This window comes from Rhinatrema bivittatum, chromosome 5 (genome assembly GCF_901001135.1).
Source record: "Rhinatrema bivittatum chromosome 5, aRhiBiv1.1, whole genome shotgun sequence".
NCBI classification, from domain to species: Eukaryota; Metazoa; Chordata; class Amphibia; order Gymnophiona; family Rhinatrematidae; genus Rhinatrema; species Rhinatrema bivittatum.
The window spans coordinates 335,357,000-335,933,715 of NC_042619.1; the positions used below are offsets into that span (position 1 = coordinate 335,357,000).

The following is a 576,716-nucleotide window of genomic DNA, read 5'->3' on the forward strand; positions in this document are numbered from 1 at the left end:
ATGTGGGAGGGAGGTTCTGGAAGCCAAATTTAGGCTCTTAGGTAGAAAGATTAAATCCAGAACCTCCAGGGTAGCATTCTCTGAAATGCTCCCTGTTCCACGCGCAGGTCACCAGAGGCAGGCAGAGCTCCGGAGTCTCAATGCGTGGATGAGATGATGGTGCAAGGAAGAGGGATTCAGTTTTGTTAGGAACTGGGGAACCTTTTGGGGAAGGGGGAGTCTCTTCCGAAGGGATGGGCTCCACCTTAACCAGGGTGGAACCAGACTGCTGGCGCTAACCTTTAAAAAGGAGATAGAGCAGCTTTTAAACTAGAACAAAGAGGAAAGCCGACAGTCGCTCAGCAGCGCATGGTTCGGAGAGATGTATCTTTAAAGGATACTAATGATGCATTAGAATTAGGGCATCCCGACAGTGAGGTTCCAATAATTAGAAAAGTAGTCCAAGTGCCTGTAACTAAAAACTCACCTGAGCTAAAAAATTCTAACTTATCCCTATCAATTAAAAAGCAGAATAAAAATACAAACAAAAAACAAACTTTGAAATGTTTGTATGCTAATGCCAGAAGTCTAAGAAGTAAGATGGGAGAATTAGAATGTATAGCAGTAAATGATGACATAGACTTAATTGGCATCTCAGAGACATGGTGGAAAGAGGATAACCAATGGGACAGTGCTATACCGGGGTACAAATTATATCGCAATGACAGAGAGGAGCAGTCGGGAGGAGGTGTGGCGCTTTATGTCCGGGATGGCATAGAGTCCAACAGGATAAACATCCTGCATGAGACTAAATACAAAATTGAATCTTTATGGGTAGAAATCCCTTGTGTATCAGGGAAGACTACAGTGATAGGGGTATACTACCGTCCACCTGGTCAAGATGGTGAGATGGACAGTGAAATGCTAAGAGAAATTAGGGAAGCTAACCAAATTGGTAGTGCAGTAATAATGGGAGACTGGGGGCCACTATGGTGAAATTTGGTAAATTTCAGAGAGACGCTACTGACTACCAGACAGGTTATGTTTATAAATGGATGAATCAAAAACCCCCCAAGAAGGTTACTTTCGCCGAACATTCTTCCTCCTCCGGCGACTCCTCAGCAGAGGACTTCATGGCACAACGACATCGGGGTGGCCCCCGTCGCAATCCGTGACCACCGCCCGAGGAGGGCACTCTTGCACCCACTTTTCCCGCTCAGGAACAAGCATCAGCGCCTGCTGTGGATACTTCTTCTGGACAATTTGTTTCCTCTCGCTATTCATCGATTGCGGCATCTTTTTTAGATTCCGGTCACAACCAGCGGAACACCCGCAGTACGCGGCAGAGGGGCACTGGGTCAACGCAAAGCGCACAGAGACCGGTGCGCACAACTCGAGCACAAGCGGACCCGTGGCAGTGACTGCAGAAACCATTTTCAATTTATCCTCCCGAACGCTTTCCGATAGCGAATTAAGTGTCTTACAGAAGGGTCTTTCTTTTGTACCCACCATTAAGGGTGATATTTTTGAGGTGTTCATACACCTTCATCGCTTTTTTCGTTTATTAAGGCTTAAATTATTTTTCAAGGATTCTGCCCCTCCCGCAGACATATCAGTAGTTCGGCCCAGGTCTCGATGGATCCCCCCTGGTCCCATTGATGTCACACTTGGGGCCTTTGAACGCCTAGTTAGTATGGATGTACATAATATCTTTTCACATACACAATTTGTTCGCTTTAATTTAACTAGATCTGAGGCACTTGCATTATCGTCCCTATCAAGGGATAGTTCTATCACGATTAAACCCGCGGACAAAGGGGGCGGGATTGTTATTCAAGACCGGACTGACTATGATCATGAGGCACTTCGGCAACTGAGTGACCAGACGTTTTATAAACCCCTACCGATTGACCCCACAGAGACATTAAAGACCAATATTAAACAAATTGTTCAGGACGCAGTTGATCACCATATGATTACAAGTAGGGAACAAAAATTTTTGACTACGCCCTCTCCCGTCATGCCACAGTTTTATACATTACCAAAAATTCATAAATCGTTAATACATCCCCCAGGTCGTCCTATCGTTTCGGGCATTGGCTCTCTCCTAGAACCGTTGTCCCAGTTTGTGGACTATTTCTTAAAGCCCTTTGTGCCACAGATCCAATCGTATGTGAGGGATTCCACACACCTGATTTCCCTTCTGGACGAGTTGAATATTCCCTCTGAATCATTTTTTCTTGTCACGTTGGATGTGGTGTCTCTATATTCTAACATACCCCAAACTGAGGCTTTACAGGTAATTTCACATACTTTGGACAAACGTCCCTGTCCCCATCGTGTGTCTACTACATTTTTGACTCAGTTGGCAGAAATAGCGCTTACGAATAATTTTTTTCAGTTTCAGAATGTCTGTTTTCAGCAAATTAAGGGCACAGCTATGGGGGCCACTATGGCCCCCAGTCTGGCCTGTTTATTCATGGACCATTTTGAGCGTCAGTCTGTCTACCCTTCAGATTGGTCCCAGTTCATTTATGTCTGGCGTCGTTATATTGACGATGTTTTACTTATCTGGACTGGGACAGATATCCAATTTTACTGTTTTTTGGATTGGCTTAATTCTGTTAGTGAACATATTCAGTTTAATTTTTGCATCAATCCCCGCACGATAGCATTTCTGGACATCACTATTACAGCAGGGGCAGATGGGTTTGAAACTACTTTATACCGAAAAGAGACCGATCGGAACACCCTGTTACAGTACCAGAGCTGCCATCCTCGGGCTTTACGTGATAATATCCCTTCTGGGCAGTTTTTACGTTTACGCCGCCTTTGTTCCACCCGCTTAGAATTTCTAGCGCAGGCACGTGTGATGACTGATCGATTTTTGGAGCGGGGCTACCCTCAGAGAGCAGTCAAAAGAGCGTTTAAAAGGGCTCTATACTCCAACAGGGATTGGCTGTTTTTGCAGGCCACACGCACAGTGGATGAGACCAATAACTGCATTTTACCTTTTTCTATCAAGGGGAGAGCCATTGCTACGATGATTAGGCGACACTGGTCAGCATTAGCCCTTACTGACCTCTTAGATAGCTCGTTACGTTTTACTTTCAGGCGTGGTACTAATTTGAGGGACCGTCTGGTTCATACAGCCCCCTTTGATGGTATATTAGACAGCCTTGGCACACATGGTCCGTGTGGCCACTGCACTATGTGCAGCCACACGACTCCCACTTCTGAGTTTGTACATCCCAGTACGGGGCGTGTCTTTAAATTACGTTCCACGTCAGACTGTCTCACCAGAGGGGTCATATACATTATACAATGCCCATGCCCTCTACTCTATGTGGGCAAAACTACACGCATGCTCAAGACCCGTATGATCGAACACTGTTCGAATATTCGCCTTCACAGAGTGGATGAGCCTTTGGTTTCACACTGGATTGAATGTGGCCACAGTCTCAGATCTTTCCTTCACAGTTATCGAGGTGGTACGTCGCCCCCTTCGGGGTGGTGACTTCCCTTCGATTCTTGGTCGGAGAGAGCAAAGGTGGATCTTTACGCTTAAGACTGTGGTCCCCCAGGGCCTTAATAAGGAAATCGAGTGGCACTTGTTTTATTAGGGATGTATCCATCGAGACCCGCTGAATTTTGACAGCTCTCGCGAGAGCTGCCACGTTCGCGCCTTTTTTCCATGTTTAAATGGCTAACATCTGTGAGAGCCTGCGCGCTCCGGATTGTACTTTAGAGGTATGTAAAGCTGTTATACGGATGTCACTATTGTAGCCTATGTCACCATAGTTTTTGATACTATTTTATTTGTTTTTACACTCTAGATTCTGAATATACCGATGGTCCCCCCCGACGCAGCCTAGCGAAACACAGGACCGTGTCGGGGGACCGGTTTAAAATTCTGTTTTCTGAATTCATGGAGTTGCCTGTATGAATATTCTTATGCCTGATATTTGACACTTTAATAAAAATACACCAAAGAATTTAATGGTGGTTGAACACTTATCCTGCACCAGTGTATTGTGTGAGACTTCAATTACCCCAATATAGACTGGGTAAATGTATCATCGGGTCACGCTAGAGAGATAACGTTCCTGGATGGAATAAATGATAGCTTTATGGAACAATTGGTTCAGGAACCGACGAGAGAGGGAGCAATTTTAGATCTAATTCTCAGTGGATCACAGGACTTGGTGAGAGAGGTAACGGTGGTGGGGCCGCTTGGCAATAGTGATCATAATATGATCAAATTTGATTTAATGACTGGAAAAGGAACAGTGTGCAAATCCAAGGCTCTCGTGCTAAACTTTCAAAAGGGAACCTTTGATAAAATGAGAAAAATTGTTAGAAAAAAACTGAAAGGAGCAGCTACAAAAGTAAAAAATGTCCAAGAGGCGTGGTCATTGTTAAAAAATACCATTCTAGAAGCACAGTCCAGATGTATTCCACACATTAAGAAAGGTGGAAAGAAGGCAAAACGATTACCAGCATGGTTAAAAGGGGAGGTGAAAGAAGCTATTTTAGCCAAAAGATCTTCATTCAAAAATTGGAAGAAGGATCCAACAGAAGAAAATAGGATAAAGCATAAACATTGGCAAGTTAAATGTAAGACATTGATAAGACAGGCTAAGAGAGAATTTGAAAAGAAGTTGGCTGTAGAGGCAAAAACTCACAGTAAAAACTTTTTAAAATATATCCGAAGCAGAAAGCCTGTGAGGGAGTCAGTTGGACCGTTAGATGATCGAGGGGTTAAAGGGGCACTTAGAGAAGATAAGGCCATCGCGGAAAGATTAAATGATTTCTTTGCTTCGGTGTTTACTGAAGAGGATGTTGGGGAGGTACCCGTAATGGAGAAGGTTTTCATGGGAAATGATTCAGATGGACTGAATCAAATCACGGTGAACCTAGAAGATGTGGTAGGCCTGATTGACAAACTGAAGAGTAGTAAATCACCTGGACCGGATGGTATACACCCCAGAGTTCTGAAGGAACTAAAAAATGAAATTTCAGGCCTATTAGTAAAAATTTGTAACTTATCATTAAAATCATCCATTGTACCTGAAGACTGGAGGATAGCAAATGTAACCCCAATATTTAAAAAGAGCTCCAGGGGCAATCCGGGAAACTACAGACCGGTTAAGCCTGACTTCAGTGCCAGGAAAAATAGTGGAAAGTGTTCTAAACATCAAAATCACAGAACATATAGAAAGACATGGTTTAATGGAACAAAGTCAGCATGGCTTTACCCAGGGCAAGTCTTGCCTCACAAATCTGCTTCACTTTTTTGAAGGAGTTAATAAACATGTGGATAAAGGTGAACCGGTAGATATAGTATACTTGGATTTTCAGAAGGCGTTTGACAAAGTTCCTCATGAGAGGCTTCTAGGAAAATTAAAAAGTCATGGGATAGGTGGCGATGTCCTTTCGTGGATTGCAAACTGGCTAAAAGACAGGAAACAGAGAGTAGGATTAAATGGGCAATTTTCTCAGTGGAAGGGAGTGGACAGTGGAGTGCCTCAGGGATCTGTATTGGGACCCTTACTGTTCAATATATTTATAAATGATCTGGAAAGAAATACGACAAGTGAGATAATCAAATTTGCAGATGACACAAAATTGTTCAGAGTAGTTAAATCACAAGCAGATTGTGATAAATTGCAGGAAGACCTTGTGAGACTGGAAAATTGGGCATCCAAATGGCAGATGAAATTTAATGTGGATAAGTGCAAGGTGATGCATATAGGGAAAAATAACCCATGCTATAATTACACGATGTTGGGTTCCATATTAGGTGCTACAACCCAAGAAAGAGATCTAGGTGTCATAGTGTCATAGATCTAGGTGTCACTTCCATCAATTGCAGCAAAATCAAATACAGCAATACTGAACATTTTCTATCAAATAAAATATTTATTTAAAAGAACAATTATTTAATTGAACATTCTCTTCTAACTGAATCAGACACTACAAACCAATCACTACAATGTTTTACTTCTTGTTAAACTTGTTTATCTTTCCTTTAACTCTAATCCCAGTTAGAATAACCCCTGTTTTATTGTAACTTTCTCTTCCGTGCACTTGTTTATACTCCTGTAATGTATACTCTTATGTTTTAGTTATGTAGTTATAATGTATTGATCACCCCTTGTTTTATGTAAACCGACATGATACGTACTCCCGTGAATGCCGGTATAGAAAAACACAAATAAATAAAATAAATAAATAAATAGTGGATAACACATTGAAATCGTCGGTTCAGTGTGCTGCAGCAGTCAAAAAAGCAAACAGAATGTTGGGAATTATTAGAAAAGTAATGATGAATAAAACGGAAAATGTCATAATGCCTCTGTATCGCTCCATGGTGAGACCGCACCTTGAATACTGTGTACAATTCTGGTCGCCGCATCTCAAAAAAGATATAATTGCAATGGAGAAGGTACAGAGAAGGGCTACCAAAATGATAAGGGGAATGGAACAACTCCCCTATGAGGAAAGACTAAAGAGGTTAGGACTTTTCAGCTTGGAGAAGAGACGACTGAGGGGGGATATGATAGAGGTGTTTAAAATCATGAGAGGTCTAGAAAGGGTAGATGTGAATCGGTTATTTACTCTTTCGGATAGTAGAAAGACTAGGGGACACTCCATGAAGTTAGCATGGGGCACATTTAAAACTAATCGGAGAAAGTTCTTTTTTACTCAACGCACAATTAAACTCTGGAATTTGTTGCCAGAGAATGTGGTTCGTGCAGTTAGTATAGCTGTGTTTAAAAAAGGATTGGATAAGTTCTTGGAGGAGAAGTCCATTACCTGCTATTAAGTTCACTTAGGGGCGGATTTTCAGAGCCCTGCTCGCGTAAATCCGCCCAAAACCGGGCGGATTTACGCGAGCAGGGCCCTGCGCGCCGGGAAGCCTATTTTACATAGGCCTACCGGCGCGTGCAGAGCCCCGGGACTCGCGTAAGTCCCGGGGTTTTCGGAGGGGGCGTGTCGGGGGGCGGGCCCGAACCGCGCGGCGTTTTCGGGGCGTGTCGGGAGCGTTCTGGGGGCGTGGCTACGGCCCGGGGCGGCCCGGGGGCGTGGCCGCGCCCTCCGGACCCGCCCCCAGGTCGCGTCCCTGCGCGCAGGAGGCCCGCTGACGCGCGGGGATTTACGCCTCCCTCCGCGAGGCGTAAATCCCCCGACAAAGGTAAGGGGGGGGTTTAGACAGGGCCAGGCAGGTGGGTTAGGTAGGGGAAGGTGAGGGGAGGGCAAAGGAAAGTTCCCTCCGAGGCCGCTCCGATTTCGGAGCGGCCTTGGAGGGAACGGGGGTAGGCTGCACGGCTCGGCGCGCGCCGGCTATACGAAATCGATAGCCTTGCACGGGCCGATCCAGGATTTTAGCGGATACGCGCGGCTCCGCGCGTATCTACTAAAATCCAGCGTACTTTTGTTTGCGCCTGGAGCGCAAACAAAAGTAGGCTATTCGCGCTCGTTTTAAAATCCGCCCCTTAGAGAATAGCCACTGCCATTAGCAATGGTTACATGGAATAGACTTAGTTTTTGGGTACTTGCCAGGTTCTTATGGCCTGGATTGGCCACTGTTGGAAACAGGATGCTGGGCTTGATGGACCCTTGGTCTGACCCAGTATGGCATTTTCTTATGTTCTTATATTCATGAGCTGAGCAAGATGACGTTGAGATCCCAGGAAACCCACTGGTGGGTGAATGGGGGGCTTAAGTTACAACAAGCCACATGGGTAGAAATTGAGGTGCCATTCGTACCCTGATGGTATGCCCCAATGGCACTCAGGTGAATCCTCACTGACGTGGCCTGCAGACCAGACTCGGAAAGGAACAACAGGTAGTCTAAAAGTGCCGGTGGGGAACGAGAGAAGGGATGTAGACCATGTCCCTCACACCAAGCCGAAAACCTTTTCCACTTCAGATTGTAAGATTTCCTTGTGGAAGGTTTTCTGGACTCCAGTAGGACCCATGATATGCCTTCCAAAAGGCCCAGAGCCTGTACAGTCACCCGGTCAACATCCAAGCCATGAGAGCCAGGGCTCAGAGGTTGGGGTGGCAGAGCCTGCCCTGATCCTGAGAGATTAGGTCTGGAGCAGTCCCTAACCAGATCTGAGGGCATGAGGCCAGCTCCCATAGAGTCTGACACCAGACCTGGTGGGGCCAAAAGGGGGCGGTCAGGATCATGGTGCCCCAGTCCTGCTGGAGCTTCTGGAGGGTAAGCGTATAACAGGCTAGTGTTCCAGTGAATCGATAAGGCATCCACCATCGATCTACTGCTCATCTAGCCTAGGGAGCAGAAGCAGTCCACCTTCCTGTTCTTCAAGGAAGAAAAGAGGTCTATGTCTGGGGTCCCCCACGAGGGACGACTTGTGAGGATTGGTAGTAGCTGCAATTCCTAGTCGACGGGAAACACGGCTCAAGGAGTCAGCCAGGGCATTGTCCACCCCTGGGAGGTACACTGCCCTGAGGAGGATGAAGTTCTTGATGGCCCACGACCAGATTTGAACTGCCTCCTGACAGAGGGTGAATGACCCTATTCCCCTCTGCTTGTTCAGTTACCACATAGCTACCTGATTGTCAGTCTGAACAAGGACCACCTTGTTGAGAAGAAGTTCTCTGAATACCTTTAGGGCGTACCGAATCACTCACAACTCCAGGAAATTGATATGGGACTGCGATTCCTGTGAGAACCAAAGCCCCTGGGTGTGGAGGCCTGCAACATGGGCTCCCCAACCCGTCCGAGACACATCTGTGGTGAGGATAACTTGGGGCTGTGAGCTCCAGAAGGGCCCTCCCTGCTCCAGATTTGAGGGGGGTCGCCTACCATCCGAGGGGTTGGCGCAGCAGTGTGGTGATTAGGACACTAGCTCGTAGGTCCTGGGTAGCTTGAAACCACTGGGAACATAACATCCACTGAGCCCTGCGCATGTGCAGCCGAGCAAACAGTGTGACATGCACCATTGCTGCCATATGGCCCTGCAACTGGAGAAACTGTGTGCCCCTTTTCTGCAGTCGCTCTTGATAAGACAATCATTGAGGTAGGGTAAACATGAACCCCTTGCCTCCAAAAATAGGCTCCGACCATCATCAGGCACTTGGTGAAAACAAGGGGTGTGGACAAAAAGCTGAAGGGCAGCACCCGATACTGATAGTGTTTCCCATTGACTAGGAACCACAGGTACTGTTGAACCACCTGATAAATTGGGATATAGGTGCACACGTCCTTTAGAACATGGGAGCAGAGCCAGTCTCCTGCTTTGAGAAGGGGAATCAAGGTGCCCAATGAGACCTTTTTGAACTTTTCTCTGACCGGAAACCAGTTCAATGCCTGCAGGTCCAGAATGGGCTGAAGGCCACCATTTTCTTGGGAATCAGGAAATACCTGCAGTAGAACCTTTTGCCTGTTGACTTGGTGGAATCGGTTCGACTGTCCGAGCCAGTCTGAGGGCAGAGAGCTCTACCTGAAGTATCTGCAAGTTCCCTGCTGCTCTCCATCAAGGACACAGAGGCGAGCGGGGTGGAACTTGTTGGAAATATAACTTGTAGCCCTGATGCACGATGGATAAGACCCAGAAGTCCATCAGTCTGCGAGCAGCTGTAGCTGACCCCCCACTGGGGAGTCGACACTACGCAGAGAGGACTGGCTCATGCTCCCCGTCCGCCAGACAGAAACAGGGGTGGAAACCGCCTTGGCGGACTTCTTGAGCTGTGTTTCTCGGGGTGGGGTTCTGCGGCGGGACTGAGGTTGGATGGGGTGTCCGAGGTTGTCTCGACCTCGGTCTGGGTGGAGGTCAGTGAGGTCTTGTCCTAGGTGCCGGTGGATAGTATTTGCGCGGCCGGTAAAAGGGCCGCCTTGGGAATTGCCAAGGGGGTTTCTTGGGCAGTTGGGTCAGAAGTACTAGCTGACAGTTACTGAAGGGTCTCATGATAGTCCTTCAGTTATGCAACCACCTCCTAAATTCTGTCGCCAAACAGATTTTCCCCCGTACATGGTAAATCTGCCAGGCGGTCCTGGACTTTGGGGCACAGATCAGAGGCAGAGCCCCAATGCCTGCTGTGGCAGTTCTCATGGCCATCTTGAAGATGTCAGATGCAGAACGAACTTCATGCTTATTACATTCAAGGCCCTGCTGCACTAGCCTGTGGAAGTCCTCCTGGAATTACTGTGGGAGGCGTTCACTAAACTCCCGGGCCTGTTCCCATAGGTTCCTGGAGTACTGACCCATATATAATTGGTAACAAGCAATCCTGGTTGTTAACATTGTGACATGTAGTAGAGGAGGACCGGAAGGCTCATTTGTATACTGCTCCCAGCATCCCCCGGGAGAGGAGTCCAGAAGTCACCGCAAGCGATCCAGGGATTGACGTCCATAGCCCCAGCTTCCAGAGGCCCCACCCCCTTTGCAGTAGAGGAGGACCAGAAGCGCGCGCTGTTAGCCGCGTGAATCTCAAACCCTTCCATTAACTGAGTGAAGATTAATTTAACGGTGGTTAAAGAGGATTGCTAAGTATAGCTTTCAGAAATTTTTGGGTTTATAAGTTTGGTGAAAGGTATATATTTCTTTCACCAAATATTTATTTATTTATTTATTTAGAAGTTTTTATATACTGATGAATGTTGGGAACATCTCATCGGTTCACAATAAATGAAATGCAGCTACAAGAGCTTTACAGTGAAACAAAGAACAATGTGCAAAAATTAAGTAACAGAAGGATAATGGATCAAAATGTATGAGAATAAACTATAGAAAGGTAGAGTAAATATAAATGAAAAATGAACAATTTACAAAACATATGGCATGAAATATAACTATTTACAAATTGTGAGTTATAGGAGTCAGCGGGGATGAGGTGGGCTGTTAGGGGTATGCTTGTTTGAAGAGGTAGGTTTTCAGGTTCTGTTTAAATTTTTTGGGGCATGATTCTTGCCGTAGGGAGGAAGGGAGCTTGTTCCATAGAGCTTTAGTGGAGCTGAGATTAGACTGTTTGGGTGTGTCTGAGGTAATAAGCAAGCCAGAGATAGTTAATTCTAGTGTCTGTCTTTCCCACCCACTCAACCCTTGATTTTTAGGCATGAGACACTTTCTCATTAAAAATCAATCAGGGTCTTATCTAAAATCATACTATTGTACCAGCCCTTATTGAAAGTTTAATTATCCCCTTGTAGGACGCTAAATGATTAATTAGTAAATTCATCTGTAAATTTAAACTACTCTCATTCCAACTCTCTTAGTATCCTAAACTTAACTAGGAACTCAATAAAACTAAGCTGAAGGCAGCAGTCTAGCAGCAAGAGGGGATCCTGCGGGACGGGCATGGTCTGATCAATGTCAATGACGATGATCCTCCTCTTCCCCCTTTCCTTCCCCACCCCATTATACAATTTTGTTTTTGTTAAATATATTCTTTCAAATTAATAGTTGAAATATTTTTGTAGTTCAAATATATATATATATATATATATGTATGTATAGCTAAAATACTTTTTTTTGCATTAAAAATTTGTACGAGTGAAATTTCACTATTTATTTAGAATACTTATTGAATGAAACTATTGTGTGGGTCGAACACCTTCATTGTGACTGCTTACCTCCTGTGGCCCCTTGAGAGCCTCCCTCCCGAAATGGCCTCCGACCACGAAAGGAAGTAGGCCAAGACCGAGCCCTCTGAGTCTGTAGTCGGGCGGGAAAAGTGGGCGGCTGCGACTGCCGAAATCTGCGCTGTCCTCGGAAACAGTAACGTGCTGCCCCAAAGGGCCTGGAAGACTTAGCCTTGTCTTCTTTCAATTTATATACCTTATTCTCCCCAAGAGACTTAATAAGGGCGTCAAGTTCCTCCCCAAACAATCTTCCCTTAAAAGGAAGATTGCCCAACTGAGTTTTGGAAGAAACGTCCGCGGACCAGTTCCAGAGCCAGAGAAGCCGTCTAGCCAAAACTGCAGTAGCCATGTTGCGTGAAGATGCCCGCAACAGATCATATAATGCATCCACTGTGTAAGCTACCGCGAACTCCATCCTATTCGCCTGATCTGCTTCCTCTGGCGGCAACACCTGTGATGTGAGCATTTGCTGGACCCACCTGAGGGTCGCTCGCTGCATGAGGCTACTGCAGACTGCCGCTCTAACACAGAGCGCTGACACCTGAAAAATGCGCTTGAGGAGGACTTCTAGCTGCCTATCCTGTAAGTCCTTAAGAGCCGTCGCTCCCTTAACAGGAATGGTGGTCCGCTTGGTGACCGCAGTAACCGACGCGTCCACCTTGGGAATCCTGAGGATATCCAAGGGGAAAGCAGAGTTGCTTACCTATAACAGGTGTTCTCCTAGGACAGCAGGATGTTAGTCCTCACATATGAGAGACATCATCAGATGGATCTCAGCACGGAAAACGTTTGTCAAAGTTTCTAGAACTTTGACTTGGCACGCTGAGCATGCTCAGCTTACCACTATCCACGCGTCCACGTGGGGTCCCTCTTCAGTCTTGTAACAGAATTTTGAAAAAAATAAAATAAACGAAGGGGAAACCTAGCTCTGCAGGGTTGCAGGCAGGTTTTCTGACGACTAACATCCTGCTGACCTAGAACACCTGTTATAGATAAGCAACTCTACTTTCTCCTAGGACAAGCATGATGGTAGTCCTCACATATGGTGAATACCAAACTACAGGCTGATCCCGGCAACAACAGTGACCAACCTTCACCTAACCAGGTACCAACAGGCACAACACTACTGGTGCTTTTAATAACAGAAGGAGACAGCCTGAACCCAAACAAAGGGCCCTAGGGCAGAGAGAGTTGGGTTTACAGCTGGAAGAGATTCTGAAGGACAGATTGGCCGAAGCTACTGCCATGTCGGCCATCCTTGTCCAAACAGTAGTGGGCCGTGAACATGTGGAGGGAACTCCATTTCGCAGCCTTGCAGATGTTGGCTACTGAAGCCACCATGGTTCTTATGGAGTGAGTCTTGACACAGCCGCCAAACTGAAGGCCCACCTGAGCATAGCAGAAGGAAATAGAATCTGCCAGCCAGTTTGACAAGATTTACTTGGCCACCACAACCCCCAATCTATTTTTATCGAAAGATATGAAGAGCTGTGTGGACTGCCAGTGGCCTGCTGTGTGTTCAAGACAGAAAGATATTGCCCTCTTGTAATGCAAACTGTGCAGAGCCCGTTACCTTGGTGCAAATGAGGACTAGGAAAAAAAGTGGGCAGAATGATCAACTGGTTGAGATGAAAATCAGTCACCACCTTAGACAGGAACTTAGGGTGGGTATGCAGGGCCACTCTCATCATGAAAGAATTTTGTGTAGGGCAGATACGTCACCAAAGCCTGAAACTCACATGACTGCACGCTGAAGTAACCGCAGCTAGGAAAAGAACCTTCCAGGCTAGGTACTTCAGGTTGCAGGAGCACATGGGCTCGAAAGGATCACACATGAGCCAAGCCAATGCCACGGTGAGGTCCCAGGACACAACGGGAGGCCGCAGGGGAGGCTTCAGCTGAAGTAAACCCCGCATAAACCGCCTCACTGTGGGTTGGGACCGACATGGGCGTATCCCTAACACCTTGGTAGAAAGCACTGATAGCATTCACATATACTCTACCTGAGTTGGTCTTTAAACCAGCCTCCGAAAGATGCCACAAACAGTCCAGCAACTTCAGAGTGGAGCAGGCAAACTGATCAAGCTGTAACCCTCACACCAGACGGAAAACCTTTTCCACTTCAGGCTGTACGACTTACTGGTGGAAGGCTTTCCGGACAAGGGGTCGCAGGACTAGCCTTTCAACATCCAGGCTGTCAGAGACAACGCTTTGAGGTTGGGATGGCGTAGCCTGTCCTGATCCTGTGTGATCAGATCTGGGGAGGCCCTGTCGTCTGTCAAGAGTGTCTCCTGATGCGAGGACAGGCCCCAAGAAGGGCATTGGGGGGGGGGGGGGGGGTGGTGGAGTCCGTGGGAACATCCCTGAAATTTAGCCGGGATCCTTGGCGAATGATCGAGAGAACCCACTGGTCCAAGACAATGAGGGGCCAGTGGTCCGCAAATAGATGCAGTTTGCCTCCGACTGGAGGGCACGGCATCGAAGGTACGGTGGTTTGGCTTATGTGCCGCCAGTCAAAACTCCGTAGCAGGGCTCTGCTGAGGGGTTGGCTGAGGCCTAGGGGTCCGCTGTGGCCGAGAGCAGCCTGGGAACTTATGGCGGGGTTTGTGCACCCGCAAGGCAGGAGGATAGTATTTCCTCTGGCGATAGGACTTTCAAGAGCCATGGCACGAGGATTTCCTGACCAAGGATGAAGGGTCAGAAGTACTGGCCAAAAGGTGCTGGAGGGTCTCATGGTGATTTTTCAACTGAGCCACTGCATCCTTGACCTTATCTACAAAGAGATTCTTGCCAGTGCAGAGCAGGTCAGCGAGTTTCTCCTGGACATCCGGCTGGAGATCTGATGCCCGGAGCCAGGCCATCCTGCGAGCTCCAATGCCCGCTGCTGCCACCCTAGCCGCCATCTCAAACACATCATAGGTGGATCTCATCTCATGTTTACCAGACTCTAGGTCTTGCTGAACCACCGCCAAAAAAGCATCTTGCTGTTGTTGGGGCAGGCGCTCTGACAGTTCTTTAACTTGTTTCCCCAGGTTTCGGTTTTACTGGATCATGCAGAGCTGGTAGGAAGCAATATGGGTGACTAACATAGCACCCTGATACACCTTCCTGCCCAAGGCATCCAACGCCCTATGCTTCCGACCTGGATGAGATACAGAGTGGGTGTGGGAACACTTGGCTTTCTTGAGGGCAGACTCTCCCACAACAGACTGGTGTGGGAGCTGACACCTCTCAAACCCCAAGGCTTGCTATACCAAATAGACTGCATCCACCTTTCGATTAACCAGAGGAATGGAAATGGGTATTCTCAGATCGTAAGGAGTAGCTCCTTAAATATATCATGGACTGGAACAGCCACTACTTCGTTAGGGGCATCCACAAACCGGAGGACTTCCAGCATCTTATGACAGGCATCCTCCTCTATCAAGAGTTGGAATGGGATAGCCTCATCCATTGCCCGGACAAAGCCCGCAAAGGTGAGGTCTTCCGTGGGGACCTACATCTCTTGTCGGGAGGAGACAGGTCCAACGGAAGGGCCCCTGAGTCATAGTAACATAGTAATGATGGCAGAAAAAAGACCAAAATGGTCCATTTAGTCTGCCCAGCAAGCTTCCCAAGGTAGTAACTGTTCTCCGTGCAGGTTACCCCCATGTTTCTCTTAAGGATAGAAGACTCAGAGGTATCTCCCCCAAGGGTGATATGGAGCATCCTCCTCACTAAAGTCCCCTGGAGGCCGTCGTGGAGGGTCCCTGCCCAGGCCTCTCGACTTGGGCACCGGGGGCATCGAGCCTGATGGTCCAGGAAGCACCGGTCTCGGGACCAACGGTCTTTCAGGCGCATTGACTCTTCCTCCTCTGAGGAACCCATGATGGGAATCACTCCAGAAGAAGGAGACATCGGTGGCCACTGAGGAATCGACAGGCCCCCGGCACCGGCTATATCGGTAGTATGCCCAGAAGGACATCAAAACGCTCTAGCAGGGGCACCAACATTGAAGGCGCTGGCTCAAACACCAGCGTGGGGGCCAGGGGAGCCGGCAGTTCAATGTCTTGCAGGGATCAGAGCACCACCAGCTGTACCCTGTGATCTAGCTCCTCCTGAAAACCCGCTGAAGATAATGCTGATTGAGGAAGTGTCTACCGACATAGCCGGTGCACTGGCATTGGTGGGGAATGCCTAGGACTCCCGGGTCCCATGGAGGTTGATGCCTCCTCCCCATGGAGTCACTTTGGTAGCATCACGGCAGCCGCTGGTGCCGAACCAAGTCTGGTGCCATACGCAGATGACAACTGGTGCTGATGCTTTCGGGACCTCCCTCAATGCTTGGCTCGATCTTTCCCCAGTGCCGAGGTGGGAGAGGATCCAGACATCTTGGAGTGCGACGACACTAGAGACAGCCTATCCCCTGACCCTCTCTCCATGTCCCGATGGAGGAGTGTACATAGACGGCATGTCCAAAGGTTCCGTGCGGCCTCTAGTTGTCGACGCGCTGGAGTCAATGGATCAGACTTTTTGGACCCAAAAACTTCTCCATCTTATCCAATCGGGTACGACGGCCTTGGGGATCATTTGTTCACAAAAACGGCACCCTCAGATGTTGTGTGACGCCCCCAGGCAGAGGATGCAAAGCTCATGTGGATCTGTGAGGGGCATGATCCACTGGCACTGGGGGCATCGGTGAAAACCAGACAATGCCATGAAAAAGAGCCAGTGAGCGATTGATGACCAGCAGCCACTGGGGAGCGACACACCAGAAATTGACTGCAAATAAGGTAAAACGTACCGCGTTGCCTCTCTGGGACACTGACTGGAAGAAGAGGGACCCGGTACAGAAAAAAACCGATAACCAAGAAAAATACTTTGAAAAGAGCAGGGCTCCACGACCGCAAGGCAAACAGGGACAGTGGCATGACAAAAGTTTTCTGTGCCAAGCTCCATCTGATGATGTCACCCATATGTGAGGGTTACCATCCTGCTTGTCCTAGGAGAACAGTTTATATATGATTGGATATGTGGGTGCTATAAACAATTTTATGGCTTGTAGCGATAATATTTACATTTGTATCCTGATGATTTTTTTCCTTCATGGTTTTTGGTCTGTTTTTTGCTTTTCTATTGGATAAGACAATGTTTGTATCGCCAAAGTCTACTTAAATTTTTATATTCACTTTATGTACCAAAAATTCATAAATGGTTTAAAAAAAGGAAAATTAGTTCTTACCTGTTAATTTTCATTCCTGTAGTACCACGGATCAGACCAGACAGTGGGTTGAGCCTCCTTTCCAGCAGGTGGAGAGAGACTAAAACTTGAAGGATGCCCTATATCAGGACAGAGCCTATCCTCTACCCCTTCAGTATAACGTATGTCAAAGCATAAAACAAGAAACCCAAGAATAGGATCAAGCAAGTAACTGTAAAGCTCAATGGAGCAAATATAGAATAATGTAGAAAAACATGGTATACCTATACGCTCTTGCATCAACTTGGTATAAGAAAACGACCAAGGCTTCCGGTGTAATTGCTCAGTAATCTTGCACAAAGAAATATATGAAAATATGCAGACCTGCAAGAAAACAAGCTTCGAGAGGACAGAAGACAGACAGGGAAGGGCGTCTGGACTGATCCGTGGTACTACAGGAACGAAAATTAAAAGGTAAGAACTAATTTTCCTTTCCTGTACGTACCTGGATCAGTCCAGACAGTGGGATGTACCAAAGCTTCCCTAAACTGGGTGGGACCGAGACAGTCCCGCTCGAAGCACTTGCCGCCCAAAGGAACCGAATTTGGGCGTGTACATCCTGACGGTAGTGCCGAGCAAAAGTGTGCAGAGACGTCCAAGTGGCAGCCCTGCAAATCTCCTGTGGGGAGACAAACTGATTCTCCGCCCACGAAGTAGCCTGAGAACGCAGGGAATGGGCTTTCAGACCCTCAGGAAGCGGACGACCTTGACAAAGGTACGCCGAGGAAATGGCTTCTTTCAACCAACGTGCAATCGTGGTCTTAGAAGCCTGCTTACCCCGGTTGGGACCACTCCAAAGGACGAAGAGATGGTCCGATACGCGGAAGTCATTAATGACCTGGAGATAACGAAGCAAGATTCGTTTGACATCCAGCCGACGGAGGTCACCACCAGCGTACCCGCGACCTCCTCTGGCGAGAACGCGGGGAGTTCTACCGACTGGTTGACATGAAAAGCGGAGACAACCTTAGGTAAGAAGGAAGGAACCATCCTGAGAGAGACCCCGAAATCCGAAAAATGCAAGAAGGGCTCCCGACAGGACAGCGCCTGAAGCTCGGAAATACAGCGAGCAGAGGAAATAGAGACCAGAAAGACAGTCTTTAGAGTAAGATCCTTGAGCGTAGCGTGGCGAAGAGGCTCGAAGGGAGCCGCACAGAAAGCACAAAGGACTAGGTTGGGACTCCACGACGGATACGTGGCCCAAGAGGGGGGGCGGAGATGTCTAACGCCCCTCAGGAAACGAATCACGTCAGGGTGAGCTGCTAAGGCATGACCGTCCACCCGACCCATGAGAGAGCCGAGCGCAGAGACTTGAACACGTAGAGAACTGAAGGAGAGGCCCTTAGAGAGACCCTTCTGAAGAAAAGAAAGAATCAAAGGAATCGAGGCGGAGCACGCAGGGACACCCGCCTCCTTACACGCGGACTCAAAAACTTTCCAGATGCGCACATAGGCCAGAGAAGTCGACTGCTTCCGGGCTCGCAGCAGGGTGGAGATGACCTCCTCCCTATAACCTTTGCGCCTCAGGCGACGCCATTCAAAAGCCAGGCCGCAAGACAGAAGCTATTGGCCTGGTCGAAATATACAGGCCCCTGCCGGAGGAGACGAGGAAGATGACCGAGGCGCAGGGGCCCGTCCGCCGCTAGATTGATGAGATCCGCGAACCACGGCCTTCGCGGCCACTGGGAGCGACGAGAATCACCGGTCCCTGGTGGAGCTAGATTCTCCTGAGAACTTTCCCCACCAGTGGCCACGGGGGGAACACGTACAGAAGGACATCCGTTGGCCAAGGTAGAGCCAGAGCATCCACGCCCTCTGCGCCATGCTCCCTCCAGCGGCTGAAGAACCGATTGGCCTTGGCATTGCGCAGAGTCGCCATGAGGTCGAGGTGAGGAGAACCCCACCTGTCCACTATCAGAGCCATGGCCGCGTCCAAGAGCTCCCACTCTCCCAGATCGACTGCCGGCTGAGGAAGTCGACTTGAACATTGTCTTTTCCGGCGATGTGAGAGGCCGCAAGGCATTGTAGGTGACGCTCCGCCCAAGCGAGGAGACTGCTGGCTTCTAAGGGCTACCAGGGGACTGCGAGTGCCCCCTTGGCGATTGATGTAGGCGACTGTGGTGGAGTTGTCGGACAGGACTCGTACCGCCTTGCCGCGGATCAGGGGAAGGAACTCCTGAAGAGCCAGGCGGGCCGCCTGGCTCCTGACGATTGATGTGCCAGCGCGACTGAGTCTGCGACCATGTTCCCTGGGTGGACTGAGAAAGGCAGACCGCACCCCAGCCCAACAGGCTGGCATCCGTGGTCACTATCGTCCACTGTGGAGCTTGAAGAGGCATCCCTTGCAGAAGATGAGGAAGAGACAGCCACCACTGTAATTCGTCGGCAGTAGAATCCAAGAACGGAAGGACTACGTGGAACTGCTCCGACACTGGCTGTCAACGGGACAACAAAGCTTTCTGTAACGGACGCATATGAGCAAAAGCCCAGGGGACAAGGTCGATGGTAGAAGCCATGGATCCCAGGACTTGGAGATAATCCCAGGCTGTCGGGGAAGGTAGGGCAATCAAAGTCTGGACCTGATCGATCAGCTTGAGGGCTCGCGCCCGAGGTAAAAAAACCTTGCCTACTCGGGTGTCGAAGTGGGCTCCCAGAAATTCCAACTCCTGGGAGGGCTGAAGCTTGCTCTTGGAAAAGTTCACTATCCACCCGAGAGAGGCAAGGAGCTCCAAGACGCGATCCACCGCCCACCGGCAAGAGGTCTCCGACTTGGCCCTGATGAGCCAATCGTCCAGATAGGGATGGATGAGAATCCCCTCCCGGCGCAAGGCCGCCGCTACTACTACCACGACCTTCGTGAAGGTGTGAGGAGCGGTCGCGAGGCCGAAGGGGAGAGCTCGAAACTGGAAGTCCTGGTTGAGAATGTGGAATCGGAGATACTTCTGATAGTCGCGGTGAATGGGAATATGAAAATAAGCTTCTGTGAGATCGAGGGAAGCAAGGAACTCTCCGGGGCGGACCGCCACAATGACCGCCCGCAGGTTTCCATCCGAAAGTGGGGGATCTTGAGAGCCCAATTGACCCTCTTGAGGTCCAATATTGGGCGGAAGGACCCGTCCTTTTTGGGCTGGGTGAAGTAAATAGAATACTGGCCGGCGCCAATTTCCCTTTCCGGGACTGGGACCACCGCTCCCAGGTCCAGAAGCTTGGAGAGAGTCTGGACCACCGCGTCCCTCTTGGCTCGGCCGCAAGGCGAGAAAAGAAAGAGATCTGGAAGTTCCCTGACGAGGTTGAAAGCGTACCCGTCTCTGATAATGTCGAGGACCCACTAATCAGACGTGATTCTTGACCCATTCCTTGAAGAACAGGCGTCTGCCGAGGTAAGGAACCGAGGAATGGGTCGGCTGAACTTCATTGCGTGGCAGGTTTAGCGGTGGCACGCACGGGCTGGCCCTCGCGAAAGGGCCGTCTGCCACGAAAGGACTGCGACCAGGACTGCGCACGAGAAGACCCTCTCACAGAACCGCCCCGCCCCCGAGAAGCGAAGCGACGCTGGCCCCTGAAGCGAGAGCGAGAGGCCGCGAAGGATCGAGAAGACTTAGGGCGGTCCTCTGGGAGCTTATGGACCTTGTTGTCAGCCAAGGAGTCCATAAGCTTCTCGAGATCCTTGCCAAAGAGCATTTTATCTTTGAAGGGCAGCGTGCCCAGCCGGGTCTTCGAGGACTGATCAGCCGACCAGTGGCGTAGCCAAAGGAGCCTCTGGGCCGCCACTGCCGAAACCATCGCCTTCGCCTGGACACGGACCAGATCGTAGAGGGTGTCCGATACGTAAGCGGTTACTGCCTCCAGACGTTCGGCTTGTTCTGCCTCACCTGGCGGAAGCTCCCGGGCGCAGATTAACTGTTGGACCCATTAGAGGCCCGCTCGCATCATGAGACTGCTACAGCAAGACGCCCTGACCCTGAAGGCCAGAACGTCGAAGATGCGCTTCAGGTGAGCCTCCAGCTTACGATCTTGTGAATCCTTCAAGGCCGTGGAACCTTCCACCGGAATCGTGGTGTGCTTGGCCACTGCAGAAACATAAGAATCCACCGATGAATATCGCAACAGCTCCAAGCCCTCCTCTGGGAAGGGATAGAGCTTATCCATCGCACGCCCCACCTGAAGCGCACCCTCAGGAGCCTCCCATTCCCGTAGGATAAGGAGCTTAAGCATGGGGTGGAAGGGAAAGGCCGAGGCCGGAGCCCTCCCAGAACCGGGTTCATATCCTTAGGGAGCGAGGCCATTAGATTATCCACGGAGGGACTCTCCAGACCCAGCTCCTGCAAAACAAAAGGGAGGAGGGGCTCTAATTCCTCCTTACGAAAAAGACGGAGGGCTCTAGGGTCATCCCCCTCTGGGGGGGGGCATCCGCCGAATCCGAGGAAGCAGCGGGGTCCGAGGACACGGGAGACACCGGGGGTGGCACCCCCGGGACCACCCGCACCCGAACTGGTCCCTGGGGCTCCGCGGCCGGTCCAGTGGTCAACGGCACTGAACGAGGGATTTTTGGCGGGGGGGGGGGGCAAGGGGGGGGGGCTTTCGTCCAGCTCATGCAGGCTAGCTAGATAAGATTTGTGCATGAGTAGGACGAAATCCGCTGAAAAAGGGACCCTGGATTTGGCAGGGGGGGGGAGAGGGGGGGCGAGAGAAGGTCAGGACCCCCCCCTCCCGGGCACCCGTGGGGGCCAAATCGGGGGTTAAATAAAAAAAATCTGGCCCCCCAGCCCCAGGGAGCACTGAAATCGGCCCAGATGAAAAATCCAAGATGGCGGCCGTTCCCGGGCTCTACCGACCCGGGAAAGGCCTAGCCATGCCGGGAGGAGTGGAGCCCCGGGCTAAATTTGCTTGTCCTGCCGAGGAGGGACCTTCCCCACCCGGCAGGCAAGCAGTGCAGAGGCCCTGCTGCGAAAAACGCGAAGAGGGCAGCCCACAAGAAAGGCAGGCTGCCAGCCGGGACATAGCTAAGCCGCGGCTGAAAAAAAAAAGCTGAAAAAAAAGCTTGATTGACAGCCTGCACAGCAGGAAAGAGCAGGCGGGAAACCTGCTGCCTTCTTGCTGCCGGTTCTAGCTCTACTCTGACCAGAAAAAAATAAAAAAGCTGGTCAACTGCTGCAAATAAGTTAGAGGTAGGTGAGTACCTGCAACATATTGAAAGTTTGAAACTTTTAAACTTTTTTTTTTTTTACTGAGCGCAGCAGCGGGTTAAAAACCCTCTCGGCAGCCAGAGGGGGAACAAGGCCCGGAGAGCGTCGGTCCCCACATCTGGAAGCGTCCACGGACTCAGGACTATGCAGGGAACCCCCTCCTGCAAAAGGGGCAAAGCCCCCCTGAGCCGGGCAAGAGCTGGGAGACGGATGTCTCCCACACAAAAACAGTAAAAGCACTAAAAGGCGGCAAAATTTCCTTCATAGATTTTTTCCTTTGTTTCTAAAACAAGCGGGAATCAAAAGAACTACTTGATTGAGCCGAAAAAGAAAGAAGAGGCGGACTAGCCTACAGCAGAGAACCGAAGGGGAGATGCTGCACCTGCTGGAGACAGACGAATACTGAAGGGGTAGAGGATACGCTCTGTCCTGATATAGGACATCCTTCAAGTTTTAGTCTGTCTCCACCTGCTGGAAAGGAGGCTCAACCCACTGTCTGGACTGATCCGGGTACGTACAGGAAAAAAAGATTTCTAAGCACACTATGTTGCCTATACCGATTACATCCCATGAACTTCAGGAGGTGGCACGCTGGCACAATGCAAGCACTAAGTGTGTTAGCAGTAAATAGTAGAGATCGTGATCACTCTTGGCCAATGAATAAGGTTCATTCCCATCAAGACAAGCGCAAAATACACCCATTTAGAGACACTGCCCCTGAGAAAAAATACTGCTGGAACTATGGGAAAGCCTCTCCTGCTGGAAAGTAGAGAATGTCTGATGCCATCTTTTTCCTTGCCTACGTCCATTCATTGTCACACAAGTATAGACTTTAGCTGACTCTCATTGACTCCTTCCTACCAGCATTAGCTCTTCTTGGTTCACATCTACATCCTCCTGCAAATGAACATCCCCCTTCCTCTCCAAGGCTGCAAAATGTCCATCCACAAACACCTCATAAAGATGTAAGGTTCAGCTTGGCAAATGGATGCAATCTGAAGTGAAATGCATTTTCTTGTGTACAAGTGTGTGCAAGCTCAGCTCTTTGATTTGGATGCCACAAAGTGAATCAAAATGGCAATTAAATGCTTGGCTGTTTATTCAAAATACACCAGACTGGGCAAAGAAATAATCATTTTCAAACATAACACCAAATGAAACACTATGTAATTTTGTTCTGCCCCTGCAACTTTTTCCCCTTCCATATCTCTGGAAACTAGCCCCTCCATCTTTTTTTCCCTGTGACACTAGCAATCCCTCCCTATTCTTTTGACATCCAAACTCACCCTCCACGGGCCTTTAATCCACCATCCCTGCACTTTGGGCAGCTCAAAACAAAGTACAGCTTTTCCTCAGTAATCAATCTGCTTCTGCTCCTTGCCAATCTCCATTTGAGCAGCACTTATTCACGTCTCACCCAACATAAACCCAAATATCTGAAACCTGCCATCAGCTTTCTCACGAAGATTCATGCTTACGGTCTCTTACATTTAAATCAGCAGATGCTGAACTATTCTTATGCCCATAACATGGGCCAATTGGCAACCAAGTTTCAGCTGCTGCATCCTGTCTTCTTCAATGTCTGTTTTAGACCAACTACTCTATCAACAGCTGGAATAGTCCTACTTCCAGGTAGTCTGAAGCCAGCTGGGGATCAGTCATCATAAATAAACTGCTGGATGAACTTCCGTAGAGTGTCAAGATTTTCTTGTGAAGCGAATGTCTCCGAGAGGCGCAGAGTCACTGTAGGACTGCCCACACTCTCCTGAAGCACCTGAAAGCAAAACAAAAGAGAAAACTGTGGCAAGAGAAGCAGAAGTAAAAATGTCAGTGAGAGACAGAGGTGATGAGCAAGATAAACACAAGAAAGGGAGGAGACATGATGGGGCTCCAGGCAGCCTCATCCAGAAGGGACAGGGCTGAGGGACTCTCAGCAAAGCTGCCTCACGTCACAGTATCTCCAATACATCTAGTTTAGTGATACCACTTACCCCAAGCTCTTTGAATGTTCTCACTGCAATCGCAGCCAGACTCCCGAGCATACACTCTAAGAGGAAAAAACAAAATAAAAAAAGACTGACAAGGAGTGCATTTTCAGTTCCCATGGCTCGTTTGAAAGCTTGTGGGAATTTTGGTGGGCAGGTGCAAAGTACACAGGAATTTCATTAGGCATCCTGTCCTAACATGACCCCCATTGCTCACTCTTTTCCTTGCATATGGATGGGGGAGGCAGGAATGGGGCAATTTTCAGAAGGCATCTTTCTATGGGTAAACACAAGGAAAATGTTTTGAAAATTCTCTCATGGTTTTTACGCCTCACTCACCTTCAGTATCCCCTTCCTACAACCAGGAATGCACAAAACTCACTTCAGTACAAGCACTGTACTCGCTCAAGTATCTCCTCCTCCTTCTGGTCACACAGCTCACACTCCAATTTCTCCAGCTTCCCTATCCCAAGTCAGTCTCATGCAGAGCTCACCATGGCATACATACTGCATTATAACAAGCTTTCCCAATCAGTTACAGGCAGAACTTACCATATGAGCCATCTATTCTTGCCATCTTTTGCAAAAACAGCATCAAATGCTCCACATATTCTGCCTCTGGGAGAAAAAAATGGAGTACATTATTCAGAAATATATAAATATGCTTCCTTTTTCTGAAGGCAAGCGTAATCTCCCTTCTTAATCTTCCACCTAAAGCACACTTCCCCCCTCCCCTTCAACCTAGCCAGGCCTCGTCTCACTTCTCCATCCCATATCAGAGCATGTCTCATCTCCTGTCTCCATTCCCCATCCAGGAACATCACCTTCTGTCTCCTTCCTCTACCATGGACATGACTCAATCTCCCCTTGACCACCAGTTCAGGACATGTCTCATCTCTTCTCCAGCCCCCAATTCAAGACAACCTTATCTGCTCTCCCCCATTCCCAAACCTCCCCGTCCCCACCCTGGACTTGCCTCATTCCCCTTCTCCAACCATGATAGATATCTTCCCTAAACCACACACACTTCAGGACAAAAGACTTCCCCTGCCCCCCCCCCCCCAACACAACAGTAAATGATGGAAGATTAAGACCAAAATAGGTCCAGATTAATCCACTTTAGGTAGATGCCCATATAAATTCTCAAAGGCAACCAGACAACACCTTCCTCCTGATCTCTCAATCCTTTTCCTACCACTGCCCTCCAAATCTGTCCCAAACATGCACAAAATGTTTGGGACAAAATGTGTTAGGGTGATGGCCTCCACCACTTCTGCTAGGCCATTTAGCTTCAATTTTGCTTCTTATAAGACCAATACTTAAGTCAACTCCCAGGCCCCCCCTTCTATGTCTTGAGTTCTGTAATAGTTTTCACAGCTACCAAACAGGCCGATTCAGTAAAAACGCGGGAGAGCGGACAAACGCCCGCTCTCCCGGTGCGCGCACCGGCCACTCGCAAATGAGGTGGTGCAGTAGAAACAGGCAAAAGGAGGCGCTAGGGACACTAGCGTGTCCCTAGCACCTTTTAGCCCGGAGCGGCGGCTGTCAGCGGGTTTGACAGCTGACGCTTAATTTTGCCGGCGTCTGTTTTCGAGCCCACTGACAGCCACGGGCTCGGAAACCGGACGCCGGAAAAATTGAGTGTCCGGTTTTCGGCCCGACAGCCGCCGGCCCAATTTAAATTTTTTTTTTTTTTTTTTTACTTTTTACACCCTTTGGGACCTCTGACTTAATATCGCTATGATATTAAGTCGGAGGGTGCACAGAAAAGCAGTTTTTACTGCTTTTCTGTGCACTTTCCCGGTGCTGGCAGAAACTAGTGCCTACCTTTGGGTAGGCGCTAATTTCTTAGAGTAAAATGTGCGGCTTGGCTGCACATTTCACTTACTGTATCCCATGCGCATATCTAATAGGGCCATCAACATGCACAACGATACAGTACAATGCACTCCGTCGGAGTGCATTGTACTGTATCGGCCTGAAAGTTAGCAAGGTTGCTATAAAAAAAAAAAAGTGATCTCCACATGCTCACTGCAGTGAGTTTCAATCATGGTCCCTCCATGCAAGCCAACCCAACCTTCTTGGGATCCCACTGCTATTTAGGGCTGTAACCGCCACCCCACTTAGGTTACCTTAACACCTTTTGGAAACATGTTGCAGTCATACAGCTGCTGTCTTGAGATATCTGCTGCATCATGCAGGTTACCCAAGTGCTTTATTACAATCCTCTTGCCACTAGGGAACCACTGGGTTTATCCCATGCTTCTTGAATTCAGTTATGATTTTTGTTTCCACCTTCTCTGGGAGATCATTCCAGGAATCCACTACCCTTTCTGTGAAAAGATATTTCTTGACATTGTTCCTGAGTCTGCCCCTTTGGAGTGTCATATCATGACCCCCTAGTTCTACAACTTCATTCATATTGAAGTGTTTGTTTTTTATGCATTACTCATATGACTTTCAAATATTTTAAATGTCTCAGACATATCCCCCCCATCTCTCCTCTAGGATATACATGTTCTTAATTGTCATCTAATATGGCTTTTAGTACTGATTCCACACCATTCTGGCTGCCTCTCTCTATCCTTTGAGATGCAGCCTCTAGAACTGAACAGAGTATTTTTTTATTGTGTATTTAGCTAACATCTATTCATTGGTAGATCAAGGCGAGTTACATTCAGGGTCAAATATTCTCTAGGCAAAGTCTCACCAACTACCTGGCATCACCACCTTTTTATTCCTGGTTATGCCTTTCTTCATGCACTTCAGTATCCCTTTGGCCTTGGCCACTAACTTATCACAAAGGTTTGCTACCTTGACATCATGGGACACTATCACTCTGAGGTCTCTCTCAGTGCACATTAGCTTCTCACTTCTCATTGTTTACCACTCCCTTATATTTCTGTATCCCAATTACATGACTGTTTGCCCTGGAAAACTGCAATGCATTAGACCATGCCTCACATTTTCTTAAATCATCTCATTTTGTCTATTCCCTCAGGAATATCCACTCTGTTTAGATGTTAGTGTTATCTGCACAAAGATAAAATTTTCCTAACCCTTCCACATTAACATAGAAACATAGAAACGACGGCAGAAGAAGACCAAACGGCCCATCCAGTCTGCCCAGCAAGCTTCACACACTTTTTTCTCTCATACTTATCTGTTTCTATTAGCTCTTGGTTCTATTTCCCTTCCACCCCCACCATTAATGTAGAAAGCAGTGATGGAGCTGCATCCAAGTGAAATATCTAGCTTGATAAGTTAGGGGTAGTAGGGGTAGTAACCGCCGCAATAAGCAAGCTACACCCATGCTTATTTGTTTTACTCAGACTATGTTATACAGCCCTTATTGGTTGTTTTTCTTCTCCCCTGCCGTTGAAGCAGAGAGCTCTGCTGGATGTGTGTAGTATCAGTTTTTTCTTCTCCCCTGCCGTTGAAGCAGAGAACTATGCTGTATATGCATAGAAATTGAAGTAACAGGCTTATTTGATTTGGGGTAGTAACCGCCGTAACAAGCCAGCTACTCCCCCCTTTGTGAGTGCAGATCCTTTATTCCACATTTCCTCTTGCTGTTGAAGCTAGAACGATGTTGGAGTCACAGTAAGCATGTGTACGTTTATTGAATAAGGGTATTGTCTCCAGGCAGTAGCCATCATTCTGGCGAGTCACCCACTCTTCATTGGCGGCCTCTTGACTTTATGGATCCACAGTGTTTATCCCACGCCCCTTTGAAGTCCTTCACAGTTCTGGTCTTCACCACATCCTCCGGAAGGGCATTCCAGGCATCCACCACCCTCTCCGTGAAGAAATACTTCCTAACATTGGTTCTGAATCTTCCTCCCTGGAGCTTCAAATCGTGACCCCTGGTTCTGCTGATTTTTTTCCTACGGAAAAGGTTTGTCGTTGTCTTTGGATCATTAAAACCTTTCAAGTATCTGAAAGTCTGTATCATATCACCTCTGCTCCTCCTTTCCTCCAGGGTGTACATATTTAGATTCTTCAATCTCTCCTCGTACGTCATCCGATGAAGATCCTCCACCTTCCTGGTCGCCCTTCTCTGTACCGCTTCCATCTTGTCTTTGTCTTTTTGTAGATACGGTCTCCAGAACTGAACACAGTACTCCAGGTGAGGCCTCACCAAGGACCTGTACAAGGGAATAATCACTTCCCTTTTCTTACTCGATATTCCTCTCTCTATGCAGCCCAGCATTCTTCTGGCTTTTGCTATAGCCTTGTCGCATTGTTTCGCAGACTTCATATCATTAGACACTATCACTCCAAGGTCCCTCTCCTGCTCCGTGCACATCAGCCTTTCCCCCCCCATCGAATACAGTTCATTCGGGTTTCCACTCCCCATATGCATGACTTTGCACTTCTTGGCATTGAATCTCAGCTGCCATATCTTCGACCACTCTTCCAGTTTCCTTAGATCCCGTCTCATTCTCTCCACTCCTTCCGGCGTGTCCACTCTGTTGCAGATCTTAGTGTCATCCGCGAAAAGACAAACCTTGCCTTCTATCCCGTCCGCAATGTCGCTCACAAAGATATTGAACAGGACCGGTCCCAACACCGATCCTTGCGGTACACCACTTAAAACCGCTCTCTCTTCAGAGAAGGTTCCATTTACCATCACACATTGTCTTCTGTCCGTCAACCTTAACACTTAACAAAGATCGTGAGCAGAACCGGCCCCTGAGGCAGTCCACTAATTCCATTTCTCTCCTCAGCTTGAACTCTATTCACCATAACCCTCTGTTGTCTAACACTCATCCAATATTTAATCCATTCCACCATCTTAAAACCCAGCTCCAGGCTATTTTTTTTTTTTTTTTTTATCAATAAGCCTTTTATGTGGGAGAGCATCAAAAGTTTTGCTGAAATCCAAGCAATCCACATCTAGCACAAGCCCTTTATCTAATTCTCTAGACAGCCAAATGAAAAAAAATCAATCCAACTTGTTTAAAATGATCTGCCTCTGTTAAAACCATACTCCCTTGGATCCTGGAAACCACTGGATTATAGCTAAGTTTACTTTACTTACCTTCAATAGAGTTCCCATTAATTTTCCCACCTCCAAGGTAAGACTAAGTGGCCTACAGTTTCCAATTTCCTCTTTGTTAACACTTTTATTTTGTGAATAGTAGTTTATTAACCATCAGAAACCAAGTACAAATTCCAACTGTCACATAACTTTTCAGATTATAAGTTTTTGGTACATATACTACAGGATATGTGAAACAGATATAAACATTGAGGTTATATAAGAATGCATAAATCTTGTAACTTCAAGTGTCATTCAGGTTGTCCACTTTGGAGATGACTTAAGTAAGTAGTAAGTAAAATAATGGGTCTCTGAGGGTTATCATGTAGACAGGCGGTTAGACTGAATCACAAGCCTAATGATGATCCTTTTCTCCACGTTTGGTACGGAAGCCAAATCGCAGAGAACTTTGTGATTTTACGATGTTTGCATGCTGTTAGTTTGTAAAGCTTGCACATCTGATCCACTTTAGCTAAAAGCATACTGGTGGGATGGTACCTCAGATTTTTTCCAATGTACTGCTATCACACACCTAGCTGCTATTAGGATTTGATGTGCCAATAACCAATCAGTTTTAGGGCAATCCATGGGTACATTCAGCAACGCATTTTCTGGAGATAGGACCGTATTTATGTTCAGAATTTGCTTTATGAGCTGATAGCATGCTTCTGGGGGACAGTCAATCACGGGACAGTACCACCACATGTGGAAGAACGTAACCTACTGCCGCAGCCCCGCCAGCATTCATCTGTACTGTTAAGCCTCGCCACATGTAATGTGACCGGTATATAATACCAATGTAGCAGTACTTTATAGCTGTTTTCAATAAGAGATGCTGATATGGAACTTCTTTTCGTGTTAATAAAAATTAAGTCCCATGTGTCGGTCTCTAATTCTTTTCCTAAATCACCCTCTCAAGCTGTCATGTATGTGGGTTTTGATTAGGATCAGTATTGAGAAAATTATATATCTTAGAGATGGTCCCTTTTATCCGGTCTGCATGTTTGCATCATCTTTCTAGTTGAGTTTTCCCTTTAAGAAGATCCTCTCTGATATCCCTAGAATGAAGGAAGTGACAAATTTGGGCATAGGAGTAAGCATCTCCATCTTGGAGTCGGTATCTATCTTTAAGGGTCTGGAAGGTAAGAAGACTCTCCCCTCTCCCAAACATTACTCATCGTCAGAATATTGTTTAGCTTCCATGTTTTAAATCCTGGGGATCCATCCGGGGGTGAAAGATCTATTGTGAAACAGGGAAGAGCTGAAAATGTACTGCCTATTACCCACCAATTTAATTTGCCACTTGGAGGAGAAGTCCATTACCTGCTATTAAGTTCACTTAGAGAATAGCCACTGCCATTAGCAATGGTTACATGGAATAGACTTAGTTTTTGGGTACTTGCCAGGTTCTTATGGCCTGGATTGGCCACTGTTGGAAACAGGATGCTGGGCTTGATGGACCCTTGGTCTGACCCAGTATGGCATTTTCTTATGTTCTTATGTTCTTATGCCATACTGAGTCAGACCAAGGGTCCATCAAGCCCAGCATCCTGTTTCCAATCCAGGCCATAAGAATCTGGCAAGTACCCAAACACTAAGTCTATTCCATGTTACCGTTGCTAGTAATAAGGGTGGTTATTATCTAAGTCAACTTAATTAATAGCAGGTAATGGACTTCTCCTCCAAGAACTTATCCAATCCTTTTTTAAACACAGCTATACTAACTGCACTAACCACATCTTCTGGCAACAAATTCCAGAGTTTAATTGTGCATTGAGTGAAAAAGAACTTTCTCCGATTAGTTTTAAATGTGCCACATGCTAACTTCATGGAGTACCCCCTAGTCTTTCTATTATCCGAAAGAGTAAATAACCGATTCACATCTACCCGTTCTAGACCTCATGATTTTTTGTTTTTTGTGTGTATTGTTTTTATTGGGTTTTTTTTTTAACACATATACAACAGCATACAAAATAGACTCCATGAGAGAGCAAATTTTACAACTGACAATACTGCATAACAGAACAGATATCAGTAGTTAGACGTGCAGCAGTTATGCTAATCATATGATGAATAACAAGTAACAACAAATACCATTAATTCCAGTGTGAGGATAGTGAAACTAAAATGAACTGTTAAGCAGGTCACATAAACAGGTCTCTCAGCTCCAGAAATCATCCTGCAAGTATGATACCTGCTGGGTGTCTCTTGTCCATATCTAAGTATATAAATGGTAAAATGAACCTAGTATGCAAAATAACCCATTTGACTTTGTCCATGTAGGTTAATCCCCCCCCCCCCCCCCCCCTCCCCTCCCCTCAACTTATCCTACTTATCAGGAGAAAAGCTGGTCTATCCGGTATGCTGTAAGAGCAGTGGAATTCAGTCTGGTCTGGTAGCCACAGATATTCAATCTCTGTTGATGAATGAGAATGAGAAGTAGCTTGGCCTTGAACAGCTCAACAACCTGGGATATGGCAAACAAGTACACGCTGTTGGACTGGGTGAACAGATCGTTAAATTGTAGTGTAGAACTGCAGTTGGGGATACTAAAATTTAGAAGGCTAATGTGCCCCTGAGGATACTTGTATCTTGGGTTGTAAATAGTGTAAGAAGGGGGCCCAGACCTTCGTGTCATCCGTCGGGTTTGAAGGCCTTTGATGATGTAGGAGGTACAACTCGTGAGTGCACAGTCGCAGCATCTGTCTGAACCACAGGTCTTGAGTAGGGGGCTGGTCAGCAAGATAATGGTGTAAAATTACCTTTTTCCCTGTTACTGCTGCTTTAGCCAGAAAAAGGGACCTGTAAGCTAATGACGTTGGGCGAATAGAAACCTGAACTCCAAATAACCACATATTTGGGTCTAGTAGAAGGTCACACTTCCAGAGGGACGTGCAAAAAGCATGTATGTTCTGCCAGTACTTCTGTATGAGGGGGCAATCCCAAAAAACATGGAAATAAGATCATTGGGCTTGACCACATTTTTTACACATCGGGGAATCACAAAGGTGGAATTTAAAAGCCAGTTTGGGAGATAGGAATCCCTGCCACAAGAACTTGTATTGTGTTTCCCTTAGATCTTCATTAATGGTAATACATTGAATCTTAGAGAAGGCTTTCAGAAAAGTCTCATAAGACAGAGTAAACAATGGCCACCTTTCCCATTTCACAAATAGTGCTCGTAGAGCAGGCGCCTCAGAGCTGAAACTCATCAGGTCTTTATAAAAAGTGGATATCTTTGGGCCCTTTAGGGAAGTACATAAGAATTCCTTCATGGCTTCAGTACTTCTCAACGTTTGCCAATTAGCCGAATGAAGCTGCATAAAATGTCTAATTTGCAAAAAGGCATAAAAATCAGCCTTGGGGAGGGAAAAGTGAAGTTGGAGCTCCGAAAAACTATATATCATTCCCGTCAAGGGTTGAATTAATTGATACAGGTAACGAAGGCCCTTACTCTGCCAACTTAGGAATGGAGAAGTCCCCAATCCCGGAGGGAAAAGCGTGTTATTAACCATGGTAAACACAGGCGTCACACCCAGTGGTTGATGTAACAGTTTACATAGTTGGGCCCAAATTTTTCGGCAAGTCACAACCAGCAAATGGGTCTTTAGAAAAGCAAGGAGACTCTTTTGATCCATGTGCAGAAGAGCATTTAGAGAACCTACTCCATACCAAGCAGTGAGGTGGTGGGTAGGTGTAAATTTGGATGTATCAAAAATCCAGTCATGGATAAATCGTTAAGTTACACGCTAGATTATATTGAGCCAGATGAAGGCACCCCAAACCCCCCATTTTAATGGGCAGGTGTAAAATGTGGAGAGGCATGCAGGCTCCCCCCCCCCACAAAGAAACAGCCGAAGGGCTTTGTGAACACTAAGAAGATCCCTTGAAGAGAGACATATGGGAAGCATTTGTAAAATATAGAGCCATTTTGGCAAGATGATCATTTGGTATAAATGTATACGGCCCTTCAGTGACAATGGCAAACCTTGCCACCGTTTCAGCATCTCATGAGTGTACTTCAGTTTTGGGGCTATATTGATGTGATAAAGAGATTCGAGGGAAGCTGGGATCCTAACACCAAGATATTTAATTTCTTTATGAGCCCAACGTAATGGGAATTCGCCGTTCCAAGTTGTGTGGGTAAGGTTCGTAATGTCCAGGGCTTCGGATTTGTCCGTGTTAATCTCTAGCCCCGCAAAAGAACCAAACCGCTCTTGTATGGACAACAGAGGAGTCAAAGATGTATCAGGGTCAGTCAGGAACACAAGGACATCATCGGCAAAGGCTGCCACCTTGAATAGCTGTTGTGCTCTTTCAAATCTCTGCACCTCACGAGCGGCCATAATCTTTCGCAAAAGTGGATCAATAGTGAGGATATACAGGAGTGGTGACAGGGGGCAGCCCTGTTGTACTCCCCTTTGGACAGAAACGGTATCCGAACATACATTATTCACTATGATGCATGAGACAGGTGACTCATAAAGTAGCTGAACATAGTGAATAAAGTCTCCCCCAATTCACACCTGGACAACACTGAGAACATATATGTCTATGACACCCTGTCAAAAGCCTTCTCAGAGTTGAATTCTATAGCTAGGGCTGGAATACTCTGCTGCTGGCAAAACGTTATTGCCGATAACAGGTTTAATATGTGGCTCGTGGCGGAGCGACCTTTAACAAAGCCCACTTGTTGTGCCGAAATTAAATGGGGAAGAATCAGATTAAGCCGTTCCACCAATACTTTGGCTAAGATTTTTAGATCACTGTTGAGGAGAGAAATAGGCCTATACGATTCCGGTTTTTCTGGATCCTTCCCAGGTTTAGGGAGTATGATAATGTGGACACTGTTAAATTCTTTTGGAAAAGACTTGCTAGCCAATCTAGCAGCATAAAACTCAGTCAACGGAGCTGCAATGTACTATCTAAGCATCTTATAAAAATCATATGAGAAAATCTCATCATATGAGAAAATTTCTCATCATATGAGAAAATCTAAGCATCTTATAAAAATCATATGCCAAAGGACATCGTGTTAATTATTTGCACCACCTCGTAGGGTTGAATAGGGCAATTAAAAAAATCCCGTTGAGAAGAAGTAATGGTTAGCAGTGGGATATCGGAGAAAAATTCTTGTTCATGACTGGGGGGTGGCTCCGGGTCTGCCCTGTACAGGTTGTCATAAAAAATGCGAAAAAGCTCACAATGTCCATGGTTTTTAGACACCTGGTGTCCCTGCTGGGAATGTATTGCTTGAATCGTGGTCTTGGGTTCTATAGGCCTTTACTAAATTGGCTAGCAGTCTACCCACTTTATTACCAAATTTGAAGTAGTTATGTTGAGCAACCTGAAGCGCTGTTCCCGCCTGGATATGTAACACGGTGTTGAGTTGATTGAGTAGATTAAAATAGGACTTCCTAGTCTCCTCAGAGGGGTTAGTAAGCATCGTGTGCCGGGCTTGTTTGGTGAGGGAATCCAATCTCAATATTTCTTTATTGATACGCTTGAATCTGGCACTGGTGTACCCGATAATCTCCCCCCAATGACAGCCTTACCCGCTTTCCCAATACAAGTGAGGTTCATTGACGTGCTGAGCATTATCCTTGGTATATTCTAACCATTTGTCCCTTAAAAATTTTTGGAAATCCTTGTCCTTGTGGAAATTTCCATGGAGTCGTCCCCAGTCGTTGTGCGGTCAGTGTCAGCATCACAGAAATGGGGGAGTGATCCGAAATAACCGGAGTTTCAATATTCGCTTTACATTTTAGGAAAGGCTTCCTCTGCCACTAAAATGTAATCTATGCGTGAAAAAGAACCATGTGGGTGTGAGAAAAAAAGTGTAATCCTTTTCTGTGGGGTGAAGGGTTCGCCACATATCGATGAGCCTCAGCAAAAGAAATCCACCCCTTCCCCTCGAGGACCACCTGCCATAGATCTATCCAAAGTCCCATCCACCGCACATTTAAGGTCTCCTGCTGGTAAAAGCATCCCCATTTTGTGAGTCAGAACCACGTTAATGAACGTTTTCAAATAATGTTGTGGATTAATGGTAGAAACATATACATTACAAATGGTAACAAGGATTCCCTGCCATATGCCAGTCACTAACACATATCTACCTTCTGGGTCTGACACAGATTTTTCCAAGACAAAATTCACCATTCCCTTTCTAATAATTCCCAACATTCTGTTTGCTTTTTTGACTGCCGCAGCACACTGAACCAACGATTTCAATGTGTTATCCACTATGACGCCTAGATCTCTTTCTTGGGTAGTAGCACCTAATATGAAACCTAACATTGTGTAACTATAGCATGGGTTATTTTTCCCTATATGCATCACCTTGCACTTGTCCACATTAAATTTCATCTGCCATTTTGATGCCCAATTTTCCAGCCTCACAAGGTCTTCCTGCAATTTATCACAATCTGCTTGTGATTTAACTACTCTGAACAATTTTGTATCATCTGCAAATTTGATTACCTCACTCGTCGTATTTCTTTCCAGATCATTAATAAATATATTGAAAAGTAAGGGTCCCAATACAGATCCCTGAGGCACTCCACTGCCCACTCCCTTCCACTGAGAAAATTGTCCATTTAATCCTACTCTCTGTTTCCTGTCTTTTAGCCAGTTTGTAATCCACGAAAGGACATCGCCACCTATCCCATGACTTTTTATTTTTCCTAGAAGCCTCTCATGAGGAACTTTGTCAAATGCCTTCTGAAAATCCAAGTACACTACATCTACAGGTTCACCTTTAATCCCTTCAAAAAAGTGAAGCAGATTTGTGAGGCAAGACTTGCCTTGGGTAAAGCCATGCTGACTTTGTTCCATTAAACCATGTCTTTCTATATGTTCTGTGATTTTGATGTTTAGAATACTTTCCACTATTTTTCCTGGCACTGAAGTCAGGCTAACCGGTCTGTAGTTTCCCGGATCGCCCCTGGAGTCCTTTTTAAATATGGGGGTTACATTAGCTATCCTCCAGTCTTCAGGTACAATGGATGATTTTAATGACAGGTTACAAATTTTTACTAATAGGTCTGAAATGTCATTTTTTAGTTCCTTCAGAACTCTGGGGTGTATACCATCCAGTCCAGGTGATTTACTACTCTTAAGTTTGTCAATCAGGTCTACCACATCTTCTAGGTTCACCATGATTTGGTTCAGTCCATCTGAATAATTACCCATGAAAACCTTCTCCAGTACAGGTACCACCACAACATCCTCTTCAGTAAACACCGAAGAAAAGAAATCATTTAATCTTTCCGTGATGGCCTTATCTTCTCTAAATGCCCCTTTAACCCCTCGATCATCTAACGGTCCAACTGACTCCCTCACAGGCTTTCTGCTTCGGATATATTTTAAAAAGTTTTTACTGTGATTTTTTGCCTCTACGGCCAACTTCTTTTCAAATTCTCTCTTAGCCTGTCTTATCAATGTCTTACATTTAACTTGCCAACGTTTATGCATTATCCTATTTTCTTCTGTTGGATCCTTCTTCCAATTTTTGAATAAAGATCTTTTGGCTAAAATAGTTTCTTTCACCTCCCCTTTTAACCATGCCAGTAATCGTTTTGCCTTCTTTCCACCTTTCTTAATGTGTGGAATACATCTGGATTGTGCTTCTAGGATGGTATTTTTTAACAATGACCACGCCTCTTGCACACTTTTTACTTTTGTAGCTCCTCCTTTCAGTTTTTTCTATTTTTCTCATTTTATCAAAGTTTCCCTTTTGAAAGTTTAGCACGAGAGCCGTGGATTTGCTTACTGGCCCCCTTCCAGTCATTAAATCAAATTTGATATTATACTTTCATAGTGGTTTCAATAGTTGGAGGTACTGTACCGCCGGATATCCAGGTAATTTGCGGCTGCCAGGTTGTTGCCCAGAGTGGCATTTTGCCTACTATATTTGTTCAATATCTACCAAATGTTTCCGCTCCTCCTTTTTTTGTCCAATCTATGATTGCCCTGATTTGTGCTGCCGCAAAATACTATCCTAAATGCGGAACTCCCAGACCTCCTCGTAATTTATGACTATATAGAATTCCTCTTGCTACTCTAGGGGGCTTTCTTTTCCAGATGAAAGCAAACAGCTTTTTTTGCTGTTTTGAATGCAGCAATAGACACATGAATTGGGAGTGTCTGAAAATGTTTAAAGCAATTTAGGAAGGACGCTCATTTTATTGCAGCAATTCTGCCCATTCAAGTTAACTGAATTCTGGACCATTTGTCTAAATCAGTAAAGATTTTAGAGGTGAGTGGTGTATAATTTAAATGAAATAATTCCTCAACTTTGTTGCTGATTAGAACACCTAAATATTTTATTTTATGAGTGGCCCATTTAAAGGGAAATTTTTGCTTTAGCCCAGCTATTTCTTCTGGGTGTAGGGAGACATTTAAAATCTCAGATTTATCAAGGTTTAGTTTAAAGCCAGAAACTGAGCTGAATTCTGATAATATATCCACTGCTCTTGCAAGAGAGCGTAGCGGATTTGATAGTGTAAATAAAATGTCGTCAGCGAATAAAGACATCTGGTAATCTACGCCTCCTACTTCAATGCCTGTTATGGATGGGGAGGACCGAATTTTTATAGCCAAAGGTTCTAAATATAATGCAAATAGCAGCGGCAATAATGGGCATCCCTATCTTGTTCCTCTCTCTATGGGAAACGTATCAGAGTATGCTCCGTTTACTTTGACGCATGCTTGGGAGAGTCATATAATTTAGATAACCATCGCATGAAAAAAGGCCAAAGTTCATTTTCTCCATAGTGTGATACAAATATGACCAGTGAACCATGCCGAACGCTTTTTCTGTGTCGACTGACAGCAGAACTGCAGGGGTATTTTTCTGTTTGACCCACCATATAAGATCAATGATCTTGCGGACATTGTCCACCGCCATCCTGCCTGGAATAAATCCTGTTTGGTCAGGGTATATTAATTTGGTCATCACTTTATTGAGGCGGTTGGCTAGAATTTTAGCCAGAATCTTTGTCTATGTTAATTAGGGAAATGGGGCGGTATGAACCGCACTCCAAGGGGGTCCCTGCCAGGTTCTGCCAAGATTGTAATCCCTGTTACATTGGATCCCGGGAACAGGGAAGATCCATTTCGGAGGGAGTTAAAAGCTCCAGTATTTCGGGAGTACATTTTTATAAAATTGAGCCGCGAATCTGTCTAGGCCTGGTGCCTTATTGACTTTAAGATCTGTAATCACTTGTATAACTTCACTCATGGAAATTTCTTGTTCTAGGTATTGCCTCTCCTCCTCAGTGATAGTGGGTATGATAATCTGATCTAAGAACTCTTCTATCCTGTTCTCCTGGACCGCAATAACTTTTGCATACTTTGTTAACACTTTTATAAAAAGGGACCACCTCTGCCCTTCTCCACTCCCATAGAACAACCTGTCTCCAAAGATCTATTGAACAGGTCCTTCGGTGGATGTGCCAGAACCTATCTGAGCTCCTTTAGTACTCTAGAATGCATCCCATCTGGCTTCATGCCTTTGTCTACATTCAGTTTTGTTAGTTGCCCACAAATACTCTCTTCCATAAATGGTGTCATATCTACCCATTATCATTTGTATGCTTTCCAACAACCAGCGGTCCAAACTCTTCAGTGAATACCGAATGGCGGCGTATATTTAGAATTTCTGCTTTTTCCTCATCTCTCTTCACATACTGCTTGTCTCCTCTTAATATTACAGCTGTACTTCTGGTTTTCCTCTGTTCATGGATGTTCCTGAAAAAAATCTTATTTATTTATTTATTTATTATTTATTTAAATCTTTTCTATACCGTTGTTAAGAAGGGGTCCGTCACAACGGTTTACAATAGGGCACAAAATAAGGATTCTGAGAATTAATATTTACCCACGTGCCATAATTTTGTTTCGGTACATAGTTTTCTAAATGAAAAAAACTTTGATTGTGATGTAATACTGTCCAGGAGTTATCAGTTTAAAAACAATTCTAACTTTATACGTGTCAACTTCTCTTCTGGTGAAGAACGAGAAGGTAGAGTAGAAACAGATATAAATATGGCTACATACTTTATTTGTTCACCCCTATCATTTTGCCTGCCCTCACTGTTTCCCCTTCTCTGTTTGTAGGCTTTGCTTGAAAAGCCAGGTTTTTAAGCCTTTTCTGAATGTTTTGTTGTCTTTTTGCAACCTTAACTCAAGTGGCATGGTGTTCCACAGTGTGGGTCCTGCCAAGGATAGTGCTCTCTCAATTTCTTGCTAGCGCTCTCTTCTTCCATGCATGCTTTTGCTGTCCTGATTTTTTTCTTCATCTCTTTCAGTTTTACATAAGAACATAAGATCTTCCATAGTGGGTCAGACCAGAGGCCAATCCAGGTCACAAGTAACTGACACGATCCCAAAAGGTCAATACTGCAGTCACCACCACTAACCTTTGAAAAGGAGCTTGGGCAGTTGCTAATCCCAAGGGCAGCACCTGAAACTGAAAATGCAACCTGGGACTGCAAAACAAATAATGTGCTGCTGATCCCCATGGGTCAGACTGTGAAGATAAATCTATGTTAAGTAACAGGGACAACAGAAAATCTCCTTTCTGTACTACCAAAACCACTGAGTGTGAGATTGCCATCCTGAAGTGAGCCACCTTGAAGAAGTCGTTGACTTGCTTTCAGTTCAAAAATGGAGCGAAAGGGCCCTTCTGTCTTCAGGACCACAAAATAAATGGAGTAGCAATCTAAACCCTCCCTGGTCTTTTGGCAATGGAATTACCACTCGTAACTTGAGAAGTGACTGTAAAGTAGACTTTACTGTCTCTTTTTCCAGACCAAATGAAAGGAACACCATAACAGTGTTGGGAACTGAGTGAATAAACTCCAGGTCATCTCTATTATGTACCATTTCTAGGGCCTCTTGGTCCATCATGGCCACCTCTGAGAAACAGAGACAGATGGCTGCCCGTCTTTGGCACTGGAGACAGTATCACAAAAGACTCATTGTATTGCTCCAGAGACATCGGTCCTGCAACTGCGACTTGCCATTTTTGAACGAAAAGACTGGCACCCAGAATAAGGCCTCAAACTCTGTCCTGTAGAGCTCCAGCCTTGTCTGAACTTGCTGGAGGCATGAAACCTGCCGCTAGATGAACTCCTATATGGCAGCCTTGTTCCACTGCTCGAGAGCCTCAGACAGCTTTTACAGCTTAGTCGTACAGACAGTCTGCAGACCAGTTGTATACCCAGAGAAGTCTTCCAGCAGCCATGACAGAAGCTATCCCAAACTGGCTGAGGAGCAAATCAAATGTAATCAGGCATCTGCAAACTAAGCAGCTCCTGGTTCCAGCAGCAAGGAAATCCTGTCCTAATTTCTCCTGTGCAGTTTGCTTCAGAATATACTCATTCCATATCAGACAAAGGAATGTTCTTACCATTTGCAATATCCAAAAACGTGAAGGAACTGGAAATGGAGAAATTACTTACCTGATAATTTCATTTTCCTTACTGTAGACAGATGGACTCAGGACCAGTGGGTTTATGCTCCCCTGCCAGCAGAGTTGGAGTAAGCTAACATCACAGTATATATAACCCTGAAGTGATCCCAGCCTGCCAGTATTCTCTTCAAAAGCACTGTAGACAGATTAGCAAAAAACTTGATTAAAAACAGGTAACCAGAACTATACTCAACCAACCATAAATACTGAACAATTTCTCCATTTCCTAGCATGTAGACAAATAGACTCAGGACCAGTGAGATGCACCAAAGCTACTCCCCTACAGGGTAGGAGGCTGCCTGCAGTCCAGTCAACACCACACGTGCAAAGGCTGCATCCTCCCAAGCCTGCATAAAACCTGGAAAAAGTGTGTAAGGAGGACCACGTCTCAGCTCGGTAGATATCGACGGGAGACAACAAACTAACTTCCACCCATGACAATGCCTGAGCCCTAGTGGCATGAGCCCTAACTGGAGTAGGCAACAACTTTTCAGCATCCATATACGCAGCCGTGACTACCTCCTTAATCCAACGAACTAAGCGTGTGAACAGTGTAAAATTTGTGTGTGTAAAAAGCGCACCAAAAAACCAAGGGCACAACGCGTGCACAGAGCCGATGCACTGCACACACCGAAGTCCTGTAGAGAGAAGCAGAGCACAGGAGTGCGTGAAAAATGCCGCTGCAGCCTATCAAGCGGCGTGCAAGAAAAAAAAGCCTAAGCACAGGGCCTAGCCCAGCGGGTGCTGCTCAACTTGCCAGGCTGCCCATTTCCCCAACCCCAATGAACAAGCGGGAATGACGGCTGGAACCATGTGCTGAGCATGGAGACTGGAAGAAGTCCTGAAACCCCTCTGACTCTCATTCAATGGCAAAATTTCTCTCTCTTTTTTTTTTTTTTTTAAACATTACCTGAGCTCAGCGCTTACCAGCCGAGTACAGAAATGGTTTCCGGCTGCGGGGGGGGGAGGAGGGCATCTGCCATCGCCATTGTGCTCGGCCTCCTGCACCCACTGCCTTTCAACTAAATTAGCAGCTAAGTCCATGCAAGGAAACCAAGCTACCAGACCAATTGCAGGAAATCACCTCAGGAATTCTCAGCTGGGGGAGGTACCTTTAGGTATCACTACAGGAGAGCATGGCTTTCTTTTCCTGAATTTAGAATTTTAGATTTCTCCTTCCAAAAAGCTTGAAGCAATCCCCATAGGTAGATGCATGTCCACCATCTGCTGGAGACAGAGAATACTGGCAGGCTGGGATCAATGCAGGGTTATATATACTGTGATGTCAGCTTGCTCCGTCTCAGTCTGCTGGCAGGGGAGCATAAACCCACTGGTCTTGAGTCCATCTGTCTACACACTAGGAAAGTAAGGATTTAAGCAAAGTCAGTTTACTATCAGGTATACTGCCACAGAAGGGCTTCGAGTTCTTCTGCTTGTCATGTGCAGAGAGAATGGAATCCGCAGTCCTGAAAGGACAAGGGCCAGGGGATTCCTTAGGGAATCAAGGAACCAAGTTGTGAGCCCTCATCCTAAATGGCCTGAGCCATGTGTCTACCAAAGCCAAAGGCACATCGTAGAAGTTATCCTCTCCCAAAGGATATCCAAACCTTCATTTCTCCCTATAACAACTGTTATAGAGGAGTAAAAACCTCAAGAAACCTCCCTATTTTATCTCACCTGAGCCATTACAACTGCAGGAGCACAGAAGTTTCTAAGGCCAACTGAAAATGGGAAGACACGAGCTGTATAACCTAAAAAAGGGGACAGCAGCCACCTGTGCACAGGAGGGCCCACACCAAGCTTACGTCACTGAACTGGGACAGAAAGGGAGGCATTGCTCTTATCATTCTAAGGCAAAAACAAATTACAGTATGGCCACCGTTCCCGCTTCTGATGCACTACTGGTGGGAACAGGACCATGGCCAACCTGGCCGTGACCATCCGCCCTCCCAATGGGTTTAAACTGCCTGAACTGATTGACAAACGAGGACCCCCAGAATTCATTGACCTGCAGCTGCCTTCCTTCCTTCCATCTGGACTAGCAGCGCTGAATGGAAACTTCCGTTTACTGCCTCCCAGACTCCGTGGGCATTGCCAAGCACAGTAAAACCTTCTGTGGGGTCTGGCGAAATGTTTCTAACTCTCCCACCAAGGCAAGCCTCACCACTGCGATAGGTACATAAGGGGTGCTGTCCTCAGGTCTGACAAGGCACACTGTACACTCTTCCCAAACATCTACTGGCAATTTTCACTACTCCTTCTCCTCGCCTTTGCACTACCTTAATATTGCAGCTGCAGCAATGCGCGGACTTCTTCCCGCTCCCTGCAAGAGAAGCCATTATGCTGCCGAACATCATCGTGGCTGCTAAACATTCCCAGGCATCAATTCAGTGACTCTCCCTCCTTAACTGCACCACCGGGCCTGCACTGCTCACCTTCCCGTCTAAGCTCCAACCCCCTTCTTTTTTTTTTTTAAGGAGGAGTGCCCAACAGAGGAAGGGAGGGGAAAAGGAGGGAAGGAGGGGCCAGGGCAAAGAAAGAAAAGAAAAAACCCAACTTTACCCCAAATCCTGGTAGTGCTCCATTGAAGGAGCAAAAGTTTTCACTTTGGGAGCCGCTTTTAACTTAGAATAGATGAGAACACTGACCCACGACCCTGTTCAACCAAGGAAGGTAATAATTATTTTCACCTCAACAGCATCCCCAGCAGATCCTATCTGCCTTTGTAGGCCTCAGTCCACAGCATAGGATGCACATCCACCAAATACTGAAGAAAGAAAATACTGTCAGCCTAGTGTAAGCACAGATGTGTATCAGGAGTGACATCAGCGAGCCTGTCTCCATCTGCTGGTTGTGTGCATAACCTACTGGTGTGGACTGCTCTGACTGGATGAAAAAGAAACGTAGGGTTAAAGATTAGTTGGACACCAGAGAATCTGTGTGGGCCAAAGGATTAACAGGAATAAAGTTCTAACAATGTAAGCAATTAAGTTCAGCTGCAGATTTGAGAAATGTCCTTGTATTTTCAACCAAATACATTTAAAAGCAGTTTACTTGCTTGGCATAGTGGAAAATATCCTGTAAAAGCAGCATCTGATATTTGCTTGGAATAAGAACAGTAAGCTTTCCTTCTGTGCCTTTCTTCATAGTTTATCCAGTGTGAGAGATCATGAGCTGATAACATCTGATCCCATCACCAAGAAGACTCAGTCATAAGAAAACTAACTGCAATGCTATGATCTTAGAAAAAATGAACTGCAGATAAAGACAGGGTTTCCTTCATTCAGATGGAAAACATTCTGCAAGAACCTGTAGCAGAGGCACCACTACATATCCTGTCTTGGCCATCTAGTAAGATAGAGCAAGCGATGTAATAAATTTTGAGCAGAATATAGAGCAACTGATGTAACAAATCTTAAGCAGAATACCAGTGTGAATGTATGTTAGTGATTAAGAAAAAGTATCTTATGATTTTTTTCAAGGTGTATCTATGAATCTTCTCTGTTATAAAGATCCTGAACAATCAAATAAAAAATACCAACTAATGTTTGTTTGTGAATAAGAATTTGTATAACACTCTCAGGCTTACCTGTTCCACATGAGACAGGTTCATTCAGGAAAGCTGCAGTTCTCGCAAGTGTCTTCAGTATGGGTCTCAAAAGATGACACAGGAATGAGAAGAACACAGGGCAATTCTCTGTTTCACCTACCTGGAAGCAAAGGAAACATAGTGGAGGGCTCAGGGACATAAAACACAAAAAACCCTAGAAGAGGGAGACAATGAGACACACACACACACATGAAAGACATACACAAGCAGGCAAAGATGAGGAAAGGGAGAAAACACACAAGAGGAGAAAATAAAGGGAGATACTACATGTGAAGAGGTCCCTTGAGAAGGTTTAAAGTTACAAATGAAAGAGGGAATGAAAAAAAGTCTTGGTGGATGCAAACAATGTCTGCAGTACATCCGAGAGCTATTTCTTACTGCACTTGTGGAGGAGGAATAAAAATCAAGCAGCAGTATTAGCAACGTTTCTTACAGTGGGGCCCATTATGGTCTATGCTCAAGTTAGTTATCCCTTCAAGGAAAGGAAGTTATCCAGATAAATAGGAAAGGTTAACTGTAATAAGGAAAACAAGATACTCCAGTGCTCCTATATATTATGCCTTTAATTTGCTCTTTGGATTTGTGAATCACTGGGCATCAGAAGGCAAACAGGATACAGCAAGAAGTCCTCAGCTTTATCTCACAGAAGCACAGATGTCAGCAGAAAAACCACTTTGGTTCAACCTGTCATTTGTTATCTGCCTACTGTTGCAGTCACAGGTCTTACCCAATTTGTGGTCTTCTCCCTCCCGCCCACCTCCTCCTTGCTAGTAAGGTCCCTTTGTGTCAGTTTCATGCAGGCTTGTATTCTGCTACCGTACTGTCTCCTACCAAAGTCTGTTCCAAGCTTCTCCCACCCCTCTCAGCGAAGAAATATTTCTCACGTTACTTTTTAGCCTCCCTTCCTTGATCTTACAGTCTAGGGAGGATGCTACCCTCTGGTATTTCATTAAAGCCTGCTAGATGTTTGAATGTTTTCTCTCTCTCTTTTCCCTTTCTTTGTTGTAAGGTAGAGCAGTGGTTCTGAACCTTTTTCCCATCATGACACACCTGACAGGCCACGCTCAAATGTGTGACACACTGCTCATTACAATTCACGGCGGAAATAAAAAGTAAAGGTCCGGTAATTATTTTTGTTTAAAATGACACAAAGAAAAGATACGTATTCTGTCTGAACAGAAATTGCATAAATAGTAAACATCCCACACCAAAACAGCACCAATTTCCAGCACTTTAAACAGTAACCACCTTACCTAAGAAAAGGCAACACTGAAAATATTTACACCAGGCCTTAATTAGGAAAACAGACCAAGTCAGGCGCTATAGAGCCCTACACAGAAACCTACACGCCAGCAGAAAACTTCACCTAAATCACATGTGCTGACCCTCACCTAACAAAGAATAAGAAAACCAAAAAGCATAACTAGAAGCATTGCAGAAAAAAACTGAATTGGAAACTGCAACAAGCCAGAGTCTCTGTATGCAGTGTAATAAAGGAAAAAATAAACATCACCCATCCTTATAAAACAAATCAAATATAAAATCAGTAGCAGTAAAACCATGCTAACAAAAATGTTGAGATTACTTACCTGATAATCTCCTTTTCCTTAGTGTTTGCAGATGGACTCAAAACAAATGGGTATTGTGCGCTCGTGCTAGCAGTTGGAGACGGATCTGACGTCAGCACTGGTACATATACCCCCACATGAAGTGCCGCCAAATCAGTAATCTTCCTTGCAAAAGCTGTAGCTGACCAATCAATTAAATGAACAGGATTACCCTGACCGATTGATAGTAGCTGGAGACCGCCAGTGATCACAACCGGAAGGCGTCGACACCCGGCAGGGTGAATGGCCTATTATAAGAAAACATGGCTTACCGTGAGTTCGGTGAATTCCCATGTATGCCGGCAGCCGGGCGGGATGCTGAGTCCATCTGCATACACTAAGGAAAAGGAGATTATCAGGTAAGTAATCTCAACATTTCCTAGCATGTAGCAGATGGACTCAAAACAAATGGGATGTACAAAAGCTACTCCCGGACTGGGCGGGAGGCTGCCCGAGGACCGTTTAGGTATTGCCCTCGCAAATGCTGTGTCCTCCCTGGCCTGGACGTCCATACGGTAGAATCTGGAGAAGGTATGGAGGGAGGACCATGTCGCTGCTTTCCATATCTCTGCAGGCGACAGCAGCTTAGCTTCTGCTCAAGAGGCCGATTGTGCTCTGGTAGAATGAGCTTTGACCTGTAGAAGCGGTGGTTTTCCCACCTCTATGTAGGCTGCCTTGATAACTTCTTTAATCCAGCAGGCGATGGTTGGCCGTGAGGCCGCTTCCCCTTGCTTCTTCCCGCTGTGCAGGACGAACAGGTGCTCAGTCTTTCGTACTGATTCTGACATTTCCAGGAATCTGGACAGCAGTCTGCCGATGTCGAGATGGCGTAGCATTCGACCTTCCTCCAACTTCTGCAAACCTTCTGTGGTAGGCAAGGATATGGTTTGGTTGAGGTGAAAGTGTGAGGCTACCTTGGGTAAAAAGGATGGCACTGTGTGAAGATGGATAGCCTCTGGAGTGATTCTGAGAAATGGATCACGACAGGATAGTGCTTGTACCTCTGAGATGCGGCGTGCTGAGCATACAGCCAGCAAGAACACCATCTTCAAGGTTAACAAACGGAGGGACAGGCCTCGAAGGGGCCTGAAGGCTGATCCCGCCAAAAATTCCCAATACGAGGTTGAGATTCCTCAAGGGCACTGGCCACTTCAGTGGCGGCGAATGTGTTTGACTCCTTTCAGGAAAACGTGAGACGTCTGGGTGTTTGGCAATGGTGTTGCCGTCACTCCTGGGACCGTAGCAAGACAGCGCTGCTACCTGAACCTTGATGGAGCTGAGGGACAGACCCTTCTGAAGTCTTGTAGGAAGTCCAAAATGATAGGAATCTTAGCGGCATGCGAGTTGGTGCCGTGAGAGTCGCAACCAGGCTTCAAAAACTCTCCAGAACCTAATATAGGTTAGGGATGTGGAGAACTTGCGTGCTCGGAGGAGTGTATCTATAACCGGCTCCGAGTATCCCCTTTTCTTCAGTCTAGCCCTCTCAATGGCCAGACTGTAAGAGAGAATTGAGCCGGATCCTCGTGGAGGATGGGACCTTGCTGCAGCAGGTCCCTGTAGGGAGGCAGAGGTAGAGGGTTCCCTGCCAGCAGTCTTATGTCTGCGTACCAGGGTCTTCTCGGCCCAGTCCGGGGCCACTAGAAGAACTAGGCCTCTGTGTCGCTGAATCCTGTGTACAATGGCGCCCAGCAGGGGCCATGGAGGAAAGGCATATAGCAGGATTCCCTGAGGCCACGGCTGTACCAGGGCATCGATCCACTGGGATAGCGGATCCCGCCTGCGGCTGAAATATCTGGGTACTTGAGCATGGACCTGTCTGCTAATAGGTCCATGCCCGGCATCCCCCCACTGATCCACAATCATCTGGAAAACTGTGGGCGACAGCTGCCACTCCCCCGGATTTAGGCTTTCTCTGCTGAGGAAGTCTGCCGTTGTGTTGTCCTTCCCGGCAATGTGGACGGCGGAGATGTCCTGAAGATTTGCTTCTGCCCAAATCATCAGGGGCGTTATTTCCAGGGACACTTGTTGGCTTCTGGTTCCGCCCTGACGATTGATGTATTGCCACCGTGGTGGCATTGTCTGACATCACTCTGACCGCTCTGTCGCGAAGTCTGTGGGCAAATCGCAGGCACGCTAGCCTGACTGCCCGTGCCTCTAGTCGGTTGATGTTCCACCTCGACTCTTCTCTGGTCCACCGCCCTTGGGCGGTGAGTTCCTCGCAGTGTGCTCCCCATCCGTTCAGGCTGGCATCTGTGGTGAGCAGAATCCAGGTTGGGGAGAACATTCTTGACCCCCGGCTCGTGTGGCCGGGCTGCAACCACCACCACCGTAGCTGATACGCACTCTGGCCGGTAGAGGTAGGCATTACGGTGTAGTTCTGTGATCGTGGACTCCATCGAGATAGAAGGGAGCGTTGCAATGGTCTCATCTGAGCCCGCGCCCATGGCACCACCTCCAGAGCGGACGTCATGAGGCCGAGGACCTGTAGGTAATCTCGAGCGGTGGGCCGGCTGGCGCTCAGCAGGGCCTGCAGATGACTCTGGAGTTTTGATGTTCTCTTGGAGGTCAGACTGACCTTGTCTTCTCGGGTGTCGAATTGGACCCCTAGGTATTCCAGCGACTGGGACGGCTGTAGGAAGCTCTTGTTTATGTTGACTACCCATCCGAGGCTTTCCAGAAGAGCTATAACTCTGTTGGTTGCCCGGTGGCTCTCCTCCGGTGACTTTGCCCTGATCAGCCAATCGTCCAGGTAGGGGATGGACGAGAATTCCTTCCTTCCTGAGTGCCGCCGCCACTACTACTATTACCCTTGGTAAAGATCCGTGGCGCGGTGGCTAACCCGAAGGGCAAAGCTCGGAACTGGAAGTGCTGATTCAGGACTTTGAAGCGTAAATAGCGCTGGTGATCCCGATGGATTGGGATATGCAGGTAGGCTTCCGACAGATCTAGGGAGGTGAGAAACTCCCCTGGCTGTACCGAATTCTTGACCGACCGCAGAGTTTCCTATGCGAAAGCTGGGGACCCGTAGGTGTCGGTTGACTGACTTGAGGTCCAGGACGGGCCTGAAAGTGCCCTCCTTCTTGGGTACTATGAAATAAATGGAATAATGCCCAGAAGTACCTCTCCCGCAGGTACTGGGATTATGGCTTTTAGGGCCAGGAGCCTCTGTAAGGTCACTTCTAGTGCCGCTGCCTTGAGCGGTGAACAAGGAGGATTCCACAAACTTGTTCGACGGAAGCCGAAAGAAATCCAGGTAATATCCTTCTCGGATGATGGTGAGGACCCACTGGTCCGAAGTGATCTCGACCCACCTGCGGTAATAGAAGAGGGTTAGCCTGCCCCCTATGGCTGCTACCCCCGGATGGGTCGGCTGATTGTCATTGTGGGTTGCGGCCAGGGCCGGAACCCAAGCCCGTTCTCTTCTTGTTATGCTTAGTCCGAAAGGACTGGTTCCTGGCCTGGGAACGAGGTGCTTGATAGCGAGTCCTGTAAGGGTTGAAGCGCTGCGAATTTCTACCTCTAGATGGCCAGGGCCGGAACCCAAGCCAGTTCTCTTCTTGTTATGCTTAGTCCGAAAGGACTGGTTCCTGCCTGGGAACGAGGTGCTCGATAGCGAGTCCTGTAAGGGTTGAAGCGCTGCGAATTTCTACCTCTAGATGGTCTAGAAAAAGAATGCTGGCTCCTCCTCGCCCTGTCTTCTGGTAGACGGGGGTAATGGGGAGGCACCCCATTTAGTAGCCCAGCTCTCGAGATCGCTGCCGAACAGTAAGGAACCCTTAAAGGGCATTCTTGTGAGTCGTGTCTTGGAGGACGAGTCGGCCCCGCCCAATGACGTAGCCAAGCTGCCTCCTGGCTGCCACCAAAGAGGAGACTCCCTTGGCTGCCGTACGAACGAGGTCGGAGGCTGTGTCAGTGAGAAATGCAAGAGCTGATTCTATATCTGCTCCCTGGGCGTTGTTTCTCGCCTGTGACAAACAGGAGCGCGTCACCACTGTGCAGCAGGTCGCGATTCGTAGGGACATGGCTGCTACCTCAAAGGCTTGTTTCAGAATAGTGTCCATGCGTCGGTCATGCGAATCCTTGAGGGCCGCTCCCCCCTCAACCGGAATGGTGGTGTGCTTCACTATTGCGTTAACTATGGCGTCTACGCTGGGGCACGCCAACAGCTCCTTGGATGCCGGATCCAGAGGGTACATGCCTGCCAAGGCCCGACCCCCTTTAAATGAGGCCTCCGGTGCCTTCCATTCCAGATCGATTAGCTGCTGTGCTGCCTGTAGGAGGGGAAAATGGTGAGCCGGTTGGCGCAGGCCCTCTAACAGGGGGTTCATTTTAGGGCCCCCTGGGGTATCCTGGCTCGGAATGGCCAGCTCCGATAGGCATTGCGAGACCAGGCCTGAAAGATCCTCTTTCTGAAGAAGCGCCTCATGGTCCGATATGGCTCTATCTCCGAGGGAAGTTCACCATCCTCGGGGGGGGCTCCTCACTGTCCTGGGAGCAATCCGAATCCCCATAAGCGGGGCTGTCGGGTGGTGAGTGGCTGCGCCTAGGTCTCGAGGGTCCAGGGACCGGATCAACCGGGACGGAAAGACCCATTCGAGGAGCAGACTGCATCTGGACAAAGGCGTGAATCCCTTTGAATAATTCTACCCATGAAAGCGAAGCTGGATCTGGCCGCAGGGGCACCAGGTCTCTCAGGTTCCCTGGTTGCTCGCCGCAGCCCGCTAAATCCGGTGTGCTCCCTGAGGAACCGCTGGGCTGAGGCCGGTCCTGTCCTGGAACTCCCATGGCCTCCTCACATTGGGCACATAGTGAGTCTGCTTCCTCGCTCTGTGTAGCTCTGAGGTTGCATGCTGAGCAGAAGCTTAGAGCTTTCATGCCAGATTCTGGAGGTGCCAGCCCTGCGGCCGCATGGGCTTTCTTATGCTCCATTCGCCTGAAATCCGGTGTCGCCCAATAAGTGCGCCTAACAAGAGCGCTTAACAGCATGAGCCTATACACGGGCGTCTTAGAAGCGTGCACCTATCCACGGGCGTCTTATAAACGTGCGCCTATCCACGGCGGCTTATAAACGTGCGCCTATTCACGGGCGGCTTATAAACGTGCGCCTATCGCGTGCGCGAACAACGTGCGCCTATCGCGTGCGCGAACAGCGTGCGCCTATCGCGTGCGCTAACAACGTGCGCCTATCGCGTGCGCTAACAACGTGCGCCTATCGCGTGCGCTAACAACGTGCGCCTATAGCGGGCGTTAACAACGTGCGCCTATCGCGTGCGCTAACAATGTGCGGCTATCGTGTGCGCTAACAACATGCGCCTAACGCGTGCGCTTAGCTCAGTAACGAGCGCTCAGCGGCGAAGTTGAGTAGGCAGGCAAAATGGCAACCTCCTTGGCATACTGCCCCGTAGGCAGGCCCAGCGAATCCACACTTCCTCGGAGGACCAAGTAAAGATATATGCCTTACCTTGTCTTCGGCGCTTCCCGGTTGCAACCCGGGCGGTCTCCGGCTGCGGGGGGTGTATACCTTCAATCGCCGCGCATAAGGAAGTGCGCCCGCTGCCTCTAGGCCACGCCCTAACTCGTCTCGCTCGGGGCCAAGCCGCACCCGAGCCCTTCTCACTCGGGGGCTAGGTCCCTGCCACGAAGCGGCCATCGGACCGAGGCACTTACATCCGAGGGACCACGGAAGTCTGCTTGGGAAAACTCAACTGGGTGAGGGCCTCACCACAGGAGTGCGGGGCTTGTCTTCAATAGGTTTCTTCTAGGAATTTAGTCGTTTAGAATTTGGAAACACGCTCAGCGAGCGTGAGGTAGCTCCAAACTTGCTTTGGAGACGGAAATACTGATTTGCGGCACTTCCTGTGGGGGTATATGTACCCGTGCTGACGTCAGATCCATCTCCAACTGCTAGCACGCGCACACAATACCCTTTGTTTTGAGTCCATCTGCTACACGCTAGGAAAGAACAGATTATTTCAAAACAGCTGATGAGTGGAATATCTAATAATTAAAAACTCATATAAAAATTTCTAGATACCAATAATATATTTCAAATAGCAGACACAAAGACCCAGTAATGAAAAATAAGGATACAACATTTTTTTGCTCTGCATACCTGGGAGCATTTGATATCCAAGTGTCCTGAGATTGTTTTGAATTAGCAGGAGGAGGGGTGGTTTGCTTGGAACTTTTCTCCTCTCTCAGTCACATACCAGCGCTCTCTCTCACACTGGCTCTCAATTACACACCTATACACACATGCTCTCAGTCACTCACATATACACATGCTTTTTCTCTCACTTATATAGGCTCTTAATTACACATTTACACACATGCTGTCTATCTTTCACGCTTACATACACAGGTTTTTAATCACCACACATACATGCTGTCTTTTTCTCTCACTCACAGACTCTCATTCACATGCTTACCAACATGCTCTCTCTCTTTCTCTCATTTACACACAGGCTCTCAGTCACATACTCACATGCTCCCTCACCTAACCAGCTCTCAATCACACACAGACACACATGCTTTCTCTCTTACTTATACACACAGGCTCTTAATTATACATACACATGATCTCTCTCACACACAAAGGATCTCAATCATACACACAATACTCTTTCACACAAACAGGTTTTCAATCACAAACTTACACATACAGGTTTCCCAATCGTAAACTGCATTCATACTCTCTTTCTCACAGGCAGGCTCTCAATCACGACATATTCTCTTTCACATATACAGGCTCTCAATCATTCACAAACATGCTCTCTCACTCACATACACAGGATCTCAAACACACATGCTTGCTCATTCACTCCCCTCCCTCCCTCCCCAGAACTAGCGGCAGCAGCAGCCATCCCTCCCTACCCTACCTCCTTCATTTTCAGCCCTCGTCGGAGGGAGTCCCATCGCCGCGGGGGGGTTGACGTTTTTCTTCATTTTCCTCCAAGCCGCACTGCTCATTCCTCCAGCCGCGTCTCTCTTCTGTTCTTCGGGCCGATGACCACACTAGCATGGTCTCTTCTTCCCGCACATGCACCCGCTGCTCTCCACTTCCTCTTCCGGGCCGCGGGGCAAGGGCGGGAAGAAGAGACTATGCCGGTGCCGCTGACTCCAGCTGTTCTGCTGCGTTCCGCCCGGGCTGACAGCATTTTAAGCCGGGCGGAGGAGGACCGGGGGAGCAGCTGGGTCAGTGGGGGACCGGGAAGTGTGGCGACACACCTGCGTGCTCTTGGCTACACACTGGTGTGTCGCGACACACCGGTTGAGAACCACTGATGTAGAGAATGAATTTTTAGGTACTTCCGTCTCTCTATGTATGTCCTTTTGTAGATATGCTTTGCAAAACAGAAGACCTGTAACATTACTTCTCTTTGTCTATTAGTGATACAGCTCCTACACACACCAAGTATACAAGTAGTTTTCTTAATTGCTTTGGCAGACAGAGATGGACACTCTGGTCTTTTTTTCCTGTTTGGTGACTACCAGGTCCTTCCCTCCAAATGGTATGTGGCCATAGAAATTTAGCATTTTTTAAAATTAAAGCAGAGTTTGCCACTCCTTTGACTATTCTTCCAACTTTTAAAGTTATCCTTCATCTTGTCTATCCCCTCCGGAAGGTCTACTTTGTTGCACATTTTCATGTCATCTGTAAAATGGGCCAAAATCCTTTCTAGCCCATCCCTAAAGTCACTTTATAAAAAGCCTAAGTCTAGCACAGATCCCCATGGCACACTGATAGTCATTTTCCCGTCATCAGAGTTTATCCTGTTGACTACTCTGAGTCATGTTAATTAACCAGAGAAATATCAACAATTCAGAGAGAGAGTGGGCCAGACTGGAATGTAGAGAGACAGAATTACAAGCAGACATATATATATATATGGAAAGAGAGTTATACTGTGAAATGGCGTTTTCCAGCATCTTCATTGTAGTCGCTGTCACTATCATCAAAATCATCCATTGCTTTCCACATCAGCTTCTCAGAGAAACGCCGCCTGCCAGTGTCGCAAGCCGGCACCTGACTAGGAACCTACAGAGAGAGAGAGAGAGAGAATGACGTAAAAGCAATACCTAGCCACTTGTGTGAGGAAGTCTCCATAAACAGAATTAGAAACTGTTGTAAATTGGTATGTAGCAAATGTATTCATAAATATCAAAACATTTTTAAATATTTACCAAATCATGGAAATAAAATAATTTAAATTTCACAGCCTAAGTCACTCGAAATTGCGAGTTTTATTTTACCCATCACTGCATTGTTATATTGTATAGTATAATGTTAGTACCTATAAAATGAAATTATTCGCTATCACTATCTGGAACATCCATCCAAATTTTTTAGCCTCTGTGAATAAAAGTAGAGACTTTGATTTCACTAGTTAATGTGATAAACCATGACACTTATATTATAGGAAACCTGGTTAGGCAAAGAGCCCTGAAAGCTTCAGATAGCTGCTAATTTCTGCCAAAGAGAAGGAAAACAAGGAAGAAAAATCAGTGGGTGTCCTCGTCTACATAAAAACATGCCATACTGGGTCAGACCAAGGGTCCATCAAGCCCAGCATCCTGTTTCCAACAGTGGCCAATCCAGGCTACAAGTACCTGGCAAGTACCCAAACATTAAAAAGATCCCAAGCTACTGATTCTGGTAACAAGCAATGGCTATTCCTTATTGATTAATAACAGTTTTAGTCTAGTACAAAGAAAAATGAACAGAATATATTATGCCTATAACAAAAAGCAAATCACAATTGTGGGTTAAAACATCAAAAGATGTACTTTTCAATAGTAGATAGGGTAACGGTGATATAGATTTGCTATAACTGACCTAAACATCAAAGAGAAAAATGCCCTGATTATCAGACCCAGTAGCATACAATGAGGGGAGAACTGGTCACCAGTATAGGGGTTACCACCACTGTTGTTGGAGGGGTGGGGAAGCAAGCAGAGCAACTGTCCTGGGCCCCCAAGTCACAAGGCTCCATGGTCCTCCTGAAACCAAAGGGAGTGCGGTCCATGCAATGGCAATATTTAGATTTCAGCCGGCACGCACTGAGGCCCTGCAGTAGCCATATCCTTACACAGGTTTCCATTGTAATAGAAGCCATTTGCGAAGAGGGGGTTGAAGCCATCATTGGGCCTGAGAACATGTGTCAGTTTAAGACCCCCATATTGATTCACTTTGCTATATCTGAAACCTGAAGATTGCACCTATCACTGGCCAGGAGCCAGCCAAATATGAAGAGAGATCAGGAAGGAGGCAAAGAACTTGTTTTTTAATGAAAGTGCTATATCAAGTAAGAATAAGCTAAATTAAACTAAAGGGGGTGGAGCAGAAGGGAGAGAACCCAGCAGTGGGTCATTTGGGGAAGGAGAGAGGATAGGTAGGAAGGCACCCAAGAAGGGGCCATGAAGGGGGGTGGCAGGAGTAAGCATGCAAGAGCATGGTAGGATAGGGTAGGATGAATGACATGAAGGAAAGTACCCAAGATGGGGGGTACAAATGCAAGCACTGGGCCCTGGGCACATGAGACGCACAATACATCACTAATCAGACCATAGCCAAAAGGTACTATTTATCAACAGATCAAAGCAAATATTAGTGCCCTGCGCCCCAAAATCTTCACATGAAAGTCCATGGGGAGGGTCATTTTCAGAACTTTGTATGTGTGTAAACAGATGTTTGATTGTTTAAAGAAGACCTTTGCAAATTCCATCCCCAACAGCATATAAAAGGGGGCAGAGCTTGATCAGGGAAGAGAAAGTGTATGCGGTCCCTGCACTTACTTTAATGCAGGTGCTTTGAACCCATTTCTAAGCACGCGTGTAATATACAGGTGTGAAGTAACATGGGCACAAACTATCCACTCTTTTCCACCAACCTGAATTTTCAAAGGTATCTGGCTTATATTAAAAGAACCATAGGTCAGCTTTGCTCCCTCTCCTTCTGCTGGTAGAGGTGCTTAACCCACTGGTTCTGGATTCATCCATCTAGAAGCTAAGAGTGTCCTTTGGCTTCACCATAAGAAAAACAAGTGAGGAGACTTGGCAGCATGCTCAAAGACTTCTAGGTATTTCCGAGTTGTGAGAGCATATTTATGCTGGCGCCGACAGATGATTTCACCCACCTGTGAGGCTGAATAAAATCCTGCTTATCCACAAGAAAAAGAGAATTGTGAAAAACAAACATTGATAGAGAAAAAGAACATGAAATGTCACACACAACAAACAGTAAAAGATTGCAATATAAAGATATTCAGAACAAGGAAATGTATGAAAAACAGAATAAACAGGAAGTGGAAAAAGTTTTGTAGCAAAAGCAAAAAATATCATTATCAGCAGAGTAGATGTGTATTTGGATTTTCAGAAGAAGTCTGACAAAGTCCCTCATGAGAGGCTTCTAAGAAAACTAAAAGTTAAGGGGATAGGAGGCGATGTACTTTCGTAATTACAAAGTGGAAGACAGGAAACAGAGTAGGATTAAATGGTCAATTTTCTCAGTGGAAAAGGGTAAACAGTGGAGTGCCTCAGGAATCTGTACTTGGACCAGTGCTTTTCAATATATTTATAAATGATCTGGAATGGGACACGACGAGTGAGGTGATCACATTTGCAGATGATACAAAATTATTCAGAGTAGTTAAATCACATGCGGATTGTGATAAATTGCAGGAGGACCTTGCAAGACTGGAAGATTGGACATCCAAATGGCAGATTAAATTTATGTGGACAAGTGCAAGGTGATGCATATATGGAAAAATAACCCATGCAGAAGTTACACGATGTTAGGTTCCATATTAGGAGATACCACCCAGGAGATCTAGGCATCATAGTGATAGATAATACATTGAAATCAGCTCAATGTGCTCCAGCAGTCAAAAAAAACAAACAAAGCAGAGTTGCTTACCTGTAACTGGTGCTCTCCCAGGACAGCAGGATTACTGATGGACATGATCAGTGCTACCGCTGCCTCGGACCCGGCCATAATCAAGGTGAATGTGAGCATTGTGGCCGCATGTCGCCGAGGACCCAGAGGCAGTGCACCCACAAAATAGAAGATCTTCAGAGCAGCGTTGGAGGCTCCTATGCTTCTCCATCAGAAGCGCACTCTTCTCCGGGGCCATCGAAACATCAAGCCCCTTCAGTGAAAAGGGCCTCATCGTTGGATCCCAAGATCTCCAGGCCTGGAGACAAGATGGGACCTGTAAGTAAAAGAAAGAATGGAGACCCTCATGGGTCCCAACAGACCCAGCAGAAATGTCATCAAGAGCGAGAATCGCACCCAGCACGTGTGACTCACAGCGGAGGACCAGGGACCCGGTCTGCGAACACTCACAACTCTGTCTTCGAAGCAGGAATCGAAAGCTCCGACGCCGAAGCCGATGCAACTCAATGCCGCCACCGGCGCATACAGCACTGAAACCAGGGCATCAGCAGTCGAAGACATCGCTCCAGGCGCCGGAACCGGTTGCAACCGGCACCGAAGACAACTCACCCGGCGCCGAAGCATGCACTTGGCACCGAAGCCAGCGCACCCAACGCATCTGATGCCGAAGCCGACGCACCCAGTGCAGGAGCAGACACACTCGGCGCAGGAGCCGACGCACCCGGTCAGAAATGAAGACATCGTCTGACAGTAAGTCTCATTCGAAGTATTCCACCTCAGTTGAGACTATACTGGTGTGCACTCATAGATCCAGCATCGCAAAACACGGATAGGTCACGAAAATGTCAACGACTATCACCAGGAGCTGGGACTAGCCACCTAAAAAAGCATGCTGCGGATTCAGGCAAACGCCACCACCGATATGTCCATCATAAAAACAGGCATGGAATAGACAGGAAATAGACAGGCATGGAAATAGACAGGACAAGACGTAGGACTAACCCACACCTCTCAGAATCCAGTTCTTCCCACCAAGGAAGAGCATCAAGGGCTAACTCTGCCTCTGAGGCAGACTGGGTGCGTGAACCTCCTTCCTCTTCTTCTGTGGCCTCAACACGATCACGTTCACGACCCTTGGATGATAATCTCTCTCAACCATCTCCTAAAAAGCAAAGAGACAAAACACATGCCCGACCCACAGCAACAAAATCTTCACACCCGGACTCTGACATACTGGGCTCAATAGCACCTCTGTCACAACCTACTTGCCCACAAATGCCTCCACAAACTCAACAAGCATTCTCCCATTTGTCTGAGGCATTGTCCGGATTTTTTTGGGTCTCTTCAATCCATGTTAAAATTACCTCATGCGTCCTCTCCTGAACCACAAGTTTCCAGAGAACCATCAGTAGAGCCTACACAATCACCACAGCCAGTCCTGCCTACATCACCGGCTCATAGGTCTCTATTGCCCCGAGACTTATTCCTCTCAATCTTTGTTGTGTCCGTCACTGTCTGACGTCACTGCTCTCGCCCACCTTACCTCGTTGGCGACTCCCTCCTGGGTTGATGGAAGGCTAGCTGCTGCGGCGTCTCCAGGCCGTCCTCCTCCGGCGTTCTCAGACCGGCTCGACGCTGCAAGCCGCCATGTTGACCAGATGCCTAAGGGCATGCGCACGGCCCGACTGATGTACCGGCGTTGGCGCGAACCTCAGGGGCGTCCCCCTGAGATGATGTCATCAGCTCCAGATATTTAAGGTCTCAGTTTTCACTAACAAGACGAGTTAGCAAGGTATGGGATAGGTTTACCTAGCTTCCTCCAGGTCGCTGCGGATGGGATTTTCGCTCTCCGCAACCCTAGCTACTCTGCCTCCTCAGACTTCACTAGAGGTACCCACTCCTCGGGGGCCTCGCTCTCTCTTTTTTCATTCAGGGTCGCAGTCCGGAACTGGTACTCGCTCCTCGAGGGCCCATGTCCCGGACCAGCTCCTGAATACCACTTCTGCTAAGAAGTCATCGCTGCTTACAACATTAGTGAGTTTCCATCTATCTCTCAGAGCTTTCCCTGGGACCAGGTACACCGAAAGCCTAGGACACAGGCTTCTATTCACCATATTTCCTCATTCTCAAGAAATCCGGTGGTCTTCGTCCTATTTTGGATCTCCAAGACTTGAACAAATTTCTGGTCCGGGAAAAATTCAAAATAGTGTCCCTCAAATCAATTCTACCTCTCCTACAACCCAACGATTTGGATGTGCTCAATAGACCTGAAGGATGCCTATACCCACATTCCAAGCCATCCATCCTCTTGGTGCTATCTGTGCTTCCGATACAAGCATCAGCATAACCAATACAAAGTGCTCCCATTTGGCCTATCGGCAGCATCCAGAGTTTACACTAAATGTATGGTGGTGGTAGCTCACCTACGACAACGGGGTATGACAATCTTTCCATATATCGACGATTGGCTTCTAGTAGCCTCAACTCTGGACAAACTACTCGAGCATCTTCGACAAGCAATCGATTGTTTGGACGGGTTGGGCTTGTGATCAATTATCAAAAATTGACCTTATGCCCCACTCAAATTCATTGGAGCTCGATTGGATACCACACGCAACAGAGCATTCCTGCCGGAAGACAGGAAGCAGGAGATGAGTCAACTCCTACGTTCTCTAAAAAGACACGCAAGCCTGCAGCACGACAAGACAGTCTTGGGTCACATGGCGGCAGCCATTTTCACGGTGCCCAACACCAGACTTCATATGCGTAGTCTACAGTGGGGCTTGAAGCGTCAATGTAAACACTCGCAACTGTTGACCTATGCTTGGAGCACTGTCCAAACACCTTTAAAAAAAAGTTAAAAACCTGGTTATTCAAACAAGCATTCAATTAATCCCATCCGAGCCTCTGCCCCAGTTCCCATAATCTAATCTTATGGGATAGGTGGCGATGTCCTTTCGTGGATTGCAAACTGGCTAAAAGACAGGAAACAGAGAGTAGGATTAAATGGGCAATTTTCTCAGTGGAAGGGAGTGGACAGTGGAGTGCCTCAGGGATCTGTATTGGGACCCTTACTGTTCAATATATTTATAAATGATCTGGAAAGAAATACGACGAGTGAGATAATCAAATTTGCAGATGACACAAAATTGTGCAGAGTAGTTAAATCACAAGCAGATTGTGATAAATTGCAGGAAGACCTTGTGAGACTGGAAAATTGGGCATCCAAATGGCAGATGAAATTTAATGTGGATAAGTGCAAGGTGATGCATATAGGGAAAAATAACCCATGCTATAATTACACGATGTTGGGTTCCATATTAGGTGCTACAACCCAAGAAAGAGATCTAGGTGTCATAGTGGATAACACATTGAAATCGTCGGTTCAGTGTGCTGCGGCAGTCAAAAAAGCAAACAGAATGTTGGGAATTATTAGAAAAGGAATGATGAATAAAACGGAAAATGTCATAATGCCTCTGTATCGCTCCATGGTGAGACCGCACCTTGAATACTGTGTACAATTCTGGTCGCCGCATCTCAAAAAAGATATAATTGCGATGGAGAAGGTACAAAGAAGGGCTACCAAAATGATAAGGGGAATGGAACAACTCCCCTATGAGGAAAGACTAAAGAGGTTAGGACTTTTCAGCTTGGAGAAGAGACGACTGAGGGGGGATATGATAGAGGTGTTTAAAATCATGAGAGGTCTAGAACGGGTAGATGTGAATCGGTTATTTACTCTTTCGGATAGTAGAAGGACTAGGGGACCACTCCATGAAGTTAGCATGGGGCACATTTAAAACTAATCGGAGAAAGTTCTTTTTTACTCAACGCACAATTAAACTCTGGAATTTGTTGCCAGAGAATGTGGTTCGTGCAGTTAGTATAGCTGTGTTTAAAAAAGGATTGGATAAGTTCTTGGAGGAGAAGTCCATTACCTGCTATTAAGTTCACTTAGAGAATAGCCACTGCCATTAGCAATGGTTACATGGAATAGACTTAGTTTTTGGGTACTTGCCAGGTTCTTATGGCCTGGATTGGCCACTGTTGGAAACAGGATGCTGGGCTTGATGGACCCTTGGTCTGACCCAGTATGGCATTTTCTTATGTTCTTATGTTCTTAACCCTTCACTACCTAACTTTCCTATAGCCATCACTGGTAAATCACAAATATTATACATTCTCTCTACAATTTTGCCGCAACAGCTAGTGCCTTAACTGTTATACAGTTTTTGTATAACAGTTATCTCAACAAAGTTTTATGTTTGCTGTATCCTTCCTGGTAGTACTTTCACTTGGTCCCTTAGACCGTTCCGCATTCTCACCCCGTTCCTTACGATTTCCGTTAATTGTAACTTTATCCTTCCTTTCTCCCTACTAGTTGTTTGGACTCCCCAATTGTCTGTGAACCGATGTGATATTCAATTGAATGTCGGTATATAAAAGTTAGAAATAAATAAATAAATAAATAAATAAATAAATAAATAAATAAATATATGCCTGCTGCTCACTTCCGAAATGAAGAAGGATATAAAAAGAAAATTATTACTTACCTGCTAATTTTCGTTCCTGTAGTACCATGGATCAGTCCAGACAGTGGGTTATGTCCCCAATCCAGTAGATGGAGTCAGCACAAGCTTTGAGGGGGCGTATCCATATATCCTACTACCCCCTCTGCAGGAGTTCAGTATCGAGTATATCAAAGCCCGAGTAGAAACCCCCGAAGGATCAAGTTTGTGGAAACAGATAATTAAAACAATTGTAACCGCAACAAGTAACTGCAAACATCCTACCAACTTGTAGGGAGTTGTGAAAAACAGCAAAAAAGGAAACGACTGTGAAGACACAGAGCACTGTGAACAGGAAATAGCGCAGAGCTGAGCAGGATCAAGAATCCAAAACGTGGTGGGCGTCTGGACTGATCCATGGTACTACAGGAACGAAAATTAGCAGGTAAGTAATAATTTTCTTTTCCCTGTACGTACCTGGATCAGTCCAGACAGTGGGATGTACCCAAGCTTCCCTAAATCGGGTGGGGTCCTGCGAGGCCTGCTTGGAGAACCTGCTCACCAAAGTGTCCAGAGACCGAAGAGGCGAGGTGCAGACGATAGTGCCTCGAGAACGTGTGTAACGATTTCCAGGTGGCTGCTCTACAAATTTCTTGAGAGGATACCGAGCGAGACTCCGCCCAGGAAGCCGCCTGAGAACGTGTAGAATGCGCGACGATGCCGGGTGGGGGAGTCCGTCCCGCCCCAATGTAGGAAGCAGCAATGCCGGCCTTCAACCATCTGGCAATGGTAGCCTTCGAGGCCTGAGACCCCTTCTTAGATCCGGACCAGAGTACGAAGAGATGGTCAGAGATCCGGAACTCATTTGTAGCCTCCAGATAGAAGCGCAGAGTGCGCGTGACATCCAAGAGACGGAGAGACTTCAGCTCTGAGGAGGAGAAGGACGGCAGCTCCACCGTCTGGTTCACATGGAATGCAGAAACCACCTTCGGAAGGAAGGAGGGAACGGTGCGAAGCGAAACTCCAGAGTCGGAAAAACAGAGATAAGGCTCTCTACATGACAGAGCCTGCAGCTCCGAGATGCGTCGAGCGGAACAGATGGCCACAAGAAAAACCGTCTTGAGAGTGAGATCCTTTATCGTTGCGCTGCGCAGCGGCTCGAACGGTGGTCCCGACAGGGAGCGAAGCACAAGGTTAAGACTCCAGGAGGGACAAGGGTCCCGCAACGGAGGACGCATATGCTTGACACCCTTGAGAAAACGAGCAATGTCAGGATGCTGTAGAAGAGAGCCCCCATCGCTCAACAGCGAACCAAGGGCGGCCACCTGAACCCCTAGTGAATTATAGGCGAGCCCTTTTTCCACTCCCGCCTGTAGAAACTGAAGGATCTGAGGTACAGAAGCCTTAGCGGGTCTTGTGGCCTGGCTGGTACACCACAGCTCGAACACCTTCCAGACCCGAACATAGGCTGCCGACGTCGATGTTTTTCGTGCCTGCAATAGCGTGGATACTACCGCCTCCGGGTAGTCCCGACGCCGGAGGCGGCGCCTCTCAAAAGCCAGGCCGCAAGACAGAAGAGTTCTGCCTGCTCGAAAAATACCGGGCCCTGATGTAGGAGCTGGGGGAGGTGCCCCAGCCTGATTGGCCCGTCGATCACCAGCTGTAGCAGGTCTGCAAACCAGGGTCGCCTGGGCCATTCCGGAGCGACGAAGACCACGGTCCCCTGATGATTGACCACTTCGCCTCCACCGCGGACCACGTCCCCTGCGTGGCGCTTCGATCGCATACTGCACCCCAGCCTGCTAGACTGGCATCGGTAGTCACCACCACCCAATTTGGAAAATCGAGGGACACGCCCCGGGCCAGGTTCGGCGGATCCAACCACCAGCCCAGACTGGATTTACAACAGTTTACAACACATGATGACTGTACATGTATTGAGACAAAGTAGCTTCATTTCGACTAAATTTTGAATATTATGTCAGAATAGATGATTTTACCTGTGTGGGAAATATCTTATATGCATTTGATAATTTCCTTTTCCTGATGAATTTAACGAGCTGTATTAACATAAAAAGGATGAAATAATTGTACGTGATCTCAAAATTGTAATTAGCAATTGTAATTTTCATGATTAATGTGGTGGCGAAAATGCATGTTATTACATAAAAACACTGCAACTGGCCAAAAAACATTATGAATGGAGATAGAATTAAATCAAAATTAAAATCATACTTAAAGGTATGAAACTCGAAAATATACAAAAATAAAAGGTATTGTACAAGTCATAAAGGTGAAAAGAAAACTAAAGGTGAAAGAAAACTAAACGTGAAAAGAAAAACCAAGGATGCTGAGTTAATGTGAAGTGTAACATAAAAATGGTGTAGTGACTCAATTTTATATAACTTGAATGAAGAACCAATAAAAAAATAAAAAATGCTTACTTGGAATGATATATTTAAACAACAAAACCTGGACTTATTCAAGGTTGTAATGGAGATTGTTGAATGTGTTTATAAGGTGCTGTACGCCGAGGCTGGCTAGCTCTAAAAACGAGTATGAAAAACATATTTGAGAACTAACAAAGTAGTCTGAATTCACTATGCAAATGATGATCAAGTCTAGAACACCATGGTGTGCCACTGAAAAACGAAATTAAAAACCTCCAATAGTAAGGAAAAGTGAGCAAAAATGCAATGAATATGGCTGAAATGAATGGGTAGACCGCACTGAAACTATCAAATAAGCCTTACAACGACTGCCGGTCAATATGTACTTACTTATAGTGAATTTGAATGGCATGAACAGGTGTACTGTACGGTTCTACACGCCGGAGCTGACTCGCTCTCAGTCTACGGGCACTACTCTGAATATATAAAACATCAATTGATTCCCCGTGGACTACGGGTTCAAAAGGAACCATTATTGTTCACTGACGATAAATTATTTATGCAAACTTGGACGGCGATTCTCAACAAATGTGCCCTCGATCTGATGCTATTAAAAGTTGGCCAAGTGAAAAAATTTACTGAAGAATTGGCTGTGCCGATTCAAGAGCAGATTGAGCACTTGAAACAGGAATCTGTTCCAGAGCAGTTTGAAGAGAAATTTCAAGAACATCAGGCCACATTAGAGAAATTTAGAGATAACATTAAGGAGACTAAAATCAGTAAATTTCGTAGAGATCAAACTGATTACAGATTAGATCGAGTGTACAATTGGTTGGGCAATAAGACTGAACACAGACGTGTCAAGTTTAATTTTTTGTCTGATGAAAATTCTAGCGGTTCTGAGGAGACAGAGATGTCTGCCTCGGTACAAAAGCCTCAAGCTCAGCCCGATTCTGCATCCACTCGTGGCAAAGTGCCTATGCGGCCTAAAGGACAACCACGTTATGATAACACTTCAGAAGCTCCTTTTCAATCTGGAGTTCACACCAGAACCAGACACAAATGACGTCAGCTGTAGTCAATCTATCAACCTTTGCGTTATCTCCCGATCAAATAGCTGTACTTGACCATGGTTTATCATTCGTCCCTACGACTAAACATTCTCCTTTCGATGCTCGCATCGCTTTTCATCGTTTCATCCGCAAGTTGAATTTAAAACTGTTTTTTTTCTCAAACTGAGAATTTTGGTGTTCAAGATATGTCTATAGTTCATCTTCGTTCTACATGGAATCCACCAGGAGTCATTGACCCCCATGTGAAGACATTTGAACAATTAGTGTTACAAGATATGAACAGATATGAAACTCAGCAACATCGTTGGCAATACAATCTTCCAGCCCCTTTGAGATTGACTTTAAAAACCCTTGAACAAAATTCTGATTTAATCATTAAGCCAGCGGACAAAGGGGGAGGGGTAGTCCTGCAGGACAAAACGGCATATGATTAGGCTATGTATCAACACTTAAACAACACAACTTATTACAAGAAATTGTTGAATGATCCCACGCAAGCATTAATTCAGCTATTACAGGATATTGTAGATCACTCTTCGGGTCTCACCGAAAAAGAAAAAAAATTTCTCATCACGGAAAACCCCAGGTTACCTGTAATATACTCATTGCCTAAAATTCATAAAGATCTAAAACCCCCCCCCCATACGTCCGATTGTATCACTTAATGATTCAGTGTTAGAAGCTCCAGCAATTTTGTTGGATAAACGTTTACAACCTTATGCAACATCATCAACTTCATATATCAAAGATACCATTCATTTGCTTCAAAAATTGCAAAATACTTCTTTAGCTGATCATATACAATACATATTGGTAACGATGGATATTAGCGCATTATACACTAATATTCCTCAACTTCAAGCTTTTCAAGTTATTCAACAATGTTTATCACACAGGTTATCTCATCAAAGAATTTCAAATTCTGTGATCTTACAACTTTTGGAGGTTGTACTGTACAATAATTATTTCATGTTCAATGGTCAGTTGTTTTCCCAGGTTCATGGCATTCCAATGGGCTCTCCTTTAGCTCCTACTACTGCTAACATATATGTTTCTCATTTTGAAAACACCTTCATCTATGGGTCTGAATGGTGGCAAGAGACTGCTATATGGGTGCGATACATTGATGATATACTTTTTGTATGGAAGAGTATTGAAGAAAGATAGACAGCTTTTTTTGATTGGATAAACTTACAAGACATAAAATCTTCAGTTTACCAAACAGCAGTCAATTCATCAAATTCCGTTATTGGAAGTATTGGTGATCTTGAATAAAGGGCAATTCAGCACCACAATATATCGCAAACCTACTGATAAAAACAATCTTTTGAAATATCACAGCCATCATCCACCATCTTTCAAGCGTGGCTTTACCTGTTAGTCAGTTCTTAGAATCAAACGAATTTGTTCTGATTCTAATGAATTTGAAATACAAGCTCAACTTTTGCGTGAAAGGTTTTTGGAACGAGGATATCCCAAGTCCGTTGTACAACGGGCTTATAAACAGGCTAAATATTCTGATAGGTCATCATTGCTCACGTATAAACCAATGAAGCAAGATCCTGCATTAGTCTGTGTATTGAATCAATCTGTAGTCACCTCGGCCATTGCGTCTTCAATTCGCCAAGACTGGCCTGTGTTAGCGTTACACGAAGTTTTTTAAAGAACCTCCTTTTAATTGTTACCACACGAGGCTCCAATATTCGTGACAAGCTTATTCACGCTGTCACAGACCATCGATCTGATAAGCCTAGCGGCAGTCATAAACAGTGCGGACACTGTTCGCACTGTCAAAATAGCATAGAAGGCGAAATATGGACTGAACCCCTTACTGGGTACAAAGTTGTTCGAAAATCTCATACCACCTGTGATTCAGAATTCGTTGTATATGCTATCATGTGTACCTGCCCAAAGATATACATCGGAAGAACTACCAGGAAAATCAGGATACGCTTAAATGAGCATAAGTCTAAATTGAATACAGAGACAATGACAGCTCCTATCGTTCCACATTGCGTTCAACAGTGCCACGCTTTTATTGATTTGAAATGGACGATCCTCGATCAGGTGCTGATCTCCCCCCGAGGGGGTGATCGGATCAGGCTTTTGAATAAGCAGGAAGCCTTTTGGATTTTTACATTAAAATCGCAAGCTCCATATGGCATGAATGAATCACTGGATTGGAATTCTATATTGTAATTCATGGTGTTTAAACAATCAAGTGAGTTAGCATTGAAAGCAGCGTGTTTTTTCTCATTGGGTGTTAGACCTGTACGTTGTGAATTCAGAGCTTAGCACGGATTGGTTACGCGGCTATTATTTCACCAAGTTCAAAAAGGCAATTCTGTTGAACTTCAACGTTGTCACACCCGGACAGAGTCTATCGAGACCTATGCGTGAGACCTGTGTAGGCAATAATTTAACACCCACCGACTGAATGTGGAAGGAGGTTGGAACCCCTGATGAAAGGTCCCTGGACGGACCTGAAACGCGGCTGCGTCGGTGACCTATTACAGACATCAGATAAGTCGGGATATTGAAAGAAGCTTTTTTTAAGCTGTATTAAAAATCTTGTATGCCTATGGGGTTGATTACAATTATTAACATCATCTATTAATACCCGTTTCGGGATTATTATAATTTTGCCGGGACATTCACAATTGTTGTTTCATAGTCCTTGGAGGAAAGTTTTTTCACCATTAGCAACAGTGAAAAATATTTTTAAAATATACACTTTAAAAGTTAGCACTTGGTGTTTATCACATTCAGAAAAACATTGGACGGAGGGGGTCCGTTTATGATTATAATTCATAGTCACATTACCCCTGGTGGGGATTTATGACAACAATATATGAAACATTCCTCCCTTTGTCTTAAATATATTTTTCTTTGAACACATTTTTGAATAACATTTAGAAGATTGTTTAAACTTTTTACCCTTGTTTGGGATTCAGAAGGCCTAAGAGTTTTTTACAAATAATTTTTCTACAAATAATCTATTACGGAGGATTTGTATTGTGGTTATTCAATAGTTTATTACAGGGACATAGTGCTGCATATATTACGCCAATACTTTTGCAATTTGTGAAAGTCTTTAATTTAAATTCCCTATTTATTCCTGGTATCTTAATGTTATCAGTTTTCAAATTAAAAGGGCAAACTGAACAAAATCCGCACGGTCGGTGCCCAGGTGGTCTGACATCAACCCTTTTATATGGAGCTCATGTCGAAGAGCCAAATTCTTTAATATTTTTCTCTCTTTTGTTTGCTATTATCAGATCTTTATTTTTGAAACAGGGTAATAATTGCAAAATCGGCCAGTGTTTCTTTAGAGTTTTAATGATACTAAATGACAAGTTTGTGAAGGTTAACGGACATACAATGCGATCCACCGATTTCTTTTCCTTTTGAATTAATAAATCTTGTCTATTCACTACAGATGCTTTCTCAAAACCAGCTATAATATGTTTCTTGGGATAAGATTTCTCAAGGAATCTGGCGCTCATTTCTTTTGACCTGTCATGGAAAGTCTTTTCTTCACTGCACAATTTCTTTAACCTCAAAAATTGGGAGTATGGCAAATTTCTTTGCAGAGATTTATTGTGGCAACTATCGTAGTGTAATAATTTATTGATGTCAGTCGGTTTACGATAAATATCTGTAATAAAAGAACCATTTTTAAAAGAAATTAAAACATCTAAAAACGGAATTTGTGTGCTACTAAAATTCATACAAAATTTAAGATTGCAATTCAGACTATTGATCCATGTAAAAAATGCATTCAATGACTCCGAATTACCCTTCCACAACATAAAATTACCATCTATGTGGCGTTTCCATACAAGAATATTTTCTTTGAATCTGTGTTCTATTAAAAATGATTTTTCGAATTTAGCCACATACAGATTTGCAACCGATGATGCCATGGGAGAAACCCATTGCGACTCCCTTATTTGTAAAAAAATATTGACGATTAAAGACGAAAAAATTGTTATTTAAAACAATCTCTGCAGTTCCAATAATTTGTTAGGGATATGCATATGTGTATGGCGTTCTAAAACCTGTGAAGCAATGATATATCTTGAGGTATGTTAGTATATAGAGATTCAATATCACCATTAAAATTCACACTACAGGAGAGAGAGAGAGAGAGAGAGAGAGAGAGAGAGAGAGAGAGAGAGAGAGAGAGAGAGAGAGAGAGAGAGAGAGAGAGAGAGAGAGAGAGAGAGAGACTTGCTATAGTGTCTCTTCCCTAGACAGGTATTTGTATCCCTATGAGAGGCTCACCTAGTAACTCGAGGTGGGGATTAGGTATGAGTGTAGGGGGTTGGGGGCCACTTTCACATTCAACATGAGACGTACGAACAGAACAGTGGTCTCTTGTGAAGATTTGATGGCCTTCGGAGTGAGGAAACTCACTCCAAGAAGAGATTTGGGCAAGGTTCTCTCAACCTAGCTTGTTGTTGCCCAGGTAGAGTGTCCATCAAGCTAGGTTGAGGGAATATTGCCCAAATCTCTTCTTGGAGTGAGTTTCCTCACTCCGACGGCCAGCAAATCTTCACTAGAGACCACTGTTCTTTCCGTACGTCTCATGTTGAATGTGAAAGTGGCCCCCAACCCCCTTACGCTCATACCTAATCCCCACCTCGAGTTACTAGGTGGCCCTCCCATAGGGATACAAATACCTGTCTAGGGCATAGGCACTATAGCAAGGCGCTCTCTCACTCTCTGTCTGAATTGTCATGGACCGCGATAACCCTTTACTGGCCCGTAGCGCACAATGTAACGCGAATGAAAGTGTTGTAGTTATTAGCCGCAATACCACTGCGGCTGTTTCGCGGCACACGATAACTGTTTCCCGTTTTACATATGCTCCGCCCCAACTCCGCCCCCTGAATATAAAATTACGAATTTGCATTCGCAAACCGCGTTAACGGCTGTTAGCGCGATTTGCGGTATTATCTCCCGTGATAACACCTTGGAAAATGACCCCCTAAGTTTTGATTATAGTACACAAACTGTTTGACTAGAGTTCACATATACTTCCATAAGAGCTAGGTGTGATCAAGTCTTGTGCATTTTTTAGACATTTTCTACCAGAGTTTTTTTTTTCCTTTTATTTTATTTCAGTAAATATGTCTTTAATTATTACGCTGTCAGCACCGGTTTCTGATCACTTGTTTAGGTTCACTCTCGTAATGCAGTACATAGTACATGCCCACATGCATGATTGACAGGCATTTTGGCGTGCTTGACAGCGTTTTAAGTTCAGCGCCTCAGTTCCTTCTTTTCATTCTGTCAAGCAGGAGACGGGCGCACAGTCTGACCACATTTTCTGAGTAAGTTAAGAGTTGACCTCGCTATCTTTCAATCGCCAGCTCGGTTACTGATTTTTGCTTTTAGTTTTTTTACATTATGTCAGCCATAAGTTCGCCAGATTCAAGTTTAGTGAAAGCTTGATTCCACAATTGGTTTAGCCGATTTCAGCTAGTGTTCATTCTATGGTTTTCTCTGAATTTCGCCAGACTTATTTAGTTTTGTTGCAGTTCTCTCTTTCATTTTTCATTTCTACCGCTTGCTGTTTTTTGCCCGTAGACTGAGAGCGAGTCAGCTCCTGCATGTAGAACCGTACAGTACACCTGTTCATGCCGTTCAAATTCACTATAAGTAAGTACATAGAGGTAGATCTTTAAAAGTATGCCGGATTTTATAAGATACACTCGTAGCCGCGCGTATCTTATAAAATCCGGGGTCGGCGCACGCAAGGCTGCGCAAAAACGGCAGCCTGCGCACGCTGAGCTGAGCAGCCTGCCTCCGTTCCCTCCCGCATCTCCCCACCTTCCCCTCCCTTCGCCTACCTAACCCACCCCCCCCGGCCCTACCTAAATCTCCCCCCCTACCTTTGTTGGGCAAGTTACGCCTGCTTGAAGCAGGCGTAACTTGCGCGCGCCGCCATGCATCTCCCGGCACAGGCCGCAGTGCCGGGGGACTCGGGTCCACCCTCCCGGCCCGCCTCCAACCCATCGCCACGCCCCCGGACCGCCCCCCTGACCCCCCCCCCGCCCCTTTTACGAAGCCCCGGGACTTACGTGCACCCCGGGCTTTTAAAATCTAGCCCATATTGACCGGCAGTCTTTGTAAGGCTTATTTGATAGTTTCAGTGCGGTCTACCCATTCATTTCACCTATATTCACTGCATTTTTGCTCACTTTTCCTTCTATTGGAGGTTTTTAATTTCGTTTTTCAGTGGCACACCATGGTGTTCTAGACTTGGTCATCATTTGCATAGTGAATTGATACTACTTTGTTAGTTCTCAAAAATGTTTTTCATACTCATTTTTAGAGCTAGCCAGCCTTGGCATACAGCACTGTATAAACACATTCAACAGTCTCCATTACAACCTTGAATAAGTCCAAGTTTTGTTGTTTAAATATATCATTCCAAGTAAGCATTTTTTATTTTTTTATTGGTTCTTCATTCAAGTTATATAAAATTGAGTCACTACACCATTTTTATGTTACACTTCACATTAACTCAGCATCTTTTGTTTTTCTTTTCATGTTTAGTTTTCTTTTCACCTTTATGGCTTGTGCAATGCCTTTTATTTTTGTATATTCTCGAGTTTCATACCTTTAAGTATGATTTTAATTTCGATTTAATTCTATCTCGATTCATAATGTTTTTTGGCCAGTCGCAGTGTTTTTATGTAATAGCATGCATTTTCACCACCACATTAATCATGAAGATTACAATTGCTAATTACAATTTTGAGATCACGTACAATTATTTCATCCTTTTTATGTTAATAGAGCTCGTTAAATTCATCAGAAGGAAATTATCAAATGCATATAAGATATTTCCCACACAGGTAAAATCATCTATTCTGACATAATATTCAAAATTTAGTCGAAATGAAGCTACTTTGTCTCAATACATGTACAGTCATCATGTGTTGTAAACTGTTGTAAATCCAGAGGTGGATCCTTGGGCCGACCGTTGATGGAAGACGGTCAGGAGGCAGTTCTGGTAAGCAGGCAGACAGGTAGACTGGCAGGCAGGCAGGTAGACTGGCAGGCAAGCAGGTAGACTGGCAGGCAGGCTGGCAGGCAAGCAGGTAGACTGGCAGGCAGGCAGGTAGACTGGTAGGCAGGCAGGCAGGCTGGCAGGCAAGCAACCTTCTTGGTAACTGTGTTGCAAGGCAAGGAAACCTAGGAGACGCCGGGTTTAAATCCCCCCAGCATCTGATGTCACAGAAGGGGGTGACGTCATAGAAGGAGGCGTGTCACAACAGTACCCCCCCTCTTACGCCCCCTCCTCAAGGGTCCGGGTTTATTGGGATGGTCATGATGGAACTGGGTTAACAGGGACTTGTCCAGTATATTTCGGGCAGGTTCCCAAGAGTCCTCCTCAGAGCCGCAGTCCTCCCAGGCCAATAGATACTCCCATCAGCGGTTGTGGAAGCTACGTCCCGTACTTCCCGTACTTGGTAAACAGGATCTTCGTTCGGGGAGGTGGAGATCGCATCCGGCGTGAGCCGATGGAAACGGGAGAATATCACTGGTTTCAACAACGACACATGAAATACGTTGTGGATGTGCATGGAGGATGGCAGACGAAGTCTATAGGACACCAGACCAACTCGTTCTGCCACCTGGAAAGGGCCGCAGTATCTGGATGCCAACTTACGTGATTGTCCAGCTAAGTGGAGATTCTTGGTACTTAACCATACTTTAGTACCGGGTAGAAGTGTTGGAGCGGCACGTCGGTGGTGGTTTGCACAGCTTTGTGCTTTCTTTGCTGCAGAGGTGAGACGTCGCTGAAGGGCTCTCCAGAGATCGTGAAGTTGGGTAGCCACTGTCTGGGCCGCCGGTGAAGCGACATTGATAGGTACCGGGACGGGTGTCCTGAGGTGGCGTCTGAAGACCGTTTGAAAGGGAGATTGCCCAGTAACCGAGTGAGTGTGGTTATTATAGGCGAATTCAGCCCAGGGAAGGAGGGAAACCCAGTTGTCCTTTCTCTGCAAAATGAAGCTTCGGAGAAACGTCTTGAGGGAACGGTTCATCCGCTCGGTTTGCCCGTTAGACTGTGGGTGGAAAGCGGTAGACAAGTTCAGTTGTACCCCAAACGTTTTGCAGAGGGCATGCCAATACCGGGCTGTGAATTGGGGTCCCCAATCGGAGACAATGCTCTGTGGAAGGCTGTGAGCCTGGAAGATATATTGCGTGAAAAGAAGTGCTAGCTCTGGTGCAGACGGAAGCTTAGGTAATGGTACCAAATGTACCATCTTAGAAAACCGGTCTACGGTGACCCAGATTACTGTGTTACCCTCGGAAGGAGGCAAGTCCACCACGAAGTCTGTGGCAATGTGAGTCCATGGTTCTGTAGGTATTGGTAGAGGTTGTAGAAGACCCCAGGGTCGGCCGCCGAGAGGCTTCTGTCGGGCACATACCGGGCACGAGTCTACGTAAAGTCGCACATCCTGCCGGACTCGGGGCCACCAATAATGACGGTTTAATAGATCGAGCGACCTCCCTCTGCGGGCGTGGCTTCCAATGAGGGAATCGTGGGCCCATTGCAGGACTTTCTTCCGGTCTTTGTGTGGAACAACTATTCTGCCCTGTGTAGAGATTGTGGTGCTGGCTAATTCGATCTTTGCTGGGTCGATGACATGTTGAAGGGGTTCCTCCTTTTCATCCATGATGGCATTCCGAGAGAGCGCATCCGCTCAAACATTCTTAGATGCAGGACTATATTTGAGGGTAAAATCGAAGCGACTAAAGAATAGCGACCATCGTGCTTGCCTTGGGTTGAGTCGTTGAGCTTGCCTGAGGAACTCCAGGTTCTTATGGTCGGTATAGATCGTGATGGGGTGAGCGGCTCCCTCCAGCCACTGTCTCCATTCTTCAAGTGCCAACTTAATGGCAAGCAGTTCCTTGTCTCCTATACCGTAATTACCTTCGGCTGGCGTAAACCTCCTTGAGAAGTAGGAGCAAGGCAACAAATGCCCGGAGTCGGAGCTTTGAGACAGTACTGCCCCCACAGCTATATTGGAGGCATCAACCTCCACAAAGAAGGGCCTTGACGGATCCGGATGGTGCAGACAAGTGTCCAACAGGAAGGCCTCCTTTAAATCCTTGAAGGCCTTACATGCCTCGGCTGACCAAACGCGCGTGTCGGCCCCCTTTTTGGTCAAGGCGGTCAGAGGTGTGACCAGTCAGGAGTATTGCGGTATAAAGTGCCTGTAGAAATTGGCAAATCCTAAAAAATGCTGCAAAGCCTTCAGGCCTACTGGTTGGGGCCAATTCTTAATGGCGGACACCTTACTTGGATCCATGAGGAATCCCGAAGCTGAAACGATGTACCCAAGAAAAGGCAGCGACTCCTGTTCGAAGAGACACTTCTCCAGTTTAGCGTATAGGTGGTGATTACGAAGGATTTGGAGCACTTGCCGAACCTGTTGACTATGAGAGGTCAAATTCTGTGAGTAGATGAGGACATCATCTAGGTAGACTATCACGCAAGAGTTCAGCAGTTCGCGGAGGACCTCATTCATGAGGTGCTGAAACACCGCAGGAGCGTTACACAAACCGAAGAGCATAACCAAGTACTCGTAGTGCCCGTCCCGGGTGTTGAACGCTGTCTTCCACTCGTCCCCGGGACGGATACGCACCAAATTGTACGCCCCCCCTTAAGTCCTACTTGGTAAATATTCGGCTCCCTGGAGTTTATCCAATAATTCTGGAATTAGCGGAAGCGGATAGCGGTTCTTTTTAGTAATGGCATTTAATCCCCGATAGTCTATGCATGGTCTCAAGGACCTGTCCTTTTTTGCCACGAAGAAGAATCCCGCCCCTGCGGGTGACGTTGAAGGTCGGATAAAGCCCTTGGCTAGGTTCTCAGCAATGTATTCAGACATTGCTTTGGTTTCAGGTTGTGATAGTGGGTACACCCTGCCTCGGGGTGGAGTTGCCCCAGACACCAGTTTGATGGCGCAATCGAAAGGACGATGTTGGGGCAAAAGTTCTGCTTTTTCCTTAGAAAATACGTCCGTGTAGTCCGCATAATGACTGGGAAGGGTGACGCCGGTGTGAGCCAAGGGAATGTGCTGGACTGGTAGAGACTTGATACAAGATTTGACGCAGTGAGGACTCCATTGGGTAATTTGCAGATCGCTCCATTGGATCACTGGAGAGTGCTGCTGGAGCCAGGGTAGGCCGAGGACCACCGGATGAACTGAGTTCTCCAGAACCAAAAACGAGATCTCCTCAAAATGTAGGATCCCAGTCTGCATGATCAGAGGTGCAGTCTCGGTAGAAATGTGACCAGGCAGGCAGGTACCTTGTATGGAAGTAATCCGTAAAGGAGGCTCCCGGGATTGTGTGGCCAGGCGGAGCTGATATACAAGATTGGCAGCGATGAAGTTCCCTCCTGGCCCAGAGTCAATGAATGCCTGAGTCTTGAAAGACCCTCCGGGATATCTGAGGGTTATAGAAACGGTACATAGAGGAGCAGCATTCAAACAACCTAGGAGGCACTCCTCCCTTACTCCTAGGCGCGGGAGTTTCCCGCTCGCTCTTTGCACTGAGCGAGGAAGTGACCTTTGCCCCCGCAGTACAGGCACAAACCCATACTACGGCGGTGCCGCCTTTCTTCAGGTGTCAGGGATGCTCTTCCCAGCTGCATGGGCTCCTCGGATGTGGCTTCCGTGGACGTGCTAGCCCCCCGTGGGCCCGGTGGGCATGGGCGAGGAGAGGTTGGAGCCAGCGGAACTAAACGGCGGAGAGGACGCCCCTCTTTGGCCCTCTGCTGAAGGCGGCGATCGATGCGGCCAGCCACTCCGATGAGAGCATTGAGGTCTTCCGGAAGGTCTCGAGCCGCCAATTCGTCTTTTATCCTTGCAGCAAGTCCCTCTAAGAAGATTCCATGGAGGACGTCGTCCCGCCATCCGACCTCTAGTGCGAGGATACGTAACTCCAAAGCATAATCGGCCAGGGGCCGAATTCCTTGCCTGAGTTGGAGCAATTCGGAGGTTGCGGAGGTCTAGCGAGCTGGTTCATCAAAGGCTGCCTTGAAATCAGCTACGAAGACATTCAAGTCGTTCAGAGCCGGTTCGTTCTTCTCCCACATAGGAGATGCCCAGTTCAGAGCCCGACCGTCCAGCAGTGAGAAGATGTAGGCCACCTTGACGGCGTCCGAGGGGAACTGGTTGGGCAGGAGAGCGAACCTTACGAAGCATTGGTTCAGAAAGCCTCTGCAAGCCTTGGAATCTCCCGCGTACCGTGCTGGCGCAGGGAGTTGCGTAAGAGTGTGAAGGGTCATCATCGGAGCCGGAACCGGGTCCGGTGCTGGCGGACCAGCATCCATCCGAGCGGCCAGTTGCTCCACAGTGACAGCCAGGATGTCCAAGACCTGTTGCTGCTGTACTAGCTGTTGAGCCAGTCCGGGAATGGCTTGAAGGCTAGCGAGGTCTGCCGGATCCATGGCCTTGCAAACTGTTGTAAACTGTTGTAAATCCAGAGGTGGATCCTTGGGCCGACCGTTGATGGAAGACGGTCAGGAGGCAGTTCTGGTAAGCAGGCAGACAGGTAGACTGGCAGGCAGGCAGGAAGGCTGGCAGGCAAGCAGGTAGACTGGCAGGCAGGCAGTAGACTGGTAGGCAGGCAGGTAGACTGGTAGGCAGGCAGGCAGGCAGGCTGGCAGGCAAGCATGTAGACTGGTAGGCAGGCAGGTAGACTGGCAGGCAGGCAGGTAGACTGGCAGGCAGGCTGGCAGGCAAGCAGGCAGACTGGTAGGGAAGCAACCTTTCTTGGTAACTGTGTTGCAAGGCAAGGAAACCTAGGAGACGCCGGGTTTAAATCCCCCCAGCATCTGATGTCACAGAAGGGGGTGATGTCATAGAAGGAGGCGTGTCACAACATCATGTTCAATTTCTTTGTCTCATTTTATATGTTTTACAGATACACATACCTTTGTTAGCATTTTTTAGTTATATTATTTTTTATAATTTTTGTGAGTCATATATGTCTTGTTTTATGAAGTTGTATTTCTTGTTTGTTTGTTGTAGCCCCTGAGGCAGCCCATTGGGGGCGAAACTCGGCCTGAATCGGGCGTTTTAATTGGATTGATTTATCTTCTAATAAAGCATCTTGACTGACATTCCTTGGCATCTATCGTTTGTGTTGCCTCCTAATCTGAGTGACTGGAAATTAAAAGATCTCACCAATGGAAGGCAGGGAATTTTTAAAATTCTTATTAGTATTAATTGTTGGGTGTTATTTCATCTCTATTTTTTTGAAATATTTTATTGGTTTTTGAGAACTTTTTAAAATTTTTCTTGCATTTAAATATTAAATTATCTGTTTGACAGCTGTTTTGAAATATTTATTTTATTAGTATAGTTTTACTATTATGATTGATGTGTTTTTTTACTTTACTATTGTTTTATGAGGAATGATGGAGTTTTTGTTTTTCCATTGTTGCATTGTATACAGAATTTGGCTTCTTGATGTTTCTAGTTCATTTTTTATATGCACATTCCTGGTTATACTTTATTGTCATTTTATTCTGTATTTGGTGAAGATTTGTTGGTGTTCTGCATGTGTAATCAAGCTGAGGTATTCTGCTAGTTGTCTGTGTAGGAATTTATTCACAGCTTGGCTTTTTTCTTTTTAAATTCCTTATTTATCAAATTTTCAGCATTACATTACAAGAATAACTTGCAATTAGAAATTTTCAGAATATGTAAGTAATTAGTAAACATTCATGATAAAGAATGCAAAAATACAATACCACACATTATATTTACTTATACACATTCTGCTCCTTTAAAAAGAAAAGTAAGAGAAGCATCCTACTTAGGGCCTCATTTTCCAATATCATATTGGTAACGCATTACGGGGCGTTTCCCATGCAAATGAGGCTTTTTTCGTGCAGCGGGGAAACTTCGTGTGCCGAGGTGTTTTTGCGATTTGTGCAAATGTATTCGCGATGCATGATAAACAACCAAAGAATCATCGCACTGCATGAACAGCCTGTTTCATGAAAGGTTTATCGCGGTTCACAACATTTCCAGACAGCCTGTTTCAGTACCCTGCAGGCAAGGGGGGGGGGGGGAGAGGGAGAGAGAGAGAGAGAGAGAGAGAGAGAGAGAGAGAGAGAGAGAGAGAGAGAGAGAGAGAGAGAGAGAGAGAAAGAGAACGAACCTTGCTATAATGTCTACTCCCTAGACAGGTATTTGTATCCCTATGGGAGGCCCCCCTAGTAACTCGAGGTGGGGTTTAGGTATGAGTGTAGGGGGTTGGGGCCACTTTCACATTCAACATGAGACGTACGAACAGAACAGTGGTCTCTTGTGAAGATTTGATGGCCTTCGGAGTAAGGAAACTCACTCCAAGATGAGATTTGGCCAATGTTCTCTCCACCTAGCTTGTTGTTGCCCAGGTAGAGTGTCCATCAAGCTAGTTTGAAAGAACATTTCCCAAATCTCATCTTGGAGTGAGTTTCCTTACTCCGAAGGCCATCAAATCTTCACAAGAGACCACTGTTCTGTTCGTACGTCTCATGTTGAATGAGAAAGTGGCCCCAACCCCCTACACTCATACCTAATCCCCACCTCGAGTTACTAGGTGGGCCTCCCATAGGGATACAAATACCTGTCTAGGGAGTAGACATTATAGCAAGGTTCTCTCTCTCTCTCTCTCTCTCTCTCTCTCTCTCTCTCTCTCTCTCTCTCTCTCTCTCTCTCTCTCTCTCTCTCTCTCTCTCCCTCTCCCTCTCCCTCAGCCTGCAGGGTACTGAAACAGGCTGTCCGGAAACGTCATGAACCACAATAAACCTTTACCAGCTTCTAGCGCACAACGTACCGCGAATGAAAGGGTTGTAGCTATTGGCCGCGTTAGGAGCCGCGCTAACACTGCAGCTGTTTCGCCGCACACGATAATTTTACATATGCTCTGCCCCAACTCCGCTTCTGAATACAAAATTAAAAATTTGCATTCACAAATCACGTTAACGGTTGTTAGCGCGATTTGCGGAATTATTTCCTGCAGTAACTCCTTGGAAAATGACCCCCTTAGTGAGTGCTAAACTTATAATAATAACAAAGTCATCTGACTTAGAAAAAGTAAGCTTCCCCCCTTTTTTAACTTTTATCTGCCCGCGCTTCAATCCCTAGTAATGATCTAAGATGTTCTGGATCCATAAACTGGTAATTTTGCCCTTTGTATTTAACAGCACACTTACAAGGGTATCTAAGTAGAAATTGTCCGTCCCCCCTTTCAATAACAGCTTTCCTTAATACTTGGAATTTCTTCCTTCTAATTTGTGTGGTCCTAACAAGATCCGGATAAATCCAGATCTTCTGTCCGTGGAATGTTTTTGATCTATTTATGAAAAAAATACTTCAAGACATTATCCTTATCTGAGATAAATGCAAAGGTTATCAGCATAATACTTCTATTTTCGATATTCAAATCCTCCTGAGATATCAATAGAAAATCTGAAATATCTATAGATAACTCAGCATTTGATTTTTGCACATTCATTTCCTTATTATCCAATACTATTTGATCTGTTCTTTAATCTTTGTTTTTTTCATTTAAATAAAAAGCTTTTACAATAGTAGGCATATATTGCTCTGGAATTTTTAATATTTGAATAACGTAAGACTTAAATAATTCTATTGGGCTCATTTTTTCCATTATAGGAAAGTTTATAACCCTTAAATTTAAAACACGGGTATGATTTTCTAAACTTTCAATCTTTCTTTGCAATTCTCCTTCTGCTTTAATTTGTTGGATTTGAATTTTTTCAGCCTGTATCAAACGTTCTTCTATATTACTAATCTGTTTTTGCTGAGTTTCTATGTTTCAGAATTTCTTTTCACAACTATATTAGTTTCATTGACTACATCTGTTAATTTCATAATAGATGCGTCCAATTTAGCGATGTAATTCCATAAAGTTTCCATAGTTATGGTACCAGGTCTTGTTATAACAACTTTAGAGTTTTTAGCTTTCAATTTTTTCTCGGTGTCTTGATGTAGAGTACATTCCAATTTTCTTTCAATCTTTGGTGTGCTCTCTTGATTTGGAATAAGTAAATGACTACCAATTCCTCTTATTTCAGGTGTCAACATTGATGTTTGTACCCTAACTTCACTAGGTAACTCATTATTGCCCTTTAATTTCTCACCACTCTTTTCCAGAATTTCTGAATCATCCTGGGATATGCATGGTATTTCCTGGGGTATTCCCCCATTTTTACCAGGTGGCGATGGTGTCTCAGGCGCTCCCGGACTTAATGAGATGTCCTCGGCCAAAAGGGGCAGTTTCCATTCCAAATCCACCCCTAACGTGGCCCCCTCAATGGGAGTTATCTGGGGGGAACTTAACCATTCTGTGACAGTCCTCTGGCCAGACTCTACAGTCGAAATACTAGAGGAAGGCTTTATTTTCGTCTTTCTCTTAGTATGTGGCATATTAATCATATAACACTTTAAGAGGCAAAGGGAGAATCTGGTTCTGAGGGAGCAGGTGGTTGCTTACTTAAATTAACAATGCTTCTCTTAGGAGGATAAAGGATTGTAAAATTTCAAACAGGTATTTGCCTACCTGAGGCTTAACCACTTTGAGAGCGAAATTCTTCTTAAGCAACATAAAGTTACCAGGCAATTCCTGGCGAATCTGGCCGAAGCCGGTCAAAGCCGTGCGCTGAAGCAGGGCCCCTTTTACCTCCACTTCCAGCTCCTCCTTCTGACGTTCTCACTGTTGGTTGGTTCGTGAGACTGTCGGGGCAGACTGCGGTCTACCCCCTGGATTCTTTCCACAGCGCAGGAATAGCTCCAAAGAAATCAGCGAACCAGTTCAAGAAATATAATTGCCTCAGCACAGGTAATAGCTCTCCTTTGCCTCAAGGGTAAACACTGAAGGAGGGCCCCTTTTACCTCCACTTCCAGCTCCTCCTTCTTACGTTCTCGCTGTTGGTTGGTTCGTGAGACCATCGGGGCAGACTCCGGTCTACCCCCGGGATTCTTTCCACAGCGCAGGAATAGCTCCAAAAGAAATCAGCGAACCAGTTCAAGAAATATAATTGCCTCAGCACAGGTAATAGCTCTCCTTTGCCTCCCACAGCTTGGCTTGTTCTTTTTGTCTAATAGGCGTATTGATGTTTTAGGTAGAGTTGCCAACTGTCCAGTTTTGGACTGGACAGTCAGGTTTTCAGGCATTCTGTACAGTGTCCAATCAGAACTACCGACCAGACGCTAAATGTCCGGTTTTGCAGGTGGATCTCCTTTTTCCTACAGCCTCTTAGTTGGAGGAAGAGAAAGGCAGGTTGAAGCCTATGGGAGAGCTGTGATATATCAGTGGTACACACCACAGCCCTCAGCAACCAGTGGTTCTGCAGAAACAGATACACTGTTTAGGCAGTTCACTGGTAAAATCTAAAATTTATGCAAATGAGGGGGTACCATTCCCCCACCCCATGCCCCCGATCTATGGAAAAGATGGCAACCCTAGTTTTAGGGCCTGGTGTAATATTTGCAGTGTTACCTTTTCATAGGTAGGGTTGTTACTGTTTGAGTGTTGACATTTAGTGCTATTTTGGTATGAGAGGTTTACTACTGAATATTATAATTACAATTTATTTATTTATTTAAAATATTTTATATATCGTTCGTAATTACATCACAACGGTTTACAAAAGCATAAAACAAGTTCAAAGAAATACATTGCAGTAACAAAGTCAAGGAGACTTTAAAATACATACAAAAAAAATATTAAAGGAGACTTTAAAAAAAGATCCATACTAAAAGTAAAAAATGTAGAGGGATTAAGACGTTAGTGACCTGTTTGGAGGTTATCTGAATAGGCTTGCTCGAAGAGCCAGGTCTTTAAGCCTTTCTTACATTTTTTAGACTCTGTCTCCAATCTTAGAAGTGCCGTCATGTGTTCTACAAACTTGGGCCTGCGATTGAAATAACTCTGTCTCTAACTAAGGCTAAGTGAGCTGTGCTTATTGGAGGAACATGAAGAAGCCCTTTGTTAGCTGATCTCAAAGATCGATGAGGAGTGTGCAGGTGAATTGAAAAATGTAACCGATCAGTTTTTTGTCCATAAATGGCTTTATGCAGAATACAGCATATTTTATATGCTATTCTCTGGGTTATTGGGAGCCAATGAAGATTTATCAAAATTGGGGTGATGTGTTCACGTTTATTGCAATTGGTTAAGACTCTCGCCGCAGAATTCTGCAGTACTTGGAAAGGACATAATGATGATTGGGGCAGGCCTAATAATGAAGAATTACAATAGTCAAGTGAAGAAAATATGAGTGCTTGTAACACTGAATGGAAATCGTTGAAATCTAGAAGAGGTTTCAGCCGTCTGAGGACTAACAGTTTGTAGTACGAATGGCTTTCTGAGGGCCAAGCCAAAATCTAATGCATTTTCAATATGCCTAATACCATATTGGGTTCCAAGTGTCTTTTTTGCACTGCATGTAAAAATAATATAGATGATGTGATATTTTTACCTCAGAAAAACTATGACTGTCCTTTTTCATGTAAAATGTATTGTAAATACATACTTTTTAATTGTGTGTGGTGAGGGCTGGGAAGGCTGTAAGGTTCACTTAGGGCACTAATCTGAAGAGAGTCCGCCACATACTAACCCTCACCATTCACCCATCTCCCCAGGGTAGGTGCTGGGGAAGCGTGGGAAGGCAGGGGATTGCCCAGTTCCTAGAAATATCAACAATGACATTCTTATCCGCCACTCCTCTGGGAACTCAGACCCCTGTTTTCTCCCTTTTTCAGCATTTCAAATCACTGAAAGGGCCAGACTGCAAGAGGACCCCCCCTCTTGGCCCTCTCAGAGATTGGACCTGTGCCATGCCTTGGGGAGGATATGACACAATCTTGTCCCTCATCTCAGGCAGCAGATTGCCTTGATGCCCTGATGTGCAGATCACAGTTATTTTTTCAAAGACCTGCCAACACATTTTGTGAACAGAGCAGAACTGCAGTATAACAGAATGCACACAGACCAAGGTTGCAATTTAAAACAAGCCTGAGCAGAGAGCAAGGCCTGCAGAAAGAGAGGCAAAGATAAAATTTGGCAATGTATAGATAGTGGGGCTGCAATATAAAACAAGGATACAGATAGAGGGCTGTAGTATAAACAAGATGGAAACATTTGGAAAACAGATACCAGCTAAAACATTTTTGGAGCCAATATTCTGTATATTTGCTTTTTTCTTCTTTTTTCTTTTTTGTTTGTTTATTCCAGTAATGGTGGCCTTTCCCAGTTCCTGACCACTGTGACAGCCCTTGATCTGAATTTTAGATACCTGGATATTTTACAGCTCTGGGAATTAATCAAGAACGCAGAGAGCATGGGGCTGTGGTACTGAAGAAGTTTATACAGAGTGGAATCATGACATGACAAAAGCATGCAAACCCCCACACAGGTTGAGGTCCCTTGGTGACTCTTAGCTAAAAAGACATTGTACCTCCTTCATGACAAGCAACCCATGCTGGATCATTGCATCCAAGACATCCTGGCAGAAACTGTAGGATGAATAACATGGCTGAAACAAAAAGCAGAGGGGTCAGAATTTGTATAGCTCACTCTAGATACAATTCAAGTACCTATATGTACACATTATAGAGGAGTCAGAACACTAAATATCACACACAAACAGTGCAAAAGGCAGAGCCCATAAAAAGCATATGATCTCAATTACAGCTTAGTGTAAAAGTTTGACTAGGGTGCCTAAATGGCATATTTCAATGAATTTCTAACTGCACAGAAGCTGATACGTACTCTATATCGGGCCAATACAGCCATTGGACGCGCGTTTTCCCTTACCCCTTATTCAGTAAGGGGCCGAAAACGCACATCCAACCGCCGAACCTAATAGGGCCCTCAACATGCAAATGCATGTTGAGGGCCCTATTAGGTATTCCCGCGCGATTCAGAAAACAAAATGTGCAGCCAAGCCCCACGTTTTGCTTTCAGAAATTAGCGCCGACCCAAAGGTAGGCGCTAATTTCTTCCAGCACCGGGAAAGTGCCATATTCACTATTGTTTTCTTTTGAATCTAAAAAAACTGGGAATACATAGTAATTATCCATTAAAATTTACAGAAAGGTGTTTAACCTTGTCCTCTAAATTGATGAAAACGTTCTTAGTAAAATGGTGTTCCCTGTACGTACCAGGATCAGTCCAGACTGCTGGGTTATGCCTCCTGACCAGCAGATGGAGTCAGAGAGAAACTGAAAAGGCACCACTGATATACCCTGGTGCGCCCCCTGCGATCCTCCAGTATATCTCTGACTCCAGCAGATGAGAGAGCATAACCTGCGGTCCTGATCTCCTGTAAATTGTGAAGGGTTTTTTCCCTATCAGGTTTGACTTAGACTATCTGAGAAATCCTGTGACTGGATCAATGTAATTGTTCTTACCTAATTTAATACTAGTAAAAGGAGCCGTAGCAGGCAAGGCAGGGCACTGCCCTAGAGCCTTTTCCTGGGGTTATTTCAGCCCTGCCCAGTGAGAGGAGGGGAGGATTAATCGGTGGGCCGGTCACTCTCCCTCTCCGCCTCCTGAGAAGTTTAATTCCTCGGAGAAGAAAGTTCAGACGGGTGCGCTACACCCTCTGCAGGCTCCACCATAAAATTGTCTGTGAGGTATTTTCTTAGCTACCGGTGGTAGCGCTATAAACAAAAAAAAAACAAAAAAAAAAACCAAGGTGATATTTTCCCACTGCCTGCTATACTCACTGTGGTCTCCGGAAGGGGTGGCTTGTCACCCAGCCCCTTTTCGCGCCGTTTTTTCTTCTCTTAAAAGAAAAAAAAAAAAATGCCCCGAGGAACTGTTTGCACGGCATGTGGAGAGCCGGGCCGCCGGCTCTCCCGCGAGGGCCTTTGCTCCCGGTGCCTTCCCGGGGGTGAGGGTTCCTCGCGGGGGCCAGCCGCGGCCGGGAGCTCTCCTTCCCCACGGCTTGAGGCACGGGCAGCGTCGGGCAAATCTCGGCAGTCCTCGCTGCCGACACCGGGGGCGGCGGCCATTTTAGAAAATTCGGCGGCCATTTTAAATGAGTCCGATCGCGATGCAGTTTCGTCGGAAGAGGGGGAGGACCTCCCGCCTCTGTCCCCACCGGACCTTAGCCCCCGCGGTTTACCAGGGCCTATGGATTTGCCACCTATGGGAGCAAAAGGGGGTTCTTTGAAAAGACCTCATCCTTTTACCTCACAATTTGTTCTTTTGCTCCACAAGGCTTATATGGAGGCCGAAGCTGAATGGGAGCAGGGTACTCCTGCCCCAGATAAACGTGGGAGAATTTCTACAGGTCTCTTTGGCCTGGGACGGGGGAATCCAAGCCCGGCTCCTCCTAAACCGCCAAAGCAGGCAGCTCCAGATCCTTCGGCTCCTCCTCCAAAACCTCCACAGCATGTAGCTCTGGATCCCTTTTCACAGGCCCCGTCCGCTCCGGATCCTGGTACGGATGTAGGGGGTATGGACCCAGTTGATCCGGTTGAGGGGGATGATCCTCAGATACTCCGGTTATTCCATAAAGAAGAATTAGATCCTTTGATCACTCATGTTCTTCAGGAACTACGGATTCCGGTACCCCAGATTGAATCGAATTCCCAGCCAGGGGATTTTGAATTAGACGGGCTCCGCACACCCGCACATGCCTTTCCTTTTCACAATAAACTGTTTCAGCTTGTATCCCGGGAATGGGATAATCCGGAGGCAACTCTTAGAGTCAGCCGCGCTATGGATAAGCTTTACCCTCTCCCTGCTGATTCCTTGGAGCTCCTTGGGGTGCCAAAGTTGGATTTGGCGGTCACTGCCATGGCTAAATATACCACCATCCCCGTAACAGGGGGTACGGCCCTTAAGGATCTTCAAGATCGGAAGCTGGAGATGTTGCTTAAGCGAATCTTTGAGGTTTCAGCCTTGGGAGTACGGGCGGCCGTTTGCAGTTGCATGGTACAAAGGGCTACCCTTCGCTGGGTACAACAGATGTTGACATTTCAGGATCTGCCTCCGGAGGAAACAGAGCAAGCAAACCGCATAGAATCCGCGGTGGCCTACGCCGCAGATGCTTTCTATGATCTATTCCGCACTTCGGCCCGGTCTATGTCTTCGGCAGTGTCGGCACGGAGGTTACTCTGGCTGCGTCACTGGGCAGCAGACTCTTCCTCCAAGGCCCAACTCGGTTCTTTTCCCTTTCGGGGCAAACTATTATTTGGCACAGAGTTAGAACAACTTATTCGGTCTTTGGGGGAGAACAAGGTGTTCAAGTTGCCAGAGGACAAGCCTCGATTTTTTCGTCCTTCGGGTACCTTCCGCGGGCGATTTCGCGGGCAGCGCCATTTTCGATCGGGGAGGGGTTCCTCTTACGCTACAAGACAGCCATCTACGCGTTCCCAAGCATGGACTCCTTCCTTTCGTGGTAGAAGACCGGCACGCGCAGGGGCGTCTCATACCTTCGCCACCTCTAAGGCGGCTTAATGAAGGGACGCCGGTCCATTCCTCCGTCCCGGAGGTCGGAGGACGACTCTCTTACTTTCGGGAGGAATGGGCCACAATTACCACCGACCAATGGGTCCTCGACATTATAACTCACGGATACGCCTTAGATTTTGCACGGCCCCTGCGCGATTTGTTCCTTATCTCTCCCAGCGGTTCTCTGGTAAAGCAACAGCGGATTGCTCAAACCCTGGAGCGGTTGCAGGCGCTGGGAGCAATAGTGCCAGTACCGCCCGCCGAACAACGCACAGGCCGTTATTCCATCTATTTCATCGTTCCCAAGAAGGAGGGCACATTCCGGCCTATTCTGGATCTCAAGCAGGTCAACAAGGCATTGCGCATACCGCAGTTTCGGATGGAGACCCTGCGCTCCGTCATCGCTGCGGTCCACAAAGGCGAGTATTTGGCTTCCTTAGATCTCACAGAGGCTTACTTGCACATAGGAATACAAGAGTTCCATCAAAGATTTCTGCGCTTTATGGTCCTGGGATCTCATTTCCAGTTCTGTGCTCTTCCGTTCGGTCTGGCGACAGCTCCGAGAGTGTTCACCAAGGTAATGGTGGTAGTGGCGGCGAGTCTCCGGAGAGACGGAGTATTGGTACACCCGTATTTGGACGACTGGCTCATTCGGGCAAAATCGCGACGTCTCTGCGAAGACGCAATTCAGGCAGTCCTCCACCGGCTCCACTCCTTGGGGTGGGTAGTCAATTACCCCAAGAGCCAACTGATTCCCTCTCAGAATTTGGAATTTCTGGGCGCCTCGTTCGGTACCAGAGTGGGAAAGGTTTTCCTGCCACAGGCAAGGATGGAGCGTCTGATGGCGCACGTTCACCGTCTCCTAGCCCTTCCCTTGCCAGTGGTATGGGATTACTTATAGGTTCTTGGATATATGGCGTCCACCCTGGATTTGGTTCCGTGGTCTTTTGCGCATATGCGGCCGCTACAGAGGGCGCTTCTGTCGCGTTGGGATCCCAAATCAGAAGAATTTCAGATACCTTTGCCACTCCTACACCCAGCCAGGACCAGTCTACAGTGGTGGTTGGATCCGGTCCACTTGCTCCAAGGCATCGATTTGGAGCCACCCCAATGGATCATTGTCACGACCGATGCCAGTCTGACGGGCTGGGGAGCAGTCTGTCAGTCTCAGTCCGCTCAGGGACGTTGGACGCTTCCTCAGACCAAGTGGTCTATCAATCGTTTGGAAACCAGGGCGGTTCGCCTAGCGTTACAGCACTTTCTGCCTTTGATTCGGGACAGAGCAGTTCGTGTTTTGTCCGACAATGCAACCACGGTGGCATATATAAATCGGCAAGGCGGTACACGGAGTCTACCGGTAGCAACCGAAGCCAGCCAATTGATGGTTTGGGCAGAGCAACACCTGTCTCGGATTGCGGCGTCTCACATCGCCGGAGTCGACAACATTCAAGCAGACTATCTCAGCCGGCAGCGACTAGATCCGGGAGAGTGGGAACTATCTCCCGAGGCACTCAGACTCATCTGTCGCCGGTGGGGGACTCCCCGGTTGGACCTCATGGCAACTCGTTCGAATGCCAAGGCAGCTCGCTTCTTCAGTTGCAGAAGGGAACACGGGTCGGAAGGCGTGGATGCGCTAGTTCTTCCCTGGCCCGCGCACGTTCTTCTGTACGTGTTTCCACCGTGGCCGTTGGTGGGGAAAATATTGCGTCGGATCGAATCCCACACAAGACCCGTCGTTCTCGTAGCTCTGGAGGGGCCAAGGAGGCCATGGTTCGCCGACCTCATCAACCTAGCGGTGGACGGCCCCTTGCGTCTCAGTCATCTGCCTCGACTCCTATGGCAGGGTCCAGTATTTTTCGACCAGGCCGATTGCTTTTGTCTAGCGGCTTGGCTTATGAGAGGCGGCAATTGAGAAAGAGGGGATATTCAGAGTCGGTCATTACTACTCTTCTACAGGCTCGTAAGCCCTCTACCTCAGTTGCTTATGTTAGGGTATGGAAAGTTTTTGACTCTTGGTGCCAGGGTTTGGAAGTGCCGTCGCGGAAGGCTACGGTGTCTCATATTCTGGCTTTTTTGCAAGAGGGTCTAAAGAAAGGTTTATCCTATAATTCTCTTCGTGTGCAGGTGGCAGCCTTAGGCTGTTACCGCGGTAAACTTGACGGACTTTCCATTGCCATGCATCCGGACGTTGCACGATTTTTAAAAGGAGTTAAACATTTGCGACCCCCGGTGCGACCTATCTGTCCTTCTTGGAGTTTAAATTTGGTTCTCCGGGGTCTTTGCACTTCTCCGTTTGAACCCCTACGAAGGGCTACTCTCAAAGATCTCACTCTCAAAACTGTTTTTCTCGTCGCTATTTGTTCGGCTCGACGAATCTCAGAACTTCAGGCATTGTCTTGTAGAGAACCTTTTCTCCGTATTTCTAATTCGGGGGTTTCTCTGCGTACCGTTCCTTCGTTTTTGCCTAAGGTAGTTTCCGCCTTTCACGTCAACCAGACGGTGGACCTACCGGCCTTTGCGGTGGACGGAGCTGATGCGTCTCGGCAACCGGAACTTCGAAGGTTGGATGTTCGAAGGACGCTCTTGCGGTACCTGGACATTACCAACCCTTTTCGGTTGTCGGATCATCTGTTTGTCTTGTGGAATGGTCCAAAGAAGGGGAATAAAGCTTCTAAAGCTACGATAGCCCGCTGGTTGAAAGAGGCGATTGTTTCTACTTACATTTCCCAAGGTCGCGCCGTTCCGGAGGGTCTTAAGGCTCATTCTCTGCGCTCCCAGGCGGCGTCTTGGGCAGAGAGTGGTTTTATTTCCTCGCAGGAAATTTGCCGAGCGGCTACTTGGAAGTCGTTGCACACTTTTGCAAGACATTACCGATTGGACGTGCGCGCTCCGACGGTAGAATCGTTTGGCAGTGGTGTGCTTCGTGCGGGACTGTCAGGGTCCCACCCCGTTTAGGGCAGCTTGGGTACTTCCCAGCAGTCTGGACTGATCCTGGTACGTACAGGGAAAGGAAAATTAGGGCTTACCTGATAATTTTCATTCCTGTAGTACCAAGGATCAGTCCAGACGCCTGCCCATATCAGTGAAGAGTGAAGAGTCCCGCAACTGTAGTGTTCTTTTTCGGGTTCCGTTTTTTACGAGCACTTGTTCTATTTTTTATATGGTTGTATTCATGGCTTTCTGCCTGGTTTCCTCGTTTTCCACATGTTCATAATGTTCATATTTATCTTGATCTAGTCACAGAGTTTGCCATTGTTTTCTATTTTCATACTGCTTTGTTATGGATTATACTGAAGGATCGCAGGGGGCGCACCAGGGTATATCAGTGGTGCCTTTTCAGTTTCTCTCTGACTCCATCTGCTGGACGGGAGGCATAACCCAGCAGTCTGGACTGATCCTTGGTACTACAGGAACGAAAATTATTTATTTTATTTATTTATTTATTGTTTTTGTTATACCGAGTTTCATGATAGGCATCACATCAACCCGGTTTACAAATAACAAGGAGTGTAAAGCATAACGTAACGTAAAAAACAATATTTTCAATAAGAACCTTGAACTTTAAATACAGTGAATCAGAAAAAGGGAGAGGGAAAGTTACAAAAAACAAGGAAAATAAACTTGGGATGGAAGGGGAGAAATTGAACAGCACAATATTTACATTTCAGCCTATTGATACATTAGAATAGCAAGTGAAAAATGAAACGGTACATAGGTAATCAAATGAATAAATATGACAGTTGTGAATGGTAATAGTATGATAAATATTCAGCAGGAATTAGTGAGAGAGGGTTTGAGGTTGGTTGATTCGTGTTTACATTCCATTATTGCATACGAGTTAGTGCTAGTGAGAGGAGGTTTTATTCAAGGCTTGGAAATGCTTTTTTGAAAAGCCAAGTTTTTAGTCTTTTCCTAAATGTTAAAGAGCATGGCTCTTGTCTCAAATCAGGTGGGATCGAGTTCCAGAGAGCTGGACCTGCTGATGAGAAGGCTCTGAGACTCAAGGATTTATGTTGGTAGGTTTTGGCCTTTGGAATTTGGAGTGACTCTTTGTAGTGTTCCCTGATAGGCCTGGCGGAGGTGAATTTTTTAAGTGGTATTTGTAGGTCAAGTTGCGTGTGTTGGTTGATAGTTTTGTATATGATGTTAATGGTTTTGTACATGATTCTATAGTGGATCGGAAGCCAATGGAGGTTTTTGAGAATAGGTGAAATGTGGTCAATTTTCCTGGAATTTGTAAGGACTCTGGCTGCAGAGTTCTGAACCATTTGTAAAGGTTTGGTGTAAGAAGCTGGGAAGCCTAATAGTAATGAGTTGCAATAATCTAGTTTGGAAAAGATTATTGCTTGCAAGATTGTTCTGAAGTCCTGAGTGTGAAACAGCGGTTTTATTCTTTTCAGGATATGTAATTTGTAGAAGCAATCTTTGGTGGTTTGGTTAATGAATGTTTTGAGGTTGAGACGATTGTCTAGGATGGCTCCTAAGTCTCTTACGTGGGTTGTTTGAAGGAGTGTAAGGAGTTGTAAGGAAGGAGTTGTAAGAAGTGTAAGGAGTTGTAAGTAAGGAAGTTGTAAGTAAGTTGTAAGTTGTAAGTTGTAAGTAAGTTGTAAGTAAGGAAGTTGTAAGTTGTAAGTAAGGAAGTAAGTTGTAAGTTGTAAGTAAGGAAGTTGTAAGTAAGGAAGTTGTAAGTGTAAGGAGTTGTAAGAAGTGTAAGGAGTTGTAAGTAAGGAAGGAGTGTAAGGAGTGTAAGTGGGTTGTTTGAAGGAGTGTAATTATCAGGTAAGCCCTAATTTTTCTATAAGCCTTTATTGTAAGAAGCTCCCAGTTTCAAAGCATATGAAAGTTCAAAGGCCAATGTGTCCCCCTTTTTTTCTTTTTGAACTTTCATATACTTTGAAACTGGGAGTTTCTTACAATAAAAATTTATCACCGATTTACTATGAATGTTTTCATCAATTTAGAGGATGACAATGATACTGCCATGCTCCCCCATCCTATGTTGTAATGCTGCTCCGACTTAATATCATGGCGATATTAAGTTGGAGGTCCCGAAGGGTAAAAAAAGTAAAAAAGAAATAAATTTGGAGTCGGCCTGTGGCTGTCGGGTCGAAAACCAGACGCTCAATTTTGCTGGCATCTGGTTTCCGAGTCCGTGGCTCAGCGGGCTCGAGAACCGATGCCGGCAAAATTGAGCGTCGGCTGTCAAACCCGCTGATAGCTGCCGCTCCGGGCCAAATGGAGGCACTAGGGACGCGCTAGTGTCCCTAGCGCCTCCTTTTGCCCGTTTCTACCACCGGGCCTCATTTAAATACTGAATTGCACGCACAGGCGAGTGGCTTGTGTGTGCGCCGGCTCTCCCGCGCACTTTACTGAATCGGCCCGTATGGTATGAGGTTAAACCAGGCAAAAAAGCAAGAGAAGGCCAAGACCATGTTTGAGCAGCATTACAACATAGGATGCGGGAGCATGGCAGTATCATTGTCACCCTCTAAATTGATGAAAACATTCATAGTAAATCAGTGATAAATTTTTATTGTAAGAAACTCCCAGTTTCAAAGCATATGAAAGTTCAAAAAGAAAAAAAGGGGGACACATTGGCCTTTGAACTTTCATATGCTTTGAAACTGGGAGCTTCTTACAATAAAGACTTATCACCATTTTACTAAGAACTTTTCATCAATTTAGAGGACCAGGTTAAACACCTTTCTGTAAATTTTAATGGATAATTACTATGTATTCCCAGTTTTTTTAGATTCAAAAGAAAACAATAGTGAATATGGCACATGCAAAAATCTGTGCACCCTTTCAGTCACTACTTTGTAACACCCCCTTTAGCAGAATTAACAGTTTCCAAACATTTCCTATTGCCAGCTAAATATCTTTCCTTTCTTGCTTTTGGAATTTTTCCCCCACTTTTCTTTACAGAACTCTTCTAGCTCAGAAATATTCCTAAGTTTCCTTGTATGTACTGTATGGTTAAGATCTCCCACATATTTTCAATAATATTTAAATCTGGGGTCTGTGAAGACCATTCCAAAACCTTCATCTTTTTTTCCTGCAAGTACTTCATGGCTGATTTTGAGCTGTTTCGGATCATTGTCTTGCTGAAATATCCAACCTCTTTTCAGCATCTTCATTCACTGCGGAACACCAAAGGAAAATTGGTTCATACCACAGATTAGTCCAGACAAGTGGGTTTTACATCCTTACCAGCAGATGGAGGCAGAGAACAAAAACTTTGGGCACTGCTACATATCTGAAAGTGCCACCTGCAGTCTCTCAGTATTGACTTGTACCCAAAGTCAGATATTAGTCCCTAAAAACCCTTTCCAGGGCAAACAGGCAACCTGGGGTTGAAGCCCCCTGAACTGGAACTCCCTATACGTCCAGAAATTCAAAACAGTCTGATAAACGCTGAACTGAATGTATGTACAATCAAAAAAAGTTTCTTTGAAAAATTGGTCCTCCAAGCAAGGAAATTCAGTCTTTTGGTAGTGACGGGGTAGGCTTCTGGACTGATCTGTGGTATTACAGGAACGAAAATTAGCAGGTAAGAACCAATTTTCCTTTCCTGTTCGAACACCAGATCCATCCAGACAAGTGGAATATACTCAAGCACCCACAGACTGGGCGGGAATGCATGAAGAACACTCTCATGTTCTTCATGCATTCCCACATCCTCCTGTGCCCTCACATCCAAACAGTACTGTCTGGTGAAAGTATGAAGAGAGGACCACACCGCAGCCCTACAAACCTCCTGGGAGTCAGCAACTGCCCAGGAGGCCGGCCACCTGCACTCCTGTGCTTTCAGCCCCACTGGAACCATGCGACCCTCATAAATATAAGCCAAGGAGATAGTTTACTTCAGCCAACAAGAAATCAAGGCCTTTGAGGCCTTGTCTCCTTTCTTTGTGCCACCAAACAGCACAAAAAGGTGATCTGAGAGCCAAAAACTTTTAGTGACCTCCAGATACCATAACAACATCCGTCGCACATCTAAAAGATGCAGCTCCCTATCCTGAGGGAATCCCTCGACCACTCCAGAAAGGCTGGGAGATCCACCATTTGATTAACATGAAAGGATGACACCACTTTCGGTAAGAAAGAAGGGACCGTCTACAACGTGACTCCGACATTAGAAATCCGCAAGAAAGGATCCCTCCAAGACAGCGTCTATAATTCAGAAATCCTTCTTGCAGAACATATGGCCATTAGAACACTTCCTTCAAAGTTTAGGTCCTTCACAGTCACACTCTTCAAAGGCTCAAAGGAAGCACCACAAAGCACTCACAGCACTAAATTGAGGTTCCAATCTGGACACAACTTCCTAACCAGAGGTCGTAGATGCATAACTCCCTTCAAGAGGCCAAAGACCTGCCGAGTGAGAGGACAAAGACCTGCCCCGCAACTTGCCCCTCATATCTTACCTTTTTGCAACAGGGGTTATCGCAAGGGCTGGCTGATAGCTCGCTGCACAGGCATAACCCCTGTTGCAAAAAGGCTAAGATATGAGGAATGTCTGCCAACAGGGGATCCAATCGCCATTGCATACACCACGACTCATAAAACCCTCCAAACCCCGTCATACACCAGGGATGTAGAGGGTTTCTGAGCCTGGAGCAGTGTGGAAATAACCTGCTCCGAATAGTCTTTCAAGCATAACCGCTGCCTCTCAAAAGCCAAGCCGCGAGACAGAAGTGATCCTCCTGATCCGAAAATATGGGACCCTGACGAAACAACCCGGAAAGGTGGGCTAACCTGAGGGGTCCTTCTATCGCGAGATGAACTAGATCTGTGAACCATGGACACAGTGGCCACTCCAGCGCCACAAGCACCACCGACCCAGGATGTGCATCTATACGCTGCAGAACTCAACTGATGAGAGGCCAAGGAGGAAACACATACAACAAGATCCCTGTTGGCCACGGCACACCAGAGCATCCAGCCCCACCACTCCAACTTCTCTCCTGTGACTGAAAAACCTTGTTTTTGAGTTGGCCCATGTTGCCATGAGATCCAGTTGGGGAACTCCCTGTCTGACACAGATACGATCCCAGGCCTCTGGGGGCAACTCCCATTCCCTCGGATCCAGTTGTTGCCTGCTGAGGAAATCTGCTTGCACGCTTGACCTACTCTAGCGACATGAGAAGCCGCTATTCCTTCGATGTGGAGTCCACCCAAGCAAACAACTGATGAACCTCCAGAGCCACCGTATGACTTCGTCCCTCCTTGATGACTGATGTAGGCCACCGTTGTCGCATTGTCGGAGAACATGCAAATCATCCGACCTTTGACCCAAGGCAGGAAGGCTTCCAAAGCCTGAACTGCCCTTGTCTCTAAGCAATTGATAGACCAAGCCATCTCTACTGCTGACCAAAGACTTTGGGCTGATTGTCTTTGGCACACCACCCCCCAACCCTTGAGACTAGTGTCCGTGGTCATTACCACCCAGACTGAAGCCTCCAGATCCATTCCCTTATCCAGGTTGTGACATGACAGCCACCATGAAACACTGGATCTGGATTCTCCTGGAAGAGGCAAAGGCAGATGATACTCCTCCGACATCAGATTCCATCTGGACAAGAGCGCCTTCTGAAATGGTCGCTTGTGAGCAAAGACCCACGGAACTAAATCCAATGTGGCAGCCATGGATCCTTGGACCTGCAAATAATCCCAGACTGTTTGCAGTGTCAGACATAGCAGACGCGACACCTGCTCCTGTAGCTTTACCAGCCTGTCCGATGTCAGAAACACCTTGCCCTTCTGAGTATAGAATAGGGCTCCCAGATACTCCAGGGACTGGGTCAGAACCAGATGACTCTTTGCCACAGTGATGACCCAACCCAGTGACTTCAAGGTCTACATCACTCGCTGAAGGGACTGAACGCACTCCGCCTTCACTCAAATAAGCCAATCATCCAGATACAAGTGAACCAAAATTTCTTCCCGCTGTAAGGCTGCAGCCACGACTACCATCACTTTCGTGAAGGTTCGGGGTGCTGTAGCCAAGCCGAAGGGGAGAGCCCGGAACTGGAAATGCTGCCCCAGTACCTGAAGCGAAGAAACCTCTGATAGTTCCTCCAAATGGGAATATGGAGGTATGCTTCTGTCAGGTCCAATGATGCCAGGAATTCGCCTTTGCGTACTGCTGTGATCACAGTGCGCATCTCCATCCGAAAATACGGCACCCGTAAAGCCCTGTTCGCCTTTTGCTAGTCTAGAATGGGCTGAAAAGTACTCTCTTTTTTGGGAAACACAAAGTAAATAGAGTAACTTCCTGTTGCGACCGTCGCTGCTCGACGCCTCCACTTCGCCCTACTTACCTCCTTGGCGACTCCCTCTTGCTCAAGTGGAAGGTTGCCTGCCGCGGCGTCATTCTGCCAACTCCCTCCGGCGTCCCCGGAGCGGCTCAACGCTGCAATCCGCCATGATTCACAAGAGCCTAAGGGCGCGCGTGCAGTGCGGTCCTGACTGATGTACCAGCAGTGGCGCGAACCTCAGGGGCGTCCCCCTGAGATGACATCATCCGTACCGAATATATAAGGTCTCAGAAATCGCTAACTAATCGAGTTAGCAAGGACCAGTTTCGCACTCACCTAGCTACTCTGCCTCCTTGGACTTACCAGGGGTACCCGCTCCTCGGGGAGCTTGCTCTCTCTTTGTTTTTCAGGTCACAGTCAGGAACTGTCTGTGACCTGGCCCAAGTTCCCGGACTGGTTGCTGAATACTTATTCTGCCTGGAAGTCATCGCTGCCTACTACACCAGTGAGTTACATTCTCTCTCAGAGCTTTCCCTGGAACAAGGTACTCACTCCTCGAGGGCCTAACTCTTTCCAACACCTGGACTACTTCTAGAGACTATTGTGTGAGTGTTAACATCAAGCTTCTGTTCCTGAACTCTGCATACCCTACCTACTCACTATATTCAGTTTCTCTACAGCTCAATTACCCAGGATCGCTGTTCCAGTACCTGAGGGACTACAGCCCTGCCGGGCACTTCCAGCTCACTACTGCCAACTCTGGTGGTTCAATATATTGTTTAATAAAAGAACTAGTGTGTGTCTGTCACCATACTCTGAGCATGACCGGTGTCCCTCTTGGGATCTTCCCCCGGGGGCGTGGTCATCTGCCACCGGCCCAAGGATCCACCCACAACTTGACTCTGCTCTTCCAGTGGGACTGGAACTATTGTATTTAGATCTAGCATCCTCTGAAGAATTCCCCTCACTGCCTCTCACTTGGTTTGGGATGCAATGTGGGACTCTAGAAAGGCCTCTCTTAAAGGGTGCGAAAATTCTAAAATGTAGTCGACTCTCACAACCTCTAAGATCCAACGGTTTGAGGTAATCCTGACCCACTCCTCGTAAAAGCTGGACAATCTGCCCCCTACTGCTTCTATAGAGGAATAGGCGACACTGACTTCATTGCACTGACTTTCTGTCACCGGTTTCCTGACTGGCAGCATCTCTGGGGGACCTGCGAGAGCCACGAAAGGACTGCTGTCTACCCGAAAACTGCTTTGTCCCCGGCACAGAGGAACCCTTGCCTGAATGAAACCTCCCCAAGTCCCGAAAACAGGACTGGGGGAAAAACCTTCTTACTGCTCTTTTTATCCTCAGGCAACCTATTTCCTTTGGATTCACCCAAAGAATTCATCAAGTGATCCAAATCTTCCCCAAACAGAAGCTTCCCTTTAAAGGGAAGATTACATAGTGTAAGCCCCGCCCCCTGGGAGCAACTCACACCCGAAGTCCCCGCTAGAGTAGTCGCTAACCTGGCCTTCTAATATAAGGGGTGTTTGTTAGCAGTGGGGCTAAAGGTCTACAAGAATAAAGAATTAGAAACCAAAAGTTGAAATTGTATACCTTTTTGATCACTAGCGGGCCGATACAGTAACGAGCGGTAGAAAGAGGTGCGTTTGTGTCCGGCGCAACCATGTTTGCCGCACGCACAGTTCGGATCACCTACTGCTCGATACTGTATTTAAATGGCATGCAAATGCAAGCCGCGTCCAACCCGCGTCCATGAAGCGCAATCCATTTTACTGTATAGGCGCTATAATGACAGGTACCAGGAAGTGGATCCCAACTTTAATCAAAATAAAACCTAAGGCGAGCAAGGCGCAGGGCGAAAAGCAACGTGACGGGCTATTAAAATAGTGTAAATAAAGTGTAACAAAAGTTAACTTACTTTTTCTTACAGTCCTCTCTGCCCTCCTCCGGAGGCGGGCACTGCGGCTCCCCTGCCTCCCGGGGGCAGCCGGCGGCGAAAGCGGCTTCCAGCGGCCCCCGCCGGCGAAGATGGATGAACGCACGCCCGACTTGATGGGCGCCCAAGTCAGTGAAAGCGTATGAACGTACGCCGTGACGTCACGCACGCCCGTTCATGCGCCTTTGCTGACGAGCGCCCGTGCACTACGGGCGTGCGTTCATCCATCTTCGCCGGCAGGGGCCGCTGGAAGCCGCTTTCGCCGCCGGCTGCCCCCGGGAGGCAGGGGAGCCGCGGTGCCCGCCTCCGGAGGAGGGCAGAGAGGACTGTAAGAAAAAGTAAGTTAACTTTTGTTACACTTTATTTACAATATTTTAATAGCATGTCGAGTCGCTTTTCGCCCTGCGCCTTGCTTCGTAAGGAGGGGAGAGGGGACTGGGGCTGCCCCGGAGACCGGCGGCCAGGGCAGGTGAGCGGGGGCTGGGGGAAAGTTTGCCGCCTACCCTTACCCCTGCCTCTAACGCAGGGGTAAGGGTAGGCGGTAATTTAGCAGGTTAAAGATGTGGCTAAACTGCAGGTTAAAAAGGCGATAGTCGGGGCGCACGTTACTGAATGGGTGGGAATAGCTAATCCGATCATTTACATATCATCTACATGCCGCGGGCGGAAAGGGTTACCTGTTGATTTAAAGAAGCGATAAGGATGGGTTAAAAGGGATAGTGAATCGCGGGTTGGACTTACGCGGCCAAATTGTGAGTAAACAGCGGGTGAGAAACGGGATAACTGCGGCCGTGCTTTACTGTATCGGCCCGTAGGTAAATGTACACTATCTTAATGTACTTAGGGAGAAAACACTCAGACTCAAACTGGTAGAGTTAGAGCAAATAACTTCTTTATCGTTTTTTTTTTGTTTGTTACATAACATTTTGAAAATATCCAAAGTCCAACAGAGTTGACAACATAAGTCAGAAAAATATAAATACAAAATTTGCTTTCTCTATCTTTTAACTTAAATTCCTTGTAGATTCAATGAAAACATCAGGTAAGTAAATATTTTTTTTTCTTGTTCCGTCTCTATTTTGGGTTTTTTATAACTCTCTTTCTTTCCTTTCATAAATGTCTCAGTCTTTATATATAAACTCTAACACTCTTTCTGGTCCATTCTCCATTTTCTTTTTCTACAAAAATGCTTTTATTGTCTTTGTTTTAGTGAGCTCACCAACTGAATACCGGTGGGTGGGGCCCTTTTTTTCAGATTTCGCTTCTTCTTCTTTTCAAAGACTCCAGTTTTCTCCACTGCAGGTCTTCCTCATACACCTACTGCATATCTAAAAAAACTAATTAAAAGAAACTATCTATTCTATATATATTGTAGAGATTACTTACCTGATAATCTCGTTTTCCTTAGTGTATGCAGATGGACTTAAAACAAGTGGGTATAGTGTGCTCGTGCAAGCAGTTGGAGACGGATCTGACGTCAGCACGGGTACATATACCCCCGCAGGAAGTGAAGCAATTCAGTAACATTCCTTGCAAAGCTGTCATAGCTCCATGAGTACTGACCGATCGATTAATTAAACAGGATTACCCTGACCGGTTGTTAGTAGCTGGAAACCGCCAGGATTCTCAACCGGAAGGCGTCGACACCTGGCAGGGTGGATGCCCTATGTAAGAAAACATGGCTTACCTTGAGCCTGTGAAATCCCTTGAAATATTGGCAGCCGGGTGGGATGCTGAGTCCATCTCCATACACTAAGGAAAACGAGATTATCAGGTAAGTAATCTCTACATTTCCTAGCGTGTAGCAGATGGACTCAAAACAAATGGGATGTACAAAAGCTACTCCTGGACTGGGCGGGAGGCTTCCCGAGGTCCGTTTAGGATTGCCCTCGCAAATGCTGTGTCCTCCCTGGCCTGGACATCCAGACGGTAAAATCTGGAGAAGGTATGGAGGGAGGACCACGTTGCCGCTTTACATATCTCAGCAGGCGACAGCATCCTCGTTTCTGCCCAAGAGGCTGCTTGCGCTCTGGTAGAGTGGGCCTTGACCTATAGAGGCGGAGGTTTATCCGCGTCTACGTAGGCTGCCTTGATAACTTCTTTGACCCAGCGGGCGATAGTTGCCCTTGAGGCCGCTTCCCCTTGCTTCTTCCCGCTGTGTAGAATGAACAGATGGTCCGTCTTTCGTATTGCTTCGGACACTTCCAGGTATCTGGGCAGTAGCCTGCCTATGTCGAGATGGCGTAGAACTCGACCTTCTTCTGACTTCTTCAAACCGTCTGTGGTAGGTAAGGAGATGGTTTGGTTGAGGTGGAAGTGCGAGACTACTTTGGGTAAGAAGGAAGGAACTGTGCGAAGATGGCGGTGACCGGCCCTGGCCCAGTACTCCCAGGGCCTCTTCACACTGGGCACATAGGGAGTCTGCATCCTCATTCTGTGTGGCCCTGAGGTTGCATGCAGAGCAGAGATTGATGCCTGATTCTGGAGGTGCCGGCACTGCCGAAGCCTGGTCACTCTTATTCTCCATGCCGCCCGTGAACTCAAGAAGAGTCTGCGCTGTGCACGAAAGCAGGCGCCTGAAACCAGCGCTCAGCCACGCGCGCTTAACCATGAGCGCCTATTACGTGCGCCTATAGCGTGCGCCTATAACGTGCGCCGAAGGACTTGCGCTTTAGCAATGTGCGCCTATGAACGGGCGCCTAGCAACATGCGCCTAACAATGTGCGGCTATAGCAGTGCGCCTATAACGGGCGCATATAACGTGCGCCGAAGGACTTGCGCTTTAGCAATGTGCGCCTATGAACGGGCGCCTAGCAACATGCGCCTAACAATGTGCGGCTATAACAGTGCGCCTACAAACGGGCGCCTATCGCGCCTATGCGCCGATCGCCGTGCGCGTAGCAACGGCTGTCCGCGTAGCAACGAATGCCTATCGCCGTGTGCCGCTTTTAGGTAGAAGATAATGGTGGGCAGGCAGACGAAATGGCGGCCTACTCAACTGGCCGCCCCAGAGGCGCACACTGCTTCTCCTCGGATCCTCGGAGACCAATACGTAAATATATATATACGCCTTACCTTGTCTTCGGCGCTTCCCGGCTGCAACCCGGGCGGTCTCCGGCTGCGGGGGAGAGGGGGGTTACCTTCACCGCCGCGCTCGAGGATGTGCACCCGCTGCCTCTAGGCCGCGCCCGAACTCGTCTCGCTCGGGGGCCAAGTCCACGCCGGGACCGAGGCTGCCTCTAGGCCGCGCCCGAGCCCTTCTCGCTCGAGGGCAGGTCCCTGCCGCGCGTCGGCCACCGGACCGAGGCTCTTACCTCCGAGGGACCACGAAAATCACCTCGGGAAACTCAACCGGGGGAGGGACCGACTGGTATCACCGCAGGAGTGCGGGGCTCGTCGTCAATAGATAACGTTCTAGTGAATTTTGTAGATAGAATTTGGAAGAACGCTCAGCGAGCGTGAAGGAGCTCCAAACTGCTTTGGAGACGGAAATTACTGAATTGCTTCACTTCCTGTGGGGGTATATGTACCCGTGCTGACGTCAGATCCGTCTCCAACTGCTAGCACGAGCACGCTATACCCACTTGTTTTGAGTCCATCTGCTACACGCTAGGAAATTTTTTTTTACTTAAACCCTACCTAACTAATACAAATAAATGAATAATTATAAGCCCTCTAATTAAACCCTTAACCAGACAGTCTCTAAAAAAATGTAAATAGATAATAGGGGGTCTTTATGCATCAGCATAGTTTACTTGTGCACATATACTGAACCTCTTTAGAAGGTAATAATTCAAAGCTTTAGTTATAGGCACTTAGGCGATAAATATGGCCCTCGGTCTTCAGCTCAGAACTGGCCAATTCTTAACCTGTGCCTCAGCTTTTACAATATTTCTTAAAGCTTAAGAAATTCCCTTGAAATCAATATAGGATCCTCAGACTCTTAAAGGGTTTCTTTAAATTCACGTGGTAATAGCAGCTTAACAATGGCTCTGTCTTCCTATCAGCCAGGTTTAAGTTCAACCGGCTTCAGAGAGGAAGTTATGTTACATTAACTAGACCACTGTCAGTTTAAAACTAAAACTTCAATAAAATTCTTTTTTTTTTTAAAGAGTCCCTATCACATCCATACGCTAGAGCCAAACTCCCGCAGGGCTCTCTAAGTTAACTAAAACTCTCACTCACACATTCACAGCCCCACATTCTCAGACTGTCATAAAAAAAACTCACAAAAATGCTTTTGAGAAAAAGGATCTTCACATAAACGACCTCTCTCTCTCAAGGCAGCAGCAGCCCCAAGCTCAGTGAGTTTGCGACAGCCACATGCATACAGAACTTTCATTCAGACACACCTAAACTTGTCCCTTTTATTCCCCCTTACTTCTTTTCAGAACTTTTCTTCTTTAATTTATTTTCCCTCCTTTGCTTTTCCCCTACACCAATTTCCCAGCCTGAGATCCAGGGAATTACTTTTTTTTAATTTTAACCCATATGGGTTACAATAGCTGAGACTTGGACCACGTGTTCGCTAACCAATGGCGCAACCACAAAAGCCTGCTCGCTGCCACTGCCAAGACCATGCTTCTAGCGGACATCCACACCAAATCATCAGCGCATCTACTACATAGGCCACCCCAGCCTCCAACCGCACTGACTGCAGAGGACTGAGCGCTCCAGTCACTGCCTGCTCTTGCGCCTTCTGAACCCAGCACAAACATGTGCGCTGCATCATACTGCCGCACACCGCGGCCCGCAGGCTGACACCTCAAACATGCGCTTTAATTGAATCTCCAACTTGCGGTCCTGCAAATCCTTCAGAGCAGCTGAACCTGCAACCAGAATCATGGTTTTCTTTGTCACTGCGGACACAGCTGCATCCACCTTCAGAACCCTCAGATGCTCCAGGTTCTCCTCTATCAAAGGATAAAGCTTCACCATTGCCCTCCTGACTTTCAAACCTGATTCCGGAAAGTCCCATTACTGGCTAATGAGCTTCTGAAACTTCTTAGGCAAAAGGAAGGCATTAGGACCTCGCAGCCCATCCAGGACCATATTCAACCTTTCATTATCCAATTCCTCCTGAGTAATCTTTACTCCTAGCAATTCTAATACCTGAGGAATAAGAGGATGAAACTCCTCCTTTTTAAACAGGCATACAACCAGAGGATCATCCCACTGTGTCATCGGAACCTCATCCAAATCAGGGTTATCCTTGCTTGGATCAGGATCAGTATTCAGGCTCTCATCTGGATCCGCCCCCCCCCCCCCCCAATGGAGATGCAGGATACTCCTGCATATCATCTGACCCCTCTAAATCTCTGGGGCTCCCAGGTCCTGTGCAAGGCAGCCCTAGGCATCCCAGAAGATCCCCAGAACCTCTTGAGGAAACCATCCTAGGTCTCTTGGGAGGGACACCAGACTGTCTCTGAGTCTTTTCCCCACGTTCCCTTCCTTGCCAGGAAGGCTCTATGCAAAAGGAGAACAAAGTTCAGGGAAAACCCCTCTGCCTCATCAGTCCCTTGAGGGAGAAATTCTTCATCCGAGCTCCCGTCCCCATCCTGAACCTCCTCCACACCCACAGGGGAGAGTGGAGGCGGGGAGTCTCTGGGCTCTCTTGAGTCCTGAAGAACCTTGGGAGTGATCTGCTGTAGGTGCGGCTGAAGCAGTGGAGCCCCCCCGGGCCCACAGATGCCGCTGCCCCCAACAACCTGGAGGCCTTGTTATCACACTGCTCCTGCGGAGGTCCTTTCCTCCCCTGACGTGCAGCCGGGGCAGAGAGAACATGAATTCAACTGTGCCGACCACAGCCCACAGGCCCTGCATGCCATGAGAATTTTCGGCATCATCCCCTACACAGCAGCAAAAAGCGCATAGAGCGTACCCAATAGCAGCAGGCTGCACACATGGTAGAAGCCCTAAGCCGCACGGTTGCGTCACCCGAATGGTGCATGGTAGGACTGCCTCACCAACAAAGTTTCTCCACCAGGGAAAAAGGCTAGCGAGCTCCTCTCCTTCTACCTCCTGCCGACTGCGGCAGCTCCATCTGCCTAATCACTACAGTCGCCAAGCTGCTGAAGAACAATCTTCTTCTGCTAAGCTCTTTCTTTTTTTTTTTTTTTTTTTTAAACTTAATTTAACAAAACAACAAAAGGAATTCTTCTCTGAACAGCAGCCTCCAGCTCGCAGAAGGAGACCTCGAAGGCAGAGAGGGAGCCAGTCCCCTGGTTATTAAAGCCTCCGGAAGCAGCAAGCGATCACCTGACAGAGGTTACCAACTCCCCAGATGCCCGGCTCAACCCGAGGGATGGTCCACAAAGGTACCTAGCACCTCGGGGAGTCCACTCTCCACTTTTCTAACCCTCTTTTAATCTTTTTCTTTGTCAGACTGCAGGTTAGCACCTCTACCATCTGCTGGAGACAGAGAAATAACGAGGGACTGCAGGTGGCTCTCTCATATGTAGCAGTGCCTCAAAGTTTTTGTTCTCTGCATCCATCTGCTGGTAGGGATGCAAAACCCACTTGTCTGTACTGATCTGGGAATGAACAGGAACTTCTAGGATTTGTTGATATTTAGCTTAATTCATTCTTCCTTCTAAATGCACAGTATTTCCTGTGCCATTGGCTGCTACACAATCCCAAAACATAATAGATCCATCCGTGTGCTTAACAGTTGGCAATGTGTTCTTTTCAGAAAATGCTTCATCCTTTTTTTCTCCAAATGCATCTTGTGTAGTTGCGGCCAAACAGTTAAATTTTAGTTTCACCAGTCCAAAGCACTTTGTTCCTAAAAGATTCAGGTTTATCATAGTTTTGTTTTCCATACTTGAGTTGATGACTTTTGTGAAAGGACTGTTCAAATGGATTCCATCTGACAGCTCATTGTTCTGCAAGCAATGCAGTGTTGTTGACCTGTGGACAACTATTCCAGTGGCAGCTAAACTTTTCAGCATGTCATTTCTAGTGATCTGTGGATTCTGTTGTGCAGATCTGACCAGGTTTCAGGCAGTTCTAACAGAGATATCTTTGGTCTTCCAGATCTTGTCCTGACCTCAAAGGTTCCATGTAACTTCTATTTTAAACAATGTTTCTGACAGTTGAAATTACAAAGAAATATGACAGCAATAGAAATATGACAGCAAAAATAGACCATTCCTGAACATACCCAGATCAGTCCAGACAAGTGGGTTTATGCATCCCTACCAGCAGATGGAGGCAGAGTACAAAACATTGAGGCACTGCTACATATCCAAGAATGCCACCTGCAGTCTCTCAGTATTTCTCTGACTCCAGCAGGTGCATACCTGCAGTCCTGACTGCTCTGGAGTTGGAGGGTTGGATCTGTTCCTCAAGGTTGGTAGGTTCCTTAGTGGGCCATCCCTTAAGTTGAGCCGGAAGAACAGGGGGTTGGATAACCCTGGCTGTAGTTGCCCACAGGTTCCGGTGACCCTGATAGCCAGGGGACTGGCTCCCTCTTCGCGCCCCGAGGTCCCTTCCTGCCCGCCTCTGGCACCCTCAGGACAGTATCCCCGCAGGGGTCGGCGGTTTGTTCTGTTATGTTTTTCAGGAGTGAGGAGTAGTGGTTGCCGATGCTCTGCAGGGGGCTTTCCCGGGGGGGTGGGGGAACTTTTTGCTCTGATGCATGCAGCTTCTCCCGCTCAGGAAGCAGGTTTATTTTTAGCTCTGTGCATGCCTCTGCCTGACCTCATGGTGCTGAAGTGATAGCAGGTCAAGGCTTCCCCCGTTTCTGCTGCATTTGCAGTGCTCTGAAGCTTTTTTTTTTCTTCGCTTGTCGGCCTTCCCGCGTTCATTTGGCTGAGCGGTCTGGTGGGACCATGTGGTGTGGCCTTATTAACAGCAGGGGCGGTGCAGCAGTGAGTATGTCAGAGAAACCACATGTTAAGGTGGGCTGACCAAGTCCCGCAGGCCTGTTTGGCCTGCGGGACTTGGTCAGCCCACCTTAACTCCCTTTCCCTGTGCACTGGTTGTGCTGCAGGGGGGGGGGAGGGATCCTCCACTAAGGGTCTTAAGACCCAGAGGGCCTCCGGGGGGGGGGGGCCAAGGTGGGGACCTCTCCCCCTCCTATTCCCGGGGGGGGGGGGGGGGGAATTGCTGTCAGGGGGCTCCGTTGGACCGCAAGGTCTCCTCCACCTCTCTCCCCTGCAGCGCTGGTTTGTGAGGATGGTGTAGAGGAGGGGGAGGTCCCCGAGCCTAGCAGCCCTGAACAGGGTTCAGAGGGCTTCTCCGGGTTTTCTCTGAAATTCATCCTACTGATGCATGAGGTTTTTCTGGCATGCCAGACGCCAAGCGAAGACCCAAGGAGCCATCTTCGTGACTGTCCAAGCGAGCTTGGGCATCCTCGGGGGCAGCCTCTGGGAGACTGGACAGGCATCGCAGGTCACTTGTCCAGATCTAGACCGTAGAGATGGTTTGCAAAGTCCTCCCAGTGCCTTTCCCATTCCAAAGAAGATTCAGAAGCTCATTAGTCAGGAGTGGGACTCCCTGGAAGTGGGCTTGAAGGTTGGAAGGGCCATGGTGAAGCTGTATCCCTTATTGGAGGTACACTTGGAGTGCCTTAAAACACCTAAGGCCGATGCGCTATCGGCTGTGACCAAGAAGAGTACGATTCCAGTGGCCGGAACGGCGGCCCTCAGAGATGTCCAGGATCGCAAGCTTGAGGTCCAATTGAAGCGCATGTTTGAGGTCTCAGCATTGAGCCTCTGGGCGGTGGTCTGCACTAGCTTGATGCAGCGTGCTTGCTTATGTTGGATCCAGAAGCCGCAGGAGCAGGCGTCCCTGGGTGTGCTGTCCCCTACACAGGCAGCTCACCTGGAGGCGGGGGTAGCCTATGTGGCAGATGCCTTGTATGATCTGGTCTACACTACAACTAGGAGTATGGTCTTGGGGGTGGCGTCTCTTGTGGCTGTGTAATTGGTCGGCGGACATGTGATCTAAGACTCATTTATGTAACCTTCCCTTCAAGGGCAAACTACTCTATGGGGAGAACCCAGACCAGCTCATGAAGTCTCTAGGGGAAACCAAGGGCAATAAACTCCAGGAGGATAAGAAGGTCATTAAGAGGAGTTTTCCCATTCGCTCTCGTTTTTGGGAGTTGCAGAGGTTTCGGGACCAGTAGAAGTTCTGCAGCAGCGGGACAGAAGTTGTCGTCAAATCATCAGCGGGTCTTTCGGGGGCTCAGCCGTTCCTCTAGAGGCAGCTCCGGTCAGGCTTCCGAAGCAAGTAAGCTGGCCCAATGAGGCCAGGGGCGTCCACTCCTCGGTGGTTCCAGTCGTGGGGCAGGTTGTCCTAGTTTTAGGAGAAGTGGGTCAAGATCACCTCCGACCAGTGGGTTCTGGAGGTGATAAGGGACGGTTACGCCTCAGAATTTTCTTGCCCGCTCAATGAGCCTTTCTGGAGTCACACTGTTCTTTTCAAAGCAAGCGCGACGTGGCAGAAGAAACTCTGCGCAAACTGATAAGTTTGGAAACCATCCTCCCGGTTCCCCTGGACAAGCAGGGGCAGGGAAGGTATTCAATATACTTTGTGGTGCCGAAGAAGGAGGGCACTTTCTGTCCTATCTTGGATTTGCAGAAGGTGAACTTGAGCTTACAAATGCCACGATTCCGGATGGAGACCCTGCATACGGTGATTGCGGCTGTCCGCAAAGGAGAGTTTCTGGCATCCTTGGACCTCACAGAGGCTTATCTTCATATTCCTATCCGAAAGGAGAATAAAAAATTCCTGCGATTCAAAGTCCTAGGCCGGCATTTCCAGTTTCAGGCCACTGAAACTGGAAATGCTACTGCTCCTCGCACTTTCACGAAAGTGATGGTGGTGGTGGCTGTGGCCTTGAGGTGGGAGGGGGTGTTGGTTCACCCCTACCTGGACGACTGGCTTCATCTGGGCAAAAGACGGAGGAGGAGTGTGCTTGTTCGGTGCAGCATGTGAGGCAATTCTTGAGCTCCCTGGGTTGGGTGATCAATGTGGTGAAGAGCCATCTGATACCCTCTCAAGCTCTGGAATACTTGAGGGCACACTTCGATACCCGGCAGGGCAAGGTATTTCTGATGGAAGACAGAATGTCGAAATTGCAGGAGCAGGTTTCCCGGTTGCTGGATCTTTTGGTCCCGAAGGTCTGGGATTATCTGCAGATGCTGGGGTCCTTGGCATTGATGTTGGATCTGGTTCCGTGGGCCTTTGCGCCCGTTACAGACAGCATTGCTGAATCGGTGGAACCCAATGTCCGAGGAGTATTATGTCCTCTTATCTCTGAACCGGGAGGTCAAGGCCAGCCTGGAGCGGTGGTTTGTCTTGGACCAATCTGGGCAAGGGTACACCTCTGGAAGTCCCGGATTGGGTGGTATTGACCATGGTTGCCAGCCTCAAAGGCTGGGGAGCAGTGTGCATGAGGCGTTCGGCCCAGGGGCTTTGGTCGATTGTGGAGCAGACCTGGTCCATCAATCACTTGGAGACGAGAGCGGTGTGCAGGGCCTTGGAGCCCCTGGTCCGGAACTGGATGGTTTGGGTATTGCCGGACAATGCGATGGTCGCGTATATCAATCGTCAAGGAGGTACAAGAAGCCTTGCTGTGGCTCAGGAGGCTCAATTGCTGTTTGCATAGGTGGAGCGCCACCTCGAAGAGATCGCTGCTTTTCATGTTGCGGGAGTGGACAATGGTGTAGGCGGATTTTCTAAGCTGACAGCAACTGGACCCCAGGGAGTGGGAACTGTCCCCGGAAGCCTGCAATCACATTTGTGCCAGATGGGGGGAGGGGTCCCTCAGCTGGATCTCATGGCAACCAGGGTCAACTCAAAAACCTCCAGATACTTCAGTCACAGAAAAGAAGTCGGTTCAGTGGGTCTAGATGCTCTAGTGCGTCCCTGGCCGATGGGTCTTCTGTATGTGTTTCCTCCGTGGCCACTCATAGGTAACGTGTTTCGTCGCAGAGAAACGCATTCAGGGACAGTGGTTCTGGTTGTGCCGGTACGTGGCCACTTGCCCGTGTGTTCACGGACTTGTGCATCGACGATGGATGGTCCTCTTCGGCTGGCACACCCTTCAGGGGTTACTGCATCAGGATCCCATATTTTCAGATTGGGAGGACCACTTTTGTCTTGTGGCCTGGCTTTTCAGAGGCAGCGACTGCGTATGAAAGGATATTCAGAGCCAGTTATTTCTACCCTTCTTCAGGCTAGAAAGCCTTCCACTTCAATAGCTTATGTTAGAGTGTGGAAGGTTTTTGAATCATGGTGTGGTCAACAAAGGATGGATCTTCCGCTGGCCTCTAATCCGCAGATTTTGTCCTTTCTGCAAAACGGACTGTACAAGGGCTTGGCTTATAGTTCGCTCCGAGTCCAAGTGTCGGCGCTGGGTTGTCTCAGAGGCAAGGTGCGGGGCAGGCCTTTGGCGGCTCATCTGGATGTAATTTGTTTCCTCAAGGAGTGAAGCATTTGAAGCCTCCGCTTCGCAAGGTCTGCCCAGACTGGAGTCTTAACCTGGTCCTGCGAGTTCTCTGTGAATCTCCCTTTGAGCCTTTGGGTAGGGCTTCTCCTCGATAGGAGCTTATGCTAAAGACGGTTTTTTCTGGTTACAATCTATTTAGCCAGACGTATTTTTGAAGCTTCAAGCTCTCTCTTGTCGCGATCCTTTCTTTACGTATTTCCTCCGACAAAGTGTCTCTGCGTACAGTACCTTCTTTTTTGCCAAAGGTGGTCTCTGTCTTCCATGTGAATCAGACAGTGGAGTTGCCTGGTTTTCTGGATTAGTCCAGAGACTCGGCTTTGAGTAGAGATCTTCAACTTTTGGATGTTTTGTCGTGCTCTCTTGAGGTAACTTGAAAGTCACCAATTCATTCAGAAGGTCGGGACCATCTTTTTGTGTTGTTCGTGGAGAAGCGAAAGAAAGGAGACAAGGCGTCGAAAGCTACTTGGCCCGATGGTTGAAAGACTATTTCTGCGGCCTATATTGCTAAGGGTCATGTGGTCCCCTAGTGGCCTAAAGCACATTCTACTAGAGCTCAGGCGGCTCTTGGGCGGAGTGTCAGTTAGTGTCTCCACAGGAGATACCAGGGCCTGCGGCGTGGTTCTCCCTGAATACTTTCATCAGGCATTACCTTTTGGATGTTCGGGTGCCTGAGGATGCAACTTTTGGTGAAAGTGTTTTGAGAGCGGGTCTTTCGAATTCCTGCCTAATTTAAGATTGCTTTGGTACATTCCACTTGTCTGGACTGATCTGGGTATATTCAGGAAAGGAAAATTGGTTCTTACCTGCTAATTTTCATTCCTGTAATACACAGATCAGTCCAGAAGCCCGCCCCCGGTATTGTTAACGAAAGACTGACCTTCCTGGTACTCAGATGTGCGGTATTGTTTTGATGTTACCACTGCAACAGTTAAGTTTTTTCATTTTTCTATTTGGCAGGGCATTTTGGGGCCTTGTGGTGTATATAGGTACTCCCAGTTCAGGGGAGTCCAAACCAGGAGTTTTTTCTGGTTCGCTCGGGGGGGGGGGGGGGGGGGGGAGAGAATTCTGTATATGTTTGGTTTGGGAACAGGTCAATACTGAGAAACTGTAGGTGGGCATTGTGATAAAGTGCAGGCTGCATTAAAGCAGGAAAATCCGGGCCGGATCAAGACTGGGAGGACCCAGAGCTGTTAGGCAGCAGAGGGCACCTGGGAGAAGGAAAAAAACTACAACTCCCAGATTTTTAGAGGCCCAGCTGAGCCAATCTGAGGCGATCAACCTGACTGTGCAGCTGAGCAGAGAACTGCTGACACACACCCAGCTGAACCAATGATGGTAGAAGAGGAAGGCGTGCCAGGGTAGTTCAACTGGCCAGAAAAGCTGAGCTCCTCAGACGATGAGGAGGAGATGGAAATGGATGTCCAGGCAGAGGGAACTGCTGACTCCAGCATGGAAACAGAGCGTGTGGCACTGAGATGGACTCTATGTTTTTGGGGTTTTTTTCACTTTGGTTGGCTGCACGGTGTTTTGTTGTTAAAGGAATGGGAAGACTGTGCCCTGCTACACAACAGAGGGGAGTTGGGGCGTGTTGTGCAACTTCCAAGCAGGCCGGTTCTGCTGACTGGAAAAGTCAAGCGGTGTTTTGTTTCTGTGCAGCAGGAGTTTTTTGAACCTACTGAGGTTCACAAAGGGGAACTGTAAAAAAAGGATTGTTTCATTGTAGCTACAAACTGCTTTGTGCTTGTTTGCTGGGAACTTGGCTGAACTTGGGGCCAAGAACTGTTAGGCGCTTGAGCAAGCCCAGTGAGGGCCTGGAGGCCCACGTCGAAGCCTGGGAAAATTGAAGCTCTGCGGAGCCTGACAGAGGAGATTCCTTTGAAGGGAGCGGTTCAGGGGATTGAGAGCAGTGCCGGACTACATCCAGAGCGTGATAAGAATATAAGAACATGCCATACTGGGTCAGACCAAGGGTCCATCAAGCCCAGCATCCTGTTTCCAACAGTGGCCAATCCAGGCCAAAAGAACCTGGCAAGTACCCAAAAACTAAGTCTATTCCATTTTACCATTGCTAGTAATAGCAGTGGCTATTTTCTAAGTCAACTTAATTAATAGCAGGTAATGGACATCTCCTCCAAGAACTTATCCAATCATTTTTTAAACACAGCTATACTAACTGCACTAACCACATCCTCTGGCAACAAATTCCAGAGTTTAATTGTGCCTTGAGTAAAAAAGAACTTTCTCCGATTAGTTTTAAATGTGCCACATGCTAACTTCATGGAGTGCCCCCTAGTCTTTCTATTATCTGAAAGAGTAAATAACCAATTCACATCTACCTGTTCTAGACCTCTCATGATTTTAAACACCTCTATCATATCCCCCCCTCAGCCGTCTCTTCTCAAAGCTGAAAAGTCCTAACCTCTTTAGTCTTTCCTCATAGGGGAGCTCGTCCATTCCCCTTATCATTTTGGTTGCTCTTCTCTGTACCTTCTCCATTGCAATTATATCTTTTTTGAGATGCGGCGACCAGAATTGTACACAGTATTGAAGGTGCACTCTCACCATGGAGCGATACAGAGGCATTATGACATTTTCCTTTTTATTCACCATTCCCTTTCTAACTAATTCCCAACATTCTGTTTGCTTTTTTGAATGCCGCAGCACACTGAACCGACGATTTCAATGTGTTATCCACTATGACGCCTAGATCTTTCTTGGGTTGTAGCACCTAATATGGAACCTAACATTGTGTAACTATAGCATGGGTTATTTTTCCCTATATGCATCACCTTGCACTTATCCACATTAAATTTCATCTGCCATTTTGATGCCCAATTTTCCAGTCTCACAAGGTCTTCCTGCAATTTATCACAATCTGCTTGTGATTTAACTACTCTGAGCAATTTTGTATCATCTGCAAATTTGATTATCTCACTCGTCGTATTTCTTTCCAGATCATTTATAAATATATTGAAAAGTAAGGGTCCCAAAACAGATCCCTGAGGCACTCCACTGCCCACTCCCTTCCACTGAGAAAATTGTCCATTTAATCCTACTCTCTGTTTCCTGTCTTTTAGCCAGTTTGTAATCCACGAAAGGACATCGCCACCTATCCCATGACTTTTTACTTTTCCTAGAAGCCTCTCATGAGGAACTTTGTCAAACGCCTTCTGAAAATCCAAGTATACTACATCTACCGGTTCACCGGTAGATGACATCACATGATCCGCGACTTAAATGGTGGCAGTAGTGGGATCTAAGGATTTCATCCACTGGAGAGGCTGAGGACCACAATACCTAGTTGATACGCTTACATCAACCTGAATAAGGTAAAAGGTACAAAGGGGGCGCGCGCGCATGAGGATCCTAGCGGGGGGGCATATGACGTTGAGTAGGGGGCAGCACAAGAGGAAAAGAAAACTTAAAAAAAAAAAAAAAAAGAGGTGCCAATAGGAACGGTAAAGTGGCCAGGCACTCTGGTGGGGGGTGCGAGGAGGAGGATCACAAAAGGCTAAAGGGTGTTCCTGTATCACACAGTCGCACTTGGGTCCCTTCTTGTTTTTTCTCTTCCCCCAGGAAAATGGCCTCAGAGGAGTTAAAATGGCTAACGAGCCAAATACAGAAACAGCAAGAGGGCATGCAGTTCCTGGTTCGGCAGCTTATTGATAATCAGCAGCCCCTGCTACAGTTGTTAGAGGAGCAGAAGAGGGTCTCCCAGTACTGGATGGCACAACAAGGCCCTGAATAAGCAGGTACTGCACAAGCTCCCCCCAGCAGCAGCAGGACGTAATGCATGAAGTGTGGCCCCAGTCATTGAGTTTGCAAGAATGGGACCGGAGGATGATCCTGAGGCCTACCTGGTCACCTTCGAGAGGGTGGCCAAGGTGGCAGGATGGCTCAGGGATCAATGGTCTGCAAGGCTCGTCCCTGTCTTGTTGGGGAAGTGCAAGCAGCCTATAGGGCTCTGGCCCCGGGACAAGCCCTTAATTATGGGACGATTAAAGCAGCAATCTTGGACAGATTGGGTTTAACCCAGGACTGCTATAGGAGGAGATTCAGAGAGACATATTTAGGTCCCACTGACTTCCCAAGAACACTGGACCAGTGTCTCATGGATCTGGCATATCACTGGCTGGAACCTGAGGGCAAGTCAATGGCTGAGATCATAGATATGATTGTATTGGAACAATATGTTGACTCCCTACCCATGGACATAAGGAGCTGGGTGGTTAGGCAAGGGGCAGCGGACTGGAGAGAGCAGTCCGCAATACAGAGAGTTACATAGAGGCCGAAGCATCCACTGTGGCCCCCGGCAGCTACGCGAGGGGTGATGGAACCTAAGGGGTCAGCTTTGACTAACACAAAGCATGGTGACAGGGAAGCTCGCTCTAGGCCCCAGGAAAGCTCAGTATCCCCAACCTGAAGGGGCAGGAGTACAAGTGCAAGCTAGGCAGCAAACCCCTTTCAAGTGCTATGGGTGTAGCGAGACAGGGCATTTCCACCAAGACTGTCCACACCAGACAGCAGCCTATATAGAGTAACCAGCACAGGAGGCCGAGAGGCAGACCCCTTCTCCCAACTCATACCTGAGGAAAGTGAAGGTGAATGGGCACTTATTCCAAGCACTACTGGACATTGGACAAATCAGTCCTTGATGTCAGCCCAGGCAGCGGGCTTGAATCCCAAGAAGGCTAAGGCTGAAGGAGTCACAGTACGATGTGTGCATGGGCATGCCATAAACCATGTAGTACATGAAGTGCAGGTGCAGTGGGGTATGCATTGTGATAACGTAGAGGTGGCCTTGGTTAAGGGGTTATCAGTGCCCTTAATCTTAGGCCGTGATTGGCCACACCTGGCAGGTTTATTGCAGGCGAGACAAACCTTTGTGACTACAAGGGCCCAGAAGCAGGCTGGACAATGGGGGGAGCAGACCCTGGGCGAAGTATTCCCCTTTGAGGAAAATGGGGTGTTGGAGGCCCCTGGAGAGAGCCGAAAGCCTAAGGCTCAAAGAAGTAGGAAAAGCGGGCAAGGGTAGACCCAAAAACTGTAGGAGCTTCAGATGCGGGACTGAAGGAGATAGTGGGGACCCTCCCGACACATTTCCCAGGTTTCATGGGAGCAACAGAAGGACCCTGCTTTGAGGGTGGCCTGGGAGAAGGCTAAAGTTTCAGGGCAGGATGCTCATAATAAAGGAACAAAAGATTACCCCTACTTTGTGGTCCGGACGGGTCTGTTATATAGGGTGGAGGAAGGGCTAATAGGGCAAGAACCCTGGATGCAGTTACTGGGGCCCGCCAAGTTCCAGGAAGATATCCTGTCATTGGCCCACGCTCACCCTTTAGCCGGTCATCTAGGGCAACATAATACACTAGCGAGGGTGAAGAGGTGGTTCTTTTGGCCAGGCATCTACCAGATGGTAAAGAAATTCTGTAGTCCTGTCCAGCTTGTCAGCTGGTATCAAAACAGGCCCTCACTAAAGCACCCTTAATGCCGTTACCCATGGTACAAGATCCATTAGACAGGCTAGCTGTAGATACAGTAGGACCATTGGAGAAGAGTCGGCGGGGACATCAATACATAATGGTAGTTATAGACTATGCCACTCGTTTTCCATGGGCTATTCCTTTACACTCCACCTCTGCTCGGATAATAGCACAGGAACTGGTGAAAATATTTTGCCAATTTGGGTTTTCTAAGGAGGTCCTCACTGACCAGGGAAGAATTTTATGTCCCGAGAACTAGCCTGCTTATGGGATCAGTTTGGAATTAGACATTTGCGCACTGCTGCATATCATCTCCAGACAGATGGGCTGGTAGAGAGATTTAATCAGACGTTGAAGGTCATGCTGCACAGTTGTTTGGAAAAGAATTCAGGAGATTGGGATAAGCTCATCCCCTTTTTGCTGTGAGGGAAGTGCCTCAAGCATCTATAGGGTTTACCCCATTTAAGTTGTTGTTTGGAAGGCAGCCCAGGGGGTTGTTAGACGTAGTTCAGAAACACTGGAGAGGAGATGATGCTCACACCCAGGACATAGTAACCTATGTTAAAGACCTGAGGCAGCGTGCAGAGGTAGCCTTAAGGGTGGCTAAGGAAAACTTACAAAAGGCACAAGAGAGCCAAAGGACATATTATGACAAGGGTGCTCGGGAAAGAGAATTTCAGGAGGGTGATCAGGTCTTGGTGCTAGTACCCACATCACCCAATCATTTAGTGGCAAAATGGAAAGGACCAGCGAAAGTGGTAAAGCGCTTAGGACCCCTGAATTACGAGGTCAAAAGTGGGCACTAGGTATACTCTGGTATATCATGTAAACCTCCTAAAGTCCTGGGTTGAGAGGCAGGCTTTGTTGGTGGATCCTCTGCTGGAGGACGACAAGGATTTGGGCCCGCAAGTGAAAGAAATGAACCAAGAGGGAGGAGTGGTGATAGGAGAGGAGTTAACACAGGCACAAAGGCTACAGGTGGAGAAGGTGGTAAGGGATGCTAAGGATGTGCTTTCCCTTTTGCCAGGGCAGATGAGATTGGTCTCCCATAGCATTGTGACTCCCCCTGGAAAGGTAGTCCGGAAGAGACCATACCGCCTATCTGAGGCTATGCAAATAGAGGTTAATCGCCAGGTAGAGGAAATGTTAAAACTGGGGGTAATTGAGGAGTCAAGCAGTGCTTGGTGCAGTCCAATAGTACCAGTTCCTAAGTCAGATGGTAACATTACGATTCTGCATCGATTTCAGGATGGTAAATGTAGTCTCTAGTTTCGATGCATATCCCATGCCGAACTGGTAGAACGGTTAGGAACAGCACAGTATCTTACCACCCTGGATCTTACAAAAGGATAATGGCAAATCCCTTTAGAGAGGAGCTCTAGGGAGAAAACAGCCTTTGCCACACCGAGGGGGCTCTATCAGTTCGTGCGCATGCCATTTGGTTTACATGGAGCTGCGGCAAGTTGTCAGCGCCTCCTAAATGTAGTGCTTCGCCTCCATATTAACTATGAGGCAGCTTACATGGATGATGTGGTAGTTTACTCATCGGATTGGGAATCCCATCTCCCCAAGGTAAAAGCAGTATTAAAATCTTTGTGGGCAGCACGCCAGACTGCTAACCCAGCTAAGTGCAGTTTGGCTCAAAGGGAGGTGAAATACTTGGGACATCTGGTAGGAAGAGGGGTGGTACGTCCTCTCATTGATAAAGTACACTGCATTAGAGAATACCCACAACCCGAGTCACAAAAGCAGCTAAGGGCTTTCCTGGGTTTGGTGGAGTATTATAGGAAGTTATAGGGGGGGGGGCTGTGAGTGTGATGAAGTGCAGGCTGCTTTAAAGCAGGAAAACCCGGGCTGGATCAAGACTGGGAGGACCTGGAGCCAAGTTAGGCAGCAGAGGGCACCTGGGCGCAGGAAAAAAACCTACAACTTCCAGATTTTTAGAGGCCGAGCTGAGCCAATCGGAGGCAGATCAACCTGATTGTGCAGCTGAGCAGAACACTGCTGACACACCCCCTGCTGAACCCATGATAGTAGAGGAAGGCATGCCAGGGTGGTTCAACTGGCCAGAAAAGCTGAGCTCCTCAGACGATGAGGAGGAGATGGAAATGGATGTCCAGACAGAGGGAGCCGCTAACTCCAGCATGGAAACCGAGTGAGTGGCACTGTTAAGAGGGACTTTGTATGTTTTGGGGGTTTTTTTCACTTTGGTTGGCTGCACGGTGTTTTGTTGTTAAAGGAATGGGAAGACTGCGACCTGCTGCACAACAGAGGGGAGTTGGGGCGTGTTGTGCAACTCCCAAGCAGGCCGGTTCTGCTGACTGGAAAAGTCAAGCGGTGTTTTGTTTCTGTGCAGCAGGAGTTCTTTGAACCTACTGAGGTTCACAAAGGGGAACTGTAAAAAAAGGATTGTTTCATTATAGCTACAAACTGCTTTGTGTTTGTTTGTTTGCTGGGAACTTGGCTGAACTTGGGGTCAAGAAATGTTAGGCACTTGAGCAAGCCCAGTGAGGGCTTGGAGGCCCACATCGAAGCCTGTGAGAACTGAAGCGCTGCGGAGCCTGACAGAGGAGATTCCTTTCAAGGGAGCGGTTCAGGGGATTGAGAGCAGTATCGGACTACCTCCAGAGCGTAGCGTCATCACATGATCCGCAACAACACGCTCGGTTATGTAGCAGTGCCTCAAAGTTTTGTTCTTTGCCTCCATCTGCTGGTAGGGATGCATAAACCTACTTGTCTGGACTGATCTGTGGTATTACAGGAACGAAAATTAGCAGGTAAGAGCCAATTTTCCTATACAGCTTTTCTAGTCTGTCTATCCACACATCTGCTCAGCATTAAAATCCTTACCCCCGCCCCTCAGAAATCCACTGTGCTTATTCCATGTTTTATTTAAATTCAGTTACTGTCCTTGTCTCCACTGGATAGCTTGGTCAATTCCAAAATAATCCCATCGGCATTTACACAAGCACAATGAAGTCATCAAGAAGTTTATTTTTTAAAAGTTATATTCCGCCCATGTCAACATCAATTGTCCTAAGTGGATTTCAGTTTAAAATACATACATGAGTAGTTCACGTTTTAAAATGGACATTTGTAAAATACAACAGTATATAGACAAAAATTAAATCACAACACATAATGAAAACAGTTTAAATCATCTGTAGCTTCCAAAATTCCTTGCAAAACAGCCTGCCTAAATGAACAAGTCTTCAATATTTTATGTAAAAGTTTGAGGCCAAGAGTCTATGTTTACTTTTGGCAGGTAACTGTTTATCCCCCTTCTTCTCAGACCCTTCAAAGTTCAGGAATGCCCGGGCTGGGCGGAAGCCTATTTACATAACTGCTGAGAGATTAACACTTCTATAAAGTAGACCTAGAAATGATGGCAGAAAAAGACCAAACGGCCCATTCAGTCTGCCCAGCAAGCTCCCACACTTATTTTTCCATATTTATCTGTTTCACCGACCACCAACTTCAGGGCCCTTGTTGATAACTGTTAGCAGAAACATGCCAGGAAGACAGCAAAGAGACAGATAATACTGCCAGAAATTAAGTGTTTTGTAGCCACTGCTGTGAAGGGGTGTGATAAGGGGTGGATGAAAGGCTGGCCACAGTGCCAACCCATGTTAACTTTACGTCCCCAGAGAAAACAATTTCTAGGATTTGGAGCTGTATCCATCTCTCCCTCCCAGGCTCCGGAAATAGAAAGCTAGGCACAGTGCATAGGAGTTGTTTTTAAACCTTCCCAGATCCATGGCAAAGTCCAAGAAGCAACTGGGCTGATATACTAGAAGGCCTTTAGGGAACTAACAGGAGATCCCCAAACAGATCTTGTTCTATTGAACTGCAAGATAGTGCTCTCCCTTGGAATTCTCTGGACAACTACCTCACTATACAGTATCTGTCTATCTATCTCAAGGGCACACCCCTCCTTCTAGATCAGTGGTTCTCAACCTTTCTAATGCCGTGACCCCGTAATACAGTTCCTCATGTTGCGGTGACCCCTCGCCCCGCGAGGGCGGGACGAGGGTGGGGCTTTGGTCATATGGGGGCGGGGTTATGGATGGGGTTGGATTTTAGTGCATACTTATTTATTATGACATTTATAAACAGAACCACCATTCCTCATAAAACAATAAAATTAAGAAACATAAAGCATCAGTTATAATAGTAAAACCATACTAATAAAAGAATATTTTAAAATTACTGATAAATAGAATTTCTATTAATTAAAATCATATACATTTTTATAATTTCCCAAACACCAATAAAATATTTCAAAATAGCACATATATCAAACAACACACAATAATTAAAACTAATAAGGATTTTAAAAAGCCCCTGCTGTCCATACATGGGAGCTCTTGATTTCCAGTCACCCTGATATTGTCGAGGATTAGGAGGTTATCCTCTCTCTCTCACACATACTCACATGTCCATTCTCTCTCACACATACACTGTCACATACATACACATTCATGCTCTTATACCCACCATAACCTCTCGCTCTCACAGACACTGATACACTCTCAGGGTGTAAGACACTCTCTCCCCCCCCCCCCCCCACTCACACACACTCTTACTCCCCTGGATTTTCTCATACACACTCATCCTCTCACTCTTACTGGCTCCCTCACAACCTCAGAGCCTCTCAGATAAAATTCTATGCAGCAGAAATAATGCTGAATGTTGAGAATTGTGTTATGCAGACTAATCTGGAAAATGCACTAATTTCTACATGAGTCATAATGAATCAGTCCTCAGCTGCAGGCTTCAATTGATTATTATTGAACTGTATTTGGCAAACATTAATTAATTTAATGTTTGCCAAATACAGTTCATGTGTAACAGCAATCCTAATTCTCCACTAGATCAAGCTGATTTCACATCCCACTTCATACTTTGTCACCTCCAGCTGAGTCAAACAATTAATCTAATTACTGCCACTGCTGCCACGTGGCTATTGGGGAGGCGCTGATTGCTGCTATTGGCACTGAAGCCCATTCTGCTGCCTCCTCTGTGCAGGCCCCCTGGGTTTCCACTTCCTCCATGTTGATCTCGTACATTGTGAGATCCGCATAGAGAAAGTGCTACTCTTGCACATTCCCAAAGATTACATGTACCAATCAGTAAAAAGTAATTTATTTTTTTTTACATCTGCTTCCCTTTATTTTTTTGCCATTTCCTTTTATATTGCCTTTTTTTCTGTTTCTGTTTCTTTTCTCTCCACCTGTCTTCTTCCCTCAAACACACAGTCAGGTTCTCATTCTCACATGCATTTCTCTCTCACACACACATACACACACAGGATCTCACTGTCACATGCTCTTTCTGTCATGCAATCATTCATACACACAGTCTCTCACTGGCACAGGCTGTCTGAGTCTCACACACAGGCTCTCTCACACCCCCACATGCTGCCTTGCTCAATCACAGGCTCTCACTGTCACATGCTGTCTCTTTCACACACACAGAGGCTCTCACATGCTGTCTCTGCAAACACACACAGTCTCTCAATTCACTCTCACACACAATCTCTCAACTCATCTCATACTCGCACACACCTTTCTCTCACCTCTGGGCCTCTTCTTTACGGGTTGCCACAGGATGGGCTCTGCAGCGGCCCTAGTCTTCCCGGCCCTGCTGCTCCTCTTCTGCACGCGGCTGACGCGCATCCTCCTTCCTGCCTGTGCGGTTCCGGCAAAATTTGTCTTCCGGGGCAGGGCGGGCAGGAAGTAAGTAGGAGGAGCACCGCGACGCGCTCCCTTTTGGGGTTGGAGGAGGCAGGTCTCCAGCTTCGCCCCGCCTCCCCACAGCAGCCGCGGCGCCGCAGACCGGCAAAAAACCCCAATGGCCCGGTACTGGTCTGTGGACCGGGCCGTTGGGGTCGGTCCGCAGACCAGTTTTGGTCGAACGACCAAAACACAGGCGACCCCTGTGGTTTGGTCGTTCGACCCCCGCCGGGGTCGCGACCCACAGGTTGAGAACCGCTGTTCTAGATGTTCTCGCTCCCAAAACAGTTACTTAAAAAGTAGAGACAATTTATTACAACTCTGTACTGCCAAACCACTCACCATAGAGCATAATGATAGGGGTTTTACAGTAAAGGTTAAGAACATGCTTTTTACTTAAAAATTAACATAAAAGACTGGAATCTAGATGAGACTAAGCGTACATCATAATGAAACAAATCACTTTTGGAGCAGATACTTCTTATCTGGATGACTATTTCCATTTTGAGTTTGTTTTGAATTCATGAAGGCAGTTTAACTCCCAAAAGCTAATGAAGAAATGTATTGAGTCAGTGCAATGAAAATATATCACCTTTCATATGTTTTTTAACCTTTATTTCTCCATATTCAAGTGGACTAACACGACAAATATGGTATTTCATCTGTTTCCCTGAACTCCATGCTTGAATAATTTCAAGGATGGCCAAGACCTGTTGTTCCTTGTGATCAGCTCATATGTGGGGCTGTTATTGGGCCAGGTTGTAGATATTCCTGTCAACACCCCAAGTCCGACCTACCTACCTACAAGATGGATCAACATTTGACCCAGCTTGGTGGATCTTCTAAAACACATGAATAAGAGCACAAGAGAGACTGCGATTGAAAAACACACATACAAGAAAGGAGAAAGAGGCAGCTAATTGCTATCCTGGACACTACATGACAAGCACTCACTGGCAGCAAGACAATGTCTCTGGGCAGCAGGTTAAACAGGAACAACATTTTCTGGTTAAGTTGCTCTTCATGGAGTAGGATATCAAGGTGAGATGCCATAGGACTGATGAATGATGCCTTCTGAATGAGGAGTGCATTTACTGCACAGACTGCAGAAAGAACATGGAAGAGTAGTTATAAATGCACAGTGCATAGGCTGCAGAAAGAGAAGGCACAATACAGGCAGTATTATAGCTCTTGGCTAGGAGGCCATGTGATAGTATGGAATCCTAGACAATATCCAGGTGTGCTTCTCCCTGTGTACACTGATATTATGTGATATGAAAGTGCTCAAGCTCTATGTTAGCCCTGGAAGCAGGAATTGTCTTAACTGATTACTGTGTTTGTCCATAGAGAGGAATTCTTGTGGGACCTGACCTGAACTGGACAAGTAAAGGAAAATTTGTCCTTACCTGCTAATTTTCGTTCCTATAGTACCACAGGAACTGTCCAGACAGTGGGTTGAGCCTCCTTTCCAGCAGATGGAGACAGAGAAAAACGTGAAAGGCATCCTGTATTAGGTGAGAGCGCCCTCTGCATCCCTTCAGTATAATCAGTATCAAAGCGTAAATCTCAACATTGAACTAGACCAAGCAAGTAACTTAAGAACCTAACCAAATGCATAGAACAGAAGTGGTTCATAAAGACAATTTCCACTTGAGAAGTCACTCTCGTGTAGGGTTTACATCTGGTGCCCTTTATGAATGAACGTTAACTGATGCAATAAACTTCAGAACTAACAGTCTTCGAGTGGGAAATCTGTACACTGTAAATAGAAAAGGAAAACCACCCTCCTCTATGAGCGGGCATCTGGACTGATCCTTGGTACTACAGGAAAGAAAATTAGCAGGTAAGGACCAATTTTCCTTTCCCTGTACGTACCTGGATCAGTCCAGACAGTGGGATGTACCAAAGCTTCCTGACGTAGGGTGGGTCCCAGACAACCCCACTCGAAGAACCTGGCTGCCAAAGGAACCTAATCCCGGTGCCTGCACATCCAGCCGGTAATGACGAGCAAAGGTATGCAGTGACTTCCAAGTAGCCACCCTGCAAATCTCTTGTGGGGATACTGACTGGCTTTCCGCCCTAGAGGCAACCTGTGAGCGGAGAGAATGAGCATTCAGACTTTGTGGAACCGCTCGGCCCCTACAGATGTAGGCAGAGACAATTACTTCCTTTAACCAACATGCTATGGTCATCTTTGATGCCTTATTTCCTATGTTGGGACACAGAGATAATCGGAGATCCGGAACTCGTTAGTAACCTCCAGGTATCTCATCAGCACCCGCTTGACATCCAATTTCCACAGATCCCTGTCAGGCAAGGCTGCTAGGTCAGAGTCTGATAAAGCCAGCAGTTCCACTGACTGATTTAAGTGGAAAGACGAGACCACCTTAGGTAGGAATGATGGAACAGTCTTAAGCGATATTCCTGAGTCAGAGATGCAGAGGAAAGGCTCTCTGCAAGACAATGCCTGAAGTTCAGACACCCTTCTGGCTGAGCAAATCGCAACCAGGAAGACGGTCTTGAGGGTTAAATCCTTGAGCATGGCCCTCTTTAGAGGCTCAAAGGGTGCGTCGCAAAGCACCCTCAGTACCAAATTGAGACTCCATGACGGACACGTAGCACGGACCGGACGCTTCAAATGCTTAGCCCCTCGAGAAAGTGAATCACATCTGGATGGGCCACCAGGGTATGCCCCTCCAACCTTTCTATAAGGGAACCAAGAGCTGCCACCTGAACCCGAAGGGAATTAAAGGACAAACCCTTGCTTAGACCACTCTGGAGGAAGGAGAGGACCTGGGCGACAAGGGGATGGTGGGCTGGGCTCCCCAAATCAGAGTATCAATTATCAAACATCTTCCAGACCCTGATGTAGGAGACAGAAGTAGGCTTCTTTCGAGCTCTTAGAAGCATGGAAATGGACTTCCGGCGATGACGTAAGGGAGATGAAAACAAGAGATAAGTGCTCCGCGGCCCCGCGGCCCCCAAACCCCATCAAAAGTGCTGATTCGCCGCCCTGTTTTCCCCCTACCTGCCTTCCGCTGTCCTTGCTGTGCTGCCCGCCGCAGTGAAGTTGCACCGCGCGGGGGATGCAGCACCGCGCGGGGGATGCAGCTCTGATTGCAGACCACTTTGCCTGCGTGTACCCAGAATGGCGGCGGCTCAGACTGGGGAACCTGTGATGGCTGCCGTCACTGAGGAGGCCCTGCAACGAACCTCTCAACGGGTCATTGATGCCCTCGATTGGAGACTAACTAAGCTCCAGACTGCTTTGGAGGATGTCAAGTCCGTTCTGGAAGGGCATGCCAAACGTCTGGATGTGGCAGAAGGTACATTATATGATGTGGGGGATCGGCTGGCAGCATCAGTGCGTCACGTGGCAGATTTACAACACTGCCAGTGTGAAATGCTGGCCAAATTGGAAGACCGCGGCGGCAGAAACAATTTAAAAATCACTAGTCTACTTGAAGAGGTAAAGGAGAAGGAGCTGAGGGACTCTGTAGAAAAGTGGCTCCCAAAGCAGTTGGGGCTGGAGCTGGATACGGAACACTTCCAGTGTGAGTGAGTGCACCGTATAGGGCCCTTGCGGGAGGGCAATGCTCGGCCTCAGCCTGTCATGGCCCATATTTTTAATTGGGCGCATAAGACCCAGCTGCTGGAAGCATATCGGCAGAAAGGAGCGGTGGAGTACAATGGCCACAAGTTATTATTGTTTAATGATTTCTCTACCAGCAGCGCAGCGGAAGGTTTTGGCTCCTGCTTGCACTGAGCTGCAAAAGAGGGGTATTCGGTTTACCCCACGAAACTGCGTGTACATCATGACAACAAAATCTTGTTTTTTTAGCTCCAAGGAGGAAGTGGATGGTTTTATTGGGATCTTGTCACGTCCAGAGCGGTGTGAAAGAGGGCACTACTACCACGTTAAGTTTTCAGTTATCCAGTATGGCTTAATATAGGTTGGCTTAATCCAGTTTGCGGGAGTGATACCTGTTCACCTGTTCTGCTCGGGCAGGTCTTGGATCTCATTTCCAGTGGCCCAGGATGCTTTCTCCAACTATTTCTAGTGGAGCAGGACCCTGACGATCTGAGACGACAGGCTACCTGGTGAAGTTTTTGGTGGTCACCAGCAGTTGCTTGGCCTATGGAAACTCTTAACTGCATGGCTCTTGGGGGTCTGCGTGGTCACTGCTGTGTGTCCACTGTGTTAGTTATCGAGCACTATTCTGAGACATTGCTATACTCACTTTGAAAATGAAGGGGATTCTCAATGCCCTGCAGTTTGGACCCTGGACTTAACGCCGACCGGTTGTCAAGTTTTTAAGTTCTCTAGAATAGTGGGGAGAGGGAATGGGGCCAGAAGAGGGCGATCCTGACACCTGAGCACGCGTGTACGGGATGAGGTTGGCTCTGTGCCTCATACAGTGGAGAATTATATGTATGATTGTGGTACGACTGGTATGGATGTTTGGATTGGATGTGTATGAATGTGGGGGTGGGAAGGGGGGAGACACGTGTTTAGAACCGGGCAAAGCCTTTAAGGTCTGGAATGTAGGGGGGATATATTCTTTTCTTCTTCTCCAAGATCTAGGCTTGGAGATCTTGGGAAGTCCTATGTGTTGGTACAGGAGTCCCTTTTGGGGGGGCTCCTCTTCCTGTCACAGCAGTACCTAGGTATTATGGCACAGGTTAAGATTGTATCCTTGAATGTGGATGGCATCCACTCCCCGGTCAAGCGAACAAAATTGTTTACTATGTTTAAACGCATGCGGGCACAGGTGGTGTTCCTCCAAGAAACTCATTTAGGGGATGCTAAATTGTGGAGAGACTGGGTGGGCCAGTGTGTTATTCCTCTTTCAGCATCCGTAAAAGGGGCGTTGCCATCCTTGTTAACAAAAACTTGCCATTTCAGTTAATGCATACCTGCCAGGACGCAGAAGGGCGTTATATTGTTGCAGTGGGGACCCTATACCAACAGAAAGTAGCATTTTGTAACATTTATGCCCCCAATGTGTACTCTTCTACATTTTTCGCCAATCTGGTGGGTACACTGACGGAGTTCTCTGACTGCAGTTGGTGGTCGGTGGACATTTCAATATTGTGGCTAATAAGCATATGGATATCAACCCTCCAAAAACCTCCTCTGAGGCGGATCAAAACATGGGCGTCAATTTACTGTGCTGGGAGCTTCAATTGCAGGATATTTGGCGGGTTCTTCACCCTAGTGAAAGGGATTTCACATTTTTTTTCTAACCCTCACCACACATACTCTAGGTTAGATTATTTATTAATCTCTGAGCAGTGCTTCTCTAGGGTGCAGGAGGCGGGCATTGGTGCCATCTCGCTCTCCGATCATGCCCCTATAACCGTAGTCATGCAGTGTCGACTCTGGGTCCATCCCTCCTTCTCCTGGCGCATGTGCACCGAACTATATTTAGATAAGGCGTTCCACAGTTACATACAGGGCTGTTGGAAAGACTATGTTTATTTATTTATTGAGTTTTATATACAGTCATTCGGTAGAGCCATCATAACAGTTTACAAAAATATATATTTTTCTTAGCAGTTGTGTAACAGAAAAAACAATGTGAACGTTATACATTTTCTTAGCAGTTGTGCAACAATAAAAATCAATTTGAACAATATCAGAAATAAGCATATCAAGTCCAGAGAGCATTATTAGGTTGGATGAGGAGGGTATGCAGTTCAGGGTGAAGAGAATGTATTAAGAGGTTTATAATTGAGAGTTCAGTTGAGAGTTGGAATGATCAGACGTCTGAGGGTCAGTGTAGAATTTGCGGAACATTAGTGTTTTTAGGTCCTTTTTGAATATTTTTAGGTCGTGTTGGGTTCTCAGGAATTTAGGTAGGGTGTTCCAAAGTTTAGGTGAGGCAATTGAAAAGGCTCTTTCTCTTGTGGTTGCCAGATCCGCATCTTTGATAGGGGGAATGTTTAGGTAACCTGAGTTATTAGAGCATAGGTTTCTTGGAGGATTTTGAGGGATTATGTTTAGGGTGTTAAGACTTTGATCATTGTTTAGAATTTTGTGGATTATGGTCATTGATTTGTAAGCAATATGTGCAGTAATAGGGAGGCAGTGAAGTGAGGTCAATATTGGTGTTATGTGTTCACTTCTTTTTGTTCCAGTTAGGACTCTGGCGGCTGAGTTCTGCAGTATTTGGAGTGGTTTGAGGGATGAAAAAGGTATTCCAATTAGTAAGGAGCTGCAATAGTCGAAGGTGGAGAAGATAAGAAGTTTAAGTACAGTTCTGAAATCGTAGGGGTTGAGAAATGGTTTCAGGTGTCTTAGGGTTAGGAGTCTGTGGTATCCTTCTTTAGTTTTATTTGCTATGTGGTTCTTGAAAGAAAGTTCTTTATCAATGATAACTCAGAGGTTCCTGGTGTGGGTGGTAGGGAGTATAGTTATCATTTGTTTGTCAAGTATTGTCAGGGGTGGCGGAGTTGGATTGGGTTTTTTATCCATGAGTATTATTTCAGTTTTGTCAAAGTTGATTATGAGTTTCAGGGAATTTAGGAGATGTTTGATTGAGATAAGTAGTTCTGAGGTTTTCTTGTGTCTTCAATTGAATTTTGTATGGGAATGAGGAGCTGAATGTCATCAGTGTAGAGAAGTGTGTGATTTCATATTCTTTTAGTAGTTGGCAGATGGGGGAGAAGGAATATGTTGAAAAGGGTAGCTGATAAAGTTGATCCTTGAGGGGCTCCGGTGCTGAGGTTGATTATTTTTGATAGGTTGTTATTGATTAATACTTGGTATGTTCGATCAGATAAATAGGAAGAAAACCAACGTAAGGTATTGCCAGTTAAACCAATTTGGGATAGTCGCTCCAATAGTATATTGTGGTTCACTGTGTCGAAGGCGGCTGAAAGGTCAAGAAGAATGAGCAAGTATTTTTCACCTTTGTCAAAGCCTCTTATAATAATGTCATTTAGGGAGATGAGAAGAGATTCTGTGTTTAGGTTTTTTCTAAAACCATATTGGGATGGAGGTAGGATGCTGTTTGTCTCCAGATAGTCATCTAGTTGAGTGTGTATGACTTTTTCAATGGTTTTGGCTATGAACGAAAGGTTTGATTATGGGACGGTAGTTGGAAAGGATTTCTGGATCTAGGTTGTTCTTTTTAAGGATTGGTTTGATGACAGCAGATTTGAGGCATTTGGGGTAGTTGCCTTCGGTCAGTGATAAATTGACAATTTTGGTGATGGTTTTTGATATGGTAGGTTCAATTGATTTGAGGGTTGTTATTGGGATGTTGTCTAATGGATGGCTGGCAGGGTTCGTTTTATTTATTATAGATTGAATTTCAATGGTGGAGGCAGTGTCAAAGTTTGACCATGATGAGGTTATCTTGTTGTTAAGTTTGGTGTTCTGGTTGTTGTTGGTTATGTTGAATTGGATTAGATGAGATATTTTGTTGTTGAAGAAATCAGCAAAGTCATCGCTTCGATGTTTGGTGCATGAAGACTCTTGGGTGGTTTTGGTAAGTTTCTGAACTATTGCGAATAACATTCTGGGGTTATGATGAAATTTGGAGATTGTGTTGGAGAAGAATTCCTTTTTCACATTGTTGATGATATTTTTATATTGAGCTAAGTTGTTCCGATAATTAGTGTGGTAGTATTTTTGTTTTTTCTCCATTCTCTTTCTTTTTTTCTGGGTATGCGTTTGGCAGTTCTGATATTTTCGTTACACCATTGGTTGTTGTGTTTGGGTTGTTGTTTACTCTTTGTAATAATGGGATTGATGTTGTCTGCAACTTGTTTTGTGATGTTTAGCCATGATGAGGTAGCGTTCTCGGAGTTAGATAGATTGATGTTTAATTCGGATTGAAGAGTTTTTTGTAAAAGTTCTATGTTGAATGGTGGATGGTAGGATATTTTGTTTGGGGTGATTTGAGGAGGTTTAATGTTGAGGTTGGTATGTAAGTTAGCTTGGATTAGATGGTGGTCGGACCAGGATATCTCTGAGGTGTGGGTAGAGAATGATTTCCAGATTTCAGTGTTGACAAAAATGAGGTCAATTGTGTGGCCTGCTTTATGAGTTGGAGATTGGATTATTTGTTCTAGATATAGAGTTGAGAGTGCATCAATGATAGTTTGGCAGGTTTTTTTTTTTTTTTTTTTTTTTTTTTATATTTATAGCTTTTATTGGCAGGAAACAAAACAGCCATGCACCAAGTACATAGTAGATGCAACCATAATAGAACAAAAGACGCATGTACAGCATAACTGGTAGCCATTTTACCCGATTATACCCCCGAAAGTCCCCCCACCCCTTCCCGTAGAGGTAGCTAATAGATATAGAGTTGAGAGTGCATCAATGATAGTTTGGCAGGTTTTTGAGTGAGTTGGTAAGTTGAAATGTATGTTGAAGTCACCAAGTATGATTATGGGTTTGTTGAGGGAGATGTTGTTCATAATATATTCAATTAGAGGTAAGCAGTTTTTATCGAGTGCTCCTGGAGGACAGTAAATGAGGCATATTTGAAGTTTTGGTGAATCAAATAAAGCAATTTCAAATGGTGGAGGAATGTTAGATGGGCGAAGTGTTAGTTGCAGGCTTTTTTTTTTTTTTTTTTTTTTTAAGATATAAGCATTAAGCCACCTCCTTTTTTATTTTTTCTGGGGACTGAAGAGATGTTGTAATCTTGGTTGGATAGTTGGTTTATTAGATCATAATCCATATTTTTGAGCCAGGTTTCCATAATTGCAATGAAATCTGATTTGTGATCACTGAGTAGGTCATTGAATAGAGGGATTTTTTTTTTTATAGAAGGAGTATTGATGAGTATGAATGAGAGAAGCATATAGTTTGAGAGTTGGTTATGTGTGTTTTTGTAGTTTATTGGTTGATTTGGTTTGTGTGGAGGTTTCAAGGATGAATGTTTCTTAGAGGATGTAGGTTGATTGTTTGGAGATGATATCTTGTTTTTCATCTTCATATCTTTTTGAGATTTTGAACTGAAAGTTGATTGAGATAGCAATATGAGAGTATAGCTTGCTTTTGGAAGGCAGTTGTTAGTGATGCAGTTTTTTTTTTTAGTGTTTCGGAGGAGCGGGTTGAGAAGGCAATGAATGGGCTGCGCGAAGGGGCGCGCAAAAGGGCCTGCTCCTTTGGACAAGCTCCTTCGGCACGCGGTACACAGCGCGCAGCGCCTGGGGTGAGTTTAAATTTAAACACCACTCACCCGGCCCCTCCTCTGATGTCAGGGGGCTGGTTTCGCTTTTCAGGTGCTGGCTTTGCTTCAAGGAGCTTGGCGTCAGTGAGATGTGAGATGAGCCCGGCAGCGCTGGATGGGTCCCCGGGAGCTGGTAAGTGGGGACTGGCTGATTGACTGTGCTCTGATGTCTAGGGGGGGCGCCCGGGGTGAGTTTAAATTTAAACACCACTCACCCAGCCCCTCCTCTGATGTCAGAGGGCTGGCCGCTTGTCAGGTGCTGGCTTCGCTTCAAGATGGGTGGTGCTGCTGAAAGGAGGCCTTTCCGAGGCCTGTGCTGCTGGTTGCAGGCGATTTGAAAGGGGGGGGTCGGCTTGTTAGGCTCCCTCGTTGCTGGTGGAGGCGTTCGGGGAGGCCCCTGCGGAGCTTGGCGTCACTGAGATGTGAGATGAGCCCGGCAGCGCTGGATGGGTCCCCGGGAGCTGGTAAGTGGGGACTGGCTGATCATTATTATTATGATTATTATGATTATGATATGTAGATCATGAGGAGACCCTGGAGGTTTTCCCTGCGACGGTCTGGGAAGCTGGGAAGGTGGTAATGCGGGATAGCCTATGTAGCCAAGTTAAATTAAAAATGTAATGCAGAAATTTTGCGGCTAACTGCGGTTCTTAAGACTGCCCAGCAGCATCACATGGCTACTATGACAGGTGAAGCCAAAGCTCAGCTGGACAGGGCTCGCGAAGCTTTGAACTGTTTGCTTCATCAGCGGGCGTCCAAATCCCTTAGATCAGTGGTTCTCAACCCTGTCCTGGGGACCCCCCCAGCCAGTCGGGTTTTCAGGATACCCACAATGAATATGCATGAGAGAAAATTTGCATACACTGCCTCCATAACATGCACATTTTATCTCATGCATATTCATTGTGGATATCCTGAAAACCCGACTGGCTGGGGGGGTCCCCAGGACAGGGTTGAGAACCACTGCCTTAGATACTATCGTTATCAGCTATATAAACATGGCAATCGGGCGAGTCGTTTTATGACTCATTTAATACGACCTAGGGGACAGAGGGCGTCCATAGTGGGGATTAAGGACGATAGGGGTACGCATCAAACTGCCCCCCATGCTATTGCGGCTCAGTTCTTAAGCTACTACAAGTCGCTATATGGTACTAAAACCATGGATGTGGAGACAGCAACCTCTCTCTTCCATGCAGTTCAGTGGCCTCGTTTAACGATGGACCATAACACTGCGCTCAATAGCCCTATTACTATCCAAGAAATTTATTCTGTGATCCAACAGTTGAAATTGGGTAAAGCTCCAGGCCAGGATGGCCTTGGCTTGGAATATTATAAAATTTTGAGATATAGCCTTTTATCCCCTTTGCAAAAATATTACACGGATATGTTAAGCACCAATGGCATCTCGGCGGCTTCCAATCAGTCTGTTATTGTGGTACTCATGTAGACCAAACTGGCTTTGTCAAAGGTCGCCAAGGAGTGTGAAATGTGCGGTACCTCAATGCAGCACTGAGTTACCAAAACGTGGCAGAAGCACTGATCCTTAGTTTAGATGCTGAAAAAGCCTTCGACTCCCTATCTTGGGATTACCTGTTTTGGGCGCTGCGGAGATATGGCTTTGCGGGTGAATACCTCCAATGGTTAAAGATCCTCTATAGTAATCCTAGCGCTACTATTCTGCTCAATGGAACACCCACGGAGGCCTTCCCTTTGCATTGTGGGGTTCAACAGGGGTGCCCCTTCTCCCCACTTTTGTTTGTACTAGCTCTGGAAGCATTTGCTATCTGTCTCAGAGGGTAAAAGAATTTCAGTGGAATTAGTGTGGGTAGCCACCCCCTTAAGACTGCCCTGTTTGCGGATGACATCCTGTTATTCATTAGGTGATCACGCACTAGTATGCCAGTTATTATTGATTTGTTTGAACAGTATCGGAAAGTTGCGGGACTCAAAATAAATTATAATAAGTCAGAGGCCCTGGCTTTAAATGCTATATTGCCGGATACTTGGGTGGGCCCCTTCCCATTTCATTGAGCCCTAGGTAAACTCAAATACTTAGGGGTCTGGGTCCCGCGACATTTAGAACAGCTGTATGCTCTGAACATTACTACCTGTATTGCCAGGCTGCAGTCACAATTAACTCTGTGGAACCCCCTACCTCTGTCTCTCTTTGGGAGATGCACCCTGGTTAAAATGGTTTTGGTGTCTAAGATTTTGTATCTGCTAAATATGGTCCCCTGCTGGCTGACGATTAGAGACATCTGCCGCCTATGCTCCAGCATTCAATCCTTTCTCTGGCGGGTGGAAGCATGCCCGGCTCAACTATAGTGTGTTGGAGCAGTCCAGGGAGTGGGGTGGGTTCAATATGCCTGACTTTTGATTATATAATGCGGCCTGCCACTTGCGCTTCGTGGGGGAATGGCTCACGGGGACCTATGAATATTGTGAGAAGGGGATGTTAATGAAGATGTCTGCTCCGGGATCCCCTTTAAGCATTATTCAGGTATGTCGGGGAGGATGAAGCACAGTAAACTATCCTAATTGGAAGAAGGATCCAACAGAAGAAAATAGGATAAAGCATAAACATTGGCAAGTTAAATGTAAGACATTGATAAGACAGGCTAAGAGAGAATTTGAAAAGAAGTTGGCTGTAGAGGCAAAAACTCACAGTAAAAACTTTTTAAAATATATCCGAAGCAGAAAGCCTGTGAGGGAGTCAGTTGGACCGTTAGATGATCGAGGGGTTAAAGGGGCACTTAGAGAAGATAAGGCCATCGCGGAAAGATTAAATGATTTCTTTGCTTCAGTGTTTACTGAAGAGGATGTTGGGGAGGTACCCGTATTGGAGAAGGTTTTCATGGGTAATGATTCAGATGGACTGAATCAAATCACGGTGAACCTAGAAGATGTGGTAGGCCTGATTGAGAAACTGAAGAGTAGTAAATCACCTGGACTGGATGGTATACACCCCAGAGTTCTGAAGGAACTAAAAAATGAAATTTCAGACCTATTAGTAAAAATTTGTAACTTATCATTAAAATCATCCATTGTACCTGAAGACTGGAGGATAGCAAATGTAACCCCAATATTTAAAAAGGGCTCCAGGGGCGATCCGGGAAACTACAGACCGGTTAGCCTGACTTCAGTGCCAGGAAAAATAGTGGAAAGTGTTCTAAACATCAAAATCACAGAACATATAGAAAGACATGGTTTAATGGAACAAAGTCAGCATGGCTTTACCCAGGGCAAGTCTTGCCTCACAAATCTGCTTCATTTTTTTGAAGGAGTTAATAAACATGTGGATAAAGGTGAACCGGTAGATATAGTATACTTGGATTTTCAGAAGGCGTTTGACAAAGTTCCTCATGAGAGGCTTCTAGGAAAAGTAAAAAGTCATGGGATAGGTGGCGATGTCCTTTCGTGGATTGCAAACTGGCTAAAAGACAGGAAACAGAGAGTAGGATTAAATGGGCAATTTTCTCAGTGGAAGGGAGTGGACAGTGGAGTGCCTCAGGGATCTGTATTGGGACCCTTACTGTTCAATATATTTATAAATGATCTGGAAAGAAATACGACGAGTGAGATAATCAAATTTGCAGATGACACAAAATTGTTCAGAGTAGTTAAATCACAAGCAGATTGTGATAAATTGCAGGAAGACCTTGTGAGACTGGAAAATTGGGCATCCAAATGGCAGATGAAATTTAATGTGGATAAGTGCAAGGTGATGCATATAGGGAAAAATAACCCATGCTATAATTACACAATGTTGGGTTCCATATTAGGTGCTACAACCCAAGAAAGAGATCTAGGTGTCATAGTGGATAACACATTGAAATCGTCGGTGCAGTGTGCTGCGGCAGTCAAAAAAGCAAAGAGAATGTTGGGAATTATTAGAAAAGGAATGGTGAATAAAATGGAAAATGTCATAATGCCTCTGTATCGTTCCATGGTGAGACCACACCTTGAATACTGTGTACAATTCTGGTCGCCGCATCTCAAAAAAGATATAATTGCGATGGAAAAGGTACAGAGAAGGACTACCAAAATGATAAGGGGAATGGAACAACTCCCCTATGAGGAAAGGCTAAAGAGGTTAGGACTTTTCAGCTTGGAGAAGAGACGACTGAGGGGGGATATGATAGAGGTGTTTAAAATCATGAGAGGTCTAGAACGGGTAGATGTGAATCGGTTATTTACTCTTTCGGATAGTAGAAAGACTAGGGGGCACTCCATGAAGTTAGCATGGGGCACATTTAAAACTAATCGGAGAAAGTTCTTTTTTACTCAACGCACAATTAAACTCTGGAATTTGTTGCCAGAGAATGTGGTTAGTGCAGTTAGTATAGCTGTGTTTAAAAAAGGATTGGATAAGTTCTTGGAGGAGAAGTCCATTACCTGCTATTAAGTTCACTTAGAGAATAGCCACTGCCATTAGCAATGGTCGCATGGAATAGACTTGGTTTTTGGGTACTTGCCAGGTTCTTGTGGCCTGGATTGGCCACTATTGGAGGCGGGATGCTGGGCTTGATGGACCCTTGGTCTGACCCAGTATGGCATTTTCTTATGTTCTTATGTAAGGTACTACTATATCCCTGCCAATGGGCCTGGCGATGGCTGCGTTGGCTTAGTGGGATGTCGGGCATATGCTACCCTTTCTGGGGAATGTGGAGTTCCAGCCAGGCCGGGAAAATGGGGCAGTGTTTCAGTCTTGGGCAGATAAGGGGGTGGTTTTCGCTTTTCACATGTATGATCCGGAGGCCCACCTGTTATTGGACTTTGCTACACTGACATGAACCTTTCAACTTTCAGTGCAGCAGTTCTATGCTTACCTCCAAGCTCGACACTACTTACAATCTATTTCTTGGTCACCAGATGCATTACGGGCTGAAGTTAAATTTGCCAATAATGATTTTGATACAGCCTACTTCACCAATACCATCACGGGTTGGAAGAAGATGGGCCACAAGCTGCGGCCTGCTGGCCATTTGGAATTTTTAGCAACTCGCTGGACAACCACCTTGGACTGTAAGATTACCGTGCCACAGCTGACAACCTGCTTTACTGCTTTATACAAATTTAAAATTTTACACTGCATTTACTACGATGATGTCCGCTGATTTCATATGCGCCTTACACAATCTCCTTTCTGTATTAAATGTGGCAAGATGGATGGCACATTACTTCACCGCTTATATGCTTGCCGCTGTACTGGATGTAATTAGTCGATGTATCAGTATCCCTGCCAATGTCTCTGGCCGGGTGTTGCTGATGAGCTCGGCGCCTGGGTCTCTCCCTGGTGGACACTCACGACTTAAATTTGAGCATGTGGCTGTTATGGTAGCCTGCTGCACGGTTCTGGCGATTTGGACGGATGCGACGGCCGTACCGTCCCTCGGCGCCTGGTTTGAAAGAATGGCCACCCTTTTAGAACTGGAGCGCATGGACATCTTGGATGGCAAACGCAAACTGGACAAATTTTACTGTGACTGTTGGAATTTATGTTTTGATGCCTTTCCCGGGGATTTACAAGATGGTCTGCGGACCAATGGCTATACGCCCATATGATCTCCAACGGGGAAAAGGGGTGGGGAGAAGGGGAAGGGTAGAGTATGAATGAGATGTGTGTGAGGTGTGGCTGCGTGGATACTGCTGAAATTCGTACTAGCGGGTTGCCGCAGCACGGATTGGGCAGGGGAGGGGTGCGGGGGGGGTTGTGTTTAAAAACATTATAAATGCCAGGGATCAGCACCAGTTGAAGGGGTTCTGCTTGCTGTCAGCTTGTTTGGTAGTACGAATCCTGTTACTGTTCTTCTGTATTACGTTAATGATTGTCACATGTACCTATGTGATGCTTTTCCCTGTTAATAAAAAGTATTTTGACAAAAAAAAAAGAAGCATGGAAATGACCTCCTCCAGATATCCTTTCTTCCTTAGTCTCCTCTGTTCAAAAGCCAGGCCGCTAAACAAAAGAGATCTGCCTGGTCTAAAAATACTGGACCTTGTCACAGTGAGTTGGGTAGGTGACCAAGGCAGAGAGGACCGTCGGTCGCGAGGTTGACTAGGTCCACGTACCAGGGTCTGCGGGGCCATTCTGAAGCCACCAGGATGACTGGGCCGTGGTGGAGCTCTATCCTTAGCACCTTGCCTACCAGAGGCCAGGGAGGAAACACGTATAGCAAGCGATCTTGTGGCCAGGGAAGTGCGAGGGCATCCACCCCCTCCTCCACACAGTGTTCTCTTCCGCGGCTGAAGAACCTCGGAGCCTTCGCATTGCTTCGAATGGCCATCAAGTCCAGGTGGGGAAAGGGCCCCAAAGGTGAAGGATGAGCGACATCACCTCATCCGCCAGCTCCCACTCCCCTGGGTCTAGGGATGGACGGCTTAGGAAATCTGCTTGGATGTTCTCCACCCCGGCAATGTGGGAGGCTGCTAGATGATCCAGGTAACGTTCTGACCAGACCTTTAGCTTGCTCGCTTCTAGAGATACGTGGCGACTCTTCATTCCCCCTTGGCAATTGATATAGGTTACGGTAGTTGCATTGTCGGACAACACTCGGACCGCCCTGTGTTGGACTAGCAGGAGAAAGGTCTTCAACGCGAGAAGAACTGCTCGCGTTTCTAGGTGGTTGCTATGCCATTGTGATTGGGCTGGGGACCACTGACTGCGTCTGGCAGACCGCTTCCCCAGCCGGAGAGACTGGCATCGGTGGTGACAAGTATCCACTGTGGTACTTCCGAGTCTACTCCTCGATGCAAGTGATCTAGAGAGAGCCACCAACTCAGGCTGGATCTCGCGGCTTCTGGAAGCGGTAACTGAGCTTGAAAATCTTCTGAGACTGGCTTCTAGCGGGTTAGCAAAGCTCTCTGTAATGGTCGCATATGTGCAAAAGCCCAAGGAACCAGATCTATAGTGGAAGCCATAGAACCCAGGACTTGGAGGTAGTCCCAGGCAGTGGGCATTGATAGGGATACCAGCTGACGAACCTGAGCCATCAACTTCAGTGAACTGTCCTCGTGGAGAAAAAACTTTGCCCAGTCGGGTATCAAAACGTGCCCCTAGGAAATCCAAGACCTGAGAGGGCTATCCATCCGAGTGAGCTGAGTTGCAAGAGGACCTTGCTGACTGAGCCCGACATAAATGTTCTGACTTCGCTCGGATGTACAAGTATTCCCTCCTGTGGAGGGAGGCCGCAACAACCACCATTACCTTGGTGAAGATTCGAGGAGTGGTTGCCAGACCAAATGGGAGGGCTCGAATTATAGTGCTGCCCCAGGATCTGGAACCGCAGGAACTTCTAATGATCCGGGCGGATCGGGCTATGAAGATAAGCCTCCTTCAAGTCCAGAGAGGCTAAAAATTCCCCTCTGAGGACCACCACTAGGACCGAGCGTAAGGTTTCCATTTGAAAATGAGGAACCTTGAGAGCCCTAGAGATGTGAATCGGAACTGAAATCCGAACCGATTCTGGTTCCGATTCACATCTCTACTGTTGACTGTCTTGAGGTCCAGGATGGGCCAGAATGAACCTTCCTTTTTGGGGACCATGAAATAAATGGAATACAGGCCTGAACCACATTATTAAGGGGGGAACCGGGAGGATGGCTCTGAGCCCTTCCAGCCACTCTAAGGTCTGTCGCTCCGCCTGCTGCTTTCCTTCAGGGTCCGCACAGAGAAATTAAGAACCGGTCTGGAAGAGGCCGAGCAAATTCTAAAGCATAACAGTTTTCTATTATCTCTAGGACCCAGCGATCCGAAGTGATCTTGACCCACTCGCTGTAAAACAGGGAGAGGCGACCCCCTATGATGGGAATTGAGGAATGGGCCAGCTGAATTTCATTGGGAAGACTTTATGGCCGAGAGCTGGGGATTGGTGTCCCGGGAGGGTCTGCGTCCACAAAAGGAATGAGCTCAAGACTGAGATCTAGATGAAGGATTTCTTTGGGGAGCAGGACGCTGCTGTTTGAATCGGTGCTGACCCCGAAAGCAAGAGCGAGACTGGAAGAGAGGTCTAGAGGTCTTAGGCTGATCTTCGGGGAGCTTGTGGAGTTTGTTTTTCCCCAAGGACTTGATAAGGTGCTCCAAAGTCTTCTCCAAAAAGAAACTTGCCCTTGAAGGGGAAGGACCCCAACTGAGCCTTGGACGAAGAATCTGCCAACCAGTTGTGCAGCCACAAAAGTCGTCTGGCTGAGACCGCCGACACCATGGATCTGGCAAAGACCTGGAGAAGGTCGTAGAGAGCGTCTGCTCCATAAATAATTGCGGTTTCCAGGCTCTGCTTCTGTGGATGGAAGGTCCTGAGAACTGAATAATTGTTGGAACCACCTCAAACTTGCTGCGCGAACCGCCAGGGCCAGAACCTCATGGTTAACCGGCATGGTTAAAAGGGGAGGTGAAAGAAGCTATTTTAGCCAAAAGATCTTCATTCAAAAACTGGAAGAAGGATCCAACAGAAGAAAATAGGATAAAGCATAAACATTGGCAAGTTAAATGTAAGACATTGATAAGACAGGCTAAGAGAGAATTTGAAAAGAAGTTGGCTGTAGAGGCAAAAACTCACAGTAAAAACTTTTTAAAATATATCCGAAGCAGAAAGCCTGTGAGGGAGTCAGTTGGACCGTTAGATGATCGAGGGGTTAAAGGGGCACTTAGAGAAGATAAGGCCATCGCGGAAAGATTAAATGATTTCTTTGCTTCGGTGTTTACTGAAGAGGATGTTGGGGAGGTACCCGTAATGGAGAAGGTTTTCATGGGTAATGATTCAGATGGACTGAATCAAATCACGGTGAACCTAAAAGATGTGGTAGGCGTGATTGACAAACTGAAGAGTAGTAAATCACCTGGACCGGATGGTATACACCCCAGAGTTCTGAAGGAACTAAAAAATGAAATTTCAGACCTATTAGTAAAAATTTGTAACTTATCATTAAAATCATCCATTGTACCTGAAGACTGGAGGATAGCAAATGTAACCCCAATATTTAAAAAGGGCTCCAGGGGTGATCCGGGAAACTACAGACCGGTTAGCCTGACTTCAGTGCCAGGAAAAATAGTGGAAAGTGTTCTAAACATCAAAATCACAGAACATATAGAAAGACATGGTTTAATGGAACAAAGTCAGCATGGCTTTACCCAGGGCAAGTCTTGCCTCACAAATCTGCTTCACTTTTTTGAAGGAGTTAATAAACATGTGGATAAAGGTGAACCGGTAGATATAGTATACTTGGATTTTCAGAAGGCGTTTGACAAAGTTCCTCATGAGAGGCTTCTAGGAAAAGTAAAAAGTCATGGGATAGGTGGCGATGTCCTTTCGTGGATTGCAAACTGGCTAAAAGACAGGAAACAGAGAGTAGGATTAAATGGGCAATTTTCTCAGTGGAAGGGAGTGGACAGTGGAGTGCCTCAGGGATCTGTATTGGGACCCTTACTGTTCAATATATTTATAAATGATCTGGAAAGAAATACGACGAGTGAGATAATCAAATTTGCAGATGACACAAAATTGTTCAGAGTAGTTAAATCACAAGCAGATTGTGATAAATTGCAGGAAGACCTTGTGAGACTGGAAAATTGGGCATCCAAATGGCAGATGAAATTTAATGTGGATAAGTGCAAGGTGATGCATATAGGGAAAAATAACCCATGCTATAATTACACGATGTTGGGTTCCATATTAGGTGCTACAACCCAAGAAAGAGATCTAGATGTCATAGTGGATAACACATTGAAATCGTCGGTTCAGTGTGCTGCGGCAGTCAAAAAAGCAAACAGAATGTTGGGAATTATTAGAAAAGGAATGATGAATAAAACGGAAAATGTCATAATGCCTCTGTATCGCTCCATGGTGAGACCGCACCTTGAATACTGTGTACAATTCTGGTCGCCGCATCTCAAAAAAGATATAATTGCGATGGAGAAGGTACAGAGAAGGGCTACCAAAATGATAAGGGGAATGGAACAACTTCCCTATGAGGAAAGACTAAAGAGGTTAGGACTTTTCAGCTTGGAGAAGAGACGACTGAGGGGGGATATGATAGAGGTGTTTAAAATCATGAGAGGTCTAGAACGGGTAGATGTGAATCGGTTATTTACTCTTTCGGATAGTAGAAAGACTAGGGGACACTCCATGAAGTTAGCATGGGGCACATTTAAAACTAATCGGAGAAAGTTCTTTTTTACTCAACGCACAATTAAACTCTGGAATTTGTTGCCAGAGAATGTGGTTCGTGCAGTTAGTATAGCTGTGTTTAAAAAAGGATTGGATAAGTTCTTGGAGGAGAAGTCCATTACCTGCTATTAAGTTCACTTAGAGAATAGCCACTGCCATTAGCAATGGTTACATGGAATAGACTTAGTTTTTGGGTACTTGCCAGGTTCTTAAGGCCTGGATTGGCCACTGTTGGAAACAGGATGCTGGGCTTGATGGACCCTTGGTCTGACCCAGTATGGCATTTTCTTATGTTCTTATGTTCTTATTCGTTTGAGGTGGACCTCAAGTTTACGATCTTGGACATCCTTCAATGCTGCCGCTCCGACCACTGGGATTGTGGTCCTTTTGGTCACGGCTGAGACCGAAGCATCCACTTTGGGAACTTTGAGAAGCTCCAGGCAGTTCTCTGGCAGGGGATAGAGCTTGTCCATTGCTCTACAATTCTCAATCCCACTTCCGGAGCAGCTGTAAGAGCATGGGATGAAACGGGAAGGTACGAGGGGGAGCTCGTAGCCCCGCTAACACCGGGTCCACTCTGTTACCGGTCACCACGCCTGGCGTCTCTTCAGGAGGAGCGTCGATGCCTATCTCAGAGAGCACATGAGGGATTAAAGGACCCAGTTCCTCCCTTTGGAAAAGACTCAAAACTCGTGGATCATCTTCCTCCACCGGAGGGGGGGAACCCAAAATATCAGGATCAGATTCCAGGGACTGGGGAATGTCTGGGGAGAGGTGTTCTGGTGGATCCAGGTCTCCTTGCACCATACGAACTCTAGCAGAATGGGAATCCTGAGCCACAGGTCCCTGGGTAGCAGGTACCTTGGGGAGTTTAACTGGAGGAGAATCCGTGAGGCAGGGGGTCCTCCTGCTGCGAGAAGCTCACCATATACGCCTTATGCATTATGAGAACAAAATCTGCTGTGAAGGAGCAAGACTTCCCCGATTCAGGGGGAGGGAGCAAACCATCCTGGGAGGGTTAGCTTCCATAGGGTCGACAGGACTCAGACTAAGAGGAGATAGCGAAAAAAGCAAGTCTGGATCATCAGCCGGGTCTGACATAGCAGCAGAGTCTGGAGCCGAGATGGCCATCATTCCCGTGCGCTGCTGTGACGGGGCCTGCCTGAACGACCGCCTGCCCTCATGAGACCTGAGGACCTTCCCGCTGCTGCCGAAGATCCCTTCCCGCCGTGGAGGCAACGCGAGCAGAGCCCATCGTGGGAGAGCCAATTTGCAGGCTCCCTGTAGGCTGTGCAAAACGGGGAACATGGCATTTGACTTTTTTTTTTTTTACAGCACGGGAGACACCAAGTGGAGGGAAGGGGGAAAGGAGGAGCAACTGAGCGAACAGTCCCCTCCCGAGTCTGGCCACGAGTAGGCAGAAAAAGTCAAACCACGCTCCTTCCCCCTAAGGACAAAAAAACCCTTTTCTCCTTTTTTTTTTTTTACTGACAAAGGAATTGGACGTCTCTGTGCTGGTGGACCCGAGGCATGTGACTTCTCAGGGGTCCACCACGGGGGAGAGATTGGCACCACCAATATGCACCCCGTCAGGCCAGACAGTGGGTCACCAGGAAATAATTTTAAATTGACAAACTCCATGGGGGAACGGCCTTCCCAAAGGCTACTTACCCCCTGGGGAGTCCACAAGGAAACTTCTCAAAGAAAAAGCAATACTCACAAAAAGGGAGAAAACTCCTTTTCCCTTTTTTTGTAATAACTTGCTTACAAAATTGCTTTCTAATTAAAGAAAATACTGGAAGGAAAAACCTCCTATATTGTTGAAAAAAGCTAAAGGGGAGCCGCAGGTTCTGCCACCTTCATCTGCTGGAGACAGAGAAATACTGAAGGGACGCAGAGGGCACTCTCACCTAATACAGGATGCCTTTCAAGTTTTTCTCTGTCTCCATCTGCTGGAAAGGAGGCTCAACCCACTGTCTGGACTGATCCGGGTACGTACAGGGAACATGGATTAGTGTTTGCAGCCTTATTCGAAGTTATTTGTTGACTTGTACATTATTGCCCTATCTACTAATAAACCAACATTGAGATATCAATCCAAGCATGGTTTGTGCAGTAGGAGCTTCCAACCTGACAATGCTTCAATCCTCACTGGTTTTATGAGCTAACAGAAAGGCAATTAGACAGAAAAAAATCCTATTCCGTCACAATCTATAAGGTATTTCCCTTTGAAAATCAGCAGGCTCACAAGTACAAAGTTATACATACCTGCACAAGAAAAGAATTCCTGGAGTCACTGAGTGTAGACCAGGGCAAGCAGTGGCAAGGCCAGTCTCCCTGTCCATTCCAAAGTCCTAGGGACTGGAATTCCCCATTTTGATTTGCCAGGTGCTTAGATTTGGATTTAATTACTTGCCTTTCCAAACCCAAGTTCAAGATGAGTAACAAATTTAGGTACAGTAGATATTTTCTTGCCCCAGGGGGCTTATAATCTAAGGTCTATTACAATGGAGGGTAAAGTGACTTGCCCAATATCACAAGAAGCATCTGTGGGAGAAGCACAATTTGAACCCTAGCTTCCCTTGATCTCAGCCCACTCATCTGTTTTGTTATTTTTGTGTTTTACATAGAAACATAGAAACATAGAAATGACGGCAGAAGAAGACCAAATGGCCCATCCAGTCTGCCCAGCAAGCTTCACATTTTTTTCTCATACTTATCTGTTTCTCTTAGCTCTTTGGTTCTATTTCCCTTCCACCCCCACCATTAATGTAGAGAGCAGTGATGGAGCTGCAACCAAGTGAAACATCAAGCTTGATTAGTTATGGGTAGTAGGGGAAGTAGGGGAAGTAACCGCCGCAATAAGCAAGCTACACCCATGCCCATCTGCTTTACCCAGACCGTGCCATTCAGCCCTTATTGGTTGTTTTTCTTCTCCCCTGCCGTTGAAGCAGGGAGCTATGCTGGATATGCTTGTAGTATCAGTTTTTCATCTCCCCTGCCGTTGAAGCAGAGAGCCATGCTGGATATGCGTGAAGTATCAGTTTTTCTTCTCCCCTGCCGTTGAAGCAGGATATGCATTGAAAGTGAAGTATCAGGCTTATTTGGTTTGGGGTAGTAACCGCCGTAACAAGCCAGCTACTCCCCGCTTTGTGAGTGCGAATCCTTTTTTCTTCTCCCCTGCCGTTGAAGCAGAGAGCTATGCTGGATATGCGTGAAGTATCAGTTTTTCTTCTCCCCTGCCGTTGAAGCAGAGAGCTATGCTGGATATGCGTGAAGTATCAGTTTTTCTTCTCCCCTGCCGTTGAAGCAGAGAGCTATGCTGGATATGCGTGAAGTATCAGTTTTTCTTCTCCCCTGCCGTTGAAGCAGAGAGCCATGCTGGATATGCGTGAAGTATCAATTTTTCTTCTCCCCTGCTGTTGAAGCAGGGAGCTATGCTGGATATGCGTGAAGTATCAGTTTTTCTTCTCCCCTGCCGTTGAAGCAGAGAGCTATGCTGGATATGCATTGAAAGTGAAGTATCAGGCTTATTTGGTTTTTGCTTATTTGGTTTTGCTGTCTATGTTGGTGTTGTAATCTGCCCTGAACAAACTGGATTTGGATCTGGTAGAATAGAAAAGGAGACATTTCTTACCTATTAATTTCTTTTCCTTTAGTCCTGTTACACCAGTCCAGACTAGTGGGTTATTCCACCCTACCAGCAGATGGAGGTAGAGAGCACTGCTTTCTCTGTGATGTAATCACAACTACTTACATGTGGTGCAGTCTACTAAAAAAATATATAGTTGCATTAGAAAAGATGCAGAGAAGGGTGAGCAAATGATAAAGGGGATGGAACTGCTCCCCTGCAAGGAAAGTCTACAGAAAGTGGGTCTGTTAAGTTGGAGAAAAGAAATCTGTGGGGAGATACATTTTTTTTGAAGGTATTAATAAATGTGGATAAAGGTGAATTGGTATATGTAGTGTATTTGGATTTTCAGAAGGCGTTTGACAAAGTCCCTCATGAGAAACTTCTAAGAAAACTAAAAAGTCATGGGATAAGAGGTGATGTCCTTTTGTGGATTGAAAACTGGTTATAAAGACAGAAAACAGAGAGAAGGATTAAATAATCAGTTTTCTCAGTGGAAAAAGGTAAATAGTGCCTCAGGAATCTGTATTTGGAATGGTGCTTTTTAATGTATTTATAAATGATCTGGAAAGGGGTATGACGAGTGAGGTGATCAAACTTGCAGAAGGCACAATTATTCAGAGTAGTTAAATCACAAGCGGATTGTGAAACTGTAGGAGGACCTTGCGAGACTGGAAGATTGGACAATCAAATGGCAGATGAAATTTAATGCGGACAAGTGCAAGGTGTTGCCTACAGGGAAAAATAATCATTGCTGTAGTTACACGATGTTAGGTTCCATATTAGGAGCTACCACCCAGGAAAAAGATCTAGGCGTCATAGTGCCCCTTTGTGCAGCCCTGTAGGGCAGCCCTACGCTAATTTTGGTTTTACTTTCTCAGTCCTCTTTCAGCCCCGACCTTTGGCTACTCTCTGCATTACAGCAGATTTCCTACCTCTTCTCAGTCTCCACACCTCCCAAAGATGCGCACCTTCGCCATTCCCATCATCAGCAACCACCCCAGAATCCGAGCTAAACACTCTCTACTTCATATCATCCATCAGAAGAAGCTAATCCCGATTATGATCTCTCCTGTCACGCAACTACTTGGCCTTTCACTTTTCTCCTTAACTCTGTTTATTGCCCAATCTCTTACAAAAAAACCCCACATTCTTAATGACTACCTTTTGGAAGCCAAACCAGACATCTGTGCAATCACAGAAACATGGTTGAAATCCACGGACACAGTACTAACCAATCAACTTCCCACTCAAATCTATGACATCTTCTCAATCCCTAGACTCAAAAAAAGAGGAGGCGGTCTTCTTCTAGCTGCAAAAAAAGGCTTAAGTCTAACCCTTCAACATTCTAATCCAGTTTCCAACCTCGAACGTGCCTTCTTCAAATCCAATCATCTTCAAATTTGCCTTATCTACGCTCCGCCAGGAACTCTGGAAGCAGACCCTTCTCCCCTCATTGAATGCATCGCGAAACATCTCAATTCTGATACACCAGCAATAATAATGGGAGACTTCAACTTACACGTCGACATATCTCCGCATTCCCCCAATTGTGATACTCTTCTATCCACTCTCAGCTACATGGGATTCAAACAGATTGTTAACAGCCTCACTCATAAAGCGGGCCACACATTGGACTTAATCTTTGTTAATGAAGGCATCTCTCTCTCCTCTAAGCCCACTTGCTCATCTGTCCCTTGGTCGGACCACCGGATAATCACTACGGTCCTCGAGACCTCAGACCTTCCTCTCCCCTATCCTTCCCCAAAACCACAATCCAATTCAGAAAACCCTGCTCTTCGGACCACCTTTGTAACCAACTCTCCAAGGAGTTAACACAACTTGACCTCTCAGACGCAACTGCTGCCACTACTTCCTGGTTTAAAGTCATCAACAAAGTAGCAGATCAAACTTGCCCCCTAACCACTAAAGTGCTACACCCTTCCCCGGACAACAGAAAAACCGTGGTTCACACCTGAACTGAAGTCCCGCAAACAAGATCTTAGAAGCAAAGAACATAGATGGCGCAAAAACCCCTCCTCTATGACTCTGGCAGTTTATAAATCCATCCTCAACACCTATAGGAATTCCATTCTCAGAACAAAGAAAGATTTTTTCACTAAAAAAATTCATCATTTCATCTTTGACTCTAAAGCTCTGTTCTCATACGTCTTGGCTCTCACCAAACCTACCCCACCGACTATTCCGGACGACCAAGCACTTACCAAAGCCACAGAACCTGCTAACTACTTCGAGAATAAAATGATCAAACTAATTAACCCCCTCTCCTCATTCAACCACCCGCCCCCCCCTCACAACTTCATCTCAACGAAATGCAACTTTCGAAGCCTTCGAGCCCACGTCATCACTCAAGATAGAAAACATCCTCAAGAAACTCAAACCCTCTTCCCACCCTTCGGACACCATTCCCCCGAACCTACTCATCTCCATCCCGAACGCCATTGCTAAGCCTATCGCTGAGATCATTAACTGCTCCCTAATACCAGGACTAGTTCCAGACACTCTAAAGTTTGCCATTCTAAAACCTCTATTAAAAAAACCCAACTTGTCAACAGCGGACCCAGCGAATTTCCGACCTATAGCCAACTTGACTCTTATTGCTAAACTAGTGGAAAAAATAGTCAATAAACAACTCTCGGAATACTTGGAGGAACACAAGATTCTAGCCCCATCTCAGTTTGGATTCCGCAAATCACTAAACAAGGAATCCCTCCTAATCTCTCTCACAGACACTCTCATCCTGTACATGGATAAAAGACAACCCCATCTACTTGCTCTCCTAGATCTATCTGCGGCCTTCGACACGGTCAACCATGCAACCCTCTTAGACAGTCTTGCAGACATAGGCATCACTGGAACGGCACTCAGCTGGTTTAAATCCTTCCTTTGTAACAGGTCTTTCAAGGTCAAAATCAACAACAAAGAATCTCATCCGGTCAGCTCCAACCTGGGAATCCCCCAAGGTTCTTCCCTCTCGCCAACCCTTTTCAACATTTACCTTCTCCCTCCCTGCCACCTACTCACTAAGCTAAAGATTACACATTACCTCTATGCGGACGATGTACAAATTCTCATCCCAATCACTGAATCTCTACATAAAACCCTAAGCTTCTGGAACAGCTGTCTCCAGTCAATCAACATTCTACTCTCCGGTCTCAATCTTGTCCTCAACACCAACAAGACCGAGATCCTCATTATCTCCCAGGAGGACAACAACCTTCTTCTTAACGCACCAATCTCTTCTCATTTCGCCAACCTTAATCACTCGACTCATGTGAGAGATCTGGGCGTCCTCTTGGACAATCAACTAAACCTTAAAAAGTTTGTAAACACCACTAAAGAATGCTTTTTCAAACTGCAAGTCCTAAAAAAGCTGAAACCCCTCCTACACCTTCATGACTTCCGCATGGTACTCCAATCCATCATCCTCTCAAAAATAGACTACTGTAACTCTCTTCTTCTTGGTCTTCCTGCCAACACCATCAAACCCCTACATATGCTGCAGAACTCTGCCGCTAGGATTCTAACACAAAAAAATAGAGATCACATCACTCCCATCCTCCATAACCTCCACTGTCTTCCTATCAAATTCAGAATCCTCTATAAAGTCCTTACTATAATTCACAAAGCCTTGCACAATCTTTCCCCTCTTGATCTTACCATCCAACTGCGTCCTCATACTTCTGCCAGACCGATCAGAAGAGCGTATCAAGGCACTTTGTATGCCCCTCCAGCAAAATCAACCTTAAGGAAACGAGCCTTATCTACAGCAGGTCCCCCACAATGGAACGCACTTCCCCCGGACCTCCAACAAGAACCATGTCCTCTGTCATTCAAAAAAAAAACTCAAAACCTGGCTTTTCAGACTAGCATTTCCCGAATGAGGACACTTGCTCATGTTCACATCTGCCTGATTTACTCATTTTATCATGCCTTTTTTGCTTCCCTCTATTCGAGTTTCACTGTTCCTACCTAGCGTCTAAATTTAATCGAGCTCTCCCTTATAAGAGTAATTCCCACGAGATTTCCATGTTCAGAGCTGGACTTCTGATCTTGACTTCTGTCTAAGATCGCTTTCAGATTCGCACTTCTTTTTAGATCCATTGTTAACTGGAAGTTTTACTCTACCCTTTTTCTACTTGAACTGACTTTTGTCCTCTGGTTCAGAAATTTGTCAATTTTGTTTATTAAGTATTTATTGAGTTATGTTTTGTCTCCCAGGTTAGATCTCAATGGGCAATTTTGAAGTCCCTGTATCCCAGTTATTTGTATTTCCTCTCGTTCCATGTAACGCTCCCATGCGATGTTAATTTCATTGTAAACCAGTGTGATTTGTATGCTATACAGGAATGTCGGTATATAAAAGTTAAAAATAAATAAATAAATAGTGGATAATATACTGAAATATTTGGCTGCATCTGCTGCAGCAGTTACAAAAGCAAACAGAATGTTAGGAATTATTAGGAAAGGAACGATGAATAAAATGGAAAATGTCATAATGCCTCTGTTTCACTCCATGGTGTGCATTTCTAACTGCCACATCTCAAAAAAAGAAATGGTTGTTCTGGGATAGGTACAGAAAAGGGCAACAAAATGATAAAAAGCATGGAATGGCTCCCCTAAGAGGAAAGGCTAAATAGGTTATGGCTGTTCCACTTGGAGAAGAGATTGCTTGGGTTGGGGGGGGGGGGAATATACAAAATCATGAAAGGATTTCAACAGCTAAATGTAAACAGTTTATTTACTCTTTTGGATAATACAAGGAACACCCTATGAAGTTATCAAATAGCACATTTAAAACAAAAAGAAAAAAAATTCTTATTCATTCAATGCACAATTAAGCTTTGGAATTCATTACCAGAGGATGTGGTTAAGGTTAGTGTAGCTGGGTTTAAAAAAGGTTTGGAAAACTTTCTGGAGGAGAAGTCAATAAACTGTTATTAACCAAATAGCCACTTCTTATCACTGTGCGACAGCAGCATGGGTGATATTTACTTTTTGGGATCTTGCCAGATACTTGTGATCTGGATTGGCCATTGTTGGAAACAGGATGCTGGGGCTTGATGAACCCTTTGTCTAACCCAATATGGCAAGCTCTTATGTTCTTTACATGCATCCTAAACATTAACTGATTATAAACTTGTAACAAATTTCAGAACCAGATCCTCCGACAGAACCACCTCTCCATAACATGAGGTAAACATAAACAAAACTTACACATACCTTGTAAAATTCCAGTGAACAAGCATTTCTTAACATCTATATGATCAAGAAGAAGCATATCCTCCAACAAACCAGAATCCAACTTCTTGTAGCAGGACTAAAGGAAAGGAAATGAACAGGTAAGAAATTTCTCCTTCCTCCTTATCCGGCTATAGCAGTCCAGTCTAGTAGAAAGTACCAAAGCCAAACTAATAAGGGAGGAAGTAAGAGCCGTTTTTCTTGGACATCAGTTCAGAACGCTGTCTCTTTCCTAGCCTGAACATCCAAATGGTAATGCTTGACAGAAGAATTCAAAGAGGAAAAAGTAGCCGCTTTAAAAATGGCCTCTGGCACACAGCCACAATTTCGGTCCAGAAAGAGGACTGAGTCCTGGTAGAATGAGCTCAGAACAGATAAAACCTGACGACCCTTGAGTATGTAATTTGAGGAGATAGTGCCCTTTAATCCATCTGGCCAAGATAGCTTTGGAAGCTCCTTAACCCTTGCGAGGACCTCCAAAAACTACGAATAGCCTATCTGACCACCAAAAGGAATTAGTAACTTCTAAATATCTTAGGAGAACTCGACGAACATGCAAAAATCTCAAAGACCTGCTTGCACCCTGTCACTCGTCCTTGGAAAAGACAGAGAAGCAAAAGTAAAATTGGCTCTTACCTGTTAATTTTCATTCCTGGAATACCACAGATCAGTCCAGACACATGGGTGTTTTTCTTCCTACCAGCATAAGAACATGCCATACTGGGTCAGACCAAGGGTCCATCAAGCCCAGCATCCTGTCTCCAACAATGACCAATCCAGGCCATAAGAACCTGGCAAGTTTCCAAAAACTAAGTCTATCCCATGTTACTGTTGCTAGTAATAGCAGTGGCTATTTTCTAAGTTAAAAAGTGAGGTGAAAGAGGCTATTTTACCAAAAAAAATCCTTCAAAAATTGGGAAAAGGATCCATCTGAAGAAAATAGGATAAAACATAAGCATTGTCAAGTTAAGTGAAAATCATTGATAAGACAGGTGAAGATACAATTTGAACTGAAGCTGGCCGTAGAGGCAAAAACTCATAATAAAAACTTTTTAAAATATATCCGAAGCAAAAAACCTGTGTGGGAGTTGGTTGGACCGTTAGATGACAGAGGGGTTAAAGGGGCTCTTAGAGAATATAAGGCAATTGCAGAAAGACTAAATTAATTCTTTGCTTCTGTGTTTACTAATGAGGATGTTGGGGATATACCAGTTCCGGAGATGGTTTTCAAGGGTGATGAGTCAGAAGAACTGAACCAAATCACTGTGAACCTGGAAGATGTAGTAGGCCAGATTGATAAACTAAAGAGTAGCAAATCACCTGGACCAGATGGTATGCATCCTAGGGTACTGAAGGAACTAAAAAATGAAAATTATGATTTATTAGTTAAAATTTGTAACCTATCATTAAAATCATCTATTGTACCTGAAGACTGGAGCATATAGAGCATATAGAAAGACATGGTTTAATGGAACACAGTCAACGTGGATTTACTCATGGGAAGGCAAGACATCCCATGAGTAACTTGCTCTACGATTTTGATCTTTAGTTTCCACTATTTATCCTGGCACTGAAGTCAGGCTCACTGGTCCATAGTTTCCCGAATCTCCCCTGGAGCCTTTTTAAATATTGAAGTTACATTGGAAACTCTCCAGTCTTCAGGTACAATAGATGATTTTAATGATAGGTTTCTGCAATTGCCTAAGAACCAGTACATGTAGTGTATTTGTCAAATGCCTTCTGAAAATCCAAAGTCCCTTATGAGAGGCTTTAAGAAAACTAAAAAGTCATGGGATAGGAGGCAATGTCCTTTTGTGGATTACAAACTGGTTAAAAGACAGGAAACAGAATAGGATTAAATGGTACATTTTCTCAGTGGAAAGGGGTAAAACAGTGGAGTGCCTCAGGGATCTGTACTTGGACCGGTGCTTTTCAATATATTTATAAATGATCTGGAATGGAATAAGACGAGTGAGGTTATCAAATTTGCGGATGATACAAAATTATTCAGAGTAGTTAAATCACAAGAGGATTGTGATACATTACAGGAGGACCTTGCAAGACTGGAAGATTGGGCATCCAAATGGCAGATGAAATTTAATGTGGACAAGTGCAAGGTGTTGCATATAGGGAAAACTAACCCTTGCTGTAGTTACATGATGTTAAGTTCCATATTAGGAGCTACCACCCAGGAAAAAGATCTAGGCATCATAGTGGATAATACTTTGAAATCGTCGGCTCAGTGTGCTGCAGCAGTCAAAAAAGCAAACAATGTTAGGAATTATAAGGACGGGAATGGTTAATAAAATGGAAAATGTCATAATGCCTCTGTATCGCTCCATGGTTTGACCACACCTTGAATACTGTGTTCAATTCTGGTCGCCGCATCTCAAAAAAGATATAATTGCGATGGAGAAGGTACAGAGAAGGGCAACCAAAATGATAAAGGGAATGGAACAGCTCCCCTATGAGGAAAGGCTGAAGAAGTTGGGGCTGTTCAGCCTGCAGAAGAGACGGCTGAAGGGGGGATATGATAGAGGTCTTTAAGATCAGGAGAGGTCTTGAACGAGTAGTTGTGAATTGGTTATTTACACTTTCAGATAATAGAAGGACCAGGGGGCTTTCCATGAAATTAGCAAGTAGCACATTTAAGACTAATCGGAGAAAATTCTTTTTCACTCAACACACAATTAAGCTCTGGAATTTGTTACCAGAGGATGTGGTTAGTGCAGTTAGTGTAGCTGGGTTCCAAAAAGGTTTGGATAAGTTCTTGAAGGAGAAGTCCATTACCTGCTATTAATCAAGTTTACTTAGCTAATAGCCACTTCTAAGAATTGCATCAGTAGCATGAGATCTTCTTGGTGTTTGGGTATTTGCCAGATTCTTGTAACCTGGTTTGGCCTCTGTTGGAAACAGGGTGCTGGGCTTGATGGACACTTGGTCTGACGCAGCATGGCAATTTCTTATGTTCTTATGTAGGGGGGAAGCGGTTTATGTCTATTAAGTGTGCCAATCTGGTTTTTATAACTGAGAGGCTTAAGATAGATGGTGCTGGAAAGTGATCTAGGGAATCTAATAAGGAAGCGAGACGTAGCGGTGCCCAGTTGGCGGATGGCTGACATTAAATGCATTTCAGTAAATGTAAAGGGACTGAATTCTACTTATAAGAGGCAAATGCTGTTTAAAGAACTTACCAGATGAAAAGCAACCATAGCGTTTGTCCAGGAGACTCACTTAAGGTGCAGGGACGAGCACCTATTGGCTTCCAGGAAATACCCTTTACAATGTTTTGCCCCCTCAACACCTCAAAAACGATACAGCAAAGTGGGGATATTTTTCACCCAGCACCTTGTTGTTCAGGTGCAAGATAAAAATTGTGATTCCTCTGGGCGTTTAATATTGCGAGTGACAATACAAAACAGGCGGCTCATATTGGTTAGCATTTATTGCCATCCGTCAATGCAGGCTGAGGTATTAGGGAAGGTAAATCAACGGTTTGAAGTGTATATTGGAACCAGCATAGTTATCACTGGAGACTTTAATGTTGCCATCACACCGTTTGTTGATACCTCCTCATGAGCCTTGAGTGGGAAAGGGAAAGCCCGAAAGGCACTAAAACAACTAATTAAGTCTCGACAGCTAGTAGACATATGGCGACTTCAATAGCCTCATAGTAGAAACTATACCTTCTATTCTCACCCTCATGACTCTTATACCAGAATAGACTACTTCTTAATCACTAAGGACTTAGTTGCCTGTACGGGCACAAACAGATATTCAGCGAATAACCTGGTCAGACCATGCCTCAGTCTCCTAGTGAGACAGGCCGAATGTTCTGGAGATTAAATGATTCCCTTTTGAAGATGACAGAATATCAGGATTGCTTAGGGGAGGTTATTTCAGCCTAAATGAAGGGGATGAGGTCTCCCAATTTCTGTCTGGAAGGGCATGAAGGCTGTGATCCGGGGGCATTTAATCAGTCTAGGTACATACCATAAAAGACAGAAGAGGGCCCGAAGGGAAGCTCTAATGACTGAACTAGGAGGGTTGGAACATCGGCATAAGCAATACCAAGGGTCTATCCCAGTTAGGCAGATAACAAAAAAAAGGGAGATTGCTGCACTGGATGCTGAAGAAATAGCATTCCCGACTGGATATATTAAAACAACAATATTATGAATTTGGTGATAAAAGCAGCAGGTTGTTAGCCAGGAAGTTGCAATCCAGGAGGGTAAAGGAATTGATATACCATATTAAGACCCCCATCTGGAGAAATGCTAACGGACCCCGAAGCCATCCGGGCTCACTTTCAGCGCTTTTATGAGGGACTATTTACCCCTGAGTCTGAAGCCACCTGGGAAGATATTTCCTCCTTTTTAGCGATGGTAACTCACAGTTAATTATCTCTGTAATGGTCTCTAGGCAGACTGTAATAAGAATTCACAATATCTGTATATGAAATAGCTTCTGAAATAGAAGTGAGTCTTCGTAAGGTTTTTAGGAATATAGGCCCTCGAGGAGCGAGTACCGGTTCCTATCTGCAATCTGTAATAACTCACGATCTCCATACCTGTGATAGCGTCTTAGACAGAAGAGAGTCTTCAGTTCTAGGAACATGGGCCCTCGAGAAGCGAGTACCGGTTCCTATATGCGACTGGAAAGGAAACTCACAATGTTCACGTCTGCGATCGCTTCCAGGCAGAAGGGAGTCTTCTGAGCGTTCAGGGACGTAGGCCCTCGAGGAGAGAGTACCGGATCCCGTCTTAGCAATCTGAAAACAAGAGAGAGCGGGGCCCCCGAGGAGTGGGTACCCCTGGTAAGTTCGAAGAGGCAGAGCAGCGGAGGATGAAGCAGGTCAGAATGATCCCCGCAATCAAACCCCTTGCTAACTCGCTATGTAAGCGTAAGCAAAGACCTTTTAAGTTTGAAGTAGATGACGTGACTACGGGGAGGACACCCCAGAGGTTCGCGCTCTTGCTGGTACAAATTTCGGAGGGCGCACGCCCTACGCCGTCTGGAACATGGCGGATCTGCAGCGTCAGGCCAGCCCAGGGACTCCAGGAAGAAATGGCGAGGAGAAGCCGCGGCAGCATCTGTCCATCAGACCTGAAGGGAGTCGCCTCAGAGGTAGAGAGGGTGGAGCGAGGGCGAGAACAGGCACGAACGCAACATCCACAGAGCACTCGCAGCACCAGGTTAAGGTTCCACGAGGGACACAACCATATCACTGGACGATGCAAATGCTTCACTCCCCTGAGGAACCAAATTACATTTGGATGTACCACCAAGGACACGCAAAAAAAAGTCCAAGACTTCTACTTGTACTCTAAAGGAAATAAAGGCCAATCCCTTCATCAGACCCTTCTGTAAAAATGCCAAAATATGCAAAATTGAAGCCTGAGTGGGCACAATGCCCTCCTCAAGACACCACATCTCAAACACTCTCCATACCCTCAAATAAGCCAAGGAAGTAGATGGTCATCTAGCTTGCAACTATGTGGTGATGACCTCCTTGGAATATTCTGTCTCAAACGTCTCCTTTCAAAAGCCAAGCCAAAAGACAGAAGCAATCCGCCTGATCCAAGAATATGGGGCCCTGATGAAGCAATCTTTGAATATGCCTGAAACTTAGCATTCCTTCTATCACCAGATTCACCGGATCTGCAAAACACGGCCACTCCGGCACCACAAGAATCACCTTGCCCAAGTGCGTCTCTATCTGGCATAGCACTCTTCCCACCAGTGACCATGGAGAAAAGACATAGGATTCCTCATGACCACAGCATTGATTTCCTCTGTTCTACTCTCCCATCTGCAACTGAAAAACATAGCGCCTTGGCTTTCTGCCTCAATGCCATCAAATCCATCTAAGGAACACTGCAACTGTGCTGTAAGTTCCCACTCTCCGGGGTCCAAACCCTGATGACTGAGAAAGTCAGCCTGACGATGTCCCGGTGATGTGGGACATAGCCAGATCTGCTAGATGCTGCTCCGCCCAGCCAAACAGCTCCTGAGAGACCATTCAGCTTTAGGTGCCCCCCTGATGTTCGATATAAGCCACCTTTGTTGCATTGTTTGACATAATTTGTGCCGCTTGACTGTGCAACCATGGCTGAAATGAAAGCAACGCTAAACGCACTGCCCTCGTCTCTAAGCAATTGATAGACCATGAAGCTTCCTTTAAACCTTCAACCTTGAGCCGTTTGCCCTAACAAAAGCTCCCCAGCCCAAAAGGCTGGCATCAGTTGTTACTACTACTACACAGTCTGGAATTTCCAACTCCACTCCTCGTTTCAGGTTGGCCCGAGATAGCCACTACGAGAGACTGGACCTGAATTCCCTCCTGTAGTGGAAGTTGAAATTCCTCAGACAGCAGGTTCCAATGGGATAGGAGTGTCCTCTGAAGTGGTCACATATGTATGAACTCCCAAGGAATTAGATCTGGCATAGGCGCCATAGAACCCAGGACTTGGGCACCAAGATTCATAACAATTGGTGAACCCTGTTCTGCAATTTTGTCACCCTGTCCACCATGAGTAACACCTTGCCAATCCTGGTATTAAAATAAGCCTCCAGATCCTCCAAAGACTGGAACGAGGTGAGGTTGCTCTTTACTGAGTTCACCACCCAACACAGAGAACGCAGCTTCTCCATAACCCACTGTACTGACTGTTGATATTAGGCTTCTGACTTTGTCCGAATGAGCCATTTTTCCAGATATAGAGTTCCAGGTCACCTTCCTTTCGTAGGACTACCGCCACCATCACCATCACCTTGGTGAATGTACAAGGCTCCATTGCCAACCCAAACTGAAGGGTGCAAAACTGAAAACACTCTCCCAGAATCATAAATCTTAGTAACTTCTGTGCTCTAACCAAGTGGGCATGTGCGGATAAGCCTCTTATCAAATCCAAAGATGCCAGCAACTCTCCTTTGTGAACCGCTGCCATGACCAACCACAGAGTCTCTATTCGAAACCGTGGCACTCGAGGGCTACATTCGTCTTCTTTAAATCCAAGATCAGCCTGAACATTTCCTCCTTTCTTGGAACCACAAAGTAAACAGAATATCTTCCTTTCTCCTGCTCCTCTTGGGGAAAGGGAATTATGGCCTCTAGATGCCGCAATCAGTCCAACGTACTGCGAACCACATGCTGTTTGATGAGAGACACGCAAGGAAAGATGATGTACGCTTCCTCGAAGCACACATGCAAATTCTAATACATAACTGTCTTATCACTTTCAGCATCCACTAGTCAGTTGTGATCTTGGTTCACTCTTTGAATTTAAAAAAAAAAAAGGTCCAGCTGCCCTCGACTGCCTGGGGGAAGAGTGGACTGGCCTAGTTTCATTTCAAGGCCTGGTTTCCCCCAGCTCCTTGACCGGAGTTGTCTCAGGCCAACTTATGCCTGTTCCAAAAGGGCTGAGCCCTTTCTGAGCTTTGTCTCTGAGCCACAGGGGTCCTCTATTCTGCTGCTATCTAAACCAGGGACGAGCTAAGAAGGGTCTTTTGCCACCCTTCGGCATATCCTTGGGCAACTTGTGCTCTTTGGACTTTCCTAGGTGTTTTGCAAATTGCGTGAGGTCCTCTCCAAACCAAAGCTTACCCTTAAAGGGAAGTGCACATAGCTGAAACTTCGACCAGATGTCCGTTGACCAGTTCCTCAACCACAGGAGTCTTCTGGCCGAAACCACCGATATAATTCTGGAGGATGTCCTAATCATATCATATAATCATCCACCACATAGGTTACCTATCTTCCAAGCATTAATCCTGCTTTGTGGCAGCTAGGGAGGATGTGTCCTTCATCTGTAAGTGCTGAACCCACAGCAAACAAGCTCTTTGCATAAAGCTGCTGCAAATTGCCTGCCACATTCCTATCACTGAAACCTCAAAAATCCTCAAGCTGAATTTCTAGTTTCTGGTCCTGTGCATTCTTCAGTGTGGCTCACCCCACCACCGGGATGGTGGTTTTCTTGGTCACTGCTGAGACCAAAGCATCCACACTTTTGGCAGCATAAGAACATAAGAACATAAGAAAATGCCATACTGGGTCAGACCAAGGGTCCATCAAGCCCAGCATCCTGTTTCCAACAGTGGCCAATCCAGGCCATAAGAACCTGGCAAGTACCCAAAAACTAAGTCTATTCCATGTAACCATTGCTAATGGCAGTGGCTATTCTCTAAGTGAACTTAATAGCAGGTAATTGACTTCTCCTCCAAGAACTTATCCAATCCTTTTTTAAACACAGCTATACTAACTGCACGAACCACATTCTCTGGCAACAAATTCCAGAGTTTAATTGTGCGTTGAGTAAAAAAGAACTTTCTCTGATTAGTTTTAAATGTGCCCCATGCTAACTTCATGGAGTGTCCCCTAGTCTTTCTACTATCCGAAAGAGTAAATAACCGATTCACATCTACCCGTTCTAGACCTCTCATGATTTTAAACACCTCTATCATATCCCCCCTCAGTCGTCTCTTCTCCAAGCTGAAAAGTCCTAACCTCTTTAGTCTTTCCTCATAGGGGAGTTGTTTCATTCCCCTTATCATTTTGGTAGCCCTTCTCTGTACCTTCTCCAACGCAATTATATCTTTTTTGAGATGCGGCGACCAGAATTGTACACAGTATTCAAGGTGCGGTCTCACCATGGAGCGATACAGAGGCATTATGACATTTTCCGTTTTATTCATCATTCCTTTTCTAATAATTCCCAACATTCTGTTTGCTTTTTTGACTGCCGCAGCACACTGAACCGACGATTTCAATGTGTTATCCACTATGACACCTAGATCTCTTTCTTGGGTTGTAGCACCTAATATGGAACCCAACATCGTGTAATTATAGCATGGGTTATTTTTCCCTATATGCATCACCTTGCACTTATCCACATTAAATTTCATCTGCCATTTGGATGCCCAATTTTCCAGTCTCACAAGGTCTTCCTGCAATTTATCACAATCTGCTTGTGATTTAACTACTCTGAACAATTTTGTGTCATCTGCAAATTTGATTATCTCACTCGTCGTATTTCTTTCCAGATCATTTATAAATATATTGAACAGTAAGGGTCCCAATACAGATCCCTGAGGCACTCCACTGTCCACTCCCTTCCACTGAGAAAATTGCCCATTTAATCCTACTCTCTGTTTCCTGTCTTTTAGCCAGTTTGCAATCCACGAAAGGACATCGCCACCTATCCCATGACTTTTTACTTTTCCTAGAAGCCTCTCATGAGGAACTTTGTCAAACGCCTTCTGAAAATCCAAGTATACTATATCTACCGGTTCACCTTTATCCACATGTTTATTAACTCCTTCAAAAAAGTGAAGCAGATTTGTGAGGCAAGACTTGCCCTGGGTAAAGCCATGCTGACTTTGTTCCATTAAACCATGTCTTTCTATATGTTCTGTGATTTTGATGTTTAGAACACTTTCCACTATTTTTCCTGGCACTGAATTCAGGCTAACCGGTCTGTCGTTTCCCGGATCGCCCCTGGAGCCCTTTTTAAATATTGGGGTTACATTTGCTATCCTCCAGTCTTCAGGTACAATGGATGATTTTAATGATAAGTTACAAATTTTTACTAATAGGTCTGAAATTTCATTTTTTAGTTCCTTCAGAACTCTGGGGTGTATACCATCCGGTCCAGGTGATTTACTACTCTTCAGTTTCTCAATCAGGCCTACCACATCTTCTAGGTTCACCGTGATTTGATTCAGTCCATCTGAATCATTACCCATGAAAACCTTCTCCATTACGGGTACCTCCCCAACATCCTCTTCAGTAAACACCGAAGCAAAGAAATCATTTAATCTTTCCGCGATGGCCTTATCTTCTCTAAGTGCCCCTTTAACCCCTCGATCATCTAACGGTCCAACTGACTCCCTCACAGGCTTTCTGCTTCCTCCTCTGGTAGGGAATACAACTTTGTCATTTCTCTTCCCACCTTTAGACTGGTCTCTGGAGTATCCCACACATGACCACCAACTTCACTGACTTCTGGAAAGGAAAGGCCTTGACCACAAATCATTCATGATGGGGTCCACCCCCTGCCACCAGCACTTCCTTGGGATCCAAAAGATCAGGCAGAAGTGTCCATCTAGAGACCCTTCTGCCGGGGCGTTTGCCCCGTCAGAGTCCTCCCTAGACCTGCTGTGCTGCTCTTCCAGGCCGACACTGCTGGCGAGGAAGGGCTATCCGGGGCAAGGATAGAACTGGACCACCAGCTGTCTGAGCCCCTCCATGGATTCAGATATGAGCTCAGGAAAAGAAAGTCACCAAAACCCTTCTCGTCTGCCTCTACCAGGGAGGATGGTCCAGCCAGGTATCTGACGACCCCCAGGGAAGACTGCTCCTAGTTTTTTTTTTTGTAACTCCAGACTGCAGGTTTTACACCTTTACCATCTGCTGGAGACAGAAAAATCTGAGGGACTGCAGGTGGAAAACTAGGCTATGTAGCAGTCAGTAAAGCTTTTCTTCTCTCTCTCTCAGTCTGCTGGTAGGGAAGCAAAAACCTTGCAACTGGACTAATCTGGAGTATGAACAGGAATGGACTGATTCAGATGAAATACCAAAAAGCACCTTGGGTAAAAAAAGGTGGTACTGGTCAAATAGTTATTGAATCGGCATAAAACACCAGGAAAGGATTCCTACAGGATAAAGTCTGCAACGCTGAAATATGCCAAGCCCAACACATCATAACCAAAACACTGCTTTTAAAGACAAATCCTTGATAGACACCTGCTTCACAGGCTGGGGGGAGGGGTAGATAAGGCTATGAGAACCAAAGTAAGTTCCCACTGAGAAGCCACTGATCTTAAGGAAGATCATAGAATGTTAACTCTACCCCCAAAAAAGTGAACATCAGGATAGGAAGCCACTGAGACACCTTACATCTTACTTGTAGAGTAAATAGCTGCAACCTGGATATTCTATGAATTCAACACCAAACCTTTACCCAGACTCGCTGGAGAAAAGCTAAAATGACAGAAATTGAACACAAACTGCATACTCCTTGCAAAATGTCTCAAAATCCACTAGATTCTGAGATATATATATCTATATAGATATACACACCAGAGAAGTACATCTCTTACAGGCGTTCAACAAAGTGAAAATTATGGAGGTAGAATAGTCTTTTCATTGCAAACATGACTGCTTAAGAGCCATGTTGTTTAATATTGTTCTACATTCAACTTCTATTTTTTTACTATTTACCCCAAAAGATATTTACTATTTTTAAATTTTATTCATTTTTTCCCCTTTTTCTAGGACCTTCATAACACCTGTTTGGGGACTGTTCTTTACAAATTATCCAAAAGTCCCTGGTGGTCCAGAGTTGATAATACCGGAGGTATTCCTGATGAAGCAGGAAGCGAAACATGATCATGTTGGGCTAGACTCTGGACTGGATAACTGAATACTCACCCGAAAAGGGAAGTACTTTAAATAATATTTAACAAAGCTAGCATTTTTTAGCAAGAGAAAAAAATACTTTAAAAATTGGGTGTGGACATTTTGGACCAAATGATTTAAAATGACCCTATGCGGTGAAAAAATGAAGTAGCATTGCTCTATATCTGCAGGGTGTTATGAAGGTCCTAGAAAAAGGGAAAAAAATGAATACAATTTAAAAATAATAAATATCTTTTGGGGTAAATAGTAAAAAAAAAAAATAGAAGTTGAATATAGAACAATCAACGTTTTGTTTAAACAACATATTGGAGTCGTTGATCACCAAGAGGATTATACTGCCTTTAAAATATTAGTGCTTAAGAGCCATGCCATAAGTGAAAAGGGAAGAGTCATCCTTAACAACTAGAACCTGAGCAGAAGGCCTCTGGTCTCTGAAAACCTCAGCATTAGGTCTACCTGCAGTCTAACTAGATCTGCATACCAAAGCCTTTTCGGTGACTCCGGAGCCACAAGACCATCCAGAGCAGGTCCTTTTCCATCCTTCTCAACTTTATTTCTGTTAAAGGCCATAAAAGGAACATATCACCCTGGTTTCCAGCTTCTTGATGGACCCAGAGGCTTTCTCCTGAGACCACAGTCCTTGAGCTACCCGATTCAGAGAATGTGCTCCCAACCCGATAGGCTTGCATCCATGGTCAGAAATATCCATGAGGAAGGTTCCAGAGTCATGCCCTTTGACAAATTCTGAGGTGAGTTCCATCAAGAAAGGGAAAGACTGGGCTCAAAATCTTGAGATTGAGGCAAGCAACATGAGAGTAGTGTGACTTGCAGGAGATATCTGTGAGCTATAGCCCAGGGAATGAGATCCAAGGAAATGGTTATCAACTCAAGCAGCTGCCTGTAATCCTTAGGAACACTTAGAAGGGAGAATCTCTGCTCTTCATCAAAAAATCTTGGTAATTCTTATGTGAGTCAAGTTTATATCAAATTGAGCCCCCAGATATTCCAGAGATTGGGGACGGACGGACTGCTCTTTGCAAAACTGATCTCCCAGCCCAAACTTTCTAACAGGTGGACAACTCTGTTGGAGACTGATACATTTTGAAAAGATTTGGACCTTATTAGCTAATTGTCCAGATAAAAATGAACCATAATCTCTTCTTTCCTTGGAAAAGTAGCTACCATCACCATGGGACCATTTCTTGGAGTTGTAGCCAACCCAAAGGGAAGGGCTCTGAATTGAAAGTGCTGGTTTGGGAAAAATAATTATGCCTCTGAAAGATTCTGAGAGGTGAGAAAGTCACCTTCCCATATCGCTACAAGAACCAACAGGAAAGTCTCCATCTGAAAATGAGAGGTGTGTGAAGGCTATTGTTTACCCCCTTCAGATCGAGAATCTGACTGTAAGAACCATCCTTTGGAATTACAAAATAGATGGAGTCCTAAACCTTAATCTTCTAGAGGAGCTGGTAATACTGCCTTTGACAACTGTAACTGTCTGCAGTGTGGTGTGCACTGCCAACTCTTTGACAGGTGAGATGGAAGGAGAAACCATAAAGGCGTCTGTGACCAGAGCAGCTAACTAGAGCACAGCCATACTAAATAACCTCCAAGACCCACTGGTCTGAAGTTATGTGGGTCCATTTCCAGTAGAACTGCTGCAGGCAGCTGCCTACAGGCAATATCAGAGAGTGAACCTGCCAGACTTCATTGGGAAGATCTACCAGCCACAGAGGCAGCCATGGAGTCTGGTATTGACGTCCTTGAGCTATAAGAGGACTGGTTCCTGCCCTTATATCAAAAGGGCAGGAATCAGCCTGACTATAATTCCTGATATCACAGAACTGGGCTCAGTAGCCCAGTTCTGCTGGGCCAATAAAAGGCACATCCCTTATCTTCCAATAGCCTATTAGGCTTCGGACCTCTCAAATTCTTCACCAACGAGCTAAGTCCTCACCAAAGAATAATTTCTGCTTGAAAGGGAGTTTACACAGACCAAAGAATCCACCACCCAATGCCTTAGCCACACCTGTTGCCCAGCAGAAACTGAGAAGTAGGAAGGAGGAATAGCTTAGTGGTTAGAGCAGTGAGCTATGAACCAGGAGACCAGGGTTCGAGTCCCGCTGTCGCTCCTTGTGTCCTCGGGCAAGTCACTTTACCTTCCATTGCCTCAGGTACAAACTTAGATTGTAAGCCCTCTGGGTATAGGGAAATACCTACAGTACCTGAATGTAACAGATCTGATATCTCAGATCGAATGTTGGTATATAAAAAATAATAAATAAATAAAGTAGCTGAGTGAGATAATATCATAGAAGGCATCTGAAGCGAACACTGCCACTGATTCCAGACAGACAGCATCATCCCTTTTGGGAAGTTATTGAAACCAGAGCAGAAGAACTCAAGCCACCATGCCATCATAAAATGCTAACTATACTGACAATGTGGAAGTAAATCTGTGTTTAAGAGGAAATCTCAATCCTCCTATCCTGAGGATCCTTAAGAGATATGCCATTTTCCCAGGGAATAGGTCTTGTAACTGATGAAACCAGCGCATCCACTTGGGCATCAAAAATAAGCACTCTGATGACTCCTGCAGTAGTGGAAATAGCTTACCAAAAAATGTAACTCCCTTGAATCCAGAATTTGAAAATTCCCATTCCATTATCACCATTTCTTCCACCTCAGAGTGAAAGGGAAAATTCTTAGCAGTCTTACACAGACCTTTAATAATAAGATCCCATTCAGAAGCTTCTTCTGGTTTGTCTTCTGAAATGTTTAGGGCAGCGAACACCTGATCAATAAGGAATGCCATCTCATCCCTGTGGAAAAGCCAGATAACTGAATTAGTTTCTCTCACTAAGAGTACTTATCCTTCCTCCAAGAAGTCCAAGCTGCCTGTATCCATAAATTCATCCAGATCCTCCAAAATGGACTCTTTGTTCTGAGAGAGGAATGGCATCTCCCAAATCACAAGACCTTCGAGCTTATTTAGAAGGGAACAAGTGAACCACAGCCTTAGGAACAGGTCCCCTGCTAGAAAGCCAACAAACCACTAGGCTACTCCTCCATTTCCAAGTGACCCAGATTGGCCACTGTTGGAGACACTATATTGAGCTCAATGGATCAATAGTCTGAACTAACACGGCACTTTTTATGTTCTCATGTTACATTTGTGTGTTGTGTAGGCTTTGTAGGGAGGGAGAACTGCTGGTCCAATCCTTAAGATAAACATGACCTGGCTGAGCTCTGTAGGGCTGAACTGGGCAGTGAAGAATCATGAAGGAAGACCCTGGTAAAATGCCACTAAAAATAACAGCACCTTGACACACGCTGGGTTGCAATGAACTTCTGCCCATACCAAACACGACAATGGTAACAAGAAGGAAAAAAAGATAAAGAATCAGTTGATCCTGCAATTTTGGGAGCTCTTCAGTACAGTAAACCTAGACATTGGAGCTCTGCTGCTGTGTAGTCCTTGAAGGTAGATCAGCTTCAGATTGGAGGAGGGTTCTAGATTATCTTTAAACTTCTTGTCTATCACACTTTCTGACAGCCAGCACTCTTTGACTGTCAGGGAATGCAACAGAACGGCAAGCTGCACAGATAAACAGTGCAAACCATCAGTGTTATAACATTGCACAGGCTGCAGACAGCACACAAGATGGCTACAGATATATAACACTGCACACATATCGTAGATCTCATGTTTTTAGTGATAGGCCCTATGCTCTCGAATAGTCTACCAGATGTTTTAAAACATGATTTCACCATAAGGTCTTTCAGGAAACAACTGAAAACTATTTCCTTTTAAATGATCTGTTGACTCTTTCAGTGTTCTGCTGGTTTGTTTCTTCTTCCTATTTTATATAGTATCAAGTTTTATATAGTTTGTTTTCTTACAATGAATAGGTTTTGGTTTGATATTTTTTTTAAGGTTTTCTCCTATGTTTTTTCTTGCTTTTATGATATATTTTATTTATTTTAATTTTTGTCTGTTGTACACTGCATTGGATAACCTCTTGAAGGCTGGCAGGTGGTATATACAGTAAATAATGGAAATAAATCAATCACACAATATAGGGCACTTACAGAGTGTGCAAAAGACAGCAATATAAACCACTGCAGAGCAAGAGAGAGCATTCTTCATTCACCCCTTCTGACCTCTCCAACTGCTTTCAATCCCCACTATTTCTTTTCTGAGCACTCTTATGCCTCTTTCTTCTCCTCCAACCACTCTCACTGCCAAACACTTCTCTCCTCCCCAATGTTTTTACTTCTCTAACCTTCCATCTCCTCCAAGTAATTTCATTCTACCTCCCCACCCCCACCCCCCAACATTCTACTCTCTTTCCTTCCTGAGTTCATATTCCCATCACTTTTACTTCCTCTCTCTTCCTTCCAACTTAATGTCTTCTTCCAACACACATGCTCTCCTCTCTTCCCCTCTCATTCCCCTCCTTCCATGCTCTTAAACCACTCCCTCCCTCCCCTTTTAAAGCTGCTTTTAAATGTTAAACCCCTGGTCATAACTGTTGATTTTAACCATGTTTACTGAAATAAAGTTCTGGAAGCCTCTTAATTTGTTGTGTCTTGCTTGTAAAGTTCATGGAGCATGGACTGTTTTATGTGTATCTGTACAGTGCTGTGATCATGTAGATGCACTATAGGAATGATGAATAATAGGGAATATTAGGGAGGAGGAATAGCCTAGTGGTTAGAGCAGTGGGCTATGAACCAGGAGACCAACGTTCGAGTCGCTCCTTGTGATCTTGGGCAAGTCATTTACCCTCCATTGCCTCAGGTACAAAACTTAGATTGTAAGCTCTCTGGGGATAGGGAAATACCTACAGTACCTGAATGTAAACCGATGTGATATCTCAGATCGAATGTTGGTATATAATAAATAAACTAAAATAATAGTAAAATCATACAACCCTTCCCCTCTCTGCTGAGCATCCCCACTCCCTGTGCACCACCTCTAAATGCTCTTACAAACTGCAGGTTCTTTCCCCTTCCCCCTTCTGGTTGCTCACCTCCAAGAGCCTCCCGTATGAAGACAGGCAGGAGTGCGCTGCTGTGTTGGCTTAATGTGAGAACAGCAGACTCCTCGCTCCTCAGCGTGACATAAACATCGCCAAAGGAAACTCGATACAGTTTCACACAGTGTCGCAGAATGCAAAGGGTATGCTTGACCAATTCCATCCGCTTTCCTGAAAATCCCACATCATAATTCCGAAAGATAATTTCTTCACACAGCCAAGAGAAGTCCTTAATCAGTTGGGAAAGGAAGACCCCCTGGGGACAAAAGACAGCTTCCTAAGCATGAAAGAGCAAGGAAGGGGAAGAGAGAGGAGATCCTCTGATCATTAGAATGAGAGAGAGAAGTCCCTCCAAGAATAAAATGCACACACCCCACCAGTGAAAGATCCCTGAGGAGATTCTTTAAGAAGAAGGGAGACTGCATTACCCAGTGCTTAGAATTATGGACCAGGGACCAAGAGACATGGTTTCCGATCCTCCTCCTGCCACCAACACTCGCTGTGACCCTGGGCAAGTTACAAACTCTCCCACTGCATCAAATAAGCTCTCTGAGGGAAGGACTCATTGTATGAAATCTGCTGTGAAACAATCAGGGTGCCATATTCCATGATAAATAATGAGCATGAGAGAAACCCTCCAGAGTGCAGGAGAAATCCTCAGAAATCCTCAGAAAAAAAGAGATCTCCCAATGTACAAAACAAACAGAAAGATACCAGAGAATGAGAGCGAGAGGACAGCCTCCCTTAAAAAGTCTCTGAGTATAAGAAAAAGAGTAAAACCATAAAAGCACCACTTCCCTGTCAGGAGGAAAGTGATAAAAGGAGGTCCCCCCCCCCCCCACACTCCTGTACCCGTTTTCTCCTCGCCCCACACCCTGCTTACCTCTCTGTGCTTGTGCAGCAAGAGAGCAGATACCATACCCACAGCCATTAGGGCAGAGCAGGAAACACCCCCTGAAAAAAGCAGCACAAGAAAAGGGTCAAACATCTACCTCTAACCCTGAGCTCTCACATCTCCCTTTCAAATCATTACCACCCTCATATCTCCCCTTCAACATTAAACAACCATCCTCAACCTCTAACCCTTAAATTACCACATATCCCTTCTGACTTCTCACACCTAATCCCTATCCCCACCTTTGATGTCTAACCCTTAAATGCTCAGTGCTTCCTCCTCATCTCCAGAACTAGCTCCTCCCTTCTCCTCAAACTCTCCATGTTCCCCTCACCCTTAAACTGTATGCACTCCCTTCCCTTCCCAAAGCACTCCACATCCATCATCCTTTCCTTTTGCCAAGCAGCTACCTCCTGTTGCTTCCGACACAATCAGAACCTGCTTCAACTTGATCTAAAGCATCATGAGCCAATCCAGGGTTTCCCCCCATTTTTAGTCGTTTCCTATAGGAAAGCATCGTATGTGTGTGTTTGTCTGGACCCACCCTCATAATTTTTAGCAGTTCATCCAAATTTCTACCACAGATAGCGGAACACCCTGTGACCTTCAGCTCACACTTTTTATGTGCCCTTGAAACTCCTGACACTTAAAATCCCTGTTTCTTTTTATTTCCTAAAGAGAAACAGTTCAATTCAGTTGAAAACAGGTCAGATCACATTGTGATACTATCAAGAATTTTTAAAATCACTTTTATTTGCAAAGTAACATCACTATACATGTTTAAATGTTGATGTTATCTCATTTTATTAGAAATGGTAACAAATCAAGTAACATAAGCATACCCAATAAAGCATGTTAACAACAAAATGAAATGCGTCCCTGTGCATTTTTATTCCTTTTCCCCCCCTCCTTCCCCCCACCCCTCCTCTAAACCATGTACATCCACACAGACATACAAAATACCCATCCTCCAGTCCTATGCCCCAACCATTGGTCACCCATGTATTTCATATCCAATGTACTGAACATCACAAACCCTCTACCATCTTCTATTTGTTACAGATCATGAAACACTTTCTACAACTGTACATATTCCTTATCCTGGCCACAACAACAACATAACATAAGAACATAACATATGCCATACTGGGCCAGACCAAGGGTCCATCAAGTCCAGCATCCTGTGTCCAACTGTGGCCAATCCAGGCTACAAGCACCTGGCAAGTACCCAAACATTAAATAAATCTCAAGCTGCTATAAGAAAATTATTCCTTACCTGCTAATTTTCGTTCTTGTAGTACCACGGATCAGTCCAGACAGTGGGTTATGTCCCCCTTCCAGCAGATGGAGTCAGAGAAAACTTCGAAGGGTGCTCCCATATAAACCAGTGCACCCTCTGTTATCCTCCAGTATTAAGAATATAAAAGCCTGAAGAGACAAGATGGATGGATCAAGGTATAAAACCCTTTCAACATTAACAACTGTACAGTGTGTACTGAACTTTAAGAGGCAACTAAACTTGCAAAATGAACCATGAAACAGCCACTAAACACGTGGAATACGGAAAACAATTTGAGCAGAGAGACAATCCCAATCCCATAAATCCTTATGGTGGGCATCTGGACTGATCCGTGGTACTACAGGAACGAAAATTAGCAGGTAAGGAATACATTTCTTTTCCTTGTACGTACCCGGATCAGTCCAGACAGTGGGAAGTACCAAAGCTTCCCTACTTAGGGTGGGCCCCGGATATCCCTACTCGAATGACCCAATTGCCAAAGGAGTCGAAGACCGGTGGCTGTAGATTCAAACGATAGTGCCGAGCAAAGGTATGTAAAGACTTCCAGGTGGCTGCTCGGCATATCTCATGAGGCAAAACGGATTCACTCTCCGTCCAGGAGGCCGCGTGAGCTCGGAGGGAATGGGCCTTGATGCCCATCGGAGGCTGTCGACCAGCACCAATGTATGCTGAGGCGATATCTTCTTTCAGCCAGCGAGCAATGGTGGGTTTTGAAGCCTTGGCCCCCCTTCTTTGGGCCACCCCAAAGCACAAAAAGATGATCCGACAAGCGAAAGTCATTCATGGCCTCCAGATAGTGAATGAGGATGCGCTTAACATCAAGCTTGCATAGCTCATGGGAATCTTCAGCTGAGAAACAAGGGAGTTCCACCGTCTGATTCATATGGAATGCGGAAAACAACCTTGGGCAGGAAAGAGGGCACTGTACGCAAGGAAACTCCTGAATCCATGAAACTGAGATAGGGCTCCCTGCATGACTGTGCCTGAAGCTCCGAAATCCTGTGGGCAGAGCAAATAGCCACCAGGAAGACTGTCTAGGGTGTAAGATCCTTGAGGGTAGTGGCTCGTAGCGGTTCAAAAGGTGGTCCGCCTAGAATTCGAAGAACTAAGTTGATGCTCCATGAGGGACACAGAGCGTGTACTGGAGGCTTAACATGTTTCACTCCCTTGAGAAAACGGATGATGTCTGGGTGAGAGGAAAGAAGGGTTCCCTCCTGGTGATGTATCAGGAACAGAGGGCAGCCACCTGCACCCTCAGGGAATTGTAGGCCAATCCCTTTTCCAGGCCCTGTTGCAGGAACAACAGTATCTGAGCCACTGAGGCACTCCGCAGCGAGACAGGTACGGAGCCACACCAGGTCTCAAAGACCTTCCAAACTCGGACATAGGCAATGGACGTAGAGGTCTTCCTAGCCTTGAGGAGGGTCGAGATCACGGCCTCCGGGTATCCTAGTCTTCTCAGCTGGCGCCTCTCAAAAGCCAGGCCACAAGACAGAAGCGATCTGCCTGGTCAAAAGATACCAGACCCTGGCGCAGTAAGCATGATAGATGTCCCAGGTGAAGAGGGCCGTCCACTGCAAGGTTGACCAAGTCCGCGAACCATGGCAGACGTGGCCATTCTGGCGCCGCCAGAATTACTGGACCACCAGGGGCCATGGCGGGAACACGTAGAGGAGAATGTGTTGCAGCCAGGGAAGGACTAAGGCATCCACTCCCTCAGTGCTGTGCTCTCTTCTGTGGCTGAAGAATTGTGGAGCTTTGGTGTTCCGTAGAGTGGCCATCAGGTCCAGGTGGGGAGACCCCCACCGACTGAATAGAAGTGCCACTGCTTCCTCGAGAGTTCCCGCTCTCCGGGATATATGCGTTGACGACTCAAGAAGTCGGCTTGAACGATGTCCACTCCTGCGATGTGAGAGGCCGCTAGGTGGGAAAGGTGGACCTCCGCCCAGGCCAGCAACTTGTCCGTCTCCCGAGAAACGTGACGACTCTTTGTTCCCCCTTACGCGTTTTCTCCCCCTAGCTCTGGTCTCCAAGCGATTGATCGGCCAGGAAGCTTGCAACTCTGTCCGTGTCCCCTGTGCCGGTTTCGTCTGATAGACTGCTCCCCAACTGGAGAGACTGGCGTCTCTGGTGACAATCACCCACTGAGGGACTTCCAAGGTTACTCCTGTTAACACATGATCCAGATTGAGCCACCAGGCCAGACTGTCCTTGGTCCTCTCTGGCAGTGGGAGGATGGCCTGAAACTCCCGAGAAACCGGTTTCCAGTGGGAAAGCAAAGCTTTCTGCAGAGGACGCATATGCGCAAAAGCCCAAGGTACCAGATCGATAGTGGAAGCCATAGTGCCCAGAACCTGAAGATAATCCCAGGCTGTGGGAAGAGAGAGCGAAATGAATTGCTGTACCTGGGAGATGAGAACCTGGGCCCGATCCGGACGCAGCAGTACCTTGCCCACAGCTGTATCGAAGTGTGCTCCTAGAAAGTCCAGGGACTGAGATGGAGTAAGGCTACTCTTGGAGAAATTGACCACCCATCTGAGGGACTGAAGGAGATACAACACTCTGTCTATTGCTCGCTGACCCTGGACTAAGGACTACGGACTTTGCCCGGATGAGCCAATCATCTAAATAGGGGTGGACCAGGATTCCCTCCCTCCTGAGGGCTGCCGTCATTGCTACCATTTACTTTGGTGAAGGTACAGGGAGCTGTCACCAATCCAAAAGTCAGGGCTTGAAATTGAAAATGCTGTCCCAGAATCTTGAAGCGAAGGAAGAGCTGATGCGCCTTGAGGATGGGAATGTGGAGATAAGCCTCCATCAGATCCAAGGCCAGAAATTCTCCGATGTGTACTGACGCTATCACTGAGCATAAGGTCTCCATCCTGAAGTGTGGTACCCTGAGGGCTTTGTTGACCATCTTGAGATGCAGGATAGGACGGAAGGAGCCCTCCTTCTTGGGACTACAAAGTAGACGGAGTAATGGCCGGTTCTGTCAGAGGAACCGGGCGAATTACTCCGAGGGCCAGGAGCCTGTCGGGTGCTGGCGTACTATGCATTGTTTCTGTGGTGGTCTGCAGGGAGAGAAGAGGAACCAGTCTCTTAGAGGATGAGCAAAATCTAAAGCGTAACCGTGCTTTAGAATATCTAGGACCCACTGATCCGAGGTAATCTTGACCCACTCCCCGTGGAAGAGGGAGAGACGTCCCCCTATCCTGGGGACCGAGGAGTGGGCCAGCACAGACTCATTGTGAAGATTTGGGAGCCGCCCCCTGGGGAAGACTATCCCGAGCCGGTGTTTGGCCACGAAAGGAATGAGACCAGGACTGGGAAGGCGAAGAGGGCGGACGAGAGGCAGCTGTTCTTGGTTGACGGAAACGGCTTCTAGTGGAACCGAAGGTCCTAGCAGCCCGCTGCCGATCCTCCGGCAGCTTGTGGACCTTATTCTCGCCGAGTGACTTGATAATCTGGTCCAGATCATCTCAGAGTAATTTCCCTTTGAAGAGTAGGGAGCCCAACTGGGTCTTGGAGGAGGAATTCGCCGATCAGTTGCGGAGTCACAGGAGGTGTCTGGCCGAGACTGCTGAAACCATAGACCTGGCCAGAACTCGGAGCAGGTCATATAGCACATCTGCCCCATACGCTATCACGGCCTCCAGGCGGTCAGCCTGCTGCGCTTCGGCAGGAGACAGCTCTTGTGTACTGAGGAGCTGTTGGACTCATCGGAGTCCTGCCCGTTGAGTGAGGGAATTACAAATCGTGGCTCTGACGCCCAGAGCAGACACCTCGACTGCTCTCTTGAGATACACCTCACACTTTCTATCCTGCATATCCCGTAGGGCAGCACCTCCTGTCACCGGAATGGTGGAGCATTTTGTCACTGCAGATACCGCCGCGTCCTCTTTGTGAACCTTGAGGAGCTCCAGAAAATCATCTGGGAGGGCGTATAGCTTATCCATAGCTCTACCCACCTTGAGGGAGGCTTCAGGGGAATCCCATTCCCAGGACAGCAATTGCAGTAGCGTAATATGGGAAGGAAAAGACCACGACGGTGGACGCAGACCTGAGAGCACGGGATCCCCTTCTTAGCTGGTGGAGAAGGCCCTGGAGGGTTTTGTGGATCCTCAATATCCAATTCCTGCACGGCATATGGGATGAGCAGATCCAACTCATCCCTCTGGAAGAGACGCAGTACCCGGGGATCATCCCCTTCCATTTGAGCCATCTGGGTCCGGAGGAGGGCCTTGAGGAGACAAGCCCCCTGGAGGATGATGGACCACGCGAACCCTGGAGGCACCTTGGTGAACCCCAGGTCCTGAGGCCCCCACTCCCTGACGGCATCCCGGAGGCCCTGGGGGATCAGCCATCCTGCTCACCTTAGGAGGAGGCGGCCCTGTTAGATCTTGCTGCTGTCCCATTCTTGCCAGGTAGGCATTGTGTATTAAAAGCACAAAATCCACCGAAAATGGAGGTGGTCCAGAAGGCGGCACCAAGGGGGGATCTCCTGAGGGTGTACAAGGGTCCAGGGGGTTGACAGGGGTCAGGATTGGTGGCAGCACTGAAGAACCGGCGTCTTGGTCTCATTCAAAGATGGCTGCCGTTCCCGCACTGGGCGGGATCAGGGCCGGCCTCCGTGCATTGAGGCGTGCGAATCTGCTCGACCTGCCGGCCGCGAGGAACCCTCCCCACCAGGGAGGCATCTCGCGCAGATCCCCTCACAAGAGATCCGGGAACCGGGCTCTCCACACGCGCAGCACCTCGAGGACCGCAGCATGGAACTATGAGCTGAGCCGCCGACGAATCGCTGGTGAGTGGCTGCGAGGAGCAGGGAAAAACCCCCTCTGCAGCACTACTCCTTCTCCCCGACCTGCCTGAATTGCTATTAACACCACACAGAGGAATGTTGCGTTTCTGTGGAGGCTGCCCCGAGGCAAAACGACTTCTCAGGGCAGCGGGTCGGCTTGGAGGAAAAGGGGGAGAGGTTGGACCACCAACTTGCACTCCGGAGCTAACAAATCTAACCTGCAAATTAAGAAAGGTACAAACACTTACCCCTACAAAGTAAATACAGCAATGGAGACTGAAAAACAGCTCTTCCTGCAAGTTAGATTGCTGGACCCTAGTCAAGGGTCTGAGCTTTCCCTATGTTTATTTTTATAGTTTTTTTTTACTATCCTCTGTTAACCTTGATCCATGATAAGATAGGAAGGAAGCTAAGAAATAGAGAAAAGAGCACTAAAATTTAGCTTTTCAGAAGTCTTAGTGAGGAACTAGAGTTCAGCCACTCTCATCTGCTGGAGTCAGAAGAATACTGGTTTATATGGGAACACCCTTCGAAGTTTTCTCCGACTCCATCTGCTGGAAGGGGGACATAACCCACTGTCTGAACTGATCCGGGTAAGTACAGGGAATGCTTATTAATTAATAGCAGTTTATGGATTTTCCCTCTAGGAATTTATCCAAACCTTTTTTAAACCCAGTTACACTAACTGCTGTAACCATATCCTCTGGCAATGAAGTCCACAGCTTAACTATGCATCGAGTGAAAAAGAACTTTCTTCGATTTGTTTGAAATGAGCTACTTGCTAACTTAATGGAGTGTTCCCTAGCCCTTCTACTTTCTGAGAGAGTAAATAACCGATTTACATTAACTTGTTCAAGTCCTTTCATGATTTTGTAGACATCTTTAACATGCTGCCATCTTTGCCATCATCTGTCAGTTTGTTTGATTTTAGTCTGCAAAGCGTTTTCGCTCTTTGAGCTACATATTTTCTTGTCACACCCCTCCTTGGCCTTGCATACTGTCCTCCCCCCCCCAAAAAAAAGACAGTGATCACTTCTTACGAAAGCACTCACACATACTCCACGGTTACAGGGTTACACTCTTACCACTCAGAGCATGTAGGCTCAGCCTGGTTAGGACACCCTGCCCCTCATCCTGTAGCTCTGTACACATATCAGCCCTAGGTTCCCACTTTGTCTCTGCATCAGGAAGGTATGACCTGCAGGAGAAAGAGAACAAAGAAATCTTGGAAAATCTTAGCTTCACTGTAGTGCCAAGGAGAAGACCCCTATTTGATATACTCAAAGCTGCCACTTCCACAATTTGATCTCACCTACTTTAAATCTTCTTAGTCATGGCCTGCTGCCCCAACTCAAAGCCTCTTGTTTTGCTGTATGTCTTGTCTGTCTTGACTAGAATGTAAGCTCCAAGGAGGAGGGACTGTCCATTGTCTCTGGACAGCAAGATAATCAGTCACACATGTGGAGCACTGAAACATTTATACTTGAGCTAGAAAGGACTATAAGTCCTTTCATTTTTGTATGGTTAATATCATGCAGCTACACACCATGAGGCCCCCTCAATCATATCAAAGCTTATAAAAAAACATTTCTGGAACTCCAAGGGAAAGTGGGAGGGTATGTGAGTGATTATCCAGTTGTCCATGGAGCATACCAGTTATAGGTAAGCAAATTGGTTCTTACCTGTTAATTTTCGTTCCTGAAGTACCACAGATCAGTCCAGACAAGTGGGCTTTGCTTCTCTGCCTCCATCTATTGGTAGGGATGCAAAGAGTTTGAGGGCACAGCTACATAACCTAGAGTGCCAGCTGCAGTCCCTCACTATTGACCTATACCCAAGCCAGACTAGAGATCAATCACCCCAACTATTGTGAGCATGAAGGGGAAAACACTGAACTCGAACAATAGGCCAACCCCTGAACATAGCATGACTACCAGAGGTCCAAGGGAAAACTAAAGAATCAGGCCATCTACCGAAGACCCGACCTGATGTACATCCAGCAGTTCTTACCAGAAATGTGACCTAGCACAGACTTGCTGCCAAGTCTTGAGCAAAACGTACACCAGGATGGGTCTCTGGACTGATCTGTGATACTTCAGGAATGAAAATTAGCAGGTAAGAACCAATTTTCCTTTCCTGTTCAAAGCCCAGAACAGTCCAAAGAAGTGGGATGTACCAAAGCACCCATACATTGGGCAGGTCCATGAAAGAGCCCCGCATAGCACACTCTCGCCAAAGAACACTTTTCCTAGAGAACATAAGAACATAAAAACATGCCATACTGGGTCAGACCAAGGGTCCATCAAACCCAGCATCCTGTTTCCAACAGTGGCTAATCCAGGCCATAAGAACCTGGCAAGTACCCAAAAACTAAGTCTATCCCATGCTACTGTTGCTAGTAATAGCAGTGGCTGGCTATTTTCTAGGTCAACTTAATTAATAGCGGGTAATGGACTTCTCTAAGAACTTATCCAATCCTTTTTAAACCTAGCTACACTAACTGCACTAACCACATCCCCTGGCAACAAATTCCAGCATTTAATTGTGCATTGAGTGAAAAAGAACTTTCTCCGATTAGTTTTAAATGTGCCTCATGCTAACTTCATGGAGTGCCCCCTAGCCCTTCTATTATCTGAAAGAGTAAATAACCGATTCACATTTACCCATTCTAGACCTCTCATGATTTTAAACATCTCTATCATATCCCCCCCTCAGCCGTCTCTTCTCCAAGCTGAACAGTCCTAACTCTTTAATCTTTCCTCACAGGGGAGCTTTCCATCCCCTTTATCATTTTGGTCACCCTTCTCTGTACCTTCAGAACGAGGCCAGGACTGGGACCTGGCAGGCGGCCGGGGTGCCGGCGATTTGTAACCGCGGTAGCGACATTGCATCCTGGTCCGAGTCCTGGTGGGAGTAAAGGATCTGAAGTTCCGCTGGCGATCCTCTGGCAACCGGTGGACCGAGTTCTCTCCCAGGGACTTGATGATCTGGTCGAGATCTTCCCCGAATAGAAACTTACCCTTAAAAGGGATGGAACCGAGGCTGGACTTGGAAGAAGAATCCACCGACCAGTTACGAAGCCATAGGAGGCGCCGTGCGGACACCGCCGAAACCATCAATCTTGCCAGAACACGGAACAAGTCGTACAAAGTGTCCGCCCCATAAGCGATGGCGGACTCCAGAATATCCGCCTGCCGCGCTTCCTCGGGCAGTAAAGCCTGCGAGGTGAGTAGCTGCTGAACCCAGCGAAGGCTCGCCCGCTGCGCCAAAGAGCTACAGGCGGCAGCTCGTAAGCCCAAAGTAGAGACCTCAAAGATTCTCTTGAGGTAGACCTCCAACTTCTTATCCTGGGTGTCCTGCAGAGCAGTGCCACCTGTCACCGGTATAGTCATCCGCTTGGTAACCGCAGAAACCGCTGAGTCCACCTTCAGAACCTTAACCAATTCCAAGAAATCCTCCGAGAGAGGATAGAGTTTATCCATGGCTCGGCCGACCTTAAGGGAGGTCTCAGGGGCGTCCCACTCTCTGGCCAGCAACTGCAGGAAGGTGGGATGGATGGGAAAGGCCCGGGACAGCGGGCGTAACCCAGCTAGGACTGGATTCCCCTTCCGGGCGGACGAAGTGATGGCTGGAACAGGGGGTCCTGGAGGTTCGGGTGGGGGATCCAGGTCTAACTCCTGCAGGATCTGAGGGATGAGGTCCTCCAGCTCCTCCCTGCGAAAAATGGGGAGGACCCGAGGGTCATCGCACTCCAACTGGGCCTCCAGGCTGGGGGTCGTCCGGATGCGAGAGGGGATCCCCCCTCGGATCCAAGGAGGAGCCTGCCCCTCCTGATGAGATAGGGGCAAAGTGAACCCAGGAGGCCCCATGGGCGGGTCCCGGCCCCCCCACTGGGACCTGGGCCCCCTGTGGAGGCTCCACCAACCGGGGTGCCTTGGTGGGAGGTGGGTCCAGTATGGGCATCCTGGGGGCCTCCAGACGCTGTAGGTAGGCGTTATGCATGAGTAGAATAAACTCCGAGGAAAAAGGTGGGGGACCCGGGGGGGGGGGGGCAATGGGAGCGACGTCTGGGGGCCCCGGGACCCCTGGGACCACAAACGGAGTGAGGACCAGTGGGGAAGAAGCGCCGCGGTCCTCTTCTTCCTCTTCTGCAGGCTGCTGCATCCAGTCTGGTAAATCTAAGATGGCCGCCGTTCCCGCTGGCAGCGGCAGAGGGGCCGACCCATGAGGCAAGGTGCACGCCGAGGCGCGGGTCGGAAGGCCGCCCAGCGGGCCAGAGGTGCCCTCCCCACCAGGGAGGCACCTAGCACAGACTCCCTCCCTGGAGAGCCTCGACCCCGGCTCGCCGCAGGCTGAACAGCGGGATGGCTGCGGCATGCCTGCCGGCAGTCGGGGGAGGGGAGAACCGCGAGGGGAGACGCGAACGAAAGAAAAACAGCGCAAAAGGCAGGGACTCAGCCCTGCGCTCCCCCCAAGTGCCCCGGGAAGGCAGCAGGGGAATCACCCTGCTGCAGCGGCCCCGGGGAATAACAACATCTCGAGGCCGCGGGGCACTAAGCGGCAGCAGGAGGGAAGAGGCTGGCACCACCAGCTTTCCCCAGCGGACCAACAGCAGCTCTCCACCTAAAAAGGAGAAATTACAACAAAACACTTACCCAAAGGCAAAGGAAAAAGAAGCAGGAGAGGGAGAGAGACTGGAACAGACCTGCTACTAGCCCAGGAGAGAAGAAAACAAAACTTCTGCTCCTCCCAATTGAGACTTTTTTTTTTTAACTTTATCAAGCAATCACAAAGAAAAAACAACTTGATCCAAGCTAGGAGAGACTAAAAGAAGAAATCCCTGAAGAAAATTCCTTCAGAAAAGGGGAAGCACCAGGTTCCCCTACTCCTATCTGCTGGAGTCAGAGATATACTGAGTTATAACAGAGGGTGCACTGGCTAATATGGCAGCACCTTCCGAAGCCTTGCTCTGACTCCATCTGCTGGACGGGGGACATAACCCACCGTCTGGACTGATCCTGGTACGTACAGGGAAAGTTGCCATGAGATCCATACTGGGCGTGCTCCACGCAAGGCATATGTGCTGAAAAGCGTCCTCTGACAATTCCCATTCTCCGGGATCGAGATGGTGTCAACTGAGAAAATCCATTTGGATGTTGTCCACCCCGGCAATATGAGACGCCGTAATGCTGATCAAGTGACATTCCGCCTAGGTGATTAATTGAGTCGCTACCTCCACCACAGGATGACTCCTGGTTCCACCTTGGCGGTTGATGTAAGCTACCGTGGTCACATTGTCCGACAATACCCGGACTACCCTCCCCTGCAGGAGAAGACTGAAGGCTTGTAACGCTAACTGTACTGCCCGGGTCTCCAACCGATTGATCGACCACAGGGACTCCTCGGGAGACCATAAGCCCTGCACGGACTTCCTCTGGCACACCGCTCCCCAGCTGGAGAGACTGGCGTCCGTGGTGACCACTGTCCATTCGGGAATCTCCAGAGGAAGCCCCCTGGATAGATTGTCTGTCTCCAGCCACCACGCTAGACTGTCCCTCGCCGCTTCCGTAAGTGGCAATGGGAGAAAAAACAGTTCTGATACTGGGTTCCAGCGGGACAGTAATGCGTACTGCAAGGGCCGCATATGAGCAAACACCCATGGCACCAGCTCTAAAGTTGACGCCATGGACCCAAGAACCTGTAGATATTCCCGAACCCTGGGAGAAGTTTGGAGTAACAGGCTTCGCACCTTAGCTTGTAACTTGATGATGCGGTCCTTGGTGAGAAAAACTCGACCCCGCCGAGTGTTGAAGAGCGCTCCCAAATACTCCAAGGACTGAGAGGGTATGAGCGTGCTCTTGGAGAAATTGACCTCCAGCCCAGCGACCGTAGAAACTGCAGTACTCTGTGAATCGCATCTTTGGCTAAGGCTGTCGACTTTGCTCGAATCAGCCAGTCGTCCAAATAGGGATGTACCAGGAGACCTTCTCTCCGGAGATGAGCTGCCACCACCACCAACACTTTGGTGAAAGTCCTGGGCGCGGTCGCCAGACCAAAGGGTAGGGCTCAAAACTGAAAATGCTGGCCCAGGATGCAGAACCGCAGAAACCTTTGGTGGTCTTGACAGATCCCTATGTGTAAGTAAGCATCCGTTAGATCCAGTGAAGCTAGGAATTCTCCTTGCTTTACTGAGGCAATGACTGACTGGAGAGTTTCCATGCGAAATCGTGGAACCTTCAGACACTTGTTCACCTCCTTGAGGTCTAGAATGGGATGTAATGATCCTTCCTTCTTTGATACCACGAAATATATTGAGTAACGACCCCTTCCTTGCTCCTCCAGAGGAACAGGAACTATGGCCTTTAATTGTAGCAGCCGCTGTAATGTCTCCCGAACCGCTGCTCTTTTTGTGGCATACCTGCAGGGAGAGATGAGAAACTTATCTTGGGGTCGCTGTGCAAAATTTAAAGTGTAGCCTTGTTTTATCACGGACAGTACCCACTGATCCGTGGTCACCTTGGTCCACTCCTCGAAGAACAGGGTCAGTCTGCCCCCCACTTCCGGAGCCGAGGAGTGGACCGGCGCCCCTTCATTGGGAGGATTTTGCTCCCGAGGAATGTTGAACCGCTCCAGGTCTGCCGAATCTTCAGCCCCTAAAAGACTGGGCATAGGTTTGCTGTTTCACCGGAACCGAACGAAAGGACGAAGCGGGAGACTTAGTTGGTCGATACCTCCGATTCCCTCTGAATCTGGATTTAGAAGAAAAGGAACCGCGTGAGCGAGGTCTGTCTTCCGGCAACTGATGCACCTTATGCTCTCCCAGAGACTGAATCATGTCGTCCAAGATCTTACCAAAAAGTAACTTACCCTTAAAGGGCAAGGACCCCAGCTGAGCCTTAGAAGACACGTCCGCCGACCAGTTGCACAACCACAAGAGCCAGCGAGCAAAGACCGACGACACCATGGACCTGGCGGATGTCCAGAGGAGGTTGTGGAAAGCATCAGCACAGTAAGCCACCGAGGATTCCAAACGATTCCAAACGTCTATAAAGTTCCAGCGAACTTTATAGACGCTGGTCCACCAACCCCTCTGTAAATATGTTTTGAATTGTACTTTATTTTAGCTAATCATGTTTTGAATTGCAGTCCATTTGTTTCACTGTAAGTTCATTTTCAACCTGTTCCAATGTATCCGCCCCAGAGGCGACAGTTCAGTTCTCTGTAAACCGGTGCGATATGTATTCTATACTTAAAAATAAATAAACGGTTCGCCTGAGCCACTTCCTCGTCCGAGAAGCACGCATTGGCCTGTAATTGTTGTAATGGCTGAGACCTCGAAAATCCATTTGAGCTGTACCTCCAACTTCCTGTCCTGGAGGTCCTTGAGCGCTGTCGCTCCTGTGACAGGAATCGTGGTTTTCTTGGTGACAGCGGACACTGCCAAATCCACCTGGCAGAGGATAAAGCTTATCCATGGCTTTACTGACTTTTAAGCCGAGATCCGGGGTATCCCATTCTTGAAACAAGTCCGTTGCTGAAAAATGAAAAGAAAAAGCAGTAGCAGGACCTCTCAGGCCCAACAAAACAGGGTCCATCTTCCCGAGTTTGGACTCCTTGGGAGGGCTCAGAGAGTATAGCTGGAATAAGAGGTGCCAATTCGTCTTTACGAAAAAGATGAACCACCTTAGGGTCATTGCCCTCCGCCACCTGAGAGCCTCTACTCCGCCTGCGGCGGATCTGGCTCTGGTTCATCCGCCCCCTGCGGAATCTGGGGTTGACAATCCGGGTCCCCAAGATCTGAGTCCAGTTCAGAAGAATCTGTATCCCCCTGTGGATTCCCAGTGCGGAGGGGACACTTAGACTTGATAGGCCCCGCAACCTTATCAGACTTGGCGCGCTTAGACTCCCGGGACTTATAGGAATCGAACCTTCCCCCCACAAGCAGCTTGCCTGCTTTCCTTGCCTTGAAGGCTTTATATAAGAAAACAATGAAGGAAGACTCAGAGGAGGTGTCAGAAGTCCCCTCAGGACTGACCAGGACTGACCAGGACTGACCAGGACTGGCCAGGGGAGACAGGCTGCCACGATTCCGTTTTCAGGAGGCCGTGGCTGAGGAGATAATTGAGGAGGAAAAGACCCCTCTCCCCCATGGCAGCCATAGTAGCAGAACAGAATGAGTGTAAAATGGCCTCCATTCCCGCACTTAATGGGAAAGGATCCTGTGCTGACTGAGCAGCCCCTGCTGCCGGCGAGGGAACACGCAGTGGCCTACTTTTATTAAATTTTTTGCCGTCCCTGACCGGAGGATCCTTTTCCCCCTGGTAAACATTATGGTGCAGATTTTCAAAGGGATACGCGCATACCCCCCGAAAACCTGCCCCAAGCTCCCCCTGCGCGCGCCGAGCCTATGTTGCATAGGGTGCCGGCACGCGCAAAGCCCCGGGATGCACGTAAGTCCCGGGGCTTTCCTGGGGTGTGTGTTGGGGGCGTGTCGCGGCCGGCGCGTTATCGGAGGCGTTCCGGGGCAGGGTCATGGGTGTGGCTCCGACCCTGGGGCGTGGCCGCAGCCTCCGGACCAGCCCATGGACCGGGAACATGGCGCGCCGGCAGCTAGCCCTGCGTGCGCAAATTACGCCTGCCTTGGGCAGGCATGACTTTTGGAATAAAGGTGAGGGGGATTAGTTATGGCTGGGGGGTGGGTTAGGTAGGGGAAGGTGGGGGGAGGCGGAACGAAAGTTCCCTCCAAGGCCGCTCCGATTTCGCAGCAGCCTTGGAGGGAACGGAGGCAGGCTGCGCGGTTCGGCATGCGCAGGCTGCCGATTTTGTGCTGCCTTGCGCACGCCGACCGCTTATTTTAAAAGATACGCGCGCATCTATTAAAATCCGGCGTACTTTTGTTTGTGCTGGTCGTGCGAACAAAAGTACGCGCGGGCATAGTTTTTTTAAATCTACCCCTGTGAGCACAAGTTCTCCCAGGAGAGCCGTGCGCGGGCCGAGCTGCACGCACGACATGCGGCCAACCGCGGCATCGGGGAAGGCAGTGAGAATAAATAAACACCTGAAAAAAAATTTAAATTTATACCCCCGAGGCTGAAAACGCGGCAAAAATCTCCCTCGTGATGAGAGCAAGGGAGGGAGAACATAAGAAATTGCCATGCTGGATCAGACCAAGGGTCCATCAAGCCCAGCATCCTGTTTCCAACAGAGGCCAAACCAGACCACAAGAACCTGGCAATTACCCAAACACCAAGAAGATCCCATGCCACTGATGCAATTAATAGCAGTGGCTATTCCCTAAGTAAACTTGATTAATAGCAGTTAATGGACTTCTCCAAGAACTCATCCAAACCCTTCTTGAACCCAGCCACACCAACTGCAGTAACCACATCCTCTGGCAACAAATTCCAGAGCTTTATCGTGCGTTGAGTGAAAAAGAATTTTCTCCGATTAGTCTTAAATGTGCTACTTGCTAACTTCATGGAATGCCCCCTAGTCCTTCTATTATTCGAAAGTGTAAATAACCGAGTCACATCTACTCGTTCAAGACCTCTCATGATCTTAAAGACCTCTATTATATCCCCCCTCAGCCGTCTCTTCTCCAAGCTGAAAGCCCTAACCTCTTCAGCCTTTCCTCATAGGGGAGCTGTTCCATCCCCTTTATCATTTTGGTTGCCCTTCTCTGTACCTTCTCCATTGCAACTATATCTTTTTTGAGATACGGCGACCAGAATCGTACACAGTATTCAAGGTGTGGTCTCACCATAGAGCGATATTGTAGAGATTACTTACCTGATAATCTCCTTTTCCTTAGTGTATGCAGATGGACTCAAAACAAGTGGGTATAGTGTGCTCGTGCTAGCAGTTGGAGACGGATCTGACTTCAGCACGGTTACATATACACCCGCAGGAAGTGCAGCAATTCAGTAATCTTCCTTGCAAAAGCTTTATGGATATATGTGTAACTGACCGATCTTTTAAATGAACAGGATTACCCTGACTGATTGATAGTAGCTGGAGACCGCCAGTGTTCTCAACCGGAAGGCGTCGACACCCGGCAGGGTGGATGCCCTATTATAAGAAAAACATGGCTTACCGTGAGTCGGTGAATCCCCATGTATGCCGGCAGCTGGGCGGGATGCTGAGTCCATCTGCATACACTAAGGAAAAGGAGATTATCAGGTAAGTAATCTCTACATTTCCTAGCGTGTAGCAGATGGACTCAAAACAAGTGGGATGTACAAAAGCTACTTCCGAACTGGGTGGGAGGCTGCCCGAGGTCCGTTCAGGATTGCCCTCGCAAATGCTGTGTCCTCCCTGGCCTGGACATCCAGACGGTAGAATCTGGAGAAGGTATGGAGGGAGGACCACGTCGCCGCTTTACATATCTCTGCAGGCGACAGCATCCTAGTTTCTGCCCAAGAGGCCGCTTGCGCTCTGGTAGAGTGAGCCTTGACCCGTAGAGGTGGTGGTTTCCCTGCTTCTACGTAGGTTGCCTAGATAACTTCTTTGATCCAGCGGGCGATGGTTGCCCATGAGGCCGCTTCCCCTAGCTTCTTCCCGCTGTGAAGGACGAACAGATGGTCCGTCTTTCGTACTGCTTCTGACATTTCCAGGTATCTGGACAGTAGCCTGCCGATGTCGAGATGGCGTAGTATTCGACCTTCTTCCGACTTCTTCAAACCTTCCATGGTAGGCAAGGATATGGTTTGGTTGAGGTGGAAGTGTGAGACTACTTTGGGTAAGAAGGAAGGAACCGTGCGAAGATGGATAGCCTCTGGAGTGATTCTGAGAAACGGATCCCGGCAGGACAGTGCTTGTAGCTCTGAGATGCGGCCAGCAGGAACACCATCTTCAAGGTTAACAAACGGAGGGACAGGCCTCGAAGTGGTCTGAAGGCGGGTCCCGCTAGAAATTCCAAAACTAGGTTGAGGTTCCACAGGGGTACTGGCCACTTCAGTGGCGGGCGAATGTGTTTGACTCCTTTCAGGAAACGTGAAACGTCTGGGTGTGTGGCGATGCGGTTGCCGTCACTCCGGGGACCGTAGCAGGATAATGCTGCCACTTGAACCTTGATGGAATTGAGGGACAGACCCTTCTGAAGTCCATCTTGCAGGAAATCCAAAATGATAGGGATCTTAGCGGCATGTGGATTGGTGCCATGAGTTTCGCACCAGGCTTCAAAATACTCTCCAGATCCTTATATATGTTAGTGATGTGGAGAACTTGCGTGCTCGGAGGAGTGTATCTATTACCGGCCCAGAGTATCCTCTTTTCTTCAGTCTAGCCCTCTCAATGGCCAGACCGTAAGAGAGAATTGAGCTGGATCCTTGTGGAGGATGGGACCTTGCTGCAGCAGGTCCCTGTGTGGAGGTAGGGGTAATGGATTCCCTGCCAGTAGTCTTCTCATGTCTGCGTACCAGGGTCTTCTTGGCCAGCCTGGGGCCACTAGAAGAATTAGGCCTCTGTGCCGCTGAATCTTGTGTATAATGGCGGCCAGCAGGGGCCATGGAGGAAAGGCGTATAGCAGGATCTCCTGAGGCCAATGGCTGTACCAGGGCATCGATCCCCTGGGATAGAGGATCCTGCCTGCGGCTGAAGTATCTGGGTACTTGAGCGTTGGACCTGTCCGCTAGTAGGTCCATGCCCGGAGTCCCCCACCGATCCACAATCATCTGGAAAGCTGTGGGCGACAGCTGTCATTCCCCTGGATTTAGGCTTTCTCTGCTGAGGAAGGATGTGGACGGCACATCGCCGTCCACATCCTTCCCGGCGATGTGGACGGCGAAGATGTCCTGGAGATTCCCTTCCGCCCAAGTCATCAGGGGGGCTATTTCTAGAGATACCTGTTGGCTTCTGGTTCCGCCCTGTCGGTTGATGTATGCCACCGTGGTGGCGTTGTCTGACATCACTCTGACCGCTCTGTTGCGAAGTCTGTGGGCAAATCGCAGGCACGCTAGCCTGACTGCCCGTGCCTCTAGTCGGTTGATGTTCCACCCCGACTCTTCTCTGTTCCACCGCCCTATGGCGTTGAGTTCTTCGCAATGTGCTCCCCATCCGTTCAGGCTGGCATCTGTAGTGAGCAGGGTCCAGGTTGGGGAGGACATTCTTGACCCCCGGCTCATGTGGCCGGGCTGCAACCTCCACCGTATCTGATTCCGCACTCTGGCTGCTAGAGGTAGGTGTACGGTGTAGTTCTGTAATCGTGGGCTCCACCGAGATAGGAGGGCGTGTTGTAATGGTCTCATATGAGCCCGCGCCCATGGTATCACCTCCAGAGTGGATGCCATAAGGCCGAGGACCTGTAAGTAATCCCAAGCTGTGGGCCGGGTGGCGCTCAGCAGGGCCTGGAGGCGATTCCGGAGCTTTGATCTTCTCTTGGAGGTCAGGCTGACCTTGTCTTCCTGGGTGTCGAATCGGACTCCTAGGTATTCCAGCAACTGAGAAGGCTGTAGGGAACTCTTGTTCAAGTTCACTACCCATCCTAGGCTTTCCAGAAGAGCTACAACTCTGTTGGTTGCCCAGTGGCTCTCCTCCGGTGACTTTGCCCTGATCAGCCAATCGTCCAGGTAGGGATGGACGAGGATTCCTTCCTTCCTGAGGGACGCCGCCACTACTACTATGACCTTGGTAAAGGTCCGCGGCGCGGTGGCTAACCCGAAGGGTAAAGCTCGAAACTGGAAGTGTTGGTTCAAGACTTTGAAGCGTAAATAGCGCTGGTGATCCCGATGGATTGGGATATGCAAATAGGCTTCCGTCAGATCTAGGGATGTGAGAAACTCCCCTGGCTGTACTGAATTTTTGACAGACCGCAGAGTTTCCATGCGAAAGCTGGGGACCCGTAGGTGTCGGTTGACTGACTTGAGGTCCAGGACGGGCCTGAAAGTGCCCTCCTTCTTGGGCACTATGAAATAAATGGAATAATGCCCAGAATTTATCTCCCCTGCCGGTACTGGGATTATGGCTTTTAGGGACAGGAGCCTCTGCAAGGTAACTTCTAGTGCCGTCCTCTTGAGGGGTGAACAAGGAGATTCCACAAACTTGTCCGGCAGGAGCCGAAGAAAGTCCAGGTAGTACCCTTCTCGGATGATGGCGAGGACCCACTGGTCCGAGGTAATCTCGACCCACCTGTGGTAGAAGAGGGTTAGCCTGCCCCCTATGGCTGCTACCCCCGGATGGGTCGGCTGATTGTCATTGCGGAGTGCGGCCGGGACCCGAACCCGAGCCTGTTCCCCTCTTGTTGCGCTTAGTCCGAAAGGACTGGCTCCTGGCCTGCGGATGAGGTGCTTGGTAGCGAGTCCTGTAAGGGTTGAAGCGCTGAGAGATTCTACCTCTGGATGGTCTAGGAAAAGGGCGCTGGCTCCTCCTTGGCCTGTCTTCTGGTAGACGGGGTAATGGAGAGGCGCCCCATTTATTGGCCAGTTTCTCGAGGTCGCTGCCGAACAGGAGGGATCCCTTAAAGGGCATTCTCGTGAGACGTGTCTTGGAAGAGGAGTCGGCCGACCAATTACGTAGCCAGAGCTGCCTCCTGGCTGCCACTGCGGATGATACTCCCTTGGCTGCCGTACGGACTAGGTCGGATGCTGCATCAGTTAGGAACGAGAGAGCTGATTCCATCTCTTCTCCCGGGGTGTTATTCCTAGCCTGTGATAAACAGGAACGTGTCACCATGGTGCAGCAGGTCACAATTCGTAGGGACATGGCTGCCACCTCAAAAGCTTGTTTCAGCATGGCGTCCATGCGCCGGTCATGTGTATCCTTGAGGGCCGTCCCCCCCTTCCACCGGAATGGTGGTGCGCTTCACAACTGCGCTTACTATGGCGCCTACCTGAGGGCACGCCAGCATTTCCTTAGCTGCCGGGTCTAAGGGGTACATGCCAGCCAAGGCCCGACTCCCTTTGAATGAAGCCTCCGGTGCATTCCATTCCAGATCGATTAGCTGCTGTGCTGCTTGTAGGAGGGGAAAATGGTGAGTCATTTGACACAGGCCCTCTAACAGGGGGTTCATTCTCGGTTCCCCTGGGGTGTCATGGCCTGGAAGAGCCAGTTCCGACAGGCATTGAGAGATCAGGCCTGGGAGATCCTCTTTCAGAAAGAAGCGCCTCATGGTCCGATATGGTTCAATCCCCGAGGGAAATTCTCCCTCCTCGGGGGGCTCTTCGTCTTCCTCAGGGCTATCTGAATCCCCATAAGTGGGAGTTCCGGGTGGCGAGTGGCTGTGCCTAGGCCTTGAGGGTCCAGGGGCCGGGTCATCCGGTATGTATGGACCCGTTCGGGGCGCAGCCTGCATTGTGACAAAGGCATGAATCCCCTTGAATAATTCCACCCAGGAAAGCGAAGCCGGATCTGGCCTTAGGGGCACCAGGTCTCTCGGGTTCCCTGGCGGCTCCCCGCTGCCTGCTAGGTCCGGGGTGTTCCCTGAGGAACTGTCAAGTACGCTGGGCTGCGACTGGTCCTGGCCTGGAACTCCCAGGGCCTCTTCACATTGGGCACATAGGGAGTCTGCTTCCTCGCTCTGTGTGGCTCTGAGGTTGCATGCAGAGCAGAGGCTTATGCCTGATTCTGGAGGTGCCGGCTCCGCTGACGCATCTCGCTCGCTCCATCTCGTCTGTTAACTCAGCTAGAGTCTGCGCTTTGTAATATGCGCGAAAGTTGTGCGCCTACCAATATGCACATATCCACGTGCGCCTGTCCACGTGCGCTTATCAACGTGCGCGTATCAACGTGCGCCCATCAACTGGCGCCTATGAACGTGCGCGTATCCACGTGCGCGTATCCACGTGCGCCTATGAACATGCACTTATCAACGTGCGCCTATCAGCGGGCGCCTATGAACGTGCACCTATCAGCGGGCGCCTATGAACGTGCACCTATCAGCGGGCGCCGCTTAGCAGCGGGCGCCTAACAGTATGCGCTGAGCAACGGGCGCCGAACAGTATGCGCTGAGCAACGGGCGCCTAACAGTATGCGCGTAGCAACATGCGCCTATTGCGCGGTGACGAACCAGGACAGAAGGCGTCGGCGAGCAGACAGGCAAAATGGCGACCCCCTTGGTGGGTTGCCACGTAGGCAGACTCTGCTACTCCTCGGTTCCACGGAGACCAACAAGTAAAGATGTACACCTTACCTTGTCTTCAGCGCTTCCCGGCTGCGACCTGGGCGGTCTCCGGCTGTGGGGGGAGAGAGTGATTACCGTCACCGCCGCGCTCGAGGAGGTGCACCCACTGCCTCTAGGCCGCGCCCGAACTCATCTCGCTCGGGGGCCAAGTCCACGCCGGGACCGAGGCTGCCTCTATGCCACGCCCTAGCCCTTCTCACCCGGGGGCTAGGCCCTGCCGCAAATCGGCCACCGGACCGAGGCTCTTACCTCCGAGGGCCCACGGAAATCGCCTCGGGAAACTCAACTGGGGGAGGGACCGAATGGTATCACCGCAGGAGTGCAGGGCTCGTCGTCAGGTAGGTTTCTTATATGAATTTAGTCATTAGAATTTGGAAACACGCTCAGCAAGCGTGAGGTAGCTCCAAACTGCTTTGGAGACGGAAATTACTGAATTGCTGCACTTCCTGCGGGGGTAATATGTACCCGTGCTGACGTCAGATTGGTCTCCAACTGCTAGCACGAGCACACTATACCCACTTGTTTTGAGTCCATCTGCTACACGCTAGGAAAAGAGGCATTATGACATTTTCCGTTTTATTAACCATTCCCTTCCTAATAATTCCTAACATTCTATTTGCTTTTTTGACTGCTGCAGCACACTGAGCCGACGATTTCAATGTATTATCTACTATGACACCTAGATCTCTTTCTTGGGTGGTAGCTCCTAATATGGAACCTAACATCGTGTAACTACAGCAAGGGTTATTTTTCCCTATATGCAACACCTTGCACTTGTCTACATTAAATTTCATCTGCCATTTGGATGCCCAATCTTCCAGTCTTGCAAGGTCCTCCTGTAATGTATCACAGTCTGCTTGTGATTTAACTACTCTGAATAATTTTGTATCATCCGCAAATCTGATAACGTCACTCGTCGTATTCCTTTCCCGATCATTTATATATATATTGAAAAGCACTGGTCCAAGTACAGATCCCTGAGGCACTCCACTGTTTACCCTTTTCCACTGAGAAAATTGACCATTTAGTCCTACTCTCTGTTTCCTGTCTTTTAACCAGTTTGTAATCCACGAAAGGACATCGCCTCCTATCCCATGACTTTTTAGTTTTTGTAGAAGCCTCTCATGAGGGACTTTGTCAAATGCCTTCTGAAAATCCAAATACACTACATCTACCGGTTCACCTTTATCCACATGTTTATTAACCTCCTTCAAAAAAATGAAGCAGGTTTGTTAGGCAAGACTTCCCTTGGGTAAATCCGTGTTTACCGTGTTCCATTAAATCATGTCTTTCTATATGCTCTACAATTTTGATCTTGAGGATAGTTTCCACTATTTTTCCCGGCACTGAAGTTAGGCTCACTGGTCTATAGTTACCCGGATCGCCCCTGGAGCCTTTTTTAAATATTGGGGTTACATTGGCCACCCTCCAGTCTTCAGTACAATGGATGATTTTAATGATAGGTTAGGGAGAGGGAGAGACTGCCCGAACAAAAATGGAAGCAAAGAAAAATGACTTCAAAACTTTTTTTTTTTTTAAAATGTGAAAATTGCCTATCGTGGTCCAGGATGCTGATTTTTAGGGTGGAGTGAGCCAGGCTCCCTGGTATCGCACCCATGCTGCCTCAATTGATAGTTAGGGTCTTCAACCCTGGTTGACAGCTGCCTCTGACCAGCAGGGGACGGCCCTCTCAGAGCCTAACAACCCTCTGGGAGGCGGACCACAGGAAACTCTTCCTTTTTTGAGTAATATATATATTTTTTTAAAGAGACAAACTCTTAAACTGGAAAAATATAAAGAACTCTCACTAACTAGACTAAATCTAATCCAAAATAAAGACTCTGACCAGACTGTAGGTTTTGCACCTCCACCATCTGGTAGAGACAGAGAAATACTGGCAGACTGTAGGTGGCACTCTCCTATATAAGGCGGAGTTTTGTTTTTAAAACATCTCTGTCTCTATCTGCTAGGGGGAGGGGGGGGGGTGCAAAACCCAGCAATCTGGACTGATCCGGGTACGTACAGGGAATAATAGTAACTAACTGCAAGCCAAGTTGTCAGAACCGTCTTTTTAGCCAAGAGTAAAATCTTTTTTCTACAAAATTATACTCATTTAATATTTCCCTCATCCCTAAAAGCAGGTATTGAACATTTGGGGGAATCATTTTTCTCAATATCTTCTCCACTCTCTCCAAAAACGTCCACTAGAAAATCCCAAGTTTATGACACCATAAAAAGGAGTGAGCAAAAGTTCCAGCCTCAACTTGACACTTGAAACAAATATATTCAAAAATGTGTCATTTGAAACTGCAAGCCCTATCTAAATAAGTTCTATGCAAGAGTTTAAATTGAGTTTCTCTGGTATATTATTTACTTATTTAGTGTATTAGCTCATGCCTTTCATTGTACATCATGGTGAGTTATATTCAGGTATAGTAGCAATTTTCCCTACAATTAAGTATCCATTTATATAAAGAAGTAAAACAATTTTCCAATTATTAAGCCAAACACACCATGGCTAGGATTGGTATTAATGTATTTATACTCCAACCCAAGCTTTATGCTCACCAAACAAAGGCTTATTGGAAGTCCTAACAGTTACCCACATTCATTTGGGGGAAATTAGAGACTATGCATTCTCAATGGCAGGCACCATTATTTGGAACACAATGCCCAAGATTCTAAAAACTATGACAAATACTGGAGTTTTCAAAAATGTGTTAAAAACATGGCTTTCCAGCAGGACTATGGACCAAACCATATATGAATTAAACCAATTTCTCCACTCAATATCATGAAGAGTGAAATAATTGTACAGCTTTTAAGAACAGTATGGGTATAAGTAACCAAGTACATGCTATTCATCAATGCTATCCATCAATGTAGAATGTTTTATTTGTTTTTAGTAATGTTTGTTGGTTTTATGTTTGTTTTACATTGTAAGCCACCACAATCTTCAGAATTCTGGCACATAAATTTAATTAAAATAAATAAATAACCACTGCCCATTTGCTAAGTATAGTATCTAAGTGATGTGAAGAAAGAAAATTGCTAAAGAATTTGTATCGCCATGCAATCTTGTTCAATTTCAAGGGAGTTTTTAACACAAAAGGAGAAATTACTACTTACCTGATACTTTCTTTTTCTTTAATTAGGACAGGTGGATCCAGAACCAGTGGGTTATGCATCTCCACCAGCAGATGGATATGGAGCAAAGCTGACATCACAGTATATATCCCTGTACTGACATCAGCCCAACAGTATTCACCTGAGCCTAAAGAAATTTATAAACCACACTATGAAGGAGTGCTTCTACAAGCTACAGGTACTCAAAAAACTCAAGCCGCTTCTCTTCCATCATGATTTCAGATCGGTCCTCCAAGCCATCCTGTTCTCTAAGGTCGATTACTGCAACTCCATCTTGCAAGGTCTTCCTGCTACTACAATAAAACCCCTCCAGCTGCTTCAAAATGCGGCGGCGAGAATCCTGACAAATATTAATCGGAGAGAGCACATCTCGCCCATATTAAAAGATCTTCATTGGCTCCCAGTAAACTTTAGGATTCTACATAAATCACTTACAATTATTCACAAAAACATTCACCACCAGACGCCTCTTGACATGGTATACCCTCTCAAACTTCACTCTACAGCCAGACCCTTAAGGGAAGCCTACAAAGGATCCTTACACGTTCCCCCTATCAAAGCGGTGCACCACTCAAACATCAGAGACCGGGCATTTTCAACAATAGGTCCCTCCATTTGGAACTCCATGCCCCCGGACCTCAGGCAGGAAACCTGTCTCATAACTTTTAAAAAGAAACTCAAGACATGGCTTTTCGGTCGAGACTTTCCCTGTTCCTAGTCCAATAGCATGACTCAGTACTGTTCCCAGCATGACTCAGAACTGTTCCCATCTCCACCGTAATTAAACTAGCGCTAATACTTCATAACGAGATTGGCTCCTTGCCTCCCTCCCACAACCCCACCTGTATATAGTAAACTATCTCTGTTCTCCCCCCTTTATTTTCCTATCCCCAGTTTTTGCTCCCTTGTTATAATGTAACTTTATGAATCATCAAATTTTGTCTTTTGTTAATTGGTTATGGTTAACTGCTTAGTTCGATGTAAACCGAGTTGATTTGATTTGTATCAAGAAAGTCGGTATATAAAGGCCTTAAATAAATAAATAAATAAATAAACAAACAAACATATAGAAAGACATGGTTTAATGGAACAAAGTCAGCATGGCTTTACCCAAGGCAAATCTTGCCTCACAAATCTGCTTCACTTTTTTGAAGGAGTTAATAAACATGTGGATAAAGGTGAACTGGTAGATGTAGTATACTTGGATTTTCAGAAGGCGTTTGACAAAGTTCCTCATGAGAGGCTTCTAGGAAAAGTAAAAAGTCATGGGATAGGTGGCGATGTCCTTTCGTGGATTGCAAACTGGCTAAAAGACAGGAAACAGAGAGTAGGATTAAATGGACAATTTTCTCAGTGGAAGGGAGTGGGCAGTGGAGTGCCTCAGGGATCTGTATTGGGACCCTTACTTTTCAATATATTTATAAATGATCTGGAAAGAAATACGACGAGTGAGATAATCAAATTTGCAGATGATACAAAATTGTTCAGAGTAGTTAAATCACAAGCAGATTGTGATAAATTGCAGGAAAACCTTGTGAGACTGGAAAATTGGGCATCAAAATGGCAGATGAGATGTAATGTGGATAAGTGCAAGGTGATGCATATAGGGAAAAATAACCCATGCTATAGTTACACAATGTTAGGTTCCATATTAGGTGCTACAACCCAAGAAAGAGATCTAGGCGTCATAGTGGATAACACATTGAAATCATTGGTTCAGTGTGCTGCGGCAGTCAAAAAAGCAAACAGAATGTTGGGAATTATTAGAAAGGGAATGGTGAATAAAACAGAAAATGTCATAATGCCTCTGTATCGCTCCATGGTGAGACTGCACCTTGAATACTGTGTACAATTCTGGTCGCCGCATTTCAAAAAAGATATAATTGTGATGGAGAAGGTACAGAGAAGGGCTACCAAAATGATAAGGGGAATGCAACAGCTCCCCTATGAGGAAAGACTAAAAAGGTTAGGACTTTTCAGCTTGGAGAAGAGACGGCTGAGGGGGGATATGATAAAGGTGTTTAAAATCATGAGAGGTCTAGAACGGTTAGATGTGAATCGGTTATTTACTCTTTCGGATAATAGAAAGACTAGGGGGCACTCCATGAAGTTAGCATGTGGCACATTTAAAACTAATCGGAGAAAGCTCTTTTTTACTCAACGCACAATTAAACTCTGGAATTTGTTGCCAGAGGATGTGGTTAGTGCAGTTAGTATAGCTGTGTTTAAAAATGGATTGGATAAGTTCTTGGAGGAGAGGTCCATTGCCTGCTATTAATTAAGGTGACTTAAGAAAATAGCCACTGCTATTACTAGCAACGGTAACATGGAATAGACTTAGTTTTTGGGTACTTGCCAGGTTCTTATGGCCTGGATTGGCCACTGTTGGAAACAGGATGCTGGGCTTGATGGACCCTTGGTCTGACCCAGTATAGCATGTTCTTATGTTCTTAGATTAAGACTTCAGAAAGGCACTGGTAAATGCAAGGGAGGACAAAGATGCTTCACTACTTTTAAGAAATGGGCCATGTCTGGGTAAGCCGAAAAAGGGCCATCATTCACCTGATCTCAGAAACAGACAAGAGCCGCCACCTGTACCTTTAATGAATTAAGGGCCAATCCTTTATTCAATCCATCCTACAAAAATTCCAAAATGAGCGGAATCTTAACCAATCAAGAAGAAACCCCTTGATGTTCATACCAAGCCTCAAACACTCGCCAAACCCACACATAGGCTAAGGAAGTGGAGAACTTTCTCACTCTGAGTAAGGTGGCAATCACCGCAGTAGACCATCTATACTTCAGCAATCGAACCCTCTCAAGGGCAATACCATAAGAAAAAATTGAGTCAGATCTTCGTGAAGAATAGGCCCCAGCTGTAGCAGATCCCTGGTGAGACAGAAACCAGAGGGGAGAATCCACCAGGAGCCTTCGCAAATCTGCATACCACGGTCTTCTGGGCCAATCCAGGGCCATCAGAAGCACCATCCCAATATGAATCATGATTCTCCAAATCATTTTGCTCAACACTGGGCCACGGGGGAAAGGGATATGGTAGCCTGCCCTCCACCCACTCTTGCACGAGGGCATCAATGCCCAAAGACTTTGCATCTCTCCTACGACTGAAGAAGCGAGGAACCTTTGCATTGCAAGAAGTCACCAACAGGTCCAGAAAAAGGCCCCAGAGATCCACTATTAGCTGAAATGCCTCATTTGACAATTTCTATTCTCCAGGATCCAGATTCTGTCTGCTGAGAAAGTCAGCTCTTAATGGTCTTTTCCTGCAATGTGCGAGGCTGAGATATCCTGAAGATGCTCTTCCGCCCATTCCATAAGTTGGACTATGTCCTATGATGCTTGCTGGCTCTTGGTTCCTCTCTGCCGATTGATGTAAGCCACTGTCGTTGCATTCTCTGACATTATCTGGACCGCTCAACCCTGCAATCGGTCGCCGAACCGCAAGCATGCCAATCGGACTGCAAGGGCTTCTAACCGATTAATGCTCCAGAGAGACTTCTGTTCTCCAGCACCCTTGTGCTGTCAGCTCCTGACTGAGCTCACCAACCCTGGAGGCTTGCATTTGTCGTAAGTACTAGCCAGTCTGGTGATCTTGGGGAAACCTCTTTTCTTAGATGATCCGCTTGTAACCACCACTGCTGGTGTTTGCAGACCTCCATCGGTAGATGAAACCAAATCAATAGTCCTGAGATTCCTTTTCCCAGGGGTGTGTTGGCACACCTTCACTAGGAAGCTCCACTACCCAAGCCTGCACCCCCTTCTGGGTGGCCTGGGACGAAAGGACTGAGACCTACCCAAAGGTCGAGCCCTTTGAACATTTGGATCCCCTAGTAAGACCTCTCATGCTGAAGGAGCGTGGCGTCCATTTCTTATCCTCTGGCAACTGAGGAACCTGGGATTCACCCCACTTATTGGCCATTTTCTCCAGTTCGCTTCCAAACAAGAGCGAGCCTTTAAAGGGCAACTTCGTAAGGTTAAACTTCGAGGTTGTATCAGCCGACCAATTTCTCAGCCATAATTGTCACCTGGCCGCTATTACCAAAGTCACCCCTCTGGTTGAAGTGCAGACCTCCAAACAGCACTGAACCATGTTAGAGGGAATGCCAGGCTAGGATGCCCGAATATGACAAGCAGCACAGAGGGTTAGGTGCCATAAGTCTGTCAGCACTCTTTAACAGGCATCTGAGAAGAGTGCATCCAGCTGTTATTTACGCTGCAAAAAACTAGGCTCCCAAAATTTAGGTGCTCAACACTGTGCTTCGATGAGTGCCCAAAAACTGAACTCCCACGAAGTCGCTCAGATTGCGTGTGTAAATAAATGCATGCATATGAATGCCCCTATGCGCCCAACTGAACGTCCAAACAGGTGCCCTACCAGGTGCACAAACTGGATGCACAACTGGACAGAACTGAAGAGGGTAGCCTTATGCGCAGGAAAAAAAAACAAACCGTGAAACGCTGCCACAGCCTACCACGCAACAAGCAAGAAAAGCCTGAGAGTGGGGCCTAGCCAAAAGCCTGCTCAACCTGCCAGGCTACTCACATTCCCTAAGCTCCCCTAGAGGTGGGAACAGATGTCGGTTTGGCATGTCAAGCATGGAGCCGGAGGAAAGCGGAATCCCTACAAAACTCCCCTCCTCTTCTCTTTTTTTTTTTTTAAATTATTTATTTATTTATTTAACGGTTTTATATACCGACATTCATCAATGATATCACATCGGTTCACAGCGAAACAAGAAACTAGTGCCTGTGGCGGCGCTTTACATCGAACAAGTTTAACATAATACAATTAGAACATATTGGAACATAATAATTAGAGAGTAAGGAAAGGTAGGGGAAATAAAGCATTAATCTAAAATTAAAATAACATGAATACAAGAGGGTAAAAAGAGAAAAAAGGAGGAAAAGTGACAGAAGAATGAAATTAGATTAATAAATTAGTGTAGGCAAAGATTGCAGGTATATACAAAATGTACAATTATAGGGAATAACATGAAATATCAAATGTGAAGGGAAGGGGTGAGGAGAGGGGGGGAGAAGAAGGGCCCTATGGTATCACAATTATAAGGGGAGAAGAAGGGCCCTATGGTATCACAATTATAGGGAATAACATGAAATATCAAATGTGAAGGGAAGGGGTGAGGAGAGGTGGGGAGAAGAAGGGCCCTATGGTATCACTTCATATTTATTTCCTGCCTTATCTTCTTTCCAGCTTGTTGCAAGCTTCCAAGTTCTCTTCCCTGTTGATTGTAACTTTGACTCATTCCTACCTACTGTTTATCTTTCGTTTACTTGAATAGTTACCCCAGTTTTATTCTTGTTAATTGTAAACCGATCCAATATGGTTATTTACTATGAAGGTCGGTATATAAAACTGTTAAATAAATCTTAATGTCCATAGGGACTGCTCATGGAATCTGATCATAGGGATAACATGTACAGTTGATACCCCGCACCTTGAGGATATTTCAAGCTGTGGTTTCTTGGCTCTTGAATACATCCATTCCCAAGGGCATCAGACTGTGACTGATTCATCCTACTTGTCCATGGGGAAAGTGATGAATCCAGAAGATTACAGTTGTTGTAAAGTAAAGCTGCTTACCTGTAACAGGTGTTCTCCTAGGATGTTAGTCCTCACACATGGGTGACATCATTGGTTGGAGCCCAGCACAGAAAACTTATGTTAAAGTTTCCAGAACTCTGACTGGGTATACTGAGCATGCCCAGCATGCTCTATACTATGCGTCCACGCAGGATCTCTCTTGAGACTCGTAACATAGAACTACTATAAAAATAAAACAATAATACGAGAAACCCAACTCTGCGGGGTGGCGGGTCGGTTTCGTGAGATTTAATTTTCTGCTGTCCTAGAAGAACACCTGTTACAGGTAAGCAACTCTTTCTCTTAGGACAAGCAGGATGGTAATCCTCACACATGGGTTAATCCCTAGCTACAGGCTGCTCCCCAACAAAAAATGAGACCAACAGACATCTAACCAGGGGCCTACAGGCACAACAAAACCGGTGCTGTTGGTAACAGAGGGGGAGACAGCCTGAACCAAAACAATGAGCCCTAGGCAGGGAGAGTTGGGTTCTACACCTCAAAGAGATTCCGGAAGACAGACTGGCCGAACCTACTGTCAAGTTGGCCATCCCTATCCAGACAGTAGTGTGATGTGAATGTGTGGAGAGAACTCCACATTGCAGCCTTGCAGATCTCCTCCACGGGAACTGCTCGCAAGTGGGTCACAGACAAGGTTCTGACAGAATGAGCCTTGACAAGACGCCCAAGATGCAGTCCCGCCTGGGCATAACAGAAGGAGATGTAATCTGCTAGCCAATTGGATAGTGTCTGTTTGGCATCGGCAACTCCCAATCTATTCCTATCAAAAGAAACAAAAAATTGGGTGGTCTGTCTATGGGGTTCTGTCCACTCCAGGTAGAAGACTAAGGCTCTCTTGCAATCCAAACTGTGCAGTGCTTGTTTGCCTTGGTGCAAATGGGGCTTGGGAAAAAATGTTGGCAGGACGATTGACTGGTTAAGATGGAAATCCATCACCACCTTAGGCAGGAATGCAAGACCACCCTGTCATGATAAAACTTGTTATAAGATGGATAAGTCACTAAGGCCTGAGCTCGCTGACCCTGCACACTGAAGAGGCCGCCAACAAAAATATGACCTTCCAGGTCAGGTACTTCAGGTCACAGGTGCACAGTGGCTCAAAAGGAACTTTCATCAGCTGAGCAAGGTCCCAAGATACAGCGGGAGGCTTCAACTGAAGCACACAATTATAGGCTGTACAGAAATGGGCGTACCATCTACTCCTTGGTGTTATGCTCCAACTGTACTTAGGCGAACTTTAATGGAGTTGGTTTTTAGGACACGTCTCCGATAGGAGCAGAAGGTAGTCAAGCAGTTTTTGTGTGGAGCAGCAGAAAGGACCTAGGGCCTTTTGCTCACACCACATGGAGAACCTCCTCCACTTCAGTCTGTAGGACTTTCTAGTGGAAGGCTTTCTAGAAGCTATGAGGACCCTAGACACATCTTCAGAGAGATCCAGTGGCTGCACAGTCAGCCTCTCAACATTCAGCCTGTGAGTGACAGGGTCTGGAGGTTGGGATTCCGCAGCCTGCACTGATCCTGTGTGTTGAGATCTGGAGAAGTCCCCAGACTGATCGGTTCCCAGAGAGACAATTCCTGAAGGAGTGGAAACCAGACCTGCTTGGCCAATGAAGGGCTATGAGTATCATAGTCCCCCGATCTTCTCCAAGCTTCAGGAGAGTCTGTTACTAGAGGAAGTGGAGGATATGCAGACAGAAGACCCTTGCTCCAATAGTGAGCAAAGGCATCTGAGGCTGGTTCACCATCTGACCTGTACAGGGAGCAGAAATTAGTTACCTTCCTGTTCCGGGGGATGCGAACAAGTCCACGACTGAGTTCCTCAGAGATGGAAGATTCGATTTGCTACCCTTTGATCCAGTGACCACTCATGGGATCTGAAGGCTTGACTCATCCTGTCCGCTATCACGTTCTCCATTCCGGCCAGATCTAGATTGCTTCCTAACACAGGAACAACCTCGTGCCTCCCTGCTTGTTGACATACCACATTACTACTTGGTTGTCTGTCTGAATCAGGACAACTTTGTTGGACAGCCAATCTTTGAAACCCATAGTGTGGCTGATTGCCCTGAGCTCCGGGAAGTTGATTTGAAACTGTGCGTCCTGGCCGCACCACCGATCCTGAATGTGGAGCCTGTCTACATGAGCACCCCACCCCAGGGTGGACGCATCTATTTTAAGGACAATTTGTGTGGGGGGCGTTTGGAAAGATATCTCCTGTTCCAAAGTTGTGAGAACCCGCCACCAGGACAAGGAGTTTTGGAGAGATGGAATGGCCTGGCTCCATTGCAACCTCAAGGTCCATTGGGCTCTGCACATGTGCAAACATGCCAAGAGAGAAACATGGACAGTTGCGGCCATGTGGCCCAACAGCCTCAACATGTGCTGAGCTGATACCTGCTGGCTCTGTTGAATCACCCCTGCTATGGATGCCAAAGTGAGTGCCCTGGAGTGTCTAGCAAGGCTCCTATGAAGAGATGGGCTGAGATGGGACTTCGGGTAGTTGATGACGAACCCTAGTGACTCCAACACCCGGATGGTCAAGTGCAAGGACCGATCTGCACCCGTCTAAGAGGTGCTCTTGACTAGCCAATCGTCCAGATAGGGGAAAACATGCACTCCCAATCTGCGGAGGGGCGTCCCACCACGGCCAGACACTTTGTAAAGATAGTTGGGGCTAGCCCAAATGTCAACACTTTGTATTGGAAGTTCTGTTTTCCCACCACAAATCTGAGATACTTCCTGTGGTCTTGGAAGATCTCGATGTGGGTGTATGCGTCTTTTAAATCGAGGGAGCAAAGCCAGTCCCTTTTTTGTAGGAAGGCAGGGTGCCCAGGGAAACTATCTTGAACTTTTCTCTTTTTATGTATTTATTTATTTTTTAAATTTATATTTTAGTGCATTTTCTAATCATCATGACAACAAACTGTCAATACAAAATACGGTAATCCAAATTGAGAGTTTTTTCAGCCCTGCACTTCAAAAACCTCCCGAGGGAGGCGCTGTAATTCCAGAAATTGAGTTTAGTACAGAATTACCTGCCTCACCTCTATCACTCAGCCCGGGAGCACCAGTTACTCCTTCTCCTCCTTTTCAATTGCAATCGCAAGGGATTGAAGTATTGGTGGAAAAAGAAACACTTAATACAAGTATAATAAAAAGTTCATCTTCCCTGGTGATAAGAGAAATCAATTTGAATAAAGATCAGGAAAAGAAATCTTCTAAAAGAGAAACAGAAGAAATTCTTAACATACAAATGGAAAACTTGGATAAGGGGGGGAACAGAATTGGTAAATATTGCCCCCATGAAGAAATTGGAGAAACCAGCAATAATTACGTTGGACTGTATGGACTGCGATTATCACTTTAGAAAAAGCTATATCTAAATTAACTAATGTAACACTCGAGATGAATAAACGAGTGCTGAAGTCAGAAGAAAATCTAGTAAAGCAAAACACTCAGTTGGTAGAACTGGAACAGAAGGTATCTCAAGTACAGAAAATACAAGCAAATATTATACAGGGGGAGATGATCCAAGCCAGAAACTTAGCATGATTAGAGAATGAAAATAGATACTTAAATCTAAGAATAGTAAATTTTCCTTTGTTAAGATATTCAACCTTACAGGATCAGTTCAAGAAATACTTAAAGGAAATATTAAAAATACCAGACGCCTCCCCCTCCCCCCATTGCTAAAATATACTATATTGTATCTAATTCTGTAACTGAGGAACAAACATCTCCTTTAAATGTATCAGATATATTGGAGACTTCATCTGAACAGTCTTAGTTAAGTTTGTTTTCCCCTCTGATAGGGACACAGTTTTGAGACTATTCCTTCAAAACTTTTCTCTTTTTAGAAACTTGTTCAAGGCCCTCAGGTCTAAGATGTGACGGAGCCCTCCTGTTCTCTTTGGAATCAGGAAGTACCGGAAGTAGAATCCCTGCCCCCCTTTGTCTTGGTGGGACAGGCTAGACTGCTCTGGCCATTAAAAGAGCAGAAAACTTTTAACAGTACCTCCTGATGCACAAGCAGCCCCCAAAACGCACACAGAGGAGAATTTGGTGGGACACCCAATAGATTTAATGGGTAACCTGACGGAAGATGGATAGAACGGCCACCAATTCACGAAGAACCGTAGCCTTCGAGTCTTGGGTACGAGTGGCTGGCTTATGCTCCCTATGATCCAATCAAAACCCCATCCTGGGATTTGGCTGGGGCGCAAATCCCACTGCTGCCTGGGACGGCCTCGGGAGCTCACCCTTTGTGAACAGGCATGAGGGGCTGGAGGACAGTACTTCCTCTAGCAGTAGAAAGACCTCCTCTGACCCTGTTTCGCAGACCGCCTGGCTGAGGAGGGTGGGGCCGAAGTGCTGGCAGAGAGATGCTGGAGGATCTCATGATGATCCCTCAACTGGGCCACGGATTCCCTCACCTTACGTCTGAAGAGATTCTCTCCTGTACATGGCAGGTCAGCAAATCTTTCTGTACCTTCAGTCTGAGATCTGAGGCCCGCAGCCATGCCATTCTGCAGACGCCGATTCCCACTGTTGTCTTGAAAGCATTGTAGGTGGAATGCTCTTTGTGTTTTCCGCACTCCAGACCCTGAAGCACCAGCGACAGAAGGTGTCTTGCTGCTTGGCCGCCTTCTGCACCTGCTTCCAGAGGTTGCGAGAGTACTGGCTTATATAGAGCTAGTAGGAGGCAATGTGGGCAATAAGCATCACCCCCTGAAAGACTTTTCTCCAAAGAGCATCCAGCGCTCTGTGATCTTTCCCTGGGGGCACTGAGGCATGGGTCCGAGAGCGTCTGGCCTTCTTGAGAGCAGATTCGACCACTACTGACTGGTGTGCCAGCTGATGCTTTTCGAATCCGGCAGCCTATTGGAAGAGGTAAACCCCGCCCGCCTTCCTATTCATAGGAGGTACTGTGAGGGAATGCTCCCAAATATTCAGCAGAAACTCCTTAAAGATCTTATACACCGGGACTTCCACGATCTCTTGCTTTGTCCTCCCCCCAGGGGTCGTACGGGGCCTCGTCCTCATTGAAAACCACAGGGGACAGGGCCCTGAAAGCTCGGCTTTCATCCAGAGGCCTGGGCACCAGTGCCGGCACCGGCAAAGTTGGGCAGGGGACATCAGCCCGGCGCAGACACAGTGTCAGTGCTGGGCTCAACGGAGCTTCCTCCTCGGAAGAACTGGCAATGAGCACTACACCAGGTGGGGGTAGCATCAGTGCCCCGCTGGGCATGGATGGCCCCCCCCGGGAACCGGTACCAGCTGGGTCAATAACACCCTGATAAGCACATCGAGACGCTCCAGCAGTGGTTCCAACAGGAAGAGTGTGGGCACCAGTGCTGTCAGTGCCACCAGGTTGATGCCCTGCAGTGCCCGAATGACCGCCAGCTTCACTCAGTGGTCCAACTCCTTCTCAAAAGTTGCTGATGCCAAAAAGAACTGGGGGGCAGGAGGGGTGGCCAGGTCCTCCTGAGAACCCCGAGGTGTATCAGCAACTGACACTAGGAGCAGTGGAGTCTGTCGCGGACCCCCGGCACCGATGGAGGATAGGCACTCCTCGCCGTCGCTTCAGGGGCATCACAACAAGCGCTGGCACAGACCTGAGCCCAGCACTGTGCATCAATGGTGACCAGTGCCAATGCTTCCTTGGCTTCCCTCAGTGTTCAGCCCAGTCTTTCCCTGATGCCGAAGTCGAAGATGACGAACCCAATGTCCTCGACCTGGAAGAGACCGACGGGGCTGGTCCCTAGCACCCCTATCTGCTGGCGGCATCGATAAAGCGGACTGCTCCATCGATGTGGCTCCACGGTCCTTCGTCATTGATGCCACCAATGCTGATGTCAATGTCGATAGTACAGACTTTCTCGCCCCGAAGAGCTTCTCCATCTTGTCAAGGTGAGTGTGATGTCCCTTCGGGGTCATTTGGTCACACAGGCAAGCAACCCCAGACGTCATGCAATGCCCCCAGGCAAAGGATGCACACATCATGTGGGTCTGTGATGGACATCATCCTCGGGCACTGAGGGCACCGATGAAAACCCGATGAGGCCATGACGAAACGAACTGAAGGGGCGAAAAACGACAATGGAGGTGGTAGGCACCAAGGCACTGCCGCCATGGAGAATGGAAGCAGAACCGCCAAAAAACCTGAGTAGAGACAGGGGAACCGAGAGGGACCCACGCATGGGAAAAAACTCAGAAAAGATCGGTAGATGTTTTCCAAAACTTTTTTAAAATACAAAAAGAACACAAGTTCAGTAACTGCGATACGAAAGCTCTGCGGGAAAAAAGAGACTAAAGAGGGGCCCTGCATGGATGCGGGGTATAGGGCATGCTGAGCATGCTCAGTGTACCTGTCAGAGTTGTGGAAACTCTGACAAACGTTTTCCTTGCCGGGCTCCATCCTGCTTGTCCTAGGAGAATTATCTCTAGCTCAGTTATACCCAGTTTTCATCCTTTTCTTCTCTGAGCATACTATGACACTTCTCTCTTCCCTCTGCCAACCCACCCATCACCACCTTCCATTCACTCCCTTTCCATGCCAACCTTATCACCTTCTTCTAGCCCCTCCCTTCCCTAAGCCACTATCACCTCTTTCTATCTACTCTCTTTCTTATGCCTGCCCAGATCTACCACCCCCTGCTCTCCCCAGCTATTTCCCTAACAAGTCCTTCCCTCTGCTAGCTCCTTTCATTACTATTTAGGCAAAGGTTGTTACCGTTTCCCTAGGATAGTGGGAAGCAGCTCCTCCTCCATGGAAAGTCTTGTAGAGAAATGCATCAGGGCATCGCTTGTGATGTACTCCTGAAATGAGAAAATTCAGCGCTCTCAATTAGACTTTGCCCAGATTTCAGCTGTAAAAGCAATCATACAATGGGTGCAGCTCTTCCTTGTCAACAAAGAGGTGCATTTCCAAAAAGCTGCTGAGCATCAGCTTTGTCAGTTATGTTATAGTAGGATAAGTGTATCCGCATTTTCAGCCACAACCTAGTCAGCTAGGTTACAGCTGAAAACAATCTTAAATCTAGCTGACTAAAATATAACCAGCTAGATTTAAGCCAGCTATCCCTACACACAGGGAAAGCTGCATAACGTAACTGGCTAACAGTAAAATTTCAATGCTAGTCAGCTAAGTCTCCCTTAATTAACAATCCTCAGGAACTATTTTAGCTGGGATACTGAGATGAAGGTGCAAGGAACCAAAAGCAATCACTACAAGTCCTAAAAAGAGGAATAATGCAATAGTGTTGGCAAGTTTGCCACTTATTATCCAAACTGGGACTAAAATTCTTCTTGTACGCTGACGACGTACAAATACTTATCCCCATCCAAAACTCCCTCAACGAAACCCTGCACTTCTGGGAGACATGCCTCACATCTATCAACGCCCTCCTTTCCAAACTACACCTTGCACTCAATACTTCAAAAACTGAAATCCTAATTATTACTAATCAACCCAGCTTATCCATTCACCAACTGCAACAGAACACTTCACAAAATCTCACACCTCCGTCCACTGTCAGAGATATCTAGGAGTTCTCTTAGATACACAACTTAGCTTCAAATCCCACATCAAATCACTCCTAAAAGGGGGCTTCTATAAACTCCAAACCCTCAAAAAACTTAAGCCTCTCCTCCACGCACATGACTTCCGTACCGTTATGCAAACCACTATACTATCAAAACTTGACTACTGCAACTCACTGCTAATAGGCCTTCCAGCTTCCACAATCAAACCCCTCCAAATCTTACAAAATGCCATGGCTCGCATCCTTACAAACTCAAGAAAGACTGATCATATTACTCCCATATTACAAAACCTCCACTGGCTACCAATCACCTATCGCTCTCAATACAAAACACTTACTATCATACATAACACGCTATATAAAAATAACTCCCCCTGGATCGAAGATATGCCACACTTCCACCAGGCCAACCGTCCTACCAGAAACTCCCTTGCGGGCACCCTCCACACCCCTTCACTCAAAATTGCTCACCTCACAAACACCAGAGCGAGAGCCTTCTCCATCGCCGGCCCCACCCTTTGGAACTCCCTCCCCACCGAGCTCCGACTAGAACCTTCACTTAATCAATTCAAAAAAGGAATCAAGACCTGGTTATTTAAACAGGCCTATCCCAACGCCTCTCAACCCTAGCATTTGACTTCTCCTCAACACTCATTATTTCCCTCTCCCTAGTACAGTGTCCCCCCGCCCCCCTACACACCCTCCCTCCCTCACCACCCCATCCATTTTATGGCTTCCTGATATTCAGTCACCACCTTCCTGATATTCAGTCACTCCTTCCCATCGCCACCACCTGCCCCCTTGTACAGTTCCTACCCCACCCCGCCTCCCCTATGCGCTTCATCCCCCGCCCCGCGCTACCCCCCACTCTGTCGCCTCTTGTATATAATTAATTTATGTCCAACCTGGTTAACCACATGTAATCTCATTTAATAACTGTGGCGCCCGTTGGCTCTACAGTAAAGTTGTCACCCTTTAACTTCCTATCCTTCCTCCATCTATCATTGTAATTTCCTTTCTCAGTTGTCTGTAAACCGACATGATGTTTTTTTTTACGAATGCCGGTATATAAAAGTTATAAATAAATAAATAAATAAATTTAAGAGAGAATTTGAAAGGAAGTTGGCCGTAGAGGCAAAAACTCACAGTAAAAACTTTTTAAAATATATCCGAAGCAGAAAGCCTGTGAGGGAGTCAGTTGGACCGTTAGATGATCGAGAGGTTAAAGGGGCAATTAGAAAAGATAAGGCCATCGCGGAACGATTAAATGATTTTTTTGCTTCAGTGTTTACTGAAGAGGATGTTGGGGAGATACCCATATCAGAGAAGGTTTTCATGGGTAATGATTCAGATGGACTGAACCAAATCACAGTGAACCTAGAAGATGTTGGTAGACATGATTGACAAACTGAAGAGTAGTAAATAACCTGGACCGGATGATATACACCCCAGAGTTCTGAAGGAACTCAAAAATAACATTTCAGACCTATTAGTAAAAATTTATAACCTATCATTAAAATCATCCATTGTACCTGAAGACTGGAGGGTGGCTAATGTAACCCTAATGTTTAAAAAGGGCTCCAGGGGTCATCCGGGAAACTACAGACAAGTTAGCCTGAGTTCAGTGCCAGGAAAAATAGTGGAAAGTGTTCTAAATATCAAAATCACAGAACATATAGAAAGACATGGTTTAATGGAACAAAGTCAGCATGGCTTTACCCAAGGCAAGTCTTGCCTCACAAATCTGCTTCACTTTTTTGAAGGAATTAATAAACATGTGGATAAAGGTGAACCTGTAGATGTAGTATACTTGGATTTTCAGAAGGCATTTGACAAAGTTCCTCATGAGAAGCTTCTAGGAAAAGTAAAGAGTCATGGGATAGGTGGTGATGTCCTATCGTGGATTACAAACTGGCTAAAAGACAGGAAACAGAGAGTAGGATTAAATGGACAATTTTCTCAGTGGAAGGGAGTGGGCAGTGGAGTGCCTCAGGGATCTGTATTGGGACCCGTACTTTTCAATATATTTATAAATGATCTGGAAAGAAATACGACGAGTAAGGTAATCAAATTTGCAGATGATAAAAAATTCTTCAGAGTAGTTAAATCACAAGCAGATTGTGATAAATTGCAGGAAGACCTTTTGAGACTGGAAAATTGGGCATCCAAATGGCAGATGTAATTTAATGTGGATAAGTGCAAGGTGATGCATATAGGGAAAAATAACCTATGCTTTAGTTACACAATGTTGGATTCCATATTAGGAGCTAACACCCAAGAAAGAGATCTGGGCGTCATAGTGGATAACACATTGAAATAATCAGTTCAGTGTGCTGTGGCAGTCAAGAAAGCAAAGGGAATGGCGAATAAAACGGAAAATGTCATAATGCCTCTATCGCTCCATGGTGAGACCGCACCTTGAATACTGTGTATAATTCTGGTCGCCGCATCTCAAAAATATATAGTTGCGAATGAGAAGGCACAAAGAAGGACGACCAAAATGATAAAGGGAATGGAACAGCTCCCCTATGAGGAAAGACTAAAGAGGTTAGGACTTTTCAGCTTGGAGAAGAGATGGCTGAGGGGGGATATGATAGAGGTGTTTAAAATCATGAGAGGTCTAGAATGGGCTAATGTGAAACAGTTATTTACTCTTTCGGATAATAGACAGACTAGGGGGCACTCCATGAATTTAGCGTTTAAAACTAATCGGAGTAAGTTCTTTTTCACTCAACGCACAATTAAACTCTGGAATTTGTTGCCAGAGGATGTGGTTAGTGCAATTGGCGTAGCTGTGTTTAAAAAAAGGATTGGATAAGTTCTTGGAGGAGAAGTCCATTACCTGCTATTAATTAAGTTGACTTAGAAAATAGCCACTGCTATTACTAGCAACAGTAGCATGGAATAGACTTAGTGTTTGGGTACTGCCAGGTTCTTATGACCTGGATTAGCCACTGTTGGAAACAGGATGCTGGGCTTGATGGACCCTTGGTCTGACCCAGTATGGCATGTTCTTATGTTCTTAGGGGGCAATTATGCTATTCCGAGCATGACATGGACAGTAATCAACTCATGCATAAGAAAATTATTCCTTACCTGCTAATTTTCGTTCCTGTAGTATTCCGGATCAGTACAGACCATGGGTTATGCCTCCCTTCCAGCAGATGGAGACTGAGAAAAACTTCCAGAGCACCCTCTGATAACCAATCGCACCCCCTGCGTCCCTTCAGTATTAAGAATAACAAAGCAAGAACAGATGAATGGATCAAAACAGACTCCAAAATTGCGGAGTAACTATATACAGAATTGAAATTACTTGAAGACAAAGTAACCCGAAGAATCGAGAAACTTCGCATGTTCAGCATTGCAACTTTGAGCTGGCTAACCATATTTCCATACCGGACCGGAGAACCTTGGGTGGGCATCTGGACTGATCCAGAACACTACAGGAATGAAAATTAGCAGGTAAGAAATAATTTTCTTTTCCCTGTACGTATCAGGATCAGTCCAGACCATGGGATGTACCAAAGCTTCCCTAAATAGGGTGGGCCCTGGATAGCCCTGCTTGAATAACTTGGTTGCCAGACTAGCCCAGATCGGGAGGTTGCAAATTCAAACGATAATGACGGGCAAATGTGTGTAATGATTTCCACGTTGCTGCTCTGCATATCTCCTGAGACGATACCACTTGGATTTCTGCCCAGAAAGTCGCTTGTGAACTAAGTGAGTGTGCTTTCACTCCAATCAGAGGACGCTTGCCAGCGCCAATGTATGCCGACGATATTGCTTCTTTTACCCAACGAGCGATAGTGGTCTTCGAGGCCTTGCCTCCTCGTTTGGGACCACTCCAAAGAAGAAATAGATGGTCCGACGGACGGAAGTCATTGCTCCAACTATTCCTCGAATGCTGTCGATGACAGTATAGCTTGAGGAGGAGGAGGCGTAACCTGGTCTTCCCCAAGAGAAGCCGGTGCCCTGGGGTCCACCTCGGGCCCTCTGTCTTGATGGGCGTCAATGCCTTGTCAGCATGGGGCCTCTTTGATGGTGTCTTGGACAATGCCAGTGCCTTCCTGAGCTTGGAGCCATGGGAGGAAGGTGATCGATGCCGGTGCATCCTCAGCTTTTGCCGATGCTCAGCTTGGTCTTTCCCTGGCGCCAATCAAGACCTAGAGCAGGAAGAAATATAAACAGGTTGATCCCCAGCAATTAATTCAAGTTGGGAAACCGGCAAAGGAGAGGACAGGACGGGACCAGTACTTACAAGGTCCACCTTGCCCCCCAGGTGTCAATGCCCCAGATACCAACGTCGAGGGTTCAGACTTTTTGGGTGCTAACTTGTCCATTTTGTCCAGACACGCTCGGTGATTCTTGGGGGTCATCTGAGTACAAAAGGAATAGCTGCGCACATTGTGCGATGCCCCCAGGCACAATATACAGACCTCATGGGGGTCTGTGATGGACATAGTCCGGGGGCACTGGGAGCAGCGGTGGAACCCTGATGACGCCATGGAAAAAAGTAACCGCCGAGTGGTCGATGGCCAGCGGTTACTGGGTGACAGCACCTTCAGTAATCAACTGCAAAGAACAAGGTACTTACCACGACACCTCTAAATTGGGGCCGGGAAAGAATCGAGGGACTCGGCGTGGGAAAAAGAATGAGAAGAACTTGAAACACAGTTTTCCGAAAAGAAAAAACACGAGCTCCACATCCACGAGAAGAACAATCCATGGAAAAAAGACACTGAAGAGGGACCCTGCGTGGATAGTGGCATGCTGGGCGTGCTCAGTTTGTTTAGTCAAAGTTCTAGAAATTTTGACAGAAGTTTTCTGTGACTGTCTCCATCTGATGTCACCCACATGTGAGTACTTCCATCCTGCATGTCCTAGGAGAATTCAAGGACTAGGGAGCACTCCATGAAGTTAGCAAGTAGCTCATTTAAAACAAATCTGATAAAGTTCTTTTTCACTCAATGCATAATTAGGCTCTAGAATTAATTGCCAGAGGATGTGGTTATGGCAGTTAGTGTAGCTGGGTTTAAAAAAGGTTTGGGTATATTCCTACAGCAGAAGTCCATAAACTGCTATGTTTATGGACGAAAATTAGCAGGTAAGAACCAAATTTTCCTTTCCCTGTACGTACCCGGATCAGTCCAGACTGTGGATGTACCAAAACTTCCCTACATAAGGTGGGACTTTGAGAATCACGTCTAAACGATAGCGTCGAGCAAAAGTGTGTAGAGACTTCCAGGTCGCTGCCCTACAAATTTCTTGTGGTGAGACCAATTGGCTCTCCGCCCAGGAAGCCACCTGAGAATGAGTCGAATGCACTTTCAATCCATCAGGTACAGGTCAGCCGCTACCAATATAAGCTGAAGCAATGGCCTCTTTCAACCAACGGGCTATGGTCACTTTAGATGCTTTGTGACCCTTCTTAGCGCCGCTCCACAAGACAAATGCGCAAGAAGGGCTCCCTGCAAGAAAAAGCTTTGAGCTCTGTTTCCCTACTTGTTGAACAGATCACCACCAAAAACACCGCTTTTAGAGTGAGATCCTTCAAGATGGCCTTCTTAAGGGGTTCAAAAGGAGCCTCACATAAGACCCTTAGCACCAAATTAAGGCTCCAGGATGGACAGACTTGCCTGATTGGGGGATTCAAATACTTCGCCCCCTGAGGAAGCACATCACATCCAGGTGCACCAAAAGAGCTGTACCATGAACTTTGCCCCTGAGGCACCCCAAGGCCGCCATCTGCACCCAGAGGGAATTAAAGGACAACCCTTTGCCTAAGCCTTTGTGCAAGAACGCCAGGATCTATGCCACCGAGGCATGTGAGGGAGAACCCCCTGCTCGTGACACCAGGATTTGAAGACCTCCCATACCCTAATATAAGCCAGAGAAGTGGAAGGCTTCCGAGCCTGAAGTAAAGTGGTAATCAGTCTTCCGGATAACCTTTCTTCCTTAACTGCCGCCTTTCAAAAGGCAGGTCGCTAGACAAAAGCGATCCACCTGGTCGAAAAATATAGGGCCTTGACGAAGTAGATTTGGGAGATGGCTTAGCCGCAAAGGGCCATCCACTGCAAGATTGACTAGGTCCACGAACCAGGGCCGCCAGGGCCACTCCGGGGCTACCAGGATGACCGTCCAGGGATGAACTTCTATCCTCAGGAGAATCTTGCCTATTAAAGGCCACAAAGGGAAGGCATAAAGGAGCACATCGGTCGGCCACGGGAGCACCAGCGAGTCGACCCCTTCCACGCTGTGTTTTCTTCTGCGACTGAAGAAACGTGGGGCCTTGGCATCCACAGGAGTCACCATCAAGTCCAGGTGGGGAGGACCCCATTTGTGAGAGACAAGGGACATTGCTTCTTCTGAAAGTTCCCTCTCTCCGTGGTCTAGCCGCTGTCGACTCAGGAAATCCACTTGCACGTTGTCCATTCCCACAATGTGCGAAGCCGCCAGCAGGACAAGATGCTGCGCCACCCAGGCCATGAACTGCTCCGCTTCTGCAGCTACGGACGACTCTTGGTACCTCCTTGATGGTTGATGTAAGCCACCATCGTCACATTGTCGGACAAGATTTGCACCGTCCGGTTGCAGAGCAGAGGTAGGAAGTTCCGTAGCACCAGACGTTAGGGATGTGAATCGTTTTTTGACGATTTAAAATATCATCCGATATATTTTAAATCGTCAAAAATAGTTAGAGGCGATATACAATAGGAATTCCCCCGATTTATCGTCAAAAATCGTAAATCGGAGGAAGGGGGAGGGGAAGGGGGAGGGCGGGAAAACCGGCACACTAAAACAACCCTAAAACCCACCCCGACCCTTTAAAATAAATCCCCCACCCTCCCGAACCCCCCCAAAATGACTTAAATTACCTGGAGTCCAGTGGGGGGGGTCCCGGTGTGATCTTCCACTCTCGGGCCACAGGTGCGTTAATAGAAATGGCGCCGGCGCCATTTTGGTTCCTGTCCCCCGACGTCACGAGCGCAGGAGATCGCTCCCGGACCCCCGCTGGACCCCCAGGGACTTTTGGCCAGCTTGGGGGGGCCTCCTGACCCCCACAAGACTTGCCAAAAGTCCAGCGGGGGTCCGGAAGCGACCTCCTGCACTCGAATCGTATTGCCGTATTGCAAAATGGCCATACGGCCGGCGCCATTTTGCAATATGGCAATACGATTCGAGTGCAGGAGGTCGCTCCCAGACCCCCGCTGGACTTTTGGCAAGTCTTGTGGGGGTCAGGAGGCCCCCCCAAGCTGGCCAAAAGTCCCTGGGGGTCCAGCGGGGGTCCGGGAGCGATCTCCTGCGCTCGTGACGTCGGGGGACAGGAACCAAAATGGCGCCGGCGCTACCTTTGCCCTTGTCATATGACAGGGCAAAGGTAGTGCCAGCGCCATTTCTATTAACGCACCCGTGGCCCGAGAGTGGAAGATCACACCGGGACCCCCCCACTGGACCCCAGGTAATTTAAGTCATTTTGGGGGGGTTCGGGAGGGTGGGGGATTTATTTTAAAGGGTCGGGGTGGGTTTTAGGGTTGTTTTAGTGTGCCGGTTTTCCTGCCCTCCCCCGATTTACGATTTACACGATTTTAAAAAAAACAAAATCGCGACGATCCGATTCCCTCCCCCCCCAGCCAAAATCGATCGTTAAGACGATCGATCACACGATTCACATCTCTACCAGACGTACTCCCTCTTTTCCAGGCAATTGATGGACCAGGTTGCCTCCTCTGGCAAACACTGGTCTTGGAACACCTGAGTCTGGCACACCGCTCCCCAACAGGAGAGGCTGGCATCCATGGTCGCTATCACCCACTGCGGCACCCCGAGGTCCACTCCATGTTTTAAGCGATCCGGGAAAGCCACCACACAAGACTGGACCTGGCGGACTCTGTGAGCTGTATGGGAACCTGAAATTCTTCCGACATCGGAACCCAGCGGGAAAGGAATGCTTTCTGCAACAGCCTCATATGAGCAAAGACCCATGGGACCAACTCCAGTGTGGACACCATGGAATCGAGGACATGCAAGTAGTCCCAGACCTTGGGGAGAGGAACCGATAACAGGTGATGAACTTGCTGCATCAATTTGCTGCTCTGTTCCTCCTGAAGGAACACCTTTCCCATGCGGGTGTCGAACCTGGCCCCTAAGAAGTCCAGTACTTGAGTCGGAAGAAGGTGACTCTTGGCCTGATTGACAACCCAGCCGAGGAATTCCAGAAGACGCATGACTCGGGCGACCAAAATCTCGCAGAGGACCCTCAACTTCACCCAAATGAACCAGCACACCCTCCCTCCTGAGAGCAGCCACCACCACCACAATCACCTTGGTGAAAGTGAAGGGAGCCATAGCAAGACCAAATGGGAGGGCACAGAACTGGAAATGTGTTCCGAGTATCATGAAGCGCAGAAACCTCTGGTGATGACTGGAATGTTCAAGTACGCTTCTGTGAGATCCAGGGTAGCCAAGAACTCCCCGCTGTGGACCGCCGCAATGATCGAAAGTAGAGTCTCCATCCAGAAGTGTGGCACTTCGAGGGCCTTGTTCACCTTTTTCAGGTCCAAGATCAGCCGAAAGGAGCCTTCCTTCTTTGGGACCACAAAATAGATGGAATAACGTCCCGTCTTCCACTTCGTCCACGGGATGGGGATGATGGCCCCTAGGCACTGCAGGCGGTAAAAGGTCTGACGAACAATCATTGCATATAGTCGGGAGCTACAAGGGGAGACCAGAAACAGATCTGGGAGAGGCCGAGCAAATTCTAATGTGTAGCCATGCCTTATGATGCTTAGGACCCACTGGTCAGAGGTTATCTTGGCCCACGCCTCATAAAAAAGGGATAGCAGACCGCCTATCACTGGAACTGAGGGATGGGCCAGCTGAATCTCATTGAGAAGACTTGGAACCCAGTGGTGCCTGACCGACCCTATCTCGAAAAGGCCTAAGGCTTCAAAAGGAATGAAATCAAGATTGGGATCTCCCCGTTGTCTGCCTCTGATGCGAAGCTGGAGCTCTGCTCTGCTGGTAGCGTCTCTGCCCCCGAAAACAGGAGCAGGTCAAGAGAAAAACCTTTAGATTGTTTATTTATTTATTTGTTTAAAAATTTAGGTTTATTCTCCGGACGCTTGTGCACCTTGTTGTCCCCCAGAGACTTAATGAGCTGCTCCAAGTCCTCGCCAAAGAGGAATCTTCCCTTGAAAGGAAGAGCTCTCAACTGGGCCTTATAGGAAACATCAGCTGACCAGTTGCACAACCATAAAAGCCTCTTCACCGCCACAGCAGACACCATTGTTTTGGAGGAAGTATGCAAAAGATCTTATAAGGCATCAGCCCCATATGCCATCGCCGCTTCCAAGCACTCTGCTTGCACTGATTCCTGGGGCGGAAGGTCTTTGGTGCTCAGCAACTGCTGAACCCATTGGAGCCCCGCTTGGAGCATGAAGCTACTTCAGACAGCTGCCCGGATGCCAAGCACCGAAACTTTGAATATCTGCTTCAGATGGACCTCAAATTTCCTATCGTGGAGATCCTTCAGGGTCGCTGCTCTTGCCACAGGAATTGTGGTGTGGTTTGTTACAGCCAACACAGAGGCATCCACTTTAGAGAACTTCAAAAGCAAAGTTTCTTCCGGCAAGTGATAAAGCTTGTCCATAGCCCGGCCCACTCGCAGGCCTGATTCCGGCACATCAGCTGCTGCACCATGTGATGAAACAGAAAAGTCCTGGCTGGAGCCCGTAAGCCTTCCAGGACCAGATCCACCGAGCCCTGGGCAGGTACCTCCTGAGGAAACTCCATGCCAAGATCTGAACACATGTGGAAAGAGAGGGTCCAGCTCTTCCCTGTGGAACAAACAATCTTCGGGTCATCCCCCTCCAGAGGCGACGTCTTCTCTGGCTTGACATCGGTGTCTGCCCCAAGGAGGGGGCGGGGGAGCCGAGGGGGGTCAGGGAGCCCGACGCCCACATCGGTCTACCCCGGGCACCCGTCCCCCCAAGAAAGTAGAACCCCGCAGCTTCTTGACTCTAAGGGACCCCTGAGAGCCCTGGTGCCTGGGGATCTTCTTGAGAGGCCCCTCTGGCTGTTCCTGTGCAGAGCCAGGTAAGCTTTGTGCATTAAAAGAACAAAATCCAGGGGAAAAGTGTCTGGACCGCCCCCTCCCCCAGCAGGGGATTGGACTCGACATCTGAAAAATCCTGGGGTGAGTCCTGAGGGCCCTCAGGACTGCCATGCAGCGGAGACAAGTCGGGCATGAGAAACCCTCCCCCCGTCGCTGTAGCCTGCGCGTCAGCAAAGGACTTCAGAATAGCCGCTGTTCCGGCGCTCAGCGGCAACGGATCGGCCTGCACTTCGTGGTCAGCTGATCGTTTGTCCGCACCGCAGGACTTTGACCTGGACCCCGGCATTGCCTGCGAAGTTCCCTCGCCACTGGAGAGGCAATTAAGGCATAGGCCAGTGCGGGAGAGCCGCGAAGCAGACTCCCCGCATGCCACACAGGGTGTTGGATGCAGCATTGGGTGGGCTCGGGGAAGGCACCGGCAGGGGAGGGCGAAGAGAAAACGGCCCCCTTCGGACACAGCCGGAGGTGCGGCCGATCACACAGCACTGGAGCGCTCCGGCTGAAACACGCCGTGTGGGCCGGCGAGAAAAAGGACTGGAGCTTGACCTCCGCAGCGCCGAAGAGCCACCTAAAGGAAAATTAGTTCTTACCTGATAATTTTCGTTCCTGTAGTACCACGGATCAGTCCAGACACCTGGGTTTTGCCTCCCCACCAGCAGATGGAGACAGAGAAGTTTTTTCAAAACAACCCTGCCATATATACCAAGGTGCCAGCCACAGTCCCTCACAGTCTTACATAATGTCAAAGCAGAATGGAACAAAACCAAACTACACAACTAACTATTCTTCCATCTATCATAAGGCTCAGTCAAACCCCCAACTGGGAACAGAACCCGCTGAACAATAGAACAAACCATAATGTAGTACAAATATCCAGAAAATGATACACAAGCGGACTCTCCGTTACTTTAGTGTACACAGCAGCGGGCGGGGCTCTGGACTGATCCGTGGTACTACAGGAACGAAAATTATCAGGTAAGAACTAATTTTCCTTTCCCTGTACATATCTGGATCAGTCCTGACACCTGGGATATACCAGAGCCAACTTACCTAGGGTGGGAACCAGAGAGGACCGCTCGGAGCACTCCTTCCCCAAATCCCCTGGAATCCGAAGCTTGAACATCCAATCTGTAATGTCTTGCAAAAGTGTGCAAAGATTTCCTAGTAGCCGTCCTGCAAATTTCCTGGGGCGAGACCTGGTGACGTTCTGCCCATGAAGCGGCATGTGACCATGTAGAATGGGCATGAAGTCCCACCGGTACTGTCTTACCATGCAGTAAGTACGCGGAACCGATAGCTTCCTTCAGCCAACAAGCAATCGTAGTTTTTGAGGCCATACTACCTCTTTTTGGACCACTCCACAACACAAAGAGATGGTCTGACACAGGGAAAGGATTCATAACCTCTAGATATTGTAGCAGGGCCCTGCATACATCCAGTTTCCTTAAATCCTTTGCAACAGGATCTGCTCGGTCCACCGCTGAGAAAGATGGAAGCTCGATCGACTGATTCAAGTGAAACGATGACACCACCTTCGGGAGAATGGAGGGAACCGTCCGCAGGGACACGTAAGTGCTTTGCCCCTCGAAGAAAACGAGCCACATCCCGATGCAATGCCAATGCTATTCCCTGGATCTTACCTCTAAGACAACAGAGTGCCGCAACCTGTACCCTGAGGGATCTACAGGAGAGACCCTTAGAAAGTCCGGCTTGAAGAAAACATAAAATGTCTGATACCGTCGCACGCATAGGATACCCTGCGCGATCCCTACACCAGGTCTCAAAAACTTTCCAGACTCTGACATAAGCTAGGGAAGTAGACTGTTTGCGTGACTGCAGCAATGTAGTCACTACCGCATCAGAATAACCTTTATCCTTTAACCACTGCCTCTCAAAAGCCATGCCGCTAGACAGAAGCGATCCACCTCTTCCAAACAGATGGGGCCTTGATGGAGAAGAGCTGTGGACTCCCGAAACCGTAGAGGCTCCGTGGCGGTGAGATTGATCAGATCCGCAAACCACGGGCACCTCGGCCACTCCAGAGCCACTAGGACTACCTCTGCCGGATGGAGCTCTATATGCCGGATCACCTTACCTATCAGAGGCCAGGGAGGAAACACATACAGCAAAATGTGCGTTGGCCAGGGAAGGACCAGGGCATCCACGCCCTCGGCGCCTGTCTCTCTGCAACGACTGTAGAAACGCGGGGCTTTGGCATTCTTGAACATGGCCATCACATCCATATAAGGCATGCCCCACTTGTTGCAGATGAGCTGAAACGCCTCCTCGGACAACTCCCACTCCCCTGGATCGAGATTGTGATGACTGAGGAAGTTTGCCTGCATGTTTTCCACGCCGGCAATGTGAGATGCCGCTATGCTTACGAGGTGCTGTTCCGCCCAGTTCATCAACTGCTGCGCCTCCAGTGCCACTGGTCGACTCTTGGTTCCCCCTTGGCAATTGACACAGGCTACCGTGGTCACATTGTCTGACAAGACTCGGACCGACTTTCCCCGAAGGAGTGGGAGGAAGGTTAGGGCCACTGCTCTGGTCTCCAATTGGTTGATCGACCACTGGGCTTCCTCCCTGGACCACTGCCCCTGCACACACTTTTCCAGACACATCGCTCCCCAGCCAGAGAGACTGGCATCCGTGGTGACGATTGTCCACTCGGGTATTATTAGGGGAACTCCGCACTCCAGATGTGCCAAAACGAGCCACCAGTTGAGACTGACTCTCGCGGAGTCCTTAAGCAGGAGTGGTAGGTGAAACAGTTCCAAAATAGGATTCCAGCGGGACAGCAATGCTGATTGTAAGGGGCGCATATGGGCAAAGGCCCAGGGTACCAACTCCAAAGTGGATGTCATGGATCCTAGTACCCATAAGTAATCTCTCATCCTGGGCATCCGCATGGACAACAGGTCCCTCACCTGTCCCTGCAGCTTGACTATGCGTTCTGTAGTGAGGAACACTTGTCCCTGCTTTGTGTCGAACAAGGTTCCCAGGAACTCCAAAGATTGCGAAGGGGACAGACGACTCTTGGCAAGGTTGACCACCCAACCGAGCGACCGCAAGAGCTGTAGCACTGACACAGATCCTCGGACTTCGCCCGAATCAGCCAATCGTCCAAGTAGGAATGCAATAACAAGCCTTACCTCCGGAGCTGCACTGCAACCACCACCATTACCTTGGTGAACGTTCGGGGAGCGGTGGCGAGTCCGAAAGGCAGAACCGGGAACTGATAGTGATTTCCCAGAATGCAGAACCTGAGGAACTTCTGGTGTGACGATCGGATGCCTATATGGAGATATGCTTCCGTGAGATCCAGAGAAGCCAGAAACTCTCCTTGTCGTACCGAGGCAATAACTGACTGAAGCGTTTCCATTCGGAACTGCAGTATCCAAAGGCATCTGTTGACCCTTTTGAGACCCAAGATCGGTCGGAATGTGCCTTCTTTCTTTGGGACCACAAAGTAAATGGAATAGCGGCCCTTCTGCCATTCCGCAGACGGCACCGGCAAATGGCTCCCAAATCCAGGAGGCACAGCAGTGTGCCCTGCACAGCCTCCCGCTTTTCACGGTATGCGCATGGAGAGATCAGGAACTTGTTGTGAGGACACCATACAAAATCTAAAGCGTAACCTTGACTTATCACAGTGAGGACCCACTGGTCCGATGTCAGCTTGGCCCATTCCTCGAAGAAGATAGATAGTCTGGCCCCTACGACTGGCACCGAGGAATGGACCGGCAGTATCTCATTGCGAGGACTTAGCCCCTGCAGTTGTCTGGGGGTTACCAGGCCTACCGAACCTTCTGCCTCGAAAGGACTGAGACCATGACTGTTGTCTGCCTGCCCGGGTGAAAGGACGACCCAGAGGACCGTGCCAGCCGAGGCCTCCTTCTAACCCCTAAACCGAGATCGAGCCGTAAATGATCATCTTGATCTGGGTCTGTCCTCTGGCAGCTTATGAACCTTGTTCTCCCCCAGAGATTGTATCATGTCCTCCAAGTCTTTGCTGAACAACAATTTGCCTTTAAAAGGAAGCGAGCAGAGGTGGGCCTTAGACGAGACATCCGCAGCCCAATTTCGCAGACCATGGATCTAGCCGACGTGCACAGCAGGTCATAGAGAGCATCGGCGCTGTACGCGATGACCGCTTCTAGTCTGTTCGCCTGTATCGCCTCCCCCTCCGAGAGGCCGGCATTGGCCTGGAGTTGCTGGGCCAGCGAAGACCCTCACGCAGTGCAAAATTGCTGCATGGTCCCCCAGCGTGGACACTTCAAACACTTTCTTGAGCTGTAGCTCCAACTTTCTGTCCTGTAAGTCCTTAAGGACCATCACCCCTGTGACTGGAATAGTGGACCTCTTTGTAACAGCCGACACCGCTGCATCCACCTTAGGGACGCATAGCAGCTCCACAGCGTCCTCCGGAAGAAGATATGGCTTGCTAATAGCTTTACTTACCTTCAGTCCCAAATCCGGGGTTGTCCCATTCTCTGAACAGGAGATCCGTCGCCGAGAAATGGAAAGGGAAGGAAACCGCAGGACCCCTAAGGCCCAGCAAGAACGGATCCATAGCTCCCAGCTGGGACTCCGCCGGCGGAGCTGCCAAGCCTAGCTCCTCCAGGATAGCCGGAATAAGCGGAGTCAACTCCTCCTTCTTAAAGTGATGAACCACCTTTGGATCGTCGCCTTCCATCGCTTGAGATCCTCTAGTTGAGACTTGTTGCAGATCTGCGTCCCCCTCGGGCCCCCCCCCCCCCCCCGGGGGCTTGGGCTGCAGATCCGGTTCGTCTTGAGACGTGGAGTCTGTGTTCGTCCCCCCTGGCACAGACTATAATGGTCTCTTACCCTTAAATGGGTCGGGTCCCCCCAGGGACCTATCGCGCTTCCGTGCCCTCTGGGCCTGCGGCTGTAACAAACGTTTCTCAGCCATCTGCTTTCTCCCTGTCCTTTTTGCCTTAAAGGCCTTGTGCACGAGCAATACAAATTCTGAGGAGAAAGAGGAGTCCGACGAGGTGGGTTTTAGGGTTTTTTTGGTGTGCCGGTTTTCCTGCCCTCCCCCGACGATAAGATTTCCCTCCCCCCAGCCAAAATCGATCATTAAGACGATCGATCACACGATTCACACCCCTAGTGTTTACTTGTGTGTAAAAAAAAAACCCAAAAAAACTTGGTTGTTTGCTTTTCAGCGTGCCGACTCTCCGATACTGTGTCTGGATTTCCCGCTGGGCTGCGCCGCCAGTTTTTGGGCTTTCGCCGTTTTTTTTGTTGGTAAGCTGTTGGTCGGTTCCTGGGATGCCTCGGGGCTCCTCATGTCGCGCGTAGGCATCTGCTCCGATTGCTTGCAGGGCGGCGAGGGACCCTCTGTTTCGCATCGGGAGGGTCGGAGTCAGGTTCCACGGTTGGCAGCGCAAGTGGTGACAAGTTGAACGGTGTCAGAGGACCTTTTCCCACTGAGCGCAGGAACGGAGGCCATTTTGGGCTCGTTTCGGGCGGCCACACATGCAGTGATGGGAGAGGGGATTTTATCCCCCTCGCTCTCCCCGCAGCAAATTCCGGCCGGGGGGCGCCCCCGCGGGTGCAGTCTCTCCTGTACATGAGGATAGCCCTGAGGGGGCTGCTGATTCCTCGTCGGACTCCTCTTTCTCCTCAGAATTTGTATTGCTCGTGCACAAGGCCTTTAAGGCAAAAAGGACAGGGAGAAAGCAGATGGCTGAGAAACGTTTGTTACAGCCGCAGGCCCAGAGGGCACGGAAGCGCGATAGGTCCCTGGGGGGACCCGACCCATTTAAGGGTAAGAGACCATTATAGTCTGTGCCAGGGGGGACGAACACAGACTCCACGTCTCAAGACGAACCGGATCTGCAGCCCAAGCCCCCGGGGGGGGGGGGGGCCCGAGGGGGACGCAGATCTGCAACAAGTCTCAACTAGAGGATCTCAAGCGATGGAAGGCGACGATCCAAAGGTGGTTCATCACTTTAAGAAGGAGGAGTTGACTCCGCTTATTCCGGCTATCCTGGAGGAGCTAGGCTTGGCAGCTCCGCCGGCGGAGTCCCAGCTGGGAGCTATGGATCCGTTCTTGCTGGGCCTTAGGGGTCCTGCGGTTTCCTTCCCTTTCCATTTCTCGGCGACGGATCTCCTGTTCAGAGAATGGGACAACCCCGGATTTGGGACTGAAGGTAAGTAAAGCTATTAGCAAGCCATATCTTCTTCCGGAGGACGCTGTGGAGCTGCTATGCGTCCCTAAGGTGGATGCAGCGGTGTCGGCTGTTACAAAGAGGTCCACTATTCCAGTCACAGGGGTGATGGTCCTTAAGGACTTACAGGACAGAAAGTTGGAGCTACAGCTCAAGAAAGTGTTTGAAGTGTCCACGCTGGGGGACCATGCAGCAATTTTGCACTGCGTGAGGGTCTTCGCTGGCCCAGCAACTCCAGGCCAATGCCGGCCTCTCGGAGGGGGAGGCGATACAGGCGAACAGACTAGAAGCGGTCATCGCGTACAGCGCCGATGCTCTCTATGACCTGCTGTGCACGTCGGCTAGATCCATGGTCTGCGAAATTGGGCTGCGGATGTCTCGTCTAAGGCCCACCTCTGCTCGCTTCCTTTTAAAGGCAAATTGTTGTTCAGCAAAGACTTGGAGGACATGATACAATCTCTGGGGGAGAACAAGGTTCATAAGCTGCCAGAGGACAGACCCAGATCAAGATGATCATTTACGGCTCGATCTCGGTTTAGGGGTTAGAAGGAGGCCTCGGCTGGCACGGTCCTCTGGGTCGTCCTTTCACCCGGGCAGGCAGACAACAGTCATGGTCTCAGTCCTTTCGAGGCAGAAGGTTCGGTAGGCCTGGTAACCCCCAGACAACTGCAGGGGCTAAGTCCTCGCAATGAGATACTGCCGGTCCATTCCTCGGTGCCAGTCGTAGGGGCCAGACTATCTATCTTCTTCGAGGAATGGGCCAAGCTGACATCGGACCAGTGGGTCCTCACTGTGATAAGTCAAGGTTACGCTTTAGATTTTGTATGGTGTCCTCACAACAAGTTCCTGATCTCTCCATGCGCATACCGTGAAAAGCGGGAGGCTGTGCAGGGCACACTGCTGTGCCTCCTGGATTTGGGAGCCATTTGCCGGTGCCGTCTGCGGAATGGCAGAAGGGCCGCTATTCCATTTACTTTGTGGTCCCAAAGAAAGAAGGCACATTCCGACCGATCTTGGGTCTCAAAAGGGTCAACAGATGCCTTTGGATACTGCAGTTCCGAATGGAAACGCTTCAGTCAGTTATTGCCTCGGTACGACAAGGAGAGTTTCTGGCTTCTCTGGATCTCACGGAAGCATATCTCCATATAGGCATCCGATCGTCACACCAGAAGTTCCTCAGGTTCTGCATTCTGGGAAATCACTATCAGTTCCCGGTTCTGCCTTTCGGACTCGCCACCGCTCCCCGAACGTTCACCAAGGTAATGGTGGTGGTTGCAGTGCAGCTCCGGAGGTAAGGCTTGTTATTGCATTCCTACTTGGACGATTGGCTGATTCGGGCGAAGTCCGAGGATCTGTGTCAGTGCTACAGCTCTTGCGGTCGCTCGGTTGGGTGGTCAACCTTGCCAAGAGTCGTCTGTCCCCTTCGCAATCTTTGGAGTTCCTGGGAACCTTGTTCGACACAAAGCAGGGACAAGTGTTCCTCACTACAGAACGCATAGTCAAGCTGCAGGGACAGGTGAGGGACCTGTTGTCCATGCGGATGCCCAGGATGAGAGATTACTTATGGGTACTAGGATCCATGACATCCACTTTGGAGTTGGTACCCTGGGCCTTTGCCCATATGCGCCCCTTACAATCAGCATTGCTGTCCCGCTGGAATCCTATTTTGGAACTGTTTCACCTACCACTCCTGCTTAAGGACTCCGCGAGAGTCAGTCTCAACTGGTGGCTCGTTTTGGCACATCTGGAGTGCGGAGTTCCCCTAATAATACCCGAGTGGACAATCGTCACCACGGATGCCAGTCTCTCTGGCTGGGGAGCGATGTGTCTGGAAAAGTGTGTGCAGGGGCAGTGGTCCAGGGAGGAAGCCCAGTGGTCGATCAACCAATTGGAGACCAGAGCAGTGGCCCTAACCTTCCTCCCACTCCTTCGGGGAAAGTCGGTCCGAGTCTTGTCAGACAATGTGACCACGGTAGCCTGTGTCAATTGCCAAGGGGGAACCAAGAGTCGACCAGTGGCACTGGAGGCGCAGCAGTTGATGAACTGGGCGGAACAGCACCTCGTAAGCATAGCGGCATCTCACATTGCCGGCGTGGAAAACATGCAGGCAAACTTCCTCAGTCATCACAATCTCGATCCAGGGGAGTGGGAGTTGTCCGAGGAGGCGTTTCAGCTCATCTGCAACAAGTGGGGCATGCCTTATATGGATGTGATGGCCATGTTCAAGAATGCCAAAGCCCCGCGTTTCTACAGTCGTTGCAGAGAGACAGGCGCCGAGGGCGTGGATGCCCTGGTCCTTCCCTGGCCAACGCACATTTTGCTGTATGTGTTTCCTCCCTGGCCTCTGATAGGTAAGGTGATCCGGCATATAGAGCTCCATCCGGCAGAGGTAGTCCTAGTGGCTCTGGAGTGGCCGAGGTGCCCGTGGTTTGCGGATCTGATCAATCTCACCGCCACGGAGCCTCTACGGTTTCGGGAGTCCACAGCTCTTCTCCATCAAGGCCCCATCTGTTTGGAAGAGGTGGATCGCTTCTGTCTAGCGGCATGGCTTTTGAGAGGCAGTGGTTAAAGGATAAAGGTTATTCTGATGCGGTAGTGACTACATTGCTGCAGTCACGCAAACAGTCTACTTCCCTAGCTTATGTCAGAGTCTGGAAAGTTTTTGAGACCTGGTGTAGGGATCGCGCAGGGTATCCTATGCGTGCGACGGTATCAGACATTTTATGTTTTCTTCAAGCCGGACTTTCTAAGGGTCTCTCCTGTAGATCCCTCAGGGTACAGGTTGCGGCACTCTGTTGTCTTAGAGGTAAGATCCAGGGAATAGCATTGGCATTGCATCGGGATGTGGCTCGTTTTCTTCGAGGGGCAAAGCACTTACGTGTCCCTGCGGACGGTTCCCTCCATTCTCCCGAAGGTGGTGTCATCGTTTCACTTGAATCAGTCGATCGAGCTTCCATCTTTCTCAGCGGTGGACCGAGCAGATCCTGTTGCAAAGGATTTAAGGAAACTGGATGTATGCAGGGCCCTGCTACAATATCTAGAGGTTATGAATCCTTTCCCTGTGTCAGACCATCTCTTTGTGTTGTGGAGTGGTCCAAAAAGAGGTAGTATGGCCTCAAAAACTACGATTGCTTGTTGGCTGAAGGAAGCTATCGGTTCCGCGTACTTACTGCATGGTAAGACAGTACCGGTGGGACTTCATGCCCATTCTACATGGTCACATGCCGCTTCATGGGCAGAACGTCACCAGGTCTCGCCCCAGGAAATTTGCAGGACGGCTACTAGGAAATCTTTGCACACTTTTGCAAGACATTACAGATTGGATGTTCAAGCTTCGGATTCCAGGGGATTTGGGGAAGGAGTGCTCCGAGCGGTCCTCTCTGGTTCCCACCCTAGGTAAGTTGGCTCTGGTATATCCCAGGTGTCAGGACTGATCCAGATATGTACAGGGAAAGGAAAATTAGTTCTTACCTGATAATTTTCGTTCCTGTAGTACCACGGATCAGTCCAGAGCCCCGCCCGCTGCTGTGTACACTAAAGTAACGGAGAGTCCGCTTGTGTATCATTTTCTGGATATTTGTACTACATTATGGTTTGTTCTATTGTTCAGCGGGTTCTGTTCCCAGTTGGGGGTTTGACTGAGCCTTATGATAGATGGAAGAATAGTTAGTTGTGTAGTTTGGTTTTGTTCCATTCTGCTTTGACATTATGTAAGACTGTGAGGGACTGTGGCTGGCACCTTGGTATATATGGCAGGGTTGTTTTGAAAAAACTTCTCTGTCTCCATCTGCTGGTGGGGAGGCAAAACCCAGGTGTCTGGACTGATCCGTGGTACTACAGGAACGAAAATTATCAGGTAAGAACTAATTTTCCTTTAGGTGGCTCTTCGGCGCTGCGGAGGTCAAGCTCCAGTCCTTTTTCTCGCCGGCCCACACGGCGTGTTTCAGCCGGAGCGCTCCAGTGCTGTGTGATCGGCCGCACCTCCGGCTGTGTCCGAAGGGGGCCGTTTTCTCTTCGCCCTCCCCTGCCGGTGCCTTCCCCGAGCCCACCCAATGCTGCATCCAACACCCTGTGTGGCATGCGGGGAGTCTGCTTCGCGGCTCTCCCGCACTGGCCTATGCCTTAATTGCCTCTCCAGTGGCGAGGGAACTTCGCAGGCAATGCCGGGGTCCAGGTCAAAGTCCTGCGGTGCGGACAAACGATCAGCTGACCACGAAGTGCAGGCCGATCCGTTGCCGCTGAGCGCCGGAACAGCGGCTATTCTGAAGTCCTTTGCTGACGCGCAGGCTACAGCGACGGGGGGAGGGTTTCTCATGCCCGACTTGTCTCCGCTGCATGGCAGTCCTGAGGGCCCTCAGGACTCACCCCAGGATTTTTCAGATGTCGAGTCCAATCCCCTGCTGGGGGAGGGGGCGGTCCAGACACTTTTCCCCTGGATTTTGTTCTTTTAATGCACAAAGCTTACCTGGCTCTGCACAGGGACAGCCAGAGGGGCCTCTCAAGAAGATCCCCAGGCACCAGGGCTCTCAGGGGTCCCTTAGAGTCAAGAAGCTGCGGGGTTCTACTTTCTTGGGGGGACGGGTGCCCGGGGTAGACCGATGTGGGCGTCGGGCTCCCTGACCCCCCTCGGCTCCCCCGCCCCCTCCTTGGGGCAGACACCGATGTCAAGCCAGAGAAGACGTCGCCTCTGGAGGGGGATGACCCGAAGATTGTTTGTTCCACAGGGAAGAGCTGGACCCTCTCTTTCCACATGTGTTCAGATCTTGGCATGGAGTTTCCTCAGGAGGTACCTGCCCAGGGCTCGGTGGATCTGGTCCTGGAAGGCTTACGGGCTCCAGCCAGGACTTTTCTGTTTCATCACATGATGCAGCAGCTGATGTTCCGGAATCAGGCCTGCGAGTGGGCCGGGCTATGGACAAGCTTTATCACTTGCCGGAAGAAACTTTGCTTTTGAAGTTCTCTAAAGTGGATGCCTCTGTGTTGGCTGTAACAAACCACACCACAATTCCTGTGGCAAGAGCAGCGACCCTGAAGGATCTCCACGATAGGAAATTTGAGGTCCATCTGAAGCAGATATTCAAAGTTTCGGTGCTTGGCATCTGGGCAGCTGTCTGAAGTAGCTTCATGCTCCAAGCGGGGCTCCAATGGGTTCAGCAGTTGCTGAGCACCAAAGACCTTCCGCCCCAGGAATCAGTGCAAGCAGAGTGCTTGGAAGCGGCGATGGCATATGGGGCTGATGCCTTATATGATCTTTTGCATACTTCCTCCAAAACAATGGTGTCTGCTGTGGCGGTGAGGAGGCTTTTATGGTTGTGCAACTGGTCAGCTGATGTTTCCTATAAGGCCCAGTTGAGAGCTCTTCCTTTCAAGGGAAAGGAATTTCAGGGTGTTATACAACAACATTTTTCTGATCCAGAGGGGCGATATGTCATGGTACAATTTCAGCTTGAAGGTGTTACGTATACCCTGGTTAATGTCTATGCACCAGTGCAGGGTCAACCTATCTTTTACACTGCATTGGGTCACTACCTACAGCAGGCGGTTGAAGGCCATTTGGTATTAGTTGGTGACTTTAATTTGACGCTGGATCACAGGGTAGACAACACTAAGGGTAGTAGCTCGGGCGCAGGTACAGCCAGAGTGCGGGTAAAGTAACTAATGAAAAAATGGAATCTTATAGATGTCTGGAGGTACCAGTACCCCCATAGCCGAAATTATACCTTTTTTTCTAAACCCCACCAGTCCTATTCTAGGTTGGACTTTTTCCTTTTAGATAAATGTTTGTTATCACAATATTGCAAGGCTGATATTCATCCGATCACATGGTCGGATCATGCCCCAGTCGAGCTTATCTTGTATGGTTCTACCAAACAAGAGGGGGGGGGGGCGCTTCTGGACTCTCAATAACTCGTTATTGGGGGACGAACATTACTGTTCGCAACTGGAAGGGGAAATTAAAGAATATATTAATTTTAATGTACAGGATGACATTAACCCTTCAATGGTTTGGGAAGGCCTTAAAGCAGTAATTAGGGGTCGATTAATAGCAAGGGCATCCTATGTGAAAAAGATTAGGCTACACAACAGCAGCAGCTCCGGCGAGAGATCCTGGATCTGGAACGAATCCATAACAAACCTTGAATAAGGCCTGTTATGCTAAGCTCCTGCGGGCTAGATCTGAACTCTCGTCTCTTGAGTTAGAAACTATAGCTTTCCAACTGCAGAAGCTACAACAGGAACGATTTGAAGGTGGGAATAAGGCGGGTCGCTGTTTGGCTCGATACTTGCACAAACGAGTAGCCCAGCGGCAAATTACACAATTTATATCAGAAAGGGGCACTTTGCTCACTAAGCCGGAGGATATGCGGCAAAGATTCATGGAATTCTACAGGGCCCTTTATACCGCAGATCCCCTGATTCTAACTGATCGTATTGACCAGTATTTGCAAGACATAACTCTCCCTGGAATATCTGATTTTGAAAGGCAGTTTTCTGATAAAGATATTACGGAACAGGAAATAGTACAGGTGATTAAGGGGTTAAAAGTCAACAAGGCACCCGGGCTTGACGGGTACACAGCCCTATTCTACAAAAAATTTGCCACTCTAATCATTCCCTTATTGCAGGAATGGTTCAACTCATTGAAGTCTGGAAATCCTCTTACGATTAGTGCCAATATAGCTGGGATTTCTATACTGGCCAAGCCGGGACGGGACCCGGCTATGTGTGGATCATACAGACCTATCTCCTTGATCAATATTGACCTAAAGATTTTTGTTAAGATCCTTGCAAATAGACTAAAGAGGGTCATGACCAAACTAGTAAATCTGGACCAGACGGGGTTCATACCGGGCCGCATGACGGCAGACAATGTCAGGAAGGTAGTGAACCTCATCTGGTCGGTACAGAGGCAGGGGACCCCAGCAGTATTATTGTCTATAGATGCTGAGAAGGCCTTTGATATGGTCCACTGGCCATATCTTTTCAGTGTCTTGAGGAAAATGAACTTTGGTGACTTTTTTGGCATGGTTGCACAATTTATATGCCCAACCCCAAGCGAGGGTAAAGGTTAATGGTATATACTCGGAACCTCTGCCCATCCAGCGAGGTACACGGCAGGGGTATCCCCTTTCGCCACTTCTTTTTGCCCTTTTTTTTAGAACCCTTAGCTCATCATATACGTGCCTCAGGTGACATTCATGGGGTTCACTTGAGTTCGTCAGAGCACAAAATAGCTACCGTATGTTTGAGGATGATGTCCTATTTACCCTCACTAAACCAGATCTGTTATGTTCGTGGACCCTTGGGCTGGTTGGAACAGAAGATGGAGTGCTGTAGAGGTCCACAGCGAATGTCCCAACCAGGAGGTGGTTCGGAAGCTTGGTGCTGGCTGACACACTGGTCTACGGTGAAGTCCTTTGCGACCAAGGACTAGATCCTCACTGGACGGATGGACGGTATTGGACCGGAGAGGTAGAATACTCTTCGCCCTGGAGACCGGCACTCCTCCGGGAGGAGCCCTTAGGAGTCCGGCCGCTGGGACTTTAGGAGATTCACCCTGGAAGCCTAAGTCCCCCCAGGAGGAGCCCATAGGGACACGGCCGCTGGGACTTAGGCGACTTCCTGACGATGTGGGTGGTCCGGATGCAGGCGCCTCCTGCAGGTCGTGGTTCCGGACGGCTGGCGCCTCCAGCAGGTCGTAGGAAATCCAGAAGTCGGTCCAGGAGTCGGAGTCCAAGGATGGTCCGCAGCCAGTCCAGGGGTCGGTATCCGGAGAGCGGTCCAAAGCCAGTCCAGGGTCGGAGCCAGAGAGCGATCCAAAGCCAATCCATGGGTCAGAGCCAGAGAGAATTCCAAAAGCCAGTCCACGGGTCAAGTCCAGAAGAATCAACAGCGAAGGGAAGGCAGAAGCAGGACGAAGGCAATCAAGACCGCAGCAAGAACACACCAACTCCAGGAACCTTGTTGCAAGGCGCTGGAGGATCCTAGAGGCAAGATACTTATACCTGAAGGCGTCTGATGTCATCCCCAGGTGTTCAGATGATTTTCCCGCGCTGGCCCCTTTAAGGGAAGCTCCTCCCCGCGCGCATGCACGCGTCAGGGGGCGGGGCCAGCCGAGCCGTCGACGTCTCTCCCGAGGAGGGAGAGACGCGCTGGAGGGCCTGCAGGCCCGGGGAAGCACCGAAACGGCCCGAGCCGCCCCAGAGGTAGGTGGAGGGACCGGGGCATAGCCCGGGACCGCAACAAGATCTTTCACTCCCGGGGACAATTGCAGTGCTGCAAGACTTTAGTAAAGTCTCCGGGTTGAGATTAAACCTCGAAAAATCTGAAGTGCTCAATTTAACTTTAGGAGATGAACAGAGGGCGCGTTTGCAGTCCAAACTTCCCTTTAAGTGGGCGGCACATCACATTAAATACTTGGGTATACGTATTGGCAAGAATTATGGGAACCTCCTGGAATTGAACTATAAACCCCTCTGGCAAACACTCTCTAAGGAATTGGACATTTGGTCTGGCCTCTCCCTCTCATGGTTGGGGCGGATAGCTGTGGTAAAAATGAATCTCTTACCACAGCTTTTGTATCTATTCCAGTCACTTCCTATATCTATCCCCAATAACATGCTGAAGTGTTGGCAAAGACGTGTTTATAACTATATTTGGAAGTGGAAGCCACCTCGGATTCGAAGGGCAGTAATGTTTCAACCTACTAGTAGGGGGGGCTTGGGAGTCCCCAACCTATAGTGGTATTGGGCGGTCGCTCAGTTAAGGGCCATAATTATCTGGCATAAAATGTACGACCAGCCGCTTTGGGTAAATCTTTAACAGGATATAGTGGGGCGTATGCCATTGCGGGCCATGCTTTGGCAGCCTAGGGACACCTGGCTGAGAGATGGTGAAATTGCCCCTACCACAAAGACGACTTTAAATACATGGGAGAAATGGAGGGTGCATTTTGTTGGCACTCGCAGTTATTTCTATAGTACCGCCCTTAACTATAATATAAAATTTGCAGCAGGACAAGCACTTTCACACTATCACTCATTGCTCAGTAGGGGAATTGCTCAATTTGAGCATGTCTAGGGCTCTCAGGGATTTCTCACCTTTCCAGAGCTTCGGGAGAAGTGGCAGTTACGTGAGCAAGATATATTCTTGTATTTGCAACTCCGACATTTTCTACTGTCAGAGAATGTGGGGGTTGAGCTTCAGAAGGGGAAAACAATACTGGAACATTGGTGTAATAAAGCAGTCAGTCTGGCATTATTTCTAATCTTTATGGCTTCCTGGGTAATGCTGTGAGGCTCCCGGCCCCGTATGAAAAGGCTTGGGAACGTGACTTGGGCAAACATATCTCACCAGAGACCTGGGAATTAATTTTTCAAAACACAAAACGCAGCTCGATTTCGGCCACATTAACAGAAAATGGGTATAAAGTATTAATGCGATGGTACTTGACGCCTGTTCGGATACAGAAGATTGTACCGTTTAGTGCCGATCGTTGGAAAAAGTGTGGGGGGACTGGCACTTACTTCCATATGTGGTGGACTTGTCGAAAGGTGAACATGTTTTGGGAAGACACCCAAAAATTGGTTGCAGGTATTCTAGGCTTAGAGGTTCCCCTAGCTCCTGAGCATGTTTTACTGAATGTGTCTCCACCAGTCCCTCACTATCAATGGTTACTCACACACCAAATCATCCTTGCAGCCAGGTGTGAGCTAGCTCTGTTTTGGAAGCGACGAGACCTCCCTACTAGGGAAGGGGTGGTAGCCCGACTTGACCATAACTGCTATCTTTATAAGCTAACTGCGATTAAAAATCATACTTTGCCTAAATATTATAGAATATGGGATCCTTATCTGACATGGAGGAATCAACTGTCATCGAGTCTATGTGCATGTATTTTATATGAGAGACGACTTGTTAATGTATAACCTGCTCGCTACAGTGGTCTAAGAATAAGACTGTATTATATATACTCCAGTTTATATATTTTTGATTGCAGTACTCTCAGTCGGGGGGGGGGGGGGGTTAATATTGCATTGATAACTTGTTGGTTGTCTAGTGTCTCACTGTTTATATATTTTACATGTGAAGACCAATAAAAATTGTCAATAAAAAAAAAAAAGATCCATAAACATATGCTGATGTCATGAGGAGAAAATGTCAGCCCGAGACAGCTGGGGAAGGAACCACTGATTTGCGGTACTGCAAGCAGCCTTTGTAATTCAGATTTGCTTTGATCCCTTTCCTCCTGCATAGAAAAAGACACATCCCGGTGAAACAAAAATAAACAGAGAAAACAAAATATTATGTTGCACTTATTTCCACCTTTCTCAAACAAGCAGCTCAGTCCTATACAGTTTACAATTCAATAATCAAACACAGTGTAATAGCCCCGAAAAACTGTTGGGAAAAACAGAGATAATCCCCTTCTAAGACTTTAAATGTTTAAAGATATAAGCATCTGGGATCACTAAGGTCCTTTGCTGGAAGAAGGGAACTTATCAAATACATAATAATAAAAAATTGCAAAAAACAACCAAGTGGTTTAGATATTCCACCATTTATAAGGTTACTCAACATTTAAATATATAGGGGCAGATTTTTAATACTTGAGCGAGCGCGTACTTTTGTTCGCGCAGCAGGCGCGAACAAAAGAACGCTGGATTTTATAAGATATGCGCGTAGCCGCGCATATCTTATAAAATCCGGGGTCGGCGCGCACAAGGGGGGTGCACATTTGTGCAACCTGCTCGCACCGAGCCCAGCGATTTCGGAGCGGCCTCGGAGGGAACTTTCCTTCGCCCTCCCTAACCCACCCCCCCGGCCCTATCTAAACCCCCCCCCCCTTACCTTTGTCGGCCGGCTGCCCCGCTCCGTGGTCCGGTCCCAGGGGCTGTTCCGGAGGCCGCAGCCACGCCCCAGAACGCCCCCGGGTCGAAACCATGCCCATGTCACCGCCCCTGAAACGCCGCGCCCCGCCATGCCCCCCGCCACGCCCCCGACAGGAAGCCCCAGGACTTATGCGCGTCCCGGGGCTTTATGCGAGCCAGCGGCCTATGCAAAATAGGCGCGCCGGCGCGCGCAGGGGTTTCAAAATCCGCCCCATAGTTTTTAGGCCTACTAAGCTCTCCCCAGAAATGACCTTAGTTATCTCAGATGCTTACATCTTTAAACATTCAGTAGCCTTATAAAGGAATTCTCTCTGCTTAACTTTGGCACACTCAAGGACAATTAATCAAAATACTGGGAATTACCTTCAGAGAAAACGGCTGTGCAAAGTCTATACGGATACATCCAAACTGCCGAAACAGCATCCGGACAGCAGCGAAAAGCACAGCCCAGAAACCAGCAGGGGTGGTGGTGCGCTGTCCAAGACATAGAATTCAAAGTCAACCTCACATACTGATGGAATAAATGGGGAGTTTTCCCACTTTGAGGACCAAAAGCCTCTCAATCCCAAGGACTGGCTGGATCCAGGAACCGGCACAACTGGATAGCACAGAAAGAGATGATTCAGAGGAACAGAACAGGGATACAGAGCTTTTCACCTTTAGGACTGGACATCTCACCTTGGGGCCGATGCAATATAAAGCGCGGAAAGTGGGCGCTGAAAAGTCAGCACCCGCTTTCCTAATGCGCTCGGCGTCAGTTTTCATTACTGGCAGATGGCCGGTTAATTATTTATTTTTTTTACTTAAGAAAAGCTATTAACGCCTGCTCCAGATAGGCGTTAATAGCTGATCGATAAATGTGCATCTCAGACGCACATTTATTTTTTTGCATGTGGAATGAATAATAGCCTCATTCACATGCATTTGCATGTGATGAGCGCTATTGCATTCACTCCACGTCCAACGCGGGTTAAATAGGCGCTAATCCCCCTATTGCATTAGGGGGTGGTTTAGCGCCTATTTAACTCGTGGAGTGCAAGTTATACAGTGCACTCGGCTGAGCGCACTGTATTGCATTGGCCTCCTTGTAAGAGACATGCAGGCTAGCACAGGGATAGCAAACTTGTCATTTCTGGGACAAGAAAAGGCTTGTGGAGCAGCATAGAGATACTAAGCTTATCACTTCTGAGCCATGATGGGGCTGTGGAGTATAACAAGCATACTCAGCCTACCATCTCTGGGACTGCTTTCACTGCACAATGCATGTCCATCTTATTAATTCTAGCCCCTCCCCTCAGACACTGCACTGTAACTGCATTTGTGCTTACCGTGCAGGGAAGGGCAGGAACAGAGTCGTATGAGAGCCCCACAGGTACTATCAGCACATCAGGAACAGCTCCAGATTGTAACGCATCGAGGACCAGCTCCAAGCATTGCCTGCTCTCAGACGAGAGGCCCCAGGATCCAGTGAATGGCTTCGTCAGGAAAATCAACAAGTGATGGCCTCCAACCAGAAGTTGTTCCACACACTATAAACCGAGCAGAGAGAATACAGATAAGACAGACAGATCGAGCAAAGATGACAGAGAACGCTGAGAGGACGAGAAAACAGAGAGAGAGTGAGAGAGATAAAGGAGCACAGACTAAGGTAGAGAATCATTTATTTTTTTATTTTATTTGAATGTTTGTAATATACCGAAGTTTGGTGTCATCCTTCACTCCGGTTTACAATTGTAACAACGATTTACATTAAAACATCAAGGAACTGATTAACATTAGGTAACAATGGAAAACATTAGAAAACATTGAGTGACATTGGAAACATTGAGTGACATTAGAAACATTGAGTGACATTGAGTCACAATGGGTAACACTGCGTAACCATTTAGGTTGATTGATGAATAAATATAAGTGAAAAATAATAAATAAATAATGATATATAATGTTTGGATTACTTACCTAGTAATCCCCTTTTCCTTAGTGTAGACAGATGGACTCAGTACGAATGGGTTAGTATCCGCGTGCTAGCAGTTGGAGACGGATCTGACGTCAGCACGGGGTATATAGCCCCACAGGAAGCGCAGCGATTCAGTAATCTTCCTTGCAAAAGCTGTTATGGATGTGTGTACTGACGCTCAGTGAAAAGTGAAAAAGTGAAAACAGGACCCCCCTAACCGATTGACAGTGGCTGGAGACCGCCAGCAGTCCCAACCGGAAGGCGCTGACACCTGGTCGAGTGTATGCCCGTATGTAAGACAAATGCCATGGCTTACCTGGAATCGGTGAAACCCATGTACACAGGCAGCTGGGCGGGATGCTGAGTCCATCTGTCTACACTAAGGAAAAGGGGATTACCAGGTAAGTAATCCAAACATTTCCTGGCGTGTAGCCAGATGGACTCAGTACGAATGGGATGTACAAAAGCTTTACTCCCCGCCGGGGCGGGAGGCTGCCTGAGGACCATGTAGTACCGCCCTTGCAAAAGCCGAGTCCTCCCTGGCCTGGACATCCAGACGGTAGAACCTGGAAAAGGTATGAAGGGAGGACCACGTCGCTGCTTTACAGATTTCTGTCGGCGACAGCATCCCGGATTCAGCCCAAGATGCTGCTTGCGCTCTGGTAGAATGAGCCTTAACCTGTAGAGGCGGAGCCTTCCCAGCCTCCACGTAGGCTGCTCTGACAACTTCTTTAATCCAGCGGGCAATGGTGGGCCGAGAGGCTGCGTCACCTTGCTTCTTCCCGCTGTGTAGGACGAACAGGTGGTCCGTCTTTCGCAGGTCTTGTGTCACGTCCAGATACCTGGGCAGCAATATGCCGATGTCGAGATGGCGTAATAAACGGCCTTCTTCAGATTTCTTCAAACCTACCGTGGTAGGCAAGGAGATAGTTTGGTTAAGATGAAACTGTGAAAACACTTTAGGGAGAAAGGAGGGAACCGTCCGAAGATGGATAGCTTCCGGAGTGATCCGTAGAAAGGGCTCACGGCAGGACAGTGCTTGTAGCTCAGAGATGCGTCGTGCGGAGCACACCGCCAGCAAGAACACCAACTTCAAGGTGAGAGACCGGAGAGATAAGCCCCAAAGGGGTCGGAAGGTGGATCCCGCGAGGAAATCCAAAACAAGATTAAGGTTCCATAAGGGCACAGGCCACTTTAGTGGCGGACGAATATGCTTGACCTCTTGCAGGAAACGAGAAACATCTGGATGCTTGGCGATGGTCTTGCCATCCCTCCTGGGACCATAGCAAGACAGTGCCGCAACCTGAACTTTGATGGAGCTGAGGGAGAGACCCTTCTGAAGCCCATCCTGCAGGAAATCCAACACGATAGGTATGGTGGAGGCATGTAGATTGGTGCCATGAGTGTCGCACCATGCTTCAAATACTCTCCAGATCCGGACGTAGGTGAGGGATGTGGAAAACTTGCGAGTTCGGAGGAGTGTATTAATCACGGGCCCCGAGTAACCTCTCTTCTTCAGGCTAGCCCTCTCAAGGGCCAGACCGTAAGAGAGAATTGAGCTGGATCCGCGTGGAGGATGGGACCTTGACGTAGAAGGTCCCGGAGAGGAGGCAGAGGAAGAGGGTCCCCTGCCAGTAGTCGTCTCATGTCCGCATACCAGGGTCTTCTGGGCCAGTCTGGTGCCACTAGAAGAACTAGGCCCCGGTGCGTCTGAATCCTGTGGATGATGGCGCCCAGCGGAGGCCACGGAGGAAACGCGTATAGTAGAGTCCCTGGAGGCCACGGCTGGACCAGGGCATCGATTCCGTGTGAGAACGGGTCGCGCCTGCGGCTGAAGTAACTGGGGACTTGAGCATTGGACCTGTCCGCCAGTAAATCCATGGCCGGAATCCCCCAGTGATCGACAATCATCTGGAAAGCTGCGGGGGACAGCTGCCACTCTCCTGGATTTAGGCGTTCCCTGCTGAGGAAGTCTGCTGTGGTATTGTCCTTCCCGGCAATGTGTACAGCGGAGACGTCCTGCAGATTCGCTTCTGCCCAAATCATCAGTGGGGCGATCTCCAGAGAGACTTGTCGGCTTCTGGTTCCGCCCTGCCGGTTGATGTAGGCCACCGTGGTGGCGTTGTCGGACATCACTCTGACGGCTCTGTGCTGCAGTCTGTGAGCGAATCGCAGGCATGCCAATCGGACCGCCCGGGCCTCCAGGCGATTGATGTTCCACGTGGACTCCTCTCTGTTCCACCACCCTTGCACGGTGAGTTCTTCGCAATGTGCTCCCCAGCCGCTCAGGCTGGCATCCGTGGTGAGCAAGGTCCACGTGGGCGAGGACATCTTCGACCCCCTGCTCAGGTGGTTGGACTGCAACCACCACCGCAGCTGGGTCCGAACGCTGGCCGGTAGAGGAAGGCGCGTGGAATAGTCCCGTCGACGGGGGCTCCAGCGAGAGAGCAGGGAATGTTGTAGAGGTCTCATATGGGCCCGCGCCCAAGGCACCACTTCCAGGGTGGAGGCCATGAGACCCAGAACCTGCAGATAATCCCAGGCTATGGGCCGACTGGCACCCATCAGATACTGGATACGCTGTCGAAGCTTCAACTGTCTCTTGGGCGTAAGACTGACCGTGTCCGCCCGAGTGTCGAACTGCACTCCCAGATACTCGATTGACTGGGAAGGCTGTAGGCAGCTCTTGCTGAGGTTGATTACCCAGCCCAAGCTTTCCAGAAGGGCGATCACTCTGCCGGTCGTCCGCAGGCTCTCCTCTCGAGATTTCGCCCTGATCAGCCAGTCTTCTAGGTAGGGATGGACCAGAATCCCTTCCCGCCTGAGTGCCGCTGCCACCACTACTACCACTTTGGTGAAAGTCCGTGGGGATGTGGCCAACCCGAAGGGTAGAGCCCGAAACTGGAAGTGGCGGCCCAGAACCTTGAAGCGCAGGTAGCGCTGATGATCCGGATGGATCGGAATATGAAGATATGTTTCTGACAGGTCTAATGCCGTGAGGAATTCTCCGGGCTGGACTGCGGCTTTGACAGAGCGCAGAGTTTCCATGCGAAACCTCGGTACTCGTAAGTAGCGATTGACTGACTTGAGGTCCAGCACAGGCCGAAAAGTGCCCCCTTTCTTGGGAACCATGAAATAAATGGAATAGTGTCCAGAAGTCACTTACCAGGCAGGTACTGGGAGGATGTCGTTCAAGGACAGGAGCCTCGCCAGGGTAGCTTCTAACGCTGCCGTCTTGTGCCGGGGACATGAAGATTCCACAAACCTGTCCGGAGGAAGATGATGAAAATCCAGAAAATATCCTTCCCGGATAACGGCGAGGACCCACTGGTCCGACGTAATCTCGACCCATCTGGGGTAGAAGAGGGTCAACCTGCCCCCTATGGCTTCGTTCCCCAGATGAATCGGCAAATTCTCATTGCGGGGCGCGACCGGGGCCCGAGCCCGGGCCAGCCCCCCGCTTGCGCTGCTTGGTCCGAAAGGACTGATTCCTGGCCGGAGGACGAGTCGCCTGATAGCGCCCCCTATACGGAACAAAGCGCTGGGAACTCCCGCCCCTGTAGGGCCGTGGAAAGGAGCGCTGTCCCCTCCTGGATCGATCTTCTGGAAGTCTAGGCACAGGAGAGGCACCCCAGGTAGTGGCTAGCTTATCAAGGTCACTGCCAAACAGAAACGAGCCCTGAAAGGGTAACCTGGTGAGACGAGACTTCGAAGGCGCATCAGCTGACCATGGCCGGATCCAGAGCTGCCTCCTGGCGGCTACGGAGGATGAAATCCCCTTAGCTGTAGTGCGAACCAAATCCGAGGCGGCATCGGTGAGGAAGGAAAGAGCGGACTCCATGTCAGCCGCTGGAGCGTTGTTCCTGACCTGAGACAAGCAGGCACGTGTCACCACCGTGCAGCAGGCCGCAATCCGCAAAGAAAGAGCTGCCACCTCAAAAGTTTGTTTCAGAATGGTGTCCATTCGTCTGTCATGGGGCTCCCTGAGGGCCGTCCCCCCTTCCACTGGAATAGTAGTGCGCTTGACCACAGCGCTAATTAAGGCGTCCACCTGAGGACATGCCAGCAGGTCCTGGAGAGCCGGTGCCAATGGGTACATGCCTTTCAGGGCCCGGCCCCCTTTGAAGGAAGCCGCTGGCGCCGCCCATTCCAAATCTATGAGTTGCTGAGCTGCCTGCAAGAAAGGAAAATGGCGAGCAGTAGGACGAAGACCTTCCAGCAGGGGGTTCTGTGCAGAAGGTACCGAAGCACTGGGACCAGTGATATCCAACTCCGCCAGACACTGAGTCACGAGGTCCGAGAGGTCCTCCTTAGGGAAGAACCGCCTCATGGTTCTATATGGCTCAATCCCCGGGGGGAGGTCCCCCTCATCCGGGAGGTCTGACTCGTCCGGCAAAACCTCCTGGTCCGATTGATCTGGACTGTTCAGAGGCGGGAGGTCCCACTCCCGATAAGGCCGTGAGGGTCCAGGCACAGGATCCCTAGGTGCTGCCACCGTAGCGGCGGCCGCAGCAGGCGCCGCAGACGCAGCCACCGCAGGAACCGCAGCAACAGCAGGAACCACCGGAGCAACAGGGACAGTAGGGCCGGGATGGGAAGCCGTCTGCATCTGGACGAAGGCATGAATCCCCTTAAAGAGATCCACCCAGGAAATGGAAGCAGCCTCGAATCGCCGGGGTACAAGCTTCCCCGGGATTCCCGAATGGTCAAGACTGCCCCCCAAATCCGGGGTAGCCCCAGGGGAACTGTCAAGAAACTGCGGCTGAGACTGGTCCTGGCTGGAGGGTCCCCCTGCCGCCTCACATTGGGCACAGAGTGAGTCTGGCGCAGTACTGCGTGTGGCCCTAAGGTGGCATGCAGAGCAGAGGCCAAGGGCTGAAATGCCTGAGACAAGCGGCTGCGCCGCTGAGGATGCGGCTGCGTGCTGATCCATACCAAATAGAACAAGCGCACAATAATATGCGGCAGCAATAGGCGCTTAATACAACAGGCGCACAATAGTAATAATATGCGGCAGCAATAGGCGCTTAATACAACAGGCGCACAATAGTAATAATATGCGGCAGCAATAGGCGCTGAATACACCAGGCGCACAATAGCAATAATATGCGGCAGCAATAGGCGCTTAATACCACAGGCGCACAATAGCAATAATATGCGGCAGCAATAGGCGCTTAATACAACAGGCGCACAATAGTAATAATATGCGGCAGCAATAGGCGCTGAATACAACAGGCGCACAAGAAGAAATGCGGCAGCAATAGGCGCGTAATACAACAGGCGCACAAGAAGAAATGCGGCAGCAATAGGCGCTTAATACAGCGAACGCACAATAATAATATGCGGCAGCAATAGGCGCCGAATACAACAGGCGCACAATAGTAAGAATATGCTTAATGGCATTCAATAGGCAATCAACACGTAAGCAGTGAGCAATATACGCTTAATGGCATTCAATAGGCAATCAGCACTTAAGCAGTTAGCAATATACGCTTAATGGCATTCAATAGGCAATCAGCACTTAAGCAGAGCAATATACGCTTAATGGTAGGCAATAGGCAATCAGCAGTAAGCCGTTTAGCAATATACGCTCTATGGCATGCAATTGGCTTTCAATACTATGCGGCAAATACTCACGGTGGCAGCCAATATGCGAAAACAATACCATATACGCATAAGGAGGAAGAAAGCCGCGCCTATTACGGGCGCGGAATACCTGAATTGGGCCACAAAATGGCGTCCTCCACGGCTTGCCACGCCGCCGATCCTCTAGGCTTCGGAGACCTGGGCGAAGAGACGTACGCCTTACCAGATCTTCGGCGCTCCCGGGCTGGAACTCAGGCGGTCTCCGGCTGCGGGGGAAAGGGCCAGTACCGTTCACCACCGCGATTGAGGAACAGCACCCGCTACCTCGTCCACGCCGGGACCGAGGGCCTCGAAGCTCCATCCGAGTCTTCCCCGGGGGGCTCTGCCCCTGCTGCGGTTCGGCCGGACCGAGGACTTTCACCTCCGGGGGACCACGGTAGTCACCCTGGGAAGCTCAACTGGGGGGAACGGACAGAACGTCCCCTGAGGAGCGCGGGGCGTAAGAGTCGAGGAGACAGGGAAAGAAGAAACTAGAACGAAAAGAAAAGAGAAAAAATTAAAGTAGTCTTGGAAAGCACGCTGAACAGCGTGCAGGCACTCCAAACTGCTTTGGAGACGGAAATTACTGAATCGCTGCGCTTCCTGTGGGGCTATATACCCCGTGCTGAAGTCAGATCCGTCTCCAACTGCTAGCACGCGGATACTAACCCATTCGTACTGAGTCCATCTGGCTACACGCCAGGAAATAGTAATATATAATAATCATTAACATTGAGTAACACTGAGGGTTGAGTGATAAGTCTGGCAGTATGTTATGAGATATTAGAGAGGTATGGTTGAGGTGTAGTGAGAGATATTAGGTGGCTGGTTGAGTAGTGGGGGATTATTGTCTTTACGGGTGTATTGACATCTTGATTGTAGGCTTGTTTGAAAAGCCATGTTTTGAGTAGCTTTTTGAATATTTTTGTGTTGCTTTGTAGTCAGACTGTCAGGTAGGGAGTTCCGGAGATGTGGTCCAGCTATTGAGAAAGCTCTTTTTCTTACTGTGGTAAGTTTGGTGGTTGTTACTGGTGGGATTTCAAGACGTGCTTTGTTTGAAGATCTGGTGTTGCGTTGGGTGTGGAGTTTTTGTATTAGTGTGTTAAGGCAGACAGTCATTGTTGTGAATTGCGTTGTGAATGATTGATAGTATTTTGAATTCAATTCTTTTATCTACAGGTAGCCAGTGTAGTTCTTTTAAGACAGGGGAAATGTGGTCTGTTTTTTTTATGACTGGTGAGGATTCGGGCAGTGGCGTTTTGTAGTATTTGTAGGGGACGTAAGGTTGTTTTGGGAAGTCCTATCATTTATTTATTTATTTATTTATTTATTGTTTTTGTTATACCGAGTTTCATGATAGGCATCACATCAACCCGGTTTACAAATAACAAGGAGTGTAAAGCATAACGTAACGTAAAAAACAATATTTTCAATAAGAACCTTGAACTTTAAATACAGTGAATCAGAAAAAGGGAGAGGGAAAGTTACAAAAAACAAGGAAAATAAACTTGGGATGAAAGGGGAGAAATTGAACAGCACAATATTTACATTTCAGCCTATTGATACATTAGAATAGCAAGTGAAAAAATAAGACTATGAAACGGTACATAGGTAATCAAATGAATAAATATGACAGTTGTGAATGGTAATAGTATGATAAATATTCAGCAGGAATTAGTGAGAGAGGGTTTGAGGTTGGTTGATTCGTGTTTACATTCCATTATTGCATACGAGTTAGTGCTAGTGAGAGGAGGTTTTATTCAAGGCTTGGAAATGCTTTTTTGAAAAGCCAAGTTTTTAGTCTTTTCCTAAATGTTAAAGAGCATGGCTCTTGTCTCAAATCAGGTGGGATCGAGTTCCAGAGAGCTGGACCTGCTGATGAGAAGGCTCTGAGACTCAAGGATTTATGTTGGTAGGTTTTGGCCTTTGGAATTTGGAGTGACTCTTTGTAGTGTTCCCTGATAGGCCTGGCGGAGGTGAATTTTTTAAGTGGTATTTGTAGGTCAAGTTGCGTGTGTTGGTTGATAGTTTTGTATATGATGTTAATGGTTTTGTACATGATTCTATAGTGGATCGGAAGCCAATGGAGGTTTTTGAGAATAGGTGAAATGTGGTCAATTTTCCTGGAATTTGTAAGGACTCTGGCTGCAGAGTTCTGAACCATTTGTAAAGGTTTGGTGTAAGAAGCTGGGAGGCCTAATAGTAATGAGTTGCAATAATCTAGTTTGGAAAAGATTATTGCTTGCAAGATTGTTCTGAAGTCCTGAGTGTGAAACAGCGGTTTTATTCTTTTCAGGATATGTAATTTGTAGAAGCAATCTTTGGTGGTTTGGTTAATGAATGTTTTGAGGTTGAGACGATTGTCTAGGATGGCTCCTAAGTCTCTTACGTGGGTTGTTTGAAGGAGTGTGGGTGGTTTAGGAAGTGTGTTATTGTTTTCCGGCGATATGAGCAGGAATTCTGTTTTCGAAGCATTGAGTACAAGGTTTAGACTGTTGAGGAGAAGTTTAATTTCTAATAGGCAACTGTCCCAGTATTCCATTGTTTTTGAGATTGATTCTTTTATAGGGATTTTTTATAGGGATTTTTATAGGGATTACGATCTATCATGAGCGAGTTGCAATAGTCGATGCTTGAAAATATCAAGTATTGCAGAATAAGAACATAAGAACATAAGAAATTGCCATGCTGGGTCAGACCAAGGGTCCATCAAGCCCAGCATCCTGTTTCCAACAGAGGCCAAAAACCAGGCCACAAGAACCTGGCAATTACCCAAACACTAAGAAGAACCCATGCTACTGATGCAATTAATAGCAGTGGCTATTTCCTAAGTATAATTGATTAATAGCCATTAATGGACTTCTCCTCCAAGAACCTATCCAAACCTTTTTTGAACCCAGCTACACTAAATGCACTAACTACCTTCTCTGGCAACAAATTCCAGAGCTTTATTGTGCGTTGAGTGAAAAAGTATTTTCTCCGATTAGTCTTAAATGTGTTACTTGCTAACTTCATGGAATGCCCCCTAGTCCTTCTATTATTCGAAAGTGTAAATAACCGAGTCACATCTACTCGTTCAAGACCTCTCATGATCTTAAAGACCTCTATCATATCCCCCCTCAGCTTTCTCTTCTCCAAGCTGAATAGCCCTAACCTCTTCAGCCTTTCCTCATAGGGGAGCTGTTCCATTCCCTTTATCATTTTGGTTGCCCTTCTCTGTACCTTCTTCATTGCAACTATATCTTTTTTGAGATACGGCGACCAGAACTGTACACAGTATTCAAGGTGCGGTCTCACCATGGAGCGATACAGAGGCATTATGACATTAATTGTTCTGAAATCGGGTTGTTTTAGTAGTGGTTTGAGGTGTTTGAGAATTGATAGCTTGTGGAAGCCTTCTTTTATTTTCATTGCAATGTGTTTTTTCAGGTTGAGTTCTGGGTCTATCCAAATTCCAAGATCTTTCACAATTTCTTTTAGTTTGATGAGGTTGTTGTCTATGATTATGGAAGGATTCTGTTGGTCTCCAGAGTTGTTTTTCTCAATTAGCATACGTTCAGTTTTGTCTGTATTTCATTTGATTTAGAAGGTTTTTAATTTAATTAATGAGCTTGGTTGAGAGTATCAGAGCATTCTCTATGGTGTTTGTTACTGGAATGATCATCTGTATGTCATCTGCGTACAGGAAGTAAGTTGACGTTGAGATTTGAAAAGTTGGCATTGAGGTAGTAGGTATATGTTGAATAGGATTGCCGATAGTGCGGATCCTTGAGGGACTCCGGTTTCTAGTGGGATGGATTCTAGTGGGATGGTTTCTAGTGGGATGGATTTAGATTATTGTAATGCCTTATCTGCAAGACTACCAAAATATTTGATTCATGTATTACATCTTATGAAAAATATGTCAGTAAGGGTAATGTTTGGGCTTCCATGGGGGATAAGTATTACTCCATTTTTGAAAAACCTTCATTGGTTGCCTATAGATAAGACAATAGTCTTCAAGTTGTTAACGTTAATTCATAAAACTGTCTAAGGAGAATTTTTTTTTGTTTGACAAACTGTTTTTAGTACGTTCCTACCCATAGCTTGCAATCTTCATCTCAATCAATGCTTGCTTTGCCCTCTGGAAATATCTGTCCTTTGCAAAGGACACGATCTAGGGCATTTTCTTTGATAGCCCCTTCCTTATGGAATTCTTTGTCATTACATGAGCGTGGAGAAAAGAAAATTATTACTTACCTGCTAATTTTCGTTCCTGTAGTACCATGGATCAGTCCAGACAGTGGGTTATGTCCCCAATCCAGCAGATGGAGTCAGCACAAGCTTTGAGGGGGCGTATCCATATATACTACTACCCCCTCTGCAGGAGTTCAGTATCGAGTATATCAAAGCCAGAGTAGAAACCCCCGAAGGATCAAGTTTGTGGAAAAAGATAATGAAAACAATTGTAACCGCAACAAGTAACTGCAAACATCCTACCAACTTGTAGGGAGCTGTGAAAAACAGCGAAAAGAAACGACTGTGAAGACACAGAACACTGCGAGCAAGAAGTAGCGCAGAGCTGAGCAGGATCAAGAACCCAAACGCGGTGGGCGTCTGGACTGATCCATGGTACTACAGGAACGAAAATTAGCAGGTAAGTAATAATTTTCTTTTCCCTGTACGTACCTGGATCAGTCCAGACAGTGGGATGTACCCAAGCTTCCCTAAATCGGGTGGGGTCCTGCGAGGCCTGCTCGGAGAACCTGCTCGCCAAAGTGTCCAGAGACCGAAGAGGCGAGGTGCAGACGATAGTGCCTCGAGAACGTGTGTAACGATTTCCAGGTGGCTGCCCTACAAATTTCCTGCGAGGATACCGAGCGAACCTCCGCCCAGGAAGCCGCCTGAGAACGTGTAGAATGCGCTACGATTCCGGGTGGGGGAGTCCGACCCGCCCCAATGTAGGAAGCAGCAATGCCGGCATTCAGCCATCTGGCAATGGTAGTCTTCGAGGCCTGAGACCCCTTCTTAGGACCGGCCCAGAGTACGAAGAGATGGTCAGAGGTCAGGAACTCATTTGTAGCCGCCAGATAGAGGCGCAGAGTGCGCTTGACATTCAAGAGACGGAGAGACTTCGGCTCTGAGGAAGAGAAGGATGGCAACTCCACCGTCTGGTTCACATGGAATGCAGAAACCACCTTCGGAAGGAAGGAGGGAACGGTGCGAAGCGAAACTCCAGAGTCGGAGAAACGGAGATAGGGCTCTCTACACGACAGAGCCTGCAGCTCCGAGATGCGTCGAGCGGAACAGATGGCCACAAGAAATACAGTCTTGAGAGTGAGATCCTTTATCGTTGCGCAGCGGCTCGAACGGTGATCCCGACAGGGAGCGAAGCACAAGGTTAAGACTCCAGGAGGGACAAGGGTCCCGTAACGGAGGACGCATATGCTTGACACCCTTGAGAAAACGAGCAATGTCAGAATACTGTAGAAGAGAGCCCCCATCGCTCAACAGCGAACCAAGGGCGGCCACCTGAACCCGTAGTGAATTATAGGCGAGCCCTTTTTCCACCCCCGCCTGTAGAAACTGAAGGATCTGAGGTACAGAAGCCTTAGCGGGTCTCGTGGCCTGGCTGGTACACCACAGCTCGAACACCTTCCAGATTCGAACATAGGCCGCCGCCGTCGATGTCTTTCGTGCCCGCAATAGCGTGGATACTACCGCCTCTGGGTAGCCCCAACGCCGGAGGCGGCGCCTCTCAAAAGCCAGGCCGCAAGACAGAAGAGTTCTGCCTGCTCGAAAATACCGGGCCCTGATGTAGGAGCTGGGGGAGGTGCCCCAGCCTGATTGGCCCGTCGATCACCAGCTGTAGCAGGTCCGCAAACCAGGGTCGCCTGGGCCATTCTGGGGCGACAAAAACCACGGTCCCCTGATGGCTTTCTATTCTGCGGAGCATCCTGCCCACCAGGGGCCATGGTGGAAAAGCGTAGAGCAGAAGATGTGGCGGCCACGGGAGGACCAGGGCATCCACTCCCTCCGCGCCGCGCTCTCTCCGGCGACTGAAGAAGCGTGGAGCCTTGGCGTTGAGAGCGGACGCCATCAGATCCAAGTGGGGGGCCCCCCACCGATGGACGAGAAGTTGCATCGCTTTGTCGGAGAGAGACCACTCTCCGGGGTCCAGCAGTTGCCGACTGAGGAAGCCCGCCTGGACGTTGTCCACACCGGCGATATGCGAGGCCGCTAGCCGGACGAGATGACACTCCGCCCATTGCATCAGCAGCGCCGCTTCGAGCGCGACCTGCGGGCTGCGCGTGCCTCCTTGTCGGTTGATGTAGGCCACGGTGGTAGCGTTGTCCGATAGGATTCTGACTTCCCGGTTCCGAAGAAGCGGGAGGAAATGTCGCAGAGCTAGCCGGACCGCTCTGGTTTCCAGAGGGTTGATTGACCACTTCGCCTACACCGTGGACCACGTCCCCTGCGTGGCGCTTCGATCGCAGACTGCACCCCAACCTGCTAGACTGGCATCGGTGGTCACCACCACCCAATTTGGCAGATCGAGGGACACGCCACGGGCCAGGTTCGGCGGATCCAACCACCAGCCCAGACTGTCCCTGGCATTCTGCGGGAGCGGGAGAATCATCTGGTAGTCCTGCGATACTGGTTTCCAACGGGAGAGGAGCGCCCACTGTAAGGTCCTGAGGTGCGCGAAAGCCCAAGGTACAAGGTCGATGGTGGACCCCATCACTCCCAGGAGTTGCAGGTAGTCCCAGGAGGTGGGCTCTGGTAACGCAGAGAACCGTCGTGTGTGATCCCGCAAGGATTGAGCTTTGTCCTGGCGCAGAAAAACCTTGCCCAGTAGGGTGTCGAAGGTCGCCCCCCAAAAAAAACCCAAGCGTTGCGAGGGCATGAGGGAGCTCTTGGAGAAGTTCACTACCCATCCCAGGGAATGTAGAAACCGTACTACTCGAGTCACCGCCGAGCGTCCATGATCGAATGACTTCGCCCGGAGGAGCCAATCGTCCAGATAAGGATGAACCAGGATGCCCTCCTTCCGGAGAGCTGCCGCCACGACTACCATGATCTTGGTGAAGGTGCGCGGCGCCGTCGCCAATCCGAACGGGAGAGCCATGAACTGAAAATGCTGGTCCAGAATTTTGAAACGAAGGAAACGGTGGTGGTCCGGGCGGATGGGAATGTGCAGGTAGGCCTCCGTTAAGTCCAGGGAGGCGAGGAACTCCCCCCGATGCACCGCCGCAATCACTGACCGGAGCGTTTCCATGCGGAACCGAACGACTCGAAGGGATTTGTTGACTTCCTTGAGGTCTAGGATAGGCCGGAAGGAACCGTCCTTCTTTGGTACGACGAAATAGATGGAATAGTGGCCCGAGCCCACCTCTCCGAAGGGCACGGGCGCAATAGCGCCTATCTCCCGGAGTCTGTCCAGAGTCAGCTGCACCGCTCCTCTCTTGAGGTCCGAGCCACAGGGGGAAAAGATGAACCTTCCCTGCGGGGGGCGGACAAATTCCAATGCGTAGCCATGTTTTATGGTATCCAGGACCCACTGGTCCGAGGTGATCCGTGCCCACTCCGCGTAGAAATACGTTAGTCGGTCCCCAATCCTGGGGACAGGGGAGTGGGCGAGACTGGCATCATTGTGAAGACTTGGTATAGGGGTTCCCGGTTCCGGGAGTAGTGTGTGTGGGCCGACGCCCGCGAAAGGAGCGCGACCAGGAGCCCACCAGCTCTGGCTCTGGTCCGAGAAGAAGAAAATGCTCTGGATGGTCAAAACCTATCCTCCGGCAGCCAATGAACAGTGTTCTCCCCCAGGGACTTGATGATCTGGTCCAAATCCTCCCCGAAGAGGAACTTGCCCCTGAAGGGAAGAGAGCCCAGACTCGACTTAGAGGACGTATCAGCCGCCCAATTGCGTAGCTACAGTAGTCGTCGTGCTGCCACTACCGAAACCATGGATCTTGCGAGGACCCGAAAAAGGTCGTACGAGGCGTCCGCTCCATACGCCACTGCGGCTTCTAGCCGATCTGCCTGGGCAGCCTCATCGGACGGCAGGTTCTGAGACGTGAGGAGTTGTTGCACCCAAAGGAGACTAGCCCGCTGGGCAAGCGAACTGCACATCACCGCCCGCATACCCAGAGCGGAGACCTCGAAAACCCGCTTAAGGAAAACTTCCAACTTACGATCCTGTGTGTCCGCAACGCCGCACCTCCCGTCACTGGGATAGTCGTCCTCTTCGTGACCGCCGACACTGCGGAGTCCACCTTTGGGACCTTGATGAGGTCCAGAAAATCTTCGGGGAGCGGGTACAGCTTTTCCATAGCCCGGCTGCTCTTCAGGGAGGCCTCCGGGGTGTCCCATTCCCTGGTGAGAAGTTGTAAAAACGAGTCATGAATGGGAAAAGCCCGAGCCCTCGGCCGGAGTGCCGCCAGGACAGGATCTCCCTTCCTTGAAGAAGTGACGACAGTGGGAGCTACTGGGGCAGGCGGGTCTGGTGGCGGGTCCAAATCTAATTCTTGGATGATCTGCGGGATGAGGGTCGTCCAGCTCTTCCCTCTGGAAGAGGCGTAGGGTACGCGGATCACCCCCCTCCTGCGTGCCGTCCCCTTGTCCCCCGTCTGGGAGGTCAAGTCCATGTCCCGCTGGGTCTGGCACCGCCCCCACTGGCGCAGGCGTGGATCGGACCCGGGTAGGAAGGCGGGAGGCCCCCACTCCCGAAGGGTCGGGGGGGGGCCGGCGTTGAGGGCGACATCCGAGGGATATTAGGAGGGGGGGGGGTCCCACAGGTGCTTCCAGCCCCTGCAGATAAGCGGTATGATTGAGCAGGATAAACTCCGGAGAGAACCCCGGCCTGCTCGGGTGCGCTTCGGGGGCGGCGTGGTTCCTGCTCCCTGGCCCTGGGTGCTTGGTTCCTGCACCAAAATCGGGGGAACACCCCCGCTGGTAGAGTCCTCCAGGGCTCCGTTCTCCCTCGTGGCCTCCAGGGATCCGTTCCCCCTCGTGGCCTGCGCCTCAGGGCGCTCAGAATGTAAAATGGCCGCCGTTCCCGCCAAAAATGGCTGAGTGGCCGGCCCGCGCCGCCCGGGCAAAAAAAGAGAAATCAGTCAGGGACTGTGAGGTACCTTCCCCCCCGGGAAGGCATCGTGCACAGATGCCCTCCCGGGAAATCCGGGACCCCGGGTCTCCGCAGGCCGTACAGCGGGATGGCCGCGGCATCGGGATCGCTGTAGGAGAAAAGAAAAAGCCACGGGGGGGGCCACGCGCACAAAAAGCACCGCTGCGGGGGGGCCCGGTCGGCCCGCACTGCCCGCTGTCCGAAAATAGAGGAGGGTGCCGCGGGGGGGCCTTCCCGGCCACACGACCCGCCCCAGACATCTTTCCCTAAATGGCTCAGCAGCCCATGAGGAGCTGTAAAATGGCCGCGGGTGAGGGAGTAAAGAGCAAAGAGGCCGGCTCCACCGGCTTTCGCGGGCACCAGGGGCTGAGCTGTGAAGGAAAAAACTACAAAGGAAAAACAAACTTACCCCTGGCTGCAATGAGAAATAAACAGCAAGGCCGCAGAGAAGAGACAAGGAAGATAAGCCACTCCCCAGAAGTTGAAAGAACTCTGCCTTTTTTTTTTTTTTTTTTTTAAACTTAATACAAACTTGATCCACAGAAAAAGACAACAAGAAGCCATAATCGAGCAAGAAAGTGAAGAAAAAGGAAAAGGAGGGGAAGCCTGATTCCCCTACTCGCATCTGCTGGAGTCAGAAGATACTGAACTCCTGCAGAGGGGGTAGTAGTATATATGGATACGCCCCCTCAAAGCTTGTGCTGACTCTATCTGCTGGATTGGGGACATAACCCACTGTCTGGACTGATCCAGGTACGTACAGGGAACGAGATTATTTGAAATTCCGCACGCAGGATAAAACCATTTTTTAAAAATATAAGCATTTGGTGATTAATACTGTTCTCTTTTATTGTTTTAACTGTATTGTTTTGTTTTGGTGTCCATTTTATTGGGTATGTGGTTTGTTATCCACGATGAATACTGATGAATATAAGTTATTAAAATAAAATAAATACAATAGAGAAAGAGGATAACAGATTGGGGAGAAAGAAAAGGGAAGGAAGACATGGTGATGAATATAAGGGGAGATGCAAAGATACAGAAAAATGGTAAAGGAAAAGAGAACAAGGGTCACAGATGGTGGAAGGAAAGAGGGAGGGTGAATGTATGTGGAAAAACCTAGGGCCAGATGTATTAAGCTTTTTTCCTAGATATACAAAATGGGAAAACCATTTAATAGATAGTCTGCTGAATCAAAATATGAACACGGGAGGTCAGTGATTCTGAAGGACCCTTTCATAAAGTAGCATCTCCAAATGGCTTTGTTGTGCACCTTCATGACAAGAATGAACCTCACTCTTAAGCCAAGACTCCAAGGTTTCCATAGACAGCCAGTTCTATCACTCTCCCAAAAAAGCTATTGTCTCACCTCATCTAATTCCAACTCATAAGCGGAGTCTGGTTGAAATATCAATGGCCACCCAAAAAACTAAATTCTCTGCATTAACAGAAGCAGCTCATGGAATCTGCTCAGTGGAGTCTATAAGCAGCTTGCAACAACTGGTCTTTTCACAGAGGAACTAAACCTTCCACAGACACCTAGTTGTTGGCTGGGTTTCAAAAGGTGCACAGGGCCATGAAACCTTCAAAAAAGTTTTCATGTATGTTTCAGATGTCTCAGCCTGGTGAACAGAATACACAGGTACCGCACTTGGTGATAAGTGACATAAGAGAGAATCAGAGCTCACTTATTAGCGAAGATAGGCTTTGAAATGGCTGTGTCGTGTGAATGCACCAAACCCTTTAGTTCTTTGCGTTTTATGGGAAAAGACTGGGTAGCTGGAGGAAGACTCTAGTTCAGGGAAAACTGGCTGATTACAGTCCAGGCTGATGAAGTTTCATTTGCCCCTGCTGGGATAGCAGGAGGTGGTGAGAGGAAAAACGAGTTTGCTTACTTGTAAATAGAGTTCTCCATAGATAGCAGGACGGATTAGCCATATCACATGGATGACGTCATCGAACAGCACTGACCCAGCTCTCAGAGCTTAGTAAAATTCTTACTAAGCCTGCGCGGGAGCTCCCATGCATGCATATTGACTTGGAGCTCCTCAGTCTCTTCCATGGCTTTCAACTCTCCAGGAGGTGGGTATTTAAGTATGCTGTCTAGGGAGAACCCTGTTTACAAGTAAGCAAACTTGCTTTCTCCATCAACAAGCAGGCACAAATCAGCTATAACATGTGGGAAGTATCAAGCTGAGGGTTGCATTGCAAAGCAATTACTTAAAAGACAACCTGATCCCACCAAATGGAGAGAGGACTACTTGTGAACATGCTGCACAGAACTGCTTGTCCAAAGTTACTGTCTGCTCAGTGCATGCTTTCTAGATAGCAGTGGGACATGAAGGTGTGAATAGAAGACCAAATAGCAGCTTTGCATAAGTCTTCAATATAAGTGGCCCTGAGATGAGTCATAGCTCTCACTTGATGATCCTTGACTGTCTAATCTGTAAGCCAACCAGTGCTTATCAGTCCATTAGCCTATTAAACAATTTGTTTAGCAACTGTCCTTCCCAATCTATTGGGATCAAAGGACACCAACAGTTGAGAAGCTTAATGGTGAGGTTGAATCCTCTTTCGTTAAAGTAGGGCCCTCTTACAGCCAAGCAGTGAACAGCCTGTTAGAACATAAGAACGTCATACTGGGTCAGACCAAGGGTCCATCAAGCCCAGCATCCTGTTTCCAACAGTGGCCAATCCAGGCTATAAGTATCTGGCAAGTACCCCAAAATTAAGTCTATCCCATGCTATTGATGCTAGTAATAGCAGTGGCTATTTTCTAAGTAAACTTGATTAATAGCCATTAATGGACTTCTCCTCCAAGAACTTATCCAATCCTTTTTGAAACCCAGTTACACTAACTGCACTAACCACATCCCCTGGCAACAAATTCCAGAGTTTAATTGTGTGTTGAGTGAAAAGAACTTTCTCCGATTAGTTTTAAATGTGCTACATGCTAACTTCATGGAGTGCTCCCTAGTCCTTCTATTGTCCGAAAGAGTAAATAAGAGATTCACATTTACCCATTCTAGACCTCTCGTGATTTTAAATACCTCTATCATATCCTCCCCTCAGTCGTCTCTTCTCTAAACTGAGCAGTCCAAACCTCTTTAGCCTTTCCTCAAAGGTGAGTTGTTCCATCCCATTTATCATTTTGCTCGCCCTTCTCTGTACCTTCTCCATCGCAACTATATCGTTTTTGAGATGCAGCGACCAGGCATTATGCAGCGATATAGAGGCATTATGACATTTTCTGTTTTATTTACCATTCCCTTCCTAATAATTCCTAACATTGTTTGCTTTTTTGACTGCCGCAGCACACTGAGCCAACGATTTCAATGTATTATCCACTGTGACACCTAGATCTCTTTCCTAGGTGGTAGCTCCTAGTATGGAACTTCTGCATGGGTTATTTTTCCTTATATGCATCACCTTGCACTTATCCACATTAAATTTCATCTGCCATTTGGATGACCAATTTTCCAGTCTCACAAAGTCCTCCTGCAATTTATCACAATCTGCTTGTGATTTAACTACTCCGAATAATTTTGTATCATCTGCAAATTTGATTCTCGTGTGTATGCGATTTTGAAAAGAATATTGGCAGCACAATAGCTTGGTTAATGTGGAACATGAACATCACTTTCGGAAGATATTTAGAAGGAGTATGCAGAACCCTGTTGTGATAAAACTGAAGATACAGTGAACATGAAACCAGCCTATAATTTGTTAACCCTTTGTGCCAAAGTAATGGCAACAAAAAACACTTTCCAGGTGAAAAACCTCAAGTCCACTGACTTGAGAGAATCAAAAGGAAGTTTCATGGTTTGAGCTAGGTCTACGATGAGCTTTACTGACTGGAGGCTTAGAATTCCACATACATTTCATGAACGTTAATACTAGAGGGTGGAGACAGATCAGGGCTCTTTCCACTTCTTGGTGACATGATGCAATGATGTGGAGATGAACCTTAATTAAAGAAGTGCTGAGGCCTGTGAATGAGAGAAAGAATAGATATTGGAAGTAAATCCCTTGGGCCAGAGAAGAAAGGATCTAGCTGGCTGGTCCCACACCATGTCAAGAACCTCTTCCCACTTGAAACCACAGGATCTTGTGGTTGTAGGCTTTCTAGCCAAAATCAGCATGTTCTCCATCTCATTAGAAAGGAGTAAGGAGGAGAATACTGTGCCTTCAATACACACGCCATCAGTGCCAGAGATGGCTGATTCAGATGGCAAATCCTGCTGTCTTCCTATATGATGAGAGTTGTGGATATCCCCAAAGAAATCAGAGACCAACTAGACAGATGGATGAGGTACGGATATCACACTTACTGTGGCTAGGCTGCTGCTTTGCTGATTATCCTCGCCTGGTCCAGCAGAGCCTTCTGGACAGTCCTGGCAATGAGAGAGATTGACAGGTACGCATATAGTGTACCAGCGCTCCAATCTAGAACAAAAGCATTAGGAACTAGAGTTGTTTTTGCATGCAGTAGAACTTCTCGACCTTCCTGTCCTCTGAAGTTAATAGATTGAACACCAGAGTTCTCCAATGACTAAACAAGTCCTCCATCACCCTTTATCCAAGGACCACTCGTTCAGTTTACAGCACTCTACTGAGACAGTCCGCCATTATATTCTGTACTCCCGGAAAGGTCAAGTTGCCTTAAGATGGACACTGGGATGACCAGCCCATGACAAGGATTTTGAGGGCCTCCTCACAGAGGGATACAAACACATGCCTCCATGTTTGTTCACATAGAACACAACCATGTGATGTCTGTCTGGATCAAGATTCTCTTTCCTGAGAGCAAATGAGAGAAAGCCAGTACATAACGTATAACTTCTAGCTCCAGAAGGTTGATTTACAGACTCCTCTCTGCCTCAGACCATGTTCCCGGTATGTTCTCCCAACCCCCAGGTGGAAGCTTTGGTAGATAGTATCACTTAACGCAGAGAAACATGCAGTGAGACACCTACTGTTAGAACCTCAGGGTTCATCCACCACTGAAGGGATGTTCACATCTCAGGCATTATAGAGATTTGGTGGGAAAAAGAAAATTATTCCTTACCTGCTAATTTTCGTTCCTGTAGTACCAAGGATCAGTCCAGACGGTGGGTTATGTCCCCCGTCCAGCAGATGGAGTCAGAACAGACTTCGGAGGGTGTAAGCATATAAGTCAGTGCACCCTCTGCAGGAGCTCAGTATAGAGAATATCAAAGCCCCAACTAGAGTCCTTAAACAATAAGCATAAGAATGGATCAAGTGTACGTAACTCTAAACAGGCATTAAGCCACAAAATTCAAACTGTAAGGCCACGGATAGCAATCAGAACAACTTGCAAAAAAGAGCTAAGACCACTAAGCTGAGATCTGAAAAGACCAACAGTTCCCAGAACTAAAAGAACAGACTGAGCAGGGAAAGCCTAGATCCCAGAGAAATCATAGAGGTGGGCGTCTGGACTGATCCTTGGTACTACAGGAACGAAAATTAGCAGGTAAGGAATAATTTTCTTTTCCCTGTACGTACCAGGATCAGTCCAGACGGTGGGATATACCCAAGCTTCCCTACTCCGGGTGGGTCCCTGAAAGCCCTGCTCGGAGAACCTGGTCGCCAAAGTGTCCGGAGGCCGACGACGCCAGGTGTAGACGATAATGTCTCGAGAACGTGTGCAGCGATTTCCAAGTTGCCGCTCGGCAGATCTCACTGCTGCCCAGGAGGCTGCTTGGGAACGGAGAGAGTGAGCTATGACGCCCTATGGGTGAATCCGCCCCGCTCCTATGTAGGCGGACGCGATGACATCCTTCAGCCATCTTGCAATCGTCGTCCTGGAAGCCTGGGACCCTTTCCTCGGCCCCGACCAGAGTAACAGATGATTGGAGACTCTGAAAACATTGGTGACTTCCAAGTAGCGGAGCAAGGTGCGCTTAACGTCCAGGAGACGGAGAGACTTTGGCTCGTCGGGCGAGAAGGCTGGGAGCTCGACCGTCTGGTTCAAGTGGAAAGCCGATACCACCTTAGGCAAAAAAGGCAGGAACTGTGCGGAGGGAGACACCCGAGTCAGAGAAACGGAGGTAGGGTTCCCTACAGGACAGCATCTGAAGCTCCGAGAAGTGACGTGCAGAGCAAATGGCCACAAGGAAGAACTGTCCTGAGGGTGAGATCATTGAGAGATGCATTGCGCTGGGGTTCAAAAGGAGGCTCCGCCAGCACCCGAAGGACCAGGTTGAGACTCCAGGAGGGACCCGGGGGCCGCAAGTGCTTCGCCCCCCTTAGTAACCGAGCGATGTCCGGCTGGGACTGAAGAGAGGGACGGACACCCTGCACGAGGGAACCAAGGGAAGCCACCTGCACTCGCAGAGAATTGTAGGCAAGTCCTTTATCAAGACCGTCCTGAAGGAACTGCAAGATCTGGGGAACCGAAGCAGTCATGGGACGGGTACCATGAGTGGAGCAGCACACCTCAAGGATCTTCCAGAATCACACGTATGCTACCGAGGTAGAGGCTTTCCGAGACTTTAGCAGAGTTGAAACTACCGCCTCAGGGTATCCTTTGCGCCTGAGGCGACGCCGCTCAAAAGCAAAGCCGCAAGACAGAAGCGTTCTGCCTGCTCAAAAAATACCGGCCCCTGATGGAGAAGCAAACCGGACTGGGCCTTCGACCGCCAGGAGGAGTAGGTCTGCAAACCAGGGGTGACGGGGCAACTCGGGAGTCACCAGAATAACCGAACCCGGATGGCGCTCTGCTCTGCGGAGGACCTTTCCCACTAGCGGCCAGGGAGGAAACGCATAGAGCAGAATGTGACACGGCCACGGCAGCAGCAGTGCGTCTACTCCCTCCGCTCCGTGCTTTCTCCTGCTGCTGAAGAAGCGGGGGGCCTTGGCGTTTCGGGACGTCGCCATCAGGTCCAGGTGAGGCGCGCCCCACCGGTGAACGAGAAGTTGCATCGCTGCGGAGAGGGACCATTCCCCCGGATCTAGTTGCTGCCGGCTCAGGTAGTCCACCTGAATGTTGTCTACTCCCGCGATGTGTGAGGCGGCGAGTCGCATCAGATGCACTTCTGCCCACTCCATTAGACATGCTGTCTCGAGTGAAACCTGTCTGCTCCTCATGCCCCCCTGGCGATTGATGTACGCTACCGTGGTGGCGTTGTCCGAGAGTATCCTGACCTCCCGACTCTGTACCAGCGGGAGAAATCGGAGGAGCGCCAGGCGCACTGCTCTGGTTTCCAGACGATTGATCGGCCACAAGGCTTGTGTCCTAGTCCACGTCCCCTGCGCTGTGCTCCGCTCGCATACTGCCCCCCATCCGGAAAGGCTGGCATCGGTGGTGATCACCACCCAGTCGGGGACCTCGAGGGAGACGCCATGGGCGAGATGCTTCGGGTCCAACCACCACCGCAGGCTGTACCTGGCAACCTGCGGGAGGGGGAGCACCATCTGATAATCCTGTGAGACTGGCTTCCAGCGAGAGAGCAGAGCCGCCTGAAGAGGCCGAAGTCGCGCGAAAACCCAGGTAACTAGGTCGATGGTGGAGGCCATGACGCCCAGGAGCTGAAGATAATCCCAGGAAGTGGGTTCTGGCAATGTAATAAAACGTAGGATGTGATCCCGCACGGCCTGAGCTTTGTCCGGCCGCAAGAAGACCTTGCCCTGACGTGTATCGAACCTCGCTCCCAAAAAGTCCACGAGAGAACTCTTGGAGAAAATTCACGATCCAGCCCAGGGAACGGAGGAGAGGAACCACTCTGGAGACTGCCGCCTGTCCTTGGAGCAACGACTTCGCCTGGACCAGCCAGTCGTCCAGGTAGAGATGGACGAGGATTCCCTCCTTCCGCATAAGGGCTGCTGCCACGACTACCATGACCTTCGTGAGCGTACGAGGGGCGGTCGCCAGACCGAAGGGGAGAGCCTGGAACTGGAAGTGCTGGTCCAGAATCTTGAAGCGAAGGAAACGCCGGTGAGCCGGGAGGATTGGAATGTGCAGGTAGGCCTCTGTCAAGTCCAGAGAGGCGAGGAACTCCCCCCGATGAACCGCCGCAATGACTGATCACAGCGTCTCCATACGAAAACGGGTGACCCGTAGGGACTTGTTGACCTCCTTGAGGTCTAGGATTGGCCGATAAGAGCCGTCCTTCTTGGGAACAACAAAGTAGATGGAATAATGGCCCGAGCCAACCTCGCCGAAGGGGACGGGGGCTATGGCTCCTATGGTCTGCAGCCGATCCAGAGTCTGTTGTACCTCCCGCCTCTGGAGATCCGATCCGCAGGGCGAGAAGAGGAACCTGTCCCTCGGGGGGCGGACAAACTCCAAGGCGTAGCCATTCCTTAGGATATCGAGGACCCACTGGACCGAGGTGATGCCAGCCCACTCCCCGTAAAAATGAGTGAGGCATCCCCCTATCCTGGGGATGGGGGAGTGGGTGGCTCTGGCATCATTGGGAGGATTTGGGGGGAATCCCCTGGGCTGAACCACCCTCCCTGGAGTTTGTGCCCACGAAAGGACCGGGGCCAAGCCTGAGACCTGGGGCGTCGCCTGTCGGTAGCTGCGGAAGCGACGCTGGGCCCTGGCCCGTGTCCTAGGCTGGACATGGAAGAAGAATCCGCTGACCAGATACGGAGCCACAGAAGCCGCTTCGCCGCTACGACCGAGACCATGGACCTGGCCAAGACCCGAAATAGGTCGTACACGGCATCCGCCCCATACACTGTGGCAGACTCTAAGCGGTCCGCCTGGGCTGCTTCCTCGGGCGGCAGGTTCTGCAATGTAAGAAGCTGCTGTACTCAACGAAGGCTAGCCCTCTGCGTGAGAGAGCTACACATTGTTGCCCGCCTACCCAGGGCAGAGACCTAGAAAACTCTCTGGAGGAAAACTTCCAACTCACGGTCCTGGGTGCCCTGCAGTGCTGCGCCACCTGCACCCGGAATAGTTGTCCTTTTGGTAACCGCTGACACCGCCAAGTCTACCTTCGGGACCTTGGTTAACTCCAGGAGTCTACCTTCGGGACCTTGGTTAACTCCAGGAAGTCCTCCGGGAGTGGATACAGCTTTTTCCGTAGCCCTGGTTACCTTCAAAGAAGCTTCAGGCATATCCCATTCCCTAACCAGGAGCTGCAGGAAGGAGGCATGCGCCGGGGACACCCGGGACAGTGGTCGCAGAGCGACCAGGACTGGGTCCCCCTTTTGGGAGGAGGCGGCGTTGGGGGCTCCGGTGGAGGATCCAGTTCCAATTCCAGTAGGATCTGCGGGATCAGGTCGTCCAGTTAGTCCCTCTGGAAGATACGGAGTGATCGCGGGTCATCCCCCTCCAGCAGAGCCGCTGAGGGAGTCCCCGTCTGGTAGGACCGGGGAACCCCCCCCTGGTTTGGAGATGGCTCCGCAGAATGCACCCCAGGGACCGCCCGGGGGGGCCCTTGGCTCCCACTCGCCAAGTCCGGTGCCCAAGCGGAGCAGACCTGGGAAAGGAGGTCTAGGCGCCTCCAGGCGCTGCAAATATGCATTATGCATAAGCAGAATAAAATCCGGCGAAAAGGTCGGCATGCCCGAGGGGGGGCCGAACTCGGATGCAACTGAGGGGATTCGGTCCGGGAGGGGCACCGCCGGGAACAAAATCGGGGGTGCACCGCCCCGGGAGTCCCTTTCCTCCTCTTCAGAGTCCTGAGAATCAGCATGGTGCTGATTCAAAATGGCCGCCGTTCCCGCCAGAGGCGGCGAAGTGGCCAGCCCACGCCGCGCTGAGGGGCAGAAGGAAAATGTGCGCCGGGGCTCCGAGGTGCCTTTCCCACCGAGCGCAATTGCCCTCGCGCGATACCCTCGACCCCGGCTCGCCACAGGCCGCACATCGGGATGGCCGTGGCATAATGGCAGCCGGGGGAGGAGAAGCAGAACGCCGCGGGGGGGGGGGGGGGCCAAAAGAGACGCAGGGGTGCTGCGGGGGGGCCGAGAACCAGGCCTGCACTACCCGCTCAAGCCCCGGATGGCAGCAGGGGAATCCTCCCTCCCTGCTGCAGTGGCCCCGGGGAAAGAATCTTCGCGGGGCTGCGGGGCAGACGCTGACACTGAGGGGAGAGGCTGGCACCACCAGCTTCCACCCACCCCTGAGGAAAAACCAGGCGCTGGGAGACTGAAGCTAGAAGGAAGAAAATCAACACAGAATAAAAAACAAAACTTACCCCTAGCGGCCCGACAAGAGAGGAAGGAGGAAGGAAAGCAGCTCGGCCTGCAAGCCACACCTTCTAATTAAACAAACTTTTTTTTTTTTTTTTAACTTGATCCAAACTTAACTAGAGAAGCCAAGAGGCAAAGAAGAAGAGAAAAGGGGGAAGGAAAACAGTGAACCCTTAACCCCAGGGGGGAGAAACGTGTCTCCCAACTCGCATCTGCTGGAGTCAGAAAGATACTGAGCTCCTGCAGAGGGTGCACTAACTTATATGCTTACACCCTCCGAAGTCTGTTCTGACTCCATCTGCTGGACGAGGGACATAACCCACCGTCTGGACTGATCCTGGTACGTACAGGGAAATAGTTGATAGAGCTGATTATACTTGTCTTGGAGGGCCCACTGTAGACTTCGCATGTGCAGATGAGTCAGGACCTACATGCACCATTGCAACCCTGCGACTGAGAACCACCCGGACCAACCTTGTGGTATCTGCTGTAGAAGGGACCTCACCAGGCCCAATGCCACTCCGGTTCTTCCATTAGGAAGAAACACCTTCTCCTGCAGCAAGTCTATCCAGGTTCCTATGAACAGAATCCTTTGAAAAAGAACCAAGTTGTACTAGCAGAAATGGACCAGGAATTCCAGGAACTGAGGAAGCTGGGTGTTTGCTTTGAAAGACTCCAGGACTCTTATCAAAGATGGATACATTACCAACGAATCATCCAGGTATGGGAACATACAGACTTCTTGCCAATGAATTTATGTGCCCATGAATGCTAGACATTTCGCGCACACTATTGGGGCTGCCAAGAGGCCAAAAATAGGAAAATTGGTTCTTACCTGCTAATTTTCATTCCTGTAGTACCACGGATCAGTCCAGACAGTTGGGTTGAGCCTCCTGTCCAGCAGATGGAGAAAGAGAAAAAACTAAAGGGTATCCTATATCAGGACAATGCTCACCCTGCATCCCTTCAATATAAATGTTACCAAAGCAAGAAAAGGTAAAGTAGAAGATCAAGAAAGCAACAACCAACATGTTATGTGAACTATCAACACGTGAAAGAACCGCTCTTACATATATATCCAGTTGAGAAAGACTTCCAATGCCTTGAAGTTCTGATAGGAAGTAACTGGATCCAAAATGCTGTTAAGAACCAAACAAAAAAGGAAAAAACCTTTGAGCGGACGAATCAAAAAGAAACCACAGCTCAGGCGGGAGTCTGGACTGATCCGTGGTACTACAGGAACGAAAATTAGCAGGTAAGAACCAATTTTCCTTTCCCTGTACGTACCCGGATCAGTCCAGACAGTGGGATGTACCAAAGCTTCCCTAAAGAGAGTGGGATCGAGACAAATCCGCTCGAAGCACCTGCCTGCCAAAGGAGCCAAACACTGGCGCCTGGATGTCAAGGCGATAATGAAGAGCAAAAGTATGCAGAAACGTCCAAGTAGCCGCCCTGCAGATTTCCTGAGGAGAGACCGACTGACTCTCCGCCCAAGAAATAGATTGCGCACGCAAAGAATGGGCCTTCAAACCCTCCGGAACCGACCGGCCACAACAGATATAAGCCAACGCAATGGCCTCCCTCCAGCCAGCAAGCAATAGTAGCCTTAGAGGCCTTGTTACCTCTATTTGGGCCGCTCCATAGGACAAAGATGATCAGAGATGCGAAATTTGTTAGTAACCTGTAAGTAGTGGAGTAGGACTCTCTTTACATCAATATGCCTGAGGTCCCCGCCAGGCGTGCGTGCAATGTCTTCAGGAGAAAAGGCAGGAAGCTCCACTGATTGATTGACGTAAAAGGAAACACGACCTTTGGAAGAAAGGATGGCACCGTCTTGAGGGAAACACCTGAGTCTGAAAAGCAGAAAAAGGGTTCCCGACAAGACAAGGCTTGGAGCTCGGACACTCTCCTGGCCGAGCAAATAGAGACCAAAAATACTGTTTTAAGAGTGAGGTCTTTAAACGTGGCCTGCTGAAGAGGTTTGAAAGGCGCCTTGCAAAGGGCTTGAAGCACCAAATTGAGGCTCCAGGATGGACAAGTAGGCCGGACAGGTGGGTTTAAATGTTTGGCCCCTTTAAGGAAGTGAATGACATCCAGATGAGTTGCCACCGCGTAACCATGGATACGCCCAAGGAGAGAACTGAGAGCCGAAACCTGCACCCGCAGAGAATTGAAAGACAAATCTTTGGAGAGACCAGACTGCAGGAAGGAAAGGACCTGAGACACCGGAGCATTGTGCGCCTGGACTTCGGACTCAACACATGCATTCTCAAACACTCTTCACACACGGACGTAAGCAAGAGAGGTAGAGGTCTTCCGTGCCCTCAAGAGAGTGGAGATAACTTCCTCCTTATACCCTTTCTTTCTCAGGCGCCGCCGCTCAAAAGCCAGGCCGCTAGACAAAAATGATCTGCCTGATCGAAAAATACTGGTCCTTGGCGGAGCAGGTTTGGGAGGTGACCGAGGCGAAGAGGACAGTCTGTTGCGAGGTTCACCAGGTCCGCGAACCACGGTCTCCGAGGCCATTCCGGCGCTACGAGAATGACCGGCCCCTTGTGGAGTTCTATCCTTCTGATTACCTGTCCCACTAGAGGCCAAGGTGGGAACACATAGAGAAGAACGTCGTGAGGCCAGGGAAGAACCAGGGCATCCACCCCTGCCGAGCAGTGCTCCCGTCTGCGGCTGAAGAATCTGGGAGCCTTTGAGTTGTTCAGGGTAGCCATCAGATCAAGGTGAGGAAGTCCGCTTGCACATTCTCCGTCCCTGCAATGTGGGAAGCTGCCAGAGGACTCAGGTGTCTCTCCGCCCAGGAGAGCAGCTTACTGGCTTCCAGACCCACCAGCGACTCCTGGTGCCACCCTGGCGATTAATGTAAGCTACTGTGGTGGCATTGTTGGAGAGGAGCCGCACGGCTTTGTGACGGAGCAAGGGCAGGAACGTCTTGAGTGCCAGATGGACAGCTCGGGCTTCCAGACGATTGATGTGCCATCGGGATTGCACAGGAGACCATCATCCTTTGTAGACTGGTGCTGACACACCACTCCCCAGCCGGAGAGGCTGGCATCCGTTGTCACAAAGATCCACTAGGGTGTCTCCAAAGGCACTCCTTTCAAGAAATAGGTGAGTGAAAGCCACCGCTGCATGCTAGCAATGGTAGAGTGAGAGCGGTAGGGGTGTTTAGAACTCCTGCGAGACCGGCTTCCAGCGGGACAGCAACGCTTTCTGTAGAGGACGCATATGCGCAAACGCCCAAGGAACCAGATCTATGGTGGAAGCCATGGAGCCCAGGACCTGGAGATAGTCCCAGGCCATGAGTACCGAAAGAGATAAGAGATGTTGTACCTGGTTCAAGAGCTTGAGCGCCCGGTGCTTGGGCAGTAGAACTTTGCCCACGCGGGTATCGAAATGGGCTCCTAGAAATTCCAGGACCTGGGAGGGCTTGAGGTGTTTCTTGGAGAAGTTGACAATCCACCCGAGGGAGGAGAGAAAAGTCACGACCCTGTCGACCGCTGCAGTGCACAGGTTCTCAGCCTTTTTTTTTTATATACCGACATTCGATCTCAGATATCATATCGGTTTACATTCAGGTACTGTAGGTATTTCTCTATCCCCAGAGGGCTTACAATCTAAGTTATGTACCTGAGGCAATGGAGGGCAAAGTGACTTGCCCAAGGTCACAAGGAGCAATAGCTGGACTCGAACCCTGGTCTCCTGGTTAGTAGCCCACTGCTCTAACCACTAGGCTATTCCTTCTTCCTCATGAGCTAGTCGTCCAGGTAAGGGTGGACCAGGACTCCCTCCCGACGAAGGGAGGCCGCTGCCACCACTATCATGACCTTGGTGAACGTACATGGCGTGGTGGCCAGGCCGAACGGAAGCGCCTGGAACTGGAAGTGGTGTCCCAGAATGGCGAAGCGGAAATATTTCTGATGGTCGTGGCGGATTGGGATATGCAGGTAAGCCTCTGTCAAGTTGAGAGAGGCCAGAAATTCGCCTGAGCGAACCACCGCTCTGACTGCTCGCAGGGTCTCCATCTAAAAATGGGGCACCCGGAGAGCTCGATTGAACCTCTTGAGGTCCAGGATCGGTCGGAAGGAGCCGTCCTTTTTGGGCACGACGAAGTAGATGGAATACTGGCCGGATCCCTATTCCTCCAGGGGTACAGGGACTATGGCCCCGAGCTCCTGTAGCCTGTCCAGAGTCTGGCACACCGCTGGATGTTTCCGAGAGCCGCAGGGAGAGATTAGAAAATGGTTGTGGAGTTCCCGAGCAAAGTCTAACGTGTAGCTGTTGGCGATCACATCGAGGACCCACTGATTTATTTATTTATTTAACACTTTTATATACCGATATTCATGTAAGAAATTACATATCACTTCGGTTTACAATATAACAATAACTAGCATATATGAGTGCTTTTACATTTAACAAGGAATAAATAACTTGGAGCAATGGAACAGGTATCAAAACAACATTTAAATAGTGAGGTCTTTCATGATGCCAGAGAATAGCTGGCAGAAGATCTGAGGGCATAACGAAATAACTTAGGGTAAGGGATATGAACACAATAGGAGAATCATCTGCAAGGTTGGGGTGCTGACCAAAGCGCTATACTGTTGGTATGAAGGTAAAACATACTAAGAAGAACCCATGCGTAGATGAAACGCTTGGCCGAACAGCCAAGTTTTGAGTCTCTTTCTGAAGGTCAGGTGGCAATGTTCCTGTCTTAGATCAGGGGGAAGAGAGTTCCATTGAGCCGGGCCTGAAGTGGACAGAGCTCGTTTACTTAAGGAAGTTTTAATGGGTGAGGCCAAGAGGGTATTTCTGTAAGCGGATCTCACTGGTCTGGAGGGTAAATGTGGCTGAAACGGGATGTTGAGCTCCAAGGGCATGAGATTGTGAATGGTTTTGTGAATAGTTGTTAGTACTTTGTAAGTGATTCTGAATTTAATTGGGAGCCAGTGCAGGTTCATCAGGATGGGAGTAATATGATCTCTTTTGTTGGTTTTAGTCAAAATCCTGGCCGATGCGTTCTGAAGCATCTGTAACGGTTTTATGGTGTTTGCTGGAAGGCCAAGTAAAAGTGAACTGCAATAGTCAATTTTAGAGAAGATAATTGATTGTAGGACAGAATGGTAGTCTTGGAAGTGGAGTAGTGGTCTCAGCCGTTTTAGTACTTGTAGTTTAAAAAAGCCTTCCTTTGTGGTGTTATTGATGAATCTTTTTAGGTTCAATTGGTTATCCAGTAAGATTCCGAGGTTTCTGACTTGTGAAGAGAGGGATGTTTGTCTAGTGAGGGGCGAGTTGGAAAGTACATTATTGCCATCCTGTGCGACGAGGAGTAGTTCTGTTTTATTTGTGTTAAGGATTAAGTTAAGGCTTGTGAGGAGGTTGTTGATATCTTGAAGGCAGTTGTTCCAGAATTCTAGGATCCGACGTGATGTTGGCCCATTCCGCAAGAAAAAGGGACAGATGTCCAAGGCGGGAGCAGAGGAATGGGCCGGCCGCATTTCAATGGGAGGACTTTGAGGTGGAACCTGAAGGGTTCGTATCTCGAAACGGCCGTCGGCCACGAAAGGAATGAGACCAAGACTGGGATCTAGTGGAGGTAGGTCTTTGGGCAGTCCCTCTCGGCCTGTTGTACCTATGCTGACCCCTGAACCAAAAGCGCGAAGGAAAAAAGGATTTGGATTGCCGAGGGCGATCCTCCAACAGCTTATGCACCTTATTGTCCCCAAGAGATTTAATAAGCTGTTCCAGGTCCTCCCCGAAGAGCAACTTACCCTTGAATGGGAGAGTGCCCAATTGTGATTTAGAAGAAGAGTCCGCTGCCCAATTATGAAGCCAGAGATGTCTAGCAGACATCGCCGAAACCATAGCTCTGGCCTGCACCCTGAGAAGATCGTAGAGGGCATCCACCCCATACACAATGGTGCCTTCCAGCCGCATTGCCTGTTCCACCTCGGCAGACGGGAGGTCCTGGGTGCCGAGTAGTTGTTGAATCCACCTAAGGCTTGCCCGCTGCATGAGACTACTACAGACTGTCGTCCGGACCCGAGCGCTAGGACCCTCAAAAAATCCTTTTGAGGTAGACCTCCAATTTGCGATCCTGAAGATCTTTCAATGCAGTCGCCCCCACGACTGGAATAGTAGTGCGCTTTGTGACAGCGGAGACCGAGGCGTCCACCTTAGGGACCCGAAGCATATCCAGACACGGGTCTGGAAGCGATTACAGCTTGCCCATGGCCCTCCCACGCGCAAACTGGCTTCCGGCGTCTCCATTCCCGTAGCAGTAACTGCTTAGCATCGGATGGAAAGGGAAGGTGAGCGGGGGTGCCCTCAGGCTGGCGAGGACTGGGTCAACATTGCTAGAAGCTGCGGCAGACGCGTTGCCCTCTGGAGGGGCATCTAAGCCCAACATATTCCCAATCGTTAATTTTACAGAATGCTACACCAATACCTTTTAAGTCAGATGTAACCTCAGCTTTGGAAGTATACAAACCTTGAAGATGTAACCGTTAGTTCTTGTAGATTTAAACCTTATTCTGAAGATGTAAACTTAGATTTTGAAGACAGTAATCTGTAAGATTTTGAAGACTGTAATCTGTAAGCATTTGTATTTATTGTAAGAATTTGTATTTATTATTTGCTTTTTACATTGATCTGTTACCACTTGGTCCTGTTCTCTCCTTTACCTCAAGTTCTAAGTTCCTACAAAGTTAGCCTTGTTATTTTATACCCACTTGTTTGATGTAATTTTCCAATATTGGTTCTGTGTAAACCGAAGTGGTATGTACTAGAACATGAACTCCGGTATATAAAAGCCTTTAAATAAATAAATTTAAATAAACTCGGCCAGAACATGGGGTATAAGCGGATCCAGCTCTTTTACGCTGGAAGAGACGCAACACCCTGGGGTTGTCCTCCTCTATTGGTGGATTCAGAGCGAGGACATCGGCATCCGGGTCGAGGTCCGGTATTGAAGCGGGCGGATCAGTGGGGGCCGGAGGGACCGGAATCCCTGGGACCACCCGAACCCGGTTCGCCCCTTGAGAGTCTGGGGTCCTGGGCCCTTTGATCTAGGGATCTTGGCAGGAGGAAGGCAGGCAGGCAGCTGAGGATCTGGTGGGTCATTCTGTTGTAGAAGGCTGGCAACATAAGCCTTATACATGAGAACAAAATCAGCTGAAAAAAACCCTGGAGATTTGCCTGGGTCAGAACTGGCATCTGGGGGGGGGGGGGGGGGGTTGAGGAAAAATTGGGTCCCTGCCCCAATCAGGCTCAGAATCTTCAGCGAAGTTTGGAGTCAAAATGGCCGCTGTTCCCGTGGTTTTCAGGAACGGGGCCGTCCTTGCAGTGCATCTGCCGGGCCGAGAACGACCAGCTGATCTCTCCGGCACAGAGGAGCCATCCCCTCCGAGGCAGGCTCTCCACACATGAGGCAAAAGGCCAATTGTAGCATAGAGGGAGAGAGGAGGAAGGGCAGATCTGCCGCGTGTGAGATGGCAAGAATCGCCGGTGCCTGGCTGAGAGCAGGAAAGTGAAAGTTCAGCTACCCACTCTTTCCCCCGATGGAAGTTTTTTTTGTTTTTAAACTTGTTGGTAAAGTTGAAGAAGCAGAGGAATGAATTTCTCTGCAGCAGACCAGAGGTATGCTTCATCTCTGGGTCTGCGCGGGGGAGGGACTGGACCACCAGATTCACCCCTAGCCAGGCAGGTCATCGGGTAGGGTGCTAGGCTGAGGATCTCAAGGGGGCAAAGCCCCCCTAGGCACCCAGTAAGAGCAAGGGGCAAACACAGTTGTTCCCTACAAGAAATGAAAACTAAGATTTTTTTTTGTTTGTTTTTTGAAAATTGAAATTAGAAATTAAGTACCGGTACTTGCTTGATCCAAATAAGACAGAAAGAGGGAGAACGTAGACTTTCCCAAACAATCTAGCTGACTAGAGGGGAGCCGCATGGTCTGCCATCTGCATCTGCTGGAAACAGAGAAATACTGAAGGGATGCAGGGTGAGCACTGTCCTGATACCTTTAGCTTTTTCTCTATCTCCATCTGCTGGACAGGAGGCTCAACCCACTGTCTGGACTGATCCGGGTACGTACAGGGAAAAGTACTTTGTAATCATAGTACACACTTTTCACCACAAACTTGAGGAGCTTCTGATGAGTGGGAATGTGTGCATAAGCATTTTTCAGATTCAGAGCACGCACCCAATATTTGGATGAATGAAGGGAAGACACCCAAAAGGTTTTAATGATGCACAATCGTCAAACCTTTTCCATTGGAAAGAAATCAATAGAATATGAGGTCATGAAATGAAACTCCAGGGAGAATAACTCAGAACCAATAACAGGAAATATTTCTTCATGGAGAGGATGGTGAATGCCTGGAATGCCCTGCAGGAGAGAGTGGTGAAGACAAAGGGATATGGGAGAAACACTGTGGATCTCTAAAGGCTAGAGGATGGTTTTAAAGAAAAAAGTGCATGGGGGGAGATCACGTGATGTGGTGAACTCGGTCGCATCTAGGAGACTGAGCTCCGGTCACCACCCACCTCAAATCCCCTGACATCGTGTTCCTCGGGGAAAAAGACGTTACTTTCTTTCCTCTGCTTAGACATATCTGATCTGCCGCCGCCTCTGAGCGAGCGATTCTGACTTTTATGGCAGTGAGGAAGGAAAAAGAAAAACCGAAGGTCCTCGGAACCAAGATGGCCGATGCACCTCCGGACGCGGACCAGACAGTGGAAGAATCGCTAGAAGACAAGATTTCTCACTCGGTTGTCACCATTTTGGACATGAGATTCCACCAAATATCAGAGCAAATCGCTGAAGTTAGAACTTCTCTCAGTGATTTTGATGCTCGAATTGAACGGGTGGAGGGGCGTGTCGCCTTGGTGGAAGATGACACGAGCGCTCTGGAAAAAAAGGTCGCTGCCTTGGAAAATGCTGCGAAAATCAGCGAGGACAAGCTGGATGATTTAGAAAATTGCTCCCGCCGGAATAATCTCAGGTTTGTGGGGTTTCCCGAGCACATAGCGGACACCAACCTCCCCCATCTTTTGGAGGCCTGGTTGTTGGGCCTGGTCCCTTCCCTTGCCTTTCGCCCGAGCGGCCTATTAGAATGTGCGCATCGCGTGGGCAGGAGAATGAACGGAGACTCAAATCGGCGTCCATGGGTGGTCATAGCCCGATTTCTTCATTTTGAGCACAAATCGCTGGTATTGCAACACTGTCGGAAGAAAAGAGAATTCTTGCACGATACTGCTAAAATCTTGGTCTTTCAAGACTTCTCCCCACGTGTATCAGTGAAGCGCAAGGAATTTACCAATATATGTTCTGATCTTGTAGCCAAACAAATTCGGTTTGCACTTATATACCCGGCGCAGTTACGTATTTCACACAATGGCTCCACAAAAATCTTGACTTCTGCTGCAGAGGCTCGGTCATTTGTCCAGTCTATTACAGGATCAGCGCAGGTGGAAGAGGCTTGATAACAGAGCACACTACCTCCGGCTGGAAGTTGCTACTCTATTCCTGGTTTTTTTCTTTTTTTTTGTTCTAGGTGGCACTAATCTGAGTGAGATAATGCAAGGTTCACCTGTGTCTATCCTGAGTAAGTCTCCCAGACTGCGCGCCTCGAGGAAACACTCTTTGTGGGCTGGATTTTCCACGTCAAAGCCCAGCATGAATGCCTCGTTTGTTCAATTTATTCCCTTCTGTTATATGGGTGGCGCTATGTTCTTTGTGGCTCTGCAATGGTGTGACAGACTCAGTAGGATATCGGAGTTTATTTTTGGGGGTTCTTTCATTTTTTTTTTTTTTTCCTAAGGCAATAGCGAGGGGAGCTCACACTATTGTCTGTACAGGGGGGATGGGGTGGGGAGTGACCAAACATCTGTTTTTCTTGCGTGATCTTCATCCCAACTTGAGGGATAATATCCAAATATGGTGAAAGGTGGGGAATCCTCAGTCCTTTCAGGGAAGCTGGGGACAGGGGAGAGTGGACAAGGGGGGACGGGGTTAAGGTACAGAGAATCTCAACATGCTGTGAATGTATATCTGTTTTTTGTATGTGTTTATTTTGTACTTTGTTTGAATTGGGTGTCCTCAGAGCGCTTGCGTTATACCATAAGAGTACTGGATCTGCAGCAAAATTTCTTTAAGGTGGTCATATGGCGTTAAACATTGTCACCTGGAATGTGGCTGGCTTGGGCACTCCGGTGAAACGAGAGAAGGTCCTAGCCCATTTAAATAAACTTCGCACCAAAGAGGTGTTTAAGTTAAAAAAGAAATGGATCTCAAATATTTTATGCCACTGGTACTACACATAGTAGAGGCGTTGCAATCCTCATTCATAAATCTGTTTCTTTTAAAGCCCAAGAGACAATATCTGACCCTGGGGGAAGGTTTGTCCTGGTAAAAGGGTTTCTCATGGGGGTCCCAGTCCTATTGGCCTCTGTTTATGCCCCAAATACATATGATCACCCATTCTACACTAATCTACTGGCGCATCTGTCTAAAATGGGAGATTGTCCTATTATCCTAGGAGGAGACCTCAACTTTGTAGCAGACTCACGCTTAGATAAACAACCTCCAGGGAAGGGTTGCCATATAAGTACAAAAAAAGGTCCGCAATTTTTATGCGCACATCTCCAACTAATTGACCTTTGGAGAACTCTTCATCCTGGAGAGTGTGCATTCACTCACATAGCTCGGGCACATCCGACTAGATCTCGCATTGACTACTTATTAGTATCCGAAGTACTTTTCTCTTGATTTACTACTTCATCTAGTGAAAATTTAGTGATCTCGGATCATTGCCCGGTGGTGGGGGTCTTTGGCTCCAATGATGCGCTCCCTCAGGCGCAATGGCGACTCCCGCATCATTTACAAAGTGACCCAGCCTTTCCCATATACTTCCAAAAGAAAAGGCTAGAATTTATGCAATTTAATGAGCAGCCTGACATTGATCCTGTGCTCCTCTGGGAAACTGCAAAAACAGTTCTCTGGGGAGACATTATTAGTTATGCTAGTCACAAGAAAAAGGAAATGGACGCGGTCATTATAACTCTTGAAAAAAAATGAAGGCTCTCAAACGGAGAATAAATATTTTGGATGAGGAGGATCTTCTCTCTCAATATAAAACGATACAGGTGGCTCTCAATGATTTGTTACATAATAGGGCAGCCCGCATTCTGAAATATAGACAATATAATTTTTTTCAATATGGCAATAAGGCAGGGCCCAATTTAGCGCGACTGTTAAAATCACAAGACCCCTCGAAATTTATAGCGAATTTACGGTCCTCACGAGGCGAGGTTAAAAGTACCTCTCAGGAGATTGCACAAATTTTTTCTGAGTATTATCATGCATTATACTCTAAAGAGGCGGTAGATGACCAAGCCATAGATAAATTTTTGCATTCTATCACCCTGCCAACCTTAACGGATCAACAACAAGACCACATGAATCGCCCAATTGAGGTTAATGAGGTTTTGGTAGCTATTCGTACGTTGCATGATGGAAAGGCTCCAGGCCCGGATGGTATGACTGCGCTATTTTACAAATCTCTGGCTCAGGAGTTGGCCCCAACTATGCAATCCTTCTTTGAAACAATGGCTACCAAAGGTGAGATGCCACGCACCTTGAGATCAGCAACTATTGTGGTCCTCCCGAAACCAGGCAGGGATCCCCTGCTACCCTCCTCCTATCGTCCAATATCCCTGCTAAATCTAGATATTAAATTATATGCAAAAATTATAGCTACCCGATTGCAACCAATTATGCTGTTGCTTATTTCACCGGATCAAGTGGGATTTGTAGCTGGATGTCGTTCAGCGGTAAATTTACACAAAGTCCAAGCTGCTTTGGAAAATTCGGTTATTCTCTCTCTCAAGGACCCCTTGCTGGTAACATGTGATGCAGAAAAAGCCTTTGATAGGGTTGCATGGCCCTTTTTAAGAAAGACACTTCTTAAAATGGGATTTATGGGTAGGATATATGATTACATTACCTTGCTTTATTCCAACCCAACTGCTAGGGTTTTGGTAAATGGGCTGCTCTCTGAGGAATTTGGGTTGGAATGGGGCACTAGGCAGGGTTGCCCGTTGTCCCCTCTCTTATTTATTATGACAGTGGAACCTCTCATTTATCATTTATATGCTTCCCGAATTTTGACAGGCATCATGGTGGGATCTCACACGTATAAAACTCTTATTTGCAGATAATATTTTACTTCTTTTATCCCAAGCCCGCACTGCACTTCCTGAAGCTTTACGCATTTTTGCTGCATATCAATCTCTTTCTGGATTTAAATTAAATTTAGACAAAACTGAGGCTTTGGACTTGACAGGCAAATTTCAGAACGACTGACAGTCATTTCCAGTAAAATGGGCGAGTTCTACCATTAAATTCCTGGGCGTTCAGATTCACTGATCCCAGGAAATGGTATACCCTCAATATTCCTCCCCCTTATTGCTAAAATTTCCAAGACCCTACAGAGCTGGCAGCTTTTACCTCTATCGCTCCAAGGCCGTATTGCAGTAATAAAAATGGTCATTGCCCCAAAACTCATATACCTGCTTTTAATGCTCCCTTGTTTATTCTTATCTAATGATAATCGCCAAATTCAGAAATATATAAGACAGTTCTTATGGCGGGGTAAAAAGGTGCGTCTGGCCTACACTACATTGTGCACTCCACGCTTTCAGGGTGGTTTTGGACTCCCAGATTTCATGATGTATTCCAGAGTGGCTAATCTTAGATTTCTGGGGGATTGGGTCTTGGGAACCTATGCTCATAATGATAATCAGTTAATTCATAACCTTTGTGCTCCATATGCCCCAACATATGTTCTTCACTCTAGTAGTGGGGATCTGTTGGGCCCCCCTTGCAGTTTGGTTTGGTACGTACCATTCAGAAAATTTGGGCCTATACTAGACGCATGTTGAAGTTGCCTGTCCATGTATCACCATATTTCCCTCTGCGAGGTAACCCCAAGGCTTGCTCTTATATACCCACACGGCATCTCTTTACAGTGTCTCCTAACTGGTCACTTGGGGAGTTGCTTGATTCTAAATCGGGCAGATTTTACACCTTTGCCCAATGTCAGGAACTCTTCAGGATGCGGCCCCAACATTTTCTGATATATGGATATCTCTGTGCGACCTACTATGTTATCTCACGGGGAGTCCCTGGAGCTATTGATTGTCCTCAATTTGCGAAATTGATTATTTGTTTTAAAGCTAAGTTGGGGAGCCTATCGAATATGTATTTATTTTACAATACAGAGCGATCATTTAATGTCTTCCCTTCCTTGCTTCCGAAATGGTCTCGAGACTGTAGTGAAATGTTGGATGTCTCCATGCTTCAACATTCTTACTCCTCTATATTCAAGATGAGGAGCAATGTATCACTTTGGGAATTGCAATAAAGGAAAATTAGTTTCTTACCTGATAATTTTCGTTCCTGTAGTACCAAGGATCAGTCCAGACACCTGGGTTGTGACTCCGCACCAGCAGATGGAGACAGAGTAAAACTTGTCGGGCATCCCTACATATAGTAAGGCGCCACCCACAGCTCGTCAGTCTTACGTAATGTCAAAGCACAAAATTGAACTCCAACTAACTAACTAGACGGCCCGAAACCCGGGCCAATTCAACAAACCCCCGGCTGGATCAGAACTACCAGAACCAGAGGCCTCAACAACCGAACATAGAGTGCCAACCGAGCGGACTCTCCTCTGCAGAACTCCAAACCAAACAGACTATACGGGCGGGATCCTGGACTGATCCTTGGTACTACAGGAATGAAAATTATCAGGTAAGAAACTAATTTTCCTTTCCCTGTACGTACCAGGATCAGTCCAGACACCTGGGATGTACCAGAGCTGAATTACCGAGGGTGGGATCCAGAGATTCCCGCTCGCAGAACTCTCTCACCGAAACCCCCTGAATCCAGGCCCTGAACATCCACACGGTAGTGTCTAGCAAACGTATGCAGTGACTTCCAAGTCGCTGCTCTGCAAATCTCTTGTGGTGACACATGGGAAGACTCCGCCCAAGATGCGGCTTGTGCTCACGTCGAGTGAGCCCGAAGACCCGCAGGAACAGACTTCCCTTTCAGTATGTACGCTGAAGCAATGGCCGCCTTGAGCCAGCGCGCAATCGTGGTACGGGAAGCTGCCCCACCACGTTTTGGCCCCGAGCACAAAACAAATAGATGGTCCGAAACCCGAAAGGAATTCGTAACTTCCAGATAACGGAGCAGAACTCTGCGGACATCAAGTTTCTTCAACAGTCTAGCATCAGGATCAGAACGCTCCCCCTCCGGAAAAGCGGGCAGCTCAACCGTCTGGTTCAAATGAAAAGCTGACACCACCTTAGGAAGGAAGGAGGGAACCGTCCTTAACGAGACGCCCGCCGCAGAAAAGCGCAAGAAAGGCTCCCTACAAGACAACGCCTGTAGTTCGGAAACACGTCTTGCCGACGCAATTGCCACAAGAAACACCGTCTTGAGAGTAAGATCCTTAAGTGTCGCCTGCTTAAGAGGCTCAAAAGGGGACGAACACAGAGCAGAAAGAACACAATTTAGATTCCAAGAAGGACATGGCGGACGTAAAGGCGGCCACAAATGTTTGGCTCCCCGAAGAAAACGCGCCACATCCGGGTGCTGCGCCAAGGACCTACCGTGCACCTTACCTCTGAGGCAACCAAGCGCCGCCACCTGGACTTTAAGAGTACTGCAAGACAGCCCCTTCGCAAGGCCAGCCTGAAGAAACGCAAGAACATCCGGTACGGAGGGCCGCACAGGATTCAGCTCCCAAGCTCTACACCAATCCTCAAACACTGTCCACACCCGAACGTAGGCGAAGGACGTGGACCGCTTTCTAGAACTCAGCAATGTGGCTACTACCGCATCCGAATATCCTTTATCCTTCAAGCGTTTCCTCTCAAAAGCCAGGCCGCGAGACAGAAGTGATCCGCGTCCTCCAAACAGACAGGACCTTGCCGTAGAAGCGCCGCTTCCCCACGGAATCGGAGAGGGGGCTCCCGTGCCAACTGGAGGAGGTCCGCGAACCAAGGACGCCGTGGCCACTCGGGCGCTATCAAGACCACCTCTGCGGGATGCATCTCTATGCGCCGAAAAACCTTGCCTATCAGAGGCCAAGGAGGAAACACATACAGCAGAACGTTTGTGGGCCAGGGGAGGACCAGAGCATCCACCCCTTCGGCCCCCCTTCTCTTCTTCGACTGAAGAACCGCGGGGCTTTGGCGTTCTGAGCGGTGGCCATCAGATCCATGTGTGGCATTCCCCACCGCCCACAGAGGAGGTGGTAAGCTCCCTCCGACAGCTCCCATTCCCCCGGATCCAAGCGATGTCGGCTGAGAAAATCCGCTTGGATATTGTCTACTCCGGCGATATGGGACGCTGCGATGTTGCTTAGATTTCTTTCCGCCCAGTGCATCAGTTGCCGCGTCTGCTCCGCGACAGCCCGGCTCCTCGTTCCTCCCTGGCGATTGATGTACACCACTGTGGACGCATTGTCCGACAACTCTCTGACCGCTTTCCCCCGAATCAATGGGAGAAAGGACTGCAGCGCCAACAAGACCGCTCTGGTCTCCAAGCAATTGATGGACCACTGTGACTGAGCTTTGGACCACTGTCCCTGCACCGAGCGGCCCATGCACACCGCCCCCCAGCCGGATAAACTGGCATCCGTAGTGACTACTGTCCAGGCGGGCATGAGCAGGGACACTCTGCGGGTCAGATTGTCTGAGCTGAGCCACCACTGTAGACTGGATCTCGCCTGATCCGTGAGTGGAAGTGGCATGTGAAAATCCTCCGACACTGGTCGCCAGCGGGAGAGCAATGCGGATTGCAATGGCCGTAGATGAGCAAACGCCCAGGGAACCAATGACAGCGTCGACGCCATCGATCCCAACATCATGAGATGATCGCAGACCAATGGGCACCGCAGGGACATCAACCTGCGCACCTGGCTCTGAAGCTTGAACACCCGCTCCTGGGACAGAAACACTCTGCCCTGCTTCGTGTCGAATAGCGCTCCCAGGTAATGCAGCGTCTGGGTGGGGACGAGGCGACTCTTGGCGAGACTGACCACCCAGCCGAGGGAACGCAAGAGTTGCAGGACTCTTTCGACTGCCTGTCGGCATTGACTCTCTGTTTTGGCCCGGATGAGCCAGTCGTCCAAGTAGGGATGTACCAGGAACCCCTCCTTGCGAAGCTCGGCTGCCACCCCACCATTACCTTTGTAAACGTCCGCGGAGCGGTGGCAAGGCCGAAGGGGAGAGCCTTGAACTGATAATGCCGGCCCAGGATACAGAAGCGTAGAAACCGCTGATGGTCTGGCAGAATGCCTATATACAGGTAAGCCTCCGTGAGGTCCAAGGACGCCAGAAACTCTCCTGGTCGCACCGAGGCGATCACCGACCGAATCGTTTCCATCTTGAAGCGTGGAACGCGAAGACACCTGTTGACCCTTTTCAGGTCTAAGATGGGTCTGAAGGTACCTTCCTTCTTTGGCACAATGAAGTAGATGGAGTACCTTCCCCGACGGAGTTGACCCGGTGGAACGGGTATTATTGCACCCAGGTCTTGTAGCCGCTCCAGCGTATCCCGGACGGCCGCTTGCTTGCCGCGACCCTTGCAAGGGGAGACCAAAAACTTGTCCGCTGGAATCCGTGCAAAATCTAACGCGTAGCCTTGTCTTATCACGCTGAGGACCCACTGATCCGTCGTTATACTGGTCCATTCCCCGTAGAAGCGCTCCAACCTGGCTCCTACTTTCGGCACAGCCGGAGGAGCCGGCGGCAGGGAACGGACCAGCCGTACTTCATTGTGAGGCTTTCGGCCCCGATCCTGACCCGGGACCGTCTCGCCTCCCAAATTTTCTGCCACGAAAGGACTGAGACCACGACGATGTTCTCGAGGATCCAGAGCCAGCCCGATAGGAGGGCCCAGACGACCTCTGCTGCCGCGACTTCTGTGGTGCCCGAAAACGGGCCCTACCAGAGAAGGATGTCCTGCTTCGGTGCCTATCCTCAGGCAACTTGAACGCCCTGTTCTCTCCCAGAGACTGCATCAGGTCGTCCAGCTCCTTACCGAACAGCAGCTTCCCTTTGAAGGGAAGGGCTCCCAGATGAGCTTTCGAGGACCCATCCGCCGCCCAATTTCGGAGCCACAGTAACCGGCGAGCAGAAACCGCCGAGACCATGGCCCTGGCCGACGTCCGCAGAAGGTCATGCATCGCGTCCGCACTATAAGCGATCACCGCCTCCAGGTGATCTGCTTGTGTCGCTTCCTCTCCCGAAAGCCCTGCGTTGGCCTGGAGCACCTGAGCCCAGCGCAAACCGGCTCGTAACGCAAAATTACTGCAAATAGCCGCGCGGACTCCCAAGGCTGACGCTTCGAAAACCTTCTTGAGCTGCGCTTCGAGTTTCCGATCCTGGATATCCTTAAGAGCCGTAGCCCCGGTAACTGGAATCGTGGATCGCTTCGTCACTGCCGAGACCGCAGCATCCACCCTGGGAAAACATAACATCTCCAGAGCATCCTCCGGTAAGGGATACAACTTATCCATCGCTTTACTGACCTTCAGGCCCAATTCCGGAGTATCCCATTCCCGGAACAGAATATCGGTCGCCGAGAAGTGAAAAGGAAAAGCCACCGCCGGTCCCGTTAGGCCTAACAGCACGGGATCCATCTTGGCGTCTGACCGAGAGGCGTCCGACCGAGACCCCACCGGGGGGGCATCTACTCCCACTTCTCGCAGAATGGCTGGGATCAGCGGAGCCAGCTCCTCCTTCCTAAACAACCTGACGACCTTGGGGTCATCTCCTTCCACGGCTGGCGTTCCTTTGGCCGTCCCTGGGCACCCTGCCCCCGGGTCGGCGGGCGCGTCCGGTCCCCCCGGATTCTCGTCCGGCTCTTCCACTGCAGACGAGACCGAATCCGATTCGGTGTCCTGGGGGATCCCCCTCAAGGACAGACGCTCCCTGGGCGGGTCCGCGGGCCTCCTGATGGCCTCCCCCGCCCGTTTTTTCCGATGACCGGCTTTCCCGGGCTTCCTCTTCCGTTTTGAGCGTTTGTACTTCAACGATTGCTGCAGCAGTCCCGCGAAACCGGAAGATAAGGAGGCCTCCGAATCCGAGGCGGCCTCCTCAGAAGGGCAACTCGCAGGCGATCCGTCCCCCCCCCCGGGGGAGCCCCCCCGGGGGCCCGCTGCTGCGGGGAAAGTGCAGGCGGCAACGCGGCCTGCTCCACGGCCTTCCTTGTCGCCTCACGAACCGTGTCCAAGATGGCCGCCGTTCCCGCGCTAAGCGGGAACGGCTCTGAGCTGCCTCCTGCATCGGGTCCCTCTCGCGGCGGCGAACGCAGCGGCCGAGTCCGGACTCCCCGACCGCTCTCGGACGGCCCTTCACCCCCCGAGACGCAAGACGTACAGAGCCCATCCCTCGACACTCGCGAGCGCGCCGAGCCGCACAAGCGGCAGGAGGAACCACGCGGCATTCACGCCCTGTTCAGCGGCGCGCGGCCGGGCAGCGAGGCAAAGCAAAAACCTGAAAATCAAAACTACGGCGATCCTGCGACACGGCGGTCCCCCCCTTCTACCCGCGAACACAAGGAGCGAGAGAGAGAGCGACCGGCCGGCACAGTGAAGAAAGGTACAAAAAAACCAAAAATTTTTTTTTTTTTACTTGCTGCTGGCCCCGGTCCTGATTCTTCCTCTCCGACGGGGGTGAGTGAACCGGGCTCCCCGGTGTCAACCCCCGACGCTGCTGCCAGAAAGGGCCGGGCTCTCAGCCCTCAACAGCGGCCTCGACCAGGGGGGGATGGTCCCCTCAGAACCTTCCAACCCCCCTGGGAGGCTTCCAGGACCTGGACGGGATCCTCTTCTTGAAAACCCCTCAACTGCCTTAGAAATAATTTCCCTTTTTTTTTTTTTTTAAAAACCAACTCTCCTGACTAGCTAACCAGGATCACCAGAGACTGTGGGTGGACCTGCCCCATCTGCTGGAGACAGAGTAAGACTGACGAGCTGTGGGTGGCGCCTTACTATATGTAGGGATGCCTGACAAGTTTTGCTCTGTCTCCATCTGCTGGTGCGGAGTCACAACCCAGGTGTCTGGACTGATCCTGGTACGTACAGGGAACGCATATTTCACAAAACTATCTCACCTGCCAGAGCAAAGACGTTGGGCTTAATCTCCACTGATATATGTCTTAAATGTGCTCAACCACAAGCCACCTTGCTCCACTGCTTATGGGAGTGTCCTATAATACATGCCTTTTGGGAGAACATTCGTCTATCTCTCTCTAATATGGAAGGCGTTGAGATTTGCTGGTCAGGCTCCTTTTGCCTCTTAAATGTAGATAATGGTGAAGCAAGCATAAACGTGGATAATCTGTTGTTTTTCTTCAAGGCTTGCATTATTGCAAAAAAGTGTATCCTTTTGCGTTGGATTGAATCTACACAATGGAGCAACTTGATGACTGAGTTATATCAACTGGAATATGGCTCAATGTATCGTCGCTTCACTCCGAATAAGAAACGCCACTTTCGTGACATCTGGGAAAAGTTTTACAAAACTTTGCCAACATCCATTCAGGAGATCTCACCTTTAACGAACAATTAACTCCCCAGTTAACACAATATCTGCTATGGCATTGCTCCACGACAGTTGTGAGTGCTTTATGATGCCACTTTGTCTGTAGGTACACCTGGACTTCATTCCATATTTTACTGTACTGGACATTTCATTATAGCAATGTATTTTTCCTTTCCTTTTTTTTTTGGATCGGGATTCTCTGTACTGGGGAGTGGGTGGGTGGGTGGGGAGGGGGGGGGGAGGGAATGTTAACGTTGTTTGTCTTGCTATATTGTCTTTGTTACTGTTATCGATTTTCAACAAGGGGACAAAATACCCTGGAGGATTGTCTTTACTGATTTGTAAACTGAATGCTGCTTCTTTTTATTAAATCCTCAATAAAATATGTTTCAAAAAAAAAAGTGCATGGGGTAATTTGCTGGTGTGGTTGTTGCTATCCTTAACAAATAATAGTATCCAGGCTTAATGCAACTTAAAGTCCATTAATGGCTATTAATCAATTTTACTTAGGGAATAGCCACTGCTATTAATTGCATCAGTAGCATGGGATCTTCTTAGTGTTTGGGTAATTGCCAGGTTCTTGTGGCCTGGTTTTGGCAATTTCTTATGTTCTTAACTCCATCATTGATCTTTGTTTCAACGGCAGTGGGAAAAGGGGAACTAGATTCAGATCGCAACCGAGAGCCCAGACTTTTATAGTTTGGGGAACAAATAGATATGGGGATAACTTGCTGATGCGGCTTTTACTAATCTTAATCATTAAGCCTGTTACTTTTGATGCAGCTCCATCATTGCTCTCTCCTTCCACGGCAGGGGTTAGGGAAAAGAAAATTATTCCTTACCTGCTAATTTTCGTTCCTGTAGTACCACGGATCAGTCCAGACCGTTGGTTATGTCCCCCTTCCAGCAGATGGAGTCAGAGCAAAAGCTGAAAGGGCACCCTCTCATAATGTGGTGCGCCCTCTGTGTCCCTTCAGTATAAAGTATATCAAAGCAACAACTAACCTTGGATGGTTCAAGTAAGAAAATAATTGCAAACATGCATAAGAGAAAAACATGTGAGAAAAAAACCTTGAAGAACAATAACAACTTGCAAAAAGAGACTATCATTCCTTTCCAATTTGCACTTAATGAGTTGAACCTAATATTTGAGCTGCAGGGCTTTCCCAACCCCCAAAGAATTCTTAGGGAGGGCGTCTGGACTGATCCATGGTACTACAGGAATGAAAATTAGCAGGTAAGGAATAATTTTCTTTTCCCTGTGTTGTGGAGCGCTAGGAGAGCGATCCCACTTCCTGAGAGAGGTGTGTCCTTAGGCCACGGCTCGACCCCAGAGGATTCCGAAGAGGGCCGCGGGAGGCGTGGCATGCCCGAGCATGGGTAGGACGGAAGCAAGACTGGAGTGATGACCAGGCAACAGGCCCTCCTCCGGACCTGCACACTTCGGAAGTCCCAACAACACAATGTTGATCTTGTGAACAGTCCTCCGACCGTTCCCAGCCCTTTCGGACCTGCCGCAGGGTACGGCACGAAGCGGCAGGCTGGACGGAGGCCAGGACAGCGAAGACTGGAACATAGATTCAGACGAGACTCAGAAGCAGGGTACTGGAAGTGCAGACGTAGACTCAGAAGCAGTGTACTGGGAGTGCAGGCGTAGACTCAGAGGCAAGGTACTGGGAGTGCAGGCATAGACTCAGAGGCAAGGTACTGGGAGTGCAGACGTAGACTCAGAAGCAAGGTACTGGACGTGCTGACGTAGACTCAGAAGCAAGGTACTGAAGGTGCAGAGATAGATTCAAAGGCGAGGTACTGAAGATGCTGAGGTAGGTTCAGAAACGAGGTACTGAAGGTGCAGATGTAGACTCAGGAACAAGGGCTGAAGGAAGACATGAACACTGTCCCTCAGGGCACCCCGCTCAGACCACTCCTGGGACTGAGTCAAGGGCCACCCTGTCCCACGCGTCCCCAACACTGCCTTGGAGGGCAGGTCAAGGACCACGCTGAGAACAGGAGAATGCAGGAGAGATCCAGGCGAAGCGAACTCCGATGCTGGGATACTGACATCCGAAGCCCCGTCGGCTGGCAGGAAAGGAAGCTCCAAAGCACAGGGACGAATCCCACCTGTTGGCCACTCCAGGGCCCAACAGGCCAGAAGGCTCAGGAGCCAGACAAGACGAAGGGCAGGACTGGATCAGGAACTGGATCTGACACCGACATCAAGGTAACAGGGAAGAAGCTGGTTGCTGCACACCGGCAGCCAAAGCAGGATTGCTGCACACCGGCAGCCAAGGCAGGTAACAGGATCAGGAACAAGGACTTCTCAGAGACTTAGAAACGAGGTACATGGCTTGCATCACAGATGGCCCTAATCAGCCCGCCCCGAGGGCTGGTCACGGACCATGGCGTGGCTTGCCGCGAGGTACCAGGACATTGGAGGACACAGGATCAAGGTGCTAGCTTTCAAGAGGTTCAAGGGCAAGGTACTTAGCTTTCAGGTGAGTTTCAGGAACAAGGTGCAAGGCTTGTAATATCTGGACTGGATCATGGATACCGGATAGGAATCAGATCTCAAGGCAGGAACAGGAACAAGCGAACATCAGGACTGGAACAACTGGAAACATCTGGACTGGAACAACTAGAAACATGGAACACTGGACCTTGCAGAAGGCTGGAACACAAGGCAGCTCCTGGAATGAGGATCTCAGGAGTGACCAACTCCTTGCGAAGGCAAAGACAGACTGAACGTTGAATCCCTTAGTAGAGACTGAGGTGGACAACGCCCAGGGAGGAGCCAGCAGGGGCCACACCTGGCTGGCCCTTGAAGAACAGACGAGAGGGGCGCGCTCGCGCCCTAGGAAGCTGGAGAGATGAGTGCTGGAAGCTGGTGGAGTCCTCGGCCACGTGGAGGACTTATGGAAGCCAGGCAAGCATGGGGGCAGCCCTGCCCTAAAGCTGGAGAAGTGGCAGGCTGCTGGAGCGGCTTCCAGCCACAAGAAGTGAAGCAGGAAGAAGCAGAGAGAGGTAAGACTGGCTGCAGGGGAAGCAGGGGGCTGTAGCAGGCTGCAGGCACTGCTCCACGCTGCAAGGCTGAAGAGAGAAGTGCTGGCTGCAGGGAGCTGGAGAGGTTGCAGGCACCGGCAGGGACGGTTCCCTGCCGGGTGAGGACCCGGGCTGAAGCAGGCACTGGGAGGGACAGCCTCCCTGCTGGCAGAAGGTCCCAGGATCGCAGCAGCACGTCGGGGGAAGGCAGAAACAGGAGCAGAGGAGCCGGCCGCATGGCAACAGCTGTGGGGACGGCCCCAGCTGATTCAGGAAAAGAGAAGCAGCAGCGTCAGCAGCCCGACTGGCTGTGAGAAGGTAAGAGCCTGCCCACGCTCCTCGCGGGCAGGATCGCAACACCCTGTACATACTCGGATCAGTCCAGACTGTGGGATGTACCAAAGCTTCTCTACTTAGGGTGGGCCCCTGAGAGACCCGCTCAAATTACCTGATCTCCAAAGGAACCAAACTCCGGTGCCTGGAAGTTCAAACTGTAATGACGCGCAAAAGTATGCAAAGATTTCCAAGTAGCCGCCCGACATATCTCTGCCCAGGAAGTCGTTTGAGCCCGGAGTGAAGAAGCCCGGATGCCTTCAGGCGGGGAACGTCCCGCCCCAATATACACAGACGAGATGGCTTCCTTTAGCCAACGTGCAATAGTGGTTTTAGACGCCTTGTGTCCTCTATTCGGACTTCCCCATGATACAAACAGGTGGTCCGAAAGCCGGAAATCATTTGTCACCTCCAGATAACGAATGAGCACACGCTTCACATCCAATCGTCGAAGCTCTCTGGAATCGTTGTCCGCGAAGGAAGGCAGTTCCACCGACTTATTCAAATGGAAGGCCGAGACAACCTTTGGCAAAAAAGATGGTACAGTGGTCAAGGAAACTCCAGAGTAGGTGAAACGAAGGTAAGGATCACGACAGGACAGCGCTTGTATCTCTGAAATCCTGCGGGCAGAGGAAATAGACACCAGGAAAACAGTCTTGAGCGTGAGATCCTTGAGAGACCGCCGAGTATCCTTCAGGGGTTCAAAAGGTGGACCGCCGAGTATCCGCAGCACCAGATTTAAACTCTAAGAAGTTACACAGAATGCACAGGAGGCTTAACCTCCTTCAAGAATCGAGCTATGTCCAGGTGAGAAGAAAGGGGGGCTCCCTCCCGGCGAGGAACCAGAGCCGCCAGCGCAGCCACCTGAACCCTCAAGGAGTTGTAGGCTAGACCTTTTTCAAAGCCTCGGTACAAAAAGGAAAGTATCTGCTGTACTGACGCTTGATTTGAAAGAACATTCACTGAATCACACTAGGCTTCAAAAACTTTCCAGACTCGGACATATGAGATGGACGTGGAAGTCTTTCTAGCCCAAAGGAAAGTAGAAATAACATTCACCGGATAACCTCATTTCCTCAGCCTGTGCCTTTCAAAAGCCAAACCGCAAGACAAAAGCGATCTACCCGGTCGAAAAATACGGGACCCTGGTGTAGGAGGTTCGGCAGATGTCCGAGACGAATAGGATCGTCCACTGCTAGATTGACCAGGTCCGCAAACCACGGCCGTCGAGTTCCGGAGCGATCAAAATCACCAACCCTTGAACACTCTCGATCCTCCGAAGCAACTTTCCGACCAGAGGCCAGAGGAGACGTCTAGCCGAAACCGCTGACACCATGGACCTGGACAGCACGCGGAGAAGATCATACAGAGCGTCCGCCCCGTAGGCAATTACGGCCTCCAGGCATTCCACCTCCTGTGCTTCGTCTGGCGGTAGTGCTTGAGCACCCAGAAGTTGTTGGACCCATCGCAGACCTGCTCTCTGCATAAAAGAGCAACAGACTGCCGCTCTGACACCCAAGGCAGAGACCTCAAAAATTCTTTTCAAGTAGACTTCCAGCTTCCTGTCCTGTACATCTCGCAAGGCGGCGCCTCCAGTGACCGGGATGGTTGTCCTCTTTGTGACCGCCGTCATGGACGCATCCACCTTCGGAACCTTAAGAAGTTCTAGGAAGTCCTCCGGAAGCGGGTACAGTTTGTTCATCGCTCTGCCTACCCGAAGAAATGCCTCTGGGGCTTCCCATTCCTGCGAGAGCAGTTCCAGAATCATCGTTTATGTCCAGGATGGCATAGAGTCCAACAAGATCAAGATCCTGCAAGAGACTAAATGCACAATAGAATCTTTATGGGTAGAAATCCCATGTGTTTTGGAGAAGAGTATAGCAATAGCAGTATACTACCGTCCACCTGACCAAAATGATAAGGACAACAATGAAATGCTAAGAGAAATTAGGGAAGCTAACCAAATTGGTAATGCAGTAATAGAGATGTGCTTAGTTTTAAGTTCTTGGGTTGGGCACTTCATGGAAAACTTTGTTTTCCTACGTTTCTCTTTTTTTTTGTTTGTTTTCGGCAAAACGGACGAAAAAAAAAGAAACCCACCCCAACCCTTCAAATTTACTTAATTACAACCCCCCCTACCATCCCAATCCCCCCCCCCCCAAGACTTATTAAAAGCCCTCGTGGTCCAGCGGGGTCCCGGGAGCGATCTCTCCCTCTCGGGCTGTCGGCTGCCACTAATCAAAATGGCGCCGGTGGTGCTTTGCCCTTACCATGTGACAGGGGCTACTAGTGCCATTGGTCGGCCCCTGTCACATGGAAGAGGCAATGGATGTGACAGGGGCTGACCAATGGCACCGGTAGCCCCTGTCACATGGTAAGGGCAAAGGGCCACCAGCGCCATTTTGATTCCTGGCAGGCCCGATGGCCCGAGAGTGAAAGATCGCTCCCCAGACCCCCGCTGGACCACAAGGGCTTTCAGTAAGTCTTGGGGGGGGGGGGGGGGGGAATCGGGATGGTGGGGGGGGGTTGTAATTAAGTAAATTTGAAGGGTTTGGTTGAAATTGTCTAATTCGGCAAAAATGAATGCATATCTCTATGCAGAAATAATGGGAGATTTCAATTACCAAAAACACAACAAGTATTTTTGGTAATACCTACCTCTGTACATATGTTCCTGATTTATGGTTCCTGATTTATGGTTCACAGTTACATTTAATTGAGTTTATGAAAGTTCTCTTTTAATAGTTTTCCTGTATACTTGTGTTAATGTATTCTGCCTTGAGGCGACTGTTTTAATGTATTTCCGCCCTGGAGGCGACTGTTCAGTTCCTTGTAAACCGGTGCGATATGTATTCTTTACAGGAACATCGGTATATAAAAATTAAAAATAAATAAATAAATAAATAAGTGCAGAAATCTTATCAGATCCAAAATTTATTAATATTCTGACACAGTTCAAATGGCAACTCCATTGTAAATTTTTGCGTATGGTTCCAAGCACAAGTGGGGGTCCCCCGACACGGACCCCGTGTTTCGCCCACTGGCTGCGTCGGGAGGGACAACACCATGAAATCACAAATCTAGAAATCAAAATTAAAATGAAATTCTAAGCATGGATCCTACAACACAAATGGGGTACAGACCGAAGAGAATGTATAAAAACCATATTAAAAATTCAACATACCTTCAATAATTTCGACAACAGGTTAACAGGGAGTGCAAATACCATATCATTGGGCTGGCCTTTTAAACACCAAACCACATTTTGGCGCGAATGTCAAGAACCAATCAAAACGCAGGAATGGGAAGCCAATCAGATCGCGGCAGGTAAGTAGACATTAAGTGAAAAAACTCCACTCTAATTCGCTATTCAAGCCACCAGGGGTCACTGTGTCAAGGAGATAAATCCATCTTTGCTCCTTTTGAATCAGCAATTCAGAAAAGTTGCCGCATTGTCAAGCTAAGTGTAAAACATTGATAAGACAGGCGAAGAGAGAATTTGAAATGAAATTGGCCATAGAGGCAAAAACTCATAATAAAAACTTTTTAAAATATATCCAAAGCAAGAAACCTGTGAGGGAGTCGGTTGGACCATTAGATGACAGAGGGGTTAAAGGGGCTCTTAGGGAAGATAAGGCCATTGCAGAAAGACTAAATGAATTCTTTGTCTCCGTGTTTACTAATGAGGATGTTGGGGAGATACCAGTTCCGGAGATGGTTTTCAGGGGTGATGAGTCAGACGAACTGAACGAAATCACTGTGAACCTGGAAGATGTAGTAGGCCAGATTGACAAACTAAAGAGTAGCAAATCACCTGGACCGGATGGTATGCATCCTGTGGGTTCTGAAGGAACTAAAAAATGAAATTTCTGATCTATTAGTTAAAATTTGTAACCTATCATTAAAATCATCCATTGTACCTGAAGACTGGAGGGTGGCCAATGTAACCCCAATATTTAAAAAAGGCTCCAGGGGCGATCTGGGTAACTATAGACCAGTGAGCCTGACTTCAGTGCCAGGAAAAATTGTGGAAACTATTCTCAAGAACAAAATTGTAAAGCATAAAAAAAGACATGATTTAATGGAACATAGTCAACATGGATTTACCCAAGGGAAGTCTTGCCTAACAAATCTGCTTCATTTTTTGAAGGGGTTAATAAACATGTGGATAAAGGTGAACCGGTAGATGTAGTGTATTTGGATTTTCAGAAGGCGTTTGATAAAGTTCCTCATGAGAGGCTTCTACGAAAACTAAAAAGTCATGGGATAGGAGGCGATGTCCTTTCGTGGATTACAAGCTGGTTAAAAGACAGGAAACAGAGAGTAGGATTAAATGGTCAATTTTCTCAGTGGAAAAGGGTAAACAGTGGAGTGCCTCAGGGATCTGTACTTGGACCGGTGCTTTTCAATATATATATAAATGATCTGGAAAGGAATACGACGAGTGAGGTTATCAAATTTGCAGATGATACAAAATTATTCAGAGTAGTTAAATCACAAGCAGACTGTGATACATTGCAGGAGGACCTTGCAAGACTTGAAGATTGGGCATCCAAATGGCAGATGAAATTTAATGTGGACAAGTGCAAGGTGTTGCATATAGGGAAAAATAACCCTTGCTGTAGTTACACGATGTTAGGTTCCATATTAGGAGCTACCACCCAGGAAAAAGATCTAGGCATCATAGTGGATAATACTTTAAAATCGTCAGCTCAGTGTGCTGCAGCAGTCAAAAAAGCAAATAGAATGTTAGGAATTATTAGGAAGGGAATGGTTAATAGAACGGAAAATGTCATAATGCCTCTATATCGCTCCATGGTGAGACCACACCTTGAATACTGTATACAATTATGGTCTCAAAAAAGATATAGTTGCGATGGAGAAGGTACAGAGAAGGGCAACCAAAATGATAAAGGGGATGGAACAGCTTCCCTATGAGGAAAGGCTGAAGAGGTTAGGGCTGTTCAGCTTGGAAAAGAGACGGCTGAGGGAGGATATGATAGAGGTTTTTAAGATCATGAGAGGTCTTGATCGAGTAGATGTGACTCGGTTATTTTCACTTTCGAATAATAGAAGGACTAGGGGCATTCCATGAAGTTAGCAAGTAGCACATTTAAGACTAATCGGAGAAAATTCTTTTTCACTCAACGCACAATAAAGCTCTGGAATTTGTTGCCAGAGGATGTGGTTAGTGCAGTTAGTGTAGCTGGGTTCAAAAAAGGTTTGGATAAGTTCTTGGAGGAGAAGTCCATTAATGGCTATTAATCAATTTTATTTAGGGAATAGCCACTGCTATTAATTGCATCAGTAACATGGGATCTTCTTAGTGTTTGGGTAATTGCCAGGTTCTTGTGGCCTGGTTTTGGCCTCTGTTGGAAACAGGATGCTGGGCTTGATGGACCCGTGGTCTGACCCAGCATGGCAATTTCTTATGTTCTTATGTTTTTTTGGTTCCTCCCTGGCAGTTGATGTATGCTACTGTTTTTGTATTGTCCGACATCATGCGAACTGCCTGTCCCTGGAGCCAGTGACTGAATTGCAGGCATGCTAATCTGACCACTTGTGTTTCCAGGTAGTTTATGTTCCAGCGTGCCTCTTCCTCGGTCCATTGCCCCTGGGTTGTCAATTCCTGACAGTGAACTCCCCATCCTCGGAGAGTCACGTCCATCGTAAGGACGATCCAGTTCAGTGGGGACAGGCTTACACCTTTGCTTAGGTGAGCTTCCTGTAGCCATCACTGGAGCCGGGAACCAACTTCCATTGGTAGGTGTAGGCGAATCGAGTAGTCTTGAGACAGTGGATTCCATCGTGTCAGCAGGGAGCGTTGGAGTGCCGCATGTGTGCCCTCGCCCACAGTACTATGTCCAGGGTTGATGCCATCGGGCTGAGGACCTGGAGATAGCTCCATACCCTGGGGCGTACTGTGTTCGTCAACCGATGAACTTGGTGCCTCAGTTTCCCTATCCTGGAGGGAGGGAGGAAGACCTTGTCCTGCTTGTTGTCGAACTGGACTCCCAGGTACTCTAAGGACTGGGAGGGCTTGAGGCTGCTCTTGTCCACGTTCATGACCCAACTGAATTCCTGTAGGAGGGACCTGACCCTGCTGGTCGCCTGGAGACTCTCTTCCAATGACTTTGCCCAGATCATCCAGTCATCTAAGTAAGGGTGCACCAGGATCCCTTCTTTCCTCAGTGCCACCGCCATGACCACCATGATTTTGGAGAATGTTCTGGGGGCGGTTGCAAGGCCGAAGGGCAACACCCAGAACTGATAATGGTGGCCCAGTACCGCAATGCATAGGAAACACTGGTGGTCTTGATGGATTGGAATATGAAGGTAGGCCTCCGAGAGGTCCAGGGAGGTTAAGAACTCTCCCGGCTGTACGGCCATTATGACAGAACGAAGAGTTTCCATGCAGAAGTGAATTATCCGCAGATGAAGACGGACGCTCTTGAGATCCAGGATGCGTCGGAATGAACCCTCCTTCTTGGGTACGATGAAATAGATGGAATAACTCCCCGTATTTACTTGGGGTGTAGGTACCGGGGTTATAGCTCTCAAACTGAAAAGCCTTATCATCGTGGATTCCACTTCCAGTTTTTGTGCTGGGAGTAGCAATGTGACATCATGAACCTGTCCCGAGGGATACTGCGAAAATCCAGAGCGTATCCTTCTGATATGATGTCCAGTACCCATTTGTCTGATGTGATCTCACCCACCGCTGATAGAAGAGGGATAGTCAGCCACCTAGCTCCTTGTCCCGTGAATGGGTCGGCCAAACTTCACTGGGAAGTTCAGGTCGAACCTGAGCCCGAACCCATTCCTCTTTTTGGTTGTTGGCTCCAAAAGGACTGAGATCTTCCTGAGGGCCGGGATGTTTAAAATGACAAGTTTCTGTAGGGCCGGAAGCACTGAGAGCCCCTGGTCTGACCCCTCATGGGTGAGGGGAACTGCGACCTCTTTTTATCTTCCGGTAGACGAGGCACTGGAAATTCACCCCACTTACTGGCTAGCTTTTCCAATTCGCTTCCAAAAAGGAGGGATCCCTTAAAGAGAATCTTTGTGAGGTTTGCCTTAGAGGTCGTGTCCGCTGACCAATTTCACCATAGCTTTCTTCTGGCCACCTCCACTGAGGCTACCCCTCTGGCCGAGATGCGCACTAGGTCCAAGCTTGCATCTGCTAGGAAGGCTGCGGCGGACTTGATCACCTCTCTGGTATGCTCCTCTGAGCTATCTGCCTCTCGAGAGAAGCAGATATTCGAGCCACCAAGGCACAACAGGAAGCGATCTGCAGTGTCACTGCTGTTGCGTCAAAGGCTTGCTTAAGGATGGATTCCAACCACCTATTGTGACCATCCTTCAAGGCCGCTCCTCCCTCTACTGGGATAGTTGTTCACTTTGAGACGGCACTGACCAAGGCATCCACTTTCGGGAAACATAGGCGCTCTTTGGCCGCTGGGTCCAGAGATTACAAGGCCTCTGACCTCCTTTAAAACTGGCTTCCATCCAGGGCGTCCCATTCCAGGCCAATCAACTCCTGGATGGCTTCCAGCATCGGGAAATAGAAAAAGGCTTTTTGTAGAGACACCAGGATAGGAATTCTTCTTTGGCTCCGACATAGGGTCCGTGCCAGGAACTCCCAGAATCTTCAGGGTCTGGGAGACCAGAGCCAGTAATTCATCTCTGTGGAAAAATCAAAGCATGGTCTGTTATGGCTCCGAGCCTGGAGGGAATTCCCCGTCCTCCAATGAGTCCACATTCCCCTCGTCATCCGTGGTGTCTGGGTCTCTATCAGGTATACCCTTGGTGAGGTGAGGCATGTCCTGAGGCATGCTGATAAGGCTGGGAGAGCGAGGCCTTCCCAGCTGGGGCTCAGACCGCAGCTGAGCCCCAGCTCTGTGGCAGGGTAGTAACTGATTGCACCTGAAAAAAGGCTTGCAAGCCCTGAAAGAATTCCAACCAAGAAAAGGCCGTCGGGTCCATATTTAGCCCAGGAGGAATTGGGGTAGGGGCCGCTGAACTGCCATTTCCCGGGGGGGGGGGGGGGGGTGCAGCCCCAGAATTGCTCAGGTCCAGGGTGCTACCAGATAAAGGTCGTGGCTGACCCATCCTCCGACTGAGAGGGGCTGGATTTGGTAAAGCTCTGGGCTTCCTCACAGTGTTGACACAGGAAGGATTCCAGGTCAGACTGCGCAGCTCTAATGTGGCAGACAGCACAAAGGGAGTGTCGCTTGTGCTTCTTTGCTGTCGGGGCCATAATGCTCTGTAGCTAGTGCGTTCAGCTGGTTAGCGCCTCTCGAGAGCACACAGACCTGCCTCGACGCGTGTAAATCGAAGCAGCCGGTTGTGAGTGTAGTTATGCACGCAGTTATGTGCACAGGTGTGCCCAAGTTAGGCGCACAAAGGGTTGGCCCACCCCACGCATACCAACGACAATGGGGGAAAACGGCGCAACAAACCGCGTGCAAGATGGCGCCGCTGCAGCCCGCCACATGAAGTGGGGCTTAGCCCATCGGGTTGCCGCTCAACTCACTCAGAAACCCTTTCTCTTGCCCTAACGAGATCGAGCAAGGAGACCGGAGGAAAGACTTACCGAAGCCCTTCCACATTTCTGGATAGTTCTTCTCTACTTACCTGGGCTCAGGGCTTACCGGCTGAGTACAGAGGCAGTCTCCGGCTACCGGGGGAGAGGGCTTAGGCAGTCACTGCTGCAGTCGCTGCATTTCAGCTGCTTCAGCAGCAAAGTCCATGCTGGGAACCGGCTACTGAACCAAGGCACACCTCTGAGGGATCTGAGGGCTTAGGCTGTCATCACCATGCTAAGCTTCCTGCACCCGCTGCATTTCAGCTGCTTCAGCAGCAAAGTCAACGCCGGGAACCGACTACCGGACCAAGGCACACCTCTGAGGGATCTCGGAAATTGCCTCAGGAATTCTCAACTGGGGGAGGGATCCTTAGGTATCACCACAGGAGAGCGGGGCTCGATCTTTCTCCCAATTTAGAGGTAAAATTTGAATTTTTCACTAGTCCTGCAATCCTGGTAAACACCGCTGCTGGTGCATGGATAGCACATCCACCTCTGCTAGGAGACGGAGAGATACTGAATGACTGAGGTCACTGCAGGGGTACATCTAGGGTGACGTCAGCTTTGAAACCTGATTCCATCTCCATCTGCTAGCAGGGGAGAACATAACCCATTGGTCCTGAGTCCACCTGGTTACACGCTAGAAAAAAAAGGATTTCTACTCACCGAGGCAATAACTGCTCTGTGGAGTGATGGGAACTCTGCATTGTCCACACATCCTGTTCTGAGAGAAAAGAACAGGGCACCAAGACGCCTCAATATACCCCTAGAGAGGAGGATTCGAAAAAAAGAATATCAAAGAGAGAAAACTCCACCCAGACACCTCAACACAATAATAGAAAGGCATAGCCAGGGACAGTGCAAAAGACAAAGTATGAGAAAGACAGAGAGAAAGAAGTAGAAAGAGAACAAGAGAGACAGGGAAAAAAGATCAAGCAACAAACCCTCAGAGTCTTAGGGAACAGGAAGCAGGAAAGCAAGAGCCAGAAAGCATGGGTAAGAGTGTTCAAGAGCGAGACACAGAAAAAAGAAAGCACCAGCAAAAGAGAGATAGAGGATGCAAATCAAGGCAGGGAAAAAACCAGTGTGAGACAGAGATAGACAAACATTTAGAGAGGAAATGAAAGAGTATGAGAGACAAGCAGAGAGGAATGGAGAGACATGCAGAGGAAGAGACAAAAGAAGAGTGGTGTGTACACAAGCAAGAGAGAGTGATGCGTGCATAAACAAGGAAGGGAAGGCAAAGAGATTGAAAGATGTGCACAAGCAAGAGAAGAGGAGGCAAAGGAGGGATTACAAATGCAAGGAAGAAGCATGCAAGCTACTTAAATATTGTATGCTCTGAGAGATCCTACCTGAGGCATGGGGAGCCCACTTCCTCTCCCCAAACAACACGGGGCATCTGGAAGCCACAAGAAATGAGGAGAATGGGAAGCAGTAAACCATCCATCTGGGACACGTGAGTTGAAAGGAAGACAACTGGCATCTGGGGACACTGAAAGTGTCAAAATTTTGTTTTAGCAACAGAAAGAATTGCTTCGTATGAGATGAAGAGTGTTATTTACAGGGCTGTAATGCAGAATATTCTTGTAGGGCGAGACCGAACATTAATCCTGCAGTGCAAGACTGAAGGACACCAATCACATAGCACAAAAATGAAGCAGTGACATTACCTCAAGGCTAGACCCGTGACACTATTCCTCCATTGGAGACACAATCAAATGGAGCAATAAGGTAGCAGCAGGGGCGGCTCAAGGCAATATGCTGCCTGAGGCAAGGAATGAAATGGTGCTCACTGTACCCCCCCCCCCCCCATGGCATGACAAAAGGTCAAATCAAGAGGGCCATAGAGGATGGGGCAAGGGGTCCCCTTGCAGTCTGGCATTTGCAGTGATTTGAAATGCTGTGGAAGGGGCAAAGCAGGGGTCAGAGTTCCCAGACAAGTGTCAGATAAGAGTATCCATGATAATATTTCTAGGAAGCTGGCAACCTTGCCACATTCCCAGGAACCCTAAGACCTGCTTCCCACCTTTCCCCAGCTTTTGCCCCTTGTAGAAGTGGACTGGTGCAGAGGTATTAACTGCCCTAGGCGAACCTTACAGCCTTGCTTCCTCCAGCCCTTACCACATACAATTAAAAATTGTGCATTTATAACAGTAGATTTTACATGAAAAAGGACATTCATAGTTTTCTGATTTAAAAATATCACAGTGGTAAATGGACTAAGGAAGGTAAGATAACTTCTCTCAAGGCATATGACAACTATACAAACAAATGAGAGAACTCTGAAAATGATTTATTGATTAGTGTAAAATAAACTTAATACTTTGATCACTAGTAATTTTGAGACAGTGTCTAGAAACATAACAGCCATACTGGGTCAGACCAAGGGTCCATCAAGCCCAGCATCCTGTTTCTAATAGTGGCCAATCCAGGCCATAAGAACCTGGCAAGTACCCAAAAACTAAGTCTAGCCCATGCTACTGATGCTAGTAATAGTACTGGCTATTTTCTAAGTCAACTTGATTAATAGCAGGTAATGGACTTCTCCTCCAAGAACTTATCCAAACCTTTTTTAAACCCAGCTACACTAACTGCACTAACCACATCCCCTGGCAACAAATTCCAGAGTTTAATTGTACGTTGAGTGAAAAAGAATTTTCTCCGATTAGTTTTAAATGCGCCCCATGCTAACTTCATGGAGTGCCCCCTAGTCCTATTATCCGAAAAAGTAAATAATAGTTTCACATTTACCCATTCTAGACCTCTCATAATCTTAAAGACCTCTATCATATCCCCCTTCAGCCGTCTCTTCTCCAAGCTGAACAGCCCTAACCTCTTTATTCTTTCCTCATAGATGAGCTGTTCCTTCCCCTTTATCATTTTGGTCACCCTAGTTCTCTGTGCTTCTCCCTGCCACTGGATCTAAAGGTAAATCTTGGCTAGGAGGGTCCCCTGTCCCCACCAGAGCTACATCAGAATCCTCTGACTCAGCCCCACCTAGGCCTGATCCTGAAGGAGGATCCAACAATCTCTGGACAGGGGAAACACGTTTTGTAAAAGACCAATTCTGCCTTGGCCTTACAGAACGTGGGCAGCACAAGCTGCCTGCTGCTTAGCAATATAAGCCTCATGCAGCAGTAAAACAAAGTAGCTGAAAAAGGACTTGATGTCCCAGCCTCCCCTAGCTAGAAACCGGCAGCATGGGACTCTGTTCCTCTTCAGAGTCCCCCTGATTGTGCCTGGAGATAGAACGGGCCGGAGACAAGTGCGGGGGAACATCCCCTCCCCCCTCCCGTGCAGGAACAGCCAAAAGTGAATCCAAAATGGCTGCCATTCCCGCGCTGAGCAGGAAGGGATCAGCACCCCGGCCCAAACATGGAACAGGGCAGAGGCAGGAGTGGTGGAGGTCAGACTAGCTTTTCTTGCACTCTGAGCATCCAGCACACAACCCAGGCCAATTGAGATGCAACTGCACTGAGCTGCATGAGCGGCATGCTGACCCACGGCCCATTGCGATTGGGGAAAAAGTTGACTGAGAACACAAAGAAAAAAAAAACAAAAACCTCAGCACTAAAACAGCCCCACAAACAATAATAAAAATACCAGCCGCCAAAGCAATGAGGAGGAAGCCGCCTGCACAGCAGAGCTAGACTACTGCCTTAAGCTCCTTTCTTTTTTTAAACTTTATTCAACTCCCCAAAGCTTAAACAGAGGGTTCAAAGAGGAAAAGGACTGCCCCAGAATAAAAGAATATCCGAGCTTGCAGCCGCCTCAGCGGCCTCATGAAGGGGAGGGATCTGGACCACCAGATTTACACCCCAAAGGGCGCATGGACCAAGCACACATAAGGGTCGCCAACCCCTTGCTCACCCACCTCAACTGGACAGGGAAGAACCCACTAGGATTCACAAAAAAACCCCGGGAGGAAGGCTCAAAAGAAAAAATTGTCCAGACTGCAGAACTGCAGGTTTTGCACCATCTACCATCTGCTGAGGACAGAGAAATACTGAGGAACTGCAGGTAGCACACGTGGTTAAGAAGCAGTATCAGCAAAACTTTCTCTGTCTCAATATGCTGGCAGGGAGGCATAACCCAGGAGTCTGGGCTGATCTGGGTACGAACAGGGAATCATCTTTGTTATTAGATACTGCCAATATAACAACATTCCGCAAGATGGCATGTTACAGGTCATTCAACAAGCCCTTCAAGAAATTGGTCTATCTGACAATAGTCCCCGGAGCCTTCCCCGCCTTTACATTTTTAATGGCCACCAGAATCTCAGAGGTTGAGATTTCAGCATTGATAGATGTGGGAGTGGGATAGAGCTTAAATACTGGCAAATAGCTGCCGAGGTAATCTGAGACTCCGCTGTATAGAGGGTTTGATAAAATTTAAGAAATTGCTTGGTAATAGCCGTATTTGTGGATTCGATCTGACCCAAATCATTTTTAATTTTGAGGATGTGGTTCTGATAAGTGACTTTTTTAAATTTGTGGGCAGGGAGTTTTCCAGCTTTGTTTCCTCCCTCAAAATATTCTTGGCGGGTCAGTGTCAGGGAGTGGGCTATTTGGTCCACTTCAAGCCTATGGAGTTCCTCCCGAGCTTTGGTAAGTAAGGATAAGGTTTTCTGGGAGCCGCTACAGATGTGCTGATGAGATAGTGATAATATTTTGTTCCTTAGCTGGGAACATGCTGCTTCTCATTTCTTTTTTAGATAGGAGGAACATGAAATGAATTGACCACGTATAAAAGATTTAAAGCAGTCCCAGACTATTACTGGGGATTCTACAGATTCGGCGTTGATTTGAAAATAATCTAGAATTGTTTGCAACATAGCTTTCGTGTAAGAGATATCATGAAGTAGAGCAGAGCTTTCCAAACTTTTCATGTTAGTGACACACTTTTTAGACAAACAATTTCATGACACAGTAATTCAGTCTACTAGCAAACCAGAGGTTAAAGGTTAAACGAACAAAACGTATTTCGACAATTTATGTATGTTTCCTTAAATATATACATACATTTTTGTGGATTACATAATGTTACACCCACACTGACCCCCAGGCAGCTCCCATTCATTCTCACACCGCTCCCTCCCCACTCCTCAGGAATGCACACATTCATTCTCACACACACACAGACCCCCAGGCAGGCATCAATTTATTCTCACACACACATACACCACACACAGGCAGGCACCTATTCTCACACAGATAGACCCCAGGAAGACACCCATTCGTTCTCATACACAGATACAGCCTCAGGCAGGCACCCATACATTCACAGATATTCACCCCCAGGAAGACTCCTATTCATACACTTGCCAACAACCTCAGAGCCTCTCGCCTTCCTCTGCTACTGCTGTCACTGCTGCATGTGGATATTTGGGGAGGTGCTGATTACTGCTACTGGCACTGAAGCCCATTCTGCTGCCTCCTCTGTGCAGGCCCCGCGGTATTAAATATTTGCGGGCTTCCACTTCCTCCATGCCAATCTTGTACATTGCGAGATCGGCATAGAGAAAGTGCTACTCTTGCACATTCCCAAAGATAACATACGCCAATCACTAAAAAGTAATTTTTTTACCTTTGCTGTCTGATCTTAGTTTTCTAATTGGTTGGTCACAGGCTTTTTTTTCCACCTTCCTTTACTTGTTTTTTTGCCAATTCCTTTTACAGGGTCTTTTTTTTCTATTTCTTTTCTCTCCATCTGTCTTCTTCCCTCAAACACACAATCAGGTTTTTATTCTCACAGCTGCCCTACTACTGGGTTTCCTCCTCTTCTCGGGCCACCACGACGTGGGATATGTGGCGGCCCATTAACACTGCTCTTCTTCTGTACATGGCAGATGCTCCTCCTCCTTCCTGCCCATGCGGCTCCGGCAACGTTTTTCTTCCGGGGCTGCGCAGGCAGGCAGGAAGGAGGAGTGAAAGTGACCCTTTTCTTCGGGCCGTGGTGAGGTAAGCTCCAACACAGCCCCACTGATCTTCCTGCTGTAGTTTCCTGCTTCCGCCGGCCCTGCTGCTATGTGGACCGGGCAAGACACCATCAAACTGCAGGCGACACACTAACATGTCGCAACACACAGTTTGGAAAGCTCTGTAGTAGAGAGTCATTAAGCCTCCAAAAGCAGCGACCCTGCTCATCTCCATGGATCCTAAGATCTAAATATATAGGAGCATGATCGGACTAGGTAATTATGCCCACCTCTGATTTCTGAACAGAATGATATAATGATTTATCCACTAATAGATAGTCTATTCTGGAATAGGAGTCATGCAGCTTAGAGTAGTAAGAATAAGGTCGTGAGTGTGGATATTTAAGTCTCCAGACATCCACTAGTTGCAGGTCAGCCATGAGGTCCCGAAGGGTTCTAATGTGCGGCATAGCTGTGTGCGATTGGCCTTTGGTCGTGCCTAGTGCTGGGGAGAGGGGTACGTTAAAGTCGCCTCCCACAACTAATAATCCAGCGGTATGTTACAGTATGATTGTTATGCGCCCCGCCTGCGGCCGTCCTGCGCACTGGCCTGCTTACCTTCATGGTTCCACCGTGGGTCCCGGGATGACCTCCCTCGCAGTAGTTTCCAGCCCTGCCAGGCCCCGGCATCCTGCGGCGGCGGTCGCCGGGCTTCCACTGTGCGCCAGGTCTCATGCTGAGGCTCAGCGTCCTCTGCCATGTTAGCCACGCCCGCACGTGGACCGCCCAGACTCATGTAGGGCCAAGGGTGGTTCTTAGCTCCGCGGCACACCCTGATTGATCCCTCGATATAAGGAAGTTCCTGTCTATGCTTCCATGCCTTGGCAATCGGGTCGGTTTATTCTACGATTGCCTCTGCGTTTGTTCCTGCTCTTGCCTGTTCCTAGTCTCGTTCCAGGATTCTTCTGTTCCAGTTCTGTTCCAGTTCTGTTCCCGACTTGTTCCTGCATCCCAGTTCCTACGTCCTGCTTGTTCCTGTGTTCGTCTGTCTACCCAGGTAGTACCCTCTGACTGTCTTACTGGTACTGACCTCAGCTTGTTCCTGACCTGCCTGCCTGCCTCCTGCCTCAAAGACCTCAGCTTGCTCCTGACCTGCCTGCCTGCCTCAAGACCTCAGCCTGCCTTTGACCTCCGGTACCTGACTCCTGCTTTACTGACCATTCTTCGGACTGACCTCTGGATCTTGACCTCTGCCTGCCTGACCTTGTCTCCAGATCATGGCTCTGTTCCTTGCCTTGTCATCACCAACTCTGTCCTGGTTCTCCTTGTTCCAACTTCAAACCCGATCGCGCTCCCCCGGTGTCTGTGGGCACGCTGGACTTTCATTCTCTCAGGAGACCCTGCGAGGCCCACCTAAGTCCAAGCGGCCCGGGTCTCTACGGGCTCCTCCTGGGGGGACCTCGGGCTTCCAGTGGTGAAGCTCTTCACTGCCTCTGTCTCCTCCAGTGCTCCGCCCCCTGGGGGAAGTTAACTCCTGTTCCCTTTCAGGAGACGTTCCTTCACTGTCCCAGGACAAGGGTCCACCCCCGAGCGCAACAATGATTTGGTGGATTTCTTTGAAGAAAACAGCCTGTTCCCTATTGGGGGCATAAATATTAATCAATGTATAGACTCTCATTCACCTTAATTCGTAAAAGTAGGTAGCGGCCCCTAGGGTCTGTGATACAAAGAGAACATTCAAATATAAAATTAGCGGCAAACAGTATGCCCATCCCCGTATATTTTGCAGTTTTATTATTTGCAGTAAAGTATTGCCGATTAAATTTGGGTGATCGCATGAGGTATTCATATCTCCATGACAGATGGGTTTCTTGTATAAAAACTCTCTCAGGTGCAAGCATATCTAGTTCTCTATAGAGAAGACTCCTTTTTTGTGGGGAGTTTAAACCCTTAGCATTTATAGATAACATGGCGAATCTTCGAATTCTATCAGTTAAAGAAATAACAGAGTTGCAGATTCAAGCATTTCTATTCCCTGGAGCAATTCAACATAGTGGCTGATACCACAGTAATGAAGAACGCCACGGGAGATGGTATCCCAAAAACACAAATGGAGAACTTTAACAAATATATACCATAGCCATAATAGGAAAATAAAGTCAGCAGTATCACCTGCGAAGAAAGACAGTTTATCAAAAGCACATTGCATGTCTCATGTGTAGCATGAAAACCCTGAGAACTACAGCTGTCCTCATGAACCTTAAACTAGCCTGCTAAGCCCTCCTTGCAGGCCATCTCCATACTCTTCCTGGGGAAGTGGGATAAACATCACCAACGGAGAGGGAGGCCCTTCCACTGCCCCCCACCGAAGCCTTCATCTAGGGTAAGACGACCCTAGAAATCTCTCAAAAAATATCCGAGACAAATAGCAGGATGAATCTGAGTCTATGTAGAAAGCTGGATGGTGCTTGAGTCACATTAGAGGCATGACCACATTAAAATTAATCATCAGACATATCAGTGTTGTTTCATAAGGAAAGATGTTCAAGAGGAGACCTGACTATGTAATGAGCCTCCAGAGTGTCTGTGGAGTCTGCTGTTCCTTTTCCCCCACTTGTTGCCAAGCTGAGTAGGGCACACTAGAAGATGAAGATCTGATTTCTTTAGTAGGCAGCTGTGCACTTGTAAAGCCTCGTGGCGTGAGTGTAGGGATGGCTTCATCAGGTGAGTTAATTTTAGGTGTGATGCCATCGAGGGTGAACAAAAGACCAAAAGGAAGAAGCCATTGGCATTTAATGTTGCTTTTTCTAAGAAAGGCAGTTATTTCACACAGGGACTGCCTATTTTGCAGTGTAAAATTAGAAAGATCAGGATATATTGAGATATCGTGGCCCTCCCACTTCCAGGAATTTTGCATCCTGGTGGCTTGTGCAATCTGTTCTTTACTAGTAAAGTCATGGAAGCAAACTATAATATCGCGGCTGCAATTAGGCAATGGGGCCCGATGTGCTCTGTGAGCTCTATCCAGTTTAATTTCAGGTGGAGAAAAGTCAGCCATTTGATTACCCTCAGTTAGCAGATGGAGGCAGAATCTTCCAATAAGGTCGTGGCAGTTTTCAGCGCCTGAGGGCTCTGCGAAGCCGTGAAAACCTAAGTTGCTCCGGCAAGCCCTGTTTTCCAGGTCAGCGATTTTCATTTTGAGCTAATTACTGTCAGCCCGGAGAGCCTCACAAGTCATTTTATTATTTTTGGTAAGTTCAGTCTGGCAGTCTATGCACGGGTCCATCTTGTCGATGCGGTGGCCCATGGTTGTTAGCTCCTCCATTTCCTCCACATGGGCGAGCAGTTCCTGCCGGTATGTTTTAATATTGGCGCGGATATTAGCAATTCGAAATTTGGCTCAAGTCGGGTGCTCAGCGTCTGACTGAGTCATGGGTTCGGAGGTCTGCACGCCGGCTCCCGGGCTCAAAGGTAAAGATTCGGCGACATCTTGGGCTTCATCCACACAGTCTTCCTGGCCTTCTGAAATGTGTTTATTTATTTATTTATTTATTTATTTAAGGGTTTTTATATACCGCAGTACGTAAAGAAATACATCACCGCGGTTTACATTTAACAATAACTTAGCAACAGGCTTTACATTGACATTATTAATAGGTATTAAATAAACTAAATTCCATATAACAGTTTTGACGGAAAACAGGCTGAACAGACTGTGGAACATCCAATAAAGTATAACTTACCATTAAAATATTGATGTAACTATTAAACCTTAACAAACCAACACAAAAACTAAATAGTATCTAAGACAATACCAGTTCTGAGAGTGGATACAAATTCTATATTGCACCGAAGACATTTCTGTTATTTAAAGCTGTTTGCCCTCCTTGCCAAACGAAAACCGCTGAAAATCCAGATTTCTTTTTTTAGATGCCATGGCTGTACTCACGGCTTCACCCTTCTGTATAGTGGGGTAGGTATACAGTCGTTTGGCGCTCGGATTCAGTCGGATGAGTGAGGCAGTGGTGGGAGCTCTCAAATTAAGCTGCCATCTCCGTCCGCGACGTCACTTCTCCCCCCTCCCTTTTCCTTTCTCACCCGCTTTCCTAATCCCTATATCAACTCTTTACCCCTCTCCACTAGCACCAAAGGCAAGAAAATGTTTCACATTGCTGCTTCTCCCTCCTTCCCCTGCAGCCCATTGGTCAGATATTCATTTGCCAGCCAATAGGCTGCAGGAGGGGAGCAAGAGCAGTAGATAAGGAGACACAGTCTCTGTTGCGATTCCCGGCCGCACTAGTGCCACGACCGGGTCTGCTCACCTCGGGCTCCCCTCTGCAGATCCCGGCCCATCCTCCCTTGCCGCAGCTGCCAGTCCCGGGCGCCTATCCCAGGCACCTCCGGTTTTCTCTGCTGCTCAGGCCTCTTAGCGGAGCTCCTGCAGGGGCTCGATGTCCTCGGCCCCGTCTCTAGGTACGCATGCGGTCAGCGCTCCGCCCTTTAAAGGGCCCAGGGCAGGAACCTCGGCCAGGGCATCCCCCGAAGACATCACCTGAGCCCGGTATAAAGGCCGGGCTCAGTTTTAGCTTCCTTGCCTCGGCAACAGGTCGACACCCCCGAGTGTGTGAGTTGCCTTCCGCGTCCGTTCCTGTATTCTTTAGTTGTTCCTGAGCCTGCCTTTGTTCCTGAGTTCCATTCCAGTGTTCCTGTGTCTATTCCTGGCCATGTCTCTCCAGTGTCCAGTGTTCCTGATCTGTGTCTGCAGTTGGCTTGCCTCTCCGGAACTTGACCCTTGCTTTGGACCTGACCAAGTATGGCTTGACCCTCTGGAACCTGACCCTCGCTTCAGACTCAACTACGCTTGGCTTGCTTTCCTGGACCTTGACCTATGCCTGGCTGACCATCCCTTGGACTGATACTCTGGCTCTGACCCTAGCTATTCACTTGGACACCGCTCTACCACCTCTCAGGGAGACCCCTCGAGGCCCACCTAAGTCCAGCCAGCCCCGGTACCCAAGGGCTCAACCTGCGGGGAACGAGGGCTGGTTGTGGTGAAGCTCCAGTCAGCCTCAGTCTCCTCGTGTGCTCCGCCTTCTGGCAGCAGGGGTCCTCTGGGTTCGCCCAGATGGTGGCGCCAATCCTGCTCCAGGCCAAGGGTCCACTTCCAGCGCAACAGTCTCTTCCTACCTGCTTTCCCTTATAGACATGCAGCATAGAGCTCTCAGCTCCCCGATCTCCCAGTCTTGTTCAGTTTGATCTCTGCTAGCAGAAGTGCAGGAGACAGCACAAAGTGGGAGTCTCCTGCTCCCTGCTTACCCAGGAATCAACCCCAGAGCTTCTGCATGGCAGTGCACAGCCCTGATCCTGACATTTTTAATTTCAACACTTCTGACACTCTGCTTTCCTCTTTCTCTCTTAGAACGTAGAGCCAATCAGGGGACAGCCCTGATTGGCCTTTAAATTCAAAAGTCTCCCGGACTGAGCCCTCTTCTTCCGGACGCAGCACGGCAGAGCAGGGAGAGCGAAACGAAGCAGGGCCTGCGCGATCGGCGCCGGAGACCCGCCGGGGTAAGGCCCGATTTTTCTCACTTACCCACGGCCGCCTCCGACCCCGACCACGAGGCAGCCCCTGCCGGCTCCGTGAACCGCAAGACGCTGACGACATCCTTCGCAGCTTCCTCCGCCTCCGAGGGGCACGCTGACCACGTAGAGCCAATCAGGGGACAGCCCTGATTGGCCTTTAAATTCAAAAGTCTCCCGGACTGAGCCCTCTTCTTCCGGACGCAGCACGGCAGAGCAGGGAGAGCGAAACGAAGCAGGGCCTGCGCGATCGGCGCCGGAGACCCGCCGGGGTAAGGTCCGATTTTTCTCACTTACCCACGGCCGCCTCCGACCCCGACCACGAGGCAGCCCCTGCCGGCTCCGTGAACCGCAAGACGCTGACGACATCCTTCGCAGCTTCCTCCGCCTCCGAGGGGCACGCTGACCACGTAGAGCCAATCAGGGGACAGCCCTGATTGGACTTTAAATTCAAATTAGAGAGACACCCAGGCGTCGCGCGCCTAAGGAACGCGACAAAGGAGCCTGCTCCTTTGTGCGCTCCTTAGTGCACTCCCTTGGTGCACTCCCCATAGGTGGGACCCGCTCCACCAACAGGAGGCCAGAAACAGAGCAAAGGTTCTGACGCCAAACCAAAAAAAAAAAAAAAAAAGCCCTTTAAATCAGGGCTCTTGTTCCTGCCAGCCCTGTTTGGCCGTGGCGCTCCTGCCTCCCTACCGGTCATCCATCCAGGCCAGAATCACCCCCAGCAACCAGTCAGCCAACCCCACTCAACGCTTACTGAGGACAGAGCACTTTTCCAACTGAACCAACAAACTTAAACATTTTTCAGCAATCACCCAAACATCTACTCATTCTGACAGACACCATCTTTCACCCATCCTCAGACACCTCTTGAATTTCCTACAGACTCAGACTCACACCAGTGTGCCTCCAAATCCAGACCCAATCAAGCGCATCTCAGACCAAACTTCCCCCTGAACTCCTCTCACCATGCTCACTTACAACATCCCAATCATCCACAAGCAAAGAAGAACCCCATTAACTAACTCCATCAACGTCATACAAAAAAGAATCATCCCTATCATGACTTCACCATTGAACCAACTTCTAGGCCTCACGCTACTCTCAGTAACCCTCTTCAATGCGCAATCCTTAACTAAGAAGACTCACATCCTAAATGATTACCTCTTGGATTCCAACCCAGACATCTGTGCCATCACAGAAACCTGGTTAAAAAACTCGGACATTGCCTTAACCAACCAACTACCTATCCAGACATATGACATCTTCACCTTCCACAGACTCAAAAAAAGAGGAGGCGGACTTCTTCTAGCCACCAAGAAAGAACTCAGATTGACCGCACATACAATCAAGACAGAAGCCAAATTAGAATTGGGTCTAATCAAATCCAAACAACTACAAATTCTGTTAGTCTACGCTCCTCCAGGAGTTCTAGAAACGGACCCCTCTCCCCTTATAGAATCCATTGTGAAACATATTAATTCAGACCTTCCAACAATGATTATGGGGGATTTCAACCTCCATACAAATGTAATACCTCGCTCAACTAACTGTGAAGCCCTCCTCACCACCCTCGGCGCGATGGGATTCACTCAGACCATCAACAGTCCCACACATAAAGCTGGTCACACACTGGATCAAATATTCATCAATTCGTATTTCACTTGTACATTAGAACCTACCTGTACCCCAATCCCTTGGTCAGATCATTTCCTGATAGAATCTTCCTTTTCCACACACAATCAGACTCACACCTCTCCACCCATTTCTACCATTCAATTCAGGAAGGCATGTCCATCTGACATACTCAGCGATCAGCTCTCCAAAGAACTCGCCTACCTAGACTTAGCTAACCCTGACTCAGCCCTATCCTCCTGGCAAAAGATCACAGAAACAGTCGCAAACAAATGGTGCCCAATAATCTCCAAATCAATCAACCCAACAAAAAAGGGAAATCAACCATGGTTCAGCACTGAACTGAAACAGATGAAACAAGATTTACGCCAGAAAGAAAATAGATGGCGCAAAACCCCTAACAAAACAACCCTTTCAACATACAAGGGATTCTTACACCACTACAGGACCGCCATTCTACAGAAAAAAAAGGAATACTATGCAAACAAAATACACCATTTTCAGTATGATGCCCAGGCCCTATTCGCTTACGTAACACAAATCACTAAATCGACCTCCCCACCTATTCCAGACGAACAAGCTCTTTCCAAGGCTAATGAACTCGCTTCATTCTTCCAACAGAAGATCTCAAATACCCTCGCCCTCCTTCCTACAAACACAACTCCCCTCAAGGCAGGCGAGAAGTTCAATTCTCTAAACAGACCCAAATTTGACTGTTTCGAATCAATCTCCACTAAAGAGATTGAATCCCTTCTAAAAAAAACAGAAACCATCTAGCCATCCGGCTGACAATATTCCATCGAGACTCCTGCTTCTCATCCCAAACTCGATCTCAGGACCTCTGACCAGCATCATAAACAGTCTGCTAACTCATGGAAGCTACCCAGACAGTCTAAAAACCGCTTCACTCAAACCCCTCCTCAAGAAACACAATTTAGACCCAAACGTACTAGCTAATTTCAGACCCATCTCTAACCTCCCATTCGTCGCCAAACTAACGGAGAAACTGGTAAACACCCAACTTTCTGATTATCTGGAAGACCACAAGATCTTACACCCTTCACAATATGGTTTCCGTAAATCACGCAACACTGAAACCCTCCTCATTTCACTAACAGACCATATTATCATGGGGTTAGACAAAGGACACTCCTTTTTACTAGTCTTGTTAGACATCTCGGCGGCTTTCGACACCGTCAACCATACCATCTTGTTGGATCGCCTAGCTGATATCGGCATCTCCGGATCTGCCCACAACTGGTTCAAGTCCTTCCTAAGTAATAGGACTTTCAAAGTCAAAATCAATAATAATCACCCCTAACAAAATCAACTCTTGGTGTACCACAAGGATCCTCCTTATCCCCAACCCTCTTTAACATCTACCTCCTCCCCCTCTGCAAACTGTTATCAGATCTCAACCTAATTCACTATCTGTATGCTGACGACGTGCAGATTCTGATCCCCATAACAGAATCAATCTCAAAGGCACTCACCCATTGGAATAACTGCCTTCTATCCATCACCAATCTACTCAACAGCTTAAACTTGGTCCTCAACTCCTCTAAGACAGAGCTCCTCCTCATCTCCTCAAACGATAACAATATCTCCCTTCCATCTCCACACAACTCTCACATTACCTGTAAGCAGGTTAGAGATCTTGGGGTTATTTTAGACAGACAATCGACTAAACCTGAAGAAAATGGTCAACACAACAACTAAAGACTGCTTCTACAGATTACAGGTTCTAAAACGACTTAAACCACTCTTATTCTTCCATGACTTCAGGACAGTCCTACAAGCGCTACTGTTCGCCAAAATAGACTACTGCAGTGCCCTTTTCCTAGGACTCCCCAAATCTACCACCAAACCTATACAGATGATACAAAATGCGGCAGCGAGATTGTTGACCAGTACCAACCGCGGCGAACACATCTCACCCATACTCAGGAACCTACATTGGTTACCTGTGAATTTCAGAATTCTATACAAATCAATCACCTTAATCCACAAAACCATCCATCATCAACTTCAACTTGACCTGGAAATACCATTCAAACTCTACTCCTCTAACAGACCAATTAGAGATGTTCACAAAGGCACTCTGAATTTTCCCCCCACTAAAGCCACACGCCTCGCTACGACCAAAGACAGAGCTTTTTCGATAGCAGGCCCATCTATTTGGAATAGCATCCCATCAAATCTCAGACTGGAGCCTTGCCTTTTAACTTTCAGAAAAAGACTTAAAACCTGGCTATTTCACCAAGCCTTTCCTGATCCTCCAGACAATTACTAGTTGCCCTTCACTCCTACCCGGTCTGGCAATCATTTGCACGAAATGGACTCTGAGACTTTCAGGTCAAAGCACCGTTTAAGCTGTTAACTCGTACGTTCTATGGTAACACTACTTATTTATTACCGGCCTTTCTTCCTTCCAGCTTGTTGTAAGCTTCCAAGTTCTCTCTCCCTGTTGATTGTAACTTTGACTTATTCCTACCATTGTTATCTGTCATTTCACTTGAATTGCTACTCCAGTTATTCCCTTGTTATATTGTAAACCGATCAGATATGGTTATTTACTATGAAGGTCGGTATAAAAAAACTGTTAAATAAATAAATAAATAAAATATCATGTTCGCTGAATTAGATAACCAAATTTAACAGAACCACTTGGCTTTTTCTTTAACCAGGTTTCTAGCAGAGTTCTTACATCTTCCAGCATCTCATGTATGCCTTCATTTGAGATCATGTCCTTCCAGCTAATCTGAATTTTTATATAAAAATACAATTTAAATGCATGCAACCAGCAAAGACTGTGCCCTGTAATTCTGTACAGCACCAGCAGATGGCAGCCAAGAACAAAAGAAACTCAGCAGAAAAAACGTGCAGGGGAAGTTACTGTTGCAGGGAAATGATTTAATTAATTAAAACTTTTCCTGAACATACCCAGATCAGTGCAGACAAGTGGGTTTTTATTCATCCCTACCAGCAGATGGAGGTAGAGAATAAAACTTTGGGCACTGTCACCACCTGCAGACCCTCAGTATTTCTCTACCTCCAGCAGATGGTGGTGGTGCTAAACCTGCAGTCCTGGCTGATTAGGATTTTTGGAGGACTTCTGCTCCCCGAGGTGCCTGTGGAGGGCCATCCCTCGGGTTGAGACCGAGGGATGGCCCAGTTTTAGCCCGCGACCCCGGAACCACTGATAACCAAGGTACTGGTTCCCTCAGTGGGGCCCGAAGCCCCCTCTGCCTGCCCATTGGGATTCAAGGAAGTACCCCCTGTTAAGTGTCTTTGCCTGTGATTATATTTGCTGTGTGATTATATTTGCTGTGTGTCTTTAAAAAAAAAAACCAACTAAAGTTTGAGAGGCTCAACAGCAGCAGCAGCTCAGTGTCTGAGCAGCCTGTCAGGCGACCTGCTCAGCGGGATCACCAAGGGTTGGCCCCAGAGGCATAGGGCTGTGCAGGGAGGAGAGGATCGGAGCCGGTCGTGGTAGGAGGGTGCCCCCAGCCAGGGGAAGTGCCTTCTCGTTTTTTTGTGCCAGGGCGATCGTGCGCGTGCTTGTCCCGCGGCAGCACTTTTGTGCCGGCGGGATCGTTGCATGGCAGTGCACCCTATCGCTTCTGTGCCGCCGCCGGCCGTCTGGTGCACCTTTCCCCCCGCAGTTATTGGCTGGCAGTGCTTTTTTTAGGCCTGATGTCAGACAAGCCACTAGTGGAGGCCAGCCGGGCCTGCGGAGTGTGATCCTCCTCTCTTAATTCTCTTTCCCTCTGCATGGTTTGTGCAGTGGGGTGGGGGGGGGGGGGAGGGGCTTCTACCAAGCACTTTAAAACTCTGCAGCACTGGGGGGGGGGCGCAGGGACGTGGTTCTTCCCCCATGGAAGGGGATCTAGATAAAGCGGTTCTCCCCGGGGCTCCAGGGATTCCCCCCCTTTCCCCTGCGGTGCGGCTTCGGGTGCAGGGCCCGGCGGGGTCAGGCCCCAGCAGTCCGGAAGGGCCCTCGGGAGACCCGGGAGGGTTTTCACCTGAGTTTGTCCTCTTACTTCACGAGGCCTTCCTAGCTCGGGAGGCAGGAAAGCGGCGATTTAAGGATAGCCCAGTGGACTCCACTAAGATGGCAAGGGGGCTTCCTAAGAGTTCCGCGGGCTCGCAGGGCCAGTCTCAGGGGGCCCGCCCGGCGCAACTGGACTCAGATTCTGATGATTTGGATAACCCTCAGGGTGAAGGGGTTTATCTCCAATGGGAGATCTGGATGCAGACACGATGGTGGGCACTCCTAGGACTTGGAGAACCCTAAGGAAGATCAGGGCACCTTTGAGGGCCCGGAAGCGGATGGCGATGACCCGCGGGTGATCCGCCTGTTCAAGAGGGAAGAGCTGCGCCCACTTATCCCCAGGTGTTGGATGAATTGGGGGTTAAGCTCTCTCTGGAGGTCTCGGATAATGAATTAATCAGGTGTTGAATGGACTACGGAGACCCCCCAGCCCTTTCCCCATTCCTAAGAAGATCCAGAAGCTGATCAGCCGTGAGTGGGAGTCTCCAGACTCCGGCTTGAAAGTGGGAAGAGCAATGTCGAAGCTATATCATTTGTTGCAGGAACATTTGTGTGGGGAATTATGAGCTTGCCAGCAAGCCATGTCAGGGGTTAATACTAACTCTGACCTTTGCACTGAATACAGCAACACTAGTGCATCTAAATCTCTAGCTTATAATTAAACCTCTCTGCCTAAGGAGAGGATACCTGGCTGTCGCGTATTTCTCTAGCTTATAATTAACCCTGACTGCCTGAAAGGATAGCTAGTTGCCACGTAGTCAGATGCAGGAAAAAGACAGACACATATATGGTATAGGATTCAGCAGCCAATGAAATGATCTGTGCACACCCCCTGAGCCAATGGTCTAATGACACGTCTGTATGCTATGGCTAGGAGAGCCAATGATATAATGACACGTCTGTATGCTATGGCTAGGAGAGCCAATGATGTGATGGCTAATTGTATGCTATGGATGCATGTACAATAAAAAGGGACCCACGGGACTGGTCAGCCCTTCTTTTTTCCTTCTTGCCATGAATCCTGCCTGATGTGTCTTCATTGCCGTAATATCTGGTGATCCCGCAACGTGATAAGCTCCTTGCTCACTCGGCTGGAACAGCTTAGGTGGCCACCGCAACAGCAGACTTGCTCCCGTAATCGTAAGTAATTTTTCAGCAAGTCTGCTCCCAACAAGTGTGAGTATGGGGGGGAAACTGTCAGCTAAGCAGATGTGTCATGCTAGAAAGCTGCAGATAATAATAAAGAATCATTATTTCGTCACCAAGGGAGAAATAGCACAAGTCAGACTAGGGGACTTAGAAAAATTGATAGGTGAGATAGCTTGCCGTTGCCCATTTTATCCAGAGGCTGGAACTCTGGATGTCCAAGATTGGATTAAGATAGGCAACAGCCTGCATACGCCCCCACGAGCTCCTATAAGGCAATTGTTACTCTGGCAAAAAAGCACAGAAGCGATAGAATATCTGGGGACATCACCGTCCCCTACCATGGCTCCTGTGGCTTCCTCTGCGTCCACCTCAGAGAAAAAACCCCAGGAAACTAAAGACACTGAAATCAGAGAAGCTAGCCTCCCTCCACCTTACCCGCAAGCCCTTCCCCCACCAACCACCAACTCCCTGTACCCCCAGTTGCCATTGCCTGAGACAGTAATTGATTCTGCATCACCGATTTGTCCAGGTAAATTACCATCTCAAACCGCCGCTCCCTGTAAACAAGTGAATGGAAATCTCACAAGGGAGGAATTATTGGAAGGGATTCAAGCCTCTCCCAATACAGAAAGGACCAAAGAACTAGGTGGGACAGAATATAGTTGGTCCACCCTTCCCTATAGTGTTCTTAGAGAACTCTGCACAAGTATCAAGGAGACAGGATTCCACTCCTCTTACACCCGAGGGTTGCTAGAGAGATCCCTGACAGCATAGAACTGAATACCGCCCGGAGTGCCATAAGCAGTAACTATGCCTCCAGGTCTTCAAAGAAATTAGCATATAAGACCTTGGGCCAGGCAGCGACATTCCTGATATCACAGTGGAGTTACAAACAAAAACAGTATCAACATGAAAGAAATGATTTAATGAGACAGTACAATGACCTGTTACAAACCAGACTACACCTAGTGCTGGAGCAGACACAGCAAACCTGGAAGGAGTGTTTATCTTGGTCTTTGATATTCCGTTACAGAAAGTCTGCATACTTAGAGAGCATTTCCCCACAGAAAGTGTATGCACAGCCTTATGTTATAACTGTACTGAAACTTGAACAGTATACTGTGTAAATTTCATGTGAAATGTTCCCCTTTTGCAAAGTTAAATTGGCTCACATTTAAAATGACTCCATTTCTCTGACATTTAAGTTTATAGCAATTGCTTGCATTGCCAGTGCACAGAACTTGTATTTTTACTGTAATTTTCCCTTTAGGACAAAGTAAGTTAAGATAGAATCTGTTTACAAGAGATCAGCAAATCCTTGCCAGTCATTGTCTCTGGTTGATGTTATCTAGTTATGTTATCACTTGCTGGTACACTTCTTGCATACGGATTATAGTTTAACTAAGTTAATGTTATACAGTGCTGCCTTTCAGTTCCTATAGACTGAAGGCTTAATTCATTGAATGAAGTTCTCTCCTCTGTTTATTTTCTTTTGAGAAACACTGTTCCTCCCCCTCTCACTCTGTCTTTCTGTTATTAACTCTTGGTTGCCACTCATGGGGGGGGAGGGAGAACTTTTGAAAAGAAAAAACTGGACTTAGTACTGCAGTTTCTCTCCCTAATTTCTATATTTGTTATAACTCTGATACATTTCATTAACTGTGCGCTACAGCTTTCAAAGGGGGGCACAGATCAGATCTCCTGCTGATCCAAACCTCCTTCTCCCTCTACCTTCAATGCTGAACCTTTATTACATTAATACTTTCAAACGTCTTTAATACTGAACTGAGGTTACTGACAAGGACATCTAATAGTAGTAACAGTTGCTTTAGCGTGCAGCAGACAGAGCTGAGCGAACAGCGTGTTTAATTTCCTATTCTAATAATTAAATGAAGATATTGTATTCTGATATTCCACATTGAAATTAAGCTCAGAGTATTATTGATTGAATTTATTGTTCCAGGTTGCAATCTATAAAGTAATGATGGTGCCTCCATTAGGAGGCGCTATGCTATTCTACCAGTTATATTATATTACTATTTCAATAATTCTGTTGTATACTAATTTTTATTTTTCAGGTCTGAAATTTCCTTAAGACAGGAGGACTTCCTGTCTTAAGGAAATTTCAGTTTTATTTTCTTTTTCTAATTTTTATACTGAATTCTGAACCTTAAATTTTTTACTAACAGAGGTTGCTACATCTAAAGCAATCCCTCCCAAGCCTTTTCTTGCAAATCCAAATTGATTTTATTAAATTGAATAATATAATTGATTCTCCAAGGTTAAAAAAGTAAAAATTTCACTTTAATCATTACCTTAATTTTTTGCTGTGTGCCAGTTTTTAATATTTTCCAGATTGACAGCCTTCCTGCCATGAGAGATGTGAAGATGAACACTTTGCAGCTTATTTTAACATTTTTCAAACATTTTTCTAACACCTTTTGATTTTTGATCTTTGATCTAAATTTGTTTTTGATACCTTTTTGATACGAATTTTGAACTCAAATTCTGTGTTATCTGTTGTCTGTCTTGATGTCAAGAAGACTATGAATGAATATTTGCAGGATGAATGAATATGTGTCAGTCTTGTGTAACATATGTTTAATGTAATGTCTGAAATACTTGTTGTTTGTGGTTCAGCCTACTGCAAATGACTTTTCCTTTACATGATTAGTTTTCATTTGGTAAAATTGCATAAATGCAGCCACGAAACAGGCAGTGCTTACTGTCACTCCCTGGAATAGTCATTCCATGTTTCATCAGAATGCTAAGTCTATTGTTAAAACATTAAACACATATTTGGCATTCCATACAACTCCACAGGTCAAGCCATTGTGGAGCGAGCCAATCACACCCTAAAAAATGCCCTGACAAACACAAATAAAAAGCAGGGATTGCCTGGACTTCCCCCTAAGCAGGACTGGCTGAACAAAGTATTGTTCACATTAAATCATCTAAACATATCAAATTCAAATAAGACCACAGCCATGGGCAATCATTATGGGACTAGGGGTTAGTCACCCAGAGCCGTCAGTCTTGTATAGAATGTTACCTAACCCCTGTCTGGCATGGAAGCTGCTGTGCTTGCTCCCACAGGTCCACTTTGGGTTCCCGAGCCGCTGTGTGAAGCCCGTGTTAAAGATGGCATAGCATCAAGATCTACAAAACCCGATCCCAAACTTCTCCCTGAGCCTCCACAGCCCTCAGAAGGACAGAGACCGGACTCCCCGCAAAAAAAGCAGCACCACATGACCTGGGGACAGATCAAAGCGCTATCTGACAATCTGCACAACTCTTGGAACAGCAAGGCCTTGAGAAAACTCCAGAGAACTTCTTATTAGCTGCCTTTTCTTGCCTGAATGCCAACTCATTAACAATTGTGCTCTGCACCCTCCTCCTTTGCCTTATTTCTCCAGCTATGGCGATTTCCGAACAAGGACTCTGGCAAGACAACATGTACATCCTCGATGCACAGAACTTTTCACACCTGTTGAATCGAACAAACTGTTGGATCTGCACACACATGCCAACCCATACCCGTGGAGGACTAATGATGCATGCCATGCCATTTATTCTTACAGGATGGATGAGTTTCCCGTGGCCGGGAGGTTATCCCCTTAACTCTCCAATTGGTAATACCATAATACCCATCGGCAGCCGTATTCAAGAGACTGCCGCTCTTTGTTGGGACTATGATCCAGGGGATGGGAAGGGGTTTCAGGTGGGAAAATATCCGTATTGTAGCCGAACCATTGTATTAGAAGAAGTCATGATCAGGTCATACTCTAATGTAACAGCATACCCTGAATTCCCACAAAATATCCCAGAATACTTGCATAGCTTTACCCACTATATGTGCAATTGGCTGATCTAAGGATGTTCAGTGGGGGAAACAAAAAGGTGCGAAAGAGGAGAAAAATTCTCAGACGGGCAATTTAGCTTGTGTGAATATGTATCCGCAATGGTACAACAAGTCAAATAGCCCCGTAACTGGTACACTAACCAGATAGGGAACATTTGGATGTTATGTGGGCGTAGAGCATATATGCACATTCCCCGCAGATGGAGAGGCAGATGCACTCTAGGCTACATCCTCCCCTCATACTATGCAGTCAACAATTTACCCAAAGCAAGACTCTGTAACAAAAGGGAGGCGATCAAGAGTCCCATAGATAAGTATACAGAAACCCAGGTAGCTAGAAGCCTGTTTCCTCCAATGGGAACAGCTATGAATTACAGGGACTTACACATCCTAGCTAACTGGACGACTGCCCTATTCAATCAGACAGTCCATGCATTAAAACTACTCACAACAGAAGTTTCTCAGATTAGAGAGGTAGCATTACAGAACCGCTAAAGCTTAGACACCATTTTAGCTTCAAAGGGTGGTGTTTGTGCATTAATTGGATCTCATTGCTGTGTGTACATATCAGATTATAAAGCAAACCTCACACATACCATAGAGCAGATAGAAACCATGGTTGCTGATGCACCACTTTCTGACAGAATACCAACTTCTCCATGGGACTGGCTATGGTCCTGGCTCCCTGATATTTCTGGTCTCAAAAGGGTGATTTCTATATAATGACTGTAATTGTCTTATAATTATTTGCCTGTGCTGCTGTATTCAGTGCATACCCAACCTCATATCCATACTAAAACCTTGCTTTCAGCCTGGATACAAAGATGTCTTGTATGCTGCTTAATAGGGAATCCTGAGCCCTGCAGCAGTTGGCACACCACGCTGCACCAGCTCTGGGTGATGTGGAGATTCAGGAGCTCTGCGGCAGCTGGCACACCACGCCGACTCAGCTTTTCTCTCCATAATCCCCCTTCCCCTATCTCCAGCCCATACCAAGATATAACAGATTTCAGTAGGGTTCTAAAGCATGGATTCAGAGATATTCTTATGCTGCTTAAATAAAAACAGAAAAGGTGAGATGTGGGGAATTATGAGCTTGCCAGCAAGCCATGTCAGGGGTTAATACTAACTCTGACCTTTGCACTGAATACAGCAACACTAGTGTATCTAAATCTCTAGCTTATAATTAACCTCTCTGCCTAAGGAGAGGATACCTGGCTGTCACGTATTTCTCTAGCTTATAATTAACCCTGACTGCCTGAAAGGATAGCTAGTTGCCACGTAGTCAGATGCAGGAAAAAGACAGACACATATATGGTATAGGATTCAGCAGCCAATGAAATGATCTGTGCACACACCCTGAGCCAATGGTCTAATGACACGTCTGTATGCTATGGCTAGGAGAGCCAATGATATAATGACACGTCTGTATGCTATGGCTAGGAGAGCCAATGATGTGATGGCACATTGTATGCTATGGATGCATGTACAATAAAAAGGGACCCACGGGAGTGGTCAGCCCTTCTTTTTTCCTTCTTGCCATGAATCCTGCCTGATGTGTCTTCATTGCTGTAATAATTTGGATTCCCTCAAGGTCCTGAAAGTGGATGCCGCAGTTTCGGCAGTCACCAAGACCACCACAATTCCGGTCGCCGGCACCACCACTCTGAAGGACATTCAGGATCAGAAATTGGAGGTGCAGCTCAAGTGGGCTTTGAGGTGGCAGCCCTGGGGCTCCAAGCGGCGGTCTGTGCCAGCCTGATGCAGTGAGCCTGTTTGTGTTGGATCCAGAGGCTGCAGGAACAATCTGCCACCGGGACGCTGTCCACGGCCTTATATGACCTTGTATGGACCACAGCTCATGGCATGGTCTCGGTGGTGGCAGCGAAATGGCTCTTGTGGCTGCGCAGCTGTGTAACCTTCCCTTTAAGGGCAAGCTGTTGTTCGGTGAGGACCTCGACCAGCTTATGAAATCCTTGAGGAAGACCAAATGCAACAGGCTGCCAGAGGATAAGTAGTCGACAAGGAAGTCTTCCCCTCTTGACCCCGTTTTCCTGAGTCGAGGTGATTCCATCCTGGCAGATCGGCTGGGTCCTCAGCGACGAGGCAGTCATCGAGTAGACAACAGTCTTTTCAGGGCTCCAGAAGATCTGCTAGAGGCAGGCCCGCTCAGGGAGCGGGCAGAGTTAAATCCTCCCAATTAAGTCAGGCAGGTCCACTCCTCGTTGTTGGCAATCGGAGGCAGGTTGACCCGTTTTTACGAGGAGTGGACCTCCTGATAGCAGTTGGAGACAGATCAGATTTCAATCTGACGTCAGCCCTAGAAAATATACCCCTGCAGGAAGTGCAGCTCTTCAGTAATCTCCTCGAAAAGCATTGTGGATATATGTATGACTGAATAATTTGAATAACTTGATTAACTTTATAACTTGGATAACTTGATTAATTTGAATCAGTTGAATTGGCTATACCTGGAGACTGCCAGTGCCCTCAACCGAGAAACGTCGACACCCGGTAGGATGGGTGTCCTAGATGAGGGAAAGCATGACTTGCCCGTGAATCATTCGCTCCTGGGGATGTCCCACGAGAATTCCATGAGTAACGGCAGCCGTGGGTGGGATGCTGAGTCCATCTGTCTACACTAAGGAAAACGAAATTATCAGGTAAGTAATTTCTCCATTTCCTAGCGTGTAGCAGATGGACTCAGAACCAATGGGATGTATAAAAGCTACTCCCGAACCGGGTGGGAGGCTGCCCGTGACCCACTTAGTACTGCCCTTGCAAATGCTGTGACCTCCCGAGCCTGGACATCCAGGCGGTAAAACCTGGAGAAGGTGTGGATGGAGGACCATGTCGCCGCCCTGCAGATCTCGGCGGGTGACAGCATCTTGGTTTCCGCCCAGGACACTGCCTGGGCTCTAGTAGAATGGGCCTTGACTTGTAAAGGCAGTGGCTTGCCTGCTTCTACATAGGCCACCTTGATGACTTCTTTGATCCAGCGGGCTATGGTTGCTCATGAGACCGCTTCCCCTTCTTCCCTCTGTGAAGGACGAATAGATGTTCCGTCTTTCATACGGATTCCGACCTTTCCAGGTTATCGGACTAGGAGCCTGCCGATGTTGAGATGGCGTAGACTTAGAGCCTCTTCCGAATTCTTATGCTCATCTGGCGATGGTAGCGAGATGGTTTGGTTGAGATGGAAGTGAGACACCACTTTGGGGAGGAACGACGGAACTGTGTGTAACTGGATAGTTCTCGGGGTGAGCCTGAGGAACAGCTCTTGGCAGAACAGTGCTTGTAGCTCGGATAAAGGATGGGCTGATCAGACTGCCAGCAGGATGGCTGTCTTCAGTGTTAATAGTTGGAGAGGCAGGCCGTGGAGAGGTCTGAAGGAGGTTCCTGCTAGGAAATCTAGGACCAGGTTGAGATTCCAAAGAGGCACCGGCCACTTCAGGGGTGGTCGGATCTTCTTGACTCCTTTCAGAAAGCGGGAGACATCCGGGTGAGAGGCTATGCTGCCGCTCTCGCTCTTGGTTCCGTAGCATGACAATGCGGCCACCTGTACCTTGATGGAGTTGAGAGACAATCCCTTCTGTAGGCCGTTCTGCAAGAATTCCAAAATCGCAGGAATTTTGACTGAGCACGGTATGATGTTGTGGTCCTCGCACCAGGCTTCGAATACTCTCCAAATCCTTATGTATGTTAGGGTTGGTGCGCACTCAGGGAGATGTGCGCGCTGTTATGCTCACAGATCGAAGTTATGTGCCCGGCACAGTAAGCGTGTGGCTATGCGCATCACTTGTGCGTACGGTACTTGGGCACGCGACGTTGTGCGTACAAGGTATTTGTGCGCACGGCTCACCTCTGTGCGCACGGATCTGAACGGTGGACAGGGCGATGAACAGATCAAAATGGTGATGGCGACCACGCGGATAATATGGCAACCACCTCGGAGGGTCTCCACGTGTGAGGACCCTCGGATCTGACCAGGGTCTAAGCCCTGCTAGGGCAGATCAATCTGGTGGCACTGGAGCCGGCTGGTGACCTGTGTGATTCCTCGAGCTTCGGAGACCGGAGACTTTTCAATAGATTTCTACCTTACCTTGTCTCGGCGCTTCCCGGTCTCGTTCCGGGCGGACTCCGGCTGCGGGGGAGAGGGAAAATACCTTCACCGCCGCACTCGTTTGCACCCGCTGCCTCTCAGCCTCACCCGATGTAGGAGCTAGATCCCCACCGAGGGTCAGCCGCCGGTCCGAGGCTTACCTCCGAGGGATCGCGGAAATCACCTCGGGAAATCTCAACTGGGGGAGGGACCCAATGGGTGTCACCGCAGGAGAGCGGGGCTAGTCTGTAGAGGTAAGATTTCTTCTTACTTTGGTTTTCTTTGGTAAAATTACTCTAATGCTGTGCGAGCGTGCATAGAGTCCCTAACTGCTATGGAGACGGAAAATACTGAAGAGCTGCACTTCCTGCAGGGGTATATGTACTAGGGCTGATGTCAGATTGAAATCTGATCCGTCTCTAACTGCTATCAGGAGTACACTATACCCATTGGTCCTGAGTCCATCTGCTACACGCTAGGAAATTTTATATTTCTTTCAAGCCCTTCCGATCTCTATACCTAATGCTATGTTAAAAGATACGCTGCTGCCAACATTTCCTTATATTTGGAAATGGAAGCCACCCAGGATCATGAGAGAGGTCATGTATCAACCCACTCTTGGGGGAGGGCTAGGAGTCCCAAACCTTCAATGATACTGGGTAGTGACCCAGCTGAGGGCACTCATCAACTGGCATAGAGACAAAGAACTCCAACAGTGGGCAAAAATAGAGCAAGAACCAGTGGGGACAGTGCCTTTGCAGACTAGGGTCTGGCAACCCAGGGACACCTGGCCCAGGGCTGTTCATATGATTCCCACCACGCGATTAACCCTGGATATTTAGGAAAAATGGCGTGTATATTTTGTGGGAGCACGACATTACTTTTATAGTACGGCCATAAATTATAATACTAAATTCCCGGCTGGCAGAGAACTCGCGAACTTTCAACCGCTGTTCTGTAAGGGCATAGTCCGCCTGGAGCATATCTGGGGAATACAAAAGTTCTACACCTTACAAGAACTCATGGAGAAATATCAATTGGGCAGGGAGGCCTGTTTCCATTATATACAATTATATCACTTTGTGATGGCGGAAAAAAATCGGGATAGAGCTAAAACAGGGCAAGACACAATTGGAACACTGGTGTAACAAGGCTGACCACATGACAGGTGTTATCTCTACTCTTTATGGATTTCTTGGTCATGCAAAGAAGATACAGGCCCCATATGTAATGGTATGGGAAAGAGATTTGGGTAAACCACTCACCACGGAACAATGGGATTTGATATTTGCTAATACAAAACATAGTTCGCTCTCCGCCTTATTGTCGAAAAATAGTTATAAGGTGCTCATGAGATGGTATCTCACGCCTAAAAGGCTCCATAAGATACAGCCAACAATAGGTGACACCTGCTGGAAAAACTGCAGAGCGAAAGGCACATACTTCCATATGTGGTAGAGTTGCCCTCATCTGAAGTGGTTCTGGAAAACACTCATCAGTTTTCTTACAGGCATTATTGGTCAACCCATACCTTATGCCCCCGAACATTTTTTGCTGAAAATGCCACCAGATGTACCTACTACAAAGTGGTTGCTGGCTCACCAAATTATCCTAGCGGCAAGATGTGAGCTTGCTCTATACTGGAAACAGACCGCCCTCCCTACAATGGCGGAAGTGGGTACCTGCCTAGAGCATAATTGTTTAATGTATAAATTGACTGCGTTAAAAAATCACAGCCTACCCAGATTCTATAGGATTTGGAATCCCTACATAACATGGCAGAAAGAGCAAACAACTGATTAATAAAGATGCACCAGGGCTAACTGTTGATGGTGTATGACCTATGTCTGTTTATTTGAAACTGAGTAAAATTATAATAAGTACTCGATCTTTAATTACGTGACTATAATGTTGTCAGTTGGGGGGGAGAGGGGTATATTGAGAAAATTTTTATTGTCATGTTTGTCATTGTAATGTATTTTCTTCTTATGATTACAAATAAAAATTATAATAAAAAAACCCCAAACTCTCCAAACCCGCACATTAGCCAAGGAAGTGGAGAACTTGCAAGCACGGAGTAAAATGGCAATTACCACAGAGAAATAACCACGCTTTAACAGGCAAGCCCTCTCAAGGGCCAAACCATAAAACAGAATAGAGTCAGATCCTCGTGAAGAACCAGTCCCAGCTGAAGCAGATACAAGTGCGGTGGAAGACAAAGGGGGGCCTCCACCAAGAGTCGTCATGAATCCACAAACCACGGACTCAGTAAGGGCCATGGAGGAAAGGCATAAAGCAATTTGTCTTCCGGCCAGATCTGTACGAGGGTGTCTATTCCCAGAGACTGCTGATCTCTCCTGCGACTGTAGAAGCAAGGAACCTTCACATTTCAAGAAGTCGCCAGCAGGTCTAGGAACGGAAGGCCCCAGCGATCCACAATCAGCTGAAACGCCTTGGCTGACAACACCCACTCTCTGGGTCCGTACTCTTCCTGCTGAAAAAGTCCACACTTACACTGTCTTTTCCTGCAATGTGAGGCCGAGATCATCTGTAGATGACCTTCTGCCCATTCCATTAGCTGTCTATTTCCTGCGACACTTGCTGGCTCTTGGTTCCTTCCTGGCAAATGATATAGGCCACCATCATCGCGTTGTCAGACATCACGCAAACCGCTTGATTCCGCAGCCTGTGAATGAATTGCAAGCATGCCAGCCATACCGCCTGGGTCTCCAGGCGATTGATGTTCCAGTGGGACTCTTTGGCATTCCAGCGCCCCTGGGCTGTTAACTCCAGACAGTGAGCCCCCCCAACCTTGAAGACTTGCATTTGTCGTGAGTACCAACCAGGCTAGAGAGGACAAGGGAACTCTCTTTCTCAGATGATCCTCCAGAAATCACCACTGGAGGTGGGAGCAGATTTCCATTGGCAAGTGGAGCTGAACCGCATACTCCTGAGCCTGTGGGTTCCAACAAGATAGCAGAGAGTGCTGAAGAGGACGGCAAATGGCCCTTGCCCACAGCACCACTTCCAGGATAGCTGCCATCAAGCGATTACCTGTAGGTAGGACCACACCATCGGGCATATGGTGTTCATCAACTGACTCATTTGAGACATCAATCTCTGGATCTGAACTTATGGTAGGAAAACTCTGTCCTGTACCGCGTTGAACCGGACCCCCAGATACTCCAACGACTTGGACAGTTGAAGATTTCTCTTGGTCAGGTTCACCCCCCAACTGAGCTCCTGCAATAAGGAGATCACCTTGTGTATCACGAGGCGGTTTTCTTCCTGAGACTTGGCTCAAATCAGCCAGTCGTCTAAATACGGGTGCACCAGGATTCCTTCTTTTCGCAAGGCCGCCGCTACCACCAATATAATCTTGGAAAATGTTCTGGGAGCGATGGCTAGACCAAAAGGCAGCACCCCAAACTGTTAATGGCACCCCAACACCGCAAAGCATAGAAAGCGTTGGTGTTCCAATTGGATGGGAATATTAAGGTAAGCCTCTGACAGATCCGAAGTAAGAAATTCCCCTGACTGCACCACCCTTATTACAGAGTGTAAAGTTTCCATTTGAAAATGAGTCACCTTCAAGTGACGGTTGACCCTTTTCAGATCCAAGATGGGATGAATGGAGCCCTCCATCTTCAGCACAACAAAATAAATGGAATATCGCCCCATACTTTCTTGAAACTTGGGCACCGTTCAGTCGGAGGAGCCTTTGAAGCGTGAACTCCACTGCCTGCTTCTTATGCGGGAGTGACAAAGGGACACCATGAACACGTCCTGAGGAATACTGCGAAATTCCAGTGCATACCCTTCGTGTATCATCTCCAGGACCCACTGGTCCGACGTGATCTCGACCCACCTCCAATAAAAGAGAGACACATTCCATTTCCTGTTCTGGAAAATGGGTCAGAAAACCTTCATTGAGAAGCTTGTGAAGATCCACCACCCCAAGCCCGCTCCTCTCTCGGGCTGCCGGAGACGAAAGGACTGAGACCTACCAAAAGGCCGAGGCTGCTGAAAGGTCATCCCCTCTGTAGGGACGAAAATGCCTGGAACCCTGGAAACGAACCCTGATACCAAAGGGGCACTGTAACTGTTTCTTATCCTCCAGCAACCGAGGCACTGGAGACTCACCCCACTTACTGCCCAGTTTCTCCAACTCGCTCCCAAACAAGAGTGAGCATTTAAAGGGCATCTTGGTAAGATTGGCTTTGAAAGCTGTCTCAGCTGACCAATTTCGCAACCAGAGTTGATGTCTGGCCGCTATCACAGAAGCTACTCCTCTGGCCGAGTTCCAGACCAAATCACAGCCTGGGACTGCTAAAAAGGTGGCAGCAGGCTCCATAACCGCTCTGGAATTCTCGCCAAACTCATCAAACTCCTGAGAGAGAAGCAGATAAGATCTTGCCACTAGGGCGCAACAGGAGGCAATCTGTAAATTCTTCACCACTGCCTCAAAGGCTTGCTTAAGAATTAACTATATTACTATATTGCTATGTTATGTTTTTTTTTGTTCTTGTTTATTTTAATCTATCACTTCCATACTGCCTCTGGTTAACCCCCTCCATGTTTTTTCTTTTCCCCTGTTAATATGTACTTTCAAGTCTTTTGTTCAAATGTAAACCGGTATGATGTCCCCACTAATACCGGTATATAAAAGTTTCTAAATAAATAAATAAATAAATAAAGAATAGCCTCAATCCTTCTATCATATACATCCTTCAAGGCTGCTCCTCCCACCACAGGGATAGTTCATCCGCTTAGACATGGCACATACCGGAGAATCCACTTTGGGAAAACACAAACACTCTCTCATAGCCGGATCCAGGGGGTACAGGCCTTCCAATGTCCAACCCCCTTTAAAATTTGTCTCTGGGGCATCCCATTCCAGATCAATCAATTCCTGGATGGCATCCATCACTGGGAAAAAAAACAAGAGGCTTTACATAAGGAAACCAAAATGGGATTCTTCCTCGGCTCTGACACAGCATCCAAACCAGAAACACCCAGCTATTTCAAGCTCTGGGAAATCAGGGCAGGCAGTTCACCTCTATGAAAGAACCACAACATGGTTTGATGCGGTTCCAGCCCTGGAGGAATTTCCTCATCTTCCAGGGAATCAGGTTCAGCCTCATCATCCAGATTCCTGATGGGAACACCCGCAGGGAGCAGCGGAGAGCCCCAGCGCTTAAGCATAGGACTAAAGGAGGGAGAGCGACCGGCTGAGGGTCCAACTGGACAGAAATGGGTGAAGCAGAGAACTGCACCTGAAGAAAGGCTTGTAAGCCTTGAAAAAATTCCACCCAAGAAAAAGCAGCCGGGTCCAGACCAAGCCCAGAAGAAACTAGCGCTAGTCCCACAAAACTGCCCTCGCCAGCGAAGGAGCCAGTCAAGGGAAAACAAAGTTCTGGCGTACCCCAGTCAAGCCCGTGACCAACCCATCATCAGAATGGGAAGAGCCAGGCTTAGCAAAATCTGAGGACAACTCTCCCACAGGTTAAAAGTCAGATCGGGCTGAGTAGCCCTAATATGACAGGCAACACAAATAGGAAGATGCTTAGGCTTCTTGCTTATCGGCGCCATCGCTACGGTAAAACTGCATCGGAATGGCTCGTGCTCAAAATGAAATGTGCCCAAAAAGTAAGCACCTAGAAGACAGTACGGTAAGGCACACGCACCTCCTGTGTGCCAATTTAAGCACATAAAAAAGTTTGTGCAAATAAAAAATGCACCCAAAAACAGAGTGCAAAATGTGTGAACAGGGCAGACACACTGCACACACCAACAGCCTATAGAGGGAACAGAACATGCACAAGAGAGCACGAAAATGGCCACCGTGGCCTACCACGTGGCATGCAAGAGAAAATCCTAAGTGCAGGGCCTAGCACACCAGGAGCTGCTCAACCCGCCAGGCTGCCCAGTTCCCCAACCCCAACGGGAGCAGGAACGAACACCGGCACAGTGCACCGAGAACGGAGACCATAGGAAGTCCTGAAACCCCTCTGTCTCTGATTCAGGTAAAACTTTTCCCTTTTTTTTTTTTTTTTTTTTTTTAAACCTTACCTGAGCTCAGTGCTTACCAGCTGAATTCAGAGATGGTCTCTGGCCGTGGGGGGAGAGGTTATCTGCTGTCACTGCCGCACTCAGCCTTCTGTACTCGCTGCCTTTCAGCTGAACTAGCAGCTAAGTCCACGCCAGGAACCCAGCTTCTGGACCAAGGCACACCTCTGAGGGACCAAGTAAATTGCCTCAGGAATTCTCAAAGGGGAGAGGGACCTTTAGGTATTACCACAGGAGAGCAGGGCTTTCTTTTCCTAAATTTAGAATTTCAAATTTTTCCTTTCAAAAAGCTCAAAGCAATCCTCATAGGGAGATGCACAACCACCATCTGCTGGAGACGGAGAATACTGGCAGGCTGGGGTCACTGCAGGGATACATATACTGTGACATCAGCTTGCTCCATTCTCCACCTGCTGGCAGGGGAGCATAAACTCACTGGTCCTGAGTCCATCTGTCTACATGCTAGGAAATATGGAAATGATGCATTATTGTGATTTTGTTTTAAAATATTAAGCACAAAAGGACGATTCAGATTCTTCCATCATCTGCAGTCTCTTTTCTCTAATTTTTGCTATTACTGATGTCTATAGTACTAACGTTATTCTAAGATAATCATCTCCTGGTGATCTCTGGAGGGAAATCAAAGTCCTATCCCCATGGTCCTTCCTCTTTACTCACTGCTTAAAACGCAAACATCATTACCCCCATGCTCCTTTTCCCCCTAACAGACTGTAACATATCCCTCCTAAACCCAGTCTGCCTGCCTCCCACAAGTTCCCTCTACCCTCCTCAAAGGGTCTTGGTATCCTCTTCCATACTTCTTGTATCATACCTCTCCTTTCCCCACACCAATACCTGTTCCTGCCAGTTTTCTCACCTTCTTGTAGGCAATGCGTAACCTCTCCAGCTGTCCAAGATGGAGCTGCACATTTGTGAATGCACAACGAAGGAGCTTTAACATCCCCCAGCCAAAGAGCCTGCAATATAAAGAATTGTGTAAGCCTTACACCATCCCAAGGCACATGCAAGACCTCTTGGCTGAATTCCAAGCCCTTAAACGGGCCTCTTTTCACTCCTCAACCATCTTGAAAACCTGTTATTCACGCTTCATGTTTGGATTGAAAGAGGACCTGGTATACTGACACAGGGCTTTTTAAGGGCTTGCCTTAGGAAATGTAAGCTCAGGTTCAAGCTTTGACCTTTGACGACTTGTGCTACTATTGCTTGCAAGTTTCAAGCTTGTGCTAATTCAACCTCTTTGTATGTAAATGAATTCCACACAGTTCCTCACAACAAGATGGTGTACTTGGAAAAAATAACCAGTTGAGAGGACACCAATTTCCTAGTTAGAAATTTGTGATGGTTCAGTGGTTTCAGTAAGGTAGACAGACACAGTTGGGCTTTACGAATCAGCAATCATTCCATGCACTTCCACACCAAAGAATACAGTTGCACATACAGATGGTAGCTGGCATCTGAACACTTCAGGGCGGTGGTGTGTAAACAAGTGTTTATGGGGTGGGGGGAAGTGATGGTGAAGTACATTGTGAAGGGATATAAAAGCCACAGACTGAAATCTGTTATTCAAAGTGGGGCTGGTACACCCATTTCAAGTAAGTAAATACATTTTGGCTCTTGTAAAATGAGATAAGGAACACCTGCAGCAAAGGACAGCATGAGGAAACAGCAAGCGTGCATAATCTTGGTTCCCATAGTTGCTGCTGCTCCACTTTCCCACCGGAGCACTTCCTTGCTGAAGCAGGAGCAGCCATCACAGAAACTCGCCCTCTTAATGTGTCCCTTAGCTGTCAGAATTGGCTTGCTCCCTGCCACAGCAGAGAGAACAGACAGAACCATGGAAAGAAACGGGGGTCAGGAAGGGTTGTGGTAAGATAGAAATAAGAGGAACACGGGGATGGGAAGGAGAGAGGATAGAAGGAACACAGGAAGAGGTGATCATAAAAGAGAGGAGGAAGATGGAAAAGAGGAGAATACAGAATGGAGAAATTGCTTACCTGATCATTTCATTTTCCTTAGTGTAGACAGATGGACTCACAACCAAAGGGTTTACGCTCCCCTGCGAGCAGATTGAGATGGAGTCAGGTTTCAAAGCCGACGACACCATAGATTCATCCTTGCAGTGACCTCAGCCCTTCAGTATTCTCTTCAAAAGCCACTGTGGATATACTATCGAAAAAACGATAAAATCCTGACTAAAGATATCACATGATGTGGTGAGCCAGGAGGATGTCTCTCTCACAGGCTCTAGGGCCCACTCCAAAAACCGCGATCCATCCACGCACACACCGCCCTCCAAAGGAGTATTGGACATATCAGCGAGGAGCGCTTATGTCCATCGTCAATTATATGAATAAAGTCTCACCATAAATGGCATCAAAGAGTGGAAAATGGGAGAAAGAAAAACCAAAGGCCAGCGACCCTAAAATGGCTTCCACCAGAGATGGTGAATCCTCACCCCCTCCCCTGGCGCTCACGATCGCCGAAATAAAAGAAGCGATTAGGGAGGCATTGGATGAAAAACTATTACAAATTACATCCCAACTGGGAAAAGTGAAGGAAACCTTAAATTAAATGCTCCCCCGAGTAGACCATATAGAAAATAGGATTTCTCTCTTGGAAGATGACGCAACCCAGGCAGAGGGTAAAATGGCCGACCGCGACAAACGAATAAAATCCCTTCAGCTTAAAGTTGATGAACTCGAGAACTGAGCAAGATGGGATAATTTGTGCTTTCTGGGTTTCCCAGAAGGGGTGGAAGAAAAAACTCTGCGCGGTTTTAGAGGTATGGATACCGAACACTCTAGCGCTGCCGCACCTTCAAGGGAAACTCGTCGTGGAACGGGCTCACCGCCTGGGAACCAGGAAAGAAACTAACAACCGACCGCGGCTAGTTATAGCGAAAATACTGAATTCCGCTCATAAAGCTGAAATCTGGAGAGCCTCGCGAGCTAAAACGGAGTTGCTTTATGAAGGAAACCCTGTTCGCATATTTCAAGACTTTTCAGTGGCGGTTTCAGAAGCTTGCAGAGGTTTCTCTCCCATTTGTTCTTCCCTACATCAGCAAGGGATTAAGTTCTCGCTGCTTTTTCCCGCCTGACTGCGGGTATGGAGTGCTGATAAAACCCACTATTTTGAAACAACGGCGGCGGCACAGGCCTTTCTGACCAAACTGGACAAATGAAGCAGGCCTGTGTGCACATTTGTACGCCTTAATCTTGCGGAATGTATTTTTCCATTTTTTTTCTCTTCTCTTTGCAGCATTGTTTGTACCCCAGAGGCAAGGTTATGGCCTGGGGGGGGGGGGGGGGGGGAGAGGGAACTTTGCTGAAAAGGAGCATTTTTCCCTTTGTCCTCTCCTTTACAACAAGAGGCACTCACCTTTACAACAAATCCTCCCCTATCAAAAGACAGAACAGCTGGCCTTGAGCGGCGGGGAGAGGGAAAAAGAAAAAAAGGGGTGAGGAAGAAAGATATTGACCCTACGCCATGACATATAAGTATAATCTAGAGGAGATACGTCTTTCCCTTCAGGAAAATTGAGACGGAATTATTTCCATCTTGCTACAAGGACCTGTTTCTTTTATTATCAGGGCAATAGCTGAAAGATTTTGGTGGGGGAGAGGTACGATTGGTCGTATCGCTCTACTTGAGGTTTTCTTTTTATTTCGTATCCTTATTTGTGTAAATGGACTTGGCATAGAAACTCCCGCAGCCCTGTTAGATTGGGGGTATAACCATGTATCTCTAGGGCAGCGGCTCATTGGTGATCAACCGTTTACAGGAATCCACCTGGAATTACCAAGGCTGCTGTCCTGAAGCTAACTTTTCTTTTGGCCTATCTATTCAATTTTTTTTTTTTTTTTGAGAGAGGGAGGAAAAAAGAAAAAAAAGAAAAAAAAAACACCTCATGGATCTCCCGAACATTCCTTTCAGCTTTCTGTGGAGTGGGGACCCTGGTCACATTAATCGGATCTCCTCCCTCTTTATTATACAGAGGTTTTGAGATGGCTTCAAGTTCTGGTTTGGGGATAAGGATGGGAAAGGATGGGTGGAGGGGGGAACACACCCTTGCTTTATTTCTTTATTCTAAGATCTCAATCAGGCTGATACAACAGCGCACTGTTAACCCGCCATTGGACGTGCGTTTTCCCTTACCCCTTTATTCAATAAGGGGCCGAAAACACGCGTCCAACCCGCCAAACCTAATAGCGCCCTCAACATGCAAATGCATGTTGATAGCCCTATTAGGTATTCCCGCGAGATTCTGAAAACAAAATGTGCAGCCAAGCCACACATTTTGCTTTCAGAAATTAGAGCCTACCCAAAGGTAGGCTCTAATTTCTTCGGGCACCTGGAAAATGCACAGAAAAGCAGTAAAAACTGCTTTTCTGTGCACCATCCGACTTAATATCATGGCAAATTTAAGTCGGAGGTCCCGAAGGGTAAAAAAAAAATTAAATTAAATTAAAAAAAAAAAAAAATGTGAAGTCTGCCCGTGGCTGTCGGGTCGAAAACCGGACGCTCAATTTTGCCAGCGTCCAGTTTCCAAGTCCGTGGCTGTCAGCAGGCTCGAGAACCGACGCCGGCAAAATTGAGCGTCGGCTGTCAAACCCGCTGACAGCCGCTCTGGGCCAAAAGAAGGCGCTAGGGACGCGCTAGTGTCCCTAGCGCCTCCTTTTGCCTGTTTCTACCGCCGGGCCTCATTTAAATACTGAATCACGCGCACAGGCGAGTGGCCTGTGCGCGCACCGGAAGAGCAGGCGCTCGCCCGCACTTCCGCGGACTTTACTGAATCGTCTCGAATGTTGGTTAACTTATTGGTGCAGATATGTTTGTAAGGTAGCTTCGCACAGTGCTTCTGTTGTAACTTTGCCCAATGATATAGTTACGGAAGAGGAGCGAGACAAGGGGAGGCTAAGCTGGGAGCCTTCCCTTTTCCAAACATTTCATAATAGCTACATAGATCTCCCTCACATCTTTTAAAGATAAATGCTTAAACTCATATCTTGGAATGTAAATGGACTGGTAACCCCAGTGAAAAGGAAAAAAGTCTTGTCCCATCTTAAACGTTTGCATGTAGATGTGGCATGCATTCAGGAAACACATCTTATGGCACTTATGAGCAAAAAGCTTCACAGGGAATGGGTAAGCACATGTTTATATGCTGAGGCGAAGCACCGGAAAGGGGGGTGGCGATATTAATCAATAAATGCTCCAACTTACAAGTCTCCAAAACCATTTCTGACCCCAAGAGTCGCTATCTTATTTTAATAGGCATATGGAACAACAAGCCAATAGCCATATGCACAGTATACGCCCCAAATGAATATTTCTCTCATGAGTTTTTTGAGAATATTTGCAGCCTATTTCATATACACACACAAGGTGCACTTTATGTCTTAGGAGACCTCAATTGTGTCCATGGTATGTCTCTCGATAAAAGGCCCCCTCAAATAAGTCCTGCTGGAAAACGAAAAAAAAGGGGTTGCCTATCTCTGTAAACATTTGGCTCTTCTAGATGTATGGCGAACTCTCCACCCTAGCGAACGAGATTACACCCACATCTCGAGATCTCATAACACGCTCTCACGCACTGATTACATTTTAATCTCCCAACAACATTTTTTTGAGGTAATTACCGCGACTATTGACTCTCTAGCTATATCTGATCATACCCCGATCTCTATTCAAATAATGTCTCAGTCCCCATCCCACAACGTCAAACTGTGGCGTTTTTCTTCTTTTCTTAAAGATGACGTCCATTTCCAAGTTTTCCTAAAGGACAGATGGAAAGATTATAAAAGAAGCAACCACCAACACATAGCTATGCCCCATCTCTTTTGGTAAGCTGCGAAAGCAATACTCAGGGGAGAAATCATTTCCTGTGTTCACTCTCATAACAAACAGCTTAACAAATCCATACTACATTTAGAATCATTGCTTCAGCAAGTGAAGGGGGCATTGCTTCAACAAAATTCAGATAGTAACAGAGCAGAGTTCTATAGCGTACTTGGCCGCCTGAACACCCTCCTGGATGCCAGAGCCAAATCTTATCTCTGGAAAGGCCAACTGTCTTTCTTTAAATTTGGTAACAAACCAAGCCGTTTGTTGGCCAACTTAACGAAAGTACAACAGCCAAAATCCTTTGTAGCAAATTTGAAATCGCCCTCGGGAGGGGTCGCAACCACCGAAACCGAGATTAGTGAAGTTTTCAGGCAATTTTATAGTACTCTGTATACATCAGATACACTGGGGGGTGAGGGGGAAGAGGAGGCTTTCTTCAGAGATATTGTTATTCCTACGCTCTTGGCATCCCAACTCGCCTTTCTGAATCGGCCACTCCAGACTTATGAAATTTCACAGGTTATCACAGCTGCCCATACGAGAAAATCCCCTGGCCCGGATGGGCTTTCTTACGACTTTTATAAAATTATTTTACAATATATTGGCACGCCTTTGACAAATTACTTTAAGGAAGGGCTTACACAAAAATGTTTCCCTACTCCTTTTACTGAGGCCCACATCGTAGTTCTCCCCAAACCCGGGAAGGACTTATCAAGCCCCTCCTCGTATTGGCCTATTTCACTGCTAAATTGCGACCTTAAAATATTGACAAAGATCCTGGCTGAATGGCTGAAGGTTCTTCTTCCACACTTGATCTCACCCCACCAAGTGGGATTTGTCAGAGGACATAAGCCGAATGCAAACATTGTAAAATTGCTTACAGCCATGACTATTTGCCAACATCAAGATATTATGGCCCTAGCTATTGGATTTGATTCGGAGAAGGCCTTCGACCATGTAGCGTGGCGATATCTCTTCTCAGTTTTGCAAAAGTTTGGCATCAGGGGTGATTTCCTACATTATATTTCCCTATTATATAATGACCCAATATCCCGCATATTAGTTAACAATTGTTTATCAGGAGAGGTAAAGATCCAGAGAGGAGTCCGACAGGGGTGCCCCTTGTCCCCCTTGTTATACATACTGTCCCTTGACCCACTATTACCGAAAATTGATGAGTGTAGACAGGTGAAAGGCTTTGGAGACCCAAAACACATTTTTAAAATCGCCGCCTTTGCTGACGATTTACTGGTTTTTCTTACTCAATCCCAATCATCACTTCAGGCAGTACTCGACATCCAGCGCAAGTTTGGTCACTTTGCAGGCCTTAAGATTAATTGTGATAAATCTGAAGCCCTGGATGTCACTGGAACCTTACGTACACAATGGCGGGGAGCTTTTCCCCTCAGGTGGGCAACAGATACCTTAAAATATTTAGGACTGTGTATTCCCAAACGGGTGGGTAGCCTCTACACCGCGAATATCCAGCCCTTATTAGCTTCTACGCTGGCCACCCTGCGGAGGTGGATTCCCCTCTCCCTGTCATTGGTAGGCTGCATACAGCTCTTTAAGATGGTTCTGCTGCCAAAATGGATATCTCTCCTACAACTGGTGACTCTCTAGATCTCAAAAAGAGATCTCCAACAAATCCAACAAGCCTTGCGCTCATTCTTGTGGCGGGGAAAACGAACCCGTTTACCCATGCAAGTTCTTATGAGTCCAAAAGACAAAGGGGGGCTTGTGTGTCCGAACATGAGGCTCTATAATTTAGCATGCAATATCAGACATGTAAGGGACTGGCTCTATGCCACGTCATCATTTACCCCGTATAAATACCTTTTGGAATGGTATTTATTTATTTATTTAAATGATTTTATATACCGATAGCCGTTTGCACATCGTATCGGTTTCCAGAAAACTAAAACTTTTTGACAGTGTCATTAAACAGAACTTTTGGCACTGCCATTACATAGAACAGTAAACTTTACATACAAAAGAAGAACATCAGCAAACAGAAACTGGGTAACTATTTACAAGGAACGAAGGTTCCTAAAATTGGGAGCAGATGAAGGAGAAGTTAACAAACGTACATTGTGATGGTAATACATGTAAGGCACTGTAAATATATAAGGAAATCAAAGGGGAGAAGGGAGATGAGAGAAGAGTCAGCAGAAGCACATTGTAAATGGTGATACCAGGAATGCATTATACACCACTTGGGGGGACATCAGGAGGATGGTTGTTGAGGGAGGGGTAGGCCTGTAAGAAGAGCCAGGTTTTTAGCTTTTTTTTGAATTTGGGAGTAGATGTTTCAGTGCGCAAGTCTGGGGGCATAGAGTTCCACAGGGTGGGGCCGGCCAGGAAAAAGGCTCTGTTCATTGTGGAAATAAGTTTAGTGGATTTGATAGAGGGGGTACGGAGTGTCCCTTGGAGGGCAGTACGGGTGGGTCTAGTGGATGTGCGGGAAAGCAGCGGGGGGTTGATCCAGTCAGTGTTTTCGTTAGTGATGCTTTTATAAATGAGGGAGAGAACTTTGAACAGGATACGAGACTGTATTGGTAACCAGTGGAGTTCGCATGGAGTGCCGCCCCTTAATCCCTTGCTACAACTCTCTACCCAGATGATCCCCCAATATATAAAAACACAGGAACTACTATGTAAATGCAGGAAAGCCTGGCAAATGTTTTGCCAGATGGGACAAGTGCCGCACCCCCTAACTTTGTTTCTCACAATCACTGGCCATGACTTATTTCCACCAGGGAGAGGGGGTGGAGTTTTTCATCGATGGAACAAATTGGGACTTACCTACATATATATTTATGATGGGGAAACTGGGGCTATCCTCCCCTTTCACAAACTTCAACAACAATACACACTACCAGCCATGGCCGTATATGCATACCTCCAAGTTACTCACTTTATAAAGTCCATGCAACCTTTCCTAGCTGACACTTCAGAAATCAAAAACTTAAGGGACATACTCCAAATTGGGAACCGAAGTACTTCTACCTTTTCTTACTATTTCAAAAAGGTGATGGGGTTGTCGGACTCATCGCTCTTAAACTCCTTATACGCTAGATGGATGACATGGGCTCTTTTTTCCTTAACGTTTACAGACTTTAAGAATTGTTTTGGTGACTTGTCAGTTATATCAGAAAATGTACTCCTGCAAGAAACGCAATACAAATTTCTCTGGCAAAGCTATATTACTCCTATTCGAGCCCACAAAATGAAAATTACACAATCTCCCCAATGCCCTAAATGTGCAGGCAATGACAGGAACTATTTTCATTGCTTTTGGGACTGTGTGCTTATTTCCCGTTTTTGGAAGCAAGTGTGTCAAGCCTGTTCTACCTTTTTGAAAAAGACCTTGACACCAAACCCCAATCTCTGGCTTTTTGGCAAGGATGATTCCATCCATATGCGGTTGTTTACCCCAGAACGACTGTTCGTCTTAAAGGATGGTTTGGTGGGGAAGCGGATCATTCTGGCCACCTGGCTAAACACCTGCAGCCCCAGTTATGACCACTGGTTTAAAAAGATGGTGCGTCTTTGCTCCATGGAGCATGCTATTCTTACGTCGGCTATGTCAAAGAAATCTGTACACACCTCATTAATTTGGGCTGCTTTTACAGCTTATCTCACTCCTCGCATTGGAAGCCACAGAGATCCTTGGAGACAGGACACGACCTCCGACCCCAGAGAAGGGAAGGCTACTGATCCCATCGGTAGCCTGGCAGAAACCACAATGGAAGCCATACCATAATATTCACTAGCACCTGTTCTGAGACTCATTTTCTATTTTCACTGAACAATAGGGAAGGGTGAACAGGGGAGGGAGGGAGGGAGGTTTGAGGGGGGGTATTGATATGGTTTTTTGTTGTTTATTCACTGATTGTTATCCACTGTATCCTCAGAAAAATCAATAAATACAGTTTCAAAAAAATCCTGATTAAAAATGGATAACCATACCTGTACTCAACAAAACACTGAACCCCAGTAAGATTATAGATGTCCTTATCTAGGGTCTGGATGACAACTTACCCGTAACCTGTTGGAAACGATATCCACTCCACAGGCATATCCTCGGCACCGTTCTTGGGCAGCCGTGGGTGGGATGCTGAGTCCATCTGTCTACACTAAGGAAAACAAAATTGTCAGGTAAGTAATTTCTCCATTTCCTAGCGTGTTGCCAGATGGACTCAGGACCAATGGGATGTACAAAAGCTACTCCTGATAGGGGCGGGAGGCTGCCCATGGTCTGGTTAACACCGCTCTTGCAAGGCTGCATCCTCGCGAGCCTAAATGTCCAGGCAATAGTATCTGGAGAAGGTGTACAAGGAGGACAACTTTGCTGCTCAGCAGATGTTGACAGGAGACAAGTCTAGCTTCCGCCCATGAGACTGCCTGAGCCCTAGTGGAATGAGATTTAACGTGAAGGGGTAATGGGTTTCCTGCCTCCACAAAGGATCCTGTGACCACCTCCTTAATCCAGCATGCTATGGTAGCCCGCAAAGCTGGTTCGCCCTGCTTCCATGAAGGACAAACAGGTGGTCCTCTTTTGGACCGGTTCTGAAACTTCCAGATACCGCACCAAAAGTCTACTGATATTCAAATGGCGAAGGAGGCAATATTTTTCCGTGTCCTCGTGCTTATCTAGGGATGGCAACGAAATGAACTGATTCAAATGAATCTCTGGGACTATCTTGGCCAAGAAGGATGGAACAGTACGAAGCTGTAACGCTCTTGAAGTCATCTGGAGGAACGGTTCCCAACAAGACAATACCTATAATTCAGAGATGCAACATGCCGAGCATATAGCCACCAGGAACACCGTTTTCAGGGTTAATAAACACAAGGAAAAACTGCGCAGAGGCCAAAAGGAAGGCCCTGCCAAAAACTCCAATACTAGAATAAGATTCCACAAGGGAATCGGCCACTGTAGGGGTGGCCGGAGGTGCTTTACCCCTTTCAGAAAATGGGCCATGTCCGGATGAGCCGACAGGTGGGTTCCATTCACCTCACCCTTGAAACAGGAAAGCGCCACTACTTGGACCTTCAAGGAGTTAAGTGTCAAACCTTTATTCAAGCCATCTTGCAAAAATTCCAGTATTAGTGGGATTTTGACCGAGAGGAAACACTGCGTTCCTCGTGCCAGGCCTCAAATACTCTCCAGACCTGCACATATGCTAGGATATAGAGTCTGCACGCAGAGAAAGGTGACAATTCTACCGCCGAATACCCTCACTTCATCAGATGCACCCTCTCAAGGGAGATACAGGGGTCTCCACATGTCCTCATACCACGGACGCCTGAGCCAATCTGGAGCTACTAGTAGGACTAATCCCCTGTGGAACTCGATTCAACGAATGACCCTGCCCAGTAGGGGCCACGGAGGGAAGACATATAGCAATTCTTCTTCCGGCCAGGTCTGAATGAAAGCGCCTATCCCCAGGGACCACAGATCTCTTCTGCGACTGAAGAACTGGGGAATCTTTGCATTGTGAGATGCGGCCAGCAGGTCAATGGACAGGAGACCCCAGTGATCTACTATCAGCTAAAAGGCTTTGACCAACAACGCCCACTTCTCCTGGATCCAGACTCTCCCTGCTTAGAAAGTCTGCTCTGATGACTTTTCCTGCGATGGGAGGCTAAGATCATCTTTAGATGTCCGCCCATTCCATAAGGAGATCACCTGTGATACTTGCTGGTTCTTGGTTCTGCCTTGGCGGTTGATGTAGGCTACAGTCATTGTGTTGTCTGACATTACCCAGACCGCTTGACCCTGAGTCTGTGGCTGAATTGTAGACACGCCAATCTGACTGCCTGGGCTTCCAGGCGGTTGATGTTCCAGAGGGCCTCTTCCTCAGTCCAATGTCCCTGGGTCGTCAGTTCCTGACAGTGAGCTCCCCAGCCCCGGAGGCTCACGTCTGTTGTGAGGACCAGCTAGTTTGGAGAGGTCAAGGGTACACCCCTGCTCAGATTAGCTTCCTGAATCCACCACTGGAGCCGAAAGCATACTCCCATCAGTAAATCGAATAATCTTGAGACTGCGGATTCCAGCATGACAGCAGGGAGCATTAAAGTGGCCGCATGTGTGCCCTCGCCCACAGTACTACCGCCATCAAACCTATAATTTTGAGATAGCTCCACATCGTCGGGCGTATCTTGGTCATCAACTAACGCACTTGTGACATCAACTTCCTTATCCACTTGGTCGGAAAGAAGACCTTGCCCTGCTTGGTGTTGAACCGGACTCCCAGATATTCCAAGGACTGGAAGGGCTTGAGATTGCTTTGTCCCGGTTTACGATCCAACAGAGATCCTGAAGCAAGGAGGTCACCCTGTTGGTCACCCAGAGATTCTCTTCCATGGACTTGTCCCAGATCAACCAGTCATCCAAGTACGGGCGCACCAGGATTTCCTCTTTTCTTAATGTTGTCGCTACAACCACCATAATCTTGGAAAATGTTATGGAGGTGATGGCTAGGCCAAAGGGCAGGACCCGGAACTAATAATGGCGACCCAGTACTGCAAATTGTAGGAAACCTTGGAGTTCTTGACAGATTGGAATATGTAGATAGGCCTTGGATAAGTCCAGGGAGGTTAAGAACTCTCCCGATTGTATGGCCTTTATCTCGGAACGTAGGGTTTCCTTGCGGAAATGATTCACTCGTAGATGACGTTGATGCTCTTGAGGTCCAGGATGGGGCGAAAGTAACTTTCCTTCTTGGGTACAATGAAATAGATGGTATAACACACCCTATTTTCTTGGGCGCAGGTACTGGGATTATAGCCCTCATATTGAGGAGCCTCAAAAGATTAGTCTCCACTGCCTGCTTCTTGTGCTGGGAGTGGCAAGGAGACATCATGAGTACGTTCCGAGGAGTGCTGTGAAATTCCAACACATATCCTTCTCATATGACCTCCAGTGCCCATTTGTCCGAAGTGATCTCGACCCATCTCTGGTAGAAGAGGAACAGTCGACCCCCTATCTCCTCATTCCAAGGGTGGGTTGGCAAATTTTCATTAGGGGTTTGGGACGAACCTGAACCTGCCCCTTTCTTGGGCTGTCGACTACGAAAGGACTGAGAACTCCCAAAGGACAGAGACTTCTGAAATGTCGAGTTTCTGTAGGGGCGAAAGCGTTAGGAGCCCCTGGATCGACTACTCATAGGCAAGGGTCATCATAACTGCTTTCTCTTATCTTCTGGTAGCCGGGGAACTGAAGATTCACCCTATTTACTGGCCAGCTTTTCCAATTTACTTCTGAAAAGCAGTGATCCTTTAAAGGGCATCTTTGTAAGAATTGCCTTGGAGGTTGAGTCTGCTGACCAATTCTACAGCCATAGCTGTCGTCTGACTGCCAACACTGAGGCCACTCCTCTGGCTGAACTACGGATTACATCCAAGCCAGGATTGGCTAAAAAGATGGAGGTGGGTTCCATAACTGCTCTGGAATTCACTCCCGAGTCATCCACCTCCTGAGAGAGGAGTAGATAAGAAGAGCTACCAGGGCACAACAAGAAGCAATCTGTAAGGTCATTGCTACAGCATCAAAGGTCCTGATTAAGGATGGACCATAGGGGAAATTAGCTCGCCCCAGGAACTCTCAAGCATCTTCAGGGTCTGGGAAACCAGGGCCAGCAATTTGTCTCTATGGAAAAACCATAACATGGTCCGATACGGTTCTAAACCAGGGGGAATTTCCCCATCTTCCAAGGGATCTGTATTCTCCTCCGTGTTGTCCGGGTCCCTGCCAGGGATACCCTTGGTGAGGTGAGGCATGCCTCAAGGTCTGGGAGAGGGGGAGCTTACCGGTTGAGGTTCCATCCGGACAGGAGCAAATGAGGTAGCAGACTGCACCTGTACGAAGGCTTGAAGGCCCTGGAAAAATTCCATCCAAGAAAAGGCAACCTATTCCTTGCCTAGCCAAGGAGTACTGGGGTAGGTGCCGCTGACTTTCCCTCTCCCACAGATGACAGAGTCCTGGGGGTACTCAGATCCAGGGTACTTCCAGTTAAAGCTGTGGCTAACCCATTATCTGAATGGGAGGAGCCGGGTATAGCAAAGTCCGAGGAAGCCAATTCTCCTAGGGATTCCTCACAGTGTTGACACAGGTCGGAATTCAGGTCAGGCTGAGAAGCCCTAATACGACAAGCAGAGCAGAGAACAAGGCACTTAGGTTTTTTGGTTGCTGGCGCCATTGGTGGCGGTAACTGTGTGTCCCAATCGGCTCGTGCTTAAAAAATTATATGCACACAAATTTAGAGCACCTACACAGAGCGCAGCGAGGCACACGCTCGGTCCGTGCACTCAGCTTTTCCTGTTTGCGCTTACAATGCTGTGCGTGTAGGTACACGCTGATATTACACGCACAGCATGTGCGCTTTCAGAGTTGTGCAAGAAAGTACGAGCTTATGTTACTTAGGGCCACAGCTTTAACTGGAAGTACCCTGGATCCGAGTACCCCCTGATGAGGCCGACCACTCGGTGTGCCTAAAGCAGGGTTAAGTCCACCGGAGGCTGCTCAACCCGCTCAGAGGCCCAATTCCCCTTACCCCCACGGAAGCAGGAATGACCGCGACATGGCACGCCGAGCACGGAGACTGGAGGAAGTGTACCAGAAATCCCTCCAATCGTCTCTGGATCGGTAAATCTGCTCTCTCTTTTCTTTTTAAACTTGCCTGGGCTCAGCACTTACCAGATGAGTACAGAGACAATCTCCAGCTGCGGGGGGAGAGGGCATTTGCCATCACCACTGAGCTTGGCTTCCTGCAACTGCTGCCTTTCAGCTGCTTGAACAGCAAAGTCCACGCCAGGAACCAGCTACCGGACCAAGGCACGCCTCTGAGGGATCTTGGAAATCGCCTCAATAATTCTCAAATGGGGGAGGGACCTTTACGTATCACCACAAGAGAGCGGGGCTCAATCTTTCTCCAATTTAAAAGTAGAATTTCTTCTTCCAAATGGTACAGTGATCCCCATAGGGAAAGCATGTCTGTGTCTGCTGGAGACAGAGAAATACTGAAGAGCTGAGGTCACTGCAGGGGTGTGTCTACGGTGACACCAGCTTTGAAACCTGATTCCATCTCCATCTGCTGGCAGAGGAGCATAAACCCAATGATCCTGAGTCCATCCAGCTACATGCTGGGAAAACATAAAACACAAGCTGTAAGCCTTCTGGGACAGGGAAATACCTACAGTATCAATGTAATTTGCTTTGATGTGGCTGACCAGCTGCGAAAGGTTGAATATAAATAAAAAAATGAGTAATAATAGAAAAGAAGTTGCGCTTGATGTTATGCAGGTCACAAATCATATTCCAGCAGCTGCCAACATATAATGGAAGAGTATCTGCAACTGGTGGAGTCATCACAGCTGCCCCCTGCTCTACTCTCAATGCTTACTTTATGAACAGGAAGTACATGCCAGGATGACAGGAGGAGGAGGAGAAGCAGCAGCAGCAGCGGGCTCACACTGTCAGACCCTCAGTGTTGCCAGATAGATGGCACAAAGAGCAGGTGGATAGGAAAGACAGAGAGGTATTGAGGAAGGAGAGAGAGAGAGATGGGAGGGCATGAGAGGAGAGAGAAGCGTGGGAGATAAAATGCTGAGAGCTTGGGAAGCTGGGAAAGCAGTGATGCGCGAAAGGGGGATACCACAGGGCACTGAGGGGAGAAAAGCTTTGATTTTGCTCTGACATGCACTGTAAATTTAAAGTACTCTAATTCCAACTCCCTTAGTTTCCTAAACTTAACTAGGAACTCAACAAACTTAAGATTAAGGAAGCAGTCCAGCAGCAAGAGCGGGGCTTTCCAGTCTTTTGCATTGAGTGTCACATGTATGATTTTTTACCCACCGATGAGAGATTGTATGTGTGTACTTGGTGCAAAGAGCTCCTGGCACTCAGGGAACGAGTACGATCTCTGAAGGCTAGAGTGGCAGACTTGGAGGAGCTGAGGCAGACAGAAAGGTACATTGATGAGACCTTCAGGGACATAGTAGCCAAGTCCCAAATCCAGTCTGGCAGCCCCAGTGCTGCCTTGGATCAGAAAGGTCTCCCAGTTGGAGAACATCACCCTGGTGTAGCTGGAAGTGATCCTGTAGCAAGGACCTGCTCTCCAGATGATGTATTGTCCTCTCGCACGAAGAACAAATCTCCCAGGGCTACTGCCCAGGAGAGAAGGGTTAAGCCGGCAAGCATAGTTGGTGATTCGATTATTAGAAATGTAGATAGCAGGGTGGCTGGTGCGAAGGTGACGGACCTCACACGTCACCTAGATAGGATTATAGACAGTGCTGGGGAGGAGCCAGCTGTTGTGGTATATTTATTTATTTATTTTTAAGTTTTTCTATACCGGCATTCACAATAGATATCGCATCATGTCGGTTTACAATTAACAAGTGGATAGGTAACAAAAAAGGTAAAAACTAATATTTATCTTAATAATAATAATAATAATAATAATAATAAAACATTAAACAAGAGAAGGCTAAGGTATGCAGTTACAATAAAACAAGGGAGTAATACAACTTGGAGCATAGAAAGAAGCAGGGGATTAAATCGAAAGAACGTAAATGCCAGTCAATGTGCTTAAGTCATTAGTGAATTGTGTTTATGATGTAGGAATATTAATTATAAGGTAGGGAAATTAGTTGCCGTGAATAAGGCAAAGTCTGAGTGCTTAGTTAATGATGGAGTAGGTTCAGTTTAGTTCAGGAAAGGCTTTCATGAATAGCCACGTTTTGAGTCTTTTCCTGAATGTGGGCAGGCAGGGTTCCTGTCTCAAATCTGGTGGGATGGAGTTCCACAGTGTTGGTCCTGCAGTGGAGAACGCCCTGTCTCTGGTGGTTATGTGCCGCATGGATTTGGAGTGTGGTACTTGTAAGGTTTCTCTATAGGACTCTCTGATTGGTCTGTTGGATGTAAATTGTTTGAGAGGAATTTGAAGGTTGAGCTGAGAGTGTTGGTGTATAGCTTTGAAAATAGTGGTTATGGACTTATATATGATTCTGTAGTGAATTGGTAGCCAGTGCAGGTCTTTGAGGATTGGTGTTATGTGGTCTCTTCTCCGTGTGTTAGTTAATATTCTCGCAGCCGTGTTTTGAACCATCTGAAGGGGTTTCGTGTGAGATGAGGGGAGACCTAATAGCAAAGAGTTGCAGTAATCTAGTTTAGAAAATACTATTGATTGCAGAATAGTTCTGTAGTCATGAAAGTGGAAGAGAGGTCTTGTTCTTTTTAAGACTTGGAGTTTATAGAAGCAGTCCTTAGTAGTTTGATTTATGAATGCTTTTAGGTTTAACCTGTTATCAAAGATAGCTCCCAGGTTTCTTACTTGTGGAGTTTGTAAATTGGGTGGAGGATTTGAGTCAGTGTTACTGTATTCAGATGAAATTAGGAGGAGTTCGCTTTTAGAGGAGTTTAGTATTAGATTAAGGTTGGAGAGGAGTTCATCAATTTTTTTAAGACTAGTTTCCCAGAATTCTAGGGTTTTGCTGTAGGATTCTTTGACGGGGATGACTATCTGGACGTCATCTGCATAAAGAAAGTGTTTAAGGTTTAAATCAGTTAGCAGTAAAGAGGTAAAGAGGTAAAGAGGGAGCAAGTAGATATTAAAGAGCGTTGGTGAAAGGGAGGAGCCTTGTGGAACTCCCGTAGATGAAGGGTAGTGTTGAGATTCTTTATTGTGAATTTTGACTTTGTATTTTCTGTTCCCTAAGAACGATTTGAACCACGATAGTGCTGTTCCTGTTATTCCGATGTTTGCTAATTGAGTTAGTAGGGATGAATGGTTAACCGTATCAAAGGCCGCTGAAAGGTCCAGGAGGATCAGTAAATAAGTGTGACCTTTATCCAGGCCCATGATGAGGTAGTCGGTCAAGGAAATAAGTAGTGATTCAGTATTTAAAGCTTTTCTGAAGCCATATTGGGACGGGAACAGAATTTTATGTTCCTCGAGGTAGTCTGAAAGTCTGGAGTTAACTAATTTTTCCGTTACCTTAGCTATGAATGGGAGATTGGATATAGGACGGAAATTGGTAGGATCTTTAGGATTTAAGTTGGATTTTTTCAGAAGCGGTTTGATGGATGCAATCTTCAGGTCGTCTGGGTAGCTTCCTTGTGCTAGGGAGCAGTTAATGATGTCTGTCAGAGCATTGGAGATTGTGTCTGGTATTAGCAGGAGAAGTTTGGATGGGATGTGGTCTAATGGGTGAGATGAAGGTTTCATTTTCTTTAATGTAGAAAGTAGTGATGGGTTTGAAGGATTGTAGAGTAATGTCTTTGTTGTGGTGGAAGTATGTGTTGGATGGCGTTGAAGTGTTGGTTCTCAGCTGTGTTATTAGGTTTGAGATTTTGTCGCTAAAGAAGAGGGCCAGCTCCTCTGCTTTTTCTTGAGCTAGGTTGGCAGGGATGTCAGGAGTCGAGGTTTGCGTTAGGTTAGATACATAGGCAAAGAGGGCTTTGGAATCAAAGATTATGTGATGGATCTTCTGTGCAAAGAAATCCCTTTTTGTTTTTAATGTAGCGCTTTTGTATTGGTGGAGTGCGAGTTTGTAGGCAGAGAGGGAGGTCTGTGTTGGTGTTTTCCGCCATTTGCTTTCCTTCTGTCGGAGGGAGTGTTTTAGTTTTTGAAGTTCTTCTTTAAACCAAGGTTGTCTTTTGGAGGTGTTGTGTTCGAGTTTTTTTGTTGCCAGAGGACATAGCTTTTTAGCTGCTGATTCTGTTATCTTGGACCAAGAGTGGAGGGCTGAGTTGGGTGAAGAGATGTCTATGAGTGAGAGTTCTGGGCCTAGATGATTGTTTAATTCCTCGGATGAGCAAGATTTCCTGTATATGAATTCCGGTTGTGGGACAGGTTTTCTGCTTGTTTGTTCTAGCATAAAGGTGGAAGATATTAAAGTATGGTCAGACCAGGGAACAGGTTGGCATTTGGGAGGAGTTGATTGAGAGATGCTAGAGTTTACAAATATTAGGTCCAGGGTGTGACCTGCTCTGTGGGTAGGATTGTTTATGATCTGCTTGAAGCCTATGGCTGACATGGCGGTAAGAAAAGATTCGCAATTGGTTGAGAGAATGGGGTCGTCGACGTGTAAGTTAAAGTCTCCCAGTATTATGGCGGGATGCTCCAGATTTAGGTAGGTTGTTGTTAATTCTAGTATGGGTGATGCATCGGATTCTAGAAGGCCTGGGGGAGCATAGATTAGAAGGATTTGCAGACTGTCAGATTTGAAAAGGCCTGTTTCTATTTTAGAAGGAGAGTTAATTGGGAATTGAGTAATTTTTAGCTCTTTTTTGGCTGCTAGGAGGATACCCCCCCTCTTTTTTTCTTTCTGGGAATGGAGAAAATATCGTAGCTATGAGTTGGAAGTTGGTTTATTAGTGCAGTGTCCGTGTGTTTAAGCCATGTTTCCGTAATGGCGCAGAGGTCAGGATTTTTGTCCAGTAGTATGTCATTGAGAATTAGAGTTTTCTTGGAGAGTGATTGTGCGTTGAAAAGTATCAAAGAGAAAAGAGCTAGGCCTAAGGTTTGGGTAAAAGGGGAGATCATGATGGGGATAAGGGACTTGTAGGTCGGTGGGCGTGAAATCAAGGAAAGTTTTCCTGTGAGATAGTTAATGATAGTTATGTGGGCACCAACGACATAGCAAAATGTGGAAGAGATGTTCTGGAAGCCAAATTTAGGATTTTAGGTAGAAAGCTGAAATCCAGAACCTCAGGGTGGCACTCTCTGAAATGCTTCCTGTTCCACGTGCAGGTCCCCAGAGGCAGGCAGAGCTCCGGAGTTTCAATGTGTGGATGAGAAGATGGTGCAGGGAAGAGGGATTCAGTTTTGTAAGGAACTGGGGAAGCTTTTGGGGTAGGGGAAGACTTTTCCGAAAATGGAACCAAGCTGCTCGCACTAACTTTTAAAAAGAAGATAGAGCAACTTTTTAACTATAAAAAGGGAGAAAGCCGACAGTCACTCATCAGTGTATGTTTCGGAAGAATGTATCCTTGAAGGATACTAATGAAACAGGAGAGTTAGGGCATCCCAATAGAGAGGTTCCTATAAAAGCAAACATAGTTCATGTGCCTATATGTAAAAAATCACCTGAGATACAGATTTCCAAATTATCCCTATCAACTGAAAAGCAGGTTGTTAATACAAACAAAAAATACACATTAAAATGTCTGTATGCCAATGCCAGAATTCTAGGAAGTAAAATGGTAGAGTTAGAGTGTATAGCAGTAAATGATGAGACTGACATAATTGGCGTCACAGAGACCTGGTGGAAGGAGGATAACCAATGGGACAGTGCTATATCAGGATACAAATTATATTACAATGATAGGGAGGATCAACTCGGTGGGAGTGTGGCTCTTTATGTCCTGCAGGGTATAGAGTCCAACAGGATAAAGATCATACAAGAGACTAAATGCTCAGTAGAATCTATATGGGTAGAAATCCCATGTGTGTTAGGTAAGAGTATAGTGATAGGAGAATACTACCGTCTAAGCTGGACAAAATGGTCACACAGATGATGAAATGCTAAGAGAAATCAGGGAAGCTAACCAATGTGGCAGTGCAGTAATAATGGGAGATTTCAATTACCCAACTAAATATCAAAAAGAGTCCAAAAGTTACCCAAGAAAATGAGCAACCAATCCAAAACAATGGGAACTGTAGAAATATATCTCATAAATCAGAAAAGCATAAATAAAGGTGTCAGCAAGCCAGACTTTGCAAGTTTCAAAACAAACCAACCGGTCTTCTCAATCATTCACCTTCATTAAAAAATTACTTTATTATAATCTTCAAAATTCAATCGTCAAAATTTTGATTTTTTTTATTTAAAAAATGATGAAATGTCTTTTTTAGATTTTTATATATTATCTCCAGTCCACAGAGAATATTCAACAGCAATCTTTTTTATAATCACTGTAGAAAACAGCCCAACAAGGCCAATGTTTTGCAACAACAGTGCTTCTTCAGGGGCATATAAAGCTTCATTACAAAAGAAGGAATATTTGCCTAGAATTATAATATACAAAATTATTTTCAAAAAGGTGCAATACCAACAATAAGAAGCAAAAATACTTATCTTATAAATAGCTACCGTTTTGATACGGTCTTAGCGTCTCAGCCATCTCTTCACAGGACGAAGAAACCGAAGCCCACTGGTGTCCCTGCCCCTTCATCATCAGGAGCATGGGCGGTCAAATTAGATTGGCACAGAAGGAGCTCACCCCCAGAACTTAGAGGAACTTACTATCAATGCAAGCACCAAAAAGAGCCTCAAGCTGTTCCAGAGTTGCTCTCCTGCAGTACTAGGATCAGACAGCATAAGACTCTCTCTCAAAAAAAAAAAAAAAAAGATCCTTGTGAACAGAATAAATGGAAATACAGTCTGTGACTTAGATATCTTACTACACTAATGACTTCACTGGACTCTTTCTGAACCTGGTAGGCTCAATCAATTCTGGTGTAAATACTTGCCCTTGGTTCATAAACAGCTTCATGAGCAAAACTGCAGAGGGGTTAGAAGGAAAAGTTTGTCTTTTTTGCAGATGCCACTAAGACCTGCAGCAGAGTGAATACACCCGAAGGAGTAAAAAGAATGAAAAGTCATCTGAGAAAATTTGTGGTGTGGTCAAAGGTCTGACAGCTGGGATTCAATGCAAAGTCATACATTTGGGGTGCAGTAATCCAAAGGAGCCACAATAGAAGGCAAAAGAACGCTATGCACAGAGTAGGACAGAGACATCAGGGTGATGGTTTCTGATGATCTGAATGGAGCGAAGCAATGTGATAAGGTGGCAATTAGGGCCAGAAGGATGCTAGGCTCCAAAGCGATATAACCGGCAGGAAAAAAGGAGGTGATGATATCCCTGTACAGGTCACTGGTGAAGCCTTACCCGTATCTAAAAAAGGACAGAGACAGGACCGAAGCAGATCAGAAAAAGGCAACCAAAATGGTGTGAGGTCTGCACTTAAAGTTATAGGACAGGAGACTTGAGGACCTAAATATGTAGACCCTAGAGGGGAGATGATACAGACTTCTACATACCTGAAATGTACCAATAACACACAAGGATCAAAATCTTTTGATGGCAAGAAAGCTATAGAACTAGGGGTCATGATATGAAACTACAAGGAGGCAGCCTCCGGAACATCAGAAAATATTTATCATGGAATTCCCTGCAGGAAGAGGTGGTGAAGGCAAGAATGGGAACGGAATTCAAAGGGCATGGGATAAACACAGAAGATCCCTACTGGCTAAAGCAGTGGTTCTCAACCTTTTTTCCATTGGGACACACCCGACAGATGGTTCTCACATGCGTGACACACTTAACATGTGACCATCACCAAGCTAAATGTAAACAAACAATCTGCATTCCACAGAAACCTCCTCGACCCCCAACAATGGGTGCAGAGCAGGACTAGGACAATCCCCGTTCAATTTACCATACAAAAAAAGATATTTCAGGTGACATCTCAATAACAGCAACATAAACACTTTCACCTACCAGGTGCAATAGCCCTCCTTATGAAAAAACAGTAATTTACCACCAATGCATGTTCTATTGAGAAAACACAACAAATAATATTGATACAAATGCCTACATACTAGTAAAATACTTCACCTCTGTCACACACAGAATCAACCTTCAACAAGTACAGAAAGACCACAAATTACAAATATGGAAACAGAAACTGGAATGGAAACCCAAAAAAGCCACTCTATATTCTATGCAAAACAAAAATATAGCACCTAACAGACTTACAGGATCTGCAATAATGTACACAAAGTTACACCTGCATTATAGAACTCAAACAGTAACAACTCTACCTATGAAAAGGCAGCACTGCAAAAACTACACCAGGCCCTAAACACCAATACACCTCCTATTAGGAAAACAGAACAAGCCAAGCTGCTATAGATTCCTACCAAGAAACTACAAGCTCGCAGAACACCCTTAGCTGGGTCACACACACAGAACACAGACAGACTCTCACCAAATACAGAATAAAGTGACCATAAAGCTAATGTTTTTGTTTTTGCGTTGATGTGCCAAAGAGATTGGATTGGGGACCAGTAGCCTTGAGTAGACTGGGTCTAGCACACTGCTCCCCAACCGGAGAGACTGTCGTCCGTTGTGACAATGATCCACTGTGGAGTTTGGAGGGACACTCCCTTCAGTAGGTGGGCAAGCGAGAGCCACCATTGTAGCTCGGCGACGGTAGACTCAGACAGCGGGAAAGGCATCTGAAACTGTTCCGACACCAGCTTCCAGCGGGATAGTAAAGCTTTCTGTAACGGACGCATATGCGCAAAAGCCCAAGGGACCAGATCGATAGTGGAGGCCATGGAGCCCAAAACCTGAAGGTAATCCCAGGCCGTGGGCAGTGGGAGAGAGAAAAACGAGCGCACTTGGTCCCTCGCAAGTCTGGGAGGAAGACTTTGCCGACTCGAGTGTTGAACCGCGCTCCCAAGAATTCCAGGGTCTGTGAAGGCTGAAGCTTGCTCTTGGGAAAGTTGATGATCCAGCTCAGGGAGGTCAGAACAGCCAGGATTTTGCTGACCGCCAGCTCGCAAAGGAACTCCGATTTGGCCCGGATGAGCCAATCGTCTAGGTAGGGATGTACCAGCACTCCGTCTCGATGAAGGGAGGCCACCACAATCACCATAACCTTGGTGAAAGTGCGCGACGCCGTAGCTAGACAGAGTGGGAGTGCTCGGAACTGGAAATGTTGGCCCAGTATCTCGAAGCGAAGGTACCGCTGATGGTCGCAGCAAATCGGAATGTGTAAGTAGGCCTCCGTCAGGTCGAGCGATGCCAGGAATTCTCCTGAGCGAACCGTCGCTATGACTGCCCTCAGGGTTTCCATTCAAAAATGGGGAACCTTGAGAGCTCGGTTGACAGCTTGAGATCCAAAATTGGACGAAAGGAGCCTTCCTTTTTTGGGACAACGAAGTAGATGGAATATTGGCCGGCTCCTTGTTCCTCCTCCGTACTGGGACTATGGCACCCAGTTCCAGTAGTCTGCTTAGGGTCTGGTCGACCGCAGGCCTGTTCTGACTTCCGCAGAGGGAGATTAAGTGAAGGTCTGATAGCTGTCAAGCAAATTCTAACGTGTAGCCTTTTTCTATTACCTCTAGGACCCACTGATCCGTCGTTATCTTAGCCCATTCCTCGAGAAACAGGGACAGACATCCACCTAAGTTTAGAGTGGAGGAATGGGCCGGCCGTATTTCATTGGGAGGAGGACTTTGCAGTCTAGTGTTGCTGACTACTATCCCGGAAGGGTCACCGTCCACGAAAGGAATGAGACCAGGATTGGGATCTGGAAGCCGTCCCTCTGGGAAAGGAACCCCATGCTCTTGTGTTATATCTACATTGACTTCTGAATCGAGTGCGAGAGCCAAAGAACACCCGAGACTGTTTCGGATGGTCCTCCGGCAGCTTATGAACTTTATTTTCTCCCAGAGATTTAATAAGCTACTCTAGGTCCTCCCCAAAAAGCAACTGACTCTTGAAGGGGAGAGTGCCTAATTGCGCCTTAGAAGAAGCATCTACAGACCAATTCCTCAGCCAGAGAAGACGTATGGCTGAAACAGCGGAGACCATGGCTCTGGCCTGTACACGTTGAAGATCGTAAAGGGCATCCACCCCATACGCTATGGCACCCTCTAGCCGCTGCGCCTGCTCTGCCTCTGCAGACGGGAGGTCTTGGGTGCTGAGTAATTGCTGAACCCACCTGAGGCTTGTCCGCTGCATGAGACTGCTGCAAATTGTCACCCGAACTCCAAGGGACAAAACTTCAAAGATACGCTTGAGATAAAATTCCAATTTACAGTCCTGAACATCCCTCAAGGCCATAGCCCCCACAACAGGAATGGTGGTGTGCTTGGTAACTGCCGAGACAGAAGAATCTACTTTAGGATTTTAAGCATATTCAAACATTCCTCAGGGAGAGCTTATCCATAGCCCTAACCACTCGTAGTCCTGCCTCAGGGGATTCCCATTCTCGCAGGAGCATCAGCTTGTGCATGGGATGGAATGGAAAAGTACGTGGAGGAGCCCTAAGTCCTGCCAGGACTGGGTCCGCGTTAGAAGGCATAGCGGCCGTAACCATATCCTCCGGGGGCACCTCGATTCCCAGTTCCTGCAAAATGAAGGGAATGAGTGGTTCCAGTTCCTCCCTTTGAAATATGCGGAGCACCCGCGGATCGACCCCCTTAAGGGGGGGGGGATAGGAAGCTTAGGATCCGCATCCGGATCAGGGACAGACAGCGGTTGAGGGGGATCCGGAGGCGGCTGGACCCCTGGGACCACCCTTACTCTAACGGAGCCCTGCCCTTCCGGTTCCTTTGGAGGTTGCTTAGGCGGGGGGGGGCCCTAGAAGGGGATCCTCCTCCTCCTGCAGACTAGCCAGATAAGATTTGTGCATCAGGAGCACAAACTCTGTGGAAAAACAAGTCTTTGGTTGAGGGGGGCTCAAATCGGGTGCAGAAATCACAAAATTGGGCTCATCTTCTTCCTGCAGCCTCGTTTCAGAATCTGAGATGGATTCCAAAATGGCCGCCATTCCCGCAATTTTTCGGGTCGGGAACGGCCTGGCCACGCGTCGTGCAGCTCGTTCCCAGGGTGCCGTAGTCGGAGGTGCCGAGGAAGGGCACTCCCCACCCAGCAGGCACCTGGAGCAAAGATCTGCGCTGGAAAGCCTCGTGACAGGCTCCCCACAGGCACTACAAATGCAGGATTGTGGCATCAGAACTTAGAAAAAAATCACTGTGAGGAGAAAAAAAACAGCTGAGCTGTGCGGTTAGCAGTGGAGGCAGAGAATGAACCTGCACAATACCGGAGCTGTCCACAGTTCTCAAAGAAAAAAGAAACAGGGCTCAGTTAAAAAAAAAAGGTTCCTCTTTTTTTTTTTTTTTTTTTAAACACAGAAGTGCACACTTTAAAATCCTCAGCCCTAAGTGGACAGCTTGCCAAGGGGGATTGACTGGACCACCAGTATCGCCCCAGGTGGTCACGGAATGGGAGCCTAGGCTGAAGATTTCAAGGGGCAAAGCCCCCCCCCCCCCCCCCCTAGGCCCCCAGCAGAGCGAGGAGACAGGACTGTCTCCTGGAAAGTTAGATAGAAAACTTTCAAAGTAAGTCGTCTTTTTTTTTTTTTTTTTTAATTACAGACAATAGCTAATACTTGCTTGATCCTTTAGAAATAGTATGAAAAATCCCCTCAGGGACAAGATAAGGAGCTAAGAAGGGGAACCGCAGGTTCAGCTGCCTGCATCTGCTGGAGACAGACGAATACTTAAGGGATGCAGGGTAGGCTCTGTCCTGATACAGAATACCCTTTCAGTTTTGGTCTGTCTCCATCTGTTGGACAGGAGGCTCAACCCACAGTCTGGACTGATCCAGGTACGTACAGGGAAACACCTTGCTAGGAAGACTAGATGACCATTTTGATCTATATCTGCTGTCATTTACTGTGTTACTATAACACACACATACTTATATGTTCCATATCTTCTCCCACCATAGAAAAGCCCAGGAAAATGAGTCATCTTCTGCCCCCTATCCTGGCAAACTAGGCTACCATATCTCTACCACAGACAAGGACAAACAAACTAGCCCCGTCCCTTGCCCCAGATAAACCATACATCCCACCCACTACACAAAAACCTCTCCTTCCATCTGTACCCATCATGAAACTGAATTCAGTACAGCTTCTTACACTCTGCCAGCCGTGACAAAATATCTCAGCTGGCACTAGAAGCTGTAACTATTTGGTCAGAGACAGCAGCTATGTCAGTCAAAATGTGATTGCACCTCCTGCTGGTTATTTAAAATAATTTTTAGACTGCTAGGACAGTGATGGTGAACTCCAGTCCTCGAGTGCCACAAACAGGCCAGGTTTTCAGGATATCTACAATGAATATGCACGAGCAAGATTTGCATGCACTGCTTCCATTGTATGCAAATCTATCTCATGCAAATTCATTGTGGATATCCTGAAAACCTGGCCTGTTTGTGGCACTCAAGGAGTGGAGTTCACCATCATTGTCCTAGGATAAAGTTGAAAGCAGTTTACAATGTGGTAACTCAGTTAGCTTTCCTCACCTCTAATTATTCTCTCACCACAAGAAGATGCAGCACCAGCTGACAATTACCTGATCAGAAATGGCGAAAGGGGGGATTGGATCTGTCCCAATATCTTCAGTACTTCTCTCTTCCATCTGCTAGTAGATACTCCATTGGAATTAGCAGATACTGGTATGCTTCCAGACTCAGGAGTGCAACTCCAACCAATTACATCCTGCACCCTATACAAAGAGGAGTTGAGAGGCATGGCAGGAGAGAGAAAAAGAAATCACAGTAAGAATCAAACAGAGCAAGATCTTAGGACAGGGGAAAAGGCTGAGAAAGGGAATAAGATGAAGGTGAAAATGGAGACAAAAGGGAACAACAGACAAGAGAAAAAGGGTGAAAGCAAAGTGTGAGCTGGTAGGAACACGAGGCAGAGGTGGGAGGTAGCTCATAGGCCTGTAAACTATACAGGCTCTGAATAAAAGACATCCTGGCTTGGAGTTACACTAACAATTGATAGAACAAAGGAAGATACCCAAGAATACAAAAACAAGCAGTATAATATCTTCAGAGGAGCCGTAAGCTAAGGAGCTGGTGCAGGTGCTGTTCCATAAACTCTTCTCAGAAGGGGTGGAGAACTAACAAATAAGGAGAGTCTCCCAGAAACAGTTGGCTACACAATTTACCAGAGGAAAAAGATCAAATGTTGAGATTACTTACCTGGTAATCTTCTTTTCCTTAGTGTAGACAGATGGACTCAGAACCAATGGGATAGTATCCGCGTGCTAGCAGTTGGAGACGGATCTGACGTCAGCACGGGGTATATAGCCCCACAGGAAGCGCAGCGATTCAGTAATCTTCCTTGCAAAAGCTGTTATGGATGTGTGTACTGACGCTCAGTGAAAAGTGAAAAGTGAAAACAGGATTCCCCTGACCGATTGACAGTGGCTGGAGACCGCCAGCATTCACAAACGGAAAGCGCAGACACCGGCAGAGTGTACGCTCTTATGTAAACAAATGCCCTGGCTTACCTGAAACCGGTGGAAACTCATGTACACAGGCAGCTGGGCGGGATGCTGAGTCCATCTGTCTACACTAAGGAAAAGAAGATTACCAGGTAAGTAATCTCAACATTTCCTGGCATGTAGCCAGATGGACTCAGAACCAATGGGATGTACAAAAGCTTTACTCCCCGCCGGGGCGGGAGGCTGCCTGAGGACCATATAGTACCGCCCTTGCAAAAGCCGAGTCCTCCCTGGCCTGGACATCCAGACGGTAGAACCTGGAAAAGGTATGAAGGGAGGACCACGTCGCTGCTTTACAGATTTCTGTCCGCGACAGCATCCTGGATTCAGCCCAAGACGCTGCTTGCGCTCTGGTAGAATGAGCCTTAACCTGTAGAGGCGGAGCCTTCCCAGCCTCCACGTAGGCTGCTCTGACAACTTCTTTAATCCAGCGGGCAATGGTGGGCCGAGAGGCCGCTTCACCTTGCTTCTTCCCGCTGTGTAGGACGAACAGGTGGTCCGTCTTTCGCAGGTCTTGTGTCACATCCAGATACCGGGGCAGCAATCTGCCGATGTCGAGATGGCGTAATAAACGGCCTTCTTCAGATTTCTTCAAACCTACCGTGGTAGGCAAGGATATAGTTTGGTTAAGATGAAACTGTGAAACCACTTTAGGGAGAAAGGAGGGAACCGTCCGAAGCTGGATAGCCTCCGGAGTGATCCGTAGAAAGGGATCACGGCAGGACAGTGCTTGTAGCTCCGAGAGGCGGCGTGCGGAACACACCGCCAGCAAGAACACCAACTTCAAGGTGAGAGACCGGAGAGACAAGCCCCGAAGGGGTCGGAAGGTGGATCCCGCGAGGAAATCCAAAACAAGATTAAGGTTCCATAAGGGCACAGGCCACTTTAGTGGCGGACGAATATGCTTGACACCCAGCAGGAAACGAGAGACATCTGGGTGCTTGGCGATGGTCTTGCCATCCCTCCTGGGACCATAGCAAGACAGTGCCGCTACCTGAACTTTGATGGAGCTGAGGGAGAGACCCTTCTGAAGCCCATCCTGCAGAAAATCCTGTGGATTGGTGCCGTGAGTGTCGCACCATGCTTCAAACACTCTCCAGATCCGTACGTAGGTGAGGGATGTGGAAAACTTGCGAGCTCGGAGGAGTGTATCAATCACGGGCCCCGAGTAACCTCTTTTCTTCAGTCTAGCCCTCTCAAGGGCCAGACCGTAAGAGAGAATTGAGCTGGGTCCTCATGGAGGATGGGGCCTTGACGTAGAAGGTCCCGGAGAGGAGGCAGAGGAAGAGGCTCCCCTGCCAGTAGTAGTCTCATGTCCGCGTACCAGGGTCTTCTTGGCCAGTCTGGCGCCACTAGAAGAACTAGGCCCCGGTGCGTCTGAATCTTGTGGATGATGGCGCCCAGCAGAGGCCACGGAGGAAAGGCGTATAGTAGAGTCCCTGGAGGCCATGGCTGGACCAGGGCATCGATGCCGTGAGAGAACGGGTCGCGCCTGCGGCTGAAGTAGCTGGGGACTTGAGCATTGGACTTGTCCGCCAGTAAATCCATGGCCGGAATCCCCCAATGATCGACAATCATCTGGAAAGCTGTGGGGGACAGCTGCCACTCTCCTGGATTCAGGCTTTCTCTGCTGAGGAAGTCTGCTGTGGTATTGTCCTTCCCGGCAATGTGGACGGCGGAGATGTCTTGCAGATTCGCCTCTGCCCAAACCATCAGTGGGGCGATCTCCAGAGATACTTGTTGGCTTCTGGTTCCGCCCTGCTGGTTGATGTAGGCCACCGTGGTGGCATTGTCGGACATCACTCTGACAGCCCTGTGCCGTAGTCTGTGAGCGAATCGAAGGCATGCCAAGCCTTGTTCCATCGCCCTTGTTCCATCGCCCTTGCGCGGTGAGTTCTTCGCAATGTGCTCCCCAGCCGCTCAGGCTGGCATCCGTGGTGAGCAAGGTCCACGTGGGCGAGGACATCTTCGACCCCCTGCTCAGGTGGTTGGACTGCAACCACCACCGCAGCTGGGTCCGAACTCTGGCCGGTAGAGGAAGGTGCGTGGAATAGTCCCGTCGACTGGGGCTCCAGCGAGAGAGCAGGGAATGCTGTAGAGGTCTCATATGGGCCCGCGCCCAAGGCACCACTTCCAGGGTGGATGCCATGAGACCCAGAACCTGCAGATAATCCCAGGCTATGGGCCGACTGGCTCTCATCAGATACTGGATACGCTGTCGAAGCTTCAACTGTCTCTTGGGCGTAAGACTGACCGTGTCCGCCCGAGTGTCGAACTGCACTCCCAGATACTCTATTGACTGGGAAGGCAGTAGGCAGCTCTTGCTGAGGTTGATTACCCAGCCCAAGCTTTCCAGAAGGGCGATCACTCTGTCGGTTGTCCGCAGGCTCTCCTCTCGAGATTTCGCCCTGATCAGCCAGTCGTCTAGGTAGGGATGGACCAGAATCCCTTCCCCCCTGAGTGCCGCTGCCACCACTACTACCACTTTGGTGAATGTTCGTGGGGACGTGGCCAACCCGAAGGGTAGAGCCCGAAACTGGAAGTGGCGGCCCAGAACCTTGAAGCGCAGGTAGCGCTGATGATCCGGATGGATCGGAATATGAAGATATGCTTCTGACAGGTCTAATGCCGTGAGGAATTCTCCGGGCTGGACTGCAGCTTTGACGGAGCGCAGAGTTTCCATGCGAAACCTTGGTACCCGTAAGTAGCGATTGACTGACTTGAGGTCCAGCACAGGCCGAAAAGTGCCCCCTTTCTTGGGTACCATGAAATAAATGGAATAGTGTCCAGAATTCACTTCCCAGGCAGGTACTGGGAGGATGGCGTTCAAGGACAGGAGCCTCGCCAGGGTAGCTTCTAACGCTGCCTGCTTGTGCCGGGGACATGAATATTCCACAGACTTGTCCGGAGGAAGAAGATGAAAATCCAGATAATATCCTTCCCGGATAACGGCGAGGACCCACTGGTCCGACGTAATCTCAACCCATCTGGGGTAGAAGAGGGTCAACCTGCCCCCTATGGCTTCGTTCCCCAGATGAATCGGCAAATTCTCATTGCGGGGCGTGACCAGGGCCCGAGCCTGGGCCAGCCCCACGCTTGCGCTGCTTGGTCCGAAAGGACTGATTCCTGGCCGGAGGTCGAGTCGCCTGATAGCGCCCACTATACAGAACAAAGCGCTGGGAACTCCTGCCCCTGTAGGGCCGTGGAAAGGAGTGCTGTCCCCTCCTGGATCGATCTTCCGGAAGTCTAGGCACAGGAGAGGCACCCCAGGTAGTGGCTAGCTTATCAAGGTCACTGCCAAACAGAAACGAGCCCTGAAAGGGTAATCTGGTGAGACGAGACTTCGAAGGCGCATCAGCTGACCACGGCCGGATCCAGAGCTGCCTCCTGGCGGCTACGGAGGATGAAATCCCCTTAGCTGTAGTGCGAACCAAATCCGATGCGGCATCAGTGAGGAAGGAAAGAGCGGACTCCATGTCAGCCGCTGGAGCGTTGTTCCTAACCTGAGACAAGCAGGCACGTGTCACCACAGTGCAGCAGGCCGCAATCCGCAAAGAAAGAGCTGCCACCTCAAAAGTTTGTTTCAGAATGGTGTCCATTTGTCTGTCATGGGGCTCCCTGAGGGCCGTCCCCCCTTCCACTGGAATAGTAGTGCGCTGGACCACAGCGCTAATTAAGGCGTCCACCTGAGGACATGCCAGCAGGTCCTGGAGAGCCGTCCACCTGAGGACATGCCAGGAGGTCCTGGAGAGCCGGTGCCAACGGGCTCATGCTTTTCAGGGCCCGGCCCCCTTTGAAGGAAGCCGCCAGCGCCGCCCATTCCAAATCTATGAGTTGCTGAGCTGCCTGCAAGAAAGGAAAATGGCGAGCTGTAGGACGAAGACCTTCCAGCAGGGGGTTCTGCGCAGAAGGTACCGAAGCACTGGGACCAGTGATATCCAACTCCGCCAGACACTGAGTCACGAGGTCCAAGAGGTCCTCCTTAGGCAAGAACCGCCTCATGGTTCTATATGGCTCAATCCCCGGGGGGAGGTCCCCCTCATCCGGGAGGTCGGACTCGTCCGGCGAAACCTCCTGGTCCGATTGATCTGGACTGTCCAGTGGCGGGAGGTCCTGCTCCCGATAAGGCTGTGAGGGTCCAGGCACAGGATCCCTAGGCGCTGCCATCGTAGCGGCGGCCGCAGCAGATGCAGCCAGCGCAGGAACCGCAGCAACAGCAGGAACCACCAGAGCAGCAGGGACAGTAGGGCCGGGATGGGAAGCCGTCTGCATCTGGACGAAGGCATGAATCCCCTTAAAGAGATCCACCCAGGAAATGGAAGCAGCCTCTAATCGCTGGGGTACAAGATCCCCCGGGATTCCCGAATGGTCAAGACTGCCCCCCAAATCCGGGGTAGCCCCAGGGGAACTGTCAAGAAACTGCGGCTGAGACTGGTCCTGGCCGGAGGGTCCCCCTGCCGCCTCACATTAGGCACATAGTGAGTCTGGCTCAGTACTGCGTGTGGCTCTAAGGTGGCATGCAGAGCAGAGGCCCAGGGCTGAAATGCCTGAGACAAGCGGCCGCGCCGCTGAGGATGCGGCTGCGGGCTGATCCATACCAAATAGCACAAGCGCGCAATAATATGCGGCAGCAATAGGCGCGTAATAGCACAGGCGCGCAATAATAATAATATGCGGCAGCAATAGGCACTCAATACAACAAGCGCACAATAGTAATAATATGCGGCAGCAATAGGCGCTTAATACAACAGGCGCACAATAGGAAGAATATGCGGCAGCAGTAGGCACTCAATACAACAAGCGCACAATAGTAATACTATGCGGCAGCAATAGGCGCTCAATACAACAGGCGCACAATAGTAATAATATGCGGCAATAGGCGCTGAATACAACAGGCGCATAATAGTAAGAATACGCGGCAGCAGTAGGCGCTGAATACAACAGGCGCACAAGAGGAAGAATACGCGGCAGCAGTAGGCGCTGAATACAACAGGCGCACAATAGCAATAATACGCGGCGTCAATAGGCGCGTAAGACAACAGGCGCACAAATAGCAATAGGTACACAGCACTAAGCAGGGAGCAATATACGCGTAATGGCATTCAATAGGCAATCAGCACGTAAGCAGTGAGCAAGATACGCTTAATGGTATTCAATAGGCAAGCAGCACTAAGCCGTTTAGCAATATACGCTCTATGGCATGCAATAGGCTTTCAATAATATGCGGCATATACTCACAGTGGCAGCCAATATGCGAAAACAATACAATATACGCACAAGGAGGAAGAAAGCCGCGCCCATTACGGGCGCGGAATACCTGAATAGGGCCACAAAATGGCGTCCTCCACGGCTCGCCACGCCGCCGATCCCCGAGACTTCGGAGACCTGGGTGAAGAGATGTACGCCTTACCCGATCTTCGGCGCTTCTAGGCTGGAACACAGGCGGTCTCCGGCTGCGGGGGGAAAGGGCCGGTACCTTTCACCGCCGCGATTGGAGGAACTGCACCCGCTACCTCGTCCACGCCGGGACCGAGGGCCTCGGAGCCACACCCGAGTCTCCCCCGGGAGGCTGTGTCCCTGCCGCGGTTCGGCCGGACCGAGGACTTTCCCACCGGGGGGCCACGGTAAGCGCCCCGGGAAGCTCAACTGGGGGGAGTGACAGAAACGTCCCCTGAGGAGCGTGGGGCTCGATAGTCGTTTGTAGAGAAGAAAAGTAGAATCTAGAATGAGAAAAAGAAAAAGATTAAAATAGGCTTGGAAAGCACGCTGAACCAGCGTGTAGGCACTCCAAACTGCTTTGGAGACGGAAATTACTGAATCGCTGCGCTTCCTGTGGGGCTATATACCCCGTGATGACGTCAGATCCGTCTCCAACTGCTAGCACGCGGATACTATCCCATTGGTTCTGAGTCCATCTGGCTACACGCCAGGAAATGGAAATTGTTCAAGGACTCGTTTGCCTCAAATCCTGCTGTAGTCCCTACCACACATGGACATTCAATTCCATTGAGAAAAAGAAGCAACTCATACCAGGTATCAGAAGGCTTTGATGGTCCAGGCACTAATTATATCAAGGGCAGACTACTGCATGCCTTATAAACTGGACTAACAGAGAAGTCTTTGAAGAAACTGCAATTAGTCCACACCTCAGCGGCTAGAATGCCAGCAGAAGTGCCTTGTAGAGAGCACACTGCTCTTATGTCAGCATCTTTAAGCTGACTGCCAGTCATGTTTCGGACCCAATTTAAGATAATAATATTGGCATTTAAAGCCAGAAATAACTAGGGCCCGATTATCTTTCAGATCGCTGCTTAAGATCACCACAAGAAATATTTTGTGCTTCTACAAAAGGCAGATGCTCAATCAGTAGAGATCGGGAGTAGAACCATCTCATTACCTGCTCCTCAATTACAAAACCTCCTACCCAGAGAGAGATATGTTCGAAGTCTGAGTATTTAGTGTCACCGCACCTTCAAACCATGCTTTTCTAAGCAGGCAATTAAAAAGTGTTTTTTCATAAATTTTTCATTTTAGTTGTTGTGGTTTACTGATACATGAAAACTGCTTTCAAGCTCTGCGATATGACATTTCAGCCATTTCCTATTCCCTCCCTCCCTCCTAAGTCCCAACCTGACTGCAGCTTCTGCTGCAACCTCCCCTACCCACCTCATCTACTGACACAGCCATCTCCCTCCTGCCTCTCCAGCTCAAATCTACCAGTACAGCCACCAAATTCTTCACTTCCCCAGCTGCAATATGCCACTGCTGTGGCCTGCCCAGCCCCAATCTATCGATAAAGCCCCTCCTCCTCCCTACCCAGTCTTGACCTGCAACAGTAGCCAATAATTTCTCATTGTGTCAGCAAATGCTAGTTATTGTGCATTTTTTCATGATTGACTGCAGTTGTGATAAAACCAGTTCCTTTGTGACAAGTGAAAATTGAGCAGATGTGAGATGTGAGGTGTAAGGTAAAGAGAGGGCAGAAGGAGCAGAGCCAAGACAGACATACCTTTTGCTGTTATAGATCTTATCGTGTAAATCGTTGGAGTTCTCCGACTCAATCTTCCGATCGAACATGAAAACAATGAAACAGAGCCTCCTTACCAGCCAACCCCTAAATCTGAAGCAAGTGGGAGAATGAAATTAGTGTGAAACAGTGTTTTGAAACAGTCAATTCAGCTGATATGCACTGTTTCCAAAATAAAAAGAAAAGGAAAATTAGCTCTTACCTGCTAACTTTTGTTCCTATAATACCACAGATCAGTCCAGACAAGTGGGTTTTGCATCCCTAGCAGCAGATGGAGGCGGAGTACAAACTTTGAGCCAATGCTACATATCCGAGAGTGCCACCTGCAGTCCCTCAGTATTGACCTGTACCAAAGTCAAAGAGGAGAAACCATGCCCCTTTCCAGGGTGAACAGGAATCACAGGGTTGGAACTCCCTGAACTGGAGCCTCTCATACTTCCAGAAAAAAACATCCTGATAACGCTTAACAAAAAAAAAAAACCTCTCAGCTTATGTACAGTTTACAAAATTTCTGCTATAAGGTGTACAAAACCACCAGGAAATTCAGTCTTTCAGCAGCAAAGGGATGAGTCTCTGGATCGATCTGTGGTATTACATGAACAATAATTAGCAGGTAAGAACCAATTTTCCTTTCCTGTTCATACCCAGATCAGTCCAAACAAGTGGGATGTATCCAAGCACCCCTAGACTGGGTGGGAATCCTAAAGACCCACGCATAGAACATTTTCACCAAATGTCGCAGCTTCCTGCACCCGAACATCCAATCGATAATGCTTGGTGAAAGTATGAAGCGAGGACCATGCCGTGGCCCTACATATCTCCTGAGGAGACACCAGCTGACACTCCACCCAGAAGGCTGCCTGTGCTCTTGTAGAATGCACTCTCAGGCCTACTGGAATTTCACGACCCTTACAAATATAAGCTGAACAAACGGTCTCCTTCAGCCAATAAGAGATTGTGGCTTTAGAAGCTTCAACTCCTTTCTCCACCAAAACAAAAAGGTGATCCGACCACCGAAAACTGTTAGTGACCTTCAGATAACACAATAGAGTCAGACGCACATCCAAAAGATGGTGATCCCTATCCTTCGGAGACTCCCTAGACCACTCTGGAAACACCAGAAGCTCTACTATCTGATTCATATGGAAGGAGGAGGGGACCGTTCGCAACGTCACCCTGTTAGAAATATGCAAAAAAAGGATTCTCGCAAGACAGAGCCTGAAGCTCTGAAATCCATCTGGGTGAACATATGGCCACCAGAATAACTGCCTTCAATGTCAGATCCTTCAAAGACACTTCTTAAGGGCTCAAAGGGCACCCCACAAAGCACCCGCAGCACTAAGTTGAGGTGCCAATCTGGGCATATCTTCCGAACCGGAAGATGCAAATGCTTAACCCCCTTCAGGAATTGAACCACATCAGGATGAGAGGCCAAAGACCTCCCCCGCAACTTGCCCCTAAGGTAACCCAAGGCTGAAACCTGGACACGGAACGAGCTATAGGCTAATCCCTTAGACAACCCCTGCTGCAGAAAGGCCAAGATGTGAGGAATGCCCACAGTAAGGGGATCCAGCCATTGTTGCAGACACTACAACAAACACCTTCCAGATCCTGACATATGCCATAGAAATAGAAGGTCTTCTAGCCTGGAGCAATGTGGAAATTACTGGTTCTGAATAACCTTTCAGGCACAAGCGCCGCCTCTCAAAAGCTAAGCCACGAGACAAAAGCGATCCTCCCATTCCAAAAATATGGGTCCTTGTCACAGCAACCCTGGCAGGTAAGCAAACCTGAGAGGTCCATCTATTGCGACACTCCGGTGCCACCAGCACCACCTTCCCTGGATACGTCTCCATGCACTGCAAAACTCAACTGATGAATGGCCAAGGAGGAAACACATTCACTAGAACTCCCGTCAGCCACAGGCACTCTAGAGCATTCAGCCCTTCCAAGCAGACTTCCCTTCTGTGACTGAAAAATCTTGCCGCCTTTGCATTGGCACGCATTGCCATGAGATCCATTTGAGGAGCGCCCCACCTGGCAGATATGCAATCCCAGGCCTCCGGGGACAACTCCAATTCACCTGGATCTAGCTGTTGCCTGCTGAGGTAATTCACTTGCACGTGTTCCACTCCTGCAATGTGAGATGCCACTATTCCCTCGAGGCGACATTCCGCCCAAACAAACAGCTGCTGAGCCTCCAGAGGCACCATGTGACTCTTCATCTCTCCTTGACAATTGATGACACTATTGTCACATTGTCCAAGAAAATTCGAACCATCTGACCTTTGGTCCTGGATTCTCCAAGAAGACGTAAAGGCAGGTAATACTCCTCTGACAATGGATTCTACCTGGACAAGAGCGTCTTTTGCAAGGGTCATATGTGAGCAAAGGCCCACGGAACCAAATCCAGTGTGGAGGCCAAGGAGCCCAGGACCTGCAAATAATCCCAGACTTTTGGACCAAGAGGTGTAACAGGCGCGTCACCTGCGCCTGCAACTTCGACAATCTGTCTGCTGTCAGAAACACCCTGCCTTTCTGGGTATTGAAGCTTGCTCCCAGATACTACAACGACTGGGTCGGAACTTGGTGACTCTTTGCCACATTTATTACCCAACCCAGCGGGTGTCCATAACTCACTGGATGGATCAACCGCACTCTTCCTCCATCTTCGCCCAAATGAGCCAATCATCTAGATATCAATGGACTAAAATCCCCTCTCATCTCAAGGCTGCCGCCACCATGGCACCCCAAACCTTCTGTGAAGGTTCGGGGTGCCATGGCCAAGCCGAAGGGGAGAGTCCGGAACTGAAAGTGCTGTCCCAGCACCATGAACCGTAGAAACGTTTGATGGTCCCTTCGAATGGGAATGTGGAGGTAAGCCTCTGTCAGGTCCAATGACGCCCGGAACTTTCCTCTGTAGACTGCTGCTATCACTGTGCACAACATCTCCATGCGAAAACGTGGAACCCACAAGGCTACTTTCACCCTTTGCAAATCTAGAATGGGACAGAAAATGCCCTCTTTTTGGGGACCACAAAATATTTATTTAGTTAGTACCCCCTGTATCCCTGCTCGACCAGCGTGACTGGAACTATTACGTTCAAACTTAGTATCCTCTGCAGAGTCCCCCTTACTGCTTCCTGCTTGCTTCGAGATGAGCAATGGGACTCTAGGAAGGCCTCCCTGACTAGGTGTGAAAATTCTAAAGTGTAACCATCTCTTACCACCTCCAGAACCCACTGGATCCGAGGTAATCTTGGTCCCTCCTCGAAAAAACAGGACAATCTGCCTCCTACTGCTTCCACGACAGAGTGGGTGACCCTGGCTTCATTGCACTGACTTTCCTCCTCTGGTCCCATGACCAGTGACATCCCTGGAGGATCTGCGGGTACTTTGAAAGGACTGCCGCCATCCCAAAGACTGTTTCGGTCCCGAAACTGAGGATCCCTTGCCTAAACGGAATTGTCGCGAATCCCAAAAATGGGACCGGGATGGGAGAACCTTCTTACTGCTCCTCTTATCCTCAGGCAACCTATTCCCTTTTGATATCCCAAGGTTTTCATCAACTGATCCAAATCCTCCCCAAACAGGCGTTTCCCTTTAAAGGGGAGATTACACAACTGGTACTTGGACCACATGTCTGCCAACCAACTGCGCAATCACAAGAGCCTGCGGGACACCACCGCTGAGATCATGCTCCTGCTCGAAGTATGCACCAAGTCATACAGCACATTTGCCACATAAGCCACTCCAGACGCGCAGAATGCAGAGGATTGAACATCCCAGTTGAGGCCTGCTCCTGTGCTTTCTGAACCCAGCACAAGCAAGCCCGCTGCATCATACTGCCACAAACCACGCATGGAGGCTTAAGGCAGAAACCTGAAACATGCGCTTCAACTGAATCTCCAATTTGCAGTCCTGCACATCTTTCAGAGAGGCTGAGCCAGCTACTGGAATCGTAGTCTTCTTGGTCATGGCAAAAACCACCGCATCCACTTTAAGAATCCTTAGGAGATCCAGGGTCTCTCCGATGAATGGGTAAAGCTTCACCATTGCCCTACCGACCTTCAAGCCCACCTCCAGGAAGTTCCATTCTCAGCTTCCCAAATTCTGAATTTTCTTAGGCAACTGGCAGGCACTAGGAGGACCACGCATCCCATTCAGGACCTGATTCACCCCTTCAAAATCAATTCTTCCTGAGCAATCTTAAACCCTAGTTCCTCCAAAACCTGGGGAATAAGGGGACGCAATTCCTCCTTCTTAAACAGGCGAACCACCTGAGGGTCATCCCCCTCCGCCACAAGTGACTCATCCGGATCAGGGTAATCTTTAACAACATCAGGATCAGTATTCAGATCCGCATCGGCGTCCACATCCGGGTCCCCTCATGCAGGTCCATAGGATCCTCCTGCAGATCATCCAAGTCATCCAAATCCCTGGGGACGCCCTCAGTTCCTGTGCGACCAAGACCCAGGCGTCTTAGCAGATCTCCAGAGCCTCCTGCAGAAACCACCCTCGTCCTCTTGGAAGGATAGCCTGGCTGCATCTCTCTGGGCCGCTCCACTCCTGCTCCCTTTCTTGCCAGGAAGGCCCTATGCAGAAGCAGGACAAATTCCGGAGAAATCTCCTCCAGATCATCTCACCATGAGCGAGCAGACTCTCATCTGACACTCTCCCATCCTGATTCTCCTTAGCACCCTGGAACACAGGAGAAAGAGGAGGAGGAGGAGAGTCTCCAGGCTCCCTGGAGGTGAGGGACCCTGAGTGTGATCCCTGCAGGCGTGGCTGTACCATTGGATCCCCCGGGCCGCAGCCGCGGCCCCAAAGACCTGGGATCCCTTTTATCGATCACTGCTTCTGTGGAGGTACCTTCTTCCCCCGATGCGCAGTCGCTACAGAAGGAGCAAGCACTGTGCCTCCCAGACCAGAGCCCGCATGCCACCATAGAGGTTTCGGCACCATTTTCCACACGGCCACTAAAGGCAAAATTTCAGCCTGAGCACAATGATGTGACAAAGCTGGCTGCCATTTTGGCCCGAGTGGAATGCGGTACACTTTCTCCGCATAACCAGTTCCCTCGATGGGAGAAAACCAAGGGCAGGCTTCTACTTCTCTCCCTCCTGCCAACGCCGACAGCTCCCGCTGTCGAAAATGCCCAGGTCACCGAACCACCCAGACTGAAGTTCCTGATTTCTAAACTACCTCTTTTTTTTTTTTTTTAAACAATCTAAAATGAAAAAAAAAACCAGGATTACTTCCCTCTGACCAGAAGACGGCAACTTGTAGGAGGAGATCTCGGTGGCAGCGAGGGAGCCAATTCCCTGGCTATCAAGGTTTACAGAAGCAGCAAGCTACAGCAGGCAGAGGTTTCCAACCCCCTGCTCGCGGATGGCCCACAAAGAGGTACCTAACACCTCAGGGACAACTTCCTAAATCCAAGGAAGTATTTCTTCACGGAGAGGGTGGTGGACGCCTGGAATGCCCTTCCGGAGGATGTGGTGAAGACCAGAACTGTGAAGGACTTCAAAGGGGCGTGGGATAAACACTGTGGATCCATAAAGTCAAGAGGCCGCCAATGAAGAGTGGGTGACTCGCCAGAATGACAGCTACTGCCTGGAGACATACCCTTATTCAATAAACATACACATGCTTACTGTGACTCCAACATCGCTCTAAGCTTCAACAGCAAGAGGAAATGTGGAAAAATGGATTTACACTCACAAAGAGGGGAGTAGCTGGCTTGTTACGGCGGTTACTACCCCAAACCAAATAAGCCTGATACTTCACCTTCAATGCATATACAGCATAGTTCTCTGCTTCAACGGCAGGGGAGAAGAAAAAAGGGTTCGCACTCACAAAGCGGGGAGTAGCTGGCTTGTTACGGCGGTTACTACCCCAAACCAAATGTGTCTGATACTTCACTTTCGATGCATATCCAGCATGGCTCTCTGCTTCAACGGCATGGGAGAAGACTGATACATCACGCATTTCCAGCATAGCTCCCTGCTTCAACAGCAGGGGAGAAGAAAAACAACCAATAAGGACTGTATAACATAGTCTGGGTAAAACAAATAAGCATGGGTGTAGCTTGCTTATTGCGGCGGTTACTACCCCTACTACCCCTAACTAATCAAGCTAGATATTTCAATGGTGGGGGTGAAAGGGAAATAGAACCAAGAGCTAAGAGAAACAGATAAGTATGAGAGAAAAATGTGTGAAGCTTGCTGGGCAGACTGGATGGGCCGTTTGGTCTTCTTCTGCCGTCATTTCTATGTTTCTATGTTTCAAATTCTTTTTATTTTTTTTTTTGTTAGACTGCAGGTTTGCACCTCCACCACCTGCTGGAGACAGAGCAATACTGAGAGACTGCAGGTGACACTCTCAGATATGTAACAGTGCCTCAAAGTTTTGTTCTCTGCCTCCATCTGCTGGTAGGGATGCCACATGTCTAGACTGATCTGGGTATGAACAGGAACACCCATTTACACTTATGCAGGATCCATATCCTCACCCCGCATAGAGGGCTTACCTACTTTTCACTTCATTGATCTCTCTCACTACTCCCAGCCCCACGCTTCTGCCTGTTGCTCTTCTTGCAGGGGTGGTAACCCACCACCCCTCACTTGCTATGCTTTTTGGAGGTGTGGGCGTCCCTCTATTTCTTATCTATTATGCCTCCCACCCCTCCCCACATATAATCCCTGCTACTCTCTTCGATGACCTCTCCCCTGACATCTCTCCTCAGTGTACCCTTCTCACACACACCACCTTCTACTCACTTCACTGATCCCCCACAAAAAAACTGAACTTACAGCTCCCTCAGGATTTCCCCCCTCCCCTCACCTGTAGCTCCCTCTGGGATTTCCCCTATTCCCTTACCTGCTGCTCTTCTCCGTTTCTGCCGTTTCTCGCCCCAATTATCCCCACTCTCCCACTGCCCTCTGGCCTTCCCCTCAACACTATTCAGTGATTCCTTCTCTCCCTCCATCCCCTACCTTACCTGGTGCTCTCTTCAGTGACTTTAACTGGATTGTGAAATCCTAAATTGGTGTATGTCTTGTGAAAGAAGCGCTCCTGGAAATAATAACAACATAATCACCACCAGCCATGCAATGCACTGCTAAACGTATCCATGGGATGTAAGCACAGATTACCTGATGGGAAGAGTCTCATATGCCTGCAGAGCAAATTACACAGGATGGACTATGAATTGCCATTAGACAGGCTGTACTCTGGTCATCTTCTTTCAACCCAAATACAGGGCTGAAATGAAGACGAGCCAGAAGCATCATGGAGAGGAATCAAATGCAAGGAAAGAGGGGTTACCATTAAGAAATGGGAAAAAACAGCAAAAGGCCTACAAGACAGACAGTCTACACAATTTTGACAGAATATACCATTTGCTCAAGGCTTTCATTTCCTACTACTTCTCAAAGGGAACAATTCCCACAGCAAAATCCATGGGTCATCCACCCTTTGGAGCTAAATTTCTGGATCAAATCAAGTCCCAGAAATTTATTTTACACTACTACAAATCCTTAATATCAAGTAATTATTTCCTGTGGCTGTCTCTTCTCAATTTCCCTTTCCTCTCTCCTCTGGATGCCAATGCAAGGGATGTCTTTCCTCACAGTCTCGTGACAGGATGCTGCATTTTATATCCTATCAAAATCAGATAATCCCTATAACTTCCTGCTTCTCTTTTCTTCTTTGTATCTTTCCTCAAGAGCAGCAAGGAATGTTTTGCTCTTCCACACCCATGTAAGATTCAGCTTTAGGAAACTTTGCTGAAATAATTTGTATGTGTCACCAAACTAATACATAAATGGGGCAATTTTCAGATCCTTGATGCAGCTTGCAGATCCACGGGTATGTCCTGAAAGCTCAAATTCAAAAAGAAAATCCCCACAGAGTTATCTTTTGCTAGTGCTCTGGCATGCACACCACAGCTACAAAAGTAAACCAATGTGCTTATTTTTTCTCTCCCAACTTAAGCCCTGAGCTCTTTTCCCCATAGGAAAAACAGCGTGTGTACTTTTACCCACATTGAGGGCCGCAGTATTTAAAAGCCACTTTTAAGCACATAAAAATTCTGTTTGTGACCTTGGGCAATAAATTTAAAGGACTCTAATTGTATGTATTCCTATTCTCATAGCAATCAAAACTTAACCAGCAGCTCAACAAACAAGATAAAGGCAGCAGTCCAGCAGCAGGGGGGCCCTTCCAGTCTTTTGCATTGAGTGTCACATGTATGATATCTTTACACCCGCCAGTTACATGTTGTATGTGCGCACCCGGTGCAGTCAGATTCTGGCTCTCAGATAAGGAGTCCGATCTCTGCAGGCTAGAATAGCAGACCCGGAGGAGCTGAGGTAGATAGATGAGGTATATAGATGAGACCTTCAGGGACATAGTAGCCATGTCCCAACACTAGTTTGGCAGCCTTGGTGCTGCCTTAGAGGAGGAAGGTCTCCTGGTCAAAAAGCATCAACTTGGTTCAGCAGGAAGTGATCCTGTAGTAATGACTTGCTCTCCAGGTGAAGGAATTTCTTCTTGCACAGAGGTTGTCTCCTAGGGCTACTGCCCAGAAGAAAAGGGTTAGGTCGGCCATCACAGTTGGTGATTCGATCATTAGGAATGTAGACAGCTGGGTGGCTGGTGGGCACGAGGATCACCTGGTAACATGCCTACATGGTACGAAGGAGGCGGACTTCAAGCATCCCATAGATAAGATTTTATACAGTGCTGGGGAGGAGCCGGCTTTCATGGTACATGTGGGCACCAACGACATAGGAAAATGTGGGAGGGAGATTCTGGAAGCCAAATTTAGGCTCTTAAGTAGAAAGCTAAAATCCAGAACCGCCAAGGGTAGCATTTTCTGAAAAGCTCCCTGTTCCATGCACAGGCCCCCAAAGGCAGGCAAAGCTCCAGAGTCTCAATGCATGGATAAGACGATGATGCAAGGAAGGAGGATTCAGTTTTGTAGGAACTGGGGAACCTTTTTGAGGAAGGGGGAGTCTTTTCCGAAGGGATGGGCTTGACCTTAACCATGGTGGAACCAGGCTGCTCTATCTCCTTTAAAAAGGAGATAGAGCAGAAGCTTTTAAACTAGAACAAAGGGGAAGGCCGACAGTAGCTCAGCAGCACATGGCTCGGAGGGAGATATCTTCAAAGGATACTAATGAAGCAGGAGAGTTAGGATTTCCTAACAGAGAGGTTTCAATAAAAGCAAAAGTAGTCCATGTGCCTATAAGTAAAGAATCACCTGAGCTAAAAGATTCCAAATTATCCCTGTTAACTGAAAAGCAGACTGTTAATACAAACAAAAAATATACTTTCAATTGTCTGCATGCCAATGCCAGAAGTCTAAAGAAGTAAGAAGGTAGATTCAGTATATAAACAGTGAAAGGAAAATTGGTTATACCTGCTAAATTTTGTTCCTGGAATACCACAGATCAGTCCAGACAAGTGGGTTTTGCCCCCCCCCCCCCCTACTAGCAGATGGAGGCAGAGAATAAAAACTTTGCACACTGCTACTTAACCGAGAATGCCACCTGCAGTCCCTCAGTATTGACTTGTACCCAAGCCAAGATAACTGCTTTCCCAAACTCCAAGGATTTCTCCCTCTAGAGCAAGCTGAGGAAAAAGTTGGAACCCCCAACAAAATTGAACCCTCAACTTAGGGCAATGAAAAATCTTCCAATCTCCAAAAAGTTTAAACTATGTACAATCTTGTTCCAGTTCTGCATCACTTATTCAAATTCTGCATCACCAGCAGCATCCAGATGCGGGAAAAGTCTTTCGTAACAATAAGGGGATGGGAGTCTGGACTGATCTGGGGTATTCGAGAAAAGAAAATTAGCAGGTAAGAACCAATTTTCCTTTCCTGTTCATACCCCAGATCAGTCCAGACAAGTGTGATGTGCCCAAGTCCCTCTACACTGGGTAGGAACCCAAAGGACCCCATGCAGCACACTTTCACCAAACGTGGCCTCCTCCAGAGCCCTAACATCCAAAATGGTAACGTTTAGTAAAAGTGTGCAAAGACAACCAAGTTGCTGCTCGACAAATCTCCTGTGGAGAAACCAATTGACACTCCGCCTAGGAGGCTGCCTGCACCCTAGTAGAATGTGCCTACAGTCCTTCCTTGACCAACTGACCCTTACAAACGTAGACTGAAATAATTGCTTCCTTCAACCATTTGCAATTGAACTCTTAGCCGCTTTGCAACCTTTCTTTGATCCCTTGAATAAAACAACAAGTTGGTCCGACCTCCAAAAGTCATTTGACACCTTCAGATACTGCAATAGGACTCGACGCATGTCCAAAAAATGACACTCTCCTGCATGGGGCAAACCAGACGTCAGACACGGAAAGCCTGGTAATTCTGTGGGATGATGAGGAGATTATTTCTTTGATTTCCTTATTTGAATTAATATTGTATTGGATACAGTGGATTTAACTAGTAAGCCAGCTAACACTTACTAGTGACAGGCTGAAGATGTGCTGTCTCCGAATTTTTCTCAGAGATGCTGGACATTGGAAGGTTGGAAGATTGACAACAACATCTGGAGTGAGTTAAAACAGCCTACATTTGGGTCTGTCTATCAACCAGAGCCGAAGCCCTGGATACAGTCATTGCTATAGTCATTGATTGGTTGGGTCAGAAATAACTCCCAAAAGAACAACTGTTTCTATATGGAAGAGCCATGCTAATAAGCGATTCTTAGTTGGCTGGGGCTATTCTGGCACAAAACCATATATGACAAGAGAACTTGGTTATTCTGGTACAAAACCATATTTGAGGAAAAGAGCTCCAATTTGTGACCAATCAGAAAAGAACATTTGTCCTGGATTTCACTTGGGATATTATAAAACAGGGTAAAACTTTATCATCGCTTTGGAGGCAGAGAGAGAGAGAAACGCATGCCCAGAAGATATCCTGTTTCACAGTGCTAAATTCCCTCCCCACTGTGAGTATCAATAGCCTGGCCAGCTACAACTTACATCGTAAGTATTTGATACAATATTAATCAAGTATAGATATCTGGGAAATTCTCTGCGTTTATTTCATTATCTCTGGAAAGATTCCTAGAGATAACTGGATAAGGAATTATATACTTTACTGTATATTCTAAGTGTATACTAAAGAAACATTAAAAAGAATATAGCAAATCAACTTTATCAATTTGCTTATTAAAAGTTATTATTAAATTGGTGTCTGTGAATTATTCCTTATCAAACTAAAACAGTTACAATTCCACTGTCTGGCTAAGATAAAAGGCCAACAAGACTTTGGGTAAAAAGGAAGGCACCATACACAACGAGACTCCATCATCCGAAATCCGCAAAAAAGAATCTCTGCATGATAAGGTTTGTAGCTCCGAAATTCACCTAGCCGAACAAATCACCTAGCTTTCAAGGTAAGGTCTTTCAAAGATGCCCTTCTTAATGATTCAAAAGGAGGCCCACACAATACCTGAAGAACCAGATTAAGATTCCAAGATGGTCAAATCCTACAAACCAGAGGGCATACCATGTCTAGGTGAGACACTAGCGGCCATTCTTGAAGCCTCCCTCAGAAACAGCCCAAGGCTGCTACCTGGAGAAAATTATAGGCTAAACCCTTTGACAAGCCATCTTGCAAAAAAAAACCCAAAAAACCCAGCCTTCCTGCAAAGGATCAGTGTCATGGACCCCAAACCAAACACTCTACAGACTCTATATATGCCAAAGAAGTAGAAGACATTCTAGCCTGAAGAAGAGTAGTAATCACTGGCTCTGAATACCCCTTCAAGCGGAAGCGCCACCTCTCAAAAGCCAGGCAGCGATCTGCCTACTCCTGAAAAATGGGCCCTTGATGTAGCAATTCCTTCAGGCGGCTTAACCGGACGGGACCGTCTACTGCCAGCTGAAGCAGATCTGCAAACCACGGACGGCACAGCCATTCCAACATCACCAGGATCACTCTTCCTGGATGTTGTTTGATGCGTCATAGCACCTGACCTACCATGAGGGAAATACATACAGCAGAAATCTCACTGGCTACGGCTGAACCAGAAAGTCGATACCTTCGGAGCCAAATTCCCTCCGGTGGCTGAAAAACCAGATCGCCTTGGCATTCTTCAGAGTAGTCATGAGATCGAACTGGGGTTCGCCCCAGCTGCGCCGAATGAAGGCAAAGGCCTCTGCTGACAGCTTCCATTTGACCGGGTCCAGCTGGCACCTGCTGAAATAATCAACCTGCACATTGTCCACGTCTGCCATGTGCAAAACTGCTAATACTGCTAGATGTTGTTCCGCCCAGGCAACGGGTTCCTGAACCTCCTGAGCCACTAAACAACTCTTCGTTCCACCCCATTTGATGTAGGCCACCGTCATCGTATTGTCTGAGAATACACGCACAGCAAGCCCCTGAATCTGAGGAAGAAAGACAAGTAACGTCCTGCGAACAACCCTTGTTTCCAAATGATTGATTGTTCAGGATGCCTCCACCAGCAATCACTGCCCTTGGGCCTCCAATCCCTGACACATCGCTCCCCAGCTGGCATCTATGGTCACAACCCAGTCTGGAACTTCTATATCCACGTCCTTCTCCATATTGGGACGCGACAGACACCACAAGAGACTGGATCTGGATTCCCTCTGGAATGGCAACAGTAGCTGAAAACGTCTCCGACAACAGATTTCAATGGGACAGAAGTGCCTTCTGGAGAGCTCGCATGCCATGGCACAAATTCCAGGGTGGACGCCATGGAACCTAGTACTTGTAAATAATCTCAGACTTTGGGAACCGACAGATCCACCAGCCGAACTACTTGCGTCTGCAACTTGACCACCCTTCTCTGGGGTAAGAAACACCTTGCTTAACTGGGGTCGAATCACGCCCCCAGATATTCTAAGGACTGAGATAACTCCAGGTGGCTCTTCACCAGGTTTATCACACAGCCCAGGGACCTTAGGCGCTCTGTGACTCATCGAATGGAACAGTGAACTCCATTTCTGACTTCACCTGAATTAGCCAATTGTCCAGGTACAGATGCATTAGGATCCCCTCCCTTCTGAGGGCCGCCACCACCAGCACCTTCGTGAACGTTCTCAAAACTCAAAATGTTCTCCTAGCACCGAGAAGTGCAGAAACATTTGATGGTCTGCTTGGATGGGAATGTGCAGATATGCTTCCGTTAGATCCAAGGACACGAGAAACTCCTCCTTTACGCACCACTGCAATCACTGTCCACACCGTCTCCATACGAAAGTGCAGCACCCGCAAAGGCACACTGAACTTTTGCAGATCTAGAATGGGCCAAAAGGAGCCCTCCTTCTTGGGAACCACAAAATAAACCAAATATCTTCCTTGACCTTGTTCTCCCCGAGGAACCGGGATGATGGCTCCCAAGCGCTGCAGCCTCAGCAACATGTCCTGCACCACCACCCACTTGATAGGTGAAGTGCAACGGGACATCACATAGGCTTCCTTGATGGGGTGTGAAAATTCTAAGGGGTAGCCATCCCTTATCACTTCCAGAACTCACTGAACGGAAGTAATTCTGGTCCATTCCTCGTAAAAACAGGACAATCTTCCTCTGACAGCTTCCAGGGAGGAGTAGACCAGCCCACCTTCATTGGATGGATTTAGTGCCTCGAGAGCTCTGTCCGGAGCTACCTCTGGCCAGTCTATGTGTCTCTCGAAAGGATTGCTGCCTTCCTGTACCTTGCTTCTGGGTGTGTCCGGAAGAACTGCTGTTGGAGTGAAATCTCATTTCCTGAAAGCAAGCACGCGGCAAAAAGGTCTTCTTGCTCACTTTCTTATCTTTGGGCAATTTGTTTCCTTCTGATTCCACCAAATCCTTCATCAGCTTCACCAGATCCTCCCCAAACAGCAGCTTTCCTCTGAAGGGGAGACTACAAAGCTGTACTTTTGACCACATATCTGCCGAGCAATTACGTACCCACAGGATTATTCAAGCGGCTTTCGCGAACACCATATTCCTGGCTGACATCTGAACCATATCATACAGGGCATCCACCACATAGGCCACCCCCGCTTCCAACCAAGCCTCCAGGCTGGAATCTGCAGAGGTCCCTATCTTCTGCTCCTTTTGCACCCAGCACAAACAAGCTCTCTGCATTAGGCTAGCACAGACTGCAGCTCAAAGGCTCAGAGCAAAGACCTCAAATAGCCGTTTTAACAAGATCTCTAGCTTCCAGTCCTGGACATCCTTTAATGTCATCAACTCTGAAAGACCATGGCACTGGACACCTTCAGACCGGCCTCCAGGGAATCCCACTCACAGTCAATCAGCTTCTTCACCTTCTTTGGCAAAGAAAAAGTCTCAAGTGGCTCACGCAACCCATCCACGGCAGGATACACCCCTTCACTGTCAGAGTTTTCCTGCGTGACCTTGATCCCGATCTCCTCCTGCACATGGGGAAAGATAGGGCGTCATTCCTCTTTACAAAATGACCTCACCACCCTAGGATCATCGCCATCCACAGCAGGAACCACATCCACATCAGGATCAACACCCGGATCATCTTGAGGATCATCTTGAGGATCATCTTTGCAGGCCCTCCTGGAGACCATCACCATTTATTTATTTAACAGCTTTTTTTATACCGACATTAAAATACACATATTGGTTTACATTATAACAAAAAGGAGGAAAATTACAATAAACAGGGGAGGGGACAACAGGATAACGGATAGAATAGTAAGTAGAAAATAGGGAGGAAGCAAACTTAACAGAAAGGAACCAGTAAATAGTGAAAAATGTTGAGATTACTTACCTGATAATCTCCTTTTCCTTAGTGTAGACAGATGGACTCAGAACAAGTGGGTATAGTGTGCTCGTGATAGCAGTTGGAGACGGATCTGACGTCAGCACGGGTACATATACCCCCACAGGAAGTGAAGCAACTCAGTAATCTTCCTTGCAAAAGCTGTTATGGATATATGTGTACTGACGATCAATGAATTAGTGAAACAGGATTCCCCTGACCGATTGATAGTAGCTGGAGACCGCCAGTGCTTCCAACCGGAAGGCGTCGACACCTGGTAGAGTGGACGCTCTTATGTAAGAAAATGACATGGTGTACCTGGAATCGGTGAAACCCATGTACACCGGCAGCCGGGCGGGATGCTGAGTCCATCTCTCTACACTAAGGAAAAGGAGATTATCAGGTAAGTAATCTCAACATTTCCTAGCATGTAGCCAGATGGACTCAGAACAAGTGGGACTTACAAAAGCTTTACTCCCGGACTGGGCGGGAGGCTGCCTGAGGACCGCGTAGGACTGCCCTCGCAAATGCTGTGTCCTCCCTGGCCTGAACATCCAGGCGGTAAAATCTGGAAAGGGTATGGAGGGAGGACCATATTGCCGCCTTACATATTTCTGCGAGTGACAGCATCCTAGATTCTGCCCAAGAGGCCGCTTGCGCTCTGGTGGAATGAGCCTTGACCTGCAGAGGTGGTGACTTCCTGGCCTCTACGTAGGCCGCTCTGATAACTTCCTTGATCCAGCGGGCTCTCAAGGGCCAGACCGTAAGAGAGAATTGAGCCAGATCCTCGTGGAGGATGGGACCTTGACGTAGCAGGTCCCTGAGAGGGGGCAGGGGAAGAGGCTCCCCTGCCAGTAGTCTTCTCATGTCCACGTACCAGGGTCTTCTTGGCCAGTCTTCTTGGCCTCTGTGCCTCTGAATCTTGTGTATAAGGGCGCCCAGCAGGGGCCACGGAGGAAAGGCGTACAGCGGGGTCCCCGGAGGCCATGGCTGAACCAGGGCATCGATCCCACGAGAGAACGGATCTCGCTTGCGGCTGAAGTATCTGGGAACTTGAGCATTGGACCTGTCCGCTAGTAAGTCCATGACCGGAGTCCCCCACTGATCCACAATCATCTGGAAGTCTGTGGGGGACAGCTGCCATTCTCCCGGACTTAGGTTTTCCCTGCTGAGGAAGTCTGCCGCGGTGTTGTCCCTTCCTGCAATGTGGACGGCGGAGATGTCCTGGAGATTCGCCTCTGCCCAAGCCATCAGCGGGGCTATCTCTAGAGACACTTGTTGGCTTCTGATTCCGCCCTGTCAGTTGATGTATGCCACCGTGGTGGCGTTGTCGGACATCACTCTGACTGCTCTGTTCTTCAATCTGTGAGCAAATCGCAGGCAGGCTAATCGGACTGCCCGTGCCTCTAGGCGGTTGATGTTCCACCCAGACTCTTCTCTGTTCCACCGCCCTTGGGCGGTGAGCTCTTCGCAGTGTGCTTTCCATCCGCTCAGGTTGGCGTCTGTGGTGAGCAGAGTCCACGTGGGGGAGGACATCTTCGACCCCCTGCTCGTCTGGTCGGACTGCAACCGCCACCATAGCTGGGTCCGTACCCTGGCGGGTAGAGGTAGATGCAGGGTGTAGTTCTGTACACGTGAGTTCCACCGAGAGAGGAGGGAGTGTTGTAACGGTCTCATATGGGCCTTTGCCCATGGTACCACTTCCAGGGTGGATGCCATAAGACCGAGAACCTGCAGGTAATCCCAGGCTATGGGCCGGCTGGCTCCCATCAAGGACCATAGACGGGTCTGGAGCTTTAACCTTCTCTTGGTGGTTAGGCTGACTTTGCCTGGGTGTAGAACCGGACTCCCAGGTATTCCAGTGATTGGGAAGGCTGTAGGCAACTCTTGCTTAGGTTGACTACCCATCCCAGGCTTTCCAGAAGGGCGATCACTCTGTTTGCCCGATGGCTCTCCTCTCGTGATTTCGCTCTGATCAGCCAATCGTCTAGGTAGGGATGGACCAGGATTCCTTCCCGTCTGAGCGCCGCTGCTACTGCTACGATCACCTTGGTGAAGGTCTGTGGCGCCGTGGCTAACCCGAAGGGCAAAGCCCGGAATTGGAAGTGTCGTCCCAGAACCTTGAAGCGTAGGTAGCGCTGATGATCCCGATGGATCGGGATATGCAGGTAGGCTTCTGACAAGTCTAAGGCCGTGAGGAATTCCCCTGGCTGTACTGCGCTCTTGACTGAGCGCAGAGTTTCCATGCGAAACCTCGGGGACCCTTAAGTATCGATTGACTGACTTGAGGTCCAATACGGGCCGGAAAGTGCCTTCTTTCTTGGGTACCATGAAATAAATGGAATAGTGCCCAGAATCCATTTCCCATGCAGGTACTGGGATTATGGCTTTCAAGGACAGGAGCCTCGCCAGGGTAGCTTCCAATGCTGCCTTCTTGTGGATTGGACACGGAGATTCCACAAACCTGTCCGGAGGGATGTGATGGAAATCCAGATAATACCCCTCTCGGATGATGGCGAGGACCCACTGGTCCGACGTAATCTCGACCCATCTGGGGTAGAAGAGGGTTAACCTGCCCCCTATGGCTTCGTCCCCCGGATGGATCGGCTGATTCTCATTGTGGGGTGCGGCCGGGACCCGAACCCGAGCCGGCTTCCCTCTTATGCTGCTTGGTCCGAAAGGACTGGTTCCTGGCCTGAGGACGAGGTGCCTGGTAGCGACTCCTATAGGGAGTGAAGCTTAGAAGCTTCTACCTCTGGAGGGCCTCTGAAAGGTGCGCTGGTTCCTCTTGGACCTGTCTTCCGGCAGTCGAGGTACTGGAGAGGCACCCCATGTGCTGGCCAGTTTATCTAGGTCGCTGCCGAACAGAAGAGACCCCTTGAACGGCATTCTAGTGAGACGTGTCTTAGAAGGAGCGTCGGCTGACCAGTTCCGTATCCAGAGCTGCCTCCTGGCTGCTACTGAGGATGAGACCCCCTTGGCTGTTGTACGGACTAGGTCGGAGGCGGCATCCGTAAGGAACGAGAGAGCTGACTCCATGTCTGCTGCCGGCGCATTGTTCCTGACCTGTGACAAACAGGAACGCGTTACCACTGTGCAGCAGGTTGCTATTCGCAGAGACAGAGCTGCCACCTCAAAGGTTTGCTTCAGGATGGCGTCCAGGCGTCGGTCATAAGCCTCCTTGAGGGCGCCCCCCCTCCACTGGAATGGTAGTGCACTTGACCACAGCGCTAACCAAGGCGTCCACCTTAGGGCACGCCAGCATATCCTTGATTGCCGGGTCCAGGGGGTACATGCCAGATAGGGCCCGACCCCCTTTGAATGAGGCCTCCAGCGCATTCCACTCCAAATTGATCAGCTGTTGCGCCGCTTGCAGGAAGGGAAAATGGCGGGCTGTGGGACGAAGACCCTCCAGCAGGGGGTTCTACGTGGATGCCTCCATGGTAGTGGGGCCTGGAATAGTCAACTCCGTCCGACGCGATAAGGGCGAGAAGGTCCAGGGGCAGGGTCAACTGAAGCGGCAGCAGGGCCTGGACGGGAAGCTGACTGCATCTGTACAAAGGCATGGATTCCCTTAAATAAGTCCACCCAGGAAATGGAAGCGGTTTCTAGCCGTCGGGGTACCAAGTCCCCCGGAATTCCTGGCTGTTCAGGACGCCCCGCTAGATCCGGGGTGGCCCCTGGGGAACTGTCGGTAAACCTCGGTTGAGACGGGCCCTGGCCCGAGGCTCCCACGGCCTCCTCACATTGGGCACAAAGGGAGTCTGGCTCCTCGCTCTGCGTGGCACTAAGCTGGCACGCTGAGCAGAGGCCGAGAGCTTTCACGCCGGAACCAGGAGGTGCCGCCTCTGGGGACGCCAGGGCGTTTAAATGTTCCATCACGTCTTGCGCTTATGCTGCCAATAATATGCGCTCAATAATATGCCGTCGGCAATATGCGCTCAACAATAATATGCGCTCAATATACAATATGCGCTCAATAATATGCGGTCAGCAATATGTGCTCAATAATATACAATATGCGCTCAATAATATGCTGCGTTGTGCGCCCATCCTGTCTTCGTGTCTGCCTTAGGCTTCCTACCTGAGCGCTAAGACTTCTGGGAGATCGCCTGTTTACTTACCACCTCCTTCCTTGCCTTAATAACTCAGTGGAGCAGAAGAACAAAGTCTGAGGAAAAATTCCTCAGAATAAGAGGACCCTTTGTCCATTCCATCCTTCTCTGGCTTCCAATTTCCCCATGTCCCCTCATGAGTGCATCTGCACTGGGAACAGCGGGGGAGGGGAGTCTGTAAACTACTTCGCTGCTGCCTACCCTCTATGCTGGACAGTCAAAATGGCCACCATCTCCTCGGAACCACCACCCCCCGCGGGGCCTCCTGTATGGGTCTCAATGATAAGGTGCAACATTTACTCTCTTTGCCTCACGTGGAGGTGCCTTCCCCTCTGGAGACACATCTGGCACACAAAGGAGACACATCTGGCACACAAAGCAGCCAAATCAAGGAGAGACCGTGTCACAACACAGGCCCTGCATGCTTTCCCACATCTTGTGGGAGGCACCATGGTGCAGCCATGGCTGAATACTAAAAATAGCCCCGAGTCAAGCGCGCACCTCTAGGGTCCCTCCCAGTGCTGGCCCAGACCCCCAGAGCTGCTGCTATGGCGGGAGAAGTTGCCCTTACTCACCCCAGCGATTGCCGATGAAAGGAAAATTGGTCCTTACCTGCTAATTTTCGTTCCTGTAATACCACAGATCAGTCCAGACCAGTGAGTTATGCACTCCCACCAGTAGATGGAGTCAGAGAGCAAAGCTTCGAGGCACTGGTATCCCAAGTGTGCCACCTGCAGCTCATCAGTATTTATCGATACCCAAGCAAAGTATAATTCACAAAAAGCCATCTAATTCCCGAAACAAGGGCGAACAGGAAAAAACTCCCTCAAGGGTCTGAAACAAACGACCCCAATACCTAGAAATCAGGTTTGAACCACGGTTCATAACAAAAACTAAAATATTATAGAATCATTTGGATAGATTCCCTATGTACAGCAGCTAACCGTTGGTATATCAGTCTTTCGGCAGTAGCACCTGGGCAGGATCCTGGACTGATCTGTGGGGGGGGTTTTTTCAAAATAATTTTTATTGGCAAGAGCTCATACAGAACAGAAGCAGGCTCACAACAACGGAAAACAGCGACATAACAGTATAATAGCAATCCAAGGCAGTAATAGCCAACTAGAAAACAGCTGGTGCATTTCTTTCCCATCACATTTTATCCTTGATTTTTCTGTTCCCAACCCGAGCCCCGCCCTCCCCAGCCCATGGTCAGACAACCACACTCACACCATCCCCCGGCTACCACTCCCTTGCCCCCTCCCTTCCTTCTGCCCGCCCCCCACCCCCCTTTTCTCAGAGACCATGGATTGTATCCAATCAGTAGTAAAGCCACTCTCCTGTAGTCCAGCTTGAACACTCGCTCGCAATAGACACACACACTGAGTCCAACAAGCGCCATACAGTTTATCGCACTTCCGGTGTCCTTTCAAAAAGTCAAGGCGTTTCAACTGCAATATTGAGGCCATACGCTGGAACCACACCGCTGTAGATGGGGCCATATGTGGCTCTGCCCATACCGACAATATGATGCGACAGGCCAGCAAAGTCGCTATTCTGCTAAATTTGTCCTTAGAGCTGCTGGTGTCGGTAGTACATGCCTGTGGACTGAATTTCCCAGATGGGGGTGGCAACGTTCCAGTGCAGTGAAAAATAACACCAAACACAGTGGACTAAAAGGGTTGCAGAGTTTGACAGTGTTTGAGGTAGTTGTGGGTGGATCCTTGGGCCGGTGGCAGATGACCATGCCCCCGGGGTAAGATCCCGAGAGGGACCACCGGTCAGGCTCAGAGTATGGAGACAGACACACACTAGTTCTTTTATTAAACAGTATATTGAACCACCAGAGGTGGCAGTAGTGAGCTGGGCTGTAGTCCCTCAGGTACTGGAACAGCAATCCTGGATAACTGAGCTGTAGAGAAACTGAATATAGTGAGTAGGCAGGGTATGCAGAGTTCAGGAACAGAGCCTTGATGGTAACACTCACACAATAGCTCTAGAAGTAGTCCAGGTGTTGGAATAGGTTAGGCCCTCGAGGAGCGAGTACCTGGTTCCAGGGAAAGCTCTGAGAGAGAGAAGATAACTCACTGGTGTAGAAGGCAGCGATGACTTCCAGACAGAATGAGTATTCAGCAACCAGTCCGGGAACATGGGCCCTCGAGGAGCGAGTGCCGGTTCCTGACTGTGACCTGAAAAACAAAGAGAGAGTGAGGCCCCCGAGGAATGGGTACCCCTGATAAGTCCGAGGAGGCAGAGTAGCTAGGAGAGTGCGAAACTGGTCCGTATCCAACTCCTTGCTAACTCGATTAGTTAGCGATTTTTGAGACCTTATATATCCGGTACTGATGACATCATCTCAGGGGGACGCCCCTGAGGTTCGCGCCACTGCTGGTACATCAGTCGGGGCCGCGCGTGCGCCCTTAGGCACTTGTGAATCATGGCGGATCGCAGCATCGAGCCGCTCCGGGGACACCGGAGGAAGACGGCAGAGAGACGCCGCGGCAGCCAACCTTCCATTTGAGCAAGAGGGAGTCGCCAAAGAGTTGAAGAGGGCGGAGTGGAGACGTCGAGCAGCGACGGTCGCAACACAGTGATACAGCTGGTGTACCAGCGTGCCGTCCTCCCGGGCACACTTAATACAAAGGGGAGAATCTGTGCTACCCATCTTGAACCTCTGCACATCATCACGATACACATTATGTAGGATTCGGAATTGCACTTTCCGGAGACCAATGTCAGGAAGCTGGCGATGCACAGCTTCAAAACAGTATATTAAATACAGCACAGTAATTGGCTCGCCAAGAATAGCAGTCCATTTAGGCGCCAAGAAGTCCAAACAACTGTCCGTCTGCATCATTCTACCAAGTTTAGCCCATCCCGTCATGGTGTTGGCAAGATTAGCTGTATCGAATACTTTAGTAGCGAAGGATGACTCCTTCCCCACCTCTTCAGGCGTCCATTTAAAGGAAGTCAGATAGTGGCGGGTTTGTAGGTATGCGAAAAAATGGTTAGCCGGCAATCGGTAATTTTTAGCCAGGGTAGCAAAGTTAAACAATACATAAGTATCATGGTCATAAAAATGAAAAGCAAACATAGCTCCATTACGTGCCCACTTATGAAACAAAGCCCCACAGTCACGTCCTGGCATAAATCTCACATTCCCCGTCAGAGGCACCAGCAACGAGGTTGCTCCCCTCCACACCCCCTGCCTACGTAACCACCGCCCAGGCATAAATACAAGGGGACAACAGTACTCTGGGGTAGTCTAGCTTGCGGCGCTCAATTGCACTCGATTGGATAAGGCTTAGTGGTGACCAGGGAGCAACCATCCCACTCAGTAATCCTGATTCACAATAATTGTAATCTCCCGTAAGCCATTCTCCCACAAAGCGCAATTGGCACGCAGCATTATACAATCGAAGATCCGGCAAGCCATACCCCCCCTCTTGTCCCGGGAGCGCGTCATAGTCATGTAACTGAGGTGTGTCCTCTTCCCTTTCCATAAGAATTGCTGTAGCGCAGTGTACAAACGCTTAAGGTCCCCCTCCCGCAGCCAACATGGGACCATGGAAAGAACATAAAAGATCTTAGGGGCTATGATCATTTTAATGAGAGCACACCTGCCAAAAAATGATAGAGGAAGGGGGACCCAGGCCTCCAATTGTGATCGTATCCGCTCCAGAAGGCTAGTGACATTAAGTTTGTACAGGCACCCTAAATCTCTAGGAATCCAGATGCCCAGGTACTTCAGCTTATCAGGCGCCCACTTGAGAGGAAAGGTGCCTACCCATGAGTTCTGCAGCTGGGGTTTCAGGGCCAAAGCTTCCGACTTCCCAAAATTGATTCTAATACCCGCCGCCCACTGAAATTGTTCAAAAAGACTAATAATCACCGGAAAGCTAATATGAGGCCTACCCACAAAAAGAAGAATGTTATCTGCAAATAACGCAATTCTAAGGGACTGGTGGCTCACCCTCAACCCCCAAATTTATTTATTTATTTAACATTTTTCTATACCGACCTTCAAGGTTAAATACCATATCAGGTCGGTTTACATCGAACAGGGGTAGATCAGTGTAACATAACATAACAAAGGAACAACTTTTTATAATTAGTGGCGGTAAAGCAGAAAAGTAAGAAAGTTACATAATAACAAGGACCATGAACTAGGAAGCTGAATTCAGCTGGAAAAAGAGAAACCTTAAGAATGTATTAAATTAAAATACTAGGAGACTAGTAACTGATGAGAATATTGAAGGGGCGAAGTTCCAAATTCAATGCTGAGTAGTTGTAGTTGTCTAGTGAAAGTTTGAAGGATGAGGGAAGGCTTGTAAGAAGAGCCAAGTTTTGAGTTTTTTTTTAAATGTTGGTAGGCACGGTTCCATTCTGAGTTCTGCAGGTAGGTTGTTCCAGATGGCTGGACCTGCTGTGGAAAAAGCTCGGTCTCTGGTAGAGATGAGTCGTGTAGCTTTAGAAGGTGGGGGTTGTAGTGCTCCTTTGTAGGTTTCTCTCATTGGTCTGTTGGAAGTGTGGAGTTTGAGTGGGAATTCGAGGTCAAGATGGAGGAAGCTATGAATTGATTTGTGAATTAGAGATAAAGCTTTGTGCAGAGCCCTGTGACTGACTGGTAACCAATGTAAATTACGGAGGACGGGCGTAATGTGGTCTCTCTGGTTGGTGCTTGTTAAAATTCTCGCTGCAGCGTTTTGTATCATCTGTAAGGGCTTGGTTGTTGAGTTGGGAAGGCCAATGAGGAGAGAGCTGCAGTAGTCAATTTTGGCAAATATTAGGGATTGAAGAACAGTCCTAAAGTCATGAAAAAATAGGAGAGGTTTGAGTCTTTTTAACACTTGAAGTCTGTAGAAGCACTCTTTAGTTGTGGTTTTGATCATATTCTTTAGGTTAAGACGGTTGTCTATAATTACTCCAAGGTCTCTCACATGAGTGTGGGTGAGAAGGTGTTTGTGATGGATCTGTGACGAGGGGTTTTCTTGGTTGGAGGAAATGAGGAGGAGTTCAGTCTTAGAGGCATTGATGACCAGGTTTAGACTGTTGAGGAGATTAGTGATGGCTTGTAAGCTGTTGTTCCAGAGTGCGATGGATTTGTTAATAGATTCTGTTATGGGAATCAAAATCTGGACATCGTCCGCATAAATGTAGTGAATAAGGTTAAGACTGGTTAACAGTTGGCAAAGGGGAAGGAGGTAAATATTGAAAAGGGTAGGTGATAGGGATGAACCTTGTGGTACGCCAAGGGAAGAATTTGTAGATGGTGATTCTTTATTGTTTATTTTGACTTTAAAACGTCTATTACTGAGGAACGACTTGAACCAATTGTGGACTGTTCCTGAAATGCCTATGTCTGAGAGGCGATTCAAGAGGATGGGGTGGTTGACTGTGTCAAAAGCCGCCGAAATGTCTAAAAGGATTAGGAGAAAGGAGTGTCCTTTGTCTAGACCCATAAGAATATGGTCAGTTAGAGATATGAGTAGGGTTTCTGTGCTGCGAGATTTGCGAAACCCATATTGGGAAGGGAAAAGTAAGTTGTGATCTTCTAAATAATCCGAGAGCTGGATGTTGACCAATTTTTCTGTGATTTTGGCTAGAAATGGTAGATTAGAGATAGGGCGGAAATTTGCCAGCACACCAGGGTCTAGGTTATGTTTCTTGAGGAGTGGTTTCAGGGAGGCATTTTTTAGATTATCTGGGTAGAGGTCCTTGAGTTAAGCAGCAGTTTATGATTTTGGTTAAGGGACCAGAGATTATATTAGGAATAAGTAGCAGTAGCTTGGAAGGAATGTTGTCCGATGGGTGGCTGGATGGTTTCTGCCTTTTAAGAATGGATTCGATCTCTTTGGTCGATATTAATTCGAATTTATCGAATTTGACTCCCTTAAGAATGTAGGTGTTATCGAATGAGGTGTTGTAGTCAGTCTTGGTAGGAAGGAGAGCAAGTGTGTTTGAAATCTTCTGCTGAAAGAAAAGGGCTAGCTCATTTGCTTTGGACTGAGCTTGTTCGTCAGGTATCGACGGTGGTAGAGACTTTGTTATTTGAGAGACATATGCAAAGAGGGTTTTTGCATCAAATTGGATATCATGGATTTTTTTACCGAAGTATTCTCTTTTTGCTTTTAGAATGGAAGTCCTGTAGTAATGTAGTGTTCCTTTGTATGACAATAGTGTAGTGGTGGAAGGTGCTTTGCGCCATTTATTTTCTTTGTGGCGTAATTCTTGTTTTATCCGTTTGAGATCGTTGGAAAACCAAGGTTGGTTTCCTTTTTTTGTCGTGTTGCTTAGTTTTGTGATTAATGGGCAGAGTTTGTTTGCTACCTCTTCAGTGATCTTGTGCCATGATAGCACTGCTGTGTTAGGGTTGGATAGATCTAAGTTCGAGATTTCCTTGGAGAGATGTTCACTGAGGGTCTCAGAAGCACAAGGTTTCCTGAATTGAAAAGAGGAAAGGTGCTGTGGGGAGGGAGATTGTTTTTTTGTAGTGAGGGTGGTAGTTATCAGAAAGTGATCTGACCAGGGGATAGAAGTACACACAGGTTCCGTAGAGTTAGAAAAATTAGAGTTGATAAAAATAAGGTCCAGGGTGTGTCCTGCTTTGTGTGTAGGTTTGTTTACAATCTGAGTGAATCCCATTGCACTGAGGGCTGTGAGGAGGGCGTCACAATTGGGTGGGTGGGAAGAAGCCTCAAAGTGAATGTTGAAATCTCCCATGATTATGGTGGGTGAGTCAGTGTTGACGTGTTTCACCACAGATTCTATAAGAGGGGAAGCATCTGTGTCTAATACTCCTGGGGGTGCATAGACTAGTAGTACTTGCAGCTGGTTTGATTTGAATAGACCTAGCTCAATTTTAGATTCTGACTTAATTGTATGTGGAGTTAGTCTGAGTTCTTTTTTGGTGGCTAGTAACAGACCGCCTCCTCTCTTTTTTTGTCTGTGAATTGTAAAAACGTCATATTTGTGGGTGGGTAATTGGTTGATTAGGGCAATGTCCGAGTTTTTTAGCCAGGTTTCTGTGATAGCACAGACGTCTGGGTTACAGTCCAAGAGATAGTCGTTGAGGATGTGAGTCTTTTTTGTCAGAGATTGAGAGTTAACTAGTGTTACTGAGAGGAGAGATAATCCTAGGAACTGAGTCAGCGGATTGATCATGATTGGAATGAGAGATCTAGGAGTTCTTACTGGAGGTACCAGAGTCAGAGCTGGAAGCATGCTGCGGTGTAATCGATGGTATCTAATTGGAATATGTTGGGCTAGCATGTTGGAGAGTCTTGCTGGATGTGGGGGAGGCTGAATGAGAGCTGGGTGGATGATGAAGAGTCTTGACTGACGGTGAGGAGGCTAGAATGAATGTTGGAATGGCTGCTGGTGTGAATGGATGAAAGGTGGCTTTATTTCAGACAGCAGAATCTGTTAGCCCAGTAACTTTGCAGTCAGCAACAATTTATTAATTTATTAAGGTTATAGATTTAGATTCTTCCCTGGATAGGGCTCGGGGCTTCCTCGGGGCTTTACGAAGGGGCAAAACAAAGGGGCAGGCCCCTTTGTCGCGCTCCTTTGGCGTGCGACGCTGGCGCGCGGCGCCGTAGGGAGAGGAGATTTAAACTTCCCTCTGCTGCTGTCTGATTGGCCGGATCGGGCTGGTGGGCGGGTCTTAGCGCCGGGGCCGCTGCTCAATCTGTGAGGTCGGCGATCAGGCCCGCCGGGGGGAAGGGAAAATTCAACAGGCCTTACCCCGACGGGTCTGGGCGCCGATCGCGCAGGCCTCCCTCCTCTGATGAACGAGCGATGTCAGCTTCGGTAAGTAAGGGCAGCAGGCAGGCAGTCAGACGCGGCGCCGGAGGGAGAGGAGATTTAAACTTCCCTCTGCTGCTGTCTGATTTGTGGATCCTCCCTGAAACGAATGGCTAAGGGCTCCTAGGCCAAAACGAAAAGCAATGGGGATAGGGGGCACCCTTGGCGTACTCCACAATGCAAGTCAAAGGGGGGGGGGGTCCTCTTCCTCATTTACTAAAATGCTAGCGCTAGGGTTGCTATATAGAATCTCCACCCACTGTACAAGTCCCTCTCAAAACCATACTGATGGAATGCCCAGAACAGAAAGTCCCAAGACAGTGAGTCAAAGGCCTTTTCAGCGTCTAAACTTAATACCACCGTGTCTGTCCCAGCAGAGTAGCTAAGAGAAGCCAGCAAGCGGTGCATGTTGCGCACCCCTTGTCGGCCCCCAACGAACCCCGTTTGATTGTCGTGGACGAGGGTGGGGTGGATAGCACTAAGGCGCGCGGCCAAGATGGCAGCAAGTAGCTTGATATCGACATTGAGCAATGAGATGGGTCTGTAAGGTCCTTACCTGGCTTAGGGAGAACAACAATGACTGAGTGGTTCAGAACTGACCAGAGGGCTTTCACCTCTAATAGCTCACTGTAAAAAGCTGTGAGGGGCGGGAGCAAAAGAAGTTTTAAGATAATATAAAACTCTGACCCAAAGCCATCTTATCCCACAGCTTTCCCCAGCTTAAGCTTGTGGATTGCCACGCGGACCTCTTGTTCGGTGATGGGAGTATTTAGAGTACTTAACTGAACTGAGGTCAATAGTCTGAAAAAAAGCCTCCGTAGTGATCAGGTCACTGTTTTTTGCCTCGTATACTAGTTTGTAATATTCAAGGAACCTAGCCGAGATATCCACCAGGGTCGTCTTATGGACACCATGGTGATCCTTAATACCAGCTATGACCTTCTTCTGATCCCTGGGACGTACTAAGTGAGCCAGGAGCCGACTAGCCCAATTCCCAAATTTGTAGAGTTGGTATTGATAATACTTAAGGGATTTAGATGCCCGCTGATGGAGCAGGCAATTTAACGTGTCCCTAACCTGGTCAACTTGTCCCTTAGCATCCGGGGTCATATCAACCACATGGCGCTGTTGCGCAGCCTTGAGAGCCTGGGTAAGCCGTAATATCTCAGCATTCCGCTGAGATTGGTCCGGGCTGCATACGCAATAATCTCCCCGCTCATCACTGCCTTCCCTGCCTCCCATAAGGATGCCGAGGAGATGCCAGGAGTTATTTATGACATACTCCTTCCAACAACCCTGTAAATGAGCGCGAAATGTCTCATCCAAATATAAATCTGGTCGCATGCACCATGAAAACGGGGGCCTAGCCCCCGGGTCACTCCGAAATGAAACGGAGACCGGAGCATGATCAGAGGTAGACCGGACACCTATGTTCGCCTCCTCCACCCTGGCAAACCATTTATCGGAAACAAGCAGATAATCCAACTGTGAGTACAATTGGTGGGGGTTGGAGTAAAAAGTAAAATCAAGTTCGCCAGGGTGGAGAACCCGCCACACATCCAAAAGCTGAAGTTCATCACACAAAAAATTGACCCCCCCCCCCCCCCCCCCCGAGTATTGGTCCTGCGCCGCAACAAGTTTTGGCAGCTTGAGGTCCAACTGTTTGTTGGCTACCACATTCAAATCCCCACCAACCACGATCAGAAAAATCAGTCAGCAATCCCACCAGGTGTGAAAAGAAATCCCGGGAATATACATTAGGCCCATAAACATTGCAAAAAGCTATCTTTTGGTGACCTAAAACCCTAGCTGCAATCACATAGCGACCCTCTTTATCATGATAAGTTCTGGTGAGTCGAAATGGCAGTTGCTTATGAATAAGGATGGCCACACCCCTCTTACGAGCCATGTAAGAGGAGTATATGCATTGACCCACCCACTCTTTTTTGAGTTTGCGATGCTCCTCATCATTCAGATGGGTTTCCTGGAGAAAAACAGCTTGCGATCGCATACGATTAAACATAGTTAATGTTTTTTCCGCTTTATAGGGGAGTGTATGCCATCCACATTCAAAGTAGTGACTCTAACCTTCGCCATGTCACTCCTCCACTAAACCAAATAATACTAGAGCCCAGTATGGAGGCTCTGTCCACATATTGCACCACACCCCGTGGCCCCCCAGCCCAGGCCACAAGGGAGTAAGGTTACTAAGAAGAGAGATCATGCTCCCAGGTCCCTGGTCCCACAGCCTACCCCCACCCCACCCTCCATTACCCCTCCCCCCCTGCTCCCAATCACACCCCACATCCACACCCATACACACACTACCATCCAAACATGCACTGGCACTAAGAGGCTCAGAGCTGTCCTCCCCCCCCTCCCCCCATCTTGCTCATAAGTGGGCAAAGGAAACCCCCTCCGTCCCGCCCCCCAATCCAGCACAGCAACCCCAACTAAACAGCCAAAACTTCACAGTAACCCATAAGGTAACATGACATGCCCCACTAATACCATCCCCCTAGAAGCAGGTCTGTCCCTAGGCATTAGCCAGGGAGTTAACCAGGGCATAAATCCTGCACCATCAGCACCCAGGCAATATCAAAAAGGAAAACTAAGATGTCCAACAGTCAATGTAGAATGTCGTCCTCCCCCAAGGGGGTAGGGATCCAGAGAAACTCCAGTGGCACAAACTGTGATTAAGGGTGAATTGTAAGTGGCCGAACATGCCTCCTGCACCGCTCACTCCCCTTCAACCCTAGGCAGGGCAGCTATGAATCCATCCACCTCCTCCTTGGTGTTAAAGAAAAGGACCTTGTTGTCGTGAAAGATTCGAAGTTTAGCCGGATACAGTAGGCCAAACTTTATCCCCCGCTTATAGAGTTCAGAGCAGGCCGGCGTCATGAGCTTCCTCTTCGCTGCTGTGGAGGCTGAAAAGTCATTAAACAACAAGATCTTGCTACCATTATATTCCACTGTGTCCTTTTGCTTGAAGGCCCGCAGCAATTTAGTTTTATGATCCCAGTTTAAAATTCTGGCCAGCACTGGCCGGGATCTGTGCGCCCCTTCCCGTAAGGGCCCAACCCGATGGACTCGCTCACATTTCAGCGCATCAGAGGGTAAGTCTAGGCCTACCTGAGCAGGGAGCCACTTTTCTACCCAGTCAAGCAGCGCACCATCTTTCACCGTCTCCGGTAGCCCAATAATCTTTATATTGTTTCTGCGCCCATGATCCTCCAAGTCTTCAATGTTGTCCAGCAACAAATTGTTGTGCTCTCAGGTTGGCCACAGGGCGCTCTGCCTCTACCATCCGGTCGCCATGATCGGACAGGACGTGCTCCGCCTCATCTAAGCGCTTGGATTGGCCTTCCATCGCAGCCTTGAGTTCCTCCATTGCCGATTGAATCCTGATCAGCCGCATATCAAGGGCTGCAGTCACACTCTGGGATATTTGAAGGCGGGCATCATCCAACACCACCTCCAACACTTTCGCACCGGAGGGGGGAAGGGGGGCCGTCGCCATCTTTGGGAAGCAGGGTCGCGTGCAGCAGCCTTTCGAGTGCTCCTTTGCCGCATCCCCCGTGCCTCGCACATGCGATTCGGAGCCTCCTCGGTGCGAGCAGGAAGATCAGGCAAAACGTAAGAGCGTTCCGCGCACTTATTTGAGGTTTTTCCACCGGCTTGGGGAGCAGGACCTCAGAGCTCCGGTCTCGTGCTGCCGGCGCGTCTACGTCATCGCCGGAAGTTGGACTGATCTGTGTTATTACAGGAACGAAAATTAGCAGGTAAGAACCAATTTTCCTTTCCTATACATACCCAGATCAGTCCAGACCAGTGGGATGTACCAAAGCCACATTACACCGGGCGGGAACCTGAAAGACCCACTCGCAAGGCGCTCTCCCCAAAAAGCGCTTAGTCCGGATCCCTAACATCCAAACGATAATGCCTGGTGAAGGTATGCAGGGAAGACCAGACTGCGGCTCTACAAATCTCCTCAGGCAACAACTGACACTCTGCCCAAGAAGCCACTTGCACTCTCGTCGAGTGAGCTTTCAAACCAGTCGGGGCAGGGCGACCCCTCCCGATGTAGGCCAAGCAAATTGTTTCCTTCAGCCAGCGAGCCAAGGATGCCTTAGATGCCTTTTCACCCTTCTTCGGACCTCCACAGAACACAAAAAAATGTGATCCGATTTTCGAAAAGAGTTAGTGACTTTCAAATATCGAAGGAGAACCCGGCGGACATCTAACAGATGAAGATCTCTTCCCATAGCGGGTTCAGGAGCCCAATCAGGGAATCCAGGTAACTCCACGGACTGATTAACATGAAAGGCAGACACCACTTTTGGCAAAAAGGAAGGGACCATGCGTAGGGACACCCTATCAGCCGAGATGCGAAGGAAGGGATCCCTACAGGAAAGAGCCTGCAATTCTGAAATACGCCTCGTGGAACAGATGGCCACCAAGAACACTATCTTCAAGGTGAGGTCCTTTAAGGAAGCGTGTCCCAGAGGCTCAAAAGGGGGATCACGAAGCGCCCTCAACACCAGATTGAGATTCCACTCCGGGCATAACTTATGAAGAGGAGGACAAAGGTGCTTCACCCCTTTCAGGAAATGGACAATGTCAGAGTGGCTGGCTAGAGGCCTGCCACCTACCTGCCCTAGGAGACATCCCAGGGCCGTAACCTGAACACGCAGGGAACTAAAAGACAAACCTTTAGATAATCCCTGCTGCAAAAACCCCGAGGAATGGTCACAGACAATGGCACTACACCCTGCTGGTCACACCAGACTTCAAACACCTTCCATACTCGAGCGTATGCCATAGACTTCGAGGGCCACCTGGACTGAAGCAGGGTGGAAATCACCTGTTCTGAATAACCTTTCATCTGTAACCGCCGCCAAACACCAGGCTGCGAGAGAGAAGTGATCCTCCCAATCCGAAAAAATGGGGCCCTTGTCGCAGGAGGTTCGGCAGATGAACTAGGTGTAGCGGGGCCGTATGTTGCCAACCGTACCAGGTCCGCAAACCACAGCCGCCGCAGCCACTCCAGTGCCACCAGAATTACCAAACCGGGATGGTCCTCTATGCACCGGAGAATGCACCCGATCAGGGGCCATGGAGGAAAGGCATACAGGAGGATTCCGGCTGGCCACTTGCAGACTTGGGCTTCTACTCCTACTGCCCTGATTGTGCTGTTGCTAGTAATAGTAATAGCAGTGGCTATTTTCTAAGTCAATTTAATTAATAGCAGGTAATGGACTTCTCCTCCAAGAACTTATCCAATCCTTTTTTAAACACAGCTACACTAACTGCATTAATCACATCTTCTGGCAACAAATTCCAGAGTTTAATTGTGCGTTGAGTGAAAAAGAACTTTCTCCGATTAGCCACAGGCTAACTTCATGGAGTACCCACTAGTCTTTATATTATCCAAAATAGTAAATAACTGATTCATATTAACCCGTTCTAGACCTCTCATGATTTAAACACCTCTATCATATCCCCCCCCTCAGCCGTCTCTTCTCCAAACTGAAAAGTCCTAACCTCTTTAGTCTTTCCTCATAAGGGAGCTGTTCCATTCCCTTTATCATTTTGATCCCCCTTCTCTGTACCTTCTCCATCGCAACTATATCTTTTTTGAGATGCGGCGACCAGAATTGTACACAGTATTCAAGGTGCGGTCTCACCATTGAGCGATACAGAGGCATTATGACATTTTCCATTTTATTCACCATTCCATTTTTAATAATTCCCAACATTCTGTTTGCTTATTTGACTGCCACAGCACACTGAACCGATGATTTCAATGTGTTATCCACTATGATGCCTAGATCTCTTTCTTGGGTGGTAGCTCCTAATATGGAACCTAACATTGTGTAACTATAGCATGGGTTATTTTTCCCTATAGGCATCACCTTGCACTTAGCTACATTAAATTTCATCTGCCATTTGGATGCCCAATTTTCCAGTCTCAGAAGGTCTTCCTGCAATTTATCACAATCTGCTTGTGATTTAACTACTCCGAACAATTTTGTATCATCTGCAAATTTGATTACCTCACTTGCCGTATTTCTTTCCAGATCATTTATAAATAAATTGAAAAGTACCGGTCCCAATACAGATCCCTGAGGCACTCCACTGCCACTCCCTTCCACTGAGAAAATTGTCCATTTAATCCTACTCTGTTTCCTGTCTTTTAGCCAGTTTGTAATCCACAAAGGGACATTGCCTCCTATCACATAACTTTTTAGTTTTCTTAGAAGTCTCTCATGAGGGACTTTGTCAAACACCTTCTGAAAATCCAAATATACTACATCTACTGGTTCATCTTTATCTACATGTTTATTAACCCCTTCAAAAAAGTGAAGATTTGTTAGGCAAGACTTCCCATGAGTAAATCCATGTTTGCTGTGTTCCAATAAACATATATGCTCTACGATTTTGATCTTTAGAATAGTTTCCACTATTTTTCCTGGCACTGAAGACAGGCTCACTGGTCTATAGTTACCAATATCGCCCCTGGAGCCCTTTTTAAATATTGGGGTTACATTGGCAACTCTCCAGTCTTCAGGTACAATAGATGATTTTAATGATAGGTTACAAATTTTAACTAATAGATCAGAAATTTCATTTTTGAGTTCCTTCAGTACCCTAGGATGCATACCATCCGGTCCAGGTGATTTGCTACTCTTTAGTTTGTCAATCTGGCCTACTACATCTTCCAGGTTCACAGTGATTTGGTTCAGTTCGTCTGACTCATCACCCTTGAAAACCATCTCCGGAACTGTTATCTCCCCAACGTCCTCATTAGTAAACACAGAAGCAAAGAATTAATTTGTTCTTTCTGCAATGGCCTTATCTTCCCTAAGAGCCCCTTTAACCCCTCCTTTATTTTATTTTTTTTTTCACAAAATCATTTTTTTATTGTGAAGACATACAATATCCCAGTTACAGAAAAAACATAACAGTGAACAACACTATCAATACAGTAACCAGTTTAACAAAAAGGTTATGGAAGCCTTCTTTTCTTTATTTGTTTATGCAACATCCCCCACCCCTGGATAGTACTAAGAATCCCAATCCAATCAGACCAACAAATTCCCAAACGTTCGAAGCGCATCACTCGATACCCATTCAACCACCATTCACACCACCCCCAATCATAACCCCTCCCCTCCCCCCAATCTCGCCCAGCAACCCCAAAGCTCATAACCAAAAAACGGGCATGGATAAAGACAAACAATATAATCAAATTAAATTGTAGAGCCAGAAGAAACATTAGAGTACCAACATGTACGATAGCCTGCTGTGAGCAAGTGACCTTGAAAAACCAGCGATAGAAGAGAATGGTATTGCGCCCAACAGTCAGCATATTGCTTATCAGTATTCTTAGGCGAAGTAGTAAAATCCATCCTCTCCAGGAGCATCATGTCCATCATTCGTATATGCCAGGCCGTAATAGATGGCCTCCATAAGGGATCAGTCCAGTCAGCCAATATCACTCGACAAGCTAGCAAAAGCGCAATCCTACTGAAGCGATCCTGGGCCCCAGTACATTTTATAGGCAGCGCCTGTGGTCCAGCCAGGAGGAGCGCTGCTGACAGTTTAAGAGGAAGCTGAAGACATTTAGCAATACTGTCCATGACCTGATCCCAAAAAACCTGAAGAGTGGAGCAAAATATCAACCGATGGAGCATAGTACCCTCCTCCTGGAAACATTTAATGCATAGTGGAGAGGGAAGGCGGCCCATTTGAAAACGCCGCACATCGTCACAAATGGTATGGTGGATAATCCTAAAGTGCAAGTCACGCAAACCACCATCCTTCAGGCGCTTATGAAGAGAAGTAAAACAGGAGTTGAGTGAGGTAACCACTATATCCATTACACACACTGGTTCCCAAAAGGTGGCTAAAAGATCGAGGTGCGTGGTAGGCAGTAGGCTTTTTATCAGTCCACTCCAGTCGCATATTACCAGAATTATGGTAATATGCGACTTGAGACAAAGTATTAGTGAAAGCACTTTCCTTCAAAAACTCCGCCGGTTGCCAATGGAAGGTCTGTAAATAATGTCGCGCTTGAAGATAACCGCTCCGTCATCTAACAATCCAATTGACTCCCTCACAGGTTTCTTGCTTCGGATATATTTTAAAAAGTTTTTTTGTTTGTTTTTTTTTTTTTTGTAAGTTTTTGCCTCTACAGCCAACTTCAGTTCAAATTCTCTCTTTGCCTGTCTTATCAATGTTTTACACTTAACTTGACAATGCTTATGCTTTATCCTGTTTCCTTCAGATGGATCCTTTTTCCAATTTTTGAAGGATGTTGTTTTGGCTAAAATAGCCTCTTTCACGTAACCTTTTAACCAAGCGGGGTTATCGTTTTGCCTTCCTTCCACCTTTCTTAATGCGTGGAATACACCTGGACTGCGCATCTAGGATTGTATTTTTAACCAATGTCCATGCCTCTTCAACACTTAACCTTTGCAGCTGCACTTTTCTAACTATTTTCCTCATTTTTTCAACGTTTCCCTTTTGAAAATTTAGTGTTAGAGCTGTAGATTTACATATTGTTTATTTATTTATTTATTTATTTAAAAACTCTTCTATACCGTCAAGTTAGTTCACCATCACAACGGTTTACATAAAGGCACAAAATACAAATATGATTGGTATAGATTACACATTAAACATGTGCCAACATGGAATGGTAACATTTTTTTATAAAAGAGAAACTAGGTGTAAATTAGAGTTTATACGTGGGTTAGGTGACTGTTACGTGGTTCAAGTCTACAATTAATCTCTATTTGGAGACATAAGTGAAAAAAAAAACTGATTGCTTAGTGCTAACCTTATCTCTCGGTTGTTTTCATCCTTCTCTTTGTCATTATTAAAAATCTTGTTTAAAAAGCCAGGTTTTCAGATTGGTTTTAAATAGTTTCAGATTCCTCTGCAGTCTTATTTCGAGTGGCATGGAGTTCCATAGAACAGGTCCAGTCAGCGACAGAACTCTCTCCCTTACTTGCGTGAGGCAAGCCGATTTAACAGAAGGGACAGTTAGTAGTGCCTTGTTTGCGGATCTCAGGTATCTGTGTGGAACGTGTACGTGCAGTGCTGTGTTAAGCCAGTCGGCCTTTTAATCATGGATTAGTTTATGGATTATACACAATGCTTTGTATTGTATTCTTTGTTCGATTGGGAGCCAGTGTAGTTCAGCGACTGTTCCTGTGATGTGGTCTCTTCTTTTTGCCCGTCAAAATTCTAGCGGCGGAATTTTGCAATATTTGTAGTGGTCTAATGGTAACTTGAGGTAGCCCTAATAGCAGAGAGTTACAGTAGTCTGTGCTTGCGAAAATCATTGCCTGTAGAACTGTACGAAAATTGTTCAGAGTTAGCAGGGGTTTCAGTCTTCTAAGGACCATTAGTTTGGCGTAACCTGCTTTTAATTTCTGTGAAATGTGTTGTTTCATATTTAGCTCAGGGTTGATTATTACTCCTAGATTCCGTACTTTTATTGCTAACTCCACGGTTTAATTATTTTTTATTGCAATTGTAGGTTGAATGGGGTATATTTTTTTTTTCCGTTCTAGATGTAAGAATTCCGTTTTGTCTATGTTTATTACCAGTTCCATTTGGTTTAGGAGCTGTTTGATTATTTCAAGATACATATTGGCTAGTTTCATTGTTTCTTCAATGTTGTTTACGATGGGTAACAGTAGTTGTATATCGTCTGCATATATGTAGTGTATTTTTCCAAGTCCTGCGAGTAAGTGACATATTGGGAGGAGGTAAATGTTAAAGAGGGTTGCGGATAGGGCTGATCCCTGTGGGACTCCTGTTTTTAGTTTGATTTTGTCAGATAGTGTGTTTTTGATTTGTACTTGGAAACATCTGCGGCTTAGGTAAGATTCAAACCACTTTATTGTTTGTTATTGAGTCCTATCTCTTTTAGTCTATGTATTAGTATTTTGTGATTTACCATGTCATAAGCTGCAGAGAGATCCAAAAGAACCAGAATGTAATGTGTTCCTGTGTCAAAGCCTCTTAAGATATTATCTGATAGAGCTAGTAGCAATGTTTCGGTACTGTAGTGTAGAGATTACTGTAGAGATTACTTACCTGATAATCTCGTTTTCCTTAGTGTATGCAGATGGACTCAAAACAAATGGGTATAGCTCGTGCCAGCAGTTGGAGACGGATCTGTCGTCAGCACGGGTATATATACCCCCACAGGAAGTGTAGCAATTCAGTAATCTTCCTTGCAAAAGCTGTAGCTGACCGATCGATTAATAAACAGGATTACCCTGACCGATTGATAGTAGCTGGAGACCGCCAGTGTTCTCAACCGGAAGGCGTCGACACCCGGCAGGGTGGATGGCCTATTATAAGAAAACATGGCTTACCGTGAGTCGGTGAATCCCCATGTATGCCGGCAGCCGGGCGGGATGCTGAGTCCATCTGCATACACTAAGGAAAACGAGATTATATGAAAATTATTTCTTACCTGCTAATTTTCGTTCCTGTAGTACCATGGATCAGTCCAGACGGTGGGTTATGTCCCCCAGTCCAGCAGATGGAGTCAGCACAGGCTTCGAGGGGGCGTAACCATATATACCACTATCCCCTCTGCAGGAGTTCAGTATCGAGTAAATCAAAGCCCGAGTAGAAAACACTCTGGATCAAGTTTGCTTAACCATGCATTGAATGACAATTGTAACATCAACAATTAACTGTAGATAACCAACCAACTTGTAGGGAGTTGTGAAAGTAGAAAAAGGAAAAAAAACCTGTGAGACACAGAATACTGCTATAGAGCGGTAGAGGAGAGCTGAGCAAGACTAAGAACCCAAACGTGGTGGACGTCTGGACTGATCCATGGTACTACAGGAACGAAAATTAGCAGGTAAGAAATAATTTTCATTTCCCTGTACATACCAGGATCAGTCCAGACGGTGGGATGTACCCAAGCTTCCCTAAATCGGGTGGGGTCCTGCGAGGCCTGCTCAGAGAACCTGCTCGCCAAAGTGTCCAGAAACTGAAGAGGTGAGGTGCAGGCGATAGTGCCTCGAGAACGTGTGCAATGATTTCCAGGTTGCTGCCCGACAAATCTCCTGGGAAGAGACAGAGCGGGCCTCCACCCAGGAAGCTGCCTGAGAACGCGTAGAGTGCGCTATGATGCCGCAAGGAGGAGTCCGTCCCGCTCCAATGTAAGAAGCGGCAATGCCATCCTTTAACCACCTGGAAATGGTCGTCTTCGAGGCCTGAGACCCTCTCCTGGGACCAGACCAAAGTACGAACAGATGGTCAGAAATCCGGAAGTCATTAGTAGCCTCCAAATATTTTTTATTTTATTTTAATTTAACGTCTCTTTTATACCGATATCCGTTCGCACATCGCATCGGTTCACAAAAAACAAAAACTTTTGGGCAGGGCCCTTACATATAACAGATAATTAGTAAACTAGGAAAAATACAAATAACTTATGGGAGGAGCCCTTACATATAACAAAATCAATGAGTAGCAATGAGATAAAACTGTAATAATAACTATAATTATATACATACAAGTGCATAGTACAAAATCAGCGGACATACGGCGTTCATCATAATATATCAGAGGATAATTCACAGCGGAGTATTATGTGATGGGGGGTGACATGGGGTAGGCTTGTTGAAAGAGCCAGGTTTTCAGTTTTTTTTTAAATTGGGGGTATATGTCTCCATGCGTATATCATGGGGCAGGGAGTTCCATAAGGTGGGGCCGGCAAGTGAAAAAGCTCTGTTTATAGTAGAGGAGAGTTTAAAAGATTTGATAGATTGGGCACGGAGTGTTCCTTGGAGGGCTGGGCGGGTAGGTCTCTTGGAGGTACGGGGGAGGAGGGGGGGGTTGATCCAGTTGAGGTTGGAGTTTAACAGACTCTTGTGTATGATGGAAAGTGCTTTATAAAGAATTTGTGACTGTATTGGGAGCCAGTGTAGTTCAAATAATGAAGCAACGTGCGCTTGACATCCAAGAGTCGGAGGGTCTTCGGCGCGGAGGGAGTGAAGGATGGAAGTTCCACCGTCTGATTCAAATGGAAAGCAGACACCACCTTCGGGAGAAAGGATGGGACGGTGCGGAGAGAGACTCCCGAGTCCGTAAACCTGAGATAAGGCTCTCTGCACGACAAAGCTTGAAGTTCCGAAATGCGTCGAGCAGAACAGATGGCCACGAGAAAGACAGCCTTGAGCGTGAGATCCTTAATCGTTGCGCTCCGTAGAGGTTCGAAAGGCGGTCCTGACAAGGCGCGAAGCACAAGATTAAGACTCCAGGAGGGACATGGGTCCCGTAACGGAGGACGCATATGCTTGACACCCTTGAGGAACAGTGCGATGTCCGGCTGAAGTAGGAGAGAGCCCCCATACTGCAATAGCGAACCCAGGGCGGACACCTGAACTCGTAATTAATTATAAGCGAGTCCTTTGTCCACACCATCCTGAAGAAACTGTAGAATCTGGGGCACCGAAGCCCGCATGGGCCTCGTGCCCTGGCTGGTGCACCACAACTCGAAGACCTTCCAAACTCGAACGTAGGCCACCGATGTCGAAGTCTTCCGTGCTCGCAGCAGCGTCGAGACTACCGCCTCCGGGTAGCCCCAGCGCCGGAGGCGACACTGCTCAAAAGCCAGGCCGCAAGACAGAAGAGTTCTTCCTGATCGAAAAATACCGGGCCCTGATGGAGGAGACTGGGCAGATGTCCCAGTCTGATTGGTCCGTCTATCACCAGCTGTAGCAGGTCCGCAAACCAGGGTCGCCGGGGCCACTCCGGGGCGACAAAGATCACAGTGCCCTGATGGTTTTCTATTCTGCGGAGGATTCTGCCCACCAGAGGCCACGGTGGGAAGGCGTAGAGCAGGAGATGTGGAGGCCACGGGAGGACCAGGGCATCCACTCCCCTCTGCGCCACGCTCTCTTCTGCGACTGAAGAAGCGTGGGGCCTTGGCGTTGAGAGCGGACGCCATCAGGTCCAAGTGGGGGGCCCCCCACCGGTGGACGAGAAGCCGCATTGCCTCGTCTGAGAGGGACCACTCTCCGGGATCCACCTGTTGACTCAGGAAATCCGCCTGAAAGTTGTCCACCCCAGCAATGTGTGAGGCCGCGAGACGGACGAGATGTCGCTCTGCCCACTGCATCAGAAGCGCCGCCTCGATCGCGACGTGCCGGCTGCGAGTACCTCCCTGCCGATTTATGTAGGCCATGGTGGTGGCGTTGTCCGAGAGGATCCTGACCTCCCGGTTCCGAAGAAGCGGGAGGAAATGTCGCAGCGCTAGACGGGCCGCTCTGGTTTCCAGACGGTTGACCACTTTGCCTCCACCGCCGACCATGTCCCTTGCGTGGAGCTTTGATCGCAGACGGCTCCCCAGCCGACTAGGCTGGCATCCGTGGTCACCACCACCCAATTGGGAACTTCGAGGGAGACGCCGCGAGCCAGATTCGACGGGTCCAACCACCAACCCAGACTGGCCCTGGCAGTCTACGGAAGGGGAAGTATCACCTGATAATCCTGCGAGACTGGTTTCCAACGAGAAAGAAGCGCCACCTGTTAGGGCCGCAGGTGCGCAAACGCCCAAGGCACGAGGTCGATGGTGGAGCCCATCACTCCCAGGAGCTGCAGGTAGTCCCAGGAGGTGGGTTCTGGTAACGCAGAGAATCGCCGTATGTGATCCCGCAAGGATTGAGCCTTGTCCGGGCGTAGGAAGACCCTGCCCTGACGCGTGTCGAAGCTCACCCCCAAGAAGTCCAAGCGCTGCGAAGGAACGAGGGACCTCTTGGAGAAGTTCACCACCCAGCCCAGGGAATGAAGAACCTGGACGACCCTGGCTACCGCAGACTGTCCGTGGTTGAAGGACTTTGCACGTATGAGCCAATCGTCCAGATAGGGATGAACCAGAATGCCCTCCTTCCTTAGGGCCGCAGCCACGACCACCATGATCTTGGTGAAAGTGCGAGGAGCGGTCGCCAACCCGAACGGGAGCGCTTTGAACTGAAAATGTTGACCCAGAATCTTGAAACTGAGGAAATGTCGGTGGGCCGGGAGGATGGGAATGTGTAGGTAGGCCTTCGTTAGATCCAGGGAGGCGAGAAACTCCCCCTGATGCACTGCCGCAATCACCGACCGACAACCCGCACTGGACTTGTTGACATATTTTAAGTAGTCCAGGATGGGCCGGAAGGATCCGTCCTTCTTGGGCACGACGAAGTAGATGGAATAGTGGCCCAAGGCCCACCTCTCCTAAGGGGACGGGAGAATTGGCCCCTACGTCCCGTAGCCTGCCCAGAGTTAGCTGTACCGCTCTTCTCTTGAGGTCCGAGCCACAAGGGGAGAAGATGAACTGTCCCCTCGGGGGGCGGACAAACTCCAAGGCGTAGCCGTGTTTTATGTTATCCAGAACCCACTGGTCTGAGGTGATACGCACCCACTCCTCGTAGAAACTTGCCAGACGACCCCCAATCCTGGGGTGGAGGAGTGGGCGAGGCTGGCATCATTGAGTGAACTTAGGAGGGGGGGTTCCCCGATCCTGAGCCGTTGCGCGCGGGCCTGCGCCCGCGAAAGGAGCGCGACCAGGTCTGTGATCTGGGAGCGGAAGCTCGAGGCCCCGCCTGCCTGTAGCTTCTGTAGCGCCGCTGTGCCCTGGCTCTGGTCCGGGAGGAAGCAAAAGCCCTTGACGGACGATGTCTATCCTCCGGGAGACTGTGAACAGCGTTTTCCCCCAGGGACTTGATGATCTGATCCAAATCCTCCCCGAAGAGGAACTTGCCCCTGAAAGGTAGAGAGCCCAGACTCAACTTGGAGGAGGTATCCGCTGCCCAGTTGCGGAGCCACAGCAGGCGCCGCGCCGCCACAACCGAAACCATGGATCTTGCCAAGACCTGAAAGAGGTCGTACAAGGCATCCGCCCCGTACGCAAACGCAGCCTCTAGCCGATCCGCCTGGGCGGCCTCCTTGGCCGGCAGGTCCTGAGACGTGAGAAGTTGTTGCACCCAGCGAAGGCTAGCCCGCTGGGCGAGCGAACTGCACATAACCGCCCGCATGCCCAGGGCGGAGACCTTAAAGACCCGTTTGAGAAAAACTTCCAACTTGCGATCCTGCGTATCCCGCAAAGCCGCTCCGCCCATCACTGGAATAGTCGTCCGCTTTGTGACAGCAGACACCGCGGAGTCCACCTTCGGGACCTTGATGAGCTCCAGGAAATCCTCTGGAAGGGGATACAACTTCTCCATGGCTAGGCTGACCTTCAGGGAAGCCTCCGGCGTATCCCATTCTCTAATCAGAAGCTGTAGAAACGAATCATGGATGGGAAAAAGCCCGGGACCTCGGCCGAAGTGCCGCAAGACTGGGTCCCCCCCTTCTTGGAAGATGTGACGACGGCTGGGGCCACTGGAGCTGGCGGCTCCAGCGGCGGGTCCAGATCCACCTCCCAGAGGATCTGCGGAATGAGGTCGTCCAGCTCTTCCCTCTGAAAAGAGGCGGAGCGCACGCGGGTCATCTCCCTCCGGCGGGCTGTCCGCTTGCCCCAAGTCCGAGGTCTCCGGGCCATCCCCCTCCGGGACTGAGGCCAGACCCCAGCGCTACGGGGGGTCAAACGGACCCGGGTGGGGACCCCGGGAGGCCCCTGCACCTGAACCGATCCCACCAGGTCAGGGGGGGACTGTGGTGTAGGTGTAATCCGTGGAATCTTGGCGAGGGGAGGTCCCGCGGGAGCTTCCAGACCTTGCAAGTAAGCCGTGTGCATGAGCAAAAATAAACTCCGGAGTAAACCCCCGGCCTGCTCGGGGGGCCCCCGGAGGAAGAAAAAACCCGCTGGTCCCGGGGTCTGAGAGCCTTGCTCCGTGGACAAAATCGGAGGAGAAACCTCGTTAAAATCATTGTCCTCCTGCGCTGCCTGAGTCTCCTCAGCGCGCTGTGTATGTAAAATGGCCGCCGTTCACGCCAAAAATGGCGGAGTGGCCGGCCCGGGCAAAGCTGACAAAAAAGAAAATTCGCTGAGGGACTGCGAGGTGCCTTCCTCCCCGGGAAGGCATCGTGCGCAGATGCCCTCGAGGGAAATCCAGGACCCCGGGTTCGCCGCAGGCCGAACAGCGCGACAGCCGCGGCATCGGGACCGACGGTAAAAATCAAAACAAGTAGCCTCGGGGGGGGGGGCCAAGCGCGAAGGGAGCAGCCGCGGGGGGGACCGGTCGGCCTGCACTGCCCGCCGTCCCAAAGTGGAATTAGGTGCCGCGGGGGGGCCTTCACGGCCGCGCTACCCCGCTCGGAGGGTCCCTCCCTTCCTGCCTCAGCAGCCCACAAGGAGCTCAACCTGACCGCGGGCGAGGAAAAAAAAAATCGCGGAGAGGCCGGCCCCACCGGCTTCCGCGAGGCACCGGAGCTGTGAGGCTGCAAAGAAAAACCTACAACAAGAGAAAACACTCTGCCACTTACCCCCAGCCAAAGGAAACAGGGTCACGGGAGACTAGAAGCAAGACAGAGTAGAAAGCCACGCCTCCCCAAAAATTGAAAAGCACTAAATTTTTTTTTTTTTATAACTTGATCCAAATTGCTATAGAAAACAGAGAGAAAAGGAAGCAGAAGAAAAGGAATTCCCTGCCAGATTGGGGAAAACCCTGATTCCCCTACTCGTATCTGCTGGAGTCAGAAGATACTGAACTCCTGCAAAGGGGGTAGTGGTATATATGGTTACGCCCCCTCGAAGCCTGTGCTGACTCCATCTGCTGGACTGGGGGACATAACCCACCGTCTGGACTGATCCTGGTACGTACAGGGAACAGGTAAGTAATCTCTACATTTCCTAGCGTTTAGCAGATGGACTCAAAACAAATGGGATGTACAAAAGCTACTCCCGGACTGGGCGGGAGGCTGCCCGAGGACAGTTTAGGATTGCCCTTGCAAATGCTGTGTCCTCCCTGGCCTGGACGTCCAGACGGTAGAATCTGGAGAAGGTATGGAGGGAGGACCATTGTCGCCGCTTTACATATCTCTGCAGGCGACAGCAGCTTAGCTTCTGCCCAAGAGGCCGATTGTGCCTCTGGTAGAATGAGCCTTGACCTGTAGAGGCGGTGGTTTTCCCGCCTCTATGTAGGCTGCCTTGATAACTTCTTTAATCCAGTGGGCGATGGTTGGCCGTGAGGCCGCTTCCCCCTTGCTTCTTCCCGCTGTGCAGGACGAATAGGTGGTCCGCTTTCGTACTGCTTCTGACATTTCCAGGATCTGGACAGCAGTCTGCCAATGTCGAGATGGCGTAGCATTCGACGCCTTCCTCCGACTTCTTCAAAACCTTCCGTGGTAGGCAAGGATATGGTTTGGTTGAGGTGAAAGTGTGAGACCACTTTGGGTAAAAAGGATGGAACTGTGCGAATATGGATAGCCTCTGGAGTGATTCTGAGAAATGGATCACGACAGGATAGTGCTTGTAGCTCTGAGATGCGGTGTGCTGAACACACAGCCAGCAAGAACACCATCTTCAAGGTTAACAGAGGGACAGGCCTCGAAGGGGCCTGAAGGCTGATCCCGCCAAAAATTCCAATACTAGGTTGAAGTTCCACAAGGGCACTGGCCACTTCAGTGGCAGGCGAATGTGTTTGACTCCTTTCAGGAAACGTGAAACGTCTGGGTGTTTGGCAATGGTGTTGCCGTCACTCCTGGGACCGTAGCAAGACAGCGCTGCTACCTGGACCTTCATGGAGCTGAGGGACAGACCCTTCTGAAGTCCATCTTGTAGGAAGTCCAAAATGAGAGGAATCAAAGCGGCATGCGAATTGGTGCCGTGAGAGTCGCACCAGGCTTCAAAAACTCTCCAGATCCTGATATATGTTAGGGATGTGGAGAACTTGCGTGCTCGGAGGAGTGTATCTATAACCGGCCCCGAGTATCCCCTTTTCTTCAGTCTAGCCCTCTCAATGGCCAGGCCGTAAGAGAGAATTGAGCCGGATCCTCGTGAAAGATGGGACCTTGCTGCAGCAGGTCCCTGTGTGGAGGCAGGCGTAGAGGATCCCCTGCCAGTAGTCTTCTCATGTCTGCGTACCAGGGTCTTCTTGGCCAGAACGGGGCCACTAGAAGCACTAGGCCTCTGTGTTGCTGAATCTTGCGTATAATGGCGCACAGCAGGGGCCACGGAGGAAAGGCATATAGCAGGAGTCCCTGAGGCCACGGCTGTACCAGGGCATCGATCCCCTGGGATAGCGGATCCCGCCTGCGGCTGAAATATCTGGGTACTTGAGCGTTGGATCTGTCTGCTAAGAGGTCCATGCCCGGCGTCCCCCACTGATCCACAATCACCTGGAAAGCTGTGGGCGACAGTTGCCACTCCCCCGGGTTTAGGCTTTCTCTGCTGAGGAAGTCTGCCGTCGTGTTGTCCTTCCAGGCAATGTGGACGGCGGAGATGTCCTGAAGATTTGCTTCTGCCCAAATCATCAGGGGCGTTATTTCTAGGGACACTTGTTGGCTTCTGGTTCCGCCCTGTCGATTGATGTATGCCACCGTGGTGGCGTTGTCTGACATCACTCTGACCGCTCTGTTGTGAAGTCTGTGGGCAAATCGCAGGCATGCTAGCCTGACTGCCCGTGCCTCTAGTCAGTTGATGTTCCACCTTGACTCTTCTCTGGTCCACTGCCCTTGGGTGGTGAGTTCCTCGCAGTGTGCTTCCCATCCGTTCAGGCTGGCATCTGTAGTGAGCAGGATCCAGGTTGGGGAGGACATCCTTGACCCCTGGCTCACGCGGCCAGGCTGCAACCACCACCGTAGCTGATACCGCACTCTGGCCGGTAGAGACAGGTGTACGGTGTAGTTCTGTGATCGTGGGCTCCATCGAGATAAAAGGGCGCGTTGTAGTGGTCTCATATGAGCCCACGCCCATGGTACCACCTCCAGAGTGGATGCCATGAGGCCGAGGACCTGAAGGTAATCCCGAGCTGTGGGCCGGCTGGCGCTCAGCAGGACCTGCAGATGACTCTGGAGTTTTGACTTTCTCTTGGAGGTCAGACTGACCTTGTCCTCTCGGGTGTCGAATTGGACCCCTAGGTATTCCAGCGACTGGGACGGCTGTAAGGAACTCTTCTTTATGTTGACTACCCATCCGAGGCTTTCCAGAATAGCTATAACTCTGTTGGTTGCCCGGTGGCTCTCCCTCCGGTGACTTTGCCCTGATCAGCCAATCGTCCAGGTAGGGATGGACGAGAATTCCTTCCTTCCTGAGTGCCGCCGCCACTACTACTATTACCTTGGTAAAGATCCGCGGCGCGATGGCTAACCCAAAGGGTAAAGCTCGGAACTGGAAGTGCTGATTCAGGACTTTGAAGCATAAATAGCGCTGGTGATCCCGATGGATTGGGATATGCAGGTAGGCTTCCGACAGATCTAGGGAGGTGAGAAACTCCCCTGGCTGTACTGCATTCTTGACCGACCGCAGAGTTTCCATGCGAAAGCTGGGGACCCGTAGGTGTCTGTTGACTGACTTGAGGTCCAGGATGGGCCTGAAAGTGCCCTCCTTCTTGGGTACTATGAAATAAATGGAATAATGCCCAGAATTTATCTCTCCTGCCGGTACTGGGATTATGGCTTTTAGGGCCAGGAGCCTCTGTAAGGTCACTTCTAGTGCCGCTGCCTTGAGCGGTGAACAAGGAGATTCCACAAACTTGTTCGGCGGAAGCCGAAGGAAATCCAGGTAATATCCTTCTCGGATGATGGCGAGGACCCACTGATCCGAAGTGATCTCGACCCACCTGCGGTAGAAGAGGGTTAGCCTGCCCCCTATGGCTGCTACCCCCGGATGGGTTGGCCGATTGTCATTGTGGGTTGCGGCCGGGGCCGGAACCCGAGCTGGTTCTCTTCTTGTTGTACTTAGTCCGAAAGGACTGGTGCCTGGCCTGGGAACGAGGCGCTCGATAGCAAGTCCTGTAAGGGTTGAAGCGCTGAGAATTTCTACCTCTAGATGGTCTAGAAAAAGAACGTTGGCTCCTCCTCGCCCTGTCTTCTGGTAGACGGGGTAATGGAGAGGCACCCCATTTAGTAGCCCAGTTCTCGAGATCGCTGCCAAACAGTAAGGAACCCTTAAAGGGCATTCTTGTGAGTCGTGTTTTGGAGGACGAGTCGGCCGCCCAATTGCGTAGCCAAAGCTGTCTCCTGGCTGCCACTGAGGAGGACACTCCCTTGGCTGCCGTACGGACGAGGTCGGAGGCTGCGTCAGTGAGAAAATGCGAGAGCTAATTCCATGTCTGCTCCTTGGGTGTTGTTTCTCGCCTGTGATAAACAGGAACGCATCACCATGGTGCAGCAGGTCGTGATTCGTAGGGACGTGGCTGCTACCTCAAAAGCTTGTTTCAGAATGGTGTCCATACGTCGATCATGCGAGTCCTTGAGGGCCGCTCCCCCCTCAACCGGAATGGTGGTGTGCTTCACTACTGCATTAACTATGGCGTCTACCCTGGGGCACGCCAGCAGCTCCTTGGACGCCGGATCCAGAGGGTACATGCCTGCGAAGGCCTGACCCCCCCTTTGAATGAGGCCTCCGGTGCCTTCCATTCCAGATCGATTAGCTGCTATGCTGCTTGTAGGAGGGGAAAATGGTGAGCTGGTTGGCGCAGGCCCTCTAACAGGGGGTTCATTTTAGGGTCCCCTGGGATCTCCTGGCCCGGAATGGCCAGTTCCAATAGGCATTGTGAGACCAGGCCTGAAAGATCCTCTTTCAGAAAGAAGCGCCTCATGGTCCGATATGGCTCCATTTCCGAGGGAAGTTCACCCTCCTCGGGGGGCTCCTCACTATCCTGGGAGCAATCCGAATCCCCATAATCAGGGCTGTCGGGAGGTGAGTGGCCGCGCCTAGGTCTCGAGGGACCAGGGACCGGATCAACCGGGATGGAAAGACCCATTCGAGGAGCAGACTGCATCTGGGCAAAGGCGTGAATCCCCTTGAATAATTCCACCCAGGAAAGCGAAGCCGGATCTGGCCGTAGGGGCACCAGGTCTCTCGGGTTCCCTGGTTGCTCGCCGCGGCCCACTAAGTCCGGTGTGCTCCCTGAGGAACCGCTGGGCTGGGGCCGGTCCTGTCCTGGAACTCCCATGGCCTCCTCACATTGTGCACATAGTGAGTCTGCTCCCTCGCTCTGTGTGGCTCTGAGGTTGCATGCTGAGCACAGGCTTAGAGCTTTAATGCCAGATTCCGGAGGTGCCGGCCCTGTGGCCGCATGGGCTCTCTTATGCTCCATTCGCCTGAAATTCGGTGTCGCCCAATAAAGTGCGCCTAACCAGAGCGCTTAACAGCATGCGCCTATACGCGGGCGTCTTATAAATATGCGCCTATACACAGGCATCTTATAAATGTGCGCCTATACACGGGAGGCTTACAAACGGGCGCCTATCCACAGGCGTCTTATAAACGTGCGCCTATACACGGGCGGCTTATAAACTTGCGCCTATACACGGGCGGCTTATAAATGTGCGCCTATACATGGGCGTCTTATGAATGCCTATACGCGGGCGGCTTATAATGTGCGAACAACATGCGCCTATCGCGTGCGCTAACAACGTGCGGCCATCGCGTGCGCTAACAACGTGCACCAACAACGTGCACCTAACGCGGGCACTAACAACGTGCGCCTATTGCATGCGCTAACAACGTGCGCCTATTGCGTGCGCTAACAACGTGCGCCTATTGTGTGCGCTAACAACGTGCGCCTATCACTGGCGCTCAGCTTAGCAACGTGCGCTCTACGGCGAAGATGAGTAGGTAGGCAAAAATGGTGACCTCCTTGGCGTACTGCCTCGTAGGCAGGCCCAGCGAATCCACACTTTCTCGGAGACCTAGTAAAGATATACGCCTTACCTTGTCTTCGGCGCTTCCCGGCTGCGACCCAGGCGGTCTCCGGCTGCGGGGGGAGAGTACCTTCAACCGCCGCGCATAAGGAAGTGCGCCCGCTGCCTCTAGGCCGCTCCCGAACCCGTCTCGCTCGGGGGTCAAGCCGCGCCCGAGCCCTTCTCACTCGGGGGCTAGGTCCCTGCCGTGAACCAGCCACCGGACAGAGGCTCTTGCTTCCGAGGGACCACGGAAGTCAACTCGGGAAACTCAACTGTGTGAGGGACCTCCAGGTATCACTACAGGAGTGCGAGGCTTGCTTCAATAGGTTTCTTCTAGGAATTTAGTCGTTAGAATTTGGAAACACGCTCAGCGAGCGTGAGGTAGCTCCAAACTGCTTTGGAGACGGAAATTACTGAATTGCTACACTTCCTGTGGGGGTATATGTACCCGTGCTGACGTCAGATCCGTCTCCAACTGCTGGCACGAGCACACTAAACCCATTTGTTTTGAGTCCATCTGCTACACGCTAGGAAATATGTTATTACTTTCTAAGTGGTTTGACAGTTGTTTTTGGACTATTTTTTCAATGAGTTTGGCTATTAGAGGTAAGTTGGAGACTGGTCTATAGTTGCTCAGATTAAGGGGGGTCAATGTTTTTTTTCTTAATGATTGGTTTGATTATGGCCCCTTTCAGGGTATCAGGCATTGCTCCTTCATCTAGGGAGAGGTTGATGATTTTAGTTAATGTTGGAGCTACTGTGTTGGCTAGTTTTTTTAATTCCAAAATGGGTATGTGTCAATTGAGTGAGGGGCAGGGTTCAGTTTTTTTATCATGTTCTCAACTTCAAATTGCGATATTTCTTCAAACTCTGACCATGCGTTGACATCCCTTGTGGGCATTTTAATCTCTTGTTTGTTTGTGTTTGTGATTTTTGTTCTTAAGTTTTCAATTTTGTCTTTAAAGAATTGAGCTACATCGTTGCATTGACTCTCTTGTAAGGTCTGCGGATTGTTAGTGTGAGGTTTTTAACTATGTTAAATAGGGTTCTAGCATTGTTTGCAAACTTTTCTATTTTTGAACTGAAATATTTCTTTTTGGTTTCTAAAATTACTTTTTTGTAATAGGCCAGATGTTTTTTGCATTTTGTTAAGTTCTCAATTGTTTTGTTTTTTTTCCATTCTTTTTCTTTCTTTCTAAGGATCCATTTTACTTCTTTGATTTGTTCATTATACCATGGGTTTTTCTGTTTTGGTTCTTTAAAGTGGGCCTTTTTTGGGGGGTTAATTTCATTTGCCAAAGTCGTGGTTCTGTTTATCCAGTCGGCTGTTGCAGTGTGGCTATTGGTGTAATTGATGTGTGTTAGTTCTTCCTGTAATTTGTCTTTTAGAATATCTGTATTAAAGGGTGGACGATATAAGAATTCAGCTGGTTCCGTGCTATGAATCTTTATTGGGCCTGTGTGTTTGATCTGAGAATTAATGAGGAAGTGGTCTGACCATGGGATTTGTGTGTATTCAGTTTTTATGTTTTCTAGGAGGTTATTGTTAATGAAAGTTAGGTCTAATGAGTGGCCTGCTTTGTGTGTTGGTTTATCTGTGATAAGTTTGAAACCTAGTGCAGTCATTATGTCAATTAGCGTTTGGCATGTATTTGATAGGGGGTGAATGTCCATGTGAAGGTTAAAGTCACCTAATATTATGGTAGGTTTAGCTGGGTTTAGATGTGATGTAAAAAATTGTATTAGTGGGGAGATGTTTAGCGCAAGGAGACTGGGTGGGCAGTAGATCAGACATATTTGAAAATGGTTGGTGTCAAAAAAGGCAATTTCATGATTTGCTGGCGTAATTAATGAGAACAGTTTAGTTTTAAATTTCTTTTCCCCTTCCAGTTATTAGTTTAAATTTGATCAGGTTATGATCACTATTGCCAAGTGGCCCCACCACATAAGAACATAAGAAATTGCCATGCTGGGTCAGACCAAGGGTCCATCAAGCCCAGCATCCTGTTTCCAACAGAGGCCAAAACCAGGCCACAAGAACCTGGCAATTACCCAAACACTAAGAAGATCCCATGCTACTGATGCAATTAATAGCAGTGTCTATTCCCTAAGTAAAATTGATTAATAGCCATTAATGGACTTCTCCTCCAAGAACTTATCCAAACCTTTTTTGAACCCAGCTACACTAACTGCACTAACCACATCCTCTGGCAACAAATTCCAGGGCTTTATTGTGCGTTGAGTGAAAAAGAATTTTCTCTGATTAGTCTTAAATGTGCTACTTGCTAACTTCATGGAATGCCCCCTAGTCCTTCTATTATTCGAAAGTGAAAATAACCGAGTCACATCTACTCGTTCTAGACCTCTCATGATCTTAAAGACCTCTATCATATCCCCCCTCAGCCGTCTCTTCTCCAAGCTGAACAGCCCTAACCTCTTCAGCCTTTCCTCATAGGGAAGCTGTTCCATCCCCCTTTATCATTTGGTTGCCCTTCTCTGTACCTTCTCCATCGCAACTATATCTTTTTTGAAATGCGGCGACCAGAATTGTACACAGTATTCAAGGTGTGGTCTCACCATGGAGTGAAATAGAGGCATTATGACATTTTCCGTTCTATTAACCATTCCCTTCCTAATAATTCCTAACATTCTATTTGCTTTTTTGACTGCTGCAGCACACTGAGCTGACGATTTTAAAGTATTATCCACTATGATGCCTAGATCTTTTTCCTGGGTAGTAGCTCCTAATATGGAACCTAACATCGTATAACTACAGCAACAGTTATTTTTCCCTATATGCAACACCTTGCACTTGTCCACATTAAATTTCATCTGCCATTTGGATGCCCAATCTTCAAGTCTTGCAAGGTCCTCCTGCAATGTATCACAGTCTGCTTGTGATTTAACTACTCTGAATAATTTTGTATCATCTGCAAATTTGATAACCTCACTCGTTGTATTCCTTTCCAGATCCTTTATATATATATTGAAAAGCACCGGTCCAAGTACAGATCCCTGAGGTACTCCACTGTTTACCCTTTTCCACTGAGAAAATTGACCATTTAATCCTACTCTCTGTTTCCTGTCTTTTAACCAGCTTGTAATCCACGAAAGGACATCGCCTCCTATCCCATGACTTTTTAGTTTTCGTAGAAGCCTCTCATGAGGGACTTTGTCAAACGCCTTCTGAAATCCAAATACACTACATCTACCGGTTCCCCTTTATCCACATGTTTATTAACCCCTTCAAAAAAATGAAGCAGATTTATTAGGCAAGACTTCCCTTGGGTAAATCCATGTTGACTATGTTCCATTAAATCATGTCTTTCTATATGCTTTACAATTTTGTTCTTGAGAATAGTTTCCACTATTTTTCCCGGCACTGAAGTCAGGCTCACTGGTCTATAGTTACCCGGATCGCCCCTGGAGCCTTTTTTAAATATTGGGGTTACATTGGCCACCCTCCAAGTCTTCAGGTACAATGGATGATTTTAATGATAGGTTACAAATTTTAACTAATAGATCAGAAATTTCATTTCTGAGTTCTTTCAGAACCCTAGGATGCATACCATCCAGTCCAGGTGATTTGCTACTCTTTAGTTTGTCAATCTGGCCTACTACATCTTCCAGGTTCACAGTGATTTCGTTCAGTTCGTCTGACTCATCACCCCTGAAAACCATCTCCGGAACTGGTATCTCCCCAACATCCTCATTAGTAAACACGGAGGCAAAGAATTCATTTAGTCTTTCTGCAATGGCCTTATCTTCCCTAAGAGCCCCTTTAAACCCTCTGTCATCTAATGGTCCAACCGACTCCCTCACAGGTTTCTTACTTTGGATATATTTTAAAAAGTTTTTATTATGAGTTTTTGCCTCTATGGCCAATTTCATTTCAAATTCTCTCTTCGCCTGTCTTATCAATGTTTTACACTTAGCTTGACAATGCTTATGTTTTATCCTATTTTCTTCAGATGGATCCTTCTTCCAATTTTTGAAGGATTTTTTTTGGCTAAAATAGCCTCTTTCACCTCACCTTATAACCATTACCTCGGTCACCAAATCCTGCGTTCCACTAAGAATTAAATCTAAAATAGCTCCCTCTCTTGTTGGTTCCTTAACCAATTGCTCCATGAAGCAGTCATTTATTACAGGAACTTTATGTCTCTAGCAAGTCCTAATGTTACATTTACCCAGTCAATATTGGGGTAATTGAAATCTCCCATTATTATTGCACTGCCAAATTGGTTAGCTTCCCTGACTTCTCTTAGCATTTCATCATCTGTCTGACCATTTTTTCCAGGTGGACGGTAGTATATTCCTATCACTATACTCTTACCCAACACACATGGGATTTCTACCCATATAGATTCTACTGAGCATTTCTCTTGTATGATCTTTATCCTGTTGGACTCTATACCCTCCCGGACATAAAGTGCCACACCCCCACCAAGTTGATCCTCCCTATCATTGCGATATAATTTGTACCCTGATATAGCACTGTCCCATTGGTTATCCTCCTTCCACCAAGTCTCTGTGATGCCAATTATGTCAATCTCATCATTTACTGCCATACACTCTAACTTACATAACACAGAAACATAGAAATGACGGCAGAAGAAGACCTATCGGCCCATCCAGTCTGCCCAGCAAGCCTCACACTTCTTTTTTTCTCATACTTATCTGTTTCTCTTGGCTCCTAGTGACCTTTGGTTCTATTTCCCTTTCACACCCACCATTAAGGCAGAGAGCAGTGATGAAGCTGCATCCAAGTGAAATATCAAGCTTGATTAGTTAGGGGTAGTAACCGCCGCAATAAGCAAGCTACACCCATGCTTATTTGTTTTACCCAGACTATGTTATTCAGCCCTTGTTGGTTTTTTTCTTCTCCCCTGCCATTGTAGCAGAGAGCTATGCTGGATATGCGTGAACTATTAGTTTTACTTCTCCCCTGCCGTTGAAGCAGAGAGCAATGCTGGATATGCGTGAAGTATTAGTTTTTCTTCTCCCCTGCTGTTGAAGCAGAGAGCTATGTTGGATATGTATTGAAAGTGAAGTATGTATTGAAAGCCACATTATCTATCATCAAATATTGAATAAGCCTAATAATTGGTAGTACCTATAGCTTATGACTCTTCGTTAATTTTACATACTCTTGCCCACCCCTTTTTTTTTTTTTTTAAAATATGGAGATGGCAGGCCTCCATCCTTCCGCTCCGTGAAGGTGGAACACCAACCACTGGCCACTGGCATCCCGCTCCGTGAATGCCTCTGTGGCTACTGCCGCGCCGTGCAGTGTTTTGCTGCCTCCTCTTTATACACTTCCTCTACACCTGATGGATCCACAGTGTTTATCCTACGCCCCTTTGAAGTCCTTCACAGTTTTGGACTTCACCACTTCCTCCGGAAGGGCATTCCAGGCATCCACCACTCTCTCCGTGAAGAAATATTTCCTGACATTGGTTCTTGGTCTTCCTCCCTGGAGCCTCAGCTCGTGACCTCTGGTTCTGCTGATTTTTTTCTGACGGAAAAGGTTTGTCGTTGTCTTTGGATCGTTAAAGTTTTTCAAGTATCTGAAGGTCTGAATCATATCACCCCTGTTCCTCCTTTCCTCCAGGGTGTACATATTTAGATTCTTCAAGCTCTCTTCGTACGACATCCGATGAAGACCCTCCACCTTTTTGGTCGCTCTTCTCTGTACCGCTTCCATCTTGTCTCTGTCTCTTTGTGGATACAGTCTCCAGAACTGAACACAGTACTCCAGGTGAGGCCTCACACCAAGGACCTGTATAAGGGGATAATCACTTCCCTTTTCTTACTCGATATTCCTCTCTCTATGCAGCCCAGCATTCTTCTGGCTTTTGCTATCGCCTTGTCGCATTCTTCATATCATTAGACACTATAACCCCTAGGTCCCTCTCCTGCTCCGTGCACATCAGCCTTTCCCCCCCCCCATCGAATACAGTTCATTCGGATTTCCACTCCCCATATGCATGACTTTGCACTTCTTGGCATTGAATCTCAGCTGCCATATCTCTCCCATTATATTTCTTAGACTTCTGGCATTGGCATACAGACATTTCAAAGTGTGTTTTTTCTTTGTATTAACAACCTGTTTTTCAGTTCTTAGAGATAATTTGGAAATCTTTAGCTCAGGTGATTTTTTACATATAGGCACATGGACTACGTTTGCTTTTATTGGAACCTCTCTGTTGGGATGCCCTAACTCTCCTGTTTGATTAGTATCCTTCAAGGATACATTTCTCCGAACCATGCACTGCTGAGTGACTGTCTGCTTTCACCCTTGATCTAGTTTAAAAGCTGCTCTCTCTCCTTTTTAAAAGTTAGTGCCAGCAGCTTGGTTCCATTTTGGTTAAGGTGGAGCCCATCCTTTCGGCAAAGTCTCCCCCTTCCCCAAACGTTTCCCCAGTTCCTTACAAAATGGAATCACTCTTCCCTGCACCATTGTCTCATCCATGCATTGAAACTCTGGAGCTCTGCCTGCCTCTGGGGACCTGCACGTGGAACAGGAAGCATTTCAGAGAATGCCACCCTGGAGATTCTGGATTTCAGCTTTCTACCTAAAATCCTAAATTTGGCTTCCAGAACCTCTCTCCCACATTTTCCTATGTCATTGGTGCCCACATGTATCACGACAGCCAGCTCCTCCCCAGCACTGTCTATAATCCTATCTAGGTGACGCGTGAGGTCTGCCACCTTCGCAACAGGCAGGCAAGTTACCAGGCAGTCCTCATGTCCACCAGCCACCCTGTTATCTACATTTCTAATAACTGAATCACCAACTTTGATGGCCGGCCTAACCCTTCCCTTCTGGTTAGTAGCCCTGGGAGACTTGTCCTCAGTGCGAGAGGACAATACATCACCTGGAGAGCAGGTCCTAGCTACAAGATCACTTCCTCCTACACCAGGGTGATGTTCTCCTACTGGGAGACCTTTTTGATCCAAGGCAGCATTGGGGCTGCAAGACTGGATTTGGGACTTGGCTACTATGTCCCTGAAGGTCTCATCAATGTACCTGTCTGCCTCAGCTCCTCCAAGTCTGCTACTCTAGCCTTCAGAGATCGAACTCGTTCCCTGAGAGCCAGCAGCTCTTTGCACTGAGTGCACACATACAATCTCTCACCGGCGGTTAAAAAATCATACATCTGACACTCAATGCAAAAGACTGGAAAGCCCCCCTCTTGCTGCTGGACTGCTGCCTTCATCAATTTTATTGAGTTCCTAGTTAAGTTTAGGATACTAACGGAGTTGGAATTAGAGTACTTTATATTTACAAGTGAATTTACCAATTAATCAGCTAGTGTCCTACAAGGGGATGATTAAACTTTCAATAAGGGCTGGTACAATAGTATGATTTAGATATGAGCTTGATTGATTTTTAATGAGAAAGTGTCTCTTGCCTAAAAATCAACGGTTTAGTGGGTGGGAAAGAGAGACACTAGAATTAACTATCACTGGCTTGCTTATTACCTCAGACAACCACAAACTCTAAAGAATATATCCCACTATATCACCTTTCTCCAAACTTTTATAAGTACTAAGATTTCCAAAAGCTATACTTACCAATCCTTTTTAACCACCATTAAATTGCTCTTCACTCAAATTATTGAATGGTCTGAGATTCGCGTGTGCATGCTTCCGGTCCTCTTCTACTGCATAGGGTGCGGGGCCTCTGGAAACTGGGGCTGTGGAATTCAATCCCTGGATCGCTCGCGGTGACCTCTGGACTCACCTCCCGTGGGATGCTGGGAGTAGTTTGCAGATGAGCTTTCTGATCCTCTACTGCAAAGGGCGCGGGGCCTCTAGAAGCTGGGGCTGTGGAATTCAATCCCTGGATCGCTGGCGGTGACCTCTGGACTCCTCTCCTAGGGGATGCTGGGAGCAGTATGCAGATGAACCTTCCGGTCCTCTTCTACTGCCTCTTTTCCTTCTTTCGGCTTAAGAACCAGTCCGTCTTGCTGTTGACACGGGTCGCCATGAGGTCCAGTTGGGAACTCCCCATCGGGTACAAATGTGATTCCAACCCTCCCGGGATAGTTCCCACTCCCAGGATCCAGCTGTTGTCGACTGAGGAAGTCCACCTGAATGTTGTCCACGACTGCCACATGAGAGGCTGCGATGCCTTCCAGATGAAGCTCGGCCCAAGCGAAGAGGAGGTGTGCTTCCTGTGTCACAGCCAGACTCCTGGTTCCTCCCTGGCGATTGAGATATGCCACCTTGGTGGCGTTGTCCGAGAAGACTAATCATTCTCCCCTGCACCAGGGACTGGAATGCCAACAACGCTTTGCGGACTGCCTTTGTCTCTAGGCAATTGATAAGACCGTTCGGGTTAGGACCAGGTTCCTTACGTTGCATGACCGAGGCACCCTGCTCCCCAGCCTTGAAGGCTTGCATCCATTGTCACAATCACCCAATCCGGGACTTCGAGGGGCATCTCCTTCTGTAAGTTGTCTTCCGACAGCCGCCATTGCAGGCTGGACCTGATTCGCTGTGAAAAAGACAGGGGGCAACTGGTATTGCTCCAACACTGGGTCCCACCGCAACAGTAGATCTCTCTGCAATGGTCTCAGGTGAGCGAAGGCCCAAGGCACCAATTCCAACGTCGAAGCCATGAATCCCAGAACTTGTAGGTAATCCCACAATTTGGGAATTGGAAGTTGGAACTAGAGACGCACTTGTTGCTGCAATTTGTACATCTTGTCATTCGTGAGAAATACCCCGCCCTGGAGGGTGTCGAAATGAGCTCCCAAATTCTCCAGACACTGTGACGGAGTCAGATGACTTTTCGCTTTGTTAATTACCCAGCCTAGGGATTGGAGACAATGGATCTCATGAAGAACCATCTGCTCGAATCAGCCAATCGTCGAGGTAAGAAACATAGAAACACAGAAATGATGGCAGAAGAAGACCAAATGGCCCATCCAGTCTGCCCAGCAAGCCATGCACTTTTCTTTTTTCCTCTTACTTGTTACGCTTGGCTCTTAGTACCTTTCAGTCCCATTTCCCTTCCACCCCACCATTAATGTAGAGAGCAGTGCTAGAACTGCATCCAATTGAATACATAGCTTAGTCAGGGGTAGTAACCGCCTCAATAAGCAAGCTACACCCATGCTTCTGTTCACTCGACTATGTAATTTAGTCCTTGTTGGTTGTTGTCTATATATATAGATACTCTTTTCTACATTGCCCCTGCCGTTGAAGCAGAGAGCTATGCTGGCTATGCGTTGAAAGTGAAGTAACAGACTTTCTCCCCTGCCGTTGAAGCAGAGAGCTATGCACTGAAAGTGAAGCAACAAACTTTCTCCCCTGCCGTTGAAGCAGAGAACTATGCTGGATATGCGTTGAAAGTGAAATATCAGACTTTCTCCCCTGCCATTGAAGCAGAGAGCTATGCTGGCTATGTGTTGAAAGTGAAGTATCAGACTTTCTCTCCTGCCGTTGAATCAGAGAGCTGGGCTGGCTATGCGTTGAAAGTGAAGTAACAGACTTTCTCCCCTGCCGCTGAAGCAGAGAGCTGTGCTGGCTATGCGTTGAAAGTGAAGTTACAGACTTTCTCCCCTGCCGTTGAAGCAGAGAGCTATGCGTTGAAAATGAAGTTTCAGACTTTCTCCCCTGCTGTTGAAGCAGAGAGCTATGCTGGCTATGCATTGGAAGTGAAGTATCAGACTTTCTCCCCTGCCGTTGAAGCAGAGAGCTATGCTATATATGCATTGAAAGTAAAGTATCAGGCTTATTTGGTTTGGGGGTAGTAACCGCCGTAACAAGCAAGCTACACCCCGCTTTTTTGTGAATGCAAATCCTTTTTTTTTCCCCACATTTCCTCTTACCGTTGAAGCTTAGAGCAATGTTGGAGTCGCATAAACCGTGTGTATGTATATTGAATAAGGGTATTATCTCCAGGTAGTAGCCTTCATTCCCGCGAGCCACCCCCTCTTCATTCACGTCCTCTAGACTTGATGGATCCACAGTGTTTATCCCACGCCCCTTTGAAGTCCTTCACAGTTCTGGTCTTCACCACTTCCTCCGGAAGGCATTCCAGGCATCCACCACCCTCTCTGTGAAGAAATACTTCCTGACATTGGTTCTGAGTCTTCCTCCCTGGAGCTTCAGCTCGTGACCCCTGGTTCTGCTGATTTTTGACGGAAAAGGTTTGTCATTGTCTTTGGATCGTTAAAACCTTTCAAGTATCTGAAAGTTTGAATCATATCATCCCTGCTTCTCCTTTCTTCCAGGGTGTACATATTTAGATTCTTCAATCTCTCCTCATAAGTTATTCAATGAAGACCCTCCACCTTTCTGGTCGCCCTTCTCTGTACCGTTTCCATCTTGTCTCTGTCTCTTTGTAGATACGGTCTCCAGAACTGAACACAGTACTCCAGGTGAGGCCTCACCAAGGACCTGTACAAGGGGATAATCACTTCCCTTTTCTTACTCAATATTCCTCTCTCTATGCAGCCCAGCATTCTTCTGGCTTTTGCTATCGCCTTGTCACATTGTTTCGCCGACTTCAGATCATTACGCACTATCACCCCAAGGTCTCTCTCCTGCTCCGTGCACATCAGCCTTTCCCCCCCACCATCAAATACAATTCATTCGGATTTCCACTCCCCATATGCATGACTTTGCACTTCTTGACACTGAATCTCAGCTGCCATATCTTCAACCACTCTTCCAGCTTCCTTAAATCCCGTCTCATTCTCTCCACTCCTTCTGGCGTGTCCACTCTGTTGCAGATCTTAGTGTCATTCGCAAATAGACAAACCTTACCTTCTATCCCGTCTGCAATGTCGCTCACAAAGATATTGAACAGGACCGGTCCCAACACCGATCCTTGCGGTACATCGCTTAAAACCGCTCTCTCTTCAGAGAGAGTTCCATTTACCATCACACATTGTCTTCTGTCCGTCAACTAGTTTGCAATCCAGGCCACCACTTCGGCACTCACTCTTAAGCTTCTCATTTTATTCACCAGTCTCCTGTGCGGAACCGTATCAAAAGCTTTGCTGAAATCCAAGTAGATGACATCGAGCGCTCTTCCTTGATCCAATTCCTTGGTTACCCAGTCAAAAAAGTCAATCAGATTTGTCTGACAGGATCTTCCCCTGGTGAATCCATGCTGCCTCTGGTCCAGCAATTCTCTGGACTGTAGATAGTTCACTATTCTCTCTTTCAACACTGACTCCATTACTTTTCCCACCACCGAAGTGAGGCAAACTGGTCTGTAGTTAACAGCCTCTTCTCTGTTCCCACTCTTGTGAAGCGGGACCACCACCGCTCTTCTCCAATCACTTGGCACCACTCCCGTTTCTAGGGATCTATTGAACAGGTCACACAGTGGACCTGCCAGCACATCTCTGAGCTCCCTCAGTATCCTGGGATGAACCTCATCAGGTCCCATGGCTTTGTCCACGTTAAGATTCTTCAGCTCTTCCCATACATTTTGTACTGTAAATGGATTTTCATCTACTCCACTCCCCTCCAGTTTCTTGTTAAGTAGAGATGGTCCTTCTCCAGGGTCTTCTTTAGTGAACACAGAACTGAAGTATTCGTTTAATATTTCTGCCATTTCTTCGTCACTCTCCAAACATTGATCCTTTCTACCTTTCAATTTCACTATACCACTTTGAACTTTTCTCTTTTCGCTGATGTATCTGAAAAATGTTTTGTCACCATTCTTTATCTCCTTGGCAATCCTCTCTTCCGCTTGACTTTTTGCCATCTTGATTAATTTCTTCGTCTCCCTCAGTTCAATCAAATATTCTTCTTTGAGGTCCTCCCTTTGGGATGTTTTATATTTCTTGAATCCTGTTCTTTTGGCCTTTATTTTGTCAGCCACCTCCTTTGAGAACCAGATAGGTTTCATTTTTCTTTTGCTTTTCTTTACTTTTCTAACATATAGGGGTAGATTTTCAAACACGGCGCGTTCGTGTACTTTTGCTGGCGCATCAGGCGCAAGCAAAAGTACGCGGGATTTTAGTAGATATGCGCGTAGTCGCGCGTATCCGCTAAAATCCTGGATCAGCACGCGCAAGGCTATCGATTACGTGTAGCCGGCGCGCGCCGAGCCGCGCAGCCTACCCCCATTCCCTCCAAGGCCGCTCCGAAATCGGAGCGGCCTTGGAGGGAATCCTCTAACGCCCTCCCCTCACCTTCCCCTCCCTTCCTCTACCTAACCCACCCCCCCGGCCCTGTCTAAACCCCCCCCTTACCTTTGTCGGGGGATTTACGCCTCCCGGAGGGAGACGTAAATCCCCGCGCGCCAGCGGGCCCCTAGCGCGCCGGGACGCGACCTGGGGGCGGGTACGGAGGGCGCGGCCACGCCCCGGGCCGTAACCACGCCCCCGGGCCCGCCCCCAAAACGCTGCCGACACGCCCCGAAAATGGTGCGGCGCTCGGCCCCGCCCCCGACACGCCCCCCTCCGAAAACCCCGGGACTTACGCGAGTCCCGGGGCTCTGCGCGCGCCGGTAGGCCTATGTAAAATAGGCTCACCTGCTCGCCTAAATCCGCCCGGTTTTGGGCGGATTTAGGCGAGCAGGGCTCTTAAAATCCGCCCCATAGAGTAGTTGCCTTGGTAATTGCTCCTTTTAGATTGGTCCACTGCTGATCCACATCTCTTTCGTTCTCCCAGCCTTTTAGTTCTTCCTCCAGGTACTTCCCCATTTACTCAAAGTCCGTGTTTTTGAACTGCAAAACTTGGGTCTTTGTGTTTCTTTTCTATATCCTTTTTGTGATATTAAACCATACCATTTGATGATCACTGGTGCTGAGGTGGGCGCCACCTGGACATCAGAGACATTATTTCCATTAGTGAGCACTAAGTGGAGAATAGCTCCTTCTCTCGTGGGTTCCATTACCATTTGTTTGAACAAAGCTACTTGCAGGGCATCCACTATCGCTCTACTATTTTTAGATTCTGCAGATGGGATTTTCCAGTCTACATCTGGCATATTAAAGTCTCCAACGATCACCTTCTTTCCTATCTTTTGGATGTCTTCAACCAGATCTCTGTCCAACTCTTCCTTTTGGTTTGGAGGCCTGTAAACCAATCCAATATAAATGGATGCCCCCGTTATCTTTTTTTAGGTCGGCCCATAATGCTTCTTTCATTGCCCCATCTTCCTTGCAGCTCAGATGCTTGGATATTGTTTCTGACATAAAGAGCCACACCTCCCCCTTTTCTATCCACTCTGTCCTTCCTTAACAAGTTATAGCCAGGTATTGCTGTATCCCAATCATGAGATTCTGTGAACCATGTCTCTGTGATAGCAACAACGTACAAGTCCGCCTCCACCATTAGGGCTTGCAGATCTGGGATTTTATTTCCCAAACTATGAGCATTTGTGGTCATAGCTTTCCAGGTTTTCTCGTTAAGGTTACTGCTTTTCCTTGACTCCTTTTGAGACTTTAGTTGAGATTTGCTATTCACTTCACTCTTTCCCTTTGCAGCTGTGCCACTGATGACAGAGTCATCCATCTCAATGTGCTTTTTCTTTTGGTTATGGATTTTGAATTTCTGCTTGCATTGGGTTTTTTTTCTCTTTTCTGGTAACACTTCAATGTTTTTCTCAAGAACTTCTTCCTTTCGGAGGGTCATCGCCACCACGACCCTCACCTTGGTAAAGGTGCGCGGGGACGTCGCCAGTCCAAACGGCAGCACCCTGAACTGAAAATGCTGACCCAGGATCTTGAATCATAGGAATCTCTGGTGAGCGCTGTTCGAAGTGTTTCCAATAGAAAATGGGGCATCTTCAAGCAGCGATTCACCTTCTGTAGGTCCAGAATGGGTCGGAAAGTGCCCTCCATTTTGGGAACCACGAAATAAATGGCATACCATCCCCTCCCCCGTTCCTCAGACGGCACGGGGACGATCGCTTTCAGGGCCAGCAATCTTTGTAAAGTGTCTTCTACCGCGGCTCGCTTGTTGTGGGAAATGCATTGCGATTCCACAAAGGCCGGCATGAGAGACCGAGAAAATTCTAACGCGTAACCTTCTTTTACCACCTCCAACACCCAGCGATCGGAGGTGATCCTGGCCCATTCCTCGTAAAATTGGGACAACCTGCCCCCGATCATTCCATCTGAGGAGTGGGTAGGCCTGATTTCATTGGGCAGGCTTCCCAGTTCCGGTTCCCTGACCGAAACCACCTCTGGCAGGACGACTGGAGCCGCGAAAGGACTGTGTATAGGAAGACGTCTGTCTGGAGCCAGAGGGTGGAACACTCCTCCCCGACCTGCTTTTTCGTAAATCCTGAAAACGGGATCGAGGAACGAATGATTTCCTGTAGGGCTTTCTATCTTCCGGCAGTTTATTGCCCTTGGAATCCCCCAGAGATGTCATCAGCTGATCCAAAACCTCTCCAAACAGCAACTTCCCTTAAAAAGGCAGACTACACAGTTGCGACTTGAAGGAAGCATCCACTGCCCAATTGCGGAGCCATAGGAGTTGCCGAGCCGCCAACGAGAAGACCATAGTCCGGGCCACCAAACACACAAAGTCATATAAGGCATCCGCCACATATGCTACTGCCACCTCCAGACGAGCCACCTGAGAAGCTGACAAAGTCCCAGAAGACGATGGGTCCTGCGGTTTTTGAATCCAACATAAACAAGCTCTTTGCATCATGCTGGCAGATACCGCCGCCCAAAGTACTACCGGTAAGGAGGAGACCTCGAATACCCGCTTCAGATGCAGTTCCAGCTTGCGGTCCTGCACATCTCTGAGAGCAGCCGCTCCTGCCACTGGAATGGTCGTCTTCTTGGTCACCGCTGATACAGCCGCATCCACCTTAGGTACCCTGAGGCGTTCTAAATGTTCCTCCATTAGCGGGTAGAGTTTTTGCATCGCCCGGCTGACCTTAATTCCTGCCTCCGGGGATTCCCATTCCCGGCTGATGAGCTTTTGAATCTTCTTCGGGATGGGAAAAGCATTAGGTGAACCCCGGAAACCATCCAGGACTGGGTTCACTCCCTCGCTGTCGGAATCTTCCAGCAAGGGTCTCAACCCCAATTCCTCAACCACCTGGGGAATAAGGGGGCACAATTCCTCCCTCTTAAACAGCCAGACTACGTGGGGGTCGTCCCCCTCTGCACTAGATTCTACCAGATCATGATCGTCGTCGCCCGTATCTACGTCTGGAGGGACCTCACCCTTATCTGTAGCGGTGTCCCTCAGGGGCGGAGTGGAGTCGTTCCCCTGCTGGTTGACTGCACCCGCTAGATCAGGGGTCAGGAACCTTTTTGGCTGAGAGAGCCATAAACGCCACATATTTTAAAATGTAATTCCATGAGAGCCATACAATATGTTTAAAACTAAATACAAGTAAATGTGTGCATTTTATGTAAGATCACACTTTTAAAGTACAATAAGTCTCTGAAAATATTACACCAGGCCTTAAGACACCAATACATCTCCTATTAGGAAAACGGACCAAGTCAGGCTGCTATAGAGTCCTACACAGAAACTACACGCCAGTAGAAAACCTCACCTGAATCACGTGCTGTCCCTCACCTAACATAGAATCAAGAGTCCAAAACGCATAACAAGAAGCATGCAGAAAAAACTGAATTGGAAACTGCAACAAGCCAGAGTCTCTGTATGCAGTGTAACAAAGGAAAAAAGAAACATCACCCATCCTTATAAAACAAATCAAGAAATATAAAATCATCAGCAGTAAAACTGTACTAACAAAAAGAACATATTTCGAAACAGCTGATGAGTGGAATATCCAATAATTAAAAACTCATATAAAACATTTCCAGATACCAACAAAATATTTCAAAATAGCAGACACAATGACCCAGTAATGAAAAATAATAAGGATACAAAAATTTTTTTGCTCTGCATACCTGGGAACGTTTGATATCCAGGTGTCCTGAGATTGTTCTGAATTAGCAGGAGGAGGGGTGGTTTGCTTGGAACTTTCTCCTCCCTCAGTCACATACCAGCGCTCTCTCTCACACTGGCTCTCAATGACACACCTATACACACGTGCTCTCAGTACTCACATATATATATGTTTTTTCTCTCTCACTTATATAGGCTCTTAATTACACATTTACACACATGCTTTCTATCTTTTCACGCTTACCCACACACACACAGGCTTTCAAACACACACATACATGCTGTCTTTTTCTCTCACACACAGACTCTCATTCACATGCTTACAAACATGTCCTCTCTTTCTCTCATTTACACACAGGCTCTCAATCACATACTCACATGCTCCCTCACCTAAATCAGCTCTCAATCACACAGACACACATGGTCTCTCTCTCTCATTTAAACACAGGCTCTCAATCACATACTCACATTCTCCATCACCTAAACCAGCTCTCAATCTCACACAGACACACATGATCTCTCTCTTACTTATACACACAGACTCTTAATCATACATACACATGATTTCTCTCACACACAAAGGATCTCAATCATACACACATACTCTTTCACACAAACAGGTTTTCAATCACAAACTTACACATACTTGTTCCCAATGGTAAACTTACATTCATGCTCTCTCTCTCTCACAGGCAGGCTCTCAATCACAGACATACTCTCTTTCACATGTACAGGCTCTCAATCATTCACATACATGCAATCTCTCTCTCACACACACACACACACAGGGCCCCCCCGCGGCCCGGAAGAGGAAGTGGAGAGTATCGGGTGCCTGCGTGGCAAGAAGAGGCCACGCTAGTGCGCTCGGCATCGGCCCGAAGAAAAGAAGACTGCAGCGCGGCTCGGAGGAAAATGAAGAGGTTCAACCGCGGCCGATGGGACTCCGCCTCCGCGAGGGCTGAAAATGAAGAGGTTAGCGTTGGGAGGAGGCTGCTGCTGCCGCCGAGTTCCCGGGGTGGGGGAAGAGAGCGAGCAGCTGCTGCTTGCTCGCCCATTCACTCTCTCTCTCCCTCACCCCAGGAACTCGCGGCAGCAGCAGCCTCCTCCCAACGCTAACCTCCTTCATTTTCAGCCCTCGCGGAGGCGGAGTCCCATCGGCCGCGGTTGAACCTCTTCATTTTCCTCCGAGCCGCGCTGCAGTCTTCTTTTCTTCGGGCCGATGCCGAGCGCACTAGCGTGGCCTCTTCTTGCCACGCAGGCACCCGATACTCTCCACTTCCTCTTCCGGGCCGTGGGGGGGGGGGGGGTTGGGAAGAAGAGAGCACGCCGGTGCTGCTGACTCCAGCTGCCCTGCCACGTTCCGCCCGGGCGGAGGAGGACCGGGGAGCAGCTGGGTCAGCGGGAAAGTGTGGCGACACTTGTCTGCGAGCCAGATGCAGCCCTCAAAAGAGCCATATCTGGCTCGCGAGCCATGGGTTCCCGACCCCTGCACTAGATCCTCCCGAGCCCAAAATTGCCCGGGACGGACAACCGTCAGTTCACAGATGGGGGCGCTTGGGAACTCCCATGCTCCCATCCTCGGCTCTGCACTTCACGAGCTTCCGAGCCAGAAATGCTTCATGCATGAGCAGTACAAATTGCGGTGAAAATCCCCCCGGTCTAGTCTCGTCACTGTTAGAATCAGTGTCCGTGTCTCTCGATTCCTCCAGTCTCGGAGTCTGCGCAGTGGGGGACAGCAGGGGAGGGTCATCCTGGGAGACCTTTTCCACAGGGAGCGCAGTGGGGGTTGGGCTCCTTACGTTAGACCCAGCCACCGAGCCTGAGCTGCCTGCAGACATTTTAGGTTTGATCCTCTTGTCTGAGGCCCCTTCCCCACCCGGTGCACAGTCCGTGCACAGTGACAGGGTATCTAAATAAGCTGACCATACCCCGCAAGCCTTACAGGGTTCCACCTGAGGAGTTTCTGCCATGTTCCTCCTGCAAAAAGGGACATATAACTCCCTCCCCAGAATAAAACAGGTGCTGCCACCCCACTCTGGTGACCCCCACCAAAAATGCCGTGAAAATCGGCCCCAAGAACGCTGGGGAACTGCGTGGGAGGTCGAAAAAGAAAAAACAAAATGGCCGCCACGGTAAAAATAGCTCCGGAGCCAGTGGTAAAAATTAGGCAGGGAGCCAAAAAATGTCCTCGGAGGTTTTTACCAGGGCTGAAACACTCTCCCCTCCTCTTCAGGTGTCTGCCTAGCTCTGCACCACCAGGCAGACTGATTTACCCCAGGAGCCGCGGTGAACAGGGAACTTGGAGATTTTTTTTTTTTTTTTTTTTAACACAAAAACTAACTTCTAGTAACAGAATAAAATAAAGCCTAAGCTAAGAATAATAGAAAAAAATGCCCCAAAGGGGCTACATCCCTGTACTGCAGACACCGAGGGGGAGCCTTCGGGTCGCTGAGGGAGCCAGTTCCCTAGTTATCAGGGGACCCGGAATCACACGGGCTAGCACCGCCAGGGGTAACCAACCTGAGGGATGGCCCAGACATTGAACCTAGCACCTCAGGGAGCAAGAAAAATCCGTCTCACACAGAGCTGCAGGTATACATGACCACCATCTGCTGGAGTCAGAGAAATACTGATTAGCTGCAGGTGGCACACTTGGCATACCAGTGCCTCGAAGCTTTGCTCTCTGACTTCATCTGCTGGTGGGAGTGCATAACCCACTGGTCTGGACTGATCTGGGTATGTACAGGAAAGGAAATGCAGCCTGAGTTCCTGCTCCTGCCACACGCTTCTCTCTCTTTTTTTTTTTTTTTTTTTTAAACCATTTAAAGGGGCAGTAAGCAAAAAAAGGGGAAAGTAATAAAAAGGAATACTTCCCTGCTTTTGACTGCTCCTGCTGACAGTTGGGGGTGAGAGGACCTCAGAGGGAGTGAGAGAACCAGGACCCTGGCTTTCCTTCCCTCTGGAAGATGAGGGCCAAGGCAGATCAGGGATTACCAAGCTCCTGCTTGCCCTGCTCTACCTGAGGTATGGCCCACAAAGGAGCCTAACACCTCAGGTAGCCTCTTCTCTTTTCTTCAAAAAGATCACTCTTTCTTTTTTAAACTCCAGGTTGCAGGTTTGCATCTCTACCATCTGCTGGAGACAGAGTAATACTGAGGGACTGCAGGTGGCACTCTCGGTTAAGTAGCAGTGTCTGAAAAGTTTTTATTCTCTGCCTCCATCTGCTGGTAGGGATGCAAAACCCACTTGTCTGGACTGATCTGGGGTATGAACAGGAATGATGTGATAGACTTAACTGGCATCTCAGAGACATGGTGGAAGGATGAGAACCAATGGGATAGTGCAATACCAGGCTACAAATTAGATCGCAATGATAAAGGTGGAGCAAACTTGGCAGTTTATGTCCAGGATGGCATAGAGTCCAACAGTATAAGGATCCTATAAGAGACTAAATGCACAATAGAATCTTTATCAGTAGAAATCCCATGTATGCTGGGGAAGAGTATAGCAATAGGAGTATTCTACCATCCATCTGGCCAAAATGATGAGATGGACATTGAAATACTAAGATAAAATAGGGAATCTAACCAAATTGGTAGTGCAGTAATAATGAGAGATTTAAATTACCCCAATACTGACTGGGTAAATGTAACATTAGGTCATGCTAGAGAGATAAAGTTCCTGGATGAAATAAATGATAGCTTTACAGAGCAATTGTTTTAGGAACTGACTAGAGAGTAAGCTATTTTATATCTAATTCTTAGTGGAACACAGGGTTTGTTCAGAGAGATAACAGTGGTGGGGCTTCTTGGCAATAGTTATCATAGCATGATCAAATTTGAATTAACAACTGGAAGAGGGACAATAAGAAAATCCATGGCTCTATCACTAAGCTTTCAAAAGGGCAACTTTGATAAAATGAGAAAAAGTTAGAAAAAACTGAAAGGTACAGCTACAAAGGTTGAGTGTGTACAACAGACCTGGACACTGTTAAATACCATTTTAGAAGCACAGTGCAGATGTAGTCCACATTAAGGAAGGTGGAAGGAAGGCCAAATGATTGCCAGTATACGTAAAAGGTGAGGTGAAAGAGGCTATTTTAGCCAAAAGATCTTCCCTCAAGTATTGGAAGAAGGAGCCTGACATTTGTGAAAAGTGCTGTTTGGCAGCTGCTGAAGCAGTGAGACATTTATTTATTTATTTATTCTTTTTATATACAGACATTCGATCTCAATTGAGATATCACACCGGTTTACATTCAGGTACTGTAGGTATTTCTCTATCCCCAGAGGGCTTACAATCTAAGTTTTTTTACCAGAGGCAATGGAGAGTAAAATGACTTGCCCAAGGTCACAAGGAGCGACAGCAGGACTTGAACCCTGGTCTTCTGGTTCATAGTCCACTGCTCTAACCACTAGGATATTCCTCCTCCCTCCAGACATAATAGTTGATAACAATTTAACAAATGAGAATATCAATCGGGAAAAGCAGAGAAAGATACAGATCTGTGCTGTAGCTCGGGATGAAAAAAGACTGAGGAGCTCACAAGCAATACCTGCGCGGGAACGCCCGCACATGCTCATTAGAGCAAAAGCTCTATAAGCTAAGCGAAAATGGTTCATTCGGTGCTAGATGACATCATCCACATGTCATGGCTAATCCAACTCTGCTTGCTGACAGAGAGAAGCAAAAATAAATAAATACATAAAAAGTGAGACTGAATTCAAAGCAAAGATTTCTAGCAACAATGAGAGGAGAAATACTGAGCATCTTTAAACGCAGGTCAAATAACAGATGTGCAATCATCAGATGACCAGGGATACAAGTAAAGTCATTCAAGTTATCACCTCTGGTCACTTGACTAACAGTGAAAAGTAACAGTTAAATTCAGAAACTACATTGTAGATACCAAAAACTAAAAATCTTGTTCTTAAAAAAATACATACATCCTTCCTTCTCTCACAAGGTCCACCTTCCTCCCAACCATGTCGTGTGCACTTCCTCCCCACTCCTCGAAACACCACCCCTTCCATTCCTCTTGCCAGAGCATCACTCCATCTCCTTCCCCCACTGGTCTTTCCTTCCATCTTCCTCTTCTTGACAATGCCCTTCCCTCTTCCTTGAGAAAAACACCCTTCTTCGTGCCTCCGCAATACAGTCCCCCTCTCTTCTTCCCCCTCTCCACATCCTTGCATCCATCTTCTTCCTGCCATACTCATCCTAACACCTACATCCATTTCCTTTCATGTCCTCCTTTCCTTGCCCATCTACAAACATGATTGCGCTTCCTTCCTCCCTTTCCCCTCCCTAACACACCTGTCATTCCTTCAGTTCCACCAACCCACTCGCCCTTTCACCTTCTTCCCCACAATCAGCAGTCCTTACCCAGCTAATTGGGGTGCATTTCTGGCAACAGCTTTCCACACATGGACGGTACAAAAAACTCAACTTCACCTCAAGACCAAGAGGTCTGAATATATCCTGAAATAAAATAAAAGGCCAAAATGAACAGACAAGAAAAATTGAGCGCAGTACATGTCTACATGGCCAGACAAGACAAAAGGGGAGCAGTACCACATACTAGACATGACAGGGAGCCCATCCACGATCTGTACCCTGTGCAAGGCACTAGGAGGGAGTCTATATGTGAGCAGTACACCCCGCTGCAAGGTCCAGGAAACAAGCCCATGTCAAAGCAGTACCCTACTGCAAGACATGGGAGGAAGTGCATGCGCCGTGCATAAGCAGTACCAGGAAGAAGCCTAAGTGACATAGGAGAGTTTATAAGAACATCCCCCCCCCAATCATTCTCCCATATATACTTCAGTTCCCATCACTCTCCTCCATTATCTCCTTCCCCTTTATGCAACTTATTGCCTTTTTCCTAGTCCCACCCCTCTACCTCCTCTCTATCTCCTTCCTCTACCATGTCTCTCACTATGCCATGTCCCCCTTCTATCTCTAGTCTTATACATCTCCTCATAAATCTTCTTTTCCTCCATCTCCCCCTTTGAGTCTCCTCCTCTTCCCCATCTTTCATCCATATTGCCCCTTCTAGCCCTCCATCTCTATATCTTCATCCCTCATCTTACTCTCTCAATTACCACCAACTCCTCACTTTCAAGCATCCCATATAACCCCAATCTCAACCTTTCCTCTTCAGTCTCCTACTCACTTCAGCATTCCAATACTCTTTCATCTTCCCTCCACCACCAGCCCAGCTGCTGTTTCTTTTTTCTTTTTTAATTTTTTCTTTATTGCTTTTTAAATACATACAAGTATACATTTGTTAAATAAATAATTTGGGTACAATTAAGGTAATTAAAAAATGAAAACATATTCCATTATCCATTAACAATATAGCTAACATTGTACTCAATTAATAAAAGAAATATGGGAGAGCTGGAAATAAGGAGCATTATACACTGAAATAATAACAAACTATTGTAGACCCTGATAGACTCCACCTTATGCATTCACATACACCCAAACAGTAAGCTTAAGTGGGGTTGGTTCAAGAGTCGAGAAAGGACCTTAACTGAGAAGGTTCTAAGAAAATATCTCTCTGTTCCCCACTCTTAACATGACACTTGCAAGGAAATTGTAACTTGAAAGTTCCTCCCATCTGGTGGACTTCCAATCTCATATTAAGAAATAGTTTTCTTCGCTGTTGTGTCTGTTTAATTAGATCTGGATAGAACCAAATCCTTTGCCCAAAGAATAACGCATGATTGTTGCGAAAGAAATGTTTAAAGACATTATTCTTATCCATTAAAAATGCAAAAGAAACAAGTAATGGTCTCCTTTGAGAGGCCACCATCTCTTGTGAGGATTCCAAAAGAGCTGTTATATCTGGTAAAGACATTTTCTCCACATTACCCTGATTAGAATCAGCAGGAAATAAGTAATAGGCTTTAGTAATTACAGGCTTGATTTCATCTGGAATTTTCATCAGCTGCTGTTTCTGTTGTACGTCCCTTCCGCGGTAGGCCCGTGTCCGGGCCTACTCACCCTTGCAGCGCTGCTCCCGGTCCCGGACCACACTTGCTCACGGCTGTGGGCAGCCGCCTACGCCCCCGAGTGCCTGCTGTCTCCTCGGCTGTTCCAGACTCCTCCGCAGACCTCCTCTGCTCCTGACGGGTCTACCCACGTGGCCCACAGGGAGACGCCGTTGTCCAGTGCGCCTTGGATTAGGCGTGCGCGTGCCTCCCATACTTTTAAAGGGACCGCGGCGGGAAACTAGCCCACGGCCCCAGATCATGTCATCATCGGGCCCTGGTATATAAGGCAGGGCCTGCCCCTAATTCCTTGCCTTGGCAACAGGTCTCCAAGTTTGTTCGTGTGCTCATTGCCCATCGTTCCTGGTTCCTAATCCTGACTCCGTTCCTGGTTCCTGTTCCGTACCTTTGTTCCTTCCTTGTCTCCTTGGACTACTCTTTGGCTTTGACCCTTGTTTTGTTGGACTCTGTAACTTGCCTTGCTCAGCCGCCTGCCCTGACTCCAGCCTGTCTTTGACTACGCCTTTGATATCTCCCTGGACTTGGCCTCTTAGGCTTCGGCCTTCTTCTACCTGGGCGCCCCCTGTCTTTGCCCTGTTCCTGTTGGTGTCCGGGTCTCTGGATCCCTGCCTCATCCGGACCTACACCGGTCCCCTGATACCTCTGCTGGTCCTCAACAATCCTTGTGTCTTATCTACTGGGCGTCGTCACACGGAAGCCCACCCAAGACCAGCCAGCCCCGGCACCCAAGGGCTCAACCTGAGGGGAATGAGGGCTGGTATTGGCGAAGATCCAGTTGGCCTCAGTCTCCTAGTCAGCTCCGCCTCCCAACGGTGTGGACCCGTAGGGCTTGCCCTACGGAGTTCGTCAACCCTACCTCGAGCCAAGGGTCCACCACCAGCACAACAGTTTGCCAAGGCCATGGACTCAACTGAGCCGACCGCCTTCCAGTTCATTCCAGGCCTGGCTCTGAAGGTCCATTAACAGCAGCGGTTCCTAGAGGCACTAGCCTCCTCTGTCGAGCGTCTCGATGCTTGTCTGGATACCCTGGCTGGGACTACAGCACAGACGCCTGCACCAGCCAGCTCACCGTCCGCACCCTCGCCCTCTAGGGCTCTGTTGGCCCTACCCACTCCACCCCGCTTCAACAGGGTCTCTCGACTCTGCAGAGGGTTTATTAATCAGTGCTATATGCAATTTGCTCTACAACTTTCCATCTTCCAGGATGAACTCACAAAGGTTACCTTCATTCTCTCCCATTTAGAAGGCAAGGCGCTGGCATGGGCTTCCCCCTTGAGGGAACGTTCGGTCTCTCTTCTTCAAGAGCTATCACGTTTCATGACAGCCTTCCGTCCGACAGACAATCCAGGAAGGCTTGTCTTCTACATCTGCGGCAAGGTCATCGGACTCTTAATGATTACACTATCAAATTTTGGACCCTTGCCACAGAATTGGCTTGGGAAGAGGATTGCCTTCGAGCCATGTACTTCAATGGTCTCATCTCAATTAAAGGATGAACTCGCAGCCCGCGAGTTACCCTCCTTCTCTAGAGGATCTTATTACTCTGGCAGGCCTTATCGACCACCGCTTCCAAGAGCGTCACCGTGAAGTTTGGACACCCTGATGTCTTGCTGCGGAGTGTTCCTGTTCTCCACCTGCAGGAGGGCCCGTGACCAGCGGAGTCCTGCCATCTACCAAGACGGAAGAACCCATGCAGCTGGGTCGAGGGTGTCTTACTCCGGAGGAGCGCCTTAGACTGAGGCATTCGGGCCTGTGCCTGTATTGCAGGGCTTCCGGCCACTGCCTCCTGTCTTGTCCTGTCCGTCCGGGAAACTCACGGGCCTAAGTTCAGTGGGGGTCCTGAACTTGGGAGTTACTACTCCGGCCCCTCAATTGTCTCTGCCAGTCACCCTGACTTGGGACTCTTGCTCTTTCCCAACCTTGGCTCTAATTGACTCAGGAGGAGTTGGGAGCTTTATTCTAAAGGACCTGGTACACCTCCTGGGCATCTCCACGCGTACCATTGAGACACCGTTATGCATCGCCTCTACCCATGGTGAGCCGCTACCCAGGAGGATATCCCATGTGACGGCACCCATCAGTCTTCTCAGTGGAGCTTTACACGAAGAGGAGGTTGAACTCTTTGTGCTAGAGAAGCCCTTCCATCCAGTAGTTTTAGGATTACTGTGGCTCCGTCACTCTCCCCAATTTGATTGGGGAACTATACAGCTTGTCGAGTGGAGTCCAGCCTGTCGCCAACAGTGCCTCAAGAAGGTGGCACCTGCTTCCGCAATACCCCTCGCGGTGACTGCTTCTGGCCTTCCGCCTCCATATGCTGACTTTGAAGACATCTTTTCAAAACAGAAGGCGGATATTCTCCTGCCTCTGCATAAGCTTGACTGCCCCATTGAGTTGCTGCCTGGAACTACGCTTTCTAGGTATAGGACCTACCCGCTACCCATACCTGAAACCCAAGCAATGACTGAATATATTCAAGAGAACCTGGCTAAGGGTTTCATCCGCCCGTCTACCTCATCTGAGGGCACAGGCTTTTTCTTTGTCACGAAGAAGGATGGGTCTTTGAGACCATGTATCGATTACCGTGGCCTAAATGCTATTACCCGCAAGGATAGATACCCGTTGCCGTTAATCTCGGAATTATTTGACCGCCTCCAGGGCACTACCATTTTCATCAAATTGGATTTGCATGGCGCTTATAATCTGGTCCGCATATGCCTGGAGGATGTTCGGAAAACAGCACTTAACACTAGAGATGGGCATTATGAATACCTTGTCATGCCTTTCGGATTTTGTAATGCTCCTGCAGTATTCCAACGAATGATTAATGAAATCCTACGTGACCTCCTGTATACCTAGGTCGTAGCATACCTAGATGACATCCTCATCTTCTCAAAAGACCTGACCACTATCGAGCCGACGTCCGCACTGTACTCCAATGCCTAAGGGAAACCATTTGTTTGCTAAATTGGACAAATGTCTCTTTGAAAGATCCAGCTTTCCTTTCTTAGGCTACATCATTTCCCAGCGAGGTTTTACCATGGACCCCAGTAAATTAAAGGGTATTCGTGACTGGTCCCGACCAGTGGGTCTTTGGGCGCTCCAAAGGTTCCTCGGATTCACCGATTATCATCATCACTTTATAGCGAACTACTCCCAGTTGGCAGCGCCCCTCACAGCTATGACCCGGAAAGGCAGCGACATGAAGAACTGGTCCCCTGAAGCCCTAGCTGCCTTCCAAGACCTCAAGAACGCCTTCCTTGCTGGCCCTTGTTTGCGCCAACCAGATCCGAACCGCCCCTTTGTCGTAGAGGTGGATGCCTCAGCTATAGGGGCTGGGACAGTTCTGAGCCAGAATTCCACCTGAGGAGTCCTCCATCCATGCTCGCTACTCTCATAAAATCTCCCATGCCAAGCAAAACTATAGCATAGGGGACAGTGTGGCGTCCCTGGTTGGAGGGCGCTCAGTTTAAGTTTACCGTCTTTACGGACCATAAGAACCTCTAGCACCTCAGACATGCCCAGCGTCTTAATGCTCGTCAGGCCCGCTGGGCACTATTCTTTTCGCGCTTCAATTTTGAGCTCTGTTACCGTCCAGCAGAGAAGAATCTCCAACCGGACGCGCTCTCTCGTTCTTTTGACCCTGATGATGTCCAAGATGAGCAGAGTCACATCATAGACCCTGCCCGTATCTGCCTGTCAGCCACCGTCATGGACCCAGCCGGAAAGACCGTTGTACCTCGCTGGGTCCGAGAAAGGGTCCTACGTTGGGTGCATGACTCCAAGCTAGCTGGCCAATCAGGATGCGCCCGGACACTATGCCTACTCCAAGGATACTACTGGTGGCCCACTATGGTTTGATACTCGTGCCTATGTGGACTCATGTCCAACCTGTGCCTAGCAGAAGCCACCAGTAGGCCGACCTTGGGGCCTTCTCCAGCCACTGCCTGCACCAGAAGAGCCGTGGACTCATTTATCCACAGACTTTGTGGTGGACCTCCCACCGTCCAAGGGGAATACGGTCATCGTGGACTGATTCTCCAAAATGGCCCATTTAGTTCCTTTGCCTGCCTTACCATCAGTCCCGGAACTAGCACGTCTCTTTCTTTCAACATGTTTTTCGCATCCTTGGCCTGCCCATGGACATGGTCTTGGATAGGGGCCCCCAGTTTGTTGCCCTTTACTGGCACTCCTTATGTAAGAAATTCGGAATTACCATTAATTTGACTACAGCTTACCACCCTCAGGCCAATGGCCAGGCCGAACGCACAAACCGCTCACTTAAGAATTCCCTCGCTCCTACTCAAACGATCAGCAGGACAACAGGGCGGAGTTATTACCCTGGGCAGAATTTTCTCACAATTCCCACATTTCAGCAGCCACTGGAGTTTCTACTTTCTCCATTGTGTACAGCAGACAACCTCTGCTTCCACTGCCAATTCCACTATTGGTGCCCTCGCCGGCAACTCAGGCTATAGCAGTACCTTCCAAGCGCTTTGGACCCAGATGAATCAACGCCTCCACCAGGCTACGGCTCGTGCCAAGAAATCTGCTGACACCCACTGTCGTCCAGCTCCAGAGTTCCAGCCAGGCCAAAAGGTCTGGCTAAGCACCCATTACATTTGACTTAAACTCCCCTCACAGAGGTTTGCTCCAAGGTTTATTGGCCCATTCTCCATTACCTGGCATATTGGGCTGGTTACATACCAGCTCAGGTTACCACCGACCTTAGGGATACATAATTCCTTTCACGTATCTCTGCTCAAACCGGTGGTACTTTCGTGGACTTCTTGTAAGTCTCCTGAACCTTCCCAGCTTACCACGGAAACTGATACAACCTATCAAGTACAAGAAGTTCTTGACTGCCGAAGAAGAGGCCGCCGCTGAGAGTACCTTCTCTCCTGGGAAGGTTATGGCCCCGAGGAGAACTCTTGGGAGCCTACGAGTAACATCCTGGACAAGCAACTCCTCCTCCATTTCCATCATGCTCATCCGGGCAAAACCAAGCTTCCAAGAGGGGGGTGTAAAGGGGGGTGGTACTGTTGCGCATCCCGTCCACGGTAGGCCCGCGTCCAGGCCTACTCACCCTTGCAGCGCTGCTCCCAGTCCCGGACCATCGTTGCTCGCGGCTGTGGGCAGCTGCCTCCGCCCCCATGCGCCTGCTGCCTCCTCGGCTGTTTCAGACTCCTTTGCGGACCTCCTCAGCTCCCGGCGGTTCTCCCCGCATGGCCTGTGGGGAGACGCTGTCAACCGGCCTCCTGCGGGCCTTGGCTTAGGCGCGCACACCTCCCGTACTTTTAAAGGGACAACGGCGGGAAACTAGCCCACGACCCTGGATGATGACATCATCAGGTCCTGGTATATAAGACAGGGCCTGCCACTAGTTCCTTGCCTTGGAAACAGGTCTCCATGTTTGCATCGTTCCTAGTTCCTGATCCATACCTTGGTTCCTTCCTTGTCTCCTTGGACTGACTCTTTGGCTTTGACCCTTGCTACGTTGGACCAAGCTCAGGATTGACCTCTGGCTTTGACCCTTGCTCTGTTGGACTCTGTACCTTGCCTTGCTCAGCCACCTGCCCTGACTCAGCCTGTCTTCGACTACGCCTTCAGTATCTCCCTGGACTTGGCCTCTTAGGCTTCGGCCTTCTTCTACCTGGGCGCCCCCTGTCTTTGCCCTGTTCCTGTTGGCGCCCATGTCTCTGGATCCCTGCCAAATCCGGACATACAGCAGTCCCCGATACCTCTGCTGGTCCTCGGCAATCCTTGTGTCTCATCTACTGGGAGTTGTCACAAGGAGACCCACCTGACCAGCCGGCCCTGGCACCCAAGGACTCAACCTGAGGGGAACGAGGGCTGGTATTGGCGAAGCTCCAGTTGGCCTCCGTCTCCTAGTCAGCTCCACCTCCCGATGGTGAGGACCCGTAGGGCTTGCCCTACGGGTTGCATCAACCCCACCTCAGGCCACGGGTCCACCACCAGTGCAACAGTTTCCTTTCAACTCTAGCACATCTTCACTCTCTCAACTTCTCCCCACTTCCTGCTCAGCTTCCTTCCACCTCTATCCCTCCCCTTCAACTGCGGCCAGAACCCACTACATAAAACATACACAGACCCACCATCTCTATTTTTTCCCTCCAGCACTCAAGCTCCCTGCAATTCCAGCCTCTACTCTCCCATCTTCCTTGTTGGAGGTGCTAATAAACACTGAATACCAAAAGCCAGTAAGAGGAAAATCTAATCTTTTATTACAAGATATCTCACAATAGGAGCAGTGCAGCTTACCATACAATGCAGAGTAAATACCAGCTCAGCTCTTCTGAGCCATTACACTCAGTTAAATATGTCACTGCCTCTAAACTTACACTTCAATAATCTGTTTTTGTATAACATTTTCTAGCTGGTTGATATTATAATTTTATCTCAAATATGCTAATAAGACTAGATTCTTGTAAGTCATATGATTTCTTGTAAACAGATAAGGTAGAAATGAAACTTGGTGCTGACCTTTAACATACTAATTAACCTTTAACATACTTTAACATTTCAATAGCCTTACTATTTTTAAAAGTCTGATCAGTGCAATCTCACATTTGCTGTGATTGTGCTGTTATCTTTCTATTCCATCACTACCACCAAATTAGTTTGTCTTCATAGAGCACTCTCTCAAAGCGTCCTTATATTCCCTACTCTCTCAGCTTTTCTTTACTATGAAGCTTCAGCTTCTCCCCATCTCTAGCTCCCCTGCTCTCTCAGCTTCCTGCCAACTCCAGCCCCCACACCTCGCTTAGCTTCCCTCCACTTTTATATCCTTCACTCCAATCCCTGATCCACTCTCACAGCTAAACACCTCTTATCCCTAGTCCTCCATCCACTCTCTCAAGTTCCCACTATGTCAGTCTACACACTCCTTCCATTCTTGAGCTTCCCTCCACTTTCGGCCATTTTTCATTCAGTCTTCATTCACTTTTACAGTTCCTTCCACCAAAAGCCCCCCAATCTTTTAAGCCTCCATCCATCTGCAGCCCCTGACTATGAGCTTCCCTCTAGTTCCCACTCCTCCACCTTCAGCATACTCCTCTACAATCTCCACCCCCTCTCAACTTTCACCCATTTCCAATTTCAATGCTGTCTAACGTTTTGGGAGGCCTTTCAGGCCCCAAGCTACTATATCTCATATGGGTGGGGATGGCAGAGTCACTTCCCCACCTATGCATGGTCCTCAACATGACTGGCCCTGTGAAGGCAAGTCAACAAAATGGAAATCACAGTGGTCACAAAAACAACCTGGTTCCCAAAATTTCAGCAGTGTTGGCAACAGTTTTTGGCCCCTACTGAATTAATTGCTAACATCCCCAGCACTTAAGAACAAACACTGGACACTATTATCCAATAGGCTAAATAACAGGAATGCTGGATAGTCAGGATTTGTGTGACCAAACAAAAGGACTGAGTAAGGCTGCAAGATAAGAGTTCAAGATGAACAAGAGAAAGCAAAAAATATATGACCAAGCAAGAACAATAACTGTGGCATTCAGGATGGATTTCAAGGAAAGGCCAGATGCAGAAGGAAGGTGACGCCACGACCAGCCTCCGAACCCCCCTCGGACGCCCCTGGACCCTCGGACGCTGAGACCAGCCGACCCCGCAGGCCCCGAGCCGCCGGATGCACGACCACCGCAGGCCCAACCACGACCCACCTCCACGGTAGGCCCCAGCCAAGCCCTGCGCCTTCCCGGTCAAAAGAGCCAGGTCCCAGGCTGCCTCCTCGAGGCTGCGCCGCTCTCCTGCCACTGATCGGACTGCTGAACGCGCCCGGCCAAGATGGCGACGCCCCCCACAGGCCTAGCAAGAAGACGCCGAGCCCTACCAGTGCCGGCCTCCTTAGACCCCCGCCCACCTACGTTCAGAAGGCGGCGACGTGGGACGCTATAGGACCCTTTAAAAGAGGCGACTGAGCGCCTCTGGCACCACGCAACAAAGGGGACCGCCCCTTTGTGCGGCCCTTCATGCACACCAGAAGCAGCACAGTAGCAATCTTCTTCCCGTCAAACCCTAGCAGTCACACAGCTACAAGCTCTCACGCAGCATTCTAACAGACGGACTATCTCTCTACGGACTCCATCTCTCAACGGCCGGACTCTCACTCATCATGCTAACAGACTCCGCACTCTAACAGCATTCTAACAGACGGATCCTCACTCAGCATTCAACCACTCCCCAACCCTTCCAGCAGTCGGACTCTCACTCAATACTCAGCTACATTACTTCACTACAAGAGAAACAAGACACAAGGCTACCCCATCCCCATCATTCACAACAGACTCCTCACCATTGGAAAATCACCCACACATTCCCTGTCACGCTCCAACAGAACCCTCATGCCAATCATGATCTCCCCCCTCTCCCAACTCCTAGGTCTTGCACTATTCTCATTGACACTCTTCAATGCACAATCTCTCACAAAGAAGTCGCATATTCGCAACGATTATCTCCTTGACTCAAAGCCAGACATTTGCATTATTATGGAAACCTGGCTCAAACCCACTGATACAGCCCTGATAAACCAGCTACCTACACATCTTTACGATCTCTTCTCTCTTCCCAGACAAAAAAAAAAAAAAAGAGAGACTGAGGCCTTCTTCTAGCTGCCAAAAAAGAGCTGAGGCTAACCCTTCAACCAGCCAAGGCGGCATCTAAACTAGAAATAGGCCTTTTCAAATCAAACTTGCTTCAAATCCTCCTCATATATGCTCCGCCAGGACTTCTAGACTCAGATGCCTCCCCTATTGTAGAAATCATAGCTAAGTATTTAAACCTAGATTCCCCAGCTATGGTCTTAGGGGATTTCAACCTTCATGTTGACTCAACCCCACTCTCTACCAACTGCGAAGCATTTCTCACCTCCCTCACGGCCATGGGCTTCAAGCAAATTATTAACAAGCCCACGCATAAAGCTGGCCACACGCTAGACCTTATTTTCATTAACTCTGGTTTCACACTTTCCATCCCTCCTGAATGCGTCCCAGTCCCTTGGTCTGACCATTCACTGATCTCCACCACCCTCACAATGAAAGAAAATCCTATCTCCCACTCCCTCCAATCTACATTTCACTACAGGAGATCGTGCACCTCAGATGTCCTCAGCAACTACTAACCAATGAACTTTCTAACCTAGATGTCTCAAACCCTAACTCGGCTCTACTCTCATGGCACAGCATCACGGAAGCAGTAGCTAACAAATTATGCCCACTGTCGACCAAAAAAATCAGCCCGGCTCTAAAAAATAAACAACCTTGGTTCTCCAATGAACTCCGAAAACTCAAACAAGACCTTAGACAGAAAGAAAACAAATGGTGCAAGGCCCCCTGCCCCAGCACGCTAGCTGCATGCAAATCCGATCTCTCCACTTCTACAGGAACTCAACACTACGAACAAAAGGATTTCTATGCTCTTAGAATCCATGACCTCATTTTTGACGCTAAGGCCCTATTCTCCTATGTATCTGAACTCACAAAAACCACCACTCCGTCCATCCCAGACGACCAAGCACAATCTAAAGCCAACGAACTTGCCTCCTTCTTCCAGAACAAAATCTCCAACCTCCTAACACGCCTACCCCTCAACTCTTCCCCTCCTCCCATCTTCTCTCCTCTCTCTAATAAGGTAGGATCACTGAAATCATTTGAACCCACATCCACTATGGAGATTAAAACCATACTAAAGAGAATGAAGCCCTCTACCCATCCTTCTGACCAAATCCCAACCAAACTCCTCTTATTGGTGCCAGACACTATCTCCAAGCATCTGGCTGATATTATAAACTGCTCCCTATCACAGGGAATCTTCCCGGATGCACTAAAACTTGCCACTTTCAAACCCCTTCTTAAGAAACCGAACCTAAACCCAGGGACCCCAACAACTTCCGCCCTATCTCCAATCTGCCGTTCGTCACAAAGATCATGGAAAAATTAGTCAATAAACTCACCGACTATCTCGAAGACTATAAAATACTCCACCCAACTCAATACGGATTCCGCAAATCGCTAAGCACCGAAACCCTTCTCATCTCCCTCACAGACCACCTCATCATGGGATTGGACAAAGGACACTCCTTCTTGCTAGTACTCCTCGACATATCGACGGCTTTCGACACGGTGAACCACTCCATCCTCCTAAATCGTCTAACCGACATTGGGATAACTGGAACTGCCTTTAGATGGTTCGACTCCTTTCTCAGTAGTAGAGGATATAGAGTCAAAATCAACAACAAAGAATCCACACGCATCAATTCTTCACTAGCAGTATCCCAGGGCTTCTCCCTGTCTCCCACCCTCTTCAATATCTACCTCCTTCCCCTCTGCCAGCTGCTAACAAGCTTAAAACTAAAACACTACCTCCTCGCTGATGACGTGCAAATCCTGATCCCTATAACAGAATCCCTTACAAAAACACTTAAGTTCTGGGACACTTGCCTCCAAGCCATCAACCTCCTCCTCACCAGCCTAAACCTGATACTTAACTCTGCCAAAACGGAACGCCTCCTCATATCTCCTGAACACAGCGATACCCCTCAGCCGACCCACCCTAACACTTTAATCACACAAACAAGAGACCTTGGAGTTACAATTGATAATCATCTGAATTTAAAGAAGTTCAACCACCACACAACCAAGGACTGCTTCTTCAAACTACAGGTGCTAAAAAAGACTCAAACCACTTCTACACTTCCACGACTTCAGATCTGTCCTCCAGGCCATCATATTCTCCAAGTTAGACTATTGCAATTCCATTCTACTAGGTCTCCCCGCCTCCTGCACCAAACCCCTCCAGATGCTCCAAAACATAGCCGCTAGAATCCTAACACTAACAGAAGAGATCACATTACGCCCATCCTCAGAGAGCTGCATTGGCTACCAATTAGCTTTAGAATCCTTCACAAATCCCTTACCATCATTCACAAAACCATTTACCATCAGGTCCCCATCGACCTGCAACTTCCACTCAGACTCCACACCTCTTCAAGACCCATCAGGGAAGCTTATAAAGGATCCCTGCACGCCCCCTCTACCAAATTCACCCATCTGTCAACAACTAGAGAACGAGCCTTTTCGACAGCGGGACCAGCCATCTGGAATGCTATCCCCCCCCGATCTCAGACAGGAACCCTGCTTGTTGACATTCAGAAAAAAACTTAAGACCTGGCTGTTTCAACAAGCCTTCCCCTAACCCAGGCCTGCACCTGCTATGCCACAGACCATTCACTAAGGCCTGCTGCCCAGTGCACACCATCTTAGACATTATAATTGATTTGTTATAGTTTTCTGAGTTACCTTCTTCTTCTGGCTTCTTCATTTTCCCAGTTCCACTACTCTTGTTTTATTGTAACTTTTTGCCTCTTCTTCTATGTTAAGGTTAATGTTATTAATGTTATTATCCCCGGTTCCCTGTAAACCGATATGACATGATCTGTATCATGAATGTCGGTATAAATAAATAAGATAAGGTGCAATGACAAAGATATGAAAACAGACTGAACAAAACAGAAAGGATATATGGCTCATGTTAGAAAATGGTATAGAAGCATATCTTCACAAGCAGAGAGATTGTAAAATGTAACCTTACCTGTTAATTTCCTTTCCTTGAGTCCTGCTAGACCAGTGTGGACATGGGTGATTTCCTGTTCCATATCTGGCAAAGTCAGAGGACACATCTTTTTTCCCTTGTGACCTCATCCCTGGCTATAAGGGAGGTGTGGTCTTAGGCAGTTGCCAGTAGCTTTTTGTCAGGGCAATGAGTCAACCACCAAACTCAATTTCAAGGAAAGAAACCCAAAACTGAAAAAAGGTATCTTTCCTAATTACACTTTGTCTATACATCTGAGAAGAGAACACCAAAAAGTTTTGAAATTGCAGAGGGAGCTCAAGACTGTGACCCCTGTTCTAGGAGAGAAGGGAAGGATGGGGAGAAGGGAGAAAGAAAATAAGGCCCATCTTGAAAGCCATTCAACTCCTATCAGTCCCCATGTCCCCAGGTGGGAAGTGGAATGATCTAGCTGGAAAGGAAATTAACAGGAGAGGTTAAATGTTACTTTCCTTTTCTTCCTGCTACACCAGTCTGAATTTGAGAGAGGTACCTAAACTGTACCTAAGTTGGACAGTAATAAAACAGGGCTGCCCTGCGGATTCCTGCTCCAAAGGCGGAGTCTGCCTTGCTCTCACATCAAATCTGTAAAACTGCAAAGAAATGCAAGGATGACCAAGTGGCCATCCTGCAAATTTCATATGAGGGTATCAAAGATGTTACTGCTCATGATAATGCTTGAGCCCTTATTAAATGCACTCTTAGCATTGCAGATGCCTGTAACCCTTTGAGTAAGTAAACCAAAGAAATTGCTTCCTTAGCCTCAAAGCTATGCTAGCCAGATGGGTCATCTCCCCTCTCTAAGGACCTCTGAACAGGATGAACAGTTTTCCAGAAATAAGTGATCCTCAGGCATCTTGAAAATGTGCCTTATATCCAGGAGTCAGAGTCTCCAGTCACTCTTCCGATCCTTGTTTTCTGAAGGCAGTGATCGAGATGGATTTATTTAAGTCAAAGGGGGAAGCAACCTTGGGCAGAAAGGAAGAGTGACAGGATCTGCTGAAAACACCAAGAATGGGATCCTGAATAAAAGTACCTGTATTTCCAAGATATGTCTAGCACAACATATAGCAACAAGAAAGGCTGTCTTCAGGAAGAGATCTTTCAAGGATGACTATCTTACTGTTTCAAAGGGAGGGCCTGCCAGGGCTTCCAGTGCCAGGTTAAAATCCCACTGAGAGACCACTGATCTGAATGGGGGATGGATACATTTTACCCCTCATAAATAACAAACTATGTCCAGGCACACAATTATCTGCATTTCTTTAGTTGTGCCCTTGTAACAAGAAATAGCTGCCATGTTTCCCTTCAGAGTTGAAAGTTAAGTTTTTATCCAGTCCTTTTTGAAGAAAACTCAGGATATTCACAATGTCTGCCTTACAAGGTACAGTTTTGAGGTTGTGACTTAAGTCCTCAAACATGTGCCAGATCTAAATGTAGTCTAGGGTTGCCAATGGTCTGCATGCCTTCAGCATGGTTGATATGACTATTGAGGTACAGCCATTCTTGCGTTGCTGCTCCCTTTTAAAGGCCAAGCTATAAGTGAGAAAAGAGTGGGGGTCTTCCATTACAACTGGGCCCTTCCATAGTAGCCTGTGCCCCCAGGGAAGACTCAGGTGAGGGCCATCCAGGAACTTCATTAGGTCCATTTAACATGGTTGCCTTGACTAATCGGAGGCGACCAGGATTACAGTTGTAGATGATCCTCTAAACGCTTTAATATCTTGCCTTGAGTAGCCAGGGAGAAAAAACACACAGGCTTTATCAGAGCATCTATTCAACTGAATTCCTCATGCTTTCCTTCTGCTGAAGAATCTGCTGAATTTGACATTTGCTCTGGTCGCCATTAGGTACATGGAGAAGGGATTCCACTGATCCACCTTCTACTGGAAGACCTCCTAGCTGAGCTCCCATTCCTCTGGGTCCAGTCGAATCCTCCTGAGAAAGTCTGCCTGGATGTTCTTGCTTTCTGCAATGTGGGCTATTGAGAGGTGCAACAAATTCTGTCCTGCCTAGATAAAAGAGCAGATTTGCCTCTTCTTCAAATGATGCGTTTCAGGTGCCTCCCTACTTGTTCATGTACAGGGCATTCAGAAAATATTCAGACCTCTTCACTTTTTCCACATTTTCTTATGTTACAGCCTTATTCTAAAATGGATAATGGAGAAATTACTTACCTGATAATTTCGTTTTCCTTAGTGTAAACAGATGGACTCAGGACCAATGGGTATAGTGTGCTCCTGATAGCAGTTGGAGACAGAGTCAGATTTCAATCTGACATCAGCACTACATATACCCCTGCAGGAAGCTCTGCTCTTCAGTAATCTCCTTGAAAAGCAATTGTGGATATATGAGTGTTTGAATAACTTGATTAACTTGAACTGGTTGACGTGAATTTTAGCTGGAAACTGCCAGTGCACTCAACTGAGAAATGCCGACACCCGGTCACTATGGGTGTCCTAACTAGAGGTAAAGCGTGGCTTACCCGTGCTTGTCTTGCTCTCGGGGATTGTCACCCGAGGTTTCCGTATTCTGAGGCAACCATGGGCGGGATACTGAGTCCATCTGTCTACACTAAGGAAAATGAAATTATCAGGTAAGTAATTTCTCCATTTCCTAGCGTGTAGCAGATGGACTCAGGACCAATGGGATTTAAAAAACCACTCCCAAACAGGGCGGGAGGCTGCCCGTGGCCCACTTAGTTCTGCCTTTGCAAATGCTGTGTCCTCCCGGGCCTGAACATCCAGGTGGTAGAACTTCGAGAAGGTGTGATGGAGGACCATGTGGCCGCCCGACAGATCTTGGTGTAGATCCAGCGGGCTATGGTTGCCCGCGAGGCCGCTTCCCCTTGTTTCTTCCTGCTGTGAAGGACGAATAGGTGGTCCGTCTTTCGTACGGATTCCGATCTTTCCAGGTATTGGACTAGGAGTCTGCCGACGTTAAGTCCTTATGCTCGTCTGGAGATGGCAGCAAGATGGTTTGGTTTAGATGGAAATGAGAAACCACTTTTGGAAGGAAGGAGGGTACAGAGTGTAGCTGTATGGATCCTGGTGTGAATCTGAGGAATAATTCCCGACAGGATAGTGCTTGAAGTTCGGAGATACGACGGGCTGAACATATTGCCACTAGGAATGCAGTCTTCAAGGTCAGAAGCCATAGGGACAGACAGCGTGAAGGTCTAAAAGAAGCTCCCGCTAGGAAGTCGAGCATTAGATTGAGATTCCATAGGGGTACCGGCCACTTTAGAGGTGGCCGGTACCCCTATGGATTTGCTTGAACCCTCTCAGGAAGCGGAAGACGTCTGGATGGGAAGATAGACTGATGCCGTCCACTTTGGCTCTGAAGCAGGCCAGCGCGGCCAGTTAAACCTTGATGGAGTTGAGAGACAACCCCTTCTTCAAGCCATCCTGCAGAAATTCCAGGATCATGGGAATTCTGTCTGTATGTATGCTAATGCCAGAAGTCTAAGAAGTAAGATGGGAGAATTAGAATGTATAGCAGTGAATGATGACATAGACTTAATTGGCATCTCAGAGACATGGTGGAAAGAGGATAAACAATGGGACAGTGCTATACTGGGATACAAATTATATCGCAATGACAGAGAGGAGCACTCGGGAGGAGGTGTGGCGCTTTATGTCCGGGATGGCATAGAGTCCAACAGGATAAACATCCTGCATGAGACTAAATACAAAATTGAATATGGGTAGGAATCCCTTGTGTGTCGGGGAAGACTATAGTGATAGGGGTATACTACCGTCCACCTGGTCAAGATGGTGAGACGGACAGTGAAATGCTAAGAGAAATTAGGGAAGCTAACGAAATTGGTAGTGCAGTAATAATGGGAGACTTCAATTACCCCAATATTGACTGGGTAAATGTATCATTGGGTCACGCTAGAGAGATAACATTCCTGGATGGAATAAATGACAGCTTTATGGAGCAATTGGTTCAGGAACCGACGAGAGAGGGAGCAATTTTAGATCTAATTCTCAGTGGAGCACAGGACTTGGTGAGAAAGGTAACGGTGGTGGGGCCGCTTGGCAATAGTGATCATAATATGATCAAATTTGATTTAATGACTGAAGAGGAACAGTGTGCAAATCCAAGGCTCTCGTGCTAAACTTTCAAAAGGGAAACTTTGATAAAATGAGAAAAATTGTTAGAAAAAAAAACTGAAAGGAGCAGCTACAAAAGTAAAAAATGTCCAAGAGGCATGGTCATTGTTAAAAAATACCATTCTAGAAGCACAGTCCAGATGTATTCCACACATTAAGAAAGGTGGAAAGAAGGCAAAACGATTACCGGCATGGTTAAAAGGGGAGGTGAAAGAAGCTATTTTAGCCAAAAGATCTTCATTCAAAAATTGGAAGAAGGATCCAACAGAAGAAAATAGGATAAAGCATAAACATTGGCAAGTTAAATGAAAGACATTGATAAGACAGGCTAAGAGAGAATTTGAAAAGAAGTTGGCTGTAGAGGCAAAAACTCACAGTAAAAACTTTTTTTAAATATATCCGAAGTAGAAAGCCTGTGAGGGAGTCAGTTGGACCGTTAGATGATCGAGGGGTTAAAGGGGCACTTAGAGAAGATAAGGCCATCGCGGAAAGATTAAATGATTTCTTTGCTTCGGTATTTACTGAAGAAGATGTTGGGGAGGTACCCGTAATGGAGAAGGTTTTCATGGGTAATGATTCAGATGGACTGAATCAAATCACGGTGAACCTAGAAGATGTGGTAGGCCTGATTGACAAACTGAAGAGTAGTAAATCACCCGGACCGGATGGTATACACCCCAGAGTTCTGAAGGAACTAAAAAATGAAATTTCAGACCTATTAGTAAAAATTTGTAACTTATCATTAAAATCATCCATTGTACCTGAAGACTGGAAGATAGCAAATGTAACCCCAATATTTAAAAAGGGCTCCAGGGGCGATCCGGAAAACTACAGACCGGTTAGCCTGACTTCAGTGCCAGGAAAAATAGTGGAAAGTATTCTAAACATCAAAATCACAGAACACATAGAAAGACATGGTTTAATGGAACAAAGTCAGCATGGCTTTACCCAGGGCAAGTCTTGCCTCACAAATCTGCTTCACTTTTTTGAAGGAGTTAATAAACATGTGGATAAAGGTGAACCAGTGGATTTTCAGAAGGCGTTTGACAAAGTTCCTCATGAGAGGCTTCTAGGAAAAGTAAAAAGTCATGGGATAGGTGGCGATGTTCTTTCGTGGATTGCAAACTGGCTAAAAGACAGGAAACAGAGAGTAGGATTAAATGGACAATTTTCTCAGTGGAAGGGAGTGGACAGTGGAGTGCCTCAGGGATCTGTATTGGGACCCTTACTTTTCAATATATTTATAAATGATCTGGAAAGAAATACGACGAGTGAGATAATCAAATTTGCAGATGACACAAAATTGTTCAGAGTAGTTAAATCACAAACAGATTGTGATAAATTGCAGGAAGACCTTGTGAGACTGGAAAATTGGGCATCCAAATGGCAGTTGAAATTTAATGTGGATAAGTGCAAGGTGATGCATATAGGGAAAAATAACCAATGCTATAATTACACAACGTTGGGTTCCATATTAGGTGCTACAACCCAAGAAAGAGATCTAGGCATCATAGTGGATAACACATTGAAATCGTCTGTTCAGTGTGCTGCGGCAGTCAAAAAAGCAAACAGAATATTGGGAATTATTAGAAAGGGAATGGTGAATAAAACGGAAAATATCATAATGCCTCTGTATCGCTCCATGGTGAGACCGCACCTTGAATACTGTGTACAATTCTGGTCGCCGCATCTCAAAAAAGATATAATTGTGATGGAGAAGGTACAGAGAAGGGCTACCAAAATGATAAGGGGAATGGAACAACTCCCCTATGGGGAAAGACTAAAGAGGTTAGGACTTTTCAGCTTGGAGAAAAGACGACTGAGGGGGGATATGATAGAGGTGTTTAAAATCATGAGAGGTCTAGAACGGGTAGATGTGAATCGGTTATTTACTCTTTCGGATAGTAGAAAGACTAGGGGGTACTCCATGAAGTTAGCATGGGGCACATTTAAAACTAATCGGAGAAAGTTCTTTTTTACTCAACGCACAATTAAACTCTGGAATTTGTTGCCAGAGGATGTGGTTAGGGCAGTTAGTATAGCTGTGTTTAAAAAAGGACTGGATAAGTTCTTGGAGAAGTCCATTACCTGCTATTAAGTTCACTTAGAGAATAGCCACTGCCATTAGCAATAGTAACATGGAATAGACTTAGTTTTTGGGTACTTGCCAGGTTCTTATGGCCTGGATTGGCCACTGTTGGAAACAGGATGCTGGGCTTGATGGACCCTTGGTCTGACCCAGTATGGCATTTTCTTATGTTCTTATGATGTCACGGTCTTCGAATATTCTCCATATTCGTATGTAAGTTAAAGATGTGGAAAACTTGCGTGTTCGGAGCAAGGTGTCAATCACTGCCCCCGAGTATCCGCTCTACTTCAGGTGAGTCCTTTCATTGGCCAGACCGTAAGCGAGAATAGAGTTGGGTCTTTGTGGAGGATCGGTCCGTGCTGGAGCAGGTCCCTGTGTGGAGGTAGACACCGAGGGATCCCCTTCAGAAGTCTTCGCATGTCTGCATACCACGGTCTTCTTGGCCAGTCTGGGGCCACTAGCAGTACTAGCCCCCTGTGGTGTTCTAACTTGCGGATGATCCCGCCCAGTAGTGGCCATGGAGGAAAGGCATACAGCAGGTCTTCCCAGGTCTGGACCAGGGCGTAAATCCCCTGGGACTGTGGTTCTCGTCTGCAGCTGAAGAACTTGGGGACTTGGGCATTAGACAAGGTTGCCAGAAGATCCATGGCTGGAGTTCTCCAGCATTCTATTATTAACTGGAAGGCTGTGGTTGACAGTCTCCACTCCCCTGGGTCTAGACTTTCCCTGCTGAATTAATCCGCAGTGACATTGTCTTTTCCCGCGATGTGGGAGGCCGAGATCCCTTGTAGGTTTGCTTCCGCCCATGCCATTAGGGGGTCTATTTCCAGGAACACCTGTTAGCTTCTGGTTCCTCCCTGTCGATTGATGTAGGCCACTGTTGTGGCGTTGTCCAACATGACTCTGACAGATTCGCCCCAGAGTCTGTGATTAAGTGTTGGCAGGCTAGTCTGACTGCCTGGGCTTCCAGACGGTTGATGTTCCATCCCGATTGTTCCTTGTCCCATTGTCCCTGGGCCGTCAGTTCCTGACAGTGGGCTCCTCACCCTCATAGGTTCGCATCCATGGTAAGCAAGACCCAGGTCAGTGGGGATAGCCTTACTCCCTTGCTCAGGTGGTCTTCTTGTAGCCACCACAGGAGCTGGATCCGTACCTCCGCCGGTAACTGGAGGCGGACAGTGTAGTCCTGGGACATCAGGTTCCATCGTGACAGTAGGGAATGTTGTAGTGGTCGCATGTGGGCCCTTGCCCATGGTACAACTTCTAGGGATGAAGTCATGAGTCAGAGGACTTGGAGGTAGTCCCATACTGTGGGGCGAGCACCGTTCAACAGTTTTCTCAACTGATCCATCAATTTCCTTCTCCTTGTAGGGGGAAGAATGACCTTGTCCGGTTGGGTGTCGAACCAGACTCCCAAGTATTCCAGAGATTGGGAGGGCTGCAGACCACTCTTGGTTGCACTGACGACCCATGTGAGGTTCTCCAGGAGATTCTTGACTCTGGTGGTTGTCTGATGACTTTCTTCTGGCAATTTTGCCTGATCAGCCAATTGTCCAGATATGGGTGAATGAGGATTCCTTCTTTCCTCAGTGTCGCCACCACTACAACCATGATTTTGGTGAATGTCCGAGGGGCTGTAGCTAGCCCAAAGGGTAGCGCTCGGAACTGGAAGTGACGGTCCAGGATTGTGAAGCGTAGGAAGCGCTGATGATTGGGATGGACCGGGATGTGCAGATAGGCTTCTGACAGGTCCAGGGAGGTCAGAAATTCTCCCGGCTGTACCGCCTTTATGACCAAGCGTTGGGTTTCCATGCGGAAGTGTGGTACCCTCAGGGAGCGGTTGACCGACCTGAGGTCCAGTATGGGCCGGTACGTTCCCTCTTTCTTGGGGACGATAAAATAGATGGAATAGTGTCCAGTATTTCGTTGGTGTGTGGGCACCAGTGTTATAGCCTTTAAGGCGAGCAATTTGGTTAGTGTGGTTTCCACTGCCGTCCTCTTGGAGGGAGAATGGCAGAGAGATTTCACAAATTTGTCTGGAGGGATGCTGTGGAAGTCCAGAAAGTGTCCCTCAAAAAATGATAGTTAGGACCCACTTGTCTAACGTTATCTCGACCCATCTTTGGTAGAATCGGGCAATCCTGCCCCCTATGGCTTCTTCCTGTGGATGGGTCTTGATTCTCATTGTGAGGTGTGGCTGGGGCCTGGACCTGAGCTGGCTCCCCTCTTGTTGCGTTTGTTCTGAAAGGACTGGCCCCTGCCTGCGGGGCAAGGTGCTTGGTATGTATTCTTGTACGGTCTGAAACGCTGTTATCCTCTGCCCCTGGATGTTCGGGGAGAGGGGTGATGGCTTCTCTTGATCTTGTCCTCCGGTAACCGAGGTACTGGAGATTCGCCCCATTTGTCGGCTAACTTCTCCAGTTCGCTTCCAAACAGGAGGGTTCCTTTAAACAACATTCTCGTGAGTTTCGCTTGGAAGTCGCGTCGGCTGACCATCTTCGGAGTCAGAGTTGGCTTCTGGCCTCCACAATGGATGAGACATCCCTGGCTGAAATGCGCACCAGGTTGGAGGTCGCATCCATGAGGAAGTATATTGCTGGTTCTAATGTTTCGATGGGCATAGTTGTGTTCCTGGCCTGTGACAAGCATGTGCGTGTCACCACGGCACAGCAGGCAGTGATCTGCAGTGACATAGCTGCTGCCTCAAATGACTGTTTAAAGATGGACTCCTGACGTTTGTCTTGGGCATTCTTGAGTGCCGTTCCTCTTTCGACTGGGATGGTGGTGAGCTTTGTAACTGCGCAGACCATGGCATCCTCTTTGGGAAACACTAGGAGTTCTTTGGCTGAGGGTTCCAGTGGATATAGGGTTTCTAGGGCCCATCTTCCCTTGAAACTGGCCTCCGGGGCATTCCATTCTTGGTCGATCAGCTGTTGGACGGCTTGTAGCAATGGGATATGGTGCGAGGCCTGATGGAGCCCGACCAGAAGAGGGTTTGTCTTTGGCTCCGCTGAGGCGCTTGTGTCTGGGATGGCCAGCTCCCTCAGGCTCCCGGACACAAGGTCTGGTAGTTCATCTTTGGAGAAGAAACACATCATGGTTCAGTATGGTTCCGTTCCTGGAGGGATTTCCCCTTCCTCCAGGGAGTCTTGGTCTTCCTCCGAGGTGTCCGTGTCCCCTAAGGTTAGGCTTTTGTCCGAGGGAGGCACGTCCCTGGGAGACCGAGAAGGGCCTGGGAGGTTTGGGTCCTCTAGTGGAGGCTGTGGCATCTGTGGTGCCGATTGCGCCTGGACAAAGGTTTGCAGACCTTTAAAGAATTCCAGCCAGGAAAAGGTTCCTGGGTCTATATTGAACCCAGAGGCGTTCCCAGAGGGCCCCACCTGGAGGGCCAAGCTGGGGATAGAGAGGTCCGGGGTACTCTCAGTGGATCCGGATTCCTGTACTGGCTGGGGGGGGGGGGGAACCTTGCCCTGGTTCTCCCAGAGCCAATTCGCACTGTAGGCACAGGGCAGTTCCCTCTTCATGCTGCGCAGCTCTTATGTGGCAGGCTGGGCAGAGGGCTTGAGCTTTGGCTTTCTTGGCCGGTGGTGCCATGGTTTGCGCGTGTAGGGGCATTCAAACCCGGTCTGTGCGTTTATATGCACGTGCCGGGAGGCTTAGGTATGCGCTCTGGGTGCGCCGAGGGTGTGCGTACAGGCTGTGAAGATATGCTTACAGGCCAGTATGTGCGTGCGCCACTGTGTGATCAGCCGAACTTGTGCGCCCGGCGCTGTTGAGCATGGTGCTATGCGCCTGGCACCCTTGTGCACCTCACTGTGCGCACGGCACCTATGCGCGTGCCGCTGTGCGCACACGTATGTTATGCTCCCAGCTCGCCACTGTGCACACGGCTCAGTTAGGCGGACAGTATGGCGATCAAGGGGGGGGAATGGCGCCGGTGACCACGCAATTAAGATGGCGACTCCCCAGGAAGGTCTCCACGTGGGAAGACCCTCGAGCCGGATCGGGGTCTGGCCTGGACGGGGCTACTCAACCCAACGGGGCAGACGCCGACGGGCGATCTGTGCGGCCATCCGAGCCTCGGAGACCGGAGACTTAAGAATGTTTTCTACCTTACCTTGTCTCGGCGCTTCCCGGTCTCGTGCCGGGTGGTCTCCGGCTGTGGGGGGAGAGGGAAATACCTTCACTGTCTCGCTCGGTCTTGCACCCGCTGCCTCTCAGCCGCTCCCTCCTGGGAGCTAAGTCCATGCCAAGAACCAGCTGCCGGACCGAGGCTTACCTCTGAGGGATCTCGGAAATCATCTCAGGAATTCTCGACTGGGGGAGGGACCCTTAGGTATCACCGCAGGAGAGCGAGGCTTGTCTTGTAGAGGTAAGATTTTGAATTTTCTTTCTTTCTTCTTTGGTTTGGATTTCCTAACGCAGAGCAAGTGTGTGTAGAGTCCCAAACTGCTAAGGAGACGGAGAAATATTGAAGATCAGAGTTTCCTGCAGGGGTATATGTAGTGCTGACGTCAGATTGAAATCTGACTCCGTCTCCAACTATCAGGAGCACACTATACCCATTGGTCCTGAGTCCATCTGCTACACGCTAGAACATATGCTTTTTCCCTCCTCACTCTATACACAATATCCCATATTGACAAAACGAAATCAGGTTTGCAGAAATTTGTGCAAGTTAATTTTTAAAAAATAAAATATCACATTTGCATAAGTATTCATACCCTTTAGTCAGTAATTTGTTGAGGCACCTTTTGCAGCAATTATAGCCTCACGTCTTCTTGAATATGACACTACAATCTTTGCACACTTGGATTTAGAGATTTTCTCCCATTCTTCTCTGCAGATCTTCACAAGCTCTGTCAGGCTGGATGGGGAGAACCGACACACAGCTATTTTCCGGTCTCTCCAGACATGTTCGATCAGGTTCGTCCGGGCTCTAGCTGGGTCACTCAAGGACACTCACAGACTTGTTCTGAAGCCACTCCTGCTTTGTCTTGGTTTCTGTTGGAAGGTGACTCTTAGCCCCAGTCTGAGGTTCAGAGCACTCTGGAGCAGGTTTTTATTAAGGATCTCTCGCTACTTTGCTACATTCATAATTTCCTCAATCCTGACTCATTTTTCAGCTGCAGGAATTGGAAGACATCCCCACAGCATGATGCTGCCACCACCATGCTTCACCAAAGGGATGGTATTTACTAGGTGATGAGTGTGAGGCATCGAAGTGGAGGTTAAAATCTCCCATGATCATGATTGGAAGGTCTGTGTTGATGTGCTTCACTATGGATTCTATAAGGGGGGAGGCGTCTGCTTCTAATGATCCTGGAGGAGCATATACTAGCATTAATTGAAGTTGATTCGATTTGAATAAACCCAATTCCAGTTTGGAATCGGTCTTGATAGTATGTGAAGTTAGTCTGAGTTCTTTCTTAGTGGCTAGTAGCAGGCCGTCCCCTTGTTTTTTGTGTCTGTGGATTGAGAAAATGTCATATTTGTGAGTGGGTAGTTGGTTGATTAGGGCTATGTCTGAGTTTTTTAGCCAGGTTTCTGTGATGGCACAGATGTCAGGGTTAGAGTCCAGGAGATAGTCGTTGAGGATGTGAGTCTTTTTTTTTAGATATTGTGCGTTAAATAAGGTTACCGAGAGAAGGGTGAGACCTAGGAACTGGGTCAGGGGGGTGATCATAATTGGGATGAGGGATCTGGGAGTTCTTGTCGGTGGTTCTTGAAAAGAAAACATGCTGCGGTGGTGTCGGTAGTATCTGATCGGGATCTGCTGGGTAAGCATTTCTTCAGATGTTAGGTTTGTAATGGAAGGTGTGAGGCACTGCGCCTAAGAAGCTGGCGTAGGGGACCAGACACTATAAAAGCTGATAAAAGGTTGAAGTTCAAATGTTAAAGGGTATAGCTAGCTAATGCTGAAGGCAAGTCATATACCGTGAAGAGAGATCAGAGTAATGAGGGGCAAGCGAGAGGTAACTGTGGTCATCTGATCCTTTAGAAGGTTGCGGTAAAGGACTCGGTAGGGTAGGCGGGCTTACCACGCTGTGGGGGACCCCTTTATCTTCTCCTTCCCGTCTCGACGTTCCAGATCTGTCTTGATGGAAGGTCGAGGTGCTCCTACGAGGTTGCTGTCTCCCTATCCCAAGCTGTGCCAAGCAGTAGAAAGCAGGGGAGAGAGAAGGGTGAAGAGCTGCTCTGGGGGCTGCACGAAGGGGCGCACAAAGGGGCAGGCCCCTTTGTCGCGCTCCTTCGGCGCACGGCGCGCGATGCCGTACTGGTGGAGAAATTTAAAAGGCCTCAGGGCCTTGCTTGATTGGACGCAGTACTCCAGGAGCGGCGGCTCCTATTGGTGGATCCGTGGAGGGCCGGCTTAGGGGCGGGCCTTGCTGGGTGGATGGCGGCAGGACGGCGTTTAGTTGCCCCGCGATCGGCGGCAGAGCTACCGAGGGTAGGGCTGGAATTAAAGGGCCTTACCCCGGCGGGTCTGTGGCGCCGGTTGCGCAGGCCTCCCTCGACGCTTCCAAGCTGCGATCGCCGTAGAAGAGGTGCGCCGGACTGGTAGAGAAATTTAAAAGGCCTCAGGGCCTTGCTTGATTGGACGCAGTACTCCGGGAGCGGCGGCTCCTATTGGTGGATCTGTGGAGGGCCAGCTTAGGGGCGGGCCTTGCTGGGTGGATGGCGGCAGGACGGCGCTTAGTTGCCCCACGATTGGCGGCAGAGCTACAGAGGGTAGGGCTGGAATTAAAGGGCCTTACCCCTTATAAAAATAATTATTTTTGTTTAAAATGACACAAGGAAAAGATACGTATTCTGTCTGAACAGAAATTGCATAAATAGTAAACATCCCACACCAAAACAGCACCAATTTCCAGCACTTAAACAGTAACCACCTTATCTAAGAAAAGGCATCACTGAAAATATTACACCAGACCTTAATTAGGAAAACAGACCAAGTCAGGCTGCTATAGAGCCCTACACAGAAACTACACGCCAGGAGAAAACCTCACCTAAATCACATGTGCTGACCCTCAACTAACAAACAATAAAGAGACCAAAAAGCATACCGTATTTTTCGCTCCATAAGACGCACTTTTTTTCCCCCAAAAGTGGGGGGAAAATGTATGTGCGTCTTATGGAGCGAATATAAAAAAAAAACCAACACAAAAATCTAACAAACCCCCACCCTCCTGACTCCCCCAAGACCTGCCGACTTAATTTACTGCAACCCCCCACCCTCCTGACCCCCCCAAGACCTGCCAAACGTCCCTGGTGGTCCAGCGGGGGTCCAGGAGCGGTCCGGGAACGATCTGCTGGGCGTGGGCCGTCGGCTGCCAGTAATCAAAATGGCGCCGACGGCCCTTTGCCCTCACTATGTCACTGGGACCGACCGCTGCTATTGGTTGGTCTCAGTGACATAGTGAGGGCAAAGGGCCGTCGGCGCCATTTTGATTACTGGCAGCCGACGGCCCACGCCCAGGAGATCGTTCCCGGACCGCTCCTGGACCACCAGGGACGTTTGGCAGGTCTTGGGGGGGTCAGGAGGGTGGGGGGTTGCAGTAAATTAAGTCGGCAGGTCTTGGGGGGGTCAGGAGGGTGGGGGTTGTTAATTTAAAGGGTTGGGATGGGGTTTTTTTGGGGCGGGGGGAGAGGGGTTCCCAGAGAAAGAAAAGTTTTCTGATCTGGGGAGTGGACCGAAATGGCCCTCCCCAGACCCGAAAACAAAATGGGGAGAAAAAAAAAAAGCTATGCACTCCCCTAATTTGCTCCATAAGACGCCCAGACGCAGAGCCGGTTTAACACAAAATTTTTTTTTTTTTAAATTTTCCCCCTCTGAATCCTAGGTGCGTCTTATGGTCAGGTGCGTTTTATGGAGCGAAAAATACGGTAACTAGAAGCATGCAGAAAAAACTGAATTGGAAACTGCAACAAGCCAGAGTCTCTGTATGCAGAGTAATAAAGGAAAAAATAAACATCACCCATCCTTATAAAACAAATCAAGAAATATAAAATCAGCAGCAGTAAAACCATGCTAACAAAAAGAACAGTTTATTTCAAAATAGCTGATGAGTGGAATATCTAATAATTAAAACCTCATATAAAAAATTTCTAGATATCAATAAAATATTTCAAAATAGCAGACACAAAGACCCAGTAATGAAAAATAAGGATACAAACATTTTTTTGCTCTGCATACCTGGGAGCATTTGATATCCAGGTGTCCTGAGATAGCGGGGGGCGGGAAGAAGAGACCATGCCGGTGCCGCTGACTCCAGCTGTTCTGCGGTGTTCCGCCCGAGCTGACAGCATTTTAAGCCTGGGCGGAGGAGGACCGGGGAGCAGCTGGGTCAGCGGGGGACCAGGAAGTGTGGCGACACACCTGCGTGCTCTTGGCGACACACCAGTTGAGAACCACTGATCTAGTGTATATTAGAAGGTAGATATTCAGGGAAAGATGATAAAAGTGAGTTTTAGGAGCTGTAAGGAAAGGAAGGAGATGGGGTGCACTGGAGCTGATCTTACAAAAGGGTTCCTTTTAATGAGGGCTTTCATCAATTATGTTCTGTCCTCCTCATAACTACCTTGTGTATATTCCTCCTGGAATGTTGCAGAGCTTCAATGCTGTTCACACCAGCAAAAGAATGGCCCTTTTCCAACACCATGGCTGGAGACAGTCTTACCACACTGGTCAACAGGACAGAACAAGACAATCTCTTTGTCTTGCAAAAACAAGAGAGACTTAAAAACCACCAGAGCCAGATCAGTAAAGGAACCTGTAACAGAAAGAAAGAATTATTTACCAGACAGAATCTAAGTAACTACAGAGTCATAACCTCAGGCCCCCCCACAAATAGTTTTTATCAGCCTCACAGGAGAACCCATTATCTCATGGCCAGGTCCCTAAGGGCGGCACCCCCCCCCCCCCCCCACCACCACATGGGGACAACAATCCACTCAAGTACAGCATTCCAGGCTACCACACCTATCCAAGCTCAATCCCAAAGCCAGAGTTCCTTCTAAATTCCTATATCCCTCCCCAACGACAACAATCACCTCAGGGCCAGGTGTCCAATTAGAACCTCATATCCCTTCCTGAGGAAAAGGTTTCCTTCAAGTCAAGATTTCAGTCCCCAACGCAGAATCCTCAAACAACAATTCCCCAAGGGAATTACCTGAGCACAATAATTCCCTCAGAACTGGAGCACCTCTTCAAAGAGCTTCACATCCTTGACGGAGGATAACAATCCCCTCAGAACCCCACATTTTTCCACAACAGAAATATCCCTTCATAGTTAGAGCCTCAGCCCCAAACAAAAATATTCCTTCAATACCAGATTCCCAGAACCCTCCCCTAGGGATAATATTCCCCTTACAGTCAAGGTTAGCCAAGGTCCCAACCCAGAAACTTCCTCACCCCGCCGCTATCCCCCCAATTCTCACCACATTTGATACAATATGCTCCAGAGTCCAGCTTGTCCTACGGAACCAGTTACCATTAGCACCAGAGTCCTCTCCCCGCTGTTCCCCAAATCCAGAGCACCATGAACCCCCCAGAATCAAGGCCAACCACCACAAGAAAATGTCCAAATACTCTCCCAAGGGCCAGAGCTGACAGCACAAGCATTAATACCCTGGAAAACCCTCAGCTGCCTAAAGGCCATAGCTCTACCCTACAGTTTCTGCGAGCCAGAGGCCAACATCACTACTCTCTCACCCCACCCCACAAGTTCAATCTAACAGTCACATACCATGATGCTCCAAATTCAGTGAACCCTATAAGCCAGAACCCTGCCCACCCCAACAGAAGTCCATAACAAATGGTTAAATGGCATGAGATTTGTGCTTCTCATTTCCTCATTCAGTGTTTTCACAGCACAGACAAGCAATGAGCCCCAAGAACTATGCAGGCACACACTACCTAATGTGCTCTCATACCGCAGGCAAGAACTATTTGCCCGACTCAAGTCAGACACTTCATCATCCAAACCTGAAAAGGGCCAGGCAGACACTTCACCCTCTCACATCGCCATCTAAGGAGCTCTCTCCCATGCCCCACAGGCAAGAGTGCCTCCACCAACTCAGGAAAAGTTTCCATCTCCAATCAGCAATAGAGTGCACTAATCAAGATTCTCTGTGGGGATGGGAAATCATCTATAAGAACACATTTATAAAATTATATTTTATAAATGTAGAGCTACAAAGCAATTTCTCCATGGACCACGCAGCACGAAAATTCAATGCAGCCACTCCCAAGTGATAAGGAATAAGATGCATTCTTTATTCAGCTGAAAAGTTTTCAGATTGGCTTCTCTCTCCCACACACTCTCCTCAGGGGCAAAGATGCATAGAGGCTGATACACAAGCACACAGAAAAAGGTTGAGAAACAGACACCGGCCTGATCCAATCCTGGATTTGCTCCACTGCCATTAGCAATGGTAACATGGAATAGACTTAGTTTTTGGGTACTTGCCAGGTTCTTATGGCCTGGATTGGCCAATGTTGGAAACAGGATGCTGGGCTTGAAGGACCCTTGGTCTGACCCAGTATGGCATTTTCTTATGTTCTTATGCCCGCCCAAGACCATGCCACCTCCAACAGGTAAGCCACGGCATGGCAAGGGCCCATGAGTGGCCAAAATTCCTCTTTAGACATGGCTAGACCACTACCTTTAATTCGAGCACAGGGATGGCCTCCTTATAGAGTTCCTGTGCCGTCTAGATGGAAGAAAATGGATCCACCAATACTAATGTAATGAAAAACAATTGGTGTGCCTGCTGTGTGGTTTCCCCATCCGTTGCAAGTGCTGGCTGTCTGCTGCGGGGTGCCATCTCTTATCATCGGCTGCCTGCTGCTGTCTCATCCTGGGCCTCCTTCCTCCATGCTGCTGTTTCTCGTCCTGGGCCTCCTTCCTCCATGCTGCTGTGTCTTGCGCTGCAGCGACACCTTGTCATTCTTCACTGTGGATCCATAAAGGCTAGAGGATGGGAATGAAGAGAAGAGCCATGGGGGTGGCTTACTGGAATGGAGGCTACTACCTGGTGATTACTACCCTTACTCAATAAGCCTTCACACGGTTAATGCAACTCCAACATTGCTCTCTGCTTCAACAGCAAGGGGAAATGTGGAAAAGACTATTTGCATTCAGATAACAACCAACAAGGACTGAACACAATCTGGGTAAACAAATAAGCGTGGGGATAGCTTGCTTATTACAGCGGTTACTACCCTAAACCAATTAAGCCTGATACACCACTTTTGAATGCATATACAGCATTGCTCTCTGCTTAAACAGCAGGGATAAATGTGGAAAAGAGAATTTACATTCAGACAACATCCAAAGAGGCATTGATCTGTGCAGTCTGGGTAAACAAGCATCAGGGTAACTTGCTGATGCAGCGGTTACTACCCTTAACCATTAAGCCTTATGCTCACCTTTGATGCAACTCCAACATTACTCTCTGCATCGATGGCAGGAAAATTGAAACAAACAGTTACCAACAAGGGCCCTGAACTTGGTGGTTGGTGAAACAGATAAGTATGGGAAAATAAGTGTGGGAGCTTGCTGGGCAGACTGGATGGGCCGATTGGTCTTTTTCTGCCGTCATTTCCATGTTTCTCCTGCTGTCTACATGCTGAACTGTCTACTTGTTCTCCTGCTGCCTTGACTCTCAGACTGTCCCCTTTCAGTGCACTCTTTCAACATGCCGCCCTAGGCTAAGGTGTCATGGCGGTGTCAGGCCTGGGACACATTGCCATAGTCCCGTCCTGAAAAAGGAGCAGTTTTACTGTGATGCACACAGATTCCCACAGCTGGATGATGTGCTTTGTGCGGGCTTCCACCCTGCGGACTTCTTAACACATAGTCTGGCACTATTTTGGACTGTAGAGCAACACAGAGCTTCTCCCTCTTCCCACATTAGCAGGTAATGCTTTACTAAAAGTAGCATACTGGAGGCTGCCCTGTGTATACTAAAACAAGCAGCCATGGTGCTACTGTCACAGGTATTAGTGCTCTTCTTCCAAAACTCCTACCTCACACTGAACACTCATAACAACATAAGAACATAAGAAATTGCCATGCTGGGTCAGACCAATGGTCCATCAAGCCCAGCATCCCGTTTCCAACAGAGGCCAAACCAGGCCACAAGAACTTGGCAATTATCCAAACACTAAGAAGATCCCATGCTACTGATGCAATTAATAGCAGTGGCTATTCCCTAAGTAAACTTCATTGGCCCCTTAGGCACAACTGTCTGGCCACAGCCTTTGTCCATAGGGATGGACAAGTTGGCATGTCAGAGATGCTAGCCTGTATTGTGCTGGCTCTTTGACATCTATGCACCAATTCATGACCCTCCTGGACCACATGAGAGTGTTGCAACATACACCACCATTGCTCAACCTGCACATGTGTGTGGCCCAGTGGACGCTATACTCACAATGGAGCCTGGCGTCCATGAGTGTCTTCCATATTTGGGATGTCAGGTATCCCGTTACCCAGCCCCTCTTTGTATGGGAGCATATGCCCTTGTTGGAGAGGCCACACCCTAATCAGGTACTGTACGTATAGCACAATTGGGCTATTGTGACTTCTATCTGAGTTAGGGAAGGCACGCAGACGCTATATGTACAGCAGTTCTCAATACTAATCAGCAAGCTCTGTACACCATAGACTCCTTGTCACATCGGCCTATCAGGTATGCCAGCTCTATGTGGGCTGCTCATGTGCACAAGCCTGAATTCCTCATGCCAGACAAGCTCATAGCTACGTGGCAGCACCAAGAGCATGTTCGCACAGTCTCCGTAACAATGGTCGGAACAGTCGTTGCTGATCTGGCCCTGGTTCCACTGCACAGACATGCTATTAGGCATTGTGTACCTTGCAGGCAGTACAAGCAGAGTAGTGGACAGCAGGATCCGACAATAACCTGCCACATAGAGTAGGATGAAGTCAGCTAGTTTTGCCAACATCTAACACCTGAGGGAGTAGTGCTACATGAAGTATTTGGCCAGGAACATCAGATTTGTGGAAGCAACCACCTGTGCTGGCTGGCTCTGTGAGCTTCAAGCATTATCGACCTTTTCGCCATGGAAATCCTTTATATATCATACGGTGCTTTTTGTCACCTCGGATAAGTTCATTTCTCAGGGGCAGCATCTTCTATAGGACTCCGTTGGAACAAGGCAAACATACTCTCTACAGGCTCACTGTAAGTGTGCTGTACCCTTTAACCTGCAATGGCTACGGTGCACTGGCATTCCACAGTACTCATTCTATCCTATGATAACAACAGATTATGGTTTGCTGGGGCCAGCACACACTGTTCAGCAACTTATCACACTGTGACACCTTTGGCTGAGAGTTAGGAGGGCGTCCACTCAGAGGATGCCTCAACAGGCACAGTGTTAGAGCCATGGCAGCCTCATGGCCTACTTCCCTACATCACACTTTTAGAATAGATCCCCGTGCACAACATGCTTTACATTATACACATTTGGTGTACACGTCAGGCTACATAGGCTTCTACACTATCACTGTTCCTTATGCCTGTCTGTCCCCTGTTTATTCTGCCCTGCTTAAGAAGGGCAATCTTTACACCTATAGACCACTGTACAGCTTCATGCAGCTTCCCTTTAAGGCACAAGCACATCAGTTGTACAGCTTATCAAATGATGAGGTGCTTGCTGATGACAATAGTCAAGGGCACACTATGGCCCTTGGGAAGCTGACATGTGTGTGGACTCCCATGTGGCTGCTCATTGCAGACTGCACAGTTTATTACTGATATCAACTGACATGGTATGACAGATGCATGTTAGTGCTGCAGAAAAAGGAGCACCACCCACACAGAGTATGGGTGCTCCATACTGGTGTGCTCAGAGTCTTTCTGACTGCTGGTTTCTGTTTGAGGAATGAACAGGACCATTCATGGGCAGGTTCCTATTGTCTTGCTTGACATGCTCACTGTGCCCTTCAAAGAATGGAAAAGTTTTCAGTTACGCTTTCCCTGACGGACTCCATCAGATTGTCTCCCATCTGTGACCACAACCCTGATTAGCATGTAGAACGTGTTAGAGGTCAACGCTTTCAGGTCATGAACAGAACCTCTCACTACACTACATGCAATCATGTGTTGCCATTGGATTATCTGTCCCTCAACACAGCTGTTGATATTAAGGCCATCATCAAGGTGTGCAGGTTACCCAAACCTGACCAATGGGGAAGTACCCAAAATACTGCTACTTTCACATCTGACCTTATACTATTACTGAAGACATGAAGCCTAATGACTAACATACTGTACTTATATTAAGTTAGCATATGCATGTTATATGTGAACATGAGCACCTAAGCACCTCAGCCCTTGAAAAAAGCCAACATAGAAATGGTGAATGTAAGGCTTGCCAAACCAAAAGGCAAGTTTTTAATGCAGTTCTAGCCATGTCCATTTAATTCCACATCACTGGTGCAATGTTTACAGACAGATATCACTCCATTAAATGAGCTTCAATATCGTTTTGTGCCTAGCCATTAGTTATACAACCCAGACTACATATCTATGCAAATGCTTTGATGGAGGGGGTGAAGAATGTGAGTGAAATGCACACAGTAAATGATCAAGGCAGCCATAGTACAGCATTTCACAGTAAGAAATGTCACATATATTTCCAGTATGGAGTACATGTCTGTATCCAAGCTGAAACTCCTTATTATGGCCCATGTGAATGCACGTTTTACTAGTTTGTGCAAACCTGCTCTGGCTCACCCCACTTTTACTGCAAATGTCGACTACAAGCCGACATGAAAAAAATTCAAAACCGATCTTAAAACATGGCTTTTTAGTTGTGCTTATGCAGCTTCTAACTAAAGATCTTCATTTATTGTTTTAAGAATTTTATACTTTTATTGGTTTATTTATACAATGTACTTAATTTTTATACAATTGTGCTTCCTTTAGATTTAGATTTTTTATTTTAATTATCTTAATTTAGAATTACTTATTTCATTATTGTATTTTATTGACAATTTTATGTTTCATGTTATGCGATTGTAAACCATCATGATGGATACTCTGATACGACGGTATATAAAATGTAATAAACTAGAAATGGGTCAACGATACTCATGCATGCACAATGATTCTGTATAGCAGCTTGCAGGAAACAGAGCCATGTGCATGCCACACCATAGAATACTGTAATTTCACGTAGGTGCTGTTACGAAGGACGAAATCCGGAAGTGGATCCTTAGGCCGACTGACCCGAGGGGGCAGTCGGGAGGCAGAACTCCCACTGGGCAGATGGAGCTTCACCTGGAAACCCGTGACTCCTCCAGAGGAGCTGTGGGAGCCCGGGTCGCTAGGACTTAGGAGTCTTCGCCCTGGAAGCCCGAGGTCCCCCCGGGAGGAGCCCGTAGGGACCCGGACCGCTGGGACTTAGGCGAGGACGGAGAAGCCCAGGAGTGGAATACGAACCGGAGTCTAGGCAGGCTGAAGTCAAGCAGGAATCGGAGTCACGGACCGGAGTCAAGGCAGGCTGAAGACAAGCAGGAATCGGAGTCACGGACCGGAGTCTAGGCAGGCTGAAGTCAAGCAGGAATCGGAGTCACGGACCGGAGTCAAGGCAGGCTGAAGACAAGCAGGAATCGGAGTCACGGACCGGAGTCAAGGCAGGCTGAAGACAAGCAGGAATCCAGGAACCAGGCAGGAATCAAGCAGGCAGGCAGGCAGGCAATCAGCGGGGAACAGGAACGACGGCAACTAGCTCTTCAAAGAAGGAACCTCGTTGCAAGGCACTTGGGTGAGGAAAGAGCCCGGTTTAAATCCCCCGGTCGGCGTCTGACGTCACGGGGGGCGTGTCAGCACATCCGGGTGCTGACAGCACAAAACGCTGCCCTTCGCGCGCGCGTTCCCTCGCCGAGGGGAGGAGTCTCCGGCGACGTCTCCCTCGTGGAGACGCCGCTGCCAAGCCGCGTGGAGGGCCCCGAACCCGGCGGTTCGCAGCGCGGGTGAGAGAGGTAAGCTCCCGGTCACTAGTCTAGTGACTGGGATCGTAACAGTACCCCCCCTCTTACGCCCCCTCCGAAGAGGACCGGCCTTCCCGGGATTGTCCAAATGAAACTGTGTCAACAATGACTTATCCAAAATATTACGGGCAGGTTCCCAGGAGTCCTCCTCTGGACCGCAACCCTCCCAGGACAGTAGATACTCCCATCGACGGTTAGCGAAGCGCACATCCCGAACTTCATGAACTTGGTACACAGGTTCCCCAGGAGAGGAAGCAGAAACATCATCTGGAGTAGGCCGATGAAAACGTGAGTATACTACTGGTTTCAGGAGGGAGACATGAAACACATTGTGAACTCTCAGACGAGACGGGAGGCGTAACCTGTATGATACCATGCCAATTCGTTCTGCCACGGAGAAAGGACCACAGAACCTGGGTTTTAACTTGTGACTGTGGCCTGGGAAGCGCAGGTTCTTGGTGCTCAGCCAAACCTTAGTACCAGGGACCAATTCTGGCGCAGAACGCCGATGACGATCTGCCACTGTACGAGTTCTCTGAGCTGCCATCGATAGTCGCTGCTGAAGGACTTTCCAGAGTCGATGGAGCTGGGAAGCTATAGACTGAACCGCTGGTGAGGGAACCTCCAAGGGAAGCGGTATTGGAGGCTGAAGATGTCTTCCAAAGACGACTTGGAACGGAGTATGACCCGTAACGGAGTGTTGGTGATTGTTGTACGCAAATTCAGCCCAAGGCAATAGAGAGACCCAATTATCCCTCTTTTCGGTGATGAAGCTGCGAAGAAACAATTTGAGTGACCGGTTCATACGCTCCGTTTGCCCATTACTTTGGGGGTGGAAAGCGGTAGATAGATTTAGCTGCACTCCAAACTTCTTGCAGATAGCACGCCAATAGCGCGCCGTGAACTGTGAACCACGATCCGACACGATACTCTGTGGAAGACCATGTGCTCGGAAGATGTGCAGAATAAAGAGACGTGCCAACTCCGGGGCCGATGGAAGTTTGGGCAGCGGTACCAGATGGACCATCTTGGAGAACCGGTCCACCGTGACCCAGATCACCGTATGTCCCTCCGACGGAGGCAGATCCACCACGAAATCCATGGCGATGTGGGTCCAGGGTTCGGCAGGAATAGGCAGAGGCTGCAGCAGACCCCAAGGACGTCCAACCAGCGGCTTTTGTCTGGCACAAACGGGGCACGAAGCCACATATTCGTGTATGTCCTGTCGTACTCGGGGCCACCAGTAGTACCGATTCAAAAGTGTCAAAGTTCTCCCTTGACCGGCATGACCTCCCGAAAGGGAGTCGTGGGCCCATTCCAGCACCCTCCTCCTATCTCGGCGAGGAACAATTACTTTGTCGGTTGAGGAAATACCGGTGCCTGCAAGGGAAACTTTAGCTGGATCGATGATATACTGTGGAGGATCATCTTCCTCCTCAAGGATGGAGTTCCGAGACAATGCATCAGCACAAACGTTCTTAGTAGCCGGACGGTACTTAAGGATGAAATCGAATCGGCTGAAAAATAGAGACCAACGAGCCTGCCTTGGGTTAAGGCGTTGGGCTTGTGATAAGAATTCCAAATTCTTATGATCGGTATACACCGTGACCTGATGTTGGGCTCCCTCCAGCCATTGCCTCCATTCTTCGAAAGCCAGCTTAATGGCCAGGAGCTCCTTATCGCCGATCCCGTAGTTGTTCTCGGCTGGTGTAAACTTCTTAGAGAAAAAGGAGCAAGGTAGCAATTGACCAGATGCAGAATGCTGAGACAAAACTGCTCCTACCGCCACACTGGAAGCATCTACCTCCACTACGAAAGGGCGTAACGGGTCCGGATGGCGGAGGCAAGTCTCTTGCAGAAACGCATCTTTCAAATCTTGGAAAGCTTTGCAAGCCCCCGGAGTCCAGTGTTGTGTGTCTGCTCCTTTTTTAGTCAGAGCGGTCAGAGGTGCCACTAATCGTGAATATCCGGGTATGAAGTGCCTGTAAAAGTTTGCAAAACCTAAAAAACGTTGTAATGCCTTTAGGCCCACAGGTTGAGGCCACTTCTTGATGGCGGAGACTTTTTCGGGGTCCATGCTGAATCCGGTGGCGGATACAATATACCCAAGAAAGGGCAACGAGTCCCGCTCAAAGATACATTTCTCCAATTTGGCGTAGAGCTGATGCTCTCGGAGGATTTGGAGTACTTGTCGGATTTGACTACGATGCGTATCCAAATCTCGTGAAAAGATAAGAACGTCATCCAAGTATACAATAACGCAGGAGTTGAGCAACTCCCTGAGTACCTCATTCATGAGGTGCTGGAATACTGCTGGCGCATTGCATAGACCAAAGGGCATAACCAGATACTCGTAGTGTCCGTCCCGGGTATTGAAAGCGGTTTTCCACTCGTCGCCGGGACGGATACGCACCAGGTTATAGGCCCCCCTTAAGTCCAGCTTAGTAAACACCCGAGCCCCCTGAAGCTTGTCCAGTAGCTCGGGAATCAGTGGCAACGGATACCGGTCCTTCTTGGTGATAGCATTTAAGCCCCGGTAATCAATGCAAGGGCGTAAGGAACCGTCCTTTTTAGCGACAAAGAAGAATCCGGCCCCGGCAGGTGATTTGGATGCACGGATGAATCCTTTGGCGAGATTCTCCTTAATATAATCGGACATAGCTCTTGTTTCGGGCAGAGAGAGGGGGTACACCCTACCTCGTGGCGGAGTCGTATCAGGGAGCAGCTCAATAGAGCAATCGAAAGGACGATGGTGAGGTAATAATTCCGCCTTGTCCTTGGAAAACACGTCAGAGAAGTCGTTGTACTGGTCAGGAAGTTTCAACCCAGCATGAGCCAAGGGGATAGGCGGAACCACCGTGGCCTTGATGCAATGCTGTAGGCAATGAGAACGCCACTGTGCGATTTGCAGGTCATCCCAGCGAATCACGGGTGAGTGAAGTTGTAACCAGGGCAGACCCAAAACTATGGGATATACAGACTTCTCCAATACCAGGAAAGAGATCTCTTCTTCATGTAACAGCCCAGTGCGAAGGAAGATCGGAGTGGTGACAAGAGAGATACTGCCCGGTAAAGGTGTTCCTTGAATAGAGGTAATGCAGAGAGGTGGGTCACGGGGAACTGTGTCCAAGTGAAGCTTTTGTACCAGCTCTCGAGTGATAAAGTTACCCCCAGCCCCGGAGTCAATCAAGGCCTGAGTAGAAAAAGTGTCCTCTGAGAACCTCAGAGTTACAGGCACAGTACATTGAGGAGCAGCGTTGAAACCGCCCAGGAGGTACTCCTCCTTCCTTCCTAGGCGTGGGCGTTTCCCGGCCGTTCCTTACATTGGGAAAGGAAATGCCCCTTACCACCGCAGTAAAGACACAACCCCAGTGTCCGCCGGCGGCGTTTCTCTTCTTCAGTTAGGGAAGTGCGTCCTAACTGCATAGGTTCTTCAGCAGAAGCCTCGGCCGAGGCGACCGACGACCTGGGCATCGGAGTGAGCGGTCTCGAGAATGCCGGAGCTAGCGGGGACAGGCGTCTCGGAGGGCGTACTTCCCGAGCTCTCTGTTGCAAACGTAGGTCGATACGTCCAGCTAGCTCTATGAGTGAGTCTAATCCTTCGGGAAGGTCCCGGGCGGCTAGTACGTCCTTGATCCGACCAGCCAATCCTTCAAGGAAAATTCCCCGAAGAGCATCGTCACGCCAACCCACCTCAAGAGCGAGGGTGCGGAACTCCAAGGCATACTCGGCCAGAGTACGGCCCCCTTGCCGGAGTTGCAATAATTCCGATGTGGCAGAGGTCTGACGGGCTGGCTCGTCGAAGGCTGCACGAAACCCAGCCACAAAGAGATCCAAATTGGTGAGAGTAGGATCACTTTTCTCCCACATCGGTGAAGCCCAGTGCAGAGCCTTCCCATCCAGTAGGGAAAAAATATAAGCGACCTTGACAGAATCCGTAGGGAACTGATTCGGAAGCAAGGCAAATCGCACGAAACACTGATTCAAAAACCCGCGACACCCCTTGGCGTCTCCAGCGTAGCGTGAAGGAGCAGGCAGCTGTGTAGGCGTCTGGAGCGTAACTACCGGCGTAGGTGCGACCACAGGAACTGGTGCCGGAGGTTCTGCGTCCATACGGGTAGCCATTCGCTCCACCGTGGCCACCAGGGAATCCAGAACCTGTTGTTGTTGTACCAGGCGCTGAGCCAGGCCCGGAATGGCCTGGAGACCAGCGAGATCCGCCGGATCCATGGCCTTGCAAACTGTTACGAAGGACGAAATCCGGAAGTGGATCCTTAGGCCGACTGACCCGAGGGGGCAGTCGGGAGGCAGAACTCCCACTGGGCAGATGGAGCTTCACCTGGAAACCCGTGACTCCTCCAGAGGAGCTGTGGGAGCCCGGGTCGCTAGGACTTAGGAGTCTTCACCCTGGAAGCCCGAGGTCCCCCCGGGAGGAGCCTGTAGGGACCCGGACCGCTGGGACTTAGGCGAGGACGGAGAAGCCCAGGAGTGGAATACGAACCGGAGTCTAGGCAGGCTGAAGTCAAGCAGGAATCGGAGTCACGGACCGGAGTCAAGGCAGGCTGAAGACAAGCAGGAATCGGAGTCACGGACCGGAGTCAAGGCAGGCTGAAGACAAGCAGGAATCGGAGTCACGGACCGGAGTCAAGGCAGGCTGAAGACAAGCAGGAATCCAGGAACCAGGCAGGAATCAAGCAGGCAGGCAGGCAGGCAATCAGCGGGGAACAGGAACGACGGCAACTAGCTCTTCAAAGAAGGAACCTCGTTGCAAGGCACTTGGGTGAGGAAAGAGCCCGGTTTAAATCCCCTGGTCGGCGTCTGACGTCACGGGGGGCGTGTCAGCACATCCGGGTGCTGACAGCACAAAACGCTGCCCTGCGCGCGCGTTCCCTCGCCGAGGGGAGGAGTCTCCGGCGACGTCTCCCTCGTGGAGACGCCGCTGCCAAGCCGCGTGGAGGGCCCCGAACCCGGCGGTTCGCAGCGCGGGTGAGAGAGGTAAGCTCCCGGTCACTAGTCTAGTGACTGGGATCGTAACAGGTGCAATTAAAGAACATGGCCAGATTTAGAATGTTCTGAAAACCACTGACCTTCACACAAGTATATGGAGCAGCAGAAGCTGATTATTGTCACGGACATTAAGGAGGCATTATGATGTGTTAGGCTTCCAATGTGTTCCCTGGTTAACATTGCTGTGTATTGAGTATATGCTGGCCAGGCCCTCACACATACCACCTGTAGAGTGAAAGGTTGTCATTGTAGTTGCAAGCCACAGAAGACAATGATATTGAGGCTTCATTTATCTCAGCCTAGTGAAGGTGCACGTGAGTCAGTATGCCTCATTAGCCACAATGACCTAGTATATGACAGTAATGTCATTGGTGAGAGAGAGACAGAGGTAATGGCCCTAAAATGTACACAAGTATGATCCTTTCTTTTCTGCTGAAAGATATGAGAGCTGTCATTGTGCTATGACTGATTAAGTGAACGGTGTACACTACTTTGCCCACTGCTGTTAAGAACATAAGAAATTGCTATGCTGGGTCAGACCAAGGGTCCATCAAGCCCAGCATCCTGTTTCCAACAGAGGCCAAACCAGGCCACAAGAACCTGGCAATTACCCAAACACTAAGAAGATCCCATGCTACTGATGCAATTAATAACAGCGGCTATTCCCTAACAGGTCGATACAGTAAAGTGTGCTCCGTCGGAGCGCACTGTCAGCCTGCTCTGGACGCGTGTTTTCCCTTACCCCTTATTCAGTAAGGGGAGGAAAACACGCGGCCCACCCGCGGCACCTAATAGCGCCCTCAACATGCAAATGCATGTTGATGGCCCTATTAGGTATGCGCGCGGGATCCAGTAAGTAAAATGTGCAGCCAAGCCGCACATTTTACTCTAAGAAATTAGCGCCGACCTAATTTCTTCCGGCGCCAGGAAAGTGCACAGAAAAGCAGTAAAAACTGCTTTTCTGTGCACCCTCCGACTTAATATCATAGCGATATTAAGTCGGAGGTCCCGAAAGTAAAAAAAAGTTAAAAAAAATAAATAAAAATTTGAATTCGGCCCGCGGCTGTCGGGCCGAAAACCGGACGCTCAATTTTGCCGGCGTCCGGTTTCCGAGCCCGTGGCTGTCAGCGGGCTCGAGAACCGACGCCGGCAAAATTGAGCGTCGGCTGTCAAACCCACTGACAGCCGACACTCCTGACAAAAAGGAGGCGCTAGGGACGCGCTAGTGTCCCTAGCGCCTCCTTTTCCCCGTTTTTCCCGCGTCACCTAATTTAAATACTGAATCGCCCGCACCAGCGAAGGGCTGGTGCGCGCGCCGGGAGAGCGGGCGTTCGTCCGCTCTCCCGCGGTCTTACAGTATCGACCTGTAAGTAAACTTGATTAATAGCCGTTAATGGACTTCTCCTCCAAGAACTTATCCAAACCTTTTTTGAACCCAGCTACACTAACTACATCCTCTGGCAACAAATTCCAGAGCTTTATTATGCACTGAGTGAAAAATAATTTTCTCCGATTAGTCTTAAATGTGCTACTTGCTAACTTCATGGAATGCCCCCTAGTCCTTCTATTATTTGAAAGTGTAAATAAGCAAGTCACATCTATTCGTTCAAGACCTCTCATGATCTTAAAGACCTCTATCATATCCCCCCCTCGGCCATGTCTTCTCCAAGCTGAACAGCCCTAACCTCTTCAGCCTTTCCTCATAGGGGAGCTGTTCCATCCCCTTTATCATTTTGGTTGCCCTTCTCTGTACCTTCTCCATCGCAACTATATCTTTTTTGAGATGCGGCGACCAGAATTGTACACAGTATTCAAGGTGCGGTCTCACTATGGAGCGATATAGAGGCATTATGACATTTTCCGTTTTATTAACCATTCCCTTCCTAATAATTCTTAACATTCTGTTTGCTGTTTTGACTGCTGCAGCACACTGAGCCAACAATTTTAAAGTATTATCCACTATGATGCCTAGATCTTTTTCATGGGTGGTAGCTCCTAATATGGAACCTAACATCGTGTAACTACTTCACTATTCAGCAAGTGCTTAGTCACATTGCAGTTAATGCTTACCACACATAGAGCACATCATCAGTGGCAGAAGCCTGCTGTTATGCAGATCAATAGTGAGACATTTGGATGCACGCATTGTATCCCTGGCTGCCCTTTAGGGGTGCATGGTTTCGGAAAGGGAAAGGGAAATTCAGTGCACAGTGCTGTCACTAACACACCCATCACTATAATGATCACCAAAGTGGTAAGGGAATAAGTAAAAGGTTAATAAGAACATAAGAAAATGCCATACTGGGTCAGACCAAGGGTCCATCAAGCCCAGCATCCTGTTTCCAACAGTGGCCAATCCAGGCCATAAGAACCTGGCAAGTACCCAAAAACTAAGTCTATTCCATGTTACCATTGCTAATGGCAGTGGCTATTCTCTAAGTGAACTTAATAGCAGGTAATGGACTTCTCCTCCAAGAACTTATCCAATCCTTTTTTAAACACAGCTATACTAACTGCACTAACCACATTTTCTGGCAACAAATTCCAGAGTTTAATGTGCATTGAGTAAAAAAGAACTTTCTCCGATTAGTTTTAAATGTGCCCCATGCTAACTTCATGGAGTGCCCCCGAGTCTTTCTACTATCTGCCCGTTCTAGACCTCTCATGATTTTAAACACCTCTATCATATCCCCCCTCAGTCGGCTCTTCTCCAAGCTGAAAAGTCCTAACCTCTTTAGTCTTTCCTCATAGGGGAGTTGCTCCATTCCCCTTATTTTGGTAGCCCTTCTCTGTACCTTCTCCATTGCAATTATATCTTTTTTGAGATGCGGCGACCAGAATTGTACACAGTATTCAAGGTGCGGTCTCACCATGGAGCGATACAGAGGCATTATGACATTTTCCGTTTTATTCACCATTCCTTTTCTAATAATTCCCAACATTCTGTTTGCTTTTTTGACTGCCGCAGCACACTGTACCGACGATTTCAATGTGTTATCCACTATGACACCTAGATCTCTTTCTTGGGTTGTAGCACCTAATATGGAACCCAACATTGTGTAATTATAGCATGGGTTATTTTTCCCTATATGCAACACCTTGCACTTATCCACATTAAATTTCATCTGCCATTTGGATGCCCAATTTTCCAGTCTCACAAGGTCTTCCTGCAATTTATCACAATCTGCTTGTGATTTAACTACTCTGAACAATTTTGTGTCATCTGCAAATCTGATTATCTCACTAGAAAGTCCATGCTGCAAATTGAATGACAAATAAGGTCTTGCCCCATTCTACCAACCTCCATTCTGTCGACAAGTATGTATGCAGTTCATGAACCCAGTGCCCCTTCCTTGGTAAAGTACAGAACCACAGGGGCAGTAGTTACCCTACAGTGCTTGCACCGGAAGCATGTGACCCTATAACGTGATTACAGTAGGACGTCTCATTGTGTGTGGATGCGAGAGATGCAGCCATGATACCATTCACGGCATATGGTCATACACAGCCATAACAGACATGCCTATTTTACCAAGGAAAAGGGGCTGTAATGATTGTCCCTCACATATACACATGTTCACATACAGAGTCTACCATTTATTAGATGTACGCTGTTATGGGCCTTCAGCTAACATTTAGAAGAGCAGCCACAAGAATGTTTTGACTGACACATTCATTAAGTCATGCAAGTAGCATTACACAGATAAGGTGTTCCCAATACAGGGGCTCCTACCTTTAATCCACCATACTTCCCCTGCTGGGGGAAAGGATAGTCCTATGGCTTCGTTAAGTGTGTCTGTATAAGGTGCTGGTGAAGCTGGCTGCCACTGACTGTGTTCTCCTGGAGTCGTGCACGCACATCCTGATCAGCTCGGAGATCAGGATGTATAGGCATTGATATTCCATGCTGAAGAGCCACATTATGGAAAACACAGCACAGCAAGATAATCCCTGCAGCTTTGGGGGGAGCATACATTAAAGCTCCCCCCGTCTTGTCCAAACATCGAAAGCAGCATTTCTGAAGGCCGAAGGTTCGTTCTATGAGCGTGTGGCAGATAAAGCATCATTGTATCTCATCTGTTGCGGCATGTGAGACTGGAGTACGGGGTCATAACCACGGCCTGTATCCATACCCTGAGTCTCCTGTAGCAATGACAGATGTAAGCCATTACACCTCACCATTTTTGTGTCAGATGTTATTACGTCACCACTACATCATCAGCTGTCCCTTTTTTGACTTTTAACACCGTATTCTGACTACTACATTTTTGCTGTTAGCTACTGCAGGTGTGGTGCTATTTGGAGGTATAGCATGACTGGCCCTCATAACGACACTAATGTTACCGATGTGTATCTGCATGCTCACCTTCCTGAGCACCATTCATGTTTCAATACCTGTGCTAAGTGGTTAGGCGTGGCCTAATGTTGTCATGGCTCTGGGACATATGTGCTCTGCATTAATTTCTATGTAGCTTACCCTTAACAAAATACATACATGGGTAACAAGGCAGGCAGCAACATGCACAGCTGAATGATCGAGGGACAAGGCTCTGACGAGGATCCTAAACCTCAGGGAGACCTCTGTAACAGAGCAGAGCAAACATCACGGTGCAAGCTATGGGCACCATTCACCGTTGACAATGATATGAACCCTTGCAAGAGTAGATAAGTAGAGGAGGCCAACTAGTGAAATCAAGTAAGAAATGCATACAACATATAGGCCGCTTCATATTGTCCATTCAGTGGATCGGGAGAAACAGTACTTTGGCAGGCCAGTGCAACATTTTGGAAGAACGAGCCATTTGGACACAGTAAGTTGCATTATGAAGCATACAGGCCTGGTGTAATGGCAGCATTTGTGTCTAACCTGACAGGCCTAAGCATCCCATTTGGGTGGCATGACACACATACACATAGACTAAGATGGTATATATTTGGAAAAGTGTCTCTTACCTACAAGCCAACCTTCACCGTACATGCCAGCCTCAAAATTCTGAAAGAGAACAGATTGCCTGAGTATAAAGGAATCGTGCGCTGCTCCCGGGACCCTCGCCATCACAACAAGGATCCGCATTCCAGCATCACAGACCACTTGCACGTTGAGGGAGTGGAAGAGCTTTCTGTTGCGGTACACCTCCTCCCTTTCACGAGTGCAGTCAATAGCTCCAATGACATTAGGAAAGTGAGCAAAAGCATAGAAACCTCGCTTCAAATCCATCAAGTCCTGCCTGTTGCGAGGAAAGTATATGTATCGAGGCATGCGGTCTATTACAACTTCTATGACCTGGTCCAGACATCATGAAAATGTGCTTTGGGACATCCCACCCACAACAGCTACTGTAGATTGGAAGGAGTCGCTTGAGGTATAATGCAGGGCAGCCAAGAGTTTGGTGAGGCCGGGGACAGCACGGGACAATACCTGGTAATCACAATGTCCTCTGGCATACCCAGCAATAAAGTTCATGGAAGAAAGAACCGCTCTCTGTACCTGCCGCGACGTCGCGGCAGACCCCGTACCAGTGGTGCTGCTACTTGCCTCACGTGTCTTGCAAGGGGCTTTGGCCCAGGTCGTGATTGATCTTGACCCACATCCTGGGGTCTGTGGTGGCCCTGTTCAGCCATGAAGTGGGCTTGCCATGGGCACTTGGTACTTTGCTGATGTAGGGAACATTGACCTTCTAAGAACAGTCCTTTTTATTGGTCTAGAATGTCTTAGTAGGTGTGTGGTGATTGCTTGCTGTTTTTTTCACGTGCGATGCGATAATACCGCAGGGCGCGATACACGCAGCGATACAGCCTAACGCAACGGGAAAAGGTGTAGTTATTGGGCGCGTTATGAGCCGCAAAAAGAGCGCAGGCTTTTCGCAGATCGCGATAACACCTTCCTACTTTACATTTGTCCCGCTCCAACTCCACCCCCTTGAATACTTAATTTAAAATTTAAATTCACACAATGCAATACGCTTTGTTAGCATGTTGTGCGATGTTATCGAGTGCGATAACTGCTTTTTGCACGTTGGAAAATAACCCCCTTAGTTAGGCATAAAGCAGTGGTTTGTTATTTTGTAGTAAGGGAAGAGTGTAAGTTTAAAGTATTTCCTAACTCTTTATTTCGTTTATAGCTAGGACAATATTTAGAATAGTATCTGCATATATTCAGTATCAGGCTGACTTAATTGCAGGGAAATTCAGAAGATTTGTCACAATTTGATATAGAGCAGAGGGAATTTTTTTGTAAGAACTGGGACTTCCAATCTCCTTAAGCAAGTGGACACTGCAGCTGAACTGAGCTCAGGATTTAAAGCATCTGCATCGGCTTTTCCAAGCATACAGTGGAGGAGCTTATCTAAAGAAAAGGAAACAGAACTCATGGGAGACTTAACTGAGAACTTATATTATTATTATGGCCATAATTTAGCTGGGAGTTTGAAGTATTTTACAAGTTAACTGAACTGAGATACAAAGAAGGGCTAGTGATTTTTCTTTTATATCTTGCAACCTAATTTTCCTCATTTTTCCATGTTAATAAAATCTTCTCTCTTTTTTTTTTTTTATTACAATGCCATCAGACTCTGTTTGCTATAGGAGTGGGTGTCTAGAGCTTCTACAGGAGCGAGGCCCTTGGAGTGAAAGCGGCATCTAAGCGTGCAGCTTAGAGCAGTCAGAGTAGTTAAACCAAAGTCCTTGCTAAGTCAAAGATGGTAGCGAAACGGAGGCTTGATATACCCGGAGGTATTGACGTCATGCGGTGGGGCCGCCCCCGAGGTTACCGCCATGATGTGTATTTGAGCGTAGGAGATGTGTGCGCTCACGCCCTAGGAGGCAACGGGAGTGAGCATGGTGGACTGGATCACCCATGCTAGGTTGGAGACGCCGAGACCCTCGGCACTGGAGGCAGCCATCTTTCCCAAGGAGAGAGAAAAAGGAAGAAAAGAGGTAAGGCAGACAGAGCGGTCGCAGCAGTACCCCCCTTCAAAAGGCCCCTCCAAGACCTCTTCCAGGTGGTCTGGGCTTGCGTGGGTGTGCCAGGTGGAACTGACGTACCATCTCTTTATCTGTAATATTGGCCAGTGGTTCCCAGGAGTTTTCCTCTGGGCCATAGTTCTCCCATGAGATGAGATACTCCCATGTCTTGCCTCTTTTACATACATCAAGGATGTCCTCTATGGCATATTCAATGTCATCTTCTGTATCCAGGCTGGTAGGTTCTGGATCTTTCCTGGAGAACTCTGACAGTATTACTGGCTTTAGTAGAGCTACATGAAATGCACTGTGTATCTTCATTATTGGAGGCAGTTTTAGACTGTACGTCAGCTTTCCTAATCGCCGAAGGATGGCAAAGGGTCCCACAAAGCGAGGTACAAATCTTTCTGAGGGAAGCTTAAGTCGAAGGTACTTGGTGCTTAACCAAACCTTGTCTCCAGGCTGAACCTGGGGTGCCTTCTGATGATGATGAGCATCATAAGTTCTCTTTGCCTTTTGTCCTGCATTGAGAAGAAGCTCCTTCGTCTGTCTCCAAAGTTGGGATAACTCTGCTGCGGTAGCCTGGGCAGCAGGAGAGGCTACTGACAATGGAATTGGCAGAGGAGGTAACGGTTGTCTTCCGTAGACAAGCTGGAAAGGGGAAGACCCCGTCGAGGAAGCAGGATGCGAATTGATGGCAAATTCTGCCCAAGGCAGTAATTCAGCCCAGTCGTCCTGTCTAGAGTTGACATATGATCGCAGAAATTGTTTCAGCATTCTATTCATCCTCTCAGTCTGACTGAGGATGGTAGGCAGAGGTTAAGTCCAAGGTGATGTCAAATTTTTGACATAATGCTCTCCAAAACTTTGCAGTAAATTGCACTCCCCTTTCGGATAGGATATGTTTAGGTATCCCATGAAGACGGAAGATGTGTTTAATAAAGAGTTTTGCTAACTCAGTAGCAGAGGGTAATCCTGGTAGTGCTACAAAATGTGCCATTTTAGAGAAACGGTCGACCGTAACCCCTATGGTGTTATTACCGTTGGATGATGGCAGGTCCTCTTCGAAATCTGTAGCGATATGGGTCCATGGTTCATCCGGTGATGGTAGAGGCTGTAATAGGCCCCACGTTCGCCCAGGTGGTGGCTTTTGCTTAGCAGACAGCACAGGAACCCACATACGCTTGTACATCCTTCTTCATGGTTGGCCACCAATAGTATCTTTGCAACATAGCTAGGGTACGACTCTGTCCTGGATGGCCTGCCAGACGGGAATCGTGTGCCCACTTCAACAGTTTCTTCCTTAAACTCCTGGCCACCACCGTCTTCCCGGCAGGTATCGTGTGGATGGCTGCGAGAACCACTCTTTCGGGATCAATGATATGACAGGGTTCATCCAGTACATCCTGAAGTGCGAAGGATCATGATGGGGCATCAGCCCGAGTGTTCTTCTCTCCCGGACGATACTTCAGAAGGAAGTCAAATCTGTTGAAAAAGAGAGACCATCTTGCTTGACGGTGGTTGAGTTGTTGAGCATGTCAAAGGTACTCCAGATTCTTGTGATCGGTGTACACTACTATTTGGTGTTGTGCGCCTTCTAGCCAAGGACGCCACTCTTCAAAAGCCAGCTTGATTGGGAGAAGCTCCTTGTCTCTGATCCCATAATTTCTCTCAGCAGACGAGAATCGCCTAGAAAAGAAGGAGCAAGGATGGAGCACATTGGATTCTCTGTACTGACTTAGAACTGCCCCCACACCAACGTCTGATGCGTCGACTTCAATAATGAAAGGACGGTGTGGGTCAGGGTGGCGGAGACACAGCTTCTTCTGAAAAGCCTCTTTGAGCGTCAGGAAGGCTGAGATGGCTTCTGGAGACCAATTGGCAGGGTTGGCTCCCTGCTTGGTCATGCCGGTAGCAGTTAGAGGGACTGTCAATGATGAGTAGTTTTTAATAAAGGATCGGTAGTAATTGGTGAAGCCCAAGAAGCGACGCAATGCCTTCATAGAAACATAGAAATGACGGCAGAAGAAGACCAATCGGTCCATCCAGTCTGCCCAGCAAGCTTCACACTTCTTTTTTCTCATACTTATGTTTCTCTTGGCTCTTAGTAACCTTAGGTTCTATTTCCCTTTCACCCCCACTATTAATGTAGAGAGCAGTGATGGAGCTGCTTCCAAGTGAAATGTTAAGTTTGATTAGTTGGGTAAGCGGCAGCATAGCTCTCAGCCGTTGAAGCAGAGATATGCGTGAAGTATTAGTTTTTCTTCTCCCCTGCTGTTGAAGCAGGGAGCTATGCTGGATATGCATTGAAAGTGAAGTATGCCTTGAAAGTCACATTAACTATCATCAAATATTGAAAAGCCTAATAATTGGTAATTGAATAAGCCTAATAATTGGTAATACCTATAGCCCATGAACCCATCCCTGGTTTTTTTTCTTTTTTTAATTGGGAGATGGCAGCCCTCCATCCTTCCGCTCCGTGAAGGTGGAACACCAACCACTGGCCACTGGCATCCCGCTCCGTGAATGCCTCTGTGGCTACTGCCGCTCCGTGCAGTGTTTTGCTGCCTGCTCTTTATATGACACATTGTCTCACTTAGTACTATTTATTTCTCAGTTCCCACCAGTTTTCCCGCCTCAGTGATGCCTGCATAGGAGAGGTACTATTATCCGACCACGCTCCCATATGGATAGACATGCAGCTCTCGCTTACACTGGCCCCTACTCGTATCCGGCGGTACCCTTATTATTTAGCAGATGACCCTCAGTTCCAAACATACTTACGGTCTAAGTGGAAGGATTCTGTTAGCCTCAACGGGGATTCACAGACTAACCCCATTCTCTTTTGGTACACCGCAAAGGCAGTACTCCGAGGAGATATTATCTCTTACGTTGCTCACCGATGTAAAACTATGGATAAGAGACTCCTACCTTGAGCGGTCAATTGAAATCTGCAAGGGATCGTTTAACCCGTTCTCGACATCCTGCAGATCGAGATAGTTATAGGACCTTACAGGGCGCTATCAATTCCCTTCTTCATCAAAGAGCTAAAAAGAGCCTCCTGTACTTCAAATTCCGCCTTTATCAATATGGAAATAAAGCCAGGAAGCTAATGAATAATTTGCTTAAAACGTCCCCCCGCTCTTGTTACATAGCAGTCATTAAGACACCGCATGGACACACAGAATCTCTATAGTGTCCGTGACTTTCTCAGTTTCATAGATTTTTCTCTACTCTTTATACCTCAGAGGATTGGGACTCACAGGCTTGTGAAATGTTCTGTGCAAATCTTCCCCTGCCTCGTCTCACGGTAGCCCAGCAAACATGGCTCAATTGACCACTCACAGGCGAAGAGGTGCTGACAGCTATCCAACAGGCAAAACGGTTTAAGACCCTTGGGCCAGATGGGTATTCTGCAGAGTTTTATAAATGTTTACAGGACTTCGTAGGACCGGTGTTGACTCAGCCTTTTACGGAACTAATTGCTATAGGGGAATATCCTACACGTTAATATGGCCCTTATCCCTAAACCTGGTAAAGATGCCTCTTCTCTAGCCTCATACAGGCAGATTTCGCTCCTCAATGCTGATCAGAAGCTTCTGGCAAACATTTTGGCGAACTGTCTCGCAAAGGTGATCCCAGCCCTGATCGGCCAAAATCAGGTGGAATTTGTACGCCAGCGTTAAGCACTTGCTAATATTCGTAAACTTCTGGCGGCCCAGGAAATGAGTCAACAAATGAATTGCCCGTATCTTTTGATCAGCTTTGATGCAGAGAAAGCGTTCGATAGGGTGGAGTGGCATTATCTCTTCTATGTACTGAAAATGTTGGGAATTGATGGTATGTTTCATGATGCAATCCAACTCCTGTACAGGAATCCTTTGGCCACTATTACAGCAATGGGTCGCACTCTGAGGTGTTTTCCATTTCTCGAGGTACCCGTCAAGGGTGTCCCTTGTCGCCACTTTTGTTCTCCTCCTCCAACTGGAACCGTTTCTTTTATCTATTTTACACATCCCCACAGTGAGAGGCATTCAGCTACACTCAGAGGTGTTCAAATATGCGGCATTTGCCGATGATATCACGGTATTTTTGACGAACCCTCACTGCTCACTTGCCGCTCTCATGAACTTACTTACGGACTTTGGACGGTTCTCCGGCCTCATTTGACCAAGTCGACAGCTGGCCTGGACCCTTTCCCTTACAGTGGGCGGATGGATCCTTTCGCTACCTGGGGGTTTACATCTTCTAGGTGTTTGGGTAATTGCCAGGTTCTTGTGGCCTGGTTTGGCCTCTGTTGGAAACAGGATGCTGGGCTTGATGGACCCTTGGTCTGACCCAGCATGGCAATTTCTTATGTTCTTATGTTCTTATGTTCCATCCGCCTCCCTCGCCCCCTTTCTTGTCCACTCTCCCTCTATCCGACCCCTCCGTCAAGCATGAGGGGCGGCAACCAAGTTATTGAAGATACCTCACCTGTGTGCCTATTTTTTGCCCATTCAGGGGAATGGTGATTTCAGCCCAGGTTCCCAAACAGCTGGGTTCAGCCGGTGGCAATTGGCTGGGATTAAATACTTAGGCCACCTGCTCGATAGCGAGGGGTCAGACTTGAGACCCCAATATGGCCTAGACACCAATCAAATCTTCTGTTACTTACAGGTCCAGCATTACATCCAGTCCTTACCAGTGGCCTCTCGTTCCTCCGAGGTCTTTCAATCTTTAGACAAGTTATTTAGATTTGACCAACCACAGCATTAGTGATGGGTTTCACACCCTCTTCCTTGCTACGTGCTTTTTTGTGTGATCCGCATTTACTCCACACTAACTGTTTGCAATTTACCCTTTATTTTATGACAGATTTTCTCCTTTCGCTGGCAGGACTATGGTGAAGAGGGCTCCTATTTTCATGCATAGTGTGCTTTTATTAAAAAGTTGTGTGTTATGTCCCTCACCTCTAGTCTGAAGCACCTCCAGCATTATCCAGCATCTCAGGAACATGGCTGAAATTCATGCGGTTCCTGAGCTTTCTTATACACCTTGTTTGGAACACACCCACATGACATCACTTCCTCCCTAGTATATAGGGAGCCTCAGAACTACCACTTAATGCCTTTGCAACAGGATTCCTGCATCTCTGCATTCCTGCTTCTATCCTTTTGTCCCGTTTGATCCTCCTCCATTCCTGGTCGTCTTCTGCGAGTCCTTTTTTTGTCTTGTTCCTGCTCCTTTGTCAGTACTATCTTGTCTTGGCCCCAGATTTTAATTCTTGTTGCCTTGACCCTGGATCAGACTTAATCCTCTCCTTGCTTGAGCTCAGACCGGAACTTGACCTACTACCCTTATCAATTAGCTTACATTGGAGAAATTACTTACCCGATAATTTTGTTTTCCTTAGTGTAGACAGATGGACTCAGGACCAGTGGGTATAGGGTACTCCTGATAGCAGCTGGAGACGGAGTCAGATTTCAATCTGTCGTCAGCACTACATATACCCGTGCAGGAAGCTCTGCTCTTCAGTATTCTCCTCGAAAAGCAATTGTGGATATGTGTGTGTTTGGATAACTTGATTAACTTGGTTAACTTGATTAACTTTGAACCGGTTGACGTGATTTCAGCTGGAGACCACCAGTGCACTCAACTGAGAAACCCCGACACCCAGCAACTATGGGTGTCTTAATTAGGAGTAAAGTCTGGCTTACCTGTGCTTGTCTTGCTCTCGGGGATGGTCACCCGAGGTTTCCACCTTTCAGGGCAGCAGTGGGCGGGATGCTGAGTCCATCTGTCTACACTAAGGAAAACGAAATTATCAGGTAAGTAATTTCTCCATTTCCTAGCATGTAGCAGATGGACTCAGGACCAATGGGATGTACAAAAGCTACTACTGACCCGGGTGGGAGGCTGCCCGTGGCCCACTTAGTACTGCCCTTGCGAATGCCGTGTCCTCCCGAGCCTGAACATCCAGGTGGTAGAACCTCAAGAAGGTGTGAATGGAGGACCACGTCGCCACCCAACAGATCACAGCAATCCCCGAGAGCAAGACAGTCAAAATCCCCATGATCCCGGAATTTCTGCAGGACAGCTTAAGGAAGGGATTGTCTCTCAACTCCATCAAGGTTCAGGTGGCAGCAATGGCCTGCTTCAGAGCCAAAGTGGACGGCATCAGTCTATCTTCCCATCCAGACGTCTCCCGCTTCCTGAGACGGGTCAAACAAATCCGAGTGGCTGGTACCCCTATGGAATCTCAATCTAGTACTAGACTTCCTAGCGGGAGCTTCCTTCAGACCTACCCGTGGTCTGTCCCTACGGTTCCTGACGTTGAAGACTGCATTCCTAGTGGGAATATGTTCAGCCCGTCGCATCTCCGAACTTCAAACACTATCCTGTCGGGAACCGTTCCTCAGATTCACACTGGGATCCATACAGCTACGCACTGTCCCCTCCTTCCTTCCAAAGGTGGTTTCGCATTTCCACCTAAACCAAACCATCTCGCTACCATCTCCAGACAAGCATAAGGATTCGGAAGACTCTCGCCTTCTTCGCTATCTTAACGTCGGCAGACTCCTAATCAGATACCTGGAAAGATCGGAATCCGTACGAGTCGGATCACCTATTCGTCCTTCACAGTGGGAAGAAACAAGGGGAAGCGGCGTTGCGGGCAACCATAGCCCGCTGGATCAAAGAAGTAATCAAGGCGGCCTACGTGGAGGCAGGGAAACCTCCACCTCTACAAGTCGAGGCCCATTCCACAAGGGCCCAGGCATTGTCCTGGGCAGAAACTAAGATTACTTCGTGGAGGATCGGTCCTTGCTGGAGCAGGTCCCTGTGTGGAGGTAGACACAGGGGGTTCCCCGCCAGAAGTCTTCGCATGTCTGCGTACCATGGCCTTCATGGCCAGTCCAGGGCCACTAGAAGTACTAGCCCTTTGTGATGTTCTATCTTGTGGATGATTCCGCCCAGTAGTGGCCATGGGGGAAAGGTGTACAGCAGATCCTCCTATGGCCAGGTCTGAACGAGAGCATCGATCCCCTGGGACTGTGGTTCTCGTCTGCGGCATTGGACCGGGTTGCCAGAAATCTGTGGCTGGTGTTCCCCAGCGGTTTACTATCAACTGGAAGGCTGTGGTCGACAGCATCCATTCCCCTGGGTCTAGACTTTCTCTGCTGAGGTAATCCTTGCAGGTTTGCTTCCGCCCATACCATTAGGGGGTCTATTTCCAGGGACACCTGTTGGCTTCTGGTTCCTCCCTGGTGGTTGATGTAGGTAACTGTTGTGTCTGACATGACTGATAGATTCGCCCTGGAGTCTGTGACTGAATCGTAGGTAGGCTAGTCTGACTGGCCGGGCTTCCAGTCGGTTGATGTTCCATCCAGACTCTTCCTTATCCCATTGCCCCTGGGCCATCAGTTCCTGGCAGTGGGCTCCCCACCCTCATAGGCTCGTATCCGTGGTTAACAAGACCCAGGTCGGTGGGGATAGCCTTACTCCCTTGCTCAGATGGTCTTCTTGTAGCCACCATTTGAGCTGGGTCCGTGTCTCTGCCGGTAGCTGGAGACGAACGGCGTAGTCCTGGGACATCGGGTTCCAGCATGACAGTAGGGAACGTTGAAGTGGTCGCATGTGGGTCCTTGCCCATGGGACAACTTCTAGGGTCGATGTCATGAGGCCGAGGACTTGGAGGTAGTCCCATACCTTGGGCCGAGCGCAGTTCAACAGTTTTCGCAACTGGTCCATCAATTTCCTTCTCCTTGTAAGGGGAAGAACGACCTTGTCTTGTTTGGTGTCGAACCGGACTCCCAGGTATTCTAGTGATTGGGAGGGCTGCAGGCAACTCTTGGTTGTGTTGACGACCCACCCGAGAGTCTGCAGTAGATTCTTGACTCTGGTGGTCGCCTGGTGACTTTCCTCTGGTGATTTTGCCCTGATCAGCCAATCGTCCAGATACGGGTGTACGAGGATTCCTTCTTTCCTTAGTGTCGCCGCCACTACAATCATGATTTTGGTGAACATCCGAGGGGCATGGCCAGTCCGAAGAGCAGTGCCTGGAACTGGTAATGATGGTCCAGGATCGCAAACCATAGAAAGCGCTGGTGGTCGTGATAGACCGCGATGTGGAGATGGACTTCTGACAGATCCAGAGAGGTCAGAAATTCTTCCGGCTGTACTGCCCTTATGACTGAGAGTAGGGTTTCCATGAGGAAGTGTGTTACCATCAGGTAGCGGTTGACAGACTTGAGGTCCAAGATGGGGACGATAAAATAGATGAAATAGAGTCCAGTATTTTGTTGGTGCGTGGGCACTGGTGTTATAGCCTTTAGGGCGAGTAATTTTGTCAATGTGGTTTCCACTACCGTCCTCTTGGAGAGGGAGTGGCAAGGGGATTTCACAAATTTGTCTGGAGGGATGCTGTGGAAGTCCAGGTAGTATCCCTCTCGAACGAAGGTTAGGACCCACTTGTCTGAAGTTATCTCGACTCATTTTTTGTAGAATAGGGCAAGCCTGCCCCCTATGGCTTCTTCCTGTGAAGGGTTTGTTGATTCTCATTGTGGGGTTTGGCTGGGGCCTGGACCTGAGCTGGCTCCCCTCTTGTTGTGTCTGTTCCAAAAGGACTGGCCCCTGCCTGCGGGGCGAGGTGCTTGGTATGTGTTTTTGTTTGGCCTAAAATGCTGCGATCCTCTGCCCTTGGGTGTTTGCGGATAGGGGCTTCTGCCCTGGGGAAGGGGATTTACTCAGTACTCGCGCCTCTCAACCCCAGCTGGGTTCTCAGAGGGGGGGGAGGATTTTTCCTCCAGGAGAACCGGGACTTGCGCGGGGGGGACCGCTGCAAGCCGTTTTCGCCGCCGGCTGCCCCCTCCGAGGGCGGCAGAGAAGGGAAGGGGCTGAAAAGCAACAAAAGGTAAGTTGGCACATGTCGAGCCGCTTCGGGAGGAGGCGATTTTAGGTTTTCATGGGTTAAAGTTGGGATCCACTTCCTGGTGCCTGTCATTTCAAATGACATTTGAAATGACAGGTACCAGCGCACCCAGGATACTGTATAGGCGCTGCATTAAGCGCCTATACAGTAAAAAGGGTTGCGCGGGCCTAACGCTTCGCCTAACGCTTTGCAGATGCAGCTTGCATTTGCAAGCAATTTAAATAGAGTATCGAGCAGTATATGATCAGAACAGTGCGTGGGGCAAACGAGGGTGCGCCCGGCACTGCCGCACTCTTTCTAACGCAGCCTTACTGTGTCGACCCGTGTATAAGGGGTAAAGCTAGCGCATCGAAAACGTGCAGCCAAACTCGCAGGCCGATACAGCCTACTCTGGGACGCGCGTTTTCCCTTACCCCTTATTCAGTAAGGGGAGGAAAACGCGCGTCCAACCCGTGGCACCTAATAGCACCCTCAACATGCAAATGCATGTTGATGGCCCTATTAGGTATGCGTGCGGGGTACAGAAAGTAAAATGTGCAGCCAAGCCGCACATTTTACTTTCAGAAATTAGCGCCGACCCAAAGGTCGATGCTAATTTCTTCCGGCACCGGGAAAGTACACAGAAAAGCAGTAAAAACTGCTTTTCTGTGCACCCTCCGACTTAATATCATAGCGATATTAAGTAGGAGGTCCCGAAAAGTAAAAAAAAGTTAAAAAAAAAATTTTTGAATTCGACCCGCTGCTGTCGGGCCGAAAACCGGACGCTCAATTTTGCTGGCGTCTGGTTTCCGAGCCCGTGGCTGTCAGCGGGCTCGAGAACAGACGCCGGCAAAATTGAGCGTCGGCTGTCAAACCTGCTGACAGCCGCCGCTCCTGTCAAAAAGGAGGCGCTAGGGACGCGATAGTGTCCCTAGAGCCTCCTTTTACCCGGATCTACCGCATCACCTAATTTACGGGTCGATAAAGTAAGGCCGCATTAGAAAGAGTGCGGCAGTGCCGGGCGCACCCTCGTTTGCCGCACGCACAGTTCTGATCACATATCGCTCGATACTCTATTTAAATTACTTGCAAATGCAAGCCGCGTCTGCGAAGCGTTAGGGGAAGCGTTGGGCCCGCGCAACCGATTTTACTGTATAGGCGCTTAATACAGCGCCTATACAGTATCCTGGGTGCGCTGGTACCTGTCATTTCAAATGACATTTGAAATGACAGGCACCAGGAAGTGGATCCCAACTTTAACCCATGAAAACCTAAACACCTAAAATCCCCTCCTCCCGAAGCGGCTCGACATGTGCCAAATTACCTTTTGTTGTTTTTCAGCCCTTTCAGCCTTCTCTGCCATCCTCTCTGCTGTCCTCTGGAGGGGGGGCAGCCGGCGGCGAAAGCGGCTTGCAGCGGTGTGTGTGTCCCCCCCACCGGTCCCGGTTCTCCTGGCTCTCGATGATGTTCTAGCACGTACTCCAGCTCGACTTCTGGCTGACAGCTACTCCCTCCTCCCCCCCCCCCCCCCAGACTGCTGAGTTACGGCCTTGAAACCGAAGCGAAGCGTACTTTCCTGGGCTTGAGCGCCGTCACGCCCGCCTGTCCCTGTGCTTTCAAGAGCGCCCAAATTGACGGGCGCTCAAGTCAATGAAAGCACAGGGGCGGGCGTGACATCACGGCCGTCCCTGTGCTTTCATTGGCATGAGCGCCCGTCTATTTTGGCACTCATGCCAATGAGGGGGGGGGGTAGCTGTCAGCCAGAAGTCAAGCTGGGGTACCTTCGGGAACATCGTCGAGAGCCAGGAGAACCGGGACCTGCGCGGGGGAGGGGAGGGGGGGGGGGACCGCTGCAAGCCGCTTTCGCCGTCCCTGTGCTTTCATTGGCTTGAGCGCCCGTCAATTTGAGCGCCCGTCAATTTGGACGCTCAAGCCCATGAAAGTTCGCTTCGCTTCCAATGCCGTAACTCAGCAGTCTTTTTTTGGGGGGGTAGCTGTCAGCCAGAAGTCGAGCTGGAGTACCTGCGGGAACATCGTCGAGAGCCAGGAGAACCGGGACCTGCGCGGGGGGGCCGCGCCGCTGGCTGCCCCCTCCGGAGGACAGCAGAGAAGGTTGAAGGGGCTGAAAGCAACAAAAAGTAAGTTGATAACATGTCGAGTAGCTTCGGGAGGAGGGGATTTTCGGTTTTTAGGTTTCTTTTTGTGGGAAAGTTTGCTGTCTACCCTTACCCCTGCCTCTAACGCAGGGGTAAGGGTAGGCGGTAAATGAGCAGGTTAAACAGCAGGGTAAAATAGCGATAGTCGGGGCGCGCGTTACTGTATGGGAGGGAATAGCTAATTCGATGGTTTACATCTAATATACATGCCGCGTGCAGAAGGGGTTACCCGGTGATTTAAAGAGGCGGTGAGGATGGGTTAAAGGGAATAGTGTATCGCAGGAAGGGCTAACGCGGCCGGAAAGTGAGTAGAAAGCGAGTTAGGAGCGGGGTAACCGCTGTCGCACTTTACTGCATCGGGCTGTTAAATAGAGAATCGCGCGCACCGGCAAAGGGCCGGTGCCTGCACCGGGAGAGCGGGCGTTCGTCCGCTCTCCCGCGGACTTTACTGTATCGGCCCATCGGAGCGCACTGTACTGCATCGGCCCCTTATACAAACCTGAAAATACATAACCCAGTTCAATTCAAGGTCCTACAACACCCTACCCCTGCAAAGAGATTTTTAAAATTCCACGCAGTCCCCACAAATACACCCAACTAAGCTAACCTCTGCACAGCTCCCAGACTTTGCCAAAAGATGGCACCCAACTTGCCTCCCCTCCCAGCATCCATAAAATTTATCTAGCACGAGTCTGGAAACCCACCTTACTAGCCCTCCCCCCTACAGAGCACCTAGAAATCTGCCCAGTGTACCCCAATCTAACAATTCTCACTGTCCCCATTATCCAAAGTACTCCGAACACTACCATCACCTGCGATTCAACCTCCATCATCCAAACGTACTTCAGACCCGCAGTTCATTTCCTCCCCACACAACCAGCGATAGTGACTCGATCATCCCGAGTACCCCCAGCATGCACGCCTCACAGCCTTCCTTCCTTCCTTCCCCCACCCCGCATGCGCGACTCAGCCTTCTTCCTTTTCACCCAGAACCGGCGGCCCTCTGCCCGTTACTGAAAGTCGCCATCCCTTAACTCACCCCTGTACCGCACCGAGGAATACGCACGGCGCCTCACTCACCCCGCTTCTGGCTTTCTCTGCGCTCTGCTCTGCCACGTGAGTTTTTCCCTCTCAACCTGCAGGGGGTGCGGCCTTAGGCGGGGCGCGGTCAGTGAAAACAACTGGGCAAGCGTAAAACTCAAGGCAGCACCATAATAGCATCGAGACGGAGGGAAAGGAAAGGAGGAGGGGAAAAAGGGTTAGGGGTAAGGTTGCTAATTTGCTCCAGATTTTTTATGATCCACGCCTGGTTTTACCCCAGCGCATGCAGGGACATGTAGTTCTGAATTTCCTTGTCCATGTATCAAGAAAAGCATCGCTAAAGTTTTCGAACGGTAGTTCTGTTCTGTTCTTGAGCTTTAGACTACTGAGTTCCTCTGCTCAATGTGGTCAAGAATGCAAATACAATGTTAGGAATTTTTAAGAAAGGTTTGCAGAATAAAACAGAGAATATCATAATGAAGGGCTTCCCGAATCTGTCCTAGGGACCACACAGTTATGTTTTCAGGATATGCATAATGAATATGCATGAGGTAAAATTGCATATCATGGAGACTCGGCATATGCAAATTTATCTCATGCATATTCATTGTGGAAATCCTGAAAACCTTACTGGCTGTGGGGTCCCCAGAAGAGGTTTGGGAAGCCCTGTCTTAATGTCTCTATCATTCCATAGTGAGACCACACCTTGAGTATGTGTGCAGTTCTGGTCATTGCATCTCAAAAAGGATTTAGCAGAATTAGAAAAGGTACAGAGAAAGGTGACTAAAATGATAAAAGGCATGGAGTGATTCTCCTATGAGGAAAAGCTAAAGAGGTTAGGACTCGGTCTATAAAATAATGAGTGGATTTAAATGAGTAAATGCAAATCTGTTGTTTACTCTTTCAAAAAAGTATAAAGACTAGGGGGAATGCAATGAATTACAAGGTAATACATTTAAGATAAGACAAAATATTTATTTACTCAATGCATAATTAAATTCCGGAATTTGTCACTGGAGGATGTGGTAAAAGCTGTTCATTAAGCTGGGTTTAAAAAAGGTTTGAATAACTTCCTAAAAGAACATAAGAATATAAGAAATTGCCATGCTGGGTCAGAACAAGGGTCCATCAAGCCCAGCATCCTGTTTCCAACAAAGGCCAAAACCAGGCCACAAGAACCTGGCAATTACCCAAACACTAAGAAGAACCCATGCTGTAACCGTCTCTAAAGTCAGAAAGGAGGCCCAGACAACTGATTCGTAAAGATAGACTTTTATTGCCAGCAAGATGCAGCTAAGACAAAGGCTTAGTACAACTGCATGCCACGCCCCTTTAGGAGCTGGCTCTTATACATTCTACATTTCTTATCTTTTACACATGCGTTCTACAAACTGCTGAACAAGCATTTTCTAGCGTGGTTTTCTAGTAGGTGTAGCTTATAATTAGGCTATTGTTTCGTCATTTAATTGACGTGTTAGACATTTTATAGCGGTGATCGTATTAATACAATACAAATTATTAGAATTACAAGATGGTGGTGCATTCCACTGAATGTCAGTACGTAAGCACGTAATTGCGTAGTGCATGTCATTGCGTTTCAAATGTTAATACATTCAATATGGCTGTGCGTTTCACTGCTGGCGTAGTTAATCAGAGAACTTCAGTTATCTCGTTCATCGGTCATCCATAAAATTGAACTCCTTCATTCCCCCCTTTGATACTTCAACTTCTATTAGAAGGCGCAAGTATCACCTTCATCTGTGAGGTAGCTGAAATGACAAACAATAGTTAGTACCATAGTACTGGGTACCGGCCCTAAACTGTTAGCTAGGTCGATGATTTCTTCACCGGTTTGAGACGGATGGGCCCTATTGGCTTCACCCCCCTTTGTAGCCGGACTTTACCTTAGCAAACATGGTGGCCGTACATGTGAGTTACATTAAAGGTTAGTGTCATAGTACACAGAGGATTCATCTTCTGAGTCTGACGAATCATAGGAAGGAAATGATGAGATTGAGGCATACTGGTTCAGCATCATGATTTGGGCTGCTGCACGTCGATCAGCAATCTTCTCCATCATGGTTGACAGGCTCCTGAGTAAGAAAGGGAAGCACAGAGGAAGGAGAGCACAAGAGAGTAGGAAAAATAATAAAGGAAATAAAAGTTCTTTGAGTCCAGGAATAGATGAGAGCCAGGAAGGCAGTGAGGCGGTCCAGTCAAGAGCTCCGGACCAAGTCTGTACAGGAACATGAGCTAGTCGCACCATGCGGTCTGTAATTTCCTCGATAACCTTGCTCTTATCATCAATCTGTAAACAACAATTAGAGAGGTTAAATTTCCCACACACACCACCCTCCTGTGCGAGGAGATAGTCCAGAGCTAATCGGTTCTGGTATACAGCAGTAATTAACTTGGTATTTTGTTTAGCGAGAATATTAAGGGCCAATGCTGAATCATTAGTAAGGAACTCAAGAACTGCTTGTAGTCGGATGATGCGGTTATTCATATAGACTGGAGTTCGATATCCAAATGAGCCATCCTCTGCCCAGGTACCTGGCCCATAGTATTCTATAATACGTTCAGGTGGCCATTCTTGATCAGACCAATCTCCGATGGAAACTTTTTTTTTTTTTTTAATTCTTTATTTATTAATTTTAATACATAAACAAAACAATATCACTTTGCTTATACAGAAATATTGTGTATTCTTAATCACAAAATATTTATAAACTTATTATCCCTCTGCTACCATTTCAAGGAAATTTTTAATAGGTAATAATAAAATTAAATATCTTACAGAAATGGCCGTGGGATAAATTGCAATCCTTTTCCAAAACACTCTTCAGCTATTAAGAGAAACACAAACCTAGCAGATTAGATCATCCATAGGGGGAAGGAAAAGAAATCTTTTAAGAAGGATACATTTGAAAATATTATAGTTAAACTGGTGCACATAACAGCAGTGTCCTATTTACTTTCACTGGACTAGTGTGTTCAGTCTCCTGGCCTGTATAAACTCTTTAAACTGTTCCACTGCAAAAAATACAAAGCGCTCATTCCCTTTCGTAAGAAAACATTTACAAGGAAATAATATTTTTACAGTATAACCCAGCCCTATAGCCTCTTGTCTGAGGTTCAAAAACCCCTGACGTCTGGCTTGAGTAGCTGGAGCTAAATCAGGGAAGATCTTAACTGCAGCCTCATGATAATTCACAGGATATTTCCTAAAGTATTGTTTCATCACAAAAGCAATATCCTTAACCGTTATAAATGAAACTAAGAGTGTTCCTCTATTTATCACGTTCAGTGTTGAGTCTTCCAAAAACTCCGTTAAGTTCCCTCCAAAGGAAACATTAGGGGTATTTCCTGAGCGTTTTGGCACAGGAAGGAAAAAACAAGTGTTTATCGAAGGTAAATTAGTTTCAGCAATCTCCAGCTTTTCTAAAAGAAATTTTTTAAGGGTAGTGTAAGGGATTTCTCCCACTACCCTGGGAAAATTAATGAAATGCAAGTTCAAATGTCTGGATTTATTTTCAACAAATTCCATCCTCCTGGATAGTATTTGACTGTCTTTTATTGCTGATAATTTATATTTTTGAATCTGTTTTCCTTCCTCTTCCAGGACATTTACTTTTGCTTTCAACTCATCTACTTGTAATTGTAAGGCAGCAGTTTTTTGAGTGCTTTGCAAAGTAGAGGAATCCATTTTCACATCCAAGGAGTTTATAGCTGTGGCCATCCCGGCCATAAAATCCCAGAGGGAGGCTAAAGTTACCTGTGCAGGGCACGCTGGTATCACAAACAGTTCCTTCCTCATGGCAGATTCCACAGGCACACCTTCTTCCAGGATTGCTCCGGGTCCGGTTGCTCCTTCCGCTCTCAGTTCTTCCACCGGGCTTGAGGTGGAAAATCCCGGTTCTATGCCATGGGGAGTTTCTGAAAAAGCCTCTGGGTTCAATTCAGACGCGATACTAATTGTACCTTCGTTCCTCATCTCCTCCGTTAGCCTCTGCACAGGCGGCGCCCTCTGTTCCGGGGTTAGAGACACCTCCCCCGCAGGCATGTACAGCTCCTCCTTGCCTCCATGCACATCGGACTCCTCGGTTCTTTGACTTAGCACTGCTGGACTCAAAAAGCCAGTAATCTCCGTCTGGATAGTCGCGGATGGTGGTAGTTCGGCTGGGTAAGTCCGAACTTTTCCCTTCCTTTTTGCGGGCATTTTTCAAAGGAAAAAAAGCAAATCTAAGACGGCAGAGCTCCCGCTTAGGTCTCAATGCGTGCGGCCATCTTGGTTCCGCCCCTAGACCATCTCCGATGGAAACTTTATGCAGTCTTCGTCGTCTACTTGGTTTCATGGGGCTATAGACAGGCACACCTAAAGTCTCTCCTGCAGTGACTGGTAACAGGAAGAAGCTAGGGCGTATTGTTGCTAGGAAACAGGTGCCATACCATTGAGGAGGTAGTTGTTCATAAGCTCGCCGTCCACATACAAAGTAATATCCATCGGGGGCTATGAATGAAGTCGTTTGTTGACCAGCTGCTTTCCAAGTAGCATTCAAAGTAGACTCTGTCCAGAATGGGGTAGGTATGGTCTGATTTTCTGTTTGCCACCATGAATGATTGTTATTGGTAACAGTAAGGACTCCTGTGCATGGTGAATTTCCGACAGGCACCGTATATAATTTGGAAAATTGCCGTGATAAACATTGTCTTCCGATGACATCGGTCTGAAGAGCCCATTCATAGGGATTGTGGTTTCGGTTGTATGTTGTGGAGGTGTTCATAGCGTCCAGGTCAACCTGGAAGATCTCTTTGGCTTCCCATGGCCATTGTTCTCCAATGTTGGTACCACCACAAACAAAACAGTTTTGTACTTTCAGAGACAATGCTATGTTTTCGGCTAGGTTTATAAACATATTTTTGGCTTGATGAGAGATGGCATGCTTTTTAAGTTCCTCGTTGAGCTAGGAGATTTCATCGAAGAAGGATTGATATCCCACCACAGTGGTTTGGTGAACGATGGGAAGCGGTTTTTCTCGCCGCTGAGTAATGGTAAGGTATGTCATGGGATCTCCTCCTGTTCCATCAATCCCGAAGCCCCAAGTATCTTGCCAAGGGGATCCCTCAGTCCTGACTGGCCATTCTAGAGTGATGATGTTCCCAGTTCCTTTACTTAGTCTGCCCACTCCAGGGCAGCCCGGGTATCCTCCTCCAGTGTAGTCACACACCAAATTCCAACCGGAAAGCTCTTTATCACCGGCACATGGCAGCCAATGGGAAGGATTGCTAGAGCGATCATAGGGACAAAGATATTTGTGATTGAAAGTGTAGGCTCTCTTCCATGCTTGAGATCCACAATGCACCGCACTTGGATGTCTGCCGATGGCGGTGCATGCATCAAAGGTAAGGAAGACACTGGGTGGCCCCCCCATCAGGACTTTCGTTGAGTTGATGTAGTATAATATTCCTTTTCCCTCTGGTATAATATCAGAAGTATAGGCTTTTGGCAGTCCAGTGGTGAGCGTTATATTATAATACTTGGGTGTAGTAGGTGAATGACAGATGAGTTTGTTGTTTAGGATACATCGATGAAAAGACTGATGTCCTTGGGTGGTATTTAAGGCACAAGCAGGTTTCTTTACACATGACGGTAGTGGTTGAGATTGATGAATGATTGTGAATACCAGCTGGTATCCATCTTCAGTTGTGGTGCGCACTTGTTTGATACATTCTGTGCAATTCTGGCTGAGTGAAGTATGGAAGGATGCTGGTACGGTAACTAGGAGAATCATTAAGAACCATAGGATTCTCTGATAATGGTGTAGATGAGCCATAGTTGAGCAGAGATGATGATGTAGATGATATTGATGAACCATTTCCAATCGCTGTTAGAAGGGCATATGACAGTCAAAGCGGTAACTAGGAGAGCACTGATGGCCCACTTCCAGAGTATTGAAATCATGTGCTATAATGCCTGTGAAGGAGGAGAGAAATAAACAGGTTATTAATGTTCTTAGGACTGCATTAATCTTTTACTGTATGTTAGCCCTTGCTGTATTTCTGGTAAATCTCAAGGTGTTGTCACCAGTCCTGGAGACCTGCCAGGTGTTAGTGGCTGGTTTGACGCGGGTCCAGTGGATCCAGGTGGGGCATCCAGATACCTTAACAGCGGTGGGTGTAGTTAACAGTACAGTGAATGGTCCCTTCCATCGAGGTTTAAGGAAGTCAGACTCATCCCACTCCTTGACCCACACAGAGTCTTCCACCTGGAATTGATGTATAGGATTGATTAAGATCAGTGGCTCTGTCTCACAGGTATACTTTCGGATTGCTTCCACGGTATCATATAATCCTTTTATCTGTTTGCTGAGTGCCATTTCCCCTTGAACCTGTAAGGATTCAGGGAACGAGGGCAACGGTGGTGGTCTTGCGTACATCATTTCATACGGAGTTAGTCCTGATTGTCGTGGGGTACATCTAATGTGGAGCAGTGCTAATGGTAACATATTGGGCCACTTGGTTTTTGTCTCCTGACATTTATTTATTTTTATTTAATTTATTTAAAATTTTTATATACCGGCATTCATGTTGCAAACACATCATGCCGGTTTACATATAACAGGGGTGTACAGTGAACAATTCAATAACCTATTTGTGTAGAAGGAAGCAGTTACAAATAACAAGGTAAAAGAACTGGGAGGAGAGAAGAAAAGGGAGAGAATAACATTAGGTATAGGTATTTACATTAGTAATAACATTTTTACATGTGGAAGTGGTAGAATCTGGCTGAATAGAATTAATCGGTGTCCGGGAAAGCTTTTTTAAACAGCCAGGTCTTAAGTCTCTTCCTGAAGGTTTGGCTAATTGACTTTTCAAAGTTCTGTTAGCTCATTCAACGGTTCCACTGCTTTGGGGTCTCCATGTGCAATGTAGGTGCCATTTGAGGCCCAGAATTTTAGTGAGGTGCTGAGTCACCTCGCTGGTGAAAGCTGGACCATTGTCTGAATTGATCTGTCTTGGTAGTCCATATCGTGGTAAAATCTGATTCAGAAGTAGAGAAACGACCTCCTTTGCGGTTTCTGTTCGCGTCGGTACAGCTTCGATCCATCCGGTGTAAGTACATACTGCTACCAACATAGCTTTGTAACCTTGTGCAGGAGTCATGTGAGTGAAATCAATTTGACAGACTTGAAATGGTATAGTCCCTCGAAGGACATGCCCTGGAGCAGGACCCGGTCCGTTGCGAGGATTATTCTTTGCACACGTAACACATTGATTGATTGCATGTTTGGTCAGTTGTGTGATTCGATTAATATAATATGTTTTTGCCAGTAACTTTGCCAATGAATCACGTCCCAGGTGTGTATTGTTGTGTGCTTCTTTTACTATTGTCCAAGCAATAGTTTCAGGTATCCATATTCGTCCGTCTGGTATAATCCACCATCCATTCTGTTGATGGAAATTTTCAGACTGGGCCCAATCATTTTCTTCTGTTGAGTAGGTAGGTATTTCAGTCGGAAACTGCAGAAGGGGGCATATGGTCATTTCAGTTTGATATAAGTCCTGGGCTCCAGCTTTGGCAGCAGAGTCAGCTTTCTGGTTTCCCCGAGCAATAGGATCAGACTTTCCAGTATGGGCTTTGCAGTGCATCACGGCTACTTTATATGGTAACCATACTGATTTTAATAGTTCATGAATTTCTGGCGCATTTGTCAATTGTTTTCCTTCAGCAGTGAGAAATCCTCTTTCTTTGTACAGGGCTCCGTGTACTTGAATAGTTAGAAAGGCATATTTAGAGTCTGTATAGATATTTACAGTTTTTCCTTCGGCCAACTGTAAAGCTCGAGTAAGGGCAATTAGTTCAGCTTTTTGTGCAGACGTTCCTGGAGGCAAGGGTCCAGCCTCAATAATCTCGTCTTCAGTGACTACTGCGTAACCAGCCACTCGTATTCCATTTATGACCTGACTACTTCCATCAGTAAGCAAAGTCCATGCGCCTTGCCAGGGTTGATCTCTTAAGTCAGGTCGACTGGAGTGTACTGTAGCCATAACTTCATCACAATTATGGTTAACTGCCTCAGAGGCTGGCAGTAAGGTGGCTGGATTCAAGTTTTTGCTGTCTTGTATTTGAATTTCAGGTGTTTCACACAGTAAGACTTGATACTTGACGAGACGTGAATTAGTCATCCATTTTGGTCCATGAGTTTCAAGTAGTCCTTGAATAGTATGAGGAGTTGTCACTTGCAGAGTTTGTCCAAATGTTAATTTAACGGCTTCAGGTATTAATAAGCATGCGGCAGCAATGCTTCGAAGGCAACCAGGCCATCCTTTTGCAACATTGTCCATTCCTTTTGACAGATATGCAGCAGGTCGTTCCCAGGATCCAAAAGTTTGAGTCAAAACCCCAATGGCCATTCCTTTTTTCTCATCTATGAACAGATGAAATGGTTTCATTACATCAGGTAATCCTAAAGCAGGGGGTGAGATCAAGGTTTCTTTCAGTTGTTGTAGATGTGCTAGCTCATGTCCTTCCCACTGAAAAGGTTGAGATTCTGCTTCCTTTCCACGCAATTTGTCATACAATGGTTGGGCAATAATCGCATAGTTAGCAATCCAAAGTCGGCAGTATCCAGTAGCTCCTAGGAATGCCCGAAGTTCTTTTTTGCAGGTAGGCGTAGGCTGATTTCTGATTGAACTTGTACGGGAGAACCCAAGGCACCGCGTGCCTTCACGAATTCGAAAGCCCAGGTATTCTACTTCCAATTCACAGATTTGTGCTTTCTTTTTGCTCGCACGGTACCCTTTCGAGTACAAAGTTTGTAATAAGCGGAGAGTTGCTTCTGCGCATTCAAGGTATGTGTCCCTGAATAATAGTAGATCATCAACATATTGTATTACTGGCCCATGTATTTTCTGGTAGGTTTTCAAATCTTTGGCCAGCTGTTCCCCGAAAAGCGTGGGTGAATGCTTGAATCCTTGGGGCAAACGAGTCCATGTATACTGCTGTTTAATTCCAGTATGCGCGTTTTCCCATGTGAAGGCAAAAATCTTCTGACACTCCTCTGCCACAGGAACAGAGAAGAAAGCATCTTTGAGATCGATCATACTGTACCATTTGGACTTTGGAGTGACTTGAGCTAGGATTGAGTACGGATTAGGTACAAGGGCCACCAGATCCGCCACTTGGCTATTTACTTTCCGTAGGTCTTGTACAGGTCGGTAATCATTAGTTCCTGGTTTCTTGACTGGTAACAAGGGAGTGTTCCAAGCAGATCGGACTCGTCGCAGGATGCCTAAGTCAAATAGTCTTTGCAGATGTATTTGTATTCCCTGCCTGGCCATGTATGGAATGGGGTATTGGGTTTGATTAATGACCTGTGCATTCTCTTTTAGCTCTATCCAAACGGGATCAGCCTCGGTTGCTAGTCCTCCTGGATTATTTTCAGACCATACTAAAGGTATACTGTCCATTAAATACCTCCGTTTTGCATTAAGAGGGGTGTTTTCCTCATATCGATGGTCAATGATTTTCCCGATGTCGGGGAGGTGTAATCTCCATTCTTCTTGGAGGGGGCATATCAGGGAAATTGGATTATCAGCAAAGGAAGCTTTAATCTCACCATTTGTTTCAAACTGTAGGGTTGCTCTTAATTTGCAAAGGAGGTCTCTACCAATTAATGGAACTGGGCATCCAGGAACGTAGAGGAATCGGTGGGACACTAACTGTCCCCCTACTCGAACCTGCCGGTTCTGGAGAAAAGGGGCTGCTAGCGGTTTCCCAGAAGCCCCTACTATAGAGATACTTTGTGATGTGGGACTGGTTATTGCAGTAGTCATGACTGATCGTTGTGCTCCAGAATCCAGTAATCCTTTAAAAGTTTTAGCTCCAACCTTTATTTCTACTAATGGGTCAGAGGGAAGGGTTCCCCCCATCTAGTCATGAGTTTCGCCCGATATCATCACTAGACTCATCTGACAGCTCATCCAATGCCATTTGCCACTCAGCTTCTTGTGATTTGGACGGTTTGGATCCTTTCCCCTCCTCCTCCTCTCGCGGAATCTCCGGGCACTCAGCCTTCCAATGTCCTTCTTGTTTACAGTATGCACATTGATTGACCCCTAGAGGCGCTCTTCCTCCTCTGAGCGATCCACCTCTAGCTGATCTTCCTCTAGGCAATGCCATGAATGGCGGTTTGCCTCTTCCTCTCTGACCAGGGTATCCTCGATACTTCCTGGTATGCTCTCCAAAATTAGTTTCTTCCATGGCTGCGGCTAACAAGTTAACACTTTCTCTTATCCTTCTACTACTTTCTTTTTTCTCCTTTTTTTCGTTTTCCAGCTCTCGATTTCCATAAACTTTATCTGCCATGATTTTGAGCTGGCTGATATTCATTCCCTCAAATCCTTCTGTTTTCTGGAGCTGCCGGCGTATATCGGGGCATGACTGTCCTACGAAACTCATGACTATTATAGGATGGTTCTTTTGATCTTCGGGATCGAAGGGGCTGTATTTGCGATATGCGTCCATTAATCGTTCTAGGAAATCTCCTGGGGTCTCGTCCCTTTTCTGCACTACATCTTGGATTTTGGCCATGTTCATAACCTTTCTTTTTCCCTTTCTCAAGGCCTCTAGGAAAGCCCTTTGATAGGCAGCGATGCGATCTCGTCCATTCGAAGTTTGGCAATCCCAATGAGGGTCTATAAGCGGGGCAAGTTCCCTCACGGTTGCATCTGGATCACCGTCTGACCTGGCTCCGGTTCTTGCTGCTTCCTCCATATTTTGCTGTATTTGCCGTCGTTGTTCAGTGGTAAATAAGAAAGAAGCCAGATGACGGATGTCAGCCCAATTGGGATTGTGTGAGGAGAAAATTCCGTTTAAGAAGTCGATCATTTGATCCGGTTTTTCAGCGTAGGAAGGGCCAAGTTGTTTCCAGTTGAAAAGATCACTTGATGAGAAAGGGACGTAGGTGTATAGTCTTATAGTTTGCGTAGTTTGGAAAGCATTTTCCTCTGTTGGGGCCACAGGTACGACAGTCGCGGTTTCTCTGATTGGGAGATGTAGACTAGCAGCTTGCGTCTTACTGCGAGTGCCGGCTGAGACAGGCAGTCCTGGCTCGTCCTCTGTTTTTGCTGGTTCTAATTCTCTTTTTGTTTCATGTGACGTACTAGGAAAGGGTTCAGATGGCTCATAAGCAGGAGTCGGTGGCAGACTATGCAACGGCAGGTAGATTGGAACGTAGGGTGGCGGTGCTAAAGTTTCCGGTTCATCAGCTAATATGGCCTCTGCTGCAAGCGGGGGTTTAATTTTTTTTTCTGTAGTTTCCTCATCCTTTTGGACTACCAATATGGCCGCCTCCGATGACGTTACGTCGTCTGCGCCCAATATGGCCGACTTCTCTTTTCTCTTCCGGTTTGGGGACTTCCGGCTTCCCGCCTTCTGCATATGCGCCACCATGATGAGGGCGGCTCCCTCCACTAACTTTTTTGCCCAAGACGGCGGGTCTAGAATAACTGCGATCCAGGCATTGATATATGGAATATCTTCTGGGAAACCTGGCTGGCCCTCTTTTGTAACTATAATTCGAACCCTAGAGGCCGTGGAAAAATCAAAAGTTCCTTTCGGGGGCCAATTAACGCACAGACTCGGCCATCGATAGGCACAGCGCTGAATCATGCCAGGTTTAGTACAAGCATGTTTATCGAACACTTCGCCAAAGTGCTCCGTCATGGCTTTTAGCGGAGTGGAACCTCCCCCACCCATTTAGAATAGAGGTACAGACAAAGAAGGGAAGGGATAGCAGATAGGTAAGGGGTCCGTATCTGCCAGACACAAAAGGGTCACACTCGCCTCGACTAGAATGCGGTCGCCCGGCCTAGAACTGCGAGGCCATTCACTCTCTTTCACACAACAAGAAACCTATTCCCAAGAATTCCTACCGATTTCCGAAAATCTCTAAAATGCCAATTCCAATTTCAATTTGCGTGGTCTTCGGAGCGAAACCCCTACTAACCACTGCGCGGGGTTTGATCAAAGCCCCCTCGATCCGTCTTTCAGGATCGGCTAGTAATTTCAGCTTTATCTTATCTCTAATTCAAGTTCCCACTAATTCTCATTCATGTGAGAATAAAATTATACTTGCCTGAAACGTTCTCTCGATCGCGAAGAAAGCCTTCTTCCCGAATCACCTGCCCAGAGGTCTCAAGAAGTCTCCCGCGGAATGGTCCCCTCAGAAACCTGATCGCTGAACTCAGCGGTGGCCACTCACCAGGTAAGTCTGGGGGATCGCTCCGCTACCAAACTACCGGACCAACTGGGGGGCTAAAATAGCGTCCCCGGTACCTCCTGGCTGGCTCGCCAAATGTAACCGTCTCTAAAGTCAGAAAGGAGGCCCAGACAACTGATTCGTAAAGATAGACTTTTATTGCCAGCAAGATGCAGCTAAGACAAAGGTTTAGTACAACTGCATGCCACGCCCCTTTAGGAGCTGGCTCTTATACATTCTACATTTCTTATCTTTTACACATGCGTTCTACAAACTGCTGAACAAGCATTTTCTAGTGTGGTTTTCTAGTAGGTGTAGCTTATAATCAGGCTATTGTTTCGTCATTTAATTGACGTGTTAGAAATTTTATAGCGGTGATCGTATTAATACAATACAAATTATTAGAATTACAAGATGGTGGTGCGTTCCACTGAATGTCAGTACGTAAGCACGTAATTGCGTAGTGCATGTCATTGCGTTTCAAATGTTAATACATTCAATATGGCTGTGCGTTTCACTGCTGGTGTAGTTAATCAGAGAACTTCAGTTATCTCGTTCATCGGTCGTCCATAAAATTGAACTCCTTCAATGCTACTGATGCAATTAATAGCAGTGGCTATTCCCTAAATAAAATTGATTAATAGCCATTAATGGACTTCTCCTCCAAGAACTTATCCAAACCTTTTTTGAACCCAGCTACACTAACTGCACTAACCACATCCTCTGGCAACAAATTCCAGAGCTTAATTGTGCGTTGAGTGAAAAAGAATTTTCTCCGATTAGTCTTAAATGTGCTACTTGCTAACTTCATGGAATGCCCCCTAGTCCTTCTATTATTCGAAAGTGTAAATAACCGAGTCACATCTACTCGTTCAAGACTTCTCATGATCTTAAAGCCCTCTATCATATCCCCACTCAGCCGTCTCTTCTCCAAGCTGAACAGCCCTAACCTCTTCAACCTTTCCTCATAGGGGAGCTGTTCTATCCCCTTTATCATTTTGGCTGCCCTTCTCTGTACCTTCTCCATCGCAACTATATCTTTTTTGAGATGCGGTGACCAGAATTGTACACAGTATTCAAGGTGCGGTCTCACTATGGAGCAATACAGAGACATTATGACATTTTCTGTTCTATTAACCATTCCTTTCCTAATAATTCTTAACATTCTATTTGCTTTTTTGACTGCTGCAGCACACTGAGCTGACAATTTTAAAGTTTTATCCACTATGATGCCTAGATCTTTTTCCTGGGTGGTAGCTCCTAATATGGAACCTAACATCGTGTAACTACAGCAAGGGTTACTTTTCCCTATATGCAACACCTTGCACTTGTCCACATTAAATTTCATCTGCCATTTGGATGGCCAATCTTCCAGTCTTGCAAGGTCCTCCTGTAATGTATCACAGTCTGCTTGTGATTTAACTACTCTGAATAATTTTGTATCATCCGCAAATTTGATAACCTCACTCATCGTATTCCTTTCCAGATGATTTATATATATATTGAAAAGCACCGGTCCAAGTACAGATCACTGAGGCACTCCACTGTTTACCCTTTTCCACTGAGAAAATTGACATTTAATCCTACTCTCTGTTTCCTGTCTTTTAACCAGTTTGAAATCCACGAAAGGACATCGCCTCCTATCCCATGACTTTTTAGTTTTCGTAGAAGCCTCTCATGAGGGACTTTGTCAGATGCCTTCTGAAAATCCAAATACACTACATCTACCAGTTCACCTTTATCCATATGTTTATTAACCCCTTCAAAAAAATGAAGCAGATTTGTTAGGCAAGACTTCCCTTGGGTATATCCATGTTGTAAGGAATCAGGTAGGCGAGGATAAGGTAAAAGTAAAATAATATGTTTATTGGTATACAATCTTAACAATTCTAAGTATCTAAGCACTAAAATATACAGTTCTAAGCATATACATCTGTATTTGTGCACAGTATTTCGGCCAATACTCACTACACCCTTTTCATCCATCAGCCTGGCAAGGAGAGAGCGCATCACAGGCGGAAAAAAAAGGGGTCTTCACTTTGTACGTCTACAAAGGATAAAAAACATCACTTTGCTCTTCCGCAAAGGAACTCTCTCTCAGTTTGGCGTCCAAAGTTACCTTTCTTTTATAGTCTACTGTATGCCAGGTGCCGAAGGGTGCGTGCGAAGTAATCTTATGTTCATGCCAGGTGCAAGCTTATGTGCGTGCGAAGTAATCTTATCTTTATGCCAGGTGCAAGCTTATGTGCTTGCGAAGTAATCTTATCTTTATGCCAGGCGCAAGCTTATGTTTATGCCAGGACAGGATTGCTCACTATCTGTGCCAGCAGTTCAAGGATAGATAGTCAGGTCATCTCCACTCCAGGCCGAATGTCAGTGCTGCAGCTGATTCTGCAATATCCCTTACACATGTTGACTGTGTCCCATTAAATCATGTCTTTCTATATGCTCTACGATTTTGATCTTGAGAATAGTTTCCACTATTTTTCCCGGCACTGAAGTCAGGCTCACTGGTCTATAGTTACCCGGATCGCCCCTGGAGCCTTTTTTAAATATTGGGGTTACATTGGCCACCCTCCAGTCTTCAGGTACAATGGATGATTTTAATGATAGGTTACAAATTTTAACTAATAGATCAGAAATTTCATTTTTTAGTTCCTTCAGAACCCTAGGATGCATACCATCTGGTCCAGATGATTTGCTACTCTTTAGTTTGTCAATCTGGCCTACTACATCTTCCAGGTTCACAGTGATTTGGTTCAGTTCGTCTGACTCATCACCCTTGAAAACCATCTCCGGAACTGTTATCTCCCCAACGTCCTCATTAGTAAACACAGAAGCAAAGAATTAATTTGGTCTTTCTGCAATGGCCTTATCTTCCCTAAGAGCCCCTTTAACCCCTCCGTCATCTAACAATCCAATCGACTCCCTCACAGGTTTCTTGCTTCAGATATATTTAAAAAAGGTTTTATTATGAGTTTTTGCCTCTATGGCCAACTTCATTTCAAATTCTCTCTTCGCCTGTCTTATCAATGTTTTACACTTACCTTGACAATGCTTATGTTTTATCCTATTTTCTTCAGATGGATTCTTCTTCCAATTTTTGAAGGATGTTTTTTTGGCTAAAATAGCCTCTTTCACCTCACCTTTTAACCATGACGGTAATCGTTTTGCCTTCCTTCCACCTTTCTTAATGCGCGGAATACATATGGACTGCGCCTCTAGGATTGTATTTTTAAACAATGTCCAAGCCTGTTGAACACTTTTAACGTTTGCAGCCGCACCTTTCAGTTTTTTTTCTAACTATTTTCCTCATTTTATCAAAGTTTCCCTTTTTAAAATTTAGTGTTAGAGCTGCAGATTTACTTATTGTCCCCCTTCCAGTTATTAGTTTAAATTTGATCATGTTATGATCACTGTTACCAAGTGGCCCCACCACCATTACTTCCCTCACCAAATCTTGCGTTCCACTAAGAATTAAATCTAAAATAGCTCCCTCTCTTGTTGGTTCCTGAACCAATTGCTCCATGAAGCAATCATTTATTACATCCAGGAACTTTATGTCTCTGGCAAGTCCTGATGTTACATTTACCCAGTCAATATTGGGGTAATTGAAATTTCCCATTATTATTGCCCTGCCAAATTGGTATGCTTCTCTGATTTCTCTTAGCATTTCATTATCTGTCTGACCATTTTGTCCAGGTGGACAGTAGTATACTCCTATCACTATACTCTTACCCAACACACATGGGATTTCTACCCATATAGATTCTACTGAGCATTTACTCTCTTGTATGATCTTTATCCTGTTGGACTCTATATCCTCCCGGACATAAAGTGCCACACCCCCACCAAGTTGATCCTCCCTATCATTGCGATATAATTTGTACCCTGATATAGCACTGTCCCATTGGTTATCCTCCTTCCACCAAGTCTCTGTGATGCCAATTATGTCAATCTCATCATTTGCTGCTATACACTCTAACTCTCCCATCTTACTTCTTAAAGTGGATCCACTGCTGGGTACTTGTGATCTGGATTAACTACTGTTGGAAACAAGATACTGGGCTTGATGGACCTCTGGTCTGACCCAGTTTGGCAAATCTTAGTTCTTATGAATAATCTGTCAGGTAGAGAACCACTTAACAGTTATTATTTCAGGTGGATTTTTGTGGTCACCCCATAGGAATTGATCCCCAATTAGATAATACCGTGGTGGGGACTGTTTTGACACCTCCATGCCATGTTAACACTTGGAATCTGTTGTAACAGATCCTAAGGATAGTATCTGTGACAGCGACTGCCTTTGGCAGCTCCAACCACTAATGCCTTAAAACAGGTTCAGAAGAAAAGCAAGACAATAAAACTGTAAATCCCTTCATGCAGTGAGGGAGGGTTCCTGTGTATGGGGAGGGATGCAATTTCTTGCATTTTGTGAGAATCCACTTGCTGCTCTTCTGCATTGGAATGGGAAACTTCTACCTAATACAAGAGACATAGACAGCTGATGGAAACCAGTCAATCCCTCTGTGCTAATTCTTTTTTCCTGAATGCAGCAATTGGTAGTTGAAGCCCTGTGCAGTGCTGCTGATTCCTATTGTCCTCTTCTCCTTCTACTGTATTGCTGCAGCAGAATAGAGTCGGCAAGGAGTAGGAAAAGTTGTGGTAGTAACAGCACTGGGGTGAGGATAGAATAAATAAAGGAGGGGGAAGACAAATGACGGATGGGAAAACAAAAGAGATATGGAGTGGTTGGAAGAAGAGATGAAGAGAGAAAAGGGGTAGGAGAAGAGATAGGGGAGGGAAAGGTGATAGGGAGGGATTAAGATAGAGAAAGGAAAGGAAGGGGTAGAAAGGCACTGAGAGGAGAGGATCACCTTGCTAGTGGCTGAAAGGAATAAGTAAGTTTTTGCTTGGGACATTGTCTTTTTTAAAAGTATTGGGGCAAAGTTAACTATTTGGGAATATTATTTAGTGTGTTTGTGCTTTTAATAGTCAGTAAGGCAGCGAATAAACAAGTTAGACTGTATTTTTAAATGGTCAGTCAGTAAAGCAGTTAGTAAGCAGTAGTTAGTGTCTTTATTTTTAAAAGTTTGTAAGGCAACTAGTAAGCAGAACTGAGTGTTTGTATTAAAAAAAAAAAGTAGCCAGAAGCTAGAAATAAGCTAGGAACAGTGTATACCTAAGTAAAAAGGTTGAAAAGTTCAGTTCAGTTACTCACCTTGGAAAGGTGTTGTAGTGTGATTTGGTTTGATTAGGTACCAACATTTGATAATTAAGAGAGCAGTGAGTCACTCTGGCTGACTAACTGAAGTTAGACTGGATTTCCCAACCCTCCCACTCCTCGCCCACCCACCCCTAGCTCATCCTTTAATTTATAGGCAGGTGCCACTTTCACAAAAAAAAAAAAAAACCCAACAAAAACTTTATTGAGAGTTTGATCAGTCCCTTGTAGGCCACTATCAGACATATAGTGAATTCATTAATACATTTAAAGGACGTTAGACACATTCCTACTCCCATAGCAACCTGAAACTTAACTAGGAACTGATCAAAATTGAGATGAAGGCAGCAGTCCAGCAGCAAGAGGGGGGCTTCCCAGTCTTTTGCATCGAGTGTCACATGTATGATTTTTTACCTGCCGGTGAGAAGTTGTACATGTGCATGCGATGCAAAGAGCTCCTGGCTCTCAGAGAACGAGTCCGATTTCTGGAGGCTAGAGTGGCAGACCTGGAGGAGCTGAGGCAGACAGAGAGGTATATAGATGAGACCTTCAGGGACATAGTAGCCAAGTCCCAACTTCAGACTGGCAGCCCTGGTGCTGCCTTGGAGGAAGAAGGTCTCATGATTAGAGAGCATCAACCGGGTGCAGCAGGAAAGGATTCTGTAGCAAGGACCTTCTCTCCAGGTGATGCATTGTCCTTTTGCACCGAGGATATCTCCCCAAGGCCTACTGCCCATGAGGGAAGGGTTAGGTTGGCCGTCATAGTTGGTGATTCGATTATTAGTAATGTAGACAGCTGGGTGGCTGGTGAGCGTGAGGATCGCCTGGTAACATGCCTACCTGGTGCGAAGGTGGCGGACCTCACGTGTCACCTAGATAGGATTTTAGACAGTGCTGGGGAGGAGCCAGCTGTCATGCTACATGTGGGCACCAACGACATAGGAAAATGTGGGAGGGAGGTTCTGGAAGCCAAATTTAGGCTCTTAGGTAGAAAGCTTAAATCCAGAACCTCCAGGGTAGCATTCTCTGAAATGCTCCCTGTTCCATGCGCAGGTCACCAGAGGCAGGCAGAGCTCCAGAGTCTCAATGCGTGGATGAGACAATGATGCGAGGAAGAGGGATTCAGTTTTGTTAGGAACTGGGGAACCTTTTGGGGAAGGGGGAGTCTCTTCCGAAGGGATGGGCTCCACCTTAACCGGGGTGGAACCAGACTGCTGGCGCTAACCTTTAAAAAGGAGATAGAGCAGCTTTTAAACTAGAACAAAGGGGAAAGCCAACAGTTGCTCAGCAGCGCATGGTTCGGAGAGAGATATCTTCAAAAGATACTAATGATGCATTAGAATTAGGGCATCCCGACAGTGAGGTTCCAATAATAAGAAAAGTAGTCCATGTGCCTGTAACTAAAAACTCACCTGAGCTAAAAAATTCTAACTTATCCCTATCAATTAAAAAGCAGAATGAAAATACAAACAAAAAACAAACTTTGAAATGTTTGTATGCTAATGCCAGAAGTCTAAGAAGTAAGATGGGAGAATTAGAATGTATTGCAGTGAATGATGACATAGACTTAATTGGCATCTCAGACACATGGTGGAAGGAGGACAACCAATGGGACAGTGCTATACCGGGGTACAAATTATATCACAATGACAGAGAGGAGCACCCAGGAGGCGATGTGGTGCTTTATGTCCGGGATGGCATAGAGTCCAACAGGATAAGCATCCTGCATGAGACTAAATGCAAAATTGAATATTTATGGGTAGAAATCCCTAGTGTGTCAGGGAAGACTATAGTGATAGGAGTATACTACTGTCCACCTGGTGAAGATGGTGAGATGGACAGTGACATGCTAAGAGAAATTATGGAAGCTAACCAAATTGGCAGTGTGGTAATAATGGAAGACTTCAATTACCCCAATATTGACTGGCTAAATGTATCATCAGGGACACGCTAGAGAGATAACGTTCCTGAATGGAATAAATGATAACTTTATGGAGCAATTGGTTCAGGAACCGATGAGAGAGGGAGCAATTTTAGATCTAATTCTCAGTGGAACACAGGATTTGGTGAGAGAGGTAACGGTGGTGGGGCCGCTTTGCAATGGTGATCATAATATGATCAAATTTGAATTAATGACTGGAAGAGGAACAGTATGCAAATCCAAGGCTCTCGTGCTAAACTTTCAAAAGGGAAACTGATAAAATGAGAAAAATTGTTAGAAAAAAACTGAAAGGAGCAGCTACAAAAGTAAAAAGAGTGCAAGAGGCATGGTCATTGTTAAATAATACCATTCTAGAAGCACAGTCCAGATGTATTCCACACATTAAGAAAGGTGGAAAGAAGGCAAAACAATTACCGGCATGGTTAAAAGGGGAGGTAAAAGAAGCTATTTTAGCCAAAAGATCTTCATTCAAAAATTGGCAGAAGGATCCAACAGAAGAAAATAGGATAATGCATAAACGTTCGCAAGTTAAATGTAAGACATTGATAAGACAGGCTAAGAGAGAATTTGAAAAGAAGTTGGCCGTACAGGCAAAAACTAACAGTAAAAACGTTTTTAAATATATCCGAAGCAGAAAGCCTGTGAGGGAGTCAGTTGGACCGTTAGATGATCGAGGGGTTAAAGGGGCACTTAGAGAAGATAAGGCCATCGCGGAAAGATTAAATGATTTCTTTGCTTCGGTGTTTACTGAAGAAGATGTTGGGGAGGTACCTGTACTGGAGAAGGTTTTCATTGGTAATGATTCAGATGGTCTGAATCAAATCACGGTGAACCTACAAGATTTGGTAGACCTGATTGACAAACTGAAGAGTAGTAAGTCACCTGAACCGGATGGTATACTCCCCAGAGTTCTGAATCACCTGGACCGGATGGTATACACCACAGAGATCTGAAGGAACTGAAAAATGAAATTTCAGACCTATTAGTACAAATTTGTAACCTATCATTAAAAGCATCCATTTTCCCTGAAGACTGGAGGATAGCTAATGTAACCCCAATATTTAAAAAGGGCTCCAGGGGCGAACCGGGAAACTACAGACCAGTTAGCCTGACTTCAGTGCCAGGAAAAATAGTGGAAAATGTTCTAAACATCAAAATCACAGAACATATAGAAAGACATGGTTTAATGGAACAAAGTCAGCATGGCTTTACCCAAGGCAAGTCTTGCCTAACAAATCTGCTTCACTTTTTGGAAGGAGTTAATAAACATGTGGATAAAGGTAAACCAGTAGATGTAGTATACTTGGATTTTCAGAAGACGTTTGACAAAGTTCCTCATGAGAGGCTTCTAGGAAAAGTAGAAAGTCATGGGATAGGTGGCGATGTCCTTTCGTGGATTGCAAACTGGCTAAAAGACAGGAAACAGAGAGTAGGCTTAAATGGACAATTTTCTCAGTGGAAGGGAGTGGGCAGTGGATTGCCTCAGGGATCTATATTGGGACCCTTACTTTTCAATATATATTCAATAAATGATCTGGAAAGAAATACGACAAGTGAAATAATCAAATTTGCAGATGATACAAAATTGTTCAGAGTAGTTAAATCACAAGCAGATTGTGATAAATTGCAGGAAGACCATGTGAGACTGGAAAATTGGGCATCAAAATGGCAGATGAAATTTAATGTGGATAAGTGCAAGGTGATGCATATAGGGAAAAATAACCCATGCTATAGTTACACAATGTTAGGTTCCATATTAGGTGCTACAATCCAAGAAAGAGATCTAGGCATCATAGTGGATAACACATTGAAATCGTTGGTTCAGTGTGCTGCGGCAGTCAAAAAAGCAAACAGAATGTTGGGAATTACTAGAAAGGGAATGGTGAATAAAACGGAAAATGTCATAATGCCTCTATATCGCTCCATGGTAAGACCGCACCTTGAATATTGTGTACAATTCTGGTCGCCGCATCTCAAAAAAGATATAATTGCGATGGAGAAGTTACAGAGAAGGGCTACCAAAATGATAAGGGGAATGGAACAGCTCCCCTATGAGGAAAGACTAAAGAGGTTAGGACTTTTCAGCTTGGAGAAGAGACGGCTGAGGGGGTTTTGATAGAGGTGTTTAAAATCATGAGAGGTTTAGAACGGGTAGATGTGAATCGGTTATTTACTCTTTCGGATAATAGAAAGACTAGGGGGCACTCCATGAAGTTAGCATGTGGCACATTTAAAATTAATCAGAGAAAGTTCTTTTTTACTCAACGCACAATTAAACTCTGAAATTTATTGCCTGAGGATGTGGTTAGTGCAGTTAGTATAGCTGTGTTTAAAAAAGGATTGGATAGGTTCTTAGGAGAAGTCCATTACCTGCTATTAATTAAGTTGACTTAGAAAATAGCAACTGCTATTACTAGCAATGGTAACATGGAATAGGCTTAGTTTTTGGGTACTTGCCAGGTTCTTATGGCCTGGATTGGCCACTGTTGGAAACAGGATGCTGGGCTTGATGGATCCTTGGTCTGGCCCAGAATGGCATGTTCTTATGTTCTTATGTAAAGAATAAAAATGAAGCAGTGGTAGGTTAGGAGATTAGAAAAGAAGAGTGTCATGCGGAATGAGAAGAGAAAGTAACAGAGGTAAAATGAGGAAGAGTGGTGGGTGAAAGAAGAGGAAGAAGAGTTGGTGCAGAGCAAGAGATGAGTATTACAGGAAGGAGTGGAGGAGAAATGAAATGAAGAGGTGTAGGAGAAGCAAGATGAGGAAAGGTGTTTGTGTGAGGGAAGAGCATGGGGAGAGCAGTGTGAGCAAAGAGAAAGATGAATGTGTAAGCAGAAGAGGGCAAGGTGTGTATAGGGAGGAACATGTGCAAAAGGATGGTGAAAGGAGTATAGGAATTGTTAGTGCCGCCAGTACTAACGGGCCGCGGGCGCCGTCACTCACCCGCGTTCTAGTCGCTCAGGCCTCCTCAGCATGCCGCGCCACAGCAGCAGTCCAGTCCTGTCGCTCCTCAGGCCTTCCTGCGCATAGGAGGAGCAGGGACGCTGCCGGCCCTGATCTCCCCGGACCTTCCTTAGCTTGCGCGCGTGCTGAGGCTCCACCTCTTAAAGGGGACACGGCGGGAAATCCTGGGCCAGCCCCCAGCTGTCATCAAGCTTCACCAAGTATTGAAGGAAGGCTTCTCTGGACATCTGACGACTTGGCAACGAGTCTGCTTCCCTTGTGGAGTCTTCTGAGTTGCGTGAGTGTGTTCCTGCCTTCCGAACCTTGTTCCTTCCTTCCGAACCTTGTTCCCGCCTTCCAAGCCTTGTTTTTGCTCCAACCTCCTTCTTTGGTCCTTTCGGTGATTCTTCTGGCTTCGACCTCGGACTGGCTTACGGTGATTCTTCTGGCTCCGACCTTGGACTGGCTTTCAACGACTCTCCAGCCTCTGATCCTGGACTGACTTCAGACAACCCTTTCGACTGTGTATCCTTCATCTCCGCAGGGGCCCACCTAAGACCAGCCATCCCTACGCACCCAAAGGCTCAACCCGCGGGGAACAGGGCTGGTATTGGTGAAGCTCAGTCAGCCCCTGCGTTACTCCGACCTCAACTCCCAATGGTAGGGACCTGCGTGGGTTCACCCTCCCAGGTAGCGCCAACTCCTCCTCGGGCAAAGGGTCCACGTTCTCCTCCATGATTCCAACAGATTGCCAAGTCCATGGACCCGGCAGAGGTCCCCGCAATACAGGCAGTTCCCGGTCTTGCCCAGAAAATCCTCAAGCAACAACGGGCATTGGAGACTTTGGCATCCGCAGTGGAATGGCTTGACGCGTGCTTGGAGTCTTCAATTCTAGCATCTCTTTCGACTTCCACTGCACCAGGAGTTGTGGTGGCTAAGCCAGCAAATTGGTCGGTCCTTCCCCTTCCGGCTTCACCACGCTTCTCCGGGAATCCTGCCTCCTGTCGAGGATTCCTGAACCAGTGCAGCATGCACTTTACGTTGCAGTCGGCTCTATTCCCTGATGATCTTACTAAAACCACTTACATCCTTGGGGTGATAGTGTCTAATGATCTGAAGTCAGCGAAACAATGTGACAAGGCGATAGCTAAAGCCAGAAGAATGCTGGGCTGCATAGAGGAATATCGAGTAAGAAAAGGGAAGTGATTATTTATTTATTTATTTATTTATTTATTTAAAGTCTCTTCTATACCGATAGCCGTTCGTACATCGTATCGGTTCACAAAAAACAAAAACTTTTGGGCGGAGCCCTTACAAGTAACCGAAGAATACAATTAACAGGAAGAGTGGATAATACTGAAAAGGCATAACAAAATCAATAAATAAATACAACAACTATAACGTAAATAACAATGTACAAGAATCATCGGTCATAAAGCATTCCTAGTCAGAAATCGGTGGAAGATTCACAGAGGAATTTTTATGTAGGGGGAGGTGTCATGGGGTAGGCTTGTTGGAAAAGCCAGGTTTTCAGTTTTTTTTTTAATTTAGGAGTGGAGGTCTCCATGCGTATATCATGAGGCAAGGAGTTCCATATGGTGGGGCCGGCGAGTGAAAAAGCTCTGCTTATAGTGAAGGATAGTTTGAATGGTTTGATGGATTGGGCACGTAGGGTTCCTTGGAGGGCTGGGCGGGTGGGTCTATTGGAGGTGCGGGGGAGGAGTGGGGGGTTGATCCAATTGAGGTTTGAGTTTAACAGACTTTTATGGATGAGGGAGAGTGCTTTATAAAGTATTCGTGAGTGTATTGGGAGCCAATGTAGTTCGATAAGTGTGGGAGTGATATGGTCTCTTTTTTTAGAGTTTGACAGTATACGAGCGGCGGCGTTTTGTAATAGTTGTAACGGTTTGGTGTGTGTTGCGGGGATGCCAAGGAGGAGTGCATTACAGTAGTCTATTTTAGACAGAATAATAGCCTGAAGTACTGTACGGAAGTCAGAAAAGTGTAGCAGGGGTCTGAGTTTTTTTATCATTTGCAGCTTAAAATAGCATTCCTTTAAGATAGATTTAATGAATGGTTTAAAAGTAAGATGATTGTCAATGAGGACACCTAAATTGCGAATGTGCGCGGGGAAGGTGGTAGATGCGTATGCAGGTGGGATGGCTGGAAGCGGCTGCTTATTAGAGATGATTAATAGCTCAGTCTTGTTGGGATTTAGAGCCAGGTGCATGTCTGTGAGGAGTTGGTTGATGGAGGAAAGGCAGGATTCCCAGTTTTGTAGAGCAGTTTGGAGGGAGTCAGAAAAGGGGGAAATGATTTGCACATCGTCAGCATAAATGAAATGCTTGATGTGAAGGTTGGTGAGAAGAGTGGTGAGGGAAAGCATGTATATATTAAAGAGCGTAGAGGAGAGGGAAGAGCCTTGGGGCACACCTTGGGGGAGACTGATGGGGTCAGATTCGTTGTTATCCACTAAGACAGTAAAAAAGCGATTTTGGAGATACGATTGTATCCAGGCGAGAGCATTACCAGTGATCCCAATATTCCTGAGGATGTTGAGGAGAACATCGTGATTGACAGTGTCAAACGCAGCGGAGATGTCAAGCATGGCAACCAGATAAGAGGATCCGGAGTCAGTTCCTCTGATGAGTGTGTCGTAGAGGGAGAGCAGTAACGTTTCAGTACTTAAATGCTTCCTGAAACCATGTTGGGTGGACGGGAGAATATTGTTTTGTTCAAGGTGATCGGAAAGACGAGAGTTAACTAGTTTTTCAAGGACTTTAGCTAGGAGGGGTAGGTTGGAAACAGGTCTGTAATTAGACAATGTGGTGGGGTCAAGATTGGGTTTTTTGAGTAGCGGTTTCACTACTGCTTGTTTGAGAAAATTAGGGACTGTGCCATGCTCTAGAGAGCAGTTAAGAATATTCGATAGTGGTTTGGCGATCACTTTGGGTATAGATAGTAGAAGTTTGGTAGGGATAGTTTCAGAGGGATGTGATGAGGGTTTCATTTTTTTTAGGATGTTCTCTATTTCCAGGGAGGAAGAGGAGTCAAAAGAGGAGAGGGAAGCTGAAGAGCTAAGAATAGGAAGAATGATATTGTAGTTATTGTGAGAAAAGTGTGCTGTGATGGAGGAGACCTTATTTTTAAAGAAATGTGCTAACTCGTTGCAACGATTTTTAGAGGAATTTTCTGGCTGTTGTGTGTGAGAGGGAGAGGTCAGGTCAGCAACCATAGAGAAGAGGGCCTTGGGGTTATGTTGCAGACCATGTATTTTTCTGGCGTAGTATTCACGTTTAGTTTGGAGGATGGAATTTCTATATTCGTGCATGCGTTGGTAATAGATTGTTTTAGTTGTGGGGGATTGGTGTTTGCGCCAAGACCTTTCAGCAGCTCTGAGCTGAGTTTTAAGATTTCTGAGGTCAGGTGTGTACCAGGGTTTTCTATTTCTACGGTTCAGGGTTGACGGTTTTCGTTATTAGTGGGCAATGTTTATTGGCAATGTTAAGGGTAAGATTGACCCAGGTGGAGAAGGCGTTATCTGGGGACGAGAGGTCAATTTGATTGTCTATGTCCGAGCATGCTTGTGTAATAGTATCTACAGTACAGGTTTTACGATATTTGAAAGATATGGGCTGACGGGGCACGGTAGGGGAAATTTGTGGAAGAGTGAGTTTAGTCTGAATCAGGGAGTGATCAGACCAGGGTACTGCCATGCATGAGGGGGGATTGCTTATGTTGATGGGGGAGTTGATAAAAATCAGATCTAGGGTGTGGCCAGCTTTGTGTGTGGGAGAGTTAACAATTTGTTGGAAACCCATAGCTTCAAGGGAGGAAATGAATGCTTCGCAGGCCGGGGATTGCGGGGAGGTATCCACATGTAAGTTAAAGTCTCCTAGGAGAATCGTGGGTACGTCAGGGGATAGGGAATTTGCAAAGAATTCAATAAGGGGGGATGAATCTTTCTCTAGAAGACCTGGGGGGGTGTAAATGAGACACAGTTGGAGTGACTTAGATTTGAAAAAGCCAATTTCGTACTGGTTTGGGATATCCCCTTATACAGGTCCTTGGTGAGGCCTCACCTGGAGTACTGTGCTCAGTTCTGGAGACTGTATCTTTGAAGGGACAGAGACAGGATGGAAGTGGTCCAGAGAAGGGCGACCAAAAAGGTGGAGGGTCTTCATCGAATGACTTATGAGGAGAGATTGAAGAATCTAAATATGTACACCCTGGAGGAAAGGAGGAGCAGAGGTGATATGATACAGACTTTCAGATACTTGAAAGGTTTTAATGATCTAAAGACAATGACAAACCTTTTCCATTGGAAAAAATTCAGCAGAACCAGGGGTCACAATTTGAAACTCCAGGGAGGAAGACTCAGAACCAATGTCAGGAAGTATTTCTTCACGGAGAGGGTGGTGGATGCCTGGAACGCCCTTCCGCAGGAAGTGGTGAAGACCAAAACTGTGAAGGACTTCAAAGGGGCATGGGATAAATACTGTGGATCCATAAAGTCTAGAGGATGTGAATGAAGAGAAGAGGCATGGGGATAGCTTGCGGGAATGACAGCTATTACCTGGAGATTAATACCCTTATTCAATAAACATACTCACTGTCAATGCGACTCCAGTATTGCTCTATGCTTCAATGGCAAAAGGAAATGTGTAAAAAGGATTTGCATTCACAAAAAAAACGGGGAGTAGCTTGCTTGTTGCGGCGGTTATTACCCCAAACCAAATAAGTCTGATACTTCACTTTCAATGCATATCCAGCATAGCTCTCTGCTTCAACGGCAGGGGGGAAAGAGGAAAAGAGGATTTATATTCAGGCAACAACCAACAAGGACTGAATTACATAGTCTGGGTAAACAAATAATTATGAGTGTAGCTTGCTTATTACGGTGGTTACTACCCCGAATCAATTAAGCCTGATACTTCACTTGGAATACATATCCAGCGCAACTCACTGCTTCAGCGGCAGGGGGAATAAAGAAAAGAGGAATTATATTCAGACAACAACCAACAAGGACTGAATGGCACAGGCTGGGTAAACAAATAAGCATGGGGAGTAGATTGCTTATTGCAGCAGTTACTACCACTAACCAATTAAGCTAGATACTTCACTTAGATGCAGCTCCAGCACTGCTCTCTACATCAGTGGCGGGGGTGGAAGGTAACTAGAACCAAAAAGTTACTAATAAGGGCCAAGAGTATCAGATAAATATGAGGAAAAAAAAAATTGTGAAAGCTTGCTGGGCAGACTGGATGGGCTGTTTGGATTTCTTCTGCTGTGATTCTATGTTTCTATGTTTCTATCCTTTCCTTGCTAGACAGTAAGGCTCTGGCATGGGCCTCTCCACTCTGGGAAAGAGCAGCTCCCATACTCCGGGACCTATCTGGCTTCCTAGCCCAGTTCCTCAATGCCTTCGAGGACACTGGGCGACAGGCCACATCCAGTGCCTTGCTCCTACATCTACGCCAGGGTTCCCAACCCCTGGGCGATTATGTGATTGAATTCCAGACTTTGGCCACAGAGCTCCACTGGAGTGAGGATTGCCTATGCTCCATCTTTTTGGAGGGTCTTAAAGGACCCTCCAAGAATTGGTGGCTCGGGAACTCTCAATGTCCCTCAATAGCCTCATCGAATTGACCAGTCGTATCGACCATCGCCTCCAGAAGCGGTCCCGAGAGCAGCAGACCTCCAGGAAGGCCTCCTCCAACCTTCTGCATCCGAGGCCCTCGCCTTCACCTGAGTGGGCCGCTCCGCCCTAATTTCCCCTGGAGGAACCCATGCAGTTGGACCGAGGCAAGCTGGCTCCAGAGGAACTCCGTCGACGTCTTCGTTCGGGGCTGTGCCTCTATTGTGGAGAGGCTGGACACATCTTATCTTCATGCCCGGTGCATCTACCTAGGCGGTAGAGAGCGACTCCTCCTGGGCCTGATGCATCTTGCACCCTCGCTTACGTTTCCTGTAACCATCTGGATGGAGGACAAAGACTTCCATACGCTGGCCCTAATGGACTCTGGGGCCGGAGGAAATGTCATTATGCGACAGCTGGTCACGCACCTCCAGATTCCCTCCTTCTCCGCTCTAGTTCCACTCATCCTGTCATCCATCCAAAGAGAATCCCCGCCGGGACGCGTCTCCCAGGTCACCACCCCAGTCAAACTTCAGACGGCGCTCTGCATGAGGAGACCCTGACGTTTCACATCATAGAAAAGGCAATCCATCCTATCGTCTTGGGTCTTCCCTGGCTCCAAAGACATTCTCCTCAGTTCGATTGGACAACCTTACAGCTCTCAAGCCAACCCTTCATCAGTCATGCCTGATAACCACTCTCCTTCCCCCGGGACTTCCGGCTCAATATGCCTCCTACCTCTATGTCTTCTCCAAAGAAGGCGCGGATGCCCTGCCACCCCATCGTCAGTATGACTGCGCAATAAATTTATTCCCCGGTACTGAACCTCCCCGAGGCCGAGTCTATTCCTTGTCTCAAGCAGAGCCTAAAGCCATGTCGGACTATGTTTGGGAGAACCTGGACAAAGGCTTCATCCATCCTTCCAACTCTCCAGCAGGGGCAGGATTCTTCTTTGTGGCTAAGAAGGATGGGGGGCTTTGCCCATGCATTGACTACTGCAGGCTAAACGCCATAACCCGAAAGGACCGCTACCCATTACCCCTCATCTCTGAACTCTTCAATCGGCTTCAAGGGGCCCACATCTTTTCTAAGCTAGACCTTTGAGGAGCATATAACTTGATACGCATCCGGAGTGGCAACGAATGGAAAACCGCCTTCAACACCCTCGACGGGCACTATGAGTACCGTGTCATGCTCTTCGGCCTCTGCAATGCACCCATGGTATTCCAAAACATGATGAATGAGGTGTTTCAAGATAGGCTCTATCAGTGTGTTGTCATCTACCTCGACGATATCTTAATCTTTTCCCGAGACCTCACCACCCATAGCCATGACATCACTCTGGTGCTCCAACGACTTAGAGACCATCAACTCTTTGCAAAACTGGAGAAATGCATCTTCGAACAAGAGAGCTTGCCTTTTTTGGGTTACATTGATTCCAGGCAAGGTTTTTCCATGGACCCAGAGAAGTTTGCCAGTATCCAGCTTTGGCCACAACCAGTGGGTCTCAAACCCCTACAGAGGTTCCTTGGTTTCGCTAACTACTATCGGAGTTTCATACACAATTATGCTAGCTTAGCCGCACCCCATACGGCCCTGAACAGAAAGGGAGCCAATCCCAAACAGTGGACCCCGGAACCTCTGACGGCTTTTCAGTCCTTGAAAGCAGCCTTCATCAAGAGACCCTGTCTTCAGCATCCTGACCCCCAGAAACCCTTCATTGTAGAGATGGATGCCTCGTCTGAAGGGATGGGAGCGATCCTAAGCCAACATTCTCCCACTGGCATGCTCCATCCCTGTTCCTTCCTGTCCAAACGATTCTCATCAGCTGAAAAGAACTATGGGATCGGAGATAAGGAATTGCTGGCCATCAAGCTTGCCTTCGAAGAATGGTGCCCCTGGCTGGAAGGGGCACAGCATTGCATCATTGTGTTCTCAGATCACAAGGATCTGCAATATTTACATCATGCCCAATGATTAAACCCACGACAGGCCCGATGGGCTCTCTTCTTCTCACGATTCAATTTCATGCTCCGATCCCGCCCCGCAACCAAAAATGTCAAGGCTGATGCTCTATCTCGCTCTTTCATTCCCGATGACACTCCAGAACCTCAACGCTATATCATCGACCCAGCTCAGGTGCTACTTGCCACCACCATCTCTGTACCTCCGGGGAAAACTGTGGTACCCCGCCGACTCCAGGATGGCCATGGCAGCAAACCGCTCCCGTCGCTCCTCAAGCCTTCCTACACACAGGAGAACCAGGGACGCCGCCTGCCCCAATCTCCCTGGGCCTTCCCTAGCTCAGGCGCGTGCCAAGGCTCCGCCTCTTAAAGGGGTGGCGGCGGGAAACCCTGGGCCGGCCCCCAGCTGACGTCAAGCTTCACCAAGTATTTAAGGAAGGCTTCTCTGGACATCCGACGACTTGGCAATGAGTCTGCTTCCCTTGTGGAGTCTTCTGAGTTGTGTGAGTGTTTTCCTGCCTTCCGAGCCTTGTTCCTGCCTTCCAAGCCTTGTTCCTGCCTTCCAAGCCTTGTTCCTGCTCCAATCTCCTTCCTTGGTCCTTTCGGTGAGTCTTCTGGTTTCAACTTCGGACTGGCTTACGGTGATTCTTCTGGCTTGGACCTTAGACTGACTTATGGTGATTCTTCTGGCTCCGACCTCGGACTGGCTTTTGACAACTCTCTGGCCTCTGATCCTGGACTGACTTCAGACGTCCTTCCAACTGTGTATCCTCCATCTCTGCAGTGGCCCCCCTAAGACCAGCCGGTCCTACACACCCAAAGGCTCAACCCGTGGGGAACAAGACTGGTATTGGTGAAGCTCCAGTCAGCCCCTGCATCAGTCCGACCTCACCTGGGAGGGTTCACCCTCCCAGGTAGCACCAACTCATCCTCGGGCAAAGGGTCCACGTTCTCCTCCGTGAGTCCAACAGGAAGGAGGAGGGAATGGAAGTGTCTGGTGGTAAATATTTGAAAGTAGGATAAAAAGAAACATGAGTAGAAAGAAGCTGGAAGATGTATTAAGACAGATTGATATACCAAAGTGTAGGAAATCGCCCGAACCAGATAGTATACACCCCGGAGTGCTGAAATAACTAAAAAATGAAATAGCAGATCTATTACTAATAATTTGTAACCTATCAATAAAATAGTCTATTGTACATGAATACTGGAGGGCTGCTAATATAACCATGACCTTTAAAAAGGGCTTCAGAGGTGATCCTAGAAACTATAATCTGACCAGTCTGACTTCAGTGTCAGGAAACATCATTAAACTATAACAGAAAGACATGGTTTAATGGAACACAGCCAGCATGGATGTACACAAAGGAAATCTTTCCTCACCAATCGGCTACATTGTTTTGAAGCGATTAATAAACGTGAATAACAGTGAGCCAGTGGATGTAGTGTATTTGGATTTTCAGAAGGCATTTGATAAACTGCCCCATGAAAGACTCCTGAGAAAATTAAAAAGTCACGGGATAGGAGGCGATGTCCTTTCATGGATTGCAAACTGGTTAAAAGTCCGGAATTAGAATAGGATTAAATGGACAGTTTTCTCCATGGAGAAAGTAAACAGTGGAATGCCTCAGGGATCTGTACTGGGACCAGTGCTTTTTAATATATTTATAAATGATCTGGAAAGGGGAATGAGTGAGGTGATCAAATTTGCAGATGACATAAAATTATTCTGAGTTGTTAAATCACAAGCAGATTGTGAAAAACTTAGGAGGACCTGGTGAGACTGGAAGACTGGGCATTTAAAGAGCAGATGAAATTTATTGGGGACAAATGTAAACTGATGCACCTAGTGAAAGTAACCCACACTATAGTTATTTATTTATTTATTTGAAGTTTTTATATACCGACATTCGTTTAGTAACATCACATCGGTTTACATCAACAATATTTTGCAGCAGCGCTAAGAAAACATAGCGAATAGCGGCAGTGCTTTACAAATAATAATCAACTTAGGAGAAAGATAGAGTAACATAGATTAAATGCCAAACATGCTGGAGGTTAAATAAGTAAACTAAGCTAGTATTAAGTAATTGGTTACATTGATTAAATAAGGTTAGAGGGAACAAAAATGTTGAAAATTGTACAAAGGAAGCATTTACAGGGATATTATTGGATGCACTTAAGAGAACGCAGACGTATAATATATACATTAAAGAACTTGGTCGGGGGGTAAATACATAAAGGGGGCATGGAACGACATGAAAAAATAAACATGTCAGAGGAATAACTTCTCTGTAGGAAAGAACATTTATAGGAAGGAAAGTGCCGTAGAGGTGAGGAGGAATAATGAGGAAAATTGAAAAGGGCGGGGAGAAAAATAACAGTAGGGGCAGGGATTGCAGAAAAAGAGTACAGAAGAAAGTTGCGGTTTGGGGAGGAAGGAAACTAAGAAATACGATAAAGTATACTTTATGCAAAGGCTTTTAAGAAAAGCCATGTTTTGAGGTTTTGTTTGAATTTTTTCGGGCATAATTCCTGACGAAGGTCAGGTGGCATATTGTTCCAGCAAGAGGGTCTGGCCATAGCAATGGCACGTTTTCTAGTTGCGTCGAGTATGGCTGCTTTGTGAGATGGTGTGTGAAGTGTGGCAGCATGTTGTGCTCTAGGGCTTCTGGAGTGCTTGCGGAAATGTATGGCATTATTGAGCCAGGTCATATTTTTGGTGTGTAGGGTCTTATGTATTAAAGATAATACTTTGTATGTGATTCTTTGAGCAACGGGCAGCCAATGCAAATCTTTGAGTATGGGTGTGATATGATCTGACCTACGTGTGTTAGTGAGGATGCGCGCAGCTGCATTTTGCAACATTTGTTATGGTAGGATGGTGGTTTTGGGTAGGCCTAACAGGAGGGCGTTACAGTAGTCAATTTTAGCAAATATGAGGGCTTGCAGTACTGTACGGAAGTCACATTGATATAGAAGCGGTTTTAGTTTTTTTAGAGTATGCAGTTTAAAGTATCCGTCTTTTATAGTGTTGTTGATGTGTTGTTTAAAGTTAAGATGGTTGTCAATTGTGACTCCAAGGTTTTTTACATTTTGCGTAGAGGTGACTTTGGGGAGTAGTGTGTGTGCAGAAGCTTCCGTGCTGTTGCTTTTATTGGGGGAGATTATCATGATTTCCATTTTGTCGGGATTGATAGCCAGGTTAATGCTGGTAAGGAGTGCGCACTAATGTTTGTAAGGGCTGTGTCCCATGTTTTGAGGGCATTGTTAAGCAAGTCAGTAATGGGGATGACGATTTGAACATCATCTGCACAGATGAAGTGCATGATGTCAAGTTCTGACAGGAGGTGACAGAGGGGGAGGATGTATATATTAAATAGTGTAGAGCAGCGCTTCTCAACCGGTGTGTCGCAACACACCAGTGTGTCGCCAAGCACCAGCTGGTGTGTCGTGTGCTCCCGATCTCTCCCGCTGCTCTTCCTTCCCTGCTGCCATTGCCGCTGGGCTATCAGCACGTTTAAGCCCAGTGGGAACGTCAGCAGTGCTAAAAGAAGCTGTGGCACCCGTGGCTGGCCTTTTCTTCTTCCCGCGCCTGCCCCCCCCTCCCGTGACCCGGAACAGGAAGTGATAAGCGGTGCGCAGGAAGGAGAAAGAGCCGTGCTGTGTGATAAAGTAGCAGTGGCGGCTGCAGCATCGGCCCCCGAGTAATTGAAGCGGCCGATAATCGAGAAAGGAGACAGCAGCATGAGCCTCCCGCGGCCGATGAGATTCTACTTTCTTGGCTTGTGGGGGCTGGAGGAGGAGGCTGCTGCAGCTACCATTTATGCTCGGGGGGGGGGGGGGGGGAAGAGGAAGTGAGTGAGAGAAAGAGAGAGAAGCAACCAGCCAGCCAGTGTGTAAGTGAGAGAATGTATTTGATTGAGAGCATGTGTGTGATTGAGAGAAACTGGTCAGAGAGCTGATGTGTGTGTGAGAGACAATGAAAGTGACTGCTCAAGGAGATGACTGATGTGTATGTGAGAGTGTGAGACAGTCAGGGATGTGACTGATGTGTGTGTGTGTGTGAAAGAGAGAAAAAGCATGGGTATGTGAGAAAGCATGGGAGTAAGAAGCCTGGTGTTGTGGGGGTGTGTGTGAAAGAAAGCATGGGAGTGAGAAGCCTAATTATGTGAGAGAGAGAGCATGGGAGTGGGAAGCCTGTGTGTGTGTGTGCATGCATGAGAGAGAGACTGGTTGGTAAGGTGACTGTGTGTGTGAGAGAAAGAGACTGGTGTGTGTGAATGTGAGAGAAAAAATGTGATTCAGAGAATGAGAAGCCTGTGCAGTAGAGAGCAAGCATGGAAATGAGAGAGAGACTGGTGTATGTATGTGTGTGTAACAGAGAGAAAGTGATTATGGGAATGAGAAGCCTGTGCATGTGAAGGGAGTGAGCATGGGAGTGAGAAACCTGGGTGTGTGTGAGACACAGCATGGGAGTGAGAAGCCTGTATATCTGAAAGAGAACATGAGAGTGGGAAGCCTGTGTGTGTGTGTGTATGCATGAGAGAGATCAGGTGACTGGTGTGTGTTTGTGTGTATGTGAGAGAGAGAAAGAAAGTGATTATGGGAATGAGAAGCCTGTGCATGTGAAGAGTGAGCATGGGAGTGAGAAACCTGTGTGTGTGTGTGAGACATGCATGGGAGTAGGAAGCCTGTATATCTGAAAGAGAACAAGGGAATGGGAAGCCTGTGTGTGTGTGTGTGTGTGTGTATGCATGTGAGAGATCAGGTGACTGGTGTGTGTGTGTGTGTGTGTGTGTGTGTGTGTGTGTGTGTGTGAGAGAGAGAGAGAAAGTGATTATGGGAATGAGAAACCAGTGCATGTGAAGAGTGAGCATGGGAGTGAGAAACCTGTGTGTGTGTGAGACATGCATGGGAGTAGGAAGCCTGTATATCTGAAAGAGAACATGGGAGTGGGAAGCCTGTGTGTGTATGCATGAGAGAGATCAGGTGACTGGTGTGTGTTTGTGTGTGTGTATGTGTGTGTGAGAGAAAGAAAGTGATTATGGGAATGAGAAGCCTGTGCATGTGGAGAGAACAAGCATGGGAGTGAGAGACTGGTGAGTGTGTGTGAGACAGAGAAAGTGATTATGAGAGTGAGAAGCCCGTATATGTAAGTAGGACACGGGAGTGGGAAGCCTGTGTGTGTGTATGGCATGAGAGAAACTGTTCAGGAAGGTGACTGTGTGTGTGTGTCAAAGACTGTTTGGGAGATGATTGGTGTGTGAGAGACAGAAACTGGTCATGGGGGCATGACTGGTATGGTGTGTGTGTGAGAGACATGGGCACTAAGGAAGAGGACCATGAGTATAGAGCTTAGCCTCTACTGCTGCTTCTGCTGTGTGCTACGGCCTGCATGGAAGAGGAGTAGGAGAGCTGCTGGAGGGGGTAAGTAAAGGTGGCTTTTTAAGTTTATTTTTCTTGATTGCCATTTTAATTATTTAATATTATGTGATGTGTCTGCTTTTTTTGAAATATTTTATTGGTGTTTGGAGAATTTTTAATAGTTTTTATGAGTTTTTAATTGTTGGATGTTATTCTGTTCATAGCTGTTTTGAAACATTTATTCTGCTTATTAGTATAGTTTTACAATTATTTCTGTGTGGGGATCTATAGCTGCTTGCTAGTTCTGTTTTCCTAATAAGAGGTGTATTGGTTTTTAGGGCCTGATTTAATATTTGTAGTGTTGCCTTTTCATAGATAGGGTTGCTCCTGTTTGAATGTATTCCATAATACAGGTGTAACTGTGTGCGGATTAGTTTATGTGCATTACTACAGATCCTGGGAGTATGTTAGGTCGGTTCTGTGTCTGCTACCGAGATGAGATATTTTACTAGCATGTAAGCGTTTTATCAGCCTTATTTGTTGTGTTTTCTCTAGAGGACATGCATTGGTGGTAAACTGCTGTCTTTTCATAAGTAGAGCTATTGAGCCTGGAAGTAGAAGGAGTTTGAGTTACTGTTACTGAGATGACACCAGAACCAGAATATCTTTTTTGTAGGGTGAGTTGTATGGGGAATGTCATAATTCTGCTTTACATCCATTATTGTGGGTCGGGGGGGGTTCCCATGGATGCAAACTGTACTTCTACATCTAGCCCCATGACTATCATGGGTCAGTGTGTCACGCATGTGAGAACCATCTGTCAGGTGTGTCCCGACAGAAAAAAGGTTGAGAACCACTGGTGTAGAGGATAGGGCAGATCCTTGCGGTACTCCATGGCATATATTATATAATTGCGACTCTTTGTTCCCGAAGCTGACTTTGTATTGTCTTCCTTGCAGGTAGGATTCAAACCAGCGAAGGGGGGTATCAGCTATGCCTATTTCTCTGAGACTGGTAAGGAGTATATTGTGGTTTATGGTGTCAAATGCCACAGATATGTCAAGCATGGCTATGAGATAGGAGTATTCTTTGTCAAGGCTGGTGAGGTTGGTGTTGGTGTGTGAGATAAGAAGGGTTTCAGTGCTAAGATGCTTACAGAAGCCAAATTGCGAGGATGAGAGAATTTCATGTTTATCAAGATAATCAGTTAGCTGCGTGTTTACTATTTTTTCAAGAATTTTCGCTAGGAAAGGTAGATTGGAGATGGGACGGTAATTGGTTAGGTTAGAAGGATCAGCTTTGGGTTTTTTTTAATATAGGTTTGATGATGGCTTGTTTCAGTGTGGTGGGAGCATCACCAAAGGTAAGGGAGCAATTGATGATGTTAGCAATGGGGGATACAATTATTTCTGGGATAGCCATGAGGAGTTTTGTAGGTATGGTGTCACTTGGGTGTGTGGCAGGTTTCATTTTTTTTAAGGTATTTTCAATTTCTAGGGAGCTGGTGAGTTCAAAGGAATTGAAGGTGGCATGTGAGATTTGTGGAATAGCTTTGGTTGGGAGAATGTTGCTTGGAAAACGTGTCATGATTTTTGCTATTTTCTCATGAAAGAATTTGGCTAGTTCTTCACTTCTATTTCTGGCATCATTGTCAGGACTGGATGTATTGTTGATTTTTGTCAATTCAGCTACATATGTAAAGAGCGCATTTGAATTATACTGCAAATCGTGAATTATTTTTGCATGGTAGTCCTTTTTTGTATTGTGGGTAAGTTCACAGTATTTGCTTAAGGTTGCTCTGTATATATTGCGTCATGTGAGAGAGGGGTCATTACGCCAGTCTTTCTCTAGTTTTCTAAGGGTGCATTTAAGCATTTTTAGTTCCAGAGTATACCAAGGTTTTTTGTTGAGTTGGGGTGCTTGATTTTCTTTGAGCGTAGAGGGCATATTTTGTTGGCAATAATATTGTTGAGTGAGTTCCATGATGTGATTGCAGTGTTAGTGTCCGATAGGTCAAGGTTGTGCAATTCCTTATTGAGAGCATTGGTAAGGTCATCTTTAGAGCATGGTTTGCAAACCTGTATAGTTTTACCATTGGAGATTTTGGGTGAAGCGTTTAGTTGGAGGGTGAGGGTGGTGTGAATAAGGTGGTGATCTGACCAGGGTACAGGGGAGCAGGTGGGGAGATTGGCGTTGATGGAGTCATTAATGAATATCAGGTCTAAGGTATGGCCTGCTTGATGGGTAGGGCTAGATACAATTTGTTACATGACGATAGGTTGCCTATTAGGAGTTACCACCTAGAAAAAGGATCAGGGTATCATAGTGTACAATACTTTGAAATTCTCAGCTCAGTGTGCGGCAGCTGTCAAAAAAGTAAACAGTGGTGGGAATTATTAAGAAAGTAATGAAGAATAAAATGGAGAATGTCATAATGCCTCTATATTGCTCCATGGTGAGACCACACTTGGAGTATTTCTGGTTGCCACATATCAAGAAAGATATAGTTGCTTTGGAAAAGGTACAGGAAAGGGTGACAAATGATAAAGGGGATGGAATGGCTCCCCTGTGAGGAAAGGCTAAAGAAGTTAGGGCTGTTCAACTTGGAGAAGAGATGACTGAGGGGGGGATATGATAGAGGTCTATAAAATCATGAGTGGCTATTTACTGTTTCAAAAAATACAAAGATTAGGGGACACTCCATGAAGTTAATAAGCAGAACAAAACAAACTGGAGAAAATTATTTTTCACTCGATGAACAATTAAGCTCAGGAATTCATTGCCCAAGGTTGTGGTTAAGGAAGTTAGTGTAGCTGGATTTAAACATTTTTTGACAAGTTGAGGATCCTGAGGGTGGTGTTTTAGTTCATTATATTTGATTATTTCACCTTTCATACAGTGTGTCACAGCAAATTATGATTAAAAGGTAAAACAAAATACATCAGTTCCAAAAATCATAAAAATCAATGATAAAAACATACAAAACATTAAAACGCATCACTTAGTGACACACACCACCATAAACGTCCATAACAAAAAGCATTAGATAGTATTAAAAAAACAAATAAGTAAAATCCCTGATCCTCTTGACTATCCAGTGGTACTGTCTCTTAGATGTAAAGTACTATTAACAGTTAAAAGCCTGGTTAAATAACCATAACTTGATTATTTTTCTAAACTTTAAGAAATTTGACTCTTTTTGACTCCTTGCAATATTCATGAAGAATGGCATTCCATAGCAAAAAGCCTTGAAATGCCAAAGTTCCATATTGTTACAGGCTTCAGAGCAGAGAAGTCTGAGCACCAGAGAATCAGAGCCAATTTGCCTGAGGATTTGGGACTTAGGACCGAGAAACCCAAGGATCTGGTGGGCAGTGTGATTTCTTAGTCTATACAGCCAGAGAAGGCTACTATTTATCATTTGTAAAGTGCTACTAGACAGACACAACGCTGTACAGATCCACATAAAAGACAGTCCCTGCTCCATGGAGCTTACAATCGGGTCAAAACAAATATACATGACAAATTAGGTTATGGGATGCGGAATTATTGTAGAAAAGTGGTTAGGATTTAAAAGTCGCTTCAAGAAGAATTTTAATACCACCAAAAAGGGAGAATGATGCACCCATTCGGCAAGTCTGTTCCAGGCATATGGTGCAGCAAAGCGAAAAGTGTGGAGTCAGAAGTTGGCAGCAGAGGAGAAGGGCACAGATAAGAGCAGCTTGCAGACTTCGTAAGGAAGGGTGTAGGGGACGAGAGAAGTTAGGTAATGAGGAGTTGCAGAGTGAACAGATTTTTATTTACTTATTTATTTGTTTTTCTATACCGATGTTCATCGGACATATCACACCGGTTTACAGTAGGAGTCGTTGGGGTTGCCGCAATAAGTGATTACGTGGTTCTGTGGGGGGTGTTGTGGGAGGGGGGGAAGAGGGGGGGAGGATGTGTGTGATGGTGGGGGGGGGGTGTTTATCTTTGTGTGTTGGGAGGTAGGTGGTTGTTGGATATGCTTTTTTGAAGAGCCATGTTTTAAGGTTCTTTTTGAATGATTGGGTTGTGGGATTGAGTCTAAGTTGGGGTGGTAGGCTGTTCCAGAGAGTTGGGCCTGCCACTGTTAGAGTTCGGTTCCTTGTTGTGGTTAGGTGGGCCGTTTTTGGTGATGGGGTTGGGATGAGTCCGGTGTTGGTGGAGCGGAGTGCTTTCTGGGTGGTTTGAAAGTGTAGGGCCGGGCTTAGCCAGTCAAATTTTTCAATGTATAGTGTTTTGTGTATGAGGGTTAGCACTTTGTATTGAATCCTGTGTGGGATGGGCAGCCAGTGCAGGTTTTTGAGGATTGGTGTGATGTGTTCAGATCTTTTGGTGTTTGAGAGTGATCTTGCTGCTGCATTTTGGAGGAGTTGTAGTGGCCTGAGAGAATTGGATGGGAGGCCCTGAAGTAGTGCGTTACAATAGTTGAGTTTGGAGAATAGTAGTGCTTGGAGAACTGTTCTGTAGTCTGGGGCGTGGAGAAGTGGTTTGATTTTTTTGAGTATCTGCAGTTTGAATAATCCATCTTTTATTATTAAGTTGATATGTTTCTTCATGTTGAGTTCGTTGTCGATGATAGGTTGTCGATAGGTGAGAAAGGAGGCTTCAGTTATAATTTATATAATGTGGCACCCCTACGGCTTGGCCACTAGATGTCGCTAGGTACCTGTAGAAAACGCTTAATATCATGAGCCTTCAATCCCTCATCAGCTCCTTCCACCTGGAGGGCTGTGCTTGGATGCCTGAACCCTATTTAGCCCAGCCATTTTAGAACTCCAAGGGATCAGTTTTAGAGAGCCTCTGAACAATAAAGATGTTTTGTTTTTTCTCTCTGATGGGGGCCCCCCAGAAGTGATACCTCATCATGCACTCCCTGCCAGAGGGTCATATTAAATACAGAGAGAGATTTTTATGCCGGATTCCCTTTTGAGGCTAAAAGGGCTCTCATCCAGAGGACCTACAAGCCCACTCTAAACCCTAGGTGAGGCAAGCACCAGTGACAGATCCTGCTGAGGGAGACAATGATGACTGAAGATGTATCCAGTTTTACCTTTAGAAGTACTTTTTGGACTCGAGCAGTGTGGGAAGATTTTTTTCTGATTCATCCCTCCCCACAGGGATGCATTTCTAGTATAGTCTGATCCCTTTTTGACTTTTCCTCCCAGTGAAACCCCCAGTAACAACAACTAAGGATGAAAGAGCAAGACCAGGAGACCCCAATTGGATCTCCACACACACTAGGTATCCAAGAAGGATATGGAGTCAGGATTGTTTTTGAAGTGAAGTTGGGGACCCCTCTGGATTTCCGGTTAGCCACTGTGTGAGCTTTGTGCAATTAAAATCATCATGGGAGCGCTATCCAGATGCCTGAAGCAAAGGACACCTACCTACAGAGAAATACACATGTACCTACAGTCAGATGTAACTTCAACATAAAGGACAAACGGACTTTAATTTGATTATTACCAATCAAAAAACTTTATTTTAACACCCAGAGCCTGGTCCTGTCTGGTTTGTCTCAACATCTTCACCCCTTGGGATGCAGCTACTGTCTTGTCTACACATGCTGAAAGAAAAACATCATGGTCCGGGCCATAAGCGAGAGCTTCCCCCCATAAAAAGAATCCACCATGGGGTAGAGAGTCAAGCATGGGATGTAAAATTTTAGCTAGAGCAGCCCCAAAGAGTAGAAATAAGCTTCTGTGCCCTTTTTTGAAGTAGGTATGCACTCGGGACTGGCCCTAGGGGAATGTGGGACTTGAGGCAAATCAACCAGTATGGGGACTGAGGATCTCGTGATCCGGGGGGGGGGGGGGGGCACTCTGAAGATTTCATGGGGGAAAGGGGAAGAAGAGGGGAATGAAGCAGGCACTGCTGCTGCTTACTTCCCTGGCCCTTAGCAGCTGCAGCTTGTAAGGAGCAGCAATTCTTTATGGGCTGCATCAGAGGGAGACAGCCTTGACCTTTGTTTTTGGTCCTGGAGCCACTTCAGAAAAGAGGCAGCGGCCTGGCACTGCACATTGGGTTGTGGGGTGGGAAGTTTGCTGCCAGGGGGTGGTGCTAGCAAAATGGAGTGAGACCCCTAAAATGTGGGGCCCAAGGCAATTGCCCCTTCCCTTGCCTCCTTCCTCTCTTCACCACAAGGACACTCACTCACACATAGTGAAATACATACACACTCATGAGATAGATAGATACCTACCCCTGCACACATAGACAGAAAGGCACACATATGCCCAGAGTTCATGAAGCAGGTACACATGTGTTTGAAATAGATACCCTCTCCTACACGCAGAAAGGGACAGATGGGCATAGATTCCAGCATCCAGGCATGTATACAGATACTTTTCCAACCCCCGATGAGATAGATACTTACCCCCACATATAGACCTAGACAGAAATTCAGAATGGAATGCAGCACCATATAGACTCAAATGAAGACATGCAGAACGATACATTCAAACTCCAGTATTCAAACAACACACACAAAGTGCCGCAAACACACACTCCAGCATGCAAATGCACACACACCCACACGTGAGATGCAGAGACATAAACATACCCCCACGCCTGCATCGTGCAAAATTCTGTGGAGGACAGTTTCCTTGTGCATAGTACAGAAAGAACAGAGCGAACTGTTTGCTGGAATTCAGATGCAAATAAGGCATAGATTATCTTTAGTCCTTGCTTAAAGAAATAGATTTTGCTTCATGAGATAAAGAGTTCTTACACACACAAAAAAAAGTTACAGGTGGTATAATGGAAGAAGCAGAGAAAGAAGAGGGGAGGTGACGCTCCCTAAAATTGCTGAGGAACTGGCAATAATGGAGTGTTTTGTTCAGGTAGCAGGTGGAGGCAGCGGATAATGTGGCTCCTGATTCATGGCAGCGATGTCTTAAACAGTAACACCCCGTGGGCTGGAGCTGAAAGAGTTCCATTAGCATGCCATGCAGTCACGGCTCTCTTCAGCTGTCTGCCAGGTAAACAGCTATTTACAGAAATTAACAGAAAACTTTCTCATTAACCAGGGAATAGTTGGAGGAACCATTGCTGGAATGAGGCTTTCATTGAAATTTTAGAAAGTACCAGTATATTTGTTACTCATCTCAAATGAAAACATAGGTGTGCTTTCAATAGACCCCTTCTGGCAATTGTAGGCAACACTGACCAATGTTTTGGGGGGTTTTTTGTTGTTTTTTTTAAACAATTCTCAAACATCCAGAAAAGGGTGTATAGGTGGAAACAAATGATCAGAGCAAATTTGCATTCCTACAATATTTTGTATTGTCTGTCTGCTGTTGCCTCTGAGGTTCATGTAATACTTCATCATAAAATCTAGTCAGCATTCCTTGCTTCTTCAATGGACCCTTGATATCAACTCGAGAAATCCTCAGAAAGTGAGAGCAAGGAAATCCCTGCTTCAAAATGGGGGAGGCTGATAACTATCATAGTCTAACAATGTATCCCTGGCTGCTAGTTTCCTACAGACAGGAATACATTGACGATAGCCTTGACAATGGGTGTTACTGCTCACAAGTTTCAAACTTCTGCTAAGTCAGCCGTTTTGTGTGGCTTTCACCTGTGCCCATTAATAAATATACTCAACAGATCCTTATGGAAAAATCCATTCCCTAATGCTCCTTCTCAGTTCCCAGCAATAAGATTTCCTTGTCGTCCATGCCAGACTAGTCCAAATAAATGGGTTATATCCCACCTGCCAGCAGATGGAGACAGAGAAAAAAAGTTAAAAACTGACTTCATTCTTCCTGCCTTCAGTTCTTCACTATTTCTCTGTCTCCAGCAGATGATGCAGATGTGTGGAAGACTTTAGGCCCTGGTTCTCGGTGGAGCGTAGGCAGAGTCTTGGGGGCACACTGAGTTATGGTCCTGGCGGGACTGATTCTCCCTTCACCCTTGGGAATTGGGATTTGAGTTCCCTCACTGTTGGGTCAAGCACTGAGTGGTCCAGGATGTCTTTGCCTCCTTGGTGAATCAGGCAGCAGGAGCTACTGGCTGCTCACTCTCCCTCTATTCTAGGAGAGCAACAGGGATGTAGTAGTTTAAAAAAAAAAGGCTTACAGCACAGCCTTTTCCCTGGATTGCCTCCCAGTCTCCTATGGTACTGTGGCAGATTTGGGCTCAAACAAGGGGGGCTGAGATGATCACTCTCCCTCCCTCTGCTGGTTTCTGGTATGGCTGTAAAATGAAGGAGGCATGGTGCCGCAGGAAAGTCACGCTGGCTTAGCATGAGGTGCATTCTCCCTGGCATGTGACTAGGCAGGTGGGTGCAAACAGTGGCGAGTCAGCACCCTGCCAAAAGCAAAACTGGGTAGGTTCCCCAACTCAAGCCTTGAGCCCTATGCTGTAGTGCACATGAAACAGGGCCTGGTTGGCACTACTGTTGTGGCCAGATCAGCAGACATTTTCTTGCTGCTTCATGCCAAAAATAAATAATAAAAGCATAATAAAAATATTCCGCTATGTGTACAGGCTTATGCTGGATTTATGTGAATAAAAGAACAATGACCGTCATACAGCGCCCTTTGCCACAAGTAGCTTATGTGAAAGCTTTTTTCAAGCACTGGGGCTTTTTAAACATGGGTCATGCTCAGTTATTTATGTATTCCCCCAAATGGGAGCTATGTGTAATGCACTTACCTTTGAATATATTATCCACAATGCAGTCAATACTGAATCCTTCCGACACTGCAATGTTTCGGAGTCTCTTTACTCCTTCTTCAGGGTGCTTTAAACTGAAGACTGAGGTGGATTAATCTGTGCAACAAAGGGAGACAAAAGCCTTTAAAAACAGCATATAGCTTATAATATAAATAATGGCTGTGGTTAGTGGCGGAACACTTACTTTTTTGAAAAAGTGCGGTTAATTTACTGGCGGGTTAAGGTTGCTGAATATACTGCAATATAAGCCATGTAAAGCAGTCAACTATAAAATGTTTTTAAGTCATTTAAAGAGGTCCGTCTATGCAGACAGTCATTGTACTTACTTCACGGTGCCGCTGGCTACCTGGCAGCGTGCTTCCCCTTCATTGACAATATTTTTATTATGTTTTGATTCAATTATTTCACGCTATCTATTGGGTATTTTCATATTGTCAAAAATAAATAATAAGCATGCCAGACTCTTTACCCCCTCTTCCCTCTGATATAGTCGAACAGGGAAGTTTTGGGGAGGGGGGTCCTACATATTTTCCTCAGACAGAGCAGAACTTGCATATCTTCCAGTTCTCCATTGAGTTATTTCAGCAGGCAACCTTACATGCAATGTTGCAGCTTCTCTCTCTTGCCTTCTCTGATAGCTGAGCAATGGAGGCAACAGCCTGCAGAAATGGTTCTTTTCTCCTCTATACAAATGAAGATTCCTAGAGGGTCTTTTAAGGCTAAATTAGGCTTGTGAAGCTGTAGATTGCTGTAGCCTGTTACTAATAAAAAATTCCAGGTTGGTTCTGCTTGGGCAGCACCTTTTGGATTTCTTCTCAAGCCCTTCCTAGCCCTTGTCTGTGTCCCTGCACGGATAAACTTTAGCTTATCATTGGCAACATTTGGGGTGCTAGAATACTGGTTTAATGGTTCCATGGTTTAATGGAACACAGTCAACATGGATTTACCCAAGGGAAGTCTTGCCTAACAAATCTGCTTCATTTTTTTGAAGGGGTTAATAAACATGTGGATAAAAGTGAACCAGTAGATGTAGTGTATTTGGATTTTCAGAAGGCGTTTGACAAAGTCCCTCATGAGAGGCTTCTAAAAAAACTAAAAAGTCAAGGGATAGGAGGCGATGTCCTTTTGTGGATTACAAACTGGTTAAAAGATAGGAAACAGAGAGTAGGATTAAATGGTCAATTTTCTCAGTGGAAAAGGGTAAACAGTGGAGTGCCTCAGGGATCTGTACTTGGACCGGTGCTTTTCAATATATATATAAATGATCTAGAAAGGAATACGATGAGTGAGGTTATCAAATTTGCTGATGATACAAAATTATTCAGAGTAGTTAAATCATAAGCGGATTGTGATATATTACAGGGGAACCTTGCAAGACTGGAAGATTGGGCATCCAAATGGCAGATGAAATTTATTGTGGACAAGTGCAAGGTGTTGCACATAGGGAAAAATAACCCTTGCTGTTAGGTTCCATATTAGGAACTACCACCCAGGAAAAAGATCTAGGCATCATCATACAGACGCTTCCCTGGGCGTCCCTCTTTCTACCAGGATCCTTTCTCAGTCTCTGTCCTCCTCCACTGCAGGGGCTCGTGCGGTCGGCACAGCTCAGTCGGGGCAAGAGCCCGCTCACCCCTCCCTTCTGTGAGCCAGCAGTGAACAGTGAACCGGGAAATTAAGAGAAAAAAAGGGACAAGAGGGCTCAGAAACCTGCAAAATAAAGAGAAGCAGCAGGACCACGTGGTGAGTGATACTGCTCCCACCCCCAGCCCAGCACTGTTTTCAGGCGTTTAAATTACAGACGCTTCCCTGGGCGTCCCTCTTTCTACCAGGATCCTTTCTCAGTCTCTGTCCTCCTCCACTGCAGGGGCTCGTGCGGTCGGCACAGCTCAGTCGGGGCAAGAGCCCGCTCACCCCTCCCTTCTGTGAGCCAGCAGTGAACAGTGAACCGGGAAATTAAGAGAAAAAAAGGGACAAGAGGGCTCAGAAACCTGCAAAATAAAGAGAAGCAGCAGGACCACGTGGTGAGTGATACTGCTCCCACCCCCAACCCAGCCGTCTAGCCCAGCACTGTTTTCAGGCCCTTAAATTGCAGACGCTCCCTGGGGCGTCGCGCACCAGGCGTCGCGCACCCGAAGGAGCGCAACCTAAGGGGCCTGCCCCTTAGTGCGCTCCTTTGTGAGCCTTTGTGAGGATTCAGACGAAAGGCCCTCCTTTCGCTACACTACCCCACCACAACAGTGCTACTCGCCCCTTCGTGCAGACCCAAGTGGAGACTCTGCCTCTAGTAAGGCTCAACTTTTGCTTCGCCTCCATTATTGCTTATTCTGCCCTCTTCTACCACAACCTGGTGGTTCAAGCATTCTGAGAAGCCTCAGAGCTCCACCAGCTATCATAGCCACAGGCTCCTCCCTTTCGAGCCCCCACTCGATCTACCAGCACTGCCCGTAGTTCCAGTAGCCAACATGCGATCCTTCAACATTCCTATCTTCTACAACCGTCTGAGGAGACTCCCTAAGCCCTACCCACATTCACGCAACCGACAACAGAGGATCATCCCCATCTCTATAACGCCTTGCACACAACTACTAGGCCTGGCAATTTTCTCACTGACTTTATTCAATGCTCAGTCCATCTCTAAAAAATCACACATCCTCAACGACCTCCTAAACGATACTAAACCAGACATCTGTGCTATCACAGAAACCTGGTTAAAAACTACAGATACAGTACTTCTAAATCAGCTACCTACCCAGGCTTATGACCTACTCTCTATTCCCAGGATCAAAAAAAGAGGAGGAGGGCTGCTCCTAGCTGCCAAAAAAGGATTAGGCCTGACCCTACAAGCCATAATTACAACAGCCAACCTCGAATTTGCCCTCTTCAAATCAAAATACCTTCTAATCGGATTGATTTACGCTCCCCCAGGAATTCTCGAGGCAGACCCATCCCCCATCATTGAACTAGCCGCCAAACATCTTAATGCAGGAAAACCAGCGATCCTCATGGGAGACTTCAACCTGCACGTGGACGTCCTACCTCGCTCCACCAACTGCGAAACCCTACTCTCCTCCCTCGGCCACATGGGGTTCAGGCAAATTGTCAACGAACCCACCCACAAGGCAGGTCACACGTTAGACCTCATTTTCTTAAATGAAGGAATATCGTCCGTTAACAATCCATCATGCCTACAGGTCCCTTGGACGGACCACCGAATCATCTCCACGGCTCTAGAGATCATGGAACACCCTCCCCAAACTACACATGCAACCTCAGTCGCCATCAGAAAACCCTGTACTGGAGAAATCCTCAGCTCTCATTTATCCAAAGAACTAGCTCAACTAAACCTCTCAGACGTCAACACTGCCACTACCTCATGGATCAACATCACCAATAGGGTGGCTGATCAAGTATGCCCCATGACCACGAAATTGCTCCATCCTGAAAAGGACAACAGGAAACCCTGGTTCACGCCGGAGTTGAAGTCACTCAAACAAGAGCTAAGATGTAAGGAACACAGGTGGCGAAAAAACCCGTCCACTATTACCCTCTTGGCTTATAAATCTTGCCTAAACTCTTACAGAAACATCATCAATATAACCAAGAAAGAATTCTTCTCAAAAAAGATCCACCACTTTATCTTCGACTCTAGAGCTCTGTTTTCCTATGTGTCAGCCCTCACTAAACCAACTACCCCTCTTATACCAGACACACAAGCATCCAACAAAGCCAACGAACTGGCGGTCTACTTTGAGAAAAAAATAGACACCCTCCTCGCTCCTCTCAAGGTGCCCTCTCCTCAACCGAACTACCCTCCCACTACCAGCACACAACACTCTCACCCAAACCACATGCAATATAAAGCAACTACAGCTTCGATGGCTTCCCTTGAGCAGACGTCCGCCTTAGAAATTGAAAACATCCTTAGGAAGATGAAGCCCTCATCCCACCCACTTGACCACATCCCATCCAATCTACTGTTCTCCATTCCTAACATCATCGCTAAACCGATAGCAGACATCATAAACTGCTCGCTCTCCCAAGGTCAAGTCCCTGACCAACTCAAGCTTGCTATTCTCAAGCCTCTCCTTAAAAAACCTAACCTTCCACCCACTGACCCAGCTAACTTCAGACCAATTGCCAACCTCCCAATGATTGCAAAAATCATGGAGAAGGTAGTAAACAGACAACTATCCGAATTCCTAGAAGAGAATGTCATTCTAACCTCCAATCAATTCGGATTTCGAAAGTCACTGAACACTGAATCTCTACTAGCCTTGCTTTCTGATAACATCCTCATCAACCTGGAAAATGGTCAACCTTTCCTTCTCGTCTTACTGGACCTCTCCTCAGCGTTCGACACTATGAACCATACCTGCCTCATTCAGCGTCTAGCAGATATTGGTATAACAGGTTCAGCGCTCAACTGGTTCAAATCTTTCCTTGAAAACAGACAATACAAGGTCAGGATTAACAACAAAGAATCACTCCCTATCAGATCAAAGCTGGGGGTACCTCAAGGATCATCCCTTTCACCAACACTATTCAATATTTATCTCCTTCCACTCTGCCATCTACTATCTAACCTCAAGCTAACACACTTCCTATACGCGGATGACATTCAGATCCTCATCCCGATAATGGAATCCCTCCACAAAACGTGGTCTTACTGGAACAGCTGCCTTTCGGAAATCAAAAACATGCTAACAAGCCTCAACCTCGTGCTAAATACTAGCAAAACTGAAATCCTCATAATAGCTCCAGACAAGTGCTCTCTATTCAACCCAACTAGTTCCACCCAACTCTCCTTCACATCAATCGACCACACACCACAAGTAAGAGATCTTGGTGTACTTCTGGACAACCAACTCAACTTCACCAAGTTCATAAACAATACTACCAAAGACTGCTTCTTCAAATTGCAAGTCTTAAAAAAATTAAAACCTCTTCTACACTTCCAAGACTTCCGCTTGGTACTACAATCGATCATCCTCCCTAAACTGGACTATTGCAACTCACTCCTCCTGGGCCTGCCAGCCAACACCATCAAACCACTTCAGATGGTCCAGAACGCGACAGCCAGAATTCTCACTAACACCAAAAAATGGGATCACATCACCCCTATCCTCCAAAATCTTCACTGGCTGCCCATAAAATTTAGGATACAATTTAAATCCCTCATGATGATTCACAAGGCTCTTCACAACATCTCCCCCCTCAACCTATCCTTCCAACTACAGCAACACGTCTCCAATAGACCGATCAAAAGTGCATACCAGAACATGCTTCACACCCAGCCAACAAAAACCTCATTGAGGAAACGAGCTCTGTCCACTGCAGGTCCCCATCTTTGGAACCTGCTCCCACCGGACCTCCGCCAAGAACCATGCCTTCCGACATTCAAAAAGAAGCTAAAGACTTGGCTATTCACTCAAGCTTTCCCTGAGAGCTAAAATCTGGTGAAGCGACAGACGATATACCTACCTCTGTACATATGTTCCTGATTTATGGTTCCTGATTTATGGTTCACAGTTACATTTAATTGAGTTTATGAAAGTTCTCTTTTAATAGTTTTCCTGTATACTTGTGTTAATGTATTCTGCCTTGAGGCGACTGTTTTAATGTATTTCCGCCCTGGAGGCGTCTGTTCAGTTCCTTGTAAACCGGTGCGATATGTATTCTTTACAGGAACATCGGTATATAAAAATTAAAAATAAATAAATAAATAAATAAATAGTGGATAATACTTTAAAATCGTCGGCTCAGTGTGCTGCAGCAGTAAAAAAAAGCAAACAGAATGTTAGGAATTATTAGGAAGGGAATGGTTAATAAAACGGAAAATGTCATAATGCCTCTGATTCGCTCCATGGTGAGACCACACCTTGAATACTGTGTACAGTTCTGGTCGCAGCATCTCAAAAAAGATATAGTTGCGATGGAGAAGGTACAGAGAAGGGCAACCAAAATGATAAAGGGGATGGAACAGCTCCCCTATGAGGAAAGAGGTTAGGGCTGTTCAGCGTGGAGAAGAGACAGCTGAGGAGGGATATGACACAGGTCTTTAAGATCATGAGAGGTCTTGAACGAGTAGATGTGAATCGGTTATTTACACTTTCGGATAATAGAAGGACTAGGGGGTATTCCATGAAGTTAGCAAGTAGCACATTTAAGACTAATCGAAGAAAATTCTTTTTCACTCAATGCACAATTAAGCTCTAGAATTTGTTGCCAGAGAATGGTTACTGCTGGGTTTAAAAAAGGTTTGGATAAGTTCTTGGAGGAGAAGTCCATTAACTGCTATTAATCAAGTTTACTTAGGGAATAGCCACTACTATTAATTGCATCAGTAACATGGGATCTTCTTGGTATTTGGGCAATTGCCAGGTTCTTGTGGCCTGGTTTGGCCTCTGTTGGAAACAGGATGCTGGGTTTGAGGGACCCTTGGTCTGACCCAGCATGGCAATTTCTTATGTTCTTATGTTCTTACTCCACTGGCTGGAACAGACATAGGGAATTGGCTGGACAAGAGGAGGAGGAGATTGCTAATCCAGTGGATGGGAATGCCTCCTCAGAAGGGGATAATGCTTCAGTAGGGAGACTCTTCAGAATAGTGAAGCTGGTGACCCTTAATTCTGGGGCATGACCTTCTACAGCCCTTTGATGAGCAATGAGAGGTAGTAATTTATAAGGGGATCCTTTATTCCTGGGTGCTCTTAGGCTCCCCCCCCCCCCAAGAGTTTCCCGCTACTTTTGACTTTTGGAAATGGGATCTTCTCAGTATGAGACACCTGGTTCCAATCTTAAGGTGGCCAAGCAGGTGAGAGATCTATATTTTCTTCCCAGGGAAGAGAAGGATATGATGTTGGATCACCTAGAAGGGTTGTCTTCATCAAGACCACAATCAGTGGATGAAAACACAATATTCAGGGTCCCCCATGATAGAAAGACTGAGTTTCTGCTTAAAGGGACTTTCTTCTTTCTTTAGTCTCTCCAGGTAGGTAGCCTGCCAGAAGTGAAGTGAATCAAGGGCGCAGGGCTCCTGGAAGCTGAGGAAGGTGAAAACAGCCAAGGGGCTGAATACCAGGTGATTGAACATGTAGTGAGTGAGTCTGGGATGCCAGAGAGCACATGGTGGAGCTTTAGAGCCTGACCTGGGGAAAGCCACACAGATTGGCCTGCTGAATGCAGCAGTCATAGGTCTATGGAAAGTGATGCAGAGAAGCCAGTGGGAGGCATTGCAGATAGCGCAGAGAGAGAGAGTGCCCAAACACAACCACTGCAGAATGGCCAGAGGGAGGCACTGCACATGGAGACAGCACAGATGAGTCAGAAAATGCCATGGCAACAGTTGAAAGAATGTGGAAGCATAAAGGAGGGCTAGTTTTTGTTATAATTAGTGAGGTTTGGGTGGACCCTTGGACACTGGCGGCTGACCCAAGGACTCTTAACGCTAACGGGGACTTCCCCGTTAGCGTTAAGAGTCCTTAACGCTAACGGGACTTCCCCGCCCAAGGGGGGAAGTCCCGTGAGGGGCCACAGGTCAGGCTCAGCTTAGGCACACAAACACAGAGATAGATCTTTTATTAGACAATGTGATGAAGCCACCAGAGGTGGCAGTAGTGAGCAGTAGAGGTAGCCAGGCTGGGCTAGTATCCCTCAGGCGCTGGAAGAGCGACTCCTCCGGTAGCAGTGCTGTAGTGGAAAGAACTGAGAATAATGAGTACAGTGGAATATGCACAAAGCCCCAGTATGGAGAACCCCAGGACAGGGAGAGCAGGCCCCCGAGGAGCGCGTACCTGATCCCTGAGAGCTGAGAGGCTTGAAGGTAATGTACTCACACAGCGGTTCCACGTAGGAGATGGCACTAGGGCTGGAACGGAGGCAGGCCCTCGAGGAACGAGTACCTGGTTCCAGGGAAAACAGCTCTGAGGTAAAGATGGTAGTACTCACTGGTGTTGAAGATAGCGAATCCTTCCAGGCAGAAGAGAAGGTAGGAGCAGGCAGCGAGTCAGGGAACATAGGCCCTCGAGGAGCGAGTACCGGTTTCCTGATAGCGACCTGAAAAGCAAGTGAGACCCCTGAGTAGTGGGTACCCCGTTAGCGTTAAGAGTCCAATGGAAGATTGGAGAGGCAGAGTAGCTGGGTACGGAGAGTGAATCCCATCTGTAAGAATCCCCCTTGGTAACTCAAAGGCTAGCAAACATTGTAGGCTTTAAATATCCGGGCAGCGTGATGTCATCACAGGGGGACGCCCCTGAGGTTCGCGCCAAGTAGGAAATAAGTGTGAAGGCCGTGTGGCGCGCGTGCCCTAAGGTACCAGTGGAGCATGGCAGGAGGCAGCACCCAAGCCGGTCCGGGAACGCCGGAGAGGATGGCAGGCAGACGCCGCGGCAGCCAGGCATCCATCCACAGCGAGAGGACGTGCAAAGAAAGAAAGCTAGGCGGAGTGAAGCCATCGGGAAGGGACAGTTGCAACAGTACCCCCCTTTCCAGATTATTTATAAATATATTGAAAAGTACGGATCCCAATACAGATCCTTGAGGCACTCCACTGCCCACACCCTTCCACTGAGAAAATTGTCCATTTAATCCTACTCTCTGTTTCTGTCTTTTAGCCAGTTTGCAATCCACGAAAGGACATCACCCCCTACCCCATGACTTTTTACTTTTCCTAGAAGCCTCTCATGAGGAACTTTGTCAAACGCCTTCTGAAAATCCAAGTATACTACATCTACCGGTTCACCTTTATCCACATGTTTATTAACTCCTTCAAAAAAGTGAAGCAGATTTGTGAGGCAAGGCTTGCCTTGGGAAAAGCCACGCTGACTTTGTTCAATTAAACCATGTCTTTCTATATGTTCTGTGATTTTGATGTTTAGAATACTTTCCACTGTTTTTCCTGGCACTGAAGTCAGGGGCCTAGTAATTGGTGAACCCCAAAAATCGTCTCAGGGCCTTCAGGCTGGTAGGTTGTGACCAATTCTTGAGACTTTCTAATTTTTGGGGATCCATCTGGAAGCCATCTTTAGATACAATGTAGCCAAGAAAAGGCACAGAGACTTTATGGAATTCGCACTTGGATAGCTTGGCGTAGAGTCAGTGTTCTCGGAGTCTTAGTAGAACTTGCTTGACGTCTTCTAGATGAGTAGACAGATTCTGAGAAAATATCAGGATGTCATCTAGGTACACTACGACACTCTTGTACAACAAATCCTGCAGAATGTCATTCATCATGTTCTAAAACACAGTGGGTGCGTTGCACAGGCTGAAGGGCATTACTACGTACTCAAAATGACTGTCTCGAGTGTTGAAAGCCATTTTCTACTTATCACCACTGCGAATCTGGACTAAGTTGTAGGCCCCCTTCAGGTCAAGTTTTGAAAATATCTTGGCCCCCTGAAGCCGGTCAAACAGCTCTGAGATTAAAGTCAGGGGGTAACGGTCTTGATGTTTAAACCATTTTTATTGAGTTTCCAATACAAAGTACAACACTGAGGAGAGTGGAATCTGATCTCTCCTCAGACCAAAAATACAATACTTCATAACTGTACAGAACAACCCCCCTCACCCCACCCCCACCCCCACCCCCATCTCCTATCCACACAGAGTGACATATACCACCAACCCATTATTCAATTGCCTCCCTACAAAGTTAATCATTCACTACAAGACTTCGTGCTCTATGGGAGATTGATTGCAGATAGGCCTGCCACACTGACAGAAAGCGACGTCTGCCTCGTGCCGATGCATGAGAAGCCAAAGATTCCATAGTCATCATTGCATGGAATAAATTCCTCCAGGTCCAATACAACGGAGGTTCTGTCGACCGCCAGACTGAGAGTATCACCCTTTTCCCCACTAAGCAGGCTTTTTGTAATAGAAGTTGTGACCCCGGGTCCCATATCCTAATGGGCGATATGCAACCAAATAACATCCAGTAAGGGGTAACTGGGAATGCTACATCTAATATCGTCGCCAGATAATCTGCCATTTTGCGCCAGAAGCGTTGTACCCCTGGGCAAGTCCAAAAAGCATGGGACAACGTCCCCAGCTTGTCATGGCATCTGGAGCAGTTCGCTGACGATGTTATAGTTAATTGGGAGGCCACTTGAGGGGAAATATATGACCTACTTAGAAATTTAAATTGCAACTCCCTGTAATACATATTAGAGGAGATCTTGGAGATTCGCCCAAATCCCACGCTCAAAATATCCTGATTGATAGTGAAGTCGCCATCCCTCGCCCAACGGGTGACCAATTTGGGGTATATATCCACATCCAGCCCTTTTTTCAGGCGTTGGTAATACTGAGATAAGGAAGGTGTCTTATTTTCCGCAAACCAGAAAAGCTCATCCAGCCTCCGATACACCAAGGGATCGCTATAAGAAGCTGGTAGCGCACGTAAATAGTGGACAATTTGCATATATGGGAAGACTTGCATGATCCCGAACCCATAAAGGGCCTGAAAATCCTTGAATGAAAGTATTTCTCCCGTGGTTGTCCACATGTGCCCCATATGCGTGATACCTCTCTCTGTCCAGATCCTAAAAGATGAGGATTGAGACCCCGGGGTAAAATCAGGGTTTCCCACCACCGGGAAAAAATAGGCACAGGATGTCGGCAGCTTTAAAAGTCGCATCAGCCGCCTCCATGCTAGCCTAAGTGGGCACACCAACTTTGTTGTCTTTATAAACGAGGGGATTGCCGGCGACACAGATTGTACCGCATAAGCCGGCGCAATGGGTTTCATCAAAGCAGCATCCGCATAGAACGGGGCATGAGCAGAGGAACCCAGCAGCCAATCCCTAACAAGCCTCAGATTACAAGCCATGTTGTATAAAGCCAAATCCGGCACGCCCAGCCCGCCCCTTCCCCACCAGGATAATGGCAGACGTGCTTTCCCTCCCCTCCATTGAAATCTCCCCAGCGCTCCTTCCAAGTGCTGTAAGTCCTTCCTTCATATGAGAATTGGCAAATTTTGAAGGAGATAAAGCCACCTAGGCAATATCATCATTTTAAATAGATTTATCCTGCCAAGCAGAGACAGCGGTAATTTGGTCCATGTCGCTAACTGTGCAATGGTAGCCTGCAATCTCTGTGGGACATTAGTCTGATAAACACGGTCAGGATCCGCAGGAAGATTAATACCCAAATATGATAAATTATCTTGGGCCCATTGTAAAGGAAAATCCCCCTGCCACTGTGCGGGGAGTGTGTTGGGGTAAGCCAAGACCGAGGATTTAGACTCATTTAAACGTAATCCGGAGAAACGGCCAAATTCTCCAATCGTATCCAATAATACCGGCAATGATCGTCGGGGTTCTGTTATGAAGACCAGCAGGTCGTCCGCGAAAGCCACCCCCTTAAAGATTCGCGGGCCCGATCTCACTCCCCGGATATTCCTGTTTTGGTGTATTGCTAACATGAGCGGTTCCAATTGTAATATAAACAGTAGTGGGGACAACGGGCATCTCTGTCTTGTACCCCTAGCGACCACAAATGGGCTGGACAGCCCACTATTGGCCCAAATCACCGCCCTGGGGTCCGTATATAATAGACTAATGGCCTGAAGGTAAAATCCCTCAAACCCCATTCTCCGTAGTATGTAAAACAAGTATTTCCACTCTACTCTATCAAAGGCTTTTTCGGCATCGAAACTTATTACTAGGTGTGACTGTTCTAACTGCCTACAAATGGTTTGAGCTATCAATACTCTACGTATGTTGGCTAAAGCATACCTCTGCTGAATAAAACCCACTTGGTGATCCCCTACCAACATGGGCAACAAAGGAGCCAAGCGTTCTGCCAGGACTTTCACCAGTATTTTATGATCTAGATTTAGTAAAGAGATCGGGCAGTACGATTCCAGTCTCAAGGGATCTTTGTTTGGTTTAGGTATCAAAGTAATGAAAGCCAGATTTTCGTGTGGGGAGAAAGATCCTCGCTCTATCAGTTCTGTATAATTTGCCGCCAGCGGTTCCGCTATCTGATCTACCACCCCTTTAAACAATTCTGCAGTGTAGCCATCAGATCCAGGTGCCTTTAGACTTGGTAGGCCTCTGATAATCTGAACTACCTCTTCTTTCTGTATGGGCTGATTTAGCCGCTCCCTTTGTTGTAGAGTCAGTGTGGAAATTGGCAAATCATTACAAAACCTGTCCCTCGTCTCCTCTGACCCCCCCTCCGAGGTATAGAGAGCTGAATAAAACTCTCTAAATCTTTCCAAAATACCATCAGTATCTTGAATCAGCTGGGAGGATGTCGTTCTTAGCGCCGGGATAAACCTCTTAGACCGTGCCGCCCGAATCATATTTGCCATCATTCGCCCTGTTTTATTGCTATATTGATGTAACTGAAATTGGTAATAAACAAAGCTTTTCTTCGTCCGTTGATGTATCAGGGAATTAAGTGCAAACTGTATCGAGCAATATGCGGCCCGCGCTTCCTCCCCACCCCCTGCTATTAAGCGAATCCTAGCTCCGCGCATCTGATTATTCAACGATATTATACGACGATCCAAAACTCGTTTACGGTGTGAGACGTAGGAGATTATCTCCCCCCTAAGGACTGCCTTGGCCGTAGACCAAAACAGGGCTGGTTGAGCCATGTGTAATTTATTGTGGGATTCATATTCTGTCCATTTAGCGCGCAAGAAGTTCCGAAATTTCGTGTCATTGGTCAAAAAGTAGGGATATCTCCAGATACGCGCTGGCGAATAGCCTTTATTGAATTGCAAATCAACCCAAACAGGTGCGTGATCTGAAATTACTATATTTCCAATCTTTGCATCTGTGACGAAAGAAAAGGCATGATCACTAATTAAAAAATAATCAGTCCTGGAGTGAGAGGCATGAGCTCGGGACAGGTGTGTAAAGTCCCGTTCCGTAGGATTAAGCACTTGCCATACATCCAACAAATGAAATGCTTGTTCTAACAACTGGGGTCCTCTGCCCACTCCCCGCTCCCGTACGCGCGATGCTGAAGAATCCAGATCAGCGTCTCGTTTGGTATTAAAATCCCCCCCAATCAACAAAATCTCATTGATATAAGGAAGTAAATGGGAGTAGATACTACGATAGAATAGTGGGCTATAAGTATTGGGAGCATATATATTGCATAAAACCACTGTCTTACCATAAATCTCTGAGATCAGAATAATATAGCGGCCTTGAGGATCCGCTATTTCCTTGCTAATTTTTATGGGAAGTGTCTTGTGAATCAATATGGCGACACCTGCCGACCTCGATGACCCCGCGGCAAAACGAGCCTCCCCAACCCAATCCCGTCGTGATTTAGCATGCTCTTCCACAGAAAGATGAGTCTCCTGCAGATAAGCTATCTTAGTCTCCTTTTTTTTTAGCTGAGAGATTATTTTAGAGCATTTAATTGGCGAATTTATTCCACACACATTCCAAGAAACCAACCTAATGGGATTACTCATAGCATAAACCGAAGGAAGTCTTTGTCGATGAGAATACCAAAACCCAATGGAAAGAGCCCCCCCAGCTAGAGCTCCCCCCAGAGAAAACTTTCCACAGTTCCATGACACCATGCAGGCAGAAGCAGTGATTTAGTAGAACAACAGCATTGCTTTCACTCTGTGCGATTACCCCCCACCTTCCCCCCCAACCCATCATTCATCTTAACCATGTTCCCCAACCAAACCTTTGTTCCCCCCAGTTCCACCCCCCGCCCACCTCCCAAGTCCCCTTGACTCATCCCCCAACCACGTACTTTCTTCCCTCTTTCCCTCGCTCCCATAAGGGGAGACCTGAGATCATGTATAGATGTGTCCCTAACTTCGCCCCACCAAACATCAGATAATCATACAACTAATGGGAACTAACCATCTCCCCACCTTCCCTATAGAGTAAGCTGTTGAAAAAAAAACGTAAGCAAGTGGCACGCTCTGTATTACTATTAAAAAAACAAAAACAAAAGAGAGAGGAAGTCTTACAAGCACACTCTGCTCCCCTATGTGGTGCCTCTAAAAACAAGGCCCAGAGGTACTATCACTTGTTCTCTGTGGTTCCACTAGAAACAATTCTAGCTAACTATTCTTGTGCCTGTATTAAGTTACCAGTAATAGAAAACAATCTAAATAAAATGTGTATGAGAGATAACAATCAGTACCACCCTTCAAGTTATGAGAATTCCCCACAGCCCAACCCATTTTTATGAGAAATCTTGTAATATAGAGTGTACACCATATAAAAATGTCAGTAAGGAACTCTGGCTGCACCATCCGCTGGATCTGTGAAGGGTCCTGCTGCGGCGTTTCACTCAGTGTTCACACCCCTCTGTTCAATTCCAGCGGATCTAAGCCCCCAGCGTCCACAAGAATGACCTCTCTCACAGCCGACCCGAACTCCAAATGTTAGAACAGACCCTGGGGCCTTGCGCAAGTGTGATGATCAGTCTTGAGATTAAAACATCCCGCCAGAAAGTTATCATAACATAGTCAAGTTATAGCCCAAGTACTGGTCACAGGTCCAGGGAGTCTCCAGTCATTCAAAGGGAAATTCCAAAGAAAACAAATTAAGAAATTTCTGAAATGTCCCGCCGGGTGCTGTGCTCTTAGGAATCCAATGCTGGCAGCTAACCCTATTTCTGGGTTCATTCTAATACCTCCCACTGGAGACTTGTAAATCCAAATATCTGTATTCTCTAAGCGAGTACCACCATCTTCTCCCACTCTCAGAGTTAAGGCACCCAGGTTCTGATACAGTCACTCCCTGCATCCCACTGCTGCCCTACATCAGTACATTTTATTGTAAAAATAAAGAAGAGAGAAAAAAAAACAAAAATGCAGAGTATTAAGTAAGCAATGAGTCCATGAAACATTTTGCAGAGTCCACCGTAGTGAAAGTTTGAACCGAATCCTGGGCCCAGATCCGTAAATCCGCCGGGAAGAGTAGTGCAAATTTAGTTCCCTGCTTATGCAACTTGGAGCAGAGAGGTGAAAAAGCACGCCTTGCCTCGGATACAGCCACTGAAAAATCTTGAAAAATCCTGATGGTGTGTTCCTTATAGCGCAGGTCTCTTTGTTTTCGGGATGCCCTCCAAAGCTCTGCTTTATGTGTGGAGTTTAAAATCTTTGCTATTACCAGTCTGGGCCTTCCCCCCACCGAGGTTCTTGCTCCCAGCCTGTGAGCACGCTCCACAGTCAGCTTCCCCTGCAGATGAGGCAAGGCAAGCACCTCTGAGAGCCAGGATTCTAATAGAGCACACAGAGACTGCTCCTCTATTTCCTCTGGAAAGCCCAAAAATCTTAAGTTATCTCGACGAGCCCTATTTTCCAGCTCTTCTACCTTGGCCTGCAGGGACTGTATGCTCTTATCTCCTGCCTCCATTCTGACACGTGTGTGCCCCACAGACTCCTCTAGCTCGGAGATCCTGGTCTCTGCATTCTCCAGCCTAGGAGGGATCGCTGCTAGTGAGTCTCTCACCTCCCCCAGCTGCGAGGTAAGCAGCGTCAACTTTTCATCCAAAGCTTCTCGGATAGCTAATTTTATTTCTTCGATCGTTAGCTGTGAGTGGAGGGAGGGAGACTCACCGTTCGTCACGGCTGCCATCTTGTCCTCGGAGACCAGCTCTTTCTCTTTTCCCTTTTTCACGCTCCGTGCTGTCATCGAGGACCGCGGCTGTCCCCGAGTTGAAATCGCTGACATGTACTCGGTCCCCTGCTCGTTTTTAGTGCTTTTTCAATTTGTTTTTCCCCATGGATTGTACGCGATTGGTGGGGCAAAGCTGGAGCCTGGAAGAAACGCTGCCTTCCAGCTACCACATCACATGACCTCTCGGGTAACGGTCTTTAATCGTAATCTCGTTCAGACCTTGATAGTCGATACAAGGACGTAAGGCTCTGTCCTTCTTCCCCACAAAGAAGAATCCTGCGCCGGCTGGCGACTTTGAAAGTCTAATGAAACCTTTCTGTAAATTCTCCTCGATGTACTTGGACATAGCATTATTCTCTATTGCAGAGAGTGGATAGACACGTCCTTTAGGAGGTTCAGTGTTTGGTTTCAGCCGAATGGCACAGTCATAAAATCTGTGTGGAGGGAGGATGTCAGCAGCTTCTTTGGAAAACACATCACTGAATGATGCGTATTGAGGCGGTAATCCTGCCATCACTGGAGTTGTAGGCATGCAGAGAACAGGAAAAACTTACTTGAGGCAACTGCCATGGCAACCTGGGCCCCAGCGGGAGAGTTCCAAGGAGGTTCAATCGAATTGAGGCTCATGCAACTGCAACCAGGGTAACCCCAGAACGATAGGGTGCATGGCCTTCTCTAACACAAAGAAGGAAATTGTCTCTGTATGGAGGGCTCCGGTGCAGAGAGTCACTGGTTTGGTGCGACAAGTCACATCACCGGGCAAAAGCTCTCCATGGATGGATGATAAGAGTAGTGGAGCTTCTAAAGTAACAAGGGGAATCCTCAAATGTTCCACTAGGTATTGAAGTATAAAGTTGCCTCCTGCCCCCGAATCCACAAGGGCAAGAGTTTGGATTGTAGACGGTCCGCAAGTCAGGGAGACTGGTAGAGAGAGTGGAGGAGTAGGCATGGTAATGCCTAAGAACAGTCCTCCTGCAGGACATAGGCCCCTCCATTTTCCGGATGAATAGGGCATGTTGGGACATCGTGACCAGCTTGTCCACAGTACATACATATGCCATGCCTCTTCCGAAATGTTCTATCTTTTGAAGTCAAATGACTGCGACCAAGTTGCATTGGTTCTTCTCCACTGGCAACAGGTACAACTGGAACCATCCGAAGTAAAAGTTTAGCAGGAGTCTCCTTCTGAACCTGTCCTTTAGTAGGCTTGAGTTCTTTCACCTTATCACGAATCCGATGGTCAATTCTAGTAGCCAAAGCCACTAGTTCATCTAGTTAGTCAGGTGTCTCACGAGCGGCAAGCTCGCCCTTCAAGCGGGTATTCAGACCTCTGAAGAAGAGAGTTTTCAGGCATCTAGGTTCCCAGCATAATTCTGTAGCAAGAGTCTTGAACTCTATTGCAAAATCAGCCAGTGGTCGGTTGCCTTGCTTCAGGTCCACCAGGTCAAAACCAGCAACAGTCACTCGAGCAGGATCATCAAAAATGGATTTAAATAATTCTAGAAATCCAGCAGTATCCTGCAGGATTGGATCCTTACGTTCCCACAGCATTGAAGCCCAAGACAAGGCCCTTCTATCAAGATAAGATAGAATATAAGTAGTCTTGGCATAGGCTGTGGGGAAGTGTGCAGGCTGCATTGCGAAATGCATGCAGCATTAGTTTAGGAAACCTCTAGTTCTTTGAATCTCTCCAGAGAAACGAACTGGAGCAGCCAGAGGTACCATAGTCTTTATAGTTACTTCAGGTAACTGACCTTCATTACTGGAAGTAGCGCCTTGCGTCTTCTGTGCTTGTAGCTGATGAAACGCTGAAGTGAGTTTCTCCAATGCGTTTCGTTGTTCAGCAATGCGTAGGGCCAGGCCTGGAATGGCCTGCAAGGCATTGAGCTGTGCCGGATCCATGGGGTTATATTTAGTGAGGTTTGGGTGGACGCTTGAACACTGTGGCAGCTGACCACGCCCACGGGGGGAAGTCCCGTGAGGGGCCACAGGTCAGGCTCAGCTTAGGCACACAAACACAGAGATTGATCTTTTATTAGACATTGTGATGAAGCCACCAGAGGTGGCAGTAGTGAGCAGTAGAGGTAGCCCGGCTGGGCTAGTATCCCTCAGGTGCTGGAACAGCGACTCCTCCTGTAGCAGTGCTGTAGTGGAAAGAACTGAGAATAATGAGTACAGTGGAATATGCACAAAGCCCCAGTATGGAGAACCCCAGGACAGGGAGAGCAGGCCCCCGAGGAGCGCGTACCTGATCCCTGAGAGCTGAGAGGCTTGAAGGTAATGTACTCACACAGCGGTTCCACGTAGGAGATGGCACTAGGGCTGGAACGGAGGCAGGCCCTCGAGGAGCGAGTACCTGGTTCCAGGGAAAACAGCTCTGAGGTAAAGATGGTAGTACTCACTGGTGTTGAAGATAGCGAATCCTTCCAGGCAGAAGAGAAGGTAGGAGCAGGCAGCGAGTCAGGGAACATGGTCCCTCAAGGAGCGAGTACCGGTTTCCTGATAGCGACCTGAAAAGCAAGTGAGGCCCCTGAGGAGTGGGTACCCCGTTAGCGTTAAGAATCCAATGGAAGATTGGAGAGGCAGCGTAGCTGAGTACGGAGAGCAAGTCCCATCAGTAAGAATCTTCCCTGCTAACTCAAAAGCTAGCAAACATTATAGGCTTTAAATATCTGGGCAGCATGACGTCATCACAGGGGGACGCCCCTGAGGTTCGCACCAAGTAGGAAATAAGAGTGAGGGCCACACGGCATGCGCGCCCTAAGGTACCAGCAGAGCATGGCGGGAGGCAGCACCCAAGCCGGTCCGGGAACGCAGGAGAGGACGGCAGGCAGGCACTGCGGCAGCCAGGCGTCCATCCATAGCGAGAGGAGGTGCATAGAAAGAAAGTTAGGCAGATTGAAACCGTTGGGAAGGGACGGTTGCAACAGTTTTTCAGCAAGTGGAAAAGAAGCCACCACCGGACCTCCCAAGAAAAATCCAGAAAGTCTAGCTTGAGAAGGAGTGGAACCCGGAGCAAAAAAACGTCTGGGTTAACCCTAATGGGTGAGCTTGATCCTAGAACCCTAACCCCAAGCCTAGCTGGCGGGAGACCAGATGAAGGGGAGTGGGAATTTGAGGCAGTTCTCTGGATGGGATCCAGGGGGAGTGAAGATGCTTGGACCAATGGTCCAAGCTGAAGGAGGGGGTATGTGAAGGAGTGGCTCTATTTTCCCTCCTTAACCTGTGCTGGACTAGGCACCTAACCTGGTCCACCTTAAATTCTAAGGGAGAGAGAGTTCTGTGGGTGGGACTTTGCTGGGGTGGGATAATTGTGTGAGCCCAGCTGGGATCAGGAGGCCACTGCCTCTCCAGGAGAAGGCAGCTTCTGCAATATTTCTGACCAGATTTGAAGCTGTGAGTACACTGCTGAAGGTAAGCAGTCTACAGGCTATGTTGTGAATGCTGTTTAAAGTGCTAGAATAAAGCTGGAATCTTGTGTGATAGAGGTTGGAATCAGTGTGAAATATATATCCAGCCTGGCTGGATATATATCAGCAGGCGTAACTTTGCCGACAAAGGTAGGGGGGGGTTTAGATAGGGCCGGGGGGGTGGGTTAGGGAGGGGAAGGGATGGGAAGGTGGGGGGAGGGCGAAGGAAAGTTCCCTCCGAGGCCGCTCCGAAATCGGAGTGGCCTCGGAGGGAATAGGCAGCGCAGCTGGGCTCGGCGCGCGCAGGTTGCACAAATGTGCACCCCCTTGCACAAATGTGCACCCCCTTGCGCGCGCCGACCCTGGATTTTATAAGATACACGCGACTACGTGCGTATTTTATAAAATCCAGCGTACTTTTGTTCGCGCCTGGTGCGCGAACAAAAGTACGCGATCGCGTATTTTTTTAAGATCTACCCCTTACCTTTTATAGCCAAACTAATGGAAAAGCTGGTCAACATTCGACTCACAGACTATCTTGACTCCCACAATATTTTCTTCCCTTCTCAATTCGGCTTCAGGAAATGCCTAAACACAGAATCTCTCCTTCTTTCATTAACAGACAATATCCTGATGGGCCTTGACAAAGGCCAATTCTACCTTCTAGCTCTTCTCGACATTTCTGCGGCGTTCGACACTGTAAACCATACAATCCTCATCAACCGTCTAATGGAAATAGGCATCTCTGGCTCTGCACTTCTCTGGTTCAAATCCTTCCTCAACAACAGACACTACAAAGTTAAAATAAACGACAAAGAATCCCACTCCGTACCTTCTAATCAAGGAGTACCACAGGGTTTATCCCTTTCCCCTACCCTGTTTAATATATATCTACTTCCTTTATGCCAACTACTCAATAACCTCAACTTCACCCACTTTATATATGCGGACGACGTCCAGATCCTAATCCCCATCTCGGATCCCATCTCTACTACTATGAACTATTGGAACAGCTGCCTGCACACCATCAACCTCCTTCTCTCAAGTCTCAACCTGGTTCTCAACACGTCCAAAACAGAACTCCTTCTCATCTACTCTAATGACAATAACCCCTTCACCAATTACACAACCATACCGCTAGTAAACCAGGTGAGAAACCTGGGGGCCACCCTTGACTCCAGACTGAACTTCAAAAAGTTCATTAATACCACAACAAAAGAATGCTTCTTTAAGCTACAGGTTCTAAAACAGCTAAGACTGCTCCTACACTTCCACGATTTCCGCTCAGTTCTTCAGGCCATACTGTTTTCAAAGATTGACTACTGCAACACACTATTACTCGGCCTCCCCGCCTCTGCTACTAAACCTCTACAGATGCTGCAAAATGCAGCGGCCAGGATCCTTACTAACACACGTCGTAAGGACCACATCACACCAATACTAAAAATCCTACACTGGCTACCCATCCACTATAGAATTCTCTTCAAGACTCTTACCATCATTCACAAATCCATCTACCAGCAATCCTCACTCCAACTGTCCAGCCCTCTTGAACTCCATACTTCTGCAAGGCCGATTAGATCCGCATACAAAGGCTCTCTCCGGGCCCCCCCAAACAAATTTGCAGTTCACAAATCCATCCATAAACAAGCTCTATCCTCAGCGGGACCTCTCCACTGGAACTCACTACCCCCACATCTACGCCAGCAACAATGTCATCTCACCTTCAGAAAGAAACTGAAAACCTGGCTGTTCGCTCAAGCATACCGCTGAAGGAACATTCGACCAACCAGTACCGACCCTTTCACCTCCCCCCTTTTTACTTTCCCACCCATTCCCTTCTCCCCCTTCCCTCTGCACCGGTCCCTGCCCCCACCCCCGTTTACCTCAACCACTTAGGACAACTCTACCCATCAAAAAATTCAGATACTCTATATGCAATCAATTGTTCGCTGACTATTTTGCTACATGGCTATTTTTACATATGCAATCAATTTGTTCGCTGACTATTTTGTTACATGGCTCTCCAATTGTACTCGTCTGATCTTCTTCTTCTCTTCTTTTTTTGTTTAGAATGTTTTATTAGTTTCTGCAGAACAGGTAAAATAACCAACTGTGACAAGAAACATAGTCAATAAAGTAATACATAATACAGCATAACACTGCTTCGAACTTGATTTAACACAGTAGATTGCGAACTATGATATAAAACAACGTTCCATATACCCCAATATCGGATTGTTCTTCCTCCCCCCTCCCCCAATTCCCTGCACCCTATATCCCTTGAAATTGTTACAGTTAAATCAATAAAAAAGCTTCCCATAAACCAATAAAAAAGCTCAGGGATGGGTACATTAACAGACACAATTAGAATACACGGCTCTGGAATAAGCATAACTATAATATAGGAGATGTGGTAAAGCTACATGTTCACCGGAATGAGAAATAATAAGGTGAAGACCCACCAAGACCTGTTTGAACTTGCTGTGGTAAAAGGATCCACCAAAGCAAAGTTTTACTAGTAATGTGAAGTTGCCCCCTCGCCCGCTAGCTACTCATAGTTCCATCGTAGAGATCTATATTGCAGGGAGATAATTCCATGTCTTCCAGTAGGAGCCAAGGCGTTTATGTCGGACCGCAGTGAGATAGTCCAGCCGCCTATGTTGTCGCACAAGGTTGGTGATCTCTGCCACCGTGGGCAGACGGTCGCTCTTCCAGTGTTTAGCCATCAGGAGTCTAGCTGCAACCCAGATTTGATGACCAAACTTCTGCTGATCTTTATCAAGCCCCACAAGCTGGCCGTCTAAAAGCACTGCTTTAGCTGTCAGAATGATAGGCATGTGTAGCAGCTGAGAAAACCAATTTTGTAGTTCCTTCCATAACCGTGCTACATGAGGGCAGGCCCACCATATGTGCCAAAAGGTGCCGTCTGACCCACAGTTTCGCCAGCAAAGAGGGGAGTATTTAGCTGAGATAGTATGCAGACGCTGTGGTGTTAAATGCCACCGATAAAGCAACTTATAACAGTTTTCCTGGAGTCGCGCCGAGATGGAACATCGGCTAGCCAGGGTAAAAATGGAGCTCCACTCTTTAGGCGTTAAAGATTCCCCCAGGTCCTTTTCCCACTGAAGGATATGAGGTGGGGGAGATTGGGAGGCATTATTCAATAGGCCATAGATCTTGGATGCGACTTTAATGAGTTTGTCTGCTCCTGCGCAAAAATGCTCAAAAAGTGAGCGAGTGGGTCTGAGTTCTTGCCGTCTAATAAGATGAAGTAGAAAATGCTGTAGCTGCGCATATTGCAAGTAATGCGCCATCGGGACATTATACTGTAGACAGACTTGTGGGAAAGGTAGCATTTGTCCTCCTTGGTAAATATGCCCAATCGTTAATATGCCAGCTTGGGACCAAGTGTGAAAGGATGATGAGTTATAGCCTGCTGGGAAGTGTGTCGTGGAGTATAGGGAGGATTGATAGTAATAGAGGAAAGAACCCACTAGCTTAGTCTTCCATGTGCGCCAAACCAACAGGGTAGTCTGGAGCGCCCACGGTATGCAAGCGGTTGGTCGCCACACGCAGCGAGGTTGCCAAAACAGGGCGCTGATGGACATTGTGCCTAGCATAGCTTGCTCTGCTCGGACCCACTGTTTAGGTGTCACTCTCTTGTGAATGTCTACGATGGCTTTCAGCTGGGCTGCTGCATAATAATAGGATAAATTTGGGACGCCCAAGCCTCCATCCCACTTTGACAGATATAATATTCGACGGGCCACTCGAGGGGGTCTTCTCCTCCAAATGAAGTCAAAGATTTTTTTCTGTGACTTTTTCAACAAAGAGTCAGACAAGTAGATAGGTAAAGTAGAGAATAAATAGAATAGCCGAGGTAAAATGTTCATCTTTATAATGGCTATCCTTCCTAGCCAGGAGAAGGGTCTTTGGTACCATCGGAGAAGGTCCCTGTCAATCGCCTTAAAAAGCGGGGCGTAGTTGAGTCGGTAGAGATCTTCCAGAGAGGAGCTAAGATAAACTCCCAAATATTTCAAGGCGTCTTTTGCCCACTTAAAAGGGAACGCATCCTTGATAATGGCGATGTCTGCAGGGGGAAGGTTGATATTTAGGAGCTCAGATTTTTCAAGGTTTACCTTGAACCCAGATACGCAACTAAAAGCTGCCATCTCTTGTCTCACTTCCTCCAGAGAGTGAATGGGATCGGCTAGGGTAAACATGATGTCATCTGCAAAAAGGGAAATGGTATACTGGTAACCTTGAAGTTCGATCCCCTTGATGGTCGTGGAGTGCCGAACGCGGGTGGCAAAAGGCTCTAAAAAGATGGCAAAAAGCAGGGGAGACGGAGCAGCCCTGTCTAGTCCTCTCCCAATATTAAAGCATGGCCCATATTTCCCATTCACTTTTACCGTCGCTTTCGGGGAAGAGTATAGCTGAAGTAACCACTGAAGAAAAGAGTCTCCAAAATTCATAGCCCGTAACATCTGGAATAAGAAAGGCCAGTGCACAAGGTCAAAAGCCTTTTCCGCATCTACAGCTAGTAGAACTGCAGATATGTGTTCTTTCTTTGCCCACCTTATGAGATCTAAGATCTTGCGGACGTTGTCTGCCGCCATACGTTGTGGGACAAACCCTACTTGATCAGAGCTTATAAGTCCAGGTAAATACTGATTGAGTCGTAGAGCCAGCACACGGGCCAGGATCTTCAAGTCTTGGTTGATAAGAGAAATGGGACGATAGGATCCACAGACAGTTGGATCCCTGCCTGGTTTAGCTATGATGGTGCTCGTGAAATGAACCTCCATCTCGGATATAATTAAAAAGGGAAACCAATGGACCAGCTAATTCGCTTGAAAGTTCACGATAGTATTCACTGGAAAGGCTGTCCAGACCTGGTGATTTTCCGTTTTTTAAATTTTTTATAACATCTCGAACTTCCACCTCCGTTATTGGAGAATCAAGACGTTCTTGCTGTTCTACTGAAAGAGAGGGGAGCTATACATCCGCCAGGTAGGAGAGAATGTCAGCGATGGGAATCGTCTCGTCTCCGCTATACAGGTGAGCATAAAAGTCAACAAAGCTCTTCCTGATCTCCTCCTGGTCCATAGTAAGGATGTCAGAAGAATCTCTTATCTTCGGGATCATGCTTCGTAGGGATCGTTCCTTCAGCTGGCGTGCTAACAACTTGCCGGCTCTGTCACTGCCCTCAAAGTATATCTGTTTGAGGCGCTCTAATTGGAAGGAAGTCTGCTCTGCATGTAGCTGCAGGAGCCATTGACGTGCATCCGTGAATTTGCTATAGGTCTTGGGTGATAAATTAGTCATATGCAGTTTTGCCAGATGATCGATCTCCGCCCGTAACGATTTATCTTTAGCCTCTCGTTCCTTTTTAAGAGCTACCGCTCTTGCTATACATAAACCACGGACCACCGCTTTTGAGCACTCCCAGACTGTGCTGACTGGGACCTCATGATCTGTATTGAGCTGAAAATACTCCCGAACATGCATAGTGAGGTTTTCTTTAAAAGTGTCGTCCTTCAGAAGGGAAGCGTTCAGTTTCCAGTAGGCCTGGCCTCCTATTGCTTTGTTGTCTATGAGGTCCATTGTGACCGTTCCATGGTCAGACCAAGTAATCGGGTGGATATCCGTATCCGTAATTCTGGGCAGCAGGCCTTGGTCCAGCAGAAAAAAATCAATCCGCGAGTAGGTTTTATGCGGAGTAGAATAGAAGGTGTACATTCTAGCCGTCGGGTAGCGGTGTCTCCAAATATCCAGTAATTTCCATCGTTGGATGAGTGAGCAGAGAATGGACCTCACTTTTCGGGCAGACTGTCTAGACAGAGGATTGGAGCAGTGGGCGTTGTCTTTCTCCGGGCACATCGTGAGGTTAAAATCTCCACCGAAATTAAAAAGCCTTCTACCTCGTCATTCAGCAGGGTTTGTATTTGCCTCCAAAATGCCGCTTGCTCCTGAAGTGGAGCATATATAGAGAGCAAAGTGAATATAGAAGAACCCATTTTGAGCTTGAGTGGAACATATCTCCCCTGAAGATCTTGCTTCTGAGCTAATAAATCAAAGGTTACAGAAGCCGAAATTAAAATGCCTGTCCCCGCATATCTGGAAGTTTTGTTTGCTGCTGCAAGGAAAACCTGGGGGAACTCCTTAGATCTCAGTAAATGTTCACGCCTTTTGCAAATGTGCGTTTCTTGTATGAGTGCGATGGAGACTTTCCTGCTTATCAGTTCGCGAAATAGCATGTCTCGTTTTGTACGGGTGTTCAGGCCCTTCACATTAAGAGTAAGAAATCGAATCATATTGGTCTATTATGTGGGATTGTTTTATCCTAGCTTCCAGAGCGTGTAAGGGTAGATATGTGCCATAAAGCTTACAAGTGTCTCCGTCCCCCAACCGAGCTGTGCTCCCCAAATTATAAGGGTGTTGCAATTTCACTAAAGCAGTATAGGACCGGGAATAAAACCCCCTATTTCCGAATCCGCACATTTTCCTGTGCGGATTCCCTTCTGGGGTTGTGAGGCCTACCAACCAAGAAGCCACCCATCCCTCCCGCCTCCCCCCATGCTTTCATTCCAACCAGTCAAACTTATTAACAAACATATCAACTTATAGCTATACATTGCTCAATTATAAAAGCTATATAGAAAATACAGAAAATGGATACGAAATAAGTGCATGCAGAGCACCCCCTAAAAAGTGAAATTAGTAAAGAGTCAGGTTGTTCACCCAGTCTATCAATGTCACCCTTGGTCGGAGAGAGCATCAGACACGGATGTTGTTTTAGTACGGTGCCTGCGCCTGGACTTCCCAGCCGTTTGCCACTGTGGTTTATTGTCCAGATAAGGAGGCTTCCTCGCTTGGGTGGGCTGGGAAAGATGGAGTTCCAAGCCGGCTTGAGCAAAGATCTTTACTGCCTGTCTGCTGTCCTCAGTCGATGGGTGATTCCCTGATGCTGAAAGGTTAATGCGAATGGGAACTGCCATCGGTAGCGGATATCGGCGCTTTGGAGAGCCTGAGTGACCTCCCTTAGCTCGTACCTCTTCTTCAAGGTGCTGGGAGCAAGATCTTGATAAAGAGCTATCTATCTTCAGATTTCTCCACGCCCATAGTCTTTTATTCCTGGCGATCGTCATGATTTTTTCTTTCTGAGAAAAGCTTTGAAAATTGACAATCAAATCTCGAGGCCCATTAGTGCGCCAAGGCCCAAGAGACCTGTGTGCTCTTTCAATTTGGATACATAAGCCCTCTGAGTCAGGAACCGAGCCCTCAGGTGTGGAATCTTGAGCCAATATAAATTTGCATATTTCCCGGGCTGTGACTAGACAATCAGCATAATCAGAGGACTCCGGGACCCCTTTTATTCTGATATTGGACCTTCTGCTACGTTTTTCTAGGTCTTCTATTTTGTCATTTAGATAAATAATGTCTTTTTGTACCTCAGTTCTGGACTGGGAAAGACCTTGAATCGCCACTGCGTGCCCCTCCACCGCTGTATCAATGTCATCCACGTGCTGCCCCAGGGCTCTCATTTCCTCTCTGGTCTCTGCAAAGATTGTAATAGCTCATTTTTATGTTGTTTCATCTCAGCCCGAATATCCATGAACCAGTCCCTCAATAAGGCTTTCATGGGCAGGTCTGTGTCTTTTGCTGTTTTGTCGAGGACATGGGGGGGGCGAGAGATTTGGGGCCTCCATCTCAGGGCTGCCTGCTTCGTCCGCCATGTTGTCGATTCCCATGGGCCCTGAATCCTGCAGCTCCTGTGCGGCTTTAACAAAGGAGAACCGCTGAAGCTTGCTAATTTTTTCTTTGGACGCCATCCGGTGCTCGTCCCTATATCTGCTATCACAATTAGGGGGTGAAACGAGGGCTGGATCCGCGTTATTTTAGCAATCAGGAGGAGGTTGGGAGAGGAGCTCTAAGCGCGCGCGGCCATCTTGGATCGTGGTGAAACCACGCCCCCTTCTTCTTCTCTTCTAACGCCCATGTTTATGCTCCCTGTTTTTTGTAACTTTGCCTTCTATATCGTTAATTGGTTTTTTCCCCCCAGTTATACTGTAAACCGGTATGATAAGACTTGGTCTTGAGCATTGGTATATTAAAAGAATTTAAATAAATTAATAAATAAAATAAATTAACAAATGTTGGTACCTATTCAAACCAAATCACACTACCTCAACACCTTTCCAAGGTGAGTAACTGAACTGAACTTTTCAACCTTTTACTTAGGTATACATTGCTCCTAGCTTATTTCTAGCTTCTGGCTACTTTTTTTGTGTGTTTTTTTTAATACAAACACTCAGTTCTGCTTACTAGCTGCCTTACAGACTTTTAAAAATAAACACACTACCTACTGCTTACTTGCTGCCTTACATACTTTTAAAAGTAAACACACTACCTACTGCTTACTAGCTGCCTTATTGACTGACTATTTAAAAATACAGTCTAACTTGTTTATTCACTGTTTTACTGATTATTAAAAGCACAAATACACAAACACACTAAATAATATTCCCAAATAGTTAACTTTGCCCCAATACTTTTAAAAAAGACAATGTCCCAAGCAAAAACTTACTGATTCCTTTCAGCCATCAGCAAGGTGATCCTCTCCTCTCAGTGCTCCCACTAGCAGCTGGCTCTGTACTTTCCTGCTCCTCGGGGCAGTGCCTACATCTCTACTCCAGCAACTTGCCTTGCACTTCCCTGCTCCTTGAGGCAGTGCCTACGTCTCTACACCAGCAACTTGCTTGGCACTTCCCGCTCCTCGGGGCAGTGCTTATGTCTCCATGTCAGTGGCTTGCTTCACTCTTCCCCGCTCCTCGGGGTAGGTCCTACATCGCCACATCAGCAACCTGCTCCATGCCTCCCCGCTCCTCGGGGCTGCATCTACATCTCTACTTGAATGACTTTGCTCCTGCTTCCCCGCTTCTCAAGGCAGTCTCCATTACTACTGCTAAATATGACTGCACTTCCCCGCTCCTCGGGGCAGCCGATGTCGCTGCTGCTAGGACTGATTCTGCGCTTCCCCGCTCCTCAGGGCAGCCCCTTCATCAATATACCAGAGACTCTGTTACTATGCTGTCTCCTACTACTGCTGACCATGCCTCCCGACGGTGAGGACCTGTGGGGCTCCTCCCCTCAGGCTGTAACAACACTCACCTTGGGCCAAGGGTCCACGAAAACCCATGAATCCTAACACCAATTACAAGCATGTCAGGAGGACCCTTAAGCCTCTGCTTCATATCTTCTCTGTGCTGTAGCAGGGATACGTTTAATGAAAGGGTCCCAAACTTTAAAGAAGGCCGCCTGCTTGCTTTTCCTCGAAAGGATCCATGTACGATGGTTGAGATTCAAAAAGTTCAACATTTCAGCTAACCAAAAATCCAATGATCGAGGATCCTGTTGGATGCATTTAAGCAGGATGCATTTCCTGGCAATACTAAAGCCCTTAATCAGAAGAAAATGGTTCTGGCTCATACAGCTTATGTCATCATCTAAAATACCAAACAAAGCTAAAGATGCCTTCTTCGGAAGTGGGCAGCCCAATATCTCCTCCAGGTAGTTCAGTACTTTAGCCCAAAATCCTTGTATTTGGGGATACTCCCAAAGCCCATGACTCAGCGAAACTTGGGTCTCTGAGCATTTAGGACATTGTGAGAACGAAATAAGTTTCATTTTAAAACAGGAGAGGAGATCGATTAAGTCTATGTATGACCCATAAAAATTGCTTCCTCAGTCTGACCGATGGAATGGCTTTATAAAAATCTCTTAAACCGTCCATCAGATCATCTTCATCTGAATCTAAACCCAGATCACAATTCCAGAGTTCAGCCAAAACACCCAGTGTTTTATAGGACACTGAAGATTGTAACAATTTATAAATATTGGCCAATGATTGTTGATGTTCTTGAAAAAAAGACAGTAATCTCTGAAAGGGGCCCGAAGTATATGAAGAAGTACACAAACCAAGCTGTTTGGAAATAAAACTAGGAATTTGCTGATAATAGAAAATATTATTAGGTTGAAACCCAAATAAGTCTTGACATTTAGTAAATGGATATATTTTTTGGATCTGTGAATCAATGAAATCATAAAAAGTAAAGTGACCCTGTTGGGCTAAGCGCTAGTAAAACACTACGTCTTGGCCCGGGGTAAATTTAGGGTTGCCACATAGAGGCATCCATGGCGACATCTTCCAAGAGAGTGACATCCTCTTATGTGTGGCACTCCAGCCAAACTGTGCATATCTCACAAAAATATTTGTACTCAAATGTGCAGGAAGATCCTTTGTGCCTGCATGTAACAAAAAGCGTAAATCAAGGGGCCTCACCAATCGGCGATCCAACTGCACATCCGTGTAGCAATTACTATCAAATAGCTAGTCCCCAACTGAACAAAGTGCACACGCTAAATTGTATAGCTGTATATTAGGGAATAAATCCCCAGCCTCCCTCATCTACAGGCTTTATTAGTTTCCTGAGAGCTATTTTTGACCTTCGGTTTCTCCATAAAAAACGGGAGCAAAGCCTATGTAAATTGCATAAGTCTGAAGGGGTTATAATAAGAGGTAGCATTTGAAAAACATAAAAGAGTTTCGGAAGGAGGGACATTTTAAATAGAGTTATACATCCCATTAAAGAAATAGGAAGTTGCATCCATCCTAGGGTTAGTTTTCGAATGGTTTCTATAATAAGTGGAATATTTACCGAATACCATTCAGCAGGGTCCCTATGCAGATATCTGCCCAAATATTTAAGCAAATTTGTTACTCAACGTAGGGAAATATGTCCAGGTTACTTGTAGGTGTTGCGACCGTTGCTGCTCGATGTCCTCACTCCGCTCTCCTTACCTCTGTGGCGATTCCCTCCGGGTCTGATGGACGGCTGGCTACCGCGGCATCTCCATGCCGTCTCCCTCCGGCATACCCGGACCAGCTCGACGTTGCAGATCCACCATGTTGCCTGAAGACCTAGGGCGCACGCGTTCGCGCGCTCTGATTGAAATACCAGCAAGAGCGCGAACCTCAGGGGTGTCCCCCTGAGATGACATCATCCGCTTCCAATATTTAAAAGTCTCTATTTCACTATCTAACAGAGTTAGCAAGGGGGATTGCTTCGGCTACACTCCCAAGCTACTCTGCCTCCTCTGACTTACCAGAGGTACCCGCTCCTCGGGGGCCTCGCTCTTTTCTTTACTTTCAGATTACAGATAGGAACCGATACTCGCTCCTCGAAGGCCCATGTTCATGGTCACTCTGAAGATTCTCTACTGGTTGGAAGCTATTGCTGTTACAAACAATTGTGAGTTACCATCGCTCTCTCAGAGCTTTCCCTGGAACCAGGTACTCACTCCTCGAGTGCCTAAACCTTTCCAGTTCCTGAGCTTCCTTGAGACTTTATGTGAGTTTTGTCATCTAGTTCTGTTCACTCACTTTCTACAGTTTCTCAACAGCTCAGCCATCCTGGATCGCTGTTCCAGTACCTGAGGGACTACAGCCCTGCCGAGCATATCAGCTCACTACTGCCACCTCTGGTGGTTTCAAAAACCTGTTTAATAAAAGAACTAATGTGTGTCTGTCTCCATATTCAAGCCTAGCCAGTGGTCCCTCTCGGGACATCCTCCCGGGGGCATGGTCATCTGCCACCGACCCCAGGACCCACCTACAACTATATCAGATTCATTACAGCTTTCTACACCTTAGCAAGTCGATATCTGAGACACTACAAGATTGCTGACTCCTCCTCCTTAGGAGCCATTACATCATATTGCTACTCACAGCTCTATCACAGAGCTTTCCTAACAGATTGCTAGTCCTATCTGATTGCTCCTCCCATCAGATAGCGAAACCTAACAGTAGGTGGCCCATGATATCTAATACTTCAGACTTTTCCAGGTTTAATTTGAGGCCTGAGAAAGAGCTGAAGATGGCAAATGTTTCCAAAATTCACAGGAGGAACTTGCGCGCCTGGGGAATAAAAGCAGAATGTCATTTGCAAATAAGTAAGATAACTCTGTCAAGTATTGTATAATTGTCCAAAATACTCTGAAGAGCATGCACTAAGGGTTCAAGTGTAAAATGAACAAGAGTGGCGGTAGGGGACATCCTTGTCAGGTACCTCTTGCTAAAGAAAAAGCTGATAGATGACCATTTACCAAGACCCTTGCCCCAGGATTGGAATATAACACCTGGATAGCCTGTAAATAAAAGCCAGAGAAACCAAACTTATGTAACACAAACAAAAGAAAGGACCAAGAGACTCTATCAAATGCTTTCTCAGCGTCAAATCCCACCAGGACAGGATCTACAAACTTATGTTGGTGACAGAGATCTAACAACTGAGCGATACATCTGATATTGTATAGCTGTATATTAGGGAATGAATATCTCCCTATCGTCTCCGTCATGAGGCCAGCTTGCCCTGGTGAAAGTAAAGAAGGGAGAATGTCAACCAGTCGATTGGCCAGAACCTTAGGAGCAGATTTTCAAAGGGTTATGCGTGTAACTTAAGCGCATAACCCCGAAAACCTGCTCCTGCGCGTGCCAAGCCTATTTTGCATAGGCTCGGCGATTCATGCAAGCCCCAGGACGCGCATATGTCCTGGGGCTTTGAAAAAGGAGCAGGAAGGGGGTGGGGGTGTGGGCATGGTGCCGGTCCGGGGGCGGGACCGAGGCCTCCGGCACAGCGGCTGTACTGGGGGATGGTGTGCCGACAGGGAGCCGGCGCATGCAAGTTACACCTGCCAGAGGCAGAGGCAGGTGTAAATAATTAAATAAAGGTAGGGGGGGATTTAGGTAGGGCTGGGGGGTGGGTTAGATAGGGGGAGGGGAAGGTGGGGGGAGCGGAAGGAAAGTTCCCTCCGAGGCCACTCCGAAGCTCCCCTAGGGCTCAGCGCGCTCAAGATGCACAAGTGTGCACCCCCTTGTGCTTGCCGAGCCCGGATTTTATAACATGCGCGCGGCTGCGCACACATGTTATAAAATCGGGTGTACATTTGTTCGTGCCGGGTAGCGCGCACAAATGTACCCCGCGCACGCAGGTTATAAAATCTGCCCTTAGCGTATATCTTAATAACAACATTGAGTAGTTATCCACATGTTTATTTTAAAAAAAATGTAGCAGATTTGTGAGGCAAGACTTCCCTTGGGTAAATCCATGCTGCTGTGTTCCATTAAACCATGTCTTTCTGTATGTTCTGTGATTTTGTTCTTTAAAACAGTTTTCACTATTTTCCCCAGCTCTGAAGTCAAACTCACTGGTCTATAGTTTCCCAGATCACCTCTGAAACTCTTTTTAAATATCAGGGTTACATTAGCCACCCTCCAATTTTCAGGTACAGTGGACAATTTTAATGATAGGTTACAAATTTTTAATGAATAGATCTGAAATTTCATTTTTGGGTTCTTTCAGAACCCTAGGTTATATACCATCCAGTCCAGGTGATTTGCTACTCTTTAGTTTGTCAGTCTGGGCTAGTGTATCTTCCAGGTTCACTGTGATTTGGTTCAGTTCATCAAAATCATCACCCTTGAAAACCATCTCCAGAACGGTATCTCTACAACATCCTCATTAGTAAACACAGAAGCAAAGAATTAATTGGGCCTTATCTTCTCTAAGAGCTCCTTTAACCCCTTGATCTTCTGATGGTCCAGCCGACTCCCTTTCAGGTTTCCTGATTCATATAAAAAGATTGTATTATGAGTTTCTGCCTCTGTGGCCAACTTTATTTCATAATTCTCTCTTAGCCTGTCTTAGCAATGTTTTACATTTAACTTGACAATGCTTATACTTTTTCCTATTTTCTTCCAATTTTTGAATGCAGATCTTTTAACTAAAATAGCCTCTTTCACCTCACCTTTTAACCATGTGGTAATCGATGGCCTTCCTTCCACCTTTCTTAATGCGTGGAATACATTTGGACTGCGCTTCTAAGATGGTATTTTTAAATAATGGGGCGGATTTTCATACTCCGCGAATAGGCCTACTTTTGTTTGCGCTCCAGGCGCAAACAAAAGTACGCTGGATTTTAGTAGATACGCGCGGAGCCGCGCGTATCTGCTAAAAACCTGGATCGGCGCGCGCAAGGCTATCGATTTTGTATAGCCGGCGCGCGCCGAGCCGCGCAGCTTACCCCCGTTCCCTCCGAGGCCGCTCCGAAATCGGAGCGGCCTCGGAGGGAACTTCCTTTTGCCCTCCCCTCACCTTCCCCTCCCTTCCCCTACCTAACCCACCCACCCGGCCCTGTCTAAGCCCCCCCCTTACCTTTGTCGGGGGATTTACGCCTCCCTCCGGGAGGCGTAAATCCCCGCGCGCCAGCGGGCCTCTTGCGCGCCGGGACGCGACCTGGGGGCGGGTACGGACGGCGCGGCCACGCCCCCGGACCCGTCCCCAAAACGCTGCCGACACGCCCCCTAAACTCCGCGACGACCAGGCCCGCCCCCCGACACGCCCCCCTCGGAGAACCCCGGGACTTATGCGAGTCCCGGGGCTCTGCGCGCGCCGGTAGGCCTATGTAAAATAGGCTCACCGGCGAGCAGGGCTCTGAAAATCCGCCCCAATGTGCACGCCTGTTGTATACTTTTAACCTTTGCAGCTGCACCTTTCAGTTTTTTTCCAACTATTTTCCTTATTTTATCAAAGTTTCTGTTTTGAAAGCTTATCGTTAGAGCTGTAGATTTACATTTTGTCCCCCTTACAGTCATTAGTTCAAATTTGATTTTCTCACAGTTTAGGTCTTTAAAAATGGCAGCCTTGTCTATAGACACTTTCTAGTGAGAACCTTGCAGGAATGAGTTCTCACCAGCATATTGCTACATATAGAATTTCTGAAAGTTTATATCCTAGGATGCTTGCAAGCATCGAGAAGTGAGTAAATTCTCTAAGTATTATATGGTCTTTGCATTTTTGAATGTGTGGAGTACATCTATTTTTTTTTTTTTATTGAGTGTTCACTACTAATCGATCTGAGTGCCTTGCAGAAACATGCTTTTCCCAGACTGGTCATCTAAGCTGATGATGTTTTTTCTTGAATCCCTGATGCAGATATTATCAGAACACTGACTCAGTTTCAGTTTACAAGAGACCATCCACTTTGTTCATCTATATCATCAAGCTACAGTTTTACAAGAGAGATCATCTGTCCTGTTTATTCATATCAGCAAGTGGGCATTCAAGATACACCCAATGACACAAATCTTTTAACAAGATTTTATTTGCATTGATAATTCAATTTTTTTTTAGAAAAAAAATTGTATCTGGATAGAAAGACATATTTTGACCGATGATTAGAATTCGATCATCAGACACATGATATATGTGCAGTCGGTGCTTTTTCAAGGATGGTCATATGTATAACAACAGTTGTTTGACTGATTTGTTGGTGGATCTCTTAGTTTAAATTTGGTAATTTTCCACTATTGGTACTTTTACTTCAGTAACAGGATTTGTTTTGTATGGTGAGCAGTAAAGGGAAGCATCCTAGTTCAGCTTAGCTGGTCAGGCCAGCCAGCGCAGTGCGGATTATTTTAATTTAAATTTATGCATTGATTTTTTTTTTCCATTGTATCCTCAAAAGATCACAGATGACACATTCATCAAACACTGCTGATACAATTCTGAAACATACTTGTATTATGTATACATATATTCGCAAAAAGTTTAATATTTAAAAGTATGATGCCCACTATGTGTTTTTACAGGATTGTTCTGGGAGGGATGGTGGTGGTGGTGATGTTATAAATTTAATTATAAACATCTCAAAGAGGAGGGGATGGTCTGTGGGCCTGAAAGTTAATAGGGGGGAGGGGATCAAGGCTGAAGGTTCATCTAGGAGGCACTAGCCTGCCTCTCTTACCCTTTCTATTTTTATTTTGGTGCATTCCTCTCTGCTCCCATCCTCGGTTATTTTCTTGTCCCCCTCGGTCTCTTCCATTTTCTGTGTCTCTGACTGTTTTTGGCTCTTCTTTTTCTCATCCTTTGCCAGTCCGACTCGCTGACTTGTACCTTCTCTTTCTCTTTCTCCCTTTGTTTCTCTCGTGGTCTGCATATCTCTCTCTCCTGGCCTCTTTCCATGTCTCTGTCTCTCCTGCCCCCGTGTTTGGGAGGGAGAAATTGACATTTGAGCAGCGGTCACGCTTTGCAGTTTATGACAGACTGTTTTTGTCTCTGACTGGAGTGTTTTCTTGCTGTATGTTCGCTTTGTACGTGCTGGTGATTGTCCCCTGTTATGAAACACAAGGCCAGCTCCCTACAGACAGAGGGCGCTAGATGCCCAGTGCTAGATGCGAGGGGCTGGGAAATTATGTCACATGCATTATGTGTACTGTGGGCTGTGAGGGAGAACAGGCTGACATCTGTGCTGCAGTTAATTAATGTCGCAAGGCAGGGGAGCGTGCTTCTGGTTATATGATGCTAGACAGACCTGTGCCAGAGGTTGGCAACTTAAAGAGGAAAGACTCGGGTAACTGTAATTCTCCCTGCACTGTGAGGTAGGTACAGGTCTATTTGGGAGAAAGTGCCAGTGATCATGAACTGTTGTCTGTTTCAGTGAAAGAGTTAGGCCCAACTAGGGCTAGCTTTAAGAACTGGGTAAAATTCCATGTGATTTTTTTTTGGTTAAGAACATAAGAAATTGCCATGCTGGGTCAGACCAAGGGTCCATCAAGCCCAGCATCCTGTTTCCAACAGAGACCAAACCAGGCCAAAAGAACCTGGCAATTAGCTTATAGAGGGCTGTTGTAAAAGATTTTGCCTTGCAGCAAATATATTCCTTTTTGTAAAACCTGAGCTATTTCAATATTCAGTATTCTGCAGACTAAATGCCATTTCTTACACAATTTCCTAATTTATAATCATTTTCAGGGGAATTTATGCTAAGTGATGTAGCGAGATCCCCATTTGAGTTGTTAGCTGCATCAGGGGAGCTACATTCAGGGGGAAGATAAATTTTTCACGTAGATAAGCAGCTGAATTAGCCATGCTGTCTGGGTACGTCTTCCGTGCCACTAGGTGGCATAGCTCTCTAAGTCTCTCAAAGTCTTTCAGCTAGGTGCTCCCTCCTGTATCCTGACAGGATTACCTCAGTCTCCTCAGTCAGTTTTTTTCCGCGAGAGTGTTAGGGCACGCGGAGCTCTTTTCCCAGAGAAAGTTATATTCTGTGAGGAAAAAAGTCTTTAAAAAAAAGTTAAAAGTTTAAGAAATGATTACTACCCTTAACAACCAAACCAGAAAAGCCTCGTCTAGGCTTAAAATTCTGTTCCTATGGTAAGTTAATGTCGGCTACAGATAGCCACATCTCCTGCCACTTCTGCCTCGGGACCCACGACCAGTCGAATTGTGAGGATTGCAGGAAAATGTCCCCTCAGGACCGGAGGTAGAGAACATCATGAGCTGAGATCCAGGACTTCGGGCTCTTATGCCTCTTCAGAAGTCTCTGTCAGATCAGTTCCAGCTCCAACATTGAAGAAAAAGTCCTCTTTGAAGAAGAGGGCCTCTTCAGTCGACCCCCTCAGGTCAGGATACCGTCTGCTAAGCGCCAGCTGAAAATCGGCTCAGAGCGCGGGAGATGCGTCAAGATCGAAGCATCAATGCATCGACGCCGGACTCGACATGAAGCATCGATGCATCAAAGCACTGACGCACTGCTGCATTGACGCATTGATGCAGGGAAATGTAATGTTACCGGTGCAGACGCCTTTGCTCGACGCATTCGACTCTGCATCGACGCAGAAACACCCTAAGAAGCATCACTCGGGTCACAAAAGACGCAGAGAAGCTTCGCCAACACAGGATATGAGTAGCGCTCAACCTACATCTCCACTTTCTATGTCAGATGAGTCCATATCTTCACCTGGGGCACTCTCATATTTCCATTGACTCCAATGGTTCGGATAATCCTCCTTCACCAACCAAGGAGCCTCTTCCACCCGCTCTTCCACCCCATGTAAGACACAAGATCAGTCTACGTCGGGCTTAGCAAACCAAGCTATTTCTCAGATTACTACTCTTCTGACTCAATTTCTACAGTCAATAGAGCAATCTCAGTTACCACCGAAACTGCTTCCTTCTATATCACAAGCAGATCCGATACAACCATCTAAGATTCCTCTAACGCCACGGGATGTTCCAATCTCCCCAACTTCTCCCTTGGAGGATCTTCAGATTCATCTGACCCAAATGAGATACCTCCAGAGCCTTCATCACCACCAGAGGACCTTACCTATTCTCAGTTCATAGACAAGGTGGGTCAATTACTCAACATACAGACCAAGAAGATACCAGATCCTCGTCAAGAAATGCTGGGTATCCTCAAGATCTTGGACATGCCATCTGAGCCAGTGGCCCTTCCGCAACACACTGCATTGACAGCTTTACTGAAGAAATCTTGGACTACTCCCTTGACAGTTCCTCCAATATCTCGTAAAGTTGACTTGAAATACAGAATGAAGGATTCTCCTTTCTATACCACTGTTCAACTTCCACACCAGTCAGTGGTAGTTGAGTTGGCGATGCAAAAGGCTCACAAATCCAGAATTCACTCCAACATACCGCCAACTAAAGATAATAAGATATTGGATGACTTCGCAAAGAAGGCATATTCCTCTGCAATGCTCAATGCCCACATTCAAAACCACCAGTTTTACATAACACAATATCTTTTCGAGAGTCTGCAAGCATTGCAACCACATCTTCAGCAATCCTCTGCAGATACTTCCTTACCTCCTCAATACAATAACCTTGAGGAAGGTTTGCGTCATTTACTGAGATCCATCTACGAAGCTGTTATGAATCTGTTGCTGAAGACTCCTGATGGGGGAGGAGTTAGCAATCTGTTATAATCTGCTATGCTGATGGGAGGAACAAGCAGATAGTAGTTAGTGATGACTCCTAAGGAAGGAGGAGTTAGCAATCTGTTATGGTTCGGCTCCCGTGGTAGGAGGAGTTAGCAACCTGTTATGCACTACTCCTCGAGAAGGGAGGAGTTAGCAAACTGATACCAGTGGAGTGCTTGGAGAGGGCACTCAGCTGTAGAGGAATGTAGATAGGTGGATCCTTGGGCCGATGGCAGATGACTGCGCCCCCAGGAGGATATCCTGAGATGGACCACCGGCTAGGCTTGGGTATGGAGACAGACACAGATAGTTATTTTATTAGACAGGTTAGTAGAACCACCAGAGGTGGCAGAAGTGAGCTGATATGCCCAGCAGGGCTGAAGTCACTCAGGAACTGGAGCAGCGATCCCAGGGTTGCTGAGGTGTAGAGAAACTATAGATAGTGAATAGACAGGGTATGCTGTGTTCATAACCAGAACTGGATGACAAAACTCACATAAGGTCTTAAGGAAGCTCAGTAGCTGGAAAGGGTTAGGCCCTCGAGGAGCAGGTACCTGGTTCCAGGGAAAGCTCTGAGAGAGCGATGGTAACTCACAAATATCTGTATCTGCGATAGCTTCCAGGCAGTAGAGAATCTTCAGAATGTTCATGAACATGGGCCCTCGAGGAGAGAGTACCGGTTCCTATCTGCAATCTGAAATAAAGAAAAGAGAGCGAGGCCCCCGAGGAGCCCTGGTAAGTCCGAGGAGGCAGAATAGCTTGGACGAATCCTTGCTAACTCGAATAGTTAGCGAATACTGAGACCTTTTATATTGGACGTCTTTTCAGGGGGACGCCCCCAAGGTTCGCGCCCTTGCTGGTACATCAATTGGAGCGCGCGCTCGCCCTACATCATCAGGCAACATGGCGGATCCACAGCGTCATGCTGGTCCGGGGACGCCGGAGGGAGACAGCAAGAAGATGTCCATCATAAGAACATAAGAACATGCCATACTGGGTCAGACCAAGGGTCCATCAAGCCCAGCATCCTGTTTCCAACAGTGGCCAATAGAGATGTGAATCGTGTGCCCGATCATCTTAACGATCGGGTTCGGCTGGAGGGAGAAAGAAATCTGATCGCTGGAGATGTGAATCGGAATCGGTTCCGATTCACATCGTTAATTTTTTTTTAGTGAGGCCTGACCCTTTAAAATTGACCCCTTACCTTCCCCCACCCCCCCCCCCGAACCCCCCCAAAATGTTTTACGAGTACCTGGTGGTCCAGTAGGAGCACGGGGACCGATCTCCCGCTCTCAGGCCATCGGCGCCATTTTGACTGCCACTCAAAAATGGCGCCAATGGCCCGATTTAAAAAAAACCCACCCGACCCTTTAAAGATGACCCCTTAACTTCTCCCACCCTCCCGATCCCCCCAAAACATTTTTAAATTACCTGGTGCTCTAGTGGTGGTCCCGGGAGCGATCTCCCGTTCTCGGGCCGTCGGCTGCCACTCATAAAGATGGCGCCGATGGCCCTTTGCCCTTACCATGTGACAGGGTATCTGTGCCATTGGCTGGCCCCTGTCACATGGTAGGAGCACTGGCTGGCCGGCGCCATCTTTAAAGATGGTGCCGGCCAGCCAGTGGACCAGGGGCCAGCCAATGGCACGGGTATCCGTGCTATTGGCTGGCCCCTGTCACATGGTAGGAGCACTGGCTGGCCGGCGCCAGATGGTGCCGGCCATCCAGTGCTCCTACCATGTGACAGGGGCCGGCCAATGGCACGGATACCCTGTCACATGGTAAGGGCAAAGGGCCATCGGCGCCATCTTTATGAGTGGCAGCCGATGGCCAGAGAACGGGAGATCGCTCCCGGAACCACCACTAGAGCACCAGGTATTTTAAAAATGTTTTGGGGGGATCGGGAGGGTGGGAGAAGCTAAGGGGTCATCTTTAAAGGGTCGGGTGGGGTTTTTTTTTAATTGGGCCATCGGCGCCATATTTGAGTGGCAGCCAAAATGGCGCCGATGGCCCGAGAGCGGGAGATCGGTCCCCGCGCCCCCACTGGACCACCAAGTATTCGTAAAACGTTATGGGGGGTTCGGAGGGGTGGGGGAAGGTAAGGGATTAGTTTTATAGGGTCAGGGTGGGTTTAGGGGTTGTTTTGGTGTGCCGGTTTTCCCGCCCTCCCCCCAAATAACTCCCGTTAGTGGACACTAGCGGGAGTAACGATTTTTCACGATAAATCATGAAAATTTCTATTGTATCGCGCACTGTACCGATTTTTGACGATTTAAAAAATATCGGACGATTTTTTTAAATCGTCAAAAAATGATTCACATCCCTAGTGGCCAATTCAGGCCATAAGAACCTGGCAAGTACCCAAAAACTAAGTCTATTCCATGTTACTGTTGCTAGTAATAGCGGTGGTTATTATCTAAGTCAACTTAATTAATAGCAGGTAATGGACTTCTCCTCCAAGAACTTATCCAATCCTTTTTTAAACACATAGCTATACTAACTGCACTAACCACATCTTCTGGCAACAAATTCCAGACTTTAGCTGTGCGTTGAGTGAAAAAGAACTTTCTCCGATTAGTTTTAAATGTGCCACATGCTAACTTCATGGAGTGCCCCCTAGTCTTTCTATTATCCGAAAGAGTAAAAAACCGATTCACATCTACCCGTTCTAGACCTCTCATGATTTTAAACACCTCTATCATATCCCCCCTCAGCCATCTCTTCTCCAAGCTGAAAAGTCCTAACCTCGTTAGTCTTTCCTCATAGGGGAGCTGTTCCATTCCCCTTATCATTTTGGTAGCCCTTCTCTGTACCTTCTCCATCGCAATTATATCTTTTTTGAGATGCGGCGACCAGAATTGTACACAGTATTCAAGGTGCGGTTGCACTATGGAGCAATACAGAGGCATTATGACATTTTCTGTTTTATTCAACATTCCCTTTCTAATAATTCCCAACATTCTGTTTGCTTTTTTGACTGTCGCAGCACACTGAACTGACGATTTCAATGTGTTATCCACTATGACGTCTAGATCTCTTTCTTGGGTAGTAGCACCTAATATGGAACCTAACATTGTGTAACTATAGCATGGGTTATTTTTCCCTATATGCATCACCTTGCACTTATCCACATTAAATTTCATCTACCATTTTTTTGCCCAATTTTCCAGCCTCAAAAGGTCTTCCTGCAATTTATCACAATCTGTTTGTGATTTAACTACTCTGAACAGTTTTGTATCATCTGCAAATTTGATTACCTCACTTGTCGTATTTCTTTCCAGATCATTTATAAATATATTGAAAAATAAGGGTCCCAATACAGATCCCTGAGGCACTCCACTGCCCACTCCCTTCCACTGAGAAAATTGTCCATTTAATCCTACTCTCTGTTTCCTGTCTTTTAGCCAGTTTGTAATCCACGAAAGGACATCGCCACCTATCCCATGACTTTTTATTTTTCCTAGAAGCCTCTCATGAGGAACTTTGTCAAATGCCTTCTGAAAATCCAACTACATCTACCGGTTCACCTTTATCCACATGTTTATTAACTCCTTCAAAAAAGTGAAGCAGATTTGTGAGGCAAGACTTGCCCTGGGTAAAGCCATGCTGACTTTGTTCCATTAAACCATGTCTTTCTATATGTTCTGTGACTTTGATGTTTAGAAATTCAATTCTTGGGCCCTGTTCGAATTTGTTACCTCCCTCACCAAAACCACCCCACCCTCCTCCCTGAATCTGATCATAACACTAAATGCGAGGAACTTGCCAGCTAATTTCTCAAGAAAATTCAAACTATCATGGCACGTTTCTCCCCTTCCCCCACACCCATCATTCACACATCTAATACCTCCTCCCCTTCACACACTTCTCTCGCTACCACACCACATCAGTATATCAATCCCCCTGCAACACTCAATCCCCCTCCAACACTTAATTCATTTGAGACCACCACACGCATTGAGATAGAATCCATTCTCAAGAAAATCAAACCCGCAATACACCCATCAGACACTATCCCTACCAAAACCCTACTCACCATTCCCAATACCATTTCCAAACCTATCGCAGACATTTTAAACTGCTCGATTTCTTCCGGCACAGTACCCACACTACTTAAACAAGCCATAATCAAACCCATCCTAAAAAAAAACTTCTCTTGACCCATCTGACTCAGCCAACTACCGTCCCATCTCCAACCTACCCTTCCTTTCCAAAATCCTAGAAAAAATTATCAACACTCAACTCACAAGCTACCTAGAAGATCACCATATCCTCTCCCCATCCCAGTTCGGTTTCCGCCGACACCACAGTACTGAAACCCTCCTCATCTCCCTATCTGACCATATCCTGAGGGCCCTGGACAATGGACAATCTTATTTGCTAGCCCTTTTGGACATATCCTCTGCATTAGACACTGTCAACCACAATATCTTGATTGAGCGCCTTCAAGAAATTGGAATATCCGGTGTTGCACTTTGCTGGATTCAATCATACCTCACCAACAGACAATACCGAGTAAAAAGTGGACACTGCGAATCTAAACCTATCAACTTATTACAAGGGGTTCCCCAAGGCTCCACACTTTCCTCCACCCTCTTCAACATTTACCTCCTTCCCCTTTGCAAGCTCCTATTCAAACTTGGCCTTCCGCACTACATATATGTGAATGATGTACAGGTTCTCATACCTATTACCAATTCTCTTCCAGAGGCACTGAAATCATGGGATGTGGCTCTCACAACCATCAACTCCCTACTCGCTGATAACTTCCTCGCTCTCAACACAGCCAAGACAGAGCTCCTACACATCTCACCCACACCCAACTGCCCCAGCCACTCTCCGACCCCCTCCCACCCCACAGCCTCATTCACCCCTCACGTTCGCAGCCTTGGCGTTATTCTTGATAGCCACCACAATTTTACAAAATTCATCAATTCCACGCTTAAAGATGGTTTCTTTAAGCTCCACATCCTAAAAAAACTGAAACCTCTGCTTCACTTCTCCGATTTCCGTACTGTCCTCTAAGCCACTATCCTCTCCAAGCTTGATTATTGTAATGCCATAATCCTTGGCCTCCCTAAATACGCCCTATGACCACTGCAGATACTCCAAAACTCGGCAGCACGTATCCTCACCAATGCCCACCGAGGCGATCATATCACCCCAGTCCTCAAACACCTACACTGGTTGCCTATCAACGCACGAATCATATACAAATCCCTAACCATCATGCACAAAACTATCTACAACCAAGACATGCCCTGGTTGAAAGAACATCTACGATTCCGTGCCTCTAACAGACCTGTCAGAGCACAACACTGTGCCACACTACATACTCCCTCTCCCAAAAGTGCAAAGCTTACGTCTACCAAAGAACGTGCACTCTCTTTAGCTGGCCCCTCCCTATGGAACAAGATGCCCCCTAACCTTTGCCTCGAGCCTTGCCCAAAAAGGTTTAAACAAACTTTAAAGACTTGGCTCTTCACACACACATACACCTAATCCACCGCATCTCCCTTCGCCTCAATATTTCCCCCTCTGTTACCCTTCCCGTTACCTTGTTTAATGTTGATCCCGTTACCTTGTTTAATGTTGACACCTTTTTATAAGGGTGTCTTGTTTATACGCTATATTAATTGTTCCCTGTGAAGCTTCTTGCTATTTTTAGTTATCTGTAAACCGAGATGATGTTCCCAACGTATCTTGGTATATAAAATAAATAAAATAAATAAATAGAACACTTTCCACTATTTTTACTGGCACTGAAGTCAGGCTAATTGGTCTGTAGTTTCCCGGATCGCTCCTGGAGCCCTTTTTAAATATGGGGGTTACATTTGCTATCCTCCAGTCTTCAGGTACAATGGATGATTTTAATGATAGGTTACAAATTTTTACTAATAGGTCTGAAATTTCATTTTTTAGTTCCTTCAGAACTCTGGGGTGTATACCATCCGGTCCAGGTGATTTACTACTCTTAAGTTTGTCAATCAGGTCTACCACATCTTCTAGGTTCACCGTGATTTGGTTCAGTCCATCTGAATCATTACCCGTGAAAACCTTCTCCAGTACTGGGTACCTCCCCAACAGCCTCTTCAGTAAACACCGAAGCAAAGAAATCATTTAATCTTTCCGCGATGGCCTTATCTTCTCTAAGTGCCCCTTTAACCCCTCGATCATCTAATGGTCCAACTGACTCCCTCACAGGCTTTCTGCTTCGGATATATTTTAAAAAGTTTTTACTGTGAGTTTTTGCTTCTACGGCCAAATTCTTTTCAAATTCTCTCTTAGCCTGTCTTATCAATGTCTTTTTTTTTGGTCAAAATCGTTTTTATTTAGAGTAAAGTCAGTACAACCATCAGAACATTTAAGGGGTAGGGGCCCAATGCCTCACAACAAATCAGCAACAGTAGTGACGACCCACACCCCTGCACTGTACTTTCACCTGTTGCCAGGCGTGCTGCCCCACTCCTTTTCAAGTTCCAGTGGATATAAACCACCAGACATAAGCTGCCAAATCTATCACGCTTCTCACTCACACCATTCATCCCATACATGCACTCATCCAATCCCCTCCCACTCTTCCCCGAACCCCTAGGAGAATATCACATAGGGCTCGTAAAACATACTCTGTCAGAGGAAAAAAAACAGAGAAAGTAGTACATTAAGGCTTAAAAATCCCTCCGACAACTCCCTTTTCCCAACCCTACAAATCCATAGACAGGTATTCTATAACTATAACTAGCATATTGTAATCACTTCCATGAAGAGTGATATCCCATTGAAAGCAGGTGAGTTTGGACTTCCAGTGGTATTAAGGTGAAACAAGTAGCCCAACATTGTCTGAAGTCCGAGTCCGCCGGCTTCAAACCATGTAAGGAGGCCAATCTCTCCATTTGCGCAGTGAATGCCAGTCTATAGTGCCATGCCCTTGTGGTTGGTAAGATATTCGGCTGTATCCAGTCTGCCAGGATTGTGCGGTAGGCCAGTAATATAGCAGTGTGGCCAAACCTATCCAAAGAAACCCGATAGACTGGCACAGCACCCCGCAAGCCTGACAGAAGAAGCTTGCTGCTCCTGTTGCGACAACAGTCAATACTTCATTCCAAAACCCTGCCAACTCCGGGCACGTGAACAGTCGATGGGCCAAAGTTCCTTTGTCTTGATTACACTTGATGCACATGGGCGATGCAAGCTTCCTCATTTGATAACGACGCACGTCATCAGAAATAATATGATGTAAAATTTTAAATTGTAATTCCTGGAGTGATAAGTCCGGCAAACATTTTTGCATATTTTTGAAGCATGAAAGCATGTAGGAGGAAGACACACCAGGCGCCCCCATCTCAGTCCAATATTGCGCCAGGTACGAGAGATGCCGAGGCGAACGATATCGCCTTCCCACCTCACACCAACCTCTAATTGAATTTTGCTTGAGAGCCATATCAAAGAAACTCTGGGCAAATAAACGTTCCCGTCTGTACTGGGCATCAGCCCATTTGAAACTGTGCAAGTAATGGCCTGTTTGTAAATATGCAAAAAATTGTTTAGCAGGTAACTCATAATCTGTAGCCAGCGATGCAAAGTCTAGCACTAGTGGTGCATCCTCACAATAAAATTGATAAATAAACGGAAGTCCTTTTTGTAGCCAGGCGTCAAAAATAGCATATTGTTCGCGTCCTGGGGGAAAGTCCCAGTTACCCAGCAGCGGCATTAAAAGAGAGACAAGTCCGGCTAGGCCTCCCTGTGCCCGGATCCATCGCCAAGCCTGGCGGCATGAGTGAACCAAACTGCGTGGGATTTGGAGAGAACGATATACCGTGTTACTAGCTTGCATAAGGTACAATAGGGACCATGGGGAAACCATACTAATGACCAGCCCATCTTCACAGTAGGTATAACGATCGAGTAGCCATTCGCCTACAAAACGTAGCTGACAGGCTGCGTTAAAGAGTCAGATATCTGGCAGACCTAGGCCCCCCTCCCCCCTAGAATATGTCAACACCTTATAATTCAGACTAGCTCTCTTTCCAGCCCACACAAACTTTTGGAACACCGCTTGTAACCAATTAACATCCCTGCCCGTTAGCCAACAAGGCAACATGTGCATCTTATAGAGTAACTTTGGCAGCAGAATCATTTTAAGCAAAGCACATCTGCCAAATAGTGAAAGAGGCATGGCCCGCCACGTTTGGAGTTGAGCTGCTAAAGCTGCGATAGTGTTGGAAATATTTAACTCATAAAGGTCTGCAAGGTCACGCGGTATCCAAACCCCAAATATTTTATTTTGTCTTGGGCCCAAGTAAATGGAAAATCCCCCACCCACTGATGCTGTACACTGGGATTTAACGCCAGAGCCTCCAACTTTGCATAATTAATTGTCAAGCCCGCTATGCTGTGAAAAGAATTGAAATGGTGAATAATAACCGGGATACTAGTTTTTGGCTTGCCAACAAATAACAAAATGTCGTCAGCAAACATTGCCAATTTCATCAAATGTCTCCCCAGTCGAAGGCCCTTAAACTCCCCATCCATCCGTAGTTTAATAGCCAGAGGTTCTAACGCCAAAACAAATAAAAGAGGCGAAAGAGGACATCCCTGTTGTACCCCACTTTGAATAGGGAAAGGTGTTGATAAGGTCCCATATAATAAAGAGACGAGCACTAGGATGAGTATACAGTACCTGCAACCAGGTGAGAAAATGACCAGATATGCCATAAGTCTGTAGAGCCCAAAATAAATAATTCCAAGAAAGGGAATCAAAAGCCTTCTCTGCGTCTAGGCTCAGAACTACCGCTTCCGCTGTCGAATGGAAATTCAACAGGCCAATCAAACGCTGCACATTTTTTACACCCTGCCTCCCTTTAACAAAGCCTGTTTGATCTCCATGAATTACCGAGGGCAAGATGGAATTTAATCTAGTGGCAAGGACAGCCGAGAAAATCTTCAAGTCACCATTAATAAGAGAGATAGGCTGATAAGAACCAACTTCTTGTAAATCTTTGCCCGGCTTCGGCAAAAGGACTATAGTAGATTGGTTTTCAGTGGGGTTAACCGTCGGCCCCAGAAGCAATCCATTGTAGTACTGCCTCAACACCAGCAACACTGGAAATTTTAAAATCTTGTAGAATTCAGGTCCTAACCCATCCGGCCCCGCCGCTTTGCCTGGCTTCAGGCCATGTATAACTGCGCATATTTCCGTGTCTACTATTGGTTTATTTAACATGCCCTGTTGGTCCGCAGTGAACCGAGGCC

General features: G+C 47.5%; 1 protein-coding gene across 3 annotated transcripts; it reads right to left on the reverse strand.

The window, feature by feature from the left end:
* Nucleotides 1-23,111: 23,111 nt before the first annotated feature.
* GPAT2 (glycerol-3-phosphate acyltransferase 2, mitochondrial) lies at nt 23,112-485,681 on the reverse strand. Of its 3 annotated transcripts, none has more exons than XM_029604447.1 (22): nt 485,584-485,681; nt 454,042-454,233; nt 425,982-426,077; nt 363,209-363,282; nt 356,188-356,298; nt 348,237-348,389; nt 322,078-322,177; nt 290,182-290,321; nt 289,493-289,592; nt 231,712-231,912; nt 230,747-230,857; nt 202,364-202,449; nt 172,813-172,925; nt 165,615-165,685; nt 164,726-164,987; nt 120,969-121,117; nt 83,120-83,197; nt 53,650-53,781; nt 44,116-44,236; nt 24,556-24,621; nt 24,010-24,065; nt 23,112-23,792 (listed from the first exon to the last, which is right to left on the reverse strand). In XM_029604447.1, the coding sequence occupies exons 2-22, from the start codon at nt 454,120-454,122 to the stop codon at nt 23,673-23,675; spliced, it is 2,421 nt and encodes an 806-aa protein (XP_029460307.1). In that variant the 5' UTR covers nt 454,123-454,233; nt 485,584-485,681; the 3' UTR covers nt 23,112-23,672. The 3 variants fall into 3 exon arrangements, with proteins under 3 accessions (XP_029460307.1, XP_029460306.1, XP_029460308.1); XM_029604446.1 differs by having other exon boundaries at nt 485,543-485,588; XM_029604448.1 differs by lacking the exons at nt 23,112-23,792; nt 24,010-24,065; nt 24,556-24,621; ... (1 more) ...; nt 53,650-53,781; nt 83,120-83,197 and having other exon boundaries at nt 120,665-121,117; nt 485,543-485,588.
* Between the last annotated feature and the right edge of the window lie 91,035 nt (nt 485,682-576,716).

What these genes read in the sequence shown, in the direction of transcription:
- GPAT2 (XM_029604447.1), bottom strand. Translation starts at nt 454,122, where the DNA reads ATGGTGTTGGAAAAGGGCCATTCTTTTGCTGGTGTGAACAGCATTGAA. An exon ending in ACAGAGCAGTTATTGCCTCG is followed by an intron (nt 231,913 to 289,492) that starts GTGAGTAGAAAT and finishes CTCGGTTTATAG; the next exon opens with TGTGTGGAACAACTTCTGGT. An exon ending in ACCTGTCTCATGTGGAACAG is followed by an intron (nt 24,622 to 44,115) that starts GTAAGCCTGAGA and finishes TTTTTCTCCCAG; the next exon opens with AGGCAGAATATGTGGAGCAT.